This window comes from Gorilla gorilla, chromosome 3 (assembly GCF_029281585.2).
Source record: "Gorilla gorilla gorilla isolate KB3781 chromosome 3, NHGRI_mGorGor1-v2.1_pri, whole genome shotgun sequence".
In the NCBI taxonomy this organism is placed as follows: Eukaryota; Metazoa; Chordata; class Mammalia; order Primates; family Hominidae; genus Gorilla; species Gorilla gorilla.
In genome coordinates, this window is record NC_073227.2 from 96,674,362 (window position 1) to 97,113,228 (window position 438,867).

Genomic DNA, 438,867 nt, shown 5'->3' on the forward strand with positions numbered 1-438,867 from the left:
TTGTGTCAGAAAAGTACTTCAGACATAATATACATAATGCATATACAGGGTCACTTAAAATTTAATTCACAATTTACTAAGTTCAAAAAAAGTCTTGGTTCAGGCAACACAACGAGCTTTGTAAACAGGTGGTACTTAGGAAAAAAACACATATTTTAATTTAGCATATGGTATAGATTATATGAAATTACTTTAACCATTGTGTTTCCTTTATGATTTAGACCTTGAAACTTTTCTTTGGCCAAAGATCTTCAAAACTAAATACAGTGTTAAAGCAGAGTTACAGAGCAGCCTGGATTAGGGGGATAGATATTTTCCTTTCCTGACTATGGTTTAAAACTTTCTGTTGTACATTTTATTGGGCAACTACTTTTCCCCAGTGCCCAGTACAGAGCTGGACATATAGAAGTCATCAATATATATTGTGGTGGAGGGGATAAGTGGCAAGTCATCTCTAATACATAGTATTAGTATGCAAGTACATAGAGCATAAAATATTAAAAGACCATGTAGTTAATGTTCTGACATTCTTCTCTCCACCAGCGACACAAGGAGAGAAATATATCTAATTAGAAAGCTTGAGTTCAATAAACAAATATTTATTGAGCACCAACTGTGTATCAGGAACATCAGTGAACAAAACGGACCCAAACCCTGCCCTCATGGAACTTACGTTTCAGTGGTGGGGGACAGATCATAAATAATCACCGTGACAGAATTAATGCACTAGAAGGTGGTAAATGCCATGGGGACAAAGGAAGCAGGGAAGGAGAAGAGGAAGTGTGGGATGGATTGTGACTGAGTCCAAACTTGTTCTTCTTGCCACATCACGTCAATAAGTCAAGAGACAAGGAGGTGGAGGAAGGAAAGCGACTTTATTTTGGGGAGCCAGGAAACCAAGAAGAAGCAGACCAATGTTCTAAAGAACCATCTTAGAATTATGCGAGCTTTGCCTTGTCTTTTATGTTTAAGTGACAGGGAACCGCAGACATCTGGGCACCAACAAGGGTCCAGGGGAAGTCTGTGAAACTTCTTTGTCCTTGGGTAACGTTCTCTCATGTAACGATAGCCAAACCTCCTTGTTCCTGTAAATCTTTAACAAAACATAGTTGTTTATATACTTCTTCTTTAATCCTAGGGTTAGTTTCCAAGACTACATGATTGCAGTTTTTGCATTGTATCTTAGTGCTCTAAAATTATCCTAACCGATGTGCAGGAATGGGTATCCCCTTAAATAAAAAATGGAGTTAGTTATGTTAGTTCTTTTACTGTTTCGCTGTTGCAGTATGGAAATAGAGCAGAGAAGAGCCCCTCCAGGTGTGAGCAGAACCTTGAAGGAGACAGGGAGCAGCCATGTGACTCTCAGAGGAACAGCATTTCCAGGAGGAATTGTGATTGTATTTCTGGGAACACATCTTGGCAGGGTAAGTAATTTCTAATTTGGGACTACTTTTGAATTAGTTTTAAAAGGAGACTTTTCATATGCCATCTTAATTTAAAGAGTAGAAATGTTTGTATTATTTGGAGCTGATTGAGGTTTTAAAAATCAACTTTTTTGAGTTATACTTCATTTCCAATACAATTTTTTTTTTTTTGAGACTGAGTCTCGCTCTGTTGCCCAGGCTGGAGTGCAGTGGCGCGATCTGGGCTCACTGCAAGCTCCGCCTCCCGTGTTCATGCCATTCTCCTGCCTCAGTTTCCCGAGTAGCTGGGACTACGGGTGCCCGCCACCATGCCTGGCTAATTTTTTTTTTTTTTTTTTTTTTTACTTTTATTAGAGACAGGGTTTCACCATATTAGCCAGGATGGTCTCAATCTCCTGACCTCGTGATCTGCCCGCCTCAGCCTCCCAAAGTGCTGGGATTACAGGCATGAGCCACTGCGCCCGGCCAATTCATTCATTTTAAGTGTGCTTTTTGTGTGTGGAAGTCATAAAAATCAAAGTTTTTTTCTTGTCGATATGATGACAAAATAGTTAATAGAATGCTAAAGATCAACAATCTTGGCCGGGTCTAGTGGCTCACACCTGTAATCCCAACACTTTGGGAGGCTGAAGCGGGAGGATTGCTTGAGGCTAGGAGTTTGAGACCAGCTCAGGCAACATAGAGAGACTCTGTCTCTATTTTCTTTTAAAAATAAAAATTTAAAAGAAGAATAACAGGCTGGGCGCAGTGCCTCACGCCTGTAATCCCAGCACTTTGGGAGGCTGAGGCAGGTGGATCACTTGAGGTCAGGAGTTCAAGACCAGCCTGGCCAACATGGTGAAACCCCACCTCTACCAAAAATACAAAAAATAAGCTGGGCATGGTGGCGTGTGCCTGTAATCCCAGTTACTCAGGCAGGAGAATCGCTTGAACCCAGTAGGTGGAGGTTGCAGTGAGCCAAAATTGCGCCACTGCACTCCAGCTTGGGTGTCAGAGTGAGACTCTGTCTCAAAATAAATAAATAATAACAATCTTTAATTAAATCATTTATATTGTTATCACAATGGTATAGTTTACAATCCTAGATAAAACCACCAAATGCCTTTTTAGATATGGGCTTAGAAAATGGAAGTAGTGTAAGATAAACCATTTATTTTCTATGAAGGGAAAATATTCAAATTGGCAGCATATAAATTTTGATTCACAGATTGTTTTGGAATGCTTAAATAAAGATAACATTAGCAGAGGTATAAACATGATGGAAACCTTCAATAGCAAACAAAATACATGTTTTATAACAAGAAAATCAATGAGTAAACAACCAAAAAATAAACAGATGAATAAAGCAAGAAAACATATGTAAGTTCTTTCTTTGTGTTGTATTAGTGTGTAATTATTTTTACTGTCCTGTCTATAATTCATTGGGCTTTTTGAATATGTAGTTTGTTTCTTTCAAAGGTCCGAAAAACCCTCAATTTTATGTATATATAAATTGAGAGAGAGAGAGACAGAGGTGAGGGTATTTATTACAGAGTGGGGAGAGAGAGAAAAAGACACAGAGAGAGAGACAGAGACAGAGAGATGGGGAAGGGGGATTTATTATAGGAACTGGCTCACACAATTTTGGAGACTAAATTCCATGACATGCCCTCTACAAGCTGATGACCCAGGAAAGCTGGTGTTGTAATTTAGTTTAAATTTAAAGGCCTGAGAACCAGGGGAGACACTGTCCCAGGGCAGGAGAAGATGATATCCCAGCCTGAGAGAGAATTTAAGTGTGCTTTTAAGTGATGAGTTTTGAGAAATGTGTATACCCAGTAACGAAACACTTCAGTCAAGATTTCTGTCTCCCCAGAAAGTTCCTTGTGTTCCTTGGCAGTCATTCTCTCCCGCAACACTGATATGGGTTTTTACAAATACAAGTCTTTTTTTTTTTTGATTGACAAACTCTTTTACAGACTGATGAAAAAAGGGGATAGAAGTAGCAGATGGAAGTCAGATAGCTAATAAAGGGAGATTGCCTGTTCTCCTCTAGGCCTTGTTTCTGTCTTTGAGATCATTGTCATTAGCATCTTTGAAGCCAACTAATCCTTTATCATAACCATCTTTTGTTTAAGATCTCAGTACCATTGTTTTTGCTGAGATATATTCTTTCTTTCTTTTTTTTGACAGAGTTTCACTCTTGTCACCCAGGCTGGAGTGCAATGGCAGCATTTTGGCTCACTGCAACCTCTGCCTCCCAGGTTCAAGTGATTCTCCTGCCTCAGCCTCCCGAAGTAGCTGGGATTACAGGCGCCCGCCACCATATTCTTATTAAGATCTTTTACTTCTATTTAGGAAGAAATAGTGTAAGTTTGTGGATATATTTCTACCAGTTTTTAAATAATAATCTACTACAGTGACTTCTATAACAGTTGTGACTTCCGTCAGGGATCTAATATCAAGTATGTGCCATCAGATATTATTATTATTTGGATCTTTATGCATCTGGCAGTTTTCTGACTTTTCACTACAACCATGCTTACCATGATTAAGTGATGAATAATGATCTAATTAATCATAGTGTCATGTTTTACATTTCTTTACCTTTTATAAGCACTTTTTAAACTTACTGTGGTAAAATATACATAGGATAAAATTTATCTTTTTAACTATTTTCAATCATACAATTCCATGGCATTCACATAGGCATATTGTTATGTAACCATTACCACCATCCATCTCCAGAACTTTTTCATTTTTCCAGACTGAAACTCTGTACCCATTAAACACTAACTCCTTATTGCCTCATCTCTCATCCCCTGAAAGCACCATACTACTTTCGCTTTCTGTCAGTTTGACTACTCTAGGTATCTCATATAAATGGAATCATACAATATTCGTCCTTTTGTGTCTGGCTTATTTAACATAGTGTCTTCAGGGTTCATCTATGTTGCAGCATATATCAGAATTTCATTCATTTTTTTAAATAAAAAAGGATTTAGATCACAGATTTCATTCATTTTTAAGTCTGGAAAGTATTTCATTGCATGTATATTCTACATTTGGGCTATCTATTCATTTGTCCATGAAGTCCTTCAGTTGTTTAAAAACTAATTTTATTGAGCTATAATTTCCATTCAATAAACTGTATACATTTAAAGTGTACCATGTAATGAGTTTCGGCATACATATATGCACCTGTGAAACTACTGCTTCAAGCAAGACATGGAGCATTTAGATCATTCCCAAATAATTTGAGTTGATTGTGTTTTGATAGTTCTGCCACCAACTTATGATATTTGGTGAAGCAAATGCTGTAAATTGCATATTCAGCATCTATCCCCACTTCCTCCTTTCTCAAGAACCCCAGTGTTGAACACAACATTCTACAGAGCCCTGTGCTTCAGGGGAAGTTCTAGTAGGTAGATCTTGATTAGTTTAAATCTAATCTTTGTGCTTTCATTCCTCTTCCAAGTGACTGTTTTCAGAGGAAGCATTTAATCTACTTCATGGCATTGAGAAATGAGGGAAGATCAGCTGGGAAAGTTTTCCTCAATCTTTCTTTTCTTTTCTTTTTTTTTTCTTTGAGACAGAGTCTCACTCTGTCACCTAGGCTTGAGTGCAGTGGCGCCATCTCCCTCACTGCAACCTCTGCCTCCCAGGTTCAAGCGATTCTTCTGCTTCAGCCTCTCGAGTAGCTGGGACTACAGGCATGCACCACCCCACCCGGCTAATATTTTTTGTATTTTTAGTAGAGACAGGTTTTCACCATGTTGGCCAGGCTGGTCTCAAACTCCTGACTTCAGGAGTCACCCACTTCATCCTCCCAAAGTGCTGAGATTACAAGTGTGAGCCACCGTGCCCGGTGTTTTTTTGTTTTGTTTCGTTTTAAATCAGCTGACATCACGCTTTGATCCCCAATCTTGAGACACATGAAGACATGATTCTTTTTGCCTGTGAAAGGCTGCCTAGAGAGATTGCACAAACTTTAAAATAAGATTGATTTTTGTCTATTTAGGATTGTTCTGAGGCCTTCTAAGAAAGACTAAATAAACTTCCAAACTTATAATTCAACAATTTATTAGGCCGGGCGTGGTGGCTCACGCCTGTAATCCTAGCACTTTGGGAGGCCGAGGTGGGTGGATTGCCTGAGCTGAGGAGGTCAAGACCAGCCTGGGCTGGTCTCAACCAAAAAGCTTGAGAATTGCCAGACTGGGTGAAACCCCGTCTCTACTAAAATACAAAAAAAAAGTAGTCAGGTGTGGCAGTGTGTGCCTGTAATCCCAGCTACTCGAGAGGCTGTGACAGGAGAATCACTTGAACCCGGGAGGCAGAGGTTGCAGTGAGCTGAGCCGAGATCGCCATTGCACTCCAGCCTGGGTGACAAAGTGAGACTCTGTCTCAAAAAAAAAAACAAAACCCTATTTATTGTCTACAGTTAATTTACTTTACCGATTAGTGAGCCAGAATAGCCAGTAGATGTCGCTCTGATTTCATTTTCAGAGATAACCTACTGACTTTTCAATGTCTTAAATATTCCATCTAGAAGCATTTTTAAAAATCCAATAAGTTGACAATCACATTAAAAGTTTTAGCAAAAAATAAAGAGAAAAACATTAGGGCATACTAAGAAAAATTAAAATCAAGAAATGGGAATTTTCAAAAGATCAACTTAATTTTTCCTTCAGTGCTGTTAACAAATACAATGATGTGTGATTGCTAAAAAGTGAAAACAGTGATTAGGAAGATGACATTTAACAGACTGATTGGTGTAGGGATGCTAAACAAGTGGTAGAGTCAATATGACTGATATATTTTTCTGTTCTGGGGCCATATTCACAATGACAGCAATATGAGCTCAATAACTCACAGTGGGAATTTTTCGTATAGAGACAGAAAATAAAGTTGTAAGCTACGTTGGATCTATTTGTCATGAAGGGATGAATCTGATCAAGAAAGCAGGAGTAATTCTAAGTTAGAGGCAGAAGGAAGGAGAGAAGTAATAGACAGAAAAACACAATGTTTGGTACACATTTTTGGTACTGTGCTAAGCTTCTCTAAACTTTCTCCCAAACCAGGAAAAACCACGAAGGGGTTTCCTTGTGTATTACTCCGAACTCTTTCAGTTGCAAGAAGCAGAAACGCAACCCCAGCTGGTTTAAGGAAAAAATAAACAGGTACCTATGGGGTCATAAAACTGGTAATTGTAGGGGTGGGGTGGCTTTAGGCCTGGCTGCATCTGCTTATGGTGGCCTAAAGCCACCCCACTCCTACGATGACCAGTTTTATGACCCCATAGGACCTTGGAAAGTTAAGGGTCTTCAGGGTCAAAACTGCTTTTGTAATAATACTAAGACATTGTGTACCTTTTCCACTTGCTCTCTCAAAAATGTATAGTGGAATCTTCCAGTGGCTATATGCCATGTGATATTGAACAAATTGAATACAGAAGCAGACGGTAGAATCCAACCATCTTCTACTAACCTGGCCATTAAAGAGAGTTGCAAATATGTGAAACAGTGCCACTCTTCTTGGTAATATTTTTTGTTTGAGACAATGTAATTATTTTTCATAAAAATATTAATGTTACTTTAACATATAAAGATTTATCATTATTTTTAAATGAATACATAAGTATTTAAAAATGTTCTTTTCTATTTTCTAATATAGTAAATACTGATCTATACAAAACACATAAAATTTCTCTGGAGTCTTCAATAATTTTTAAGCATGTAAGGGTTCCTGAAACCAAAAAGCTTGAGAATTGCCAGCTTCAGTAAGGTACAATTGGGCACAAGGCTCAATGGTATCACCAGAACTGTCTCCCCCTTATCATAGACTGCTTTTCTCAGAGCTGGTTTCCTTCTCAGGAGTGTGATATCAAAGATGACTTCCAGCTGGGGCGTGGCAGCTCACACTTGTAATCTCAGCACATTGGGAGGCTGAGGCGGAAGGATCACTTGAGCCCAGGAGTTTGAGACCAGCCTGGGCAACAGAGTGAGACCCTGTCTGTACAAAACAATTTTTAAAATTGGCCAGGCATGGTGACATGCACCTGTAGTCTCAGCTACTTGTGAGGCTGAGGTGGGAGCAGTGCTTGAGCCTGGGAGATTGAGGCTACAGTAGGCCGCCATCACACCCTGCATTCCAGCCTGGGCGACAAAGCTAGACTCTGTCTCAATTTAAAAAAAAAAAAAAAAATGACTTCCAGCAACTCGAAAATTTTATCTACCAACCTAGCAAACCATAGGAGAAAATGCCATTTTTTGACAGCACTAGTAAAATTTCTGGTTATAACATTGGTCACACTTAAGTCTCATGCCCATCCACATATCAATCATTTGAGCCAGCGGTTGGTTGATTCCTGGGTCATTACGTCCACCTTGGAGCCGGGGACAGGGGCAGCCCACCAGCACCACAGGATCGAGGAAGAAGTGGTTCCCTAGAAAGATGATGAATGGGGCATAAAAGAAGTCCTCTATTAGAAAGCCTGAGTCCTATGCTGTTCTCAGTTAGAATCCTAACCTTTCTTTCCACTGTCAGCATCTTGAGACAATAGAGTTGCCTTTCTCTTCTTGGGGAGAAGAGTCTGATTGCATTCTGTAATTAAGAGTTTGCATCCAAATCACATATCCTAACAGAAGTTCTTCTTATGAATTAGCAGTGCTATACCAAAAGAAAGTTGTCTTTTCACCGTAAACTATGCAGAACACCTGACTTAAGCTAGGATTTCATTCCTAAACGTCTGAAGATTTAAATTTCATGCCTGCCTGTGTTGCTTGCAGGATTACTCTGGTCAGATCATTTAACCTTCTGGTGGCCTCTGTGTCCTTACCTCTAAAATCAAGGGCGTGGGAGGATTGTCTCTTGCAGCTTTAACATTCTTGAATCTGATCAACAGAAGATGGAGGAAAAAAGTTCTTCCAAACCTGGTCTATCAGCTGCTATAGTGAAGGTCCACAAAATGAAGTTTTACATTTTTTTTTCAGATTACATATCAATTTCGGTTCTATGTTTGTTTCTTCAATATTTTTGGTGATAATCTAAAATGGAGATTTCATCAGTCTACAAGCACTGGGTTCATATTATCTTTTCCTTATTTCCTTTGCCTTTAGCTTCATTACTTTGTTTTTTTGTTTATTATTTTTTAAATTGACAACTAAAAGTTATATATACTTATGGTGTACCACATGATGTTTTGATATAAGTATACATTGTAAAATGTCTAAATCAAGGAATTAACCTATTACCTCACATACTAATTTTTTTTGTGGTGAGAGCACTTAAAATCTAATCTTAGCAATTTCCAAATATACAATACATTGTTATAACTATCGTCATCATGCTGTACAATAGATCTCTTGAGCTTATGCCTCCTAACTGAAATTTTATATAGCTGTGTTACTTTTAATATTAAATGTGGATTCTGTAAAATCCCAGTTTTTACAAAATGTATCAGGAGTAACATAATAAGAGCCTCATAAATTAATTTTTTCAGAAAGAAAGCTGTTCATTTACCTAGGACTTTTATTTAAAATACATATGTTCTTTGAAATGAAAGAAAAGCTAATGTTTCTCCATTTATTCTAACTTACAAATTAAGCTGTAAAAGAAAACCACAATAGAAATTGCATAAATTACCCTTAAGAATCAGCCAATTTTTACCACATACTTTCATTTGGTGCACCTTAGGTTTCCTTATGTTTCCATTCACATACTACCATTACATAAGGTTTTACTTTTTTTTTTTTTATTGTCTTTGAGCCCTTCAAGTGAAGTTACCATTGAAAATCAAACAATACCTGTCCAGTGTTGTAAATTAAATATCGTGTAGTTTGATATCATATACCTGCCTTTCTGTATCAGCCTTTCATTAATTATAAGTACAAACACCAAAATAATTGTTATCAAGCCCCACAGTAGTTTTTAACTTCAGTTTTCAACTTAATTCTCATTATCCCATACTTTTAAACAGAAAAAAGTTTTAGTACATATATTACCTGGAAGTAATTCTAATCTGTTCCAATAACTAAATAGCTGAGGCTTCTGGGTTAGATATGGTTATCTTCTACTGTTCAAATTTTTAATACAAAATATGAATGTTAAATTTGTACATAACATTATTACAAAATGACACTGGTAACATGAAATCAGAACAACATTCTTTCCCGAGTACCTAGTACTTACCCACAAGGCATTGTAGATTTCTTTTCATTTAAAGAGTGGATAACAATCTTGGAGTAGATAACAATGAAAACCTAGAAAAAAAACCCCACCTCCTGTTTTTATTGAGTCAAACAAGCAGAACTTTGATTGGAAAGTCCCATTTCATATATTACACTTGGTAGTATTTTCTTCTAACGAAAAAAAAAGCCCTTGTGCCACCACCTTGACATGTACTTAAACGTTTACCCAAATCACTTAGGCGTTGCTTCTCAAACTTGGCTGCACAGCAGAATTGCCTGGAGGGTTTTTAAAAACACAAATGCCTATGTCTCACTCCCTGAAATTCTCCTTTAATTGGTACGAGGCGGGGCTATTCTAGGAACTATTTTCTATTCCTTGGCAATTAGCCATCTGTATAGTGTTTTTAACTTTCTACGTGTTATTAACTGTAAGACTGTTTGAATTGTCAGGTCTTTGTGGTGAGCTGAATTCTGCATGGCAGTGCTTACTGTGCAGAAAGGTTGCAATGCCTCACTTCGCCTTAATCCATGTTCCTCTAATTTCCTTACTCTTTCTCTCAAGAGGAGGCAAGTGGCTGTGGCGGCCGCAGCAGTGGCTGATCATCACTGAAAATACCAAAGAAAAGAACTGAGCTGCCTCCTTCATATTTTTTCCATTGAGGATTAATTTACCGTGCTTTTTCATTTTCTCTACATCCTGCAAAAGCTTTTTTTCTCTCCTAAGAAACAAACTATGAACTGATTGTTGAAAAAAAGAAGTAAAAAGTTTTAGCACAGCTTCTCTGTCTCTTCGGGACAAGTTAGAAAATTCTGAAGTGAGCCGAAGCATAGTAAGTGCTTTCTTTCTTTTTAAGCTACTTCTGGGGAGGGAGGAGGCTATTGTAATGGTAAATTTCACTCCGAGAGGAAGAAAGGGTTGATAATCAATCAAAAATGAGGTATTCCTTTGAGTATTTGTGATTTTCTTACTATATTGTAAGATGCTTTTAATTTTCTCTGTAAAATAGGCAGAAATGGTTTTAGTGTGTGTATGTGTGAAATAAAAGCTCAAAAAAGCAATCTTCAGAGCGCCACTGAAGGAAGTTTTGACGAACGGAGTAGAGATGTATACCACTTGGGGGCTTCAGTGAGAACCCAGAATTCCTGGAGGAGGATTTACATTCAGAAATGTTGAAGTGAAAATTCCTTCTGGTTCAGCATCTTGGAGTTCAGCTTGGAAGAACATTTTACGTATGGAAGAATTTGCTTCTCCAAACCTCTCTTTTGGCCATTGTGTGTCCTGAAGGATGGGACAACTTGTGCTGTAGAAGCACTGCTTGCCTGAATTTGCTTCAGGCGTTTTAAATTTAACTTGAGGGATCATGTGTTTGGCATGATGAGGACCACTGAAAACTTCCACAAGCCTAGTGCCACATTAAACTCTAACACGGCCACCAAGGGAAGGTACATTTATCTGGAGGCATTCCTGGAGGGAGGAGCTCCCTGGGGTTTTACTCTAAAAGGTGGCCTGGAGCACGGAGAACCATTAATCATCTCTAAGGTATGTTTCTTTTTCCAATATTGCCTTTATTCAAATTGTTTTTTTCAACTTGTCAGATTTGTCAAAAATGCAAAATAATGAGAACTGCCTTAATATAACTTAATTTGCTGTTTCATGCCTTTCTGATTATTTAGAAATATTTTGGATAGCCTGGTATTTGAAAGAAAAATGTGTCTAGCTCATTTATTCTATGAAATCCGAAGAAAAATATGCCCATTTGATGGATAATCTTCTCTTTTTGTGAATGAAATCGCATACAATCAGTTACCACATGAGCTTTTCAGTTATAAATCAGATTAAAGATTAATAACATCGTTAAGATGGTGGCATGGTATATATTTATGCTTTCAAAAATATCTGCTTTTTCTCTCTTTAACTGAAAATAGCATCTAAAAATATTTTAAATTTGCTTATAATTCTGGATAATAGATTGCATAAATACCATGTGTTGCTTTTTCCCCCCACACTCAGAAAGGAGAGTTAAATCAGCTTTCAGCATAACTCAAGATCAAAACATTTCTGCCTCTCCTATTTATCTGTATATTTGAATCCCTTTTTAAACCTTAGTCATCCTGCAGCATACCTCAATTCTTCATTTATCTTTTGGTGTGGGTAGTCATACCAATGAAATATTTATGTACTGGGGTTAATATTTCTATTTTTCTCTTAAACTACAGATTAACATTACTTGTTATAATATTGCTTTAAAATTTTTAGAATATTTAATAGTCTGATACAATAGATTATAATGGCTTTTCACACATGTGCATTCATCAAGAAACATTTGTAATTAAGGGAGAAAAAATTTTTAGTTTGAGGGTGGGAAGAAGGTAATATGGATTGCATTTGAGCTCTGTTATTGGTTCAGGTTACTTTTCATATCCCCAGAAATAATTCCAAAAGGTTATTTTTCAAATTACTGAAGTAATTCTTACTGTGGATGAGCCAGGGAGAACTGGGTTTCACAGTGATAAGCCACGAGTGCACGGGACACCATTATAAGTTGTATGACTTTTCCTTAACTTTCTTAAGTAAAACAAAAGGATGTGCATACGTGTGTGTCAGTTAGGAAGGCTTCCCCCTGTGAAAAAAATTCAAAACCAAGTTTATAGTGGCTCTCAGTAAATTGGGGTTTGTTTTTCTCATATTACAAGAAGTTTGGAGGTAGATTTTCCAGGCAAGGGGAGCAGTAGCTCAATAATGTGATCAAGGACCCCACTTATCTCTCCACTCTGCCATTCTTATGATGTTGGCTTTGTCTTCATGGTTGCATGATGGATCCCACAACTCCAGCATTGATTGCATCTTCATTCCAGACAGGTTTTTGGCTTTTTGTTTCTCATTAGACCTTTGCTTACATCTCATTAACCAGAACTGTACCCTATGCCTGTCTTTAGGCCAATCACTGGTAAGAAATGCCAGTGATTAATACAGACTGATTAGGATTTCTTTCACAGGTTTCTACAGTAAGGACCTACTCTTCCTGAAGTCAAGGAATCATTGCCCACTGTTTGAATGATTTGAGGTTCTTTTTGCAGGAAGAAAGAGGGCATGGTTGCTGAATAACAACAGATAATTCTGCAATGAACATAAATATTGTCTTGGCATTTAAAAAGTCTAGTTGTACACAATTTGCCTGTCCCTTAATGATAAAATATTCTGTATCTATACACTACAGTATCTGACAGTTTGCTCACAGAAAGGTCTAATCCTGCCACTAATGAGCCAGCTTCTCTAAGACTCCATTTTACCTGCAGAATGGGGCTATCCTACTATCTACTTTAATGGGTTGTGTTTAAAGGCAACCATGCATTTAGCTTAGTGTCTAGTACACAGAAGGAGCTCCAAAAAAATCTTAGCAAAGATTATGATTATTGCTTTTCATTATTCTAGCAGACATGTGTAGTAGGAGATGGGTCTGGCTGCTGTAAAAAGATCCAAAATAACAATAATATAGGAATTTATATCTCTGACATAACAGTCTGAGCATAAGCCAAACCAAAAGATGGCTCTATGATGTCAGGGACCCAAGTTCCTTCTATTTTCTTACTTCCATCCTGGAGTGATATCTCATCTTCATGGTCCAAGTGACTTGCCACCACATCTGCTTTCCAGTCAGTAAGAAGCAGAGAAGAGGGAAAAGAGAAGGCAATCTCCTTTCTTTCAAGGATCCAATCTGGTCCAATGTGCTCTGTCCAATATGGTAGCCCACAGTCACATGTGACTATTTCTATTTCAATTAAAGGTAACTAAAACGAAGTAAAAAATTTTAAACTCTGTTTAAATATTCCTCATTTGCACTTGTTGCATTCCTAGAGTCGCATTGTTCTGAAGCTCTTGAACATCTTCCCCCATGTTGTCTGTCTGGCAAACTCTTTAAAGCTCCATTTCTTCTTCTCTCTGAGGTTTTCTTGATGTCACCCAAGTTGAGTTCCGTGGTCTCCCTTCTACACTTCCATATTGTGCATGTATCACATTGAATCATAAAATTTTATTTCATTGATTGCCTTCTCAGAAGTCTGTGAGCCTTTTTAGGGCAGGGACTATTTTTTTTTTCATCTCTATTACATCTAAATCAGAGCCTAGGTACACAAATATTTGTTGAGTAAATGAAAGGGCATGGCTGTGTCTTACTCATTTTGCATTTTCAGGATCTAGCACAGTGCCTGGCACAGAGTAGGCACTCAATAACTTTTACTGAATTAATAAGCAAAAGACCAAACAGAACCGATGAGGATGCCAGGCAGACCTCCATGTGGGGCATGTATTAGTTTCCTATTGCTGCTGTAACAAATTACTACAAACTTATGGCTTAAAAACAACACAACTTACAGTTCTGTAGGTGACACACCTCACACAGATCTCACTGAGCTAAAGTCAGTGTGTCAGCAGGGCTGTGTTCCTTGCTGGAGGCTCTAGGGGAAAATGTGTTTTCTTGCCCTGTCTAGCTTCTAGAGGCTGCCCACATTCCCTGGCTCATGGTCCCCTTCCTCCATCTTCAAAGTCTGCAACAGCAGGTTGAGTCCTTCTCACCCTGCAGCTGACCTCTGACTGCCTCTCTCTTTCACTTTTAAGGCCTCTTGTGAGTACCTTGGACCTACCAGGATAATCCTGTATAATCTCCCTATTTTAAAATCAGCTGGTTAATAGCCTTAATTGTATTTGCAACCTTAATTCACCCTTGCTAAATAACGTGACATATTCACAGGTTTCAGGGATTAGAATGCAGATGTCTTAGGGGAGACAGGGCATTCTTTTGCCTACCACCAGGCATTTTAGCATTGGTAGAAGTCTATGTAATTAAGGCAGTACCAGGGAGGAGACTAAAGTGAAATGTGGTGGCTGATCATGCGTATACTAGATCTTCTCTCTAAGACAATGAAAGAAAATGCACATTAGCTCATACACTGCTAACCAGATGTCTACTATTCTCCCAAGTTAGGGTGACCCTCCATTGTAGGGGAAGGGAAGGGATAGTACACATTGAGTCACACATATGAAAGGCACATACACATTCTACAAGGCAGCTATAAACTGCCAGGTTATGGATGGCAATATAATAAATGAAGTATCATTTTTCTTTAGATATAAATGAGGCAGGAGAATGAATGGCCATAAAGGATCTACAAAGGGTAACAATAGAATAAATCATTTTTGAATTGCTTTCTTTGGGATTTAATATCCTTGGAAAGGAAAGGTGGGGTTGTGGAAAGCACCTCTGTAATCTCTGAACTTCAAAAAGAAAGGGTAACTTTTTAAAAATTGTCATTGTAAGTGGATGCTCAGGTAATTCAATAGTCCAGGAAGTTGGTGGCATGATTTTATTATGATTCACTTACTCTGTATTGTGGCTCAGAAAAGCAGTTCCACCTGCAGAAGAGATGCACCTGCTCCCAGGGCTCATAAGCCAAGTAACAACATAAACAACAACAGCAGCAACTGCCGGTACTTATTTAGTGTTTGTGATGTTCCAGGCTCTATTCCAAGAGATCTACATGTGTTCACCCATTTAATTTCCACAACTTCACAGAGAGGGTAACACTCTTATCCCAATGTTATATGTGGGACACGCACCCAGAATTAATTTGAGTAACTTGCTGAAGCTCTCATAGCTACTAAGTGATGCAGTCAGGATTTGAACTCATGCATTCTGGTTCCAGAGTCCATGCGCTTCACACCCTATGCCATTCAGTCTCCATTGCCTACTGAACATTTGGCTCTCTCTAGATTCTAGAGCTATTATCTGAGTGAAATATGGGATTGATATTTCATTATATAAGTTTTTAAATCTATTCGGGGGAATTTAAAAAAATACATAGTCCAATAAGATTCCATAAAATAGGTCTGACTACTGCTCAGTCAACTGCTTTAAGTAGTTCAAGACCCATAAAATAAGGGGACACCTGCTGTTCTTGGCAAATATGTTCATGGTGTCTCCACCTGTAGAGGCATTTCTTTGTGCTTTTCAAACATGGACTTCAGAATTTAAAGGTAGGACACTGCCCTGGTCTCTTTTGTCTCTTACATCATCAACACTCAGCAATGTGCTGGTCAAAGCACTCCTCCCTCAGTGCCTATATTTCTGATTTCTACTCCCCTGGAAGGTATCTGTGCTCTAGCTGGACTATCTCTGTGCCATCTCATTATAAATCTTGCTGGTTCCATCTTCCACACTGTCACCTCTCCTTCTCCAAAACTGCTTCCTCCACCTGTAATATCACCACCTTTTTTCTATCAATCCAAATCTTAGCCTCCTTGTCCACCAAGACTTGACTCACTGACTCTGTTTCATCAACAGCTTTCCATTCTTTATCTATGGAGGCGAGGGGGAGGTGCTTAAGGCTCATTTTACCAGTTCTTCAGCCACAGTCCTGAGTTCAATTTGTTTTTTGTTTGTTTGTTTGTTTGTTTGTTTTTGAGACAGAGTCTCACTCTGTCGCCCAGGCTGGAGTGCAGTGCAGTGGCGCGATCTCGGCTCACTGCAAGCTCCGCCTCCTGGGTTCACGCCATTCTCGTGCCTCAGCCTCCCAAGTAGCTGGGACTACAGGCGCCTGCCACACGCCCGGCTAATTTTTTGTATTTTTAGTAGAGACAGGGTTTCACTGTGTTAGCCAGGATGGTCTCGATCTCCTGACCTCGTGATCCGCCCACCTCGGCCTCCCAAAGTGTTGGGATTACAGGCGTGAGCCACCGCGCCCAGCCCCTGAGTTCAATTTGAAATGGATTTTTAGGCAGTTCCCCAAGACCTGGATCTGGTTGAGGACCCAAAGTCATCTTTTTCGTCTCCTTCCAACTACCACATTAGATCAGCTTGTTATTCTGACCTTTTAAAATAGCCAATCCTTTCTGACTTTTTCCCTTTCTTGCTTTTTCCTTTAACATCCTTTGCCCTTCCTACTAGGGTAGCCTCATCTCTCTGCTGCTCTTCAGCTAGTTTGTTTCTTCCCTTATTGTTCAATCTATCTTTGTCCTGCCTTTGCATTCATTCTTCTCTCCTCTTATCTCCCCAGTGGCTTTTTAATTTTAATTATTATTTTTTGTTTTTGAGATAGAGTTTCGCTCTTGTTGCCCAGGCTGGAGTGCAATGGCACGATCTCGGCTCACTGCAACCTCTGCCTCCTGGGTTCAAGCGATTCTCCTGCCTCAGCCTCCCAAGTAGCTGGGATTACAGGCATGTGCCACCACACCCAGTTAATTTTGTATTTTTAGTAGAGACGGGGTTTCTCTATGTTGGTGAGGCTGGTCTCAAGCTCCCAACCTCGAGTGATGTGCCTACCTCGGCCTCCCAAAATTCCGAGATTACAGGCGTGAGCCACCCCACTCCGCTTCCCAGTGGCTTTTTATTATACGGGTATATAAAGGTCCTATAAAGGTAGTTGTTTGCATTTGGCGTCCTGCCAATAAATTGTACTCGTTAAGGCCAGATGGGTTTTACTCATGCTGTATATATTTCTTCTCTTAGCAAAATCTTTCTCATTTACACATAGCAAATGCTTAATAAATGTTAAATGACTTATAGGATTGTACAGCTATAGGAAAATTAGCAATCATGTAATAACTTTCTTCGTACACAGAGAGAAAACTGAGATGCAAAAAAAGTTGCCAAGATGGTTTCAGTCTTAGCAAATTGAGAGTATGTGTGTATCTGTGTGTATGTAAAGCCCCAGCTAGTAAGGAAGTAATTGCTTTCTCTGATTGTGCCCTTTATAGTTTTTTTTTTTTTTTGGAGACAGAGTCTTGCTCTGTCGCCCAGGCTGGAGTGCAGTGGTGCGATCTCGGGTCACTGTAAGCTCCACCTCCCGGGTTCACGCCATTCTCCTCCCTCAGCCTCCTGAGTAGCAGGGACTATAGGCGTCCGCCACCACGCCTGGCTAACTTTTTGTATTTTTAGTAGAGACAGGGTTTCACCGTGTTAGCCAGGATGGTCTCGATCTCCTTACCTTGTGATCCGCCCACCTCGGCCTCCCAAAGTGCTGAGATTACAGGCGTGAGTCACCGTGCCCGGCCCCACCCTTTATACTTTTCTATGAATCCTAGCTCCCCTGTTAGACTGTTACCTTCCAGAAGCTAAAGACCCTTCATTGATTCCTTTTCTCTCTCTCTCTCCCCTTCCCTTCTTTCCTTCCTCCTTTTCTTTTTATTATTCGTGGTGCTTAAACTATACGTAACAATTATGAAAATGAAAATGTGAATGAATAAAGAGGAAGATAAGTATTAGAGAGGATATTCTTAAAAATCTTTGTTAGAAGCTACCTAGGCCAGTGTGCACACAGGTTACTAGAAAAACCTGTTTAAAAACTAAGGCAAGCAGGTTAAGTTGGGCTCAGTCTGACCATGTCTTTCATATGCACATATGTAATGTTTGGTAAATGTCTGTTGAATTGAATTAGATTGAGAAAAAAGGGAAACTCATGTTTTTCTTTAACTTTTAAACCTTTAAAAATTAACTATTATTTTAGTTAAAGTCTTACGCATTTTTTAGCACAAATTAATTTTGATATTTCCTATCAATGTTGTTGGAAATAACTTTTATTCAAGTAGCATGCTGACATGCTGTACCAAATGGGTCTTAGCATCAGCAAGAACTCTGCTTTCTTTCACAGCTAATAGATTCCCAAGGGTTTGCCTCCTATGCAGGGGACACAATTTATTTTAAGAAATATTCATCTCATTTTAGTGAGCCCACAGTGTGATTGGAGAGGCATAATGAGAGACTTTCTATCAATTTTTGAAAAAACAAAACCTCAAAGGACATGCTGGATCTTAACTAATCCATAGACAGACTCTTCCACATCTCTCCCTTTGATGTAGTTCCAAACAGTGAACATCTTATCCAAAGGGCCGCAGTGCAGAGTCCTTGTTCTCCCACTTGGTTCATCCCAGGAGTCCATCCATCTCTTGTGCTCTGACATCCCAGGCACTTCTCAATGAAACAAAATGAGACGAAGATTCTCTACTAAATCTAAGCACTGTTTCTCCCCCTCTTCTAATGACTTTCTCCACAAAGGCTACATGGGTATGCTGTGGATCTTGGTTTGTAGAATGGAAGTGATTCTTTTCTGCCTCCAGAGGAAGCTTTCCTGATTTGGCAGACTGATGTACAGAACACTCTGTCCTGGGCATCTGAACCTGAATTTGCACTTATGTCAACTACATTTTTTCATTCCTCAATATCTATTTGTTTTCTTCTCCATTTTCAGCGTATTTTTTTCTTGGAGATTTATGAGATTATTTATTTATTTTGAGACAAGACTTCATTCTGTCACCTAGGCTAGAGTGCAGTGGCATGATCACAGCTCATTGCAGCCTTGACCTCCCTGGGCTGAGGTGATCTTCTTACCTCAGCCTCCCAAGTAGCTGGGATTAAAGGTGGACAGCACCACACCCGGCTAATTTTTGTAGAGGTGGGGTTTTGCTATGTTTCCCAGGCTGGTCTCAAACTCCTCAGCTCAAGTGATCTGCCCACCTCAACCTCCCTAAGTGCTGAGATTGCAGGAGTGATCCACCACGCCTGGCCTAAACCTTTATTTTTGAATGCTCTTTGGTGCATGTATATTAATTTATATTTGTAATTTCTATGTTATATATATGTATATATATATATATATTTTCATTTTAAGTGAGGTTTTCCAGCATAGAAAAAAGCTTACATCCCAGACAATATAGGGCTCTGAGTGGGAATAAACAAGTTTTATTTCTACCCTAGCTTTTACTGGCTATGTGACCATGGAAAGTAACAGCCTTCTTGAACCTCAGTTTCCAGTTTCCTCATCTTTCTTTCTTTCTTTCTTTCTTTCTTTTTTTTTTTGAGACGGAGTCTTGCTCTGTCGCCCAGGCTGGAGTGCAGTGACACGATGATCTTGGCTCACTGCAACCTCCACCTCCCGGGTTCAAGCGATTCTCCTGCCTTAGCCTCCCAAGTAGCTGGGACTACAGGCATGGGCCACCATGCCTGGCTAATTTTTGTATTTTTAGTAGAGATGGGGTTTCACCATATTGGTCAGGCTGGTCTTGAACTCCTGACTTCGTGATCCGCCTGCTTCGGCCTCCCAAAGTACTGGGATTACAGGCATGAGCCACCACGCCCGGCCAGTTTTCTCATCTTTCAAAGGCACCAGGCATGGTGGCTCACACCTGTAATCCTAGCACTTTGGGAGGATGAGTCAGGTGGATCATTTGAGTCCAGGAGTTCAAAACCAGCTTGGGCAACATGGCAAAACCCTGTCTCTACAAAAAATACAAAAATTTGCCAGGCATAGGGGTGTATGCCTGTGGTCCCAGCTACTCAGGAGGCTGAGGTGGGAGGATCGCTTGAGCCCAGGAGGTGGAGATTACAGTGAGCCAAGATTGTGCTACTGCACTGTAGCCAGGTGACAGAGCCAGACATTGTCTCAAAAAAAAAAAAAAAAAGGAACATTCTTACCTAATGAAGTTGTTATAAGTATCCAACATAGTATAAGCTATGCAATAGTGCTTTGTAGGTATCCAGCATAGGTAGGCAACTCATATGCCAAAGATGATACTTGGCTGATTTTCTGTATCATGGCCAGCAGTTGCTACCTCACACTGAAACACTGAACAGATTATTCCCTGCCATCATAGAGCTTATATTCCAACAGAAGGGGACTGGCAATAAACATGTTTGTATATGCTAATTTCAGGGTGTGGTAAGTATTATTAAGAAAAAAAAAACCCAATACAATATGTTCCAGAGTGATAGTGTCTGTGAGGTAGAGGTATGCCACATGGTGATTAGAGAAGGGTTTTCTGAGGAGATGACATTTGAGCCAAGACCTAATAAGAAATAAGAAGCCAGACATGCAAAGAGGTTTGTAAGTTGGGCTGAGGTAGGAGAGTCTTAGAAAGTTCTAGAAACAAAAAGAAACTCAGTGTTATTGGAGTACAGTAAGCGAGAGAGTAGTATGAAAAATGGAAAGGTAGGCTGAGGTCAGATCACATAAGGCCTTGCAGGCTGTGGAAAGGACTTTGGACTGGATCTAAATGCAGGGTGTGAGGGTAGATCGCACCAAGAGTCTTTCTCTATTCATGGTGAAATGGACAGACCCATGGCAGGTACTTAAACCCTGGGAGGTTTTTAGTACTGGCTCTTAAAGCCATCTTCTTCCTCCCTCTCATGTACATTTCTAAGGCACTTCCTGGGTCTACAACAGGACAGGGCTTTCCAAAAGACAACTGTTAACCAAAAGACAACTGTCAACGTCATAGTAACTTAGGGAATGATGCACAAAGAAACAGTAAATACTCTCTTTGCTGTTGGGAGAGTTTTCCCCTTCCACCCCATAACTCTTGATCTCTTAGGTTATTTTTCACTCTCAATTGACAAGACTTCCTGGGTTGCTTTTATCACCGTACTGTAAGTAACTTGACTGAGGTCCTGCTCTGTAACAGGCATGCTAGCTCATGTAAGCATTACGAAACTCTGGGAAGTCCTATAGATGGAGAGACTGGACTCTTGCTGAAGGTCATAAAACTACTAAGGTACACATCTAAGACCTTTTTAACTTTCAGCCTGAAAAATTTCTTTCAAAGTAAAAACTGCATTGTCACTTTGTGATGCCAAAGAACCCTTCCATCTGTGTTACCCCATATCTTGATAAACTGGTAGAAAGAAAAAAAAAAGTGGAATGCATGAACTGTGTGCAACAGTCAGTCAACTTGGTGGCATCCTTAAGGTGCCCTGCTCGGTGAAATGGCCGGCGGGGGGTGCACATCTACTTCTATTAACACTGAGAGTTCAACTGGGCTCTCTGCATCTTCCCAGGTGCTGCTTCCTGCTGCTTTTTACTTCTGCTAGACTCTGACCACTCTGATTGTTTGGGTGGGGTATATCCCATCACATGGATAGGCCATGAAAAAACCTCAACCCCCAAGGCCTGGTACTCAAGGAGAAATACTAGACGAACGTTAGATGGTTTAAAGCTAACAGGGACTGAAACCAGTTAAAAGAGGGAATCAGACATAAGTTGCAAACTGATAGAACAATGATCTGCTGGGGCACATTAGGTTCATGCCTCCCGACATGCTGATGAGCCCCGGTTATGAGCTGGGCACCACAACTAATGGTCTTTTATGAAGGAGTGCTCGTTACACCAAACTTTATCTCATTTTGTTTGTCCCTTTCTAGCCCTTGCTTAGTTCAAAATGTAGTACATCTGCTGTGCTCATCCAGCTTCATCTACTGCTGAGTTGGCTGTGTCCACGCTCAATCTGTCTGCTCTGGTTTCATGATGGTCACTAGCATTCACTTTCCCTGCAAGGCCTACTCTCCGGCTTTCCTAATAGTACACTCTCTTGGCACGATCCTGGGAACTTCACGTACAGTTGTTACCCTCAAAGCCATTGCTACCTGCTAGGGTCTTGGCTCAATTGGCCTCATCTCTCACTCATTCTTGGTTCCTGGAAACCTGGTACAGACAGATCCTAGTATTCTAAAGATCTCAAAATTTAAAAATCATTGTGACATGAATTTGAAGTCAAAACCCAGGCAATTTAAGTGGAAATAAGCATTCTTCAGGTTAGTCAAAGTGCTTAGCACTTTGTATATTAAAGTGTATCCTGAGCCACACATTTGCTAGAAGGTAAGAAGAAAAATTGGACTCTAGAATCAATTGCCTTTCTCTTTTCCTTTGAAAAGTTAAAATTTTTAATGAAAGAAGTTGTGTGGGTACAATGTAAGCTTTTATCATCTTGCATGTGTCCTCTGAGAGGTTCACATTTTTGAGGCCTTGTCTCATGGAAACTGGGAAATGAGCTTCTGGAATTCAGACCCAGGATCTGGCTGCATTCCAGAAATAAATATACATGTTGGGCGTTGAGATAGACAATTAAAAGAATAGGAGAGTGTGCAAACTTTTGAGAATGAGAAGGCAGAAAATAGACTCTTTTCTCTCATGCTTTGCTTTTGCTTTTGTTTATTTTTTATATTTTTACTTTTGAGTATCAGCTAGTGAGTAGCAGGGCAAAAACAAGGCAGCCATTGATCTAAGTGTAAGGCAGCAGGAGGAAGGTTAAGAGAATGAGTGTTATTCTTTAGGACTACATTCATAGTTGCATGGTGGTGCTCTTGGCTCAAAGTCTACAATTAAATCAGTTGTTGGCACTCCCTTGCAAGCGTTACTATCACAGTTTCCCCTACGTATGTAAGTCAATAAATTTGACCTTTAAGAAGGACAGTTGGTGTAGACCCCCTCCAGTGGGCCAACACGTATTGCAAATTTCTGAACTCAGGCCCTGCAAAGTACTACTGCCACCTTGCTTCTTTAACAGAGAAGGCAAAATAAACAGAGGAGGATTCCATGGTATAAAAAAGAAAAAAATACATTATTTATATTTAAATAAATAGAATTATTTATAGAGCATTATTTATATGTGTCAGTCTCTGCTGTGGGTCAGGTACTATGTTAGATTCTTTTATTTATTATTTTGTGGAATGAGATTTGTTTTTATATATGAGGAAAGAGGTTTTTCATAAAAGATGGAGCCAAGATTTAAAGCTAACTCATTTCATTCATTAGTTATCATATTTAGTCAACACATCATTTATTGAGTGCCTAAAATCTGACAGCACTGGGAAACAACAGAAGATGAGGTCACTGCACCCTAAAGGAGCATGTTCTCCTTTTTTCTTCTTATACCACTGCAACTGACCCGTCCACATTTCCTCACCTTCATTTCTGTGTGCATTGGCTGGACTTCCAGCTGTCAGCATCTGCAATTCTTTGCTTGGAAGCCCTTTGCCACAGTAATGACACCAAGAGCAACCCTCCATGACCAACTGGAGTTGGTACGTAAGCAGCTTAGTTCTTTTATCTCTCAGATGGGATAACTCTAAGGTGTATGTTTTCCACTAGCACCTAGAATTTCTTCAGAATCCAACTCCAGTTGCCCACAGTTGTAGCTGGCTTGATCAAACATCTATGTCAGCTGCCTTCCCTTTTCTACCTCATGTTCCCACTTCCTTGTCAGCTTTCTTTACCCCCAGGTAAACTACTTGCATTTGAAGTCTTGTTTCAGGGTCTGTTTCTGAGGAAATCCAAACTAAGATGACCACCATTTAGAGAATGCTTACTAAGGGATAGCCAGACCCTAAAGACTAATGTAGATCTATCTGTTTCCAAAATCTGTGATCTTTGGAGCATTGCACTGTACTATGGAATTCAAGTGGAAGGAATCCCATAGAATCTTACACCTAATCTTTTCTTGGGTGCTAAGGAAAGTGGAAATCCATCCCTAGACAGGATATTTTGTAGTTCTCTCTTTCGGTCTTCACCCTCTCATGGGATGGGTGTGTTTTCTCTTTTCTCCACAGAATTGACTGAAAAGTCTCATTCTGCTTTTATCATCACTTCATTTCTCTGAATGAATCAAGCATCTCTGAATGAAATCAAGATTTTCTCCCTCCCGTCTGAGAGTAGGATCCACTCTCTTGTTCTATAGGTTCTCTTTTGTTCTATAGGTTAAGGGTTAAGGAAAATGTGACCCCCTTGAACAGAATAGATAGAGAAAATTATTCATTTGGGGGATCTCTGAGGAGAGAAATTCTTTTCTAGAATTTTATTTATATTGCTTCTTTTCTTACTCAACTTATACTACAACATAGACTGAAAACAAAAGTGGATACGTAACTGTTTTTTTTAAGTCCAGAATATTTGACAATATAATGTGGTAGTGGTGTGAAGTTTTGCACCTAAGCAGGCAATAGAATATGACATAGTTTCCGACCTACCTGCCCTTGAAATAACAGAATAACTTTTTAACACTAGCATGCGTTTCCTTGAATAACTTGTACCACTGCCAAATTCCACACAAGAAGCTTCTTTTCTTCAGGGGCTGCTTCCCCACAATGTGAATATTCTTTGACTCACTATGTTGTCCATTTCCAATTTCCTTGTTTTTTGCTTGAGTTCACTGAAGACTGACGAACAGTAGCTTCATGTGACAGCCATTAGTCTGCTTTAAACCTCAGCTTGATCTTGAATGGATAGAATAATGAATAGATTTTGTGTCATATAATTCATGTTGTCAGTTATATGAAATTGGCAGTTAAAGAGAAACTAAATATGCTTCCAGTCCTCTCTTTTCTAAATTCATATTTGAATATAATAATGTGAAAGGCATTGTTCCTTCTTTTAGTTAAAGCATTTTTGTAGCAGTCTGAACTGTGAATAATAGAGAAACATATGCTCTATTAAAAAATAGAAGGTGAGGAAGATAAGTGTTTTACTCTTTGTATTAAGAATTAACAAGTGGTTTTAAAAATTGAGGTTGTATGTGTGTGTGAGCACAGGGAGGGGTATTTCATCATAATGAGGGAGGCCTTGGCAACTTAGTGTTCGTTTTAACTCCATTGATTGCCGAACACATTCATGCCTGCTCTAGCTCCAGGGAGGCTGTGGAACAGGAAATAAGAGATTCAAAAAGCAGCACAGAAGAAAATCATCTCCTCTCCTTCCATCTTCCAAGCAGAGAAAAATATGCTTTCTTTTTGGTCAAAATTGCTTGGTTTGTCCTATTATGCTGTCATTTCAGAGAGATTAAAAGTATACTTTTTCATACATTGCAAGTGGGAATGTAAAATGGTGCAGCCACTTTGGAGAAACAGATGACCATTTCTTAAAATATTAAACATAGAGTTACCATATCACCCAACAGTTCTACTCTGAAGTATATACCCAGCAGAAATAAAAACATATATCTGTACAGAGACTCATACTCAAATGTTCATAGCGTCATTGTTCACAATTTTTCATAAATAGAAAAAATCCAAATGCCCATCAACTGAATAAACAAAATGTGATATAGCCATATAATGGAATACTATTTGGCAAGAAGAAGGAACTGAGTTACAACATGTATGAACTTTGAAAATATTATGCTCAGTGAAAGACACGAGACACAAAGGAACATATTTAACTCCACATATATGAGATACCCAGAAAAGGCAATTCTAAAGGGACAGAAAGTAGAAGAAAGATTGCCTAAGGCTATGGATAGGAATAGAGAGTGACTATAAATGGGTACAAGGTTTCTTAATGGAAATGTTCTGAAACTAGGTGTTCTGAAAGTAGATAGTTGCCAACTCTGTAAATATAGTAAAAATCAATGAATCATAAAGAAAAACACTACTTCTATTCTGGTAACAAAAATTAGAAGAACAAAAAAAGACAGAAATTATAGTAAACCACAGAGTAAATTATTACCCACCATGTTAACCATTTAGTATTGATTTTTTTTTTTTTTGAGATGGAGTTTAGATCTTTTGCACAGGCTGGAGTGAAGTGGCACAATCTTGGCTCATAGCAACCTCTGCCCCTGGGTTCACACCATTCTCCTGCCTCAGCCTCCTGAGTAGCTGGGATTACAGGCACCTGCCACCATGCCTGGCTAATTTTTGTATTTTTAGTAAAGATGGGGCTTCGCCATGTTGGCCAGACTGGTCTTGAACTCCTGACCTCAGGTGATCCACCTGCCTCAGCCTCCCAAAGTGCTGGGATTACAGATGTGAGCCACTGCACTCAGCCAGTATTGATTTAATTAACTGAAATTTAATATAGTAGAGGAAAATAACCAAAATGAAGCTCTAAAGCATGTCACAGAGTCCTAATTATTCAAAGAATCATAAAGATGTGATTTACACCATTCAATAAACTGCAAAAAATTTGTGCAGAATCAAAGAAAGCAGGCACAACAACGTATATTCTTAATTATTTCATTTATATAAATTTTTAAAACCAGTCATTGGTGAAAGAAATCAGACCAATCATTGCCTCTGTGGTTGGAGACTGACTAGGGTACAAGGGATGATGTGCGCTAGTGCCCTTTTGATGCGTGAAAGTTTTAAATTTCTGGGATGATGGAAATGTTCTATATCTTAATAGTGATATGTGCTATGTGGATATATGCATTTGTCAAAAACTCATTGAACTGTTTCCTTAAGATCTGCACATTTTACTGCACGTAAGTTATACCTTAAATAAAATCTGATACCTTCAATAAAGTGAGAGACAGGAAGAAATTGGCCATTGGAAGCACAAAACAAAATTGAAAGTTTAGAAATGGACCCATTAGATATATAATAATTTAGTATAGGATGAAAGAAGAATTTTTAAAGGTTTTTTTAGAAACAGAGTCTCACTATGTTGCCCAGGCTAGAGTACAGAAGTTATTTCCAGGCACAATAATGGTACACTGCAGCCTTGAACTCTTGGGCTCAAGCCATCCTCCTGCCTCAGCCTTCGAGTAGCTGGGACTATAGGCGTGTGCCACCATGTCTAGCAGAAATTTTAAATCAGTGAGGGCAAAAAGGGATTTTTAAATAACAATACTGGGATCAGGAAAGATAAAAGCTGGAGTCATTTCATTCCTAACACCAAAATTAGGTCAGATGAATAAAAGATTCAGATAGAAAAAGTGAAATAAGTTTACTTCAGATATTTATGTATTGTTTGGAGACTTTTATAGCAAATACATTTTAAACTTTTTGTGGTAAAATATACATAACATAAAATTAACCATTTTAGCCATTTTTAAGTATACAGTTCAGTGGCATCAAGTACATTCACATTGTGTGCACTTATCACCACCATCCGCCTCCAGAACGTTTTCATCTTCCCAAACTGAAACTCTGTACCCATTAAAAACCAATTCTCCATTCCTTCCAGTCCCTAGCCCTTAGCCCCTGGCAACCGCCATTCTACTTTCTGTCTTCATAAACTTGATTACTCTAGGTGCTTCATATAAGTGGAATCATACAATATTTGTTCTTTTGAGACTGGCCTATTTTACTTAGCACAGTGTTTTCAAGATTCATTCACGTTGTAGCGTGTGTCAGAACTTCATTTATTTTAAGGGTGAATAATATTCCATTGTATCTGTATACCATATGTTGTTTATTCATTTATCCATTGATGGATATGTAGGTTGTTTCTGCCTTTTAGCTATTGTGAATAGTGAGCTATGTACATTTGAGTTTAAGTCTTTGTATAGATATGTTTTTGTTTTTGAGACAGAGTTTCACTCTTGTCATCCAGGCTGGAGTGCGATGGCACGATCTCAGCTCACTGCAACCTCCGCCTCCCAGGTTCAAGCAATTCTCCTGCCTCAGCCTCCCAAGTAACTGGGATTACAGGTGTCTGCCACCATGCCGAGCTAATTTTTGTATTTTTAGTAGAGACAAGTTTTCACCATGTTGGCCAGGCTGGTCTCAAACTCTTGACCTCAGGTGACCCACCTGCCTCGGCCTCCCAGAGTGCTGGGATTACAGGCATGAGCCACCGTGCCCAGCCTAGATATATGTTTTTAATAAGAACTCGTGTGTACAGATATTTTGGTGAGTTCCTTCTTTCAATTCCATGGGGTCTATACCTAGAAGTGGCATTGAAGAATCATATGGTAATTCTAAGTTTAATTTTATAAAGACCTACCTTACTGTTTTCCACAGTAGCTGCACCATTTTACTTTCCCACCAGCAATGTGCAAGGGTTCTAATTTATACACATCCTTGCAAACGCTTGATATTTTCTATCTTAATTTTTCTCTAATTAATTTTCTTCTTTTTTTTTAAGAGACAGGGTCTTGCTCCGTTGTCCAGGCTAGAGTGGTGTCAAATGACCATGGTTCATTGTAGTCTTGACCTCCTGGGCTCAAGTGATCCTCCTGCCTCAGCCTCCAGAGTATCTGGGACTACAGATGCATGCCACAACACCTGGCTATTTTTTTTTTCATTTTTTGTAGTGATGGGGTCTCACTATGTTGCCCAGGCTGGTCTCGAACTCCTGGCTTTAAGTAATCCTCCCAAAGTGCTGGGATGAGCCACTGTGCCCAATCAATAATAGCATTCTTAATAGGTATGATGTGGTATCTCATTTTGTGATTTTGACTTGCATTTCCCTAATATTTAGTGTTGCTGAGTATCTTTTCTTGTGCTTATTGGCCATCAATACATCTTTGGTGAAATGTCTGTTCCAGCCCTTTGTTCATTTTTTAAATTGGAATATTTGCTTTTGGTTGTTGTATTGTAGTTTTTTATGTATCCTTGATATTAACCCCCTATCAGATGTGTGATTTGCAAATATTCTCTCCCATTCTGTGGACCACCTTTTTACTCTGCAGATAGTGTCTTTTGATGCATGAAAGTTTTAAATTTGGATAAAGCACACTACTTTTTCTTTTGTTGTCTGTGCTTTTGATGTTAGATTCGAGAAATCATTGCCAAGTCCAATGTCATGAAACTTTCCTCTATTTTTTTCTAAGAGTTTTCTAGTTTTAGCTTTGACATTTAGGACTTTGATCTAGTTTTAATTTTTGTGTTCGTGTGTTTCCTTTATGAGATGGAGTTTTTGCTCTTGTTGCTCAGGCTGGAGTGCAGTGGCGCCGTCTCAGCTCTCTGCAACCTCCGCCTCCTGGGTTCAAGCAATTCTCCTGCCTCAGCCTCCTGAGTGGCTGGGATTATAGGCGTCTACCACCACACCTGACTAATTTTTGTATTTTTAGTAGAGACAGGGTTTCACCATATTGGCCACGCTGGTCTCAGACTTCTGACCTCAGATGATCCACCCGCCTTGGCCTCACAAAGTGCTGGGATTACAGGTGTGAGCCACTGCACCCAGCCTAATTTTCTTATATGGTATAAGGTAAGGGTCCAACTTTATTATTTGGTATGTGGATATCCAGTTTTTTCAACACATATTTCCTACCGAATGATCTTGGCACTCTTGTAGAAAATTATTTAGCCATTTATAGCCAGAGTTGATTTCTGGACTCTCTCTATTCTATTGTATTGGTCTAAATGTCTGTCTGTATGCCGTTATAACACTGTTTTGATTACTGTAGCTTTGTACTAAGTAAATTTTGAAACAAGGAAGTGTGAAACCTACACATTTGTCTTCTTAAAGTTTTTTTTCTTAGTACTTGGGGTCCTTTAAGATTCCACATGAATTTTAAGATAGGTTTTTTTATTTCTGCAGTAAATGTCATTGGGATTTTGATGGAGATTACATTGAATCTGTAGATTCTTTTGGTTACTATTGATATCTTAACAATATTGTCTTCTAATCCATAAATGCAGAGTGCCTTTCAGTTTGTGTCTGCTTTCTTTCAGCAATGATTTACAGTTTTCATGCATGCTTTTTGCCTCCTTGGTTAAGTTTATTACTAAGCATTTTATTCTTTTTGATGCTATTGTATATGGAATTTTTTTTTGATTTGTTTTTTGAATTGTTCATTGTTAGTGTATAGAAATGCTAATTTTTGTGTGTTGATTTTGCATCTTGCAACATCACTGAATTTGTTTATTAATTCTAACAGCTTTTTTTGGTGGAATCTTTGGAGGTTTCTACATATAAAATAATGTCAATGGAGATAATTTTACTTCTTCCTTTCCAGTTTGGATGACTTTTATTTCTTTTTGTTGCCAATTGCTCTGACTAGAACTTTCAGTTCTATGTTGAATACAAGTGGTAAAAGTGGATATCCTTGTCTTATTCCTGATTTCAGAGGAAAAGCTTTTGGTTTTTAGCCATTGAGTCTGATAATAGGTGTGGAATTTTTTATATATGATCTCTATTATGTCACACTTTAAAAAAATCTATGAAAGTATCAAAAGATGGATAAATATTTACATATTTATAGATAAATATAAATAAACATTTATATCATTTGGGGGAAAAGAATCTTAATAACCAAAGCCAAAAATTATAAGGGAAAGAAAAAGATGATAGATTTAATTCTGTACAAAATTGAAAATATCTACATAGCAAAAACTTCATTAATTAAAATGATATAATAAATAGGGATAAGATCCTTAATACTGTATAAAAAGAACTCTTATATATACATAAGGAAAAATCCACACACAAAAGCTACATTGGCAAAGGACATGAGCATGAAATTCACAAAAAAGAATAACCAAGGGTCAAAGAATATATAGGAAAAGAGTTTATCTTCTCTAGTGATTACAAAGAAAAATGAAATTAGATTTTTTTTAACCTGTAAGACTGAAAAAGATGAGGAAGAGTGATAATATTCACTCAATGTAGTAATTTCATATCCTTTCAGTAGGAATAAAAACTGGTTGAGTCTTTTTTGGAAGGCACCAAGTATTAACTCTTGAAAATGTGCATCCCCAGCAACTGTAGTTGTCCCTCAGTATCAGTGAGGAATTGGTTCCATTTGGTACCCTACAGGTACCAAAACCCATGGATGCTTAAGTCTCTTATATAAAATGGTATAGTATTTGCATATAATCTACACATATCCTTTTGTACACTTTACTTTTTTTTAATTTTTTTTGAGACAGAGTCTCACTCTGTCAGCAGTCTGGAGTACAGTGGTGCAATCTCGGCTCACTGCAACCTCTGACTCCCTGGTTCAAGCGATTCTCCTGCCTCAGCCTCCTGAGTAGATGGAATTACAGGCATGTGTCACCACTCCCGGCTAATTTTTGTATTTTTAGTAGAGAACAAGTTTCACCATGTTAGCCAGGATGGTCTCAATCTCCTGACCTCGTGATCCACCTGCCTCGGCCTCCCAAAGTGTTAGGATTACAGGCATAAGCCACTGCACCCAGCCCTTTTGTATACTTTACATCATCTCTAGATTACTCATGATACTAATACAATGCACACACATCACTTCATTTGCATGGATTCAACATAGTACTTGTACACATAGTACACACAGCAAATTCAAGTTTTGCTTTTCAGAGATTTGTGGAATTTTTTTCTGAATATTTTTGATTTGAGCTTGGTTGAATCCATGGATGCAGGACTGATGCACATGACGAACATACTGTGTATACCTCTGGGTTTATGCTAAGGAAATAATTGCTCAATAGATATGTACAAGTATGTTTAGCTATATATCTAAAAGAGCAAAAACTTCGAAAAATCTATCAACTATGTCTATCAACTATGGGGCCACTGAAAATAATGATGCAGATTATCGATTTATAGATATACATGTCATATGGTTTGTTTCATGCGCGTCCGTGTAAAGAGACCACCAAATAGGCTTTGGGTGAGCAATAAAGCTTTTAATCACCTGGGTGCAGGCGGGCTGAGTCCGAAAAGAGAGTCAGCAAAGGGTGGTGGATTATCATTAGTTCTTATAGGTTTTGGGATAGGCGGTGAAGTTAAGAGCAATGTTTTGCAGGCAGGGGTGGATCTCACAAAGTACATTCTCAAGGGTGGGGAGAATTACAAAGAACCTTCTTAAGGGTGGCGGAGATTACAAAGTACATTGATCAGTTAGGGTGGGGCAGAAACAAATCACAATGGTGGAATGTCATCAGTTAAGGCTATTTTTACTTCTTTTGTGGATCTTCAGTTACTTCAGGCCATCTGGGTGTATACGTGCAAATCACAGGGGATGCGTTGGCTTGGCTTGGGCTCAGAGGCCTGACAGTTTGGATCTGTGTCCCCACCAAGTTTCATGTCAAATTGTATTCTCCACTGTTGGAAGTGGAGGGAGGTGGTTAGATCACAGGAATGGATTTCTCATGAATGGTTTAGCACCATTACCTTGGTGCTGTTCTCATGATAGCGAGTGAGTGAGCTCTCGTGAGATCTGGTTGTTTAAAAGTGTGCAGCACCTCCTCCCTCACTCTCTCCTTCTCCTGCTCCTTCCATGTAAGATGCCTCATTCCCCCTTTGCTTTCCACCATGATTAGAAGCTTCCTGAGGCCTCTGCAGAAGCAAAAGCTGCTATGCTTCCTGTACAGCCTGCAGAACCGTGAGTCAACTAAACCTCTTTTCTTTATAATTTTTTTTCTTTTTTTGAGATGGAGTCTCGCTCTGTCTCCAGGCTGGAGTGCAGTGGCACGATCTCGACTCACTGAAACCTCTGCCTCCTGGGTTCAAGTGATTCTCCTGCCTCAGCCTCCCGAGTAGCTGGGATTACAGGCACGCACCACCACGCCCAGCTAATTTTTGTAGTTTTAGTAGAGACGGGGTTTCACCATGTTGGCCAGGATGGCCTCGATCTCCTGACCTCAGGATCTGCCCGCCTTGGCCTCCCAAAGTGCTAGGATAACAGGCGTGAGCCACCGAGCCTGGCTTTTCTTTTCTTTTTTTTTTTTTTTTTGAGAGGGAGTCTCACTCTGTCGCCCATGCTGGAGTGCAGTGGCCTGATCTCGGCTCACTGCAAGCTCCGCCTCCCAGGTTCACCCCATTCTCCTGCCTCGGCCTCCCAAAGTGCTGGGATTACAGGTGCCCACCACCGTGCCTGGCCATTTCTTGAATTTTTAGTAGAGACAGGGTTTCATGTGTCAGCCAGGATGGTCTCGATCTCCTGACCTCATGATCCGCCTGCCTGGGCCTCCCCAGGTGCTGGGATTACAGGCATGAGCCACCACGCCTGGCTGCACCCGGCTTTTCTTTATAAGTTACTCAGTCTCTGGCATTTCTTCATAGCAGTGCAAGAACGGACTAATACAACATGGAAAGATATTATATATTCATATTCATATATTTTTGAGTAAGAGAAGTAGGTTGCCAAGTAACATGCCTAGTACAATCCCAGTTTTATTTACTTACATGTTTAAATATTTATTTTTGACAAAATTCGGGAGAATATGTATATAAAAGTATTAAAACTGATTGTGTCTTTGTAGTGGGATTTTAAGTGATTCATATTTTCCTCTTTTGTATCTTTTTCTGAAGTCTCTACAATGAACATGTAATCTTGTTAGAGTAATGGTTTTGTTAAATGATAATATTACTTTTTCAGTAGCGTTGAGTACATTGTTGTGCAACCATCACCACTATCTGGTTCCAGAACTTTTTCATCTTCCCATACTGAAACTCTGCACTCATTAAACAGTAATTCCCCTTTGCCCCTCCTCTAGTGATAATAGCTTTAAATCAAGAAAATTCTACATTTAATAATTTTATCTTTTTCCCCCTTCCCAACTACACATATACTTTTAAGAAAAGAACAGTTTTATTGAGATATAAATCAAATGCCATACAATTATCCTGTCACACACATACTTTGGAAGTTCTGTGACCCTCTTTGTAGTTTGTTTGTTTGTTTGATGGAAGCATTTTTACCAGGCAGAAAGTACAACGTTGGAAGTGAATGTTCTTGAATTTATTGGAGACAAATTATAGAGGAATAATGATATGTGAATTTTACCTACCGTAAACCTGCATCCTGTATTTGGACAGGAGCTCTGTGTACCTTCAAAAACTGTTCAAAACTGGTTTTAGGTCCAGCTCCCTGTGAAAGTTGAGTTAAGCTAAAGAGCAGGAATCTATTAACAGGTCAACAGCAGCAGGGGGGTGGGGATTGGAAAGGGCCTGGAGCAGCTGCGGTTCATTTGGGAGCTTAAAATTGGCTTTTCTTTTATTCTCTTATTCCTGCTACCTCCATAGAATCCAGGAAGAATAGGGATGTTTTTTCCTACATTTGATTATAACAGGCCCAAATCTCTTTGAACATAACCAGTAAAGGAAAGAAGCATCCGTGGCCATCAAACTGGGTAAAATGGTAACATAATCTCTGATGTGTAGTTTGAATCCTATTAATTATAATTGTGTAGAATTGTACAGTGAGAATGCTTTGGGAGTTTTTAACGCTAGGTTTTTCAAAGACTACATTCCTCATTAGACCTTCCCCATTAAGGCATGCTTGAGTGATGCTACACAGCCGAATAGTTGGGATTTTTTCCCCCTCTTGTCATAGTCTGAAGACAAAGGATTCTTCCGCTTGCCAAAGTTCCAGGGAGCCTAGGTTGAGCCGCTGTGACAGCACTTCGGCAGGGAGCTTTTTATTCAGTCTTCGATTTGCCGTCAGGCCTCATTCACGAAACAGGATCAAGTTGGAGCAGTACACGGAGAAAAAAAAAATCAACAGAGGAAAATCTCGCACAGCCAGATATGGCGCCATGGGTCACTTTTTCCTTTCACTAATGCTGAGTCATGATGCAGTCTAGGCTAAGGCACAGAAAACTGTACGTTTCTGGTCCTAACTGCATTGTTGTCCCTCAGGATTCTCGGTGCCTTTGCTAAAGTAATGTTACAACCGTCCAGAAAATGCTAGCATTAGTATTGCAGCTTACTTGACTTCTCTGAGAAGCAGCGAGAGTGGCACAAAAGAGCTGGGAGCCCTGCAGTTGATACCAAAATAACCTGCCAATGGCCTTACAATCTTGCTACTTCTCAGTTTTTCCTAGCCTCAGTTTCCTCGTCTACAAAGTATGGATAATGTGCTGCTGCTTCTTATTTACAAGGTTCTTGTGAGGATCAAATAGAGGTAATGCATATGAAAATGTTTGCTACATTACCCAGGAATGATTCCTATTATCATCAGAATTTTTATATTTGAATTTAGAAGTTGTATGTATGTGATCGCTTCTGGATTATGTGTGTGTGAACTTCACACATTATCAAAAGAGATTACTTTTTTAATATTGTTTGCCCAAGGGAAAGTGTTGAGGGCTACATAAGTTTAAAAGTGACTTTAACTTAGGCATTAGATATAAAATGGTCTCCCCATTTGCCTTCAATTCAGTAAAAACAGCATATTTGTGATTGGCTACATCAACAGACATCCTTCCCTCTTACATATAATCTGGTATAGCATAGTGATTAAAAGCACAAGCTGTAGAGCCAGATGCACAAACACAACATTTTTGTGTTGACAAAAGACAAAGACACTACCACCGTTGTGACCTTTATGTATCTTACTATCTAAGGTTTTTAAATCCATATTACATCTTTACACCATCGGTTGTTTATTAGTTTATTAGAGCTGGCAAAACAAAATGCCGCAGACTGGGTAGCTTAAACAACAGAATATTTTTTTCACAGTTCTGGAGGCTAGAAGTCCAGGATCAAGGTGTGAGCAGGTTTGGTTTCTCCTGAGGACTTTGCAGAGGCTACCTTCTTACTGTATCCTAGCAGGTCTTTCCTCTGTGCCCCCACATCTCTGGTGTCTCTCTGTATATCCAAATTTCCTCTTAGAAGAGGCCACTAGTGGTAGCTCACACCTGTAATCCCAGCACCTTGGGAGGCTGAGGCTGGTGGATAGTTTTAAGTCCAGGAGTCAAGACCAGCCTGGGTAACACAGTGAAAGCCCGTATCTACAAAAAAAAAAAAAAAAAAAATTAGCCAGGCATGGTAGTATGCACCTGTAGTCCCAGTTACTTGAGAGCTGAGGTAGGAGAATCACCTGATTCTGGGAAGTCAAGGCAATAGTGAGCCATAATCACACCACCACTGCACTCCAGCCTGGGTGTTGGAGTGAGACCCTGTTTCGAAAAAATACAAATAAAAAAAATTTAAAAAAAAAGAAGAAAAAGCAATTAGATTGCATTAGGGCACATCATAATGGCTTTATTTTAACTTAATCACCTCTTTGAAAGCCCTATCTCTAAAAAGTCACATCTGAGACACTGGGATTTAGGGCTTCAACATGGGAATTTTGGGAGAACATAGTTCAACCCCTAACATAATGCTCTCTACTCCACAGATAATGCAAAATTAGCCAAGGGACCAGGATTGACTCTAGTATCATACAAAAGAGTCAAAGGCAATTGTGAGTCTAGTAGTAAAATTTATTTGAATATCTCATGTGGTACTCACATCAATCATATAAAAGACATCTGACTTTTATGGATAAACTCAGACTTTCATGGAAAATCATAGATATTTGGCAATAATTTTTGGCTTAGTCCATAAAGAGTTTGGAAATTAGAATTTGGGGTTGTGTCAGAATATGGAAACAGAATTGACACTGGTTGTTTCAGCAGAGGAAATTTAATACAGAGAATAAGTATAAAGATATTTACTACTACCTGCTTACCAGATGCAATTTTGCATGATATTCTAAATGAAGCAGACACATGATAGTTTGTGGCATGTCAAGATGATCAAGAATATGACAGTGCAGGAGTTGACATAGTTCTGAGACAGCAGTGTGAAGGTATGCTGTTGTCCTCATTAGGTGAAAGCAAAAGGCTTATGGTAATTCTTGAGAATTTTTTGAAGGGGAAAAAAATGTTAAGATCAATAGCTAAGTACTACATGCCAGATACTTGTATTGCTTTGCTCAAGTTATCACATCTGGAACAACTGTTGCAATTGGCATTACTTGATTAAGTTTACAAAAATCCATATTCACTATCCAAGATGAATAAATCTGCACAGGCCAAATTAAATGGGAATGTTAGGAATCACACCTGTATCTTTTAAGTCTTTGGTGGTGGCATTAATCTTGACAGTTCTTCCAAGGGTGTGATAATTGCTTTTAGTTTACCATTAGGATAGGACAAAAGGAGTTCCAAGGGCTTCCACTTGGCCCTCCTACAGTATTAGCTCTTTCTCTACATCCCAGTGTGGAAATTAGATCATTTTTAAAGCATGTTGGCTGGGCACAATGGCTCACACCTGTAATCTCAGCACCTTGGGAGGCGAAGATGGGCACATCACTTGAGGTCAGAAGTTCAAGACCAGCCTGGCCAACATGGTGAAACCCTGTCTGTACTAAACATACAAAAATGCACACCTGTAGTCCCAGCTACTTGGGAGGCTGAGGTAGGAGAATCGCTTGAACCCAGGAGGCGAGGTTGGAGTGAGCTGAGATCATGCTGCTGCACTCTAGCCTGGGTGACAGAGTGAGACTCAGTCTCAAAAAAAAAAAAAAAAAAAAAAGCATGTCTACATATAGTCTACATATAGGATACATTAAAACTACAGAAATAACTATAGGGTAGATCCTATAAGATAGACTTGAGCCCAAACTTCATTTACCACTTGATATGGTTTGGATTTGTGTCCCCACCCAAATCTCATGTTTAAGTGTAATCCCCAATGTTGGGGGAGGGACTGGTGACGGGTGACTGGATTATGGGGGTGGATTTTCCCCTTGCTGTTCTCATGATAGTGAGTGAGTGCTCATGAGATCTGGTTGTTTGAAAGTGTAGCACTTCCTTCTTTGTTCTCTCTCTCCCTCTCCCTCTCCCTCTCTCTCTCCCTCTCCCTCTCCCTCTCCATCTCCATCTCCCTCTCTCCCTCTCCTGCTCTGCCATGGTAAGACATGCTTGCTTCCCTTTTGCCTTCCACCAAGATTTTAAATTTCCTGAGGCCGCCCAGCCATGCTTCCCATGTAGCCTGTGGAACTATGGATCAATTAAACCTCTTCGTTTCATAAATTACCCAGACTCAGGTAGTTCTTTATAGCAGTGCGAGAATGGACTAATATGGAAAATTGGTAGAGAAGGGGGGCATTGCTATAAAGATGCCTGAAAGTGTGGCATCGTCTTTGAAACTTGGTAATGGGCATAGGATGGAACAGTTTTTAGGGCTCAAAAGATAGTAAGATGAGAGAAAGTTTGGAACTTCCTAGAGACTTAGTGAATGGTTTTGACCAAAATGCTGATAGTGATATGTGATATGGACAATGAAGTCCAGGCTGAGGAGGTCTCAGATGGAAATGAGCAACTTATTGGGAACTGAAGTAAAGGTCACTCTTGTGATGCTTTAGCAAAGAGGCTGGTGGCATTGTGCCCCTGCTCTAGAGATCTGTGGAACTCTTAACTTGAGAGAGATGATTTAGGGTATCTGGTGAAGAAATTTCTAAGCAGCAAAGCATTCAGGAAGTGGCCTGGCTGCTTCTAACAGCTTAGACTCATATGTGTTCACAAAGAGATGGTCTGAAATTAGAACTTATACTTAAAATGGAAGCAGAGCATAAAAGATTGGAAAATTTGCAACCTGATCATGTGGTAGAAAAGAAAAACCCATTTTCTGGGAAGGAATTCAAGCCAGCTATGGAAATTTGCATAAGTAAGGAGAAGCCCAATGTTAATAGCCAAGACAATGGGGAAAATGTCTCCAAGACATTTGAGAGACCTTTGTATCAGCCCTTCTTATCACAGGCCTAGAGGCCTAGAAGGAGAAAATGGTTTCATGGGCCAGGTCCAAAGCCCCACTGCTCTTTGAAGCCTTGGGACCTGGCACCTTGCACTGTGGCTGCTCCAGCTCCAGCCAAGGCTAAATGGGGTCAGGGTACAGCTTAGGCCATTATTTCAGAGACTGCAAGCCCCAAACCTTGGCAGTTTCTACATGGTGTTTGGCCTGTGGGTGCACAGAGGGCAAGTGTTAAAGCTTGAAAGCTTCTACCTAGAGTTCAGAGTGTGTATGGAAATTCCTGGATGTCCAGGTAGACGTCTGCTGCAGGGGCGGAGCCCTTATGGAGAATCTCTACTAGGGCAGTGCAGAAGGGAAATGCGGCATCAGAGTCCCCACACAGAGTCCTCACCGGTGCACTGCCCAGCAGAGCTGTGAGAAGAACGTCACTGTCCTCCATACCTCAGAATGGTAGATCCACTAACAGCCTGCACCGTGCACCCGGAAATGCCACAGTCACTCAACACCAGCCTGTGAAAGCAGCTGTGGGGGCCATAACCTGCAGAGCCACAGGGGTGGAGCCACCCAAGGCCTTGAGAGTTCACCTCTTGCATCAGCATGCCTTGGATGTGATACACAGAGTCAAAGGAGATTATTTTGGGGCTTTAAGATTTAATGACTGCCCTGCTGGGTTTCGGACTTGCATGGGACCTGTAGCTTCTTTGTTTTGGCCAATTTCTCCAATTTGGAAAGGGAGCATTTACCCAATGCCTGTACCCCATTGTATCTTGGAAGTAACTAATTTTTTTTTTTTTTAATTTTATAGGCTCATAGGCAGAAGGGACTTCCTAGTCTCAGATGAGACTTTGGACTTGGACTTTTGAGTTGATGCTGGAATGAGTTAAAACTCGGGGGGACTGTTGGGAAGGCATAATTGTATTTTAATGTGAGAAGGACATGAGATTTTGGAGGGGGCAGGGTGGAATGATATTGTTTGGATTTGTGTCCCCACCCAAATCTCATGTCCTATTGTAATCCCCAATGTTGGGGGATGAACCTGATGGGAGGTGATTGGATCATGGGGGCGGATTTCTCCCTTCCTATTCTCATGATAGTGAGTGAGTTCTCGTGAGATCTGGTTGTTTGAAAGTGTGTAGCACTTCCCTCTTTACCTTCTCTCTCTCTCCTGCTCCACCATGGTAAGATGTGCTTGCTTCCCCTTCACCTTTTGCCATGATTGTAAGTTTCCTGAGGCCTTCCAGCTGTGCTTCCTGTACAGCCTACACGACTGTGAGTCAATTAAACGTCTTCATAAATTACCCAGTCTCAGGTAGTTCTTTATAGCAGTGTGAAAATGGACTAATACATCACCTGAACACCATAAATGTTCTCTTTGGCTACTGATCCCCAGTGGTGTTTTGAGTGCCTGAACTAGCATTCATTCACAACCATTATCTAGAATTCTTCAAGGATATATAGAATCTTTCATTTCTCTCAATGAAAAGGTCAAACTTCACTTGAATCATATTAGCAAGTTTAATCCACATTATTTGTTTATCTGGAGAGCTAGCATATGTCTACATATGTATGTATGTGTACCTATTTATTCCAAAACTGATTTAAAGTGTGCACTTATCTAAAAAGTTGTAGTAGCCAAGGTGGTACACTGCTCAGATGTTACTTCAGGAGAAACTGCTTCAAGGAACATAATTGTCAGACAGTTTCCAGCTGTTACACCTTTGGATCTGCTGCAGTGTTTATGCCAAGGCCATGCTCACCCAAGGCTGCTACTAGCCAATAGCGGAACATATTGGGGTATGAAAGCCATGCCATTCTGCCTGATGCCTCTTACAGTAGGCAGTCTTTGCTCCAGGACTTCCCATCAGCCTGGCTAAGACTTTCTCAGAATCACACTGCAGGCCGAAGCTCCTTTTCCTCACTCCTCCTGCCTTCCCTCCTGGCTTTCACTCTCCCCTTTCACAGGTGTCAGATCCACATTGTGTTCAAAGAGCTCTCTTCTCCTATTTCTGATACATCACTTGTTTATCCTCCATAGGTGTTTCTCCTAATACATCTCTTGCACATCTGGTTCCACCTTGGCGTCTGTATCTTTGAGGACCTAAACAGACACAGAAATCAAGTAACAATGCAAAAAGCCTGAAGCTCACTGACTATTAGATTGTTGACAAATATAAGATTGCTGGGCCTTGGGAAAGCATAATTTCACTTGTTCCTAATAACTGAAAATGCTTTTTGAAAAACTAAATATGCCATGCATAAAGGGCCTAAGATTTAGGTTTTCCTGTAGAAAAACATCTGTGCCCTAGTGGGAAAGTATCACTTTTAAATATAAAATTTTAAAGTGAATCCAGGGAAGACATTAAATTCCCAGGATTGAGGACAATAACTAAGAACCTGAACAGCATTTACATGTTTGTTGGTCTCTGCTTTCTTTATCTTGCCCTCTTTGCTTCCTGCTTTATGTTATAAAGTGTTAATGTGTCAAAAATGAAAAATGTAGGGTTGGTGTGATGTTCTCAACAGGCTTCTTGAAAAATATTTTTTTCATCTTTCAAGAATCAGCTAAAATTGAATTTGGCATTGTTTGCCCTTTGTTGCCTAGGCATTGGGGTCAGACTCTTGTCTGACCTAAGTGAAGCCATGATGGACAGTTCTGTAGAGGGCATTATCACAGCCTAATCAGATAAACTGAAAGCAAAATTGTTTTTCTCTCTCCCACAGAATCTGCTCCTCCATTTTCTTCCTCTTTTATATTCTTTTCTAACTTGCCCTGTGAATTTTCAAGACATAGTAAGATTTTATTGTTATTACTGAGATAGGTTGGTTGCAGAAACTGTTGTATGAACCAAATGTCTTCTGCCTTGTAGATAGACTTCCTCAGGAACTAAGAGCAGTGTCTGTACGCCTCAGGTAACAAGTCACTGCCAACTGTGTAATACGTTTTAACCTGATGCAGAAGTAGGGGCCCTGCTGTTTTCTGGATTCTTTAGCCTTTTGTTCAATGTAATAATGCATTTAATCATGGGAGAATTTAAAACATTTACCTTGTAATAGTAGCAATAAGTCTAAGCCCCGAATCAATAGAAACCTGGCAAAAAATACTCAGACTAAACAAAATTACCAAGAACAACGACAAAAACCAAATCCTAAGAGCCATAAAGGAATCCCTTTTTTGTACATGTTTAATTTTACATTTTAGCAAAAATAAAAAATAAGGAAGGAATAAGTTTAGGTTTGGGCTGAAGATGCAATGAAAATATAGGCTTATGAGAAAGTAAAATACTAATAAAATAGTATTTTGCTTTTCTGCTGGGGGAGTAAGTGAAGGAAACTAATATTTCTTGCATTTATGCTATGTACCAACCCTTGTGCTGGATGCTTTTTATATATATTATCTTGGCCCTCCCCAGAACCCAGAAAAGTTTTTTTTTTTTTTAGACAGGGTCTCACTCTGTCACCCAGGCCGGAGTGTGGTGACTCAATCACGACTCACTGCAGCCTCAACCCTCTGGGCTCAAGTGATCCTCCCACCTCAGCCTCCCGAGTAGCTGGGATTTCAGGTACATGTTATCAGACCCAGCTAATTTTTTAAAAAAATTTTTGGTAGAGATGGGGTGTCACCATGTTGCCCAGGCTGCTCTTGAACTCCTGGGCTCAAGCCATCTGCCTGCCTCTGCTTCCTAAAGTGCTGAGATTACAGGCATGAGCCACCATAGCCAGCTCCCATGTCATCATTTTATCAGTGAGTAAACTGAGGCTTAGATAAGTTAAATAAGCTGCCTGAAATCGCATGTGTTTGTGGTCCCTCTGGGATTCAAACCCAGTCCTGTCTGACTTTAAGTTGTGGATAAAGAATGATTTTGGAACTGTGAAGGATAAGCAAATACTGGTGAGAGGGACTAACTCACACATGAGACAGCTAAATAATGAAGTACATACAGTCTAGAGCAAGCAAAGACCCAGGCTAGTGGTAATCACTCCCTATGTATTTTGCCAATCCTAACCAGAGTCTGAGAGCCCCTTACAAATGAAGTCACTGCAACTGCAATTGGTGATCTTTCAGGAACTAAGTGAGGAAAAGGAGGAAGCATGGAAAGACTTGAGATGAAGATAAGTAGTCCCAACTTTCACAAACCCGGGTATAACTTCAATAATTTCTGTTGCCTTTGAGACATGTTGAGCCCTCAGTTGCCTGGGCTTGAGGGAAGTTAGTACCAGAACTCAGAGAAAGGACTTGGTTATAAGGCTGATTCCAAGGAGTGCATAAAACTTTCTAATATCTGATACTGGAAATGGGAATGAAGAGTTCAGTCTTGATTTAAACTAGCTCCATTATTCTAGGAGGTGGGACATAAGGAAATATAGACAGCAGATGACATTTGAATTAACATAAGGGGCATAGAATGGCAAGCAGCCTGTTGGGAGCCAGACCAGTTAAGAGTTAAAAGACAAGATTCAGCCCACTGGGAAAGTGTGCTGTTAACTACAAGTCAGAGTAATAGGACTTCATCAGAAGGGCTGGAACTAATTTTTGCCTATCCTCTTGACCAAGATTTGACAAGAGTGAGGGAGGAGGAAACATTCTACATATAGGGGACATTCCTACATATTGCTAGTAGAAATGTAAACTAATACAGTACCTACAGAGAGAGTATCTTGGCAGTATCTGTTGGAATTACAAATTCACATTTTCTTTAACCCAGCAAGACCACTTTTAGGTTTTGAACTTGTAGAAATACTCAATGTACACAGTCATGTATATACAAAGACATTACTGCAGGATTCTTGAAAAGGGCAAACAAATTATAGAATTCCTTGTCTCTTGACTAGGATTTTTGTATAGGTTTTATAATTCCCTCTTAGGGCTTTCAGTAGTTACCACTTAGCTATTATTTTTATAATAAATGAGTTTATTTTTAAATTATTATGTTAATTCATAATTATTATGATAATTAAAGCCAAAAATTATATTATATATAAATATATATACATATATCTAAATATTTACACATTCGTTTAAGCAAGATTATGTTGTTAAAGCTATTTTCAGTTTAATGTGATACAGTGTTTTGTTTGTTAATAGTGATTCAGTTAAGGCAGATAGCCATATCAAAAGCATTTGATGGCCTGGCGCGGTAGCTCACACCTGTAATTCCAGCACTTTGGGAGGCCAAGGCAGGTGGATCACCAGAGGTCAGGAGTTTGATACCAGCCTGACCAACACAGTGAAACCCCATCTCTACTAAAAATACAAAAAAAAAAAAATTAGCCAGGCATGGTGGCAGGTGACTGTAGTCCCAGCTACTCGGGAGGCTGAAGCAGGAGAATGGCATGAACCTGGGAGGTGCAGCTTGCAGTGAGCTGAGATGGTGCCACCGCACTCCAGCCTGGGCGACAGAGCGAGACTCCATCTCCAAAAAAAAAAAAAAAAAAAAAATTAGCCGGACATGGTGGTGTACACTTGTAATCCCAGCTACTCAGGAGGCTGAGGCAGGAGAATTACTTGAACCTGAGAGGTGGAATTGCAGTGAACCAAGATCACACCACTGCACTCCAGCCTAGGCCACAGAATGAGACTCCATCTCAAAAAAAAAAGAGCATTTAATAAGCATTTCAATTTTTAAAATTAAGGAAATTTTGGTTTTGACTATAGGTCCTAGTCAAGTCTTTCCAGAACTGATATGGCCAACCTCTGTTGAGCAATGTGGATGTTAGAAGATGGGGAGCCAGTGAGGGACTGCAGGTTAAGGGATGTGTAGTAAGCTGTTAGGAGCAAAGCCACCTAAGTCCCCCCACTTAAATTCCCAGTCGTTTCATTTCCCTTTTTTTTCTTTTTGTCCCCAGCTGTCTTTTTTTTTTGAGACAGAGTCTCACTGTGTTGTGCAGGCTGGAGTACAGTGGCGCAATCTCAGCTCACTGCAACCTCTGCCTCCCAGGTTAAAGCAATTCTCCTGCCTCAGCCTCCTGAGTAGCTGGGACGTCAGGTGCATGCTGTCACACCCAGCTAATTTTTTGTATTTTAGTAGAGACCGGGTTTCACTGGGTTGCCCAGGCTGGTCGCAAACTCCTGAGCTCAGGCAGTCGACCTGCCTCGGCCTCCCAAAGTGCTGGGATTACAGGCGTGAGCCACCAGGCCCAGCTCCCAGTGTCTTAATGTAGTACCCTAGGTGGATGAGAGGATTGGGGTCAGGAAAAAAGTCTGGTAAGTCAAAGAATAGAGCTGGGTTTGATTTGAAAAGACAGAATAATGGACAGTTTAAGAGATAGAGCTTTATAGGAAGGAAGATTGAGATTTAAGATGAAATATGTCAAGAATGGGTCAGTTAAGTTCTACCTGGTATATCAGATCTCCTTCTTTGAAGCTTCACTCTTCATTGACATACACAGACAGATTTAAACAATTTAAACAAAAATTATAGCTAACTCTTAATAAGTACTTAATATGTGCCCAAGCTTAATGCTTTATATGCATTAACTCACTGATTTGTTACACCTCTATCAAGTAGGTCCTATTATAATCCCCATTTAACATAAAGTTGAGGAAAGAGGCCTATACTCTAAGTGATTTGACCCCAGACCCATAGCTATTCACTATACTGTGTCTCTCTGTCTACCTCATAGGGTTTCTGTGAGAATCAAGTGAGTTTTGTGTGTGAAAGTACTTTGAAAACCACAAAGCATTTGATACTTGAAAACCAGTTCTCAAGAGATAGAAAATGTTATTCATTCTACTCTGTGGAACAATTCTTTAAAAACAGGACTTGGAAAGCAAGCTACTGTCAAAACTAAAATAAAATTAACCTCAAATTAGAGGAGCACTTTTAGATGACAAAATAAGTACTAAGAAAATACAACAATAAAAAGAAAAAATGACATACAATCAAGATACAAGACTAATTGTAATTTTTAAAATGGCCTTTTTTGATGGGGTGAGAGTTTTTCAGAGAGCTGAAAGCTGTGATTGCATTGCCACATTTTACAAAACAGTCTGGAACAGGATTGACCTGGCTATCAAAGGATAATTACATGGCCTAATAGATTGTCCCTACCTTCAACTGCTAATGAAGCCCTTGGAAAATGTATCCCCACTTAACGAATGAGGCTGAAAATGCCAAGAAGCCTTTTGCCAAGGATGTGTTCTCTAGGCTCAGGCTGAATTCATTATTTTGTTAGAGTATTACCACCAAGCCAACCATGGGCAATTTAGCATGCCACATTTCAAGCAGAATTTAATTCATCTCTGTGTGCCATAAATGAGACAAATACCCTGTGATCAGGTGACAGCTGTCAGTAATGTCATAAACAGAAAGTATTAATGTAAATGGTGAATTCGTCTTAATCATACCCCCATTAAAAGCTGGTACAAAAATTAGGGGGTGTGTGTGTGTGAGAGAGAGAGATTGTGAGGAAAGGCATGCATAAAATAGTCTGATTACTTTATGATACTCAACTCCACTTTTGTTATAAAACCTCACTTATTTTCATACCAAAAAACAACAAGTAAATTTCTTGATGAAAGAAAGTACCTCTGAGTTAACCTTTGTCTGAAAATGTATGTCTTTTTTATGGAATTGCCTAGCTCTGAAGATAGCTATTGCTTATAAAGACTTGTTTGTTCTTTCTTTCTTTCTTTTTTTTTTTTTTTGAGATGGAGTCTCACTCTGTCGCCCAGGCTGGAGTGCAGTGGCATGATCTTGGCTCACTACAGCCTTTGCCTCCCGACTTCAAGTGATTCTCCTGCCTCAGCCTCCTGAGTAGCTGGGACTACAGGTGCACACCACCATGCCTGGCTAATTTTTTGATTTTTAGTAGAGATGGGTTTTCACCATGTTAGCCAGGGTGGTCTCGATCTCTTGACCTTGTGATCCACCCACCTTGGCCTCCCAAAGTGCTGGGATTACAGGCATGAGCCACCGCGCCCAGCCAGTTTGTTCTTTCTTTAAGACCACATGCTTTCCTTAATGTAGTAAATCTAAAAGCAGGGACATTTGGAATGTTACTCAAAGTGGGAGGGAGTCCTACCACCCAGGGAGCCTGACATCCCAGTCAGAAAGTGACATATGAATGTATTAAGAATGGGCCCAACATCTAACAATAAAAAAAAATGGGTTACCTTAAACACCATTTTTTGAACACTTACTGCTCCCAGGCTCTGAACATCTGAAGAAACATCTGAGAGACACCAAGGATGCAGTGAGAATCTTTTTTTCTCATTAGATGTAAGAGCAGCTCTCAGTTCTTTTGGGCATCAGAGTTACCTAGGAAGAGTTGGGGGTTGTATTTTGCAGGCTCTGGAGTCAGACTACCTGGTTTTACATCCTGTCTCTGCTGTTTGTTAGTTGCATGATCAAGGGTGTTACTTACCCTCAGTAAGTCTAGTGCTTCTGTTTGTAAAAATGAAAGGGGGAATGGATAAAAATAGACCTATCTTATTAAGTAAAGATGGACTGATATAATGCCTGGTGCAGTTTCAGGCATATGGTGAGCATGCAATAAATAAATATTAGCTCATTTATTATTAGTAGTAGTAGTATGTTTCTTCTCCTACCCAGAGTGAGACATTAATTGATCAAAATGTGTCATATACCTCATGTGGATTGGGGCAAAACAAAAACCAAAAGAGAAACACAGTTTTGTGCAATAATTTAAATCTCTTAAATAAAAAATGTAGAGAAGTTGCTGTTAGTAAAATGTACTGACTTTTCATTCTTTATTAATTCAATGATATTTGTTATCAAATATTATAATAAATGCTGTTTGAGCCCAAATATAAATCTGATTTGTGACTTGCCTTCAAGAACCACAGTCTTGTCATGGAGAGGAGAGGATGTTATGATTGGGAAGCAGTGGTGGGGCACTGGAAGGGGTGGGTCTTCTGGAGATCTGACAAAATTCCATTTCTTGACCTGGGTGGCAGTTCTATAATAATAAAGTTATGCATCTATATTATATGTACTTTTTGGTGTATGTGTTATAGTCACAATAAAAATATCTTTAATTGTGGTATGTGAGTGATTTGTATCTCAGTTTAAAAAAATTATATGGGATATTCCTGAATAAACCTTGGGGAATGTTTCTTTCTTTCTTTCTTTTTTTTTTTTTTGTGACAGAGTCTCCCTCTGTCGCCCACGCTGGAGTGCAGTGGCGTGATCTCAGCTCACTGCAACCTCCGTGTCCTGGGTTCAAGCGATTATTCTGCCTCAGCCTCCCAAGTAGCTGGGACTACAGACATGCGCCACCATGTCCAGCTAATTTTTGTATTTTTAGTAGAGACGGAGTTTCACCATATTGGCCAGACTGGTCTCAAACTCCTGACCTTGTGATCCGCCCACCGCGGCTTCCCAAAGTGTTGGGATTACAGGTGTGAGCCACCACGCCCGGCCAGGAATGTTTCTTAGACAAAGCATCAAAAGCACAAGCAACCAGCATATGTTAATTAGCTTGATTTAGCCATTCTGCAATGTATACATATTGAAAGCAACAAGTTGTACAATATATACGATTTTTATTTATCAGTAAGAAAAAAAGCACAAGCAATCAAAGTTAAAATAGACAAATTGGACTTTATTAAAATTAAAGACTTGTGCTTCAAAGGATACTATTGAGAAAGTAAAAATATAACCTATAGAATGGAAGAAAATATTTGCAAATTTTCTATGTGATAAGAGTCTGGTATCTAGACTATATGAAGAATTATTATGACTCAACAATGAAAAGACAAGGCTGGGTGTGGTGGCTCCTGCCTTTAATCCCAGTGCTTTGGGAGACTGAGATGGAAGGATTGCTTGAGGCCAGGAGTTTGAGACCAGCCTGGGCAACATAGTGAGACCCCATCTCTATGAAAAATTTTAAAAGTTAGCTGGACATGGTGGCATGTACCTGTAGTCCTAACTACTCTGGAAGCTGAGGTGAGAGGATTGCTTAAGCCCAGCAGTTTAAAGTTGCAGTGAGCTATGATTATGCCACTGCACTCCAGCCTGGGCAACAGAGCAAGACTCTGTCTCAAAAAAAAGAAAAAAAAAAGACAACCACATTTTAAAATGGGCAAGAGGTTTGAACAGATATTTTTCCAAAAAAGATATATAAATGGTCAATAAGCACATGAAAAGATGCTCAATATCATTAATCACCAGGGAAATGCAAATCAAAAATACAAAGAAGTATCACTTTATACTCTCTAGGATGGCTGTACTCAAAAGGACAGACAATAAAAAGTGTTGGCCGGGATGTGAAGAAATTAGAACTCTCATACATTGCTGGTGTGAATGTAAAATGGTATAGCCACTTTGGAAAACGACTGGCTATTTCCTCAAAAAGTTAAACATAGAATTACCATGTGTCCTAGCAATTCCATTTCTATCCAGGAAAAATTAAAACATAAGTCCACACAAAAAACTTGTACATGAATGTTTACAGCAATAACAAAAAAGTATAAAAAAATTTTCATCAACTGATGGAAAAATAATATTTGGTGTACTCATTGATGAAATATTATTCAGTCATATAAAAGAATGAAGTACTGATTCATGCTACAGCACAGAGGAACATTAAAACATTATGCTGTGTGAAAGAAGCCATAAAGGCCACACATTGTATAATTCCATTTATAAGAAATGTTCAGAATAGGCAAATCCATAAACACAGAGAGTGTATTAGTGGTTGTCAGGGACTATGGGGGAGGAGGGATGGGAGAGTGACTACTAGAGGGTACAGGACTTAATTTTAGTGTAATAAAAAATGTTATGAAATTAGATAGTGGTAAGGTTGTAAGACTGAATATGTTAAAAACCACTGACTTGTATACTCTAAAAAGCTGAATATTCTGGTAAGTGAATTATTACCTCAATAAAATAAATAAAATACAAAGTATGGGATAGTTCCATGCTTTGTAATGGTTATATTTGACTAAATTATAGATTGTACAAAGAGAGTAATGGGAAATAAATTTTAAAATATAAATTGAAATCAAATTATAAAAGGCTTTATTAGTGAGAAGCTGTCAGTAGAGAACCATTAAAGATTTCTGAGGCCAGGCATGGTGGCTCACACCTGTAATCCCAGCACTTTGGGAGGCTGAGGCAGGTGGATCAACTGAGGTTGGGAGTTTAAGACCAGTCTGGTCAACATGGTAAAACCCGTCTCTACTAAAAATACAAAAAACAACAACAACAAAAAGCCAGACGTGGTGATACATGCCTGTAATCCCAGCTACTTGAGAGGCTGAGGCAGGAGAATTGCTTGAACCTGTGAGGTGGAGGTTGCAGTGAGCTGAGATTGCGCCACTGCACTCCTGCCTGGGTGACAGAGTGAGACTCTGGCTCAAAAAAAAAAAAAAAATTTTTTTTTGAGAAAGCGAGGAATGTGATTAGAGCGTGGTTCAAGAAATTTAGTCCAGCATCATTTTGATTCATCTCTGCATCTTTCCTAGCCTTTGTACTAGAGAGGACAGTGATTATGTACTTTGTAGCTTAGTTTTGTCTTAGGGAATACATATGATTTTAGAAATTTTTCAAAGGACTGGATCGTATTAGCCTGGTAAATTGAATTATATGTCCTTTTGTAATAATACAATGTATGTGAATATATACAAGCATTACCTCATTTCATAGGAAAGAGGTGATAGATAAAATGAGAAAAAGCGAGATTTTGGTTGTGTTTACTAATACATATTCCTGATTTGGAGAACTGGGAAGGGAAAACATAACTGTATTAGTCTAAGTCTCAATGGGTTGCTATATTAGAATAATTCACTAAGGGTTGTCAAGGACTGTGAAGGATCTGAGAATTGACCTTACCAGCAAGCTAACAAATTAACCTGCCATAGTTTCATGAATGCTGGCAGAAGACACAAGACTTTTGGGTCAGAGATAAAGGACTTTTGCATTTTATCATAGTTGATTTCAACTTTAGTTAGTGGAAGAGTTAACTAGTTATACAATTTTTAGAAATGTAATCAAATTAGTACTTGAAAGCTCCAATATATTTATTGTAAAATAAAATATTCAATGCAGAAGTTGCATAAAACCTGTTTCTCACATTGCTTTTTGAATACATGCTTAAGGGACATTTGAGAGTCTATGGCAAATGTTGGCTCTTTGGATTGAAAACCACAAGCTAAAAAAGAATATTAAGGAAATCCAAAGCAAATCACTTGATTTATACCAAGCACTCAATTTTCTCAACACAGTTCTTCAGAAGACAGTTTCAGTAAATTGTGTTAACCACAGATTCATTGTTTACAATAGCTTTCATTAATGTAACATTCCACAGTAGGGAAAAAAATTTTACAATGAGTGAGAAAACACTCTGTAATTAATTCTCCTAGTGTTTTCTACAGTATTCCAAGAGATCTGTGTGGATCACAAAACAATACTGTTTTTTAAAAAAATTCTGTTCTAGAAATCACATGAAACAATCCTACCTGTAACTGCAATTGTATTTTATTTTATTTAAATCTGATGAACTGCATGGGCATACAACAGAATGTGAGGGCAATTGTGCCAGCAGAATATGTCTGTGATCAGGCAGTATGCTGAGAACTAGCAGGTGGGGGAAAATGAGACTTGGGGGGCTACAGGGAATGAATCTGGAGGCAGCAGCAATTTTTTAGAATAATTTGAAAACCCTTTGTTTTGAAGGATTTGGTTACCTAATTAGGTTAGAGAAGCTTGTGTGCTTTGTACACAAGGAGAGATGATCTCTATGCTTTTCCTAGACTCTCAAAGCCATTTGTGTTAATTATATGACCTCCACTAAGCACTCAAGGTCTGGCCTATGATATGTTTTCTGTACTCTTCCAAATGCTGATACATTCATTATTAAGAAACTTGGCTTCAGAGCATGAGATTACTGCATTTCTTGTAAACCAGCTTAGTGGCAACAAAATCCAATTCATCTCTAGACATTGGGTTTTCTTAGATGAGCTCTTCTATTTTTCTGTCCCTTGGTTAAAGAAGAGCTGCAAATAGGTCTGCAGAGCTACTTGGTTATCAGTTTTACTTACTATCAAAAGATCTGACTGTATAACCTTTGTTCTTAGATATTTGCTGCGTGTAATTTATTTTATTTTTTGTCTACTAAAACATTTTCCTTTTTCTTAAGCAGAAATAGCACATGACTAAGAATTAGAATATGCAGTCTCTCCTTTCATCTCTTAATCCCTCACATATAACCTGATGCATTAAGATAATGCTTTTGGGAATGTGCTATGGGTTTCAACAACATGTGTGACTGCTAATGAGCTGGGATAGGCTTGGCTATGATTTCTCTAAGGCTGGAGTTCCTATGAGTGTGGAGAAATACATATTAAAGGATTAAAGATATAAGAGAATGTTCATGAACTATATCTTAACTAGTTCTTTTTTTTTATTTATTTATTTTTTGAGACAGAGTCTCACTCTGTTGCCCAGGCTGGAGTGCAGCGGCGTCATCTCGGCTCACTGCAAGCTCCGCCTCCTGGGTTCACGCCATTCTCCTGCCTCAGCCTCCCAAGTAGCTGGGACTACAGGTGCCCACCACCACGCCCGGCTAATTTTTCATATTTTTAGTAGAGGTGAGGTTTCACCGTGTTAGCCAGGATGGTCTTGATCTTCTGACCTCGTGATCCACCCCCACTCGGTCTCCCAAAGTGCTAGGATTACGGGCGTGAGCCACCACGCCCGGCCTATCTTAACTAGTTCTTATGGCTGAAATAAGACAGAGAGACTGGGAACATTTCCTAACCAAAACAGGATTTGGTTAAACTTTGTATGTGGTAAGAGGAAAGGACAGACCCTCTTAGAAAACTCAGACCATTGCCCCTTGCCTCAAGACTGCACGTAACATAATCCTCTTTCTGTTTTTGCCTGAATTGCCCAGATGCTCAAAGCCATTCATAATGTTCACAGTGACTATATTAATTTTTAAATTTTGGAATTATTCTCATGATTTTTTATCATATATACATATATATTGTTTGTATAGGTGGTATATGTGTGTGCATATATATAGAAAATATATACATTTACCTATAATTGCTTTTGGAAACAAGTGAGATATCAAGAACATGTTAAAGAACAGATGATGTGATTTTGTGGCTGGCGAGATGGCCGAATAGGAACAGCTCCAGTCTGCAGCTCCCAGTGAGATCAACGCAGAAGGCAGGTCATTTCTGCATTTCCAGCTGAGGTACCCAGCTCATCTCATTGGGACTGGTTAGACAGTGGGTGCAGCCCATGGAGGGTGAGCAGAAGCAGGGTGGGGCATCGCCTCACCTGGGAAGTGCAAGGGGTTGGGGAACTCCCTCCCCTAGCCAAGGGAAGTCATGAGGGACTGTGCTGTGAGGAATGGTGCATTCTGGCCCAGACACTATGCTTTTCCCATGGTCTTTGCAACCCACAAACCAGGAGACTCTCTTGGGTGCCTACACCACCAGGGCCCTGGGTTTCAAGCACAAAACTGGGCGGTTGTTTGGGCAGACACTGAGCTAGCTGCAGGAGTTTATTTTTCATACCCCAGTGGTGCCTGGAACGCCAGCAAGACAAAACCGTTCACTCCCCTGGAAAGGGGGCTGAAGCCAGGGAGCCAAGTAGTCTAGTTCAGCAGATCCCACCCCCACGGAGCCCAGCAAGCTAAGATCCACTGGCTTGAAATTCTTGCTGCCAGCATAGCAGTCTGAGCTCCACCTGGGACACTCAAGTTTGGTGGGGGGAGGGGCGTCCGCCATTACTGAGGTTTGAGTAGGCAGTTTTCCCCTCACAGTGTAAACAAAGCCACTGGGAAGTTCGAACTGGGCAGAGCCCACTGCAGCTTCACAAAACCACTGTAGCCAGACTGCCTCTCTAGATTCTGCCTCTCTAGGCAGGACATTTATTTATCAGCCCCAGATAAATAAAACTCCCATCTCCCTGGGACAGAGCACCTGGGGGAAGGGGCAGCTATGGATGCAGCTTCAGCAAGCTTAAACATTCCTGCTTGCCAGCTCTGAAGAGAGCAGCGGATCTCCCAGCATGGTGCTTGAGCTATGCTAAGGGACAGACTGCCTCAAGTGGGTTCATGACCCCCTTGCCTCCTGACTGGGAGACACCTCCCAGTAGGGGATGACAGACACCTCATATAGGAGAGCTCCAGCTGGCATCTGACAGGTGCCCCTCTGGGATGAAGCTTCCAGAGGAAGGAACAGGCAGCAATATTTGCTGTTCTGCAGACTCCGCTGGTGATACCCAGGCAAACAGGGTCTTGAGTGGACCTTCAGCAAACTCTAGCAGACCTGCAGCAGAGGGACTGGACTGTTAGAAGGAAAACTAATAAACAGAAAGGAGTAACATCAACATCAACAAAAAGGACATCCACTCAGAAACCCCATCTGAATGTCACCAACATCAAAGACCAAAGGTAGATAAATCCACGAAGATGAGAAAAAAACAGCTCGAAAAGGCTGAAAATTCCAAAAACCAGAATGCCTCTTCTTCTCCAAAGGATCACAACTCCTCGCCAACAAGGGAACGAAACTGGATGGAGAATGAGTTTGACAAATTGACAGAAGCAGGGTACAGAAGGTAGGTAATAAACAACTCTGAGCTAAAGGAGCATGTCCTAACCCAATGCAAGGAAGCTAAGAACCTTGAAAAAAGGTTAGAGGAATTGCTAACTAGAACACCCAGTTTAGAGAAGAACATAAATGACCTGATGGAGCTGAAAAACACAGCACAAGAATGTTGTGAAGCATGTACACAAGTATCAATAGCTGAATCCATCAAGCAGAAGAAAGGATATCAGAGATTGAAGATCAGCTTAATGAAATAAAGCATGAAGACAAGATTAGAGAAAAAAGAATGAAAAGGAATGAACAAAGCCTCCAAAAAATATGGGACTATGTGGAAAGACCAAACCTACATTTGATTGGTGTACCTGAAAGTGACGAGGAGATGGAATCAAGTTGGAAAACACTCTTCAGGATATTATCCAGGAGAACTTCCCCAACCTAGCAAGACAGGCCAACATTCAAATTCAGGAAATACAGAGAATACCATAAAGATACTCCTCAAGAAGAACAACCCCAAGACACATAATCGTCAGATTCACCAAGGTTGAAATGAAGGAAAATATGTTAAGGGCAGCCAGAAAGAAAGGTCGGGTTACCCACAAAGGAGAGCCCATCAGGCTAACAGTGGATCTCTTTGCAGAGACCCTACAAGCCAGAAGAGAGTGGGGGCCAATATTCAACATTCTTAAAAGAATTTTCAACCCAGAATTTCATATCCAGCCAAACTAAGCTTCACAAGCTAGGGAGAAATAAAATCCTTTACAGACGAGCAACTGCTGAGAGATTTTGTCACCACCAGGCCTGCCTTACAAGAGCTTCTGAAGGAAGCACTAAATATGGAAAGGAAAACCCAGTACCAGCCACTGCAAAAACATACCAAATTGTAAAGGCCATTGACACTATGAAGAAACTGCATCAACTAACAGGCAAAATAACCAGATAGCATCATACTGACAGGATCAAATTCACACATAACAATATTAACCTTAAATGTAAATGGGCTGAATGCCCCTTAATAGACTGATTAAAAGACACAGACTGGCAAATTGGATAAAGAGTCAAGACCCATCGGTGTGCTGTATTCAGGAGACCCATCTCATGTGCAAAGACACACATAAGCTCAAAATAAAGAGATGGAGGAAGATTTACCAAGCAAATGGAAAGCAAAAAAGGAAAAGCAGGGGTTGCAATCCTAGTCTCTGATAAAACAGACTTCAAACCAACAAAGATCAAAAAAGACAAGGGCATTACATAATGGTAAAGGGATCAATGCAACAAGAAGAGCTAACTATCCTAAATACATATGCACCCAATACAGGAGCACCCAGATTCATAAAGCAAGTTCTTAGAGACTTACAAAGAGACTTAGACTCACACACAATAATAGTGGGAGACTTTAACACCCCACTGTCAATATTAGATCAGTGAGACAGAAAATTAACAAGGATATTCAGGACTTGAACTCAGCTCTGGAGCAAGCTGACCTAATAAACATCTACAGAACTCTCCATCCCAAATCAACAGAATATACATTCTTCTCGCACCACATCACACTTACTCTAAAATTAACTACATAATTGGAAGTAAAACACTCCTCAGCAAATGCAAAAGAACGGAAATCATAACAAACAATCTCTCAGACCACAGTGCAATCAAACTAGAACTCAGGATTAAGAAACTCACTCAAAACTGAACAGCTACATGGAAACTGAACAACCTGCTCCTGAATGACTACTGGGTAAATAACGAAATTAAGGTAGAAATAATGAAGTTCTTTGAAACCACTGAGAACAAAGATACAATGTACCAGAATCTCTGGGACACAGCTAAAGCCGTGTTTAGAGGGAAATTTATAGCACTAAATGCCTACAAAAGAAAGCAGGAAAGATTTAAGATAGACACCCTAACATCACAATTAAAGGAACTAGAGAAGCAAGAGCAAACAAATTCAAAAGCTAGCAGAAGACAAGAAATAACTAAGATCATAGCAGAACTGAAGGAGATAGAGATACGAAAAACTCTTCAAAAAATCAATTAATCCAGAAGCTGGTTTTTTGAAAACATTAACAAAATAGACTGCTAGCCAGACTAATAAAGAAGAAAAGAGGGAAGCATCAAATAGATACAATAAAAAATGATAAAGGGGATATCACCAGTGATCCCACAGAAATGCAAACTACCATCAGAGAATACTATAAACACCTCTACACAAATAAACTAGAAAATCTAAAAGAAATGGATAAATTCCTGGACACATACACCCTCCCAAGACTAAACCAGGAAGAAGTTGAATCCCTTAATAGACCAGTAACAAGTTCTGAAATTGAGGCAATAATTAATAGCCTGCCAACCAGGTAGGCTATTAAAAAAAAAAAAGCCCAGGACCAGATTCACAGCCGAATTCTACCAGAGGTACAAAGAGGAGCTGTACCATTCCTTCTGAAACTATTCCAAATGATAGAAAAAGAGGGACTCCTCCCTAACTCATGTTTAACTCATTTTACTCCTCCCAGCATCATCCTGATACCAAAGTCTGGCAGAGACACAACGAAAAATGAAAATTTTAGGCCAATATCCCTGATGAACATTGATGCAAAATCCTTAATAAAATACTGACAAACCCCGAATCCAGTGGCACATCAAAAAGCTTATCCACCACAATCAAGTCAGCTTCATCCCTGGGATGCAAGGCTGGTTCAACATGCACAATAAACGTAGTCCATCACATAAACAGAACCAATGACAAAAACCACATGATTATCTCAATAGATACAGAAAATGCCTTCAATAAAATTCAACACCCCTTCATGCTAAAAACTCTCAATAAACTAGGTATTGATGGAACATAGCTCAAAATATTAAGAGAGATTTATGACAGACCCACAGCCAATATCATACTGAATGGGCAAAAGCTGGAAGCATTCCCTTTGAAAACTGGCATAAGACAAGAATACCCACTCTCACCACTCCTATTCAACATAGTATTGGAAGCTCTGGCCAGGGCAATCAGGCAAGAGAAAGAAATAAAGAGTATTCAAATACGAAGAGAGGAAGTCAAATTGTCTCCGTTTGCAGATGACATGATTGTATATTTAGAAAACCCCATCATCTCAGCCCAAAATTTCCTTAAGCTGATAAGCAACTTCTGCAAAGTCCCAAGGTACAAAATCAATGCGGAAAAATCACAAGCATTCCTATATACCAATAATAGACAAACAGAGAGCCAAATCATGAGCCAAATCCCATTCACAATTGCTACAAAGAGAATAACATACCTAGGAATCCAACTTACAAGGGATGTGAAGGACCTCTTCAAGGAGAACTAGAAACCACTGCTCAAGGAAATAAGAGAGGACAAATGGAAAAACATTCCATGTTCATGGATAGGAAGAATGAATATCGTGAAAATGGCCATACTGCCCAAAGTAATTTATAGATCCAATGCTATCCCCATCAATCTACCATTGACTTTATTCACAGAACTAGAAAAACTACTTTAAATTTCATATGGAACCGAAAAAGAGCCCACATAGCCAAGACAATCCTAAGCAAAAAGAACAAAGCTGGAGGCATCACACTACCTAACTTCAAACTATACTATAAGGCTACAGTAACCAAAACGCGTGGTACTGGTACCAAAACAGATACATAGACCAATGGAACAGAACAGAGGCCTCAGAAATAATGCCACACATCCACAACCATCTGATCTTTGACAAACCTGACAAAAACAAGAAATGGGGAAAGGATTCCCTATTTAATAAATGGTATTGGGAAAACTGGCCAGCCATATGCAGAAAACTGAAACTGGACCCCTTCCTTACACCTTATACAAAAATTAACTCAAGATGGATTAAAGACTTAAATGTAAAACCTAAAAGTATAAAAATCCCAAAAGAAAACCTAGGCAATACCATTCAGGACATAGGCATGGGCAAGGACTTCATGAATAAAACACCAAAAGCAATGGCAACAAAAGCCAAAATTGACAAATGGGATCTAATTAAACTAAAGAGCTTCTGCACAGCAAAAGAAATTATCATCAGAGTGAACAGGCAACCTACAGAATGAGAGAAAATTTTTGCAATCTATTTATCTGAAAAAGGGTTAATATCCAGAATATACAAAGAACTTAAACAAATTTATAAGAAAAAAACAACCCCATCAAAAAGTGAGCAAAGCATATGAACAGACATTTCTCCAAAGAAGACATTTATGTGGCCAACAAACATATGAAAAAAAGCTCATCATCACTGGTCATTAGAGAAATGCAAATCAAAACCACAATGAGATACCATGTCATGCCAGTTAGAATGGTGATCATTAAAAAGTCAGGAAACAACAGGTGCTGGAGAGGATGTGGAGAAATAGGAACACTTTTACACTGTTGGTGGGAGTGTAAATTAGTTCAACCATTTTAGAAGACAGTGTGGTGATTCCTCAAGATCTAGAACCAGAAATACCATTTGACCTAGCAATCCCATTACTGGGTATGTACCCAAAGGATTATAAATCATTCTATAAAGACACACGCACACGTATGTTTATTACAGCACTATTCACAATAGGAAAAACTTGGAACTGACTCAAATACCCATCAATGACAGACTGGATAAAAAAAAATGTGGCACATATATACCATGGAATAATATACAGCCATAAAAAAGGATGAGTTAATGTCCTTTGCAGGGACATGGATGAAGCTAGAAACCATCATTCTCAGCAAACTAACACAGGAACAGAAAACCAAACACTGCATGTTCTCATTCATAAGTGGGAGTTGAACAGTGAGAACATGTGGACACAGGGAGGGGAATATTACTTACTGGGGCCTGTGGTGGGGTGGGGGGCCAGGGAAGGGATAGCATTAGGAGAAATACTTAATGTAGATGACGGGTTGATGGGTGCAGCAAACCACCATGGAACATGTATGTCTATGTAACAAACCTGCATGTTCTGCGCATGTATCCCAGAACTTAAATTATAATAATAGTAAAAAGAACAGATGATGTATCCAGAATGATTTTTTTTTCTGTCTATAACGTTTAGTTAGCAATTTCTATCAAGGCAATGCTAAACTCATTATGAACAGGAAATATAGAAAGATGATACAAAACAAAGCAAATTAAAAAATAGGTCTTGGCCAGGTGTAGTGGTTCATGCCTGTCATCCCTGCACTTTGAGAGGCTGAGGGGGGAGGATTGCTTGAGGCCAGGAGTTTGAGATCAGCCTGGGCAACATAGTGAGACCTCATCTCTTAAAAAAAAAAAAAAAATTTTTCCAGACATGGTGTCTCACACCTGTAGTACCCAGCTACTTGGGAGGCTGAGCTGGGAGGATCGTTTGAGCCCAGGAGCTGGAGACTATAGTGAGCTATGGTTTCACCACTGCTCTCTAGCCTGGGCTACAGCCTGAGACCCTGACTCTAAAACAAACAAACAAACAAACAAACAAAAGGTCTTAGGAGAGCTGATTACAGTTTAGTGGAAGCAGCCTTTTGACTTTCCCTTCTTTTAATACCAGGGATTTTACTTAGATTGCAAAACTGTGGATGTTTTGTGGCAACTTGGAGTCTCAACATGTATTAGCAAAAAAGAAAGAGGATTGTAATTACAGTCTAAGCTTCGGAGCTGGTTGGGCCTGACATTTGAGAAAATGGATAAGGCCAGCCCTTTGTCTCCCTCTGCCCCCACCCGCTTCCCTCTCTGGGACCCAGGCTCTCTTGCTGCCCAGCCAAGCCTGTCGTCTTGAGAAGGCACTGAAGCTGCTGACCCTTTCTGCTCTGCCCACCAAAATATAACCACCCACAGTCTCTGTTCGGAGATGGAATCCAGTGAGATACCTATAATACATTCACAGTAGATGTCAGATAATAGAAGAACTCACTCTTCTCATATCACATGGGAAACACACTGTTGTCGCCTTTCCATCCTGTTTCAACAATTCAGATTATCTCAAGATTCAGAAGCTGCGATGTTAAATTAGGGGTCAACTGTCCCTTGCCCCCCTCACTTGTGACCTCACTTTCCTGTCTCTCATTGATACTTGCTGTCTGCAAATAACCTGGACTCTGGGTACTTTTTTCATGTGAAAGGAAGGATTTTGAGCTCTTTTTGGCTAAAGTTGATAAGAAGGATTGGAAAGTAGCTTAGTTCCTAATTGAGGTTCTCTCCCTGTCTCTAAATATAAATAGAAAAACTCATGGAACATTTATGAGAGAAGAGTTATATGTTTAGTTGCTTAGAACATTTTATTTTAGAAATAAATATTTAGGGATACAGCCATTCATGGTGTTTTCATGAACTTATCCCTTATGAATGCATATGATATGTTCATTCACCTCTTTGTAGAAGCTTTGATCATTTTGCACAAAACAGGAAGTAGTAGTAGTGGCAGTATGGATTTGGGAGGGTGAAGTTAGCTTTGGCCAGGTGATCTCTGCATATCAGACTATTAAAGGCAGCGCCTTTACAGAATGTTGGCTGGGCTGTGACTCATGCTTTGCTTTGCACTCCCTAAAGAGGCTTCATGTATTGCCTCTTTGTCCTTTCCCAAGTCATTTGAAAATAAATAGAAGAGAGAATAATGTGATCAGGGGCTCTAATTGTATTTATTGCTTATGTAGGGTTGTAGTAGATACAGGGATGTTTCCTTATTCTTTATGTCTTGCACATCTGAAATGTGTCATAATAAATGATATTTTAAAAAACTAAACAGAACAAATAGTTTTGGGAATTTGTCCTACATAGTCATATGACTCATCTGCATAGATCCTAATATGGTCATAGCTTGGCCATTTCCATTTTTTCTGTTTTTCTCCTTCGTAAACACAAGTGGAATTTTTATTTTATTTATTTATTTATTTTTTGCGTTTTTCAATCTTGGATAGGACTTGTTGCTTCCCACCTTTTCTGAGGTACAGAAAAAAATAAGTGCGTGCTGCCATTTGCTTAAAGATCAGCAGTTTCCATCTCTGCAGGTCAGAAAGGAAGTGAATACAATGTATTGGATCAATAAGCACAGATATTTGCAATGCTAACTATACCAATTTCAAAAACACAGTAAGTTGTATATTTAATTGAAAGTTCAGAAAGGACAAACAGTAGATGACAGCTAATACAGTTTGAAAAGAATGTTTAAAATGTGCAGACAAAAGATTATTTGCCTATAAACAAGATTGATAATTTATAATCATGTGATGGATTGAATCTCTTTCATAAATATTTGAATAAGATGGGATCAAGGCAGTAAAGTTGATCATGAAGCTTTACCTTGTCAATCCTCATGAGTGTTGACGATACCTGTTGGGAATAAACCCTGTAGCCTGGCTGACCAACTGATATCTATATCCCAATCCACCGCACATCAATAATTTTTGTAAAGTAAAAAGAAAAAGAGGGAGAGGGAACTGTTTGTTTGATGGTGGATGGAGAAAGTGTCCCAGGAAAGAAAGCTACATGCTGGTGTCTTAGTGGCAGCCAGGACCACCCTGTGTGGACATGTAGTTTGTACTCTGCATGACTCCTGGGGGCATCATTCACATAGATTCCTAAAGGAATGACGCTCTCTATGGTTGTACAATCTCAGCCCTAGTGGTAATCATTTATTTGGCAATCTGGAAATGTTTCCAGAAGTATCCCTTGTGAAGGACAAAGGTCTACTGTGTATCTTGCATGTTTCATTATTAACCCTGTGACTTGTGCTGAGTAACTACTTAATATCTATTCAGTGCTAAAATAAGAGAAAGGCGACTTTAAAAAAAAAACCTTTTTGAGACATAATTCACATATTATAAAATTCACCTGCCTATAGTATACAATGATTTTTAGTATATTCATGGAGTAGTGCAACTATCACCACGATCAATTTTGAAACATGTCATCACCACCCCACCCCCAGAAAAATAAACCTCATGCCCATTAACAGTCATTCTCTGTTCCTCCCTTGCCCCAGCTCCTGGCAACCACTTATCTATTTTCTGTCCCTACAGATTTGCTGATTCTGGACATTTCATATAAATAGAACCATATACTGTGTGGCTTTTGGTGGCAAGTTTCTTGCACTTAACATAGTGTTTTCAAGGTTTATCCATGTTGAAGTAGCATATATCAGTACTTTATTTCTTTTTTATTGCCAAGTTATATTCCACTGTATGGCTATACCACATTTTATTTATCCATTCTTTAGTTGGTGGACATCTGAGTTGCTTCTACTTTTTTGGCTATTATGAATAGTGCTGTTGTGAATATTCATGTACATTTTGTTTGTGTGGACATAAGCTTTTAATTCTTTGGGCATATATCTAGGAGTGAAATTGCTGGAGAGAAAGGCAATTTTAATTTAGAAATCTCTACATTATTTGCTTTTATATTTAAAGTCATCTTATTAATGGTATGTATCTGGCTTGGCTGGTAATTCTGGGTCCTGTATCAAACCTCCGCCTTGCAATCCCCATTCATGTTGTGAGCCGGTAGGTGAACCACAGAAAATTGAAATGTACTACTGGGTTAGTCTCTTTGAACAGGGTCATACTTACATTGAATTCACTCTGATTTATTATTTTGCTACTGCACTTGGAACACAGACAGTATTCACTAAGAATTGGAACTATAGACTAGAAACAGAGGTTCCCTGTTTTCATTAGTCAACTCTCAAAGGATGGAAGCAGCCAATTTCAGACTATTCTAGGGCTCTTGCTCTCTTAGTTACTTGCCATCCTTCTTTCTTTTGGCCTTTTTGCATTTCATTAGTGTCACTTACAGAGCTAAGAGAACACAGATAATTCATCCAAAGTATTTTTATAGTCTTTAGGTGAAAAGAACTTTTAATATGTGTGTCATCTTGGTTTCTATGTCCCTTGTAAATTATGTTGTTTACCCTGAAACTATGAAGAAGCTGCAGTTGACTTCCTTCAACCTAATCTTAGCTTCTAGTATTGTGCTACTGGAGTTATTATTGAGGATGATAAAAAGAGTGTATAGTATTGAAGGCAAATTGTTTAAGTGTGTAAATTATAATTTATTTTTTTAAAGGGGGTTCACTAACAGACTAAGGACCATCAGAAAGATTTTTTTAAATAGACCATATTTTTAGCAACGTTACACATAGTTGTCATGGTTATGACTTTGCAAAATAAACATCATCTTAGAATTGAGGTCCTAGAATTAATGGACTTAAGTCTGATTTTTAATGGGCCAAAGCTATTTAAACTGTACATGCATTAACAATTTTCTTAGTGGCATGTATACTTGAGTAGGAGGTTATAAAGAGTAGACAACGAGAATGATGCGGTTTGACTTTTACAGGGAACATTGTTTCATTGGAGAGGGATAAAATATGGACTTCTCTTTAAGCAAAGCAGTTTGCATTTCTGTTGGCCAGATTTCTTGAGAATGTGATAAAGCATTAGCCCCACCATTTCCAGCATCCTCCATTTAATTCTTCTTAGACTCTTTTCCACAGAATGAAATTGATTGATTCATGGCTGAGGGTTTGAAAAGAGAGCTTTGGGGAAAATTTTAAGAAGTGTTCCAGGAGGCCATAAAGACTGTTGACAGGTGGCCAAGCCCAGGAAAAAAGTATTAGTAATAACAACAGCTCACCCTACATAGCTCTTAATCATATGTCAGGCATTGCACTAAACATGTTACATGTACTAACTCATGTGATTCTCACAACAATCCTATGAGGTCAACTTGTTTTTATCCCCAATTTAGATGAAGGAATTAGGGCACAAATAGGTTAAGGCAATTGTTCAAGGTCACACAGCCACAGTGTGAGCCCAGGTGGTCTAGTTCCAGAGTCAGTACTAACCACTAAGTGTGCAGATTACTAGAAACTTGGAGACACTCCAACTCCTGAATATGGTGCCTAGCCAGGGCTCTGGAGGAAGCAGGCAGGGCAGGGCCCAGGTCCCTGCCAGCACTTTGCCAAAATGAACTGGTGAACTGAGGCACTGTCATGGCCTTTGCTGCTTGAATAATTTCAGAGAGCAAAAGAAGCCCAGTCATGTGAAATTCCTTTGTGGCTAGAAGATATCAACAGGCACAGATCTAGCTCATCTTTCAAGATATGCAATTTTTTTTCTTAACAGAATGAATGCTCCTGTATATAATATTGTCCTTTATGGTGGCTGGTTCATAGAAACTGACAAAGAAGTCAAATTAAGAGCAGTTAAAAGTTAAAGATGTAAAAGTTAAGTCACAAGACCCAAGTAGAGTGAGAAGAAGGTAATTTGTGTGTCTGTTTAATCCCTGGCATGACCTTTAATCTCTGCTACTTAAAAATTACAGATGCAATCTTAACTATGGCATAATGAAACAAAGACCACCACTTCTTTTTTCTTTCTGCTTTTTGAAGTTGCGCAGATGTCAGAGGAAGATAAATAAATACTGTTAACAGCTTCTGGAAGCATAATGTGCTTTGAAAGAGTGAGTCAAAGCTCGAGCCAGGGTTTATGGCCTCAGAGCAAGTCGAGGTTTTCCTGATGACAAAATGAGGCCTTGGGGTTTTGGAGAAAGCTTTCTTGAAGAATGAGCACAGCCAAGAATGGTGCTACACTTGGGACTCTCCTTTGTCAATAGAAAAAGACAAAGGACCCGTTTATAAAATGGATATCAAGTAGCAGATTAGAGGGGCATAGTTGTGTCACTGGTATGATGGTCGTAACTGCAAGTTGTCCAGGTTCTTGGTGTTTTGAACAAAGAATTGGACAAAACGCCCAGCAAAGCAAAGAAAGAATGAGGCAACAAAAGAACAAAAGCAGGGATTTATTGAAAACGAAAGTACACTCCACAGCATGGGAGCGGGCTGAGCAGCAGCTCAAGGGCCTGGATATAGAATCTTCTTGGGTCCAAATACTCCCTAGAAGTTTCCCATTGGCCACTTCATGCTCACTTCGTGTAAATGAAGTGGTAGCCTGCAATCAGTCTGATTAGTTGCAGAAAGCCAACCAGAGGCTGAAGTGAAGTTACAAAGGTCACACTCCTGTGCAAACATCTGGTTGGTTGCAAAAAGCAACCAATCAGAGGCTAGAGTGAAGTTACAAAGTTATACTTCTATGAAAAGGAAGATTTAGCCAGCAATCAGTCTGATTGGTTGTGGACAGCAACCATTCAGAGGCTGGAGTGGATTTACAAAATTACAAATGAAGACTGGACCGGCAATCAGTTTGATTTGTTGTGGACAGCCAGTTTCCCATCTGACATGCAGAAAAGGCAGGGGGTTTGCAAAGGGAGTAGCTTTTGTACTTTTTTTTCTTTTTTTTAGTAGAGACGGGGGTTTTCACCATGTTAGCCAGGATGGTCTCAATCTCCTGACCTCGTGATCTGCCCGTCTCGGCCTGTCAAAGTGCTGGGATTACAGGTGTGAGCCACCGCACCCGGCTGCTTCTGGTCCTTTTATTACTTAGGCATGAAAAGTTAGGGTTTTCCTTTCAATTTAGTCCTAGGAAGTTGGCGTGAAACAGCCTTAGGTTCGCTGCCTCCAGACCCTATTCTCCTGCCTCTGTTGAATTGTATTTCAGCAATTGATATCAGCTAATCAAGGACAGACACCTCATATATGTTACCCACCTACTCTCCCTAATATGTAGAATGCCTATATATAAAAATAATAGCAAGAAACAATAATTACAACTTATTGACACCATGTGTGCCCTGTACTAGCATCACCTGCATTTTATGCGGGAAAGAACTGTGTTGGAGGGTGAAGTCACTGGCCCAATATTACACAAGTCTTTTAACTACAGAGTCAGCTTTCTTAACCACTGTAGCCCATTGGGGTTGGAATAAGGCTTTGGAATATCTTCTGGGGTTAACGGGGGAATTCTTGAAAGTTTTCTCAACAGGAAAGTCACGAAAAAGTGGTATCGCTGCTGGAAGGCAGGATGGTTTGGCAACTTTTGAACTGTGGTCTGGCTGTGAAGTGATAAGAGTCTGAATTAATATGCTCAATTAGAGTCAAAAGGAGAGGCAAGATGGAAGACTCCCTGAGAAGGAATGGGTGATCCTCGAGACATGGGCACTGACCAGATGTGGGAATTAGGGAAAGGAGGGAGTCAAAGATGAATCCAAGATCTCCAGAGTAGTGTTAGAATGCTTGTGCCATGAATAGAAATGGGGAAATAGGAGATTAAGCCAATTTGGAAAGACTTCTTGGCCTGTGTTGGTGGCAGGGCACTGCGCCACAAAGCATACTGGTTAGTGGGAAATGTGGCAGCACTTTCTTCATTGTCAGAGCCTTTGTTTTACTACACAGAAGCTTAAAACGCTGGATGCTTGCTTTCCTAGACTCCCTTGCATGTGACTGAGATCTAGTCATGAGGCACAGGTGGATACTTATTGGAAAGATTTTTCTCTCTGATAATAAAAAGTCTAGCAAGAAAAACCTCTTCCTGCTTTGGGTTTCAAATGCAAGGATACCATGATGTCATGCGGGGAGCTGCTGCAGCCATTTTGCAGTCTTGAGGGACAGACCAAGAAAATTAGGGGAAGCTGACTCAGAGCCCTGACACTGGGGAGCCCCTGAAACAACACCAGGACCGTCTGCCTCTCTTATGTGAAAAAAGCACCCCCCAACCCTGGTCAAGCCGTTTTTAGATGAGTTATTTTGTGATTTGCAGCCAGAGCATCCAAATTGATGCAGACTTTGTGCAGGTCACAGATCACCTTGATCTAAGCTTTGCTATGTTTTCTATTTTGGATATTAATTTTGGAAAAACACCATGTGGGAAATGATCATCACAATTGCCCACTGAAGCCTCCAAAATAGTAGGAGTTCCAGAAAGAGAGAGAGAGAGAATGCACTTTGGATACCATTTCTAGAAAATGGGGGCTTTTTAACAAAAGTCTGTAAAGGCCAAACAGCCTGGCCCAGATCTTAGGCCCACTTTGCTGCTAGGTGAGAGCCTCTGTTAGGTTTCAATAGTGCAATGTGCTTCTCAAATGACAACGGGGCCCATTAGTAAATTAAACATTCCCATAGCCCCTAGATACAAACTGGGCGAAAGAAGTATTTTCCGTTTTCAGAACTGCTGCTCTTTTCATTTGCTTCTTCCCACCTTCCTTGACATTTGCTGGTGTCTGCTGCCAGGAAGGCATGTTTAGCTCAGTGATGGATGTGCACTAATGAGAATTAGCCTGCTTTGTGGAGCTTTTGAATCAGAGCAAGTACGCTGTTCTGAAGGGCTGAATGACTGGTTGATTGAAAAGTAATTGATTGCAGAATTTCAAAATGAGATTCAAAAGGTACATTACAAACTAGATTTCACAAAAGCCAACTTTCTTTGTCATGTTCTTCTTTTTGGTCATTTTATCCTTTTTAAGTTTACAAAATTATTTTAGAATTTAGTACCAACTTCACCATCTGATTCCTGAAGCTTGGGGTATTATATACATATAAAGTTTATGATAAATTCTCATGATAAGGAAAAAAAACCCTATGCTACATATATTCTAGTCCTGACTCCGCATTAATAACTGCCACTCAGGGAAAATTGTTTAACTTTTCTGAGCTCCCATTGTTGTTGACAAAAATGTTTGAATAAATCATGCATGAGATCCTATACACGTGAACTTAGACTTTCAATGGTAAGACACAGATTCTCATATTCTACATGGTGTTGGGCTGGGGGTCTTCCCTATGCTCCTCTCTGAGAAAACACTCCTGCAGACAGAGAGCAGGCAAAGAAGCCTCTTGCTACAGGCATAATCTCAACAAAATTTGGTTTTGATCGTGGGATTCTGGGTGGAGATGCTAGATAAAAGATGATGCAGCTGGGCACGGTGGCTCACGTCTATAATCCTAGCACTTTGGGAGGCCAAGGCGGGTGAATCACCTGAGGTCAGGAGTTCGACACCAACCTGACCAGCATGGTGAAACCCCATCTCTACTAAAAATACAAAAATTAGCTGGCCATGGTGGTGGGTGTCTGTAATCTCAGCTACTCGGGAGGCTGAGGCAGAAGAATTGCTTGAACTCGAGAGGCGGCAGTTGCAGTGAGCCAAGATCGTGCCACTGCACTCCAGCCTGGGCAGCAACAAGAGTGAAACTCCATCTCAGAAAAAAAAAAAAAAAAAAATGCCTAGTTACATTTGAATTTCAGATAAACAAGGATTTTATTTTTAGTATAAGTATGTCCCAAACATTGCATGTGGTATATTTATAGTAAAACATTATTCATTGTCTAGTTGAAATTTGAATTTAGCTGGGAGTCCTGTATTTGTATTGGCTAACTCTGGCAACCCTGATTCAATTGGGGTTGATGGTAATGGCCTGAGCCTAAATTGCTCAAAATAAGCAAAGGAGGAGCTGCAGAGGATTCTTAGGTCCTGATAGATATGGTGTCCTGGGAGGGGCTGAGTAGGTTCGGTTAAAGGTGAGGGGAGTGAAGGGACTAAGATACCTATTAGGAGCCTGGCTAGGACGAGAACCCTCCCTCCTTTCTTCCTCACCCATTCTTCAGTATCTCCTCTACCCACTTTCCTTTTATAAACCTTAATTAGCTTTAACGTAAAGTGAAAATATTGGCCGGGTGTGGTGGCTCATGCCTGTAATCCCAACATTTTGGGAGGCCAAGGTGGGCGGATCACAAGGTCAGGACTTCGAGACCAGCCTGGCCAACATGGTGAAAGCCTGTCTCTACTAAAAATTCAAAAATTAGCTGGGCATGGTGGTGGCCACCTGTAATCCCAGCTACTCAGGAGACTGAGGCAGGAGAATCGCTTGAAACCGGAAGGCAGAGGTTGCAGTGAGCTGAGATTATGCCACTGCACTCCAGCTTGGGCAACAAGAGCGAAACTCCATCTCAAAATAAATAAATAAAGTGAAAATATTAACTTTCTATGATAGGCTGTCGTTTTGGCATCCTTTTTACGGTCCTTGTTCCTAATTTTGAAATGAGTGAGTGGGCCTTATTTTTCTCATTCTCCCTGCTCACGGCCCCCTCCCTAATTCAATTAATATCTGCTGGTGTGTGCCCCAGATTGATTTTTTTTTTTTTTTTTTTTTTTGCCCTCTGTGGACTAGTTATTTCTCAACAGGAAAATGATTGCCAAATTTCTGAAATTCTTTTCTAAACTTCTGAACCTTTTCAGGTGTTATTTATGCTCATCATTCAGTTGTTTGTACATTCTTCACTCACATAGCACGTCTTTAGGAAGTAAAAGAATTGCACTAGGGTTTTACCCTGGTATGTAGCTGTGTGGAGCACTTCAGAGGCAGAATCAACATTGTGCGCTACTAGTTTTGTTCCTGTTTGTCAAACAAGATCACTTAACACCTCTGCATTGGGTAACCATGCTTTCCCATGAAGCGAGAGGACTGCTGAGCTTGAGCAATGGCGGGGACCTCTCCCAGATGGTAAGTGTTTTAGGGCACAAGGTCATTATATTAAAAGTAGCAAGAGAATGAACGGGAATCAGGCGGAACATACTGATACTGACACATGTGTGGCACAAGAAATTGCTAAGGTAGGTGCCTGATTGTAAGGGGATGTCCCCTCCAAATATTGGCACTTGAAAGCAGCCACAAAACCTGGTATTTTAGTTATTTATCCTGAGGGTGTGTAGTGGGAGGGACCTTTCGTGGTACCCTCTGTGTGGTGCTTGCTGTGGTCCTTGTGTTGTAGCCTTTGATGTCCAATGTGCAAGATACAGAATTTGGCAAATAGAGGTCGTTTGTCAAGGTTGGTTCTAAAGGGGCTGCCTAAGTTTGTCATCTATGCAACATAATTCAAAGGCCTGTTCTGTTAAAAAACAAACAAACAAACTCTTAAGTACCTCAGAACCACGAGTGAATGCAGAACATTTATTCAGAACAGCTTTTTTCTATTTAGGCACCAAGGCTACTAAAAAGAAAATGATGGCCCCACCATCTGGGAGCTTACAAAATTAAGCAGATGGTTAAAATGCAGTGTAACAAGAGGTGTGGTGATAGATCACACTGGGTTAGGAGCCTGCTGGAGGCGCGCAGTACACTGAGGACTTCCGCAAAGAGAGAAGCCTGTAGACGCAGGAGATTGTAAGCGTGGACACTGTAAAAGCTGCTATTGGTGCCATGCCCAGGTCCCCTTAACTGGATGGATATCCCGAGCTGTAAGCTGTTGTATTGGCTGCTGAGGCTCACAGCTGCACTCTCTTGTGGAAAATTGTGTTCTGCTGAAAGGAGCAAAAAAATGAGGTTACGTACCTTCCCCCCAGGGATGGCCTAGAACCAATGACTGATCAATAAGAAAGTACAAAAATCTGGCCTTCTAGCATCAAAGCAGACAACTCTGTGTGCCCTTCCTGCTCCAGAGATCTGATGTGATCAGGCTGAGAACAGACTTCAGCTGGAACCACATTTTCACTTCTGTGCCTTTCTGCTTCCTTCATTGCCCTATAGGATTCTCCCAAGAACATCCCTCAGTACATCGCTTGTAATGAATCCCTGTCTCTGACTCTGCTCCTAGGAAACCTCTGATAGCAGAGAAGCAGAAGTTGAGCTATTCTGGTGTTGAGGGCTCATTTTTCCTGATGTGGGGAGAGGGAATAGACGAAGTGGTTGGGAACATTGGTGAAGGTCTGATGTGAGGCGTGTGAGCAATGTGGAGAATGGGAGCAGTGTCTGATACCAACTTAGGTGAGAGACTACCATATGTGTATGGCACCAGTCTGTATTGTGGTATCATTTTCTTCAGCACTCAGCAGCCTGGGGTATGAAAACACAGACATAGATGACACAAGGTTGTAGTTCTGGCAGGTGGATGCCGTAGGAAGTCAAGGAACCAGGCACAACAAGAAAGGACTTGAAGATAGGAAGGAATGACTAGTTTGAGAGAAAATGGAGGTGTCAGTGGACCAAAGCTGTTCATACAATGGAAGGATATGTGTGATGACCAAAACACAGGTAACACGTGTCAAGATTAGGAGGTTAGGCTAGTGTGTTGAGAGTTTGGAACAGGAGAACTTAAGGTTTGAAGGTTTAAGCATTTCTGCCTAATGACATGTCTAGGATATGCCACAGCACAGGTGTGTGAGTGAATTGGAGGGTGTGCTTCTGGGGTGAGGAGGGCAGGGCACTGCAGTGTTAGGGAGCTGGATGGGCCATCCTCTTGGACACTGCCAGCACTGAGCCACAGTAGTGGCCCAAGGAATTCACACTGAACATGCAGCTGTTACCTGCCCCAAGTCCCAGAGATGCCATCACTTCCTGTGTCAGGCCTTCATGGAGCAGGTGTCCCTAATGAAGGCAGTGGGCAAAGACAAATGACTTGGAGGTATGGAATTTCCCAAGGAGACCCTTTTGTGGTGGTATAGAAACCAAAACACTTGTTAACAGGTTAAATATTTCCCATCTTTCTGTTTTCATGCTGACATAGGTGTTCTTGGACTCGTTGACCCTCCTGGTAAATCTCCCAGTCAGGAGAGCTCCACCCTTATTGGATCTCATTCCATTATCCTCCTATGTATTTCGACTTGCTGTCCTTGTCTCCTAATCGTCTCAATGACCCAGGCATTGAAGAATGAAGAGTGCCATGATATTGTAAGAGAAGTAGTTTGATGTAGTAGACAGGGTCATGCTTTTCCTTCTGCCTGGATTGTTCCCTATTCCCTTCCTCATTCAGTCAATTCTTACTCATCCTTTCCATTTGGCTTAAATGTCTCTCTTCTCCCCAGAGTATTTCAGAGTCCACTTCTGTATTACATACTCTCAAAGCACCTTATTCCCCTTTGTGACTCTTATCACAATTGTAATTAAACAAACAAAAAGATTTCATTGCTTAAGGTCTATCTGACTTGACGGCATGTAACCTCTATAAGGATAAGACTGTCTGTGTTATCCCTAGCTGCTAGCATGGTGCCTTACATAAAGAATGTGCTCAATAAATATTTGTAGAACAAATAAGAGACGTATATGGAACTGAGAGTTCATTTCTGTTTTAAGGCATGTTCCTATTTCGCTGTGTGATCTTGGACAAGTCACTTCAGCTCTCTGAGCAAAATAACTTCTTACTCACTTTAACATTGTATGATTTCTGATTTCATAGTCTATCAGCCAAACACCTTAACAACTCTTAACCCCAACAGTATGTCTGGGCTAACTAAAAGCATTCATCTGGAACTTCTTAAAGTAGCTTGTTCCTAGAGAAACTATTTTTCCTTGTGTTTCAGTAATCTCTTTCTAAGTAAAAAATAATTCCCACATTTAGTGGCTTAAAACAATAATTTGCTCTCTCAAATAAACAAGAAAAAAGTAATAATAAAGATCAGAGTGGAAATCAATGAAATAGAAAAATAAAAACAGAGGAACATGACATAGAGACTGTGCAATGTTTGGGGAAAGAATATCCAAGGCAGAGGTACTGCTAATCCACAGGTCCTACAGCAAGGCATGCCTGACATGTTTTTTAAAATCAGAAAAGAGGGCTGGGTGCAGTGGCTCATGCCTGTAATCCCAGCACTTTGGGAAGCTGAGGTGGGCAGATCACCTGAGGTCAGGAATTCGAGACCAGCCTGGCCAACATGGTGAAACCCTGTCTCTACTAAAAATACAAAAATTATCTGGGCGTGGTGGCAGGCACCTGTAATCCCAGCTACTTGGGAAGCTGAGGCAGGAGAATCGCTTGAACCCGGGAGATGGAGGTTGCAGTGAGCCGAGATTGTGCCACTGCACTCTAGCGTGGGCAACAGAGCAAGACTCCATCTCAAAAATAAATACATAAATAAAATAATAAAAAGATAAAATAAAATAAAAATCAGGAAAGAGGTCGTGCATGGCTGGAGCAGAGCACCCAAAGTGTATTGAGCCCCTGGTCAATGTGAGGACTTCGGCTTTTCCTTTGAGTATGATGGGAAACCCCTGGACTGTTTCAGCAGGGAAGCAATGCAATTTGAAGTCATCAGCTCTCTCCTTCTGTGTCAATTATAGTTTGTTCTCTTGCCTCTAGTCATACAAAGTTGTATTTCCCTGGATTGTGAGACAGAAAAATCTAATTCTATATGATCAGAGATAGGCTGTTGCTTTGGGCAGGTTTTTATTTCATGTTTATAGATTAAGAGTTTGCACTTTCAGTTCCCAGGGAGTTCACACAGATGGGGTGACTGCTTTGTCCTAATTTCAATTGTCATGATGTATGCGTACTTTCCTAGAACTGGACTGAGGCTCAGATGGATAGATAGTTCAAGGAAGATAGATTAACAGAGAGAGGGAGGGAGAAAGAAAGAGAGAGAGAATAGATTAAATGGATGGATGGATGGATGGATGGTTAGATTAACAGACAGACAAAATAAATGGATGATGATAGGAGGAGAGAGCTCGTCCTCTTTGAGGCAGTGTATAAGGAGGACTGGTTGGCTTTTTCTTTCTTTGTGAATCACAAACAGAGTTTAGAAGTGGTATGGTTTCATTAACGCTACCTTAATTAATATCCCCTTAATCATCAAGTATATTTCATTTTGACAAAATAGAAACTGAATTCCTTCTTATCTCCCAAAGGCAATGGGAAGGCTAGAGAGAGCTGGCACTGTGCTATTACAAGCAGATGAGAGGCATATTTGCTGAATAACGAGAGTAGCTAACAGTACTGAACTTTGCCCTTTTGGTGTGGGACTCTCTTTCCTGAATGTTCGATAATGTCTGGCTCTTTTCCTTTGTGTTCTGGTTTTATGCAAACACAAATTACACTCTTGTTGACTTCACTGTAACCCATGAAATTGAAGAAGGGGAAACTGGAGTCCTATAGAAGGCAGTTTCACCAGCCCTGCCTCTTGGATTTGTGCGATGGAAACTGAGAACAGCTGTATTTTTCTAACCAATTTTATGAGAAAAGAAGTGTCCCCAGCAGTAATCAGCACAGGCACATGATAGGAACAGACAGAGATGCTGCTTTAAAATCATATATTCTAGAGCTGAAAGCCATCTGAGAGAGCATCCAATTCTCCCTCATTGTATAAATGAAGAAAGTAACTAAAGCTCGGAGGTACCTGTTCACACTTCTTGAGTATATACTAATTATGGGAAGCAATGTGGCATCACAGAAATACCACAGGCCTTGTGGAAGTCTGTGTGGGAATCATAGCTCTGCCACTTCCTAGCTGCTGTGGCCATTGGGCAAATTATATTATCTCTTTGAGCCTTCTCTCATCTGTCCGTACTTCATGGGCTGGTTGTAAGAATCACATGACATAAAATATAAAGCCCTGGCACAAAGTAGATAGTTAATAAATAGTAGTTATGATTAGCTCGCTTTTGTTGCCAGTGACAATACAGAGTAAAAACCATCTCAGCAAATACTTAGTATAGCAATAGGATTTTAAAATGTCAACCAATGGCAAACTTGTTTGAAGTAACTTTCAATATACTGAAATTCCAATATAATTCAGGGAAACAAACATTTTTATTAAAAATATTGTGCTATACACTAGAGTTAGTTCAAAAATAAGAACAAGATCTGGGTTCTGCTTTTAAGGAAATGAGAGTAGACATGCATGCTAGGCTGCCTTTCAGTGAGGGCTGTGGGACAGGCCACTGGGGAGGAGGGGACATGGGTCTCTGGGTGCACAGAAGAGGTTCTTCCTGGACAAGGAGCTCAGGGAAGTCTTCACAGAGAAAGTAACATTCGAGAGGTTTTTAGAAGGGTCTAGAAAAACAGATTGAGGGACATTCTTATTGAAGGGGGCCCCATAATTACAAATACAAAGTATATTTAGATTTAACCAACTCCTCTGTTTAAATGAGCATAGAATATGTGAAGGGCAAAGCTTAAAATAAAAATGATAGCTACCACTTATGGAATTCACTCATGTATTCACTCTTTTGCTTGTTGTGCAGCTCTGTGAGGTAGATTATTTATCTCCATTTTGCCAAAGAGGAGACAGGCATGGGCAGGTTAAACGTGTTGCCTAAAGGCCTCACAGCTGGTAAGCAGTACCAAACTTGAATTCAGGTCATCTGACTTCAGAGTCCATGCTCCAGTTTGGACATTAGACAGTGAGCTTGACTTTTTCTGCTAGCCGCTCCAGATCTATACCCTCCTCTTCTCCCTGCTGCTCGGGGACCCAGGGAGCTGAGCTGTGTGGGCTCTGTCAGCATGCTCTCTTGGCCCTGGTTTCCCGTCATAATAATGGAGGGAAATGGGAGGTGGGGCCTCAGGTTTGCCAGGGCTGTATCCCTCTGTTAGAAAACACAGCTCCTGTTGGCCAGCCGCTCTTGCAGCTACAGGTCTCCCTGTGTTGAAAAACTTCTGTCTCCTTGTCCCAGGACAGCTAATGCTAGCCTCAGAACACTTCACCATCTCATGTTGGTTCCTTTAACCCTGTCCCTGTCTCAGTGAAGATCGGAATTTGGGGGTTATAGGATAATCTCCTGTTCAGCTTTAGTAGATACTACCAAATAGTTTCCCAAAGTGGTTATACCATTTTTTTTCCTACTACCAGTGTAGGAAAGTTTTAGTTGCTTCCCCCTTTTGCCAACTCTTGGTATTTTCTGTCCTTTTCATTTTAGCCATTCTAGTGGGTATACAGTAGTATCTCATTTGTGATTTCAGTTTTCATTTCTCTGAGAACTACGGAAGTTGGATACCTTTTCATGCGTTCATTGGCCATTTGAATATCTTTGGTAAAGTATCTAAATCTTTTACCCTTTTTCTTTTCTTTTCTCTTTCTTCTCCCTCTCTCTCTTTTTATGTTTTTGAGACAGTGTCTCTCTATTGTCCAGGCTGGAGTGCAGTGGAGTGATCCCAGCTCACTGTAACTTCAAACTCCTTGGCTCAAGAGATCCTCCCACCTCAGCCTCCATAGTAGTTGGGACTACAAGCGCACACCACCACACTTGGCTAATTTTTAAAATTATTTTGTAGAGATGGGGGGTGGTGAGTCTTGCTATTTGCTCAGGCTAATCTTGAGCTCCTGGCCCTCAAGAAATCATCCTGCCTCAGCCTCCCAAAGTGCTGAGATTACAGGTGTGAGCCACTGTGCACGGCCTTTTTGCCCATTTTTAAATTAGATTGTCTTTTCTTTTGGATTATGAAGTTATTTATAGATTATGAGTAAAGTCCTCTGGCAGAGATACGTATTACAAATATCTTCACTCTGAGGCTTGCCTTTTCGTTCTCTTAAGCATATATCTTTTGATGAAGAGATGTTCTTAATTTTAATATACTCTATATATTTTGTTTCTTTATGTTACTATTTGTAAAAATAATAAGAAATACACATATTGCTCTTGGCCCACAGTCCCTGATACAGAGATCTTAAAACCCTTGTAATTTCCTAAGCAATAAGGATGCTAGGAGAAACTTTTGTTCGAATATTCGACCTTTTACTCTGGTTCCTGACTTTTAAAGTCCTTAGGAATTTTAGAGCTTTTAAAGTCCTTAGGAATTTCCTAGGTGGCAGGAGCATCGTTTAATAAGGTAGCTCTTGGTGGACTCCTGGATGGGAGCTGGTCACCATAAAGACTAAGCCATAATTATAAGCTGGGGTCTTTCAGCCCTAACCCACCAACTTGCTACAATTCTCCAGAGAAGGGAAAGGGGCTAGAAATAAAGTTAATCACTGATCATGTCTACATAATAAAGCCTCCATAAAAATTCCTAAACTATGGGATTCAGAGAGCTTCTGGGTTGACAAACACATCTGCATGCCAGCAGGGTGGTATACCCCAACTTCATGGGCATAGGAGCACCTGCACATGGGACCCTTTCAGACCTTGCCCTATGTATCTTTTCATCTGGCCAGTCATCTGTATCCTTTATTATATCCAGTAAACATAAGTAAAGTATTTCCTTGATGCTATGGTTTGAATGTTTATCCCCTCCAAGCTCATATTAAAGCTTAATCCCCAATGTGGCAGTATTGAGAAGTGGGGTCTTTAAGAGGTCTCGAGGGCTCTACCCTCATGAATGAATTAATCCATTGATGGATTAATGGGTTATTACGGTACTGGAACTGGTGGCTTTATAACAAGAGGAAGAGAGACTCAGCTCTCTGGCATGTGATGCCCTGTGCCGTCTCGGGACTCTCCAGAGTCCCCGCCATCAAGAAAGCCCTCACCGGATGCAGCCCCTACACCGTGGGCTCCTTAGCTTCCATAACTGTAAGAAATAATTTCCTTTTCTTTATAAATTATGCAGTTTCAGATATTCTGTTAAAAGCAACAGAAAATGCACTAAGACACCTGAGTTCTGTGAGACACTCTACCAAATTAATCAAACCAAAGTGGAGGTCATGGGAATCCAAGGGATAGCTGGTCATTCAGAAGCAGAGGCCACATTCTGTGCTTGTGACTGGCATCTGAAGGGGGGTGGGGGCAGTCTTGTGGGACTGAACCCTCAACTTGTGGGACCTGACACTATCTCCAGGCAGATAGTGACAGAATTCAATTGAATTAGAGGATACTTAGCTCGTGTCCACTGTAGAATCTGCCAGAGAATTGCTTGGTGTGTGGAGAAAACACCCCACCCTCTGGCATCAGAAGTGCTGAATGATTTTGTGAGAGTAGAGAGATTTGAAGAACCATTGGTTTTACCTATATCCTTACATGGCTTTGTGTGGTTTTTAAAAAATCATGTTTGCTACTACAATATCACAAGAATGTTTTCCTGTGCTTTATTCTAAAAGCTTTCTGGTTTTATCTTTCATATTTGGATCTGCAATTCATTTGGAATTGATTTTTGTGTGTGATGTGAGATTAGAGTCCTGATACGTTTTTTCTCTCATATGGCTATCCAGTGAACCTAGAACCTTTTATTTAAAAGATTCTCTTTTCCATCAGTTCACTGCAATGTCATACTTTTCATGAATCAGGTGACTGTATACATATGGTTGTTTTCTTGTATGCTATGTTCTATCCCACTGGTCTATCTTCTTGTCTATCCTCGTGCCAATATTATACAATCTTGATTATTATGGCTTTATAATGACTCTTGATAACTGGAAGTGGAAGTCTTCCAGCTTTGTTCTTGAAGATTGCCTCAGCTATTCTTGGTCCTTTGCATTTTCATATGTATTTTAGAAATAGTTTGTCAACTTCCACACACACACACACACACACATGCCTAGAGTTTGGTGAAGATTGTGATGAATCTATAAATTCATAGAAAATTAACATCTAAACATTTCAGTTCATGAACGTTATGTTTAGGTCTTCTTTAATTTTCCCAGTAATATTTTGTGGTTATCAGTGTAAAGTTCTTATACATATTTCATTAGATTTATTCCTATGTGTTCGATTTGCTATAGTAAATAGTATTCTTTTTAAAATGTTGTCTTTTGCTTGTTGCTATTATATATATATATATTTTGAGACAGGGTCTCACTTTGTCACCCAGGCTGGAGTACAGTGGCATGATCTCAGCTCACTGTAACCACTGCCTCCCAGGTTCAAACAATTCTCATGCCTCAGCCTCCCAGGTAGCTGGGATTACAGACGTAGACCACCACGCCCAGCTAATTTTTGTGTCTTTAGTGGAGACAGGGTTTCACCATGTTGGCCAGGCTGGTCTCAAACTCCCGACTTGAGGTGATCCACCTACCTCGGTCTCCCAAAGTGCTGGGATTACAGGTGTGAGCCACGGTGATTGGCCATGTAATTGATTTTTGTATATTCACCCTTTGTCTAGTGATCTTGTAAACTCAGCAAAGTATATCTGTGGAAGGCATTTGGTAGATATCCTTTATTAGTTTAAGAAAATTATCTTCTGTTTTTCTACACTTTTGTTTAAAACCATGAATGTGTGCTGACTTTTATTAAAGACTTTTCCATCTCTTAAGATGTCCAACCCCGTTTTGACTCAGCTCTGGGACCCAATTCTATAGCCCTTTTCCTGGTCTTGGCTTTATCCCCACAATCACAAAAACTCCATGAACAAAAAGGGACAAACAAGGACCTGAACCGAAGAAGTGCCAGTAAACATGGAAAGGAAGAGACAACTGTAAGAGATTTTGATGCTCTGCAATATAAATGTTTTGTACAGTCCCAGATGTGTTGAGAGAGAAGCCGACTTCTCAAATTTTTTTTTTTTTTTTGAAACGGAGTTTTACACTTGTTGCCCAGGCTGGAGTGTAATGGCACGATCTTGGCTCACTGCAACCTGCACCTCCCAGGTACAAGCAATTCTCCTGTCTCAGCCTCCCAAGTAGCTTGGATTACAGGCATGCGCCACCATGCCTGGCTAATTTTTTTGTATTTAGTGGAGACAGTGTTTCACCACGTTAGTCAGGCTGGTCATGAACACCTGACCTCAGGTGATCCACCTGCCTCGGCCTCCCAAAGTGCTGGAATTACAGGCATGCGCCAAAATGCCCGGCCGACTTATCAATTTTTTAAACTCCCGCCTCCTTTTGATAAACATAAAAAATCCACATCAAACTTTTGTTTAATGTATGTATTATGGAAACAATAAGCTATTTTCCAAATATAAATTTTAATATGATTAAGCCTTTTGAACTTTTAAATATAGATTGCCCTTATTAGAGATTAATAATATAGTATGTGTAAAAGCAAATTACACATTCTATAATCCCTCCACCCCTAAAGTCCGATACATCCTCCCTGAAAGGGTACTCTTCTCCCTCACTTTCTCCTAATTGAAACTCATTGAAATAGCATCTACATACAACATCACTGCATGGTGGAGGGGCAGATAAGCTGGTTAAGCAATCTATCATTACTATCATCTGGATGTCCCAGGATGGTTGGGGTAAGTAGAAATATATGAAGACTCTAACTGGCAATGGGATTTTATCATTGAAAAGTGCAGAGCTGGCCAATTCAGACCCAAGTTGCAGGTGTACCTGGGAGAATACACACTTGTGGGTTTTCAAATTTACTAATATTTAAGCAGTTTGATTCTCTACAATTACTTCAACATTTGACTATTGGGCTTGAATTTAATGAATCCTGGTGCCCTCTTGTGGACATGAGAGAATGTACAAAGAGTATAGCTTTGAGTTCTTTTCATTTTAAGGATTACTTTGTGTACCCATGTCCCATTAACCTAAGATAACTCAATAGGTAGAAGATCTCAAGTCACACAGCCAGGCATAATGTTGCCAATTATAAGCCCTGTGAACTTAAGATTCCTTATCTGATAAATGGCAGTAACAATAGTACCCACCTTACTAAGGTTCTTGAGAAGATTAAAGATTTAAGGAAATTCCCTTCCATTCCTACTTTCCTAAGATTTTGTTTGAAACCATGAATAGGTATTGAATTTTATCATATGTTTTTTCTGCATTTTTAAAGATGTACACTTCTGTTTTGACTCAGCTCTGGGACCCAACACTACAACCCTTCTCCAGGCATGGCTGTACCCCTACTTTATACATCCATACATACAATTGGCCCTCTGTATCTGTGGGTTCTGCATCTATGGATTCAACCAACCACAAATTGAAAATATTTGGGAAAAAATAATAAATAATAATACAACAATAAAAATAATACAAATTTTAAAATAATATAGTATAACAACTATTTACAAGCATTTACCTTGTATTAGGTATTGTGACTTTTTTTTTTTTTTGAAACAGGATCTAGCTCTGTTGCCCAGGCTGGAGTACAGTGGCATGATCATAGCTCACTGCAACCTTGAACTCTTGGGCTCAAATAATCCTCCCACTTCTGCCTTCCAAAGAGACTACAGGTTCATGCTACCATGCCTGGCTAATTTATTATTATTATTAGTTTTTGTAGAGATAGGTTCTCACTATGTCTCCAACTCCTGGCCTCAAGTGATCCTTCTGCCTCCTCCTCCCAAAGTGCTTGGGATTACAGGTGTGAGCCACCATGCTCAGCCTAGAGATGATTTAAAGTATATGGAAGGATGTCATCAATGATAGACTGGATAAAAAAATGTGGCACATATACACCATAGAATACTATGTAGCCATAAAAAAGGATGAGTTCATGTCCTTTGCAGGGACATGGATGAAGCTGGAAACCATCATTCTCAGCAAACTAACACAAGAACAGAAAACCAAACACTGCATGTTCTCACTCATAAGTGGGAGTTGAACAACGAGAACACATGGACACGGGTTGGGGGGAGGGCCTCACACACCAGGGCCTGTCAGGTAGTGGGGGGCTGGGGGAGGGATAGCATTAGGAGAAATACCTAATATAGATGATGGGTTGATGGGTGCAGCAAACCACCATAGCACGTGCATACCTACGTAACAAACCTGCACGTTCTGCACATGTAGCCCAGGACTTAAAGTATGATAAAAAACAAAAAGTAAAAAAATAAAGTATATGGAAGGATGTGTGTGTGTCATATGCAAATACTATACCATTTTATATAAGGGACTTGAGCATCCATGGATTTTGGTGTCTGTGGATGAGGCGGCCTGGAACCAATCCCTCACAGATACTGCAGGATGTATATTAGCCTGGCACATAGTGGGCTCTCAATAATGTTATCTGTGTTTAGTATCAATCATCTTAATCAATTATCAATCCCTTAAAGGAAAGGGAAGGGTATGAAGGATATAGTATCCAAAAACAGAGTGGCTACAGATACTAGTACCCTCTCCTCCCCAGTCCCATCCTACCTCATTCCTGATTCCCTGCAGCAACTACTCAACTCTCAACTATTTCTTTTTATATTTATCATCATATTTTTAATAACATGTTTTATGGATTTTCTTCATTTTTGTGTCCATATGTAGGTATTATCTATTGACTTTCTATTAGGGAAGATGAACGTTTAACTCTCTTATAGTACTCCCTCCATACTTCCTTTCCCCCATTTATGATCCCATGTATGTAAAAATAATTTACTCTATTTTATATATTTGGTCCTCTCCATAATAACCAAAAATATGGACCAAGGCATAAAAGGTGAATACTAAAAAACGGAACCTTGTTTCACATTATTAATGTCAAATAAGCCTGAACTCTTCTTAAATGAAGCAAAGAAAGAATTTATAATGAAAAAGATTATAATTTACAATGATAATGGAGTTATCACATAAATTTATGCAACAAGGAAGAAGAAATAAAAGGAGAAGGTTTTAATCACCTTTGTTGGTCCATGTCTGATCAAGCAGAGGAAAACTAAAAAGGACATAAAATATCTAAACAATTTAATAAATAAATCCAAATGTGATTCCAGATAGACTCATATGACCAAATAACACATGCAAATATTGACCTTATATCAGCTTATAGAGAAAACTGTTTTCCAAAGCAGCTGCACCATTTTACACTCTAATCAGCAGGGCCAATTTCTCTACATCTTCAACAATACTTGTTATTATGTCTTTTTGATCATAGCTGCCTTAGTGGGTATGAAGTGGTATCTTATTGTGATTTTGACTTGCACTTATTTAATAGTTAAAGATATTGAGCATCTTTTCATGCACTTTTGGTCATTTGTATCTCTTTTTTTTTTTCTTTTTTGAGATGGAGTCTCACTCTGTTGCCCAGGCTCGAGTGCAGTGGTGTGATCTCGGCTCACTGCAAGCTCCACCTCCCAGGTTCATGCCATTCTCCTGCCTCAGCCCGTCCCGAGTAGCTGGGACTACAGGCGCCCGCCACCACGCCTGGCTAATTTTTTTGTATTTTTAGTAGAGTCAGGGTTTCACCATGTTAGCCAGGATGGTCTCGATCTCCTGACCTCGTGATCTGCCAGCCTCGGCCTCCCAAAGTGCTGAGATTACAGGAGTGAGCCACCACGCCTGGCAGGTCATTTGTATATCTTCTTATCGGAAATGTATATATAAATCCTTTGCTCATTTTAAAAACTGAATTGTCTTTTTATTGTTGAATTATTATTGAATTCTAAGACTTGTATTCTAGATGCAAGCCGCTATCAGATATATGCTTTACAACAATTTTCTCCCGTTATCAGGGTTGTTTTTATATTCTCTTTATGTTGTCATTTGAAACACAGTTTTAAATTTTGATGATGTCCAATTTATTTTTTTCTTTTATTACTTGTGCTTTTGTAATCATATTCGAGAAACCATTGTCTGATTCCAGGTCATGAAGATTTATGCCAATGTTTTCTTCTGTAAGTTTATAGCTTTAGCTCTTACATTCAGGTTTTTTTGATATCTTAACTTTTTGTCTGTGGTATGAGCTAAGGGTCCAGCTTTTTCTTTGATCTGTGGATATCCAGCTGGCCTAATGTCATTTGTTGAAAACATTATTCTTTTCCCCATTTAATTTTCTTGGTTCCCTTGTTGAAAATCAGTTGACCATAAGTATGAGGGTTTATTTCTGAACTCACAATTCTATTATATTCTATTTATGTCTGTTCTTCTGCCAGTACCATGCTGTCTTGATTACTGTGGCTTTGTAGTAAGTTTTGAATTTGAAAGTATGTCTTCCAACTTCTTTCTTCTTTTTCAAGATTGTTTGGATATTCTGGGTCCCTTGAGTTTCCGTGTGAATTTTAAAATCAGCTTTTCAGTTGCTGCAAAGAAGCTAAGTGAGATTTTAATACGGATTACATTTAATCTGTAGATCAAATTGGGGAATATTGCCATCTTAACAATATAAAGCCTTCCAATCAGTGAACGTGGGATGTCCTTCATTTATTTAGGTCTTTTAAATTTTCTTTCAACAATGTTTCATGGTTTTCAGTGTATATGTGTCATGGTACATTTTTGCTGCCATAACAAAATACCTTAGACCAAGTAATTTGTAAACAGCATAAATTTGTTGCTCATAGTTATGGAGTCTGGGAAGTCCAGGATCAGAGCACCAGCAGATTCAGTATCTGGTGAGGGCTTGCCTTCTGCTTCCAAAATGGCACCTTGTTGCTTGACTTTACGTGGTGGAAGGCAGAAGGACAAAGGAATAGAGTCCTTCCTTCAACGTCTTTCATGGCAGCACTAATCCCATTCATGAGGTTGGAGTGTTCATGACTGAATCACTTCCCAAAAGACACACCTCTTAATACTATCATACTGACTATTAGATCCTAACATGAATTTTGGAGGGACACATACATTCAAACCATAGCAATATGTTTTACATTTCTTTTGTTCAATTTATTTCTAAGTATGTTCTTCTTTTTGAAGCTATTATAAATGGAATTTTTTTAAAATTTCATTTTCAGATTGTTCATTGCCTGTGTATACATATCCCCCCCACAATCCAGCATCCACAATCTTTTTAATAATGACAGGATCCGGTTAGTTTTTGTAGTACAGCTGGCCTTTTGGCCTCTGGTGTAGGGTTTGGAGTAGCTGTGCAGGTACCTGGGGCCTTACTGAAATGCTTATATATTTCTTGGTCCTTGTGAGGATGAAAGAGCAGGACAATGCATAGACTTTGGGGGCATCCAGGTCAGGACCTTGCCCTCCAATTATGATCCCCACAACCATTCATTTTGTGTTCTTGGCCAGGAAACTTCATTTTCTTGATCATCTGGCCTGTTGCTGCCACTCATGAATGTCCTCTACAGCACAACTTGGTTGAAGGTGGAGTTGGTTCCTCTGCCAGAAACATGTACCGCTTGACCAACAGCTTTAGATCAATTTCCTGGCTCTTGAGTTTCTGGCACTGGGTTCCTTGTGGCAAGTGTGGACTCCCATGATGGTGCCTCCTACTCAGCCATGTCCAAAAAAGTGAGCACTCTCAGACTCTTTAAATACTTTATTTGGAATTTTTGGACATTTACCCAATTTTTACCTAATTTTTTCCATATAGAATTACACATATTCAGAAGTGAGCTAAGAGTCTTTTTCTTATTGGATCATTTAGGTTACCTTAGGTCTGAAATTCTCAGATATGTATTGCTCTCATCTACTAGATCCTTGAAATTTGCCAAAATCTAAATTATTTTTGGCAAAATTGAGCAAATATGAACACTTCCAATGTCAGTGAGGAAGTGTTAAAGTGAGTACTTCCATATACTATTGGTGGGACTGTGAAATGGTGCGGGCACTCTGAAAATAAGTTTGCCAATACCAAAATCCTCAGTAAAGATTGTAATTTTAGATCCCGTACTTTTCCTTCTATAAATCTATCATTAAAATACTGAGATCCAGACCAAGATTTATATATAAGACCTCCTCAGTATTATTTTATAGTACAAACGTGTTGAAATCAATTTCAATGTGCCATAAAAATATTTATCTATGCATTAAAAAAGGCTGAAAGGAAATATATCAAATTGTAATAATGTTATCTCTGAAGAATGGGATGAGGTAAAGTCAGTATAATCAGTAATAAAAAATGGGGCAAGAGCACAGATTGTACTAGTTACAGACTTGAGTTTGAGTTCTCTCTCTGCCAGATGTAGCTGAATGACTTTGGGCAAGTTACTTAACCTCTCTAAGCCTCAATTTCCTTAAATATAAGATGGCGATAATAATAGTTATTGCCTTATAGGGTTACTGAAAGAATTGAGTGAGATATACACAAAGTGCTTAGCACAGTAGTTGATCCACAGTGAGTGCTAAGTGTTAGCTCTCGTTGTCATTGGTCACCTGGCCTTGTCATATACAACTGCACAATCCCCTGGAAATGTTTCCACTGAATGAGACACGTATGGATTTGGACAGACTGGCTTTTTCTGCTATGTACTTCAATGGCCTTAGTTGTTGAGGACTCGATATGTGCGTGTGATGTGAGTGTGATTGACCAGAGAGGTAGTGTGGCACAGGGGAAAGAACAAGGAGACTTTGGTCCCAATCTAGGTCTTGGTTCCCTCATCAGTGAAGTGAAGGGAGCCGGACTAGAGAATTTCTAAGATCTCTTCTGGCTCTAAAATGTTCATTTCTCACCAGCCACGGTGGCTCACACCTGTAATCCCAGCACTTTGGGAGGCCGAGGCAGGTGGATCACCTGAGGTCAGGAGTTCAAGACCAGGCTGGCCAACATGGTGAAACCCCGTCTGTACTGAAAATACAAAAAATTAGCCAAGTGTGGTGGTTGGCGCCTGTAATCTCAGCTACTCGGGAGGCTGAGGCAGGAGAATCGCTTGAACCTGGGAGGTGGAGGTTGCAGTGAGCCGAGATCACGCCACTGCACTCCATCCAGCCTGGGCAACAAGAGGGAAACTCCGTCTCAAAAAAAAAAAAATAATAATAATAATAATCAATGCCACAGCAATTGTGAATTTAGACTTTTGTCTCCTAAACACAAGGTGGCAGCAAAAGACAAGGCTCTTGGCTGCCATTTGCCAAAACCAGTAGGATAAGATGGTATTATTTAATTTACACTATGTTATAAAGTAAAAGATCTAGGTGGCTTAAGATCACTACCTGCTCTTAGTGGTTTCTATGAGGCCCAGGTTTAATGTCCCTAGAATTATGCTTTTATCGCTATAATCGGAATTCCCCTACTCTCAATATATCCACTGAAGCCACCACTCAACAATACCTCTGCCTACAATTTCTCCAAGGCTTTTTCTATCACTTCTACTGCTTCTTGGAAAAATACCCTTCAAGTTTTCACCTGTGATAAGCAGGGGTCTTGCTGGCAGAATAGCAGCTATGTGCTTTACAAGATAAAAACAACTTCTGTCTTCCAGGATCAGGGAGGATTTGCAGTATGGGGGCTTGGTAGTGCTCTCCCAGGGAATAAATTTCAAATAAAACACCCATGTGTTGCCAGTCTATTCAAATATGTTCCAGTTATAAACAATAGTAGGAAATCTTGATGATCTGTGGGTTGGGTCTCTGTGTTCCTTGATTGGAGCTGGTCACTCCTGGCCAGGTGGGGCTGAAAAAGGATGGTGAGAAAGTGGGAGACAGACCATGAAGTGAGATGGGAAACCCCATTGCAGAAACGGAGTGAGGGGCCTGTCCTCAGAATCTAAAGAAGGTTGTTCTGAAGATCCCTAGGGAAGAGGCCAGGGGCCTAGTTGAGACACAGGTGAGGTGACTCTCAGGAGAAGATTTTCAACCTGAGGTCTGAGGGAGTGGGCCTGAGGCCTAAATAGAAAGATCCTCTTTCTTCAGGGACCTTGGGGATTTCCAGGCAGAAGTTGACCTAAGTGAGGCAGTGGGAGTAGAATGGAAGGGCTAAAAAGATAGGGCCAAAGGTCAAGTTAAAGGATTGGCATGTAGACTAGAAGGAAATTGACACAAGTACCAGGAAGAAGTTATTTAATGGTTCTGATAGATGCCACATGACTTGAGCAACTGGAAACTGACCTTGCAACCCCCACAATGGCATTGGGCTCATATCCTGAGATTCCAAAGCAGAGGGGATCTCCAGAGGAGAGGAAGGAGGGCAGGTTATAAACAGAGCCTTTTTTTTCAGAGAGGATCCTCTTCCTTCTTTTATTTTCTTCCTGCTAAGTGGTAAGAGCAGAAAATCATTAAGGAAAGCAGCAGAAGAAACTGGCAGATCTGGAATGTGGGCCATTTTCTCACCACAACGTGGGCTTCTTCACTTCCGCAGGATTCTACCTGCTTTAGGGGTCACACCCTCTGCAGGGTGCTTGGGGATCGAGGGACAAGGAGGGAAAATGTTTTAACCTTTAAACTGGTGGCCTTTTTGGTGGTTACTATCTAAATTACCTCCAAAATGATTGGGGGTGGGAAGGGGAAAGAAAACCTAACCTGGACCTAAGGGACTTGTGGTAGGGATCGGATACTGCAATGAGCGTGGAATCATACATTTCTCTTTCAACTTGATGAGGTGCTCCCACGGAGGGACAGTTAGCAGAAAATTTGGTAAAGGCCTTATCACAGACCAGAGATATGACCAACTGGGGTGAGCTTTAAGGAGGAACTAGGGTAGAAAATGGTTAATGTTTTGCTGAAATACAGGGAAGAAACAAGATGGATTGGATCATAACTAACTTCTTTCACAATGTCATAAAAGTACCCAAACTGTGGAGTGCACCCACATCTACATGAGCAAGTCTTGTGAATTGCTTTGATGCTTGCACCGTGCCATCTCAGGCCTGCCATGGTGCTAAGTTACCCTCCATGGATGCAGGGTTTCCAGCTTCCATCTGAGAGCAGGAGCAGCATGTTAACTTTGTGTCAAAGACTCATCCTTCCTTTCCTTTGACTTCAAAGGTCCCTCAGTGGAACTTTCTACGGTCGGGTCTTTCATGATTCCCTATCAGAGGTTTTACATGTATGCTTTCGACTCTGAAAGGGAGACAATGCCAGCTAAACACAAGGAAAGCTGTTCAGGCTGAGTGTGGGAGAAGGGGAAGCTGGTTGCTGATTCTAATTCTGATGTTTGAGGGGAAAATAATATGTTTTTTTTTTTGAGACAGAATCTTGCTCTGTTACCCAGGCCGGCATGATATTGGCTCACTGCAACCTCTGCCTCCCAGGTTTAAGTGATTCTCATGCCTCAGCCTCCTGCGTAGCTGGGACTACAGACACCTGCCACCACGCCCAGCTAATTTTTGTATTTTTAGTAGAGATGGGGTTTTACCATGTTGGTCAGGCTGGTCTTGAACTCCTGACCTCAGGTGACCCACCCGTCTCGGCCTCCCAAAGCACTGGGATTACAGGCATGAGCCACCGTGCCTGGCTGGAAAATAATACTCCTATCTCACTGATCACATTTACCGGTAGTATGCTTTAAGCAGGAAACAAGAACTGGGTAATTGCGGCAGAAAAGCCTTTAAAAGAAAATGACTTCATTGGCATTAGCAAACACCTACAGAGATAATATCTCTGACCTTAGCTGGCAGGCACTGAGAAAATTCTGAGGAATAGAGTCTGGAAGACTTGGGACTTTGATTTTTCTTATCTGGGTCAGACATTGATCTTTAAAAAATGACATACGTTTTATAGTCATTAACTTATCACTTAAAATGTTCTGCTGCTACAGTTCCTGGAGTAGGGGTAGAACCCTTCAGTTTATTGAGGACCGAAGACCTACATTAAAAGTAAATCAAAGCCTAAAGGGAAGCAAAAAGCAACTTAATTGACTTCAAAAATTTTTAAGCCATTCACTGGTTTAAGTAAAAAATATGAAGCATAGTAACAATTTTCAGCCACTCTGGAAAACAGTTTGGAAGTTTCTCAAAAAGTTAAACATGGACTTAACATATGGCCAGGAATTGCACTGCTAGGTAAATACTCAAGAAAAATGAAAACATACATCCAAACAAATGTTCATAGTAGCATTATTCATGATAGCCAAAAAGTGGAGAAACCCACATTTTTGTTAACTGATGGTGAATACATTAAATGTGGTATATCAATATAATGGAATGTTATTTAGCCATAAAAAAGAATGATGTACTGATACATGCTGCAATGTGGAGAAACCTTAAAAAACATTATGCTCACTGAAAGAAGGCAGACACCAAAGGCCACATATTGCATGATTCCATTCATATGAAATGCCCAGAACAGGCAAATCCATAGAAATATAAAGTAGATCAGTGGCTGCCAGGGGCTGGTTTGGTATAGGGGAGAATGGAGTAGGACTGCGAGTGGATATGAGGTCTCTTTTGGGATGACGAAAATGTTCTGAAATTAGATAGTGGTCCTAGTTGCACAACTCTGTAAATACACTGTAAGCCAATGAACTGTTCAATGAAAAAGGGTGAATTTTATAGTATGTGTATTTAATTTTATGATATGCGAATTACATCTCAATAATATATGAAGCGTGAAACTTTATTCAATAAATATATTAAACATTTAAAATATAATTAAATTAAAATTAAAAATGAAGTATGGGGAAGGAGAAGAAGACAATGAGGAAAGATGGAAGAGAAAATACTTGGCTCAAGAAAGAAAATGAGCTGGGTGCAGTGGCTCACATCTGTAATCCCAGCACATTGGAAGGCCAAGGAGTTCAAGGCCAGCCTGGGAAACATAGTGAGACCCATTTGTTAAAAAAGTTCAGATGTGGTGGCTCACACCTGTAATTCCAACACTTTGGGAGGCCAAGGTGGGTGGATCGCTTGAGGTCAGGAGTTCGAGACCAGTCTGGCCAATGTGGTGAAACCCCGTCTCTACTACAAATACAAAAATTAGCTGGGCATGGTACTGGAAGCCTGTAATCCCAGCTGCTCGGGAGGCTGAGGCAGGAGAATTGCTTGAACCCAAGAGGTAGAAGTTGCAGTGAGCTGAGATCACGCCTCTGCACTCCAGCCTGGGTGACAGAGCAAGACTCTGTCTAAAAAAAAAAAAAAAAAAAAAAAAATTAGCTGGATGTTGTGGCATGTGCCTGTAGTCCTAACTACTCAGGAGCCTGAGGCAGAAGGATCAGTTGAGTCCAGGAGGTTGAGGCTACAGTGAGCCAAGATGGTGCTACTGCACTCCAGCCTGGATGACATAATTAGAACTTGTCTGAAAAAAAAAAAAAAGAAGAAGGAAGGAAGAAAATGAAAACCAAACAAGAGAAGAGAGGCTGATTCCATGATTTTCAACACAATAGAAACTTCCATTGTTCTCTGAGGTTCCCTTGGGCTCTGGTCTTCAGAATGTTATTGTTATTATTATTATTTCCTTTAGAACTTCTAATGAACACATTGACCATTGCTTCCAGGTTTTCTAATTGTCCTTTGCCCTTAAATTCCACAGTGGCTTGGGTTTTATTCCAATAGAGCAGAGGATATGAAATATTTCTTGGTTAATGTTTCTGGGTTTGCAGTATCAGTCAGTGACCAGAGTTGGATTTTACGTCTAAAAACCATATAAACTCAAGCTGAGATTTGTCTGGGTGTAGACTTCCCATTGCCAAATTTAATTTTATTATTTAAAGTCATGTTGAGAAGTCAAGTAGGTTGTCTTTCTTCTAAGCTAGGACAGACTTATCAGTCTCACTTGCCTGGTACTATTTTATGAGGTAAATAATTAATTTGAGATATTAGGCATAAGCTGGTCTTGATCTGTTCTCAAACTCCTGGTGGGTAGAAAGCTCAACTGTGGACACAGGGCCTGGCATGGGAAATGATTACATGGGAAGCCATGTCTAATAACCAGAAATGATACTTCATAATAACACAAAGATAATGAGAGAGATTGGGAGTCAGGTTAGTGTGTGAAACTAGCAGTAGACCTAGAGGGAAAGTGGGTTGTGGTCCTTCTTTGAAGTCACCACAGAGTCTTTCTGCTCCTTCACCCACTATGGTTAGTGAATCACCAAGGATACTGACTTTACCTCCTGCTACTACTCAAATGTATATCTCTTCACTATCATTTCTCCTGTTCAGTTCCTCTTCCTCTCTAGCCTGGTCAATTGCAATATCTTTGTAACATGTTTTCTAGACTGTAATATTGCCCCTATTATCCATCCTTCCAACTAGGAAAGTAATATTCCTGAAGTCCAAATCATGCCGTGTCCCTACCTTATTAGTTCTCTGTGTTGAGATCAGATGAAGCTATAGGCAGAGATGCTCTTATGGCATGAAGGACTGGGGTTCCCTTGTAAGACCATCAGAATTTGCCCTATCTGAGCCGCTACTCAGGAGCCTAGAGGAATCCCTGAACTGAATGGTCTGAGTCAGCTGATACTCTCAGATAACAGCACTTTGCTCATAATATATGAAAACAGGAGCATGATTTAAAAAAAAAAAAAGGAACCAAAATCACCAGCTAATAGATATTATGCAATAAGCACATTACAGAAACACGAAGTCCTGGTGTACATCACCAGGGCAGTCCCTGAAGACAGTCTAGCCAATAACTACACTTAAGTTGGGTCTCCAGATCTGATTTTCTAAGTTTCTGATCCTGGATCCTTTCATAAATTATAGCTGCTACCTCCAATCCCACCCCAAGTCTCATGAACAGGAAATCTGTGAAAAAGTTTTACAGGGAGGTTTGAGAACTCCCTCTGAGCTAGCTAATCCAGAGTCTTGCTTTCAGCTAAGCTTCCATCATACCCAGATTTTAATGATGAGTTATTTATGTTCTCACTTAAGGAAATCCTTTCCTACCCTTTGGAACTTCTATTTATCCTGTTATTAAAACTGTCTTCAAATAAATTTCCTGCTGCAATACAACACACTTGGTGACTTTCTCAGTCTTACAATGGGATTAGATATTTAGTGCTGAAAGGATCATTGCAAGGAGAGCAATCAGGTTTCTTCTCAGTGACAACTGCTTGGTCTTCTTTGCTGTAAAAGAACTTTGTTTTGAGTTTTGATACATGGAAAATGTCTGCCAGAGGCCCTGGTGAGAAAGAGTCCATGTGTCTGCCCATCTTGGGTCATACCCTTGTCATCCAGGAACTAACAAGTCACCCCAGTTTACATGCAGTTGGCATTGGATGGGTGTAGGCAAATCACCTGGACTATCAAAGATACAGTGTCTAAAAAAGGCTCACTTCCTCCCTATCCCAGGTGGTAACGCTGCATTGCAAGTACAGGGCATCCCAAATACAGAACATCCCTAACCCTGCATGCCCAGGGCACTGTTCTCAGCTCTGCTGGTCTGACCGGGTAGTTTCACAGAATTCTTGCTTGGTTAACTTGTAGTTTTTTGACATGATGTGCTAGATAGGTAAGATTTAGGATTCTTATCCATATAAATGGAACTTAAAAAGAATTTCTCCTGATTGAGTTGCTTAGGGTTTTTGTTTGTTTGTTTGGTATATATATATATAAAGGGGATGTTAGGGCTGTAGTCAGTGGCTGATTATTCGAAAATTTCTTCAACAACATGTGTTCTGTTCTGCTAATTCTCAGACCAGTGAGGGCCTGTGTATGCTAGCAGAGAGAGGAAAAGACTAGGGTTTTCAGATTAGGACTCTGGGCCAGAATTTGTTACCATGTGACCTTGGACCACTCATTTAACCAAAGCTTCCCAGCCATTCCCCGTGGAAAGGAAGTGGATTGAATGACCTCCCGGTAGCCTCACTGGGATATTGTGGCTGCAGCAGAACAAGGGCTGCATATAGAAGAGGAACATGAAGACTTTTTCCTTACAAAGTAAATGATATGAATTGACTGTGGTAAAGTTTCTAATTCAGATTGTTTTTAGTCCAGAGGGACAGCTTTTAAAATGAGAGATTTATTTAAGTTATAAGGAAATATCTGTCAACCCTCAGAAATTGCAAGATGATTATTTTGGTTGTGTGTGTGTCTGTGTGTGCGTATTCCTAGTGGAGGGTGAGAGCTTGACTCTTAAGAATCATATGAAATATCAAATTATCTCAACTTCTGATAAATAGGGGGAAAGACAGACATTTTGGGGAGGTTCAAACCTCTGTAATTCTTTAGGCATTTAACCCCCCAAAAGCAGGGACTACATTTATTCATTCATAGTGTCCTCCACTCCATATCAGCATCTGGCACCTAATATGCACTCCATAAATGTTTGTTGTGGTTGAATGAGATCATTTTCCCCATGTCTTTGAAAGACAGAGGCAAAAAGCAGAGTGTTCTCATTAATGGACAGGGTTTTATTTCATTTTCTTTCCCCTCCCCCCCTCCTTCCTTTTTGCCTGCCTACCTGCCTTCCTTCCTTCCTTCCTTCTTTCCTTCCTACCTTCCTTCCTTCCTTCTTCCTTCCTTCCTTCCTTCTTGCCTGCCTGCCTGCCTGCCTGCCTGCCTGCCTGTGTTAAATAATCTGAATGATTTCAAAGAATCAAAAATGGCTGTTCACATTTGGTAGGGTTCTATGGAGCTTATCTAACATATTTCTAAATGAGTACTGTAACACATCTGGGGCCAGGCACCCAAGCCCGTTCCTGTGTACTCTCTCATTTGCCTAGAAAACATAAATACTGATACAGGTCAGGGAAGCAAATTCTTGAGGGCTGTATTAAAATTCTTTTTATTGCAAGTGGTGTAAACTCAATGAAGCAAAAAGAAGATATTTATTGAACCAGTACAAAAAGGGCAAGGGCATAGAGATTACATACCCTAGAGATCACTGGAAGTGGAACAAGAATGGAGCTAGGAGTCTCCTTCTCCTAACACTGCCTCTCTCTGCTTGTTTTCTTCATTCACACCACAGTCTGGGTACACAGCTGGTGAAGCCTCAAGATGCGGCACAGCCTTGCCCTCGGAAAAGAACTGAGAGCTACTCTCTGGTTGTAAGTGAAGAAATCCCAGCAAAGGCTTCTGGTTGGCTAGGCTTAGGCCACATGCCCACCTGGGTGGCCAGTGAAACACTATGGTTGGGAACACCTTAGAATCACCGACTGTAGATGGGAGGGCTATTCCCTTAAAGGAGGGATGCCTTTCCTAGAAAGGAAGGTGCTGGATAAACAAAGTGCATCTCTAGGGGTCAGGGAGTAGTCATAGAAACTATGGACCAAAAGATAGCATTTGCTGACCAAGAGGCCCCAGTTTACTCCTAAATGTTCAGAGGGTGCATTTAACTTCAGTGACTTCAATCAATTCTGTAAATTTTGGTAAACAGAAAAAAGCAGAAGAAATAGACAAAATAGAAAAATAACAATATAAATTATGCAATCAATTCAGTCTGATAGTCTACTCACTGAGTATATGTCCTAAAGCAAGAATCAGGAAGATAATGAATCGCAGTTGGTCTCATTTCCTCCCAGAACAAACATCTTTTCCTTTATCTAGTACTGAACCGGAAAAGTAGAGGGCCGTTCCAATGCTGGAGGGAAACTGTGCTGGGCTTATGAAGAGGCAGGTGCCAAAATAGTGCCTTCCTAGAAGATTTTTCAGGACCGTCTCGACTATATGTGATTTTCACTGTATGCACTGATGAATTTTAGAATTTAAACATCCATAAAACATGGTGCCTTTTGGGCTTTTTGTATGTGCATCTGGGTGTATTATTCAGAATGAAATCTCTTTACTGAATCTTTCCTATTTATGAGAATTGGGTGGAAATGAGCAGGATAACTAATGAGTGGATTTGTGAGGTGTGAGGTGTGACAATATTGTAATGGAAGATTTTGTGTTGAGCTTCTTGTATTTTAATCATTTCTTGAAATTCTGCTTGATGCTTTAATGGATGTATTTGATTATAGACACACAAGACTAGCTTCTTTTAGGTCATCTAATTCCATTGTCCAGCTCATCCTTACAACCCAAAATATTATCCAGAGTGGAACTGAATACTCCAGTAATCAGGGACACCTCCCATTCAAAGCAAGCCTTTGATCTTCAGATAACTCTGACCATTAAAATGATGTCCCCTGTACATTAAGCCCAAATTTGAATTCCTATAATTTATACTCTTTGATATTACATCTCTTTCCAGGGTCAAACAGAAATCATCTAATCCCTCTGCCTCTTGGCAGCATTTCAAGACTTTGAAGAGACCAGTCATGTCCCAACAAGTCTCTCTGTTATCTTCCCTTGCTTTATTTTCACCAACTGTTGATGATGATGATGATAACAACACTAGTAATAACAATTAACAATAATTGCGTGCATGTTATGTGCCAGGTGTTCTAAGCTATATATATATATATACTCATACAAATCTCATAAAAATCCTAGAAGGTATTATCCCCATTTTACAGATAAGGAAACTGAGGCCCAGAAAGCTTGCATAATGTGGCTCAGAGAGGCACAGAGAGATTAGATAATGTGCTCAAAGTTATACAGCTAGTGAGTAACAAAGCCTAACTTTGAGCTCAGGCAATTGGGCTCCTGGGCCTTCCTTTGCTAGGTGACACTACTCTGAGTGTGATCCAGGTTGTCCCCATTTCTCTTAGAACAATGTCCAGAAGTGGATACAATCCTACAGGATCTGTCTGCCATGAAATATTAATGCCACTCAAGTTTTCATTAGCCACATACTACACCTCCTTCTAAACACTGATGCAAAGAGGAGCTCATCCACTTCCTTAACAAATGTGGTTATACCTATGCTATTTTCAGTGTGTGGAGTTAATTCACATCAAGCCAATCAGATCAATCACCATAGCTTTTTCCCCAATATTTGGGCAGCTAAAGCTAGGGACCGCTATCATAGCGGAGAATTCTCACTGTGTATGAGAATCATAGTTTTCTGTTGTGGTAACGAGGGAATACTATTTCCATCTTTGGCTGTGGAATAGCTTTCTGTGGCTGCTGCTAAGCTCAGGAGAGTTAGCAAATCATATGCCTTCATTACTATTTGGTTCTGTAACAGGAGTCTTTTTTTTTTAAATCATTCATGACCTAATCTCTAATATTCCCTTTAAGGGTTTGATTAAAGTTGAGTACCTTTGAAAAAACACTGACGTGATTAAATATGGTGGACAGAAATCTATTTACAGTCAATAAGCTAATAAGGCCTGGGGTTTCAAGAGATGTGAAGCCTGTGTGTATGTATATGTGTGTGTGTGTGCACACATATGTGTGTTGAAAGATAAATAGACAATTTTCAGAATTATTTTATGATGTTGCTATTACAAACATATTAGCTAACTCTGGAAACTGGTCTAAATTGCTGGGACCTAAATAAAACATCTTAGAAGACAATTATGGCATTCAAGTCAGTAAGACATAATTTGCTTTGTTTTCAATTGTTCTATACAGTCATCCTGATAACAATATTCCAAAGCTGTTAAGCTCACATTGCATTCTATGCAAGCCAATACCACTCTACTTGCACAATAGTTTCACATTTTCACACAGAAAAATAACATTGTAGAAGTGGCGATGGCAAAGTCATTGTGCCCCAGTGATGCCCATGATTAATAAAAGGTGACGTAGGTGATTAATCAGAAGTTGTACATGTTGCCAAATTTACAGACTTGTGGGTTTCAGTATAGATCACTCTACTTTATAAACCTCTCATTCATTCATTCAATAAACTTTTAAATGTTCACAGGCCCATTAAGTACTGGGAATACAAAAAAACATAATCCTCTACTTTCACCATGTGATCAACTTAATATTACCAATAATGGGGATTGGTAAGCAAGTCAGTGTCATAATGTGCCTCCTGATATGATGCACTGGCAAGGACATGATATCATCTTGTGGTTCCTGCCAAACATGCTTAACCTCAATCTAATCATGAGGAAACAATCAGACAAATCCAAATTTGGGGGCAACATATTAAACAATTAAACTCTTTTAAAATGTCAATGTCTTGAAAGGAAAAATAAGAAAAAAAGGCAGGGAACTGTTGGAGGGTAGAAACATGATAATTAAATACAGTGAATGATCCCTGATTGGATCTTTTTTTTTTTAAATGTCATTATTAGGACAATGGAGAAGTTTGAATATCTGGTCTATATTATATATGAATAAGTACTTTATTATATGCTATATATTATATACTTATGATATTAAGTATATATTATATACTAATAAATATTATATAGTAAAAAGTACCAGTGTAGCTTTTTTTAGTGTGATAATGATATAATTATATGAGAATATCTTTATTCTTAGGAGATACATAATAAGGCATTAAGAGGTAAAATGTCATGCCTAAAGCTTACTTTTAAATGGTTCTGTTGGCCGGAACAGTGCCTAGGGCACTGTTCTCAGCTCTGCTGGTCTAAGCTCTGACCAGGTTGCTTCTCAGAATTCTTGTTTGGGGCAGTGGCTCACACCTGTAGTCCCAGCACTTTGGGAGCCTGAGGCAGGCCATTCACCTGAGGTCAGGAGTTCAAGACCAGCCTGGCCAGCATGGTGAAATCCCATCTCTACTAAAAATACAAAAAATTAGCCAGGTGTTGTGCCTGTAATCCCAGCTACTCAGGAGGCTGAGACAGGAGAATCGCTTGAACCTGGGAGGCAGAGGTTGCAGTGAGCTAATATCGTGCCATTGCACTCCAGCCGGGGCAACAAAGTGAGACTCTGTCTCAAATAAAAATAAAAATAAAAGTAAATGCTTTAGTGAAAAAGAGATTATATATGGCTATAGTAATAGCTATATTAACATATCTTTTATATTTCACATTATACGTACATTTTCTATTAATGTCTATATGAACATCTATATTGTGTGTCTATTATATCTCACTATATACGGCTATACCATTAGTTTCCTAGGGCTACCAGAACACATTCTCACAAACCAGGTAGCTAAAAACAAAAGAAGTTATTCTCTCACAGTTCTGGAGGCTTGAAGTCTGAAATCAGGGTGGTGGCAGGGCCATGCTCCCTGCAAAGCCTGTAGGAGAGGACCTTCCCCAGTGTCCTCCAGCTTCTGGTAGCTGCCAGCACTCCTTGTCATTCCTCAGCTTGTAGTTGCATCACTTCAAGCTTTGCCTCCATCTTCGTGGGACATTTTCGCTGTGTGTCTCTGTCTAAACTTCTTTCTTTTTATAAGGACCCCACTTACTGGATTAAGGCCCATCCGAGTTCTATATGACCTCATCTTAACTTGATTGTATCTGCAAAGACCCAATTTCCAAGTAAGGCTGTATTCCCAGGTACTGAGTAGACCTGAATTTGGGGGACACTGTTCAACCCAGTAAGGTATATAAAGATATTACAGAGGGAGAGGGAGGGTGTATAGGATGGGAGCATGTACAATGTAGCAAAGTATTAATAGATGATGGATTTTGGTCAAAGGTAGGTGACTGTTCATTTTGCCCTTCTTTCAATGATTCTAAAGTTTGAAATATTTCCAAATAAAATTAAAATTTGGGGAAAGTATACTATATCAAAAAAAGACATTGCCTTTGTTCTTCAGGCTATGTCGAAGTTATGGAGGACACTGGAACAAATGCCTCATGATGATAGCACTGCAGGGCCCTGCAGGAACAGGGAAGACAGCAGACAGTGCCAACTGTGCTTGGGAACGTTAGGAAGCGTTTCCATGAGCAGTGACAGCCGGTTGAACAGAGTTTTGAAGGATAGTGTCAGAGTCAGCAGCAGGGATGAAGGTGCATCTGGGGAGCTGCCAGTTGGCTAGAATAGTTGGAACAAGGGGCGTGTGTGTGACAATGGTGGTGCCGAGGCTGGAGAGAGGCAGGAAGCCTGTCATCCAGGACGCTGCACCGTGAAGACTGGGGGAGCTGTGGCAGAACTTTAAGCAAGGTGTAACCTGAGCAAAGTTTTGTGTGAGGGCTGGGGCTATGAAGAAGCCTGAAGACAAACTAATTGGAAGACTGGTGGGACAAGGGGACAAGCCAGAGGAGAAACAAGGCAAAGAAGAGTAGAAAGACAGTGCAATAGTTAGCAGGAGGTAGAGGGTCCGGGCAAATGTTTGTTTTTATAAGAAGAGAGAAACGTAAGCATGTGCATATGCCGAGGAAGAAGAGTCAGCAGATGGGGCAGATTGCAGATCCAGGAGAGCAGAGATGATGAAGGAAGCAAGTCCTGGGACATGGGACCCAGAGCACAATGGGAAAGAGCCCTGTTTCTACTGGGATGTTGAGGCAGGGGACTGGGGAGAGGGGAGGCGTAGGCCTCAGATCTTCTCAGGACCTCATGAAGAACAAGAGAGAGGGGAACAGTGACCAGGCAGGGGCAGAACCGTGGAAGACTGACTGGGGTGGACAGGAGAAAGGAAGAGAGTGAGCCCAAAGGAGGCAAAAACAGGGTTACTGGTGAGGGAATTGGGAAGCAAAATGATGAGTCTTGGTTCGAATGTTATCGACTCAGGGATCAGTATCCTGCCTTAATTAACAAAACAGGGTTTCTCCCTGCTGCATCCTCCAGGCACACCTGGATGGGGCATGTTAGGTTTCACCATCAACCCTTACAAGGGCTGCTTCAATAGATTTGTGCCCAGGATTCCCAGAAAACAGGTTTCCATGAATGCCACTGATACAGAGAGTTGGGTTAGTGGGTACCCCTTCACCCTGCCCCCAAGAGCTTTTTATATTAGTTTGTTTATGAAAGGGAAGGACATCCATCATGCCATTCCATTTAACTGTTAACTATCCAGGGGTTACGGTAACACACAAAGCTGATGAGATGTGTAGGCTCAAAAACAGAGCAGGCCAAAAGTAGGCATGCCAGGACCTAGGGCTGAAATGATTTCCTCTATCATGTGGACATAAGTTTCCATTTTTCTGGAATAAATGCCCAGGAGAGTGCAATTGCTAGATCATATGTTTTGAAAGAAACTACCAAACTATCTTCCAGAGTGTCTATAACATTTTACATTCCCACCAGCAATGTATGAGAGATCAAGTTTCTCCATATCTTGCTAGCATTTGGTATTTGTATTAGTCTGTTCTTATGCTGCTCTAAAGAACTGCCCAAGACTGGGTAATTTATAAAGGGAAGAGGTTTAATTGACTCACAGTTCCAAATTGCTGGGGAGGCCTCAGGAAATTTACAGTCATGGTGGAAGGCAAAGGAGAAGCAGGCACCTTCTTCACAGGGTGACAGGACAGAGTGAGTGCAAGCAAGGGAAATGCCAGACACTTATAAAACCATCAGATCTCATGAGACTCACTCACTGTCATGAGAACATCATGGGGGAAACCACCCCCATAATCTAGTTATCTCCACCTGGTCCCACCCTTGACACATGGGGATTATGGGGATTACAATTCAAAATGAGATTTTGGGTGGGGACACAGCCAAACCATATCAGTATTATTACTATTTCTTTTAATCTTAGTTATTCTAACAGGTATGTAATGACATCTCAATGTGGTGTTCATATGCATTTCCCTAATGGCTAGTGATGCTGAACATCATTTCATGCACTTATTTACCATGATGTAACCTCTGCAGTTGGATGTCTCCTCATGTTTTTGCCCATTTTCAAATTAGATTGTTTTTTTCTTAATGCAGAGATTTTTAAAGCCTTTTAGTAACATTCTTAGAGGCTTTTAAAAATCATTCTTCCAAGTACAGAATATATTTCAATTCAGCTCTCAGTAGCAGGGTGTTAACTCTAAACCCATCATTGCCTCAGCATGGATGCAGGATCCAATCCTCTGTTATTCAGCACGGGCATTTTCCCCACATGTCACATTCAAAAAACACTGCTACATCCTCATCTCTTTCCCAGCCATTACCTGAACTTTACCCCTGAGCTAGAATCTCCAGAGAAGCTTGAACTTTAGCTTCTAGAGTTGCTCCTGACCTCATAATTTGCTATTGCACCACTAAGCTGAAACCAAGAGTTGAAACCAAACTTTGGGAATTATACCTCTTTTTCTGGATCCACATGCCCTGTGATATAAAAATAAATGTCAGCCAGGCGCGGTGGCTCACGCCTGTAATCCCAGCGTTTTGGGAGGCCAAGGCAGGTAGATCACCTGAGGTCAAGATTCAAGACCAGCCTGGCCAAGATGGTGAAACACCATCTCTACTAAAAATACAAAAATTAGCCGGGTGTGGTGGCAGGTGCCTGTAATCCCAGCTACTCAGGAGGCTGAGGCAGAAGAATCGCTTGAACCTGGCAGGCAGAGGTTGCCATGAGCTGAGATCGTGCACTGCACTCCAGCCTGGGCAACAGAGTGAGACTCCATCTCAAAAGAAAAAAATAAAAAATAAATGTCAGTGTGTTCCTTTGTACTTGTTCCCCTGTGTGCCAGCCAGTTTGTAATTTGTCTCCTAACCCAAAAGGCAAAGAGTAAATGGGAAAGAGTAGGAACTTGAAAATGTGACTCCCTAAAGACAGTGTGTCCCCTTTGAACATCATTAATTTGCAGGCATAGGAAGGAAATAAAAGAATGTGGAAGAGAACGTCTATAGGAGGAAGTCTTGGGTACACTGTACACCACATGGGACATAGCCTTCCCTAATGTACTCAGAGTCTCTGGCAGGTTATTTTTAACTGCCACATTGTCAAGTAAATGTTTGCACTTTGATAAGTGTCCTGTCCACTGGCTTGTTCTAAACTCTGGTCTGGGAGCTTACCAGAAGAGCCTAGGAGTGGTATGCAAGAGAGAGAGCCTGGATGAGTGAAATACAATAATTGTTTAGCTGCCAGCCCTGATGTCTATGACAGATCAAACAATCCACTTGCATTGTGTTTCACTGCTTGCATCACCTGGTCATGAGTTTTCAGTGGAATTTGTGGAATGGATTGTTCTCACGGAGTCACCCAATATCCCTGAACAATGGTAGCATACATTCTTAGTTTTATATAAGAGCTAATAAGGAATGTTCCAGCCACCCGATCGGAGGCAGAGAGCTGTTGCTGATGCTTGCCTACTTGCTTTCTTTCTTTCACACTCTCCCTTTCTCCTTCTCCTCTCTGAAGGAAGAAAGAAGGGGGCAGGCAGGGAAGGAAAAAAGATCCATTATGTAGAGGTCACTAGAAGAGTGACACCACGGGTTGGAGGGAAGATAAATATGAAATATGGAAAATAAGGGGTACTCTGTGGTTTTTCCCTTCATAAAATTTGCTTTTATTTATTTATTGGTTCTTCCTCAGTGAATAACCTTCTAGAAAAAGGCATCAGGCTGGGCGCGGTGGCTCATGCCTGTAATCCCAGCACTTTGAGAGGCCAAGGTGGCCGGATTGCCTGAGGTCAGGAGTTTGAGACCAGCCTGGCCAACATGGTGAAACCCCGTCTCTACTAAAAATACAAAAATTAGTTTGGCATGGTGGCGCATGCCTGTAATCCCAGCTATTCGGGAGGCTGAGGTAGGAGAATTGCTTGAACCCAGGAGATAGAGGTTGCAGTAAGCCGAGATCGTGCCACTGCACTCCAGCCTGTAACGTTTCAGGAGTGCTTTTTGTTGCATGTAACAGAAAACTAACTCCAACTGGGTAAAACAAAAAAAGAGATTGATTAATTAAGCACTGCAAAATTTAGAAGTAGTGGTTTCGGTGTTGGTTTGATTTAGTAACTTTTCATTTTTTCTTTACCTTTTATGGTGTCCATTTCAAAGGAAGGCTGGCTCCATGCTTCAGGGTTCGTTTCCAAAAACAGGCAAGTCCTTTTCACAACTCGTGGAGACTTGTTCTTAATACTGGACGGATCGCCCATGACCAGCCCTGCTGGCCAGGGAAATGTCACGTGCAGATTGGCTGGGGCTTGGCTTTCCTGAACCAATCCCCACAGCTGGTGGTGGAAGGGCCCTGTTGATTTAGACGCCAAGGTTCTTCACAAGGGAGGGTGAATGGATATTGGGGCAACAACTGCAATGCCTACTGCTACATCTTCTTAAAAAGTTATTCTAATTTCTGCACTGATGATTAAAATCCTTGAAGAGAGCATCAAGCCTCTCATTCTGAAACTTGAGATAAAATGGAAATAGTAACAGTGAATTAATTTACACTGAAACATGTTGCAGGAATAAATTTTTACAATCACATTTGTCAAGTGAGCCAAGAAGTAATTTTATTTCTCTATAATTGAATTAGATTAACTTATTATCCCCAATTTCTACTTGGTAATAGAAAACTATATCTTTCTAATTCAAGATAAATCCAATTACTTCTTGTTTAGAACTCAGTCAACTTAAGTCTTTCTTTCTTTCCTTCTTCTTCTTCTTTTTTTTTTTGAGACAGGGTCTTCCTATGTCCTATGTTGCCCAAGATGTACTTGAACTCTTGGGCTCAAGCAAATCATCCTGCCTCAGCTTCCTAAGTAGCTTGGGACTATAGGCTTGCTCATGCTCAGCAAAAGCCAGTCTTTCTTGAGTAAATTCTTAGTCAATATAGCACTTCTCTCCTTTATCTTTCTTTTTTTTTTTTTTTTTTTTGAGGCAGAGTTTTACTCTTGTTGCCCAGGCTGGAGTGCAATGGCACAATCCCGGCTCGCTGCAACCTCTACCTTCTACCTCCCGGGTTCAAGCGATTCTCCTGCCTCAGTCTCCCCAGTAGCTGGGATTACAGGCATGCACCACCACGCCTAGCTAATTTTTGTATTTATTAGTAGAGATGGGGTTTCACCATGTTGGCCAGGTTCGTCTTGAACTCCTGACCTCAGGTGATCCACCCACCTTGGCCTCCCAAAGTGCTGGGATTACAGGTGTGGGCCACTGTGCCCGGTCTTCCTCTCCCTATTCTTCAAATCTTCACTTGAAGAATGATCTTAGTTCTTGTGGTTCCTACATATGATCTTGACATTAATGGGTGGGCAACTGTGATGTCTTCCTTGTGAGGAGGTCTCCTCTGAGATGGCTTTGGCTTTAGGTATCTATCCTCACTGCCATCTGCCGCTGATGTTCACAGTCTAAACTTGCCCCGGTCTATGCAACCATAAGGACATTCCCAGTCCATTGGATTTCTCTCAGCCAAACTATTGTTGGAGCTCATGGGGAAGGATGTCGGGGAAACCATGGGAAAAATTCAGATGCCCTTCTGTGCTACTAGGATGTTTCTGGAAACATGGAGGTGGAGATGGTGGGTCTCTCTTAGATAGTTTCTCTGGCTGGACCTGCCCTGTGGCCATTGCTACTCTACTGTAGTCACTTATGTTGGCTTAGGGCTCTCCATGAGAATATCTTTTTGTAGGATTCTTTTTTTTTTTTTCTGAGACAGAGTCTCGCTCTGTTGCCCAGACTGGAGTGCAGTGGTGCCATCTCGGCTCACTGCAAGCTCCACCTCCCGAGTTCACACCGTTCTCCTGCCTCAGCCTCCCGAATAGCTGGGACTACAGGCTCCCGCCACCACACCCAGCTAATTTTTTGTATATATATATATATATATATATATATGTATATATATATTTTTTTTTTAGTAGACACGGGGTTTCACCATGTTAGCCAGGATGGTCTCGATCTCCTGACCTCGTGATCCACCTGCCTCGGCCTCCCAAAGTGCTGGGATTACAGGCATGAGCCACCGCGCCCAGCCTGTAGGATTTTTGATGGAGAGTGGAGGCATAGACCCTCCTGCTCCAAGATCCCCAAACCCATCTGAGGTTTCTATTACCCCTACGTACAGGACTGGACTTTCCAAGAGCTACCCTGACTTATTCTCTTGCTCTATTTCCCACTTCTCCTGCTTTGCTTCCAGTCCAGCGAAAATTTTTTTAAAATCTTCACTGTCTAGTCTGGGGAGGGGAGCTTATATAATTTTGCATTCTTTTGAATCTCTTAGTTATGGCATAAATCCTGCTATTTAGTAGTTTTGTTCTAGGGCTGGACTCCAGTCATGTGATTTGGAGTGATTTTCTCAGCTTTAGCAATACAGAAATTGAATAGCATGGTATGTTCAAGCTTTGCTTCTTATTAATTTTGTTTGTAAAAATACACTGGGCACAATTTGTGCTGGGGATCCTGATCTAGTTCTCTTGAAGTGTTCAGTAATATGCGGAGATCTACTATTCACTTTTCTTCAGAGATTCTCATTTTTAACATTGAAAAGAAATGGTCTTGTCTGAAAAGCTTTTGCTTGCCACGCATATGGAAAGGCATTTAGGAATAAATGACTACTGCTTCTGCTGTTTCGGCAATGGGTTATTGTGATAACACAGAGATTAACAACATGTTGGATAAACATTGGTAAAGCCCAGCTGTATACTTTTAGGGCATGGTTTTGGAACTTCATGTTCATTTCTCTTTTTCTGTGGGGTATCTGCTTCATGAAGTGATACCTACAAGTTTAGAGCTTGTAGAACAAAGCCTTGATCAGCTGCTGTGATGGCCATGTCACAGCCACAGCTTCATTTTTCATCCTCCAGGGTCTTGTTAATCTCCTTCAGTGCTTAACCGAGAGTAATTCCATTGAAATGGGTTGGAGTTCCCTTAGGATTAAAACTCTTATGTGTATCGGTCTGCTATCTTTAGTCTATTTCATTGCCTTTCCTCTTTTCTGAGCAGATATTGGATCTAAGGTTCTAGGTGAAGAAGCAATGAACACTCATAAGATGAAAAGTATAACTTGGAGGAAGAAACCCCAGGGAAAGGTTTTGTCTCCAGGTAAATGGACAGATCACATGAGATCTTTAACTCCCGTGCCTGTACAAGCTTCCATAAATGGAACATGTAGCAGAGAGGACCAGATTGACAAGAAGCACTCAGAAGAGAAGGCTGTGCCTCCATCCTGTGGCTGGCTGGGGACCATCACACACGGGAGGCTGTGTGCTGAGGAGTGGGTGTTTGGAGGAATATCCTCCTAAACAGCTTTTCAGTGGACTCAGATGTATAAAAAGAAAAAGTTGCCAAGGACTGTACTTGCTTTCCCAGATTGTCCTAGGGTACATTGCATTAGCCTAAAATGGCAACTCTCTGTCTTCCTAGTGTAATAATAATAGCAGTGCTGTTTGCTTGGCTCTGTGATTTCTACCCTTAAAACCCTTCCACTCAGTGTACATATAGCAGAAACTTCTTACAGTATAACCAGTAAGATTATAGGATTTCTACTAATACATTAGTCAAATGGTAACCCTAAAAGCACTGAACATTGAAAATACAATCCAATAGGATAACCCAGTAACGTGAGCATTTGTCCTGTGTCCCAACACCAGCATCACAAAGCGACTCAGCCATAGTCACTCTCCAAATAAAAACAAATATAAATTCATCCTGCGGAGCTGTGCGTGAGAATTTTACAACATTACACAAATTGATGGTGCCCCTCAGTATAAACAGCACAGTCTTTGTAGACACAGCCTTGGGTTTAGCCTCACACTGGTGACTTTCTTAACCCTGGCAAGGTAATTAACCCTATCCAAACCAGAGCTTTCCATCCAGTGCGCCATGAAGGGTTTACAGATGTGCTGAGGGACTGGTCCTCTCAGTTCTTGAGGAGGTACTTGCTATGATGTGAAAAAGACTAGAAACATCATTATCATCTCAGTTTCTTCATCTGTCAGTCATAATTGTATTTTTCTCATGGGGTTGCTATAAGGAATAAATATTGATCTCGGCAAGGTGTTCAGTACAGCACTTAGTAAGTGATTACCAAATGACAGCATGTCTAGTCTATACAGTCCTCGGCCAACCAGTCACTTTAGCCAGCGTTTGGAAAATGTCTGAAAGATAATTAATTCCAAACTATTGCACAAAGAGAATCCTGAAAGTCGTGAGCAAGGCCATCAAACAAGTAATTCCACTCCAGAAAAGTCAGGCCATCCTAGATTTAATATAATGATGGCCATTGGAACAAATTCTAGCTTTGCCTGCCAAGTTGCTCTTTTTTTATTTTTTTTTTATATACTTTAAGTTCTAGGGTACATGTGCACAACGTGCAGGTTTGTTACATATGTATACATGTGCCATGTTGGTGTGCTGCACCCATTAACTCGTCATTTACATTAGGTATATCTCCTAATGCTATCCCTCCACCCTCCCCCCACCCCATGACAGGCCCTGGTGTCTGATGTTCCCCTTCCTGTGACCAAGTGTTCTCATTGTTCAATTCCCACCTATGAGTGAGAACATGCGGTGTTTGGTTTTTTGTCCCTGCGATAGTTTGCTGAGAATGATGGTTTCCAGCTTCATCCATGTCCCTAAAAATATGGAACGCTTCACGAATTTGCATGTCATCCTTGCGTGGGGGCCATGTTATCTTCTCTGTAACATTCCAATTTTAGTATATGTGCTGCTGAAGCGAGCACCAAGTTGCTCTTTAAGGCATCCTTCTTTCACAGTAAGTAGCTAGAAAAGTATGAATGCTTCGATTCCCTATTCCACTGAAAATAAAATGATTTCCTCAAATTTGAGAGCTGTTACAATTTGTTTCCAATATACAGTGGTACCCCTGATCCACACAGGGGAGACATTCCAAGACCCCCATTGGGTGCCAGAAACCATGGACAGTACCGAATCCAACTGTCATCAGCTGGAACACATTTCTGTTCGTGTCTTTCACCCACAAACTCAATGCCTTTTCCATCTTAACTGAGCACTTATCACACACTGTGGCCATAACTTTTGCAGTTTGAGGTGTGATAGCAAAACTAGCATAAATTTGTTTTTCCATCTTCCCAATTTCATGGATAGATTTATTCTTACTGTAGATTTTAGCAACCTCAGCATACATTTTTTTTCCTAAATTCAGGAACTTCCACTTTTTTACTTCACCATACTTTATGTACGGTTTCTCTCTGGTGTATCTGAGAGCATCACCAATGCTCTGGTGATTGCCAGCATCACTACTCCTACACTTTAGAACCATTATTAAGTAAAATAAGGGGTACTTGAACACAAGCACTGTGATACTGCAACAGTCAATCCGATAACTGTGACAGCTGCTGACTAATGGACAGGTGGCGTCTATAGTGTGGATACACTGGACAAAGGGAGGATTCACTTCCCTGGGCCTGGTGGAGTGGCACAGTGCAAGATTTCATAATTCTACTCAGAACAGTGCAGAATTTAAAACTGATGCATTGTTTATTTCTGGAATTTTCCATTGAATATTTTTGGACCATGGTTGACCGAGGATGATTAAAACTACAGAATGCAAAACCATTAATAAGGGGGAATCAGGGCCCAGATTATTATTTGTCCTCATATAGCTGGGTCTTGATGAGCTATCATTTTATTTTTTTTGCCTCTGGGTGCCCTGGGCACAGTTCCCTATTCTGTGCCTACTCGGGGGACACATATATTAGGATCAGAGGTGGCAAGACTACCTGTAAAATGAAATTGAAAAGACATTTAAAAACCTAAAGGAAGATTAGTGATTTCCCAGAGAAACTCAATGGCAGATGTCACTGGAATCAAGAACCATTGCTCTCATGCCTGGAAAACCTGTTTCCAAAATGTTCCCTTTTGCTGCCAAGGGATCAGCTGCTCCAGTAGCTCAGCATCTTGGCAATTGTGGGAAGAGGACAGAGGTGAAGAATCTCTGGGCTTATTAGACATGACCTTAGAGAACACTGATGTGGGAAAGCAGAGAATGAACTTACAATGAGTGCAGGATGTTTGAAAGCAATACACTATGAAAATGTTTCATATTTTAAAAACTAAGTAATAAGCATGTAAAACACTACCTTCTCTCCTAAACCAAATCAGCTGTTTGGATGTAAAAAATAATAACCAAATAGTAAATGCACTTAATTTTTTAAAAGGAGTTTGCTGGGAAGCTATTAATGAAATAGAAATTGAGGAAGTCTTACTCAAGCTGCGTTTTGTTTTTGGAACTGCAGAACACACTCCCGTGTCTGGAGTAGTGTCTGAGAACACAGAAATGGGAATCTGAATACTGGGTTTCCAATAACTGCTTTGCAACTATTTAGCTCTATGACCCTGGGTAGGACAAAGACAATCTTGATGCATCATTCCACACCTGTAAAATTATTATTTATAAGGTTCAAGAGTCTATGGCATGAAATTCAGAGACTCAGAGGTCCAATAAAGAGATTGTGTATGAAAAGACCTGGCCCAGTGCCTGGTATGCAGTAGGCATGCCATTAGGTAGCCTTCCGGTGTGTGTGTAAAGCGCAAAGCCCCAAGATTTCAGGGCTGAGTGGAGCCTTATGGGTTATTCCATATTTTCTATTTGTCTTTGTATGTTTCCATTCTGACCCATTGTGCATTGATTTTAAAGATTAAACTCTCATAAAACAACCTCATGTTCTGCATTTCTAAGCTATTGGGGGCAGATGGGACCTTCATTGAAACCCCCAAGTCCAAACATATGTGTTTACCATGGTCACAGCCTACTATGTGGCAGATAAATTGTCTGTTTTAGTTGTCTATGTCCCTTGACCAAGAATTTCTTGACATACAGGGACTCCCACTTTTTGAGCTCCGTAGCACATCTGATGCAAAGCAGTTGCTTGATATATGTTTATTGTTGTCATTGACCATTAAACATACAAAAAAATGTAGTCTGATTGAATTGAATTTAGACGTACGTGAAGAAATAATAAGTTACTAGAAGAGTGGTGTCCTGGTTGAAATGGGACACATAAGGGCAAGCACTTGCCATTGTCACCCAGCCCTTCAGGGTAAGCAGCATCCTTAGCCCACAGTTTCTCATCATGATCACAAGAGAAATGCAATCTCTGATGGGTACTCTACCCATTGTCCTGGGCCTACATATCCACAAATCTATTCCTGCACCTTTCCCAGAAGGCTAACCCCTGCAGGCTATACTCAGTCTCCCTAGTCAACTGACTTCAAAAAGGAGAAATTGGCACTTAACATGACACACGCTGTGCTGTCCTCTTTTTGACATCCTTCTTAAGGACCATGGAAAAGATTTACTCCCCAGATCCATTTTTGTATGATAATTAAAGAGCCCTTATAGCAAATGGACTAAGAGCTTCCCAGGTCCAGCTCAATACCACTTCCTTCCAAAAGATCATCCTATTCCTGCCTGGCCTCAGTGGTTACTCTCTGGTCTGAACACACATAGCACTTCCAGTTTCTAATTCATGTTTAATACTTGAAATCTACTACCTTGCATTGCTATTTATCTTTTTTGTAGGCCTTTCCTTTTCAACTAGACTATAAGAGAGTAGACTCCATTAACTACATGTTTTGTATCTGCTAGGCCTAGCACACAGTAGGTACTGAAAATACCAGTTTTTTATAATGGTACTGATGAAGAAAAGTACCATTCCCACTGGATGTTGTTAGCCATTGGGAGGGCTGTGCCTAATGGACTTTGAAGTTCACCTGAGCCTGAATTCTGATTCTTCCCCCATATTTGATATTTAACTTGGGGCAAATTATTTCCATTCCTCTTTGAAAATGGGAGCAATTCTCTCTTAGGATTATTTGGATAAAATTTATTAACTTTAGACTGATTAGCACCAGGGAAACCATCCCAACTGGAAGTTATGGTGATCTTGATGACAATAATAATACTTAAGGGGCTGCTGCATAATATCCTGACCAACATTTCATCCCAAATTTCCACTGTAGGAAGTAGAAACCAGATGTGCCAAAACATTTTAAAACAGCTATTTTATTGAAGTAATTTCATGTTTATAGAAAACCAGCCTGCAATAGAAATCAGCCCCTCACTTATGGTTCGTGGTCACTTGATGAATGGCCCATCGTCATAAAATAAGCAGGGAGTTTGGCTGGGAGCCATGCCACAACCATTTTATTGGAATGACTTCGTTGTCACTGCATCCCCACACTCATCTCTCTCCTACAGCACAGTTTTGAGTGATTGAAGTTAGTTTGGGCAAGAATTCCAGACAGGGAAAAGCAAATAAGTGTGTCAGGAGATCAAAAGAGAAGAATAAGCCAGAGGTGGAGGGAGAAATGCGGAGCTGATAATTGAAAGATAATGGATGTAGGGGTGGGTTACAGCAACACAGTGGGAGGGGGTCCAGATCCCACACTTTCTCAGGCATCTGAGTGAGACCCAGGGTTACAACTCATCTTACAAGATCTATGAAGCATGGATTTCAAAATATTTGGGCCACCCAGTATGGAATTTGGGCAAATGGCACTATTGAATAAAGCCATTGACAAATTACTTTCCTTTCATTTCCTTCACTGGCAGGATCTTCTGTTTATGCCTCCTGAGATGCAAAACTGGAAGGAGTAAATTTGCTGACAAGTATCCATGTGCAGGGACACTTGATGGAATTTTTATCATGCAAAAATAGTCTTGGATGATGGGTTGAGGGATTGCCAGGAATCTCTGGAATCTAACCCTCAGTTGAGCATATAGAGGTTTCATTTTAAGGTGGTGTCAAGGTGAAGAACTTATAAAACTAAGCTGTATTGATTTTTTTTCCTTGCAAATATTTGAATTTTGTAATAGGTATTCATTCCCAGTTAAGATTCATTCCTAATCTTAACTAAATAGGAGGCTGGAAATCTGTGACATAGTGGACCAAGGTTAGGTTTTAAAGGTAGGATTTTTTAATCAGACAGCTAACTCTAGAGGTTTATGCAAGATCATAACTTTAATCCCTCCATGCCCCTGTTGTCTTATCTGTAAAATAAATATAATAATCATCATCCCAAAGGTTATAAGAATTAAAACAAATTATAAAGGAAGTAGCCCCTGGCCTTAGGAGACCCTCAAAGTTTAAATGTCATTTTTCTTTTCACTTCTCTCTCTTATTTTAACTCCTTCCTATCCAGCTCCAGCAATTTTCTCTGATTTTCTGTGTATCTGATGGAAACAGCCTTTGCTGAACTTATAAATAATGCAGGCAAGGCTGGGCGTGATGGCTCACACCTGTAATCCCAGCACTTTGGGAGGCTGAGGTGGGCAGATCACCTGAGGTCAGGAGTTTGAGACCAGCCTGGCAAACATGGTGAAACCCCATCTGTACTAAAAATACAAAAATTACCCGGGTGTGGTGGCAGGAGCCTGTAATCCCAGCTACTTGGGAGGCTGAGGCAGGACAGTCACTTGAACCCAAGAGGCAGAGGTTGCAGTGAGCCGAGATCGCACCACTGTACTCCAGTCTGGGTGACAGAGCGAGACTCCATCTCAAAATAATAATAATAATGCAAGCAACATGAAAGAGAAAAGGGAGTGAGCCATGTAGCTACTGAGAGGGAGGTATTTCAAAGAAAGAGCTCATCAAGTGCAAAGACCACACAGTAGATGTGTACATGGACATTTCAGAAAATCTCAAGGAAGCCAGGGTGGCTGAAGTAGACCAATCCCGAGGAAGTATGGTAGGAGAAGAGGTCTAGGAGATCCAGAGGGGCAGAGTGTGTGATTGCCTAGGGACTTGAAGGCCAGTAAAAGTACTTGAGCTTTTACTCTAAGTGGGTTGGGAAGCTGCTAGATGGTTCTAAGCTGAGGAGTGATGTGTTTTGAAATGATTCTCCTGACTGCTATGTTGAGAATATGTTATAGGGCAAGGATGTGCAATGAGGAGGAGAGGGACACATAGGCAGAACAGGGACACCAGTTAGGATCCCACTAAATAACCCAGGCAGGAGGTCAGAGTAGGTCAGTAGCAGTGTAGGTCATGAGAAGTCATTAGAAAAGGTAGAGCAATTTAGGCTTTGCTGATGGGTTCAATATATAATGTGAGAGAGATCCCTTTAAGATTTTTGGTGTTTATGAAGGTGCTTTTTAGTGTAGGTAGTTGTTAAATTGGTGCCTTCACACGGGGCATTGGGGGATGATGGGTGGAGCCTTCTATTCTGCCGCCTTGCTCCACCCCAAGTCAGTAGTGTTTTTTTAGGGCATGATAAATTGAATATTCTAAAGGTGATTATGGTGATGGTTCTACAACTCTGTGAATATACTGAAAACCATTTAATTGTACATTTTATCTTATTTTATTTTTGAGACAGAGTCTCCCTCTGTTGCCCAGGCTGGAGTGCAGTGGCATGATCTCTGCTCACTGCAACCTCTGCCTCCCAGATTCAAGCAATTTTCCTGCCTCAGCCTCCTGAGTAGTTGGGATTACAGGCATGCACCACCACTCCCAGCTAATTTTCATATTTTTAGTAGAGACAGGGTTTCACCATGTTGGCCAGGCTGGTCTCGAACTCCTGACCTCAGGTGATCTGCCCGCCTGAGCCTCCCAAAGTGCTGGGATTACAGGCGTGAGCCACTGCAACCAGCCTGAATTGTATATTTTAAAAGGGTAAACTTTATGGTATGTAAATTACATCTCAATAAAGCTGTTGAAAAAAAAAAAAGGAGGAGGTGGTCAGAGAGTGAGATGCTTAAAATTGAGATTAGGGAAGATTTCCACATTGGCAATAACAAGAGCTAGAGTCTCACCATGGAAGTTGAGTAGCCAAGATGGCTTGGAGGAGGAGTCAAGGAAGACAGAGGCCCAAGTACTGGAAGAACATCTGTGAGGATGTGGGTGTCACTAAGAATGGTGGCAAAAGTCATGTTGGTGAGAGGTCTGACAGTGAGCTGGGGGGAAAATCTTCACCAAGTCAGGAGTGACCTGAGGGTTTGCAGATGACTACAACAAGGAAGCATGGCAGGTAGGAATCTGATAGCAGGATGTTCCAACTGGGTGTGGTTAGAAAAAATGTTCTGGAATTTGAATATTGGTGAAGGACTTAAAAAAACTTTAAGTATTAAGGGCCTACTATACTTTTCCTTTATTAATTCATTCATTCATGCAACATGTATTTGTTCTTTTGGGGACACCATTATCTACTCATTTGGCCATATCTGCAGATGCTCCCAAACATGGTGGAGCTGGCTTTTGATGGCCAGAATCCCAGATTCTGTTATAATAATCTCCTTTCAATGAGTTCCCCAAGGACCTATTGCCCACTAGTATAGTGGAGGGCTGTTCTGATCAGTATGCAGCCTTTCCTTGATCACTGTCATCATATTGGCCATCATTGTTTAGTTACACTAATATAGTATATGGCTTTATGTTTCTTAGGCTGTAGGGAGCTGCCTGTTTTAGAATTAGATGGAAGAAGTTGTGATAAGCTTTGCCTTTGGACAGATCTGGGTTTAAATCTTAGCTCTGCTATTTATAACTTCATAACTTTGGGAAACTTAATATTGCTGAGTCTTAGTTTCTTATCTACAAAATATCTACCTCATAAGTGTTGGTGAGAATTAAATAACATGTGTGTGTCAAACTCCAAACAGATAATAGGCACAACCAGAGATGTTAGTTCTCTTTCCTTTCCCTTGTTTTCCTTCCTTCACCTTTATGTTAATGTTGCTTCTGCTATTTTATTTCTAGCTTCTATCATGTCCAGGGTCTGGGTTCTGATCAGAAGCCTTCCTCTAGGGATGGTTGAAATTACCAAGCCAACTTCCAGATTGGCATAGAGTCACTCTGATCGTTTACTTTAGTGTGCCATGTCATGCTTCTCAAGGTGTTTTATAAAATGTTTCTAATCTTACTCTTTAATACTGTGAGGTATATAAGTGAGGCATTAGTATTCCTAATTTATGGAAGAGAATATAAGATACTGAAAGTAACTAACATTTATTGGGCATTTATTAAATATCATTTTTCTAAATGTTTTACATACATTAACTAACTTGATCCTCGCAGCAATTCTATGAAATAGGTATTATTAACTTTATCTCACAGGAAGGGAAACAGGCACAGAGAGGTCAAATAATGTGTTGAAGGTCGCGTAACTTCTAAGCACGGGAGCCAGATTTGAACCCAGGCAATCTGGTTACAAAACTTAACCAATATATGGCCTCTAATGTAAGACAAGTAAACAAATTGTGTGGGGCTTGCAAGTGAAGAAATCCTTTTACCAGTTACCGCTCAGGTATCTTTCTGGCCTCTGAGATGGAGTTTCGCTCTTTCACCCAGGCTGGAGTGCAGTGGTGCGATCTCAGCTCACTACAACCTCCATCTTCCGGGTTCAAGCCATTCTTCTGCCTCAGCCTTCCGAGTAGCTGCTATTACAGGGGTGCGGCACCATGCCCGGCTAATTTTTGTATTTTTAGCTGAGACAGGGTTTCGCCATGTTGGCCTGGCTGGTCTTGAACTCCTGACCTGAGGTGATCCACCCACTTTAGACTCCCAAAATGCTGGGATTACAGGCGTGAGCCACGGCACCCGGCCTGGCCTCTGGAATCTGATGGAGATGGAAAATGTTGGTAGCTCACTGTGGTCACTAATAGAACACTATTGTTATCTTCAACAGGAGGGAGGCATTCCATACCTCCTGCATGAGTTTTATTACCCTGTTTCCTTCTAGCTCAGCCACCCTTGAGAATTCTTTTGCTGAGACAAACAAGACAATCCCTCTGAGATAGTAGCAATAATTGCCACCCTTGTCCTATTTTAGTTCTGCTTGTTGCAAGCCAAGTTCTAATATTAAAGCCAGTACTAAAAAATCATAAACTTTCTCAATATCATAAGTCTAAACACGTAGGGGAAGCTTTGGAAAACTTTAGGAAACAAATAATTCATGAGGTCAAAATCAATCTCATAATGATCAAGTAGATTTTTTTCTTTGGAAGCGGAAGAATATCTGGCCTAAGATCGAACCATTGGACACTCATGAAACTTATCTTAGAACAGTGAAACTATCTAGTCAGTCACATTGTGGATTATTTACTAAGTGCTAGAAATCTCATAGTTAAAGCATTTCATCAGGAGTAGATGATCAAATATTTAAAATATCAAGAGATTTGTTATTTTTCTTCTTTCTGGCACTGATTTAGTTTCTAACCACTAGAATTTCTCCCAGACCGAGAGTAGGGAAAAAAAGAGAAGAGAAAACTAAAGCCTAACTATTTTAGTATGTTAATAACTTTGATATGAATCTGATGAAGAAAGAGTTGAAAATTATTAGCTAAAATGAGATAGGGCATGTGTGTGCCTATATGTATATTTAACTATTGCCCTGTGAGCCCTATTCTATTTGAATTGGCAATAAAAAGTGGACTTACCTTATATACTTGTAAAATGCATGAAATACATATGCAATTTGTTGACTTCTTTATTTTCTAAAGACTCAGTCTCTTCACTGATGTAGTTACTGAAAAGAAGTTCTCTTTTCCTTACTTGTAAAACGTTTTACATATACATCCCCTATATGTACGTTATAATAGATGTTCTACACAGATATGCATATTGCATATACATATTATGTTTCCATGAATAAATACAGCAGAATTTCAGTCTAAGGAATGAAAAGATTATGACTTAAACATAAAACTGGAGCAATTCAAAGGGTCTTTCTTAAGAACATGGAATAAACGTGCTAACTAAATGGCTGAAATTATTTAAAGAATTAGGTAAAATATACATAAATTCCTTTAAATTTAAAGAAAATTTTTTTAATTAAATAAAATATAAATGAATGCCTCAGTCTTTGATCTGAATGCAGCAGAAAAAGGGGATTGAGGCATGGCTGGGGGCCAGCTAGCCTTGGCCTCTTGCTCTCTGAATGGCCCTGGTCCATCCCCTCTTTGAAGCTGAGTAGAGTTCACTGCGCTGAGGCATACAATAACGGCAGGGGCTCGGGGAATTCATGAGAGGGAAAAAAGTCGCACTGCACTTTCTGAGAAGGCCAGGATTCACATATGTGGGCACAGACACACACACACACACACAAACACACACACACACACACACCAGGAAATGGAGAGTATTGCCCTTATCACAGAATAGGCATTCTTGTGGCCCCTCCACACATTTCAAGAGACTTTGAGAAACTGGTTTGGGGCTGGAACTGTCTCCCATGCCCTTTCTAAGATCTGAGAGCCCAGTGCCCAATTTAGGAGAGTCCAAACACCAGGAACACAAAAGACTCAATTTGGAGTGCAGCGGCCTCTTGTCTGTCAATCCTGTTTGCTGAACCTGCTCCTCCTTCAGTGTACTAAAATGGGATGGAGCAGAGGAAGGACTGGGATCAAGGATAGGAGTCCTCTATGATGGTGCTCATTCTCCTTCCATAAGGAGCAGATGTTACTTCTCTTGAGGATGTGTTATTTCATTTCCTACCTCCCCCTACAAACAATTGTGATGAGGAGGAGGAGGAGGATGGTGATAAAGGCCAACAGCATTTATTGATCCCTGACTGTTGGGTATTATGCTAAGCTTTACATTCATCACCATAGTCTACTTTCATTCCCTCAATATCCCCAGCAGTAGGTGCCAATATCCTCACCTTCCCTGTTTCTCAGGAAAATAAACTGAGGCTTAGAGGAAAGAATTAACTTGCTTAAGGTCACACAGCTAGTAAGTGGTTATGGTAGGTAGAATAATCTCCAGAGATGTCCACCTCCTAGTCCATGTGACTATGTTGTGTTACATGCCATGGGAAATAAAGGTTGCAGATGGAATTAAGGTTGTTAATCAGCTGACCTCTAGACTGGGGAGATTCTCCTAGATTATCTTATTGGGCCAAATATAATCACAAAGGTCCTCATAAATGAAAGAAGCAGGAGAGTCAGTGTCAAAATGGCGCAGAGTGAGAGAGACTTGATGGCCATTGCTGGCTTTGAAGATGAAAGAAGCCATAAGTTAGGTCTGTGGAAGGCTCTGGAAGCTAGAAAAGGAAAGGAAACCAATTCTACCCTGGAATCTCCAGAAAAGAACACAGCTAGCTGACACCTTGGTTTTAGGCTAGTGAGTCCCATTTTGGACTTCTGACTTCCAGAACTGTAAAATACTAAATTTGTGTTGCTTTATGCCAGTAAGTTTGCAGTGATTTGTTACAGCAACCAGAGGAAACTAATACAGTGGTAAAGCTGAAGCCTGAAGTCTGGCCCTAGACCTTCTGGTGCAGAGCTGTGCCTTGCTCCTTATAGTGCAGGCCTTGGTAGAAAGGAATAGACCACTCTGCTGAACAGCTCCACCAGACAGGCCCAAAGGCCTAAGAGACACCAAACAGATCATGAACACTCCAGGAATGGCAGACATTCTGTCCCCATCCAGCCAGGGAATGGTGGGGTGGGGCGAGCAGTTCTCTTCAAAACACTGAATCCTTGGGACCATGGCATTTCCCCACTGATCACATTCATTCTGTCTGGTCCTTCAAGGAGGTAACAGACTAGTGGGGGGCACAGTCAAGGTAAACAGATAAGTACCTTTCCATGGGATAGTGCTATGATAGAGTTTATGGAAAAGCATAGAAGAGGCATGCTACCAGTTTCAGGGGCTTCAGGAGGGCTCCCTAGGGAAGGTGATCACTGAACTGAGTCTTGAAAGGTGAGTTAGGGGGTTGTGAGGCTGAGGATGGTAGAGGAGGAAGCTGCACCTGGAAAGTCCTGGAGGTATACGAGAGTGTGGAAAGTCCTGGAGGTATACGAGAGTGTGGCTTACGCAAAAGCTGCACATGGATTTGACAGGACTAATTGAGTTTTTATTTGTTTGTTTCATCCTATCACTGGTAAGACAATATTTGTATCAGTCAGAAGATACCAGGTTAGGCTACAGTAACAAACAACCCCAAATCTCGTGGCTTAAACCACAGGTTTATTTCATGCTCATTCTACATGTCCATGATGTGTCTGCAGGGCAGCAGCTTGTTTTAGTTTCCCAGTGACCCTAGCTTACAGAGTAGTCATCATCTCAAACATTATCAGTCACCATGCCAGAGGGAAAGGAAACTCTGAAGGATCTCTGCCTGGAGATGACATGTGTTTTTTCTGCTCAAAATATGCTGACAAGAAATGTTTCATGGCTCTACCCAACTGCAAGTGGCCCAGCCTAGAACTCAATGAAAAAAAGCATTTCCTCTGAAGCCAAGGTGGAGAGCCAGGAATACTTGTTGAACAGAATTAATGACCAACACTGTGTTTGTTAGCCATTTTGTGTGTGACACTGTTCAACCAAACACCAAGCAATTTAGAAAGACTGGTATTTACCTTCTTAGACTTCTTATTAGCCACTAGTGCCCTAAGTCTTCTCTAATCGTGGATTTCAATACCATTATCCTCACCATTCCACAACAACTTCCTGTTTTTATATTATGCACCCATGACTTTTCTAAGAAAGCATGTTTCTAGTTTGCTTTTGCCATCAAGAATCTTAGAGCCAAATTTGCACTATAGTAGGTTCCAGGTAGCCCTTATTATCTGCAAACAGTTGGTACCAGAAAAAGTCTGTCTAAGGGAATCCACTGTAAAACAGGGAGCAAAATATGATGTTAGATTATGCAGAGTTGAAAAACAAAACAAATGAGTATGAAAATAAATTTACTTAATTTTACTTTTAAAACACTTATATCACATTGCAACCACGTGCTAATTCTCAGCATGAAAAATTAACCATGTTGACTTTTTGGGTCCCGCTTTCCTCAAAAAATTTTAAGATAGCTCAATGGCTTTTTTTTTTTTTTTTTTTTTTTTGACGCAGAGTCTCACTCTGTGGCCCAGGCTGGGGTATAGTGGCACAATCTCGGCTCACTGCGGCCTCTAGCTCCCAGGTTCAAGTGATCCTCCTGCCTCAGCCTCCTGGCTTCTTCTTCTTTTTTTTTTTTTTTGTATTTTTAGTAAAGATAGGGTTTCGCCATGTTGGCCAGGCTGGTGTTGAACTTCTGGCCTAAAGTGATCTGCCCACCTCAGCCTCCCAAAGTGCTGGGATTACAGGCGTGAGCCACCGCACCTGGCTGGTTTATTCTTTATATATTGCCTCTTTTGAGAGATATTCTAGTTAACTATGCAATGGATTTGCATTCTATTTGCTAGTTGTATTGGTTGTTTGCAATCCCACAGCATAGACGTTGATGGAACAGCAGGAAATTGGAGCTGGTGCTAAACTGCAGAATCTGTTAGAGCGGGGCCTTCTTTTACAGCTGGTCTCTTCACTAGTGAATATTTCTGAATTAGGAAGACTTTGCCTCCCTATGAAACCCTGTAACTGTGGAGACCTGGATAATAAATACCTAGATAGAGAATGAGAATCCCCATGTGTGGAATGCATTTCTTGGAATTAATCTTGTCCTTGGCTTTTATTTTATCACTTTTTTCCTTTTTGTTCAGATTCCCTCTACTATTTTCTTTTTTTCTTTTTTTTTCTTTTTTTGTATTTTTAAGGAGTTGCCTCAGATCTTTTCTAACAGGAGGCAGGGTATAAACCAACAATGGACATAAATATTGACTACCCAACTTTTTAATTATCCCCAAACTTGTTTTTTCAGAATCGGCCACCTTGGGGTAGATGGGGTCTGTGAACTTTTCTTAAGGCACTGAGTGGAGTTGAGTGGCTGAAGATGCTTCAGTGAAGCTTGATGTTTATCCTACCCTTGTGGTCAGCTCCTTCCTCCCAGGGAGCTGTAAATCAAGAACTGTGGGTGTTTCTTGATTTTCCGGTGCTGCAGCTCATTTGGATGGTCCATAGGGTGTCACTGGGTAACTTCCTGCTCTGGGACCTCTCTCTGAAATAGAAACTTCCCTCCAAAGGAGAGACTGTCTCCTATTTCATTTATAAATCAAGTTAATTCTGGTTCTTTGACTTTAAGAAAATAACCTATCTCCTCCTCTCAGCAAATTTCTTCCTCTTGGTCTCATGCATGCAGTTGCTAACACATGTATTCTTGTGGTGGAAACAGTAGAAAAGTATTAAACCTTTAAAATAAAACCACAAAACCCTGCAATTCATGAAACAAACCTCTATGGAGTCTTTGCTCTTTGTAAGGGACTTTCCGTGTGTTTGTTCATGCAATCCTTACACCAACCCTATGTGGTTAGTCTTATTGTTCCCATATTAGGTGTAGGAGATGGATGCTCGAAGAAGGTGCAAATTTCGCCCAAGATCACCTAGTATTGGAAGTGGGATTTATACCTATGTTGGTCTGACTGCAGAGCTGCCCATCTTTATACACCTCACCACTGTCTCACCTCTTTTCTTATGCTTCCCAGCCAGGTTATAAAACTTGGAAAAGAATAGCATACCTCCTATCTAAAAAATAACAAAAGAAAGTCATTCTGTAATTTATAAATAATACTAAGTGTTACATATGTATTTTAATTTAAATAAAACTATGGAATTTTCCCTGATGGTCATCTTAAGTGTGAGAAACACACATTTTCACTTGTCAGGGTGGTCTTATTGTAATGCAGAGCAAACAACATTATCTATATTTTATAGATGAGAGACCCATCCAGGGTCCTGCAGATAAAAGGGCCAGAGTTGGGATTAGAGCACAGGATTCCTGACTCCTAACCCAGTTTACTTTCTTCTACTACAATATACCCCATTTACGACCCCAAATAGGAATGTTCAACAGTATAAATGTAATGATTTAGGATGAGATGAGAGGTAGATGGGAAGAACAGGAGGAATCACCTCTGTACCCTGTGGCACTCATTGCAACCCATGGAAATGTTTCTGTTTTAAAGTCCAGCATTTAGTTCTAGTTCCAAAACAATGCTGAGTAATTTCATAGAACCTGAGAACCAGAGAAGGATCCTGGGAGGAACTTTTTGTTTATTTGACTTTATTTCATTGCCCTCACTTTATGTTCTTTTCAAAACCAAGAATGCCCACTGGGTTGTGAGTAATGACAATTTCCAGACAATAGAAAATAATGCCCAAACAGCTTTGTTTGAGAGATTCTTGATGTCTTTTGTTATCCACTTACCTTTTTATCTCTTTACATTTTGCTCATTGCTTCCATACAATTATCGCACTTATAGAGAGCGTATTTTTCCTCAAACCGCCAACTTCACAAAACAGCAAATGATTTGTAGGTTATGTTGCATTAACTGTGAGTGACTGAAGTGCCCCTCAATCCCATACCCCTGCCTTTATCTTCATCCAGGAATGAAAGTAGCCAGGAAAGGCAAAGAAATCATTCAAGAATTTAAACATAAAAAGCTGGCGAAATTCTGCTGTGGTAGACTTCTACCGGATGAGTTTAATGTTAATTAAAACTCCAAGTGGAGTTGTTTGTAAATGAATCATTCCCTGTTCAGTTTGATGTAGCAAGGTCAGCTTCCTGCTCCACCGGCAGTGCGTGCCAGCTCTTTTTCTCATGTGTAAGCTGTGAATGCTGTTAAGCCTGTAAACCACTATAATAGGTTCAGAGATTTTAGGATCCCTGAAAGAGAAGGATCAGAACACAGCAGTGTTGAGTGTCAGGTTTCTTGGGCACTTGAAGGATTAGGCAGGACAAGTGAAGTGTTACTTTAGGGACAAATGTCTGGGCGATTCTCAGAGGCAGCAGGCTGGAGAATGTGGGCTTTGGGGTTAGTCTTGAATTCTAATCCCAGCTCTATTGTTTTACTGACTGTGCAACATGGAGCAAGTCATTGCCTTCTTCTGAGCCTTGGTATTCTCATTTCTATAAAAATACAATTATAATAACCTTATTGTGTTGTTGTGACAATTTGATGCGATAAAGTTACTGGAACACAAGAAGCCCTCAACAACTGGTTGCAATCATGATGATAATTAATTTATCTATGCAATAAATAGTGGGCACTGCTATGTGCTCCATGCTGTTCTGGGCATCAGGGATATAGCAGTAAACAAGACAGACACAAATCCCTGCCTTCGTGGGGCTGACATTCCGGTAGAGGACAGACAATAAGCAAGATATGTAAGTAAAAAATAGAGTTCATGGCCAGGCGCGGTGGCTCATGCCTGTAATCCCTGCACTTTGGGAGGCTGAGGTGGGTGGATCACTTGAGGTCAGAAGTTCGAGATCAGCCTGGCCAACATGGTGAAACCTTGTCTCTACTAAAGATACAAAAATTAACTGGGTGTGGTAGCGTGCGCCTATAGTCCCAGCTACTCGAGACACTGAGGCAGAAGAATCACTTGAACCCAGGAGGCAGAGGTTGCAGTGAGCCGAGATTGCATCACTGCACTCCAGCCTGGGTGACAGTGCAAGGCCCTGTCTCAAAACACACACACACACACACACACACACACACACACGTCATGAATTAAGTGTTAATGAGAAAATAACAATGCGGAGGAAGATAAGTAGTATTAGGGAAGGCTGAAATTTTAAAGCGGTAGCTAGGAAAGGCCCCCTCTGGAAGCCGAATTTGTGTAAGACCTGAAGGAGGTAAGGGAAAAAGTCAAATGGTTCCCTGGGGGAAAAGCATTCCAGGCTGAGGGAACAGCAAGTCCAAGGCCCCTGAAGGAAGACAGTGCCTGCCATGCTCCCTGTGCCGCTGGAAGGCCGGGGGCTGATATTGAGTGATCCAGTGGAGAGCACTAAGAAGTGAAGCAGCAGGGAGGTCAAATCCAGCACGGCAGGGCCTTTGGTACAGACGGAGGACTGCGGTTTCTCTTCTAAGTGTGATGAGGAGGGTCACAGGGAGGGCACAAACCCTGGAGAAGCACAACACAGGACCAATCCCCATAACAGCAGCTCCACCCTTTCTCACTTAGACTGGGCTAGAGCGGTTAAGCATGAGGAAAAGAGATGGGCCTGGCTTTCTGTGCCTCAAAGCACCACGTCAAGCTGTGACATAGGCATCCACCACTCTTCCTTTGTGCCGACACCTGTATTTTTGAATGTACTCTCGTCACAGTGTATATCACCGTGCTGTTCTTCAAAGTCAGTTTCCCCAGTATTTGTTCAATAAATGTTTACTGATCACTCATTACGTGCAGGCACTATGTTAGGTGCTAAATAGTACAGTGACATAAAAGGCTGTAAACAATTCAAAAATCAACTCCTCATATGTCAGAAAAGTAACACTGGGTCATCAAAGCAAAATCAACTTCTCCTATAGGTGTGGGTATATTTAGGATTTGAGAAGGGAAAAAGCGTGCTTAGCTTCCGGGCTCCAATGTGCGGATACACACCCTCTCCTTAGCTTGTTAGCTTAGGGATTTCCCACCCAGTTGCACACGGTGTGTTATCTGAAGTCATTTAACCTGTTGACAGTCGCATTCTTGGAATAAGTAAGTTCCATGCAGGTGAACTTGGACAAACAATGCCAGTAACCTTTTTAGCTGCTGAAGTAATTGGTCCAAAAGTTTAAAATAATAAGCTTCATTTTCCACTGAATCTTGTTGACAGAGAGTATCAGCAGGGCTTGGAGTTAGAAGAGTCTAAATCCCTGATGAATAGTTCAAAAAAATTACTGTTAAACTTTTTTTAAACAAGGTTTTTTTAGTCATAATAATGGTTTTAAGATAAATTGTGTGGATAATTGGTACAAACTTACGATGTATGCATTTAGTTAGCCTCAGTACAATCAAATGTGTTGTTACCAGTGCATCAACAAATGCACCTCAATATCTTAATTTATCATTCATGATAATAAATGGAGACAACACCATAGATTAAGGTAATTCACAGCCTTGTTCTAGCCAATGGCTTCAACTTTCTTTCCTTTTTTTTTTTGAGACGGCGTCTCGCTCTGTTGCCTGGGCTGGAGTGCAGTGGCGCGATCTCGGCTCACTGCAACCTGTGTCTCCTGGGTTCAAATGATTCTTCTACCTCAGCCTCCTGAGTAGCTAGGATTACAGGTGCGTGCCACCATGCCCGCCTAATTTTTGTAATTTTAGTAGAGACGGGGTTTCACCATGTTGGTCAGGCTGGTCTCGAACTCCTGACCTTGTGATCTGCCTGCCTTGGCCTCCCAAAGTGCTGGGATTATAGGTGTGAGCCACTGCGCCCGGCAGTGGCTTCAACTTTCTTGGCAACCAAGTTTATTGTAGGAGTGGCCAACAAATATCACATCCACTGACACTGATGCTACCAAATAGAAAGGTCAGGAAAGGGCCAGCAGCAACAAAGAGGGAGGAGGGGAATGTGAGGGTCCTAAGGAATCCACAGGCTGATGCAGCATCCCTTAATCCAGTTAACTGAAATGAGTTAGACTAAGAGTCTACACTTGGCCCCCAGCTGGCTCAGTTCAAGTCCTCCCTTGGACCTACTGGGACTCCACCTTTAGGAGTGGATCCTCTGGAGGAATCCCGGCACCAAGCAAACTTCCCAGGGCTCCTTTGACTTGCTGGAAATTGGCTGACCTCTGAGGGAGTGTTGTTTAAATGGATCAATTTAAGCACAGAAAGAATCCAGCCTAATTTTTTGTGTGTGCTTTTAATTTTTTTTTATCAGTATAGGCTCTCTGACATGTCCCAGTGAATGTGCATGTTTTTTAAGTACAATGATATGAAATATATTAAAAGTATACTAGAATATAAACTCTGGGAAAGGAGAGAACACCGTGTTTCCTTTGTTGATATTTTCCCAGCCCTAGAATTATGCCTGCCAATGATAGATGCTTAAAAAATACTTGTGAGATGAATGAAAGAATGAATGTGTTCACCAAGTTTCTGACCTCAAAGAGTTTAGGACCTAGAAGAGCAGATAGGGCATGGTCAGAAATACCTATGACAAAGGTAGTGACTGAGGCTTGTCTTAAGACAGAAACCATTAAGAGGAGAGGGTGAAATAGATTCTGCCTGGGTTGATAAGGAGACATTTCATAATGGAGGAGTATTTGGAGGAAAAGGAAACTAGAAATGTGGGATGGGCCTTCTACAAAAGATCACTGTTGAAGAAAGGTTCTAAAAATCTTCTTTGGTAATAATTAAAACCCCAAGACAGCACGAATCCCTGAGAGACAGTATGGAGAGATGTGAGAATCAAAACATGAAGTAGGGGCCCATGAAATGTTTGACAAATAAGTGCCATTTCAAAAACATCATCCCATGGCCAGGTGCAGTGGCTTTCATCTGTAATCCCAGAACTTTGGGAGGCTGAAGCGGGAGGCTTGCTTGAGTTCAGGAGTTCAAGACCAGCCTAGGCAACATAGTGAGACCTGTCTCCACAAAAAATAAAAAAATTTCCCCAGGCATGGTGGCACATGCCTGTGGTCCCAGCTACTGAGGAGGCTGAGGTGGGAGGATTGCTTGGGTCCAGGAGTTTGAGGCTACAGTGAGTTGAGATCACACCACTGCACTCCAGCTTGAGCAGCAGAGAGAGAACCCTTACTTGGGGGCTAGGATGAATTTTTTTCGAGACAGGGTCTCCCTCTGTTGCCCAGACTGGAATGAAATGGTGCAATCTTGGCTCACTGCAACCTCAACCTCCTGGGCCCAAGCGATCCTCCCACCTCAGCCTCCTGCATAGCTGAGACCACAGGCATGTGCCACCACATCCGGCTAATTCTAAAAGTGCAGTGCAAAACGAAGGGATTGTGAGGAACTCTGTAAATACAAAAGGTTATAGAAATAGTTTATAAGAACAGTGAACAACAATGAAACTCTTTATGACAGTCTTCCCCATAATGTTTGCTTTCACATCAAATCAGTCATGAGGGCATGATATAAACTATACAAATGAGCTTTCTTGACTTCCTTTTTTAATATAAGAAATTGATTGTTTCCTAGGTCTCATTTCATTGAAATTGTTGGCAAATAATACTGAGAGGGTGCAATTTCACAAACTGCAACATGAGCAAGACCGTATCTACAGTGTTCATCACTGTACTCGCAGCTTTTAGCACCACAGCTGAACACAGTAGAGGCTGTTCATAAATATTTATTGAATGAACGAACCAATATTTTCTGAGTAGGTCCTGTGTGCAAAGCTCTGGAGAGGCATGCTGGGGGAGGAAAGGATGGAGTCATGATTTCTCATGAAGTCTCTTCAATGACTTCACAGTCCAAGGTGGGGAGGGGTGGGACTGTGAGTGGGGAACAGACATAGACATAAATAGCTTTGCTGAAATTCAGGGTGTGTAACCACAGCAGCAAGTTCAAGCAGTATAAAAATAATAAACTATTAGATGTCACTTTACATTTATATATTATTTTGTCCACTTGATTATCTGAAAATGGGAAAAAGAAGAATTATTATGATTATTTTTTTTTTTGAGACAGAGTCTCGCTCTGTCACCCAGGCTGGAGTGCAGTGGTGCGATCTCTGCTCACTGCAAGCTCTGCCTCCTGGGTTCACGCCATTCTCCTGCCTCAGCCTCCCGAGTAGCTGGGACTACAGGCGCCCGCCACCACGCCCAGCTAGGTTTTTGTATTTTTTACTATAGATGGGGTTTCACCGTGTTAGCCAGGATGGTCTCGATCTCCTGACCTTGTGATCCGCCCGCCTCGGCCCCCCTAAATTGCTGGGATTACAGGCATGAGCCACCGCACCTGGCCTAAATTTTTAATTGTTATTTATAAAATAAAAGCTATTTCATATATATTTAAATAATATATATTGGCCAGGCACAGTGGCTCATGCCTGTAATCTCACCACTTTGGGAGGCCAAAGTGGGAGGATCACTTGAGCCCAGGAGTTCAAGACCAGCCCAGGCAACACAGCAAAAGCCCATCTCTACCAAAAATACAAAAATTAGCCAGACCTGTTGGCACACGCCTATAGTCCTAGCTACTCAAAAGGCTGAGATGGGAGAATTGCTTGAACCCAGGAGGCTGAGGTTGCAGTGAGCCAAGACTGTGCCACTGCACTCCAGCCTGTGCACCAGAGCGAGAGTCTGTCTCCCAAAATATCTATATATGTATATAGATATATCAATTATATAATATATGTATATAGACATACCAAGCAATTACATATGTATATACATATATCTATATACATATACATTCCTCATTATGTTTGCTATATACATAAACATATATATAGATATCTATATATGTATGTAGATATATCTGTATATAATTTGTATATGTAATATATGTATGTATATAATTGCTTGGTCTATTTTATGTATCTTGAGACCTATTGAAGGTTTTTGAACATGTGGGCAATTCTGGAGAGTAATTACTAAAAAAAAGAGAAAATATGGGTGAGGTTTTGTTTACTCAGGTTTTGTTTTTGTTTTCCCCTTTACTTCCCTTTCATTGTTATTGACGTCTATAAGTATCCATTGGCATGTGACCCAGATCGAGCCTTATTTTCCTGTTTCCAAAGCATATGATTAATTTCTAACATACTACATTACTTACTTGTTTATTATGTTTATTGTTTGCTTCCCCTCCTCTGCCCATTAACCTAAGCATCAGAAGATCAAAAGGTTTTTGTCTATTTTGTCCACTTTTATAGCCCAAGCACTTGGAAAAATTTCTGGTGTAAAGCAGGTGTTGAATAACTTTGTTGACTGAATAATAGTGCAGGATATTTTTGTTTTGTTTTGTTTTTTGAGACAGAGTCTCGCTCTGTCGCCTAGGCTGGACTGGAGCGGAGTGCAGTGATGCAATCTCGGCCCACTGCAACCTCCACCTCCTGATTTCTTTTCTTTTCCCTTTTGTTTTTTTTTTTTTTTTTTTTGAGACGGGGTCTCGCTCTATCACCCAGGCTGAAGTGCAGTGGCATGATCTCTGCTCACTGCAACCTCCACCTCCCAGGTTCAAATGATTTCCCTGCCTCAGCTTCCCGAGTAGCTGGGATTACAGGCATGCACCACCACACTCAGCTAATTTTTGTGTTTTTAGTAGAGACGGGGTTTCACCATGTTGGCCAGGCTGGTCTTGAACTCCTGACCTCAGGTGATCCACCCACCCCGGCCTCCCAAAGTGCTAGGATTACAGGCATGAGCCACCGCACGAGGCCCACCTCGTGATTTCAAGCGATTCTCCCACTTCAGTCTCCCAACTAGCTGGGATTACAAGTGTGTGCCACCACACCCGTCTAATTTTTGTATTTTTAGTAGAGATAGGGTTTCACCACATTGTGCAGGGTGGTCTTGGACTCCTGAGCTCAGGCAATCCAAATCCACCTGCCTCAGCCTCCCAAAGTGCTGGGATTACAGGCGTGAGCCACTGTGCACAGCCAGTGTATTTATTTTTTAAGAGCAATATTAGGTTCATAAAAAAAAAAAATGAATGGAAGGTACAGATATTTCCCATGTATCTGCTGCCCACACATACACATAGCCTCCCCCACTATCAAAATCCTGCACCAGAGTGGTACATTTATTACAACTGATGAACCTACATGGACATCTCCTGTCACCCATAGTTTGTAGTAGGTTCACTCTTGGTGCTGTACATTCTATGGGTTTTGACAAATGTACAAGGCATGTGTCCACCACTACAATATCATATCGAATGGTTTCACTGCCCTAAAATACTCTGTGCCACCATATTCATCCTACCCTTCCCTTTAACCTCAGCCACTGCTGATCTTTTTACTGCCTCCCTAGTTTTGCCTTTCCTACAATGTCATACACTTGAAATCGTGCGGTATGTAGCCTTTTCAGACTGGCTTCTTTCACTTAGAAATATGCATTTAAGTTTCCTTCATGTTGTTTCATGGTTTGATAGCTCATTTCTTTTCAGTGCTGAATAATATTCCATTGTCTGAATGTACTACTTTATGTATCCAATGAATTATAATTTTAGAACAAAAAGTAAGGTAAGAGGAACTCAACTTTTTTTGTTGTTTTTTGTTTGTTTGTTTTGAGACGGAGTCTCACTCTGTCACCCAGGCTGGAGTGCAGTGGCGTGATCTCAGCTCACTGCAAGCTCCAGCTCTTGGGTTCATGCCATTTTCCTGCCTCAGCCTCCTGAGTAGCTGGGACTACAGGTGCCTGCCACCATGCCTGGCTAATTTTTTTGTATTTTTGGTAGAGATGGGGTTTCACCGTGTTAGCCAGGATGGTCTCGATCTCCTGACCTTGTGATCTGCCAGCCTCAGCTTCCCAAAGTGCTGGGATTACAGGCATGAGCCACCATACCCGGCCAGAGGAACTCAACTTCTAATGTAACCCGTCCCCAACCCCCAGGCCACGGACCATTACTGTGGTCTGTTAGCAACCAGGCCGCACAGTAGGAGTGGATGAGTAAGTGAAGCTCCATTTGTATTTACAGCTGCTCCCCATTGCTCACATAACCACCCAAGCTCTGCCTCCTGTAAGATCAATGGCAGCATTAGATTCTCACAGGAGCCCGAACCCTATTGTGAACTACACATGCGAGGGATCTAGGTAGCACACTCCTTATGAGAATCTAATGCCTGAAGATCTGTCACTGTCTCTCATCGCCCCCAGTGGGACCATCTAGTTGCGGGAAACAAGCTCAGGGCTCCGCTGATTCTATGTTATGCTGAGTTGTATAATTATTTCATTATATGTTATAATGAAAAAATAATAGAAATAAAGTGCACAATAAATGCAATGCACTTGAACCATGCCAAAACTATCCACCCACACCCCATCCGTGGAAAAATTGTCTTCCACAAAACTGGTCCCTGGTGCCAAAAAGTTTGGGGACTGCTCTTCTAAAGGGATAAAACAGTTGCCCTGAGTGGACTTTTTGAAGATGTAAAGCAAGGGCTGGGGAGATGTCCTGAGCACCGTGGGATGATGGCCTTTGGATGGAAACTGAGTTCTGTCGTTCATTCAGCTGATGTTTATGAGCGCCCTCCCTGGGCAGGCAGGGTGCTGGTTCTTGAGGGTGTGGACACCCAGAGCCAGTCCCTGCCTTCTCACAGTTTTCCCTCTGGCTGCAAGCGCTGGGGTGTGGCCCTAGCTGGTCCGTTGGGCTCTGCAGGAGTCAAAGCTGGGCTCGGGATAGCCGGACAGATCCCAGGCCAGGGGAAAGCTCACTCGTGGCTGTCGCATCTCTCCCTCCAAGCAGGTCGAAGAAGGGGGCAAAGCAGACACCCTGAGCTCCAAACTGCAGGCCGGGGATGAGGTTGTGCACATCAATGAGGTGACTCTGAGCAGCTCCAGAAAGGAGGCAGTTTCCCTGGTGAAAGGATCCTACAAGACCCTCAGGCTGGTAGTGCGCAGGTAGGTGGCAGACCCCCACCCTGTCCCTCCTACCTCCTCACCCCACCTCTCTTCCTACCCTACCCCACCTCTGGGAAAAGAGCTCGGGGTTGGTAGCTTGGCTTTAAACCTCCATGTATGGATCCTGCCTTTTTTTCTTTTTTCTTTCCTATCTTGTGGGATGTGCGGAGGAAGTGGGGTGAGGACATTTCAGACACTGCTGTCTTTCAAAACACTCATTTCCCAGTAGGTACTGGTTTGTCAGGGATAGACCTCACTGGACTACCTAAATTTTGGGGCCTGATGAAAAGTGACACTCATCCCAGATGTGGTCAGAGCTCTAATAAGCTTTTTGTCTGGTGGGACTAGAGAAAGCAATTGGCTTGGAGCTTTCAGTGGCATTTTGGGAACCACACCTACATCACAGGGTTCTTCAAAACAGGCAAATTCCCTCATTTGTTGTTTTGTTTTCTGGTCTCAATAGTGGTGATTCCTCTATTGGGAAAGTGTTGGGTTGTGTTTGATTTTAATGCCTTAGCGTCAGAAGCTTTGTACTCCTGGGAACCAACCCTTCGTGGAGGAAATTATTTATGGAAAGGGGATGGGAATTGAATTATTTTTTTGATCTCCATTAGTAAGCACTGCTTGAGACATTTTACACATCTTAGCTCATTTAATCTGCACATGAACCCCATGAGATAGCTAATCACTATCCCCATTTTACAGGCAAGAGGTTAAATAGGTTACTGGAGGTAGCCAAGCTGATAAGTTGAAAAGCCAGAATAGAATCCAGATTGCCTGATTCTATTTCATGCCACTTGAGCATCATTATCTTGACCTGCTAAGCGCTAGGCCCAAATATTTTGCATATTTGAATATTTCTTCCTTAGATTTCATTGCCTCACATAGCAGCTGATGTTACAGTATTTAAGAATGTTCTAGTTGGCTGAGACTTCAGGAGTCATCAATGAAGCCCCACCATTTACAGGCTGTAGAAAGTAAGCTGGTCTTCCATCATGCCACAGATGGCCTCTTAAAGACCTGCATTAATTCATTTCTCAAATGTTTCCTAAGTGACCCCATGCTCAGAGGAACAGCAGCTCCTCCCAGCCACAAAAAACACAGCGATGACTGTGGTCCCACTGTGTCTCCAGGCTCTAGTGACTCTCCCTAGTGTGCTGGGCTGTGTCTGGTCTGTCTACAGGGCCATCAACCAGCAATTGCTTCTCTGGTGGTCAGTGATGCAGAGTGGCTCAAAGCATAGGCACCGGATTCAGACAGACCCTGGTTCAAATTCCAGGGCTGTCACCTGTTAGCTGTGTGAGCTTGGCCAAATTACTTAACCTCACTGAAAATTCAATATCCTCATCTTTAAATGAGGATTTAAATATATGTATTTATGCCAAAATATGGCAACAATCTAAGTATCCATGGAGCGACAAACCAAAGAAAATGTGGTGTATATATGTATATGTTTATGTATACACACACACAAACACACACACACACACGAGGAATATTATCCAGCCATAAAAAAAGAAGGAAATCTTGCCATTTGCAACAATGTAGATGAACCTGGAGGACATTTTGTTAAGTGAAAGAAGCCAGTCATAGAACCGTAAAAACTGTATCTTCTCACTTATACCTGGTGTATAAAAAAGTCAAACTCACAGAAACAGAGAGTAGAATGGTGTTTGCCAGGGACTGGGGCACAGGGGAAATGGGGAGATGTTGGTCAAGGGGTACAAACTTTCAGTTATAAGATGAATAAGTTCTGGGGACCTAAGGTAAAACATGGTGACTACAGTTAGTAATACTGTATTGTTTACTTAAAATTTGCTATGAGAATAGATCTTAAGTGTCCTCACTATACACACACACAGGTAACTGTGTGTTGATTAATTTGATTTTTGATTGTGGTAATCATGACACAGTGTGTACATATATCAAATCATCACATTGTACACTTTGAATATATGCAATTTTTGGCAATTATACTTGGGCAATCCAACATACTTTACAAAGTGATTGGAAAGATTAGATGAAACACTGTGAGGTAACAAGAGATGCTGCTGCTATTATTTCTATTATTATTGGCCAACTCTAGGCATAGGCTCATTCCTTGCAGATCCAGATTTCAGTAAAGTAAGCAGTCATCTCAAACATGGGGCTGATGTTTCAAACAGATGGGTAGACAAGCTCAGAACCATGGGGCCATTCCTTGTGTCCAGAGAGTGCTGAAGGTTTTGAACTCACCTTGGCATTGGAACCCAGGAGCCCAGTTTGGAAACACTGGGCATTGATCTGTTGGGTACTAATGGCAGAATCCACACTCCTGATGTGTTTCAACATGACTGTGGTGATAGATTGGCCTCTGGAAAGGGCTGCTCTGTTTCCTGCTATGAAGAATAATCATGGTGGCTTCTGGTAGGCCTTCTAGTAGATGGTGATATAAGATTTGAATTACTTCTTCTAGTAGAACCTTTGGAAACAGACAGATATGGGGTTGAAATCTGGTCTGGTTATTTGCAAATTGTGTGCCTTTGGGCTCTCTAAGCCCCAGTTTCCTCATTTGTGAAATGGAAATAATCATTCTTACCTTGAAAGGGCATTAGTGAAGTAAGTGTAAGTACACAGTGGATATGCAATATTTGATTATTATTATTCTGGATTAGGCTAGAGAGAGACACATGCAAATATGGAGAAGTATTGCCATAATACCATATATGCTGGTTCCCTGGTTATCTGGAGGCCCCCCCTTTCATTCTCTTAGTGAGTTTACAACCATTTAAGGGCTAGTACCCAGCTTACAGGTCCAGAATTGGTCATGACTGTCTCAGACCTTGTGGAATTTAGGAGTGTTAATTCACAGTATCAAAACTCACAAGAAACTGAAGGGTATAAACCAGAATGCTACTACACTGACTCATTTTGAAAAAGACAACTATAAGTGAAAAGTATGCCATATGGACCAAAAACCAGTATACAGTACTTTATCCCTACAAGAAAACTAAATGGGAAGTCTAATTATGGTCAGGAGTTTGCATAGTGATTTCCAACTCCAAGTGAAGAGAGTAGTTCTGTAGGCACCAGTATTTGCTAGGATCCACTCTGATGGCCAGATGGTCCATCTTCCTAATAGGGGCTTGGCTGCCAGGCGGCCAGAGATTCACATCCAGAAGCAAGGGCCCTTTCCCCTCTGGGCCCCAGGGAATCATGCTGCCAACGTTCTCCTCTCCATTTTCATTCTCGTCAACACCAAATCCTCTTCCTGATTGACACATTCTTTCTTTACGTATGCTAATGCAATCGATAAGGTTACTGAGCAGTTCTTGCACTTTCTGCTTCTGGTGTGGGAAACATTTTGTCCCTAAGATGCCTTTTGAATATGTCTTATCTCATCTATTATGTGTTGATTTTTATAGTTGAACTTTCAAAGGAAAAGGAGGCTGCCTTTACATCTGACACATGCTTATAGATGGGGATTATCAACACGCCTCCAGAGACATGGATGGACATTCCTCCCCTACCTTGCAGAGATCCGGGTAGAAGCCTCTTTGCGCTGGATTAATCTGGCTTTGTATTTTGTAGTGCCGTCACTTTCCTGAGAAGTCTTACCTTTATACCTTGGCACACGTCAGCGTCCTGAGATTCTGTTTCCTTTGATTTATTGATGCCAGAGTGACTAAGGACATTTCATTTATTAACTTTCTTTTTCTCTATGTGATCTCTACACTTTAAAAAAGACTGGGGTGACTTCCTGGAAACATAATAGGAAGGAGTGTCTGTTTCGTGAATAAATCATTTGTGTAGTCAAAATGTATATTTTGGCAGCCATGTACCTGCCTCTTTTTCTCTTAAAGTTATTTTGGCTGGGCGAGGGCGGCACCTCATGTCAGGCTTTCACATCCATCATAAAAATGCCAAGAACACAGAGCAGGGTAATAGTGTTTATATAAGTTTTGGGATTGTCTTACCCAGTGACCAAAAACAATCAAAAGTAGAAACACCTTCTTAAAAGGCTACAGTGACAAGAAAAATGCAAAGCCTCAAGTAAGTTGTGGGTCAAAGACTTTCAAAGATCTGCTGACCCATAAAGAAGGCAGAGTTTAGCCCTCTCTGGGAGGAGGGCGTGAAGGAGGCGCTGTGGACGCTGCAACAACAGAGCATGTGTCTGCTGCTTGATACACGAAGAGTGAAGGTTAACAGCTAGTAGTGGATAAATGGAGAAGAAATGATAAAATAATAGGTGGGTCAGAGAAAAAACATCCCCAAAGGAAAATAAACAGCTCCCAGTTGCAGAAAACCCTTGTGGAATGCAAGGACAGTGCAAAGGATGTTAATTAGGAAAGCAGACATGGACACGAATGAGAGTCATACTCCAAATCCTCCCTGAAATCAACAGAGACTTTATCTGGTAGATACGTGTAAAATAGTTGTCCAGGGATCAGGTAACCTTTAAAATGGAAACTGACAAAGGAAAGGGTCTTCAGGTTTAATTTATCATCCCTGAGGGTAATGGAAGTTGCGTTTAGTATAAGGAATGCTCACTGCTATTTGTAGATAATCTAAAACTTGAATTTAAAAAATAGGAAGCTATATTTGACCTCCAGAACAGATTGCTGGGGTTAATTGCTGTGTATTCATATAAATACATATTTTTACCCTGAGTTCAGACTCAGACTCCTATCCTGAATTGGATTATCAGAATGGCCTTAGAATCAATGAATCCTTAATCCCAATTCTGATCTTTTCTCCATTTTCCTTGGCAAATCTAACCTTCCAACCTTCTGCATTAAGGTGCTATTTATTTTGTTTATTTACTTATTAATCCTTCATTAATCAAAAGAAAGCTGGAGGTGCTATTTTTGCCAAATACTATCCTACTCCTAAATTTGTTATAAGTGAATTTTTTGTGTTTTTACTTGTAGTTGGCAAAGAAAAACTTGAGTATATTTCATTTCAAATATTTCATACTTTTTTATAATGCTATGCAAGCCAGGCAAAAGTCAGAGAGGATACCTGAGATAGCGGTGTCCAGCACTACCAGATTTGAGACTGCCTGGGTTTGAAGTCTGATGGCATAGGCACTAGCTTTGTGACCTTGGGCAAGTAATTTAATCTGTCTGATTTTTGCCTCACAAAATTGTTGTGAGGATTAAATAAGAATCATGTGGGTATGGTATTTAGTACAGTTATTAAATCATGAATCTACTGAAAACAAGTTGCATATTTGTTGAGTAAATTATCTCTTTGACAAGTTCCACCTTAATCTCTAGAACATAGCATATGAAGTCCTAGTTAATGGGAAGACTTTGGTGGGGAAATTATCTTTCTGGGCATCAAAGAGAGCAGAGGGTAGGGAAAATTGAGCCTCTTTTCAAAACGGAATCTTCCTCCCAAACCTTTCCATCACCTCTGCAAGTTTGATGTAACCTTTCCCCTTCCCATCAATTTATTCTATGAGTTGATGTGTTGGAAGGAAACAATTCTTTTTTATTTGGCTGAATATACGTGTTTAGTAGTAGTAGTAGTAGTAGTAGTAGTAGTAGTAGTAGTAGTAGTAGTATCAGTGGTAGATCACATTTTGCTGGGAAAAGAGAGATTGAGGAGAAAGCAGCATTGAAAAAGTAAAAAACAATAAACATCTGCCTAAAATATGTATATGCCAGGCTATATGACTTGCCCATGTAGAGGTGGCTAGCGTGAGAATCTAGGCTAGAGTGAGAATCTAGGTCTTAAGACTTTCAGCCCTTGAGTCTCTGCCTGGAGGTAGAAATGAGGGAAATGCATCCAAAAATAGGTAAGGACTTGTCCAAGGCCACATACTAGTGGCCAAAATAAGAGTCTAGTTCTTTGAGGATGTAAGTCTTAGGGACTTTTGGCCCCTCAAGCAGTGAAATCATGAACTAGTGCTTTCTATTCCACTGCCTCCTCCTTTTAGAAATATCTGTGATGCTAAAAAAAAAAAAAAAAAGAAAGAAAGAGAGACAAAAGACAAGAAGACAAGGCCGGGCATGGTGGCTCACGTCTGTAATCCCAGCACTTTGGAAGGCCAAGGCAGGCAGGTCACCTGACGTCAGGAGTTCGAGACCAGCCTGGCTAACATGGTGAAACCCCGTTTCTATTAAAAATACAAAAAATTGGCCAGGAGAGGTGGCATGCCCCTGTAATCCCAGCTACTCGGGAGGCTGAAGCAGGAGAATCGCTTGAACCTGGGAGGCGGAGGTTACGGTGAGCCAAGATCCCGCCATTGCACTCCAACTTGGGCAACAAGAGCGAAACTCTGTCTCAAAAAACAAAACAAAAAAACCCCTCAAAACAATAAAAAAACAAAGAAGCTTATGTTTGATTCATCTAAGAAAACATTTTGAATGAAGAGGTGATTCCCCATTGACCTTGAACTTCCTTTGGGAAGGAAATGCACCGGACTACTTTGGATGCCCAGCACACTTGAGTCTCTGCAGCAGCCTCTGGAAATGAAACTCTGGGCTGCATTAGTGGCTGCTTCCTCCCTCCTAACAAAAATGGTGATGAAATTAAGTTCACCAAGACCCTTGGGCCCACACTCCCCCGAATTCACCGTCCCACGTTTCTGAGGGTTAACAGAATAGTTTCTTTTTATAAACTAGTGAGATGACATTATTAGAATGGAATGGGATGGTTGGCTGACACACTTGCTACCTCAGTGTCAGATTTCTGTGACCTTGTATTTCTAGATTGAATTGCAAGACTGTAACTCACCCAGGATTTGCAAGTCAATGATCTTAAAAGAAATACTTTGTAATGAACTTTTTTAAGTCCTCTGAAAGGATACAAAATTAACTCTATTAGCTATTAATAAAAAGGGTTGTGCAAATCAGTGCCTTTTCCAGCTCATGGTTACAGTTTATAAAAGAAAATAATTTCTTGGAATATTTTCACTACCACCTCCTCACTTCCTTCACACTGTTTTGCCGCCTCTCCACCCCCTCACCTGCCTGACTCTATTTCCTGAAAAAGCATCTACATTCTTAAAGCAGTTTGAGATTAACCACCTGATGTCTCTTTCTGACTCTTTTAAAGCAGTTTAAAGAAGCAATTTATTAAAAGCTTTAAAAGCAAATGGAACAGAACTCCCTATTTTTAAGGCAATAAAGTTGACAGGAAGGGTTGAAACTTTTCTAAAACATAAAAAGCATATTTTTTTCTTATAAACTGACAATCTGCAAGCCAGATTGTGTAGCATGAAGGTGCCCATTCTCAGATATGAAATTGCAAACAGCATGAGGAAGACATTATATCATCTGGATTCCAGTCTCAGATCTGCTGTGGTCTGGCCATCATACCACGGTGCTACTCAATCTCTCTAAGACTAAATTTCTTCTTAAAATGGAGGAGAACAGTTCCATACTGAGTTGCTATAAGGATGAAATAAGATAGTATATATAAAATGTTTCATCATAGTAAAATATTAATCTTTATTTCATAAGGAGCTTCTATTGTACAGTCTCATGAAAAGTTACCTGACCACATTCTCTGATGATTGCTCTATTTAATGGCACTGATTTGACTCATTTTTGTAAATGAGAACACATAGGTTTTAAAGCTTCTGATTATAACCTTTCCGCTAAGAGGAAATGTGGCTTTAAAGGACAGTACCAACTAGGCCCAAGTTCAGAATGGGATTTTGTAAAAAAGGCCATATTCTCTGGCGAACTTAAGTTGAAAGAGTTCTAACTTTGAACCATGTTGAAGCTCATTGGTGGAAGGTTGAGCTCCAGGAGAGGAAGCTCGGATTGCAGGAAGGGGCTCTCTACGCAAGTGTATTTGCACCATCTGGTGTTTTTTTGTTCCAAGGACTGGTCAGGTTATATAGGCACATGTGACCCAGGCTGAGCAATTTGAAAACATAATGTTCTTTAGACAGCACAATATGCTGCCTCTGGGAAAGTTATGACATCAAAAGATAACTATCAAGTGGGCAGGCAGTGGGAGGTGAGGACAAACAGAAAAGGTGCAGTGACCTTTTTATAGGCAATTGCAAAACTGGTCTTGAAGCTCAAGGAACTCACCTCTGTGCATAAAAGTGTGGCTTCCTCTACCTCTCCTGGACACAGAAGACAAATGAGAAATATTTCTGTGCCATGGTAAGTTCCAAGAACTGACTTTCAAGACACAAAAAAAGGCCCGATGCTGTGCTCTGTGGTTAACTCCTGTATGAAGGGGCAGGAAGGCAGTGTGTCCCCACCACGTGCCACAGGAGGAAAGCACAGGAGCTGAAGTGGCAGCCAGCATGGCAGGCAGTATCACTCTATGGTTCTGTGTTAGGAGCGTCTCATGTCTGAAATGTTACCTCTCACCTCCACATGTCTCCTGAAGAGCTGTGACCACCCTCCCATGCCCCGCTCTGCTCTCCCTTCATTACTTCACTCATCCTGGTCATCTGCTCTTTGAAGTTCTTAATTTGGGCAAAGGGCTGGCAGATGCCTGGGACGTGAGTACAAATCCCAAACTGCACTTCCGTTTGCACCCAGGATGAGACTTCCCTAGAGTGGAGATCAGTATAACGGAGAACTGTGGTAACTTACCCTTCTAAACATTTTTTCCACTTGAGCAAGTGGTTGAGAGGAGAGGAAGGAGGCAGCTGCAGTGGCCTCTGACCCCCAGAAACTTTTCCAAGAGGCCTGGCATCATGGGAATTTGCTAAGTATGCTTTGAGGAGGTATTTCAATCCTGCTGGGACCATTCTCAGAGCAGTTTTCGGCTTCTTTGGAGTTCTAGGCTTGAATGTCACTGTATAGAAGTATAGTATTTTATTTCCTAACCAGTTGTTCCTTCCCATGGAAAATTCATGTAACACATTATTAGGTTTCCTGAGAGGTATGCAATAAGACTCCCTTACTGTAATGAGGAAGGGGACATCTTTTTCCCCCGTAGCACATAATGATAACTGCTATTTTTAGTCAATGGGTTACATATGCTTACTGGCTATGCACTAAACACTAGCTTCATACAAAGGAATGTTCTATTGTTCCTAGTGAAGGAGGTTTGATGATAAAAGACCACATTTCATTCTTGGGCTAGCACAGCTTTACTTCAGACAAATGTATTCCAGACAGGAGCCAACCTTCTATACCATTAAAGAATTAATGAATGCACCATTAAAGAATGGCACTCAAGGCTGGGTGCGGTGGCTCATGCCTGTAATCCCAGCACTTTGGGAGGCTGAGGCTGGCAGATTATGAGGTCAGGAGTTCGAGACCAGCCTGGCCAACATAGTGAAACCCCATCTCTACTAAAGATACAAAAAATTAGCCGGGTGTGGTGGTGGGTGCCTGTAATCCCAGCTACTAGGGAGGCTGAGGCAGGAGAATCGCTTGAACCCAGGAGGCGGAGGTTGCAGTGAGCTGAGATTGCACCATTGCACTCCAGCCTGGGTGACAGGGCGAGACTCCATTTCAAAAAAAAAAAAAAAAAAAAAAAAGAATGGCACTCAAATATCTGTCTGAGCCTTTAGGATATGAGGTCTGAGTTCTGAGATCAAATAAAAGTTATGGTGGAATCTTTCCCCCCAGTTTTAAATTTGGATGCATCAGCTAGAACAGGTAAGTTTGGATGAGTCCCATTTAGAAGATGAACCAAATATTTGGAACTCTGAATACTTGAATCAAAATGGCTTAAAGCTACTCCTTCTTAAATTGGGCTACACATTGGAATTACCAAGGGAGTTTTAAAACAGCAATAACAACCACAAACTAATTCCTGGCTCCTACCTCCAGAAATTCTAATTTATTTTATTTTACTTGTTTTTTGAGACAAGATCTTACTCTGTTGCCCAGGCTGGAGTGCAGTGGCATGAACACAGCCTTGACCTTCTGGGATCAAGTGATCCTCCTACTTCAGCCTCCGGAGTAGCTGGGACTACAGGTGCACACCACCACACCCAGATAATTTTTTTATTTTTTGTAAACAGAGTCTCGCTTTGTTGCCCAGACTGGTCTCAAATGATTCCCACCTTGGACCTCCCAAAGTATTGGGATTACAGGCGTGAACCTCCAAGTCCAGCCTCAGAGAGTCTAATTTAATAGATGTGGGGGTGTAGCCCTGTATTGGAAACTTTAAAAGCGCCTCAAGAAAAAGGCTGGGTGCAGTAATCCCTGTAATCCCAGCACTTTGGAAGGCCGAGGCAGGAGGATCCCTTGAGTCCAGGTCTGCCTCCAGACCAGCCTGGGCAACATTGCAAGACCCTGTCTCTACAAAAACTAGCCGGGCATGGTGGTGCGTGCCTCTAGTCCCAGCTACTCAAGAGGCTGAGGCAGAAGGACTGCTTGAGCCAGGAGATTGAAGCTGCAGTGAGCCATGATTGGGCCACTGCACTCTAGCCTGGGCGACAGAGCAAAACCCTGTCTCAAAAAAAAAAAAAAAAAAAAAAAAATCAAGAAAAAACAATGGATGGTTGCATCTGTACTGAAAATGTACAGCCTTTTTTTCTTGTCATTCTTCCCTAAACAATACAACAGTGATTCACGTAGCATTTACATTATATTAGGTAGGATAAGTAATCCAGAGATGATTTAAAGTATACAGGAGGATGTGTATAGGTTATATGCAAATATGACATCATTTTATACAAGGGACTTAAGAGTCCATGGATTTTGATACCTATGAGGGGGTCCTGGAACCAATCCCCCATGAATGCAGAGCTACAACTGTATTCATTTATTTCATCAGCCCCCATGTTTCAAAAACCACACTTTGTATAGCCTTAGCATAAATCCCCCATTTCTTGAGAATGAGGGGTAGAGAAATGGTTTCCATAAAGGATTGTTAAATACCACCCCCTCCACATATCCTTAATGGAAAATCAGATCTTCGAAGGTCCTGGCAAGCTTTGTCCTGTTCTGTTTTTCTGTTTTATTTAATTTAACTGCTCTAAGATCACAAGTGTCCCATGAAGGTCCTGGAGAAGAATCTTAAAGTATAGGTTTGTGGGTTACTGAGAGCAGTAGTAGGCTCTTAGACTTCATTAGGCAAAGAGAAACACCTGGTTCCATCTGACTTGAGATGAACTGTGGGTTCTTTTTCCTTTGATCATTGTTTATTAAGATGGCTACCTCAAATATGTATTTGTTACCACCTGTCTCCTCATGGTTCTGTTGCTTTGGGCATCTTCGCATGTGGCAGCTCTGAAGAGCCTCATTAGTCGTTGGCAAAATTATGTCTCCAAGACTAGCGTCTTTGTGCTTTTGCCAGTAGCTAAAATGTCTGTTTAATTGTATTACCTAGTCTAGAGGCCCGTGCCGCTGTCTGTAGACCAGCTGCCAGATTGCTTAGTACAGTTTGTCAGTGCATTTGAAAAACGCAATTTTTCTACTCCCCTCTTATTCTGCTGTCAAACTCTAGTCTGATGCTGCGTTTGCTTAGTGGGTGGGATGTGTAAAATTATACATGTGGGGACAGTTGCTTGGTTAGTGTGTTTATTGTTTATGTAGGAAGGTTGCTATGTTGTTTTCATGAAGACTGTGATTCTAAGGAGCATTTTTAAAAGATTCTTTGGGTGCCAGGCGCGGTTGCTCATGCTTGTAATTCCAGCACTTTGGGAGACCGAGGTGGGTGGATCATTTGAGGTCAGGAGTTCGAGACCAGCCTGGCCAACATGGTGAAACGCCGTCTCAGCCGGGTGCGGTGGCTCATGCCTGTAATCCCAGCACTTCGGGAGTCCAAGGCGGGTGAATCATGAGGTCAGGAGATCGAGACCATCCTGGCTAACACGATAAAACCCTGTCTCTATTAAAAATACAAAAAATTAGCCGGGCGTTTGGGTGCCAGGCGCGGTTGCTCATGCTTGTAATTCCAGCACTTTGGGAGACCGAGGTGGGTGGATCATTTGAGGTCAGGAGTTCGAGACCAGCCTGGCCAACATGGTGAAACACCGTCTCAGCCGGGTGCGGTGGCTCATGCCTGTCATCCCAGCACTTCGGGAGTCCAGGGCGGGTGAATCATGAGGTCAGGAGATTGAGACCATCCTGGCTAACACGATAAAACCCTGTCTCTATTAAAAATACAAAAAATTAGCCGGGCGTCGTGGTGAGCGCCTGTAGTCCCAGCTACTTAGGAGGCTGAGGCAGGAGAATGGCGTGAACCCGGAAGGCAGAGGTTGCAGTGAGCTGAGATCGTGCCACTGCACTCCAGCCTGGGCAACAGAGCGAGACTCCATCTCAAAAAAATTAATAAATAACTAAAAAGATTCTTTGGAATGTTTCTTTAAAGGTGTCTCTTAGGGATGAGCCACTATTATTTTTTGATTGTAAATAAGTAGGGGCCCACAAGCCCTGGACACCTAAAACAATCTTTCATGGAATTTTCTCAGGAGACATTTTGTATGTCCTTCGCCCTCATAACTTAAAGAAGCAAACAATTAAAGAGACCCATTGTTTTTTACTGGTGGTTACATGGTACTGAAGGTTTTTTTTTTAACTAAATTAAAAATTTCCTCAATTATCCCCTCTGACTTGCTCCCTCACTTCCTTCAGGTATTTGCTCAAATGTCAGCATCCCCTGCACAGTCCATTTTACATCACAGTCCCCTTTCTCCTGTATCCTCACACCCTTCTAATCTTTATTTTTTACCTGTCTCTCTGTCACACATACTAGAATATAAGTTCTTCGATGGCAGGGATTTTGTTTGGTGTGGTATCCGCAGTGCTTGGAATGGTTCCTGGCACACAAATGTGCTCACTGAATATTGGTGAGCCAGCTCCAAGCCAGGCTGCCTGACATTGCCTCTCAGCTTTACAACATTTACTACTGAGGGCCCTTGGACAAGTTAATTGCCCTGTGCCATGGTTTCATGACTTGTAAAGTGGGGATAGTAACAGTTTTCCCTTCACGGGTATAATAAATTGCTGTCTAAATCTTGGCTGTTTTTAATTACATCATCAAATAGCGTTAGTTATTTTTCCTGCATTAAGAGCTGCTGGACAGGCAGTCTGCACTTATCTTCACTATCCTTCTATTCCCTATGGAATATGGTCAATAGTTTCATCACTTAACTGACCACACTTTTCTCCTGTATCCCCCACCAAAGAAGGATCATATTCGAAGTTCGTTTTCCCCTCTGTGAAATGAGATCGACCTAATTTCCTCCTGCCTTAATGCCCCTGTGTATCTTCTTAGTAAGGTAGCCTGTCCCCAGCCCTTGTTCGGGAGTGAGGTCCCCAGGAGCGTGGCTTCAGGGGTGCTTCTTGTTGCTATTCACTGGAATAGGTACTCTTTGCAGTCACCTTGTTATTTGGAGGTTTGGATTTGTTTCTAGTATTCCCACCTCCTACCAGGTGCTGTACAGGGAGCAGTGCTGTACAGTGGTTAGGAGCACTGGCTTTGAATCTGATAGAACTTGGTTTACAACCCTGCCCGTTCTGTGAGATCTTGGCCAATGACTTCACCTCTCACTTTTTTATCTGGGAAGTGAAGACAACCATCCACACTTCATATGGAGGTTGTAGCCATAAAGACAACCTGTGTATAGAAAAAAAACTCAGCCTTGGGTTTGGCACACTGTTATCAATCATTTCATTCATAAGTTCAACCATAGTTATTGAGCAGGTGCTGGCACCAGTTCTCAGCATATATGTGCTGAATGGAGGCATTTCTATTTTTCACTAAGTAGTTTTCCATACTGTTAGCTGTTTTATGAGTAAAAGAGCAGATCCAACCAAGGAGGGTTTGGGGCTTACGTTTCTCACCAGTGAAAGTTAAACTAAAATTAGACCGAAATCCAATTTGTCAGGGGGGAAAAAAAAGCAATGGGAAAAGGTGACTTGCTAATAACGATGGATATAAAACTTTAGTATGGGGTGGATGGGTGAGAGGTCACTGGCAAGGCTCCTCTCCTGACCTCCAGAGGGGTCATTTTGGAGAAACTGCTGCCTGCTTTATGAAGGTCAAAGCACCCAGAAATGAAAGGACTTAGCCTCAGGTCACAGGTCTAGTAAACCACAGAATGAGGAAGAGAAGTCAGGTTTTCTAGCACCAACCAAGCCTGATCTCTCAGGGCATACATAAAAATATAAAACTCCAAAAGCCAGAGCTCCTTTTTGCTTTAATCTTATATTTTCTTTCTTACTGGTGGTAGGAAATGGATAATTTGGGATGTTCATGTTTTGTTAGATGATTCTCCCTTCTCTCTCTCACACATCTTTCCAGTTTTCCTAGTTTTCCAGTTTTCTTCCTATGACAGTTTTTTTTCCCCTCAAAGTGTGGTCTTTAGACAACTTGCATCAAAACGGCTGTGGTGTCTATTTAACTCGCAAATCCTTTGTACCTCTTCCTACATAAGACTGTCTTGGGGGAGGCCTGCCTTTTAACAGATGCCAACACCCACTGAAACTTGCAGCCTCTAGCCCTAAGGGAGTGGACAGGCTCTTCTCTGGCTGGGTGAGGTCAACCCCATGAATCTTTCCTGCCTCATTGGCCCATGTAAGAGACAAAAGGATGAGATCAGTGTCCATTTGAGCAACTCCGTGGTTATTCTTCAAAGTCTCTAGCATCGTGCCTTTTCTTGGCCTTGATATATAGGTAAAGTTCAAAATTCAAATTTTCTACTTCAAATAAAGTTTGGGGATGGTTTTTATTTCTGTGAACTCCTTCAGAAACATTTTAGAACACAACCCAAATGCTCAGAAATGTTAAAACACACACACACACACACACACACATACACACACACACGCACGCACACACCAGTACTTCTCAGCCTGCCACCTTTCCAAGGGCAGAGCAACCTGCAGCAGTTTCTAAAAATAGACCTTTCTGCTACAGGTCACTAAGCAGGAATGGCCTCCATGTCACTCTGTTTACAGTTTCACATCTGACACCTTCATAACAACTGTGCTGACTTGATGAAGCATGAGGACCAACATCAGTCTGTGGGAACTCCTGAGAAAATGCAACCTGGGGCTGCGGCTGGTGTGCATTCGGTGGCATCCCCACAAAATCCAGCCGTGTTTGGATTCAAGGCCCTTTCAACCTTTGTTTGCCATTCCTCGTCACCTTTCCATCACTGTCTCAAAGTCAGGGGCAGAGGTCAAAAACTCCGAGTCACTCCATGAGGTAGCAATGAATATAAACATGAGCTCATGTTCAGGAATTTAAGACTCACCGTGTTTTCTTTCGTTTTGTTTAATCTGTCTTGCATTTCTCCTCTTTGCAAACTTGTGGGTTTACAATGCATCATCTAGCTGCAAATTTAATTTTAGGCTCTTTCAAGAAAATACTCAGAAAAGGCGAACTTATCTTTGCTATATTCAGGACAGCCCTGCAACAGTGAGAGATCTTTTCCTTTTGTGTAATAATTCATGCACATTCCCGTCCCAGTCCCTAAGTGTGCAGACTACGTGGGTGGTATTACAATTAAAATTTCTTGGGATTAACATTCTAAAATTAAGAAATGGGGTCAAAGAATGGGGGCATTTGACACTAAATGTACATGAGGTGATTGGACTGGATTACTGGGCATTCAGAGTCATAGGATTCCTAGTAAGTTCTGAAGAAGTGGACCAATTGGTATCAGTTTAGGATCCTACTTACAGGAATCATTTTTGATTTGCAAACTTAGCCTGCTATCTTTAAATAAATAATTCTAGTAAGCTCTCAAAATGTTAGCTTTGGGTGGGTGTCTAAGCATTTTCATTCTTTGATTTATTTCTCACAACACCAGTAATAGGGATTATTACTACTCCATTTTACAGACGAGGAGATAGACTTGCAAGAGGGCAGTCTTATCAAGGGGATACATGTGTTAAGTGTGGATTTAAACTCCAGTCTATCTGATACAAAAGCCCAAGCTTTTACATCAGTAAAAACTAGTTCAGTTGAGCTGGTTTTCAGTGATTGCTGAAATCCCTGAACCAATATGGGTTCTTCAGCCTCTGGGAGAAGAGGAGTTGGGCTTGGCCAATGCTTTTATTTGCTTTGCTTTAAAGAAAGCACACACTGGGCCCTTTTGTTTTCCCAGCAGTGTTGATTCACGTTCACTAAATAAATTAGCCTTCCCGTCTTGTCTCACTCATTTGACATTAGCAAGTTTACATGCCAATAAAAATAGAAATGGGAGAAACAATACTGCGAGAAGAGAGAAGTGGCAGAGGCGTTAGAGTGCACCAAGACATGAACACAAGCTCATCATTTTCTACACTCCTTTCAAAACAAAACAAAGCAAACCCCACAGCTTGATTCCACAGTTTGTTCTGTGATTTTATGTGGTTGAAATGCCTGATTAATACTGAAATGTTGTAACATTCATTATTTTGTAAGAGAATAGTTGAGACTTCCAATAAGATTTTATCATTTCTCTTCCAAATAGTGGAAGCCTGATAAATGATGTTAGGATTCTGTACTAGTCTTACTAGTACTTATTCATAGATCTAGAAGTCTCTGTGTCCATTGTGAGATGGGCTGTACATGGGTCAAATACAGCTTCTGAAGAAGTTGAGATTTGTCTTTGTGCTCTGCTATTAACAGCATCCTAATGAAGCACTCAAGCTACTCCCATCTTCTCTCTGCTTCCTCCATACTGTGCCCACCAGCCCAATCTCCCTAAAATCTTTCCTTCCTGAGAATTGTTCCTCCATATCTGCCTCTTTCCTGGATCCTCATCCAAACTTGCCTTTGCATTTCTTACTCCCTTAGAGCCTTGCTAGGAGATGATTTGCTAATCTTTGACATGGCTAAGAGTAGTAAATGTCCTTTGAGAACAGTACAATCTTACACTAACATACAACGGGAATAATAAAGTTACTATTCATATTTTAAAGGGCAATTTTGCAGGTTGTCAACATCTTACCGTAAAGGAGTGAGTTACCAATGGTGTAATCTGAGTGACAAACTGTATACCGTGATATGTGACAGGACCTTCAGGTCATGGGCAGAAAGTGATCTTAATAAAGGCTGACCTTGGCCACTGCAGCCTGCATGTTCTGGGGCATCCTAAGGTCTCCCTGTGTGACTGACACTTCCCCTGAGGACTATTCCCAGTGCAGTCAGTAGGAAACCTTAGTGGTCAACGATGGTGGGCCAGGGAAGTGAGGGACAGAGGATATGTCAGATATCCTAATAGTATATACAGTTTAAAGACTCATTTCATAATTTTGGGAGTTGTTTTCTAGGGATATTGTGATCATTCAAATGTAAATATCTGCATCTTGAATATACTGGAAAAAAGTGATTGGCATGTTTTAGGGGCAGCTCTAGCAGTATAACAGTGTACGGGTTTGCCCCTTTATGGTTTGTGGGTAGGAAGAGATTTATTCTGAACTAGTTTTCTCTGCTACCCAACTGCTTGTGAAATATGAACACAGGCTGGGTTCAGTGGCTCAAGCCTGTAATCCCAGCGCTTTGGGAGGCCAAAGCAGGTGGATCACTTGAGGTCAGGAGTTCGAGACCAGCCTGGTCAACACGGTTAAACCCTGTCTCTACTAAAAATACAAAAGATTAGCCAGGTGTGGTAGCACACGCCTGTAGTCCCAGCTGCTTGGGAGGCTGAGGCAGGAGAATTGCTTGAACCCAAGAGGAGAGGTTGCAGTGAGCTGAGATTGCACCACTGCACTCCAGCCTGGGTGACAGAGCTAGACACTGTCTCAAAAAAAAAATAAAAAATAAAAAAATAAAGAAAGAAATATGAACACAAGCTTGAAACTCAATAAAATTGAGATTTAGATCTGTCACTTGCCCTCAACAGGCACAACAAGGTAAGGTGGCCAGATTTAACAATTAAAAATACAGATGTCCTATTAAATTTGAATTTCTGATAATCATTGAATTTATTTTAGTCAAAGTAGGTACCCAATTTTATCTACCAAACCTAGTCACATGACAATTTAGATGTATAGAAAAAAATGTAGGTTCCTTGTCTTCCTTACAAACCCACTTCTGCTGGTTGGCAATAATAATAATAATAATAATAATAATAATAATTTTTATTCCTAGCCAAGTTAAAAGCTCACCTGGTCCAATCAATTTGAACAGTCCCTTAAGGGGCTCAGTCTGAAATAAAATCCTCCCTTGCTCAGATGTCATCTTTTTTCTCCACTGCCCAGCTGTCTTGCTAAATAGTGTCTGGGGATTTGGAGAAGTGGTGAGCGCAGGTCTTTGGCACCATCTCCCCTGGTCCCTTGGCTCTGTCCATAGCCTTCCCAGCCACTGCTGGCCTCCAACGCTGAATCCTGCAGCTGGTAAATCCATGGTCAGCCATGGCCTGGGCAATGCCCCTGGGATTGCTGGCAACCCCACACTTACAGATTCAGTCTCTGCTCAGCTCCCCTTATCTTCAGACAACTTAGCATCTGCCAAACTCTCATCCCAGCAACTCCTGACCCAGGGCCCATCCTAGGATCATCTCACCCCACCATAGTTGCCTCCTTGCAAGTCTGCTGGTTGCCGTCTGATGTCTGAGATTCTTCCTTCTGTCTGGACCTCTAGAGACCTCGAAATTGAGCCAGGCCAGACCTACTCCAGTGACCTTCTCCTAGGGTCTCAAATGGTGCAGTGGAGCCAGGGTTCCCTGAGCCCTTTGACATTCTCCTCACTTAGCTCACACACTTTCCCTCTCCTCCCTGAGGCTAGAAGAGAAATCAGAACTTGGTCCTCACAGCTTGACTTGCCACCATCTTTTCCCTCATTCCCACAAGTTGCTGGGATCTTGAGGGCTGGGTTTTCTCACTATTTCTCACTCTTCTCTGTGCTTCCCTACTTCTATAACTTCAAGCTTCTTGTCTTAGTTGGGAGGGGTATCTTCTTTGCACGATGGGAAAATTTTGGCAATTAGAATCCTCTAGGCCTCACCCTGGATAGGTTACAATGGTCGTCAAAAGTGTGATCATGCCCGGGAACTTCTGGAAAATACAAATTCCCAGGCCCTGCTCTAAGCCTAATGAATTGGGAACTCTGGAGTTTGAGCCTAGCAGTCTGATTTACCAAGTCTTCCCCATGATTCTGATGCACCCTAAAGAACCATGGCATTAAATATTTCAGCAAATTCTCTCTCTCCCTCTCTACCAACGCCTTTCTTACCATTTTTCATGCCTAAACTCTTATTAGACAGACCGGATACTCCCTCTTAATCTAATTGATTGATTAGCTACATAAACTCAAATCATTTTATGATTAAAAAAAGAAATGTATAGCCTTAAAAGCAAAGGAAATTCTGATATATGCTACAACATGGATGAACCCTAAGGACATTATGCTAAGTGAAATAAGCCAGTCACAAAAAGACAAATACTGTAAATGATTCCACTTGTATAAGGTACCCAGGGTAGTCAAATTAATACACACAAAATGTAGAATGGCAGTTGCCACAGGTTGGGGGAGGGGAGATTAGGGAGTTTTACTGAGTAGGTACAGAGTTTCAGTTCTGCGAGATGAAAAGAGTTCTGGACATTGGATCTACAAAAATGGGAATATACTTAATGCCACTGAAGTGTACCCTTAAAAAACGGGTATACCAGCAAACCAAATTCAATAGTACACCGACGAGATCATTCATCACAACCAAGCGGGATTTATCTCTGGGATGCAAGGATGGCTCAACATATACAAATCAATCAATACTATATATCATCTCAATAGAATGAAGAACAAAACCATATGATCATTTCAAGTGAAGCTGAAAAAGCATTTGATCCTTTCATGATAAACATCCCTTCATGATAAAAGTCCTTCAAAAAACTGGGTATAGAAGAAACATACTTCAACATAATAAAAGCCATAGATGACAGACCCACAACTAGTATCATACTGAATGGGAAAAAAATTGAAAGCCTTTCCTCTAAGATCTGAAGCACAACAAGGCTACCCACTTTCACTACTGGTATTCAACATAATACTGGAAGTCCTAGCTAGAGCAATTAGACAAGAGAAAGAAAAGGCATCCAAATTGAAAAGGAAGAAAGCAAATTATTTTTATTTGCAGATAAGATGATCTTATATTTGGAAAAACCTAAAGACTCCACCAAAAAAACTAGTAGAATTGATAAACAAATTCAGTCAAGTCACAGGATACAAAATCAACATACCAAAATCAGTAGCATTTCTATTAGGTTGGTGCAAAAGTGATTGCAGTGTTTGCCAATAAAAGTAATGACAAAAACTGCAGTTACTTTTGCACCAGCCCAATATATGCCAACAGTGAACAATCTGAACAAGAAATTTAAAAAGTAATCCCATTTACAATAGCCACAAATAAAATTAAATACCCAGGAATTAACCAAATAAGTGAAAGATCTCTATAATAAAAACTATTAATATAATACACTGATGAAAGGAGTTGAAGAAGATACAAAAAATGGAAAGATATTCCATGTTCACAAATTGCAAGAATCAATATTGTTAAACTTCTCAAAAGAAGACATATAAATGGCAAACAGATATATGAAAATGTGCTCAACATCATTGATTATTAGAGAAACGCAAATCTCAACTACAATGAGATATCATCCCACCCCCGTTAAAATGGCTTATATCCAAAAGACAGGCAGTAACAAATGCTAGTGAGGATGTGGAGAAAAGGGAACCCTCGTACAGTGTTGGTAGGAATGCAAATTAGTACAACCACTACGGAGAACAGTTCAAGGTTTCTCAAAAACCTAAAAAGAAAGCTACCATACGATCCAGCAATCCCACTATGGGGTATATACCCCAAAGAAAGGAAATCAGTACCTCAAAGAGGTATCTGGACTCCTGTGTTTGTTGCAACATTCTTTACAATAGCTAAGATTTGGAAGCAACTTAAGTGTCCATCAACCGATGAATGGATAAAGAAAATGTGGTACTTACACACAATGGAATATTATTCAGCCATTTAAAAAAATGAGATCCTGTCATTTGCAACAACATAGATCAAACTGGAGATCACTATGTTAAGTGAATTGAGCCAGGCACAGAAAGACAAACTTTGCATATTCTCAGTTGTTTGTGGGATCTAAAAATCAAAACAATGGAACTCACGGACACAGAGAGTAGAAGGATGGTTACAGAGGCTGGGAAGGTAGTAGGAGGCTGGTGGGGAGGTAGGGATGGTTAATGCGTACAAAAAGATAGGATGACTAAGACCTACTCTTTGATAGCACAACAAGGTGACTATAGTCCATAATAATGTAATTGTACATTTAAAAATAACTAAAATCGTGTAGTTGGGTAGTTTGTAACACAAAAGATAATGGCTTGAGGAGATGGATACCCCATTCTTCATGATGTGATTATTATGTGTTGCATGCCTGTATCAAAACATCTCACGTACCCCATAAATGTATACACCTACTTTATAACCACAAAAATTAAAAATTAAAATGTTAAAATAAAAAATGGGTAAGATGGTAAATTTTGTTATAAATATTTTATCACAATTAAATTTTTAAAAATAAAAATAAAGGACTTTGGTGATTAAAGCAAAGATAAAAACTGGGTTAAAAACAGTTTAAGCAATAGGTATTGATTTGGTGAATGGTGACATGGCCAACTCAGCTGATTATTCATTGAACGTAATCCTGGAGGTTAGGGTTTAGAACTGAATACTGGAAAAAATGCTCCTGGTAAACATGAGTATTTCACCAAACCTTAATTGAATTTCTGATCTACCTAAAGTATAAGAAGGAGCTGGTCAAATAGATCTGACTCTAGCGTTCCAAAAGGGTAATCGGTGTCAGTGTGTCTGTTGAGATAAAAGATAATCTATACTTGAAATTTTTGCATATCACAGGCTAAAAAGCCCTCTGTGTAAATTAATTTCTAGTGGTCTATATCTTTCTACATTAAAAATATGGGCAAATCAAATTTCCCCATCCACCGAAGGGACGAGGCGCTGGAGAAGGTCTGATTGTTTACTGTTTACTGTATACTGTTGTCAGCAGTACATTGGTTAACTAGGAATTATTCTAAGTCCCTTCATTGCCCTGTTCTTCCAATCATTTGGCATCAGGTGAATGGTTCCAGCCTCCCTAGAGGCAGCAATAAAGGACAGGGACTGGTATTGGCAGATGGTGGGGCTGTAGAACAATACCTCTGCCTCCTGTATTATTTGTCTACCCAATAAAATAATATTCTTTAATATAATAATTCATGTTTATCAATCTTGTTAAAGGATGAATTAAAGAATCTTTAGAAAAATGCTCCAGTCTAGGTAAAATCTGAACTTATTATGCATAATACAGCTTCAAGACAAGTCTCCTATAACTCCTTCACAATCCAGTTGCTAACATTTAGCCCCTCTTATAAGAAATTCTGCAGCCACCACTGTTCTAACTCCATTTCCATGCTGCATACATTTTCTGAGAGGGAGAAGAATCTTTAAACATCAAATTCTGCCATCTGTCTCAAAACTATATTCATATAAGACAATGTTTCCATAAGCCCCAGGAAATTGGTTTAGGTAAATAAAGGTAGATAATACCTATGTTAATAAAAGATAGTGATATATTTTCTCTCTCTTCTTTTTACTGTGTTCATTGTTTTTTTTTAAGTACCTAGGTAATGTCATCTTTTAGTAACCCACACCTCCACCAATCCTTATAATGTAAATCATTCAGAATTTAGATTCTAAATTAAATAAGGTTTATTATGCTCCTGGTTAAGAAAAGAAGGTTATCATAGTTTTGTGGAAGAGCTAAGAAAACACACCCTTAATTTTATGGGGAGGCTATGTAGTGCAATGGAAAAGTACTTGAACTTTGGAGTAGCCCTGACTTTGAATCTGGACTTTTCACTTATTGGCTGTGTGAATCTAGCTGCATAACCTATTACAAACTCAGTTTCCTTTAGCTATACAGTTGGAGGAAACTTTATCTAAATTTGTATCTCAGGGGGTTTTTGTGGTACTTAAATGAGATCCTCTATGCAGAAGCAGGGTGACAAGCAAGTACTTGGCATATGGTAACCGCACAGGAGATGGTAGTTATCAGAAAGAAGAGGTGTGTGAAAGCAGTAATCACCAGAGCTCTTGGCTAACTTTGTGAACTGCATGGGGTTGTTGAGTTTACCATCATTCTTTTTGGTTGTATGTACCTTACTTATTTGAGCACAGTTTTATTTCTTTCAGACTTGATGCAACTATATCTGTTATCAGTTTCTCATGTCTAAGATGTGAACGAGACAACAATAGGCAAAGCTCATTTATGATGTAGACCCAAGGTGGGCTGGAAAGTCTGGAATAAGCTGGAAAGTCTTGATGGAACCTTTTGTGGGTGTTAGAAATGTTCTATATCATTTTTACCCTTTACATAGATTAGTACACTTTATCCATTCTGTGTATGTTACACTTTAATAAACATTTTTAAATGATTTGATAAGGATCACAAGACCCACCCATACCAAATCCAACAATCCAAGTTTAATACAACTTGCTTTGTATTAAAGCAAGTTGATTTTATTTTTAATAAGCCTCACTGAATTTAATAAAGTTTTTTGTGAGAATTTAAAAATGACATCTGGCTGGGCATGGCGGCTCATGCCTGTAATCCCAGCAATCTGGGAGTTTGAGACCAGCCCTGGCAACATAATGAGACCCTGACTTTACAAAAAATTTTTAAAAATTAAAAAAAAAAATTAGCTGGGTGTGGTGTTGCTTGCCTATGGTCCCAGCTACTCAGGAAGTTGAGGTGGGAGGATCGCTTGAGCCCGGGAGGTCAAGGATGCATGAGTCGTGGTCGTGCCACTGCTCTCCAGCCTGGGCGACAGAGTGTCTTAAAAAATAAATAAACAGGCTGGGCGCGGTGGCTCATGCCTGTAATCCCAGCACTTTGGGAGGCCAAGGTGGGCAGATCACGAGGTCAAGAGATCGAGACCATCCTGGCTAACACGGTGAAACCCCGTCTCTACTAAAAATACAAAAAATTAGCTGGGCGTGGTGGCAGGCGCCTGTAGTCCCAGCTACTCGGGAGGCTGAGGCAGGAGAATGGTGTGAACCCGGGAGACTGAGCTTGCAGTGAGCCGAGATCGTGCCACTGCACTCCAGCCTGGGCAACAGAGTGAGACTCTGTCTCAAAAATAATAAATAAATAAATAAACAAACAAACAAACAAACTTACACAAGTACTCGGTCTACAGATGTTTGTTTAATCCACATTAAAAATCTGGAAGTTTTGCATAATCTGGATTTCTGGCTTGTGGAGAAGTCAGACATCTGGCAGCAGTGAGCTGGAGCTGCATGCTTCCACGTCTAATGAGGCATTCTCTCTCCAGTTTGCCTTGGGGCCCCACTGTTTCCTGTGATCCTACACCTGTTGCTTTGCTCATTTACTCCACCTGCCTGGTCTAGTCAGCATTTGAGTTTGCCAGCCTTGTAACACAAACACTGGTTGGCCAGTTTTCTTCTTCATCTCCAGCCAACTGACAAAGTTATCTTTTCCAATGAAGAACTGGTTGATGATTTTTAATCCTAAACTGGGGAAGAGAATCGTTTTGTCTTACTCTTTGATCTCTCCAGTCCACGGCAAGCATTCATGAAATGCTTGTTGAGTGAATGAAAAACCCCACATCATGTGCTGACTGCTTGTTTGTACGTATCTCCTGTCATATTTCTTTTCATGGCACATGGGTTTGTTAGTCCCACTGTGATTCAAACCGTCCTTTTCTACCATAGCACAAGATGCAGGGTTAGGAAAGCGAAAGGAAAAATGTTCTCTTCACTGTCAGTTTAAATCATGATTTGAAGCAGGTTTTATTATACCAAATTATCATCAGGCTAATTGCTTGACAACCTCTCTTGTTACTGCTGGCTGGTGCCATTCAACTGATCCCCTCTGCTGATATCTGGCTGGGGGAGGCGTGGCATATCCTCACTAAGGAGAATTCTGCTACCTGGAAAAATACCCAAAGCTGCTAAGCATCATACATGCCATCTATGTCCCATTCCGAAGTTGCCGTAAATCCAATATGTGCAGTAGTGTTTAAGAGCATATAACTTGAAATCAGGTTACCTGGCTTCAAATCCTATTACTACCACTTGTTTTGTGACCTTGGGCGAGTTCTTTTTTTTTTTTTTTTGAGATGGAGTTTCGCTCTTGTTGCCCAGGCTGGAGTGTAACGGCATGATCTTGGCTCACTGCAGCTTCTGCCTCAGCCTCCCGAGTAGCTGGGAATACAGGCATGCGCCACCACACCTGGCTAATTTTGTATTTTTAGTAGAGACGGGGTTTCTCCATGTTGGTCAGGCTGGTCTCGAACACCTGACCTCAGGTGATCTGCCGGCCTCGGCCTCCCAAAGTGCTGGGATTACAGGCGTGAGCCACTGTACCCCACCAACTTTGGGCAAGTTTTTAATCTCTCTGTGCTTGAGATTCTCCAGCTGGGAAATGGTGATAATAACAGTACCTCCCTAGTGGAGTGGTTGAGAGAGTTAAAACAAAATATGTAAAGTATTTAATATCCTGCCTGATGCCTAGTAAACACTCTACTAAGTACATATGTAAGTATATAAATGTAACTGATATGTGCTTCTACCTTTCCACCTTATTCTTTTTTTTTATTATACTTTAAGTTTTAGGGTACATGTGCACAACGTGCCTTATTTATTCTTTATATTAGCTGTGGAATTGTCCCAGAGATTGAAATGGATCATTAATAATGCTAGTTTGTGTTCCAAAATGATTTTTCTCCAAGAGGCTTTTTTTTTTTCATTCCTAAGAATAAATTGTGAACCCAAATGTAACTCTTTTACCTGCTATTCTTAGCACTAAATGGTAACTTGGTTTTCCCTGTCTGGGATGTTGGGACTTTGAAGGGATGATTGAGTTCAATGCCTTTAATTGCTACCTTCTGGCCAGTAACATTCTTGTGAAGAAATACCTTGGTTTCCCCAAAGAATTAAAGAATGTGGAAAGAGAGAAAAAAGAACAGGGGGATATGATTACTTTAGGCCAGTAGAAAAGAAGCAAAATTAAATTGAAAAAATGTGTTGATTCTCATCTGTAATTCCAGTCATTTTCATTTGTGTGCCTTTCGATTGCTGTATCATAAGTGGTTTATGTTCTACAGTTATTACACTGGACAGGCATTGTATATAATACTTTGGACTTAACTGACATCTTTTATGATACTAAGAAGCCTGGAGCCATTATCTCATCAAAATTGTTAAAGTTATGGTGTCATCAGCCTGGGATAAAAAATGATTGCCTGAGTGCAAAATGAGCATTGGGCTCAGCTGCTGTGTGTCTGCTTCCCTTACAGCATTTTCAAGGATCTGACTCTTTCAGACGTACTTGGAGTTCAACAAATACAATTTCCCAGGAAATTAAATGAAAATGGGCTAGAAGGGAGAAACTGAGCTTACTGAGTTTCTATCTAGGCTCACTGCCCAGTTTTCTTTCAACCTGAAACCTGTATGTGGGAATTTGCCGAGTTGGGCTAAACTAATCGTGAACCCCACGAAGTTCATTTACTGTCTAACACATCATCATCATCTTGGACCTGGTCTCTACCCTCACCATTGAGATTTATTCTACAATCACTCTTCCTTCTAAAGATGCAGTGTGACTTCCAAAAGTGAGATGTACAGGACACCTGTTCTACCTGAATCTTTTGCATATTTTGTAAAGTTTATTTATTAAGCACCTAATAAATGCCAGCCATTGCTCTAGGTGTTTGGAACTCAGCCATGATAAAAATCAAACACCTCTGTCTCATGGAGCTGACATTCTTGTGAGCAGAAGCAGTAAATAACAAACACAATACATATGTAAATGAAACAGTGTGTTAGAAGTTGGTGAGTGCTCTTAGAAAAGAAAACCAGACCAAGAGTTCAAGAGACTGTTTCTAGCTCCCCCATTCATAAATTTCCTAAGTTCCTCCTGGGAGTTTAAATGGCTATGCCCTCCAGGCATTTAAACCTACCTTACACAGAAAATCAATCTACCTTACAACACCTAGAGAATAGTTTAACTGTTATGGACAGACCCAGAAATTAAAAAAAAAAAAAAAATGAGCAAAGAAACCACAGTCTTCATTATTTTGTGCAGCTTTCCCACCATAGACCTTCATCTCTGATCCCAAACAAGCACCTCACAAGGCCATGTGCAAATCATTAAGGAAAAATACCAGCGGAAATCTGGTGTTCAGAAATCAAGGCTATTCATCTTGGTCTGCAGTTCATCAACAGAGTAACATAAAACTCTCCTGCCCTGGGCTTAGAAAATGGCAATTAGGAGAAAACAGGATGTGCTTGAGTAGATGAGCTACTAGCTTTGAGAGAAAAAAATGAAAGCACCATATTCAAACACTCATCTAGTTTATTCCTTTTTATCCTCTCTTCACCACAAATATTAGGACTAGGAAGACACTGAGTGATGTTCTGGACCAGAGGCCTCCTCCAAAGATGAGGAACAGAGCCTTAGACAATAAGTAACATGTTCAAGGTCACGTGCTAATCAGTGGCAGAGCCAGAAGGGAAAGCAAAGTCCCCTCCCTTCTGGTCCAGTGTGCAGCGGGGTCCACAGCACTGCTTCCAGATTAGATCATCATTACTCCTTCCAACAAGAATGGCCTAACCCTCTGCAAGTGATTGCCAAAGAATCTGGGCAGGTAGAAAGTGAGAAGTCAAGATGTTTGTCAGAGCATTCCACATGAGGAACAGATGCGTTTGTTTTTGATCACAGCTGAGTCTGAATGCTCTCTAGAACTCAGATGTAGAGAAAGGAGGAAATACAAGATGGGGCTGTGGGCAGGTCTTACCTGGGCTGGGGGAGCAGCATGGTGTGGATGGTCTTCCTTCTAAATGAGGGGAGCTGGTGCACATTCCAGTGTAAAGAACATCCTATGCACCAGAGTCGCCTGCACTGACTCAGGACGGCATCATCTCCAGACTTGAGGACCCCTGAGCTCACCATCCTTCTGTCCATGAGTGGCCACCCAACCACCCAAGGGTGAAAGGTTGTGCTCTATGCTCTCACCTCAGGTCATGATGAAGGTAGGAAGAGCGACCATCCAGCCCATACCACCACAACTGGGTAACATTAGAGCTCTTCCTGTAGACCAAGCACTATGCTAAGTGCTTTTTCATAGCATCACCTTCAGTCCTCACATCAGATAGGTACCCATTTCAGAGGAGAGAAAACTGACGCTTGGAAAAGCTGAATTATTTGCCTGCAATCACAAAGCTGGTGAATGCAAAGCCTTTATCTCAGAGGGTGGTGGTTCAGAACATGGGCTCTGTGGTCAGATTGCTTAGGTGTGCATTCCAGATCTGCTGCTTGCTGGCTGTAAAATGTTCAACAAGTTACTTCTCGAAGACTCAGTTTCCACATCTGTAAAGTTGGAGTAATAATTGTAATATTTACCTTATAGAATTGTGGTGATGATTAGAGAATGTAACATGGTAAACACTCACACGTAGTAACTACTAACTATGGGTCAGCTGTAGGTTGGAACCACATGAAATTTCTATTGTAGTGGACCAAAAATGATCAAATATTGGCAATTTCATATGGTTCAATCTAGTATTACTAATAGGCATCCATTCTTTGTAAATATCAATGCTTTCCTTATTCATCTCATAATTTGTGAAAGGACAGGTGATTTAATTGCTTTTAACTTTTCCTTGTTTTAATTTCCCTAAAGAGTGACATAGAGGCTGGGTGTGGCGGCTCACGCCTATAATCCCAGCACTTTGGGAGGCTGAGGCGGGCAGATCACCTGAGGTCAGGAGTTCAAAACCAGTCTGGCCAACACGGTGAAACCCCATCTCTACTAAAAAAAAATAAAAAATTAGCCAGGCGTGGTGGCACATGCCTGTAATCCCAGCTACTTGGGAGGCTGAGGCAGGAGAATCTCTTGTATCCGGGAGGCAGAGGTTGCAGTGAGCTGAGATTGCACCACTGCACTCCAGCCTGGCGACAGAGCAAGACTGCATCTCAAAAAAAAAAAAAAAAAAAAAAAAAAAGAGTCACATAGATTTCTTTTACTGTAACAACATAACATCCATGAGGACTGTGTATGCAATATACACAGTTCCCTGAGCCAACAACCTGTTGAGGATGTTGTCACAGAGAATCTGGAGCAGAGTGGATCTGAAATGAGCTTAAATTGGACAGAGCTGGACTATGAGGAAGTGACTGGTGACACAAATGAGTCCACTCCTGGCTCCTTTAAACTACTGTGAATGTTCTGGTCTTTTCAGGAATGGTGTTCCCATACTAGCCGGCTGATTGTGATAAACAAATGTCAAACATGACCATTTGTCATTCCGCATAGTGGAGATGAGCTCTGGTCTGCAGCAGGAGGTTGTTAAATTTGACATATTCAAAATGAATTGCATGGCCTGGTTGCTCTTGAACTCTGGCTTGCTGGGAGTAGCCTATGATGGAAGGAAATTCCACTCTGTGGTGGTGTTTTGGGGAGGTTGCATGGTGGGGAGAGGAAAACATAAAGCTGGGATAAGAACAGTGCTTTCCTAAGAAAAAAGGAGGCTGCTTTTGAACGAATGCATCTATGATGCCAGATCTAGTGGGAGGCTTCTCTTCTTTTGAAAGATGATTCTGTGCCCCACCCCATTCCTATCCCACATTTGCCTCAATTTCATTTCCTTAGATTTCACATTATAGAGACATAAATAACTCTGGAATTCAAGTGGAACATTCTAGAGAGACAGACATTCTAGTTAATACAGGAACAATCTTTCAATAAAATTAGGACCACCTTTGAAATGCAATGATAACTTTGAGGATGCTTCAGACTTTGTTGGTGTTTGGAATGATTACTACTGCTGGTAGAAAATAATGCCACTGTGAATTCAGAATTCTGTGTGTGTGGGGAGGGGAGCATGCTCCCTTTCTCTCTTCTTTCTGTGCCTAAAAATAACCTGCAAATCTTGTTCAAATTCTTTTGCAAGGAAATTTATAAATTGTCTGTGTATTCTATAATTATTTTCCCATCATGATGGCTCTAAGGAAAATACATTTACATACCCATAAACTCAGACACTCCTGGAGTCCCATTTTCTTTCTGTGTGTGCTGTTCCTTTTCTCTTTCTCTCTCTCTTTGTGTCTATGGTTACTGTTAAGCTGACCCCTACAGTCTGGGGCAAATACCAAACTTGAATCAAGCACTACTTATCCATACAGCTGCGAAGGATTGCGGTTTCAGGGCCTCAGATGATAGATTTAAGTAAAGTCTCTAACTGGATGGAGTTTTGGAAACCTGTTATGATTTCATCTACAAAGGCGGGCTGCATCGCACCCCACTGTGCTGAATTTTAAGATGCAATGTGGTGTTGTTGTTTTGTCTTTTTTTATGAGCAGCATCTTTATTATAAATGATCTATTTTTATGTCTGTGGTGATTTTTATAATACTGAATTTCATTGTTGAGAACAATGACTGTAGAAAGATCTTTCTTTATTGTTCCTGCCTCTTCTCCCAGTGTCTGGAAGAAACTGTTGCTTGCAAAAAACATAGCTAATTAAAAATTGAACTTAATTAGCTACAAAGAAGCCCGACTGGCCAGGGCTGGGAGGAAGGGCAGATAAAGCTGCCGACGCTGTGTTCTTCTTTACCTTCGCTTTAATGGTCTTCACAGCACGTCGTGTTTATGAGTCAGAGGACCGTAGAGCGACACTTGTTGGGGACGGGCAGGACACCACAGCACGACAGGCAGCTCCTGCGAGTGGCGGCGGGAATGCACGCCGGAGTCGGCGTGCCAGCGCGGTGGAAACCGGTTCTCAGGTTCTGGCCGAGTGGACTTCCCCTTACATCAGCGGGCCAGCTCCTGTCAGGCAGGCGGCCGGCGATTGGCCGGGAGGAGGCAGTCATTCAAACTGCCTTTTGTGTTTGGCTAATCAGGGCAGCCCAGGTTCCCAGCGGAGGTGCGTCTGTGGTGTCAGACACCTGTGTCTCAGCTCTGTCTTCCTCGGGCTGGCTCCTGCGGATCCTTCCTGGGCCAGAACCGTGCCTCTAGGCCACCTCCCCCAAGCCACCAAGCCCCCGCGGTGGGCCAGCCTTGGCCCAGTGTCACGCAGGACAGAAATGACCAACAGATAACTGAGGACAATGGACCTGCCTGGGCATAGACTTCCTTAAGGTAAGTCCATTTTAAACCAGCGATTTCTCGATGACGTTATTTCTCCGTCGATGGTGGCAGAAATGCCAGCATTGGGAAGGTAAACTAAAGAGAGGTAGGGAAGTTGTTCAAGTTAGGCCTTTGTGATGAAATCACCAAGGTTTTGGGCTGTCAGATATGCTGACAAAATAATGTGAAAGAATAAAGAAAGATGTACATGGGGAGGAGAGAGCTTGACAAATGACTCTAGTCCTCTCAGGCAACGGGCACTTTTTCCTATTTGATGAGAAGCTCAAGTGATAACAGAGTAAAGTAACTTTTAGTTAAGGCCAACAAATATATATGCTAACTTGCATAATAAGACCAAGTCAGCCTGAACATCTTGGCTCCCTCCAATCATGCAACCTCAGGATTTACAGCCTAATTTTAATTATAACTTATTTTTAAAGCTATCTTTAACTTTCTTATTTGGGATATGAAGGCAGCTTTTCTTTTTTAGGTTTGTTCAACATGGGTGAATCAATGAATTGCACTTCAACAGCAAAATTGGATTGTATTGATTGGTTGGCTCCCTCTTCTCATCCTTTATGTTTCAGAGAAGGTCGGATTATAAATGCAAGCACCTACATTTAAGCAACAGTTGAGATGCTTAAGAACGTGATTCTGTGTGATTCTGATTAATCCTTAACTATGCTCTGATTTCATTTTACTTGTAAATCAATTGACACATACTTCAGGGACCATCCTGTCTTTTCTCTGGGGTTGCTGTCACCATATTTGTAACTTGAGGATTTAATAATTGAAGATTGATAAAAAAGACTGGTGGTTTGGGACTAGTGTTTTCACCCTGTCTGCTTTGTTGTGATAGGAAGGAAAGTAATTTTCCCTTGGATTTACATGTTTTTCGTTGAAAACATTCTGAAAATGGGTAAAGTTCTCTTTATAAATCTAAAGAGGTTCTGAGACTACTTTTCCCACCTCATTAATTTCAAGGATGTAAACACCTTCATGAAAGGAAGGTGTTTACCCGTTCTCAATGATTCTGTTCAAGTGATAAACAGCAATAGGGCAAACAGGTCATTCAAAATCTGTGCTAATCATCCTCAAGTGTGTTTTTTCCTTCCAATGATTACAGCCAGTTGGAGTTTTCCATTTTTTTCAGCAGTTAGGTAAAGTGTCTTTATAAAAACATTTTCCTATAATAAAATAACACATTAGTGACATTTAATATAAACATAAAAATTACTGCTTTGATGAATAAAAGCACCAGAAATGGCATTACCCATCAGATGAAATATGATCATCACACAAGTCTACAGCAATCACTTAAAAATATAGTGTATATGCAAGTGATTTTAAAATATGGATCCATAGGTAGGTAGACACAAAGTGAATTTATAAATGTTGAAGCAGTTAAAGAGAAATGAACATTGGAAAGCTAAATAGATATTGAACATTTTTATATTTCAAAAATCTACCTTCGCTTGTGAATTACAACCTAGAGAATATATAAATCAAAGGTAATTTCCTGAGTTAAGTATAAGTCATTTTTTGAATGGAGAGGGATAAATACCCTCATCTTATTCCCTAATCTTAGCCCTAATCATTGTCTTCCATAAAAACCCCAGTATCCTAAAAAGGTACAGAAAGGAAGAGGAGAGAGCTGGTTGAAAAACTTCTTAACAATACTTAAAAGTAAACAAAGTCACAAACCCCACGTTTCGTATTAAGAGTGTAGAAAGCCCTTGTTCAGGTCTGCAGAGTACCAGGGCACTCCAAATATGTAATATAACACATTCATTAATAACTATGATAAATAGATATTTTATTCCAAAAACAATATCATTAGAGAGTTAGATTGGAGGGCAAGGGGATTAAGTATCTTAAGTTTATTGTTTCCCGAGTGACCATTTTTAAAAGCCTCCTTCCAGGAACTGTGGAATGCCTGCCAGGCTCCCTGACTGCTGTCTGGTGAGGGTCCCTACTGGTGCTGTGGACAGCACAATACACAATGGGGCACAAGAAAGCCACGCAGCCTCCCCCTCCTAGACACATGCTGTGCACCCCCTTGGCTCTGCTTGGAAGGTTCAGATCTGCAAATGGAAGGTTGCAAACATCAGACACCTTCCTCTCTCTGTTTCTGTCTCTCTCCCCTTCTCCCCACAGTGTCCAGCCTTGGCCCCTGACTTTTCCTGGGGTTGGGGAGGCCTGTAGGTTCAGAAGCTGAGAAGCTGGGTGAAGACCTCCCTTAGCTCAATGTGCTCTGGCCATAGGGAGCAGACAAACAAGCTGAGTTTGGGTAGCCCTAGACACACGGAAAAAGAAACAGCTTCCTCACCTCCACCCCTCCATAGATGACTTCATTAAAATGTCGCTGGTTAACAGGGAAAAGGTAGCACTCCTTGTTAAGCCAAACCCCTAAAAGGCATGTTTTTTAGAAAACAAACAAACAAAAAAAAATCCCCAGCAGTCTTAATGATCACATTTTGGTGACGGGTGGGAAGGTATACTTTCATACAAATGGATGATTTTGGAAGGCATGAACCTAAGCTGTCTCACACAATTTTGCTTCTTAGTTGGACTGACTGGTTTAAAAAGTGAAACCCAAATGATAGCCGCAGAGCGGTATGGGTGGCATATCATCTGATCCCATTGAGATAAAAGCTCTCAACAAACTTGTGTGAACCAAAACTGATAGAATGAGTGATGTTCCACAAGTGATCAAGAGACTCCTAGCTGGGTACGGTGGCTGGCGCCTGTAATCCCAGCACTTTGGGAGGCCAAGGTGGGCAGATCACCTGAGGTCGAGAGTTTGAGACCAGCCTGACCAACATGGAGAAACCCTGTCTCTACTAAAAATACAAAATTAGCCAGGCATGGTGGCGCACGCCTGTAATCCCAGCTACTCGGGAGGCTGAGGCAGGAGAATCGCTTGAACCCAGAAGGCGGAGGTTGCAGTGAGCTGAGATTGTGCTATTGCACTCCAGCCTGGGTGATAAGAGTTAAACTCTGTCTCAAAAAAAAAAAAAAAAAAAAAAAAAAAGAGACTCCTGGCATCAGTCACTGAAGGAGGACTTTGCTTCTGCACTGGAAGCCTGGCTTTAAAGCAAAAACTCTGGTGTTGGAATGTAAATGAGCCCCACCCTGGGAAGCTATGGCTGCTCAGAAACACTTGGTTTTTTCCAAGTACCAAAGCTCCCTAGTGAGCAGTAGAGCTACCAGTAGACTCTGCCCACTAAAACATGTGTTCCACATTGCCCATCAGCCCTCCAGGGGCGGGGTTCCCAGCAATCGGCCTCTGAAGGGAATCTCCAAGTTCTTCCCTTATCTTTACTCTCACAGCAGTGGAGGCACGGTCTCAGTGACCTGATACTTATGCATTTATTTCTCAGTTGTTTATTAATCATGGATCATTAGTTCTTCCATCTGAGGTAGGTCATATATCATTATCCTAGTGTGGAAGAGAGAGAGAAAAAGAATGAAATGGAAGAATTTGTCCGACACTACCAAGAAGTTAGTGAGAAATTAGAACCTCAAATACCATGCGGTTCTCCTTCCCTTTTTGTCTTTCTGTCAAAACGGAAATCAGGGATCCTTAAACCTTTCCCTGAGCAGTTCTCTCTGGGCACTAAAATGCTTCAGGCCAAAAATATGCTGGTTCTCTTAACTGGATCACTCTGTGACTGAAAGAGAGAGCATTAAAACAATGAAATGAATTGGGTGTGTGCTCACCTGAACAACTCAAAACCCCAGCGGGTTGCTGGTAAAGTTTTCCTGAAGCCTAAATTGAGGACAGCACCCTCTCTCCTCTGGCTTTTTCCTGGAAAGACCTGATCATTTAGTTTATAACAAATTTCAACCCTGGCCCCTTGACCAGGGAGGCCAGTTGTGGGTGAGCCGTCTGAAGGTGGCTGGCCTGCATTGCCTCCGAAGGTATTTCAGGAATGTTAATGGTATGCCTGAGTGGAGGCCTCAGAGCTCCGAGCTCAGGCCTGAGAACTGCTCTTGTGGCCATCTGTTGTGGCCCAGGAAGTCTCATAGCAACAGCTTCTCAAGAATGGTGCTTTTTTTTTTTTTTTTTTAATTAAAATTAACTCACACAAAACCAAAAAACTGCTCCACTGCTCAAGAAGAATCAGGACAGCATTCAGATTTTTTCTACACAGTGATGAGCTTTTAAGGAAGAAAAGCCCCCGCATCCTTCATTCCTGTTCTTTAAATGAGCAATTTGTACTTGGTGTTGAGGTCTTAATTTTTTTTTTCTCCCCCGGGGTAGAATTCATTTTTTGGAAAAGAATGGAGGTGAAAACAAGTTTCCAAGGCTGTGGAGAAAATAGTCAGCAAAAATATGGTTAGGAAAAAAGTGGTCAGTTTTTTTGAGATTTTCTTGGTATTTGTTGTTCTTAGCGATCCTGTCAGCAGCTGCATTTTTTCCCCCTCTGTAATAATGTGAGCTTTATATGCCTGGCTATTTAGTTAGTGAAATGAACTTCAGACAAAGACACTAATTTTACCATGATGATGTATGCCCTCCGGTATGAATCTCGAATCTGTGCAACAGCTGACCTCAGAAAAAGAGGTAGGGAAAGTAATAATTATAGTTCTATATTTTTTCATTGATGAGACATTAAGTTAGTCATTTACAAAAACTGAGGTTTTTCCTCAGGATAGAAGATACTGTAAAATGATAAATACATGAAGCCTGGGCAGGCATGCCAGACAGAGACAAAAGAATTCTATTCTGTTCCGCATTGTACCGCTTACCAGGCTATTTCAGGAAGGCACACGGCCTGTCAGAGCACAGTGCCTCATCTGCAAATCTGATTCCTGCATTGTTAAGGAGGTTAAATATAATCACCTAAAAGGAACTTGGGAAAAGATCCTTGAATCTGAATGGCGTCTATAAAGAAGTATTATACACTGTCATTCTTGCTGTGGCACAACCCTGGGAAAACATTTTCATGAGAACTTTTAGATCTCCTTCACTTTTTAGTTTGGCACATTTCCCTCAAGTTTTGTGACATGAAATTTCCCAGAAGAGTCGCAAAATATTCCAAGTGATTTTTGACTATTATTACATAATTCCTGAATATGCAACACACTTGGAATACTTCTTTATATTCTTGATTGGTAGTGTGTATTGCTACTTATATATTATTCAGATGTAATACATTGCCCTTAGTAATGGCACCAACCTCTACTTACGTGTTATTTAGATCTATTACATTGCCCTTAGTAATGGCGCCAACCTACCCAGAAAGAGATATGTACTTCAAGTTTTGTTTCTGAAACACAGGTTCCTAATGACGTTTTTCTTTCTATAAAGGCCTGACTCATACCCTCTTTATGCATATTGCCTCCCATATAAAATATAACCACCACATATTTAGGAAGTGCCTACCATGTATCAGCTGGGTTTCTAGGTACCGAGTTTGGAGCTGTGAATAAAAGTAGACAAAAAATCTGGCACACATTCTAGTCAAGTGACACAGGTAACAAGTTAGATAACACACAAATAAGTCAATTGTATTATAGGCTAGAAAATGATAACTGCTATGGAAAATACATAAAGCAGAGAAGTACATCATATAATGGCAGAGAGGGTATTGCAATTTTCTAGGGGGTGGTGGAAGGACCTGCTAAGAAGATGATATTTAAAAGAAAACTTGAAAGAGGGGAAAAAATGAGCCTTGAAGGTTACCTAGGGAGCATTGCTGACAGAGAGAAGAGAATATGCAAAGGCCCTGGGGCAAACGTGTTTGGGAAAGAGCTGGGAGGCCAGTGTGGGTGGAGCAGAATGTGGCGGGGCAGAGAGACAGTGGGTCACTGGGAGGCAGTTAGCTTTTACTCTGAAAAAATCCTAGGAGAACTTGCTTCACAGAGCAGTTGTGAGCATTAAATGAAATAATTTGTGTAAAGCCTTCTATAGAGTGCCTAGCACACAGAAAATCTTCTGTACTTTTTAGCTGTCATCCATTTGCTTATTATTACCACTACGTAGTCTAGGATTTAAGGATGGAATGATGTGAGCACACAGCACAGAGCTTTGTTCTGATCAAAGTTAATTGTTTCTTATGAGAATTAAACTCCCAACCTTGGCCTCTTAAATATTAAATTCTATCAGCTAAGAAGGTTCCAAGTCTATATCGTCACACATACAGAGAAAAAAAGCTTGCTTTTAAAAAATTGGCCCTGATTAAGCTAAATCGTTGTTTCCATTTTGAAAGTACCAAGTCCATGCTCTCTAGGGACAGGTGTATTTTGAGACATTTGCTTCCAATTTCAGCTACAAAAGTCTTATTGAATTCCACTGAATTCGCATGATCTCACAACGTACTCATGTTTGAGTTCTGATATCAATTCCCTTTTCTAGGCAGCAGGATTCGAGGTAGGGAGGAGCATATTGCAGATATAATGAAAATAAGGAGTCAATGTGCTTTTCTTCTCCCCACAGTCCAGAAGCAAGATTACCTTTCGAGGCACTTCAGGGACCCTTTCTTAAAATGATCTTCCTGGACACCCCTTTGAATGTCTAGATTATGCTGATCTCCTTTGAACCTGAGGGACTTGGGTCATAACTTATGTCGAGTGATGACTAGCTCAGGAAATTAGAACAAGACAGGGAATCCTTTTCTCCAAGCATATGAAGACCATCATTTAGAGTCAGGGATATTCTTGCTCTAGAACCACCATAAGCGATTTGGGAGCAACAAAAGGAATTATTGATGATAACTAGAGATGCTGAATGAATGAAAAGATCTGTCTAAAAATGTGCACCTTCATCATTGGAAATGCTTCAGGAGAGGCTGATTAATCAATCAATAGTCAGAGAGGTTTGAGTTTATCCACACGACATACTAAAAGAACCCATTTGGGGTTAAGAAATAACCCCTAGAGGATTTGGGATCCTACCAGAGATCATGTAATTAATGACCCAGAAAGGTACCATGTTTTTACCTCTTCAACCCAAAGACAGTAAAGAACACAGATGATATAATTTAATATAAATCTGAAAGAATGATAAAACCACCCACGATGACTGGCCCTGTTATTTATTTAGTTGGTCAAGTTCTAATATTTTGGCTTTACAAGTTCCACTATTTTTGATGACATGTGTTGTATATTTTTAGTTGTAAATCAGTAATCTTTATGGCATTCCTCTAATTACTAGCAATGTAAACTCTTTTTAAAAATTTGGGTGAGAGCTTGACTTCTAAGATCCCTTCCAAATTTGTGCTTCTGCTTCATCCTTCCAAGATCTGCTTATTAAAAACCAAATTCTTCAGGAAAAGTCACCTTAAATTCTCTTTAACTGATGCCTTAGTTTAGGAATTCTGAGAGCCAGAAGCAACTGATTGTAGAAGCCCTATTTCACTTAGGGGCAGTGGCTAGGGGAGTCATCTTCTTGCAGTGTCACCCTGGTTCTGGTGCCCGGAACCCCAGTTCCCAACACCGATGATGCTGTGTTCCTGTTTGCAGTTTCCAATGTTGTCACATCGCTACCGCTGGCTGCCAGGTTGCTCGGTTATGATCAGTGGGCAGAGTGGACTGGAGCTGTTTTTTCTTTTGGAAAAACATTTCTGTAGTACTTATTACATTCTCAGTGATTTGCAAAAATGCTCTCTCTCTTAACCCAATGACAGAGCTACAGTTTTTGTTCCCATTTAACAGGTTAAACAATTGAGATACAGGGAACTAATCCAAAGTCTCACAGTGACAGGGACTTGAACCCAGGTCATCTGTCAACAGAGTCTGTGCTCTTAGCTGCTACACTGGATTTCTCATCCACAAAATGTCTAATCCTATGTGCTCTTTTTATTTGTTGTAGCTCTCCTGTTGATTCAGAGGGAAAACTGATATGGCATATTATTACTCTTTATTGCCCTCTGTGAGGGCAGAGAACATAACCTATTGATACCAGTGCCTAGTGTAGCGCCTGGTGCATGCAGATACTCAAATATTTGTTGACTGAGTGAGGGAGTGAGGGTGTGACATGAATAAACAATAGTAAGGCCATAGAAATGCCATCCTAGTCTCAAGAGTCACAGAGATGTATGTAATCGCAGGATGTCACTTACATAAAAACTTTAACTTTGAAAAGTTAAAAAACATAAAATTAGAGGTGAGGACATCATGGGACAATTACAGTGTTTGAACCAGTGTCAACAATTTCATCCCTTGTTAGGTACTCATTCATAGTTTAATTAATAAATCACATTGCATTGGAAGTGTAGCTCCAAAGGACCCTGATGTCAGACTAACACCTGCTATGTGACAATTGGGGAGGGAACAGGGAACCATTGGAACACCATGAATTCCACTATATCAGTGCAAATCTGGATTTGGTGCATTTAACAAATGGACATTGAGACTCACAGATTTGTTATGGAGTAGAGAAAAGAAGCCTGAATCTTGACAATGCCAGTATCTAAGGGAACATTTGGGTGTATTGAACATAAACCCACTAAGACCAACTCAAATAAAAAGAGATGAAGATATCAAGATATGAAGGAAGCTTGTGAAATCCAACTATAGGAAGCCAGGAACACCTCAACATTAACCTAGTGGTGAAAAGCTCTTAGAGTCAGAAGGCCTGCGTGTGAGTTCCAACCTTGGCATTGCTGAATTTGTGACCTTGGATAAGTTACCTCATATTTCTGAACCTCATTTACTTGTCTAAAAAGAGGGAATAATCAAAGTTTCTACCTTGTTGTGTTGTTGTGTAGTTTCAGTGAGATAATACATATAAAGCACTTGGAACACTGCCTGACACATAATAGGAACTCAGTAACCATTAACTCTTATTATTATTTAGAAAGTAGGCAGCTATTCACTTTCTTTTTGGATTGCATAGTTGTTCATTTCAGCTGACTTTGAACATCAGTTCCATTGCTCTCTCTGCAGACTGGCTTTCTGACAGACATGGTGCCAGGGTTAATTTAATGGCATGGTGATGTCATCAAAGCTCCAGGTTTGTCTGTATTTTCATTCTGCCACCCTTAGCATGATGATTTTCTTCCTTACCTTTGTTCCTCATGGTTGCAAGGTGTTTGCTGCAGCTCCAGGCATCACGTCCTCACGGAGTCTTGTCCAAACAAGGGAAGGAGTTCTAGTTTTGTATATTTCATCAAGAATGTGAAATACTTTTTCAAAAATCCTCCTGCAAACTCTGTTTTTTTAGGAGTCAGATCTCATTAGTTAGGCTTATGTCCTATATCCTTGCCTACACTAGTAGCTGGCAGGGAGTCAGATTACCAAGAGTAGTATAGACCAGGCATGGTTAATCCCTTAGGGTGATGAAGGAGCTGCCTTTCTGAGCACATCTTTATCTGATGCTGCAATGGAATCAAAATTATACTTGTGGAGTAAAACGGGACAGTAACCATTGAGTAAACAATTATGAGGGCCTGTTTTAGATAAGCAAGTGTCTAAGCCAGGCAAATCAGAGTGTTTCTTTGTAATTTTATCTTTTTGTACATGGAGTCTAAGAGGAGGCAGAACTCTTGCAGTTGTTAATCTGGGATAAGGTAAACCTGAAGTTCTCTGCTCTGTGGTTGTTTTCTGTGTACTTTACCCCCGCATGCACACACACTGAATCCTATTGCAAAGATAAAAGTGAGGTCTTTTTTTTCACCTTGCTCTCTCTGTCTATATACTGTCATGCACCCCATAATAATTTGGGTCAATGATGGACCCCATGCATGACAGTGGTTCCATAAACTGATAATGGAGCATACACAGAAGTGATATGCAGTACTTGATATTATCCCTGCAGATCAAGTAGGGGAAATGTTTGATATTCGGTAATGTGCTGGGACATTTTCATATGAAAAAATAGAGAGCCAGGTGTGGTGGCTTGTGCCTATGATCCCAGCTACTTGGGAGTTAGAGGCAAGAGGATGGCTTGAGCCTGGGAGGTAGAGGCTACAGTGAGCTGTGATCATACCACCGTACTCCAGCCTGGGCAACAGAGCAAGACCCTGTCTCTAAAAAGAAAAGCAAAAGATGTTGTGTATAACATCTAGGTTTGTGTAAATACTGTCTATGATGTTTGTATGATGAAATTGCCCAATCAGGCATTTCTGGTCACATATCCCCATCATTCAGCAATGCATGACTGTGTCTAGATGTATAGGTAGGTAGATAGGTACAGAGAAACACACACACACACACACACACACACACACACACACACACACTCCAACAGATGCTGCCTCTCCCAAGGAAGAACCTGACAATAATTTCCAGTCCCTGAGGCCATCTCCACCCCTGGCCTTCTCAAGAAATTCCCATTTTTGCTTGATTTTCTCTGTGGGTTCAGTGTTACTGTGTCATTTGCAACAACAATAACAAAATCCCATCAGAAGCATTCTCCTAAGCTTCTGGGATTCTGTCCCCTACATCTACTAGTGTGTGGCCCTGGCTCACCCCAGAGCCATCACTGGGCTCTACCCCATGTGCCCCACAGCTCTAGAGCCTTATCACCTGACACTCTCAGCCTCGCCCCAGCACCAGGTCGCACCAGCCGCAATATGAACAGCTCTGCCTATAGCTGAGGAAGAGCTGGTCTAGCCTCACCCCTTCAACTGGGGCTTGATCAGGACCTGTTCTCCTAGAATAGACGGCAACGGAGAGACAGTAACCTCTGTCTCTGATAAAAGGGTGTAATATCTGCCAAGTCTTTCCTAAAGAGACTCAGCAAAAGAGACCACCCTACTGACAAGTACATGTTTCATAAATAAAATGACTTTATTTCAGATATACAAGTGCCTTTGACAGGGAGTTTAAATCTGGTGGCTGTATTCCTTTTGGCCTGACTTAAATAGGAGAAGAGAATTGTGGTTTCCTGTCAGTGGGAAATTAGTAAAGGATTCGAGGAGTGAGTGACTAGGAGAGTAGAGTGAAGTCATAGACAAAATCAATGTGACTATCGGGGCAGGCCAAGTGGACTCATGAGAAAAATCCCTTGGAAGGTGGAAATATGAGACATTGAGACTGTCATTCAGGAAGTATGGATAGATCTTTTTTTAATGTTTATTTTTACTATTTTGTTATGAAAGTGATGTAAACATTTATGAGAGTAGAGGGTCCCACAAATTCCCACGCACCCACCCTCCAGCTGGATGGCTCTTGTTAAGTAGAACAAGACAGGGAGGAGGAGAAGATGAAAGAAAGGAGCAGGATCCAGTGAAGGACAAAACGTTCAGTGACAGATCTATTAGTGAACTTGTCAAGAGAGGACAGGAAGCTGAAATCCAAGATGTTTATTCTTCTTAATCATAGGTTAATGGAATAATTGCTAAATGAGATCTGGCTTCTAGCGATCTGAGTAGGGATTATGTAACTTGAGGAAGCAGATCCCGTGTTGTAATCTCCAAATTGCTGAGTGTGGGAGAACCAAAAGCCTCCCATCTAACACGGTGACAAGGCTAAGACAGCAAGAGTCAGTGTTTATTTGTTTGGCATTTAGCAACTATTTTTCTACAATCTCCCAGGCACTGTGCTAGGCTTTGTGAGCATGCAAATCTGAAGGACCAGGTTCTTGCTTTCAGAGAATGCAGCATCTACTGGTGAAAGTAGATGAGAAAAATCTATGACTTTTTTTTTTTTTTTTTTTGAGATGGAGTCTTGCTCTGTTGCCCAGGCTGGGGTGCAGTGGCACGATCTCTGCTCACTGCAAGCTCTGCCTCCTGGGTTCATGGGCATTCTCCTGCCTTAGCCTACCGAGTAGCTGGGACTACAGGCGCCTGCCACCACGCCTGGCTAATTTTTTGTATTTTTAGTAGAGACGGGGTTTCACCGTGTTAGCCAGGATGGTCTCGATCTCCTGACCTCGTGATCAGCCCACCTCGGCCTCCAAAAGTCCTGGGATTACAGGCGTAAGCCACCACACCTGGCCGAAAAATCTATGATTATAACAGTCATGCTATGATGAAGCTTTTCTGGCAGCATAGAAAAGATGAAAGCTTCTTGTAGGAGGATGATTGTCTTGATCTTTGGAAAGATGAACAGGCATTTGGTAGATGGATTTAGTGAGTGAAGACATTCTAGCTAGACAAAGTAGCTTACACAAAGACAGAGAGGTACTCAAAGAGAACCTTAAGTCAGGGCTGCAGGGCTGATGGCACACTTGTGACCTGCTAAAAGACAAGGTGGAGATGGGGTAGAGGTGGCCAGGAAGTGGGGAGCAGGGGCTAAAATTCAGCCCGTGCTTCGCCCCCTGGTGCAGCTGTATCCACCTGGAGGAGGTGTCTTTTTCTGGGTTGACAAGGGGCCATGTGGGCAGGGGGTAGCCCTGTCTGAGTGTATTTAGTATTCTTTGACTAAAGAGTGTATGTGAGGATGCTCAGGAGTTTGAACAGAACCCAGAAAGGTGATGGGACATTAATAAATAATTAAAAGGCAGAGTAGTGACAAAATCAGACTTGTGCTTACGAAAGACCATTCTGGCTGCATTTTGGGAGGTGGTTTTCAAGATGTTAAGTCTGAAGGAAAAGAAACTAGTGAGAAAAGGCTGGTCCAGGTGAAAAATAATGGGGGCCTGAATGACAGCTGTGGGAGGGGAAGGAAAGGAAGTGGTGCATTGAATATCCAGAAGGTACAGCAGGTAGACTTGGTGATGGGCTGGCTGCTTGGGTGCAGGGGTGCAAGGCGAGGAGGATGACTCCTAGGGTTTTAGCTTTAGCAGCTTAGTGGGAGATTATCACATCCCTGTAAAGATCAATAAACCCAAGAACTTTGCCATAGTGTATGCTGAGGTGTTACCTGTTGAATAACAACAATAAAAGCGTTCTTTATATAATCACAGTGGTTAAAGATTAAGAGGAGGGCTTCAGTAGTAGCTTTTGAGACAGAGGAAAAACACCTTGATCCTTAGTTATGTCCCTTCAGAGAATGAGCAATTGATATGAAAGGAAACTGTAGGATCTTTTGCGTTGTGATCCCATTCAAGCACAGCAAAATCCCCTGTAGTGGATAATCTGCCCATTCAAGATAGGTCAGAGAGTAATGCCCAGCTGCAGAAAGCTAGTTCATCTCCTTTATTCTTTCTTTCAAGATGAAAATAATATAAATCTAGGGTATCTTAAACCCTTTCTCATTGTTTTTGGAGAAAGCAGTTTTTTGTTTTGTTTCTGATGGTGGACATGGCAGCAGCATTCTTTCTGTCTCCCTGTGCTTATCATGACGGTGTCCTAGCACAGGCTTTGAAGTTGAATGGTCCTGGGTTTGAATTCCTAGTTCATCACCATCTGTCACTTTGGGCAGAATACTTATCTCTGCGAACCTCATCTGTAAAATGTAGGGAAATACAGTTTCCTCATGGAGCTGTTATGAGGGTTAAGGGACAAGGAAAGTGGAGTGCTTGGCATAGGACCTGCAGGCCACATGCTGGTCACAAGTGGTGGCTGTGGAAATGGACTTTGTTGGTGCTACTGTACTTCTTATTAATGCCAGTGTTCAGATATCAAGAAAAGATATGGCACCTGGAATCCCAGCACTTTGGGAGGCCGAGGTGGGAGGATTGCTTGAGCCCAGGACAACATAGCGGACCCTATTTTGAAAAAAACATTTTTTTTTTTTTAATTAGCCAGGTGTGGTGGCACAAGCCTGTTAGTCCCAGCTACTCAGGAGGCTGAGGTGGGAAGATAGCTTGAGCCCAGGAGGTCAAGGCTGCAGTGAGCCATGATTGTGCCACTGTACTCCAGCCTGGGTGACAGAGTGAGACCCTGTCTCCAAACAAACAAACAAACAAACAAACAAAAAACCAAAAAATAAACAACCGACTTGCTTTTGCAGCCTTTGATTATTCCTTGGGCCTGCATCTATTAGATGCTGACTGTATATCACGTTGCCTTCTTTATGGGTTAACCTGAGGAGAAAGAGTTCCATGCCACGTGAGTCAAAGAGTAGGTTATATACATGGCTTGCTCCTTCCTGATGTGTCTTGAGATACTGTGCTGATTATGCTTGGGACAGAGAAGCATACCATTAGACTATTGAAATCACTGGAAAGAAAGCAGAAAACTGTGGTACTTTCAGCTTTCACATGATCAAGGTGTTTTCCTAGGATACAATAGGCCACTGAAGCTACACTTGATATTACATTAATAATTCAATAAAGCACATTAATTAACTACCAGTCCATGGCTTCAGCAGCTAATAACACCTAAAGAAAATGTACTTCAACTTTCTTATCAAGAAATGGTCTTGATAAGAGACCGGGTGACTGTAACTTTGGTCATTGCTCTGGAATGTTCCTGATGGTGCTGCCAGTTTTCATTGCCCATAGGTGCAATATGGAAATTTTTATAAATGCTCTCATTTGATGTTTTTACAGATTAACAACGTTTTTATATTGTATTGTAACTGAAAAGAAACGAGTATTTTTCTTATCTCACCTGTAGAAAAGGGAGTGGTGAGAATTCAGGAGTTAATATTGTAAAAATACCTGAGATAAGAAATACATGTTTAAGTATTACTGGTTTTGATTGCCACTGAATCCTCATGAAGCAACCACGAAAATCAAACAGAATCAGGGACTAGGAAAAGTGGAAAGTCTGTATTTTTATACTACTCTAAAATCTATTAGGTTGGTGCAAAAGTAATTACAGTTTTCGCAATTACTTTAACGGCAAAAGCCACAATTACTTCTGCACCATCCCATGCCTTTGAGAAGGAAGATAAGTTTTCAGAGTGTTTAAAATTAGCCACCCATAGTTTGCTGTAAAACAGAAATAAAATTTGGTGACAGTTAAAAATTTACATCAGTGGTTCTCAGCTAGAGGCGATTTCCCTCCAGGGGACATTTAACAATATCTGGAGACATTTTTAGTAGTCACAACTGTGTGTGGTGTGGGGAGGGGGTCGTGCTACTGGCATCTAGTGGGTAGAGGTCAGGGATGCTGCCAAAATCCTGCAATGCACAGGAAAGGCCCCCCAGTAGAGAATTACCTGGCCCCAATTGTCAGTAGTGCCAAGGCTGAGAAACACTGAGTTAAATAACAGCTGTTGGGAGCTTCTACCACTGGACTGTCTCTTTCAGCAAGAAATTAGCCATCCTGTTAATTGAAATTATTTTCCTCAGGTTATGTAAGGAAAATGTACTCCTTTGCTTTCTTTTTTATTTATTTATCGCCCAGGCTGCAGTACAGTGGCGTGATCTCAGCTCACTGCAACCTCCGCCTCCCAGGTTCAAGCGATTCTCCTGCGTCAGCCTCCTGAGTAGCCGGGACTACAGATGCGCCACCAAGCCCAGCTAATTTTTTGTATTTTTAGTAGAGACAGGATTTCACTATGTTGGTGGCCAGGCTGGTCTCGAACTCCTGACCTCAGGTGATCCATCCACCTTGGCCTCCCAAAGTGCTGGGATTACAGGTGTGAGACACGGCGCCCAGCCTTACTCCTCTACTTTCTTATAGGTTTAGTCTGGACTATCTTCTTTATATATAGCTCTCAAATTGTCAGACAATTCAGTCCCCAAAGTCCTCAGGCCAGATGCTTGAAAGATTGTGAGTGCAACAAAACAACAACCAGGTTGATTCAAGGGTTCACTTCTCAGCTGATTGGTTCAGCACTCTGTGGACACACAGCTGTTTTGTGGTGATAAAGAGAGCAGAAGAACGAAGTTGGTTGAGGAAATGCCTTCACATTTCAACACTCCCCTTCAAGGAAAGGGAAAGCTGGCTTTTCAAATACTTGCCAAGTGTGAAGCCATCCAGGAGCAATTACAGAACGTTCCTTTCAATCTTTCTCCTCTGTTTTCCTTGACTTATTTTATGAACTATTTATTATATACTTACCATCCCAATCCCTATGATAAGTACTGCTCCTAATACAAAGAAAACTCAAATGATTTTAAGAATAACTAAAAAAAAATTACAAAGTCCTGTAGGTCATCACCTACAGGAAAAAGAAATGTTGGACAAAGGATTTCTCTCCTAGATTTTATGTATTTATATCTTACAACATATACAGTTAAATCCACATTTTTCTATGCATTTGTCTATTGAAAACTGCTAAAATACAGAAATTTATAATAAATGATACAGCCATATGTTAATTTTCTTGATTTTTTTTTTCGTTAGAATTCTTTTGCTTTATCTTGAACGATTACCCAGTTCTGGGGCTTACTAGTGGCAATATATTGATATATAGTAGGCAAAATTAAATTTAATTACAATAAATAAACTTCATTATATGAAATAGGTTGGTGTTAAATTGGCTCTCTCTTGGTCCAGCCCTAGGAAAACAAATTACTTTTCATTATGATAAATGTGAATGTATCTCCAGATACTTCAGTGGAACTCACTGTATAAATACGACAGAAGAGTTAGGAAGGTGCACCCTGGAGCCAGACTGCCTGGATTAAGATCCTGGCTCTGCCACTGACACTCTGTGACTCTGCAACCTTAGACAGATCACTTTCCTCCTGGTGCCTCAGTTTCCTTATCTTCAAAATGAGGATAATAGTCATAGTATTTTTCTTAGAAGGTGATTATAAGAATTGAATGAGTTATGCATGTAACTAGCACATAGTAAATGCTCAAGATACATTATTTTTATTGTCATCATTATTGTTGCATTGTATTTTATTTTTCTGTATTCGTACTAAAGATGGACTGATCAATAGACCCATTGCAGCTTTCCCAAGTGTAATGTGGTATAAAGGCACTTAATTCTCATTCCACATGTTCCTGGAGATAGTTATCTTTTAAAAACACGTACTTGGCTGGGCGTGGTGGCTCACACCTGTAATCCCAGCACTTTGGAAGGCTGAGGAGAGCGGATCATGAGGTCAGGAGATCGAAACCATCCTGGCTAACGTGGTGAAACCCTGTCTCTCCTAAAAATACAAAAAATTAGCTGGGTGTGGTCGCACGCACCTGTAGTACCAGCTACTTGGGAGGCTGAGGCAGGAGAATCACTTGAACCCGGGAGGTGGAGGTTGCAGTGAGCCAAGATTGGGCCACTGCACTCCAGCCTGCGCAAGAGAACGAGACTCTGTCTCAAAACAAAAACAAACAAACAAACAAAAGCCCACAAACAAAAAAAAAAACATACTTTGCAACTAACAGGATATCTATTGATTGATTTATGATCAAAGCCTCTGACTTTCTATGTAGTATGACCATATAAAGTAATGGAATAAGACCACCATCTTGTATTCTTTCTTTTCTTTTTTTTTTTTTTTTAAATATTTTAAGTTCTAGGGCACATGTGCCCACATGCAGGTTTGTTACATAGGTATACATGTGCCATGTTGGTTTGCTGCACCCATCAACTCGTTATTTACATTAGGTATTTCTCCTAACACTATCCCTCCCTCAGCCCCCAACCCCGCAACAGGTCCTGGTGTGTGAGATGTTCCCCTCCCTGTGTTCATGTGTTCTCATTGTTCAACTCCCATTATGAGTGAGAACAAGCATCTTGTATTCTTTTTTTTTTTTGCACTGTCTCCCAGGCTGGAGTGCAGTGGCGCGATCTCAGCTCACTGCAACCTCTGCCCCGCTGGCTCAAGTAATTCTCCTGCCTCAGCCTCCCGAGTAGTTGGGATTACAAGCACCTGCCACCCCATCTCTTAGTAGAGATGGGGTTTCACTATGTTGGCCAGGCTGGTCTCAAACTCCTGACCTCATGATCCGCCCACCTTGGCCTCCCAAAGTGCTGGGATTACAGGCGTGAGCCACTGCGCCCGGCTGCATCTTGTATTCTTAAGCCTCTAGAGCATCTCAGTCTTCAGGCAGCCAAGGACATTTATTAGAATTGGAGCCTCTGGCTGCCTTGGAAGAGGATGCTTTCAACACTTTTAGCCTGTTGTAATACTTGGGGCTACTGGCTGATTGTGCTTTAAAGGATGTTGATATCAAATATGGTCTGGCTATATTTATGCCAAGTTGCTGACATGTTGTATAATATTTATTGTTCCTAATGTATGATAGGATCAAAATGCTGTACACAAACAGGTAAAGATGGTTTTGCAGCTTTGGGTTTTCAATTTATTTTCTAGAATGTGTCTCACTTGCTCTCCTACATAAAGACACATGATTGCTTTTGAGCTTAACTAAATTTAGTGTGGTATCTAAGTTGTCTGTGTGTTATTCTGGTGAGCAAAGGCACTTGATCAAAATGATCTCTTGAAAGTTTGAATGCCCTCATTAAAATGTTCAAATGGTAACCGTCCACCTGAAGGATGCCATGGAAATATTAGAAATCATTGTTTTTTAAGCATTGATGTTGATAATTATTAGACAATGTCTGAAACTTTTGAAATCACAACCATCTAAGGCAGTATAGGAAACAGAAATAGCAGGGATGTTGAAACACTAAAATAGTAAGTTTTGTAAGACAAAAGTGACCTTGCGTTCAAAATAAGATTTCTAGGAATTTATTCTGTTGATTTTAGATTGAATTTGTAGTAAGTAAACAATTAGCTGACTATATAAGGCTAAGGAGTTACTTATCTATAAAACCAAAAATGTGAACTAGTTTATCTCTAGGGTCCATTTTGTCTCCAAAATGCCAAAAATCAATCTAATATGTTTCCCTGGATTGAATTCCTCAAGGGTCAAGATGCATGCACCTTTGATATAGTGCTGAATGAAGCATTACTAATAAACATTAAACTGATTTGGATTTAAATACCTCTTATACAGCTCAAATGCAGGCTTGAAAAGTAATGTCCCTATGGCGGTAAAAGCATCAGTATGATTGTACGTGTGGAAAGATTTGTTGTAGGAAGATCAGTCAGCCCTATTTCATGATGACTTCAATGTTGTCGGTGCAGCAGTGGAGTCATGGCCATGACGGCATCATCAGAGTGAACTTTAATTAAAAACAAGTGGAGAAATCAACAGCTAGGATTTACCCGGGAAATACCTAACTGACATACAGCCCGGAAGAGGATTTCGAGGCACCATTTTATTGCATTCTAGTGGGAGAGAACAGTTCTCATTATAAAAATTCTACGAAAAGTTGGAAAAATAATGAGCACCATAAATTAGATTTGAACTTGGCATGCCTTTTAGCCTCAACACATCCCATTCTGTATCCCCTTAAACTGTCAGAGAACAGGCAGGTATGACTCATTCCTCTAACTTGGGTAAGCGGAAATTAAAATAATCCTATTTAAGAAATAAATAGCAAAAAGGAAACTATAAAGAAATGGTCAAATAGAATTGCTTAGTTGTTGAGAGAACTATGTAACTCAGCTAAGTGACAACAAGGGAAAAAACCTAATTAAGTTGCTGAAGAGGGGGAAAATATTTTTTCAGTGGCATAAATCCCACAGCAAAAACAAAAACAGAAAAAATGAAAAGATGTATGCTTTCAAATAGATGGAAAAAATCCTTGTTTTCTAAAATGTGACCTTAAAGACCCTTGGTAGAAATTCTAATAGCTACCGTTCAATTTCTTTCTATAACACCTTTGATACAGAATCACTCTTTATCATTTCATAGTTCCAAAAATGTATTAAAGGCACAATTTTCTCTCTCTCTCTCTCTATATATATATATATATATACACACATATATATATATACACACATACATATATATATATATATATATATATATATATATAATTTTTTTTTTTGAGACGGAGTCTCACTCTGTTGCCAGGCTGGAGTACAGTGGTGCAATCTCGGCTCACTGCAACCTCCACCTCCTGGGTTCCAGCGATTCTCCTGCCTCAGCCTCCTAAGTAGCTGGTATTACAGGCGCCTGCCACCACGCCCAGCTAATTTTTGTATTTTTAGTAGAGACAGGGTTTCACCAAGTTGGCCAGGATGGTCTCGATCTCTTGACCTTGTGATCTGCCCGCCTCGGCCTCCCAAAGTGCTGGGATTACAGGTGTGAGCCACCAAATACTATATATTTTAAACAAACAAATGCTTTTAAATGTTATGCTTCCTACCAACTGCTGCTTACCAGCGTGGCTCATGTTAGCTACTCTGAATGTCAGTTTTTTATCTGTAAAATGATAGTAAAGGCTGGGTGCAGTGGCTCACACCTGTAATCCCAGCACTTTGGGAGGCGGGTGGATCATTTGAGGTCAGGAGTTCCAGACCAGCCTGACCAATACAGTGAAACCCCGTGTCTACTAAAATACAAAAATTAGCCAGGCCTGGTGGCAGGTGCCTGTAATCTCAGCTACTTGAGAGGCTGAGGCAGGACAATCACTTGAACCCTGGAGGCAGAGGTTGTAGTGAGCTGAGATCATACCACTCCACTCCAGCCTGGGCAACAGAGCGAGACTCCCTCTCAAAAAATAAATACATACATATGTACATAAATAAATAAAATGGGAGTAAAAACCTTTACCTCTAGAGTTCCTAGGAGTATAAATTACATGCATTATACATTAAATAACATACATAGTATTGTACTGGGTAGCTGGCAGGAGTCCAAAAAATGCTGTAGCAGCTTGCAGAAAGTGGTCTTGGTATGCTAAACTCTACTCTGACTCTGACAATTTCCATATTATTTACCAAATCAGCTTACTTTGCCTCAATTTCAAAATCTTCAAAAATGGCAGTGTGTTCAAAAACTGTGTGTGTGTGCGTGTGTGTGTGTGTGTAATATTTATATGTATGAGTGTGTGTGAGAAACATTTGAGATTTGCAGTGTGCTCAGGAATATAAAGCATCTGGGGAAAAAAGATGCCATTCAAATACAAACAAATACTCGTCATTTCCTCCAGTTTTATTGACTAAAAGCATCAGTTGCAACATCTCAAAATCTGATCTATTTCTGTTTTATGGAATTAAAGCTTGATTTAGTACATGTTTTGTGGTCCTTCTGGGTCTGGGAGATGAACAGACTGAACTGGAAATAAACAAAGCCAAGAATCTTAAGCTAGAGGGTAGAGACCTATTCACTCCCACACCCTGAGGAATTTATGACCAGTAAGTTGCTCTCTAATGAGCACAGAACAAGAGCATTGCATCTTCTCTTAATTAGTTTGACAGATATTCATTTAAATTTGAAAAGATTCCCAGACTTGGGATAGCAAAGGAAAGTCTTGAATTCCTTTTGCATCTTAATTCTGTTTTTGTTATGGTGGCTCTGGGGAATGTCAATATCTGAAGACAAATAAAAACTCACGTCTTCATCCAGGGACCTCCACATTTTCTATTTATTACTGGCCACAAACCACCAGGTTTCAGTTTGCAGCTGTAAAGTCTAACACAAAAGCAACAGGTTCTGCAATAATGCTGTTGGGCCTGGTTTCTATGAGGGGTGCATTTTTTTTTTCTCGTGGTTAATAAAGGACAGAGTTTCAAGGCAGGCTTTAAATAGCCATCTTTACATCAAAATAAGTCACCACGTGGGCATCATGAAACCATGAATTGTTTTTACCCATAGGGCATAGTTACCACTAGCCCTTGGTAATCCATGGAAATGAGTAATTGGGAGACCTTATATACTCCCAAGCCATTTTAATCAATAGTAACATTAACCTTTATGAAGGTTGTTAAAATATAGCAAGAGTGCTGATGACTTACTTCACTTTATCATGCTTTAACCTCTAGCTGTGCAGGCTGTTCACTCCAAAACAGTGCCTAGTTAGGTAGCACCAGGGGCCTGCAACCCACCCCTATTTCACTGGCCTGGCCAGGCATCTGTGAGGCTGACTACATAGGCTGAGGGATGCCTTCTCCTCCTGCAAACAAAGAAAAGCCTCATATGGGCTGGTTGTGGACTTGACTGAATAGAGCTGCTATTGAGGAAATGTCCAGGCATATACAACCTTGGGAAGAAGGCACAACACTTGCCTAATCTACCAAAGCACAGTTTTTAGCTCTCGAGGGAGCGCATTCGTTCATCAGTGAGCCTGGTCCAGCTTCACTTTGGCAAGTGCCCCCCACCCTGTCTCTCTCCCCTCACTACCGTTTTCCCCATTACCTTAGAGCAGATTCCTTTTACTAATCAACTCATCTTAATGAAGCCAGAATGCAACATTCAAGGAAAGGGGGCTGGTATTTGAGTTCTGATTTAAAGAAAAAGAGGCAGAGCTTGCAAAGCATCACCTGTTGTTCTGTCAGTCCATTGGCCTGGTCATTAGATTATACTCTCTGGAAAGCTGATTTGATTGATTGGACAGAGATGGCATAGCATAGCATAGCATAGCATAGCATAGCATAGCATAGCATAGCATAGCATAGCATAGCATAGCATAGCATTGGAGAGAGATGGTATAGCATAGCATAGATAGCATAGCATAGCATAGCATAGCATAGCATAGCACAGCACAGTGTCAGGTTGGAAGGCCCGGGGAAAACCCCTGCTTTACCACTTAGTGGAATAACCTTGAGCAAGTTACTTCATCTCTTTGAGAATCCATTTCTCCCTCAGTAAAACAAGAATGATAATATGAGGCTTGGGTGAGTTAATACATGTAAAGTGCTGAACACTTGCTATGGAAAGCAGTGGTTCTCAAATCTTGGGCCCTGGACCAGCAGCATTACCTGGGAACTTGTTAGAAATGCACATCTCAGGTCCCAAATAAAACTTAGGGGTATAGGAGAAAATACTTGCAAATAATATGTCTGACAAGGTGTTAATATCCAGAATATATAAAGAACCCCAAAACTCAACAAGAACAACAAAACAAGCAACCCAATTAAAAAATGGGCAAAGGACTTGAGCTGACATTTTTCCGAAGGAGATATACAAATGGCCGATAAGCACATGAAAAGATGCTCAACGTCACTAATCATCAGGGAAATTTAAATCAAAACCACTATCAAAAACACAGAAAATAATAAGTGTTGGCAAGGATATGGAGAAATTGGAACGTTTCTACACTGTTGGTAGGAATATAAAATGGTGCAACAGTAGGAAAAACAGTATGAGTATTACTCAGAAAATTAAAGATAGGATTACCATATGATCCAGGATTCTATTTCTAGGTATACACCCAAAAAAACTGAAAGCAGAGGAGTCTCAAAGAGACATTATGTCCACCTGTGTTCATAATGTTATTCACAATAGCCAAATGACAAAAGCAGCCCCAGTGTCCATCAGTGGATGAATGGATAAACAAAATGTGGCACATATATACAATGGAATATTACTCAGCCCTAATAAGGAGTGAAATTCTGACACATGCTACATGACACAAGGTTCATAAATGAACCTTGAGGACATGATACTAAGTGAAATAAGCCAGTTCCACACACATATAACTAACTATGTGATTCCATTTTCAAGAGGTACTTAGAGTAGTCAAACTCATAGAGACAGAAAGTAGAATAGTGGTTGCCAGGGGCAAGGGGTTTGGAGAAATGGGGAGTTATTTTTTAATGGGTACAGAATTTCAGTTTTACAAGATGGAAAGAGTTCTGTGGATGAATAGTTGCGATGGTTGTATAACAATGTGAATGTACATAACACTACTGAACTGTACACTTAAAAATAGTTCAGATGATCATTCTTATATGTATTTGACCAATTTTAAACAGAAACTCAGTGGTGGGGACTAGCAATCTGACAATCTGAGTTGTAATAGTTCCTCTAGGTAGTTCTTTTTTTCTTTTTGAGATGGAGTCTCATGCTGTTGCCCAGGCTAGAGCGCAGTGGCATAATCTTGGCTCACTGCAACCTCTGGCTTGCAAGTTCAAGCAATTCTCTTGCCTCAGCCTCCCAAGTAGCTGGGATTACAGGTGTGTGCCACCATGTCCAGCTAATTTTTTTTTTTTTTTTTTTTGGCATTTTTTTTAGTAAAGATGGGGTTTTGCCATGTTGGCCAGGCTGGTCTCGAACTCCTGACCTCAGGTGATCCACTTGCCTCAGCCTCTCAAACCGCTGGGATTACAGCCGTGAGCCACTGTGCTGGGCCCCTCTAGGTAGTTCTGATGCTTGCTCAAAATTGAGAAATAATAATGTAGAGCAAGTGTTTAATAAATGGTGGCTGATATCAGCCAGGCACTGTGGCTCACTCCTGTAATCCCAGTGCTTTGGAAGGCCGAGGTAGGCAGATCATCTGAGGTCAGGAGTTCAAGACCAGCCTGGCCAACATGGTGAAACCCCGTCTTTACTAAAAATACAAAAGTTAGTCGGGTGTGTTAGTGGGCATCTGTAATCCCAGCTACTCGGGAGGCTGAGGCAGGAGAATCACTTGAACATGGGAGTTGGAGGTTGCAGTGAGCCAAGATCATGCCATTGCACTCCAGCCTGAGAGACAAGAGCGAAACTCCATCTCAAAAACTAACTAACTAACTAACTAAATAAATAAATAAATAAATAAGTGGTGGCTGATACTATTATAATAGCAATTATTATTATTAAGTATTATCAGTAACATATAAATAGTGCTCAATATAGTTTGATTTCTAGCATATTTCCTAATATTCTAATTTTGAAAATTAGTGAGTCATATCTGGAAAATTTTACTAAGTGAATTAGGATATACAGTTAACAAGAACACTTCTCTAACCATTCAACATTTAGGAAAGCTTGTATATGTTTATAATTTCCTGAAAACTGAATGGAGAAGCACAGTTATTTCATTTCTGGAGTATACATTGAACCTTGCAAATTCAAGTAATCCTTTGTCTAGGCCTCTGGTACATCATAGTCCATATAGACAATCTGTTTTGGTTTGTTTGTTTGTTTGTTTGTTTTGGAGACAGAATCTTGCTCTGTCAGCCAGGCTGGAACACAGATCACAGCTCATTGTAACCTCAAACTCCTGGGCTCAAGCAATCCTCTTGCTTCAGCCTCCTGAGTAGCTAAGACTACAGGTTTATGCCAGCATGCCCAGCTAATTTTTGTTTTTGTTTTGGAGAGATAGGGTCTTACTATGTTGCCTAGGCTGGCCTCATGAGATTCTCCTGCCTCAGCCTCCCAAACTGTTGGGATTACAGGCGTGAGCCATTGCAACTGGCCCTCGGAATCCGTATCTGACCATGTTTCTCTTCAGGATCAGAAGTCTTTAAAAAAGAAATGTGAAAAACCAAATTATGTTGTAAACTCTTAGTTTCCTTTCAAATGACCCCAGTCTATCAGAATAGACTAGATGTTAAGAGCAGTGTTAGCAGGCAATTAAGTCTTTTGTGCCCATCCACCACTTCCTAACATTTACCTAAATAGAGAGTCTAGAATATCATGTTTACACCATTATGTATTCTGTCTGGAAGTAACAATATAAAAGGTAACATTAATTTACTTTTTTTCAGTAGATGCTACTGAACTGTGAACATCTTATTAGGCTCGAATTTAGATTTTCAAACTTGTCTCAGGAAGCTGTTGCTACCTGGTACCCATTTTGTTTTATTTTTATTTATCTTTTGGAGGACAAGGAGAGAATGACTTTGAAAAATCTCCTGGGCAAGAAAGGGGAAGACTTTTCTGCAAGGAAAATGGATCGTACTTTGTTTTCCTTCATAAAGGGTAATGAGGATATAATCTCAAAGCTACGCTTGACCATCATCTGTCAAACCAAAGCAAATAAGCCAGTGCCTGTCTTTCCTTATTGTAAAACTAGAAGAGAAGATAACCACCATGTGGCAGTTGTCTAGCCAAAGAAAATCACCCTCATTTCAGAAAATGTTTACTTTTTCACTCTCATTGAGTGATATGCCATCGAGGTATGAGTTAGATGTTGGCATTTTGTGGAAAGGTTTTCTTTGTTTAGCAAAACCACAGCTGTTCATTTCTGGTAATTTTGAATTTCCTAAAAAGTGGCCATAGCTTCAGAATTTGATTTTTAGTAACCTTTAGCAGACTGAGAGTTTTTCTGGTTTGAAGATTATATTGAAACACCAAAAAAAAGTAGAGTGGTTTGTGTTTTACTTTATGTATTAATGTGAAATTTGGAGATGAAGCCTCTTGTTGCTGAAATAACTGCATCCCCTCATTTTCCGCTGTCTACTTTTATATATTTCCTAAATATCCACAAATCTTGATACACTCTTGTAGTGATTTGATTCTTGTTTTGTTCATATGTGTGTTTTTTCCAGTAATGTACACCTTTGGGAATCCACCCCCAGCTTTTCCATGATTTCTTCTGTAATTTGGGTTTTATTTTTAAATGCTATTGGCATCCGTGTAGAGGGATCCTGCCGTTACCCCTCTCCAGATCTTAAGGTTATCTCCCTATTCTGTTGATTGAGAGATCCAAAGTCAAAGGTGAGTCAGGGATTTGGTGTGCAGGTTCTCACTGATGAACATGTTTTCTCCAGACCCAGCTGGGGGGTTAAGATTCAGGCAATTGGTGACGAGAGGGGCTGCTTTTGTCCAAGTTCAGTAGCCCTCCCTCAGATGAGAAACTATTTCACAACAATCTCAACCCATTTGTCCTCCACTGTGGATAGGGAATGGGGAGGGGCTTGCTTGAAGAGTTCTAAGGTGATTTTTTTCCCATTGAAAAAATTGCAGTAAAGTATACATAACATTAAATTGACCATTTTAACCATTTTAAGTGTATAATTTGGTGGCATTAAGCACCTTCACATTGTTGTGTGACCATCACCACTACCACTCTTTAAGTGAGTTGAAGATGATTTTTTTAAAGTTACTTCTTGCCTCAGCTCCCAAATTCCAGTTGACTTTGTGCGCCCTCTCTCTGTGTCTCTCTCTCTCTCTCTCTTAAAGTCTGCGTTCTCATTCTGATTATTTAACTTGGAGAGTGTGAAGGATTTTTTTTTTTTTTAACACTGCATGATGAATTGGTCTCAGTGGAATTCAAACGATCTCGTTGTTTTGGTTATTTCTTATCGGGAATGCTAGATTTTTTTCTAAGAGCCATGGCAGGGGTGAAGGGGCACAAGGGAGCCACCTCCTTTTGAGTCAATTTAGCAAAAGTGAGAAAACGGTGGGGTGATAGGAAGTCATTCCTGGGTGCTAAAGGGGCATCCTGGCTCCCTGAAGAAACTGAGACTCCCAGTTTTTACGTAGTGAACTTTCTGATTGTACTTTAGGGCAAACTCCTTACTGTTTTTATATTTGCCCTCCATTGATAAGAACTTCTTAAGGTCACAGTGTCCTTGCGTAATGAAGCCCGGCAGAGGAAAGTTCTTTAATATTTACCTAGTGTGCACGCCATACCAGGAACTCTACAAGGAAACACACGGAACATGCCCAGCCTCTGGATCAGCCTGACTTGGGAAGACTGCCCATAAGGCACACCCTGTGCCGGCTCCAGCTTCTGGAGTTTCTGGGGAATCATACCTGAAAGGATTATCATCTTCACCCAGTGTCCGGATCATCAGCCATGGAAGTTTGTTTGTTCAACACAGGCTGAATCAGTTCCATGTTGAATAAGACACATTTTCCTTCTTGAAATATTCTTAGAACAATGTTTTCATTTTCTCCAAGGAAAAACTTGCTCAGACACAGTTCTTTCTGATCGAAACCCCCTGCTCACCTCTGCCTCCTCTCATTGTTGTAAAACCCAAGTGTTTCTATTCCTCTACTCTAAACCCGCTCAGAGGGAATTCTGCCTTTTGATTTGGAGGTATATTTTTCCATCCACTTATGGCAGTATCCAGTAATAATATTATACATCTAAAGGAAGGAGCAAAATTTTAATCTGTGTGCAGCTGCATGTATCCTGCTTCTCTCCTATGGCAGGATTTTCTAGTTAAACCTCTGGCTAGTTTGAAGATGATATTAGTTATAGAACTAGTTTGTTTAGCCAAAAAATATATAAGTGGAAGCAGTGCTCATGATATAGAAATACTTAAAACTTTGGAGAGACAATCTGAAGACTTAACTGGTGTGTTAGTCGGTAAGTTTTAACTCCCTTTAAATTGAGAATGAATCCCAGGGCCCAATATTATGAGATGCTAAGTAGCTTCTAAAGGGATTACTGTCAGACTTAAAAGTGTTTTCTTTTGGCCAGAGCTTTAGTGGTCTTCATATAAAATATCAGCTGCTATTATTATTAAACTTTCTATACTGAAAAATAATTTAGTATAATAATGATATTATTTCAGGCAAGATTTAGTTGCATGTTACAAATACTTTAAAAAGTAGGCTGGGCATGGTGGCTCACACCTGTAACCCCAGCACTTTGGAACACTGAAGTAGGAGGATCCATTCAGCCCGGTAGTTTGAGAACAGCCTGGGCAACATAGCAAGACCCCATCTCAATCAATCAATCAATCAAGAAGCCGGATGTGGTGGCATGCTCCTGTAGTCCCAGCTACTTGGGAGGCAGAGGCAGAAGGATCACTTGAAGCCAGGAGTTTGAGTTTGCAGTGAGCTATATGATTGCACCACTGCACTCTAACCTGGGGGACAGAACAAGACCCTGTCTCTAAAGAAAAAATAAAAGTAGACACTATTGAATAGCCAACTAAGTTAGAGTTGAATCCATGTAATATCAGTCTATCCCAGCATCTTATGAGGTGGGTAAACACCAAGTCAGTCAACTTCTATGTTATAAAAACAAAACAAAACGAAACAGAGGCAGAAGGGAGAATTCCCAGCATAACGAGTTGGTGGGGGCATTGTAGGATAGGTAGGTGGTTCAGCGTTCCTCCTCAAATATCCCTAACTCCCACCTCACCACTGGGTCCAGTGCAGGGAACTCTTCTACAGTATTTCTGCTTACCCAGCCTCTCCTTGCATGGTTTCCCACTACTGGACAAGTCAGTTCATTTCTTATCTGCATGGCTGTAATTGTTAGAAAGTTGAAATTGTGAGTCCTCAACACTCCACCTTCAATAATTGCTGGCCATACTCATAGCCAAGACAAGCTGTTATTTTATGCTGTCAAGTTTTAGAACACATGCAGAGCTCACATAAAGCATTTACCATGGATTGTTAGTGTTTTAGCAGAGTTGCAAGGAGTCAAGTACCAACAGTACATGAGAAATATCTTATCCATCTCATTAACACCTCCTTTGCTTTGATAAAAAGTCCTCAAGTGGTCTTGGGAACATACTACAGATGTGCAGCTTGGCATGGAAATTGGAAAACTCAGATAGGGCTTCGATGGAAGTCACCCATTCAAACCTGTCTTCAACTTCCATTCGACTGCTCTTGTTATAATGTTGATAGCAAGGAAGAGAGGGCCATACCTAGGTTCAAGTAGTGGGCATATCTGAGAAGAGGGCTGGGGGATAGCTGGTCACTCAGCTACAGCTTTTTATTGGCCATGCTGCATGCTCAACTTCACTCCTGAGGAAATGGGATCAAGAACAACACAATATCACTTTTGCTCAGCAAGCCACTATATCATATAATCACAGAGCTAGAAGGTCAACCCCCGTATTTTACAGATTGTAAAACAGATTTAATAGCCTTTGACAGAAGGTTTGTAAACCTAGATGGCTACAGGACCAAGAAAGAAACACAAATGAATGAAATGTTCCAGGTGCAAAATCTAAATGGCCCCTTTTTCGTTTTTTGTTTTGTTTGTTTGTTTGTTTGTTTGTCTGAGGCAGAGTCTCGCTCTGTCGCCCACGCTGGAGTGCAGTGCAGTGGCGAGATCTCGGCTCACTGCAAGCTCCGCCTCCCGGGTTCACACCTTCTCCCGCTTCAGCCTCCCGAGTAGCTGGGACTACAGGCGCCCGCCACCATGCCCGGCTAATTTTTTGTATTTTTAGTAGAGACAGGGTTTCACCGTGTTAGCCAGGATGCTCTCGATCTGCTGATCTAGTGATCCGCCTGCCTTGGCCTCCCAAAGTGCTGGGATTACAGGCGTGAGCCACTGCGCCCGGTCCTAAATGGCCCTTTTTTCAAGAACACAATGAGGAGTGGTGAGGACTGGGGCAAATGGAGGACTCGTGCCCCATCTAAAGGAGTCAGCTGCTTCTCAACTCTAATAGGTTATTTTTATTTTTATTTATTTTTTATTTTACTTTAAATTTTGGGATACATGTGCAGAACGCGCAGGTTTGTTACATAGGTATATATGTGTCATGGTGGTTTGCTGCACCCATCAACCTGTCATCTAGGTTTTAAGCCCTGTATGCATTAGGTATTTGTCCTAATGCTCTCCCTCCCTTTGCTCCCCACCCACTAACAGGCCCTGATGTGTGGTGTTCCTCAATAGGTTCTTATGATGAAGGAATGCAGACCCAGTGTTGCCAGAAATCTGGATTTTTAAGTGAACCATCACAAATGACTCAATTTGAAATTTTAAAGCATTATGTGGAATAACATGGTATAGGCCAACCAAAACAAGCCTGGGAGTCAAATGCCATTTGCAGATGCTGGCCTAGGGTCAGAGAGGCTCATGGAAGGGTTGTGTCCTGAATAAGGGCATTTGAGATGGGACTATGAATGAGTCCAGATGGTTTTCTACAATAGGCCTTTGCCAATCCCTTCCCTCTTCTCCAGAAAAAAATTGAGCTATGATTTGTGCCATTCTGGGAAAAATGCCTGTTGCCCTCTGAGATCAAGGAGCTTATCAGGGTGCAGAGGAGGAAGCTAGCTGAGAATGGGAGTGTGGAGCATGGATACAAAAGCAGCAAGGACAGAGCATGAACACAGGAGGCACAAAGTTCTAGCACATTTGAAGACACGCCTAAACTTGCCATTAGAACCTTCAACATTTTTCCCCCTTTTCTAAAATCGTCCCTTTGCTTACTACATATTGTCAGTACCGCCTTCAACCAAAAGCATAGTTAATGGATTTGATATCAACGCTCTCAAGTCTTAATACACCGTGTTACCTGTGACTTCGACTGACATATCCTTTCCAGGGGATCAGATGGGAAGGGTGCCTGACAGGAACACTGGAGAATTTCAGTCCTGATTTGAAATGAATGATTTAAGCCAACTGATGCCGAAACGTGGTGTGTTCAGAGGACCCGCTGGAGGAATGCAGCGTTGTGCCTCTCCCCATTTATCATGGTGTTTACAAATCCTGTTAGAAGTTGAAAGTAAATTATCATCCTGCTCTTAATGACTGTTTTTTAGCTAAGAATTTTAGAGGTGATTGAGCGTGAACCCATCACTGTAGTCATGTGAAGGAGTGGAGGGAAAGGAGTGGGGGAGGCACCCAGGGCATGCATAATACTTGATCTAGGAGAGGTGCTCATGGCCAGGTCTGGAAAGTCGGAAGCACCTCTCCTTCAGATCATTCCTGTCCCAGTTGGATGGCTTATAAAATGCGGGGTGTTTCACATTCACATTCACTGGGATTTGAGTTTTGATCAGGAGACAGGATCAAAGAATCCTCAGTTTCAGATATGTGTACAAATGTGAGTGGTGCATCAAGGGAGGAAGTCAACGCCTTCGCTTCAAGGAACTCCACGCTAATCTCCTAGGCTTCTCAGTCATCATATCTGAGAATATTTATCTTAGAGGAGAGAAGACTCAGAGGGGTTGTGTCTGCCTTCTGATACTTGAGAAGACCAGTATGGGAAAGCAGGATTAGACTCCAGAGGGCAGAATTAGGACCAGTGGGTTAAAGTTAAGGGAAGCAGAAGTCGGTTTGACATTAGGTTTGACATTAGATTCTTTGAAAATAAAAAAGGCCTGGGGTTGGACAACACCTTGGTAGCAGATGTTCTAAAAAAAAACATTGCAGCATCATACGGGGGTTAGGTAAGACGAAGTTCCTGTTCTCATTTAACCCTGAGATTCTGTAATTTGAATCTGGTTTGGAATCTTGAATGGACCAACCCTCATGCATTTTCTGCCTCCTGGATCATAAATAATGTTTTTAAAACAATCATCTGGAAACAAATTACATAAATAATAATCTGATTTGTACACACATGTTCATAGCAGCATTATTCACAATAGCCAAAAGGTGGAAGCAACCAAGTGTTCATTGATAGATGAATGGATAAACAAAATATAGTGTATCCATTCATATGCATACACACACATACACACACAATGAAATCTCATTCAGCCTTAAAAAAATGAAATTCTGACTCATGCTATCCCATGGATGAAACTTGAGGATGTTATACTAAGTGAAATAAGACAGTCACAAAAAGACAAATACTGTCTGATTCCGATTATCTGAGGTACCTAGAGTAGTCAAACTCATTGACAGAAAAAGTAGAATGGTGGCTGTGGGGGACTGGGTAAGTGGGGAAAGGGAGAGCTGTTGCTTAATGGTGACTTTCAGTTTTGCAAGATGAGAAGCATCCTGTGGATGGATAGTGGTGATGGGATGCAGCAATATGTTTGCGCTTAACACTATGAACTGTACCCCAAAAAATGGCTCAGATAGTAAATTGCATGTGTATTCTACCACAATTTAAGAATACCTAAAGAAATAACAATAATTGGTCTACCAGTTGGACTTCCCTCCTGCAGAAGTTAACATGGAACAGATAGTGAAGTTAAACACATAATGAAAGAGATACAAAATGTGAGCAAATCTCAGAAGTCAAAATTAAATGAATGTGTATTTAAAAATCAACCTACTTTGCATTTGAAAGGTGAAGTAGCGCTGTATTTTAACTGGATGAGTATTACCCGCAGTGGTGAAGAGCACAGGCTCCAGAGCCAGAATCCTGGGTTCAAGTCCTGGCTCTGTCTTAGACTAGACCTTGGGAAAATTACTTAATCTTTCTGTGCCTCAGTTTCATTATCTGCAGAAATAGAGTTATTTGTGGGACAAGTAAGAGGATGTATAAAACATTTAGAACTGAGCATGGCAGATCATAGTAGATTAATAATGCTAGCTGCTGTTGTTGTTATAAGGCAGAATGAAAGGCTGTGTTTAGAGTTGACCTGATGTATTAACTTTTACTCATTTTTTCCCCTAAAGAATTTATTTAATTCAAATAATAACCATGTTGGTGTTTGAGTGATATATAATACTTTAACTGAATATTTTTCTGTCCCAGTGGGTGACAGTATGAAAATTATGAGAATGATGATACATTACTACAAAGAAGTTTTTGTAATCTAAGGAAATTTACTTTTGACCACAGTCAGATATTTTTCAGGCTTCAACTTTGTAGACTTATGCAAAGATGTATGACTACTTCATTGCATTACAGAAATGTAATTTAATCATCTAAGGGTTTTTGGTTTGTTATTAAAGTTTTAATTCTCTAAGGTATAGTGTGAGGCTAATAGTGTTTTCTGAGTTCTAGGAATTGACCTATATTTGTTGTATTTTTTAACCAATAATTAACACATAGAATATTAATTAAAATATGAAAACTAAATTTAAGGTACCTGGATAGTCCTGCAAAATCTAAAATTTTTTTAACACTAAAATATTAACTGTCAGAATGAGAATTTGAAACTCGTAAACACATAAGGTGTTTGTTTACTGTATATTAGGTTTGAAAATTATGTATACATCTATCTCCACATTAGTATAATTTGAGCTGAGCTTAGAAACAAGATGCTGGCAAGCATGAAAAGTTGAACATCATGAATATAAGTGTGGCTGGGCGCAGTGGCTCACGCCTGTAATCCCAACACTTTGGGAGTCCAAGGCAGGAGGATTGCTTGAGGCCAGGAGTTTGAAACCAGCTTGGGCAACACAGGGAGACTCCATATCTAAAAATGAAAATTAAAATAATTAGCTGGGCATGGTGGCATGTGCCTATAGGCCTAGCTACTTGGGGAGGCTGAGGTGGAAGGATCACTTGAGTCCAGGTGTTCAAGGCTGCAGTGAGCTATGATCATGCCATTAAACTCCAGCCTGGATAACAGAGGGAGACTGTCTCTAAAAAAAAGTAATTAATTTTGTTAAAACCACAACTGTTACATAAGCAGTTACTATATTAAAGATGTATGCAATGACTATTCATTCCTCAAATATTTTTTGATTCCTTGTTATGTGACGGGCTACCCTGCTTACCAATAATACAGATTGAGGACTTAATTTTTTAAATCTTTAAACTTTTTATTTGAAACTAATTTCAAACTTAATAGGAAAGTTACAAGAGTAAGAACAGTACACAAAGCACTCATTTACCTTTTATCCAGTTTCACCCATTGCCCCCATTTGCTTTATCACATAGCCTATGTACTATAATATTTTTTGAACCACTGAGGATAAGTTAGAATATGGCCCTTTTATGCCTCAATAGTTCAATGCATATTTCCTAAGAACATGGATATTCTCTTTTATAGCTACAGTACAATTGTCAGCTCTAGTAATTTTAACATTGATGTAATACTTTATTTTCTGAATTTCTGTTTTGTTAGTTGACACAATAATGTCCTTTATAGCTTATTTTTTCCTTCAGGTACAGGATCCATTCCCAGGCCTGGTATTGTATTTAGTTCTCATGTCTTTTTAGTTGATTTTTTCTTGAGACAAAGTCTCACTCTGTTGCCCAGGCTGCAACCTCTGCCTCCCAGGTTCAAGTGATTCTACTGCCTCAGCCTCCCGAGTAGCTGGGATAATAGGCACCTGCCACCATGCCCGGCTAATTTTTGTATTTTTAGTAGAGACGGGGTTTCACAGTGTTGGTTAGGCTGGTCTCAAACTCCTGACCTTAAATGATCCACCTGCCTTAGCCTCTCAAAGTGCTGGCATTACAGGCATGAGCCACTGTGCCCAGGCTTCTTTTTCATTTCTTTTAATCTGGAACATGTGCCAGCCTTTCTTTAATGAATTGTCATTTTTGAAGAATATAATCCTCCTTGTTTTCAATAAAGGACAAAGAACACTTAATTTGACTTTCTGACCCATGTTGTGTTTGAATGAAAAATGATTTACTCTGCTGGATTCTCTGTGGAGCCCCATGATCACAGTGCTGAGTCCCTGTGTCATGGTACTTCAGCTTGGAATATGAAGTTTCTAAATGGACCAATACAGTCTTGGGAGAGCAGCCTGCTCTTAAAGAGGGTTATTGACCAAATGTCTTCACATTGTAGTGAAATTTATAAACATACAAGCATTTGCCTAAAAATTTCTGAAATACTGAGTAATCCCATGGTCTTTTATTCAATTATTTTCATAGAAGTGTGAAAGCAAGCAGTAAAAGAGCTGAGGGGTGTATCCAGAAGTTCAGTGGAAACATGGGGATACAGACTTACTATCTAATGAGAGGCAAGCTACTGTTTTTTATTGTAAGAGGCAGAGCTGTAATGGTTTAGAGGAAAAGTGGTGAAGATTTGAATTAGGTGATTATAGTAGAATGAAGTAGAGGGGACACTCACACAAACCCAGAGGGCTTTAAGAAACAATAGGATTGGCCATAACACTCTGGGAGGCCGAGGCGGGTGGATCACCTGAGGTCAGGAGTTCGAGACCAGCCTGGCCAACATGGCAAAACCCTGTCTCTACCAAAAATACAAAAATTAGCCAGGAGTGGTGGCACATGCCTGTAATCCCACCTACTCGGGAGGCTGAGGCAGGAGAATTACTTGAACCTGGTGGAGGGGAGAGGCGGGAGTTGCAGTGAGCCGAGATGATGCCACTGCACTCTAGCCTGGGCAACAGAACAGGAATCCATCTCAAAAAAAAAAAAAAAAAAGAAGAAGGAAAGAAAAAGAAACAATAGGATTTGATCACTAATTGTTTGTGAGGGATGTTTGAAGCTCATCGACTTGTGGAATTGTGAGGTTGTTAGTAGAAATGGGCAATTTGGGAAGACAGTCTGAGACTTTTTTGTTTGTTCTGGGAAAAGGTGATGATTTTGGTCTTGGAGAGGTCTTGGGCTCTGCTGATGAAGGTGTCCAACAGGCAGTTGGAAATGTAGAATAAAGCCAAGGAGAGCATCCAAAGACATATTAGAGATACGGGAATTATCTACATAGAGGGTGACCATTAAAGAGGAGAATGAATGGGATCCCCGAGGGCGAGAGCAGAAGTGCCCAGGAGAGGAGGGCTGGTACCTTGGTACTTACAGGAAGAAGTAAACCTAGCACAAGTGACAGGTGAAGGACTAATAAGAACATATTGTTTCAGAGGCCAAGGGAAGAAAGTTTTAGACGGAGGGAATGGTTGGCAATGCCAACAGCCAGGGAGTGTGTGGACACTGAGAAGAGGCAGGCAGATTTGGCAATTGAGGTGGAGCCGTTTGGACAAACTTGAAAGCCCGACTACAGGGGATTAATAAATGTGAGTGGAGAACGGTGAGGCAGAGGCGGAAAGGGCAGGAGGCTGTGTGGCAATGTTCAGCTCTAGAGGCAGTGAAAAGATGGGAACTTAGGGTCACCAGGCTGAGGAACCCGATGACCATCTTCCTGTGTAACGTTCAGTCTTTCATCGTAGTGAGGAGGCATTTCTCCAGTCTTTAATGACTCTTTTAAATCATTCAACAGTCACTTCTACCCAGAAGCAGATGAAAGGATGAAGGGGCACTTTTCCCTGGGTCAGCAGGAGAACAGCACCTTATCAGCACCATTCTGTGATCTGAAGGGACTAGGATTAAAACCCTTAAGCATGCTGCCTTCCGGGGAAATGTGGAAACCTGAAGCAGCCCCTTATAACAGAAAGACTCTAGAAAAGTAAAGCTGGTTTCAGTGGGATTTCTGTGGTTTTCTCCACCGATTTTTCATTTCCACCTCCAAGAGCCTTTTATTGCCAAGTATTAAAAAAAAAAAAAAAAAAAAACACTTCCTGTCAGTCAAGGGCAGAGTCTCAGCACTGCAGAGAGCCTCACACTGGGCTAACACCTGTCCCAGGAAGTTACCGAATGACAAGCTAAGGTGATCATCAGACTGTTCCAGAAACCCTATCAGGAGCTGCAGAGTCACCTGGTACATTAGCCCAGCAGGCCCAACATGTCCCTTCAGAGAGACTGGACTAACGCTGATTAAGAGAAAACACAAACAGTACAAAGAAGGATTGCTAATAGGAATTATTTTACACACCTTTCTAGTTCACAAACCACCACCTTTGCACCAAAGCAAACTTGGGCTATTGAGCCTTGGAGGTTATGTATTTGTATGTGCAGGGCAGTGGTTTGGGTGAAGCTTGATTTTCTCACCATCATTCTTTCTTTTTCCTTCCACCTTAGGGAACAAACAGACCCTCTGTCACATTTTTATAAAGAGTAGTTGTCCTGGTGTTTTCAAAGTTGGGTTGTGCCTCAGAAACAAAACAGAAATTACAAAGAAGTGTGTGAAATGAATCAGTGTGTTAACATCTGAACTAATATGGAGTAAGTGTTTATGCTGCTTGTTTCAGAACTGCATATTCAGCATGAGATACAGGTCCCAGTTGCCTAAATAACATAGTTCCAGCGTTTTCTTTAGGTCTGAGACAGTTTGAATGTTCTTTTTTTTTTTTTGAGACAGAGTCTCGCTCTGTTACCCAGGCTGGAGTGCAATCACGCGATCTCCGGCTCACTGCAACCTCCACCTCCCGGGTTCAAGCAATTCTCCTGCCTCAGCTTCCCAAGTATCTGGGATTACAGGCACCTGCTACCACGCCTGGCTAATTTTTATATTTTTAGTAGAATCGGGGTTTCACCATGCTGGGCAGGCTGGTCTTGAACTCCTTACCTCAGGCAATCCACCCACCTCGGCCTCCCAAAGTGCTGGGATTGTGCACAGCTGAATGTTCTTCCATTCTTTATATCCCATTTAGTTTTGGGAAATTGGACGACTAGACCTAGTCGTGCTAGGGGCACTCCTATGCTTGATGTCAGAATTACTCATTTTCCCCAAGGCATTTTTTCTTTGTGAATTTATCTTTAAAGGACAGCCTCATCAGAATGGACTCATCTGGTACAATACTAGTTTGTAGAACCATAGCTCTTGTATTCACTCTTACCTTCTTTTCCTGGAACCAAATCTTTTACTTGAATGTCAATAAAATGGCCCTTCTCAGCAACGGAACATTCTTGACTCCTGAGGCAGGGAAGGAAGCCAGGCACTTGTACATTTGTTTTCAAATGAACTGGTTCTTATGTTGTAAATATTTAACCATTCACCATAGTATTCCTACCAAAGTTTCCATTTGGTTTTCAGTTAATTCCATTTCTCACAAGCAGATAAAGGCTCTTTCACTTTCCAGAACCCTCTTTTAAGCAAATATAGATTATATTTTTGGCTCAAGAAGGAACAAAAAATGGAATTTGGAAGGCATATTTTTTCCTTGGTTGAAGAAAGGAGGCCACGGGGAAGTAATTCCACCAAGAAAGCATACTGGGTGTTATGGTAAATCTTCATGATGGCCATGAATATTTTTATTGTTCCCTACCCTGTCTTTGCTTAAATTGCTAGAGTTGTGGCTAAAAGCAAAGCTGGGTTTTTTCTTCTCAGGTTTATAGCTTTGAGAGTCGGGAGGGAGGGACATTAAGTGTAAAAGCTACTGAAGAGGGCCAGGTGATCTTATCTCTTTAATGAAAATGACTGCAGACAGCTTCCTTCCAACTTTTGAGTTATCTGGGTTCCTGAGTGTCCATTTCTCACTGGTGTTTGCTCTTAGGATGAAACTTTAGGAATGCATTAGGCAAAAGATTATGATTTACAGCATACCGCTGTTTACTGTTTTAGTAATATATTTGTTTTAGGGAAAAGACCTCCTTATCACACATTTCATGCTTTTGACTTAAGTTGTGACTCCTCTTTCAAGTTTGGGATACTTTGCTTCCAGGAGATGCATTTTGGTCTTTTCCTCTTCTTTTCTCTTCCTTTCTTCCTTCTTCCCTATAACAGGTATCTCCTGCTGCACCAAGTCTGTGGGCAACAATGCAAAAAGTCAACCAAAATCCAAAAGTCTAAGTTGATCCTTCAGTATACCAGTTTTAAGAATGTCTGGTGTCACTTGGACTACAAATGACTTTTAAGGTCAAAGACCATAAGCATGAGTCAAATTGGAAACATTACCTTGTAGAGCCAGTCTGTCTGCCTGGTCACTTAACAGTTTATAAAACTTGACTCCTAGCTAGAAAGTTAATTGCCAGAGGTTCCAAGGAAAGCACTGGACTACCACTCGGAATCCTCCATTTACTACATAGGCCAAATGATCTGGCTCTTTTCAAGGAGTTAGCATGAACATTCTACATTTTTCTTATCCAATGTGCACAAATATTTCTTTGAAGAAAGATGACATTTTAAAGGTTCTTATTCAATTAAAACTTCCTAAAGCACTTTTTTTCCCATTAACTGACAAACATGATACAGAACTATTTTCTTTCAAGATTATTATGCCTCTAAATCTTTTTCTGTCTCTTTCCTATTTAGCTTTGGATTTGCACAAAACACCCAAGCATTTTTCAGCAGTGTGAGCTGAGAGTGTGGAATTGAATGAATACGCCTGGGATTTGAAATGAGAGATCTGGGCGGGGGAAGCGGAGAAGTATATTCCTTGCATACTCAGATACGCCATAACTGAGGATTCTACATTTTCTTTCTAAAGCATACAGTGGAGATGGTTTATTTCTGAGAGAAATTCTATTTTAGTTTTGTTTTGCTTTTAACCACTAGCATGTTTGTATTTGTCATTCCTGTACATGGATTTTAAATTTAGGTTATTTTAATTTTTCTAACCAAATATTTTTCAAATATCCACTTATGTTGGAGAGAAAAGGACATTCCAAAAGAGTTACCTATAGTGTTTTTAACACATAATTAAAATGATCATAAAACCTTCACATGTGCTTTTTATTTCTCATTAAATGCCAGAGGGAAAGGCAATTGCAGGCGCATAGTATTCCGAGATTTCAGCGTGCTGCACTCCTGTCCTTCCGTCGTCTGGGGCCACATCTGTGATCACTGTCTTGTGCTTGCCAATAGAGGTTTTCTTCTGGATGCTGTGTCTGCTCTTGGTCTTGTGGCTTTAACACCGAAGAGCTGTTGTCTGCAAAAGACAGTACATTAGAGCTCCAGAGTTCACTCAGCTGCCTGCTTTGCTCCCGTGGTGACTTCATTCTTGGGAAGTTTTTAGGTTTCCTGGGAGATGAAGCATGAGCAACATTTGCTCCAGCCTGAGTAATTTCAGAAGGCCTTGAGTCCTGTTTTGTTATTCGGGTTTCCAAGGGTGGGTGAGGGGCATGAGAATTCCCAGCAGTTACCACTACACGTGAATACTGGTATCCGGCGACTCTCCGTTACATTTTTAAAAAGAGTGGTTATCGTGGTGTTTTTAAAGTGGGACTGTGCCTCAGAAGCCAAACAGCAATTATAAAGAGGTGTCTGAAATGAATCAATGTGTTAACATCTGTACTAATACGAGTGTATATGTTGCATATTCCAGAGCTGCCTCAAATTCTTTTAGGATTTAATAATATTGAACATTGGAAAGATTGAATTAAAGCCAGGTAAGACTTGCTATATTTACAAAATTTTTTGATGTGGTCTACAATGGATTTTAGTATTTTTCTGAGTTAAAAAGAATAATAGCATATGCTTTATAATTTTTGCCTTTATGACCTATTGTTTCTTCATTAACCTCAGTACAATGATATTATATTATTATTGGAATTGAAAAGGTTCCTGTGTAAGCCTTGCTTGGTAATTCAAGTACCCTTGAATTGTATAAGGAGAGCGCAGATATTTTAATGCCAGACTCCTAGTTTATGCAGTACTTTTGGGCTGTAGCTCCCATGTTAAATGAGATGATCAGCCAAATCTTTGCTTTGCCAGGAACCAAAATCATTTCCAAACTACAATAGCAGTATGGTTACAGTTTCAGCTTCATTAGCCCCAAAGTAAATTCTAATAGGTGCTATTGAACATAGTTTAAAATATCCTGGTGAGAAACTATAGGCCTTAAATATTCTGTTTTCAAATTTTTTACCTAACCCCAAATAGCTAGCTTCTTAGTTTTATATAGCTATGCCAAAATAAAATACAACAGAACATTCTTCTTTTGGGGATATGAAACAAATCTTTTCATTTTCAACAGTGATAACCAGTCTTCTGTCTCCCTCCCTCTCCCTCAACCCCTCACTTCCCTCCCTCTCCTTCTCCCTCTTTAGTCCCTCCTCCCACCCACCCTCTCCCTCTGTCTGTCTTTTCTTGCATTACCTAAAGCCCTCATTGCTCCACATCTCATGAAGATAAAGTCAAGATTTACACACAATATAGGAGGTGTTTCTCTCCAGCCTCATACCTGACCACAGCATCCTTCCTTTCCTATTTCACACTCCAATCACCGAGAACCATGTTCAGTTCCTGAGCATACCATACTTTCTCCCTCTTCCTATGTGTTACTTCTCTAACTAGAAGGCTCATCCTCCCCTCTCTAAAGGCTGGCAAATATTCTCATGACATCATGTCTTTGTCTACCCCTATAATTAACCATATTGTATTTAAACTTCTCTCTTCCTCTTTAGACTCTAAGCAACTTGTGAGCAAGGACGGTTTCCATCTCACTCACTATTATACTTAGAGCCTAGCACAGTGCCTGGCATACAGTAGCTATACAGCACATATTTGTTGAAGGCTCAATTGAGTCTAGTTGTCACTCAGTTTGCTTTAAACATGGAGAACTCTCCTTAACTTTTAGTTTATTGTTGGAGGGAAGAGAGCAGAGGGCAGAATGTGCCCTGTGGTGTTTTATAACTCTGCAGGAGGCAGCTCTTTATAGCATTATATAGATTTAAAATTGAAGCACAAAATGGTTGTGATAAGGAAGCACGTACGTAGGGCTGCTTCAACAGGCGAACCCTAATTCATGTAAAATTCAACGCTGGGAAATCAAAAGAAAGGAAAATCACTCTCTCCAAGTGGTAGAATTGATAGTGGGATTTTTTTTATCTCTAGGTGGAGATAGTTTTAAAATTTGCCTCCAGTCTGCTACATTAATTCTATTTGCCTGAATATTAATTGTGGGTATTTAAATAAGACAAGTTGAGTTTCACAAATGCTGCTTGCTGCTACATTTCCACCAAAAAGACAGCTTAAAACTGTTCTTTCTTAAACTATTCCTTCTTAAATACATACTCATTGTCTATCTCAAACACTGCTTACCATTCATCCCCAAGTTGTACTAATAAGAAAAATTTCAGATAACCATGATTGCAGTTATGAAATTGCTGGGATTATGAAACATAATCTTAGTTTAACATGCATGGGTAGAGTTACCTGAAGTAGTTGCCATTTATTCAGAGTCAATGCCAGGCATTTTATTTGCATCATCTCTGATCATCTCAACAACCCTGATAGGTGGGTGGTATTGTCCCTCTTTACAGAGGAAGGAATTGAGGCTCAGAGAGGTGAAACACCTTGGCCAACATCAACTAGTAAGTGGCAAATCTAGGATATGAAACTTGGTCTCTTGGTCCAAAAGCTTCCTTTCTTTATAGCATATTTCTCTTCCTCAATTAAAGCACTATTGTTTTCTCAGGCATTGGATGTTTGTACAGGTCATTTTAGAATACTTTTCTTTGTGTATACCATGATGACATCATGGCTAATGGGCTACCAACAACAGCCTTCTTGAATTCACGCCCACAGACAGCATTGACAGAACTTTAGGATTTTAATCCAAGCTGTTGGGAGTCTTCCTATGTCCAAATGATTAGGAATTGCCAAACAGATGAGTCTACAATTGTGTTTCCCAGATTCTACAGCCATATTACAGTATATAGATCATGTGTGGCTGTGTCAAATTATTTGCTTCTGTTAGGATCACAGCACTTTGGGGGATGCGAGTAGGGGCTTTTTCTCTGAATATTATTCTCAGATTTTCTCCCAACTTCCAGACTCAGGAGGTTAACACATGAACTTCTGGAGAGCAGCCTGCAGGGGGAGATCCTAGGGTTCACGTAAAGCTTACAAAATAGCCTAAAACTTGTGTCCCAAGTCAGACCCTTCAGAACTGTGGTTTTATTTCTGGAATAACATACAACCCAACAGCCATGTCTTTAGAGACTTGTGGCTGAATTAATTCTGATATTTTAAGAAAATTAAGTTTCAGGTCTTATAGATATGCCAGTAAGATGTCCACGAGGTAGAGATTCTACCCAATATTGTGTTCTCTATTGTTTATATTCTGTACATGATGGTGGTGACAAGGATTTAGGGAGAATGCCTATTTTAAGCTCTCTGGAAGTCAACTGCCAAGAAAGTCAGCAACCTGTCTTCCTAAAATTATCCACAAAGCCTATGATTATCATAGGTTTAAAGGCATACATATTCCTCTGTTTTGCAAAAGTCTTTTTTTTTTTTTTAGAAATGGGGTCTTGCTATGTTGCCCAGAATGGAAGGTAGTGGCTATTCATAGGCATGATCATCATGCACTGCAGCCTTGAACTCCTGGTCTCAAATGATCCTCCTGCCTCAGCCTCCCCAGTAGCTGGGACTATGGGTGTGTGCCACCATGTCCAGCACAAAAGTCTTACTACTAACTTTTATTCACAAAGGTAATTCAAAAGATAGGGCATTGATTCCAACTTATAGAAGCCATAAATATTAGCCCCAAGTTAGTTCCTATAATTCAACATTGGCAACCTCCCCTTTGATGAGAATGTCCTTTCAGGTGCTTCTTCTTCCTTTCTCTATCCTGGATTACCATGTAGGCCTTTTGAAAATAGACACCTACTTTATGACAGTTTGGACAGACTAACAGGTCTGTATGAAAAGGCATTGAAAATATAGGCATGATTTCCCCAAAAGAAACCTAGAAATGGCTTTAAAAAGTTTTAGAAAGTGAGATATAAAAAAATTATAGAGTTAAGATTGATGTTAGGAAAGTAGTCCAGGAAGGGATCTTAGATCTTACGTTAGAATGATATTTGGCTACTTCTTTCACTATTAGCAAATTAATTTATATAGATCACTAGATTTTTCCCTGTTTCTGAAATCCTTGGTTCACTGGGGAAATAGCCTTAAATTCAAAGAGAACAAGGTGTATCATTATTTGCCTCTGTGGTTCAGTGAGCAGGTTGGATCTCTCATGTGTTTCTTGATATGAGGATGGGATCAACCAAAAGGAAATGTGAACAATGCTTAGTGAACCTTAAACAAATTAATGCTTTTCCAGGAAGTGAATGCAGTGGGGCACAGACGTTGGGATTACTCCTAACCTGCAGTGATACTCGTCCTTTACTTCACTCAACAAATACTTATTGTGTCTTTGTGCCAGGGATAAAACATGCCAAAATCCCTGCCTTAGTTGAGATTATATACAGGGTTAGGTATAGATAATAAATGTTAAACATAACTACTTTATAAAAAGTAATTTACATGAATCTATAACTACTTTATAAAGAATATTTGAAGGGCATTTAAAAGTTATAAGTATCAAAATAAAGAAATAATATTCAAAGATTAGTGCATGGGAAAAAATGGAGAAGAGGATCAGGAGTTCTAGGGTATGAAAAAGGGGGACAGGTTGAATTTTTTTTTTTTGATACAGGGTCTCGCTTTGTCACCCAGCCTGGAATGCAGTGGTGCGATCTTGACTCACCGCAGCTTGGATCTCCTGGGCTCAAGCGATTCTCCCGTCTCAGCCTCCCGAATAGCTGGGACTACAGGTGTGTGCCACCATTACCCAGCTAAGTTTTTTTTGTATTTTTTATAGAGATGGGGTTTTGCCATGTTGCCCAGGCTGGTCTCTAACTCCTGAGCTCAAGGGATCTGCCCACCTTGGCCTCCAAAATTGCTTGGATTACAGGTGTGAACCACCACGCCCAGCTGGTTGTAATTTTAAATAAGGAAGTGAGGGTAAGCCTCAATGCCAAAGCAACATTTGAAGGAGATGAAGATGGTAGCTATGGGAACACCTAGTAAAGGGAATTGTCTGTGCAAAGACTCTAAGGCCAAGACCATGCCTAGTCTGTTTGAAAAACAGCAAGAAGGCCACTGTGGCTGGGGCAGAGTGAGTGAGGGAGGATAGTACCAGATCAGGTCAAAGAGGTAACGGGTATGTGGGGAGGAGTGGATCATATGGGGACTTGCAGCCCATTGTAAGGACTTGCTTTTATTCTGGGTGAAATGATGAAAGGTTGCAGGGTTTTGAGCAGAGAATCAACATACTTTGGGTTATATTTTAGAATAATCACTCTGGCTATGAAGACTGGAGGTGAGCAGATAAGGACAAGACAAGGATTCCAGTGAGGAGGCTGTGGCACGGATCCAGGACAGAGATGCTGGTGACTTGGACCTGGATCATAGCGAGGGAGATGGGAGATGTGGTTCGATTCTGTATTTATTTTGAAGGTCGAAACAACAGTATCTACTGGAATGCTCAATGTGGGGTGAGAGAAAGAGAGAAGTCAAGCTTTTAGACTTGAGTACCAGGTGGCTGGAACTGCCATCAACTGAGATGGAAAAGATAAGAAGTGAAACAGGCAAGAAAGGTTTTAAACATTGTAAATTGTGTATAACTACTAAAATTGGGTGCAGATGTTAATGAGGCAGATTGGTGTATGAATCTGGTATTTAGGAGTGGAAACTGGGCTGGATGTGTGAATTTTGGAGTCTTCAGCCTATATATGAACCATGAAATTTCCATGGGAAGTTGCTAATTCCTGAAAGTCCCGTCTCTAGAAGTTGCAGCCAATGACACAGGACTCAGTCTAGTCCTCTGGCCAAGTTGATCTTGACTTTTATTGTCTTTTAACTACAGTAGCACTGTACCAATCATAACCAGCTACACTTGTTAGTTTCATTGTTTTGTATTTACTGGTTCACCATATTTTCACACCATGTACAGCTTGAACTAGGGGTCATCTACTAAAATCCTCTCATTTGACAGATAAAGAGGCTAGGCTCAGAGGAGTTAAATGACTTGCCCAAAATTACACGAAATGGTTACAGTGGGACCAGGAGTGCCTACCTTTCAGCTCTTTCCTCTTCCTTACACCAGCTAGAGCACTTGCAGCTTCATTAGATGGAGCAGGAAAGGTGATAACAGAGAGGTAAAGTCAGAGGTCATTTCTGCCACCAATTGTTTCCTTCAAAGCAAAACTCCAGGTGGCAGAGCTCTCTTATGCATTAACTTTGGTGGCACTTGCATCCTGTATAGTAAAAAGCCACAGGCGAAGTCTAGCAGACCTGCCCTTTGAAGGGAGAGTCGGAGAGAGCCTTCTGAGTTGCTCAGGCCAGGTTTTGGATAAATCAGGGGGTGACCATTGGATTATAGGAAGCTGGGACATGGGGAAATCATTTTTTTTTCCATTCAATCAGTCACAAAAAAGTGATTCTTTTCCTGTTAGACTAGGAAACTTAAGGAAGAAGGATAAGAAAGAGAATGTAGGCGACTCTGCCACGAGCTTTTGATGATTCTTGATGATAAATTGGAGAAGCCTGGAAAGAGCTAAAGGAACATAGAATTGAACGTACTTTTTATTTGACTGTGGATTACAGTCAGAGATATATTCCACTTGAATTTGCCCCAAGTGCCAGCACTTTCTTAGCTATTGTGAATTATGTGGATGGGCTACTGAGTTCCAATGGGTCATTATGTATAATTTGTAAACTGCTGTTCCACTTAGAGAGAATTAACTCATTGAACAGATATTCATGGATTGCAGGCATGGGAATTGTAGGATGAATAAGATAGATGAGGTATTTGTTTTCATAGAATTTACAGTCTTATAGGAGTATACAGACAACAAACAAATAAGCAAAGAAGGTAAGTTCAGACAGTAATAAGTGCTATGAAGAAAATGGAACAGGGTCTTGGGATAGAGAGAGATTGAGTGAGGTGCTTTAATATGAGGGTCAGAGAAGGACAGGTGACTTTTTTTAATCTTTTTTTTTTTTTTTTTTTTTTTTTGAGATGGAGTCTTGCTCTGTTGCGCCCAGGCTGGAGTGTAGTGGTGCAATCTCGGCTCACTGAAACCTCTGCCTCTGGGTTCAAGTGATTATCCTGCCTCAGTCTCCTAAGTAGCTGAGATTACAGGTGCCTGCCACCATGCCCAGCTAATTTTTTGTATTTTTTTTAGTAGAGATGGGGTTTCATCATATTGGCCAGGCTGGTCTTGAACTCCCAACCTCAGGTGATCCACCCACCTCAGCCTCCCAAAGTGCTGGGATTACAGACATGAGCCACCACACCTGGCCACAAGGTGACTTTTGAACTGAAACCTAAATCATAGGAAAGAACCAGCCACATGGAGATGTGGGCTATTCCAGGCAGAGAGAAAAATCCCAAGAGCAAGGGCCTTGATGTGGGAACAATCTTAGCAGTATGACAGAAGCACAGCGAGCAGGGTTGGGGCCACATCACGTAGGGCCTCATAGGCCATAGTAAGAATTGTATTCTAAGTAAAGCACGAGGCTACTGGAGCATTTTAAGCAAAGGAAAAATTATTATCAACTTTATTTCTTGAAATCACACTGAGATTCCTTTTTTTGAGGAAATAGAGTCAATGAGGGAAAAAGTCGAAGCAGAGAGGGAGACCAGTTATGAAATTATTACACCAATCTAAGGAGATGGTGGTAGCTTGCCTTAGGGTGGTAGCAGTGAAGATAGCTGAAGTGATGAAATTTGGGACTGATCGGATCAACTGACTTGCAGATGATTGAATAAAAGGATTAAGGGAAGAAACAATGGAGGAGACACTGGGTTTTATCTGAATAATTGGGATGGTAATGGGATCATGAGTCAAGATGGGGAAAACTGGAGAATAGCAAGTTTGTAGAGTAGAGGTTGAGGGGTTGGGAACAGCAGAATTCAGAGTTCTATTTTAGATTTATTATGTTGGATAGACCAATCTGACATCCGGGCAGGTAACTGTACAAAAGAGTTTGGAATCTGAGGGAGAGAGAGAGCCAGAGAGAGAAAGTTGAGAATTACCAACTTTGTATAAATAATATTTAAGGTCAAAGGACTGGAATCCCTCATCCTAGGAAAGAATGTAGATAGAGATATGAAGACCAAGCCCTGGGACATATTAACCTCATGAGGAGATGGACCCAGCAAAGGCTACTTAAAAGAAACAGTGAGTTGGGGACAAGGAGAAAAACTCAGTAGGGTGTGGTGGTGTGGAAGTCAAGAAAAGAAAGTGTTTAAGGAGGCAATAGTGAGCTGTGATGAATGCTGCTGAGGGGTCCATGACATAAACACAGATCATTGACTTGGCAAGAGGTGACTTTGACAGAGCAATTACTGGGGATGGAGGGGAAGAAGGCTGAACTACAGTAGGTTGAAGGGAGAATGGGAGATGACAAAATGAAGACAAGTACAGACAATTTATGTTTGGAGTTTCTATCACCATTTTAGCTAGTGATACGGTAATGAGGCAGGACTACAAGTAGTATTGCTAGAAAAACTCCCAATTATTAGGCTTTAAAAAGGCGAATTAAAACTAATACATATTCCTAGGAAATTTGATCTGCTGTGTCTACTTGCGGGGATTAAGTTTTCATGGAGACACCTTGATGAGTATCCATGTTGCCCTTACCAATCTTGAATACTAATTTCTTGGATCTGTTTCCTGCAGCTCTACCCCTCAAATAGAACAAAAAGCAATAACAAGAAAAACCCAGTATTTATAGAGCACATAGTGTGCAGTTTAAAGGTGTTTTTGCTCATTTTATCCTCACAATTCCTCAGGAGGTAGGAGCTGTTATAATCCCTTTTTGATAAGGTCACACGACTATTGTAAACTCCAGGTGATCAATTGACAATTGAAATCTTGCAGCCGAGCGCGGTGGCTCATGCCTGTAATCCCAGCACTTTGGAAGGCTGAGGCGGGGGGAATCTCTTGAGGCCAGGAGTTTGAGACCATCCTGGCTAACTTGGTGAGTCTCTATGTGGTGGCACACATCTGTAGTCCCAGCTACTCAGGAGGCTGAGGCATGAGAATCGCTTGAATCTGGGAAGTGGAGGTTGCAGCAGAGGGCCACTGCACTCCAGCCTGGGGGACAGAGTAAGACTCAGTCTCAAAAAAAAAAAAAAAAGAAAAAGAAAAAGGAAAAGAAATCTTGTTAACTGGTGGGGCGCGGTGGCTCACGCCTGTAATCCCAGCCGAGGCAGGCAGATCACGAGGTCGGGAGATCGAGACCATTCTGACTAACACGGTGAAAGCCTGTCTCTACTAAAAATACAAAAAATTAGCCGGGTGTGGTGGCGGGCGCCTGTAAGTCCCAGCTATGCGGGAGGCTGAGGCAGGAGAATGGCGTGAACCCAGGAGGCGGAGCTTGCAGTGAGCCGAGATCGCGCCACTGCACTCCAGCCTGGGGGACAGAGCGAGACTCCGTCTCAAAAAAAAAAAAAAAAAAAAAAAAGGAAATTCTGCAACACACCTTGTACTTGAGTTGGGTAGTGCCTTTGTTTCAGCATAAAATCTTCATTTTCTCTCTCCTTCTCACCCAAATACCGAATTGTATGTTTAAATAATAGCATTGGGATTGGAACCCAGGCAGTCTGGGAGCTCCAGGCCCCTAGTCTCAACCAACATGCTATCCTTTAATACCAGGCAAATGGAAGGGAGACTCCGGAAAGGAAAAGCAGGTGACATTTTATCGAATCAGTATTGGTATAGAATGACATAGATGTTATAATGCATTGAGCTAGAATGGAAAATTTCATCCTGGAGACCCCTTCTTAATGGTGTTTTTAAATCTGTGTGCCAGTAGAGCCCATACTAATGGAGTGCTAGTCCTCAGTATTCTCCCCTAACACCCATTCTCACTCTGCTAATAAACTGTCCCTCAAAATCAAAATGAAAGTGTCACGTATGTACACTTTCCTTTTGGAAAGCATTTTGGTATTTTTCTACCTGACAGCTAGGAAAACAGATAATTGATGGATTTGTTGCCTTTATTGTTTTTAAGTGCCTCTTACATCGTGCATAGAATTAGGGGCATTTCCCGAGGAGTAATAAGCCCTCGGGAGGAGACCTTATCCTCCAAGGTATAGAAAGTCCTAGCAGACGTTGGTGGCCAGGAAGTGCCCTAGACTGGAATTATTTTTGTTGTTCTAATCTGAAAATGACAACATAGAACACAGCCAACAGCATGCAGCATTTTATTATGGTGATGCAGCTTTAATTGGTATGTAGAGGGCATGCCTGTGAAATTAGTCCTTAGTGTATTGGCCAATCAGATCACTTTCAACATTTCCCAATGTTTAGTTTCATCTTATAATTAAGTAATAATGATCATTTCCTGGCAGCTAATGACTAGCTAGAGGAGTTAGAAGCCTCATTAGGTTTATAATTTATCAAACTCTAAGCTTTTCATCAGTAGTGTTGCAAAAAGAGAAAGCATCTTCAAATTCCAAAATGATTCAAAACAATCTCTAACCGTATTTCATATATGTATTCACTTGTTCTTTGAAGGGTGACTTTATTTTTAAACTTTTAAAAATAACTGTATTTTATTATATAAGCAGGAAAAAATGTTTGTGTGACTTAGAGGAAGAAGGAAAGAGATGTATTGAACTCTGTTAGCACATACACACACTCTAAAAGCAGAATTGATAGACCGTGTTTCCTTTAAGAATCTTTTTGTGACAATTCCACACCCTTTCCTGAAGCTGGCTTGACTATCCATTAATTCCAGCAATAGCATCATTGTATTTACTCCACAGATATTTATTGAGCACCTACTGTGTGTTGGGCATTATGCTGACGATACTGCAGGGGCCAGAAGAGAACGGGGAGAGATGGGAACAAAACCTCCTGTCTTTATTAAGCTGATATTATCATCTTAAAGTTTCTGTCTTCAAAATTACCCTGGAAGACTGCAATTAGATATGTTCAAAGAGGCCAAGCTAAAGGTAGAGGAGGACCCTCACTGAACCATGTGGACACCTTGCCTCTGACTGTCTCCTCATCCATATGGCCATTACATAGTAGCTCCAGCTTCTGCTAACTCAGCTTCTGCTAACTTGGTCACTCACTGATCAACCATATTTGGGGGATTACAATCCTCCTTTTGGTGAGAGAAAGTGTAAATCTCTTCTCCTAGTTTGAGACCTGCCCTCCTCTTCGTTTTGGGACCTGACATGAGCTGGTCATAAAAGAAAAAACCAGAACCAAAAAACAGTGTCTTCTAATTCCAACTCGTTTCCCCTTGAGTTCCTAATGGTTGGGGTATTTATTAAATAAGTACAGCCTGATGGAGGGACAGCCAGACCTACCATTCAGGTTGTAGAATTCTAGAAATGTGGAACTCAGGGACTCTTCCAAAGAAATTCTGTCGTGCCTAAATCAGGTCTGAAAGGCCTCTGGAGAAATGGAACAACACCATATGTGTACTCACTCTCTTGGTCTTTCATTGGAGTCACTCCTGGGAATCCCTCAAAGGTATTTTCTGTCCACACACTCATGAGTTCCTTGAAGCACAGTAATCTTAGGTGCTCAGAGAAACTCCATAGTTCCTTCACCATAGGAGCCACTCGAGATGTGAGGTCCTCTGGATCATCAGGGTTGGCAAAAGCACGCAGCAGAACTCCAGGGAAACTGCTGGCATTTGGTTTGTGCTGTCAGATCAATCCTAGGATTTCAACATCAGAAATACCCATTATTGTCCTCTCTGAAATCTGTAGGCATTAGCCCTGGTGCCTCATGTAAAAGTTAGCCTTCTGGTTTCCAAACCAATTCTCTTCGTGGTAGACTCTTCATGACCAAGAATTGGGACTTCCCAGCTCTCATGTTACCAAGTCCAGTTCTCCAAGATGGTTCCTGGGAATGCTTCTTCACATCTGAGTACCTTGTCCTGAGCATGTTTCATAAATGGGTAAAATGTGTGATTGATGTCTCTTTTATTTTATTGAAAGCTTGTTTTCTTCTGTAGCAGTTCTGAAATTTCAAGATGTTCTTCATTACTTTGTTTTAATTGCCGTGTGACAAATATTTCAAGAAACACCCAGCTATTTTAAAATTTTTGACAGACTTCATGATGGAAAGACATACACACAGCCCTACTTGTTTAATAAATACTCCAACCATTAGGAACTCTAAGGGAAAGAAGTTGGTAATTATTTAATGAACCTTCTGTGTAGTCACTTTCACATAAAGTATAGCTAAGGACTCAGAAGCAGCCTTTACTTCAGCCCTGAAATTACTACTATTAGTAATTTAAAATCACTTTTCCTAATGTGCCTAGCAGTCTCATTTACCTATACCACAGGTCCTCAAATAACATTGTTTTGTTCAACACTCTTTCACTGTAAATTGATGAGGAAAAAAAATTGATTTCCAGCTGGGGTCACTATCTGTGTAGAATTTGCACTTTCTTCCCATGTCCGTGTGGGTTTTCCCCAGGGACTCTGTTTTCCCCCACATCCCAGGGATATGCATGTTAGATGAGTTGGCGTGTCTACAGAGTCCCAGTCTGAATGAGCATGGGTTTGTGTGTGAGTGCGCCCTGTAATGGGATGACATCCTGGCTAGGGTTGGTAACCACCTTTCACCCTGAGCTGCTGAGACAGGCCATGGCCAACCAAAGCACTGAACTGGAAGAAGTAGGTAAATAAATATCTTACTTGTTTTTATTAATCTTCCTTAAATGCATACATAGTTCACATTTATTTCGATGATTAATATTAGAAGTTCTTTGGTCTTTATTTAGAAGTTTGGTGATGTTTTTGTGGCCAGAAATACACCATAGGAATTTAACTCTTGTTTCTATCAATTAGCCTATGGTAGAATTGGTTTAACTAGAAATGATTTTGCTTAAAGTCGTAGTTTTTAAGAACCTACCAATGACATTAACTGAGGACTTACTGTAATTGTCCAAGAATTATAGCCTTTGAATTCATTCCTGGATGAGAGAAAAGATATTTCTATGATATATACTCCTATTTAAGAAATCAGGGGTTTTCCAAAGAAAGAAAATATCAGTGCTTCTCTGTATGAGCCCACTGTATCAAGAAAAGATGGACCCACAGAGGTTGAACCAAAACTCTTGCAGATGCAATAGGCACAGCCTCTCTGTTTCCCATTGTTTTTCTAGGGCTAATGAAAATGTGAAGACTGAGGGCTTGGCCTCACCCTGGTAATATGATCAAGAACGGAACTGTGGTAGTAAAAATGAGAACGTTAGAAGAATCATTATATTCAGGGAAAAGAAAGGCCTCAAAAGGGAAGATTACTCTGAATAATTCATGCTCCTTTTCTCTTTTTTCCTGTGTGAAATTCAGTGTTTCCTTTATAATTTTTTGAGAAGAAGGCTATGCTCAGGATCTTTAGAAGCTGATGGTAACTTCACAATCACTGGCTCCATCAGGCAATGAGAGACTTGCTGAAGGAGAAACAAACTGTGAAGGTAAAAAATTCTACCCAGAATGGCAACTCTGTGTGCTTCAAGAATGAATCCAAGTTTTGGAAGTTGTGGGAATGTGTTCAGTCGAAACTTTTCAATTGCTTGCACTGGGGAAACCACCCTCATCACTAGGCCTGGGGATTATGAACCAAAACCAAGGACTCCAGTCTCTGAGTCAGGGCGAGTGCGTTGGGAGGGAGGATGCAGGGAACTGGGCTCAGTGCCTCTCCTAAAATACCTTTCCCCTCCTAGAGGTCAGGTCTGGCAGGGTTTAATGACTCAATTCGTGTACTGAGTGGCATCTTGGTAGCTCCGGGGAAGTAGTCAACACCACCCAACACAAACTGGGATTGGAGGTTGGGTGGGGTGACTATGAGCTGGACACCTAAGAGGTTATCTTCTTGGAAAGGTCAAAGAAAGCTTTTGCCAAACCTGTTAGATGAGTCAACAGATAGAGACTTCCATCTCTGCTTTCGTTCATCCTAATTTTTTAATAGCACCAAATGTGTAGAAAATCCAGAAATGAATTATCTGATGTTGTATATTTATAACAGATGTTAGATGGTTGGTTGATTAGTGTTAGCTATTTCCAATGCATGGGTTGCCTCTGACATAAGTATTGAATTAAATAAAAAATATGTTTATATATACCTACTATGTACCCAAAAAATTAAAACTAAAAGTAAAAATATAAAATATTTTGAGTAAGCAGCATAGCAAGACCCTGTTTCAACAAAAAAATAAAAAATCAGCCGGATGTGGTGGTGCACATCTGTAGTTCTAGCTACTCAGGAGGCTGAGGCAGGAGGAAAGCTTGAGCCTAGGAGTTCAAGGCTGTAGTAAGCTATGATCACACTGCTGCACTATGCCTGAGTGAGAGAGTGAGACCTTATGTCTTTACAAAAAGTTTTCTTTTTTAGTCAAAATATTCTTTCAAAAGGATCTAGTTAAAGGTTAATTTTCTGGCATACAAAGCTAGCAGACCAAATGGGTTCAAAACTTTAAATAGCATAATTCATCTAGGAAGACCATTCCTTTTTATTTTTTCCTGTGCCTTTATCTGCAAAGCTCTAAAATGACCTTCAGGAATAAGGCAAGGTAGCTAATATTTTTCAAGCAAATTCAAGAGCAAGATAGAAATGAAATGATCCCATCTTATCTTTTCCTTCCTCTGATACCTCTGCAGTCTGACCCTAGGGAATGAGTGCTATGTGGATCAGATCAAGAGAGGTGATTTGTTTACTACTTCTGAAGACCCTAAAACTTTTGCTAACCCTAAAAGTGACCTAACCTCTTGGGAAGGGAGGGGCTTTCAGTCTTGAATGACACAGACCAATCAAGAACTCCTACGGACCTGTAAGCCCTTAACCGTGTAGATACCGAAGTGAGCTTTGGGGAGAGAGAGAATTGCTATCCCCCAGACATGGTAAGGCAGTCCCCTTGAGGCAGTCACAAGTCAACTGCTCAATCTTTGGCTAGTGTCCCTCAGCAGACTAGCTCTAGTTATAAGGGGATGTTCTAAATAACCCCAATGGAACAATCCACAGCCACTTACTGAGTACCTAATAAACCCATGTATCACTCCCTGCTACCTACTGTTGAGGTAGATAGCCTCTGAAGAGCCTCTGGATTCACAAAAGCCACCCTGAAATGAATATTTCTCCAAAAAGTGCTTGGGGTTTCTTCCACATCCCCACATCCCAGCTCCCTTCCCTTTCATGCCCACAGCAAGGTCTATTGTTGCAAATTGGTGGTAAGGCAAGTTGGCTGGGAGGTGCACCTACACAGGGGAGTTCTATTGTTTTTATAACCAGTGCCAGCTCTGAGTGCGTGGTGAGTAAGAGCCTCTTCCTCTTCCCTCTGGGCTGCCCTCCTCTCCCATGCCAATCTCATTGCTGGCCTGTTGTGGATATGGTGGTAAGCAAGGGCGGCTGCCTGGCTCTGATGCTTCCCAGACTTGGGACCCAAAACTCAAGAAGACAACGAAACATGTAAGTGAGGGCTTCATGGGCCTGTGTTTCCTATTAGCCAGTATTCCTGGGTAAAGTTTTCTGGGGAGAAGGGGCAAATGTGAAGACACCACTACAGCATTACTCTTCCTTCCCCCGTTAAGTAAATGGGAAGTTCTTACTTGGCACACAAGAGTAAAATGAATGTTGACTGCCTCTTCCAGTCACCTTTGGGCTGATTTTAGGTTAGACGAGGTTTTCCCTAAAGGAATCTTATTTCTGCAAACTTCTTTTTTAAAACTCCAAATAATGTCTGCTTGTTCACTTTTATGTTAGAAAGTTATAATATGAGAGTAATTATGGTTACTCTTGTAACCATAATTTTGCTTATACATTGGTTTTGCTATTTTCCTTTCTGAATGGTGTTTATTTTAGATTTTAGCTCCTCTCTTGTGTTATGTTGCTAACATTTTTGTCAGCTGCCAGATTATTACAAGCATATAAAGGGGGAGTTTTCTTCTAGAGAGACCCCCATAGTTCACGCTCAAAGAATTTGTTTTGTATACCCTGTGAGGGGGGGAGGGAAATAATTCATTGGTGTCTTTGTGTGTGTATCTATGTGTGTCGTTAGCTGTAATCTGCAAAGATTTCTGCATCTTTAAGCATAAAGATCGCTTTCTCATTTTGTAACATGATTTCTTTTCAAACTTGTCATGTCATTGAATCCAGCTTTGAGTGACACTTTAAAAAATGCTCTCCTGCGTCAGAAGTGCTTCTTTAAGCCAGGTGCTCTTCACGCTCACCTGCTGGCGTGTTTGATTAGCAGCCAGCCACAACCAGGTGCCAAATCCATTCTAAATATGGGAGCCTGTGCTTGAGAAGACTAGTCATACTAATTATTCAGACCTCCTCCTTGGAAGTAATGTGGCAAAATCACAGAAGCAGAAAAGCCAGAAACAGTATGAGACTTGCTATTGAGGGACCATAAAATCAGAATTTTGCCTCATAATATTGTTTTGTTCTTGGGTACATCCTTTCCAGCTATGAGCTCACCAGCCCTTGCTCTGTTTCTGAGCTGGTTGGCATCATTGCCGTTCTACAGATGGAGAATGGGAGATACAGCTGTGCAAGCCAAAATGCCCAAAAGCCGGATGATCTTGCTGAAACTGGGAGCCAGCACCCCAGGTGTCTCTCTAGCTCCTTGCTGCCGGTGAATCTGCAGCTTAAAAAAGGAGACCTGCAGGCTAAGTCAGAAACACCTAGAGTTGCCTGCAAGCAATCTGTATTTGAATTGCCTGTCAGAGGCCAGGCGAAACCAAGCAGTGGGTCAAACCAAAGGGGCTGCATGCATACATAAATGCGAAGAAGGTTAAAAGTGAGGAAATGGGGGATCGAAGTCCAGGAATGTAGGGAATATGCTGGAATATCCTTTTTATGCAGGCCATCCCTCTTTTAACTGTGGGCTGAAATATACTGGATAGTATCTGTTGTACCGAAAGTACAATGTCACACTGGTAGGTAATATTTAAAGTAAAGCCAATGTATTAATTTAAATCATTAATGCAGGAAATATTTATTGAGGCTTTCCCATGAGCCAAGTCCCATAATATTCAGCTTTGTAACTTGAGTGCCTATCATTCAGTGGATGGACAGGAAGGATGCCTTGATGAATGGATAAACACATATTGTTCATGAGATTTTAGTTTAAGGACGCTCCATCTTCTCCCTGCTCATCCTCCCTTGGGACAGCCCATTCAATCCCACAGAGACACCAGTTTCACCCCTCCCAGAACCACCCACCCACAGGAAGGAGAATTTCCTTAATGAAGGCAAGTAAACACAGGCCTGTATGCCCATAGGAAGGAAGCCTTTGTGTACTTTTACCCAGATTGAATCAGGGAAAACCATGTCAGGAAGAAGGGCACACCCTAGCCGATGCACGGAAGTAACATTTGCATGTCACAGGCTTCAACCCAGCAATCCAACACACAGGTGTGTAATCTCTGGGCCAGGCAACCAGAGCAAATTTACCTTCATGGTCTTCGGAGCTCCACCTTCCTTCATTCATCATCTCTTGAGCTTGCTTCTGAAGGTCCTAGCTTCATCTTGGACATAAGCAGCCAGGATCTAGGAAAGGCTCACCAAACACCATTATTTATTGAATGCCCTCAATGCATTGGCCTCAAACCAAATGCAGAATTAGATTACTGTCCCCGACCAGTTGGTTCACATTTTAAACAAATAAATAGGCAGGTAGAGGTGAACTAAATAGAAAGGAAGATGGAAATATACTCCAGGGAGAGGCAGGTGCTGGGGAGGGGAAACCGGTCAGAACCTGTCATTTTCAGAGCTTAAGTAGGACAGGATCTCAAAATATTTCAGATCCAGCTCCATGTTTTTGATCAGCCAGGAAGGCAAATTTGGTTGAGAGCAGGAAAGATGAGACACATACTTCATGCCCTCAATGTTGGCTCATTCTTTCCTGATTGTTTCTATCTTTGGGCCCCTATTGTGTCTTATATGTGCTTCTGATATAGGATATGGCCAATGTACTTTGTTACAAAGTAACAAAGCAATTATTTGTTTACTCCCTATCTCTTCTAATGGATCATGAGCTCAGTGAGGGCAAGGACTCTTTGTCTTCCTCATTTCTAAATGTCTAAAGCCTGATCAATAAATGCTTGTTGAATATACATATGACACCCTCAACCCCCAAAGCCATGTAACAGGGTAAGGATGACTGCGATTGGGTCTCAAATTAGAACAAGGGCCAGGATTTGAGGTGTTCAAGGAATTCAAAATAGACGTGACTGGATTTGAATGGTTGACAGCTTTCTTGAATATGCAGTATGACGCCACTGGGATTTTGAGATGATGGGATTAAGCAGGTTGGGAGGAGGCCAGTCACTGGAGGCAAAGGCTCAGGATTAGGAATGCTCTTGTGGTTCTTGGGGAATAGTGAATGGACCATAGTGGCAGGATGAGGCCAATGTGTGAAGGGACAAACAAAGTTGTTTGAAATTTAAACTTTTGGCAATGGGAAACCACTGAAGCCATTTAAGCCGAACTGTAAAGAGATAAAAGGAAAATTCAAAAGAACTGAGTCTAGGTAATAGATTAGAGCATGAGGTGCCAGGAACAAGGGCTCTATGAAGGAATGGAAGCCAATACCCATGAGTGTGTGATAAAATGCTGATCTGGGTGGGGGAGGAGGGTAGTGGGAATAAATGTTAGGATTCCGGAGTATTTGTGGGGGAGGGGAGATTTGAGATTAATGTATCATTTGTATCCAGAGTTTTCTCTCTAAATGAGGTTAAAAGAATGGGCCAGGAGCAATGGCTCATGCCTGTAATCCCAGCACTTTGGGAGGCCGAGGGGGGGCAGATCACCTGAGGTAGGGAGTTCAAGACCAGCCTGACCAACATGAAGAAATCCCCATCTCTATTAGAAATTCAAAATTAGCCGGCCGTAGTGGTGCATGCCTTTAATCCCAGCTACTCGGGATTACAGTAGCTGAGGCAGGAGAATTGCTTGAACCTGGGAGATGGAGCTTGTGGTGAGCCGAGATTGCACCATTGCACTCCATCGTGCCATTTTTTGAGACGCCGTCTCAAAAAAAAAAAAAAAAAAGAATGATGGCTAATATCTTTATTAGGTGTTTGTTAAATGCCAGTCACTGTTCTAGGCATTTTACAAACAGTAGCTCAATTCATCCGCAGAACACCCCTTTATAGTATTATTATTGGCCCCACTTGACAGATAAACTGAGGCACAGAGCGATTAAAGCACTTGCCCAAGGTCATACAGTTATAAGACAGAGAGACAGGATTCAGACCAGGATGTAAGTCTGCCAAGGCCCAAATATTAACCACAAATGCCTGCTTCAGCAGGTTCATGGGAAGATTTAAGGTATGATGAAAAGGGTTCTAAACAGTGATGTTTGTTATCATTTTGAAAGGAGACCAGAGAAGCATTTCCTGCATCCATTTTCCTATCATCATTAATTGCCTACTCACACACAGTTTAAGGTTATCAGTATATAGTAAAATTTAAAATCTGTAATAGGATAATGTTTCTTATTTTGCCTTTTAAACACTGATTTTTCTCATTTAAAAATTAATATTTGTTATAAAAATTCAAATCTTACAGAAATAACAGATATACAGTGAATATCCCATGAAATCTTAATTATCCTCCTACCCCCAAATCATTATTTACTGTTGGGTAGAAATTCCTCCAGCTCTTTTCTTTTTTTTAATCTGAGACGGAGTTTTGCTCTTGTTGCCCAGGCTGGAGCATAATGACGCGTTCTCAGCTCACTGCAACCTCGATTTCCTGGGTTCAAGCCATTCTCCTGCCTCGGCCTCCAAAGTAGCTGGTATTACAGGCATGTGCCACCACGCCTGGCTAATTTTGTATTTTTGGTAGAGACAGGGTTTCACCATGTTGGTCAGGCTGGTCTCAAACTCCTGACCTCAGGTGACCCACCTGCCTCAGCCTCCCAAAGTGCTGGGATTATAGGCATGAGCCACCACACCCAGCCCACCTCTCTTCTTTTATATATACAGGCTGCTGTATTACCATCATTTATGTCAATAGTAATCCTTTTTTCCAAAAGGTGATCATACTGTTTTGTAACATGCTTTTTCTTTTTCTTTCTTTTTTTTTTTTTTGGCAGAGTTTTTGCTCTTGTTGCCCAGGCTGGAGTGCAATGGCGTCATCTCAGCTCACCACAACCTCTCTCCCAGATTCAAGCAATTCTCCTGCCTCAGCCTCCCGAGTAGCTGGGATAACAGGCATGCGCCACCATGTCTGGCTAATTTTTTGTATTTTTAGTAGAGACGGGGTTTCTCTATGTTGGTCAGGCTGGTCTCGAACTCCTGACCTCAGGTGATCCGCCCACCTCGGCCTCCCGTAACAAGCTTTTTAATTTAATAAATAGGACAGCTTTCCATGTCAGGTCATATGGGTTTTTTTTTTTAAACTTTTATTTTATTTTTAATTGAAACATAATAATTACATATATTTAAGGGATACAATGTGATGATTTGATACATGTATACATTGTGTAATAATCAAATCAGGGTAATTAACAAGGATATACATTTTTATATTATTTCCTTTAAAAGTTATATAGGATTCACTTTCACTTTCAGCATCATTTCATCTGGATTCACGTTCTTTTGCAATTACCAGAGCAACAGATCTGATGTGACCTAGATTCTTACCTCAATGCCATTTTTGTTCCTTTTGTGTCTTGGACAGGACTTAAGGAGAAGCAAGTTCAAATGGGGTTCAGTTTTCTGTTTCTGTGAAAACAATAAAAGCTAGTACTTATGTAGCACTTATGAGCCAGCAACTATTCCTAGCTCCATTGTACAGATAAGGAGACTGAGGCCTAGAGAGATAAGTAATTTACTTGCTCAAGGTCATACAGTTAGAAAGTCAGAACTTGAACCCTGGCTCTTTGACTCCAAAGCCTGTATATTTACACCACACTGTCTCTTTATCTCTTTTACAAGTCTTTTACCTAAACTAATTAATATGAAGTGACTTCCATAGCATTATGCAGTCAACCATGGTGTAAAAGTCAATAAAGATAAGCCCTACCTCTTATCTCTGTGGCTCAACTAGCAGCAGAAAGCAGGGAGTTGTCTGAAGGAGCAGCTTCATTTCGGCTGTTTCTCTCTCCAGCCTCTCCCCACCGGTCACTGTTAGCCTCGAGTTTGACCCTCAACATCCCTAGAGGATGCCTCCTAGGACTCGAACCTTATTTAGTGTCTCTACTGCTGATGGACGCCATGAGTGGAGCTGTCGACCACCTTGGGTGAAGTGGTGGTCTCCACGTCCCAACTGGGCAGCACGATGGCCACAGAAAGGTTGTATCTACCCCACCCAGCACAACACATGCAGAAATTTCAAAAGAGCCTATTTAAGTAGATGAGCATAGATAGATAATTCTGGGAGAACATCCTTAAAAGGAGTTTGGTTTTTTGTTTGCTTTGTATGGGTTTTTGTCTAAATAAACTAGACTGCTTTAATATACTGCCTCTTTTAATGAAATAAAGTAATTGTGTCCTTAGCTGTGTGCTAGGAAAGCCAATACAAAGACATATAAGAAAAACCCCACAGACCTAGATTCCTAAAACCATTCATATTTGATCCCATTCTCAAGATATCTCATTATATACATGCAAATAGTCCAAAATCTGGAAAAATCTCAAATCCAAAACACTTCTTCTTCCAAGAATTTCAGATAAGGGTTACTTAGCCTGCCTCATACTCCCCAAAATAGGCATCTTCATAGAACTTCAGGGTGAGAAGGGGACCAAAGATTTAAGAAGTTCCATTTCTTCTCTGATACATTTTCCAACAGTCCCCCAAAGTGGGCAACTAGCTTCCATCTGAACGCAGTCAAGGAAAGTGAACTCACTAAGTAGGAAAGCAGACTATTTCATTTTCAGAACCCGTTGAGGGAGGGGGAAGGGATAGCATTAGGAGATATACCTAATGTAAATGATGAGTTAACGGGTGCAGCACACCAACATGGCACATGTATACATATGTAACAAACCTGCATGTTGTGCACATGTACCCTAGAACTTAAAGTATAATAAATATATATATATGTAATTAAAAAAAGAACCTGTTGAATTGCAACAGTGTTCTTCTTTATGGTAACTCCATATCTGCTGTCCCAAAACTTCAATTCTTTCATCCTTCTTGGACCAAACAGAAAACATCGAATAGTTTTTATACTTTACCACCTTCCAATCTTTAAGAATAGTCACCATTTCCTTGCCAAATTGTTTCTTTTCCAGGTTAAGGTCTTTAATTCAATCTTCACCTATTATTCCCATGTCATGATCTAGCATTTTGGACTGTTAAGGTCCCTCTTCTTTGATATGCCCTAAATTGTCCATGTTGCTCTCAGACTATGACATTTATCACATAACACGGCACTTCAGGGAAGACTAGATAAGGACAGCCACTTACCTTGCTCTTGATGGTCTACTTCTATTAGATGTGCTAAGCTTAAAATTTCATCCAATTCTTTAAAAGCAGGGGAAATTAAGGAACTTTATTCTGGAAAGTTTGTAAAGAAATCAACCGGTCATGGAATGGCAATTATGAAAAGCACAAAAAATAACACATGTTGGTAAGTATGCAGAGAAAAGGCAACTCTTATACACTGTTGGTGGGAGCGTAAATTAGTCCAGCCACTGTGGAAAATAGTATGGCAATTTCTCGAAAAACTGGAAATAGAACTACCCTTTGAGCCAGCAATCCCACTACTGGGTATCTATCCAAAGGAAAAGAAATCATTATATCAAAGGGATACCTGCACTCACATTTTGAGCGCTATTCACAATAGCAAGATATGGAATCCTAAGTGTTCATCAGCAGACAAAAGGATAAAGAAAATGTATATATACATAGTGGAATACTATTTGGCCATAAAAAAGAATGAAATCATGTCATTTGCAGCAACATGGGTGGAACTAGAGGTTCTTAATGTTAAGTGAAATAAGCCAGGTAGAGACAGACAAATATCATCATATGTTTTCACTCATATGTGGGGGCTAAAAAAGTTGATCCCATGGAGGTAGAGAGTCGAATGTTAGATATTAAAGGCTGGGAAGGGTAAGTGGGTGAGTGGTGGTGATGAAGAGACGTTGGTTAATGGGTACAAACTTACAGTTAAAGGAATACGCTCTAATGTTCGACAGCAGAGTGGGGTGACTATAGTTCAAAACAATGTATTGTGTATTTCACAGTAGCTAGAAAAGAGACTTGAAAAACTCCCAACACGTAGAAATGATGAATACTCCAGGTGATAGATACTGTAAATACTCCAACTTAATCATTACACATTCTATGCCTGTAACAAAATATCACATGTATCCCATAACTATGTACATATATTATGTATTAATAAAAATAAATAGAAATCAACTGGTCAATTTATTTTTCTTCAAACAATAATACAGGAAGCCAGGCAGAGTGGATCATACCTGTAATCCCAGCACTTTGAGAGGCCAAGGCAGGCAGATCGCTTGAGCCCAGGAATTCAAGACCAGCCTGGGCAACATGGTGAAACCCCATCTCTACAGAAAAATACAAAAATTAGCTGGATGTGGTGATGTGCACCTGTAGTCCTAGCTACTTGGAAGGTTGAGGTGGGAGGATTGCTTGAGCCCTGGAGGTTGAGTCTGTGGTGAGCAGTGATCATGTACAAGCTGCATCCCAGCCTGGGAGACACAGCTAGACTCTGTCTCAAATAATAATAATAATACAGAAAAAAACTATGGACCTAGATATTTTATTTTATGTATCGTAGTATCTTTCTTACATATCAGTTTTTGTAATAATATTTATCCATGATACCATCTGTAAGATAGGAATTGTGTAAAAATAACAATGCTGGCTATGCACAGTGACTCATACCTATGGTCCCAGCACTTTGGGAGGCTAAGACAGGAGGCTCACTTGAGACCAGGAGGTCAAGACCACCCTGAGCAACATAGTGAGACCCTGTCTCTGCAAAAAATTAAAAAATTACCCAGGCATGGTGGTGCGTACCTGTGGTCCCAGCCACTAAGGAGGCTGGGATGGGAGGATTGCTTGAGTCCAGGAAGCTGAGGCTGCAGTGAACTATGAGTGCACCACTGCACTCTAGCCTTGGTGACAGAGTGATATCTTTAAAAAAAGAAAGAAAGAAAAACAAAAAACCAATGCTTAACTTTTCATAAGTGTCTGAGTAACAATCCCTGTGGTACCAAATATTGTGGCCTGTTGAAAGTAAGAGATGAACTATTGTAGAGCATTTCTTTATGCCAGTGATTCTTTGAAATGGATGGCTAGGCTGTTAAAGACCTGCATTTTTTTTTTTAGCAGCCACCTCCTCACCCCACCCTTTACTGCCATCTTGATGGAGTCATGTTTATATGAATTTGTTCAGATCGCTTTGAAAGAGCTCACTACTTCCCTCCTCCACTGAGGATTTAGGTACCCACTCCAGATCCAGATTCGGTTTTGTATCACTAGAAAAAATGTAATAGAGTAGATCTATCTGAAAAGGCTTTCTTTGATTAGAAACTGTGACCATGTAGATGTAAGATTTGATTATAACTTTAGACTTAACTGGAGAAGTTACTGCTAGAATATACAAGGCAACATGTGGTGGTGGATATATGAAGGTGGAAAAATACATTAGATGTCCTTATATCGTTTTCTAAAAAGCGGGGGGGCTTTTTAGAAATTCTAAAATGGGGGGGGCTGTATAGGAGAGTATCACAGAAAATTATCACATATAGGAAACTATCGTCAAAATTAACAGTGCCCCTCAGCCATTGACTAAATAAAAAAAGGAGGACAAAATTTTTTAAGACAAATGAACTTTAAATAAAGGCCACTAATTATAGCAGGGAATGTGTTGGATAAGAGTAGGTATATGTAATTATATAGTAATTATGCTGAAAGTGTAATCACATGCCACCAGCTAGCTAGTTAACCATTTTGCTGGGGGATGAATCCACCCCCAGCAACCATCTCCTTCTGATCTCAGAGACCCACATTGACTTTGTTAGAATGTGTGATATGGTTTCTTCTTAGAAGGGTGACCTTTTCCTGGCCAATTAAAAGGTGCTGCTTTGAGGATATTGGAACCCATACTCAAAGGGATAAAAGGAAATTGAAACTTCTATTAAAAGGAGCTAATGATGCCTGGAGCAGTGGGGATTAAAAAAGAACAAAGTCAGTCTTAAAAAGATCCCCCAAATCAAAGAGCTGCTTCTCTCATCAAATACCAGAAGAAAGCAAAATGATTTTTAATGAAAAGTGGGGCAATGGATTCAGCCTTTTCCCTGGATCCTGGGGCTTCAATCAAAACCAGTGAGTAGTTTTAAGCAAAATTCTTTGAACATTTGGGATAATTATGCTACATAAATTTGACATGGTGTTGTAAAAGGTAAACTAGCTTTTCTTCCAAATTAGATAAATAATCAAGAAAAATATCAGAAGGATAACTCTAAAAAATCATACAGATAAGAGTGCTTTATAACTGATTCCCCATCTGATACAAAATAATTCCTGGGTTAAAATCTAGCATTTTGATGATAAAAGTATAGGAAATCACTGTCAAAATTGTCCTGTGGTGGACAATTGTTAGGTGATTGCTGTGATTGTAATTAGCACAACCTTGGTAGGTTGTACATTCCTTAATATGCTTTCTTATCACCATCTGCATTAGTCTACTTGGGCAGCCATAACAAAATACCACAGACCATGTGGCTTAAACAACAGAAATGTATTTTTGACAGCTCTGGTGGCTGTAAAGTCCAAGATCAAGGTGCTTGCAGAATTCAATTTCTGGTGAGGGCATTCTTCCTGGCTCGCAGGTGGCTTCCTTCTCCTTATGTCCTTACATAGCTTTTCCTAGGTGGATGTGCTTGGAGAGAGTTAAAAAATGAGCTCTCCAATGTCTCTACTTATAAGGATATTAATCCTGTCTGATCAGGGCCCTACCTTTAAGACCTTATCTCCAAATACGGCCACAGTGAAAGTTAGGGCTTCAACATGAGAATTTGGGGAGTACATAAACATTTAGTCCAGCAACTCAAAACTACAATGAGATATCTCACCCAAGTTAAAATGGCTTATATTCAAAAGACAGGCAATGACAAATGCTGGTGAGAGTGTAGAAAAAAGGGAAACCTCATACACTGTTAATGGGAATGTAAATTAGCACAACCACTGTGGAGAACAGTTTGGAGCTTTCTCAACAAACTAAAAAGAGATCTACTATACAATCTAGCAATCCCACTGCAGGGTAAATACCTCGAAGAGAGGAAATCAGTGTATCAAAGAGGTATCTGCACTTCTGTGTTTGTTGCAACATTCTTTTTTTTAAGTTTATTTATTTATTTATTTATCTATTTGATGGAGTCTTGCTCTGTCACCCAGGCTGGAGTGCAGTGGTATGATCTTAGCTCACTGCAACTGCTGCTGCCCGGGTTCAAGCAATTCTCCTGCCTCAGCCTCCCAAGTAGCTGGGATTACAGGCCCATGTCACCACGCCCGGCTAATTTTTGTGTTTTTAGTAGAGATGGGGTTTCAGCAACTTGGCCAGGCTGATCTTGAACTCCTGACCTCGTGATCCACCCATCTCAGTCTCCCAAAGTGCTGGGATTATAGGCATGAGCCACTGCACCGGCCTCAATGTTCTTTACGATAGCTAAGATTTGGAAGCAACTTAAATGTCCATCAACAGATGAATGGATAAAGAAAATGTGGTACTTATACACAATGGAGTACTATTTAGCCATAAAAAAGAATAGAACCAGTCATTTGCAACAACATGAATGGAACTGGAGATCACTATGTTAAGAAATAAACCAGGCACAGAAAGACAAACATTGCATGTTCTCACTTATTTGTGGGATTTAAAAATCAAAACAATTGAGCTCATAGACATAGAGAGTAGAAGGATGTTACCATAGGCTGGGAAGGGTAGTGGTGGGCTGGGTGGGGAGGTAAGGATGGTTAATGGGTAAAAACAAAATGGAAAGAATAAATAAGACCTGCTATTTGAAAGCACAACAGGGTGACTATAGTCAATAATAACTTAATCGCGTATTTTAAAATCACCTAAGGAGTGTAATTGGATTATTTGTAATTCAAAGGAAAGATGCTTGAGGGGGATGGATATCCCATTCTCCATGATGTGGTTATTTCACATTGCATGCCTGTATTAACACATCTCATGTAACCCATAAATATATATATATATATATACCTACTATGTACCCACCAAAAATAAAAGTAAAAGTATTTTTTTTAAAAAACCACTTAGTCCATACCACCATCCAACAATAAGCAAGAAGTCAGGGAATCTCTGGGCTTGTCAAGTAGCTGGGTTTCCTGCCACACTTGGATATCAATGGCTAATGTCTTTACCACTTAAAGAATAGTTGGGAGGGTGGCTGGCAAGCAGTCAGGAAACCTAAAAGCCAGCTAGTGCTGCATTTTCTATTTGTTTAAATTATAAATGAATTAATTGTCCAAGCCAAAGAGCATAACCAGTAGAAGCCTCCTCCTTACAAATTTGCTTGAACTCCCAAAAGATATGTTTAATGGCAATGTAACCAATCGGGAAATTCTCTGTCATAAACCATCAGTTTTGAATATGAGTCATCTGTACAGCAAATCGGGGTATTGGCAAAGGAAGCTTCACAACGTCCAGCTTTACTGCCCCTGCACTTCAGCCTGCCATGGTTTTAATGGTGGCTAAAATCATTATTTTACAATTGAAAATCTTTTCTAGAAAGCTGGTCATTCCTATTTATACTTGGACTCAAAGCTACCTAAGGGGCCCAGGATGCCTCATCTCAGCTTGGAAATTCTAGAATTAATTGTGTGTTCTAGGATGAATTAAGTGTTAAATTCAATTCCAAAAAAGGACACAACCATTTCTGTGCTCATATGTATTAGGCTGAGGCAAACTTACCTGGTGTTGGCAGTTGGTTTTGGCAGTTTAATAATTTGAGCTAGATAAAGAAAAAGGAGGTTGTTGAGACAAGAAAGATGGCTCTTCTCAAAAGTAAAAGACATCTGGACTGATAAGAGGGCAACTGAGAGAGAAGCTAAAGATAACCAAGAGAAACTGATCATAAATTTGCCTCAAGGTTCAGACAGGGGGTCATGCGGTTGAATTATAGGCAGGGGTCATGGTGGCGGCTTTAGAACTTGTGTCCTGATTCTGATGCCTCTAGGCAGCCTCTGTCATGCACCCATCTCCAAACATTGGGAGGTTGAATATGCATGTATGAAAAGAATTGCCCAGTATAAACATGTATTATAGGCTACACATAGTTGATGGGACTGTGAAGTCCCCGAGAAGTAGCTCAGCCTGTGTCCCATATCACAGGCTCCTGCCTTAACTGTGCTATGTCGAATGGCCAATAAAACTCATGCAACAGCATAAAAGTTTTAATTTTTACATTTCCTTATGATCCCAGGGAGACCAGGCCTTCCTGGAGAGGGTATTCCAGGTTATGAGTTCATGCAAAGTAAGAGATGTAAGAGATACACTTGAGTCTCCCTCTCTCTCTCTCTCTCTGTGATGTATGTGTGTGGTGTGTATAAGTGTGTGTGTGTATATATATACATATACACACACATATATAAAACATATATATATAACTCAAAAAATACTAGCTGGTGAGCTAATATATGTTTACCCTCATGATCCAGGCATTCTACTTGGTTGTTGAGGGATGTAGACCTGGAGCAGATATATCATGGTGTGGTGAGACAAGAGATGGGAGGAGAGGGCCATGCATCATATTCCATTGATCCTCAGTAGGACTTTTGCTATATTTACAGTCTGACTTCAAAGCTAGAACTGATCTCCCTTAAGTCTGAGGCTATGAAATGAGCTCATATTATGCAGAATTGCTCAGTAAACTTAAAGAAGTATACCATACAATTATATGGTTTATATCAAGTATGATGATCATTTCTGCCACTTGTACCACTAAGCGGTCAGGGTTAGGAATCCTATATTGAATTCTTCCATGTGCCAGACCTTGTTCTAGATCAGGATTTTTCAGCCTTGGTGCTGTTACTGTTTGGGGTTGGATAGTTCTTTGTTGTTGGGGTCTGCCCTGGCCATTAAAGGATGCTTAGTAGCATCCTTGGCCTTTACCCAATAAATGGTAGAAGCATAGCCTCCTCCCCCAATTGTGACAACCCAGGTGTCTCCAGACATTGCAGGATGTCCTCTGGGAGCAAAATTGCCCCTGGTTGAGAACCAGCATTCTAGATATATGACATGTGGTATGACATGTGGTATATGCAAAAAGCATGAACTGCAGAGTCACATTCTTGTCTTCATTTCTTCATTCATTTTATTTAACTAATTAATTTTTTTGAGACACAGTCTCACTTTGTCACTCAGGCTGGAGTACAGTGGCACCATCTAAGCTCACTGCAACCTCCACCTCCTGGGCTCGAAGGATCCTCCCACCTCAGCCTACTGAGTAGCTGGGACTACAGGGCCATGCCACCACACCTGGCTAATTTTTGTATTTTCAGTAGGGACACGGTTTTTCCATGTTGCACAGGCTGGTCTCAGACTCCCAGACTCAAGTGATCTGCCCACCTCAGCTTCCCAAAGTGCTGGGCCTATGGCTTAGCTGAGCCACCATGCTCAGCTCGTTCATTTTATTTATTGAGCCTTTGCAACATGCCATGAACTGTGCTAGGTTATGGGGATACAAAGATGAGTAAGGCATGGTTTTTGCCTTAAATAGAAGACTCTAGTAATGGAGAAAAACTCATATATAGATAAATTACCAATCAATGTGGTAAATGTAACAAAATAGACATGATAACAGGCTTGGGTAGAGAGTTCCTAACCCAGCTGGGCAGCAGAAGCTGGAGAAATCAAGAAAAGCTTTCTCGAGTTGTCTGGCCTGAACTGAGTCTTAGGTAAGTGGGTAGAGGAGGTGAGGACACTGAAGCAGAGGCATAATTCAGTGTTGCAGTTAACGTTGAAGCGTAAGATAAGACACAGGTGAAAAAGCCTGGTGTGTGTTGAGTGTTGGGAAGGGAATGTTAAAAGTCTGCTGAGGTAGACAGGTGACCTTGTCTGGCATTCTGAGAGTTTGTACTTTATTCTAAGAGGTGGGGAGCCATTGAGAGCCTTCAAGTAAGGAAGTGACATGTTTTTCTTTAAACCAGTTGTTTTGGCAACCTCTACCGGCTGGACTCAAGGGATCCTCCCACCTCAGCCTCCCAAGTAGCTGGGACTACAGGTGTGTGCCACCATGCCCAGCTAATTTTTGTACTTTTTTTGTAGAGATGGCGTTTCACCATGTTGCCCAGGCTGCCATGCAGAAAATGGATTAAAGGAGCACAAGAGTGAAAGCAGGGAGACAATTTAGATTTGCCAAGAGGTAATGAGGGCTTGACCTAGGGCAATGGGAAATAGGGGACAGGATTTGGGAAATATTTTGGAGATAAAACAGTATGATTTAGTGACTCTTTTGATACAGGAGATGAGGAAGAGGGGGAGGGTTCAAGGATGATTGCCTCTCACAGTTGGGGTGCCACCATCATTGCCTATCCTATAGGAAATATATAGTGATGGTAATTATTGTATTATGCTATTGTATTAACTTATTATCCCCAGTTTGCAAATGATAAAATTAAGGCTCAAAGGAGAAAGTTGCTTAGCCCAAAGTCACACAGCTATTTAGTAGAGAAGCCAGGATTTGAGATCTATTTGACTATCTGACTTCCAGCCTATCATACTATGTGGCTTTGGCTAAGTATGGATTAAAGTGGTGAAAATGAATCATTCAGAAAATAGTCAGCTTGGTTACTGCTGGCCTTTATGCTTGGCCAGTGCTCAGTATTTGTTGAAGAAAGGAATGATTTTAATGAAAATTATACTAATATATTTACATATCATTTTCATGTATTTCAAATTAGAATGCATGAGGGGAAAAATAAATAGCTTATCCAATATTACATGCAAATATCCCCCACCTGAGCTGCAGCTTTAGTCTCTTCTCAGGTTCCTGCAGCTACAAGTGAAGTCTTGAGTTCCCCTAGTCCATTGTTCTGCCTCTTTGTTTAATCACTCACCATGTTCTCTTTAGACACAGTGCTAAGGACAGAGGTATAGCAAATACTTGTTAAATGATTCAGTCATTTATATATTTTTAGCATCACCATTACATTCTGGGCCAATAAGAGGACCTTCAGTCCTATTGTCATTTCTATCCAAAAATATTAAATGTGACCACGACCAAGAAAGACTGTTGGGCAGGAAAAAAGGGAAAAATGTCACTGGGCTAAAAGTGGAAAGTTATGGATATTGTTAAGATAAACACAAAGAAATTCCTGTGTTACTTTTCTCTAGGGTTGCTCACTTAACCTTTCCGTCTCCAAGTCCAGACTTCAAAGCTCCAAGAAAAAACAAGATACAACAGTGTAGGATTAGCTGCCCAATTTACTTATATTTTAAGAAAGTGTCCAAAAAGGCCAGTTAAGCCTGTCTGACAGCAGTGACAGGTCTCATTGTCAGAAATTTCAAGAATGATTATAGCCTGTGACCTGTGATGGCTCCAAAGGCCATAGGAATTGCCAGGGGATGTCACTGGTATTTATCTCTCAGGATCACCTTCCTTCTCACTGCTGGGGGAGTCAGTTCTGGACCTGGATGGAAAAGGATTCCCAGTACCCAGTTACATAGCTGCTTACGTCTGTTCTCTGTGCATGTGAGGTTTTATACTAGACCAGAAAATAGAGAGACAATCACAATTTTGTATTCATGAAATTAGAGACTCGTGGAGACCATTCTGCTGTGGCCCGTTCTTACCCTGCTGTATCAGAGATTCCTTGGTCTGGAGTCAGGGACTCAGGCATGGTGAGGGCGCCAAGAGAGCTGGCAGGGAGTTCCTCATTTCTTATTCCTGCTGCTCCTGCTTTATTTCCAACTATGAGGAAACTCATGGAAGTATTTTTAGTGTATTTGTGGTACCAGAGCCCCTCACCATTCCCAAGACAAGGCTTGACTTTCCATCCCATAGTATGTAAGCAGAGTCTTGTACTACGGTTCCTCTTAGGAATTACTGCTGGGCAGTAGGTTATTAATAGTAACAGTTCACACCCAGTCCAATTTAAAAGAAACAGATTGTTCCTTTAAAAAATCTTCTCTGAATTTAAATTACAGGTATTTATAATATTTCTCCACTTCTTACCTAGACACTGGATATTCCTCCAGGTTAAATGCCCTTGGACTATATTTTTCTTTGCCTGCTGGATTTTATTGACTCTTTATATCTCAGCGTCATAGGCCCTTTCTAACCCTCACTGAGTTGCATGGCACCTGGAAAAAGCCCTTCTTACTCGACTGTAATATAATTGTCCGTGAAAGACCTTAACATTTCTTTGGGAGCAGAGATGGTTTGCATTTATTGTAGTATCTCCAATAAGGCACATGCAGTGGGATGTCAAAGAAGGCTTGAACTGAATAGGAGCACATCCATACTTGCAGGCCAGTAGACGTGGATCTGTACCAATGTCTGTCTCTTACCAGCTGCATAATGGAAACATTACTTACTCTTGCTGAACCCACATGAAAAATGGAAATAATCATCTTACCTTCAAGAGTTGTGAAAAATCAAACATAGTTCCTGGCAGAAAGTAGGTGCTGAATAAATACACATATTCAGCAGGGACGGTTGCTCATGCCTGTAATCCCAGCACTTTGGGAGGCTGAGGTGGGTGGATCATCTGAGGTCAGGAGTTCGAGACCAGCCTGGCCAACATAGTGAAACCACCATCTCTACTAAAAATACAAAAAATTAGATGGGTGTGGTGGCAGGTGCCTGTAATCCCAGCTACTCAGAGGGCTGAGGCAGGAGAATTGCTTGAACCCAAGAGATGAAGGTTGCAGTGAGCCAAGATCATGCCATTGCACTCCAGCCTGGGCAACAAGAGCGAAACTCTCTCTCTCTCTCTCTCTCTCTCTACATATATATATATATATATATATATATATATATATATATATATATATACACACACATATTCATTTGATCATTATACTAGGTTGAGGATTAAGTTCTTTCCAAAATATTTATGTAAGGCCGTTGATAGATGGTGAGAAGTCTTAATCTAAGTATCAACGTATTTTCTAAAATAATTTTGAACATTGTGAGAGGCAGAGTGAAACAAACACAGTATTTGAAGTCAAAAGACTTGGTTTGATTCATTTTGTGACTTTTCCTCCTGGTAAATGACATATACACTCATTTATAGCCATTCATGATGTTCAAAGCTATTTGCCTTAACTTGTCCCTGAATATGCCTGCTCATTACTAGCGCTAACATTTTTAAATGGAATATCTGTTACTCATTTATAATTGCTTTCTTTTGGTTCAAAGTGTGCTCTGCTCTCCTAATGTTCCCAAATAGTGAGGGTGCTGCTGCTTGGGGGTGGGGGGGGGGGGGTCCCCTTGGAGTTTAGATTCTGTTTCTGTGGTGCAACAGTGACATCCATTGGCCTGTTATGCTAATTATAGAAGAAACCTGCTTCTCTGCTTTGTGACTGTTGGATTTTCTGATATAAAGATACAAAGAGAACAAACTGTCTCCGGGCCCAAGTAAGACAAGCTAGTGGTCAACACCTGGTCCCCTGCAGACTGGGCTGGTTTCAGGACCCTTCCCAAGGATACATATTCTAAGATCAGTGCCAGCTGGGTGTTCCCTTCTGATCAAGTGGAGACAGTCCTGGAACTGGTCCTCTCCATGGAGTTCAGCACGTTCATTGGGCTGTTGGGAAACCATTGGTTTGGGCTCCAGCATAAGCCAGGGCAAATCACTTTGCCTCTGGACTTTTCCACATTGATAAAATGAAGTCGATAGCAATACCTGCTTTGTAGTTACCAAAGTGCTCTTCCATGCATTTTATAATAACTTCCCACAATCCCACAACAATTGTGAAAATTAGGAAAGCACAGATCAGATCTGCTTAGCATCCACCGACTGTGAGGATGTGAAGCTGAACACCAAATTACAGGGTTTCAAACCTCAAGCCTTGGTGACTTATGTTTGCTGCCTTAGTTGGAATTAATGAAATCATTACAGAAATTCCTGCTTCATTTCTGAAAGAGCCCTCAGAGGAGGTTCTAAAAATGGAAAATCAAAGGAAAGGCTATGTGGCTGGATGTGAGAGATTGAGCAATGAGTCAGTATCTTTAAGTAGAAAAAGATTTACATTGCTGGTTTCCATCTCCATAAAGAACATAACAGGAAATAGCAAGACTAAAAATATTTATTTTTGCCTAGTATGTGTCAGATACTCTGTTAAGTATTAAGAATGGAGGATAAACTGGACAAACTGTTTCATACCATCCAGAACCTCACTGTCAAGTGAGCAATACAGAGCAGGAACAGTGAACTATATATAATAGTGTGGTAAATGTTACATCAAGCATTCCTGCAGGATGCTACCCTTCCAAACCCCCTCCCATGTGTGTATGTGTGTGTGTGTTTGTGTGCGTGTGCACATGCCCGCATGTGTGCTTGGTAGGATCCAACTAGTAACTAACATAGGTACCTTTGGATGGATAAACAGATGAATAGTGTCAATTCAACTGGAAGCCAAAACATCAAACATTTTTCAATATCAAAACCAAGCAGATTGCAAAACTGACACATCGGATACATACCACGCACAAAAACAAAACCCAAGGATTCAATTGCACTTTGTGTCATTTCATAGTAAATCTTTTTTTGGAAACAATTAGGGAATGTGTAACTAATTTGTGGTGGACTTAGCGAAACCCACCACTGACTCACTGGTAAAGCCTTTTCAAAACACTGTTATGATTAAACAAACCAAAAAAAAAAAAAAAAAGGCTCATCTAAAAGTGGACCTCATTCAGATCCCATTCTTCCTTCTCGGTTGGTCCCCTAGCATGAAAAGCTTGGTTCTGGTGTCCCCTCTGATTAAATTGTCTCATTGGAACCCTCATTGTGAATAGTCAAGGCCCATCCTTCAGCCACCTCTCCTCTCCCTCAAAGCACTTCCCGACGTGAACTGACTCTTCCTCACTAGAGAGCCTCAAGTGGATGGATCACTCCCCACTTACAGGTGGAACTTTCTGAGGACAGAAGCCAACAGCAGACCCCAGGCACCTTGCCAAGAGGCCAGGCCCCATGACTGAGTTCTTTACTCCCCCACCATCTAGCCATCTGGGCTCCTTTGGAAAAAGTACAGCCCATAGTTTAAAACATTACTTTTCATATTGGTCATTTGGGTTTAGAGCCATATGTTAGACAAACTGAGATTTTAGCCTACAGTTGTTGGCTCTCTTTGCAATTCTTACGTATATGTAACAAGCACCAAAGTATATATCAGAAATCCAGTGAAGTTGCTGTGGGCTTTCAGAAGCATTTATTTATTTATTTATGAGCTAGAGTCTTGCTCTGTTGCCCAGGCTGAAGTGCTGTGGCATGACCTTGGCTCACTGCAACCTCCGCCTCCCAGGTTCAAGCGATTCTCCTGCCTCAGTCTCCAAAGTAGCTGGGACTACAGGTGTGCGCCACCACACCCAGCTAATTTTTGTATTTTTAGTAGAGATGGGGTTTTGCCATGTTGGCCAAGCTGGTCTTGAACTCCTGACATCAGGTGATCCACCCTTCTTGGCCTCCCAAAGTGCTGGGATTACAGGCATGAGCCACCGCACCCAGCCTGAGAAGCCTTTTTTACAAAACAAGAAAAGATGGGTTCATTTTGACAGAAGCAACCCATCTAAAACATGCATATGCTGAATAAACCAAGAATGAAGCTGTGCAGGGGTATTCCCAGAGGCTGTGCTCAGATGCTGGGTATCACACGGAGGCCACCAGACTCAAGAGTGTGAAGCTCACTGCCCCTCCCCACCTCACACACACCTCTCTCACCCACGTCAGGGCACTGCCACCCGCCTCTGTGCACCCCAGCCCCCTCCAGAGCTCTTCTTGCTTGGGAAGCTCCAGCACCATCAGCATCTTCACCATTCATCTTTTAGCAATTTGCACTTGGGCATAGAATAAACCCACAAGGAGCCCTTTGCAGGACTATCTGATTAAGTGCATAGAGTGATTTGAGGTCCTCTGTAGAGGTCTCACTGCCCAAAAATCTTTCACCCAGCTGCTTAGGGTCCCTTATCCCTCTATGAGGGACTCATTCATTTGAGTTAACTCTTACCCTGTCTGTTTTTAAATAGCTACCCCTAGGAGAGAGTCATCGACACCTCAGCGATAACTAGTCTATCACATACTGGTTGCATTATTTTTCATATTTATTTTAATTAATTTTTTTTGAGATGGAGTCTTGCTCTGTTGCCTGGGCTGGAGTGCAGTGGAGCAATCTCGGCTCACTGCAACCTCCGCCTCCCAGATTCAAATGATTCGTCTGCCTCAGCCTCCCGAGTAGCTGAGATTACAGGCACCTGCCACTACACCCAGCTAATTTTTGTATTTTTAGTAGAGACGGGGTTTCACCATGTTGGTCAGGCTGGTCTCAAACTCCTGACCTCAGGTAATCCACCTGCCTCAGCCTCCCAAAGTGCTGGGATTATAGACATGAGCCACTGTGCCTGGCCTGATGAATCATTTTTTTTCATTTGTGGGTGGTTATTTTGTTTTTTGAGACAGAGTCTCACTCTGTCACCCAGGCTGAAGTGCAGGAGCACAATCATAGCTCACTGCAGCCCTGAACTGGTCTCAAGTAATCCTCCCACCCCAGCTTCCTGAGTAAATGGGACTACCGGCATGTACCACCATGCCGGCTTAATTTTTTATGTTTTGTAAAGACAGGGTCTCACTGTTACCCAAGCTTGTCTTGAACTCCTGGCCTCAAGTGATCCTCCTGCCTCAGCCTCCCAAAGTGCTAGGATTACAGGTGTGAGCCACTGTACCCGGCTTAATTTGTTTTTAAAGATATTTTTATTGAGAGATAATTTATATAAAATGTGTGACTCTTGAGTATTCCAGTTCCATGAATCCTGACAAATGTATTCACTTGTGTAATCCACATCCCTATCAAACTATAATCCATTTTCTTTTCTTTTTTTTTTTTTTTTTTTTTTTTTTTTTTTTTTTTTTTTTTGAGACGGAGTCTCGCTCTGTCGCCCAGGCTGGAGTGCAGTGGCGCGATCTCGGCTCACGCAAGCTCCACCTCCTGGATTCACGCCATTCTTCTGCCTCAGCCTACCAAGTAGCTGGGAATACAGGCGCCCGCCACCACACCCGGCTAATTTTTTTGTATTTTTAGTAGAGACGGGGTTTCACCATGTTAGCCAGGATGGTCTCGATCTCCTGACCTGATGATCGGCCCACCTCGGCCTCCCAAAGCGCTGGGTGGGATTACAGGCGTGAGCCACTGCGCCCGGCAAATATAATCCATTTTCATCACCAGATAAAGTTTCTTTGTGCCCCTTTCCAGTCCGCTCTGCACCTCCAGGCACCTACTGTTCTGATTTATTTCACCATAGATTAGTTTTTTCTATCCTAGAAATTCGTTAAATGAAATAACACAATATATACTCTTTTTTGTTGATATTTGTCACTCAATGTAAGGTTTCTGAACTTTATCTGTGTTGTTGCTTGTATTAATAGTTCATTGTTTATCCATTCTCCTACTGATGGACATTTGGACTGTGTCTAGTTTGGGGCTATTATGAATAAAGCTGCTACAGATATTACTGTACAAGTATTTTTGTAGACATATGTTTCCATTTTTCTTGGGTAAATACCTAAGAGTAAAATGCTACCTCATAAGGTGGATGTGTGTTTGATTTTCCATACCATTTTCCAAAGTGTGGTACCATTTTGTTCCATAACCTTCCCAATATGTGGTGCTGGCAGTTGTGTTAGTTTTCTATTGCTGCATAAGAAATTATTACAAATGAAGTGTCTTGAAGCAGCACTTATTTATTAGCTCACAATACTCTAGGTCACGGCTGTGCATGGCATCATTGGGTTCTCTACCTAAGACCTCACAAAGCTGAAATCAAGGTGTAGACTGAGCTGGGCTCTTATCTGGAGGCTCTAGGGGATTCTACTTCGAAGTTCCTTCTTGTTGTTGGTTGAATTCAGCTCCTTCTTGTTGTTGTTTGAATTCAGTTTCTTGTGGTTGTAGGATGAAGTCCCCATTTCCTTACTGGCTCTCACCCAGAGCTGCCCTCTCTGCTCCCAGAGGCAGCCTACATTTCTTCTCACATGGAACCCCACACACCCATCTTCAAGCCTGCAAGATGCATTGAATCCCCCTCGTGCTTTGAATCTCTCTGCCTTCCTCTTCTACTGCCAGGCAGAGAATAAAAACTCTGCTTTTTAAAAGATTCACCTGCCTGGGCCAAACCTACTTGGATAATCTCCTGTATCTTAAGATTCATTGACTTGGGACTTCAATTGCATCTGCAATTTCCCTTCACAATCGATGTTTGAATAACTAGGGGACAGGAATCTTGGGACATCTTCAGAATTCTGCCTACCATAGCAGTCCATGATGAAGTCCTAAAATCAGGATCACTTTTCATTATCCAGTTGCTTAAGAATCCACGTATACTTTCCTTCTAAAGAAGCATGCCTACTGTAGGTTCAATAATTGCAATCCTGTGGTTCGAGCTACTTAAAAGGCTGAGGCAGGAAGATTGCTTGAGCCTAGGAGTTCGAGGCTGCAGTAGGCTGTGATTGCGACAGTGTGCTCCAGCCTGGGCAACAAAGCAAGACCCTATCTGAGGGAGAGGGAGAGAGAGAGGGAGAGGGAGAGGGAGAGGAAGGGAGAGGGAGAGGGAGGGAGAGAGGGAGAGAGGGAGAGAGAGAGATTCACAGAGTTGGTTACTGAGAGCCATGTCTCTAGATTCCTAGCCTAGAACATTGTCTACTACACTCTAATCACTTCTTGCTTCTAGACGGAGTCTGATCCTATAAGGGGACTTTGCGGTTTGGTAATTTAAATCACCATAAAAGTCTCTGGAAATCTAGAAAACATTTATTGAAAATCATGCATAGATAGTTACAAATCAAAATTTTTAAACTGGCTAAATCTATTCCAAGAAAAATTATACTTTGTCAGCTTGAAACCAACTGGGTAGGGAAGGAGCCATTGGGTCTGGCATGTTCATGCCTAGGTGTTAAGATCTTAGGATTTCTCAGTTGTGTGTTTGAAATCTCACTCAACCCGGGGACCCTGCATTTCTCCCTAATAGAGAATAAGTAATCATAGGCCTGACATTCAAGATACTCTCATAAGCCTTTTATTTTTCAAGATAGATTCCAGAGAAGTTGGTTGTGAAGCTACACAACTTGCTAAGTCAAGGCTAGAATCCAGGTCTCCCTGTTGCTATACACCAGAGGTAATAACCAGCAGCAAAGAAGCCCAATCTCTCGTGAAGCTGTGCTTTGTTTGGCCCATAGATTGTTGTTGTTCTTGTTGATTTAGAGATGGAGCCTCACTATGTTGCTCAGGCTGAACTCCTGGGCTAAAGTGATCCTCCTCCCTCAGCCTCCTGGGTAGCTGGGATTATAGGTGCACACTGCTGCGCACAGCTTTGGTTTTTAATTGGATTAATTTCCAATATTTAAAACTTGGAAAACTTTACATGAACATCCAGATGTCCAGGATTTTTCTGAAAAGTTGGGAACTCAGGTGACAGTGGACCCACTTTCTGCAGTGTAACAGTGGGGTTAGAGTGGTCCTTTAAACAGGACACGAGGCCTTCAGTGGCCACAGTTCCAACTGGTTCACTTTCCCCATTTACCCTCTTGGTCTCTGTAGGAACTTGAGTCATGACACCTGCCTCACCCCAAGCTGCAGTTCTGAGACACCTTGTCTGACTATTCAAACAATTTCTTATCTGGCCTATATATACCGAGTATGTTTGGCTCTCATTTCCTGGCAGTTGAAAATAATAAACCAGATTTTCAAAATGGGTGAACTACTTGCTGGCTGTAAGTCTGGCGTCACTGAAAGAATACTTTCTCTGTAGGCCCATAGTCAGTTACCACATGGTATCCTCCTGGCTGTCAGCGTTCATGTAATTTCAAAAAGTATCCCTTTCCTTATGTGCTAGCTACTCCTCAGAAAGTTCTGACTTTCAGTGAATAAAACATCTGATATTTGTGAAGTCAAAGAGTTTGCCTAGAAAAGCCACTTTCTCATCTAAAGGGCTTACTGAACCTAACTTCTTTGGAGAACATCTGTGTAGACACATGAAATTAATGCAGGCAGTTGTTAATTGATCATTCTTCTTGAGTTTATGCAGCCAGAATCTTTCATTGATTAATAGTTGTGATTCTCAATCTTAGCTGCACATGACAATGATCTTGACAGCTTTTAAAAATAATGATGCCTGTGCTACAATTAAAATAGTCGTGATGATGATGATGCCTGCCATTCATCCCCAGAAATTCTGATTCAGTTGGTTTGAGGTTGCTCCTGGGCCTCTGGGTCTTTATGCTTTTGTTACTGTTGTATCGTTTTATTGTGGCAAACACACACACACATACGCACCTACATTAAATTTGTCATCTTAACCAGTTTTAAGTGTATAGGTCAATAATGTTAAGTGTATAGTTCAATAAGTTTAAGTATATCAAAGTTATTGTGCAAAGGAGCTTGATAACTTTTTTATCCTGCAAAACTGAAACTCTATACACACTAAAAACTCCACTTCCCTCTTCTACAGCCTCTGGTTGTGCCTTGGTTTTAAAGGCTTCCAGGTGGTCGAGCACGGTGGCTTTTGCCTGTAATCCTAGCACTTTGGTAGGCTGAGGTGGGCAGATCACTTGAGCCCAGGAGTTTGAGACCAGCCTGGGCAACACAGTGAGACCACGTCTCAAAAATATGTATATTAACAAAATAAAGGCTTCCAGGTGATTCAGATGTGCCTCCAACCTTGACTTGGAGGGAAGGATTCCCACCTCAGAGGGGTTCTAAGGATTTTACAGTTCTTACCAGGGTTTCCACAGCTGCCAATACCATCTACAAATAGGTAGGATGGGTTTTTTGTGTACACAGTAGTACCAGGACTTCTGATGAACTTGAGTACAGTTAGCCTCTGCCTCAGGCCTCCAACTGTGGAACCACCTCCACTTGGCTGCAGCTTTACCTATGAAGTACGCATTCATGCCATGTGGCCTGGCTGGGATCCATGGGGTTTGTTTAATCTCCTATATCTCTGCCATTTATAGCTTGTGTTTGATTTCTTGACCCACCCTTAATACCAGTTGAGGGTGGGGCACCTGGGAAGGTGTACCAGGAAGCTGTGGCATTCCAAGAGTTCTTTGGACTTGGACTGTCAGAAGAACCAGTCATCTGGAAGAGAGCCCAGATCCATATGGACTTCCTGCACCAGCAGTGGTGAAATTCAAGCCTTTGCCTGGAGTGCTGGACTGTTCTATGGATTTGGCTGCTTTTTGTCACATCTACAATAATTAAAATGGTGTTTTGTGATGTTTGTGGCTGTTTAAGCTTACTTATTTTATTAACTTGATTCCTGGCACTTTCATCTGTCTCTCATGATCCCAATAGAATAGAGACATTGCTCTGTTCTGGTATTTTCCATGAGCTGCCTGTTGTGTTCATCTGTGGAAAACAGTTGTTTTGAGAAACAGATTCAAGTTGATGGAGCTAGGACCTGGCTTGCATCCTTTTTTTGTAGCATAAAATTCAAAACTTCTCTCTCCTGTTTGCTGGTGTATGTCTAATCTTTCTCTCTGCCATCGGGCGTGACATCCTGACCCCACGCCATACCTTCATTGCCTGATAAGCGCTGCCCTGGTAAGTTCCACTGCATCAGTGCTGACCTACCTGACCTGGCATACTACAGAAATCTTTAAGTGCATTAGGACGTTTCAGCTGAACACTTTTATCACAAAAGCAAACAAGGCTGGGCCACCTTTAGGACTCCTATGGATTACTGGGAAAAAAAGAAAATTTTATGAGGAAAATTTGGGGCTAAAGTGTTGTTGACTTACGGTGGTACCTCTAAAGTCCTTTAAAAGAGTAATTTTCTGCATTGTCAGTCTAGTGTTTAAGAAAAGTCCAGTGATACCCCAGTGTCAAAGCTGCAGAAAGTTCTGGCCTCACTCATTGCAGCTGGAGCTTCGCAGTTTTAATCTTGGACTTGTTCATGTGATTACTTCTATTCAGATGCATCAGTGGATTACAGCCTGCCTGGTGTAATCACGGCTCACTGCAGCCTCTACCTCCAGGTCTCAAATGACCCTCCCACCTCAGTCCCCTGAGTAGGTGGGACTACAGGCATACACCATTATGCCCAACTAATTTTTAAATTATTTTTTGTAGAAACAAAGTCTCACTCTGTTGCCTTAGCTAATCTAATCTCGAACTCGTGGGCTCAAATGATCCTGCCTCCTCAGCCTCTCAAAGTGCTGGGATTACAGGCATAAGCGATCATGCCCGGCCTGTTATGTAGTCTTTACAACATTTTTTTAAAAAGAGGAAATGCTAAGCAAATAGATGTTATTAAAATTGTAGTGCAAACCAGAACGAGAATGTGGGAAGATGTTATAAGATGTATGATAAAGATCTTTCAATTCTTATATCTTAATTTCTTAAAAGGAAATACAGAGCAAGCAGGGACTCAGAGCTATCTGCATACCCATGTTCATAGCAGCATCACTGATGATAGACAAAGGGTAGAGGCAACCCCAGTGTCCATGGAGGGAAGAATAAATAAACAAACTGTGGTATAAACATTCAATGGCCTATTATTCTGCCTTAAAAAGGAATGAAATCCTGTTACAGAATATGGCATAGGTGAACTTTGGGAATGTTACGCTAAGTGAAATAAGTCAGTCACAAAAGGAAAAATACAGTGTAATTCCACTTGTACAAGTTACCTAGAATAGTCAAATTCATAGAAACAGAATGTAGAATGGTGGTTGGCAGGGGCTGGGGAATGGGAGGATTGGACAATTATTGTTCAGTGCATACAAAGTTTCAGTTTTACAACTTTGTAAAACTGAAGAGTAAAAGAGTTCTGAGTACAAGAGTAAAAGAGTTCTGTAGATGAATGCTGGTGATGGTTGCACAACAGCATGAATATACTTAATGCCCCTGGACTGTACACTTACATGTGGTTAAGATGGTTCACTTTACATTATGTAGGCTGTTTTTTCTTTTGTTTTGTTTCGTTTTTTTTAGACAGGTTCTCGCTCTGTCACCCATGCTGGATGCAGTGATGTGATCACGGCTTAGTGCAGCCTCAATCTCCAGGGCTCAGGCGATCCTCCCACCTCAGCCCCGAGTAGCTGGGACTACAGGCATGTGCCATCATACCCAGCTAATTTTTAAATTATTTTTTGTAGAAACAAGGTCTCACTCTGTTGCTGGTCTTCAACTCATGGGCTCAAGCAATCCTTCCTCCTCAGCCTCCCAAAGTACTGGGATTACAGGCATGAGCCATCATGCCCAGTCTGTTATGTATTCTTTACAACAATTTGTTTAAAGGGGAAATGCTAAGCAAATAGAAGATGTTATTAAAATTGTTGGCTGGGCGCGGTGGCTCACGCCTGTAATCCCAGCACTTTGGGAGGCTGAGGCGGGCGGATCATGAGTTCAGGAGATCAAGACCTTCCTGGCCAACACGCTGAAACCCCGCCTCTACTAAAACACAAAAAAATTAGCTGGGCGTGGTGGCGCCCGCCTGTAGTCCTAGCTACTGGGGAGGCTGAAGCAGGAGAATCGCTTGAACCCGGGAGGCGGAGGTTGCAGTGAGCCAAGGTGCGCCACTGCACTCCAGCCTGGGCGACAGAAGGAGACTCCCTCTCAAAAAAAAAAAAAAAAGTTGTTCTGCAGGTGCACGCAGGGTGCGGGGAGGGAGCACATAATGTCACACCCCCTCTCTCTCGTCCATTGCTGCAGCCTCCTCCTGCAGCTCCTGGTGCTGCTTGTGTGCTCCTTCGGTGAGGACCTGGTACCTCTTCTGTGAAGCAGCAGCTGAGGAGACTCCGGCGCTCGCCATGGCCGGCGAAAAGCCCAAGGAAGGAGTCAAGACTGAGAACAACGATCATATTAGTTTGAAGGTGGCGGGGCAGGATGGTTCTGTGGTGCAGTTTGATTAAAAGGCATATGTCGGGTGCGGTGGCTCACACCTGTAATCCTAGCACTTTGGGAGGCTGAGGCAGGCAGATCACCTGAGGTCAGGAGTTCGAGACCAGACTGGCCAAAATGGTGAAACCCCGTCTGTACTAAAAATACAACAAGAACAAAAAAAATTAGCCGGACGTAGTGGCACATGCTTGTAATCCTAGCTACTCAGGAGGCTGAGGTAGGAGAATTGCTTGAACCAAGGAGGCGGAGGTTGCAGTGGGCTGAGATTGTGCCATTGCGCTCCAGCTGGGGCGACAAGAGCAAAACTCCGTCTCAAACAAACAAACAAACGAAAAAAACTAACAGGCATACATCACTTAGTAAACTAATGAAAGTGTATTGTGAATGATAGGGATTGTCAATGAGGCAGATCAGATTCCGATTTGACAGGCAACAAATCAATGAAACAGACACACCTGCACAGTTTGAAATAGAGGATGAAGATACAATTGATGTGTTCCAACAGCAGAGGGGAGGTGTCTACTGAGAAGGGAACCTGCTTCGTTACTCCAGTACTGTTTTCTTTTCAGACCAACATGACATTCTGAATTAGAAAACAGCAATTTGGTTTTACCACATCCTGACTACTACAGTATAGTTTTCTCTATTATTTAATTTCCCCCTTCCCCATTCCTTTATTGCACATAAAGTAACTGATATATGTGCACAAGCATATTGCATTTTTTTAACTAAACAGCCAATGGTATGTTTTGATTGACATCACATGGAGACGGGATAGGGAAAAATGCTGATAGTGTGAAAATGCCCCCTTTCTCCTTTAGTGGCATGCTCACTCAGCAATTATCTTTCTATTCTAGTAAGTTATTTTGCTTTTACTGTTTTAACAAAACAACAACAACATAAAAATCCTAGTATACCTTGTTCAATTGGAGAATTTTAATGTTTTTCATTTATCCTTGTTAAACCAAGGACGGTTTTATAACTCTTTTGTATGTAGCTGTTACGTGTAGGGGAATCTGTCTTTAAGTAGGGATAAATTACTCTAAAACAAACAAAAAAAGTAATCCTATGGCTGGACTCAGTGGCTCACACCTGTAATCCTAGCAGTTTGGGAGGCCGAGGCAGGCAGATCACTTGAGGTCAGGAGTTCGAAACCAGTCTGGCCAACATGGTAAAACCTTGTCTCTACTAAAAATACAAAAAGAATTAGCTGGGTGTGCCTGTAATCTCAGCTACTCGGGAAGCTGAGGTGGGAGAATCACTTGAACCCAGGAGGTGGAGGTTGCAGTGAGCCGAGATCGGGCCACTGCACTGCTACAGAGCAAAACTCTGTCTCAAAAAAAAAAAAACGAATCCTAGATACTTTTCTCTTCACATGTCTTGTTTAAATAAACTTTTTGCTTAAAATTTAAAAAAAAAAATAATTGTTGTGCAAACCAAAACGAGTATGTGGGATGTTACATGAATTTCTCTTTGGTCAGATTTATATAGAGGCGAGCCTAAGTCACAGAGAATTGCTTTTATTATGCCTGAGAAATGCATCTTAAACATGGGACATGCTGCTCAAAAACGGGCCTAACTTTGTTAGATGTTTTAAGGAAACTAAGGTTCCACATCCATGTGCCTACCTGCCAACTGGGCACACCCACACCATATCTCATAGGCACTTGCCCCAGACTGAGGTAATCTTTCTCATCAAAACTGCTCTCTTTCTAGTCTTCCCCATTTCTGTGAATTAGGTATCATCACTCATTAGTTGCCAAGCTTGAAATCTGGGCATCTTCCTTGCCCCCTTCATTTTTCTCACAACCTCCCACATCTAATAAAAATTAACAAGGCCTCTGTCCATCCACTCTAAGACTTTTACACAAATGTTCAAAGCAGAATTATTCATCATAGACCAAATGTGGGAATAATCCAAGTGTTCATCAACTTGTAAATGGATAAATGAAATGTTGTATTTCTATACAATAGAATACTACTCTACAATAAACAGGAATTAACTATTGAAACATGCTACAACACAGACGGACCTCAAAAACACTATGCTAAGTAAAGGAAGCCAGACACAAAAGATTACATATTGTGATTCAAGTTATTTGAAATATCTAGAAAAGGAAAATCTATAGAGACAAAAAGGAGATCAGTGATGCGTGGGTTAGTGGGTGGGAGCAGGTATTGGGCATGAGGGAATTTTGGGGGTGATGAAAATGTCCTAAACCTGGATTATAGTGATGGTTGCAAAACTCTATCCATTTACTAAAAATCATTGAATTGTATACTTTTTTTTTTAAAAAAAGGCATTTTATTTGAAAAATAACTTAGATATTTTATATTGAATCAAACAGATTTATTATAGAAAGAAAAGCAAAGGGCATAACTGTATAAATCATGAAAGAGATTTTGGCTAGGTGCAGTGGCACATGCCTGTAATCCTAGCACTTTGGGAGGCCAAGGCGGGTGGATCACTTGAGCTCAGGAACTTAGACCACCCTGGGCAATATGGCAAAACCCTCTCTCTACTAAAAATATAAAAATTAGCCGGGCATGGTGGTGCATGCCTGTGGTCTCAGATACTTGGGAGATTGAAGTGGGAGGATCACTTGAGGCTGGGAGGTCACAGTGAGCTGAGATCATGCCACTGCACCCCAGGCTGGGTGCAGAGTAAGACCCTGTTTCAAAAATAAATAAATAAATAAAAATAAAAGAGTTCAAGAAAGATTAACAAGACCTATCCACTCCACTTTCTAATTTGTCTCCCTATCCTCACCTCCCTTTTAATCCCCTCTGCTATTACCCTAGTTTAGCCTATTTATTTGTTTTTTCAACAAACATTTGACCACCTATTATGTGCCAGCCACTTTCCTAGATGCTTGAGGTATAGTAAACAAACCAAGCAGACCCCTGGCCTCATGGAGCTTACATGTTGGCAATAGAGGGGCCAGCATCACCTCCAGGTGTACTCCCACTACTGTGCCCTAACTGTTCTTCCTACCTCTGGCCTTGCCCCACTCCATCAGTGTCCACTACAACCATAGTGATCCTTCAAGAATGCAGATCTGATCCTGTCCCTCTGCTTAAAAACTTCCAATGGCTTCCAGTTGCCTTTTGGATAAACTTCAAACTCCTAACCAGGACTTGACCGTAGCTGTGTATCTGGAGCCGGCCGGCCGGGCCTTTGTGCCCAGGCTGTGTGTGCCAGCTGTAGCCACTTCCTCCTTTGTGCTCTCCTCCATCCATACTGGCATCTTCCCTTTCCTGGGTCTGCCAGCCCTCTTCATTCTCTTTGCTAACCTAACTCCCATTTAATCTCTATATCTCTGTTTAGAATCCTTTTGCAATCCCTCAGTTCCAGTTTAGGGGGCCTTCCTATAGTTCCCCAGCCTGCCAGACAGATTTCATCACATAGTTCCCATGGAAAAGAGATGCACAATAAAACATGTTAATAAAACACGTTAGGTGAAAGAACACCCAGAAAGAAACATCTAGAGAGAGACAGGTTGAGCCGATACAGGTTAAGTATCTCTTATCCTACATGCTTGGAACCAGAAGTGTTTTGGATTTCAGATTTTTTAAAAATTTTTTTGGATTTTGATATTTTTGCATTATATATTTACCAGCTGAGCATCCCTAATCCAAAAATCCAAAATCCACAGTGCTCCAGTGAAGATTTCCTTTGGGCATCACGTCAGTGCTCAAAAAGTTTCAGATTTTGGGGCAGTTTGGATTTCAGATTTTTGGATTAGGGATACTCAACATATATTGACTTTTGTTACTTATGTGATACCATGGCCCCCACATTTAAGGGAAAGGGTGTTTTTCAGAGTTAGGAAACAGGAACTTTATATACAATTTCCATGAAGGACACAGTGAGAAAGAAAGTCAAGATGATTTATCCCTCTAAAAAAAATGAACATAGCAAGATTTTCTGTTCTAATTCTATAAATGAGATTAACAATGAAGTGATATGCATACAAAGTGCTAAGGTCATTTGGTTAAAAGAAACTAAGGTAATATTTTCGGAGAGAAAAGAAAACCAGAGAATAATTCTATCCCTATTGTTGGCATTGAGGATATTGCTTCAGCAGGCATATATCTTAAATGTTTTAATTAAATTCTTTTTACTGGAACTTACTCTGTTACTTCAAATTAGGGACCAAAAAAAAAAAAAAAGAATACCGTTTCTCTGCGCTCACCAGCTTCTTTTGATAGGGACAGTAAGTTCAAACAATGTGGCAAGTTGACTTGAAACTTAGTTACTCCCCAAAGAAAAGCTACTAATATGTCACCATTTTGTAAAGGATACATGCTTTTTTTTTTTTTTTTTTTTTTTTTTTAGACCGAGTCTCGCTCTGTCACCCAGGCTAGAGTGCAGTGGCGCGATCTCAGCTCACTGCTAGCTCCGCCTCCTGGGTTCACACCATTCTCCTGCCTCAACCTCCCAAGTAGTTGGGACTACAGGCACCCGCCACCACGCCCGGCTAATTTTTTGTATTTTTAGTAGAGACAGGGTTTCACCGTGTTAGCCAGGATGGTCTCATCTCCTGACCTCGTGATCCGCCTGCCTCCGCCTCCCAAAGTGCTGGGATTACAGGGTATGGTGGCTCATGCCCAGCCAGATACACGCATTTTAATTTGGTGAAAAAATATTACTTGCATTAAGGGGATTCTGCCTCATTGCCCTTAAAAAAGTTCTCTTCCCTACAAATTTCCAAACTAAAGGGAGCATACATGAAAACAACATTTGCTGTTTGTTGCTTTGATCAAGAAACACCCATTTCAAAAACAAACTCAAAACTAGGCCAGATTTTTTGAAAAGTCCCTTCCCAAATTAAATCAGTCAATATAAACAGCTTAGCCTCCCCACTGGATAAGAAAGAAAAAGTGGGATGGGGTGAGGGTGGGTAGGTAGCCCAGGTAATAAGTAATTGAGTTGGGTTCCTTAAGCTTCTCATTTTGCCTGTCGCCATGACTGTCTTCAACGGTTAGCTCTATGAATCTCTATCAGACTTGAGTTGGAATCACACTGTGTGATTAGGGACTTAATATAGTCTTATTTGGGTCTTCAAAAGCTTCTTTTGCCATTATATATTATACCAAGGTAATTTTTAAAATAATCTTATTGGCCAATGGTTTAGAAAGAAAGATTTTTTTTTTTTTTCTGAAGATCCACAGTTCTCCTCTCTGTTTCTGTAAAGTCTTATATTTTTCTATTTTTTGTCCTTTTTGTCTACATAAAGAGAAAGGATGTTTAAGATTAACTGCTAGGCAGCTTGCTGAGAGAAGAAAGCCAAGGGTGGAGGAGTGAGGTGGGGTTTAAATAGCAGCCAAATTGAGCAATAGTGTATTTTCCTCTTCAGAATGAATTAGGCTATTTTCTTCTTTTTCATACTTGTTCTTTACTGTGTCTTTGTTAAAAAAATTTTTAATTGTGATGAAAAATACATAACATAAAATTTACCACCTTCACCACTTATAAGCGTGCAATTCAGTAGTATTAAGTATATTCACATTGTGGCACAACAGATCTCCTGAACTTTTTCATCTTGCAAAACTGAAACTCTATATCCATTAAACAACCCCCGTGTCCCCACTTTACTGTTGTGTTTTTAAAATATTTATTTATTTGTTTATTTTGAGACAGGGTTTCACTTTGTTGCCTAAGCTAGAGTGCAGTGGCGCAATCGTAGCTCACTGTAACATTGAACTCCTGGGGTCAAGTGATCCTCCTGCCTCAGACTCCCAAGTAGCTAGGATTACAGGTATGTGCCACCACACCCAACTACTTTTCTTTTGTAGAGACAGGGGTCTTGCTATGTTGACCAGGCTGGTCTGGAACTCCTGGCCTCAAGCGATCCTCCCACCTCTACTTCCCAAAGTGCTAGGATTACAGGCATGAGCCACCATGCCCAGCCTTACTGTTGTTTTTAAATTAGAATTAAAAAGTTGGACTTTTCTGATTCTGTATAATGTTTTCATCAATTCATATGTTGAAAAGTCAAAATTTTAAAGTATTTTTAATATAAGAGATACCTGTTTTCTATGAACAGTGATCCTATATTTCTACAGGTTATTTATCTTTTCTTCTCTCCTACACATTTTCAGGTAGGTGAGAGAGGAACTCATTCACATCCTTGAACCTTTAGCCACCTCTCTGACTCCTCATAACGTGAGGATCGAGGCTGAGTTGTCCTCTAATAGCAGGAAGCAGAATAATCCTTTTTTTCCTAGATCATATGTCAAATTTATTTTCTTCTCTCTCTTTCTCTTTCTTTCTTTCTCTTTCTTTCTTTCCTTCCTTCCTTCCTTTTTTTTTTTTTTTTTTTTGTTTTAACACAGGGTCTTGCTCCATTGCCCAGGCTGCCACAATCTCAGCTCACTGCAACCGCCGCCTCCCCAGGCTCAAGTGATCCTCCCACCTCACCCTTCCAAGTAGCTGGGACTACAGGCACACATCACCATGCCCAGCTAATTTTTGCATTTTTTGTAGAGCCAGGTTTCTCCATGTTGCCCAGGCTGGTCTTGAACTTCTGGGCTCAAGTGATCCGCCTGCCTCGGCCTCCCAAAGTGCTGGGATTACAGGTGTGAGCCACCACACCCAGCCATGTCAAGTTTCTAGAAGCCATTTCTTACCTTCTCCCCACTCATCCTCCCCATTACCCCCACTCTTCAGCAACTGTGGCATACTAGTCTCTGGTCTTAGGGTTCATACCGGCTGCCAGGGGTCCTTCTTGGGTTGGCTACAGTTTTCTGGAATCTGGCAGTTAGTTAATAAGAAAACGAGGGATATAAATAATGGGCTTAGACAGTTTCCTCTGGGTATGCTTTTAGGTTCTGTCAGATTTATTCATTCCTACACATGAGGAAGAGACCAATGTTCCCTTCAGACATGAATATGAACATAGACCAGAGATAAACAAGGTGGGGTGTGTGTAGGGAGTGGGAGGGAAGCTCAAAGTCCAGATGCATATTAGCACCGGTGAAAACACACCCATTTATGAAGAACAGGGATCTCATGCTGGATAAGGGGACAAAATGCAGAATTCTTAACCTGGCAACTACCATACTGACAGAAGCAGGGTTCTCACTCATTAATTCATGATATTGAAGTACCACTGGTATTTCTAAAAACAGTTTTCAAAGCATTATTTGTTTTGTGATCTCAGTAGTTTGAAAACTCCAAAGGAATGTTTATTGGAGATCTATTATCTACCATGCCTTGTACTAGACACTGTAGGTACCCAGAAGAGTAAGAAAGATGTAGTCCCTTCCCTCAAGAATCTTACTGTCTAGTTGCAAAATCCTGGAGTATATTATAAGTAGAGGCCAGGCGCGATGGCTGATGCCCATAATCCCAGCACTTTGGAAGGCCAGGATGGGAGGATCACTTGAGGCCAGGAGTTCAAGACCACCCTAGGCAACATAGAGGCCCCATTTTAATAAAAAATTTAAAGATTATCTGGTCATGATGATGTGTGCCTGTAGTCTCACTTACTCAGGAGTCTGAGGCAGAAGAATCCCTTAAGCCCAGGGATCCCTTTGAGGCTGCAGTGAGCTGCGATCATGCCACTGTAATCCAGCCTGGGTGACAGAGTGAGACCCTGTCATCAGTCAATCATTAGATACGTAGTTAGAGGATAGATAGATAGGTAGGTAAGTAGATAGATGATAGCAGAGAAGCTGATACAGGCTGAGGAACAAAGTCAGGGGACCCTAAAGTTATTCAAGGGATTCAACAGGATAAGGAAAATAAAGCACTCAGCAGACTTCCTGAGACACTGGTCAATAAATGGAAGTTGTTGTCAGTAGCAAGAATAATATTCAGATAAATTAGCTCCAGGAGTAGATCTCGTTGGGAATACAGGGCATACGCATATGCTTCTCAGCAGTTTTATGACAAGTACCAAAAATTTGGTTCATAAATTCAGGGAAAAAATGGCTGGAGCAACTGGGAAAAGATCTTGGAAGAATGGGACTTACAAAAACAAAGGGGGACAAGGAGGATAGCCTAGCCTTATAAAAATGAGATGGTGGGCATGTGTCTAGTGTTTTAGGAACATGAATTCAACCATACCTGTGTGTGCTATTCACCATGTGGCATCAGAGATGAATGAGGCAGAATCCCTGCTCCTAAAACACTTTTCATCTAGGAGGAAGATTTTTGTTTTAATGGTATCAATAGATTTATTAAAGTTAAAACGTGATAAAGGCTATAGTAGATGATTGAATGATGCAGTTTTGAACACTTAGAAGAGAGAGAAGTTGCTTTTGGATGAGGATCAGAGGCATTTCATTGAGAAAGGAATATATTTTGCAGGTCCTGGGAGGTTGGCTAGAATTTCCATAGCAGAGATTGGCGTTAAGGAAAGGATCGAAACCCAGACAAAGGAAAATGGAGGAGGGAAACCAGGGCATGCTTGTAAAATGGTAATTATTCGACTCATTAAAGGTCGTTAGAAAAACTCTGACCCTTGGAGAGCGAGACCATCCTGGCTAACACAGTGAAACCCTGTCTCTACTAAAAATACAAAAAATTAGCCGGACATGATGGCCGGCGCCTGTAGTCCCAGCTACTCCAGAGGCGGAGGCAGGAGAATGGCGTGAACCCGGGAGGCGGAGCTTGCAGTGAGCAGAGATGGCGCCACTGCACTCCAGCCTGGGCGACAGAGCGAGACTCCGTCTCACAAAAAAAAAAAAAAAAGAAAAGAAAAAGAAAAAAGAAAATCTCTGACCGTTATAGCTTAGCCAGTTAGGATGAAATCAGGCAAAGTTATGTGAAAAGGTACAATTTTTAAGGAAAATTTGAATAAATTCCCATTTACTGAGGAAAAATCATTCTAGAGACATCTGGGGCTTTGTCCATCCCCCATTAGACTTACGAGGTAAAAAGGGTTTATAAGTAGCTTGGTTTTTCTTAGTGCCCTGAATAGGAATAAAGTATTTGCCTGTACAGAATGAATGTGTCAACTTTCCTTTACCTTCTAGGAGATAGCAAACTTTGTCCTCTTATTAAAATAGTTTAACCTACAGCACATCTTGGTTATCCAGGGTGGTGTGAGAGAAAAGCATGGGCTTTGGGGTTGGGCAGACTTCTCTGAGTCTTCATTCTCTCCCTTCTTTACTGTTGGACCTTGGGAAGTTACTTAAAAGCTGAGCTTCGTTTTCTCTTCTATAAAACAGGACTGATAATAGCTACCTTAAGGTATTATTGTAAAAATTAGAAAAAAGTATATAAATAACCAGGCGAGGTGAATGACCAGGCGGCACAAAATACATGGTGGCTGCTTCTCTTAACAATAGACAATGGCGCAACTCTTTGTGGGCAAGTGTGTCTGTCTGTATTGCCATGATTTTTGGTCTACCATCAAGAAATGGCAGCAGCCAAGAGCCTGCTAGAATCTGCTCAGGACTCTGTTATCTTCTTGCCTTTGACCAATACAAGCACATGTTGGACACCGCCCAAATGTGCCGACTATAAGAATTTTAAAAGTATATTTTTCCCCCATCTTATCTTCTCGTTTCTAGGCAAGAGCGCTAAAGTATGTGGCATAATACTCACATCCGGCTTGGAGTAGAACAGTTTCCTGAACACCTACGGGGAGAAAGTTGTGCTTAAAAGCAAATAAACTGGAAAGTCAAGAAAAATTTTCCTCTTGCTTGAATCTGCTTGTGAAAGTCTAAAATAAAATGTGTGATTTGAGGCAAATGAAAGAGATCCTAGAAAATTAAGTACTCTGAAGAGTTATCATGGTGGTTACTGGCTAGAATCCCTCTTAGAAGCACATTGTTTGTAGGTTTTTAAAGAATAAGAGAGGTGAATTAGCTTTTTTAAGTCAACAATTAAAGTGAGACTGCCAAAAAAAGTAAACAGGAGCTACATTTAATTTCTGTTTTTCCTTTGAGAGCCAAGGAGGCCAGCACTTCAAGTCCAATGAAACTGCCAACTAGCTAATGGAAAATTTTTCTTTTCAAACATAAATATTAAGGTTTACAAGTAAAGATAAGGGTTTTTTTGTTGACATAGAGCACCAAATAAGACTTAGCCCCTTTTAGAAAATTTGTGGACATTCAATATCATATTGTCTGGACCTCAGTAGGAGTAAATCATCAAAGGAAGTCATTTGCATTTCAGGAACCCCAATTAGTTTTACCCTAGCAACTTTTCTTGCTTTTATCTCTTGAAGTTTATTTTTCATAGCACTTTGGGTTTTCTTAAAGCAGTGTATGGCAATGTCGATGACCTTTAAATATTTATATGTAGTCAAGACCTTATATACCAAAGTCTTAAGAAGACAACTGAGTCAGTCGGATGGGTGTTTTGATGCTATGAATAAAATTGAAAGGCCCAAAATTCTGATACGACGCAAAGACATGAAGTGCCAAATCAATAAGCAATTTTATTTTTTATTTATTTTTTTGAGACGAAGTCTTGCTTTTGTTCCTCAGGCTGGAGTGCAATGGCGCGATCCTGGCTCATTGCAACCTCCGCCTTACAGGTTCAAGCAATTCTCCTGCCTCAGCCTCCCGAGTAGCTGGGATTACAGGTGCCTGCCACCATGCCCGGCTAATTTTTTGTATTTTCAGTAGAGACGGGGTTTCACCATGTTGGCCAGGCTGGTCTCAAACTCCTGACCTCAGGTGATCCGCCTGCCTCGGCCTCCCAAACTGCTGGGATTACAGGCGTAAGCCACCGCACCCAGCCGAGCAATTTTTTTTTAAAGTAATTTTAGTTTTGTTGTTGATGTTTTTTATTGTTATGAAGAAATCATTGGTGTATTTGATGATTGTCTTGGTCAGCGAAGCTGCTCTTAACAATAAATAAGTGATAAGTTTGTAGCAATGGAAAAACATGATTCTACCAGTCATTAAAACAGATTTCTACAAGTCATTTGTTCAACTTGCATGCCAGTTTATGACAGTGTCACCTTTCTCTATTTGTAGTTCTCCTGTCTCCTTACTTATCACATAAGATTAGAGTCAGATACCTCAACCTAGTCTTAAAATCCCCCACACACTGCCCTCCAGGCACGCTAGTGTCTTCCATCCCAGGTCTACTCTTGGCCTAGTCTTTCTTCCTTTTCATCTCGTTATCTCCTACACTGTTTCCCTGGCTCTTTTTCCCCACCCAGTCATCAGGCAGCTTCTCAGACAGGGAAGCAGTATTTGTTAAAATACAAATTGTAAGCCAAGGATAGGAACTGTACCAAATTCCATGCTTAAATCTTCTATGCTTCCCCTTCCTCATAGCTCCCCCAAGCCTTTACTTATCTTCCTCTATGTCGTTAAAACATGAATATTTTTCTAGAAGAAAAAAAAAAAAGCTTCCATTAGAACATATGGGATTATGCCCCAGAAAAGATTCAGTCCTCAAGTCTTGTGCTTTTTGGACATCATCAATTAAAATACTCACTTGTCTCAACAGAAAATAATATTCTCACTTCTGCTCAGGCAAAGGTTAGGTTCTGAATGCCATCCAGCTCAGCCTGTCCATCCTGCACATAACCACCTCCCCATGCTCCCCAGGCACATTCTCCTTGGTGACAAGGACCTACCAGTATTTGAATGCACTCCAGTTGAACCCATGCTCTTAAGGACCTGTCACTTGTGGAGTTTTACCTTTCAGGATTCTGGGCCATCAGTACTCATTGTCACCTAGATCACATGTCTTTTTCAAAGAGTCAAATGCCCTTCACATACCAAGCACACTTCACTTTCTTCCAGAAGGTTGTTGCCACTAACAGGAGGTGGCAGCTGTTAGTAATTCACATCAACCCTGTTGAGAGCTTCAAGGTTGAAAAGGAAAAACACTTTCTCCAGCGCAAACAACCAGAATCAGTTTTAAGCTGGTGAGGTTTTGTTGTTTGGATTGCAGCTTGACCTATACCTTTTTTTTTTTTTTTGAGACGGAGTCTCGGTCTGTTGCCCAGACTGGAGTACAGTGGCGCAATCTCTTCACTGCAAGCTCTGCCTCCTGGGTTCACGCCGTTCTCCTGCCTCAGCCTACCGAGTAGCTGGGACTACAGGCGCCCACCACCACGCCCGGCTAATTTTTTGTATTTTAGTAGACACGGGGTTTCACTGTGTTAGCCAGGATGGTCTTGATCTCCTGACCTCACAATCTGCCCGCCTCGGCCTCCCAAAGTGCTGGGATTACAGGCGTAAGCCACTGTACCTGGCCCGACCTATACCTTTTACAAGTGAATTTACAAAGTGGATTTTCTTCTCTGAAATTTTGCTTGGGGACCAAAATTTAAATAAATATCATAAGTGAAAGACATTACCCTATTTCTCCCACGTAATCATCACTCACCCCCATACATGTTAAGTGCTGCCTGATTAATAAGAGCTAAAATTCAATAAGCACTTCCTTTATAGCAGGGACTATCCTAAGTGCTTCATATAAAGTATTACATCTAGAACTTCAGCAACTCTATGATTCAGATTCAATGTTTAGCTACCATTTTATAGGTGAGAAACTGCTTCATGGGGTAAGTGGTCATCACAAGATCACATCATAAGCGCTGCAGCCAGGACTCAAATTTACCTATTCTGCTTCAGAGACTACACTTTTAACCATTAATTCCATGATGCAATGCTGTCTTAACTGAAATGGGATTCCACCTTGGTGGCAAAGTCATTATGATCAAAATCAGTGAGCCTGGCACCTCCCATTCAATATCCTCCCCATGCTGTCAGCATGACTTCTTGAACAGTGCAGATCTGATCATGACACTGGTATAAAAGTTTTAGTGATTTCTCTTTGCCTACAGTATAAAGTATAGATCTTGAAGATGGCCTAAAGGGCCATTATCTTCCATCATCTGCCTCTCCATCTATATCAACTGCCACCTGCCCATGCCCTAGTGATGTCACTTGCAGTTCCACAACTGGCCTGTGCTGTTTGATGCTTTGAGATCTTCAAACTTTCTGCCCTGAACTATTCCTCCCCTCCTCTTAGTTAGCAAGTTCATGCACATCCTTCAGAACCTCTCCCAAGCATGTCCTGTGCATCCTTCCTTGACATAAATATCCTCTCCTCTGTTTGCTACCAACACATAGAACTATTTATCAAAATTATCATAGCCACTATTTTCAGCTCTCATGTGCCAGGCATAGTATTGAACACTTAGCATGTTTGCTGGGTACAAATATTGAACCACAGGCAAAATTAAGGGAGAAATGTAACTGTTTCTTTAAAAAAAAAAAAACTGACCATAATTTCTATTTTGAGACCTCATTCAGCTGGGAGACAGAAACTTAGTATCAGCCAATTCAGGATCCCTTCTAGCTCCTGGGGTTGCAGCTAAGTTGTAAGAAGCTTAGGCAGAGTCTAGGGGGTGTGTGTGTGTGTGTGTGTGTGTGTATGTGTCTGGATGAGATTGAACCTTTGGTATCCTTGTCACCATTCCCCATGCTAGTGTCTGGTTGGTGTCTGGTGTCGGGATATTGGTATCTGCAGCCTTTTCAGATGGATTAGGAATTTGTGCCCTCTCGGATTACCAGAAACAATTTGCCTCTCCTGAACCACTTTGGACTGGAAAGATTGGTGGAAGGTATAACACTCTCTCCAGCCCAGGTGTACCACACAGACATTTCTTTCATTCCCACTCCATGCTGGGCTCGCAGGGACTCTGGGACTGAGTCAGTTCTCCGGAGTCCTGCCTGGGACCAGGGCCCACATCCTTTGTGCCCTCAACTCTCTCTGCCTCTCTGGAGCTTTCATCTTGCCCCACATAACACTCCTAACTCCCCTCCACTTTCCCTCTGGCTCTCCTTGCCTTTGTCAGTCCTAGAAAGCTGTAATGTCTGCTGGGAAGAAAAACTGGCTCTAATTGAGTATTCTTGCACATCTTAAGTTGGGCACATGCATTCCTTTGTTCTATGAGTTCTGTTGTGTTCCCTTGTTTTGCTTTGGTCAGTGAATGACACTGACTGGGAAGAAAGAAGAAGGTTACTGGAAAAGTCAATGTTATGAGTAAGCAGTTAATATCTCACTGTTACCTTGGCCCCAAACACACACACTCAATGATTATCCCATATTAATTTTTATAAAAACCTTCTGTGGAAGATGTAATTACCATTTTCACAGAGGAAAAACTGAGGCTTAGTGAGATCAACTGACGTCATCCCCAGCAGGCAAGATCTTGAATTCAGTCCGCACTTTTGACCACCACACTCCACCATCCTTAGCACATGGGACTGAAATAATTTCTTTAGATACCTGGGTTTTCCACTACACTGTGAGTTCCTTGAAGTTAGGGTTGGACCTCATCCATCTTGATATCCCTATCCCTGGCATATAACAGGTTCTCAGTAGGTGGCAGTTGAATTGAAATGGGTCAAGGAGAGAGAAAGGAAGATAAGAAGGAAAAAAAAAAGGAGAATGAGAAAATTCCCTTATCTTAAGCTATTTTGAAACTTCCTGAATGATACTCTGCCAGCTAAAATATAAGTGGAATGAAAAGTTTGATGATTATCTAAGTCACGTCTAGCACTGAGCTCTCCTTATATTATGCTGTCAAATTATTCTAGCCATAGAAATTAATTCCTTGTCTCCAGGAAAGAAAAGCGTATAATGTGGTTGGTGACATAGCAATGACAAGTGAGGAAAATGTGCATATGTGAGCAGTGACCAGTGTGGACAGTTTTTACCAGTCAATGCAGTAATAGCTGATTTTTATTTACTTTTGTAGACAGTTCCATCCAAGATGCTGGTGGCATATAAATCTGATAACTTGCGGAATTTCACAGCTTTCCATTAAAATTTTATCTGAAAGCCCTTGTTTTACCACATTACATAAAAGCCTCTGATAACAAATATCATATTTATTTGCCCATGAATGTAGGTGAAGGGTAGAAGTTTTAGGCTGTGACATGCCCAAGTTACAGTCAACGTAGTTTTGCTGAATAGTTTTTTTTTTCATAATCATCTATTATGTTTTATTTTTTAAAAAAATTTTATTTGATGTTGTAACATAACTAGAACACAACATAAATGAAACCGTAAAGTTAATCATTTCCCTGCCCCACCTTTCCCAGGTAACTTATATTAACAGCCTGGGGTGTGTTCTTCCTTGGTCATGTAATGTTTGTGTTCTCGCACAAATTCTCATTCATAGAAGTTTGCTTTTTCTCCTTATAGTGTTTCTCCTGACCTCCTTCCTTGCCTTTACCCTCCAGCGAATTTCCCTCATTCTTTCCCCCTTTCTCTTCCCCATTCCTCCTCCATCTCTTTTCTCTCTCTCTTTCTTCCCCTTCTCTATTTTTCATTTTCTACCTTTTCTTCTTTCTTTCTCTGTTAGCCTTGGAGGACCCAGGCTCTTGGAAAATTTCATTTATCTTCAAGGTGTGACAGTTCAGTCGAGTTTTGACTCTGAACATTTTTCTTGGGTTGTCTTATGCCTCAGCATAAGAAAGGAATAGAAAAGGGTAGGCAGAAAGTCAAATATTCAGTTAATCAAGATTAACTTATTTGATGGAACTACTTTAGAACCCAGGATGCTTTTTAAAGTTATTAAAATGTTTATTATACAAATGTAATTCAAAGAGTAAATCATGGTTCTTGTTTTAAAAAAATCCTCAAAGTCTATAGAAGCGTTTAAAACAAATGATAAATTTTTATTTATCTGCCAGAATTCTTCTCCCTGCAATGCCACTCTCCAAGAAGAGTTTAGCTTTCCTTCATGAAGTTTTTCTGGATATTTATAAAACATGTAACAAATATTGTATGTACTGGTGGATGTAGACAGCAAATGGGAAGCTTTTTCACTAGATAATGTGGACATCTCTCCATGTCAGCACATATAGGACCCCCTTCTTTTACTTTAAATGCTGCATAATATCCTTTGCAATTAATTTAACTATTTTCTACATGAACATTTCGGTTGCTTCCAATTTACAGGATGCATTTCTAATCTTTCAACCAAGACTTCCCAAAAAGAATGCTGTCAATTCTTGTCTCCTTAATGACTTGGGGCTGCTGACCTGAGTGACTGTTATTTAACCAGTGACCCCCATAGCCTTGACAGGGTCCTTTGTGTTCCGTGTCTCCATAAGGACAAGAACTTGCTGGCTACCTTCACCCTCTGAGGCTATCCCTGTAGGTCTCATTCTGCTAGTATTGTTGCTCTGTTCTTTCCTAACCTTTTTGCCTCTGTTTAAACCTATACAGGTTTGATACAGGCTCCATGCGCATTGTAGTTGACTGCTGTGCTAACATACTTTGGTAGCATAGATAGTGAATAACTCTCATCTACCTAGTCCTCCTCTCTCTTTTCTTTGGGTTCTCACCTGTGCAAGATAGCTTTCGGGATAACAGCCAGGATGCATTAAGGCCTTTACTTGGGACCCTGGGGCTATAAAGAACAACAGAAAACCTGGAGGTGCTTTGGTCACTGTGAAACAGCTGCCACACAAAGAGACCTTATCCAGAGAGAGGGTGAGGCCAGTATCAACTCAGAGGATCTGGGGGCTCACTGGCCTATTTACGGGAAAAGACTGTGATAGAGATGTTAAAAGGTATTTGAAAAGACAAAGTAACTCTGAGAAGCTGAAAGAAATTATAGAGTTTTCCTCCTTCATGCTCACTACATGAAATAGATCATTTCTAAGGGGTTGGCATGGCCTTAAATGCATTTCCCTAAAGTTTCCATTTTAACATCTTCTTCTAGGACACCTAGGATGGTTGTTCACTTGTTTTTCATTTTGTTGTGAGTGGTTCCAAAAAATCAAAATATTTATTAAAGTGAATATTATGCTAGAAGTTATATATTGTTCACAGTAAACCCCAACACCCATTTGAGAAAGCAGCACATCATTTGTTCCTCCTAATATTTTCTCTCCTAAGCAAACAATCTATGTTTCAAGTGTGTTCTTTCTTTGTTGTGTGTTGTTTATATTAGTCATTAAACAGTTCCTAAAACTGACTTTCAACTTATATATAAGTTGTTTCTCTAAAGTGTCAACATTGAAAAGAACAGTATAGAGCAGGGGTGTCCAATCTTTTGGCTTCCCTGGGACACACTGGAAGAAGAAGAATTGTCTTGGGCCACACATAAAATACACTAACACTAACGATAGCTGATGAGCTAAAAAACAAACAAAAAAAATCACAAAAAAAATCCCATAATGTTTTAAGAAAGTTCATGAATTTGTGCTGGACCACATTCGAAGCTATCCTGGGCCACATGCGGCCTGTAAGCTAAGGGTTGGACAAGCTTGGTATAGATGAACCAGGGAATTTATTGTATGACTGTGACAAGAAAGAGTTAATAATTATTTAGCAAAGATTCCTACATTTCAAGTAATTGTTTTTCACATCAAAGCTTTAGTTGTAATTATAGAAGGAATGTCAAACTGAATTGGTAAGAAATAATGGTAGACTATTTCTAAGTAAAATTTAGTAATATTTTAAAGTATAGGCTGGGCACAGTGGCTCACGCCTGTAATCCCAACACTTTGGGAGGCTGACATGGGCAGATCACTTGAGGTCAGGAGTTCAAGACCAGCCTGGCCAACATGGTGAAACCCATCTCTACTAAAAGTACAAAAATTAGCCAGGCATTGTGGTGTGCACCTGTAATCCCAGCTACTCGGGAGGCAGGAGAATCGCTTGAACAAGGGAGGCAGAGGTTGCAGTGCGCTGAGATTGCACCACTGCACTCCAGCCTGGGTGACAGAGTGGGACTCCATCTCAAAATAAAATAAAAGAAAGTATAGAAGGAAGTAATGATAGCCTTTTTTTTTAGAGGCAGGGTCTTGCTCTGTTGCTCACACTGGAGTGCAGTGACACAACCCTAGCTCACTGCAGCTTCAAACTCTTAGGCACAAATGATCCTCCTGCCTCAGCCTCCCTATTATTAATAGCTAGGACCACAGGTGCATGCCACCACGCCTGGCTAATTTTTTTATTTTTATTTTTTGTAGAGATGGCGTCCCCCTATGTTGCCCAGGCTAGTCTTGAGCGATCCTCCCACCTCAGCCTCCCAAAGTGCTGGGATTATAGGCATGAGCCCAGCCTCGTAGACTATTTCTAAGTGAAATTTAGTTGAATATTTTAAAGTATAACTATGTTACAAAACCAAATTGCCATAATATATATAAAAAAAGCTAAACTTGTGAATAAATTGAGAACCCAAATAATGTATGATTTCTGGATGTAGTCTTTTTAAATATACAATTAATTAAATGTATTAGACTTAAATTGAAAATGTATTAGACTTTAAATTAAGATGAAATAATTCAAAGAATAAGTGCTGAATCTAGAATTTTGAGATGTATGACAATAATCTGAAATTTCTAGAGCTTTTTGTCTGAAAAAAGATACTCATTCTCACAGGTCCCTCCCAACTAATCAACTGTAGTAAAAAAACAAACTTCTCAATATCTATATGTATACAATATGAATCAGACCCTCTGAATATACTAGATCCTCAATAAGCATACTCTAATTTGATGTGATTTTAAATATTTCTTACAGGTTATTATATTTATCTTTCACTGACATTTGGATTTGTAGGTTGAAATGTTTAAGAGAGAAGGGAGGAAACTGACTTGGCATAAATGCACACAGTGCTGTTCTGGCTGCCAGTGTTGTGGGTTCTGTCACTGACTCCCTGGTTTTGACTCAGGACCACCTGCGGGACCTTGCACACCTCAATCTGGTGTACCTCTGTGCAGGTGGGTGCTGTGCTGCTCTAGGACCATGTTGGGGACTTATTCCAGTCTCTCTGGTCTTTCCTTCCCACAACACACTCCAGCACCAGAGGTGGCTTTGGTGAAGGAAAGGGAGCAAAAAATGGTAACCTATTTAAAAACGTCTTTTGAAAAGTGTAAATTTTAATGGCATGTGAATCATCTGTCCATTAAAATGTTTAAAATAAAAACTTTTAAACAAAAGAAAAAATGTACAAATTACAAGTTCCAGACTGGCCATGCACACCCTTTCTAGGACAGGCTGTGCACTTTTTTCCTATGTGTAACTTTCTCACAAAATATTTTCGCATTTTTAAAGCTTTATTTATTCATTAATATATTTGATTTTAATAAAAAGTAAAATGCTTTCGATTCTAATGTGATGCATTATTTCTGAAAGCAGTCTTAAGACAGGAACTAAAGGGCAGTGTGATTTTACAGAGAACATCTTTAATAGCGGCTGGGAGTTTACACATACACACACTTGATATGTGTAACTATTTCAGGTCATTCTTTCGTCTTGTGGAGGAAGGGACAGACAAGGAGAACTGAGGTACCAGTTGAGGAAACTAACCCCCAGCTCATGCAGAGAGACATTAGCATAATTTTGTATTGTTGCTGTAATTTCTTCATGTCTTACTTTTGATCCCATGAGACAAGTTGTTTGCTTCCATCTAAAAATATCGGATGATGCCTCTACATTGCAGATACAAGTTAAAAGTGTTTTTCCAGAATCTATGTTACAAAGGAAGCCCAGGGACCTCTGGTCATAGTGATGAATTTCACTGGTGTAACATCCATGCTGTGTGGGAGGTGAGATTTGGACCCAAACTGTGTTTTTAATCACCAATTTACAGTGATGTTTCACACAGAAGTAGAGGGATCTGTTCCACCCTTATGAGATTTCACCTGACCCAGAGCACTTAGAAAACAAGATAAAGCAGCAGCAGGAGAGGAGGCCTTATCTGTTCTGCCCACAGAGCTCCTGGCTGTGTTCTCCAGCTAATACTTCTTACTCCCCCCGACACGCAATGGCAGCGGCAATGTGTGTTATAAACTGCAAGGGCTGACCACTTCTTCAAAGCTTAAGTTCTGGACATCACCTCCCTCTCCCCCAAACAAGATTGCCACAGGACACGAGGACACAGAACAAACCATATTAACCTCTCTGCTTCCAATGCCTAGCAACAATGTTTGTGGTTACCCCATGACTGTGTGACAGCTGTGTATGTGTTGATACCTGCTTGTGATACCATAGGTAAAACAAAATACAATTTTAAGGAGGATAATACTTTATGGCAGGGAGGAGCCTGTCCATGAAGGTTTCAGTAAAGAGGTTTATTCAGTGGTTGCCGTGGCTGCTAATGCTCCTGCATTCTGTCAGGATATAAGAGCACAGACAAGTAAAGGCAAATGTGGTATCAGCTGTTTGGTAAGGGAGGTTTCTATTTCCTACCTAGTGAGGTCTTCTCTTTGTCTATATGCATATTTATTACCTTAAATATAGAACCTGGACATTTAACAACAGGGATTCTACTTGAATTAGAATAAAGCCAATTTCAAACCTTACTGTTACTTTCATCTCTGGAGGTGACACGTGAGAGCAATTAAGAGAGGACTCTGAGGGGAAAAAATTCCTACCTCCGTTGAAAGAGGCTGGAAGAACCTTTGAAGAAAGATGAAACTTAAACTAGCACCATCCCTTCCTTTAGAATATTAACTGGACGCCTATATCATAAATGCAAAACAAATGCAAATGGATATATTTTCTAAAATTCCAAAGTTTGCAAAGCTGAATACAAAATCTCTCGAAATTCCAGTCATGACGACCGAAAGAATCACGTCTCTTGTCTAATCAGAGACGATGCTTATGGAAACAAAAACAGGCCCGGAAGGAAGGCTTCAGCGGCATTCACCACCACCTGCATCTCTGCTGTGACTTACACTGAGAAGAGGGCATGCTGAGAAAAAGGATGGTTATTTTCCTTGTAATGCGAGCTTTTTTTTTTTTTTTTTTTTTTTTTTTTTTTTAGCTGTGAACTTTTTACCTTGCTTCATTCATGCTTCATTTGATCAATTACTAACTGTATAGCCTCTGAAAAGCGAGCGCGGGCTTCTTAAAGTTGATATTTTGCTTTTGGATTCCTGTGCATTTTACAACGGGGGGAGGTTAATTAAGGCACCTTTCTGATTGAATGGGCAGAGGGACTGAGGGTGTGTGCTTCGGTCCGGTCCCCTTAATACCGTAAGGACCCAAGGACCGCGGAGGGGCGAGTGGAGCGCGACGCTTCCACCCCAGAATCCGTTTTCAAACCTTAGGGAGCCTTCTTTGCCATTGAAATGCAAATCCGGTCCTGAGCTCCCGGGCCAATCCGGGAGGCTTCCTGTGGGATTACCTGGTGGCGAGCGAGCGCCGAGCCAGCGCCGAGCCAGCGCGGCCCCTCGGGTGCGGCGGGCGCGGGGTGGACTGCGCGGGCCCGGGCGGGACGAGAGGTGGGCGAGCGCCCCGCACCCTCGGCGCGCCGCGCGGGATCAGCGTCCTCCAGCTGCGCTGCCCCGGCCCACCGTGCAGCTGTAGACGCGGCGCGGTGGCGCGGTGGCGCAGGGCGCTGCTGGGCCGCCCATTGTTGAGCGCGTTGGGCCCCGCCGGCGATGCCCCGTGCCGCCTCCTCGGAGCGGCGGCGAAGTTTGAACTTGGCGTCGGCCTGGAGCCCCGAGCAGCCCGGGGGCGGCGGCCGCGAGGCGAGCGGCGATGGTGAGTGAGGAGGGCGGCTGGGCACGGAGAGGGAGGCGGGGGCCGGCCGGCTGCTTTCTGGAGCGCGTCTATTTCGGGCTCTGCGGCGACTCTGGAAAGCCCTGTCTCGAGGATGGCTCCCAGGGGCTTTCACGGCCAGCACCCCGGCTGATGGGGGCAGGTGGCGTGCTCCGAGGGTCTCCTGACACTCCTAGGCCTTGGCTTTTTATTAGCGAGGCAGTAGCTGCCACTCCAAGAGGAAAATAATTGTTGATTATTGACAGCATGAAAACTTTTCGGAAGAAATGATCTGTGAAATATTTTAATTTTGATAAATTGCTTCCCACCAGGGCCCCTGCTGAGTTGAGAACTCCTTGCCTTTCTTAATTTTACTGGATTTGTTTCTGTAGGAAAGGCTCCTGAAGTGCGTTGAGGGGCACGCCTACCCCCAACCCCCACTTGCTCCAGATCTTAAGACAGTTACTTAAGTAGTGTGTTCCTTGTCCTGCAGCAACACTTAAATCATGAAAATGAAATTCCACCTGACGCTCGCTTTAATCCGAATTGCCAGAGGAATAAAACTTTTGCTGGTGGGGGAGGGGAGTGGTTACAAAATTTCAACACCTGGAGCACTCTCTGGGGGTGGGATGTATTTCTCTTCCTCTAGGATGTATTTTGGCATTACCTTTTTCCCCTCTCCCTTTAAATAGTAGTGTTGTTGTGGCGCACTGTGTGCACGGGAGCTTCTGCACTGGGAGCAAATGGGTGCCCTGCATGCGGGTCATCTCCATGGAGAGATTGCTGTGATATCGGGGGTGCAACAGGAAGTCCTAGCACAGAGGCTTCCAGAGAGAGTTCTGTGCATTTTCTGTTTTTAATTAGTTGTTTTAAAGCCTAGTTAAATGTCCGTTTCCAGTTAAAAGCACCCTGGTCGGATATATGGCTAGATCTTTCCCCCAAATAATTTCACCAGAAGTTGGTTTACATTTTAAATTTATTTTGATGGTTACCTTTTTTTTCTGATTATAAAAATATTACACAATCGTTGCAGAAAAGGTGTAATATACAGAGAAAGAAATAAACTCTTATAACAACATCTATGTTTTGTTTGCTAAGACCTACTTTTTCACAGAATCCTAGTCATTTGAAAACTTTTCAGCTATGGACTTTTTTTTTTCTCCATTGCTAACAATCCTGGTTTAGGAACTAAAGCTAGGAATTGACAAGGAAATAAACTTACTTAAAAAAATGTTATAACCAACAATAACTTATTCACATTGCCCATGAGTTGGAACAGAATTTATTGTGGCAATTTCTCTTGAATCAACTTCCCACATCTGCTCCCGGCAAATGGTTTCTGTTTGTACAGCCTATTTTGTAAATACATCTCTCTACCATTAAGGCGAGGTGCCCAAACACATACCCCTTTCCAGTGCTTGTGGCTTGGCTCATATGGTTAATATGTTTATTGGCTTCTGCATCAGAACTTCCTCACCATACATTTGATAAAACCCTGGAGAAGGTTACCAAGGGATGTTGCAGAGAATTCACTTCCCTGGAGATTTTAAGAATAGGATAAACATCCATCTGCCTAGGATGGCTTCAGTGCAGTACTGTCTGGATAAAGGAAGACTAGGTCACTACTCTGAACCTCAAAATTGAGGAATTCTAAAATTTGTTTAGAATTCCTCAATTTTGACCTGGGACCAGGTCCTCAGTGACCTGGGACCAAAGCAAATTAAGGTTGCCAAAAGTACCTGAGCCGAGTAGGAGGTGGAGCCCTGTTTTGATTTATGTGAAACAAAGGTCTTCTTTTGGTAACAGATATGTTAAATTATTCTTAGGAGTTACCAATCCTTTTCTATTATGGATAGAAAATCAACAATGATTTAACTGCTTTCTGGGAAGGTATAGGTGAATTACAGTATGAATTCTGTGATTTTAAAGTAAATGAACTGATTCATGGGAATTAAAAGTTTTGCCTGAAAGGTGGGCAGGGTGTGTGTGAGGAGTGTGCCTGAGTTTTCTCCACTTTTAACCTAGTGTTATTTTTAGAATCCTGTCTTATGTGTTAAATCTGGTTACATTTTTAAAACATCAACATTCTACTGTCTCTTCAGTGTTTATTCTTGCTTTCCCTTTTCATGCAGAACCCATACAGACCTTTGACCAAAATCAATTATTCTTGTAAGTTCTGTTCGAGGATGTTTCCCTGGAGTCCAGCAGTGCTGAGGTTTTGCTGGTGACTTCCAGAAGGTCAGGATTTCATGGGTTGCCGCTTCTTCTGACTTTCTGTTTGACAGAAGTATCCTGTAATTCTAACCACTGTGTGACCTCAATTGCCTTGACACCTTCCTCCCCTTCTGTAGTATCACTTGAACAGGAGCTGTTTCCTCCTGCAGGATCACTGAGAAGGGTTCACTTTCTAGGGAAGGTCATGTCAGAAAGAAGATTGGGAGGTAGAGCCTGGTGGCTGGGCAGTCTTCACCTTGCCTGAATGAGCAATGCCTCCATTTCACAGCCTTCAGCTTGTGGGATTTCTTCATGCATGTCAGAAACTAGTTTTCTTATGCTGTTGTAACACCCAGAGAAGGAATAGGGGCATGAACAATGGTCATTCATTTATTCAGCAATCATTTACTGTGTGGGAGGCATCCCAGGAACTGGTGATGGGTTCCCTGCCCTCAGGAACTCGTCTTATAAGAGGCAAAATAAAACATGTTAATAAGCTAGTGCCATTCTGAAGGTGTAGAGTACAGGGGTTAAGAAATTAAGTTTGTTGTAAAGTTAAACATACACCAACCTATGACCCAACATTTCCACGCCTAGGTATTTACCCAAGATAGGTGAAAACAAATGTCCACCAATGACTTGTACAGAATGTTCATAGCAACCTTATTTATAATGACCAATACCTGGAAACAACCCTACATCCATCAACAGGAAGATGGGTAAAGAAACAGTGGCACATCCATACAATGGAATACCACTCAGCAATCAACGGGAATGAACTCTTGATACAAAAAACCTGGATGAGTCTCAAGAGCACGTTAACTGAAAGCAGCCAGATACAAAATAATAATAAGCAATTCTATTCATGAAGTGCTAGAATAGGCAAAACTAATCTATGACAGAAGTCAGTGGTTGCCAGTGGGTAGGGATTGACTAGAAAGAGATAAGAAGGGATTTTCTGGAATGATGGAAATGTTTTATGTTTTGTTTCTCGTGATGGTTTCATAGGTATACACAATTATCCATGCCCATCGAGCTGAACACCTAAGACCTGTGCATTTTATTGTATGCAAAGCATTACCTGAATTAGAAGAAAAACTTAGGTTCTAGAGTTACACAAGAGTACACATCCCACATCTGCCTCTAGGCGTATATTACCCTGGACAAGATATTAAATAAATACCTCTGAGCTGCAAGACATTGGACAATAATAGAACATCTTCATAGGGTTGTTGCAAAGATTGAGTTAATGACTGAAGGTACTTAGCTTAGTAAGAACTCAATAAATGTCAACTGCTATTTCCAGGCACTGTGATAAATATAATATGTGATTTTGGAGTTGATGAAAAAGTATTTACACTTTTGTGAAAGCCATGTCATTTAAGATTATCAAGGATCTTATATTAACTGGTATCCTTATCATTATTACTATGCATACCTTCATTTTGATAAGTTTTTTTTTTTTTTTTTTTTTAAAGCAACAAGACAGAGTCTTGCTGTGTTGCCCAGGCTGGAGTGCAGTGGCACAATCTTGGCTCACTGCAGCCTCCGCCTCCCGGGTTCAAGCAATTCTCCTGCCTCAGCCTCCCAAGTAGCTGGGACTACAGGCGCATGCCACTATACCCAGCTAATTTTTTTTGTATTTTTAGTAGAGACCGGGTTTCACCATGTTGGCCAGGATGGTCTCGATCTCTTGACCTCATGATCTGCCCGCCCCAGCCTCCCAAAGTGCTGGGATTACAGGCGTGAGCCACTGCACCTGGCCCTTGATGAGTCATTTTTTAAGGTTGTGGGGATTTAAAATGTGAAGTTCTTGTGTACGTGATCAAAATACTACTGGGGTTTGGTTTTGCCAGCAGAAGTAAACTCCAAAGAGAGGAACTACGCACTAGGCAAACTCCTTTTTTTTTTTTTTTCCTGAGGACTTGATCTGAGGACTGATTTAATGATGATTGTCGAAGCTGAGCTCCCAGATGAGGCTCACAACATCTTCTGGGAATCCAAATGAAAGGTTAACATACTATATTCTCTTCCCAAAGATGTAGGTAGAAAAAAAAAACAAAACTCGATCTCTCTATCAAAATTAACGTCATGCTTTTCAGTAAAATGCTTTGGACAGAGTGGTAAATTTATAATAGTTTATTTAATCTATTAAGCTTCAACGATTTAATTTAAGTTCAACAAAACATTTGGGAAAGATGTTATATATTTTGCCAACTCCAAGTGAGGCATTTTGTTGTTGGGTTGGTTTAATTCATTCAGTAAACATTTGTCAAACATTTACTGAGAACGCATTAGCCTCTGGGAATTCAATGATGAATAATAAGACATTGTACCCTCAAGGGTTCATAGACACTCCAGCCACAAGTGTGAATGTGTACACATTTCTTTTGGAATTTTTCTGAGCAGAGAGGTCTGTCTCAGGCTAGTCTTTTTGTTTGTTTTTTTTGTGTTTTGTTGTTTGTTTTAAAAGCTCCTGCTTACAGTGGAGGTTTAAAATCCTGGTTCTTTTAATTGATGTTATTTTCTTAAACATTGGCATTTCTCATTAAGGCTTCACTTGTTATTCCTTACTAAAAATAGCAAAAACAAAATGGTCTTATATAAAGGCAGTTGAGTACAGTGGAAAGGTCAGAGACTGTACAAGTAGAATGACCTACGTTTGAATCTGAGCTCTGCTACACTAGTCATTTGGAGAGTCCTTTAAGCAGCTGTTTCCTCATCTGCAAGATGGTGATAATGATACCTTAAGAGAGGTATTATTTATTAGGTTAAGGCTGTTATAAGGATTAAGTGACAGAATACATGTAAATATAACTAGGCTGGCACCTGATAGGTGTTAATTCCTAACATTTATTGAGTACTTACTAGGAGTCAAGCACTGTCTAATACTTTTTGTGCTGGCTGATTTTATCTTCCTCACACTCCTATGAGGCAGGCACTGTTACTATCCTCTTTTAAAGGTGAGGAAACCAAAATCATAGGTTAAATAACTTGCTGAGGGCATGGAGGTGCCAGGGTTAGTACCCAATACCATCCTGTCAATTAATGGATGAGGTCCGTAATAGATGTCAACTATCTTTCCCTTTTAGATATGATTGTTTTATACCAATAAGTGGAACTAACTAGTGCCCTGCTTATGGCTGCATGCAGATTAATACTGGTGGTGGGGGATGGTTGACTCCTTGAATATGTTCTTAAATGGTTAATGGGTCTACCACCTTTGGGGGTTTGTGGGATGCTTGTAGGAAAGGCTCTAATGAACATGTCTTTTCTTTTCCCAGCCCCTCACAAGTCCACCTGTGAGGTGGTCCTCTCTGACATTTGTCCGCTGCTCCTTACCCCCAATGACTCCAATTAGGAAGTCAGTCGATTTATTTGTGAACAAAAAATTGGAGAATCATGGCTGCCTATTAGAATTTGACCTATGCTTTGTGAGGTCTATGTAGGGATTGACATAGATGCAATATTTTCTTGGTCTCCAAAAAAATAGCAAGGTAAGAAATGTGCCCCAGAGCACTGTTACAGTAAGAAGAAAAGTCTACCACTGATCCTGGATATTTCATATTTCCTATTTCCATTGGCATTTTCTCAACTCCCAGATTCTGGAGAACCTTGAGCTAAAACTTAAATAAAAATAAGTTCCAAATGGTATGTTGAAAATGCTACTGATTTAATGAAGACGAAGTCACCTTGACCAATTCATTAAAATAATGTATAGATGCCCAGGGGAAAATGTAATTAAATAAATATGGATCCTAGTATCTGTTCCTATATGAGCCTTTTCACTTAGTTTCTCCCCCAAAGTCCTGAGTGCCGTGGAAGATACTCTGGATTATTGGTCCTGACATCAAAGCCTCTCCATTGCAGTGTGGAGTTAGCTAGGCAGCCAGAATCTCAGGACCATTTCCTCAACCACTCAAGTGGTGCCACGTTGGTCTATTTCCAGACCCATCGAAGAAGCCCCTCAGCATGCAGAGACCTTTGGAGACACTGGACTGAAACCAGATGGTGCAGAAAGAAGCCCCTAAGCAAAGTGTTGCTTGCAGCCCTGTATTTGAAGGAGTGCCACTGTGTACCAATTATGTCCATCCAAATGAGCCGTATTATTTTGGGGCAAAATGACTGGGAAATGAAATTATTAGGACTTTGCTCTCTGATGGGGAAAAAATAAATCTGGAAGAAGAACCTACAAGGATCTTAGCTGTCTGCTTGTCTCTGACACTCTCGAGGCCTTGTGCCAGGCTGCTTTGCTGTGCAAAAGCTCCACTTCAGTCTTTTAGTCTGACTCACAATAGACGCACATGGTTGAAGTTAGGAGAATTGCAGGACTGTCACTTGAAGTCCCTCTCAGCCTCTTCACCATCGCCTCCAGCCTCTCTCCCTCTAACATTAAGCCCTTTGTGTCGGTTCCCATGGTTACCTCCTCACTACTGGCAGCTGGAATGTGATAGTGAGAGGAGGCTGCCTCCCCTACTGAGCCAGGTCTGGCTGGGGCGGAGGCCATTGATCCGCAGCTGGATTTGTGAAATGTGGTCACAGTCCAGTACCTTCTCTTTGTCGTGGGTTCTGTACCTTTCCCAGGCTTGACATATCAGGGTTGCAGTGGGAGGGGACATGGTGGGTGATGGACTGCTCACAGGACATGTCCTGTCATAGGCTGGCCTGGCCTGGCTGTCCCTGACCTGCCAAACTCCTCCCTGAGGTCACCCTTCCATGTGTGAATGCCCATTGAGGGGGAAGGGGCTGCTCTGCTTGGTCAGATAAAAATGATGACTCACTTCCCTACCTGCTTTCTGCTCAGATTCTGTTCCCAATACCATCTGTTCTTAAGTTAGTCAACATTAACAAGGGTGGGCTCCAGTCTGGAAAGAATTAGCATCAAAGGCATGTTTTCACATCCGGCTTGGAAGACCAGGCAGGCTCTGGGAACTGGGGGATAGCATAGGGATTCAAGGTTCAAGATGAAAACAAAACTAGCCGAGAGGTTTTTGTTGTTGTTGTTTTTATAAGAGACAGGGTCTTGTTCTGTTACCCAAGTAGGGTGCAGTGGTGCAATCATATCTCACCGCAACCTCGAACTCCTGGGCTCAAACAATCCTCCCACCTCAGCTTCCTGAGTAACTAGGACCACAGGCACATGCCACCGCACCCAGCTAATTAATTTTTTTTTTTTTTGGTAAGAAATGAGGTCTCACTGTGTTGCCCAGGCTGGTCTCAAATTCCTGGCCTCAAGTGATCCTCCCACCTTGGCCTCCCAAAACACTGGGATTAAGGTGGCAGCCACTGTACTCTGCCCCGAGAGTTTGTCTTGAAGCTATTTCCTGACATACTATTTGGAGGCTTCTTAAATTCCTTCTCAATTAGAGTCTGGTGGGCCCCAGAGTTGAGGCAGGACTTGGAATTACAGGTGGAAATTAAGCAGCCCTGGTGGTGAGGGTGAGGGGAGGTAGTTTCTAGTAGAAAGCACCAAAAATCAACACTCCTGAGGAATTCAATACTGGAAGAATTCTTATGCTCTTCTTGGAACAAGGCAAATCTGTTTTCAGAGATCTTTCAGCCCTGTAGGTGTCTAACTAAGCACTTAAGTGATGCGATTGTGGGAGAAGGCAGTTAAGGGCACACTCTGGAGCCTTATAATAGGTTGGGTCCAAGCTTTACCACTTCCTTTGTGATCTTGAGCAGGTTATTTAAGTTACGTTTGCTTCAGTTTCTTTTTCTGTGAAATGAGGACAGCATTTCAGAGGGTTGCTGTAAAGATTAAATTTGTTATGTAAAAATACTTTGCATGTTATACAGCCAGCACAGGTGCCAACTGTAATGTTTTTAAATGTTTTGAGAATGTCATGCTAAACTGAGGACATAGATTTTATCAGTCCTACTTTGTGGTATGTATGTCAGTGGGTCCAGAATTCCCCTGGAGAGCACAGGAAGGTGCTGGGGTGAGCAGGAACATACAGGATGAGGAAAAAAAGAATTCAAGCGTTTATGACACTACCCTATAGTAACTAAGAGAAAGGAAAAATGAAGGGGATAAGTAGAAAATCAGCCCATGGAACTATAGTCACAAACACTTAGAAAAGGTCTACTGTAAGCTGTAAACCATTACTTTTCCACAAATGGGCTGCAGTTTGGTACCTTGATGTCCATGTAAATTGTGCTCCCAAAGAATATAAAGTAACCACTGGGAAAAGCTGAGTCCCCCTTTGGGTGATAGCAAAGGTTGGAAACATTTAGGTTTGATATTTGGAGGCATTTAAATAGCACGGAATGTCTATTATATACCCTAAAAAGCAGAACGAATCTTGGATATTATGGACACAAATGCATTTGGCACGAGCTTAAAAAAAGTGCATGTGAGATTCTTTCTAAGACCCAATAATCCTCTTGGGCAAAGTAAGGATTAGGCCTCCCTCACAAACAAGGCAGGGAGTTCATTTTTGCTAAGATTCCTCAGCTGATGCCAAATTTAGCAAGGGACCCATTTTTTCCCAATGAATGACAATCTCCATTTACATTTTTAATGTCCACTCCTTTAGGCAGGTCTAGGGCTGGAGCAACTTATTTGCATATAGATGGGAGACAGGACCCTGGCTCCTACAGACTACATTGGGACCCTCAGAGACCTTCCTGAGGCAGAGTCCCTTTACCTCACTCGCTTACAAAAGGGGAGGGGTCTCCCACCCCAGAGCCTGAAGTAGGAAGGACTCAGGGGCTGAAAAAAGCTGGGCCCAAACTCATTCTGTTTTAAAGACAGCCTTGAAGATGCATTCACCAACAGCCATCCCTGCATAGTGCCTGCGACTCCTGCCAGTGAGAGGTGGCCTCTAGGCAGCTCCTCTAGGTTAATTCTGTCATCCTTGACCTTGAGGAGCCCTTTCTTTCACACCAATCACTGGGTCCTCTATATCTATTCCCAAGGAGCTCAGGTAATGCCCTATATTTCCTGTTCTTATCTGCAAAAAAACCCCTCCACTTTGGATTTAAATATTTATATTCCTCCCCAAATGTTTTGGACAATTTGTAGTTGCCCTTTTTAAGGAATTAACCCATCAAGACACCACCATCCTGTCACCCTCCCCATGGTGACTTTCCACATCCATCTCCCTTATGCAGGCCATGTTGATTGAACAATGATAGCACCTGTCTTGCAGTGGTTATTAAACCACAGGGTAGATAATACTTTGTCCCCTTTTTACAGATGAGGTCCTGAGGTTCAGAGAGAATAGTGGCCAGGAACTGGCAGAGGTCAGATTAGAACCCAGGTTGATCCAGCTACAAATCCTTTGTGTGCCTCCCCAACAAGACTGGAGGTCAGAAGCTGTCTTTTATTCTACACCAATTCCAACTCGGAGCCTGCATGTAGAACATGCTCATCCCTTGTTGATGTAGGTACGCAGATCATGTTTTCTCACTTGGGATTTGCCATGTAGGCCCTCCCCCTGCTTTTTACCTTTGGTTCATCAACTGTTAAAGGTAAAGGGACTCCCAGGCTCATCTGTACTAACCTCCTCATTTTACACATGAGAAAATAGTAGCCCAGAACCTGAAAATGACTTGCTCATAGCAATTACAGAGACTGCCTTGTGCAGGTGTCCTGGCTGCAGGTCCAGTAATGTTTCCTGCTATAATAGGGTATGTATATATGGCCTTTTAGAGTGTCTACTTAACCATCCGTGCTCCCTTCCCTGATGTTTTGTGGGAACAGGGAAGAAGGATTACCAAATCGACTTTCCTGCTTTACTTCCACCATGCTTGTTGCATGTTCTCTTTCTTGCTCCTTTCCACAAGTAGCTCCTTTCCAAAGTGCTTTTCTGGAGATGATTAATGGTACTACACCATGCAGCATAGTCTAGGAGAGGCATGTCAGAGGTATTTGGACTGGGATGTGTTCTATGTGACCCCAACTTTACCCTTTGATGAGACTCCCCTGATGCAGGATGTTAGCCCTTTGTGGCTTCAGCTGAGGGTCTGAGCATTGGCTGAGTTATATTCACACTGATGTGGTCCAAGCAGAATATCAGCAACAGAGCTGTACTCTGGAAAGACAGTAATTCCCATTCGAATGAGACAGGATAGATAACTGCAGGGAACCCATCAGGAAGCTGGCCTCGTGTCCACTTGGCATATTTTTATTAACCAAATACTTATTGGGCATCATCCAAGGAAGAGAACCATATGGGGCCAAGGAAGAAAGGAGAATCTCAAATAAGATTAAGACTATGACATCATAGTTAAGAGCATAGACTTTGTCATCAGCCAGATCTGGAGTCAAATTCTTTTTTCACCAGCATTTGGACAAACTTCCTGCACTTCTTTGAGTCTGTTTCCTCATGAATAAAGTAGAGACTAATAGCAGAAAGTCACCTGCCTTCAAGGTTGGCTGTAAGGATGGTAAGAAGCTGCGCAGAAACAGTTTGGCCCCCAGCTTGGCCCAGAGCACTCCATAAGGTAATGGCAACTTTGAGGACTGATGCTTGGATACCTGCCCTCCCTGGGGCATGCGACTGGGGGAAGCAAGTGTCTACACAGACTGTGTAAAAGTGAATGACAAGGAAAGGGAGGCATGCTGAGTGTGGGCTGCTCTCATGGTCTCTTTTCCCAGGACTTATGGTTTGTATGTATATATTTTCTCAGTTAATTTTGCCTTTCTTCCCATTAATTTATAATTCCATAAAGGGAAGGATCGTGTCTGTTTTGCCACAAGTCCAGTGCCTAATCCAATATGTGGCCTGTGGTTAGCCCTTAGCAATAGTTGATTGAATGAATGGATGATTGGGCTAGGTATAGATGTGACTAGGCTCTGGGTTTCAGCATGAAATATCTTTTTTTTTCTTTCTTTCTTTCTTTTATTTATTTATTTATTTTTGAGACAGAGTCTCACTCTGTCACCCAGGCTGGAGTGCAGTGGCATGATCTCAGCTCGTTGCAACCTTCCTCCACCTCCTGGGTTCAAGTGGTTTTCATGCCTCAGCCTCCTGAGTAGCTGGGATTACAGGTGTGAGCCACCACACCCAGCTAGTTTTTGTATTTTTAATAGAGATAGTGTTTCACCATGTTGACCAGGCTGGTCTCAAACTCCTGACCTCAAGTGATCTGCCTGCTTCGGCCTCCCAAAGTGCTGGGATTAGAGGCATAAGCCACTGCACCTGGCCTTGAAATATCTATCTTAATATATCCTGCATCATTTCAGCAGTGTGACTGGCGCTAGAAAGTTCTTGTAGGGGCAGGAATGCTGTCTGGGTGTCAGGGGTAGGGACTTCATCATTTCTCTAGATCTAGGGACAGTTGGACTTGAGAGAGGGGTCTCATCTGAATTTCAGTCAGTCTACTTTCTTCTTCTGAAGCTTCCCCTTTAAAGAGGCTTTTGGTATTAAATGTTTGCTACTGTATCAATGGACTTTTAGGATCACAGAATCCAAAGGCAGTATGGAACAAGAGAGCTTAAAAATTAGAGTATGGGACCCTGCTGTGCCAGTCGTGTGGCTTTCAAGTCCTGACCTTGAGCGAATAACTGTCCCTCTATGAGGCTGTCTCTGCATCTGTTAAATGGGGATAAATAATACTTGCTTTACTTGCCTTTTAGGATTATTGAGGGCCAAATGAAATAATGTTTGGGAAGTGCTTTATAAGCTATAATCTGGTATTAAAGTAATGAATAATGGTTCACTGTAGAGATTTGCATGGTTCTCTGGGAACACTAGTCTGTTACTGTAGGCTAATGATAGAGGATAGGGAAAGAAAGGCCTAGACTGAATTTTTTCAGGAGGTATTTGTCTCTCTCTACTGATACTAGTTTCACAGAAACCCTGCTTCTTCCTCCACTGGCTATTTTCAGCAGTTATTGGAGCTCCCAAAGTAATCCCCTTCACCAACTAGTGTGGAGTCTTTCTGCTGCCCACATAAGCTCTCAGGGTAGGCACTTCCATTTCCTAGAGAAGATGTTGCTTTAAAAATGTAGAAAATTTAGACCCTTAGACTCATTCTATTAAGAAAAAATAAGGCTAATTTTACTATTTTCTGATAATTAAAATAATAAACATTAATTGTAAGCAATTTGCAAGACATAGAAAAGAGAGAAGAAAAATAGTACCCGTGATCCTGTCACCCAGTAGTAACATTTTGGAATACTTGCTGGTGTTTTGTTTTTATGCATATGTTCTATCTCATATGAATAACAAAAGAGTGATGTGGAAAAATGACAGGCATACATGGTTTGATATGTGGTTGATACCTACCAAAGTATACAAAGCCCAGTAATCCTAAAAGGAATCTAATGGGGTAGGTAGTGGAGAGGGTGAGGCCTTTAGCCGTAGCTCTTTCTACTTTTTAATTTAATTTTTCTTTTCTTCTTTACAATAAGGATGATTATTGCCTCAAATGATAAGAAGATTAACTGAATTACTGTTTTTAAAGCACAAATAATCTGGTACATACCATGTGCCCAGTAAATGTAAGTTTCAGTTCTACGGGTAAAAATTTAATAATTCCTGCCAGGCACTGTTCTGATTGCTTTATACATATTAATTCATTCAAGCCTCACATCTACCCTTTGATGAAGGTGCTATTAGTATTCTTATTTTATAGGGGAGGAAACAGGCATAAGAGGTTAAGTGACCTGCTCAAAGTCAAACACCTTCCTAGGTGACAGAGCCAGAACAGGACCCCAGGCAGCTGGCTCCAGAATCCACATCGTCCATATACATTACACAGCCTGCTGCTTGTTGGAGTTGTCTTAAGATCTAGGCTCTGAGTGCTTGTAGCTAGGGGCACGCCGCTTCCATGAAGATATCATCTGTTCACTATAAAGCCCTTGTGAGAGCCCTTGGTTTTCTTATGCACTTGTCCTGGGCTGCTAGCTGTGTCAAAGGGCTCAGTGGGTAGAGGGACTGATGTCAGCAGTAAACTGAAGCAGATTAATATTTATTAGGCAGGTTAAAAGATTTGGCAGGTCATTTGGCTTTTTCTCCTATCCACCCTTTCCTCATCTTTCTGCAAGGTTGACATAGAGGTCATTGGCTAAGATCTGGAGATAATTAAGCTTACGGTTTCAGGAAGAGTCAGAAATATGCTGAATGTTACTGGGGTATATTGTACACCTGGATTTGTTTGGCAAGTTTCAGGGGGAAATCAAGTGAAAAAAAGCAGCAGCCAGAGCAGGAGGTGCAAATGGACAGAGGTTTGAGACATACAAAGTGCATCTCTGCAGAGCTGAAGGGTTATGTGTGGCCCTCCTGTAATAAAACAAGCTGCAGACCAGGGTAGGTAAGCAGAAAGACAGGAGGAGGCTTTAAGTACAAATGAATGGCATGCCCATGACTAAAACACTAGATAGGATACAGGCCTGAGGGCATGCAGAGGGAGCTTCCTAGATGGTAAATAATGACTTAAAAAGGAAAAAAGATGAGTAATGAGAGGACAGGACCCAGAAGGTTAAGACTTAAATGTGTAAGTTACAAAAGGTCAGTAACAGGAACAAGGGGGCCTTTCAAAGAAAGGGTAATTCATTGAGATGTCTGTGAAACGGCTGATCAATGGTCAGTTATCAGAAAATGAAGAGCACCTATGTTTGGCTAAGAACAGAAATCTGTGCCTGAGGGCATCACTTCTTAAAATCTTCTTCAGACACTGAAAAAGCTTCTAATCTAAGACCTTTTCAGCCTCCTGGAGACTCAAGAGAAAAAGTGCTGGGAAACCTACAACTATGGCATTAGAGACCTGCAAACCCAGGAGAAGGGGGATGACAGGATAGAGATGCAATAGTAAGGCTAACTTCATGGATGAAGGACACAGAGTAGAAGGAAAACTTGAAAACCAAGAACATGGCTTTAAATAAGACAAATTGCCACATGAATGAGTGTACACACCCAACATAAATCAAAAGGAATTTCTCCAAAGGATTCTGAGGACAAACTTAGCCCTGTATAAATGCATCCTGTCTACTTAATCACAAAAAGCATTCTGATTGCCTCCAAACACAAGGCAACAAAATTGCACTGAGCCATACCAGCTGTTTGTCGAAGGGGCTCTGCCACAGTCTCCCAACTCCCAACTTTTCTTGTCTGTCCCAAGAAAGCCTGCCGCTAATGAGATGGATCAAAAGTTAGGGCCAGATTCTATTTTCAAGAAGAAATCAACTCAGAGCCTGATCTAGAAAGTAACTAGAAGAAAAGAAGATCCCACATTTCCCAAAATAGATATAATGAAGAGTTTAATGCCCTTACGGATTTAAGGACATAGAACTTTGTTTTGGATGCATTACAATTATTTCCTTTACAGGTTCCTATGATTCATTCAGCAAATATGCATTGTGTGCCTACCATGAGACACTCACTGTGCTAGGCCTTGGGTGTATAGAAGTTTCAAAAAACAAGGCTGAAGAAAAGCCAGAGGTGGACCCTGACCTGGCTGAGCTTATGTCTTAACAACGAAGCAGACAATGCACAAGTGAACAATTTCATGTGGTTATAAGTGCAGTAAAGGGAAAGATCGGACACCAGGAAAGAGTATTTGCATTAGATAAGGCAGTCTCTGAGGAGGTGATATTCCAGTTGGGAGCAGAAACTAAGGAGTGATCAGCCAAGAAATGAATTGGGAAGAATATTCCAGGCTTAGAGAACAGCATGTGCAAAAAGCAAAGAGCTTGGCAAGTTTGGGGAACCTAAGGAAGGCCAGTGAGGTCAGGATGCAGTAAGGGGAAAGGTTGAAGGAGGGGCAGGAGCCACGTCACTTGAGACCTCGCAGGCCAAGTAGGGGAACCTGGATTTGATCCAAAATGCATAGGGAAGCTACAGGATTTCATTAGGGAATGACATCATCCATTTACATTTTTTGAAAGGTGGTACTGGCTGCTGGGTAGACACTGGATTGGAGGGGACAGAAGTGGAAGGGGGAGGCCAGTGAGGAAGCATTCCCTCCTGGATGAAACATAACAAAAAAGGAGGAAATGGCTGATTCTAACAGACAAAACCAAGCACTTCCCTAAGGTTGTAACAGACCATGCCAAGGAGACACGATTCCTCCCCTTTAAGGATAAAATAGAAAAATGCAAACTCAATAGAAACCAGGAAGCAAAGGGACCTGGAGAGACCATGCCTAATGGCTCAGTTCCGTGTCTTTTACTCCAGTTTCCCCAGCCTTCCCTAATTTGTACAGTGTTCAAGAGAGCCCTAAGGAACTGAATGATCTGGAACCCTTTCTTTTGTATTGGCTGAAACTCAGTTCAGAAAGCAGTTAATGGGTACTATTAAAATACCAAATAGGTTGGGCATGGTGACTCATGCCTGTAATCCCAACACTTTGGGAGGCCAAGGTGGGTGGATCACTTGAGCCCAGGAGTTTAAGACCAGCTCAGGCAATGTAGTGAGACTCCGTCTCTACAAACAACAACAACAAAACATTAAAAATCAGCCTGACATGGTGGTGCATGCCTGTGATCCCAGATACTTGGGAGGCTGAGGTGGGAGGATCACTTGAGCCTGGGAGGTCGAGGCTGCAGTGAGCCAAGATTGTGCCACTGCACTCCAGCCTGGGTGACAGAGCAAGACCCTGTCTCAAAAACGAAACAAAACAAAAAACAAAAAGCAAATAAGAAAGCAGTCAGTATATATTCTGGAGTTATGAATATTGGGTGGCAGGCAGAGCAAATATGAATGTCCTCATCATGGGAAGTAGAAGAAATATGTGGGTGGCTGGTCTGGCTTTCTTGTTTAACTGTCTGGAAGAAGAAAGATCATACTACAGTATATTTTTTTAGCCTCTGCTACTAAACTTTCTCAGGTTAGCTTTGATTCCTAGCTCTTCACTCGTAGTGGTAATATTGAGATATAGATACCGGAGAACAGCAAGAAACATAAACATAAAACAGCTCCAAGAAACGTCTTGTTAGTTTTGCCAACAAGTTAACTTGTGAGTTAAAAGGATATAGGAGGGAAGAAAGGCTGCAGATCTGTTGAACATTTAGCAGTACAGTCGACCCTTGAACAACACAGGGGGATTGGGGATGCTAACCCCCTAGAGTCAAAAATCCATTTACAACTCTTGACTACCCTAAAACCTAACTACCAATAGCCTACTGTTGACTGGAAGCCTTACAGTTGATTAACATATTTTGTGTGTTGATTAACATATTTTGTATGTCATATGCATTACGTACTGTATTCTTTCAACAAAGTGTGCTAGAGAAAAGAATGGTTTTTGTTTTGTTTTGTTTTGTTTTTTGTTTGTTTTTGAGATGGAGTCTCCGTCTGTTGCCAAGCTGGAGTGCAGTAGCGCCAGCTCAGCTCACTGCAACCTCCACCTCCTGGGTTCAAGTGATTCTCCTACCTTAGCCTCCCGAGTGGCTGGGATTACAGGCATGTACCACCACGCCCAGCTAATTTTTGTATTTTTAGTAGAGATGGGGTTTCACCATGTTGACCAGGCTGGTCTCGATCGCTTGACCTCATGATCCACCCACCTCGGCCTCCCAAAGTGCTTGGATTACAGGTGTGAGCCACTGTGCCCAGCCGAAAAGAATGTTATTATGCTAAGAAAATCATAAGGAAGAGAAAATATGTTTACTATTCATTAATCAAAAGTGGATCATCACAAAGGTCTTCATTCTCATTGTCTTCATGTTGACTAGGCTGAGGAGGAGTAAGAGGATGGGTTGGTCTTGCTGTCTTGGGTGGCAGAGATGGACGAAGAGGTGGAAGGGAAGACAGGAGAGGTGGATACAGTTGTTTGAAAAAAATCTGCATATAAGAGGACCCACGTAGTTCAAACTTCTGTTGTTCAAGGGTCATCTGTACTTTATTCATTCAACAAATATTTATTGAGCAACTCTGTGTTCCAGGCACTAAGCTGAGCTGGTTTATCTTTGTTGACCTGTGGAAGAGAGGGACCAGCAAGCAGGCAACTAGCAGCCAGTGTGAATTGCACTTTGAGGTGTACATCTATAGCCAGTGTGCTGCACTGCTAGCACACAAGGGGCCACCTCACCCCAACTTCCACAGTTCCTCTGGGTAGCCAGCAGAGGAAATGATGTCGAAATTGAAATCTGAAGGATGAGTGCGGGTAAGCCAGGAGAGGATCCTTTAGGGATCTGGAAGTAGCCCAATAGGCCTGGAGAGTGTATAGTTTATCCCAGTATGTTTCACCTGAACTGGATTCATTGATTTCCAGGCTTCTACAGTGTATCGTTGGTTATCTTTAAGTGAGACATTGTACCTTTTAGTATCTTTTAAGTAAAAATGGGCTTATTTGGTAATATGTTTAGTTAATGGCTCTACCATCACCATTCCTTACCAAATCTGGGTTAATAATTGTAACGCCTACAAAATCTGTGGCATAAATTGAACATTTTTGAAACCTGCCAAACTGAAAGGAAGGAGAGTGAGTGGTTGACAGTCCCAAGGGAATATGATTCCATGTGTGGTTTGAGCAAATTTACATAACTTCTCTGTATCTCAGGTTGTCAGTCTGTAAAATGGGACTTAAACCCTCATTCATTCTCTCCTTCATAAAAAAGTTGTGGGAATAATATCTGGCACATGGGAAAGCACACTTTTTTTTTTTTTTAAGAAAGACTTGGCATAATTTGCCTGAGTCGTGTATAACCATTGGTGCACCAGTGGGGCATCATTCCCCGATAAGATCAAAGCACATTGCAGACTTTGTCTATGGCAGTCTGTTTTGAGGCTAAGTAGCAACTTGAGGTGGGTAAGAAAATGTGCATTCCAGAGACAGCATGAGTTCAATGTACAGGTAAGGTATTCAATGTACAGGTAAGGCAGAAGGAAGGAAGGGCAAAGAAACAATTCCAGGGCCCTGGTTTCTGGGATGACAGGCTTCCCAACACTCATGCCAGGACAATTTTCCACCTCGGTTCACTATGGGTTTTTTTTCTTTTTTTTTAATATAATGAATTTTTAAAATGTGTGTTTGTTGCCCAGATTATTCCAGAAAGAGTTGAAGGGAGGAAAGGTGTGCTTGGTGTGCTGATGATTCTAGCACTCTCTCCAGCCTGATTTCTAGTTTGTGTGGTGCATCCAGACAGCTCACCCAGGTGCCCAGGCTCTTTCTGGCATCCAGAGCCAACCCATCCAGGGCAGGAGGGTGAAGATTAGGAGGGGCAAAGATTAGCCTGGAGGTTGCAATTAACAAGAATCAAAATGGGTTTCAGGATTCTCACACCCAGTTGCTAATTTCAGCTGGTCCTCTAGAGGTGACACGTAGTAGGACAACATGGTTTTGGGGGCAGTGCTGGGGTGCTGGTCTCTGGTTTTCTAGGGTAGAAAGGAATCATACATTGAAAATGCTTAAATCGATGGAATGATTTTATGTTCCTCATGCTTCCATCTCTTTCTGGTCTGCCTGCTCTTCCTGCCAGCCCTTCACTGTGACAGTCACCACTCCTAGACCTCTGTCTCTAGGCATCTCCCAGGAAGGAGAAGTGGAAAGGAAAGAGAAAAGAGCTCAGTCTCTGGTGCCCAAGACATTGTGCAAAAAAAAAAAAAAAGATGGAGTCGAAAACTTTGGTTTACACAAAAAATTAGGAAGTTATTAAATACTACAAAGGTTTTATGAAAGCTCAGGCCTGGTCTTGATTGTTTTCCCCCAACAAACAAAGTTAGGGTCTAAAGGGGTCCTGAAAAGGAAAAGTCCCTCCCCTGGTTGTACCAATGGGTGGTCTTGGAGTGTGCTGTTTACACTCATATAATCTTTACAGTCAGGTATTGGATGGCGAGGTATCTTTCAATCTACTTTCTAGTCACCGATTGTTCCTATGCATGCATTATATAGATGACAGAATTGAGGTACAGAGAAGACAAAGTCACAGAGCTGCTCAGTGGGTAGAGCCAGGACTCAGACTCCAGAGTCATGCTCCTAAAACCATGGTACACTGCCTCATGGTTTCACTTTACCGTGGATGAGGAGCCTGAGACTCAGAATTTACTTGGCCAATTTATTCAGTTCATTATGACATAACCTCAACCAATTTTCAAACTTCAAGTCTAGCACTGTATTGAATATATCCAAAGCCGAGAATCCTAAATTCGGTGAGAAAAGTAATGTACAGGAGGAGGTGGTGGTGCTTAGATATAACTAAGGTAAACATGAAAACTTGAGCTTAGAAATGGAAACTCCCTGTTGGCCTCCTGGCCATCTCCCCCATGCTGTAGAATAAAAAGAGATCCTTTCATTTGCCTTAGGATTTAGGAAAGAAAGCTCTTTCACTTCCGTTTTGTGTTCCAGGAAATAGAAGGCCAGATGGACGGGGCTTATTCTTAACAGCTGTTCAGTAATCCCTTCCCCTCTCAGCCATGGCCTGTGCAGAGGAGGCACGGCCTCATTTGTACCTTCTCCAGATTCTGTTTATGGGCCCACCAGTCAGATCTCAGGGGCTTAGAAAAATCCTTGAAGACAGAAATTGAAAATAAACCACTGGTTCCCCACAAACAGAGATGATGACAAAACTTCAAAGCCTGATGCAGGGGACAGTCTGATGAGACATCAAGAGCACAGTCAGGATGCTTAGAAATTCATGACCTGTCACTGTCCTAAGGAGAAGAAATGTTCCTGTTCCCATGGCGGAACACATTGGCCATGTAGGGCTTAAAATTTTTCTCTGACTCCCTGGGAGTATGGAGGAAGAGAGTTATGGGAATGGTGTTAGGGACTGGGGGTGGGAGGGTGGATTTAAATGGACACACAAAAGGCTTGCCTCCCAGTGCAGTGGAATCTAAACAATCTGAAATAGCTCAAGCTCAAGAGTTGGCATGTGCTTCTGAGCTGCCACCCACTGAACAGAGCAAGGCCTGTTACACTTGGAGATCCCGCTCCTTAAAGTGAACTTGAGAAGCGAGGTGGCAGAGGCTTGGTTTCAAACCACCTCGTTTGACAGTTTGCTTCAGTGAATCCAGTTTTTCCCTTATTACCAAAACCAAATTACAGGGGAGTTTGTCTTTATAACAGTTAATATAACTTTCTTCCTTTTTGCTTAGAAAATCTGGGTTTTCTGAGATTGGGAAATAATGCTTTATTGCTTCACAGGAACATGGATAAAAAAGGAAGACACGACACTCAGTAGTGGATTCGCCTTCGTAGGGCAGAGAACTTTGTTAGGTGCAGGCTTAGAACCCTGCACTTAGCTGTGCTGCTTTGCTCTGGCTCCGGGGTTCGTTTTCATGTGCTTTTTCGGTTTTTAAGATTCATTTGTGCTTCTGTCCATGAACACCATCATGCTCAGCTTCTTCTTTTCCTATTGTTGACAGAGATGTGTGCACAGACCCAGGCCATGCAGATACTAGTGCCTCTAACTTCGTCAGCCCAGAACACCTCACCTGTGGCCCCCAGCACAGGAAAGCAGCGTGGTCAGGAGGGGTTAAACTTCGGCTGAAGCACAGGTAAGACGCACGGAAGTTGGTGCTGGCAGTTCAGAAAAAGAACTCAGTCCAAAAAGCCACTCAGCTGCTGGGAGAGGAGCTGGGGGCAAGGATGGTCAGGATACAGGCTGTTGAGAGAGAGGTAAGAGGCAGAACAAGGAGGCGAGATAGAAGCTCAGAGTTTAGGATACTGATCTTATTAATGGTAGTTTACGCACAAGGTTCTAAAGAACTGTAAAGTTCCTGGGAGGTCATTCCAGGGTCCCACAAATAGTTTGATTCAAATAGCATTTCAAAAATACATTTATAATTATTTGTAAAACTACAATTTAAAACATCAAAAGTGATACACTTATGTTTTATACCTTGGAAATGATCGGTGTGCCAAATTGTACAGCAAGACTAATTCATCTTTGAACTAATCTTCATTTAAAATTTCTCGGAGGAATGTCCCAAGATTCCAATGTAAGCCTAACAAAGATTTGTAGCTACTTACCCACGTGGGTCAGATTTTGAGAGTGAATGAACCTGAGTGCTTCCCATGTGCTAGGTGTCCTGGCTTTGCGCGGGCTATCTCATTAAATTCTCACACCAGCCCTGTGAGGTTTGCTCCTGTAGAATAGCATTCAGCTAGGAGGCAGTGGATTCAAATTCAGCCTCTACACCAATGCCTCAGCATCAGCACAACAGTGCCTACTTCATAGGACAACTGTAGGATTCAACGAGATACGGTATTCAAAGCACTCAGCACACAGCCCACTCAGAGAGAACAAAAAATAAATGTTAGGTGGTGGTATAATGCTGTGTGAATATAATTATCCTCATCATTCTCATCATTATCACAAAAGTCTGTATGATATCATGAAAGGTAGTATGATACGGGGAGTAAGATGGGGTTTGTGCAGTGTCACACTACCTAAAATTCAAGCCTAGATTCTGCCACTTACCATAGACCCTCAGGCTTGTTATAGAAGCTCTCTCTACTTCCAACTGTAAAATAAGTTTAATAACTGATCCGCCTCCTAGGGATGCTGAAAGGACTGAAAGAGCCGATACATGTCAAGCACTAGGGCTGTGCCTACTATGTCATGAGTGCAACAAATGTTATCATAGTAACCAATTATCCTGATTTCAGTTTGGGAAGTTCTTTCATGTAGACATGTCGACTTGCATTATAAATAAGTAGGCTGGGCTCAGTGGCTCATGCCTGTAAGCCCAGAGATTCAAGACCAGCCTGGGCAAAATGGCAAAACCCTGTCTCTACAAAAAATATAAAAATTAGCTGGGCATAGTGGCACACACCTGTGGTCCCAAGTACTCTGGAGGCTGAGGTGGGAGGATTGCTTGAACCTGGGAGGTCGAGGCTACAGTGAGCCATGATTGAGTCACTGCGCTCTAGCCTGGGAGACAGAGCTTCAAACAACCAATATAATTTGGATTTATGCAAATCCATATTGGCATCTTTAGACTATCCATGTTCAATAATACACAAATATACATAAAAGAATTTCTTAATGTTATATAATAAAACAACACTTGTTTTGGGGTGTTTAAGGTTCTTTGTTAGATTTCATTTGAAAAAAAAAAAAGATTTAAAAGAAGTTTAAACATACCAAAGGTCTAGGGAGGCCAACTGGCTGGTGTCTGAGAGTCAGGCCAAGAACAGGGTGAGATTGGCCAAGACCTCTGACTCAAGAGATCCAGCCAGCAAGGTTGCTCCCAGAGACATCCTAAGAAGCAGAAGCTCCGAGGTTATCACTGTTTCCTTTAGTCTCCTAGGATCTTTAAAATATAGAGAATCAAAATTTTCTCTTTAACAAGGAGGTGTCCACAGGGCCCGATAGGCTAATCTAATGTCAGTGCCAAAGCTCAAGGCCAGAAAGTAGTAGTTAGGGAGTTTCTGCTCCAGCCTGGAAAGAAAATGATCAAGACCTGAACTAAATCAATGGTGATGGGACAAGATATGAGACAGATTTGAGATAAATTTAGGGAGGCAGAATAAATAGCAGATGAGGGTAGGATAAAGGAGAGAAAAACTAAAGAGTGACTGCTGAGTTGCTGGTATGAGGCACTTGGGGATATCTGCAGGGCCATTAGGACAGGGAAGGCAGGAATCACAGAAACTGACTGGGGGTTAAGAATATCAGCAGTAGAATCACATAGACCTGGGTTTGAACTAGAAACAATTAAAATATTTTATAAAACAATCCCTGAAAGTTGAGTGGAATAAACAAATGTATATCTACTTACTATCTTAAACATAAATAAATCATCTTTATAACAAGCTGGGATTGTTCTCATCAGTGTGGTCAAAGCTGGCCGATGGCGCTATGTCTGTATGGAGAACATAAGCGACAAGCAATTTCCTTTGTAAAAAGTCATGAGCTAGATGGTGCAGACATCACTCCTGCTCTTGGCTGGAATTTTTACTCTTCATACACTAAGAATTTTACATGTATGTGTAATATCTCCACAAATACAGTCAGGTATTGCTTAATGACAGGGATACATTCTGAGCAATGTGTCATTAGGCGATTTTATTGTTGCTGAACATACTAGAGTGCACTTACACAAACCTAGATGGTGTGACCTACACACCTGGGCCATTTGGTATAGCCTAGACTATGGTGTAGCTCTTAGACTATGAACCTGGACAGCATGTTGCTGTACTGAATTCTGTAGGCAATTGTCACACAATGGTAAGGATTTGCTTGTCTAAACAGACAAAAATACAATGTAAAAGATAAAAAGGATACACCTACATAGGGCACTCACCATGAAGGGAGCCTGCAGGAATGGCAGTTGCTCTGGGAGAGTCAGCGAGTGAGTGGTGAGTGAACGTGAAGGCCAGTACTGTGCACTGCTTTACTGTACACTGAGGCTACGCCAAATTTATTTAAAATTTTTTCTTCTATAATTAACGTTAGCTTACTGTAACTTTATAAACTTTTAAACTTTTAAAAATATTTGACTCTTTTGTATTAACATTTAGTTTAGAACACAGACACATTGTATAGCTATACAAATATTTTCTTTTTTATATCCTTACCCTAAAAGCTTTTTTTCATTGAATTTTTTTTTCTTTTAAACATTTTTGTTAAAAACTGAGACACAAACACACACTCTAGCCTAGGCCAAACAGAGCAGGATCATCAATACCACTGGCTTCTACCTTTATGTCTTGTCCCTCTGGAAGGCCTGCAGGGGCAGTGCATGGAGCTGAACTCACCTGGATAACACTGCCTTATTCAGGAACACCTCCTGTAGAACCTGCCAGAGGCTATTTCACAGTTAGCTTCTTTTTTTAATAAGTGGGAATACAGAATAAAATAATGATTAAAAGTATAATATAGTAAATACATAAGCCAGTAACACACATTTATTATAAAGTATTATGTACTGTACATGATTGTATGTACTGTACTTTTAGAGGACTGGCAAGTGCAGTAGGTTTATGCCAGCATCAAAACCACGTGAGTGATGGCTACAGCTTCACCAGGCGATAGGAATTTTTCAGCTCCATTATAATCTTATGGAACCACCGTCATAATGTGCACTCCATTGTTGGCTGAAATGTCATTATGTGGCACATGACTGTAAATTGTAAGCCCTATGTTAGTGTACCTCCTAATTTTCCTGTCCCCCAAGAAGTCTCTCTGCAACCCAACTGTTACTGATATGGGACTAACCTAGGAAATCGGAGTCATTCTCATCTAGTTACACTCAGATCCTACATCCTGTTTGTTTTGCTTTTTACTTTTTTGTTTTGAAATCATTGTAGACTCACAGAAAAGTTGTAAAAATAGTACAGAGATTTCCTGTATACCTGTCACCCAGCTTTCTCTAATGTTAACACACTTTATAACCGTAGTACAAATATCAAAACTAAGAAATCAGCACTGGTGTAATACTATTAGCTAACAGACTTAACTTTATATAAACTATAAACTTTACTCAGATCTCACCATTCTTTCCCATTAACGTCCTGTTTCTGTTCTAGGATCCCACATTGTGTTCCCTTAGCCTCCTCTGATCTGTGATATTTCCTCAGTCTTTCCTTGGCTTTTGTGACCTTGACACTTTTGAAGAGCTCTGGCCAGATATTTTCTAGAATGCTTACTATTTGGGTGTGTCTGATGTGTTCTTATGGTTACACTGAGGTGATGGCTTTTGACAATACCACAGAAGTGATGTTGTTTTCTTGTCTCATATAAGGGTTACATGATGTCAATATGTCTCATTACTGGTGATGATTAACCTTGATTACTTGGTTATGGTGAAGTCCGCCAGGTTTTTCTATTTTAAAGTTACTATTTGTCCCTTTGTAATTAATAAATAACCTTGGAGAGATAATTTTCAGGCTATGGAGTTTCTCCTCAAACTTTCTTCACTGATCTTGGCATCTATCAGTGTTGCCTGTGACAACTATTACTATAATGTTCTAAATTTGATTCTTTCTTTCATTTTTTCTACATTTATTAATTAGAATTCTTTAAAAAAAAGCCTATTTCTCTGCTCTACTTATTTATTCATTATTCATTCATGTCAGTAAGGACTCTTTCATATTTATTTTATCCTGTGGATTATAATTCAGTACTACTGTTATTTATTTTGTTGTTCAGATGGATCTAGTTTTGGCCATCGAGAGCTCTTTTGAGCTGGCTCTGGTCTAAGTCCTGTTTGGAAATGTGGAAAAGGATGAGGTAGTGATGTCTTGTCCTTACACAAAAGACTGCAGACCATGATGTGCTATCATCTTCTTAGGAGTCTTATAAATGTTGAAGTGGGAGGTTGATGATGGGCATGGAGCAGTTCTAATTTGTGACATGTCACAGAGGCCTATACTGATTTTGGAATTGGAAAGTGCTGTGGTCACCTCATGAGCTAGTTCCAAGTCCATGAGTAACAGGTATATATATATATTCATAGCTCCTTCATTGTGGAGAAAATAGCCAGGAAGGATCTTCTCACTTACCTATAAGAAAAAAGAAAAGCCAGAAGCTCATTTCCCAGGTATATATAGGAGCCAGTGAAACAACCAAGTTAAACAGAGAGAGACACTTTTAGTGGTCCAGGGCTTAATATTCTCACAGATCCAATCCCACCCTTCCTTTCCTGCTTAGATCCCTGCATTCTCTCTTATCTATCAATAGGAATTCTTATGATCTAACTTATCTTGGCAGAAACTTCTCTCTAAAATCTATCAAGCCTTGGGCTGGGGTAATGAGTCGGTAAAGGAGACAAAATGTTCTAGCTTGAAACTGAAGAGTTTCCAAGCCGATGCTTTTCTCCATAAGCTTCTCATTCCTTCCTCACCTTCTCCCACAAGTCATTATAAAAATAGTCTGATGTAATTATTAAGCATTTACCCTTATATGGGGATCTCAGATCACCATGCTTCATAAAGTAAATCAAGATGAATGGATAATAGAAGCTCAGAATCTGACTCCTCTAATTCATTCTCAATTGAACAGCAAGGTTAGTTCTGCGGTGCTGTCCCTTGGCAGTGAGTTCTGTCCCTGTGCTGCTGACTTAGTGTTTTCATGACAGTACATCTTAGGAAGATGCGGTGAGATGTTGTTATAGAACCACTGCTTCAGTCGACTCCCTAACTATGGGATGCTTAAAGCAACTAGCACTTTTGAAGACAGTGGCATTTTTGCATATGGAGGAGGGCATGTGTTTAGCAGAGAAGATCATTTAAGGAGACTTCCTGATTTCAGTTTGATGCATTCTATCATCAGATGATTTTCCTTGCTTCCCTCCTCCTCTTGCCCACAAAAATAGAATTCCAGCATTTCTAAGCTATAGGCTATTGTTCAAGATGCCAGCTCTTCTCAGGGAGTCATTAAGGGTCACCTTCTTCCCTCTTACAGAGCAGAAATTGAATTTTAATTGGCCAATTTACAGAGGGGACTGGCATTGAGAGTCCCTCCCACTTGCGCTGAGCTGGGCAAGTTCAAGGCGATTCAGGCCGTCCAACTGGAGGCACATGTAGTACTTGTGAGGCTTTTACCACGCTATGGGGAGCAGAAAGAGCAGTAGCAGGGCAGAATGGCTTTTTATTCCACGCCTGAATATGACATCCAATTGGCCAGAGGGTTGCTATCTGGGATGTTTCTATTTACCACAAGGTAAGTTCAGTATTGTGTTAGAATGCGATTCAGAATCTTTCATTGCAGGATCCTCCAATGACAAGCCTTTAACCGCTGTCTTTTTGATGTTGTGCTATATCTGTTTATAAAGAAAAATAACCAACTGCCTGTTAAGTTTAAGCCTGTTTCTCTAAATTGTTATGAATATTCTCATTATTTGAATATCTCACATGATTTGGTGTACTATTAATATTTCTATTCGGGAATTCTCATTCTCCTATGTATAAATACAGTCGCCCTATTTTTTGTGATGTGTGTATCTTGACTGGCTTTTTATCCCATTCAAATTAACAAGTGCTTTGTGCTGTGTACTTCACGGTTTTGCTTCCTCATTTCCCTGGGGAATTTCAGAGTAACCATTGCTGTTTCTTATGGGAATGGTTATATACCTATGTACTAGTAGCCAAGTTCTCTATTCTCATTGCCAACATTTGTATAAAGAAAGGGAAGTTTTTATTTTATTTGACTTTCACTTATTCCTTCTCTGATGCTCTTCCTTTTTTTACACAGATCTAAGTTTCTGATCTATATCATTTTCCTTTTCTCTAAAGAACTTTTAATATTTCTTGCAAGGCAAGTCTACTGGCAACAAATTCCCTCAATTTTTGTTTACCTGAGAAAGACTTTACTTCTCTCAACACTTTTGAAGAATAATTTCACAGGATCCAGAATCTATGTTGGTGTTTTTTGTTTGTTTTTCCTTTCAACACTTTCAATCTTTTAGTCCACTCTCTTCTTTCTTGCATGGTTTCTGAGGAGAAGTCAGATGTAATTCTCATCTTTGCTCCCCTATAGGTGAGGTGTTTTTCCCATCTGGCTTCTTTCAGGCTGTTTGGCTTTATCTTTGGTTTTCTGTAGTTTGAAACTGACATACCTAGGTGTAGTTTTTCTGGTATTTATCTTGCTTCATGTTCTTGGAGCTTCCTGGATCTGTGGTTTGGTGTCTGACATTAATCTGGGGAGATTCTCAGTCATTATTGTTTCAAGAATTTCTTTTCTTCCTTTCCCTCTTTCTTTTCATTCTGGTATTTCCATTACGTGTATGTTACACCTTTTGTAGTTGTCTCTCAGTTCTTGGATATTCTGTTCTGGAATTTTCTGTCTTTTTTTCTCCTTGCCTTTCAGTTTTGAAGGTTTTTTATTCAGATATCCTCAGGCACAAAGATTCTTTCCTTGGCCCTGTCCAGCATGCATGTGTGGGGCAGGGGTATGGGCAAGGAAATCTCTGTACCTTCCACTCAGCTTTGATGTGAACCTAAAACTGCTCTAAAAAAAATTTTTTTTAAGTCTATTTTTTAAAAAAAGAAGACAAAAGGAACCTATGTGTATATTCTAAATTTCAAAGAAAAGGTATAGTCTTCTTATTCAACTTTGAGATTATAGTCATATATGAAAAGAAGTATTGATTGAGATTGCCAATTGTACATTATTTAACTCCATCACAATTGAAGATTTAAATACTTCATTATATTTTCTCTTATAATTCAAATTCAACTTTTATCCATATATAATCTTGATTTGAAATTTTCCTCCAGAATTATGCTAAATGCCAGCGCTTGCTTCTAGAGATGCCTTTACTTAAAATAGGACATGGAAAAAAACAGGTGGATGCAACAGTCATGGTAATGTTCTAGCTTTCTAGCTGACTTGAGTATTTATTTTATTATTATAGGCATTCATTTTATTATTACACCATGTAAAAGATAAAAAAGACAACATGAACTGCTTATATTATCAAATTTGCTCATCTATATATAGAGAGATTACAGGGCTGGTTTTTCCAGTTTTATTTGGCATTCTTTCATCTGAAAGTGAGTAAGAGAGAACGTTCTTCTGATTTTTATTCTCCCCAAGAGTCAGCTTCTGTTTGAGCGGTGGTAGTTAAACTCTTCTCTATTGTAAAATTTATTGTGGAAATATTGGTAGGTAGGAATTGAGCTGGAGCAAGTGTTAAAGTCTTTTACATTTTCAGCTGCTCTGCCTTAAAACCTTCACTATTCTTTTTATTTCAGTGCCAGTAACATTTGGAAACTTTATTTTAATGAAGTTTCTTTGCCAGTCTGAGTTGAAAATATAGATTCTTTTGAGCATTATTTAACATTTTTCACTAAAATTAATGCCTTCTGTCTTTTCTTTTGTTTTCTTATTGCCTTTAATTTCTTACTTATGGCCTTTTCCTTTAAATGAAGAGGAAGACAGTGAAATAGAGAAGTGAAAAATATAACACAAGGCATCAGACTTACTCCAAAAGAGAATTCAGTTTGTTTGGTGTTAGAGGTTTGGGAGGGATTTGTTTTTGTTTAATGGAGTGGTGTTTAGAATAAATCACCACCAAAAGGTAAGGCTTCTGCCTCACACCCACAAATGCAAAAAACACAACCCTTTCTTCATTTGTTTTGACGAGTGCAATTTAATTTATTCTTGGCCTTGTATAAAAATTAGCTTAATTTTGAAATATGTCGGTTGGTATTTGAACTCCTTTAAACTCTCAAAGGCAATCTTTTATGGGTTTCTCATTAAGGAGGAAGGTTTCCTGCTTAGGGGTAGCTTTCTCCGGGCGCTCAGCCTCACCATCTGCTGGATAGAGGGGAGAAGCTCTACACCTTTTACTGCACCCTGCTGAGCTGCTCCTCATTTGTCTGCCAGCAGAAGTCCTCTGGGAAAGCTCCCAGACATCTTCTCCCTAAAAAGCTATAGTAATTCAGGGGCACACACAACATTTCTAGCCCTCTGCAGCTATCTGAGCCTCTCTGAGATCCATGACAGTCTTGGGGGTGTTTGCATGTGCCTGTCTGTGGAAAATAACACACCACCATGGAAGTGATTTCTCCTAAGTTTTAGCAACATATGCTATGGCACAGAGAAACAGTGTGGAAGAAAATTCTAAAATCATAATATCTGATATCTGGAGAAATTGGTAGAAACCATCTTCTTTCCTCCAACAAATAAAATGCCCAGTTCCAAATGAGAGTTGAGAAACAGAAATTATTTATTGGTAATTAGAAGTTGTGCTATTCTATTTATGCTGTGCTATTCTTTTGTGATTGAGTTTGTAAGTTAATAAAAGGCAAAGATGAATGCTATTACACATCATAGATGTTACAATGTTTGCATCAAATTCTGCTTGATTTTTATGCAGATGTTGACATGTAGGAAGGACAGTTGAATATTCTGATTCTCTGTGTGTGTCATTGCTGACAAAGGGGATATAAAGAGGGGAGTATTGGGAAAAAAAAATTTCAATTTATTACCCCCTGGCAATTGAATGAAAAACACTCACCCCTGTTGCTAGTCCCTCTCTTTTATAGTAGTGTTTTCATGCAATAATCAATAAAATTTAATCTTCAAAAACTGTTTCAGAATGGAGGATGGGGAGGAGATAACTAGTAGTGAAGGGGATATTGGGACAGGCATGGTAGAATGGGGTAAAGTAGGATACGAGAAAAGGGGCTGTATCTTTTATGCCAGTTTTGGTGTTACAGTGTTATGACTGCATATTAGCAGACTTCACACTTACTGGTGATTCAGCTGTCAAAACCAAAAGTCCCCAGGACATATTATCAGGATGTGACATTTAAAAACAACTTTTCTTTCCAGAGGGGACTGTGTGTTGCTATGAGATGGTATTACCTAATGCATACCTTTCTACCTACTGAACCACTTTTTAAAGACACAGATATTAATGAGGGAATTATGAAAAGCCTTGGAAAAGTGTTTTTTAGGTTTGTTTTTTTTTTTTTTTTGGTGAATCCAAAAGGTCTGAGGGATAGTCTTGAGGAGCCTGGAAGTAGTTATAGAAACAAGGAGTTGGCCGGGTGCAGTGGCTCAGGCCTGTAATCCCAGCACTTTGGAAGGCCAAGGCAGGCAGATCACGAGGTCAGGAGTTCAAGACCAGCCTGACCAACATGGTGAAACCCCATCTCTACTATAAATACAAAAATTAGCTGGGCATGGTGGCGCACACCTGTAATCCCAGCTACTCAGGAGGCTGAGGCAGGAGAATCGCTTGAACCCGGGAGGCAGAGGTTGCAGTGAGCCGAGATCGCACCATTGCACTCCAGCCTTGGCGACAGAGCGAGACTCTGTCTCAAAAACAAAAACAAAAAAAAAAAAGAAAAGAAAAGAAACAAGGGGTTAGGGATGCTGTTAACGGCTAAAGGATTTCTCAAAAATAATGTCTTTGCTAATGGAGTGTTGAAGGACAATGGCCACCTTTTTTCGTGTTTTGAAAGATTCTTGTTTGTTTCAACTCTTTTAAAAATGCTTCAGACCTTTTCTGTCTCCTGTGAACATATTATAAACATCTCAACACCATCTGGATCTATGAATGAAACAATGTTATGAGTGCAGCTCAGTGTTTTTTGACTTGGTCCCAGTTTTCCATTGCTATATGTTTTTATCATTAGTATTTGGGGCCTATCATTTTCCTATAAACAGGAAATGCCTAAAAAGGGATGTTGTTCAAATATGCATCTATTATTCTATACTAAAGAAGATATAATCTCTCCCTGAATTCTTTCTTTTTTTTTTTTTTGAGGCAGAGTCTCGTTCTGTTGCCCAGGCTGGAGTGCAGTGGTGCAATCTCAGCTCATTGCAACCTCGCCTCCCGGAGTCAAGCGATTCTCCTGCCTCAGCCTTCTGAGTAGCTAGGATTACAGGCACGCACCACCACACCCCGCTAATTTTTGTATTTTTACTAGAGATGGGGTTTCACCATGTTGGTCAGGCTGGTCTTGAACTCCTGACCTCGTGGTCCGCCCACCTCGGCCTCCCAAAGTGCTGAGATTACAGGCCTGAGTCACCACGCCCGGTCTCCCCCCGAATTATTTCTACAGTGACATTTAATTGTTCATATTGAGTTTATTTCCTTTTTAAAATGTGAAAGGGGGCAATTTAGCAGTAATTAACAAAATTGCAAGAGCATTTACCCTTTGAGCCAGCAACTCCACTTTTAAGAATTTCTGCAGATATTTCAACATACATAGAAAACACTATGTGGACATGGTTATTCATTGCAGCATTATTTGTAATAGCAAAAGACTAGACATGAAAAAGTGTCTACAAAAGGGGTCTGGTTAAACAAATATATGCATACAGTGGAGTACTAGGTAGCTGAAAGGAAATAAAGGTATGAGGAAGCTCTGTAAATACTGATATAGAATGATCTTCAATATGTTTGAGGGCTTTTATTTGAGAAGGGGGTCTCAGTTTTGCCCAGGCTGATCGTGAACTCCTGAGCTCAAGCAATTCTACCACCTCAGACTTTCAAGTAGCTGGGACTACAGGCGTGAGCCACCATGCCCAGCTGAATATGTATCATTGAGTAAAAAAGCAAGGGATAGAACAGGCCATGAAGTTTCTTTTGGGAAAGGAGTGAAATGAGATTATATGTTCATGTTTGCCTGTATTTGCATAACAGAACACTGGAAAAGATACTTAAGAAATTAACTACAGTGGTTAGCTTGTAGGGGCAAGAGAAATGGGTGTGGTGGAGGATTAATACCAGAAGTAAATATGGGGAAAATATGAAGACTTTATAAACTTTATAAATTTTGATGATGCATACATGGTTATTTATATTAATCCAGATACATTTATATATGTTTAAAATGTTTCATAAGCTAGGCATAGGGGTACGTGCTATAGTCCTAGCTACTTAGGAGGCTGTGGTGGGAGGATTGTTTGAGCCCAGGAGTTCAAGGCTGCAGTACACTATGATCATGCCACTGCACTCCAGCTTGGGTGACAGAGTGAGACCCTGTCTCAAAAAACGATTTCATAATTTTAAAAATACATGAGGAAAAATGGGGAAAAACAGCAGTGGCATGTAAAAAGAATCTTTAAAAACAATGCTTTACTATTCACAATAGCAAAGACATGGAATCATCCTAAAGGGCCATCAATGACAGATTGGATAAAGAAAATGTGCTGCCTATACACCATGGAATACTATGCAGCCATAAAAAAGAATGAGATCATGTCTTTTGCAGGAACATGGATGGAGCTGGAGGCCATTATCCTTAGCAAACTAATGCAGGAACAGAAGACCAAATTCTGTATGTTCTCATAAGTGGGAGCTAAATGATGAGAACACATGGACATATAGAGGGGAACAACACACACTGGGGCCTACTTGAGGGTGAAGGGTGGGAGGAGAGAGGAGAGAGATGATCAGAAAACATAACTGTTGGGTACTAGGCTTAGAGCCTGGGTGATGGAATAATCTATACAACACCCCCAGTCCATGACACAAGCTTACCTATATAACAAACCTGCACGTGTACCCCTAAAATAAAAGTTAAAAAAAAAAACCAATGCTTTATCCCCAGCTAAGCACAGTGTTCAATAAGAATATGATGAAGATCTACAATTCAAATATTTGAAATTTTAATTTAATAGACCTAATTTGCAGAATATATTGATGTATTTTGTTTCTTTTTTGGGGGATATGGGGGTGTTTGATTAGAACTTTCTTATGATGGACTTTGTCTCTTAGTATTGCGCACTAAACAATAATGGATGGAGAGGTTGATGGGTTAGTAAGGGGTTTAAGAAATATGGTAACTTTTATTTTGTGGTGCTGGTAGTCTGAGTATATTTTGTATTCTTATACACTTGACTCGGGTCCAGTTGATAACTGGCAGAGTTTTATAACACTGCGCCGAGAAGAGCCCATGCAACATGTGTCATAACAGTTCGTTAAAGAACAGCATCAACAAAAAAATTAGTTCTTAGAATTTTTTATTTTCCAATTTATAGTTGTCACTTTCTCCATTTATCCAAAGCATACCAATCTTTCAAGGTCATCTGAAGTCCCACTGTACTACTAAGCCTTCTGGCTGACTTCAGACCCCATTCGTGTGAGCTTTTGGTGCTTGTATCCAAAATGCCTCTACAGCCTTGGTGGCCCAATATGATCTGAATTTTATACCATCTGCTCTTCACTCACAAGGCTCTGGCTATACTCTGTTGTATTCTTTAAAAACCCAAACTCATTCCTCCTCTCAAGGATTTTGCATTCATTTTTCCTTTGGAGCTATATATTCTTCTCCTAGCTCTTTGCATGGTTAATTATTTCTTATCATTTAGGTCTTGGTTTGAATGTCACTTGCTCATAGAGGCTGTCTCTGACTTAAATGGGGACTTTCCATCACACTCTCACATTACTCAGTTTTATTTCCTTCAGAACCCTTATAACTATATGAGAATACCTTGTTTGATTTGCTTACTTGCTTACTCCCTGTCTCCCTCCTCTGCCTCTCCCACCTCATTGCACAGTGCGCCTTACTTGCAAATTAAAAGCACAGGCTCTGGAGAGAGATGCCTGGGTTTAGTAGCTGTGCTGCTCACAACATTTGTGACAGTGAACACATTGTTTATTCTGTATTTACCTCACTTTCCTCATTAATAGTCCTGTATCATAAAGATAATATAAAGGCTAAGTGAGAAAATACTCGTCAAGTGCCTAGAATGGTGGTTGGCACTCAGTAGGTGCTCAAATATTTTTTGAGTGAATAAATGATGCTCTGACTTTGTTTAATAGTTTTTCTTGCATCTGAGCCTCCCCAGCAAGATTATAAACTCTTAGGCCTTCCATGACCTTGCAGAGCTCCAACTATAATTTAACAAGGTCGAAGACACATGGGTGATTAGTGAATACTGCTTAAAATACTGAACTTACTGTAGATTTCTCAGAAACTTGTTTTGCATTCCTGAATCTCTCTGTGTTAGGGCAAAATCATCTAAGAAGGACATCATGTCACTTGCGAATTCCAGTTTCATCAGCCTACCCATCCCACGCAGTTAAGCTTCCTTGTTTGTGGTTAGGAATGCAACAAAAGGGCTTTGTTTGAATTACACCCACACACAAAACTTAGTTTGCTAAATTTTAAAATTAAACCATCTTCTGACTTACTGATATGCTCATGATGTGATGTACTTTAGGAAAATATTTCTTTAAGTTCTTAAAGATCAAAGTGATCCCAAAATGTAAAATTAGTATGCCATGCTCTTTAGGAATGCTTATTAAATGTTTCGCATCATTGAAAAAGTCAGCTGTTTAACTGAAAAAATAGCTGTTTAACTTTTTTTTTAACTCTCAAGCTACAGTGAATTATATTTTCAAAATGAAAGACTTTTAAAAATACTTTGCTTTTCAATAGGTAATACATGCATATAGTATAAAATTTGAAAAGTTACAAAATGAAATACAGTGAAAATAAGTTTTCCTTCCCAGAGGCAGTCATTGTATCTAGTTTCTTAAGTGTCCTTCCAAAACTACTCTTTACATTAATATACACACATGTGATTTTCCCCACATACTGTAGCAGACTGTACATGTAATTCTGCATCTTTCTAGTGTAACAATATATTTGGAGATATTTCCATATCAGTATGTATAGAGATACTTCATCCTTTTTAACAGCCATTATATGGATATACCACACTGAGTTAACTAGTCTGCTGCTAATGGGCATTTAGGTTGTCTTCCAATCTTTTGATGGGTATGTTATTTTAAAAATCATTTGCTAGATGTTGTCAAACTGGCCTTCATTCAGGTTGTACTCATATACACTGGTGGGCTATTTTTGGTCATCCTTTTCAATTCTTCCCTTATTTCATCACTTACCTCCTATCTGTACGGTATGGAAGAATCTTACAAAACAAAGATTTATCTCCGAAGCCCTCTCCCAACATATGTTCTGCATCTAAAAGAAAAGTTGTTTTTTGTTTTTTTTTCCTTGTGTTTTTGTTTTTTTCAGGGCCTTTTGATTTGCTTCCCCCTCCCCACCCCCACCGCCAAAATCATCTTGTCATCTTGTTCTTAATCTATTAGAACTGTGATGAAACCTGATACTCTACCCAGGGCAAATAAATAGTTACCTCTCCAACCTCCTCCAAAGAAAAAGCTCCAAAGTTGAGTTTGCTGTCTTTGTATTGCAGGTATTGGGCCTACTTTCTAAAGCACTTATTTTATCTGTACTGTAGGAATTATTTCATTTGGTCTTTCCTGCGGAATGTAAGCTCCTTAAAGGCAGAGACAATATCTTAGTCATTATTTCTTTAAAATATCTCTTTAAAATTTGTTTAATTTTTTATTTTCTTAAATGGACATTTAATTGTACATATTTATGGGGTACATAATGATGTTTCAATACAAATAATGTACAGTGATAAGGATAATTAAATATTTTTAAATATCAGTTTCAACTCTTCTAGTCCTCATGTACCACGTCCCTGGAGCCCGATCCCGTGTGTCACCTCCCTCACTTCTCCCTCTTCCAGGTTAGGTTCATCATGAAAACAGAGGACATTGGGTACGAGGTCCCCTCAACTTTTCGTGCTACCTACTTGCTTTCACATTTGCCAGCATCCGCCTTTCTTCTATCTCAACAGCACTGGCTTTCCTCCTCCATAAGCTCATACCCTTCACCTGAGTGTTTGAATCCCATCCCTTCCTGAGTCTTTAAGGAGTCCTCCTCCTGTGTCCTGTGTCTTCAGATGGGCCTCTGCATGCTCTCTGCCTTATAGACACTTGCTTGAACTTCTCATTTAAAACAAAAACAGCAGGAACAAAACGTTTTCACTCCCTGGATCCCTTCAGTCTTCTAGCTACCACCCTCTTCTCCCCTTTAGAAACAGGTTTTTGAAGGAATCATCTGCCCATACTGCCTGTCTTATCCCTTGTTCACCTTTAGCCCCATCCTAAACCATGCCATTGCAAGGACTTGCTAGTTGCCAAATCCAGTGGCCATGCATCTACCCTCATCACACTAACCTCTTTACAGCACTGCAGTGGTTGACAGTTTCCTCCTCCTCCTCACTCTCCCCACTAGAAATCTGCGAGACTCCCATACTTAACTTGTTTTCCTCCTCCTTCTGTGGAAGCTCCTCTTGGGCTTTTTCCCAGGCTCCCTCTCCCCTAAACTTTGATCATTCTCAGAGACTCATCCTTAAATCATTTCCTTTGTCTCCTTGTTCATTCTCCCCAAGTCACTTATCTTCTCTCAAAGGCCCTGTGTTTTGTGACTTGTAAATTTCTATATGCAGCCCAGCCCTCAGTCCTCTAGTCCCTCTCCACTGAAAGTCCCACAGGCACTCATTCGCATGCCCCAGAATGAGCCATCAGCATCCTGCTTATTTCCTCTTCTCTCTCTCCACTCCCATCCCCTCCATCTAAAAAAAAAAAAAAAAAAAAATTTAAGAGACTGTCTCTCTGGAAGCTGCAATGCAGTGGCACACAGTCATTGCTCGCTACAGCTTCGAACTCCTGGGTTCAAGTGATTCTCCTGCTTCAGCCTCTGAGTAGTGGGGACTACAGGTGGATGCCACCACACCCAGCTAATTAAAAAAAAAAATTGAGCCCCCTGCCTCAGCCTCCCAAGTAACTCAGCTTATAGGCACAAGCAAACTAGAGGGCCTATCTGGAACCCCTGAAGTTATCAGTAAACATTGTCTCACACCTCATCTCCTTGACAGGAAGACATCTTTTTTCCTGTGGAGCCTGTGGAATTTATCACTTTCTATTTCTCTTGGGTGGGAAAATCTTCTCGGCATCTAGCTAGGCATGGACAGATACTGTTGGGTGATGATGCCACTGAAGAGCCATCCTTAGTGTCATGTGGTGCTGGTCTGAGGTCACGGTCCATTGGTGTCCATTGGCTTCTCAAGGCCAATACCCAGTCCCGGGGCTAATTTCTACCACTGAGAGTGATTCTGCCAACTCCCTTCACTAAGTAGTGGGAATGAGCAGTAGGAAGATGACAGTTTGTTCTTTCTCTTCTTTCTCCTAATGTATTTTGGGCCCACTGGGGTCTAAAATGATACATACATGAAACACCTCTAGGTATCTCATGCAAAAGAGACTTTATTTTTTCTTTGAGGCTGGGCTTTTGCTATGTGATTAAGCAGTGGCATTTGTTGAGTACCTGAAGTCATATATAACTGGGTTTAAACCCTTACTCCCAGACTTACTAGCTGTGTGATTTGGGCCAGCCCCTGAAGGGTTTAGAGCACTAGGAAGGATTTCTAATCATTGGATGGAACAAGGTGATAAACCAGGAATCTAAGTCAGTGAGGCAGCCTACCTTCAAGGAACTGGTTGAAGATGCAGCAGCCTAATTTCTGGGGACTTTGGTGTCCAAAATTAGAGAAGGACTAGCAGCAAGAATGCTGAACTGCTAAGATGCTGAGCCATGAACCCTCAGGCTCCCTGCCTACCTGCACTGAGAAAAAGGTTGATTCGGCCGGGCACGGTGGCTCATGCCTGTAATTCCAGCACCTTGGGAGGCCAAAGTGGGCAGATCACAAGGTCAGGAGTTCAAGACCAGCCTGGCCAATATGGTGAAAGCCTGTCTCTACTAAAAATACAAAAAATTAGCCAGGCTTGGTGGCACAGCCTGTAATCCCAGCTACTCGGGAGGCTGAGGCAGGAGAACTGCTTGAACCCAGGAGGTGGAAGTTGCAGTGAGCCAAGATTGTGCCACTGCACTCCAGCCTGGGCGATAGAGCAAGACTCCATCTCAAAAAAAAAAAAAAAAAAAAAAAAAGGTTGATTCAACTTTAGAGGGCCAAGGCGGGTGGATCACTTGAGGCCAGGAGTTTGAGACCAGCCTGGCCGACATGGTGAAACCCCGTCTCTACCAAAAAAAAAGAAATACAAAAAAAAAAAAATAATTAGCCAGTCATGGTGGCGTGTGCCTGTAGTCCCAGCCTCCTACTCAGGATGCTGAGGTACAAGAATCACTTGAACCTGGGAGGCAGAGGTTGCAGTGAGCCAAGATTGCGCCATTGCACTCCAACCTGGGCAGCAGTGCTGAACTTCAAGGTTTAGTGGTTACATGGGACCTGTTATTGAAGATTAGAGAGGTATGGTGATATGGTTTGGCTGTGTCCCCAACAAAATCTCATCTTTAATTCCCATGTGTTGTGGGAGGGACCCGGTGGGAGGTAATTGAATGATGGAGGCAAGTCTTTCCCATGCTGTTCTCATGATAGTGAATAAGTCTCATGAGATCTAGGTTTTAAAAAGAGGAGTTCCCCTGCAAATGCTCTCTCTCTCTTTGCCTGCTTCCATCCATGTAAGATGTGACTTGCTGCTCCTTGCCTTCTGCCATGATTGTGAGGCCTCTCCCTAGCCATGTGGAAGTGTGAGTCCATTAAACCTCTTTCTTTTGTAAATTGCCCAGTCTCAGGTATGTCTTTATCAGCAGCATGAGAATGAACTAATACATATGGGGACAAGGAGGCAAACAAATTGTCATATGTTGGTTCTGCTGTTGATGTCTTGATTTTGCATCTACTTCATCTCCTTAGCCCAAGCTGTGCACCTGCTCCCTTTTGTTCCTTTATAGTTTCCAGGTGGGTGAGGTCTGTTTCTTTTTGGCCTATGTTTACCCCCCTGATTTCAGGTCACAGCCACTGCTCTGATGGCTCCCTTCCTCACCACCATGGCCAGGGTGCGAAAGGCTGTGACCATGGTAAGTCTCAGGCCAGGATCTGCCATAATTATTGACTCAATACCTCACTGGGGAGCTCGGGGCTGGGCACCTCATCCACCAGCAGTTCCTGCCCATTCTTATCTCCCTCATCATTTACCATCCTTCCTTTTAAAGATCTCTGAAGGCTTGTCTCCCTACCCTGTCTACTATTCATCAACTTATTAGTAATGAATGATGGTAATAAGACTTAACATTTATTGAGCTCTTACTATGGGCCAGGTGTGTTTTCTCATTTTTAATCTCACAAAACCCCGTGAATAGGTTCTACTATAATCTGCCTTTTATAGATAAGGAAACTCAGGGTGATTATGAAATTTACCTGAGATCTAAAAGCTAAAACCAGTGGTATTCAGTTTAAATCTGGATTAGAACCCAGGTTTGTCTTATCTCAGAGCTGATACCCTTAGCTACATTCCAGCCTCTCTCCCTCTCTTGAGAGGGAGTTGAATTTTTCTCACTTTTCCTGACCTATTTGACAACTCAAGCATTAGTCCACCTGACTACAGGCTCCTTCAATTCAGTAAATCTTTGTTGACTGACTGTTTGAAAAAAAAAATTTGTGTATTTGTTTCCCTTGCTTCACGCAAGAACATTTTCCTATCACCCTAATCTCTAAGGAGTTGAAGTATATGTGTGTGTTTTGTTTTGTTTTTAAGTCATCATCTATTTTGGGAAGCTCTTCAGTGTCTGCTATATTTTTAAAGTTATTTTAGATTAAGATGCAGTTAATCCAGCCTCTGATTAATCTTCTCACTTTCTAGATGAGCAAAGGCTTAGCTAAGAAGGGGAAGTAACTCACATAAGGTCAGACAGCAAGTTAATAACGAAGTCAGGGCAAGAGCCCAGGTCTCCTGACACCTGGTCTAGTATTTTTCTGATGTCCTAATACATTAAATTTTATTAGCTTCAGGGGAATTATTTTTCATTTATATTACAAAAACTAATTTATTTTTTCACAGAAAAGAGATAGATGCATTTTTAGCTACAAGGCCAAGTACAATGAGTTGGAATAATTTACAGCTATTATTTTCACCATATCCAGATGGATTCCTGGATCCCATAAAAGTGTTTCTAAACTGCAGAAAAATCCCCCTACAGTCTTACAGTTCAAGAATTTTCAGCATGAAATGCCTGATAGATTACCTGACTTTTTTTGCCAAAAATAAGGCACAGCAGCTCTCTCCTGACTCTGACTTTCTATAGTCCTTACTGAATTATAGTCCTTACTGAATTCATTCTTCAGTGTTGCAGTCTGAAGGACACCCACATTTTCTCTTTGTCTTTGTCAATTCTTTGTGTTGTAAGGGCAGGATGTTTAAAAGTTGAAGTCATTGACTTGCAAAATGAGAAATTTTAGAGAGCATTTTGTTCTCTAGACCATGTAGCTTAGAGCAGTGTTCACACTGAGGTTGCTGCTAATGTTTCTGCAGTTCTTACCAAGAAATTAATAGTATAATTTATCCAGCAACAGGATATGATAGAGGACTTCAAAAACCCCAGAAAAGGTTTTGCCATATATCCAAAGCCCTTTGGGAAATGGAAAGGAATTGCGGGCTCCCATTTTTATATATGGATAGATAGAGACCAAGAAAGACCAAGGCAACTCCATGTGCTTTACATTAATAAAGTATAAAATGTTAACATGTAGGAAGTCTAGGCGAAGTTTATGTGAGAATTCTTTACACTAATTTTGCAACATTTTAATGCAAGTCTGAAATTATGTCAAAATAAGTAAAAATTTTTACAAGTTAAGCAGAGAATAACAATGATTAGTCAGAGAAATAAGCAGCAAAATCTTCTTCTCAGTATTGACTTGGTTGCTTTTCAATCTCTGAGGACACAGCAGTCTTTGCTTCCAAATCCACAAGTCACATCGGTGAGGAGACTCAGCTGAGACTTTGGCTAATGTTGGGGGGTCCCTCCTGTGTCTCCCCAGGCGCAGTGAGCCTGCAGGCCGACCTCACTCGTGGCACACAACTAGATCTGGGGAGAAGCAACCCGATGCCAGCATGATGCAGATATCTCAGGGTATGATCGGCCCTCCTTGGCACCAAAGCTACCATTCCAGGTAAGTGGCTATAGCTGAGACTGAAGGGTTTCTTTCTTTCTAATGTCATGTTCCCAGAAAAGAATGTTTTCTTCTCTGTTTTGAGAATGTTTTTTCTTATACTCACACTAAATATTAAATCTCTATCCGCTGCTTTTCTCATCCTCTTATAGCGCTTGACGTGTATATGAGTTACCTTTATATGCTTGGCTAGATTAACTTGAAGATCAGAATTATTTGAAGCACTGGCTGGCCATTTGAGATATTTATGGGGTCCATCAATTCTCAGACATTTCTCCACTGATAGCACTATATTAGAAAAATTGAGATTTTTTTCTTCCTTCAGTGCTTAAGTGTGCTTTCTGCCTTAGTCAAAACCGTATCCATTTTTATTCATGTGTTTGAACTCCCCATTTGGTTTTGCTCTTTCAATTAAGGTAATTTGTCCATCTTAGCTCCAACGGCACAACAACTAATGTACTGAGGACCACTCAGTGTATACATTATCTCATGTAGTGACTCATAGACTTCTTTAAAACAGATGCAGTAGTATTAACCCCATTTTGCAGAATAGGAAATTGAAGCTTGCGGCTGGGTGCAGTGGCTTATGCCTGTAATCCCAGCACTTTGGGAGGCCGAGGAGGGTGGATCACCTGAGGTCAGGAGTTCAAGACCAGCCTGGCCAACATGGTGAAACCCTGTCTCTACTAAAAATACAAAAATTAGCCAGGTGTGGTGGCATGAACCTGTAATCCCAGCTACTCGGGAGGCTGAGGCAGAAGAATCGCTTGAACCCGGGAGGTGGAGGTTGCAGTGAGCTCAGATCACGCCACTGCATTCCAACCTGGGTGACAGAGTAAGACTTCATCTCAAAAAAAAAAAAAAAAAAAAAAAAGAAATTTAAGCTTGGAAAGATTAGTTTGTCCAAGCTCAAATAACTGATCAGTACCCAAGTCAAGACAAATCCAAGCCAGGTTTCAAAGCTGCTGCATGTAATCAGTAGGTTATACTTCCTCTGCTTTTCTAGCTACTGTTTGTTGTATGGGTCAAGGTTTGGTCAGGAAGAAGGAGAGCCCTCACAAGTGGTTTAGGAGAGGGGTTATAGAACGAGGGAGCACAGCCTGACCACCATCACACATTAGAGAGAGAACTAAGCCAGGACTCCCCTCCACTTCAGACTTGGAACCCCTACAAACTGGAATCTATCTTCTGATCCCAGGGAGTTAGACTCCGTAGCTTATCACTTTTGGGAAATGCTTAGATAGCGCTAATGTAGTGAGGTCAGGAAAATAAGGGTCACTTAGTCCTTACATACAAAGGAGACGCAAGTGTTGGTATGTGTGTGCATGTGTGTTGGGGGGAGGAGGGGAGGCTGGAAGCTTCTGGAAGGATTACTTAATGAACAGATGGTAGCTATGCATTTGGCAAGGCCAGAACTCAATCACAGCCCTTAATACTCATGTCTGGTCAAGTCAAGGGCCAAATCCTAGACCTCTCACTGATGAACAGTAGCTCATGGAATTGAACAGGACAAACCTCTCTCAGCATATCAGGGTAGGCTTCAGGCCACAGGAAGAGATAATGTCCTGGCTCCTTCCTGGTTACAGATGCTCCTCTCCCTTGCCCATGTCCTTCCCAATTACCCTGAAAGAAATTATTCTCACCGTCTGAGCCATCTGTTCTCAGAGAGCAGGTTTCCTAGCAGTGTCTCCTGACCCTTGACAAAGCCAGACTGCTTTTGCTTTACAGGCATGGAGGTGTTGAGGGCCTTTAGAAGGTAAGGTGTGTGGAGCCTAACAATGAAGGAAGAATAGCATAGTGGTAAGGGACTGGGCCTTTAAGTCAGACCTAGGTTTAAATCTCCCCTTACCCCTACGGTGTAAGCTTGAGCAAATCATTTAACCTTTGATCTTGGCTTCCTTTTCTGTAAAATAACTAGTACCTACGTCATTGGATTGTTGTGAGGATTATATAAAATAGCATATGTGCAATTCTTAGTACATAGTAAGCACTCAATGAATGATCACTGATTATAATAATTAAGCTGAAGACTTCAGGACACCATGAAACCTGGTACTGAACTTGAGGGTGAATGGCCAGCACACACTTATAAATGCAGGTGGGTATGTATTAACAGAGTGCCCTTCAACAGTGGGGTCCTTTGAGCATCCTTACTCCTAACCTTCTTATGAAGCCCTAAATCCAAAGCCATACTGTGACTTAAAAAACGTGCTGGCCCTTCAGCAGAGATAAGCACTGCAATCAGTACTTAGAATGACTGCTTACAGTAACTATGGTGAGCTCCAGTAGGCCTCAGGGGAATGGGGCCGTCAGCACCAGAAGTACAGTATTTTCAAGGCTTTGCTTCTGCACCTCCTCCTTCCTCTGCATCCCAGCCTCCAGAGGGGCTTAGGCAGGTGGATCTGCCCTTGTGCTGTAACTACCACTCTGTCTCTCTGATTGAAGCTTCAAAATTGTTCCTCCTGACATAAGGACCATCAGCACAAAAGCACTGCATGGGGACAAAAGGAGAAAGGAAAGTTCAAATAACCCAAAACGTTACAGACGTGTGCATTCTCTCCTGCTGCAGCACATACCACCCTGTGGTGCAGCACAAACAAACCATGCCTGAGGCTTGCAGCTTTGGCAGAGGGCTTGACCCCCATGCTGAGTTCCACCTGTGGGATCTGATCTTGGCAGCTGCAGGTGGAGAGGTGCCCCAGGTGTGTTTCTGAGGAGCACAGTGGCATCTAGTGGTCCAGTGTGCCACATCAGTTGGCTGGTATCTCTCCGACAGCGTTAGTTTAAGTTCCAGAAACCAATCTCAGTCCTGAATTTATGGATCTGTTTCTTGTTAAGCAGGCGTATGAGGGGGTGAGAGGATGAGGGAGAGACAGGAGTGAGGTGAGAGAGAGAGAGAAAGAGAAGTATGGAGAGACTGAAGATGTGTAATTTAACTGTGAGCTAGGTTGGATTTGGAATTTCACTGAAATTGTATTTCAGCTGCTTTCTATCAGACCCTTGACACTCTGTTTTTGCTGCCCTATGGAAATCTCACCCAGTGGTTCTAAAGTACTAAAGTACTTTAGAAGAGACTGAAAAGTTATGTAGTCTAGCCCCCTGACAAGAGGCTGAAATAGCAGTGTCAAATCAGTGATTCATTCATTCAACAAATCTGTATGAGCATCCACGATGTCTCAGATGCTTTGTAGGTATTGGGAGTACAATGGTGAACAAGACATAAAAAGCCCCCTACACCACAATATTTGTTTCCCAAAATGTGTTCTGTGGAATAACAATCCACTAGATACTTCTTAGAAAAAAAAGGGTTTCTGAGATCAAGTAAGTTTAGAAAACATCTCTTAGTATTATATATTTCTCTTTTAGAACAACACATGAAAAATGGTTTGGGAGAACAATAGTTTATAAAAGACTCAGAAATCTTGCAGTAAATAAAATTGTTTAGCTTATTTAGCTCAATATTTTCCAAACATATTTAATCATCTAAGGAATTAGTGTTCTGTGAGCACACTTTAGGAAATGTTTTCATACACTTATTTTGTGCTCTATGTTTTAAATATTTTAAAAATACTTTTTTTTTTGAGATGGGTCTCACTGTGTTGCCCAGGCTGGGGTGCAGTGATGCGATCAAGGGTAACTCCAACATTGACATTCTGGGCTCAAGCGATCCTTCCGCCTCAGCCTCCCAAAGTGCTGGGATTACAGGCGTGAGCCACCGTACCTGGTAGATACCTGTGTTCAAAAGTATTTTAAACACACAAAATAGAATGAGATTATAAAAATACATACATCTACCACAGAATTAAAAAGCATTTTATGTGCGCTTCAGTTCTTTAAATATTATAGATACAGTCAAAGTCTCTTTCACATAACCAAAGGGATATGATATAATGTCAAGTAGTGGTAAGTGCTGTGAAGAAAATAAAGCAGGGTAACAGGCATAAAGGAGAGAAGAGATACTCTTTAGTTAGTTCCAGGAGGTCCTCTCTGAATGAAAGGAGGGAGTAAGCCAGGTGAAGAGCACTCCGGGTGGTGGGAGCAGTGAGTACAAAGACTCTGAGACCCTGAGATGGGAATAAATTTCCTGGGTTTGAGTTTCAACGGGGAAACTATTATGCTGGAGTGCAGGGAGCAAGAAGAAGAGCAATAGAAAATGAGGCTGCAGAAGTAGCCAGACCATGGTAAGAACTTTGATCCACTCAAGATGCACCCCTCTTGAGAGTGAGGCTGGCTTTATGTGAGTTGGAATTGTTGCAGGATTGAAAACCTTCATTCCAAGTTTTCTTACCCATCATTAAAAGTGCCATTTTGGTGGCATCAATGGCAAAGGTAATAAAAATGAGTATTTCCAGACAGCAGTGGAAGAACTTGTCCTAGTGAGTGATATCAGTGCCTGTATTCCCCAGGCAGCTTGGGAATGGTAATTCTGAAGGGACAGAACCTTCTCTGGGCAGGAGGGAAAATACCTAACAAACAGAGGCCTCCCATGACCTTTCTACCTTAGGTTTGCTACAGGAAGGAACCCACTATACCCTTGCACTGGTCTGATTAGAGATATGTGTAACAGGGATTTCATATTTATAGATACCATCTATATTTTAAGATATGTTAGGCTGGGCACGGTGGCTCACGCCTGTAATCCCAGCACTTTGGGAGGCCAAGGAGGGTGGATCATTTGAGGTCAGGAGTTTGAGACGTGCCTGGCCAACATGGTGAAACCCCGTCTCTACTAAAAATACAAAAATTAGCTGGGCATGGTGGTACATGCCTGTAATCCCAGCTACTCGGGAGGCTGAGGCAGGAGAATTGCTTGAACCCGGGAGGTGGTGGTTGCAGTGAGGCGAGATTGCGCCACTGCACTCCATCCTGGGCAACAGACCGAGACTCTATCTTAAAAAAAAAAAAATATATATATATATATATATGTTAGTGATGGTATCTTCCCCACTCGATAGTGTTTCATTTAACCATCAGTTTATTTACTTTGATTTGTTGTGTGTGTTCCTATGTTAGATTTGAATTATCCTTTCAATGAAAGACTGCTAAAATTCTCAGCAGTTGGGAGGAGGATTACCTAATGTCTCCTACCTTCATAGAAATGGTGAATGAAACGGCCCTTATGGGGTTCCATTTCTCCTGGAAGTATTAGCTCTAAAAAGGAAGCAGACTGGGTCATACAGGATTATCCACAAGGCTGTCTAGTGCTTCTTTAGTAGGACGTCTTTATTTAGAGGGGAATGAAGAAATTCAGGGTAGGGGCTAAAATCTTTGACATATGCTTATGCCATTGAGTGCCGGGTCTGATTTCCCTGATCTGGCTGGCTTGGGAGCTATTTCCTTCCTTTCTCCCTTGAATTTATACCTATCCGTCCCGAAGTAGGATGCGCCATTCAGTCAACTGACTTTCTCTGATAGAGAAAAATTACATTCTTGAGGAGAGCTGCTGAAAGTGTAGTCTCCTTTTCCTTAAATTCCAGCACCAGTTTTGACTCCGAATATGGTTCTTCTAGTCTCAACATATTATCTGGAGATATTCCAGCCATAAAGCATTATCACATACTTGACCAATAAGACACTACATTTATTTACATGTGATCTAGAAATATAAGAATACATCATGAATTTTAATAGTGTTGAAACGCCTATCCATTTAAAAATAGAAAATCTTGGGCAAGAACTTCTAGTGATTTACCCTTCTTTAGAGAACAGTGAGTCACAAACATTTAAACCACTTATTCCTTCATATATGCCCTCCCCATGTGTGTATATATAGAGAGAGAGACAGAGACAGACATTTTTTAGAGCAGTTTTAGTTTCATAGTGAAATTGAACAGAAAGTCCAGAGATTTCCCATATAGTCCCTGTCCCCATACATGCACAGCCTCCTCCATTTTCAGCAACCCCCACCAGAGTAGTACATTTGTTACAACTGATAAACCTGCATTGACACATCATAATCACCCAAAGTCCATAGTTTATATTAGGGTTCACTGTTGCTGTTGTGCATTTTGTAGGTTTGGACAAATGTATAATGACATGTATCCACCATTATAGTATCATACAGAATAGTTTCACTGTCCTAAAAATCCTCTGCGCTCACCCATTCCTCCTTGCATCGCCCCTAAGACCTGGCAACCACTCATCTTTTTATTGTGTCCATTGTTCTGCCTTTTCCAGAATGTCAGTCATGTAGTTGGAATCATATGGTTTGTAGCCTTTTCAGACTGGCTTTTTTCATCTAGTGAAATGCATGTTAGTTTCTTTCATATTTTTTTCATGGCTTGACAGCTCTTTTTTTTTTTTTTTTAATTTAATTTTATTTTTTATTGATCATTCTTGGGTGTTTCTCACAGAGGGGGATTTGGCAGGGTCATAGGACAATAGTGGAAGGAAGGTCAGCAGATAAACAAGTGAACAAAGGTCTCTGGTTTTCCTAGGCAGAGTGTTTGTGTCCCTGGGTACTTGAGATTAGGGAGTGGTGATGACTCTTAACGAGCATGCTGCCTTCAAGCATCTGTTTAACAAAGCACATCTTGCACCGCCCTTAATCCATTTAACCCTGAGTGGACACAGCACATGTTTCAGAGAGCACAGGGTTGGGGGTAAGGTCATAGATCAACAGGATCCCAAGGCAGAAGAATTTTTCTTAGTACAGAACAAAATGAAAAGTCTCCCATGTCTACCTCCCTCTACACAGACACAGCAACCATCCGATTTCTCTTTTTTTTTTTTTTTTTTTTTGAGACGGAGTCTCGCTAGGTCGCCCAGGCTGGAGTGCAGTGGCGCGATCTCGGCTCACTGCAAGCTCCGCCTCCCGGGTTCACGCCATTCTCCTGCCTCAGCCTCCCGAGTAGCTGGGACTACAGGTGCCCGCCACCAGGCCCGGTTAATTTTTTATATTTTTAGTAGAGACTGGGTTTCACCATGTTAGCCAGGATGGTCTCGATCTCCTGACCTCGTGATCCGCCCGCCTCGGCCTCCCAAAGTGCTGGGATTACAGGCGTGAGCCACCGCGCCCAGCCACCATCCGATTTCTCAATCTTTTCCCCACCTTTCCCCCCTTTCTATTCCGCAAAACCGCCATTGTCATCATTGCCCGTTCTCAATGAGCTGTTGGGTACACCTCCCAGACGGGGTGGTGGCCGGGCAGAGGGGCTCCTCACTTCCCAGCAGGGGCGGCCGGGCAGAGGCACCCCTCACCTCCCAGATGGGGCGGCTGGCCGGGCGGGGAGCTGACCCCCCCACCTCCCTCCCGGACGAGGCAGCTCGCCGGGCGGGGGGCTGACCCCCCCACCTCCCTCCCGGACGGGGCGGCTGGCCGGGCGGGGGGCTGACCCCCCCACCTCCCTCCCGGATGGGGCGGCTGGCCGGGCAGAGGGGCTCCTCACTTCCCAGAAGGGGCGGCCGGGCAGCGGTGCCCCTCACCTCCCAGACGTTTTTTTTTTTTTTTAAGTAATGAATAACATTCCATTGTGTAGATATACCACAGTTTATTTGCCTACTACAGAACAGCCTTGTTGCTTCCATGTTTTGGCAATTATGAATAAAACTGCTGTAAACATCCATGTGTGGGTTTTTGTGTGGACGTGAGTTTTCAGTTCCAGTGGATAAATGCCAGGGAATGTGATCACTGGATCTTATGGTAAGAGTATGTTTAATTTTGTAAGAAACTGCCAAACTTCTTTTAAAAGTGGCTGTGCCATTTTGCATTACCACCTGCAATGAATGAGAGTTTCTCTTGCTCCACATCCTCACCAGCATTTGGTATTGTCAGTGTTCTGGATTTTGGCCGTTCTAATAGGTGTGTAGTGGTATCTTGGTTTTGTTTGGTTGTTTTTTGTTTTTGCCTATGACAGAGCCCTCAGGAGGTCCTGAGAACATGTTCCCTAGTATCTTGTTGTTTTAATTTGTAATTTCCTAGTGACTTATGATGACAGCCTTTTCATTTGCTTTTTCGCCATCTGTATATCTTCTTAGGATGTCTTTGGCCAGTTTTAAAATCAGGTTGTTTTCTTATTGTTTGTTGAGTTTTAAGTGATTTTTTAAAAAACACATATATTTTGAGTTTCTAAGTAATTTTATTTTGAGACAGCTTTCTGGAGTTTACAGTGCCATGATTGATAGTCTTTTTCCTCTTCTCCAGACGGGCTCTGAAAACCATCTGGAGGAGCTTGTAAATGAGAAAATCTTGCCCTCCTAAATGTATGAGGAGGCTTTGCTTTGGCTTTTGGAAGTCATCCACAGGTGTTGGAATCCCAGCACCGAAGAGCCCCTGTGATTAAGCCTTCTCATAAAGCTTCCCTCTCCTTCCCTCTTTCCCCTTCGCTCTGCCTCTCATGAGCTTTTTCTGACTCTAATTTCTCTCATTCAGCTTTGTGTTTAGCTTTCCCACCACAAACAAATTGTTTCTAGTGCAGTTAAGATTCCAGGAAGATTGCCAGGGTGTATCCTTCAATTCCATAAAAAGGAAAGATATTAACTAAAAACATATACATGTGCACACAAAGTCTCCTTCACCCGTGCCTATTCTCTTATTAACTTTTTCCCCTCTTCCCACAAACAGCCCCAGTAGACACACAGTTTCAGTCTCAATCACTCTTCTACCTCTCTCATTTCTTGGCACATGCAAAATGTCATTTCCAGCATGCAGCAAATCACATCAAAGTGCTGCCTGTGCCCAAAAGCCACGTGGCTTTCTCTGAGCTCCTCATTCCTCTCCTTGCTAGCCTGGGTGATTAATTAGAGGCAGATAGGTTAGAGTGTTGGGCAGTTACTCCTAGCGATGACACAGAAGGAAGCTGAGCAAGGCCCAAATATGGCCCTTTTTACCCACCCTTCCAAACACCAAACCTCTTGCACAAGAGAACATTTATAAGCTGGGTCCTCTGCCTGTAAGCCTACTAAATGATAACAGCTCAGTGGTACTGACTGCTTTGTCTTTCTTCCAGCTCATCTACTAGTGACCTCTCCAACTATGACCATGCCTATCTAAGGCGGAGCCCTGACCAGTGCAGCTCCCAGGGGAGCATGGAGAGCCTGGAGCCCAGTGGGGCATACCCACCCTGTCATCTTTCCCCTGCCAAGTCCACCGGCAGCATTGACCAGCTCAGCCACTTCCATAACAAGAGAGACTCGGCTTACAGCTCTTTCTCCACCAGTTCTAGCATCCTAGAGTATCCACACCCTGGCATCTCTGCCCGGGAGCGTTCAGGCTCCATGGACAATACTTCTGCTCGAGGTGGCCTCCTCGAAGGGATGAGGCAGGCAGATATTCGCTATGTCAAGACAGTGTATGACACCCGGAGGGGAGTCTCAGCAGAGTATGAGGTGAACTCTTCAGCCCTGCTGCTTCAAGGTAGGGAGGCCCGAGCCTCAGCAAATGGTCAGGGCTATGATAAATGGTCTAATATTCCTCGGGGCAAGGGAGTGCCACCCCCATCCTGGAGCCAGCAGTGCCCCAGTTCCTTGGAGACTGCTACGGACAACCTTCCTCCTAAGGTGGGTGCACCCCTGCCTCCAGCTCGGAGTGACAGTTACGCAGCATTTCGGCACCGTGAGCGGCCCAGCTCCTGGTCTAGCCTTGATCAGAAACGGCTCTGCCGGCCTCAGGCAAACTCTTTAGGCTCCCTGAAGTCTCCATTCATAGAGGAGCAGCTGCATACTGTGCTGGAGAAGAGTCCAGAGAACAGCCCCCCAGTGAAGCCCAAGCATAACTATACCCAGAAGGCCCAACCTGGCCAACCTCTGCTGCCGACCAGCATCTACCCGGTACCTTCCCTGGAGCCACACTTTGCCCAGGTGCCTCAGCCTTCTGTGAGTAGCAACGGTATGCTCTACCCTGCACTGGCCAAGGAGAGTGGATACATAGCCCCTCAGGGAGCATGCAACAAGATGGCTACCATTGATGAGAATGGGAACCAGAATGGATCTAGCAGGCCTGGGTTTGCCTTCTGCCAGCCCTTAGAACATGACTTGCTGTCCCCGGTGGAGAAGAAACCAGAAGCTACAGCCAAGTATGTCCCCTCCAAAGTCCATTTCTGTTCAGTGCCTGAAAATGAGGAGGATGCCTCCCTGAAGAGACATCTCACACCTCCCCAAGGCAACAGCCCACATTTCAATGAGAGAAAGAGCACCCACAGCAACAAACCATCTTCTCATCCCCAGAGCCTCAAATGCCCTCAGGCTCAGGCCTGGCAAGCGGGTGAAGACAAGAGATCTTCCAGGCTCTCAGAGCCCTGGGAGGGCGATTTCCAGGAAGACCACAATGCCAACCTCTGGAGGAGGCTGGAGAGAGAAGGCCTAGGCCAGAGCCTGTCAGGCAACTTTGGCAAGACCAAGTCAGCCTTCTCATCTCTCCAGAACATTCCTGAGAGTCTGAGAAGACACAGCAGCCTGGAGCTAGGCCGGGGAGCCCAGGAGGGTTACCCCGGGGGCAGGCCCACCTGTGCAGTCAACACCAAGGCAGAAGACGCTGGGAGGAAAGCTGCTCCTGACCTCGGGAGCCATCTGGACCGGCAGGTTTCCTACCCGCGGCCCGAGGGGAGGACCGGTGCCTCGGCTTCTTTCAACAGCACAGACCCAAGTCCCGAAGAGCCGCCTGCCCCCTCGCACCCGCACACATCCAGTCTGGGCCGGAGGGGGCCCGGCCCAGGCAGCGCCTCGGCTCTTCAGGGCTTTCAGTACGGGAAGCCCCACTGCTCGGTGCTGGAGAAGGTCTCCAAATTCGAGCAGCGAGAGCAAGGGAGCCAGAGACCGAGTGTGGGCGGCTCTGGTTTTGGCCATAACTATAAGCCCCACAGGACCGTCTCAACTTCCAGTACTTCTGGGAATGACTTCGAGGAGACAAAAGCACACATCCGTTTCTCTGAGTCAGCTGAACCCCTAGGCAACGGGGAGCAGCACTTCAAAAACGGGGAGCTGAAGTTGGAAGAGGCTTCCCGGCAGCCCTGCGGTCAGCAGCTGAGCGGAGGAGCGTCGGACAGCGGCCGTGGCCCCCAGAGGCCGGACGCTCGGCTCCTCCGTAGCCAGAGCACCTTCCAGCTCTCCAGCGAGCCAGAGAGGGAGCCCGAGTGGCGGGACAGGCCCGGCTCGCCCGAGTCGCCCCTGCTGGATGCCCCCTTCAGCCGCGCCTACCGGAACAGCATCAAGGACGCACAGTCCCGTGTCTTGGGGGCCACCTCCTTTCGACGTCGAGACCTGGAGCTGGGGGCGCCCGTGGCGTCGAGGTCCTGGCGGCCGCGGCCTTCCTCGGCCCACGTGGGGCTGCGGAGCCCCGAGGCGTCGGCCTCCGCCTCCCCGCACACGCCCCGCGAGCGGCACAGCGTGACCCCTGCTGAGGGCGACCTGGCCAGGCCCGTGCCCCCTGCCGCCCGGAGAGGGGCTCGCCGGCGCCTGACTCCCGAGCAGAAGAAGCGCTCCTACTCGGAGCCCGAGAAGATGAATGAGGTGGGGGTCGTGGAGGAGGCCGAACCGGCACCCCTGGGCCCGCAGAGAAATGGGATGCGTTTCCCGGAGAGCAGCGTGGCGGACCGGCGCCGTCTCTTCGAGGGCGATGGCAAGGCCTGCTCCACGCTCAGCCTGTCGGGGCCCGAGCTGAAGCAGTTCCAGCAGAGCGCCCTGGCGGACTACATCCAGCGCAAGACGGGCAAGCGGCCTACCTCCGCCGCCGGCTGCAGCCTCCAGGAGCCCGGGCCACTGCGCGAGCGCGCCCAGAGTGCCTACCTCCAGCCCGGCCCCGCGGCGCTCGAAGGCTCCGGCCTCGCCTCGGCCTCCAGCTTGAGCTCACTGCGGGAGCCCAGCCTGCAGCCCCGCAGGGAGGCCACGCTCTTGCCGGCCACAGTTGCAGAAACCCAGCAGGCTCCCCGAGATCGCAGCAGCTCCTTCGCCGGTGGCCGCCGCCTCGGGGAACGGCGACGCGGGGACCTGCTTAGCGGAGCAAACGGTGGAACAAGGGGCACCCAGAGAGGGGATGAGACCCTCAGGGAGCCATCCTCCTGGGGGGCCAGGGCCGGGAAGTCCATGTCGGCCGAGGACCTGCTGGAACGCTCGGACGTCCTCGCGGGCCCTGTCCACGTGAGGTCCAGGTCATCTCCCGCCACCGCAGACAAGCGCCAGGTACGTGCAACCAGCAAGTCCTGGCCTCGAACTGTCCCTTCCTCCCTAGAAGCTTTAGTGGGGCTCCCCAACCCCCCACACTCTCACCCGCTCTCCCAGTTCAGTTTTCCTTGTGATTACAGAAAAGTAGCATTTGTTTTCATGAGTTGAGTTTCTCAAGTGTCCCTTACCTGGTTTCCTTACAAAGATATAGGTATCTAGATTACCTATATTGTTATACAGATTCTCTATCTATCTGTCTACCTCCATTTTAGGAAGTCGCCACCTCTCAATGGAAAAATGCAAGGTTAGGAAAAATTAGGGATTATCTTTTTTGTTTTTTGCTTTTTTTTTTTTTAATGGATTAGAGTCTGGGTCTGAGTATTTTAAAAGTTTTAGCTTTGCACCCTTTCTGTTTCTGTTGGACTTTGCATCTACAAAATAGCTAGAATGATTGACATTGATAGTCATTGGTTATTGAATTCCTGGCCCTCAGCTAAGTGTGTGGCAGGTCCTGAGCTAAGTGTAATCTACATTTATTATTTCATTTAACCCTCATGATAATCCTGTGCAGCAGAGTATATTATACATGTCAGACCCCTGTCTCTCGGACTCCCACCTCAGCTCTTTCTGTGCGTTATCCTGGTGAGGAGAGAAAATAAGAAACTCAAAATCTCACATAAAAGGATTTTCTAATAAAGGCACCAAATGCTGCAAGGATTAAAAGTACTTTCCCCTGAAAATTTTAAGCAGTGCTAGGAATAGAAGCTGAGCATTCTGACTCCTAGGAGCCTGTTAATTTCCCTAATTCTTAGCCTATCCTCAGGCTTCACTTCTACTGTAGACCAGGGGCCTGCCTCATGCTTCCCTTCCCACCAAAGACAATAATAGGAATCACATACCTGTTAGCACAGGGGAGGAAGAACTCCGCTCCAGTCTCCCCTCTCAGATTCTGCTGTTTTCCCTTTCAGAGAAGTCAGCCATTCAGCAAGCATCTGTAGAGCATGTGTTATATGAAAAATGCTGTGTTACAGCATCAAAGGATACACAAAAGAAAAAAATAAGGCTCATGCCTTTCTGGAGTTCACAATTAAGCAAGGAATACGACCTTATATATATAAATCTAATATGACTAGTGAATGCTTTGGGAATGGTGATCAATAATATGCTATGGAAAGGAAAGTGATTAATTCTGAGGTGATCTGAAAGTGCTTCTCCTGAAGGGAGATGTAAAAGCTGGGCATGATGACAAGAGATTAGGGGAGAGGGGATGCATTGATGGGAAGAAACCAGTTCAGACAAAGAAAGATTCAGCAGTTCTGGCTGAGAAGTTTGCTGCACTCTATCACACGCATACAGCAACAAATGCTACTTGCTCTTACCAGTCAGATGCTTATAGGGCAGGATTTTACAAGTTTTTGACAAGGATTTAGCTCTTTTTCAAAATTCTCATTAGGGAGGCCTTTCTGCCTCCAAAAACAAAGTCATCATGGAAATCAGTTCCTCTGTATGTGACAATCGATCCATCTCTGGCCTGAAATAATGACTGCAGGAGGCTACCATTTTGAACTACTTGTAGCCTGAGACCGTCTCATATATTTGGCAGGTCTGGCCTCTCCTCAGCCAGCTTGAAATCCTCTCTGAAACATGCAACCTTCTATTTTCTTCTTTAATTCCTCTTCATTGCAGAACAATAGATACTAGTGATGGAGCTTAAGTGTACATCAGACTCTTGCCTGTTTCCTTCTGAGAGAAAATACCGTCCCCTCCCAGATGTTTTCTGTTTAGAATTGTACAGAAATATTTTCTCCCAGTATAAATCCCCAACAAATATAGAGGCAACTTCCCATAAGCCTTCAGTAGCCTTTTCCTTCCTTCAGAATGAACAGAGCTAATTCCCACTCACTATCCTACCACTAACACACATTTAAAATCCATATATGTAACACACAATTTCATTTAGCTTGATGGATTTTAGCAACTTAAGTGCATAACAGTCTAGACACCTTCCTTTCTCTCCCCGTGTTTTAAAGAAAATAAAAATGCTTAGGTGAAAACCAAATCATTATTGTTTATTCCCCATTAGATATTGTTATTTTGTCTTAAGAGGTTGGTTGGATGGCTATGAATGTTATTTTATCTTTTCCCCCAAATATTTCTTAAGCCTGGTTGATTAAGAAATAAAGCTAAAACATAGGTGTTGGGAGAAGTGAAGAGATTCCTCTAAATCCCAATTAAATACTTTGTATTATTTGGAAAACTTTTTAGAAAGACAAGTGAATACAAAACAGTACTTGGGCACCCTTTTCATAAAGGGAATGCCATATTTAGATGTTATTTAATTTGGGGAATATGCAGGCAGAGAGGGAAATATTTCCAAATGAAATACTTCTTTTATACTGCTTTGCTCCAACAAATTCTGAAATTTCTGAACAATGCATAGTCTCTTATATTGTCACTGTGCCAGGACTGCATTCTTGAGCTTCCTCCCTCTCCTGGTCTCCTGCACAGCAGCCAGACCTTAGCTGACTGGAGAAGCATCTCGTGGCAAGGCGGTCTGCTCTTTGCATCCTCTTCATCATCTGCCTTATTTGTAGTTATGATGAGTAAAAAATAAAACAAAGTTACTCTCACCACATAACTATTGTGGTTATTATATACATATTTTTCCTATTGAATAAATTTCAAGAACATTATCAGTAAGCTTTTGGGAAGGTTTGTTAATCAATCATTTTTCTCATCCTTGCTTTAGAGAATTCTGACAAGTTAAGTGAACTTGTAGAGACTGTCTGCCTGAGTTAAAACCACAATGTGGAGTGTGTTTCTGCTGCTGGCTTAGTTGATACTATCTCCAACAAATGTTGCTTGCTCTTACCAGTCAGATGCTGACAGGGCAGGATTTTACAAGTTTTTGACAAGGATTTAGCTCTTTTTCAAAATTCTCAGTAGTGAGGCCTTTCTGCCTCCAAAAACAAAGTCATCATGGAAATCAGTTCCTCTGTATGTGACAATCGATCCATCTCTGGCCTGAAATAATGACTGCAGGAGGCTACCATTTTGAACTACTTGTAGCCTGAGACCTTCTCATATATTTGGCAGGTCTGGCCTCTCCTCAGCCAGCTTGAAATCCTCTCTGAAACATGCAACCTTCTATTTTCCTCTCCTTTAATTCCTCTTCATTGCAGAACAAATAGATACTAGTGATGGAGGTTAAGTGCACATCAGACTCTTGCCTGTTTCCACTTTCTTTCTGTGAGACCTTGGAAAAGTTAACCTGTTAAAAGTGGGTAGGACCTGCAAAGCTACAGAAAGATAGCCAACATTTCTGCCTTAGAGACAGAAATGTATATCTGTTCATTGCATAGATTTAAAATATAGTAGAGACTATAAAGAGAAACCCTTGGAGAAATAAGATTACTGGTGGGGATATTTCCCCCGGATGCTAAGTTAGAGACTTCTCTGGTTCTCACAGTATTTTCAGGGAACTTCATGTCTGATGTGTAACATAATCACTATGAGATGGTGTGACAAACATTACTGAATTGCTGAGGAAATTGCTCAATGTATGGAACCACAGTATTGGATATAGGCTTGATTCTGTGGAATGCAACTTATAAGTCTTTTTTAGCACCTTTCCACAAGCACGCATTTAAGCTTATACAAAATAGAATTGACTTTCCACAAAATGTGAAGATACAAATAGCTAACAATAATCAAATTTTTGCTGTGTGCCAGTCATTGTACTGTGTTTTATAAGTATAAAATTAGCCTTGGCTGGGTGCAGTGGTGCACACCTGTAATCCCAGCACCTTGGGAGGCCGAGGTGGCTAGATTGCTTGAGGCCAGGAGTTCGAGATCAGCCTGGCCAACATGGCAAAAACCCATCCCTACTAAAAATACAAAAATTAGCTAGGCATGGTGGTGTGCATCTGTAGTCCCAGCTACTTGGGAGACTGAGGCACGAGAATCGCTTGAACTCACGAGGCAGAGGTTGCAGTGAGCTGAGATAGCGCCACTTCCCTCCAGCCTGGGCAACAGAGCAAGACTCTGTCTCAAAAAATAAAATAAAATAAAATTATTCCTCACATCTGTGCAATGAGGTAAATACTATTATTATCTCTAAGTTACAGAAGAATGAACCAAGTCACCAAGAGGGTACAAAATTTGCCCAAGGTAGTAGAGTGAGGTTTTCACCCCATACTGTCTGACTGCAGAGTCTTTAAGTCACTATACCATGCCATCTCCTAAATAAAAAGAGGCTGGGAATGGGGAAACAGAGGCAAGAGTTAAATGTTCTATATCTGAAAATATCATCCAATTACTTTATTTCCTTTTAACATTTATTGATTACTATTTCAGTCATGCATCATATAATGGTCAAGGATGGACCACATATGCGACAGTGGTCCCATAAGATTATAATACCATACTTTTACTGTATCCTCTCCATGTTTAGATACAAAAATACATACCATTGTATTGCAACTGCCTACAGTATTCAGTACAGTAATATGCTGTAACAGGTTTGTAGCCTAGGAGCAATAGGCCTATACCATATAGCCTAGGGATGTAGTAGTCTATGTCATCTAGTTTCTGTAAGCACACTCTATAATGTTTGCACAAAGACAAAATTGCCTAATGATGCATTTCTCAGAACATATCCCTGTTGTTAAGTGACACATGACTGTATTTTTCACATCAGATTTTTCATAAGGATTTCTAGTTATTTTTAGTAGTTACTTGAAATGTTCTAAAGTAGGTGAATATTGTCTTCACATTTCATCAGTGACAGAGATATTGAGATAACTAACTTGGAACCCAAAACAAGAGGACTGAGATTCAGTAGACTTTAGATTTACATTATTATTATTATTATTATTATTATTATTTTGAGACGGAGTCTCACTCAGTCACCCAGGCTGGAGTGCACTGGCGCAATGTCGGCTCACTGCAAGCTTTGCCTCCCGGGTTCACGCCATTCTCCTGCCTCAGCCTCCCGAGTAGCTCGGACTACAGGCGCCCGCCACCAGGCCCGGGTAATTTTTTTTGTACTTTTGGTAGAGATGGGGTTTCACCACGTTAGCCAGGATGATCTCGATCTCCTGACCTCATGATCTGCCTGTCTCTGCCTCCCAAAGTGCTGGGATCACAGGCGTGAGCCACCGCGCCCGACTGATTTACATTATTAAGTATGCTAAGAACTGGTGTATTTTTAAGTCAATTTTGAGATAATTAACAAAAATAAATCAGACACTTAACAAGTTGGTATAATTCTATGCCTAGTATTTTTCCCATAGCCACTGTTTTTTTTTCCTGTAATTGCCATAATAAGTACTTTGTACTTCTTACCAATTTATAGAAAATTAAGTCTTGACAGTGAATATATGCTCAAAGCAAGAAATGCAACAGGAATTTATCTTCCTTGGGCTTGTATCAGATTGGGAAGATATTTTCCTTTGTCAAGTGGTATTTTGATTGATAGAAGATTCAGAGAATTCTCTCAATAGTTTATTACTGGGTCTAATTCCTTTGTTTTATCCACATCCCCATAAATAGTTAAAGCTTGATATTCTAGGGGCCAAATCATGTGAATACAGAAGTTATATTCATTGTCAAAACGAAATGCAAAGGATATAATAGGATATGAATACATATTTATACTTTACTGGGTTAGACGCTCACATGGGACCTAGGCTTTTCCAATTAATTATTGGCAAAGTAGCACATTCTTGTCAACATAGGGAACAATGGTGGGAAAAGACTTTTAAAGGACCATAAATTTCATGGAGAGCAGGAATTCTCATTCCCTACAATGATATTTGAGTGAATCAGAACACATGGAATTCATTTTTCTCAAGCCATTCAAGTCTGATTACATCCAGCCCAGCTGCCATTCAACCTATAAAGATTCCATGGCAAGACCTTGGGCTTTGAAGAGATCATGGCTTGAATCATAGTTTCTCCACTTACTTAACTGTGGGCAAGATATGTCACCTCGCTGAGCTGCATTACATACCCTGCTTCCAATTGTTATAAAGATTAAGTTACAAAAAAAAAAAGTCAAGTGCCTAATATTCCAGGCATATAATTTGTTGGTGCAAGGTACTTAGCAGAGTGTCTGGCACACAGTAAATACCCAGTACCGGTAGCTGCAATTATTAATAATGTTCAGGGGTTTGTTTCTTCTGCCTGCTCCCACCTTTGACCCTTTCTATTGCTTATTAGTTTCTCAACCACTAAACAAAAACAATGAGGAATGGGGTGAAGAGCAGTTAACCCATTGGGCAGGGTTAAATGGCAAAATAAATTACTGAAATTAAGTTAGAGATTATATATGGATTTAATTTTTCTGGTTTTTGCCTGTCTCCTGTCATAAATAATTGGGAGTTGAATATATTATCATCAATGGCAACATCATCATCTTCATCATGGACCTGATCACAGGGACCAAACTGTATACTATCAAAAACTGACAACCCTCTCAGGACTCCAGTATATACCCTCATTAAAACAAAAACAACTACCTCTGAAAAGGCCCCAGAGTTATTGATCTCACATGTGAGTGAACTTTTTCCTAGAATTTATTGCAACCCGATTACAATCCAAATTCATATCTTCACTAATTGTAACTAAGAACATTTGAGATTTTTGCAAAATGTAATAGACTATCCTTTCCCGTCATCTCTCATATTTCCCTATTGCCATTTGAAAAGTTTGGCCCATTGAATTCATTGTCTTCGTTATCCTATTTCAAGTTTAGCAGTTGTTTTGAACTCCAGAGATAATCGTTAGGAGACTTCTCTTAGTTAGGAAACATCCTTGTTAGAGGAGGCACCTGGTGAGACAGACTGAAGTTCAAATTCTGACTCTGCTTTTTTTTTTTTTTTCTTTTTAAATCTTCGGCTTATCTCCTGCATCGATGCCATGGGATTATGTAAGAGTGCCACCACGTGGCCTGACAATAGTAGGTTGCCAGTAAATAGGTGTTCCTTCTCCTTTTTACCTCCACCCTCTTGGTAAATTTAAACACCCGTTTATTGGCAGTAATGCTGTGCCTTTCTTGTGTTTCAAGGATGTGCTTTTGGGGCAAGACAGTGGCTTTGGTCTTGTGAAGGATCCATGTTATTTGGCTGGTCCTGGATCTAGGTATGTACATGTACTTATGATGCTCTCTGCATATGAATGCTGCTGGTGTTAAACTACTCTTGTTCCTTTCTACAAGAAATTGAAATGTGATGTCATATAGTGTCACATGCTTTTTTGATTTGTCTAGGCCATGGATAACTTTTTTTTTTAGTTTTATTATTATACTTTAAGTTTTAGGGTACATGTGCCATGTTGGTGTGCTGCACCCATTAACTCGTCATTTAGCGTGGAGAACTTTTTATTTTCCATTTAGAAATGATTTTCTTTAAGAATGACACTTGTTCAAAATAGGTTTTGAACATGTGCTATTGAGGACAAGGTTGATTTGGCTAACCAGTTTGACAACAGAATAATTAATGGAGGTGCTTTTCTTGAGTGTGCCCCATGGCTTTCACAAATGGGGCCTCCTGTGTGGCTGATCTCATCCAGCTCTGTGTGCAGAGCATCACATCTGGTGACCACAGTGCTAGGGAAGAACGGGCATTTCATGAACAGCTTCACAGAGGAAGGCAAACCGTAAGCATCGGAGGTGAAAAATAAAGCTCAAAATCATAACTTTATACATGTGGGGATGGAAAACAGAGGAAAGTCGTTTTTTTAAAATGCCATAAAAATCATATATCCTGGGTAGAAAAGTAAAATGAGCACTTTTTTAGAATTTAAAATTTTGAACTGTTCACATGGGACTTAATAAGTAGAAATTTTCAGAAAGGGTATTCTCTGAACCATGTACTCTGTATGTAGTTTTAATGCAGCATTACGGAGTTACCTACTATAATCTATTATTACTAATGATAATACACCTACACCCTACCTACTCCTTTCTATGTTTTTAAGCCATTTCCTTAATTTTTCTTACATTTCATTCAATCATTGTTTCTACATTCACCTTCTTAATAACACAACCTAATTCTGTCAAGTAGAAGCAGCCAACATGGTCAGGAAGTAGGTATTAATTACCTGCTTTCTAGCCAAGATCAGCCTTCTACATTTATATGCTCTTGCTCCTATAGCTGTGTTGACAAGGAAGAAAGTATTCAAGGTGAGGTTGAGGACTTTGGTGAGTTTGGGTGCATTAATTAAAAGCTAGAGACAAGGGAAAACTAACAATAAACTAGAGTACTGCTAAAGAAAATTGGTCTGAAATCAAAGACGGGACTAAACAACAAACAATCAAATAACCCTATTTAAAAATGGGCAAAGGTAAAAAAAAGAACAAGATCATGTCCTTTGCAGCAACATGGATGGAGCTGAAGGCCATTATCCTAAGCAAATGAACACAGAAACAAAAAAACAAATACTGCACGTTCTCACTTACAAGTGGAAGCTAAACATTAAGTACACATGGACACAAAGAAGGGAACAATAGACACTGGTGCCTATTTGAGGGTGGAGGGTGGGAGGAAGGTGAGGATTGAAAAAACTACCTATCAGGTACTATGCTTACCTGGGTGACAAAATTATCTTTACATCAAACCCCAGCGTCATGCAATTTACCCATGTAACAAACCTGTACATGTACTCCTTGAACCTAAAATAAAAGTTGGAAAGGAAAAAAATAATTGAAGGTGACAGGTGAGGGGGGCTGCTGGTTGGCTCAGTGGCAATATCGACAATCTGAGAAACACAGGTAGCAATTTTGTGGGGAGGGGGAAATCTTCCTCAACAAAATTAGTTCTGTGTTAAAAAAAAAAAAAAAACTTTCTGAGCTGTAAAAATGCCAAAAGAATAAATATGACAAGCATTGCATACCACTGAATAACTGAAATGCTTGTCCTGTTCTTCAGCAATTGACATTAGCATAGGTGCAGCTGCATGCCTAGTGCTTGCTGAAAAGGATATTGATAACTTCAGGACATGTAATTCTCAGCTGTCCTGGGGAAAAGCATAGGCATGGAAAGTGCAGCCGACAGGAAAACATGGGAGGGACTTGATCACAGATCCTGTGCTATGAATTTTGAGTACTAAAAATTCTGCTTGCAGTATATTTTTCTGACCATCACAACCAAGAAGACACAAAAAAGTATAACACTCTTTTTTTTCTAAAGGCTTGCATGGTCTTTTATCATAGTCACTCTGTTAATCATAGTACGAAGACAAGAGTCACATCAACTGGACAATATTGAAATGTCAAAATAATTTGGAAGGTGGAATTTGGAGGAATGTGCCCTCTGTTCTCCATGGATGCTTATTAGGATCAGTCAGTTTTCCTCCATGCTGACATAATTCTCCCTGAATACATGAAATTCAGACTTTACATTAGTGCTTTTTAAAAAACATAAAATGTTCTAATTTATAGAAAAATAGAGATTTTACACTGTTCAAGTTTTATGAGAGTTTGATGCCTTCATGGGTCAGAAAGAGACAATAGTTGTCATTATTATACACTTCTTTCCTGTTTTCAAACATTCTCCACTCTTTTTATCTCCATTTTAAAGAAAAACACTAGAGGATACCAATCCAACTAAATTCAGACATTCACTTGTTAATTTCAAACATAAAAATTTACTTGTCTATATAAAAATGGGCAAAAGACTTAAACAGACATTTATCCAAAGATGGCAGACACATGGCCAACAAGCATTGAAAAGATGCTCAACACCACTAATCATCAGAGAACTCAAAACCACAATGAGATGTTTACCTCACACACATTAGAATGGCTGCAATTAAAAAAACGAAAAACAACAAGTGTTGGTGAGGATATGGGGAAATTAGAAAACTTGCACACTGTTAGTGGGAATGTAAAATGGTGCAGCCATATGAAAAACAGCATGGAGATCTCAGAACATTAAAAATAGAACTACCATATGATCTGGCAATGCCACTTCAGAGTATGTGTCCAAAAAAATTGAAAGCAGGGTCTCCAAGACCCATGTTCACACCCATGTTCATAGCAGCAGTATTTACTATTCACAATAGCCAAGAGGTGGAAACAACCGAAATGTCTACTCATGACAGATGATTGGATAAGCAAAATGTGGTATAGCCATACAATGGAATATTACTCAGCCTTAAAAAGGAAATTCTGCCACATGCTTCAACATGACATTACGTGAAGTGAAATATAAGCCAGTCACAAAAAGACATATTGTATAATTTCACTTGTATGAAGTACTTAAAGTAAAGTAGTCAAATTCACACAAAACACAAAATAGTGATTTCCAGGGGTTAGTAGGAGGGGGAAATGGGGAGTTATTATTTAGTGGGTACACAGTTTTAGGTTTGCAAGTTGTGAAAGTTCTGGAGATCTGTTTCACAACAGTGTGAACATATTAACACTACTGAACTTAAAAATGGTTAAGATGAAATTTTATGTTGTTTTTTCTAACCACAATTTTTTAAAAATGCTTTTTCTTTTTTTTTTTAAAGCAAAACAAAACAAAGGTGAGACTAATTGCTCTCAAAATCCATTCTTGAATAGTAGGATTCCTGGATACATATCAGCAGACTCTGGGTGACCCTCTCACACTCTATTATAAAAGGGACTTGAACAAAGTCTTTTTTTATCCCAAACTTCATTCCTAAAAACACAAAATAATCACCACGGAGAAGCATTCTCAACCAAGCTAAGCATTTACCACTGATATTATCTTCAAAAAGAAAATGCCACTTTAGTATAGTTTGTGTAAACTAAGGTCACACAAACTAAAAACATCATATAAAAGTCTATTGGGCTGGATCTTTAAAGGATAAGTGCTACATTATTGTATGTTTTAGTGATGTCTCCCCCTTTAGAGAAGCCTCAAGATATAATAAATAAAATAAAGGCATCTGAATTAGTCGTTAAAACATCAGATTTCAACTGACTCCACATCCTGTTAAAGGATGCTGGGTTTAAAAACAGTTTGTATGCTACAGTCTGGAGAGCAGCTGGGCAAAGGAGACGTCACTGTTCAACAGACATTTGCTGAGGGGGTACTTGGTGGCAGGTACTGGGGATGCCAGGATGGATGAGACAGAAGTGAAGAGCATCCCCAGCGGGAAGCAACCAGGAAGTGCAGAGTGGCTACACTTCTTTATGGAGAGGTTCCTGGTAAAGAAACCATGTCTGAATGAAAGGGACCGGTCATGGGAAGGGAGGGGTTGCATCAGAGAGAGAGGTGGGCCCTTTATTCCATCATCTGCATCTATGTATAATAAAGGAAAAATAAAGGCATGAGAAGAGCTAATTTGGTTCTTTGCCATCTTCTTCCAGCACATGCTGCATTCTGTTTGCCTGGCACTTGGATGATCTTGTGGCAAGCCCTGTGTTATTGCTCTGATGTGGGACTGAGTCACCACTCCCTCAGAGGAGTCAGAGCTGTGAGATGAAATGTGCCATCTGCACTCCAGATTCACTCACATAGCCAGTCAGGGAACTGCAGACAGGGAATGTACAAATCACGGTGGGTTTGCTGGAGAGCTTTTTATCCTCACATTAACTCTTGCATAGCAGGTAGTGCCACAGACTCTTTTTTCTTCGTTTTGTTTTGTGGATTTTTCTCCTTTAGAACACAATAACAAAAGTTTTGCGAATTGTTGGGTTTTTCCTCGGAGTCTAGCATACAGTTGTTTAAATCACCATGTACTATATTTGCTTATTATTGCCAGCCTCTTTCTCCAGAGGTAACTGCTTATTAGCTCCTTAGGTGAGACTCTCCCTTTCCTTTTTATTTTTCATCAGATGAAATGAAAACACTAGGAGAGTAAGCAAAAGTTGTAAATAAAACCTTCAAATTCAGCAGCCCATGCAAATGCTTTCAAAACAGACCTCCCCCGTGGGGATCGCACTGGGAGAGAAGAAGGCAGCATTATTTTTCCGCAGAGCTGGGAGCTATTTCCTGAAGTAGTCCTAAAAGGGGCTGAAGAAATGTACTGTTTGTTTTTATAGCCTGAAGCCTGTCCTCAAAAGCTGCCTTATGTTGCATGGTGTGTACAGGATGTGGGGGCGGTGAGAGGGTTAATAAAAGAAAATGCCTTGTGAACCCAGTCATGCCACGTGACATTTTCCTGTAGGAATTGATGCCTGCCTAGTACTGGTTTAACTTGGGTCTTCCTGTGAGCAGCCAGGGAAGACAGTGTGCAGTTTCTGGGGGAAGGAAAAGAGGTCCTCCTTCCTCTTAAATGCTTTTCTCATCTATGTAAGGAGCACTGGGCTGCATGTTTGCCCCTTTCTTCAGAGCTGTAACCCTCCTGTCTGTGTGCCGTTCCAGGTCACTCAGTTGTTCAGAAAGAGGCCAAGAAGAGATGCTGCTGCTCTTCCACCATCTCACCCCTCGTTGGGGTGGTTCAGGCTGCAAAGCCATTGGTGATTCCTCCGTTCCTAGTGAATGTCCTAGAACCCTGGACCATCAGAGGCAAGCCAGTAGGACACCCTGCCCCAGGCCACCACTGGCAGGAACGCAAGGGCAGGTCACAGACACCAGGGCTGCACCCCTGACCCCAATTGGCACCCCTCTGCCTTCAGCCATTCCCTCTGGCTACTGCTCACAGAACGGTCAGACAGGGCGACAGCCTCTCCCGCCCTACACCCCTGCCATGACCCACAGAAGCAATGGTCACACCCTGACCCAGCCTCCCGGTCCAAGAGGCTGTGAGGGCGATGGCCCGGAGCATGGGGTAGAAGAGGGAACGAGGAAGAGGGTCTCGCTGCCTCAGTGGCCACCTCCTTCTCGAGCAAAGTGGGCCCACGCAGCCAGAGAGGACAGCCTTCCTGAGGAATCCTCAGCCCCTGATTTTGCAAACCTGAAGCACTATCAAAAACAGCAGAGTCTTCCAAGTTTATGCAGCACTTCTGACCCAGACACACCTCTTGGGGCCCCGAGCACTCCAGGGAGGATCTCCCTCCGAATATCTGAGTCTGTCCTGCGGGACTCCCCGCCACCTCATGAGGATTATGAAGACGAAGTGTTTGTGAGGGATCCGCACCCCAAGGCCACGTCCAGCCCCACATTTGAACCTCCTCCCCCACCCCCACCTCCTCCACCGAGTCAGGAAACCCCGGTGTATAGCATGGATGACTTCCCTCCACCTCCTCCCCACACTGTGTGTGAGGCGCAGCTGGACAGTGAGGATCCCGAGGGGCCGCGCCCCAGGTGAGTGAGCAGACTGGGCAGCTTTCCCCCACTAACAGGAGAGTGTCATGCCCCAGGTGGCCCAGGTCCTTCTGCTGGCCACAGAAGAGCCCTGGCATGGAGATGTTTCTATACAGCTCAGCTCAGGACACTGTTCATCTGTTTGCCTCAGGAGGTAGTTGGACCAGTGTCATTGGGTACTGAGGAGTCAGGGTGGCAGAAATGAAAGCTGGGACCCAAGGGGCACAATTCACTTCTGGGGACAGGATAGGCTTAGGCGGTCCAAGTAAATCCCTCCTCCCTGGCTGAGTTCTGAATCAGTTAGGAAATAAGACAAAAGAGGAGGGCATATAGAAGACAAAAGCATCACTTTTATTACTGACAGAGCTAACATTAAAGAATATGGCTTCAGATTGTAAGTGGGTCTCTTGATACTGAACCCCCAAGTTAAACAGGTTTACCTACCTCATCAAAGGTCATGCTAGACACACAAATACACATAGATATTAATATATACAGCCTTGAGGCAGCCTCAGTCTCAAAAGAGAAGAGAGAGACTGGGATGTGAATGTTCAGCTTCTCTTTCCCAAATCACTCCATGTCCATAGGGAGGAATAAAGAGTAGGGCTCAAGGTCAGTAATGTTTAGGGAAAACCTCTTGGAAGCTAGGAGAATGAGAAAGAAGCATTCCCCAACACATAGTCCCTAGAACAAGTAATCTCTCAAAACACCAAAAAAACACATTGCCTGACAGCACCTTTTGAGTGGCTTTCTTTAAACACCGCAAGAGTGACTTACTACCACTACCCCCATTAACCTAGACCTTTCAGAAATCTCTGGAATCTAACAGCAACATTCACCAGAACTGAATTCCTAGTCCATCTTCCTCAGGAGATGACAACCTCCTGACCAGCTGCTGGGCTCAGGAGCCCCTTTAGAGTGCTGTTGTTTTCTAAAGAAGGGGTTGATCTCAGAAATGTGACTATCTCACCCTACTCCTATGTATATATCTATGTATGTTTGTGTGTCTAGCATGACCTGTGACTAGGTAGGTAAATGTTTTTAGTTTTGGGGTTCAGTATCAGGAGACCCACTTAGAAGCCATATTCTTTAACATTAGCTCTGTCAGTAACATGTGGAAGATGTGGAAAGCTACAGCCCTGATGTGGAAAGCTTCTCCCTCAGTCTTTCTCCACCCTCTTATCATCACCCTTCTCTTATCACTCTTTCTCTCTCTCTTTTTTTTTTTTTTTTTTTTAAATATCCCTGGCAGCTCCAACAAACTTTCTAAAGTGACAATTGCAAGGGAAAGGCACATGCCTGGTGCAGCCCATGTGGTAGGTAGTCAGACACTGGCTTCCAGACTCCAAACTTCCATCAAGGGTTCAGAGGCTGAGTCCACACCACCCTCCTTCATGAACGTTCACGCCCAACTTGCTGGGTCTCTTGGTGGGCAGCCAGCACCCATCCAGACTCAAAGCCTCAGCGATGATTCAGTCAATGGAACTCAGGGTTTAGAAAAGAAAGTCAGTTCTGATCCTCAGAAGAGTTCAGAAGACATCAGAACAGAGGCTTTGGCCAAGGAAATTGTCCACCAAGACAAATCTCTAGCAGACATTTTAGATCCAGACTCCAGGCTGAAGACAACAATGGACCTGATGGAAGGTTTGTTTCCTCGAGATGTGAACTTGCTGAAGGAAAACAGTGTAAAGAGGAAGGCCATACAGAGAACTGTCAGCTCTTCAGGATGTGAAGGCAAGAGGTAAGTCCCTGGTGATGTCCTCAGAGAGACTTACAATCACACTGCTTCCATGGGGATGATGATAAGTCTAGGACTAGTTGCCTGATGTTCTCCTACTGCCACAGCTCCCGAACCAAGAGTGACATTTTATCTCAGTCTTGGAGGAATGGCTCTGGCAGTAAGGATGGGGGACAGATATGCAACAACAAAGAAAGTAATAGTAATAATTATAATAATTGCCATTAGTACCCATTGTTAACATTGTGTGTCAAACATTGTATTAATTTATTTATATCAACATTATTTAATTTTCACAAGAACTTTCTGAGGTGGCTACCAATTTCACCTCCATTTACAAATGAGGAAACTGAAGTACAGAGGAATTAAGACCATGCTCACCAAGGTCATTGAATCATGTGAGTGATGGCACCTGGATTTGATCACAGCCCCATGACTGTGCCTGTCTCCAGCAATTACACAGTGCCCCCAGCTCAGCAAAGGTGGACTTGCCCGTTCTGTATCAGAGCTGCTCTAGCAGAGAGGCCCTCAGAGCTCGGTGCTGGGAAAGGAGCAAGTGGAAGTGGTGAGCGTGGCCAACATCTTGCCAAGACTGAGAGGGGAAGGGCTTTGTAAGGAGGAGAGCCTAGAGAAATAGATTCATGTACTACACTGACCCTTACCTCTGAGGCATTAAGGTGGGTGTTGGCGCAAATCCTGAAAATCAGGAAAGGTCTGAGTAGGAGCGCACTGTCTGGTTTGGCCCAGTCCGTGAGCCTCTGCTTCTGAAGCTCCTTGAGCCAGCCAGGTAACAAGTGTCCCAGTGTGCAGTCTGTGCTTTTGATGCTTTTCATTTCTCCTGGGTTACTGCAGTATTTTCTTGCATGTTTTATTTCCTTAAAAGACTACTATGAGAAAGACTGAGTAGCTTTCATTTTCTCTTAAATTTTCAGTGAAATCTTTGTGGATTGACAGTCTGGGACTCAGCAGTTAGTGGCTTCCAGACTAAATAAAAACAGAACATCTTATCCAAATTTGGGATTGCATTTTAAAAATTTCCAACTGATCCTAACTAAATTACTAACAGGAACACCACGTTTCATTTTATGGGGGAGAGAGAAAGGAAAGAGCTATGTGATACTTACAAGCTATTTGTCACGTTGTCAGAGGCTCTTCTGATTCAAGGCCTTAACTGTCACCTTGTCCATTTCACCGCTTTTATTTTCAGATTTGGAAAACAGACTAATTGAGGTGAAGTGATTTATCCAGGGCCATGTCTTTAGCAAACACATACTGAGCACCTACAATGTGCAAGGCAATCCACTGGGTACTATGGGGACCCCAAAGATAAGATTTTTGTGGGTGTGCCAGTCAGTTCACCATGGGTGGTTGCAGTATGGTCATTCTGTTCTCTGACCACTGGCTGAAGGACCAAAGTAACATCCTTAGCAAAGTATTTCCTAGCATTACCACTGGAAATATATGTTTGCTTCATCAGTTTAGAAGCAGAATGGTCATGGAGCTTTTGCAGCACTGAGACCTTCCTGGGGATTTAAAAAAAAAAAAAAAAAAGGGCATGCGCCATCTCCTGGTGGAAATAAGCATTGTCCTGTTGGGCATGAGATGGCCAGTAGCCATTGTGAGGGTTGGTCAGATGCCAGAGAATCCCATTTGTAATGCGGTGGACATATCTGAAAACAAAAACAAAAAAATGTATCAGAAAATCTTTTCCCTGTCTTTCAATTAACTGGATTAAATGTGGTCATTGTTGCTTACTGGGACAGTTATCAAGCAGGAAACTAGTAAAGATGATTTTTTGTGTGTGTGGTTCCTAATTTCATAGTAAAATGATGGGCTAGATGTTAAATAATATCACAAGATTGAATAAAGTTCCTCTCCAAGAGAATCGTACTTCCATAGAGTCATTTATTCAGTGGGTAGGATATGAATTATAGGCTGAAAGGCAACTCAAATGTGGTAAAACAGAGAACACTAGATAGCAGGTTTCTCAATTCTGAGTTTTTTCTTCAGCCTTAAAACATCCCTATTATATTATCAATGAGTAGATTTTATATCTTGTATTAGTTCACTGCGGACCAGCAAACTGCAGATTTCCCAGGATTATATGGGATAGCAGGCACACTTAAGAAGGAAAAATTTTGTGTGTTCAAGCAACAATGCATAGTAGGCACTAGAAAGATTACATGTCACCAAAGGAGTATAGGAAATAATTGACCTAAAACCTGAGGTTTGTGCAGCACCTTGAAAATACTTTCACATTGATTGAGTCATGGTTCCACACTGCCTTTCTATGAAATAAGGAGTCAGTGTTGTTCTTATATGAATCACAAAAGCAGAGAGGTTAAATGTCTTCTCCAGAGTCAGCTGGCGAGGCCATAGCCTTGACTCCCACTGTCATCCCTAATGCTGCTTTTGGTGGTTTTCCATCCCAAGTTTGCCTGGCTTCAACAGCCCTGTACATAGTAATCACTCATTAGTTAACAGTTACTAGTTTATCCTAATTTCTGGGAAAGAAATCAAATAGAATTGTTATGCGCTTCTGAATGGACTGACGTCTGCAGTGAAACAAAGCCTCTGGCGTGATCTGTGTGGCTATACTTTGTGCTCTTTTTGGTCCAGGAATGAAGACAAGGAAGCAGTGAGCATGTTGGTTAACTGCCCTGCCTACTACAGTGTGTCTGCTCCCAAGGCTGAGCTACTGAACAAAATCAAAGAGATGCCAGCAGAAGTGAATGAGGAAGAGGAACAGGCAGATGTCAATGAAAAGAAGGTAAATAAAGAATGGGATGCCCTTGTTCTGCTTTCCTCAGAAAAATTGACAAGGTCCATGTAATCAGCGTGGTGACTGGGCCTCTTGAGGCAGGTGGGGAAAGGACCTGTCGCATCACCAGATTGCACCAAAATCATTAGACTTTGGATTTACATGGCACTTTAACTAATTTCCTCTTAGCTTTTCTGTGAGTAGGCAGGGCAGGTAAGCTACTGTCCTTTTCGTTTTTACAAATAACAGAAGTGAAGCTTAGAGGGATTATTAGAAGTCTCATAGCCAGGACTTGAACCCAAGTCCCTAGCCTCCTAATCCAGCACCAGGACCCTGACACTGTTCTCAGCTGCTGGTTGGCCAGTGCCAACGGTGTGTGTAATTTTCTTGTTTCATGGTCAAAAGGAAAATTTAAAAATCTAGAAACTTTTTTTAGGGAAGGAGGCCAATTGTTAAATGACACTTCTGAGAAAAAGTAATATTAACCTTTATATCTTCCCCAGCCCTCTTTGCGGGACTTCCGTGAATAGCTTGAAAGTGCAGTGCTGGAATCTAGTTGTTAGCATTTGATACTCCTACAGAGATTTCAAATGTTAAGACACTTAAAAAATGACCGTGATGCTACTGCTGTCTTCCCACATGCCATGGAGATCTAAACTGGGCTGTGTCTGCAGGGGAGAAAGTTCTCGCCTTCCACTTTCTCTATAGCACCAGAGGGGCTGCCTTCTGCTGTGCTTGCAGCTCTCTATGCAGCTCAGGCATGTGTGCTGCAAAGGAAAGCTTGCTTGCTTCTTGCTGAGCCTGGAATGTAAGTGGTTTTCAGTGATCCTGATTCCAGGAGAAACTTTCTAGGGTGATTTTATTTCATTTGATCTACAATGTGTCCCAAGCTGTCTTGTCTGTTGGAATGAAACCACAGGATATAGACCCTAGGAGCAGAGGGTAACTGGACAGGAGGGATCTTTGCAGCACCTCTGGGTCATGGCTAACATGCTGATGCAACCATTGTAGTAGCAAGCTCCCTGCTAGCCCAAAGTTTTCCTATTTACATACTTGTCATTGTATACCCCTGATATATACCTACCCCAGCACTGCAGAGCACTTCATTTAACAGGTCCCCTGATTGCAAATAAGACCACTTGGCTTTTGGTCTGTCTATATTTATCCCAAAGAGAGAGCTATGTATACACCCTTACATGTACCACGTTGCCATGGCATCTTTAACTGAACATTTTACACAATTTTTTTGTTATTTTGTTTTCTGCCTGTGGGCATACCTGCTTTACAGTTGCAGTGTGGCAAATACTCATTGCTTTTCCTCCCTATCTTAATTTTTAAGTGTTTTTTTTTCTAAGTTTTATTTTAGAATCGGGGCATAGGCAGGTTTGTTACAAAGGTATATTGCATGATCCTGAGGCTTGCTGTATGATTGTATGCATCAACCAGGTAGCGAGCATAGTACCCAATAGGTAGTTTTTTAACCTTTGTCCCCTTTCCTTCCAACGCCCTCTTTTATTCCCCAGTGTCTGCTGTTCCCATATTTATGTCCATGTGTACCCAATTAACTGTTTTCCCATCACTTTCAATTATCACCCTCTCACTCGAAGCATTATGTGGCAAAAAGTATTTTTAGACTGAGAATATGAAGAAATAGAGAATTAATTCATCCTCACGGGAAACAACATTAGGTAGCATGTATTTCATTCCAAGTGTGGGCTATGTATTTGATTTTCTTTTCAACACAATGCTGTACTATCTTACTTGCACAAAACTCCTCTGACACTTGTACTACTACATTTTATGCTAATCAGAATTAGAGAATTTAAGGGCTGGGGTCACACAGTTAATAGATGCTAAAGTCAGATATAACCTTATGTCTTTCTGACCCCAAAGCCTGCTAAAAATTGCTCCCAGGTCAGTTGCCTTTAAACCTTGCTGCCCTGGGAACTGAGCTAAACTGGAGGTTCTCTGGGTATAACTAACCAGAGCTAGAGTTTGAGATTAAAACCAGTTAAAACCCATTTTATACCAAAAATATGAGAACAGCAGTGTCCGTGACTTGAGGACTGAGGAGTTTCGAGTCATTTGGAGTGCCTTTTGGGGGAGTCACGGGCTTAGGAAGACAAAACCCCACTCAGGGTGAAAGAGATCCTAGGGAGAGGAAATGTCACAGCCACATAACCAGGGCCTGGCACCTAGCACGTGCTCAATAAACATTTGTTTCATGAAGTTATAAAGTGCAAAACTCCCAAGTTGGAGTTTACCGTTTAACTGAAGAAAAATATCCAGAAGGCCACTGTGGAAAGGATATAGGATTCGAGTCTATGGCCTTGCTATCCTCAACACATTTGATCTCAGAAGCTGACCAGGGTCAGGCCTGGTTAGTACTTGGATGGGAGATCATGGTATTAGAATTCAGAAGAAAAAAAAATCTGGAAGTTAAGCAACTAGTTTGTCCTTTCTTGACCCTTTTTTCTTTATAAAATGGAAGTGGTAATGATCTCTCACATAATAGTTGTGGGGTCAAATTAACTGACGTATATGAATGTGCTTTTTGAGCCGCAGGGTGTAAGAGCATATAATATCTTAACAGAGAAGTGTTTAAGGCAATGTCATGTAAGTATGCAAATGTTGATGGCATCTGGTATCTTTCATGTTAAGATGGTCAGTGAGAAGGTGCCTTATTGCCAACAAGGCTAGCCACTTTCCTAAATCAGACTCTTACGAGGAAAAACAGCTCACATTTGTTTTCTCTCTTCACTGTGGAAAATGTTGCCCACAGCACCAGGGGGATGATACCCACTTGCCCTGTGGGCTTATCTGGCTCTTCAGGGATAAAGAAAGATGAGAAAAGGCTATTTAGTTAATGAGGCCTCCACATCCAGTTAGAATTTCCTTCGGTTCCTTCTTCCCTCAATCCTTTCTTCTAGGGCTGTAAGTGGCCTGAGGGTTTGCATCACTTTGTGAGTGTAAAATGTTAGGCTCATAAATGCTTAGTGAGAACACACCTTCTCTGTTTCAGACACTGTGCTCTGCCTTGGGCATACAAACATGAATAAGACACTGTGTCTGCTTTCCTGGAACTTTAGACTGGCAAGAGAGGTGGATTATTTTAGCACTACATTATTGGTCTTCTGATAGACACATGGACTGTACTGGGGGAGCCCAAAGGAGCAGTTCCTGACTCAAGAGAGTAGAGTCAGATTTTACCTCCTCCAGGAAGATAAAACCTGAGATCAGCATTGAAGAATGTGTCGGTGGGAGTCAGGAGCATTCGAGACAAAAGGAAAAGCATAAGGAGAAACCAAAAGATAAGAAAAAGCATGGAATGTGTATGATAAAGAAGGGTGCTTCAAGTAGTTTGATATTTTGGAATGTAACAAGGGCTCATGATTAAATAAAAAATCACCAAGTTTAAGCCAGGTACAGTGGCTCACACCTGTAATCCCAGCACTTTGGGAGGCCAAGGCAGGAGGATTGCTGGAGCCCAGGAGTTCGAGACCAGCCTGAGCAATATAGTGAAACCCTATCTCTACCAAAAATATAAAAAATTAGCCAGGTGTGTTGGCGCACAACTGTAATCCCAGCTACTTGGAAGGCTGAGGCAGGAAAATTGCTTGAACCCAGGAGGCAGAGGTTGCAGTGAGCTGAGATCGTGCCACTGCACTCCAGCCTGGGCGACAGAGCGAGACTCCATCTCAAAAAAAAAAAAAAATTAAAAAACTAAAAAATTAGCTGAGCATGGTGGCACACACCTGTGGTCTGAGCTACTTGGGAGGCTGAGGTGGGAGGATCACTTGAGCCCGACAGGAAGAGGCTGCAGTGAACCAAGATCGTGCCACTCCAATCCAGCCTGAGTGACAGAGTGAGACCCTGTCTCAAAAAAGAAAAAAAAATTACCAAATTTAGAAAATAACAAAGGAAGGCCACAAACAGTGGGAGATGAGGCTGGAAGGGTTCACAAGAGCCAGTAGGTCATAAGGTCATGTAGGGCTTTGTGTGAAATGCTGAAGTTCGGATTTTATCATATGACAATGGAGAACCCTTTGAGATTTTAGTTTGTTGTAATGAACTACAAGTTTATAAATGTGTAATCGAATTTTCATTGGTATCACTTACATTTACATATCTGATTTGGAAACACAAAGTTTTAAATAAGTGATGTTGTTGAAAACATCTTTAATATATTCAGCAAAATGCAGTTTTCTTCCTGAAATACAACAAGCTTTTCTAATGATGGTTTAGAAAAATGATACTTTGTCAATATCCATTCTCCAATATTGTTTTGAGGTAGAATGTAGCCTTTGACCAACTTTTGCAAAGTAATAATTTGTTATTTAATATTTAAAGTTGTTAATAACCTAAGATATATATCTAGGCTAGGAACTAGAGTCTTGGTTTACTAATAACTATTTTATAAATTAAAAATAACACTTTAGTTTCACTTTGATATTTCTATTTATATATCCTAGATGATGAATAATATTCCAAGTAAATGTAAGTATCAGTTAAAATATGAAACTTCCATTGTCTGAACTTTTGATATACGTAAAACTAAAGACAGTGTAAATAGTCAGAGCTGTCAATTTTTTGGCTAAAGCCTGCCTTATTATTAAGCAAAATTCTACTTAAACCAATCACATAATTCCCTATTCTGAAGGCCAACAGGCTTTGGCTTCAGAAACTTAGAGGAATATTTCAAAAGGCAAAAGGAATCTATTGTTCCTCTGAGTCAGCTTTTCTCAGGAGATCACTGGTTCTCAGCTGCCCATTCCCGCTGCTCTTCCTTCATTCCTGAAGTTCCAGCTCTCCCTCTGGTCTTACTTCCTTTCAGTATTTATTTTAGAATAGGTCTGCTGATAACACATTCTTTTAGTTTTCTCCATCTAGGAATGTCTTTATTCCACTGTCACCCTTGAAGGGCATTTTCACTGGATTTGGGATTCTGGGTTGAGTTGACTCTTTTCTTTCAGTACTTAACAAATGTTCACTTTCCTCTTGCTTCCATGGTTTCTAATGAGAAATGCACAGTCCTTTAAATATTGGCTCCTCCTGTATGCAATGTGTTGTTTTCCTCTGGCCACTCTCTTTAGTCTTTAGCATTTTGATTATGATTTGGATGGACTTAGTTTTCTTTGAGTTGATCGTATTTGGGGTTTGCTGAGCCTCTTGATTCTGTAAATTTATGTCTTTCACCAAATTCTGGAAGTTTTCAGCCATTCTGTCTTCAAATATTCTTAATGCATTAATCTTCTCCCTCCAGGACTTTAGTGACTAGTGATACAGTATTTCAATGACAGTTCATATTGTCCCACAGTCTCCATTCATTTTTTTTTAAATCTGTTTTCTTTCAGTCCTTCAGATTGGATAATTTCTATTGGTCTGTTTTCAAGTTCACTGACTTTCCTATCTCCATTCTGCCAGTGATTTTTTTTTTAAATTTCAAATATTATACTTTTCAGTTCTAAAATTTACATTTAAAAAATAGTTTCTATTTCTTTGCTAAGAAGGTCTCTTTTTAAAGTTGTTTTAAAGACTCTTGTAGAGTCTGGGCACAGTGGCTCATGCCTGTAACCCAGCACTTAGGGAGGCCGAGGCAGGCGGATCTCTTGAGTCTAAGAGTTCAAGACCAGCCTGGCCAACATGGTGAAACCCCATCTCTACAAAAAAAAAAAAAAAAAAAAAAAAAAAAATTAGCCAGGTGTGGTAGTGCGTGCCTGTACTCCCAGCTACCTGGGACGCTGAGGTGGGAGGATCACCTGAGCCTGGGGGGTTGAGGCTGCAGTGAGCTGTGATTATGCCAGCAATGCCTATATGCTAGAAATGGCTTTATCTAGTCCTAGTTTTTACAAGCTAAGCTGAATTCCGCTCTATTCCTAAATCCCAACCACTTGACTAGTAGTCCTGAATTACTCTTAAGACGGAGACACACAGAGGCCAGCTGTGTGTGTAGAGTGACGTTATTGGCGATGTGGTCTTGTCAGGGGAAGGAGTATTCCCCCTACAGACATCTATCTAATATGAGCGGTGTGTCATCTTCAAATTGTTGTCTAATCTTACGACTGCACAAAAAATATAATTAGAATGTGTATAATACTTTCATATTTTCCAAAGTGATTGCACCAGCCTTCAACTCTTCAAATTTCTGGCCTCCATTCCAACATTCATGACTTGAGAAGTCGAATTTCTAGAAAATGCTTTTGAAAAACTCAACAGTGGAAAGAAACAAGGCTTTTCTTTTCATCCTCATGGTTTTCGTTATTTCTGTTATAACTTCTTTTGAAACTAATATCATATGTTGTGATTTCCGCCAGCCTCATTTGAGCCTCATAGTATTCTTATGAGCTATTTTAATAAAGTGATGAAAGTCTGAAGCCAGATGATCTGCGTTTAAGCCTGGCTCTGTCACGTACCAGCTGCATGGCCTTGAACAAGTTAACCTCCATCCTCCTCACTTTCCTCATCAGTAAATGAGGATAATAATAATACCTCTCTCACCGGGTTGTTGTGAGTAGTAATTGAATAGTAAAACACTTAAATGGTGTCTGGCACAGAGAAAGAGCTGAATAATTAGACATTATTATTAGTTTTCGGCAGGTGTTATTGTCTTCTCGCTGTGGATAACTGAGAAACAGAAGGTCAAGTGACTTGCCTGATGCCGAATGTTATGTCAGAGCCTCCTGCCTCCTTGTCCAGTGTTCATCCTGCTGTAGGCAGGAAGTGGGGAAGGGTCCAGAGGACATTTCTGCAGAGGATGAGGTGGGAGGGAGGGTCTGTGAAGCTATGTTTGGAGGAAGAACTCGTATAAATAGCATCTCACACAGGGTGAGCTAACAGTTTATGCCAGATGAGAAGTGGATAAATGATTTCACAAATTAAGTAGCTCCTGAGAGACTAGTGTGTTATTTAAAACAAAACACACCTCTTCTCCCTCCCCCGGTGAGTTATTCTGGTAGACATTGGTAGGTTTTTTGGAAGAGATCTGCCTGGCAAAGAAATGGCTATTTAGTATAGCCAGCTTTCTCTTGCTGCTGTCAGTTTCTCAAATCCCTCTTAACTGCATTTTAAAATTCAAATTATCATATTTTAAGGGGCTCATTAGGGCTTTTAAAAAATTCAAATGCCACCTAACTGAGGAACATTCAGCCAGGAGTGACTGACGTGACCACTCAGTAATTCTGGCCTTAGCATCTGTGGCTGAGCCATGAGATATCACATTAGAGCCCAGCAAATATTAATAACTTTCCAAAATCAGAATGCCACAAAATGTATATTGGTTCTTTCCACAGAAGCCTCCCTGCATCACTTCTATACATTTTCATCTCATTCCGTTCTTTCTTGTACCGTGAAGCCTGGGGTACACACATGCTCCTGTGACAGATTTATTTATGGTTCTGCCCAGCACTGATGTCTCTGAAAACCAAAACAGGGTCTGGGAAGGAAAGATGGGGTTGATTGGATGGTTGTGTTTGAAGCCTGATTGCAGTTTGGCTGGGTCAAGTTATTTTGACCCTTCCAGTCCACTGAACCATGCTCACCTCAGGGCCACCCCTGTAGTGTTGCTGATCTGCTTAGGTGCCGGAGAGAGCGTTGAGCTGAGTTCAGCAGAAAATTTGAAAGGATGAGTTCTCTCCTCTCATCACTCACCACCACATGTGAGAGCAAACTACTTATCCTTGGTTTCTGCCCATTTGCAAATTGATAAGCATCACACATGTCCTTTAAAATACCAGCCTCTGGCTGGGCGCGGTGGCTCACACCTGTAATCCCAGCACTTTGGGAGGCCAAGGCAGGTGAGTAACTGAGTTCAGGAGTTCGAGACCAGCCTGACCAACATGGTGAAACCCCATCTCTACTAAAAATACAAAATTAGCTGGGTGTGGTGGCGGGTGCCAGTAATCCCAGCTACTCGGGAGGCTGAGGCAGGAGAATCACTTGAACCCAGGAGGCAAGAGTTTGCAGTGAGCCAAGATCACGCTATTGCACTCCAGCCTGGGCAACAAGAGCGAAACTCCATCTCAAAAAAACAAAACAACAAAAAAAAGCAGCCTCTAAGAGCCACAGGAGGATTTTTAAATACAATGAGGCCACATGAAATAATAGTTTAATAAGGGTTTTAGTTCCTTCCAGAAATGACAACACACTCTACTAGTTTCAAAAAAAGTCATTAATAGAAATAATGAAAAACAGGCTGAAAAAAACCACCTTGTTTCTTTCCATTATTTGGTTTTTAAAAAGCATTTTCTAGACATTCTAGAAATTCTGCTTCTCAGGACATGAGGTTGAAATGGACGCCTGAAATTTGAATGAGCTGAAGGCCTTTTCCTGAGGGTGGAGTGATAAGAATGTTTTGCCCCAGTAACTCTTTCAATTTGGTATAACCCAGTTGTCTTTAAGTGTCTTCCAGTAACATCTAGAGCAACAAGCCTAGGAAATGTACCCTACGAGTTAAAAATTCCTGGGCTGACTTCACATAGATGACATTCTCTCTCATTATCTGTCTGAAAAACAGGAATGATGACATTTGACTTGTCTTAACCCAGTCCAGCAGGAATGCTGGGAGACACAACAGCATGCAGTGTTTATTTTTCCTGCTGCTTTGCATTCCAGTGTCCTTGCCATTTTCTCCATATGTGCTGATATCACAGTGAAAGATCATCACACCCTGCCAGGCATTTTGCTGGAGGTATATAACATGTTATCTTGCAGGTAAATTTCATAGCTTCCAGCCAGAATTGCTTTTTTGGAAAATGAAATTTTTCCAGGGAAGATAAGAAAACTTAAATAATTAATATTAAGCAATTTTAACAGCTTGAGGAAAACCAAAGATTATAACCTGCAATGAGATGGTGCAGCAGATGTGATTTTTGAGACAGAGTCTCATTCTGTTACCCAGGCTGGAGTGCAGTGGTGTGATCTAGGCTCACGGCAAACTCCACCTCTCAGGTTCAAGCGATTCTCCTGCCTCAGCCTCCTAGTAGCTGGGGATTACAGACGCCCACCATCATGCCTGGCTAATTTTTGTATTTTTTTCAGTAGAGACGGGCTTTCACCATTTTGGCCAGGTTTGTCTCAAACTCCTGACCACAGGTGATCCGCCCACCTCAGCGCCCCAAAGTGCTGGGATTACAGGCATGAGCCACTGCGCCCAGCCTGGATGTGAATTTTTTAGCCACCTGCAGCCTCTAGGATTAGGCAGATTGAGAAAACAACAAGATGTCACCATTAAAGCCAGAACTTAGACATTTCAAGGACATTATGAACCTCACTAACTTGTGAAGTACCTCTGATGTTCCAACTCCAAGATAGGCAGATTGTGGAGAAATAAATATTTCCCTAGTCATTGTGATTACATTCCTAATGGACCTTCTCTGGTGCTGATACTGAAACAGTACAAAAAGTTGTCAGTACCTTTCAATTCTGTTGGTCAAAAATATGTTTTTCCTTTTTTTGTGTGTTTTTTTTTCCTTTAAAATGAACATATACTTCCAACATAGAAGTTGTAACCTTTATATTTAACCAAGTTTCCAGTTGAAGCCAGTTTGGGGTGTGCATGTGTGTGCGTGTGTCTGTATATGCGTGTGTGTGTATATACACACACACCAATTTTATATATATATATATATAGTATGCCTGTGTGTATGTACATACAGAGAATTTTTTAGCTGGGGCCTTTTTAGCAGTTAAAAAAAAAAAGTAAGTTTTAACTAAAAAAGATTGTCTTCTTTCCATCTAGCTATTTTAGGCTAAGAGAAAAATGAAAGACTAATTACAAAAACCATGGAGTTTAATTTCTGTTGTGCAAAAGAAGCAGTAGACAATATAAATGAATTCAAACTAGATGCCACTAAGACATTTACTTCCTTCCTTCAGTTAAATATATTGGGTATTTGCTTCACTGTTTTATAAGTATGGAAATATGTGATTAAGGTGTCAAATTGCACAGCTCTGGTAACTGGAGACAGGGGAGGTAGAACAAGGGGCTGACTTTCTGATAAAGGTCTTGGTGTCAATTTCTAATGATTGTACAAGGGTGGCCCCTAAAGTGAGGCTGACTTGAGTTCACTTCACCTCACAATGTCTTAGTTTCCTCCCTTATTATAGGTAGATAAAACAGTATCTACTATAAGATTGCTGGGAAGACTAAGTAACATAATCAATGTAGAGTTTCTCCATATGTATGGCACACATCAACTGCTCTACAAATGGTAGCTACAATTAATATTCAACTCAGCTCTAAGACCTTGGGCCAATCCCTTAATTCCTCTGACTCTTGGCCTATTTGTAAAATAAGAATACTGTTTACTCTACCTGCCTACTTACCCATAGTATTGTCATGAGGATCAAATGAGAACATGTCTTAAAAGGACTTTTAAAAATGAGTAATTGGCCAGGCACAGTGGCTTATGCCTATAATCCCAGCACTTTGAGAAGCTGAGGCTGGTGGATCACTTGAGGTTAGGAGTTCGAGACCAGCCTGGCCAACATTGATGAAACCCCATCTCTACTAAAAATACAAAAATTAGCCAGGCGTGGTGGTGGGCACCTGTAATCCCAGCTACTCAGGAGGCTGAGGTAGGAGAATCGCTTGAACCCAGGAGGCAGAGGATTGCAGTGAGCCGAGATTGAACCATTGTACTCCAGCCTGGGTGACAAGAGCAAAACTCCGTCTCAAAAAAAAAAAAAAACAAACAGAAGACAAAGCTGCACGTAGCATGACACAATGGAAAACGTTACAAGGTTGTGTGTAATCAAGTGTTGGTGTGTGAGGTTTAGAGAAAGGCAATGGTAGACCCTTAGGGAAAGAAGGCTATTATGGCATAATATTGGGGGACACTCCATATAGAGAAGGGGGAGGATATTCAGCTGAGCCTTGAAGATGACAGAAGGTGGCTGGGGGAGGTGACTTCTGCTTCCACTGGCACCTCCTGTTGGCTGATCTTTGCGGTCTCATCTGTCATTTCAGGCTGAGCTCATTGGAAGTCTCACCCACAAGCTGGAGACCCTCCAGGAGGCGAAGGGGAGCCTGCTCACGGACATCAAGCTCAACAACGCCCTGGGAGAAGAGGTGGAGGCTCTGATCAGCGAGCTCTGCAAGCCCAATGAGTTTGACAAGTATAGGATGTTCATAGGGGATTTGGACAAGGTGGTCAACCTGCTGCTCTCCCTCTCGGGGCGTCTAGCCCGTGTTGAGAATGTCCTTAGCGGCCTTGGTGAAGATGCCAGTAATGAAGAAAGGGTAGGTGGCCTAGTGATGCAGTTCAACAAGTTCTCCCTCAAAGCCCACATACATAGGCGCCATTAGACGCCATCCTTTCTGTCAGGAAGATTTGTGGCAATCTCTTTGGGGCAGGGAGAGAATACACGTATAGGTAACCAAGAAATAGAGAAGGCATTTTCTGCGTCGAGATATAATGCTGGCCAGGCGTGGTGGCTCATACCTGTAATTCCAGCATTTTGGGAGCCCAAGGCAGGCGGATCACCTGAGGTCAGGAGTTCAAGACCAGCCTGGCCAACATGGTGAACCAACATGGTGAAACCCTGTCTCTACTAAAAATACAAAAATTAGCCAGGCACCATGGTGCGTGCTTGTAATCCCGGCTACTCGGGAGGCTGAGGCAGGAGAATTGCTTGAACCCGGGAGGCAGAGGTTGCAGTGAGCCGAGATCACGCCACTGCACTCCAGCCTGGGCGACCACATCAAAAAAAAAAAAGATGTACTGCTGTACTGCTGACACTTAAGGCTCACGGAATTCTTGGGAAAGTAAGAACCACAGGCACCAGAGCTTCTTTCCTCCCAACTGTCTTCCTTCCTTTCTTTCCCAAAAAGATAAAAACATCATGAATACATTAAAACAGGGAGGGGGCAGGAACATAGGCTTAAGGCTCCAGGGCATCTCACATGAGGGGCCACAGGCACTCAGTGAGGACGCACCAGGGTGTCTCCACTGCACCCCCTCCTCGAAGGGAGGGTACAGGGGGACAGGTAACAGTGCTGACCCCACTGGAGACAATTCACCAAGAGCTTCCACCTGTCAGGCACTGTGAGCTTATGCACAGTCTCATGGAATCCTCACAACAGCCCAGTGAGGGAGCTAGGATAGGAGGAGTCCTACTGCAGACTCCAAGTTGTATCACTGCATTGAACAGAATTCCAGAGCTATAGAGCATTCTTCATCCACTCATCTGTACAGCAAATAGTTACTGGGGGTCTAGCGTGTGCAACTTAGTGGTCTAGGCACATGGGATACATTTGTGAGCAAAGCAGACAGATCCTACCCTCCTGATACTGAACAACAAACAGTAGACACAATTATTTTATATATATGTGCACACAGTATGTGTGTGTGTGTGTATATATACATGCTAGAAGATGGAAACTACTCCAGCCGTGAAGAGGGGCTCCTTTTCTTGCCTATGCTACCATCTTTCTTTTTCTTTTTTTTTTTTTTTTTTTTGAGACAGAGTCTCACTCCGTCACCCAGGCTTGAGTGCAGTGGCGCAATCTAAGCTCACTGCAACCTCTGGCTCCCGTATTCATGCCATTCTCATGCCTCAGCCTCCCGAGTAGCTGAGATTACAGGTGCGCACCACCATGCCCAGCTAATTTTTGTATTTTTAGTAGAGACGGGGTTTTACCATATTGGCCAGGCTGGTCTCGAACTCCTGACCTCAGGTGATCCACCTGCCTTGGCCTCGCAAAGTGCTGGGATTACAGGCGTGAGCCACCATGCCCAGCCTACCATACCATCTTTCTTTTTCATTGCTCTCATGAATTCTCCAATAATTTCTCCTAATACATTGCATTAAAAGGAAAGATGTCCTTTTTCAAATAGATTTTAAAAGGATTAGAAAAAGTCTGGATCCTAAACATTTAGGAAAGTGACTCAGCATTTAGGAACTCTGCAGTGCCACTCTCAGCATCTTCCTTGTGTAAATGTGCTGAGTCAGCTTCCTTATCTAGAAATAGTCTGATACTACCTAACTCAGAAGTGTGTCCTGTCCTCCTTTCTTCCACTCGACAAACAGCTAACAGTAGCCTGTCAAATATGAGGTGCTGTGTCTGCTGGGGACAAATGCTGACTAAAACACAGGCCCTGCTCTCCAGGAACTCACAACTTATGGAGGAAAGCAGTATGCAGGAGCAATTGTGTGCTGGTGCTGAGCATAATGAGAAACTCAGCCACCAAACACTTCTCAGGTGGGGGAGCGTAAGGCAGGAAGGATTTCACACAGTGACACATGAATACAGTTTAGAAGAACCTCTTAGTTCTAAGAGGACTGAGAGGGGAAGGGCCTCACCATTTAGAAGAAATACCATAGACAAAGTCAAGAAAGAGATGCCATGTTTAAGAATTGATTTGCATGTGGTTTGGTATGTCTAGAACATACAGTGATTGCTTGGTTTTGTTTTTAAAAATAGTGAGCTAAGGCTGGGTGCGGTGGCTCACACCTGTAATCCCAGCACTTTGGGAGGCCGAGGCGGGCAGATCATGAGGTCAGGAGTTCGAGACCAGCCTGGCCAACATGGCAAAACCTCCTCTCTGCTAAAAATACAAAAATTAACTGGGTGTGTGGCGGGTGCCTGTAATCCCAGCTACTCAGGAGGCTGAGGCAGGAGAATTGCTTGAACCTGGGAAGCGGAGGTTGCAGTGAGCCGAGATCACACCACTGCACTCCAGCCCGGGTGACAGAGCAAGACTGTCTCAGGAAAACAAAAAAGAGCTATGGGAATATTAGAAACTGACAGAAAGTACATGGCCCCATCAAAAGAGATAAAGAAGAAAGTTCAAAGAAGGTGTGGGAAGGATTAAGGGGGAAACCAGGAAGGGGTAATGAGCGCTCGCCCCTTATCCCTCACCCAGAGCTATAGCATCAGCAGCAAAGCCATTATGGGCCTCTTTCTGAAGGGACAAGGAGAAGGGACCCCTGATCAGAACCATAGCTGCAGCTGCCCTATAGCACTGAGGCCCTGGTAAAAGAATGCAACTGCCACCAATTCGAAGCCTGGCAGAGAGGCAGCCAGGGATACATGCCACAATTTCTTTTCGCACTCTCCAGTCTCTTTTCCATCACTCCCCTTGGTCAAACCCAGACAGCAAGGGAGCCCAGTGGATGCAACCCCTAGAGTTCAGCTTCCTTCAGCACAGGGCAGAGAAGAGTGGACCTGGAGAGGCAGACACAATATCCAGCACAGAAAATCATCACAAAGACCTTACCACAGTCATACACTAGACTTTAGACTTCAGCCTATAGGTAGGAAAGAGTCATGAACTAACTTCGTGACTTACTCAGCCTGGGGAGGGGCAAGATTGATGTTAAAATAACAGTTGGGAGGCTCATTTTAATAGTCTAGACAAGGAGGGTTTATGCTGTTGATGTAGGCAGTTGTCCTGGGGGTAGAGAAGAGGGGATAAATTAGAGAATGAATTTGTATTAGCAAGGGGCATGTTAGATGAGGGGAAGGGTAGAGCAGAAAATAATTCCACGTTTCCTATTGGGCCACCTGGATGAATGCTCTAGATATCTGAGACAAGAAAGACTGGAGCAGTTTCTAGTTAGGGCAAGATATATTGTTTTAGAACCAAATTAAATTCAACACTTACATGCACGCCTGCACTCTTAAATACAAGTAAGTTTGCTCACCCAAAAAATACTACAGCAGTATTTTTTTTTTATCATGATTGGTCTTTGTTAAGAAACTAAAACTATAAGTAGAAATGAGAAAAGGAAGAAAAATAGTTACCCAATGGGGAGTAGTGAAGACCAGGATTGGGGAGGAGTATCTATAAGGCTTTAACTGAATCTCTAAAAAAAAATTTTTAATCTGCAGCCAATATGAAAAAAGTGTTCATATTAAGATTTGGCACCATTAATGATAGGTACACAGAGTGATTCTCTATACATTACTGATGTCTAAAATATTTTATATATTTTTTAAGGTAGGTGATGAAAAAATTCTCAATTTTTTAACTTATATCTCAATGATACTTTGAAAGGCATCTTCATTCAAATTCAGTCCCTCAGGGTTTTTTTTTTGTTGTTTTTTTTTTTTTAACGTATGTTTTTCTGCTTAGGGAAAGGAAACTTATGCCAATAAGCCTGTAATTCTTCACTTTTCCCCCAGGCATTATTATGTAAGATGTGACAGGCTAGTTTAGGGGGATTTAGGGCAAAGACACATGAGTCTTTGATAACCCTACATAAGCTATTTTGTATTGAGGTATACTTAAGTGATCTTATTTCTTGATTGATTTTCATTTTAATTTTCCACAATCACTTTTTTTTAATTTCAGTAGGTTTTTGGGGAACAGGTGGTGTTTTGTTACATTGATAAATTCTTAGTGGTGATTTCTGTGATTTTGGTGCCTCCATCACCCGAGCAGTGTACACTGTACCCAGTGTGTAGTCTTTTATCCTTCACCCACCTCCCACCCTTCCCACTGAGTCCCCGAAGTCCTTTGTATCCTTCTTATGCCTTTGCATCCTCAATAGCTTAGCATCCACTTAAAACTGAGAACATACAACGTTTGGTTTTCCATTCCTGAGTCACTTCACTTAGAATAATGGTCTCCAACTCTATCCAGGTTGCTGTAAATGCCATTATTTTGTTCTTTTTTTATGGCTGAGTAGTAGTCCATGGGGTGTGTGTGTGTGTGTATAAACCACAGTGTGATACCACCTTACTCCTGCAAGAATGGCAATAAAAAAAAATACATGTTGGCATGGATGTGGTGAAAAGGGAACACTTTTACACTGCTGGTGGGAATGTAAACTAGTACAACCACTATGGAAAACAGTATGGAGATTCCTTAAAGAACTAAAAGTACATCTATCATTTGATCCAGCAGTCCCACTACTGGGTATCTATCCAGAGGAAAGAAGTAATTATATGGAAAAGACACTTGCACACTCATATTTATAGCAGTACAATTTGCAACTGCAAAAAAGGGAACCAGCCCAAATGCCCATCAATTAACAAGTGAATAAAGAAAATGTGTGTGTGTGTGTGTGTATATACATATTTATATATGTGTATATACACATATATACACATACTATATATATACACACACCATATATATGTGTACATACACATATATACACATTATATATATACACACATACTATATATATACACACACATACATATATACACACATACCACATTTTCTTTATCCACTTGTTAATTGATGGGCATTTGGGCTGGTTCCCTTTTTTGCAGTTGCAAATTGTGCTGCTATAAACATGGGTGTGCAAGTTTCTTTTCCATATAATTACTTCTTTCCTCTGGATAGATACCCAGTAGTGGGATTGCAGGATCAAATGATAGATGTACTTTTCATTCTTTAAGGAATCTCCATACTGTTTTCCATAGTGGTTGTGCTAGTTTACATCCCCACCAGCAATGTAAAAGTGTTCCCTTTTCACCATATCCATGCCAACATATATTAGTTTTTGATTATGGCCATTCTTGCAGGAGTAAGGTGGTATTGCATTGTGGTTTTGATTTGCATTTCCCTGATAGAAATGTTGAGCAGCTTTTCACATGTTTGTTGACCATTTGTCCATCTTCTTTTGAGAATTGTCTATTAATGTCCTTTGCCCACTTTTTGATGGGATTTTTTCTTGCTGATATATTTGTAGATTCTGGATATTAGTTCTTTGTTGGATACATAGTTTGCAAAGATTTTCTCCCACTCTGTGGGTTGTCTGTTTACTCTGCTGTTTTTATTTTGCTGTGCAAAAGCTCTTTAGTTTAATTAAGTCCCATCTATTTATCTTTGTTTTTGTTGCATTCCCTTTTGGATTCTTAGTCATGAACTCTTTGCTGAAGCCAATGCCTAAAAGATTGTCTTCTTTCCATCTAGCTATTTTAGGCTAAGAGAAAAATGAAAGACTAATTACAAAAACCGTGGAGTTTAATTTCTGTTGTGCAAAAGAAGCAGTAGACGCTTAATATAAATGAATTCAAACTAGAAGCCACTAAGACATGTACTTCCTTCCTTCAGTTAAATATATCTTCTAGAATTTTTATGGCTTTAGGTCTTAGATTTAAGTCCTTGATCCATCTTGAATAGATTTTTGTATAAGGTGAGAGATGAGGATCTACTTTCATTCTTCTACATGTGGCTTACCAATTATTCCAGCACCATTTGTTGAATAGGGTGTCCTTTCTTCACTTTTTGTTGTTTGCTTTCTCGAAGATCAGTTGGCTGTAAGTATTTGGCTTTATTTCTGGGTTCTCTATTCTGTTCCATTGCTCTATATGCCTGTTTTTACACTAATACCATGCTGTTTTGGTGACTATGGCCTTGTAGTATAGTTTGAAGTTGGGTAACGTGATGCCTCCAGATTTGTTCTTTTTGCTTAGTCTTGCTTTGGCTATGCGGGCTCTTTTTTGGTTCCATATGAATTTTAGGATTGTTTTTTCTAGTTCTGTGAAGAATGATGGCGGTATTTTGATGGGAATTGCATTGAATTTATAGATTGCTTTTGACAGTATGGTCATTTTCACAATATTGACTCTACCCATCCATGAGCACAGGATATGTTTCCATTTGTGTGTGTCATCTATGATTTCTTTCAGCAGTGTTTTATAGTTTTCCTTGCAGAGTTCTTTAACCTCCTTGATTAGGTATATTCCTAAGTATTTTATTTTTTTGCAGCTATTGTGAAAGTGGTTGAGTTCTTGATTTTATTCTCAGCTTGGTCGCTGTTGGTGTATAGCAGTGCTACTTATTTGTGTACATTGATTTTGTATCCTGAGACTTTACTGAATTCATTTATTAGATCTAGGAGCTTTTTGGATAGTCTTCAGGGTTTTCTAGGTATAGGATCATATCATTGGCAAACAGCAACAGTTTGGCTTCCTCTTTACCAATTTGGATGCCCTTTCTTTCTTTCTCTTGTCTGACTGCTCTGGCTAGACCTTTTAGTACAATGTTGAATAGCAGTGGTGAAAGTGAGCATCCTTGTCTTGTTCCAGTTCTCAGGGGGAATGCTTTCAACTTTTCCTTGTTCAGTATAATATTGGCTGTGGGTTTGTCTCCTCAATTACTTTGCCTAAAATGTCTGAATGGTTAAATATAATTTTTTTAATTTAAAAATGATATTATGTGTCGTCAGCATGTTGGAGAGAAAACCACATTAAAGATAACATATGCTACAATATCATAGAAAAGCGTAAGAAACTCTTAGAATATGACATTGCCGTCATTGTTGAACAGAATTTCTCTCATTTTGGATCAGAGGCCTGCAAAAGAGAACTGAAAAAATGGAAACTGACTTCTTTAGAGATGGGAAATATGATCATCTCATTGCTATTATGGATTAGGGAGAGGTTCTCAAACTTTAGCCGCAAAAGAATCATCTGGAAGGCTTGTTAAAACAGGTTGCTGGGCCTCACCTCCAGAGTTTTTTATTCAGGAGGTGGAAGAGGGCCTGAACCCTTGCATTTCTAACAATTTCCCAGGTGATGCCACTGCTGCTGGTCCAGCAACCACACCTTGAGAACCACCGTATTCGTGTATATACTCAAGGTACCTTGATGATTTTTTTTTTTTTTTTTTTTGAGACAAGAGTCTCACTCTGTCATCCAGGCTGGAGTGCAGTGGCACATCTCGGCTCACTGCAACCTCTGCCTCCTGGGTTCAAGCAATTCTCATGCCTCAGCCTCCCGAGTAGCTGGTATTACAGGCATGCATCACCATGCCTGGGTGATTTTTGTATTTTTAGTAGAGACGGGGTTTCACCATGTTGGCCAGGCTGGGTTTGAACTCCTGGCCTTAAGTGATCCATCCATCCCGGCCTCCCAAAGTGCTGGAATTATAGGCGTGAGCCACCAAGCCCAGCTGATGATTGGTTTTTAAAGTCAAGAATCTGAAAGCAATTTTATCTCCAGCCAATTTAATGTAACAACTCTCAAACTGAAGCTATCCTATGATGTTACAATTTAGAGAATGCTGTAATATGTAATATAAGGATAATAAGCTGATTTTCAAAAAGTTAGCCTCCTTACTTAGGAGTGACAATAGGAATAGAGCTTAGATATTTCCCAGTCCTGTCAGAGGTGTCCTTGCAGGGAGTCTGGCTCTTTTCTCCCTTTCCCTGGCCTTCATTGATCTGTCCGATTTTCCCTGGCAGAGCTCTCTTTACGAGAAAAGGAAGATCCTGGCTGGTCAGCATGAGGATGCCCGGGAGCTGAAGGAGAACCTGGATCGCAGGGAGCGGGTAGTGCTGGGCATCTTGGCCAATTACCTTTCAGAGGAGCAGCTCCAGGACTACCAGCACTTCGTGAAAATGAAGTCAACGCTCCTCATTGAGCAGCGGAAGCTGGATGACAAGATCAAGCTGGGCCAGGAGCAGGTCAAGTGTCTGCTGGAGAGCCTACCCTCAGATTTCATTCCCAAGGCTGGGGCCCTGGCTCTGCCCCCAAACCTCACGAGTGAGCCCACTCCTGCTGGGGGCTGTACTTTCAGTGGTATTTTCCCAACATTAACCTCTCCACTTTAACCTCTTCTAAAATACCCAACCAAAAGATCACTGTTTCTCTCAACACTATTTAATCTGAAAAATGTTTCAGTACAAACCACTGTTTGAACTATCTGGGTTATTGGTGTTTGTTCCTGATGAAAGGAAAAAAATTCTCTCCAGGAGGAAGCCTTTTTCCTTCTTGCCCTTCCTGATTGATCTTCTGAGAGCTCGAATGCTGCTGGACATGTACCCCTTTCTATTATTACTTTGTAGTAGAAAGAAAGTTAATGAAACTGAGAACTGATTGGAGGGTGTTTGATCATTTAGTTTTTAACAGGCTGAGGCAACATGGATCAGTGTGTGTCCCCCTCAGGAATGTATCCACAGTGGCCTTCCTTGCTGGTGGGCAGTGTATCCTGATGGCAGGGTACAAGTACCATTAATGAAGGGTCTGCAACATAAAGCCTTAAAAAGACACACACTAAGAAAACTGTAAAACCTTGAACATTGTTATTTATATTTTTTAAAATGGAAAAGATCATTATGTTTGTTGTGCTAACCACTTATTTGATTCTGTTTTGTGGTGGACATAGATGATTACGTTTGAGCTTTGTATTTTGTGAAAACCTTAATGAAATGAATTCCAAAGATAGTCACGTTGAGCGTGAAGACTTTTTTTCTTACATTCTTGTCTTATTTTTACCAACACGAGCAGGCATTCTGCGCTTCCACTGGACTGAGTATGGGGGAGTCCTGCTCCCCTCCTGTCTCACACCTTCCCCAGGAAGAAGGCCTCATGCACTGCGGTTATTGCATCGTTTCCTAGTGCTTCATGTCATTATCACTGGTGGGGAAACAAAGCTAAATTTTATTAACAAAGACAACTCTCAGACCTATATAATAGGAGGAGGACGTCCAGAATCCAACAAAATTCAAACGGAGCCCATGCTGTTCTCCTGAACAAGATTTGGGCTAAATACGGCCTGTTTATTGAGGCTGTTTTAATGATGCTTTAAAAAAAAAATGTTTTCTAAAATGTCAAACCTGTTGACCACACTTTGATTAAAAACTGCCTCCTTAACCTCTGAAGACTGATTTTGCTTTATCATGTTTCAATAGTAACATTTCAGAGGTTACTCTGTAGCCCCAGTTGTAAGCTTATAAAAACAAACTGGAAGGCTGAGGAGGTTATGGGCTGGCAGCCAGGCTATGTTTACAGCTGCTGGAGATGGCAGTAGCCTTATACTTTGAGCAGGTAGTACATCCCAGGCTGTGCTATAGGTAGATTTGTTTTTTCACGTTTGATCTGTGGCTGGTGGCCACCTTTGTTGATTTGGGCTTACGAGTTTCCTAGTAGCCAGTCTTAGAAAATTGGGGGAGTAAAATTTTGAAGTAAAAAAAAAAATGACAAGGGAACCAAATGCTCCTTCTCCCCTTAGTACATTTTCATTACTTAATGAAGTTTTATCTCCTATGTAAGAATATCAAAATTGTAGTTTGGGTCTCCAGTAGAGATGTCTTTTGATTAACTTATAAACAACTGGCCACCCAGAAGTTTCCTTTGCATAGTCAACCAAAGCCATGGCTTTGTTCTTTGGAGCTTATATACTGCATGACTCCATTGATACAAATAAGACAGCACCTTGGTTTCCCAGGGATGTTTTCATTCAGAGGTCCTGTCTCCCAGGGAAGCAGTAGAACCAGTGACAGCATTCAACAGCCACACTGCATGGTCATCAGTCTTAGGCCAACATGGGAGCCTGAAATTAACTCCATCAGTAACTACCTGTGTGTCTTGCTGATACTGAATGAGCCCTCACAAGCCAAGCCAGGTGGAAGACAGCCAGCAAACGTCTACAGTTATTCTTAGTGAAATTCCTCAGAGGAATCCAGGGGGCTCCCAGTTCCCAACACTCTTCGAGATGACCATTTTTCGAGATTTGACTGGGGAACATTTTACATATTCAGTCTTTCTCAAAAACGTTTATTTATTTTCTTGAGAAAGGGTCTTACTATGTTGCCCAGGCTGGAGTGCAGAGTGGTGCAATCACAGCTCATTGCAGTCTGAACCTCTGAGGCTCAAGCCATCCTCCCATCTCAGCCTCCCAAGTAGCTGGGACCACAGGTGTGCACCACTATGCTTGGCTAATTTTTTGATTTTTTATAGAGACGGGGGTCTCGCTATGTTGCCCAGGCTGGTTTCAAACTCCTGGGCTCAAGGGATCCTTCCACTTTGGTCCCAGAAGTGCTGGGATTACAGGCATGAGCCACTTCACCCAGCCACTTTTCTAATTTATAGACATAAAAGTAATTGACTCCCACAGCACAGTAACAGGCAATGCTGCTTGGCATGCCACAAACATCTGAAAGCTTGTGACACTCCTGGGATTGTGTCCATTCTTTCATTATGTGGAAACTTTGTTCTGTTATGTGAAATGGGTAAGGCACCAAGTGAGACTTCGAAATCTAATTTTTAGGTGGATGTGATATTTATTGTAATAGGACTTGACCTCTGTACTTTAAAGAAATCACTAACCAAATTTTCAAAGTTTCCTTTTAAATGCGTTTAGCTAGAAATCTATGTATTTATCCCTTTCCTATTTTGCATTCTTCTCCCACTATTTTTAAAAACTCATTTACAGTAGAAACCATCCTTCTTTCTCCCAACAGTATCCTTTGCCAAGACCATGAGAACAGTAAGGAGCATGTTGTTGGTCAGGGTTTCAGAATACGTGTGATGTCACTGAGAATGTTTGCTCACAGTCAATAATTGTCTTTGTGGATGTGATAATTTTGAAGATACACTTCTGGTCAGAACTCAGGTGAGATAATCTTGCAATACTCCAAACGCAGATACTCCAGCCACCCGCAAGGTTCCAGGAAAGGACAATGTCCTGCGAGAAAATCAGGAGGCCTCCACTTCCTGGGCCACTTGAGAAGTTCCTGGGCATGTCACTACATGTTGGTTGACTCAGCCATTTCTCATGCTGCTTTGTTTCTTGCGGTGGCCACTTAACCCCAAAGAATGAAGGGAGGATCCACAGTGAAAGTGCCTGAGTTTCTCTACAAGACGAGATGCTGTCGAAACCAAACATCTTTTCCTTTGCTCTATGGGAACATTTTAGGGTTTGTTTTGCACAGCTGGTTTCCAGACTAGAAGATTAACAAGTTTGGGTCCACCCCTAAGAATCAGTGGCTGTCTTTTAAGGTGAGGAGTGTGGGCTTAACTGAGGTCCTTTGAGGGAGCTATAAAGGAGAAACAACCTGGGACATCCCAGTTTTCCTATTCCTCCACTGTTAATATCTCATCTAAAATAATTCATGAGTTTAAATGGTAAATATATGCTTTAAGCTCTACCTTTAAACTTGTATGTTATTCAGGCATCTCTTATTAAGATACTGGGTCTCTGGATACCCAAGGAAATGTTGGCTTTTTATTCTTATGTGGTTCCAAATTTACTTCTCTTCAGTTTAATTGTCCATGGTAGTGCTGGCTTCATTGTTAGGTTGGAGTTATTATTTTCCTTTTAGAACAACATGAATTTTATTCACCTTACTATTAGAAAAAGGAATAACCACAGCCAGAAATAACTTCACTTCCTACAAGGTATAAAAAGTGGTCAAGTGAATGTGAAGGGGCTCTTCTACACAGGAATATATTATTGGGAACAAAGTATTTCCTGCTGCCTTAACTCTTTGGGATGCATAGGATAAAATGATAAAGACCATTTTAATATCAGAAAGGGTTGTCTTATTAATTTTTAAATAAAACTTCACATTTCTTAATGGGGAGCTCATTCAGAAACTAAATAATGGTTTCTCAAAGTGTGGTCAGGATACGATCTGCATCAGAATCCTTGGAATGCTTGTTAAAAATACCAGTTGCTATGACATAACCAAGTCTGCTGGAATCTGCATTTCAGCAGGTTTCCCATGTTATTCTGATGTATTTTAACATTTGAGAGCCACTACCAATCATCTGTACAGTTCCTACTGTTATGATCACAATAAGACTAACATGAATTTAATAATCTGAATAATTTTTAAAATTTAAATAAATTGAAGTTAAATTTAAAAATAAAAATAACCTCAGAAGTTGAAAGTCCTGTCATATTTATTCTATTAGCTATATAAGTTTATACTGTCTCCACTACTTTTATATAATCCCCAAGGTTGTGATACAGATTTTGTTCCCTGTTCACTCTTTTTTAGATCTGTTTTAAACAAGTTATGCACTTATTCAGATTTAATTGCACTAATTATTTTTCCTCAAAAGGAATCAGTTTTATCACACATTGCCAGTAATTTTAAGTTCTGCCCTGACTGAAATTAATCAACTGGCCTTTTCAGTGGGAACTTTACTGATTCAGTGGGAATCAGATTCCTGTTGCTTCATCACAAATGTTATCCTACATATGAGTTAGAACCTCTCCTTGGTGTGGATTTGACAATTTAGCTAATGAAACAAGACTGTGTTCATTTTCTTTGAGAAATGAAAGCAGCTGTCACCCAATTTTGAAACTCTAAAATCAAAATTAGACAAGAAGAAAGTTGTGAATGAAAAAACTGGCTCATTGATTCCTACTTCATTCTATAAATTATTCTCTAGGTGGAAAGGCAGCTGTATTTCTTGCTTGAACACTGGTATTGCTATTGCTTTACAGTAGGTTGAACAGGGGAAATATTTATATAAAGAGTTATTAAATTCTGATAAACGAGTGACTATAGGACATAAGGAAATTCTCTCTGGTACCCTAGAGCTAAGGAAGAGTACTCAAGGAAAGACAAACTGGGAAAGAGTCCCAAGCCTGAGGTTCAGACCTCCTTGGAGAACTGAACTCGACCCACATAGCAGGGAAGTTAGCTGGTTTGCCCAGGCTGGAACTGGTCTGCAGTCCCTGAGCGCATAGGAAGCAACCCTCCAGAGTGCAGGCTGGGTCAGTCCACCAGCAACCAACAGCCTGGCTGTGCACAGAGTGGGGGCCTGCAGCAGGCGTGGCTGCTCAGTGGGACAGGTGATCCGCACAGGATCTTCGGAGAGTGAGGAGCCAGTGTTGGCGGAAGGCCTTCCGGGCACTGATGCAGCAGGAATCTTTCAGGGCTCAAGTTTGTAATCCACAGGCCCAGGAGAAGGTTATGGCCAGAATGAGGCTTCAAGGTCCCAAGGCACCACTAATTGTAGGCAGTGGTTGGAAGAGAACTCCATCAGATGTCCTCACACCCATACCACTGACCCATAAGGCAGCAGCCACAAAGGGCCCCAACAGCACCCCCTATGGAGAGAGCTTAACATCGTGCTGACTGTAAAAGATGCTTAAAAGGACCCTTCCCATTACACAGACACTTGATTGAAGGGTTATTCCAGAGCTGAGAGCCAATAAATTGATAGCCGTCACAGACACATTGTTCTACATATATACCCTGGCATTATCTTCTGATATCACATGTAATTTTATAGTTGCTGATTCTGTAAGAACCATTTCTCAGATAATAAAACAGTGCCTATAAAATGGCCAACATATCTCTTGAAGGAGGTGTCAAAAGGAAAGCAGTTTCTCATTTATGTTTTCTTTAAACATGCTCCATACACCTATATTACTCAAAGTATCTAAATCAATAGATTTAGATTCAGGCCGATTTAAGAGCATGTCTAAGGTTTGTTTCTGTTGAGGTCTCTCTCTGCCTAGCTCTGCCTCTGTATACCTCTGTATGTGTCTACGTCTCTCTTGGTGTGTCTCCACATATGTTTTTCTCTATCTCAACATCTGCAACTGTCATACTTTCCTGTTCATTTATTCTCAAAATGATTCATATTTATACATTAAGTTCAGTGGTGCAATCATAGCTCACCACAGCCTCAAACTCCCAGGCTCAGGCGATCCTCCTGCTTCAGCCTCCCAAGTAGCTGGGACCATAGGCATGAGCCACCACACCTGGCTAATTTTTTAAAATATTTTTGGCAGAGATGGGGTCTCCCTATGTTGCCCAGGCTGGTCTCAAACTCCTGGGCTGAAGCAATCCTCCTGCCTCAGCCTCCCAAAGTGCTGGGATTACAGGCATGAGCCACCATGCCCAGGTGTTTCGTTTGTTTCTTTTAATTTGAAAGAAAAATTAAGAATCTCACCTCATTTTAAATTTTAATAAATATAAAGAAGATGTTGCAATATTGTTTAAATATATGTAAGAGTGAATGAGAACTATTCCTCATCTCTAATTAGAACAGAATATAGGAATTGGCTTTATTTTGTAGTAATAAAAATTGATTTGATAAAAAGGAACAATTCAAAGGCAGCTCATGGATACCGAAATGAGAATTTTAAAAGGCCATCTTCCCTCAAAGATTAAAAGAAAAAAAAGAAATAGAATACCTAACCTTGTATGCAATGGTTTAGAGCAGATTTATTAAAAGGCAGGGAGGTAGTCTGATGTCTCCTTCCAGTGAAAGTAGATAGGCAGAAAAGGAACTTAAGCTTAGGATATAAAGAACAAACAACATCTTCCAAGTTGCCTCAGAAGGTCAACCTCAGTTTGATAATGTATCACTCAATGTGTTTTTTGTTTTTTTGTTTTGGTTTTCTTTTGGTTTTTTGAGACAGAGTGAGCCGTAATCCCAGCCCTTTGGGAGGCTAAGGTGGGTGGATTATTTGAGGTCAGGAGATCGAGACCAGCCTGGCCAACATGCTGAAACCCCGTCTCTACTGAAAAAAAAAAACAAAAACAAAAATTAGCCAGGTGTGGTGGTGCATGCCTGTGGTCCTAGCTACTCTGGAGGCCAAGGCAGGAGAATTGCTTGAACCCAGCAGGCAGAGGGTGCAGTGAGATGAGATCGCACCACTGCACTCCAGCCTGGGCAACAGAGTGAGACTCTGTCTCAAACAAACAAACAAACAAAACAAATTGTAAGTCCTTCTTGCAAATGTTGGTTAAAAGCTAACTAAGGAGTAATGTGCTTAGGAAGAAGAAACTAAGAAAATCAATTTACAGTGTGGTTAAGTAATGTGCCTCTACAGGTAGATGAGAGAGACGCATGTGTAGGAAGGGAGGTACAGCAGGAAAACTGCGTGTTCATCATGACTCTGGATGATTAAATATGTGCATTCACACAGGTAATTGAGAAGATATATGATATGTCTGCTAACAAAAGTAGAACTACAGCTCTTCAGATCATATTGATCAGAAATCAGTAGAAAGTACCAAATAAAGACTTCTATCTACAGGAGATTCATGGCATTGAGCAAGATGGCCAACTGGAAGCCCCTGGTGCTCGTCTCTCTCACAATGACAACCAGAACAATGAATAAACAACTACATTTTAACAAAAATAAGTGAGGGACGGTGCCACAGTGCATCAGAGAAGTAACAGAAACCCCAGTGAGCAGAGAAATTCAGGATGGCCAAAGAGAATGGAAGGAAATCCTGGGCCTCTATTGCCCTGTCCCCAAACTGGGACTAGCTGGGAACCAGGAAGAACTTCTTCTTATGGTGAGGAGGTAAGAGGATTCCATAAATCCCCATCAGCACCTTGGATATCTACAAACCTCACCACTGGAGTCCCCTGCAGTCCTCACAGTTACTCAACCCAGCTGGGGGAGCTGCCTGGAGTCCACATAGCGTGCTCCTCCCAGAGAAGGAGCCAACACCATGCTGTGCCCCACGGCCCATGTGGCTGCTGTGCTATACCATCTTGGAACTAAAACTACAGCTGGAGTGTGTCTTGCTCCCGGGGTGCATAGCCACGGCTCCCTTTCATCCCTGAGGCTAAGCTGCCACTAAACCACCCCATCCCAGTGGCCTGACATCCCCAAGCTGAGCTGCAAGTAGCTGTTACAGCCTTCCCATAGGGCCAAGCAGAGGTGGAGTCACTCCACCTACCCCTACCGCTGCCCTTTCAGGCTGGAGCTGAAGTGGCACCCTGCCTCCCAGCAACAGTACCTAAGCCGTTCAGAGCAGTCACTCTTCCCCTATGCCTAAATTGAAGCAGCACTCTGCATCCCAAGAAATGATGCCTTGGCTGCCACTCAGAGCAGCCATGCACCCTAGGACTTATGCTGATGCAGGGCCCTGCAACTGAGGGAAATGGTCCCTGAGCCACCCAGAACAGTCATGCCTCCCAGTCCTGAAGCAGCACAGCCCCTGGGGAATCGGTGCCTTGGCCAAGCTGAGCAGCTGTGATTCCAGGGCTGAGCTGATGTAGTACCCCATATCCCAGGGAAATAGAGCAGTGGTTGAGGTGAGACATCCTGCCCTACAGGCCAAACAACTCCAGTACCCTGTGCTTCCTTGGGGCTGGACTAGCTCCCTCAAGTACAAACTGCTGAGATGCCCCTCTTCTTGGGAAGTGAAGATATCACTTGCTGTTCCCTGCTCCCCCAAGGCCCAAATGAGAGATGTGCTCCAGCATTCCGGGATACTTGCTGCCACCGCACCTGGCCTCTCACTCTGGACACTGCCGGGTCCCACCATCCCATGGTCTAGAGGAGGGGTATCCAATCATTTGGTTTACCTGGGCCACAGTGGAAGAAAAATTGTCTTGGGCCACACGTAAAATGCACTAACACTAACGAAAGGCGACAATAGCTGACAAGCTTAAAAAAAAAAACTCAATGTTTTAAGAAAGTTTATGAATTTGTGTTGGGCCACATACGAAGTCATCTGAACCACATGTGGCCACACACCATAAGTTAGACAAGCTTAGTTTAGAGTCACTACTACACGGTCACCTTATGGGACCTGAGTTGCCACTGAGCCCTATTGGCTCAAGTTCCCAGATTGCAGGGATCTCCTGCTCCCCAGGCCCAAACCTCCAGAGAACCCTTGTTCTTCCTGAGTCTGGCCAGTGGTGTGCCTGCATCCAGTGGAAGAACCATCACCACAACCCTGCCTGAGCTACAAGGGATGACTCAGAGTTACCGATTCTGGCAGTGTGGGCAACCTACATCCAACCCTGCCACAGAGAGCAAATCTACACCCCAAGACCCAAGTGCCACAATGGGTTTGTAAGACTCTGAGCCCTGCAGCTGCTCTGAGCACCTGCACCTCAAACCCAGTGCTGATGCGGCTGCTTGTAGACCATGTCATACCTGACACCAAGAGGAATCCCTTTAACTCCCCCCATCGACTTGAATACAATAATAGAAGAAGACTTCAACACTGCACTGTCAGCACTGGACAAATTATCAAAACAGAAAATTAACAAAGAAACATTGGATTTAAGCTGCCCTTTAGGTCAAATGAACCTAACAGACACTTACAAAACATTTCATCCAACAGCTGCACAATACATATTCTTTTTATCAGCACATGGGATACTCTCCAGGATAAACCCCATGTCAGGCCACAAAACAAGTCTTGAAAATTTTTAAATAATTAAAATTATGTCAAGTATCTTTTCTGATCACAATAGAATAAAAATAGAAATCAATAAGAAGAACTTTACAAATATGGAAATTAAACAACATGTTCCTGAATGACCAATGGGTCAATGAAGAAGTCAAGAAGGAAATTAGCCAGGCACGGTGGCTCATGTTTATAATCCCATCCGTTGGGAAGGCTGAGGCAGGAGGATTTCTTGAGCCCAGGAGTTTGAGACAAGCCTCAGTAACATAGCAAGAGTCTATATCTACAAAATATTTTTTTTAAAAAATTAGCCAGGCATAGTGGCAGTCTCCTATAGTCCTTGCTACTCAGGAGGCTGGGACAGGAGGATTGCTTGAGCTGAGGTGTTCAAGGCTGCAATGAGCTATGACTGCACCACTGCATTCCAGCCTGGGGAACAGAGCAAGATCCTGTCTCTAAAAAAATGAAATAAAAAAGGAAAAACTTTTAAAATTTTTTGAAACAAATGAAAATAGAAACAACATACTAAAACCTATGGAATACAACAAAAGCAGTATTAAGAAGAACATTCATGGCAATAAACACCTACATCAAAAAAATTTAAAGGTTTCAAATAAACAGTGTAACAATGTGTCTCAAGAAACTAGAAAAGCAAGAATAAACCAAACCCAAAATCAGAATGAAAGAAATACTAAAGATCAGAGCAGAAAGAAACAAAATTCGGACTAAAAACAAATACAATTAAAAAAATCAGTGAAATGAAAAGTTGGTTTTTTGAAAAGATAAACAAAAATTGACAAACCACTAGCTAGACTAACCAAGAAAAAAGAGAAAAACCCCAAATAAAATCAGAAGCAAAAAAGGAGACAGTACAAGTGACACTACAGAAATACAAAGGATCACTACAAACTATTACTAACAACTATGTGCCAACAAGTTAGAAAACCTGGCAAAAATGGATAAATTCCTGGACCATACAACCTACCAAGATTGAACCAAGAATAAATAGGAAGTCTAAATACACCAACAACAAGTAACAAGATTGAATCTGTAATAAAAAGTCTACCATCAAGGGGCCGGGCACAGTGGCTCACGCCTGTAATCCCAGCACTTTGGGAGGCTGAGATGGGCGGATCACAAGGTCAGGAGATCAAGACCATCCTGGCTAACATGGTGAAACCCCGTCTCTACTAAAAATACAAAAAAATTAGCCAGGCCTGTAGTGGTGGGTGCCTGTAGTCCCAGCTACCCAGGAGGCTGAGGCAGGAGAATGGCGTGAACCTGGGGGGGGGGGGGCAGAGTTTGCAGTGAGCCGAGATCATGCCACTGCACTCCAGCCTGGGCAACAGAGCGAGACTCCGTCTCAAAAAAAAAAAAAAAAAAAAAAAAAAAAAGTCTACCATCAAGGAAAAGCCCAGGAACCAATGGCTTTTCTGTGGAATTCTACCAAACATTTAAAGAAGGACTAATACCAATTCTTCTCAAACTCTTCCAGATAATTGAAGAGGAATAAATTCTTCCAAACTCGTTCTGTGAGCCCAGTATTCATATCAAAACCAGACAAGGATGGACGGACACACACACACACACACACACACCCCTATAGGCCAATATTCCTGATGAACATAGATACAAAAATGCTCAACAAAACAATAGCAAACTGAATCCGGCAGCACATTAAAAACATCATTCACCATACATAATCAAGCGAGATTTATCCCAGGGATACAAGTATAGTTTAACATATGCAAATCAATAAACACGATACATCACATTAATATAATAGACGGCAAAAACCGTATGATCATCTCAATAGACACGGAAAAAGCATTTGATACAATTCAACATACCTTCATGGTAAACACCCCCAACAAGGTAAGTATAGAAAGAATATACCTCAACACAATAAAGACCATATATAACAGACTCACAATCAACATCATACCAAATGAGGAAAAGTTGAAATCCTTTCCTCCAAACTCTGCAACAACACAACAGTGCCCACTTTCCTCACTTTTATTCAACATAGTACAGGAATTCCTAGCCAGAGCAATTAGGCAACAGAAAGAAATAAAGGGCATCCAAACTGGAAAACAGGAAGTCAAATTTTCTGTTTGCAGATAACATGACGTTATATATAGAAAACCCTAAAAAGCTGTACTAGAAAACTCTTAGAACTGATAAATTCAGTAAAGTTGCAGTGTACAAAATCAATATACAAAAATCAATAGCATTTCTATACACCAGCAACAAAGTAGCAGAAAAAGAAGTCAAAGTAATCCCATTTACAATAACTACCAAAAAATAATAATAAAAGGCCTAGACATAAAATGAACCAAGCAGGTGAAAGATTTCTAGAAGAAAAACTATAAAACACCAATGAAAGAAACGTAAGAGGATGAAAAAAAAAGAAAGAAAAGATATTCCATGTTCATGGCTTGGAAGAATTAATATTGTGAAAATGACCATACTACCAAAAGCTATCTATAGATTCAATACAATCCCTACCAAAATACTAATGACATTCTTCACAAAAATAGAAAAAAAAAATCCTAAAATTCACACAGAACCATTTAAAAATGGGCTAATGAGCTCAATAAACATCTCAAAAGAAGACATACAAATGGCCAACAGGGATATGAAAAAATGCTCAACATCACTAAATTTTCAACATCAGAGAAACAAAAATCAAAACCACAATGAGGTATCATGTCAGTCCAATTAGAACAGCTATTATCAAAAAAAAACAAAAAATAAATGCTGGCAAGGATGTGAAGAAGGGGCAACTCTTATACAATCTTGGTGGGAATGTAAATTAGTACAGCCATTATGGAAAGCTGTACAGAGGTTCTTCAAAAAACTAAAGACAGAACTATCACATAATCCAGCAATCTCACTACTGGGTATATATACAAAAGAAAGGAAATTAGTATGTCAAAGAGGTATCTGCACTCCCATCTTTATTCCAGCACTATTCACAATACCCTAAGATAGACTCAACCTAAGTGTCAGTCAATAGATGAATGGATAAAGAAAATGTGGTATATATACCCAATAGAACACTATTTAGCCACAAAAAAGAACAAATCTCTGTCATTCATGACAACATGGTTGAGCTAGGAGGACATTATCTTAAGTGAAATAAGCCAGACACAAAGACAAACACAGTATGCTCTCACTCATAGTGGAGGCTAAAAAAGTTGACCTCATACTGAACATATCTAAGGCAAAATAGAGATGATGAAAGGGTCAGTGAACTTTAAATAGATCAATAGGAATTCAGCTTGAATAACAGAAAAAATGAAGGATTTTAATAAATTACAAAGAACCAGGAGTCTGTAATTGTAATCTCTAGACTATGAATTTTAAAATGCAAAAAGTTATAACTAAAAGGCCAGTTAATAAGTTAAAATAAAATTTTGGCCAGGCGCAGTGGCTCATGCCTGTAATCCCAGCCCTTTGGGAGGCCGAGGTGGGCAGATCACTTGAGGTCAGGAGTTGGAGACCACCCTAGCCAACATGATGAAACTCCATCTCTACTGAAAAAAAAAAAATACAAAAATTAGCTGCTCATGGTTGCGTGCCTGTAATCCAAGCTACTCTGGTGGCTGAGGCAGGAGAATCAGTTGAACCTGTGAGGCAGAGTTTGCAGTAAGCTGAGATTGCACCACTGCACTCCAGCCTGGGTGACAGAGGAAGACTCCATCTCAAAAAAAAAAAAAAAAAAAGAAAGAAATTTTTTAAAATACTGACTTCAAAAGAGAGCAGGAAAGGAAGAACAGAGAAACAAAGAAGAAAGGAGACAAACAGAAAACATTAATACTTTAACCCTAAACTCAACATTATCAGTAGTAACTGTACTACATTTTAGTGAGCTAAACATTCCAATTTAAAGGTAGTAATTGTCCAAATAAATTATAAAGCCAAGACCCAACTTTATTTTCAAGATACACTTAAATATTTAGAAAGTAATATATTAAAGGTAATTAGATGAAAAATGATATGCAATCAGTACCATGCAATCAGTAACCATAAAACTGAAGTGGCTATATTAATATCAGATAAAATACATACAAGACTAAAAGTTTTACCACAGATAAAGAGGGCAATTTCATAGTGATAAAAGTGTCAATTCATCAAAAAATATAATACATATCTATTTGAAGAGCTTCAAAATATACAACACAATTGACAAAATTAAAGAGAGAATATAAATCTATGATCTTAATATCTCTTCCTAATCAATTAATAGGATAAATACCTAATGCATGTGGGGCTTACTACCTAGATGACAGGTTGATAGGTTCAGCAAACCACCATGGCACATGTTTACCTATGTAACAAACCTGCACGTTCTGCACACGTATCTTGGAACTTAAAGCAAGATTTTTAAAAAATAGTAAAAACTAGGCCAAAAAGTCTCGGTAAGCACACAGATGATTGGAACAAGGTCAATTATCTTGACCTAACTGATATTTTAGAACATTAAACCTAATAAGTGAAGAATACACATTTTTCAATTACACATGATATACGCACCAAGATAGACCATATACATGCCCATGAAACAAGTCTCAATAAAATGAAAAGCATTAAAACCACAGATTATATTCCCTGACAATGAAATTAGAAGTAACAATAAGATATGTAGGAAAATCCCAAATATTTGGAAATTAAAATGCTTTCATACTGTACCCAAACCAAAGAGGAGATAAGAAAAATTAGAAAATACTTTAAACTGAGTAATAATGAAATACATCAAAAATTGTGGGATATATTGAAGGAAGTGAATAGAGGGAAATTAATAGTGTGTATATATATACATTATGATTCTATTTGCCAATACAATCTATGGTAGAAAATGCTTATATCAGAAAAGAAGAACAGACTAAAATCAATAGCTAAGGTTCTACTTTAAAAGCTCTAGCTGTGCACAATGGCTCACGCCTGTAATCCTAGCACTTCGGGAGGCCAAGGCAAAAGGATTGCTTGAGCGCAGGAATTTGAGACTAGCCTGGATAACACAGCAAGATCTCATCTCTACAAAAAAATTTTTTAAATAAAAAAATCAGCTGGGCATGGTGGTGTGCACCTGTAGTCCTAGCTACTAGCGAGGCTGAGCAAGTCTGACTGTGTTTCTTCTTTTTTTTTTTTTTAAATAAAGCTAGAGCAAACCAAAACTAGGAGGAAGAAGAAAATAATAAAGGCAAGAGCAAAACTCAACAAAGGACAAAAACAACTGATGAAATTAACAAAAGCAAAAGTCAACAGAACTGATAATTCCCCAATTTAATCCAGGAAAAAAATGAGAATATAAATTACCTACGTCAGGAAGGATCTAACAAGAGAATATTATGAACTTTACGCAAAAAAAATTTCAACAATGTAGAGGAAATGGATACTTCCTCAAAAAATACAATTAACCCAAACATCTATAGCTAATGTTATACTTAATAGTGAAATATTGAAAGTTCCCCCTAAAATTGGGATCAAGGCAAGGATATCCACTGCAACTACCTCTATTTTATGTTATAGTGGAGGTCCTAGCCTTTGCCATAAAGCAAAAAGAATAAAAGACAAAAACTTGCAAAGGAAGAAGCAAAATTATCTCTATTTGCATATGATGTAATTGTTTACAAAAAAGTCTAAAGCAATCTAAAACAACTGTTAGAACTAATAAGTGAATTTAACAGGGTTTCAAGATATAAGGTAAATATACAAAAACAATTGTATTCCTGTATACTAGCAGCAAACAACTGAAAACTAACCAGAACTTTAATTTATAATTGTATTATAAAATAAAATATTCAGGGCTGGGCACAGTGGCTCATGCCTATAATCCCAGCACTTTGGGACCCTGAAGCAGGCAGATCAACTGAGATCAGGAGTTCGAGATTGGCCTGGCCAACATGGTGAAACTGCATCTCTACTAAAAATACAAAAATTAGCTGGGCATGGTGGTGGGCACCTGTTATTCCAGCTACTCAGGAGGCTAAGGCAGAAGAATTGCTTGAACCCAGGAGACAGAGGTTGCAATGAGCCAAGATTGCACCACTGGACTCCCACCTGGGTGACAGAGCAAGACTCCATCTCAAAAACAAAATAAAATATTCAGGAACAAATGTAGTCAAAGACATGCAAGACTACTCTACTGATAACTATAAAACATTATTGAGAGAAATTAAGGCATTTAAAATAAATGGAAACATGCCAATTCTACCCAAACTGATCATAGATTCAATGTAATCCAGTGATAATAATCCCAGTCTTTTTTAATTGACAAGCTTGTTATAAAATTTATATGGATTTTCAAAGACTCTAGGATAGCTAAGGCATTTTGAAAAAGAACAACAAATTTGGAGTATGTATATCACCTGACTGCAAGACTTACCATAAAGATTAATCAAGAAAGTGTGGTACTGGCTTAAGGATCAAGATACAGATTTATGGAACAGAATACAGCCCAGAAATAGGATGGCACTTACAGGGCCATTTGATTTTTCAAAAGAGGCACCAAAATAGGGAAGAAGGTCCTTTCAACAAATAAAACTGTAATAATCTGATGTTCATATTGGAAAAAAATAAACTGGGTCCCTCTTCACACCACACACAAAAGTCAACTGTAAATGAATCTGTCTCACCCATCACCAGATTCACAGCTGAGGAACCTATAACAAAAGACAGGCTAACAAGAGAAAAGCATACAAATGTATTTAAGTTTTATGTGACACAGGAGCCTTCAGAAATGAAGACCCGGAACCATCCCAGTAACCCTACCACCGCTGGTCTTCGCTGGACACCATGAATCACACTGTCCAAACCTTCTTCTCTCCTGTCAACAGCGGCCAGCCCCCCAACTATGAGATGCTCAAGGAGGAGCACGAGGTGGCTGTGCTGGGGGCGCCCCACAACCCTGCTCCTCCGACGTCCACCGTGATCCACATCCGCAGCGAGACCTCCGTGCCCGACCATGTCGTCTGGTCCCTGTTCAACACCCTCTTCATGAACCCCTGCTGCCTGGGCTTCATAGCATTCGCCTACTCCGTGAAGTCTAGGGACAGGAAGATGGTTGGCGACGTGACCGGGGCCCAGGCCTATGCCTCCACCGCCAAGTGCCTGAACATCTGGGCCCTGATTCTGGGCATCCTCATGACCATTCTGCTCATCGTCATCCCAGTGTTGATCTTCCAGGCCTACGGATAGATCAGGAGGCATCACTGAGGCCAGGAGCTCTGCCCATGACCTGTATCCCACGTACTCCACCTTCCATTCCTCGCCCTGCCCCCGGAGCCGAGTCCTGTATCAGCCCTTTATCCTCACACGCTTTTCTACAATGGCATTCAATAAAGTGCACGTGTTTCTGGTGAAAAAAAAAAAAAAAGAAATGAAGACCCAAAGAAACAGGAAAAACTATGTTTCTATGCTAAGTTTGATGAAGTGGATAGTTGAGAAGCAAAACTGGACAAAACGGATAGGATTTAATGGTAATAAACTGTGGAGAATTTAGCAAGGCCTGTTTGTTCAGATTCTTCTGGACATCTCTGGGTCTTCAAAGTTCACATAAGGGTCATATGGCCTACTTCAAGGGAAGGTCAACTCTTTTATGGCCTGGGTCAGGGAAGAAGGGCAGGAGAGGTTCAAAGAATGACCTTCTTGCTTCTGTTCTTTCCTCAAATATCAAGTTGTTAGGGTAGTGTGTCTTGAACCCCATCAAATCATAGATCTAAACATAAAAGCTATAATCATAAAGCTTTTAGAGGCAAACATATGAGAATATCTCTGTGACTTAGGGAAAGGCAAAGTTTTGTGACACTGGTCACAGAAAGCCAGAAACATATATAAATTTCATCAGAATTTAAAGCTTCTACTCATCAAAAAGCTATTATTGAGACAATTAATAGGCAAGTCATCACATGAATAGGCAATTAACAGGCAAGTGCTCACCATGATTAATCATCAGGGAAATGCAAATTTAAAACATAATGGGTTATGACTACATAGCCACCACAATGGCCAAAATTAAAAGACTGACAATTCCAAATGTTGGTAAGCATAGAGCAACAAGAACTCTAACACCGTGTTGATGGGAGTGTAAGAGTTAGAAACATTTTGGGGAAAATATCTGGCAGTTCCTTACAGATCTTAACCTATATTCCTACCCTTATAACCCAGCAATCCAATCCCAGGTATTTACTCATGAGAAATGAAAACATACATCCACAACAAGACATGTATAAGAACATTCATGGCAGCTTTACTCATTATATCCCCAAATTGGAAACAGCCCAGGTATATCCACCAATAGAACAGACAACTTGGTATATTCACACAATAAAATACCACTCAGTAATAAAAAGACATGAACTACTGATAAAAGCAACAACATGAATGAATCTCAAAAATATTATGCTGAGTGAAAAAAGCCTTTCACAAAAGAGTATATATATACTGTATGATTCCATTAGCAAATGAAATCTATGGTAGAAACATTAAAACTCTGGGGCAAGTGGGGCAGGGATTGAGTGAGAAGGAGCAAAAGGGAACTTTCTGGGGTGATGGTAATGTTCTAGAACTTCATTGAGGCTCAAGTTACATGGGTGTACGTGTGCATTAAAATTCAGTGAATGTACACTTAAAATTTGTGTATTTTCCTGCATGTAAATTTTGCATCAAATGAAAGCAAATTGTAAATATATATTTATCTCTGATTGATACCCATGTTGAAGCATTTGAGAGAAATAAGGTATTTGAAATGCCTCAAAAATTAGGTTGAGAGAGAAGCAGATGAGTGGATAGATTGAGAAAGCAAGCATAATAAACTGTTAATGTAAAATTAGGTGGTGAGTATACAGGGGCTCATTACAAAATTCTTTTAAGTATGATATTTCAAAAATTTATAATGTTTATTATATATTATAATAGATATAGATATTATTATAATATTTATAATAAAATGATTATTATTTGGGGATATTCAGTGCATATACACTTAAGATTTGTGCATTTTATTGAATTTAAATTTCATAACAAAAGAAGAACTAAACAAATATTGAACTCTGGGTAATGACAGGTAACGCAGAAGAATTTAAAAGTGACTGCAATTTTTTTTGAAATATGTCAACATTTAAAAGGATAGTTAGATCAGTGCTCAAACAAGAACCACAAAATTTTTTTGTGTGTTTTTTTTTTATTTGCTTTTTTTGAGACAGAGTCTCGCTCTGTCACCCAGGCTAGAGTGCAGTGGCGCCATCTCGGCTCACTGCAAGCTCCGCCTCCGGGTTCATGCCATTCTCCTGCCTCAGCCTCCCGAGTAGCTGGGACTGCAGGAGCCCACCATCACGCCCGGCTAATTTTTTGTATTTTTAATAGAGACGGGGTTTCACCATGTAAGCCAGGATGGTCTTGATCTCCTGACCTCGTGATCCGCCCGCCTTGGCCTCCCAAAGTGCTGGGATTACAGGCGTGAGTCAGTGCGCCTGGCCATAAAATGTTAATGGTAGAATCTAGATGGTGGGTATATCTGTTTTTATTGTAAAATTCTTGTATTTTTGTTGTTTGAACATTTTCAAAATAAATTGTTGAGGAAAAAAAACTCAGTGAGGGTGTAGGGCCTCTATTACTAAATGAAGGAAGAAAAAATCGGTACTGGGACTAATTAACAGCCTGCCCCAGTGAATAATGTTTACCTACTGAGCGGTCCATTCTCACCCATTCCCTCCTATCCCACCTTCTCTGTGAGTTCAATTCTATCCTCAAAGAGTCATTCCTTTAACTTAAGCTTTGACCCTTGTTGAAATTCAAATATAGTAGTTTTATAATTCCTTATTGCCTCCCTTGGATTATTTTCCTCCAGTCCCTTAGAACTTGGACTTATTCTTTTCTCTCCCTAAGTGACCAGCAGTCACTATTAACATGCATCTGGCTCCCAAGCATTCACTTCCCTTGCTACAGTTGCAGATGTCCACATGATTCATAGATAGTTCCTTGGAACTATATCACTGCCACCTCAAAGCCAGTATTCCCTTTCTTTTTTTCCTTTGGAAACAGGGTCTGGATCTGTTGCCCAGGCTGGAGTGCAGTGCTGTAATTATAGCTCACTGCAGCCTCAAACTCCTGGGCTTAAGCAATCCTCCTGCTGCAGCCTCCTGAGCAGCCAGGACAACAGGTGTGTGCCACTACATCCAGCTAATTATTTTATTTTTTGTAGAGATGGGCTCTTGCTATGATGCCCAGGCTGGCCTCCAACTCCTGGCCTCAAGTGATCCTCCCATCTTGGCCTCCCAAAGTGCTGGGATTACAGGCATGACCCACAGTTCCTGGTCAAGGCCAATATTTTCAAAACCAAAACTCTCTTCCCTCCTAAACCCTCTATATCTGTTATTAGTACCACCGTTATTCCTAGGATACAGATTTACCTCATTCATTCATTCAATAGTTATTGGGTTTTACTTTGAAATCCCTCTGCTAGAAGTAGATGGACAAAGTGGACATAATCCCTGCTCTTTCAAGGCTTACAGTTTATTACAGTCTAGTTGCTCCTTCCCTCCTTTATCCTTTCCATGTTTAATGAATAAACAGTAATCATGTTATTGCCTGAGAGAAAGGAGAGGGCTCCAGGAGTCATCAATTAATTATCACCCAGGTTACACTGGGCTATCCACCCATCACTCCTATGTGTATGGCCCTTCAGGCCCAGTGGTTTGGTACTTCTGCATCCTGCTTAGGGCATTCTAATAGTTTCTGAAGCTGCCTATGTTTCATTCTGCTGTATATCCCAGTCTGCCTGGGACAGTACTAGTTCATGCGTATTGTTGCAGAGTAATTATTAATAGTGCCCCCTTTCTCTGTCAAATGTATCCTGGTTTGGCCAATAAATTTTGTGACCACCCACTCCTGAATCACACACAAACATTTCTAATCTGAGCACTTACTACTTATTCATGCAAGCCAGCAGGCCAGTGGAGCCCCTCTGTTTCCAGAAACTGGTAGATTTTAGGGTGTTAGGGAGCACTAGCTCTTCTCCTCTGTTCTTCTAAGAGGGATCATCTGTCCTAGGGAATTTCCTTTGCCTAAGAGTTTGGACTTTTAAACATAAAAGCCATAAAGGGTTGCAGCCTCCTCCTAGTTTCCCAATTCAGCCAGATCCCTTGCCTTAGATAGGGGGAGGAAAAGAATTTAGAGAAAAGGCCTGACTTATGATCTCAAAATATCCAAGATTTAGAACCCAGTTATTCATATATATGCTCTCTTCTAATCACTAAAAGGTCTTAAAAGACATAAGTTTCCTATTTCCTTTCTAAAAACCTACACTCTTCTCTCCTCTTTCCCATTGTAAAAACGAAGCAAGAAAAAAAATATTCGCAAACTGGACAGCCCTCAGAATTACAGATTTGGAGCAACTCGAGCAATGCAACGTGGCCAGAGCAAATTTATGGACAGAAAAAGGAAGGTGACATACAGAAAACGGAAGTGAGGTACAGAAACAGCCAGACTGGTTACAGTTCAGCCTTTGCCTTATTTGGACACAGTTTGAACAGTTGGACGCCTGTGAGTGGACCCTATTCTTCTGCCTCAGGATTGGCTAAGACTCAGCTCTTATTACATACTCCTAAATCAGGTTCATAGTTTGTCTACCTACCAAGGTAGCTTACGGTTTATCCATAAGGACTCAACTATGTGAGTACAGAGACTTTCTCAGGCCAGATTTTAGTTTGATTTAACAAGGGTAAGCTCATTAAATGCTTGTTGAAGTTACAAATATTAGCTATTTGCACCTACTGTGCTTGAGTTACAGTTCTTTTCCTAAGTACCGTACAGGTCTAGACAAAAAGAAAGCAGCTAGGTATCTAAGAGATTAAAAAGACCTAGATGAAAGAATGTACAATTCCACAGGGCAGCAAAAATAAACTTTACTTGGTTTACATTTGCCCAACTGCATATGGCCCCATCTCTTAGCTTTCACACTGTATATAATTCTGTACAGGGATAGAACCAAGTTTTCCCCTTTTTGTTCACTCATTGCCTCTCATTGCATCATGAACAAATGCATTGCATCATGAACAATGCCTCTCATTGTTCACTCATTTGTTCACTCATTGCATCATGAACAATAGTGCCTGAGATGCTTACTTCAGAATTGAGACAGGCAATTGGGCCAAAACCTGTTGAACCTCAGTGAATATAAAACATGAGTGGCAGAAAAGAGCAAAGGAAGGAAGGAAGGAAGGAGGGAAGGAGGGAAGGAAGAAAGACAAAAGAAAGAGCATCCAAATAGAAAGAAGTCATATTATCCTTATTTGCTGGTGATAAAATCTTATATTTGGAAAAACCTAAAGACTCCACCAAAAAACTATTAGAGCTGATAAATTCAGTCAAGTTGAAGGATACAAAATCTACACAAATCAGTAGCATTTCCATATGTCAACACTGAACTATCTGAAAAAGAAATCAAGAAAGTAATCTCACAATAGGTATATATAAAATAGGAATTAATCAAAAAATGAAACATCTCTATGATGAAAACTGTAAAACACTGATGCAAGAAATTGAAGAGGACACAAAAACATTGAAAGACATTCCATGTTCATGGACTAGATCAATACTGTTAAAATGTCCATACTACCCAAAGCACTCTAGAGAGTCACTGCAATCTCTATAAAAATACCATTGACATTCTTCATGGAAATAGAAAAAAAAAATTCTAAAATGTATATGCAACCACAAAAGATCCAAAAGAGCCAAAGCTATTCTGAACAAAAAGAATGAAACTGGAGGAACATTACCTGACTTCAAATTGTGCTACACAGTTATTATAACCAAAACAGCACAGTATTGGCATGAAAACAGACCCATAGACCAATGGAGCAGAATGGAGAACTCAGAAATAAATTCATACATCTACAGTGAATTCATTTTCAACAAAGGTGCCAAGAACATACATTGCGGAAAGGACAATCTCTTCAATAAATGGTGCTGGGGAAACTGGATATCCATATGTAGAAGAATGAAACGAGACCCCATGTCACTATATACAAAAATCAAATCAAAATGGATTAAATACTTAAATCTAAGACCTCGAACTATGAAACTACTACAAGAAAACAATGGGAAAACGCTCCAGGACATTGGACTGGGCAAAGGTTTCTTGAGTAATATCCCTCAAGCACAGGCAACCAAAACATGAGCGGGACTTTTAGGGTGCACTACTCGCAACACCTGAGAAGCAAAACTATGAAAATAAAAGCAAAAATTCCCCCCGACCCAACCCTCCTGGTCTCCTAGTCATTCTTCAAGTTCTGAGTCAATTTATGCCTATGATTTTAAAACACAGGTTTTGTAGCCAGACGGACTACATTCAGACCCAGATTCACTATTATCCTTTGCCTTAGTTTGATAATCTGTAAAATGGGGCTAATCTCTCTCCAGGCTATGCTGAGGATCAGATGACTGCCAAATATAAAGTATTTATATGGTGCACCGTATAAATACTTTGCACCAACCTTATATATCTTAAGCACCTCGTCAATGGGTGCTGTCATCATATTTGCCAAGAGTTATCCCAGGTGGGAGTGATAGAGCAGTGAACAAAACAGACACAGCCGCTGGCCTCCTCCAGGTGCACACAGCCTTCCAAAAATAATATTAATTAAATAAAGCATTGTAACAACACTGACTTAAACTCCTCTGGTCGGGACTGCCCTGTGACTATGTCTGGAATATGTCTAAATTAGCACCCACAACTGTTTTATAAGTCTTCAAAGCCTGTCTCCTCCCAGGCCTTGAACCCCTGGGCACAGAGACCAGCGGCTGATCCCTACCTTTGGGCGCTCGCCCCTGCACTGTGCCTGGCCCTCAGCAGGCCCTACCGACTGTCCTTGCTGACAACAGGAGGAGGGCTGTTGGCGGCACTGACAAATCAAGCGGGTGTCGGACCTCAGCGCCTAGAGGGAGTGGTCTGTCTCCCTCCTTTCCGCCCGGTCTCAGTCTCCCGCCCACCGGCAGTAGCCAACAGCCTGTCCCAGCCTTGACCCCATCCATTCTCTCAGCTTACTCTCAGGGTCCGAAACGTGAAAAGGCCAGCAGCTTAGCAAGGTCTCCGACCTCTGTTCCACTCGCCCTCGCCCTCCTTGCTGCTGCGCCTAAAAGCAATCCCAGGCCCACCGCGCCCGCCCACGCTGGCTTCCCCCAGACACCCCCGGCTGCGACTCCCCCACCAGACTTGGCAGTTCCCCAGGGTGTTCGCATTAGCGCCAAGGGGAAACATTCGTTGTTAATTACCTTGCTTCTTAATGATGAGCGTCTGCCGGGCGGCTCCTCTCAGAAGAAAGGGAAAGTGTTCGGAATCGCAACATTTCTGGCCCTGAGCTCTGGAAGGATCGAGCTCCGCTACGGGCCCAGGGCTGAGAAAACGCGCGACCCCGGGGGTCCGTCCACCTCTTCAGGGAACCCACACATTCCACAGATCTCTGTGAAACAGAAAAAGTGTTCCTTCTGAAGACCAAGGGCGTCCCTACAAGAAAGATTCTGTCCTCTTCCCTTTGGCTTCTTGGTGAGGGCGACCCTCTCTGCTGAGAGCGCTTCCCTCCAGCTCGCCACGGAGGACGCTGTGTAGCAAAGAAAGGTCCCTCTTCACTTGTGTGAGTTTGCTAACAGTGCACGCAAGGCTTCTCGGGTGAAAGAGGCCTGAGCCACTTCTTTTGAAGCCCTAAATGCATTTTTTTAAATGAAGACATGCCAAACAGCTACAAAAAGTTGTAATTGTGCTGTATTTTAAAGCCCCGCCTTGATTACCAGTGTTGTTTACACGCATGCAACTGTAATGACTGCCTGCATAAGCTCATCTGGAGATAAGGCCTAAAGGCCGTATATGAGGCCCTTGATGGACATGAGGCCAGGATCAAATAGCTCTTCTCCTCTCCCCTCTGAGACGAGCTCTGTGACTGCAAATACACAGGGAGGGGAGGGGAAGTGGCCTGAGAGAGGCGGCGAGAGGAGAATTAACCCTACAACAGAGACAGTGAGGTTTAAAAAAAATAAGTGGACTTGAGAACTGGGTTCGTATTGGGTGCCGGTGAGGATACTTCACCTCCTTCTTGCCTCATTACCCATCTGTAAGCTAAGGAATGTTGAAAGAGGCTTTGTTCTCCAACAAAGATAAAAACAGTTCTAAGGAGAAAAGAGGCCATGGGCCGGGAAGCAAGAATGCATTGCTAAGAGTACCCTGAAGATGTTTCTTTCCTCCTTCTTGCCTCCCTCCTCTCCTCCCTGAGATGGAATCAAAATGCTTTAACAGGCAGTTGGCGAAGAACACGATTCATCCCAACCAAGTAGAGAGTTTTTCTTGTGTTTGATATTTATTAAAATCTTGGAATTCCACACTTCATCCATTTTTCCCATGGCTTCCCTTCATGCATAAACAGCAAAAAGGATGCTGCTTGTTACATAAACTTGTCAGGCTGCAAAAGCCCAACATTCTGTTTTCTCCCTAAGTGGGGTGCGGGAGGAAGCGTGGGTTTATTATGTATTACAAAGAGCTTTGCACTACCTAAAATCAAAGTAATTAGGTAGTGCAAGTCAAAAATAGTTTTGAAATGTTATCAATAAAGTGACAAAACACTTTTTTTAGATTTCTGAGAAATGCATTCCTGACTTAATATTGCTCCTGCTCTCTCTGCATTTGCTACTAGAAAAGAAAGGCCTTCTTTCTCAGTCTATCTTTGCACCATCACCTGGACACCCTCCGAGATGAGTCACAGGCAGAGGAAATTATCGTGATTGCATATTGTTTAGTCTCTAAACTTCAGCTGCTTCCTGGGCAACCCAGTTGCCTGCCATTTAACCTGCCTGGATGGATGAGCTCATTAATGAGCCGCCCCACAGGCTTTCTCGATTGGCTCTTCTCCAGACCCTAGTTCTCTTTCTTCACCCAGTGGTCACTGGTTCACCAGCCTTCCTTGTGTGATGGAGTAAGTCCTCACCCCACTCTCACTGCGCTCCTCCCTCCTTCTGGAGGAGACCTTAGAAAGGGTGGCAGGAGCAGTCATTTCAAGCATCCAGTGGAGCCTGCACTTTTCACAAAGGCCACCCTTTCTCCAGGATGCCACCAACTCCTCAATGCCCTCCTCCCGGGTTCCTTGGGAGGGAGGGGAATCAAGTCAGCAATTCTTTCTTCCTCCTTTCTTTGCCAAGAGGCTGCTTCCCCATCGCGGGTCAGCGCCAGCCTAGTAGGGAACCCTGAATTCCTCTCATTGTTTTCCCCCTTACAGAGAAGCAGAGTGGCCCCAGACGGTGGGAAGCCCTCCTAGGAGTCTCATTGAGGACTCTCACAGCTACCAGTTGGGCATTGGGGGTGAGGGGTGGGGACAGATGGAAAGCCTTGGGTTTTAATGTTTATATAAGAAACAGCAATTCAGGCTCTCCCTCGCCCGTGTGTCCTGTGGTGAGTGTGTCTCTAGGGAAAATCCTGGTATTTGCTTTCCAGTTTAAAATTTAATTATCAAGATCCTGACTTTTTGTGCCTTGGCTTCCTGCTTTCTAAGAAAGCCAAAAGCACTTGGATTAAATAAAATTAAGTCCAGACTTCCTTTTGTGGACCCCAAGAGAACACTGCTCCTCTCCTTTCGGCCAGGTCTCTTCTCAGTGTGCTCCACCCCATCTCTATCTCTTATTTTTTCCTTTTTGCTTCCCTTCCTGACTTTCCAACCACCTTATTTAATTGGCTTCTGGGTCTTTTTTTTTTCTTTTCCCATTTTTGCCACTCTTGAACCCAATTTTATCCTTGACGCTATTTCAATCAGCTTCAGCCAGGAGCTAGCAGTGAAGAAAATCTTGGACAAAATTGAGAAGTGCTGCTTGTTTTTAACCTAACCTCTATCAGAGTCTTCTAGTGGTCAAGAGCACCTCAAGCCACTTCTTTTTACAGAGGATCCCGGAACCGCTTTTTAAAAAAAATTTTGATAAATGCCAAAAAGTCACACAAACTGTAGAATATCTTAGGTGTTTACACTAAAAAATTGTCCCTTAACACACACTCACAAAACAATGTAACTAAAGATGTCATGTAAGTCTAAATATGAAGCTCCTTGTGAATTTGGGACCCCAGTCAAAATCTCTGATGTTCATTTCCCCCTGAAGAACCTTGTGGCCCACATATTGCTCTTCTTATCTTGCCTCAACTAGCTACTGGGGAATTTGAGCAGCAGGGCAGTACTGATCCCTCTGTTGCCAGTCCTCTCCCCTGCCTGGGCAGTCTGAGACCCCCTCTCCCCGAGTAGGGCACTCAGTTGAAAACGGTGGCTTTCTGCTTTCAGGTGTCCACCGATGACCAGATGGTGATTGTTAATAACATTATTCTTTTAAAACCATGACTGGTTTTCCAACACCACACACGAGGGTGTTTTTAAATTAATTGATTTTTAACTCTGTTTTTAAATGAATAAAAGTGTTTTAGAATTAGCATCATTTGAAAGAACAGCAGATCCAATTGTTGGAACTGAGTGATAGGTACTCAGGAATCACTGTGCTGGACTCTCTACTTTCATGTATGTTAGACATTTCCATAACAAAAATAAAATATAAGTAAGATGCTCTTGAATCTAAATTTACTCTAAATACTAGCATTAAGAATAAAATGTTCTGGACTGGGTGCTGTGGCTCACTCCTGTAATCCCAGCACTTTGGGAGGCCGAGGTGGGTGGATCAATTGAGGTCAACAGTTTGAGACTAGCCTGGCCAACATGGAGAAACCCTATCTCTACTGAAAAAAAAAAAAAATCCAAAAGAATTAGCCAGGTGTGGTGGTGCACACCTGTAATCCCAACTACTGAGGAGGCTGACGCAGGAGAATCTCTTGAACCCAGGAGGTGGAGGTTGCAGTGAGTAGAGATTGTGCCACTGCACTGCAGCCTGGACAACAGTGAGACTGCATCTCAAAATAAAATGTTCTGAATTAATTTCTCTTTATAAGTTGAGAGAACAACCTTTACCACTATTTCCTAAAGAAAACTTTTGTCTGGCTTTCTGGGGGTATGTTTGTGTGTGTGTTTGAGGTTTGTTTAGCACAATCTGAGACATAGGATCCAGATGATGATGATTTTGAGACAGTGTCTCGCTCTGCTGCCCAAGGTGGAATGCAGCGGCATAATCACGGCTCATTGCAGCCTCAGCCTCCTGGGTAGCTGAGACCACAGTTTTGTGCCACCATGCCTGGCTAATTTTTTTTTTTTTTTTTTTTTTGAGACGGGGTCTCCGTATGTTGGCCAGGCTGGTCTCAAACTCCAGGACTCAAGCAATCCTCCTGCCTCAGCTTCCCCAAGTGCTACACGCATGAGACACCGTGCTGGGCTAGCGAGACCCATTTTATTATTAAACTATGTTTTTTAATGTTAAAAATATTATAATTGTTTTAAAGAAGTTGACTTCATTGAAAAACATTTATTAAGATTTACTAAATGTGAAGCTGTAACAAATAAGATGTAAGAAAAATAATTATAGACTTACTGGTACATTTGGAGTAGCACTGTTAAGTAGCAAGAAGAGCTCAGGAGAGCAGACTCCAATCAGAGGAAGAGGCAATAGGAACGGTTTTTCAGAGAAGCTGGCCTTTAAGCTACGCCTTGAAGGATAAGAGAAATTTCACCAGACTAGACAAGTAGGAGGAGGTGGAGTTATTCCAAGGAGGAATGATGAGAGTTCCGGCCCCAAGATAAGTGTCTAGCATATTGGAAGTTTGCTAAGCACATCTGTATGTACGTGCAGGATGTGCATTTGTCTGGGAGAATGCTGGGGGCAGTGGAAAGACCAAGATGAAGGCAAAGTTCTGAATGTGTCTCCCCAAATTCCTATGTTGAAACAATCCCCAATGTGAGACTATTAACAGGCAGCCTTTTGGGAAGTCAGGCTCAGTTCTCATGAATGGGATGAGTGCCTTTATAAAAGAAGCTGAAGGCAGCTCATTTACCCCTTCCACTATGTGAGGATGTAGCAACCACTATCTATAAGGCAGAGAACAAACCCTTACCAGTCACCAAATCTGCTTCCACCTTGATCTTGGACTTTGCAGCCCTCAGAACTGTGAGCTATAAATTTCTGTTTATCAGTTACCCAGTCTACAGTGTTTTTGTTATAGCAGCACAAACAGACTAATACACTGTATTAGTCTGTTTTCACACTGCTATAATGAAATACCTGAGACTGGGTAATTTATAAAGGAAAGAGGTTTGATTGACTCACAGTTAATGAGTCAGGCCTCTGCATAGCTGGGGAGGCCTCAGGAAACTTACAAACATGGCAGAAGGCAAAGGAGAAGCAAGTGCCTTTTTCACAAGGCAGCAGGAAAGAGAGAAGAGCAGGGGAAACCAGCACTTATAAAACCGTCAGATCTCATCAGAACTCACTATCAGGAGAACAGCATGGGGGAAACTGCCTCCATGATCTCATCACTTCCCACCAGGTCCCTCCCTTGACACGTGGGGATTACAATTCAAGATGAGATTTGGGTGGGGACATAGAGCCAAACCATATCAGATACCATGCTAAGAAGTTGAAGCTTTACCCTTTAGGCCAGTAAGTCTGGGGTGGGGCCCAGGAATCCGCATTTATCAAGTTCTTTAGGTGATTTTTATGCAGGTGGTCTGGAGATCTTGCTGTAATAAATACTGTTTAGAGGGGCTCTGTTATAGATAAATGAAATTTATAGAAAGTGACAGAAGACACATTTTTATAAAATGGTAGGCATGGTATTAAGTGTGAAGCACCAAAAAGACATAAAACTTGAACCCAGTCCTCAACACATAATTAAAGTAGGCTGATAAGATTTACTACAGCCACTAGGTATGGTTGTGCAGGCTGTGCACTGCACCACAATGCCATCTGAGAAGGCACCGTTCACATTTTAGACATCATAGATTTGTGTATTTGTTACAGTTTTTGGCAGATAAGTCCAATGTCTTATTCTAATAAAAAGAGGATACTACAGCAATTTTTCAACAGATGGAAATAAAGTATCTTGAGGAAGGTAGTGGTATATTGTTATATTAATGGCTCCAGTGAATCACATTTCCTGGTATCGACACCCTTCTTTGGTCCTCTGCTATATTAACTCTGAGCCATTGGGAAATCAGCAAATGTGACACAGGCAGACTTTGCAGAATTCCCAATGATCAAAGCCAAGTTCTCCGTGATTTTTATGGACTTTCCCTTATCATCAAAAGATGGCTGCTGCTGATCCAAACAGCTATAGGCATCACATCTGCATTCAAAGTAGGTAGAAAAGGAGCAGTGTAGGCAATGCCAACCAGAGTGTCTTTTCTCTCTTCTCTTCTCTTTTTTCTTTTGACAGAGTTTTACTCTGTTACCCAGGCTGAAGTGCAATGAAGCAATCATAGCTCATTGCAATTTCAAACTCCTGGGCTCAAGTGATCCTCCTGTCTCAACTTCCCAAGTAGCCAGAAGTATGAGGTGTGTACCATGCACCTGGCTAATATTTTTTGTATTTATAAAGATGGGGGACCCACTATGTTGCACAAGCTGGTCTCAAACTCCTGGCCTTAAGTGATCTTCCTCCTTCTGCCTCCCAAAGCACTGGGATTACCAGTGTGAGCTACCATGCCCAGCCCCAGAGCTGCTTTTATTAGAAAAGCAAATTTTTTTCCAGCAACATTCCAGCAGACTTTCATTTATATCTCATTGATCTTTGTCATTTGGCCATTGTTAGCTGCAAGGGAGTCTGGAAAATGGAATATTAACTTTTCCAAGCCTCTGTAGTAAAACATGACAAGGAAATAGGAGTTTAGGAAAGGATATTGGGTTGACTAAACAGCAGTGCCTGCTGTGGAACTTTTAATCATGCGTCCCATACATAGCCATGCTCCTATTAATACCACTGTGTTAGGCCATTCTTGCATTGCTAGAAAGAAATACCTGAGGCTGGGTAATTTATAAAGAAAAGAGGTGTAATTGGCTCAATTTCTGCAGGCTGTACGAGCATGGCACCAGCATCTGCTCAGCTTCAGGGGAGGCCTCAGGGAGCATTTACTCATGGGAGAAGGTGAAGCAGGAATGGGTGTGTCACATGGTGAGAGTGGGAGTGCAATGGGGGAGGTGCCACACTTTTACATAATCAGATCTCCTGAGAACTCACTATTGCAAGGACAAGCCATGCAGGATCTACCTTCATGACCCAAACACCTCCCATCAGGCCCCACATCTAACACTGGGGATTGCATTTCAACATGAGATTTGGGGGGACAAATATCCAAACTATATCAATCACAAATGTATACAACATGGAGACTGGAAGCTACTAGCCAATTTCCAAGCTTTATCTTACAATTCAAAGGGAAGAAATTATCTCCAAGCCATTGATTTATTCAATAAATATTTACTGAGGATAATTCTACAAGTTAGACATTGAGCTAGGCTTTGAAATACCATCCCTGAGATTCAGGAATGGACCTACTGTTCTGCAGGACGAAGAATTCAGCCTCCCTGTAGGCCTGGAGAGAAGGGATAAATATCGCCAACAGCCTCTCATTTCACTGTAACTTCTGTTTTCACATCTGTTTCATTTATCTTTTCTTTTTTTTTTTCTTTTTTTGAGTCAGTCTTGCTCTGTCATCCAGGCTGGAGTGCAGTGGTGTGATCTTGGCTCACTGCAGCTTCCGCCTCCTGGGTTCAAGCTATTCTCATGCCTCAGCCTCCTGAGTAGCTGGGATTATAGGTGTGCACCACCATGCCCGGCTATTTTTCGTATTTTTAGTACAGACAGGGTTTTGCCATGTTGGCCAGGGTGGGTCTCGAACTCCTGACCTCAAGTGATCCACCCACCTCCGCCTCCCAAAGTGCTGGGATTACAGGTGTGAGCCACGGTGCCTGGCCTTCATCTATTTCCTCTTTTAACTTCCATTTCCATTCCCATTTTCCTTGTATCAGTTAGCTTTTGATGCAATAACTAACCATCCTGAAACTTTGTAGCTTAAAACAACAATCATGTATTGTTACTCACAAGTCTACAGGTCAAGTGGCTGGTTCTTCTGATCTGGGCCAGGCCTGGCTGATCCCAGCTGGGCTTGCTCATGTGTTTGCAATTCATCAGCGGGTCAGCTGAGGGCACTTAGCCTAGGATGGCCTCACTCACATGTCTGGTGGTTGGTGCTGGCTGTCAGCTAGGGCAGTGGGGTAACAGGGCCACGTGTCACTCGTTCTCCAGCAGGCTTGCTGAGGCTTATAAATAAGGTGGTGGTTACGGGATTCTCAAGAGTAGGAAGAGTAGGCAAGCCCTAATGTGCTAGGACTTCTCAAGTTTCTGCTTGTGTCATATTTGCTACCTGTTCCATTGATCAAAGTAAGTCACAAGCTCGGCCCAGATTCCAGAGATGGAGAAATAAAGTCCATCTCATGATAGGTGGAGCTGCAATCACACTGCAAGGGCAAGAGAGCAGGGGAGGGAAGAATTTGTGCTCATTTTGTTAACTCCCACACTTCTTTTCTTCTGCTACATAGGACACCAAAAATTCGTTAAGCTGGTTAACGATCTTTGAGGCCAGGTGCAGTTCACTTCTATCAAACATTGGTAATAGTGCCTCTGCACTATTAGGGGAAAAAAATAATAAAAGGCCTGGCGTGGTGGCTCACGCCTTTAATCCCAGCACTTTGGGAGGCTAAGGTGGACAGATTGCTTGAGCTCAGGAGTTCAAGACCAGCCTGGGCAACATGGCAAAACCCCGACTCTACAAAAAATACAAAAATTATCCAGCTGTGGTGGCATGTACCTATAGTCCCAGCTACTTGGGAGGCTGAGGTGGGAGGATTGCTTGAGCTCAGGAGGTGAAGGTTGCAGTGAGCTGAGATCATGCTACCGAACTCCACAACAGAATGAGACCTTGTCTCAAAACAAAAAACAAAAAACAAAGCCTGAATTATCCACCACCAACTCCTAAGCCATTGGCTGTCAACATTTATGAACTAAGACCCATTAGCAAGAAATTTATTTTGCAGTATCCAGAATATACATGTACACATTTTTTCTTTATTTTAAGAAAAGTTATGGGCCAGTTGCAGTGGCTTACGTCTGTAATCCCTGTAATCCCAGCACTTTGGGAGGCTGAGGCAGGCAGGTCACTTGAGCTCAGGAGTTTGAGACCAGCCTGACATGGTGAAACCCCGTCTCTACTAAAAATACAAAAATTAGCTGGGCATGGTGGTGCATGCTTGTAATCCCAGCTACTTGAGAGGCTGAGGCAGGAGAATGGCTTGAACCTGGGAGAGAGAGGTTGCAGTGATCCAAGATGGTGCCACTGCACTCCAGCCTGGTGACAGAGCGGTACTCCATCTCAAAAAAAAAAAAAAAGAAAGAAAAGTAAGTTATGACCCACTAAATTAATTCAACACCCACTAATGGGTTATGATCTGTAGTTTGAAAAGCATTTTCATAAGCTAAGGCCAGGAACTCCACTTTTCTAGGAAAAGAGAACAGCAGGTTCCCTTTGAGGGTTTCAATAAAGAGCCTGAGTTTGGAGCTTGCAGGATCAAAAGAAGACCAGCATGTGGGGAGCCTACTGAATGGGAGATGAGGTGGGAAATATAGACAAGGGTCTGCCAGGAAGGTCTGCAGGTTGTGGCAGGGCATTCGGGACTTACTCTCCAAAAAATAAAAAATAAAAAATAAAGGGTCTTGCTATGTTGCCCAGGCTGCTCTTAAACTCCTAGGCTCAAGGGAGGGATTCTCCTCCTTCAGCATCCTGAGTAGCTCGGATCAGGAGCATGCTGCTGTGCCTGGCTTCCATTATTCTAATGGAAGTTCTCAGTGGTTTTAAGCAGAGAAGTGACATGATATAATCTATTTTCCAAAATAGTTTCTCCTGACCTCATGCACAGCCCTAAAATGATTGCAGAATGACCTAATTTTCTCTAAATTTAAAACAAGCCTGGAATGGTTTTAAGACCCTCCGTAGAGAATTCTTTCACTCTCCCCCACATTCATTCAATGAAACTCATTTCCTGGTTCCCTTCCCTCCACAAGGGCGCCTACCCTCTGCTGAGCAATCTGGAGACTAGAATCCTGCAGAAATAAGAGTACTGAAGTTTTAAAATTCCTCTTTCTATCAAGTCCAGTACTTTTATTATCCTTCTGTCACTAAGAATCCACATATCTGCTGGCCACACTGCCCTCCTGGCTGGAGTCATGCATACCCATGGACTTTTTTTTTTTTTTCTGATTTGCAACATTGACACTTGGAAGGACATCTGTAAGTTTTGGCAGCTGGCTCCTCACAGCTTGGAAGCAGGTCTCCTCTCCCAGTGGGGGTCTCCATCTCTGCTGGGACATCTGCAGTGCCTGCTGTTGGGAGCTGCCACACATGGTCTGAGTCGGGGGTCACACAGACTGAAAAGGAAGCTGAGAGAGGGATTGCTTAGCAGGAGACAAGCAGATTTCCCAGGGCCTGGGCCTCCTTGGCTGGTCCCCAGGAGATGAGTTCCAGCTGCTTTTCTTTTTTGCTTCTTCTTCCTCCCCCCACCCCCCTTTCCGGTTTGGGCCCCCTTTCCCTCCCTCCTTCGGCCGACCCGCAGTCCAGACAATATTTCGGGTGGAAAACATCACTGTCAAAAAAGAAGAATCCAGAGGATGAGAAGCTGAAAAGCTGAGGGGGAGCTCCCCTCTTCTGGAAGCCTGTTCCACAGATCTGTCACCTCTTGTCTGGGAAAGATGATGGGGTGCAGCAAACACACTCAGATGTGTGTTCCTGCGACCTGTTAGCCCCTCACTTCCCTGTGCCCCCCTCTCCACTTCCCCTTCCCACGCTAATGACTTGCCCCAAGTCTGTGGTGAGCATTCCAACAGATTTATTTTCTTTGCAGTTTCCAAAATAGATGCTTTCAAAGCTTAGAGTTAAAGATACTGGTAGGAAAAGGGATCTTGAAGGGAGAGGAGGAAGAGGAAAGAAAGAAGTGGCATTGGAAAGTAGAGCAGGCCAGGCACAGTGGCTCATAGCTGCAATCCCTGCACTTTGAGAGGCCAAGGTGGGCGGATCACTTGAGACCAGGAGTTTGCAACCAGCCTGGGCAACATCATGAGGCCCTGTCTCTACAAAAAAAATGTTTTTTTAATTAGTTGGGCATAGTGGCAGGCCTGTAGACCCAGCTACTCATGAGGCTGCTGTGGGAGGATCACTTGAACCCACGAGGTTGAGGCTCCAGTGAGCCGTGATTGTGCCACTGCAGTTCAGCCTAGGTGACAGAGCTAGACCCTGTCCCAAAAAAAAAACAAAAAACAACAACAACAAAGACAAGAAAAGTGGAGAAGCTAGTAAGTCAATAAATTGTAATGGTTAAAGGCAAGAGCTCCAGATTCACTCAAACTGCGGCTTATTGACTTGTGAATTAAGGTTGTCTGTTTTAACTTCTCTGAGGCTCTGTTTGCTCATCTGTAAAATGGGCATAATTGTATCTGCTTATCTAAGTTAAAAACTAAGTGAGACTCTTCTTTTCTCTTTTCTTTCTTTTCTTTTTGTTTTTCTTTTTCGAGAAAGAGTCTCCCTCTGTTGCCCAGGCTGGAATGCAGTAGTGTGATCTCGGCTCACTGCAACCTCCACTTCTGGGTTCAAGCTATTCTCCTGCATCAGCCTCCTGAGTAGCTGGGACTACAGGCATGCACCACTACACTTGGCTAATTTTTGTATTTTTAGTAGACATGGGGTTTCACCATGTTGGCCAGGCTGGACTCGAACTCCTGGCCTCAAGTGATCCACCCCTGTTGGTCTCCCAAAGTGGAAACGACACTCTTAATGCAATTATTATCTACTCGAGTAAGTGCTTGATAAACGGTAGCTCTTTATAATGAATATTATTCATGTAAAGGGAACATTGGAATAGCTGTCGGATACTTTCAAAGAAACAAAACCAGGAAACTAGCTATTGAGGAGCTTTGGAAACACAAGCTTTCAGGTGGATGCTGTATGTCTTTTTTTTTTTTTTTTTTAACAGACTGAGTCTCACTATGTTGCCCAGGCTCGTCTCAAACTCCTCCTGGCCTAAAATAATCCTCCAAAGCGATGGGATTACAGCATGAGCCAGCCTATTTATGTCTTTTAGGTATTTTTTTAAATGTTTATGGGTACATAGGTATATATATTTATGGGATACATGAGATATTTTGATCTAGGCATACACTGTATAATAATCATATCAGGGTAAATGGGGTAACCATCACCCCAAGCATATATCATTGCTTTGTGTTGCAAACATTCCAATTATACTCTTATAGTTATTTTTAAGTATGCAATAAATTATGGTTTAGTGTAATTACCCCATTTTGCTATCAAATACTAGATTTTATTCATGCTTTCAAACTGCATTTGTGTACCCATTAACCATCCCCTCTTCCCCTCTTACATCTGACCACTCATCCCAGCCTCTGGTAACTAACCTTCTACTCTCTATTGCCTTGAGTTCAGTTGTTTTAATTTTTAGCTCCCACAAACAAGTAAGAACATACGAAGTTTGTCTTTCCTGTGCCTGGTTTATTTTACTTAATATAATGACCATCCATGTTGCTACAAATGATAGGACCTTGTTTTTTAATGGCTAAATAGTACTCTAATGTGTATATGTACCACATTTCTTTATCCATTTGTCCATTGGTGGACACTTAAGTTGCTTCCACATCTTGACCACTGTGAATGGTGCTGGCGGTAAGCATGGGAGTGCAGATGTCCCTTTGATATCCTGATTTCCTTTATTTTGGATATATACCTAGCAGTGGAATTGCTGGATCATAGTGTAGTTCTATTTTAGTTTTTTAAGGAACCTTTGACTTGTTCTCCACAGCAATTATACTAATTTACATTGCCACCAACAGTGTATGAGGGTTTCTTTTTCTCCATATCCTCGCCAGCATCTGTTATTGCCTGTCTTTTGGATATAAGCCATTCTAACTAGGGTGAGATGATATCTCATTGTAGTTTTGATTTCCATTTCTTTGATGACTGATGATGTTGAGCAACTTTTCATATACCTGTTTGCCATTTGTATGTCTTCTTTTGAGAAATATCTATTCACATCTTTTGTCCATTTTAAAAATTAGATTATTAGTTTTTTTTCCTATAGAGCTGTTTGAGTTTCATATATAATCTGGTTAATAAGTCCTTGTCAGAGGGATAGTTTGCAAATATTTTCTCCTATTGTGTGGATTGTCTCTTCACTTTGTTTATTATTTCCTTTGCTGTGCAGAAGCTTTTTAACTCAATATATTCCCATTTGTCCATTTTTGCCTTGGTGGCCTGTGCTTTTTATTACTTAACATATCTTCGCTCAGACCAATTTCCTGGAGAATTTCCCCAATGTTTTCTTTTAGTAGTTTCATAGATTCAGGTATTAGATTTAAGTCTTTAATCCATTTTTATTTGATTTTTGTATATGGTGAGAGATAGGGGTCTAGTTTCATTCTTCTGCATATGAATATCCACTTTCCCCAGCACCATTTATTGAAGAGACTATTTTCTCCCCAGTGTATGTTCTTGGCACCATTGTCAAAATTGAGCTCACCATAGATGTATGGATTTATTTCTAGGTTCTCTGTTCCGTTCCACTGGTATATGTGTCTGTTTTTACGCCAATACCATGCTGTTTTGGTTACAATAGCTCTGTAGTATAATTTGAAGTCAGGTAATGAAATTCTTCCACTTTCATTCTTTTTGCTCAGGATGGTTTGGCTCTTTTGGGTATTCTGTGGTTTCACAGAAATTTTAAGATTATTTTTTCTATTTCTGTGAAGAATGACATTGGTATTTTGATAAGGATTGCATTGAATCTGTAAATTGCTTTGGGTGGTATGAACATTTTAACAATATTGATTCTTCCAATCCATGAACATAGAATATCTTTCAATTTTTCTGTGTCTTCTTCAATTTCTTTCATTAATCTTTTGTAGTTTTCATTGTAGAGATCTTTCACTTTTTTGGTTAAGTTTATTCCTAGGTATTTTGTTTGTAGCTATTATAAATGAGATTACCTTCTTGATTTCTTTTTTAAATTATTCACTGTTGGCATATAGAAATACCACTGACTTTTGTATTTTGTATCCTGCAACTAGACTGAATTTGTTTATCAGTTCTAATAGTTTTTTAGTAGAGTCTTTAGGGTTTTCCAAGTGTAATATCATCTTTAAACAAGGATAATTTAACGTCTTCCTTTCCAATTTGGAGGTCCTTTATTTCTTTCCCTTGTGTGATTGCGCTAGCTAGGATTTCCAGTACTATGTTGAATAACAGTGGTGAAAGTGGGCATCCTTCTATCAATGATAGACTGGATAAAGAAAATGTATTATATATACACCATGGAATACTATGCGACCATAAAAAGGAATGAGATCATGTCCTTGGTAGAGATATGGATGAAGCTGGAAGCCATCATTCTCAGCAAACTAACACAGGAACAGAAAAGCAAACACCACATGCTTTCATTCATAAGTGGAGTTGAACAATGAGAACACATGGACACTAGGAGGGGAATAACACACACTGGGCCAGTCCAGGGGGTGCAGTGCAGGGAAGGAGAGCACCAGGACAAATAGCTAATGCATGCAGGGCTGAAAACCTAGATGGTGGGTTGATAGGTGCAGCAAACCACCGTGGCACACGTATACCTATATAACCTGCACATTCTGCATGTGTATCCCAGAACTCAAAGTAAAACAAAAATTTAAAAAAAATTAAATAAATAAAGTGGACATCCTTGTCTTGTTCCAGATTTTAGAGGAAAGGCTTTCGGTTTTTTCCTACTCAGTGTGATACTAGTTGTGGGTCTGTCATATATGGCTTTTGTTGTGTTGAGGTATGTTCCTATTATATCTAGTTTCTTTAGGTTTTTTTTTTATCATGACGGGATATTGAATTTTATTAAATGCTTTTTCAGCATCAATTGAAACAATCATATAGTTTTTATTCTTCATTCTGTTGATATGAGGTATCACATTGATTGATTTGCCCATGTTGTACCATCTTTGCATCCCTGGGATAAATCCCCCTTGGTCATAATGAAGATCTTTTTAATGTTTTGTTGAATTTAGTTTGCTAGTATTTTGTTGAGGATTTTTACATCAATGTTCATCAGGGATATTGGCCTATAGTTTTCTTTTTTTGATTGTCCTTGTCTAGTTTTGGTATCAGGATACTACTGGCCTCACAGAATGAGTTTGGAAGTACTCCTCTTCTATTTTTTGGAATAGTTTGAGTAGAGTTGATATAAGTTCTTTAAATGTTTGGTAAAATTCAGCAGTGAAGCCATTGGGTCCTGGTCTTTGCTAGGAGACTTTTTAATACAACTTCAATCTTGTTACTTGTTATTGGTCTGTTCAGGTTTTGGGTTTCTTCACGGTTCAATCTTGGTAGGTTATATATGTCTAGGAATTTATTCATTTATTCTGTGTTTTCCAATTTGTTGGCATAGAGTTGCTCATAGTAGCCTCTAATGATCTTTTGAATTTCTGCAGTACTGGTTGTAATGTCTCCTTTTAATATCTCTGATTTCATTTATTTGATCATCTCTCTATTTTTGTTTTGTTTTGTTTTTTGAGACAAGGTCTCACTCTGTCTCCCAGGATGTAATGCAGTGACATGATCACAGTTCACTGCAGACTCCATCTCTCAGGCTCAAGTTATTCTCACATCTTGACCTCCCGAGTAGCTAGGACTACAGACACAACGCCACCACAGTCAGCTTGTTTTTTCTACCTTTTGTAGAGACAGGGTCTCACAATGTTTCCCAGACTGTTCTCTATTTTTTTCTTGTTAGTCTGGCTAAAGGTTTGTCAATTTTGTTTATCTTTTCAAAAAAACAACTGTTTCATTAATCTTTTGTATTGTTTTATTTGTTTCAATTTCATTTATTTCTGCTCTGATCTTTATTCTTTCATTTCTTCTACCAACTTTGGGTTTAGTTTGGTCTTGCTTTTTCAATTCATTAAAAAGTATCATTATGTTATTTATTTGAAGATTTTCCTCTTTTTTAATTTAAGCACTTATAGTTATAAACTTCTTAGGACTACTTTCCCATATCCCAAAGGTTTTGGTATGTTGTATTTCCGTTTTCATTTGTTTCAAGAAGTTTTTCAATTTCCTTCTTACTCTCTTCATTGACCTACTGGTCATTCAGGAACATATTGTTTAATTTCCATGTGTTTGTACAGTTTCCAAAATTCCTCTTGTTATTGATTTTTAGTTTTATTCCATTGTGGTCAGAGAAGATGCTTAATATTATTTCAGTTTTTTAACAATGTTTTAAAACTTGTTTTGTGGGCTAACATATGGTCTATCCTTGAGAATGATCCCTGTGCTGAGGAGAAGAATGTATATGCCACAGCTGTTGAATGAAATATTCTGTAAACATCAATTAGGTCCATTTGATCTGTAGTGCAGATTAAGTCCAATGTTTCTTGGTTCATTTTCTGTCTGGATAATCTGTCCAATGCTGAAAGTGGGGTGGTGAAGTCTTCAGCTATAATTATATTGAGGCCTCTCTCTTGTTTTAGCTCTAATAATATTTGCTTTATATATCTGGGCACTCCAGTATTGGTGCATATGCATTTACAATTGTTATATCATCTTGCTGAATTGACCACTTTATCATTACATAATGACCTTCTTTGTCTCTTTTATAGTTTTTGTCTTGAAATCAATTCTGTTTTATATGCGTTTAGCTACTCTTGCTCCTTTTTAGTTTCCATTGGCATGAAATATCTTTTTCCATCCGTTTATTTTCAGTCTACATGTGACTTTATAGGTGAAATGTGTTTCTTATAGGCAGGAGATGGCTGGGTCTTGGTTTGCTTTTTTTTTTTTTTTTTTTTTTTTTTACCAATTCACTCTATGCCTTTTGATTAGAGAGTTTAGTCCATTTATATTCAATATTATTATTGATAAGTAAGGATCTACTACTGCCATTTAAAAATTTGTTTTCTGGTTGTTCTGGTTGTTTTGTGGTCTTCTCTTCCTTCCTTCCTGTCTTCCTTTTTCTGAAGGTGATTTTCTTTGGTGGTATGTTTTAATTTTTTGCTTTTTATTTTTTGTGTATCTATTGTGGGTTTTTTGATGTCAGGTTACCATGAGTCTTGCAAGTAACATCTTATAACCCATTATTTTAAACTGATGACAACTTAACACTGATTGCAAAAACTGACAGACAAGCAAAGAGAAAACCAATAAAAACTCTACACTTTAACTTCATCCTCCAACTTTTAAACTTTTTGTTTCTATTTATATCTTACTATACTTTCTATGTCTTGAAAAGTTGCTGTAGTTATTATTTTTTATAGGTTCATCTTAAAGTCTTTCTATTTGAGATATGAGTACTTTACCACAGTTACAGTGTTATTATATTCTAATTTTCTATATTCTTACTATTACCAGTGAGTTTTGTACCTTCAGATGATTTCATATTGCTCACTAATGTCCTTTTCTTTTAGATTGAAGATCTCCATTTAGCATTTCTTGTAGGACAAGTCTGGTATTGATGAAATCTTTTGGCTTTTGTTTGTCTGGAAAATTCTATTTCTCCTCCACATTTGAAGGATCTTTTCACTGGATACACTATTCTAGGGTGAAAGTCTTTTTCCTTCAGTGTTTTAAATATGTCATACCACCCTCTCCTAGCCTGCAAGGTTTCCAGTGAAGAGTCTGCTGCCAAATGTATCAGAGCTTCTTTTGTGTTATGTGTTTCTTTTCTCTTGATGCTTTTAGGATCTTTACTTTATTCTTGACCTTTGGGAGTTTGATTATTAAATGTCTAGTTGTAGTCTTATTTTGGTTAATATGTTTGGTGTTCTATAACCTTCTTATACTTATTTGTATATTGATATCTTTCTCTCTGTTTGAGATGTCGTCTGTTATTGTCCCTTTAAATAAACTTTCTGCCCCAGTCTCTGTCTTGACCTCCTCTTTAAGGCTAATAACTCTTAGATTTGCCCTTTTGAGGCTGTTTTGTAGATCTTATAGATGTGCTTCATTTTTTAAATTCTTTTTATTTTGTCTTCTCTGACTATATTTTCAAATAGCCTATCTTTAAGCTAATTTTTTCTTCTACTTGATCAATTCTACTGTTGAGAGACTGATACATTCTTTAGTATGTCAATTGAATTTTTCAGCTCCATTGTTTCTACTTAATTTTTTAAAATTATGTCGACCTCTTTGTAAATTTATCTGATAGGATTTTGAATTCCTTCTTTGTGTTATCTTGAATTTCACTGAGCTTCCTCAAAACAGCTATTTTGAATTTTTTGTCTGAAAATTCACATATTTCTGTTTCTCCCAGATTGGCCACTGGTGCCTGATTTAGTTCATTTGGGGAGGTCATGTTTTCCTGGATAATCTTGATGCTTGTGGATGTTTGTTGATGTTTGGGCATTGAAGAGTTAGGTATTTATTACAGTCTTCACAGTCTGGGTTTGTTTGTATCCATCCTTCTTGAGAAGGCTTTTCAAGTATTCAAAGGGGCCAGGCATGGTGGTTCATGCCTGTAATCCTAGCATTTTGGAAGGTCAAGAAGGGAAGATCGCTTGAGTTCAGGAGTTTGACACAAGGCTGGGCAACATGGCGAAACTGTCTCTGCAAAAAAATTGTTTTTAAATTAGCCAGACACAGTGGCATGTTGTCTGTGTTCCTAGCTACTTGGAAGGCTGGAGTGGGAAGATCACTTGAGCCTAGGGTTCAGGCTGCAGTGAGCTAATGTTCATGCCACTGCCCTCCAGCCTAGGCAACAGGGCGAGACCCTGTCTCAAAACAAATAAAATAAAACATTTTTCAAAAAGTATCCAAAGGGAATACTTGGGTGTTGTGATCTACATCTTTGGTCACTGTAGCAGTATCTGCATTAGAGGGCGACCCAAGCCCAGTAACACTGTGACTCTTGCAGACTCGTAGAGGCACCGCCTTGGTGGTCTTTGGTAAGATGAAAGAGAATTCTCTGGATTACCAGGCAGCGACTGTTATTCTCTTCCTTTACTTTCCTCCAAACAGAGTCTTTTTCTCCATGCTCAGCTGCCTGGAGCTGGAGGAGGGGTGATACTAGCCACCATCCCTGGGCCTGCGCTGGGTCAGACTTGAAGCCAGCACAGCACTGGGTCTCACCAACACCTGCAGTGACTACTTCCTGGCTACTGACAAGGTTCACTCAAGGCCCAAGGGCTCTTCAGTCACAGGTGGGCCCAGAAATGCCATCTGGAAGCCAGAGCCTAGAGTCAGGAACTTAAGTATGTCGTTTAAAATCAGATATGATAGCTTCCCAGGGGCTCTGATATTAGGTGTGAAGTAGAAAAGGTGAGTAGATAAGTTTATCCCCATTTCACAGATGAAGAAATTAAGGGCCATTATCATAAGATAATGAATGTGCACGAGAGTATTTCTGGTTGTTTGTTGCCACACAAGCTGATAAACAAAGGAGCAGTACCCAAACCCAAGGCATCTCAACTCTTCAGTGTTCTCCCCACTGAGGAAAGAGGAAGGAACACTTGCCTAACGTGTGAAGAGAGATCTCCCAAATTTAGGCAGATGGGAGAAAGCCTTAGGGATGAGCTTGATGGTTTATCTGGGTATATCCTCAAACCTCAGAGGGCTGTGAGAAGAGGGGAACAGACTGGAAAGGGTAAGGCCAATTCAGTGTCTCCAAAAGTAATGTCTGAAGATTGTAGCTGTAGGGTTAGTAGATTTAAAATGAGAGGTAAATATAATCTAAAAACAAAGCAAATAAAATGATGGAAATATCTCCCCAATGGCAGTCCTTTTGAAGGTGAGTCATGTTTAGAAACAGAGACCATTTCTAATAACATAAAATTAGGGGGTTGTGTTTTATAATCCCCCAAAGCTAAAGAATTTTATTCCTTCCTTTCAAGCACTGGAAATAATGGCTTGGATTCCAACCAGGAAGACCACATAACTAGTTCTGGATCCCAATCAGTGATTTTTCCAATAAGAACAAGAGAATCAAACTGAGTGTGGGTTACTTGCTGAAAATAAACATAAATCAGAAATGAGACTTAGGAAGATGCCAGAATTATGCAAGCTGCACATCTGGTCCTACATTCTCTTTGGAAGGTTTCTGAGCAACACTTTTTTTTTTCTTTAAATCTCAATCTGTTCTTGTAGTGGATCCTTCTGAGTTTTGAAGAAAATTAAAACTCATATTTTCTTTAGGGTAGCTGCCTGCTTGCTTGGATATATTGCAATCACCTTATACTCAGCATGTCCAAAGATAAAAAATAGAAGTCATCATGTCCCCTGACAAATATGTTTATCCTCCTCTATTCCATGTCTCAGAAGTAGCACTCCCTGCCAACCCATCACCTAAACCAGAAGCCTGTGTGTCCTCCTTGGGTGCTCTTTTTCTCATGCTACTTTTCCCATAGGTCACTAAGTTCCATCAAGTCTGCATCCAAAACCTTTTTCAAATTCCTCCACTTCTCTCCATCTCTTCTTGCCCTCATCTAGTTCAGGACTCCATCTTTGCTCACCTGGATTGCTATGTATTAGCCATGAAGGCCTCAACTCCCAGCTACTAGATTGCCTAGACTTGGCCCCAGCCCAGGCCTCCACAACCGACATTTCTACAGCACTCCATGGTAATAAGCTACTCCACCAGACTTCTCCCATTCCATTGCACAGTCTAGTGCGAGGGCCAAGAGAAAGGAATGCTGTGAGCCCAGCCAAGGAAAAGGAGTTGAGGAGTTAAGCAAAAGTCATACCAGTGACCCAAGAGATGAGCAGGCAGGTCGCCCTGGTTATGCGCCTCGACTCTGCAGCCTTTTAGCACATACTTCACTGCATTGTAATTGTTTTTTTAAATTGTGATAAAATAAACATAAATAAAATTTATCATTTTAATTATTTTTAAGCGTATAGTTCAGTGGCATTAAGTACATTCACAGTGTTGTGCCACCATCATCACCATCCGTCTCTGGAACCTTTTCATCTCCTTAAACTGAAACTCCCTAGCATTAAATAATAACTCCCCATTCTTCTCGCTCCTCAGCCACAGGATACCACCATTCTGTTTTCTGTCTGTATGAACTTGACCACTCTCTATGTACCTCACATAAGTGGAATTATAAAGTATTTGTCCTTTTGAGTCTGGGTTATTTCACTTAGCCTAAGTTTTCAAGGTTCATCTATGTGGTAGTATATGTCCACATTTCCTTCTTCTTCTTCTTCTTTTTTTTTTTTTGGAGACAGAATCTCCTTCTCTCGCCCAGGCTGGAGTGCAGTGGTGCCATCACAGCTCACTGCAGCCTCAAACTCCTGGGCACAAGTGATACTCCCACCTCAACCTCCCAAGTAGCTGGGACTATAGGTGCACAACCATCACACCTAGCTAATTTGTTGTTGGTGGTGGTGGTGGTAGAGACAGGGGTCTCACTATGTTGCAAAGGCTGGTCTCAAACCCCTGGACTCAAGTGATCCTCTCACCTCAGCCTCCCAAAGTACTGGGATTATAGGCATGAGCCACTGCACTTAGCCGTTTGTGTGGAATAACCAACCTCTCTTCATTCTCCCCTCCCACCCACACACCCTTCCCAGCCGCTGGTAAGGATCATTCTCCTCTCTACCTCCAAAGACTGTCTTAACACAAATACTTGTTGAATAACTGATCATTAACCCCAGTAAAAAGAATTCTGTAAGAGAATGAAAATTAAGAAGATAAAAGATGGGGAGGATAGGAGGGATTTGGGGCCCTCAAAAGGTTTATTTATATCCTGCTAAATGTACAAAGCTTTGATGCAGATCTTAAACAGATGAGAGGGCAGATAGAGGGCTCCACAGGGAAGATTTATCACTCGTGGTTAAACTCACAGGCTCTGGAGCCAGACTAGCAGGATTCATGTCTTAGTTCTCTTTATCCCTTCCTGGGTGTGAGACCTCCAGCATGTTACTTAACCTCTCTCTGTAAAGTGGTATGTAGCTCATAGCATTATTATGAGGTTTAAATGAGTCAACACAGGCAAAACACTTAGAATAGCGCCTGACACATAGTATGCACTCAGTAAATGCTAACTCTATTAATAAAATTAGAATTGGATAAAGATTAGATTTAGAGTATGAATTAAATTAGAAATATCTCAAGAAAGTGTATTAGGATGCTGGGCTGTCCACACTCTCACACAGCCCTTTTGGTTGGGAAAGTAAGTTGACATTTTTTAAGCACCAACTTTGTGTCAGACTTGAGGATCATTACTACAGATTATTCACATTTCGGAGGTATGGAAAATGTAGACAGAAATGTTTAATTACTTGCCCAAGATTATACATTTACCAAGGGGTTAAGCCTAGTCTCAAATTTAGTTTCAAAGGAAAATGGGTAATGGGTAAAGTAGAGGGACATAATATCCCAGTTGCATCCAAAGGAGACCCTAATGTGGGGGCTTGGGGACTTTCAAGATGAGGGGGCAAAGCCTTGTGAACCATTCCTAAGGAGGGAAAGGAGAGCTGCTCATCCTGGGACATTTTCCATGGGCTTGTTCTACAAAAGAACTTTCCCGAGGACATGGATGTCCTAGGTCCATGTGTATTGTAACCTCAGGGGCAGGTATTGGGACCGTATACCCTCATGGCAGAGACTGACAGTTGCTATCCCTATATTCATTCTTCCCTTTTTTCCTCAGTAATGAAACTGGTTTTTATCAGGGCACATGATTACCTAGAATAAAGACCACCTTTCCCACATTCTCCTTTGGAGCCTGGTGTCTCCATAATTATATTCTGGTCAATGAGGTATTAAAGTGCTGTGTGGCAACTTCTGAGAAATCTTCTTAAAAGCAAATGATGTGAGATTTTGGCCTCCTCCTTTGTCACTTATTTGTCCCCTCCAGATGTGTGGCTAGGGCTCCAGCTGCCATCTTAGAAACTGGAGGACCACAACATAGGGATGTTGGAGCAGAGAGCTGAGAGGAGCCAGTGCTGTGGAGCTATTCCTGCCCTGAACCATCTGCATCAGGGGTTCTTTTAAGTGGGAGAGAAATGAGCTTTATCTTGCTTAAACCACTATTAATTTAGATTTAGGCCAGGCGCGGTGGCTCGCACCTGTAATCCCAGCACTTTGGGAGGCTGAGGCAGGTGGATCACCTGAGGTCAGAAGTTCAAGACCAGCCTGGCCAACATGGTGAAACCCCGTCTCTACTAAAAATACAAAAATTAGCCGGGCGTGGTGGCAGGCGCCTGTAATCCCAGCTACTTGGGAGGCTGAGGCAGGAGAATCATTTGAACCTAGGAGGCAGGGGTTGCAGTGAGCCAAGATCAAGCCATTGCACTCCAGCCTGGGTGACAAGAGCAAAACTCCGTCTCAAAAAAAAAAAAAAATTATCTTGTCTTTTCTGTTAACTGAATTAACACTCATGCCCCTGGTTAATACAATCCCACTTCTGATGTATGCACACTTGGGCCTGCCTATGCTGTGACCCAGGTTGAAGAGACCAGTGTCCTGAAGCAGAGCACCATCCCTTGCTCTACCACCCAGAGGGAGAGAAGAGTCCAGCCTCAGTTCCCAGTAGGGCTTCTTAGCTCTGCATATCTTTCAGCATCTTCTATTAGACAAAGGCTGGTAGCCATGGTATCAACAACTGTATTTGTCTGTCTACTTAGAAAGCAAACTATGTAAACCTAATCATTGTAGCTCTGTTGGTTAAACAGTGATATGAATATGATATTATTCATAAAACTGAAAAAATGTTAATACATGAGTACAATTTTTTAGCTTTAATCTATACCTGATTTTCCCCTTGAAAAATAAATATAATTTGTTTCGGTGGTTAATTGTTATAAACAACCCTGTAACCATTTGTTTGTTCATTTATTCATTCAAAATATAGTGATTCAGGCTGGGAGCAATGGCTCACGCCTATAATCCCAGCACTTTGGGAGGCCAAGGCAGGAAGATTGCTTGAGCCCAGGAGTTCAAGACCAGCCTGGGCAATATAGTGAGACCTCATATCTATAAAAAAATTTAAAAATTAGCCACGTGTGGTGGCACATGCCTATAGTCCCAGCTACTCAGGAGGCTGAGATGGGAGGATCGCTTGAGCTCGACAGGCAGGGGTTGCAGTATGCTAGGATCACACCACTGCACTCCAGCCTGGGCGACATAGCAAGACCCTGTCTCAAAGAAAGCAAAGTAACAAAACCCCAAAAAGCAGTGATTTATTCTTCCATTCAACAAGACATTAGTATTTTCAAGTAAAACATTAAAAAAAAAACACACACACAGGCATGTTAAATGTTATCTAGCATCATGGGCAGAGTTCTACTTAACACTTGTTTAAAAAAGTTCTAGTTGTTAAGTAGAACCCTGCCCATCATGCTAGATAACCAGGGAATAAAAATGCAGAAACCTCAGCCCCTGGCAGTTCAGGAAATATACAGCTTTGCTGAGAACAGAAAAATAAAATCCAGGAAGGAACTACAGCTTATAATCAAGTCTGGACTGGGATTTTTCTTGTTAAAGGCTATTCAAACACTGGGCTTATTTTATATATATATATATATATTTTTATATATATATACGTATATATACATATACATACACATATATATACACGTATATATATATATACGTGTATATATATATATATATAGAGAGAGAGAGAGAGAGACAGACTCCATTAAAATAAATGAAGTAGCTGCCCATGAGGAGGAAAAAAGGAGAGTCGGTGGGTTGAACCTGAGGAACAGACCTCTTCAAACTCACCTCTAACGTGCTTATCTCACTTATTGAAAATTCTCAGCCATTTTAATGTTTCATCCCTCAAATGTCTCTGCTCCAGGAATCTTGCTTTCCCCTCTTCTAGCTGAAACATAAGCCGCTTAGGGCTAAGATCTTACTGCATAAAATTAGGTGTGTGCAGGAGAGGGCTGACTAAATAATTTCTAAAATGATCTGAAATTCACAAATAACTATCATTTATTCCAGCACAAACGATTATGCCAGATAGTTGGCACTCATTGTCTCATTTAATTCTTATAACAATTGTGAGAGATACACACTCTTATTATGTCCATTTTTCAGATCAAGAAACAAGACATGGAGAGTTCAATATCAAGCCAAATTTCCAAAGAATTGGCAGAATCCAGGACTGTCAGAGTGTAAACCTGTGTTCTTAGCACCTATGTGTTTAGCTCATGTGCTATCCTCTCAAAACCTTCTTCCACCTATCTCTCTCTCTCACACAGCATTGTTAGCCCCTTTGTCACACTTACCCATTCTCCTTGTTCTATAACATTTATAGAAATGTCTTTCCAAAATATGAATTCCTTGGAAGAGGAACTATATTTTGACCATCTTTATAACACTCTCTGCTTAGAACATAGGACCCAGCACACAATAGGTGCTCATATGTTTAGGTAATTAACTATACCAGTCACCAAAAACTTATCATTTTAATTAAAAGTGTATAGGCAGGTTCAAGCGATTCTCCTGCCTCAGCCTCTCAAGTAGGTGGGATTACAGACACACACCACCACACCTGGCTAATTTTTGTATTTTTAGTAGAGACGGGGTTTCACCATGTTAGCCAGGCTGGTCTCGAACTCCCGACCTCAAGTGATCCATCCACTTTGGCCTCCCAAAGTGCTCGGATTACTGTCGTGAGCCACTGCACCCGGCCTGTACTAGGTCTTTTAAAGGACACAAAGATAATTAAGGCATAGTTCTGTTCTTCTGGAGCCTGAAGTTTAGGAGACAAGACTGACACATAAGCAAATTACTTGGCCACAAAGCTGACTGTGATAAGGGGTAATACCCCGGGGACATAAATGTAGCATTTCATTGAATTAGATCCCATCCACTGGAAGATACATAATTATTCTAAGCATTACTAAGAAATAAAAGTTGATGCTAGTTAAACTATGCTCACTATTGATTAGAAGATGCCTCTTTATTGCAGAGATGTTAAAGTGTTTTAAAAAGATGCCTCTTGAATGAAGTACTACTAATACATGCTACAATATTGATAAATCTTGAAAACATTATACTAAATGAAAGAAGCCAGACAAAAATGGTCACATATAGTCTGATTCTGCTTGTATCAAGTATCCCGAATAGGCAAATCTATAGAGACAGAAAGTAGATGAGTGGTTGTTAGGGCTAGGGAAGATGGAGGAACTAGTGGGTGACAGCTAAAGGGCACGAGATTTCTTTTTAGGGTGATGAAAATATTCTAGAATTGATTGTGGGAATTGTTGCCCAACTCTGTGACTTCTAAAAACCATTACATTGTGAATTAAATAGGTGAATTTTATAATATGTGAATAGTAGCTCAATACAGTAGTTCTCCCTTATCCATGGTTTCACTTCCAAGGTTTCAGTTACCCCATGGTCAACTGTGGTCTGAGTGAGCACAGTACAATAACATATTTTGAGAGAGAGACCACATTCACATAGGTTTTTTTTTTTTGAGACAGAGTCTCTCTCTGTTGCCCAGCCTGGAGTGCAGTGGCGCGATCTCAGCTCACTGCAACCTCTGCCTCCCGGGTTCGAGCGATTCTCCTGCCTCAGCCTCCTGAGTAGCTAGGACTACAGGTACGTGCCACCATGCCTGGCTAATTTTTTGTATTTTTAGTAGAGATGAGGTTTCACCATGTTGGCCAGGATGGTCTCGATCTCTTGACCTCGTGATCTGCCCACCTCGGCCTCCCAAAGTGTTGGGATTACAGGCGTGAGCCACCGTGCCCAGCATTCACATAACTATTATTATAGTATATTGTTATAATTATTCTATTGTTATTAATCTCTTACTGTGCCTAGTTTATAAGTGAAACTTTATCATAGGTATGTACATAGGTATGCATAGGATAAAAACATAATGCATATGAGGTTTAGTGCCATCTGTGGTTTCAGGCATCCACTGGGGGTCTTGGAACATATCCCCTGCAGATAAAAGGGGACTACAGTATAGCTGTAATCAAAGAACTCTGCCACTTAGAATCAAGAAAATATGAGAATACACCTTCTAGATAGCCATAAAAATAAATCAAAATAAAAAATATATAAGAATAGCGTAATGGGAGTGCGGGGGCTGGGAGAGAGACTAAGTCAGGTAGGTAGGGATCTAGAAAGCTTTTTGGAGTGGGCACGGACACACAGTATGTGCCATACAGACATAGGAAAGTAGATAGGAAAAGGGGATCTGGCAGAGGTAGCAGCTTAAGCAAAGCCCGGAGGCAAGAGTGCTGGATGATGTCTAAGCAGAAGCTGAAGGAAAGGAGCTGTGGTGGAAGGGGAGGCTGGAGAGGCAGGCTCGCCCACACCGAGGAGCGCACCCATGCCACGCTACAGGCTGCAGCTTTTCAACAGGTCAAGAAAAGCCCCGACATTTCCCCAAGTGCCAGTCTTTAAAACTTTGGCAACTCCATATACAAAGGAAATGTATTATGAAGCCTTCTTCTAGTCACAGGGCACTGTTACTGACCCAGCAGGCAGTAAAATCCCCTTTGGAACTTGAAGCCAGATGACAAAAAGGTTAGAAAGGCAAAGGGCATTGTCACCGGAAGCACGGTGTTTAAACAGACGCTGGGAAAAACTAGGGTTTCTGACAGTGAGCCAAGAAATTCCAAAGGTCACGTCAGCAGAGCCAGGAAGTGGAAAGAAAGAAGTCATCGCCATGCTAGGAGCCACACAGGAGGAATCGGAGTCACACTTTCTACTCCAAAGGGATTGAAAACTGAGAGTAAAATGAAATGGGGATGGGGAAGGATGCAGAGTGAGGGAAGACAAACAACTGCCACGCCAGCCTGAGGGAGGCCAGCCTCATTCCAGAAGGAGTTCTTGGGCTCAAAATGCTGTGGTTTGGGAGCTGAAGCCTGAATTTGCCTGCTCTGCACTAAGCAGCATGAGCCTGGGGCCAAGGGGAACGGCAGGGTACATAGGAGGTAGGGACGGGGATTGGAAAGACAGGCTCCCTGGACAACTCTCCTAAGTCCTTCAGGGAGGGAGTTGAGCCGGGGACCCTGGGCTCGCCTACTGGGCAGGGGACAAGGGCAGCCCCCTGGGTGCTCTTCTCCTGTTCTTAGGAAGAGGATTCCAGGCAGCTCTGCTAATTCATCCCAGCTCCAAAGCAGGCAGTGGATGTGTGGAGCAGTGGAAGGGCTGGAGACTGTATGGCAGCTGAGACCCCCCCCTATAATCAATAGAAGAAAATGACCAGGCTCTCATCTGGGTCTCTGTTCTTTACTTATCTCTTCAGTTTCCAGTAGAGCTTTGGAAGTTTTAAGTGAGACGATCTCTCAACTTAAATGATATAAACATCGTAGTCCACTGTTATCCTTTCCAAAAATGCTGACACAGTTCCCAAGATGTACAGAGTACTGTGAACTGTGAAAGTTTGCTTCAGAGGACGTGTCCTTTCATGTAGAAGAATACTGTGCAGGCTACTCAATACAGAGCACAGTGGCAGGCCCCAAAATAAATAAAGAAATAAAGTGAGCTATTGGCGATGTGTGCTAAATTGAATTGACGTGTTTATCTGCCTGGAGTGTAAGCCCACCCACTCCCACAAAGGGCTGGAGGCCCCTGAATTGCAGTTTGTGCCTGTTAACACTCACAGCCTTTGGAGATTCAGTACTGAGGGACGTCATGCAGTCTGGCTTTTTCCAAACAAAACCTGAAACCTTCTCCTCTGGGTCTACCCGTAAAGAGCAGTTACAGGAAGAACTGCTTGGCCAGTCCTGTGGATCTGATAAGACTCTTGTTTTCTTCCTTATGGTTGAAGGAGGCCTGTACCCTGCCTCTTCCTGGATCCATGCTCAGCTCTGCTTTTCTCAGCCCAAAGGCTGTGGCACCTGGGCACTGGGTCCAGTAGGGCAGGATGGGGCAGAGGAGACTTAGTCTGGAAGGGCTATGGGCTTTTTTTAAAGTAGTGTGACTGAAAGTGGGCATTTCCTGTCAAAATGGAACGTAGAGCTGAATGTGGGCTTGGGGAATGCCTGGGAATTCATTTGGGCTCAGCCCTAGAAGAAAAGCATAAGGACTTCCTTGCTCAGAGTTGCTGATTCTGTAAGGTCTGGGATCAGTGCAGGAAACTGCATATTGAAAAGCATCCTGGATCACACTTCTAATTAGGAATGTTGAAACAAGGCCAGGTGTAGTAGCTGACGCCTATAATCCCAGCACTTTAGGGGGCCGAGGTAGACGGATCACTTGAGGTCAGGAGTTTGAGACCAGCCTGGCCAACATGGTGAAACTCCATCTCTACAAAAATACAAAAAAATTAGCTGGGTATAGTTGCATGTGCCTGTAGTCCCAGCTACTTGGGAGGCTGAGGCACGAGAATCTCTTGAACCCAGGAGGCAGAGGTTGCAGTGAACCGAGATCATGCCACTGCACTCCAGCCTAGGTGATAGAGTGAAACTCTGTCTCAAAAAAAAAAACAAAAACAAAAAACAAACAAACAAACAAAAAGAAGTGTTGAAACAGAAGCTGTGTATGAGACACCATCACAGCTCCTAAAACTCACCTACCTTTATTGTCTGCAGAAGGCCCTCCTCCTGAGTAAGCTGCCTAAATCTACCACTACCTGCTATTCAACCTTAATCACATCACTTTTACGACACCCTCCAGACACAGTCTGAAGCAATTCCAGAAGACATCAAAAGACTTGCCCACTATCCTCTTTCCAATTGCAGTGGGTTTGCTCATGCAGTTCCCTCCCCTTGTAATGTCAGCTTCTCTGTCTGTATCTATCAAAACCCTACCTGTCCTTTAAGCCTCAAGTGCCACCTCTTCTATGAAGTCTTCCTTTACCTTTTTAAACAACAGGTTCCTCTTTCCTCTGAACTTAGGTAAGTCCCATTTTCCCCCTATACTATTTGTGATACTTACTTTGTTTTGTTCATTTATTGTGGTCATTTGTGCACATATTTATTCTCACTGCTAGACTGAGTTCCTGGATGGTACAGGCCATACCTTACATCATCCATACTACCTGGTTTTGACATACATGGCACAACAGAAAAGTACTCTCCCTGCCCCAATATCCCTACTCAGAACTTGGAGATAAGAAAAATAAGGTTGCCTCCCAAGGAGATTTCCACTGGTTTTGCCTACCTGGACTCTGCCCACCTTCTTCTGGTAATAGCACGATTATTTCACATTAACTTTCAATCCATGTATAAAACCAGTTATCAGGACCTGGCCATGTAACCAAAGTCTAGACGATCCATGTATTTCAACTCCCTGGACTCCATTCTTAGTTTAGGGATGGGCACATAACCCAAGCCAGGCCAATGAGATTTAGCGTTAGGAGTTTTTATTGAACTATCAAGAAAAAGAGACTTTCAACTGGTCTTGAAACTGGGAGGATGTGTGCCTGGAACTGTAGGGCAGGAGCCACCTACTTGTCAGGAGTGAACTTGAAAATGAAGCCAACATGGAATAGAGTAGATTGAAAGGATTAGGTCAATGGCATTGTCTGAACCCTGAGATCCAGCTGTGACAGAAACTTTACATATTCTGAGTTGGGTTTTCTGTTTCTTGTGGTTAAAAGAACACTGTCATCGAACACTAATAACCCCCTCCCCAAAATTATAACCCCCTCCCCAAATTTTAATTTTAAGCCCAAAATTTTAATCAGTATAATCTACACACTCAAAGGGGATGTGATAAACCATCTTCCTATCAATGCATAATAGAAGAATTTGACTCTACTCCAAACTTCAATAAAGGAAAAGTGGATATTTCTAGAGTGTTAGGACTAGAATATCATAGTAATTTAATAAATAGAAGTGTAATGAATTATATAGTGGCCTGAATAATGGTCTTTTGTGTGAACAGCCTCCTGCAGCATGAAACTCAAAGTCAGAAACTGGCAATGACCGTTTAAGCTCAGATAAGGAGAGAAAGTGTCCTCGCTTATGGACTCAAATACCTCTGGCAGGTCTATATCTGTTACAGATCAGCCAATCACAGCTTTTTGTTATTCATATTTCAGTGTTCAACAAGCAGCTTTAAGATGATAACTTCCCCTTAAATTGGTGTCCAGGGAGAAAATATGCTTATCCCATCAATATCAAAGCTGCCCAAAAGTTTGAGTTATCATTATAAACAAACACTTGACTTTCTGGATTCATACCCCGAGGCTCCATGAGCTCGTCTAATTTGAGCTTTTCCCTTGTGGTGTGAGGACAAAATCAGATGTCTGGCCCAGGAAACTGATGGTCAGATTCCAGATGATATTGAGTTCATGCTGTGAGTCCTCTGCACACACAGGTAATAGTGTCTATAATTTATTTTAAAGTATTTTAGCATTTGCAATGTGATATTACCTGTGTGTTTCTTAAGTTAAGCAAAAACCCTAGAACTAATCAAGAATGTCCAGTGAAAGGGCAAGCAGCTTGTGTTATATCAGAAAGTGTCCTGCTCTGGAGCTGGTCTTTGAATTATCGTACCTCAAGAGCAGTTTCAAATAAATATACTCAATATCAGAGATGGGGTTTTATTGGCAAACTAGTTGTGTTTTAATGAGCACCACTGATATCAGAAATGGGCTTCCACTGGTGAAATTAGCAGTATTCAAGGTACATAGAGTGGCTAGAAAAATACCATAAAAGTACTCACTGTCCTTACATAAATAGGGTATAAAAATCCAGTGAGGCCTGAGCCTGAATCTTTAGCTTGCTCACTAATTAGTTCCATGACAAGCCATTGGTTTATGAGGGTTTCTGATTGTCTAATGCCAACTTGACATTGAAGATGAAGGGCCTACATAGAAGGGACCTTAGCAAATATTGGTAAATAAGTTAGATTGTTAGTACATAAATGAATAAATAATTTGTGAAATTGAAAATTAGTAGAGGGATCATCATAGCGTTATTGAAGATCTTGCTGTCCACTTCCTTCAAAATTTTTCCTTACTGATCTATTTCCCATCACTATGAACCAGTTAGTATTACTCTTTGGGTTAGGCCATATTAAATTTCCTAAGATATAAATTCTTCAAAGGCAGAAAATACATTTTTAAAAATTTGATTTAATTTAATTAATTTATTTATTTTTAGAGAGAGGATCTCGCTCTGTTGCTTAGGTTGGAGTGCAGTGGTGCAATTATAGTTCACTGCAGCCTCAAACTCTCAAACTCCTGGGGTCAACAGTCCTCCTGTCTTGGCCTCCCAAAGTTTTGGGATTACAGGCATGAGCCACCACATCTGGCCCCATACTTCTTTTTTTTAATTTTAATTTTTTTTTTTCTTTTGAGACAGAGTCTTGCTCTGTTGCCTGGGCTAGAGTACAGTGCAATCTTGGCTCACTGCAACCTCCACCTCCCGGGTTCAAGTGATTCTCCTGCCTTAGCCTTCCAAGTAGCTGGGATTACAGTTGCACACCACTACACCTGGCTAATTTTTGAATTTTTAGTAGAGACAGGGTTTCACCATGTTGTTCAGGCTGGTCTTGAACTCCTGGCCTCAGGTGATCCACCCTCTTTGGCCTCCCAACTTGCTAGGATTGCAGGCATAAGCCTAGGATTTCGGGCCCAGCCTGGCCCCATATTTCTATATACTATAAAAAAACTACCAATGCACCAAACAGGATGTGTTTCATGAGCGTGGACTGATGATTAGATGAGCCTAATAATGATGATAATAATAGTTAGCCATGTTAGGCATCTGCTGAATGTCATGCACCACCCAGATGCTTTGCAAATAGCTTGGTCATTGAATCTACACAACAACCCATTATTATTATTTTCAAGTAATTACAAGCAATTACATTAATTACCCAATGTCACATGGCTCATAAATTCCAGGGCAGGGATTTGAACTCAGCTCCGTGTAACCCCAAGCCCAGGCTCTGGCCAATGTGGTTGTGGAATCTCTGATTACAGAATGTTCACGAGAACAGCAGGTCCAGATTCTAAAATTAACGGTTATGCTCTCTCTTAAGGAGTTACTCAAGCCTTTCCCAAATTTTACAAGGGATTTGAAATGCATGCCTACTTCTCTCCCCTTTTTGGAGAGTTCCAGGTTTCTCAAGAAAAGCAGGATTCATAGACTCTGCTGGGACACCTGTCAGTGGGACCTTTACATGTTGACCATTTGAGGAGCCCTGGGGATCCTAAGGCACAGAGAAAAGGACTACTGACCTCTTAGAGAAGACCCAGTCTTGCCTCAGACACTGATGGCTATTTGGTTTTGAAAACCTTTTTTCCCTGGATTCCTGGGAACTGATTTGGAAAATAATACCATGCTTTCTGAAGGGCATCACATAGGAAACAGATGCTCAAAGTCAGCTTGGGTTCATGTTCTTTTGTGGTAGATAATTTCTTGGCTCACCTCTTTGCCTGAGGCATTGCTACCCAGTTGATGCTTGGTGGGGACTGAGTCCCAATGAAACAACTGAGGACAAGAGACCTTCTGAGCAGGGAACTTGGAGGAGACAACATCTGGCTTCCCAGGCAGCAGGCAGAAGCCCTTGGGAGAAGCCAGCCTTGGTCAGTGGGTGGTGTCATTGGCTGCCAGTCTTGGCTGGCTGAGAGCCCAATCCTTGTACCAAGGCTTTCAGCATGATGGATGGTGGCAGGCTGGTGGGGCCACTGCACAGTGGTGACCAGAGGGAGTGCGTGGCATGGCTCTGACTCAGGGGGCCCATGGGAGGAAGGAAACTGGATGGCCAAGAACCTTCTGGTGTTTCAGAACCTAGGATGAGAAACTCTGTTCCTCGTCAATTGGAAACCATAGAAGATAAACTGCATTTCCCCCCATCTGCTAACTGACCCAGGAGTGCCCTGTTTCCAAGAGTTACTTTTGGCTGCCCTTTGACCACTGAACACATAAGTCTTTCAACATACCATGAGGTCAACCTTTTAACTCTCTTTCAGGATCGTGTGGGGAAGTGAATAATGTCAGGGGCTAGGAGGTTGTGGCAAAGGGGAGTATGTTTCATCAGGGCTTTTCTCTTTTTGAAGTTGATTGATTTTCTATGTTGAATTTAAACAAACCACCAATAGACTTTTGAACTATATATATGAACTTTCTAGCTATATCCATTAATAGCCTGTCTTATTGACCAAGAAAAGTTCTAGCATTGCCCCAAGATCTTCAACTCTCTGGTCTCACTCCGTCACCCAGACTGGAGTGCAGTGGTGCAATCATAGCTCACTGCATCCTCGAACTCCTTGGCCTCAAGTGGTCCTCTGGCCTCGGCCTCCCAAGTAGCATCAACTTTCTTTCATTTGAGCCATGAGAACCAATTGTAAGTCTCAACCCAGGAAAATCATATAAGATTTAAGAAATGATAAAAGCTAACCCTTACATAGTGTCAGGCATGGGTCTTAACAAAATAATCTAATCTTCACAAAAACCCTATTATCCTGATATTACAGAAGAAGAAACTGAGGCACAGAAAAGTTAAGGAATTTGGTCAATCTCACACAGCTGGTGGGTAAAGGAGCACATATTCCAAGCCTAGGAGCCTGACTCCAGAGCCCAGGATCTGAGACATTCTGCTCCATTTCTTGCTATATCTTAGTTATCTGTGTCTTTAAAGAATTTCCTGATTTCACCTAAATTGTCAAATGTATTGTCATAAATGTTCATAGTCTGTAGAGCTAGCACTTCTTTCATTTCTAATGCTGGTAATGCGTGTTTGCTCCCCCCACCTTTTTTGTTCAGCTCAGCTAAAGATTTATCAATTATATTGAACCTTCAAAAAAAAAAACCCAACTTTTGTTTTAACTGGGCTTTCTATTTTTGCCCATTTTTATTTCATTGATTTCTGTTCTTTATTATTTCCTGCCTTCTACTTGCTTTGAGCTTCTTTTAATCTTTTAGCTTCTTGAGGTGGAATGCTTAGATGTTGATTTTGGAACTAACTTTGTTTATAATGTAGACATTTAAAGCTATAAATTTCCCTCTAAACACTGTTTAATTGAATCCTGCAAATTCTGACATTTTATATTTCATTGTCATTCAAGTGGAAATATTTCCTTTTTTTTTTTTTTTTTTTTTTTTTTTTTTTTTTTTTTTTTTTTTTTTGAGATGGAGTTTCGCTCTTGTTGCCCAGGCTGGAGTGCAATGGCACAATCTCAGCTCAACACAACCTCCGCCTCCTGGGTTTAAGCGATTCTCCTGCCTAAGCCTCCCGAGTAGCTGGGATTACAGGCATGTGCCACCATGCCCGGCTAATTTTGTATTTTTAGTAGAGACAGGGTTTCTCCATGTTGGTCAGGCTGGTCTTGAACTCCTGACCTCAGGTGATCCACCCGCCTCGGCCTCCCAAAGTGCTGGGATTACAGGCGTGAGCCACCATGCCCAGCCTCCAGTGGAAATATTTTCTAACTTCTCTTCTAATTTCTATTTTTTTTTTTTTTTTTTTTGGAGATAGAGTCCCGCTCTGTCACCCAGGCTGGAGTGCAGTAGTGCCATCTCGGCTCACTACAACCTCCGCCTCCTGGGTTCAAGCAATTCTCTTGCCTCAGTCTCCTGAGTACTGGGATTACAAGCGCACACCACCACACCCGGCTAATTTTTTTTTTTTTCTGTATTTTTAGTAGAGACAGAGTTTTGCCATGTTGGCCAGGCTGGTCTCAAACTCCTGACCTCAGGTGATCCACCTGCCTCAGCCTCCCAAAGTGCTGGAATTACAGGTGTGAGCCACTGCGCCCAGCCTAGAAGTGCCTTGTTTAATTTCCAAATATTTCAGAGATTTTATAGATACATTTTTCTCATTTAATTGTATTACATTATCATCAGAAGATATACTTCTTTTAAATTTATTTAGACTTATTTCATAACCTACCCTATGGTCTCCCTTGATGAATATTCCGTATGTACTTGGAAAGAATATGTATTCTGCCACTGTTAGGTGTAGTGCTTATCTATGCCAACTGGGTTATGTTGGTAGATAGTGTTTTTTTCAAATCTATATCCTTACTGGTTATCTATTTATTTTATAAATTATTAAAATCTCTAACTATAATTGTGGCTTTGTCTATTTCAGTTCTGTCAGTTTTTCATGTATTTTGAATATGTTATTAAATGCATACACATTTAGAATAGCTATACACACACACACATATATCATTATGAAGTGACCCTTTTTTCATTATGAAATGTCCCTCTATTGTTGATGATAGTTATGTCCTAAAGTCCACTTTCATATAGCTATATAGCTTTTTTTTTTTTCTTTTGAGATGGAGTTTCACTTTGTCACCCAGGCTGGAGTGCAGTGGCACGATCTCAGCTCACTGCAACCTCCACCTCCCAGGTTCGAGTGATTCTCATGCCTCAGGCTCCTGAGCAGCTAGGACTACAGGCACCCGCCACCATGCCCAGCTAATTTTTGTATTTTTAGTAGAGATGAGGTTTCACCATATTGGCCAGGCTGGTCTCTAACTCTTGACCTCAAGTGATCCACCCACCTCGGCCTCCCAAAGTACTGGGATTACAGGCATGAGCCACTGCACCCGGCCAGTTTTCTCTTGATTAATATTTGCATGGTGCATTTTGATTCATTTATTTTAAAACTCTGCCTTTACATTAGTTTCTTCTCTTCTCTTCTTCTTTCTTTCTCTTCTCTTCTCTCTCTCTCTCTCTGTCTCTCTGTCTCTCTTTCCAGTGGTACAATCACAGCTCACTGTAGCCTCAACCTCCTGTGCTCAAGCAATCTTCCCACCTCAGCCTCCACCGTAGCTAGGACTACAGGCACATGCCACCATGCCTGGCTAGTTTTTTGGATTTTTTTTTTTTTTTTTTTTTTGTAGAGATAGGGTCTCACTCTGTTGCCCAGGCTGGTCTTGAACTCTTGGGCTCAAGTGTTCCCTTCCTTCTCGGCTTCCCAAAGTGCTAAGATTACTCAGCCTCTGTTTTTGTATTTAGAGTGTGTTTCTTTTAGAAGACAGGTATGTGTCTTGTTTTTCTTTCCTATCTGGTAATCTCTGCTTTTAATTGATGCATTTAGTCCATTTATATGTAACGCAATTGTTGAATTTATAGCAACCATTTTGCTTTATGTCTCAGCTCTTCTTTGTTCACTTTTTTCTGTTTCCTATTTTCTTTTTTTTTTTCTTTTTTTGAGACAGAGTCTCACTCTGTCACCAGGCTGGACTGCAGTAGCACGATTTCAGCTCACCGCAACCTCCATCTCCTGGGTTCAAGCGATTCTCCTGCCTCAGCCTCCCAAGTAGCTGGGACTACAGGTGCACACCACCAGGCCCAGCTAATTTTTGCATTTTTAGTATAGACAGGGTGTCACCATGTTGGCCAGGATGGTCTCGATCTCTTGACCTCGTGATCCGCCTGCCTCAGCCCCCCAGAGTGCTGGGATTACAGGCATGAGCCACCATGCCTGGCCTCTTTTGGATTTTTTTTATTTAATGTCCCTCATTGGTTTATAATTTATTTATTTTATTTTATTTTATTATTTCTTTACTTATTTATTTATTTTGGCAATACGGTCTTGCTCTGTCATCCAGGCTGGAGTGCAGTGGCACCATCTAGGCTCACTGCAACCTCCGCCTCCCAGTCGAAAGAAGTGATCCTCCCACCTCAGCCTTCTGAGTAGTTGGGACTACGGGCATTCACCACCATGCCTGGCTAGTTTTTGTATTTTTTCTAGAAATAGAGTTTTGCGATGTTGCCCAGACTGTTCTGAAACTCCTGGACTCAAGCAAATCTGCCACCTCAACCTCCGAAACTGTTGTCATTACAGGCATGAGCCATTGCACCCGGCCAGTTTATACATCTTTAGTCTATTTTTATGGTGATTGCTCTAGGGTTTACAATATGCATCTTTATCTTATCACAGTCTACCTTCAAATAAAATTGTACTGCTGCATATATCATATTAGACCTTTATAACAATCTGATTTCCCCACTCTGCCTTTGTCATACCTTTTACTTATACATATGTTATTGAACCCAGCTCCATTGGTATTATTTTTTAATACTTGTATCCTCACTATATGTTAATTCCTTAACATATTCACAATATAATTCTCTTAAAGTTCTTGGCTGCTAATTTCATTGTTTATATCATTTCTGGGCCTATTTCTATTGATTGGTTTTCTTCTGGTTAAGGATCACATTTTCATGTTTTCTTTCATGTCTAGTAATGTTTGTATTGGATTTTGACATTGTGAATGTTATGTTTTTCCTTTTCTTTTTTTGAGATGGAGTCTCACTCTGTCGCCCAGGCTAAAGTGTGGTGGCACGATCTTGGCTCACTGCTACTTCCACCTCCAGGGTTCAAGCGATTCTCCTGCCTCAGCCTCCTAAGTAGCTGGGATTATAGGCATGCACCACCATGCCCAGCTAATTTTTGCATTTTTAGTAGAGACAGGGTTTCACCATGTTGACCAGGCTGGTCTTGAACTCTTGATCTCAAGTGATCCACCCGCCTCGGCCTCCCAGAGTGCTGGGATTACAGACGTGAGCCACCATGCTCGGCCTTTTATGTTTAAAAACTGTAACATTTTATTCTTTTTTTTTTTTTTTTTTTGAGATGGAGTCTCACTCTGTTGTCCAGGCTGGAGGGCAGTGGCATGATCTCAGCTCACTGCAACCTCCGTCTTCCAGGTTCAATCAATTATCCTGCCTCAGCCTCCTGAGTAGCTGGGGTTACAGGCATGCACCACCACACCCAGCTAATTTTATTTATCTATTTGTTTATAGTAGAGGCGGGGTTTCACCACTTTGGCCAGGCTGGTCTTGAACTCCTGATCTCAAATGATCCATCTGCCTTGACCTCCCAAAGCGCTGGGATTACAGGTGTGAGCCACCATGCCCGGCCTTGTTGTACTTGATTCTTGCAGGCAGTCAACTTGGTTGGGAATCAGCTTAGTCTTTTTTTTGTGTGTGTGAGACAGTATCTAGCTCTCTCACCCAGGCTAGAGTACAGTGTTGTGGTCATAGCCTCAGTCTCCTGGGCTCAAGCAGTCTCCCAAGTAGCTGCAACCATAGGCATATGCCACCACACCTGGCTAATTTTTTAAATTTTTTGTAGAGATGAGAGTCTCACCATGTTGCTCAGGGTGGTCTTGAACCCCTGGGCTCAAGCGATCATCCTGCCTCAGCCTCCCAAAATGTTGGGATTATAGGCATGACCAACCATGCCCAGCCTAGCTTAGTCTTTTTGAGGCTTATTTTTAAGCTTTGTTTGGGAGGGCCTAAAGTACCCTCTATTTTATGACCACTCTGGCCTTACCCCTAAGGGGTGGCCTTTTCTGGGCCCTACTGAGTGTCTCTCAACTTTCTGTAAGTTCCAATTATTACTCAGTTTGCAGTTCCCTGGTAGTTTTTCTTTCCCTGATAATTGTTTTATGTGCCCAACGTACAGAGTCTCACCTTAGGCATATGCAGTCTGGTATTTGGCTAGAGACTCAAAATGACACCTGTGAATACTTATGCAATTCCTTCTCTGGATCCTTTTTTTTTTTTTTTTAAGATGGAGTCTCGCTCTGTCACCCAGACTGGAGTGCAGTGGCACTATCTCGGCTCACTCCCGAGTAGCTGGGATTACAGGCAGCTGACACCATGCCTGGCTAATGTTTTTGTGTGTTTGTTTGTTTGTTTGGTTTTGAGACAGAGTCTCGCTCTGTTGCCCAGGCTGGAGTGCAGTGGCCTGATCTTGGCTCACTGCAACCTCCACCTCCCGGGTTCAAGTGATTCTCCTGCCTCAGCCTCCTGAGTAGCTGGGTGGCACGCACCACCACACCTGGCTAATTTGTTTTGTTTTGTTTTGTTTTTGTATTTTTAGTAGAGACGGGGTTTTGCCATATCGGCCAGACTGGTCTCAAACTCCTGACCTCAGGTGATCTGCCCGCCTCGGCCTCCCAAACTGCTAGGATTACAGGCATGAGCCACCACACCTGGCCTGCATACTCTTTCTCTCTGATAACTTGCCTTATAAATTATTGTTGTCTTGACCTCCCCAAAGTCTGATCTGTGTCTCCTCATTTCAGTGAGGCTATCGTACTCTGTTAGTAATCCCTTTTCTTGTACTGTAAGAAAAGCCAGGGAAGCTGGAGGGCTCACTGAATTTGTTTTCCTTCTCTCAGTAATCAAAATTCTGCATGCCTGTTGTCCGATGTCTGAAGATAGTTGTTTCATATATTTTGTCTAGTTTTCTAATTTGTTTTTATTGCTGGAAGGCTAATGAACTACCAGTTATGCTATCATGATCACAGCAGAGTCAGACTGAAGTTTTATTAAAATTTTTTGAGCCTTTATCTCTATTAGATACAATGTTAAAAGCTTTATTTGCATTGTTTTATCTAAACTTCATATAAACCCCACAAATTTGCAGTACTTTTTTTCTTATTATAGACACATAAACTGAGAGTTATGAAGGTTAAGAAACTTGCCCCAAGTCACAGAGCTGGTAAGTCATGAGCCAGGAGCCAGACCTATCTGATTCTTCCCCTTCGTTAAAAAGATTACCTTCCCATTTAATATTCAATGATTATTTTTGCTGATTATAAAAGTAATGCATGATTATTAAATAAATCTTTGAAAATATAAAGATTTATAAAAAGAAAATCTAAAATTCCCATAGTTGCACTACCCAGGGATAGACACTGCTAACATATCTTTCTATTCAAATTATATATACATATATATGTCTCATATATACACATATGTGATGGCTAATACTGAGCGTCAACTTGATTGGAATGAAGGGTGCAAAATATTGATCTTGGGTGTGTCCATGAGGGTACTGCTAAAGGAGATTAACATTTGTGCCAGTGGGCTGGGAAAGGCAGACCCACCCTTAACCTGGATGGGCACCATCTAATCAGCTGTCAGTGAGGCCAGAATATAAAGCAGGCAGAAAAATGTGAAAAGGCTAAACTGGCTTAGCCTCTCAGCCTACATCTTTCTCCCGTGCTGGATGCTTCCTACCCTTGAACATCAGACTCCAAGTTCTTCAGCTTTGGAAAGGCTCAGACTGGCTTCCTTGCTCCTCAACTTGCAGACAGCCTGTTTTGGGACCTTGTGATCATGTTAGTTAATACTACTTAATAAACTTCCATATATATATCTCTCTATCTATATCTATAGATATCTATACCTGTATCTATAGATATATATATCCTATTAGTTCTGTCCCTCTAGAGAACCCTAATAAACCATATAAGCAACATAAAGATATTATTACATATGTGTGAATATATATGTATGAGTGTATATTTGTGTGTGTCAGAGTTTTTTATCTGTATTACAAAGTTAGGATCCTATGGAATTCTATCATACATTTATACATACTGTTTTATAACCTGCATTTACCACTTAATAAAGCCTTATAAACATTTGCCTTATAAAATTTTCCGTTAGATATAAACATTCTTTGAGAACAAGAGTTTTTTTAGTTTTTATGGCGGAAAATTTCAACCATACTACAAGGAAAGAGAATATCATAATGAACCTTCATGCATTCATTACTTAAAAATTATTAACATTTTCTAATCTTTGAATATAATTTTTAATGGTTGTCTCATATTTTCATGCATAGATGTAGCATTGATAATTTAACCAATTCTGCATTGATGAACATTTGCATTGTCTTTTATTATTGTGAATAACCCTGTAAAAAGCTCTTTCTGAATAAGTCCTTGTGCAAATACAAAATTATATCCTCAGGATAAATTCCTGGAAACAGAATTACCTGATTAAAGAGGATGAACATTTTAAGGCTTTTGATACATGTTGCCAAAACGCTCACTAGCAAGTTTGTATCAATTTGCTTTATCTCCTCCCATAACAGTGTAGGAGTGCCATTTTGCCACACTCCCAAACAACTGAGGATTATTCTTCAAACATGTGTTTGCCTATTGGACAGTCTGAATGATACATTGGCATTCTTCCTCCACCACCAGCCACCTTCATGCCTCAAATTAGCTACAGAGAGACTGGCTCTCATAGCAATAAGGTTTAGTGGGGGCTGAAAGTCAAAATGAGACTAGAGAACACATTCTTTGTTCTACACACATCCCCTATCAAAATACACACTACCTATCCCAAACATGTGGGCCTGGGATCTGGCATCTCTCTCTCCTTACAAAAGCCAGAATCCTTTATTGTGGCAACAATAGGGAGCAGCTGATCAGCCACAGGTCCTGGCAAAGGTGGCACCAGCCACCTCTCTGGGACTAGACCAAAGCACTGAGTTCTGGCTAATGCTATGCCAGGAAGGCATGTGCCTTTCCGTTTTCTCGGCCTGCATGCAGACTTGCAAATACTGTATCCAGAAGTTGGCTCCAAAACAGTTAACAAACGTGTAACTGGGCAGAAAGAAGTTCAGGGCACAGGATGGCTTATGAGAGAACAATTCTGAGAGAACTGAGATACCTCTCAACTCATTTCACTCCCTCTTCTGCTCCCCAAGCCTTGACAATCAAGAGGAAGATCTGTAAGGATGCCAAGAATAGTCCTAGCCTTGAAAACTGGGGTCTGGATAATAAAGCAATAGGGAAGACTGCAGGAACCTTGTCTAAAGCATGGGGCTGGAGCATCTGAATTTCAATACATAAGCTTACATTACTCAGTAGAAAGTAAGCTTCATAAGCACAGAATTTTTTTCTTTTTTGTGTATGGATTTATCCCACAGGTAAAAAAAAAAATGCCTGACACATTGCAGGCATTCTATAAATATTTGGATTAATTAACCTTCTGAATTTATTCATTGAATGGAAAGGACGAATTAGGAAAACCATATACTCAACAATTATGTATTAGATACTTAATATATGTACAGTAGTCCCCCTTATCCACCAGGCTTACATTCCAACCTCCCCCCCGTGGATATCCAAAACCATGGATAGTTCTGAACCCTATATATACTATGTTTATTCCTATACATACATATGTATAATCAAGTTTAAGTTATAAATTAGGTATAGTAAGAGATTAACAACAATAACTAATAATAGAAGAGAACAATTATAATAATATGTCAGCATCGCTACTCTTAGGCTTTGGAGCCATTATTAAATAAAATAAAGGTAACTTGAACACAAGCACTGCAATACCTTGGCAGTCAATCTGATAACCGAGATGGCTAGTGACTAACAGGTGGGTAGCATCTACATCCTCGATACGCTGGACAAAGGGCTGATGCACATCCCAGACAGGATGGAGATGGAGCTGGACAGCAAAGCTTTCATCACACTACTCAGAACAGTGAGCAATTTAAAACACAGGGATTGTTTATTTCTGTTCCTTTCCATTTAATATTTGCAGACCACTGTTGATCACAGGTAACTGAAAGCACAAAAAAGGAAAACGGTGGTTAGGAGGGCACTACTGTGTATCACTGGACTAGGAGCTAAGCATAGGCTCAAGGAATGATTAAAAAAAAAAACTTTCCTTCCAGAGAAGATGATATGTGCACAATAAAAACTTAAGTCTTTATTAGGTTTTGGAGCATTGGTGTAGACAGCAGGAACTCTGTCTCAGCTGATGAGGGAAGGTATTGGAAAGGAGGTGAATTTGGGTCCAGGTCTTGAATGGTGCTGATGGTGTTCCCTAGGGCTGCAATAACAAATTACTACAAACTGGGTGGCTTAAGAAAACAGGAATTTATTTCTCTCACAGTTATGGAGCCACAAGTGTCAAGGAGAGCCACACTCCCTCCGAAGTCTCTAGAGGAGAATCCTTTCTTCCCTCTTCCAGATTTTGGTGGCTGCTGGCATTCCTTGGTTTGTGGCAGCATAACTCCAATCTCTGTCTCTGTCTTCCAACGACCTTCTCCCCTATGTCTCTCTGTGTCAGGACACTCTCATTGGGCTTAGGGCCCACCCTAATCCAGTGTGATCCCATTTTGAGCCTTATCTTAAATTACATCTGCAAAGACCCTGTTTCCAAACAAGGTCATATCTTGAAGTTCCAGGACATGAGACTATGACACAAATTTTTGGATGACACTTTTCAACCCACCACAAATGGGTAGAACAGCAGTGACAAAAACAAAAACTCAAGGGACCATGACTCCCAAAAACCAACATGTAGCCAAAGCCTCAAAGCTTTCTGAAGTCATTCCGGAACAACACAAAAGAAAAAAGACAACTGCAAATGTAGGGTTCCCAATAGACACATAACCTTCTGGATTGAATTTCCAAAAACTGAGAACAATTTAAAACACACATGGAATGTATAAAAGGAGAAATTTTGTTTCAAAATTATATTTGAGTTTGAAATGGGCAAATAATTAAAAGCATGAAGTCTAGAGTCAGATGGTCCTAGATTTGATTCCCAGTTTCTTAAGTTACTTGCTCTATAATTTGGGCATATTACTCCTTTCTCCACACCTCATTTTCCTCATCAGTAAAATACAGATAACAATACAGCCTGGCTCCTAGAGTCGGTATAAAGATTAAAAGTGATAGTGCACTTAGAATGCTTAGTCTAGAGCCTGGCATACAGAAACTGCTCAAGAAATGTTATCTCATTATTTTTAGATGCTGATAGAAGTGGACAATGAATTCAATGAGGGGACGGAGAAGGTTAGGAAACTGGACATTAACAGGACATTGTAACGGAATGTTTGCATTCAAGAAGAAAAAATAATTTATGTTTTCCAAGGACTGGGGTATATTCCTATTTAACTGTAATATCTAGTGTGGCAGGTCTCAAAGTGTGGTTTGGGGACACCAGGGAATCCCCAAAACCCTTTGAGGTAGTCGATGAGGGCTTTCCCACTCTCATTCTCTCTTGAGGGTGCTGTGGAGTTTTCTAGATGCCACATGACATGTGATGTTGCAGCTGAACAAAGACAGAAGCAGATATGAGAATCCAGCTGTCTTTAATAGGCCAGACATTAAAGATATTTGCAAAAATGTAAGACATTGACTGTCCTATTGCTAACTTTTTAAAATAATTTATATTAACATATATATTGATTGTTACTTTTAAATGAATGAATTAAAGATGTATCTATTTTAGTTTCTAATACAGTGGATATCAATAAATATAAACCACATAAAAAAACACTTTGAAATTTTCAATATTTTTTAATAGGAAAAAAGGTCCTTAAACTAAAAAGTAGGAGAATCTCTGGTCTAGAGAAGCACATGACATGCCTGGCAACACCTCTGCAAAATACCAGGTAGTCACTGGATATAAGTGGGCTCAACGTTCAAATTCAGAGATTATCACCTCATCAAAATATTTTTAGAAATGTTGTGAGGAAAGCAATGTGAAATCAATGCTTCTATAATATATCCATTTCCTTTGTGCTATGGTTTGAATGTTTATGTTCTCTCAAAGTTCATATAGTTGAAATCCTAACCCCCGTGGTGATGGTATTAGGAGGTGGAACTTTTGGAGATATGTTTAGGTCATGAGGGCTCCACCTTCCTGAATGGGACTAATGCCCTTACACAATAGGCCCAAAAGAGCTTGTTCACTCCTTCCATGTGAAGACCAAGCTAGAAGGCATCGTCTATGAACCAGAAAGCAGGCCCTCTGGCCCGAATCTCCTGGTGCAATATATCAGGCATTTTTTCTTACTTGTGGGATAAATCCATGCACAAAAAAAGACAAAAATTCTGTTCTTGTGAAGTTTACTTTCTAGTGAGTAATGTAAGCTTATGTATTGAAATTCAGATGCTCTAGCCCCATGCTTTAGACAAGATTCCTGCAGTCTTCCCTGTCCCTTTATTGTCCAGACCCAGTTTGATTGTAGACTTCCCAGCCCCGAGAGCTATGAGAAATAAGTTTCTGTTGTTTATAAGCCACCTAGTTTATGATATTTTATTATAGCAGCTAAAACAGTCTAAGACACTTTAATTCTCAGCAATTGTTCGAGAGGCAGAGCTTCATGGATTGTAAAGATCAAAGATCCACTCAAGATAGCTCAAGTAAAGGTGAACACAAAGACAACAGCTAAAAACTCAGAATGTAACATGTATTTGTAGTATAAGTTTTCATCTCATACTCCCCTTATTTCACATCCTGTCTTGTTTTATTCATATTAGAATTGCCAATTTCTCTTGCAATAAATTGAAAACCACTCAAGCCTTTACTTAGGAATTAGGTTACATCTTTGCTTTTTGTTGTTATAATTCCAGAACTGCCATTTTTTCCCAGGAAAAAAATGGTATGGATGGTCATATTCTATACCACGTAACCCTATCCTAACTGGCTACAGCAGATTGAACTGAAACAGGATACTTAATCCAAGGGTAGACAGTCCATGATTGATCTATGGCATGTTTTCTGTGAGTCTAACGGTGGCTTCCTATTGTTAAATATACTGATAGGCAGGCCTCCAGAGCAGCATGCTCAGACTTCTCTGATGATTAAAAATAAAACATACAAGGGGCTGATCAAAGAACAGATATGCAGGCTTCTGTCTTGGAATTTATTCAGGTGTTTGAAGGGGCCTGTGAATCTGTTTGTTTAACAAGGCCCCAGATGCGTCTTATCATCAGGGAAGTTTGGTAAACAGGTGGCTTTTTTATAAAGGCATTGGGAAATCCCAGGTATGGAAAAGAGCAGTGATTCTTGAACTTTATGAACATATCAGTTACTTGGATCCACCACAGAGAGATTATGACTAAGTAGACCTGGCCTGAAGCCCAGGAATCACCGTTTTATTCCCCAGACAATTAATATGTACGCTCAACTTTGAGAATGGCCAAGATGAGATGGTTTTTTTTAAATTTTTTCTGGAGATGGGAACTCCATTGTTGCCCAGGCTGGAGTGCAATGGTGCGATCTCAGCTCACTGCAACCTCTGCCTCCCAGGTTTAAGAGATTCTCCTGCCTCAGCCTCCCAAGTAACTGGGATTACAGGTGTGCGCCACCACACCCAGCTAATTTTTTGTATTTTTAGTGGAGATGGTGTTTCGCCATGTTGGCCAGGCTGGTCTAGAAGCCCTGGCCTCAGATGATCTGCCTGCCTTGGCCCCCCAAAATGTTGGGATTACAGATGTGAGTCAGCACACCTGGCCAAGATGGTTTTATTAGATGATTTTTCTCTTTTCTTTTGTTTTTTTCTATCATCAAAGTGTTTTGATTCTGAGATTCCCTATCATCAAAGAACAGATTTTTTTTTGAAAACATAAATGAAAGGTAAGTAGTGGGCTCAGAACAATTTTGGAGCAGGCTCTGCTACCTCTGCTATGGGGGAAGGCAGAGCACAATGCAGGCCTTCAGCAAGCTTAAGGGCAACTCTGGGATATTTAGGAACTGTGGCTGGGGTAAAAGTGAGACAGGAGGGGCACAGACAGGGAAGCTTCCCTTTCTTTCCCTCAGCTCCTCATGATGGCAGCTCATCATCAACTTTTTTTTGTTTCTGTTTTTGTTTTTGTTTTTGTTTTGAGATGGAGTCTTGCTCTTGTCACCCAGGCTGGAGTGCAGTGGTACAATCTGGGCTCACTGCAACCTCCACCTCCTGGGTTCAAGTGATTCTCCTGCCTCAGCCTCCCAAGTAGCTGGGTCTACAGGCACCCGCCACCACATCCAGCTAATTTTTGTACTTTACTTAATAGAGATGGGGTTTCGCCATGTTGGCCAGGCTGGTCTTGAACTCCCAGCCTCAGGTGATCCACCCACCTCGGCCTCCCAAAGTGCTGGGATTACAGGCGTGAGCCACTGTGCCCAGCCTCAACTTCTAATCCTCATCAACTTTCAGGGTGGGTCAAAACTCTACCAAGTGGTACTAGCCCAAATCTCACGCTGAGTGCATAACTGAACCAGTGAAAGCCACAGCCCTCTCAACCACATGACATTGTAAATGCCTTTGTAAACTGCAGCTTGGACTGAAACTTGGTGAAGACAACAAATTATGCCCCAGAGGTTCCAGTCTCTGAAATTTCCTCATTAATGTCACATCAGCCTGAAATCAAGATGCTATTTCTCAGTGGGAGCTTATCTTTACTATCAGATCACACTGCTTATTTTCCAAGAAGGTCCAATTACACTTTGCTTATTCTCCTTCCTAGAAAGAACTGAATTGATTTGCACTAGCCTGATTTAGTGCCATAGGCATTTGTTTCTCCATTAAGAAAAGTGTTCTTTGGTCACCTCTCAGAATTCACAATGAACCTGTACTTCTTGCATCTTATTGTCTGGGAAGTTTGGTAAACAGGTGGCTTTTTTATAAAAGCACTGGGAAATCCCAGGTATGGAAAAGAGCAGCGATTCTCAAATTTTGTGACCATACCAGTTACCTGGATCCACAACAGAGAGATTATGGCTCAGTAGATTCTGTTATTCCCAGTCACTGCTTTTTGAGTCTAGACCCACAGGCTGCATAAGACAACCTTTATTTTTCTTAATAACAATCTATTGCCATCTATCAAATTACGTATTGGTCAATTTATTTTGTTTTCTATCTCCCTCTAGTAGAACATAGGCTCCATACGAGGGTAAAGTTTTGTCTATTTTATTCCCTGGGTCTAAAAAGTTGTCTGGTAGTTAGTAGACCGTTAATAAATATTTGTCAATGGGATGAATAAATGGGTTTTGTTTTCTCTCTGACCAGTTGAGGGAGAAGAGGGAAGTATGGCTTGTAGCTGGCTGAGTCAAGGGACAGGGGAGAGTGGTTGGTTCTAAGGTTAGGGTCAGGCAAGGGATATAATTTAAGGAAATGAGATACTGTGGGCAGAGAAAACCTTAACCAAAGTTTAATGTAGAGTAGCTTCAAGGCTCTAACACAAAGCACTAGAGCAAAGTGACCAATGGATAAAAACTGAGGTTGGGTACTCAGAGCCTAGAGATCAGACACAGAGGGTCAGAGGCTAAGCAGAGGGGAAAGTGTGTGGCAGGTGAGTGCAGGAACCCCCACCCCCAGCAGAGTTACACTTGAACCACCAAATTCTGCTTCCTGCTGGTTTTCCCTTATAAAAATAGGACATTAAAAAGCTGCTACTCACTGGGCATGGTGGCTCACGCCTGTAATCCCAGCAGTTTGAGAGGCCGAGGCAGCCAGATCATTTGAGGCCAGGTGTTTAAGACCAGCCTGGCCAACATGGAAAGCCCTGTCTCTACTAAAAAAAATACAAAAATTAGCTGGACATGGTGGCCACACCCATAGTCCCAGCTACTCGGGAGGCTGAAGCAGGAGAATCACTTGGGCCCCAGAGGCAGAGGTTGCAGTGACCTGAGATGATGCCACTGCACTCCAGCCTGGGCAACAGAGTGACACTCCATCTCAAAAAATAATAAATAAAAATAGTAAATAAAAGCTGCTACTATTTCTAGATTTACATTGAAGAGCAGCAAGCTCTTGCTGACATTAGACAACTTAGCATGAAAAGTTCTAAGTGGTAAGAAAATAAAATACAAAATACAGTAAGCTAGTAGCAACATACCATTTTTCCTCTTTATTATGCCATAGAACCTGACAAATTTGTAGCCATTCTGAGGCCTCGTTTGAGTCTCAGAGTATTTTTTTAAATATATGCTTCATTTATTTTGAAATAATTCCAAATTTATAGAAAATTTACAAAAGAGAATTTCTGTATACCAAATTCTCCAAATGTTAACAGCTCCCGTGTTTACCTTACCATTCTCTCTCTCCCTATATACTTTGTTTGTTTGTTTTTTGAGCCAGCGTCTCGCTCTGTCACTGGGCTGGAGTGCAGTGGTGTGGTTACAGCTCACAGCAGCCTCAACCTTCCAGGCTCAAGCAATCATCCCACCTCAGCCTCCTAAGTAAGTGTGACTATGGGCACATGCCAACACAACCAGCTAATTTCTTTTTATTTTTTTAAAATTTTTTTGTAGAGATGGGGTCTCACTAGTACTTCCCTATATACTTTGTTCTAAACCATTTGAGAGTAAGTTATCTATAGTATCACATTACCTGTAAACATTTCTTTTTTGGAAGATTCAATATCATAAAAATGTCAAAATCTCAAATTGATAAATAAATTTCATGCAGTTACAATAAAATTCCAATTTTTTTCCAGGAGCCTGACAAGTTTTATCTAAAATGTTTTGTAGCCTTTATTAAAGAGAAATACAATGTTGAAGAAAAAAAGATAGGACTTGACCTGCAAAGTATCAAAAATTATCATAAACGTATAGTAATTAGGACAGAGTGGTATTGACAAAGGTATGGACAAACCAATCAATGGGAACCCAGAAATAAACCCAAACATATACAGACTTGATTTTATTTCAGTACAGCCATGTTAGTTTCAGGTGAAAAGGATAGATGTTTTTCAGTGTGTGGTACTGGGACAATTATTAGGTTGGTGCAAAAGTAATTGTGGTTTTTGCCATTGCTTTTAATTATTTTTAATGGCAAAAACTGCAATTACTTTTGCACCAACCTAATAGTTAACTTTGGGGAAAACATGGTATTAGACTCATAACAGTCTTTAGCCAGACTGTTTAAAGACCTGTACGAGAAAAGTAAAAGCATATGACTCTTAGCATCTTATATAGAAGAGTAACTTTATTAACCCCTAAACATTCCTATGCGTATTTCCTAAACACAAGGACATTCTCTTACATAACAACAATTTAATTATCAAAATCAAGAAATTAACATGGATTCACTACTATATCTTAATATAAAGACCTTATTCAGTGTTGCCAATGGCCCCACTAATGTCCTGAGAGCATCCTGCAAGAACAGAATTCTACTGTAACCCCCACTGTGTTCAGTCACTGGCTGTAAGCAACCCTGAGTGAAGGCCTTGGTGGATCACAACAGCTGGAACTGTCAGGTCATTTCTGCTCCCCACAGCAACAGATCTGAGTGACAAGTTTCTATAGCTGCTAATATAGTTTGGATATTGGCTCCACCCAAATCTCATGTTGAAATATAATCCCCAATGTAGTAGGTGGGGCCTAGTGGGAGGTGATTGGATCATGGGGGTGGATTTCTCATGGATGTCTTAGGACAATTCCCTTGGTGCTGTCCTCGAGATAGTGAGTGACTTCTCGTAAGATCTGGCTGTTTAAACATGTGACACCTCGCTGGTTATCTCTCTTGTTCCTGCTCCCACCGTGTTAGGCATCTGCTCCTCCTTTGCCTTCTGCCATGATTGGAAGCTTCCTGAGGCCTCTGCAGAAGCAGATGCTGGCGTTATGCTTTCTGTACAGCCTGCAGAACCATGAGCCAATTAAACGTCTTTTCTTTCTACATTAACCAGTCTCAGGTATTTCTTTAAAGCAGTGCAAGAATGGCCTAACATAGCTGCTGCGGTAGGCCTTCTTGTTACCAAACTAGAAAGGTCAAGAGAATCCTAGAGGTCCATCCTGAGCTGAGTTGTTCTGCTGTGCCCACCTCGGCAACTGCCTACCTCTGACCTCTTGGTAGGCCAGAAATAGAAACCTCTCTATGTCTGAGCCAGTGTAAGTCAGGTTTTCTCTTATTTGTGGTCAAAAGCATTTCTAACTGACGTAAGCCCCTAAAAATAGAAATGCCAGATTTTTTTTTTTTTTTTAAGAGACGGAGTCTCGCTCTTTCGCCAAGGCTGGAGTGCAGTGGCGCGATCTCGGCTGACTGCAAGCTCCACCTCCCAGGTTCACGCCATTCTCCTGCCTCAGCCTCCCCAGTAGCTGGGACTACATGTGCCCGCCACCACACCCGGCTAATTTTTTTTTTTTTTGTATTTTTAGTAAAGACGGGGTTTCACCGTGTTAGCCAGGATGGTCTTCATCTCCTGACCTTGTGATCCACCCACCTCGGCCTCCCAAAGTCCTGGGATTACAGGCGTGAGCCACCGCGCCCTGCCAGAAATGTCAGATTTTTATAGCTACGCATGTACACACACACAAACACACATACACATACTCAAACTGCTCTCAAGAAAAAATTTAACAAATGAATTACATAATATATGAGTACAGCTGTTTCCTCTCATGACATGCAATATATTTTTATCACTTCAGCTTATTTTGATGATTTTAATAGGCATAACACCTTTCTTTAACAACTAATCACATAGAATCACAGAATTTTAGAGTTGGAAGGAACTTGAGTGATTATCTCATCTAAACTCTCTTACAGTACATATAATGTTAAGAACTGTGTTTACAAATAAGTGAAGTAGTCATGAAAGAAAAAAGTGATGTAACAGCAGGTCCAAAAGCAGTTGAACCCAGGTAAGAGGATTGTCCAATTACCTCAAGCCAAATAATCAATGTGTGTATTCATGAATGTGCCCACTAAACATTTTCTACAATGTTCTTTATGGTCAGACTCAGCAAACTCTCTTTTTCACAGGGAATACAATAGCAAAACTTTAAAGAAATTTACATTGACGAAGCTGTACCATGTTGTCATGTCAGTATAATGTGGGGGGAGAAGCAAATTATTTGATTTCAGCTTCAATCAGTTTTATTGTAGGCTCCGCCACTTGCTAAGAGTGTAACCCTGGGCAAATGATTTGTCCTTTCTTTGTCTTAGTTCCTTCATCTATAAAACAGGAATGATATCACAGTTACTATCTTACATTAGCTATTATTATTGTTGCAGTACAGTCTACTGAGAAATATGCACTCATTATGTCATAGAAATAGATGTGACTTATTAAAGTATTCTGGCATTTATTGGCCTTGGAATGTCCACTGCAAGGGTTAATAAACTTTGGGCTGTCATGTTCCTCTGAGTCTGACTGGGCCCCAGCCTGCATGCCTTTCCACTGTTGGCAGGAGTCTAGACCTCAGATCTTTGTACTTTGGGGACCTTTGAACCTGAAATTGCAATAAAAGGAGGGCAATTTATTCAAGAGGCTTTATCAAGTTGCCATAGAAACTGATCCTTTTTCCAACTTTCTTTCCATACCCTCCAGTGCAGAGTCACTAGTCAGTAGGTTTTTAAAAGACACTAGTGGATGCCCTCAGAAGCATCTAAAACACCTAAACTGCAGCCTGAGGTCCTTTTGTAATCTATACAGATCCTTTCTCTGGAACCTGTAAAATGTTGCAACTCTATGTTAACAAACGGAACTATGTCTGTATCTTAAATGGGGAAATGTTTGTAACCCAAATGTCTATGCCTAGCTGAGTCTACTTGGTTCAGGCATGAAGGCAACAGACACACATTCCAACTATGTAAGGGCCCAGAAAATCTACAACTTTGTAGTATCCCTGAAAAACTTACTCTAACACATACTTGGCAAACTGAGAAATAAAATAAACAATAATAGATTGAAAGGAAGCAAGTAATTTGATCTTGGAAACAGCTTAGTAGTATAGATTTCTGGGAACATTTCCTAATCCGCTTTGTAAGGGTGCTTCAATCTTGTCTGAAATCTACAATAAACTAATAGGATTTTTTCTTAAAGATAAGTACGTTCCTTGCTTATTTTCACTAAGCTGAGACTAATAACGCTTCAATTCTAAACAAAATATTATTTGTATCTTATGGCTTTGGGTCAGATTACCCATCTTTCCACACTGTCTCTAAAAATAATACAAATGACGAAGAACAAGTTGTACCAAAAGCACTCTGTTATTCCCACTCTCTGGCCTTTTGGGAGACAAAATGACGTAACTGAAATGGCAAGTCAGTCTGGCTGGGGAATCAATACTGAGTCTGTAAATTATCAGCTTCATAGCCTTAGACAAATCACTTACCTGCCCTTTGCCTCAAATTCTTGATTTATCCTTCATTCTACAGCAAAGGGAAACAAAGGGGCTTTCCCAATTTTCTACAGTTTGGACTCTAGGGTAAGAGGATTTTCAGTAATCAATACTATCTAAAGTGATAAACTGCTTGTATATCCAAAAACAATGAGATGGATTCACATACCTGGATTCCCATCAGATAGAATGCAGAGGAACTTATAGCCTTTCTAACAGTGGGCACGGCAGTTGCAATCCTATTTGTATTTTTTTTTGTAGTTTCTTCAGTGAAAGTGTGTGTGTGTGTGTGTGTGTGTGTGTGTGTGTAATTTGATCTTTACACTTCTCTGAGGAATGATTATCTCCGTTTTTTTCCTAATAAAGAAACAAGGCCAGGCGCAGTGGCTCATGCCTATAATCCCAGCACTTGGGGTGGGCTGAGGCAGGTAGATTGCTTGAGGTCAGGAGTTCAAGACCAGCCTGGCCAACATGGCAAAACTCCGTGTCTAGTAAAAATGCAAAAATTAGCTGGGCATGGTGGTGTGCGCCTGTAGTCCCAACTACTCATGAGGCTGAGGCAGGAGAATCACTTGAACCAATGAGGCCGAAGTTGTAGTAAGCCGAGATCGCACCACTGTACTGCAGCCTGGGTGACAGAGTGAGACTCCATCTCAAAAAAAAAAGAAAAAAAGAAAAAAAGAAAAAGAAAGAGATGCTCAGAGAAACAAAGTGACTTGCTCAAAAATGAATGTAAGACAGAGGTGGATGGAAAGGGTAACAGGTGATAATGGAAACTGTAAAGACCTCTGAATACAACTCCTCCATAAAAGTAGTGGGAACACTGCCAAAAATAGTCAAATACAACTTTTTTAGAACTCTGGAAATCAACCAAAGAGAAGTGTTTATTTACAACAACAACAACAACAAAAAAGCTGATCTCAGTAAGCACAGTGAACTTTGTGGAATTTTAATTTGTCCTATTCCTATTCCTCCTTAGCTCAGCAGAGGCTGGAGAACAAACAGCCCCCCAGTCATGGTGAAAACCAGCAGCCTAGCAGCCACTGGAGGGGGCAAAATGGGCTGGGAACTCCCAAAAACACTCTTCTCAGAGAGCTGTCATTTTTTGACAAATCTGGCAGTTCCCTGGAAAATTCTGTTCTAAAGCCTTGTCTTTATTTGACCTGACTCAGAACAGCCTTTTCCCGAGGGCCATTTGTCAAAAGCAATCAATAGCAATTGTTTAACATTACAACTGCTTGAAGCAGCCATAACAGTTGAGACAAACAAGAAGTGGACCAAAAAACACTTAAAAGGAAAAGCTTGGGAATGAAATATTCACAGGGGGCTTTGCAAAGCTTCCACATATTTCTAGAAATCTAGAAGGATGCAAATGATAAGGCTCTGCAAGAGCCCAGGGAAGACTTAAATAAATGGAAAGACATCGTGTGTTTATGGATTGGAAGGTTTAATATGGACAAGATGGCAATACTCTCCCAAATGGATCAACAGATTCAATGCAATCCCTATCAAAATCCCACTTGCCTGTTTGCAGAAATTGACAAATTTACATGGAAATGCAAAGCACCCAGAATAGCCAAAGCATTCTTGAAAAAGAAGAGCAAAATTGAACTCACATTTCTCAATTTCAAAAGTTACTACACAGGTAGAATAATCAATTCAGTGTGGTTCTAGCATACAAGAGATAACATTGGTTGGGCACGGTGGCTCACGCCTGTAATCCCAGCACTTTGGGAAGCAGAGGCGGGTGGATCATTTGAATCATTTGAGGTCAGGAGTTCAATACGAGCCTGGCCAACATGGTGAAACCCTGCCTCTACTAAAAATACAAAAATTAGCTAGGTGTGGTGGTGGGTGCCTGTAGTTCCAGCTACTCAGGAGGTTGAGAGAGGAGAATTGCTTGAACCCGGGAAGCGGAGGTTGCCAGTGAGCTGAGATCCCGCCACTGCACTCCAGCCTGGGTGACAGAGTGAGACTCTGTCTCAAAAAAAAAGAAAAAAGAGAAAAGAAAAAACAACAACAAAAAAACCAGGAGAGATATATAGATCAATGGAATTGAATTATTGTTCCAGAAATAAATTGTTACACCTAATGGTCAGTTGATTTTGACAAGGATGTTGACACAATTCAATGGGGAAAAATCATCTTTTCAACAAAAGGTAGTGGGACAACTGAATATCTATATAAAAAGAATGAAGTTAGAACCTGAAGGAGTGAAGAACATGTCATCTCAAAATATCCTAGATAGGTGTATTGATTATTTCAAGTTGAAAACATTGGAGAAATTGCAGTTTCAGAAAGGGCTAGCTAGACTGTCTCTTCCTCCATGCAGTAAGCCATTTCCTCTGGGAGGGGTACCTTCACCTTATCAGGGTAAGAAAGTAGCCCTTCCATCACAGACTTGGAATTGGACCTGCAATGTGCCTGAATAAACATATTTACTGAAGTAACCCTTATCTTCTGCTAGTCTTATGCCCCCACCCCATATATCTCCTAGTGACTCCCCAGGAAAATTTACTGTCTCGAGCTAAATTATATTTGTACTGTCATTTCTTCTCAAATTTATCATTCTTTGTCTAAAAAGTATAAAATCAGCTTGCTTTGGCCACTTCTTCAGACTTCACTCTCTTGTGAAGATACCCATGTACATGTAAAACTAACAAAAATTTGTATACTTTTCTCTTGTTAATCTGCCTGGTGTCAATTTTGTTTCTAGACCCAGCTGAAGAACTGCTAAGAACCAAAAGGGGTTGGAGAAGATCTCTGGCTCCCCTACAAACCCTACCTCACACTATATGCAAAAATTAACACAAAAACAATCCAAGATCGAAATGTGAGATCTAAAACTATGAAACTCTTAGAAGAAAACATAGAAGTAGCCCTTCATGAGCAGTGAATACTTAAATACATCAAAAACATACTGACAAAAAAAAAAAGGAAATTAAACATCGAAATTTAAAACTTTTGTGCTTCAAATTACACTATTAAGAAAGTGGAGGCCGGGCACGGTGGCTCACACCTGTAATCCCAGCACTTTGGGAGGCCGAAGCGGGTGGATCACAAGGTCAGGAGATTGAGACTATCCTGGCTAATCTGGTGAAAACCTGTCTGTACTAAAAATACAAAAAATTAGCCGGGCACGCTAGCAGGTGCCTGTAGTCACAGCTACTTGGGAGGCTGAGGCAGGAGAATGGCATGAACCCGGGAGGCAGAGCTTGCAGTGAGCTCAGATCACCACTGCACTCCAGCCTGGGAGACGGAGCGAGACTCCGTCTCAAAAAAAAAAAAAAAAAGGAAAGAAAAGAAAGTGGAAAGACGTCCCAAGAATGGGAGAAAATATTTGCAAATAATATATCTGATAAGAGACTAATATCCAAAATATATAAAGAACTCATACAATCCAATGATAAAAAGACCAATAACACTATTTTAAAACAGGCAATGTATTTGAATAGATATTTTTCAAATATATACAAATGGCCAATAAGGACATGAAAAGATGCTCAACATTATTAATCATCAGGGAAATGCAAATTAAAACCACAGTGAAATACCACTTTATACCCACTAAGATAGCTATCATCAAAAAGATGAACAATAGCAACTGTTGGTAAAGAGGATATGCAGAAACTGAAACCCTTATGTACTGCTAATGGAAACATAGAGGGTTCAGTCACTTTGGAAAACAGTTTGGAGTCCTAAAAATGTTAAAAATAGAGTTACCATGTGACTTAACAATTCTACTCTTAGGAATATACCCAAAAGAATTAAAAACATGTTCACACAAAAACTTGTACACAAATGTTCATAATGATATTATTCATGATAGCCAAAAAAGTTGGAAAAAACCCAACTGTCCACCAACTGATGAGTAGATAAACAATATGTGATATGTCCATACAGTAGAAAATTATTCAACCATAAAAAGGAACTAAGTAGGCCAGGCACAGTGTCTTACACCTGTAATCTCAGCACTTTGGGAGGCCAGGCAGGTAGATGGCTGAGCTCAGCGTTTTGAGACCAGCCTGGGTAACATAGCAAAACCTGTCTCTACAAAAAATACAAAAATTATCTGGCATGGTGGAGCATGCCTGTAGTGCCAGCAACCTGGGAAGGTGAGGTGGGAGGATTGCTTGAGTCTGGGAGGTCAAGCCTGCAGTGAGCCATGATAGTACCACTGCACTCCAGCCTGGGCAACAGGGTAAGACCATGTCTTGGAAAAAAAAAAAAGAAAAGAAAAAGAAGAAATGAAGTACTGATACGTGCTCCAATACGAATGCACCTGGAAAACATTATACTAGGTAAAAGAAGTCAGATGCAAAAGACCAGAAATCATTTCATTTATATGAAATTTTTAGAACAGGGAAAATCATGATAGAGATTGAAAGTACATTAGTGATTGCCTAGTGTAGAGGGGCTTTGGGGTGAAATAGGAGTGAATAATAACAGATATGGGATTCTTTTTGGAATGATTAAAGTGTTCTGAAATTGAAGTATGATGATGGTTGCACAACTTTGTGATTGCCCTAAAACCACTCACACATATACTTTAAAAGGATAAATTGTGTGATATGTGAATTATATCTCAAAACATTTTTAAAGATAGAGGTGAAGCCAAGAAGCAGGTATTCCAGCTGTGAGATCAGGGGACTCTCCACCATGCTACACCAAAGGAAACGCTTTAGCCATCACAAACTACTGTTTATTGGAGATACACAAAGAAAGGGGGCAGGCATAAATAGTTTGCAAGACTGTTAATAGCTCTCAGATAGCCCTCCTATATTGTCATAATCCTCACTGGAATCTGCACATAATAA

At 41.2% G+C, this 438,867-nt stretch overlaps 2 protein-coding genes, 1 long non-coding RNA gene, 2 other non-coding genes and 1 pseudogene across 7 annotated transcripts; 4 read left to right on the top strand and 2 right to left on the bottom strand.

Annotated features, from left to right (window-relative positions):
- The first annotated feature begins 10,139 nt into the window (after positions 1-10,139).
- SHROOM3 (shroom family member 3) lies at positions 10,140-359,582 on the top strand. Of its 3 annotated transcripts, XM_055384545.2 has the most exons (11): positions 10,140-11,132; positions 130,473-130,627; positions 287,088-287,219; positions 307,790-307,921; positions 316,870-320,035; positions 327,087-327,160; positions 332,356-333,237; positions 334,490-334,978; positions 337,595-337,745; positions 348,703-348,975; positions 356,883-359,582. In XM_055384545.2, the coding sequence occupies exons 1-11, from the start codon at positions 10,965-10,967 to the stop codon at positions 357,249-357,251; spliced, it is 5,991 nt and encodes a 1,996-aa protein (XP_055240520.2). In that variant the 5' UTR covers positions 10,140-10,964; the 3' UTR covers positions 357,252-359,582. The 3 variants fall into 3 exon arrangements, with proteins under 3 accessions (XP_055240520.2, XP_055240521.2, XP_018881365.2); XM_055384546.2 differs by lacking the exons at positions 10,140-11,132; positions 130,473-130,627 and adding an exon at positions 161,148-161,646; XM_019025820.4 differs by lacking the exons at positions 10,140-11,132; positions 130,473-130,627 and adding an exon at positions 265,893-266,619.
- Positions 107,114-107,219, bottom strand: LOC115934387 (U6 spliceosomal RNA). The gene has a single exon (XR_004070199.1). It is a non-coding gene; the product is annotated as a U6 spliceosomal RNA (small nuclear RNA).
- MIR548D (microRNA mir-548d) lies at positions 150,673-150,782 on the top strand. Its single transcript, NR_106501.1, has one exon. It is a non-coding gene; the product is annotated as a microRNA mir-548d (primary transcript).
- Positions 244,678-246,094, top strand: LOC134758330 (small ubiquitin-related modifier 2-like; annotated as a pseudogene).
- Positions 320,025-381,217, bottom strand: LOC134758331 (uncharacterized). Its single transcript, XR_010133394.1, has 3 exons — positions 380,826-381,217; positions 336,100-336,645; positions 320,025-321,009 (listed from the first exon to the last, which is right to left on the bottom strand). It is a non-coding gene; the product is annotated as an uncharacterized lncRNA (long non-coding RNA).
- LOC109026657 (interferon-induced transmembrane protein 3) lies at positions 360,161-373,933 on the top strand. Its single transcript, XM_055384553.2, has 2 exons — positions 360,161-360,420; positions 371,713-373,933. The coding sequence occupies exon 2, from the start codon at positions 373,350-373,352 to the stop codon at positions 373,749-373,751; it is 402 nt and encodes a 133-aa protein (XP_055240528.2). The 5' UTR covers positions 360,161-360,420; positions 371,713-373,349; the 3' UTR covers positions 373,752-373,933.
- Positions 381,218-438,867: the final 57,650 nt, after the last annotated feature.

Bases quoted from the DNA above. Each gene is read 5' to 3' on its own strand.
- SHROOM3 (XM_055384545.2), top strand. From the start codon at position 10,965: ATGATGAGGACCACTGAAAACTTCCACAAGCCTAGTGCCACATTAAAC. The intron at 327,161-332,355 runs GTATGTACATGT...GTGCCGTTCCAG, and splicing joins TTGGCTGGTCCTGGATCTAG to GTCACTCAGTTGTTCAGAAA. The intron at 337,746-348,702 runs GTAAATAAAGAA...CTGTCATTTCAG, and splicing joins CAGATGTCAATGAAAAGAAG to GCTGAGCTCATTGGAAGTCT.
- LOC109026657 (XM_055384553.2), top strand. From the start codon at position 373,350: ATGAATCACACTGTCCAAACCTTCTTCTCTCCTGTCAACAGCGGCCAG.